Source organism: Schistosoma haematobium, chromosome 1 (assembly GCF_000699445.3).
Source record: "Schistosoma haematobium chromosome 1, whole genome shotgun sequence".
Classification (NCBI taxonomy): domain Eukaryota; kingdom Metazoa; phylum Platyhelminthes; class Trematoda; order Strigeidida; family Schistosomatidae; genus Schistosoma; species Schistosoma haematobium.
The window spans coordinates 54,722,407-55,201,664 of NC_067196.1; the positions used below are offsets into that span (position 1 = coordinate 54,722,407).

Sequence of the window (479,258 nt, forward strand, 5' to 3'; positions counted from 1 at the left end):
ATAAAACACTGACAATATTGATAAGATAATCTAAATTCTGAAATCTGAATTTATAAATAAAAATATCTGACCATCTAATTAAGTACGAACTAAATATAAATTAATATGTGGATATTTTTTAAATGAATATCAAATTTCTATATGGTCATAAGTTGATGATTGGTTTACAGATTTTAGAGTAAAATGCCAACAGATATACTGTCTCTTATCACTTTCGCTTATTTACATCTCTCTCTCTCCCTCCATATATATATATATAGGCATGATTGTCCAATCATGAAATAAGATAATATCTAACCAGTAGCATGCATTTTTGTACTAAATAAATTGTACCAATAATAATAAAACATCTTACTCATGTAATATATTTATACAAACATTGTACATTAACATTTATATTTGATAAATTTATTATTATTATTATTATTATTATGTAAATTTAATAAAACGTTCAACACTGTTATTCCATATTCACTATTCATACATGTAAATTATCTAATGCATCATTAATACACTACATTAGCCTTAATAATAATAATAATAATAATAATAATAATAATAGTGGATTTGTATTTCTAATGATACATTGAATATTTCTTTTTATTATTTATAACAAATCAAATCACAAAAGAATTCAGTGAGTTTATTTTATGATTATAACTATTTTAATATATGTGAATTAATAATTGAATTCATGATTCAATTAAAGCTAGATCATCATGGAAAACTCAGATGACCGTTTCGTCCTAGTATGGGATTCCTCAGTAGTGCATATCCACGATCCCGCTGCGCAAGATTCGAACCCAGGACCTATAAGTCGTGCGCGAACGCTTATACCTTAGACCATTGAGCCGGTATCCAATGGTGTTAATGTCTAACTTCAACCAATCCATGAAACTGCTCCACCGTTCATTATTGTCTTAAGTGCTACCAGGTTTTTCGTAGTGGTTTAGCTTCAATTGACTAATGAATTCAATTATTAAATTACTACAATCTCCACATAACCACTCTGAAGGTGAGACTATAATTTATGAACGACCTTTGACACCAAAGTGACCTTGAAAGTATCTACCTACTTAATAGAGCTAAATAAAGTTTACACAGCAGTTTGATGAATAAAGACAATGATTTACAGTTGATGACAAAGGTTAAGATTTAGATTTATGGTTTTCATCCCGAACTCTATTTGAACGAATGAATGAGTGAATTTCGCGCCAAAGTCCAAGACCTTTTATTCCAAATCTGATTGGTTGATCCATAAATTATAATCTCGCCTCTCTGATTATATATAACTTAATTGTTGAATGTTTAATAAACCTAGTTTTTTATAATTTTAATCATTGAGTAACTTCCTACAAATGCTATTTATGTATATTTTATTTGCATTATTTATCAATGTACTTGCTTAACAACACGATAACCTATTTTCTAGTCAGTAACACCACATATTTGCTAATATATGTAATAAAAGAGTAAATGAATTTTTCATCTTACCAACAAGTTGTTTATTTTGTTTGCTTTTTCTCCAGCTGGAGAGAATAAAACTCCATCGAAATCATCCATCTGACCTACAAATCTTCTCCACTATTTAAGAAATAATTCATTTTCTGTCATTGTAATTAACAATTTATGCTACCAAATGAAATATTGATCTTCCTCCTTTTACATTAATCTATTTTGTTTTATTTTTTAAACAACAGCTCTATTTATTATATTCTCATTAGATTAAATATGGACTCTTCTAGACTGGCAATGTATTGCATATTGATTACTCGAGATTATTCAAAAGCCTAAACACCAGTTATAGAAATAGTTTATTGTTAAAGATTGGTATAATCCGCAAGCGTACAGGAAGCAAGCACATAGTGAAACCAAGAGTATGTGTGTGTGGGTGTTAAAAATCCATATATATATATATAGTTTTGAGTGTTAATCAAGTATGGATAAATTATTGTCTGTGTATTACAACCAATGGGAGAATAGATTACAAATTGACATGTGCTCAATCAGACTTACACAGAAAATTACATGGTGGATCAAGTGTCTAAATTACAATGAGCAGATAAATAATACAGTAGTTGGATGGACTTATTACAAAACCATAGAAATTATTATTGAAAACAGTATATGGCATATACCTTTATTTTTTGCAAATTTTCTTTAACTGGTTAGAAATACGTATTTTGTTTGTACAAAGATGAACAATCAGGTGAAACTTCTTAGTGAACAATAAATTGATTAATAAACTAAATTTGATGTAAAATAAACATTCTTATCTGTAAAACGTCTATTTGTATAAGACTAAAGGAGAAAGTGGCATGCTTAACTTATGAATACCATACATAACATTTAATGTAATGAACATTTTCTATGAAATGAAACTATCTATCACATGCTGAATACGATATAAATTAGAAAAACAAAATAAGTGGTCTAGACACATTTTCCCATTCATATCTTAATAGAACTATCTAAAATCATTTCTTAATATTAATTGGTTATTTCTTATGTAATAGAAAATGATACTTTAGAAATAGACTATTTTTTCTAATAGACTTAGTCATGGTCACATCTTGAACAAATTCTTATTGTTTTGTTTATTTTGATTGTTTCATAACATGAATGTATTGTTCATTCAATAGCTTCTCATTGTTTATTGAATTTGGCATGTTGTCTAAAATAACTATAATTTGCATATTCTCTATATTACACAAATAGTTTTTGATCTGATTCCAATGAAATATTTAAAAAAAATTATAATTATAAAGGTAATAATGAATAAAAACGATTCAATTTATGGCATAACATGTATTACTGATAGAATTGTCAATATGATAGAATTAGGTCAAATAATGATAAATGTTATTTGTTATTGTTGGTGTTGGTGTTTACATTGTATTCATCAATAAAGACTAAGTATTCATTTAATGTTTGTGTGGATTACATACATAATATTGTCGGTGTTAATGTTTCTAATTAATTATCTTCATTCATATAATTGTCCATGTGAATTCCAAAAAAATAATCTTATGAATTACAAATTTTAGATGGTATAGTATGATCAGTGAGAATACAATTCAATTTCCTATCAATAGAACATTATAAATAAATTAATATAGTTGTAATATCTGAATGAGTAGAAAAATAAGATTTTCTGATGTTTAGTGACTTAATGTAAGCCACTTCTTCAAAGAATAAGTAACTAAATCAAAATTAATCTCTTGTACTATTTAAACTTGGATTAATTTTTTATTTGGCTATTTATTCTCTAAAGAAGTGGCTTACACTGAGTCACGAAACGTCAGAAAATTTTTTTTACTGATTGGGATATTACAAATATATTATTATTATTATTATTATTATTTATAACAATCTACCCAATACTTAACTCATTCGAAATTATCAAGTTAAACCTTGGTAATGATACAACGGAACATTATATTAATATTGTCTATAATAATTTTATTGATCGAGGAAAGAATTAATGATAGTTAGTTAAGGAGAAAACAAGAAAAGACATTCTTATCAACTATGCTCTTTTTATTCATCGCATTTCTTATCATAATCTATTGTAAACATATTACATTTTAGTAGAATAAGTAACAGAGTGGGTGCTGAACCGGATGAAAGACTCGGTAGACGCCCAACTTCGAGATCAACAATCTGGATTTCGTAAGGATCGGTCGTACGCAAACCAAATTGTGACACTACGGATCATCGTAGAACAATCAGTTGAGTGAAACTCGTCACTATACATCAACTTCATTGATTATGAAAAGGCATTTGACAATGTAGATAGGAGAACGTTATGGAAAATTCTTCGACACTACGGAGTTCCCGAGAAGATTGTCAATATTATCCGGAACTCATACGACGGACTACAGTGCAAAGTAGTGCATGGAGGACAGCTGACAGATGCATTCCAAGTAAGGACCAGAGTCAGACAAGGCTGTCTACTCTCTCCCTTCCTCTTTCTTCTGGTGGTCGACTGGATTATGAGGACCTCGACATCTGAAGGAAAATACGGAGTACAATGGACAGCTCAGAATCAATTAGACGATTTGGACTTCACAGATGACCTAGCCCTCCTATCGCATACACACGAACAAATGCAGATAAAGATAGCCAATGTAGCAGCAGTCTCTACATCAGTAGGCCTCAAAATACACAAGGGGAAAACCAAGGTCCTCAAATGCAAAGCGGAGAACAACAATCCAATCACTCTTGATGGCGAAACTCTGGAAGATCTAGAATCCTTCACATACCTGGGAAGCATCATCGATGAACAAGGAGGTTCAGATGCAGACGTAAAGGTGAGGATCGGTAAAACAAGGGCCGCATTCCTACAATTGAAGAACATTTGGAATTCAAAACAACTTTCAGCCAATATCAAAGTCACAATCTTCAATACGAACGTCGAGGCAGTTCTACTGTACGGAGCTGAAACTTGGAGAACTACAACAACCACCATCAAGAAGGTACAAGTATTTATAAATGGTTGTCTACACAAGATACTCAACATCCATTGACCGGATACCATCAGCAACAGCGTACTATGGGAGAGAACAAACCAACTTCCAGCTGAAGAGGAGATTAGGAACAGACGATGGAAATGGATAGGACATACATTACGCAAATCATCAAACTACATCACGAGGCAAGCCCTAACTTGGGCTCGCGAAGGGAAGTGGAAAAAAGTATGGCCAAAGAACACATTACGTTGGGAAATAGAATCAGACATGAAAAGGATGAATAATGACTGGAAGAAGCTCGAAAGGATTGCCCAGGACAGGGTTGAATGGAGAATGCTGGTTAGCGGCCTATGCTCCTTCGCGAGGAGTAACAGGCGTAAGTAAGTATGTAAGTAAGAATAAGTATGCATTTTGAATTCCCTAAAGTTACTATCTATACATTAAGGATTACTAAACTCTACCCTTAACTTATACTATTTTTTTTATTACATTTCCTGACATCTTGTGATGTTATACATAAATTCTAATGTTGCATAATGTTTTTTAGTTATAATACAAGTTTTAATGCAAGTTTTCACTTGGGAAATCACTAAAAGTACATAGACTTTTAACGTGCCTTTAAGGTAAAACAAATGAAAAAAAAGGTTTAATTGAACAAAATTTTTTAGTTCATTAATACTGGAGTTAATTTTTAAAGCTTAAACTTTATTTTTAATGTAATGAACATTCAGAATATATGAGTAATACATTTACTATTATACGTGTATAATTGCCATAAACACCTTATATTATTAGATATATATTTGAGGTAAATATAGAAAACAGATTGTACGTGTTAATTTGAGTAAATGTTTTCATTCAAATAGTCCACTTAATTAATCATGATAATCAATTCATCAACAGCTTACAGCCAATTAGATGAAAACATTTAAATAACTGGTTGAAAATTTTTAATAAAGCTAAAGTCAATTTTGTTACAAACCTGTCAAGGATAAAACCTGTGATTGTCTTCGTCTCATTGGGATTTGCACTTTATTCTAGACACTGATTACGGATATTCGGCTTAATACTAAGCTCAAATAATTTAGATTTATTGTTTATTTAGTACACTGAAAACAAAAACAGAAAACCATAATTTAAACTATGTTGACGTGAAACTCTCTTGAGCGATTGCTAACAGCCATAACCTGTAGTTAGTTAGTTGTAGTCCATGTGTTAGTTGGTGATTTTATAAAACCTCACAATATCTAATCTTTACTTTGACAAATCACAACGATACACTATTTAAATATTGATTCCCGATTTTCCTAAATGCTTTATTTAATTCGATACTAAAAATATACGAACTGACTATTTCATTAGAGAATTTACCTTTAAAACTTTTGATATTATATCATTGTGTTATGAATAATTATAATAATGTTCAAAAATACTGTGATCATAATAGAATGTTATTCGTCTACTGAGTATTGAAACGCTTCAAGTAAAGTGATATATGCAAATCACAGTAGATCATTTATTTGAAATGTACTTTTTAAAGATCTTGAAAATTTGAGAAAATTCTATTTACAATTTTCTTTTTTCTTTTATGACAGTCGTTGATTGATTGTGTATCAAAATATTATAATTAACAATACCGCCATTTTTTTCATTCTTGACGAAAGAATGACGTAAGGACATAAACAACAAAGAATCAATCAATATTTCATTATTTATAATTAAACTGATAGAACAATTAGTTCAAATCAAGTTAATGCATTAATAGAAGATAATTAGGGAAATAATATCCTTTGAATATCATTAAATTATTCAAAAAGAGATGAACAAAACAAAGATATTTTTAATAAAGTTGAATAATGATTAACAGTATAATTTAGAATGTATGTTTCATTTGATTTGGGACTTGTCAACTAGATATATTTGAATCTCATTGTTAATCATTTATACTGGGATTTGAACCTTGAATGAGTAAACACTTGTTGATGTAATAATCATTTTCATAAATATAAAGCGATTTCAGTAAGAGATGTTTCAGAGGGTAACTGTATGAGGGAAGGATTTAATAAACTGAAATATTTATACATCATAACACTTGATAATATGATTTACTTGATTTACAAACTATAAAAGTCACATGTTTAGATTAGATTAGAAAAGAAAACAACAATAAATATTTGAAAATCATTATCGGGATAAAGTAATTACGTTAAAATACTAAATACACTAAGTATAATCATACTTTTTCTGTTAGACTTTATCTTTTGATGAAATTTGTATCTCGTCTATGAACTAAATATAGTTCATTGTTTCGCGACAATTTGATAATTGATAAACTTCATATTTGAATTTATTCATTAAGATTGTTCATATAGAAATAAGTATTTAGTGAGTGTTACTTTAACAGAGCCATGGAATAACATCAATTTTTCACATTATTAATCAATGTGTTGTTTTATTCAAATATTTTCGATTGAGATCATGAACCGATTGATGTTAGAACACCATTGAAAACCTGAAAGTACTGGACTGCCGTGTGGTCTTATTGTGGGACTCATCAGCAATGCGAATCCATGATCCCGCCCGCGGGATTCGAACCCAGAGCCTTTAGTCTTGCGCGCGTACGTTTAACCTCTAAACCGTTGAGTTGGCATACAACGGTGTTGTTCTATAACCATGTGCTCACCATTGACTAGCTTCATGTGGGAATCCTCGGAGTTCCAGTGAGAAGCTGTGGCCAGTGGTGCTAATCCGTGTTGGGTAGTGACAGTTATCTACCACAGTACAATAAAAGATGGTCGCGCAATTTCGTGGATTGATTAAGGTTATACATCAACACCGTTGTATGCCGACTCAGTGGTTAAGAGGTTAAGCGTACGCGCGCGAGACTGAAGGCTCTGGGTTTGAATCCCGAGATCGGGATAATGGAGGCGCACTGTTGCGGAGTTTCATAGTAGGACGAAATGGATGTCCAGTGCTTGCAGGTTTTCAATGGTGATCTAACATCAGTCGGTTCATGATCTCAATTAAATACTCCACAACCCCTATACTGATTATTTAAATATTGTTGATACAATTACAATTCAATTTACAATCTTCATAAAAGGAGCATCGTCTTAATAAGATTCAATAAGGTTTCATCTAGTTTGTTTTTTTTTAGTAGAAGATTAAAAAAGTTTATGTGAAATAAAGTATTCAGCAAATTGTCACTTTCCAATGACAATCTAGAATTGTTTTCTTTCTGTGAAACTATTCTTAATCAAACATTGGAATTAACTTATTTTATAACTGTATATCGTGCCTAGATTTAATAGTATACTTTGCATTATGTTGAATCGATTATAAAAAAATATAAGTTTGGTGAAAGCTATCAAATTAAATGTTGGTAAATACGTAAGATCAATGACATTATGAAATCACATATGTTTAATGATGATAAGAGATTAAACGATTTTTTTATTATCAATTGAGATTGTTGGAAGTTTGAGATGAACTATGGTGGAAAAATCACATAACCCGTTTTTGAGTACAAAAGTTTTTATGTATTTCAGAATCCAACTACTTAAATCCATTAATATATCGTAACTAGTACGGTTAACCAAGACAAAAGTTGATGATTTATTCACTAAATAGTGATACGGTGAACAATATGTCATATCACGAACTAGCTGATGTTAAAAACTAGGATCATCAAATTTTCATCTGTGTTTAATATCATCATATTCTTTTGTAGAATTTCAAGCAGATGGACAGTCTCAAAAAGTATGAACCGAAACTAAAATAAATGCCTAATAAACTCTAGATTACAATGTTCCTTCAGTTCATGTCAAATGATGATGAAAACCATTACTAACACATAAATTTTAGTCGCTTGTAGTAATCTTTGCAGATGACTTAAACAATACGAATATGAATAATCTAAATATATCGCTCTTTTTTGATGTTTCTTTGAATTTTAGCGGAACACATACTATAAAGCATATACCTCCTAGATTTGCATGTTGTATTATTATTATTGTTGTTATTATAAGCTTTATTCAATATTATATTTTTGGTACAATATAGAATTCTCAGCACAAAGTATTTCAACAAGTTCCCGTTTCTTAATTCTTGGTCGATTCTGACAATAAATATTGAGTGATCGCCAGTTAGATGTTAGCAGTCCAGTAAATGAACATTTGAATAATGTATATTCTTTTCGTTGCATATTGCCAGCGACCACATTATCTCTTGTTGGGCTTTTTGTAACTTTGACAACGAAAAGTTGTACACTTTTCAGAAATGCACCAGGATAGGTTATGCGACTAATAGACATAATGATATATTAAAACAAACAAAAATAAATAACTTGTTGAAATATCTAGATGGCAGGAACAGGTAGCCCAGATGCTTAAGCAGGTCGCCTATTTTTCTTTATAAAACTATTACATTACGTAATATAATATTTTATGAGTTACTAATGAAACTGATTAGTGAATAATTAATCATAATTGAATATTATAGAATAGATTATCAACTTCTCTTCAATTCATTCATCAAACACTGGATAATTAGGAGTAAAGATCCATAATTTATTATTTCATTGATTTTGGTTAGGAAAAATAGAATAATCAAAATATTCACTGAAGAATATATCCTAATATTATTATTGGAATAAATATGTCATATTGTTAATCTAACATTTACTAATGTAAAAGAAATACAATAGATGAATCAATACTGTTTTCAGGATATATATCTCAACAACTGATTACATAATGTCATATGTTTTAACCAATATGAAGTCAAAATATATACATGCATGAAAACAAGTGAACATGCCTTAGTATTGTATGTATTGGAATTTTATATTAGATAGTTGCATTTTGCAATTTTCGGATATAATATGTAAAAATAATAAATTATGTTACTATGACAACATATTACCATTCTCTCATTGACATTAGTGATTATTGAAGCAAGCTATAGTGAAAATTTGAATTTAAACAAGCACAAACGTCAAGGTAAATGTCAAATGCCTTTCATTGACATGATTAACTTGACAACAGTATTAGAAAAATAAAACAATGACATAGTCGATCTAAGATATAATATTAGAATAAATAAAGGTCTCTCATAGCTCATCATGCTAAAGAACTCACAAGTTACACCGGATATAAGTAGATAAGAATTATGGATGAGACTACAATTTATGGACGAACCAATCAGAAGCGCTTGAGGGATTTCAAGGTCACGACACCAATTTCATTACTTGACGCTCACGTATGATCGGTTTACAACGGATTTTAGAGAAGACGTGATAATTGAGCGGTTACAACAAATAGGATTACTAAGAAGTTCCTTTATTTGTCACTGCGGTAGTCAAAGGACTGCTGTACTATGTGCAGACTACCTTGATGAGATTGTCTTTTGATGTCATTTATGTTGAAGGAAGAAGTCTGCTAGAACAGGGACTTTCTTCGCTCGATGCCGATTGAGACTCATGTAAATCATGATAGTTGTTGCGAATCGGATAATAAAAGCACCAGTAATACTAACTGAATCATTTGCAAACGTCACTGAAGCTTCGGATGTTCAGTGGTATGAGTATTGTAGAGGTATATATGCAATAAAAAGGACAAGTTTACAGGAATCGTTCGGAGTTGGGCGTATCGTTGAAATAGACGAAACAGTAGTCAGAAAGCGGAAATTTAACAGAGGACGTATTATTAAAGAAGTCTGGCTAAGTAGCACTCCCATAAATATACCTCTCAGGTCTTTGGAATTTACGACAGGTCAACACAAAAGGAACACATCCGAAGGGTTAGAAACTGACAGGCAACGACAATAATACGAGTTATACGGCAATATATGCGGCCAGGCACTACAATACATACAAATGATTGGACAGCGTACAGATGCTTGCGTAGACTTGGTTATGTGCATCACATCATTGTCCACAAGAACCATTCTGTGGACCCTACAATCGGAGTGCACACTAACAATATTGAAGCTATGTGTTCGAGACTGAAGGATTATTTACGACCTTATCACGGCTCAAGAGGCCGACTATTATGGAGCAATATGGATGAGTTCTTCTACCGTATGCGTTGCGATTTAAAAACCGTCGAACCTCTTTCAAACCTTGGCAAGCTTTTGAACCATGTATAAGAAGTGCATCCACTTTAATTCTTTAGTTTTGTATAATATATTTTTACTTTATATTGACTGTTGATATTTCTCATGGTTACATAAGATTCGTTCAAAGATTGTCCATAAATTATAGTCTCACCATAAAATCTGTTATTTTAATAAACCATCGTTTCTATTGAACGATAAACTTTTTAAGAGCTGGTACAAAAAACGTATACTTACTAAATATTCAATAGATTCTTGAAGATGAATCAAAGTGCATTACATGCAAATGGGTTTGGTTAGAAATAACTACTATGTGGTGTATCCGGATGTTAAAATAATCTATAGGATATGAATAATTTGCATCATGCAGTTAGTTTTTTATAATAGTCTTATGCTTTTACGGGAACTCATTACAAATTGAACTACAGAATACGTATATTTTATCTCATAGCCGTAAGTGAAGATTGTGTTGAAAAAAACATCTAACCAATGATGACTAAAAGCAATCACATTAGTTTTGTTCTGCGTTTATTTACACAAGATGATACATTCAGAAACAAGTTAATATGAAATGTTACTGATTTAGTTAAAAATCAGAATATCATTTCAAACCAATTGATGTATGGAATTTATAACATTAGGAGTTTACATTATGTGATCATAAAATTATTAATACAAATTCTGAAGTATGTTTCTGAAACACACTGATAGATTACTTCGTGTTGGAATATAAGACAAGGTTTTGTTCACACTTATTACCACTCATTTTACTTAGTAACAAGCAATGCACTCAGCTATTGAGTTGGTGAAGTATTTTTATTTTTTCCTTCGTCTCTATAGAAGAGTAACAGTAAGTATACTGTTGAATTACATAAAATTTCTTGGATCAACCATATTCATCACCTACTTTGCTCAAAAGTCTTAGAGATCAATGAGATAGAGAATTGGGTCAATAGAGTAAAGTTTAAAGTTTTAAAATAATTAGTTGAAAAGGCAAAAATCAAGCAACAATTTATTCTGACTAGAAGATATCAGTGCTAATTGTATTTGTTATATTACAACTGGGTTTCAAAATCTAATTATATCTGATAAATAAGATAAATAAGATTTCTTACTATTAGGAAGTTGTATATTGTAAACACTTTCCTCTAGTATTGAAATAAACATGTTAAAATGAAAAAATTCTACACCACCAAATCGCAGTATAGAGGTCTAGAGTTTAAGTATGCACTCATGAAACTAAAGGTACTAGGTTTAATTTTTGAATATAAGGTGATTAATCCATGCTCCTGAGTCTCATACTAAAACGAAACGGTGATTCACTGATTCCAGGTTTTCAATGGTTGTTTAACTCAGATCAGTACGTGATTTCAATAAAACACCACAATTTTCACAATCCTATATTGATAAATTCATACAACGTGTTATTTTATTAGATTACCTTAATGTTTAACAGCTTGAATTATATAACTGTTTTGCTAAAGTTTTCTTTATTACATTACATTATATTATTATATTGATAGTTAAATATAGGAGAATGTTTATTCACTATATTCATACTCAAATGAACAGAGTTTTTCAGTCGTTAGTACTCTTATGTCCATGAAATATTTCTAAAATTAATTGATTAACAATATCTTACCATAGATACTATTTTATTATATAAATAAGTATAATTAATAACTTGACTATTCACTTAAAGTATTCTGTTACATAAAGGTTGTACTATGTCATTTTAATGAAAATATTTAATTATATTGTATCCAGAACTAATTAGTAATATATGGTTGGCATATGTCTATATGAAATGTTTTTCTGAGGAAAAGGATAATTAATATAAATATGTAATAACAATCCAATAAACAATATCCTGTTTATATAGACAGGCGTCCTCAAACAGCAAACAATGTTTTTTTGTTTATTTCACAAATAAATGAATATACTTAGGTGGAGTAGTAGTAGTAGTAGTAGTAGTAGTAGTAGTAGTAAGAGTTAATCTGATGTATTACGTATGATTGTTAGTTACCAAAATAAGATTTTTTTAGTTTAATGTATAAAAGAGTACTAATGCTTTTAAAACAATCGTTTATGTTATCAGACTTTGGTTAAATGTCAAAGAATCTCTGAAAATCATAACCAAAGACTTTTCAGCAATATCAATAAGCGGTATAATGATGTCACATAACTATTTTCATGATGATAGATAATCATTTTCATATATCAATGCCGATTTGTTCTACTTTCAGAGTATTGTGTAAAACGATCGTTTTGATAGTCTTAAATATTTTTTTAAAATTCCAGTTATTATATTTCTTAGGGTAGATTCTTCATGCCAATCATGTTACCATTCAGCTTTTGATAGTTCAATATGCGAGAATGTTTGGCTATATTGAGTATTGGGATTTAAATAACATTCGTAAAACTGCTGTTTTACTGTGTAATTAAAGATATTTAGTCGATTGATACTATGCACAAGAAGATCATGTAACCAGGACGTTCTTGAAATAACTACCCTTCAACTTATTTATAATTAAAATGTAAATCAAGATCAGGGCTTGATGAATAATTGTTTTGCATATTCTACACTTTTAGTAAGATACTACACTCAAAGATAATTTAATTTCGTTGGATCGATATACCGCATAAGTCATCTAAAATCTCAACTAAAAATCAAGCATCATCAAAATATTTGTCTTAATGACATAGGTTTTGGCATGTTCAACAGACAAAACAAATCAACACATAAATGTAATTGAATAGGTACAACTTTTCTGGGAATGGCTTTTTGAAGCGTTAGTAAAAATCAATAAAAGTCAATTGAATAAATAGTCAAATGAATATTAGGTGATAATTCTAAATAAAAGAGAGAAAAGAAATCAATATAGTATGAAAAGAATAGGGAATTATCGTTAGTATAGTGGGCCATCTAATGGATTAGAGATTAATAGGCCGAGTATATTTTTGACCAGGTTATTCCGAAAGTTTTTAGCATATATATCACATTTCAAATCAACTCAGTCTTTGCATTATGTTATCAAATTCACAAAATGGACTAATCCATTTAAATTATAAGAAGGGTTATGAATACGAGGAATTGTATCGCAATCATTGTATTTCAATAAACATTATGTAAATAGTTTATTTTAAAGTAATTTTTAAAGGCATTAACAGTTTTGGAATTTATTAGTATGATATTGTTTTTCATGTACACTTCTTACTGTTCTAAGATAATACATAAAGATGGTTTAGGAACTGTTATTTTTATAGTTCAGATTACAAACCGATTACAGCTAGATCACCATTGAAAACCTGAAAGCACTGTACGGCCATATCGTACTAGTGTGGTGCGTGTTACTGATGTCGACAGATATAAGTAGTATGTATCATCGATCTAAAGTAGAATGCCTGGCGGCAGAAGGTTGAGAAAATTTAGAAGTGAATGAGAACAGAAAGTGACTAGTATGGAAACAAAGGAAGAACAAAGTCTGAGACAATTGATGGATATTTTTACAATTGATGTATTTACTATATGGTTCTCAGAGTTTACTATGATATTGTGTAATGTTGTATTGAAGTACATTTGGTTTTCTCCGACTATGTTCTCATTCACTGCACCAGTATGTTATTTCTCAGAAACACGCAACCACTCCTATGCTTCCGGAAATGGGATTCAGAATCTTTTGTCTCTCAAGCAAACGCTCAAGCACTAGACCATTGAACTAATATTCCATGATATACACGTCTGACTTCAGTCGATCCACAACTTTCATCCATTAGCTGTGGTGAATAACCGTTTTGCATGCGATGTATTTGAGTCCCATTCATTTATTAATAATAACAAATAAAAATGTACATTATTTTGATAATGACCAATTCTAGTGTAGTTTGTAGTTATTTTCGGTTCAAATCTGTTCCCATACATTTAAAAAATGCGACTTCCATTATTTTATCTAAATACCGGTTCATAAGCTGTTAGCCTCATATTATTCATAAACTATATACCCATAATAGTTCACAAACTGATTGTAAGATTTCTTTGTAAACATATCTTTTAAATAACTAATAAACAAAACATAGAAGACAATTAGTGTCTGACCAGATTAAGTTAAAACCAACAATATCAGAGTTTAAAAAAAAGACTGTTAGCTTCATTCATTATCCCAGGTACTATTTATTTCACTCATGTAAATCTTTATTATTATTATCATTAATATCATTATTATTATAGTTGCATAATTTACTCCAATTCATTCAAACACATTTTCGCCTTATAAACTAGATAAAAGATGTTTAAAAAACAAACTAAACAGCACAGAAACTGGTATTATGTATGAGATTTATGAACAATGAATTATTGAATATGTGATATTATGAATTAGACACAAACTGTCAAAATCTTGTGAATAAAGTGTCATTTCTTTGATTATTATTTTTTTCCCTAACAACAAAACAAAACAAAAATGTATTTATGATAATAATGACATACAGAAAAATTTACTAATTTTATAATCCATGCAAAAAAAACAAACAAGCAAACAAATAAAAGTTTTATTCTCTTCACTTTAAGAATAAAACATTTCAGTAGTATAGTAATAGTAGTATGTCAGAAATGAATACAATTTCACTCAAATAGTAATAATAAATAAATAAATAAATCAGCGTATTATCTTATTGTTTAATAAAATTAATTGTTTTTTTCTTTAAACAAAAAAAATTTTTTTGTATTATTGACAGTGATACAATGAAGGAGAAAAAAATCCACTTGGAAACTATAATGTGATGGTAACAAAAAGTGTGAATATTATAAAAAAAGGAGAAAAAACCTAAAAAGAAAAACTAACTAACTTGTCATAGAAGTTTTATTTTAGTTAAAATTTATGATAAAGAAAAAAAATCATGAAAGAGATTAGTTTATTTTATTTAGTTTTTGTTATTCAATGAATTTATTTTCACTTTAGTTGAAACGATGTTCATATACAGATTCCATTGTTCGTTATAGTATGGTAAATGCTACTGATATTGATAGATATAAGTAGTATATATTATTCACTGAAAATGAAATATCTGAAGGTAGAAGATTAAGAAGATGAAAGATTAAAAAAATGAGAACAAAAAATTTTTGATGTAGAAACAAAAGAACAATGAAGTAAATTAAGTATTTACTGCATAGTTCTCAGATTTTACTAAGATATTCTGTAATTTTGTATTCAAATATATTCGAGTGTCCCCGATTGTTGTGTTCAAGTTCACTACAACAGAGTTATTATTTGTTATAACTGAGTATTCAATTAATATAGATTGATTCTTTATATAACATAGTTTTATCATACTGGTTTTGTTGAACCATGTGTTAAACAAAAACGGTAGTTTTTATTTGATACTATTTCCAGTGAAGATGTAGATGAATTTTAGTAGATTGTTTTTAATAAGGATGATCATTTTGTTTATATAGCGTAATCATATCTCTAGTTTAATAATTGTTATGATTACAGTCTCCAGCTTTGCACAATTGTTTGTGTAATTAATCTTCTTGTCAGTGATGACCTAGTAATGTCATCTATTCAGACGTTTGCTAGTTGAAGGAATATTTTGTTCTGAATAGAATGCAGATAATTATTAGTAAACTGATCTGTATATCTATAAATATGATTGGGAACAGAAGGTGAAATATAATAAATTATTAATTGATGTTATCTAATTGAACACAAGCTTACTAGTTTAATTTCGATACTTTGTTCCTAGGTTTTCAGTAAAAAAAGTGATCTATGTATATGAACTCATGCATCTTAAGGTGAATGTTATGATAAAATAATAATAAATTTATAAAACATTAGTTATATGAAAGTTAAACTTAATATTTCATGTCAAACATAATCAACCATTGCTTAGACTTGTCAAGACTTTTATTATTATAAGTATCTTTTCATATTTTTTCAGTTTGATGCTGTTTGTATGGATTTTGTCTTAGCGATATTTTACTCTCTATTGTATTAAAATATTTAGCATTTACATAAATGATTATTACATGATTTTAAGGAATTTTACATTTCATATATGTTAGTCAGAGTTCAAGGTGTTTGCTTAATAATTCTCTCTACTTAAAAGCAGGTATGAGTATTTTTCCATAAGAATATTTATCTTACATTTGTAAAATATTCATTTTAAATAGCCTAGTAAACGAGGAGATAAGATGTTATAGTTGAAAATCTTAAAATTAAACGAATGAACTAGTTTTATAATTTATGATCACTAAGTAGTAGCTAATATCATATATGCCAATTTTTTTCAAGTGCCAATCGGATTCTGTCGATCGATGTGTAAAATAACCACTGGTCTATGTGGCTAGCAGGGCATGCACTATGTTGAGATGTAAGGTAGTTGTAAGGGGTAGTCAACAGGAAACCCTGAACCTTAGTTTTGTGCTATTCGACATTCGTAAGCTAAATGTACCTATAATCTTGAAGGAACTGATGTTCTCCGGCGTATACGATTCCATATTACCTGGATTCACGGTCAAACACGTTACCACAGAGCTATTCGAGTGACAACTAATCTTCTGTTAAGCTGGAATATATTTATAATCGATTAATCATTGAGTAGTGATGAATGTCAAATGTGTGATAGAGTTAAAGGTAACACAAAATGATTGAACTTCAGTTTATATATCACGACTTCACATTGATTCAAAATGTATCTACTTTATATTATTTTTGATGATTTGTTAGTTTGCTAGTAGAAATATTTCATCCATGAACATCAATGATCATTGAGTTTAGCTTAAATGCAGTCCGTTATGATCCAAAGCTTATTATTTACTTTCTAAAATTAAATAAAAGGTTAAAACTTTCACTAATAACAATAGTACAAGTAACAATGTATTTTATGAGTAGAATTTTGAACAATTATGCAATAAATTAACAATATAATCTAAAGTCATTTAATTACAATCTAATTTGTTCGACTGTTAATTTTAGATTTTGAAAAAATAATACAAAACTAAATATATTCGATGGAGTTTTGTCCTATGAGCTAGATGGTTTGGTCGTTGAACTTTCATCGTTCTTCTGAACGACACCGTCAGCACAAACTTCAGATAGAAGTGAAGTGTTCGAATTTCTTCACATGCGTTTCACAGCTTGGCCTGTATACCTCAACGTTGATTGGTTCTTATTGACCTTAACTTTGTGATTTTTAACTCCTTTGTTTTGGTTATGTCTCGCATTGGTTTGATTTTTTTTCCTATGAAAGCTCCACGACCAAACCATCCAGCTCAGAGAACAAAACTCCATCAAAATCACCCACCTGAGCTACAAATCTCCATCATCTCTAAATACATTCGTCTAACTATTTGTTTAGTCAAATCATTTATCTATACAATTACACTTTAAACATTGTTTATTCAGTTTAGTATAATAGTAAATTAATAATATAAATGGGTACATAACAAATGAGAATGAATATATTTCAATATTTTGTAATAACCGATGGTTGAATTCAGTATTATTCACGTTTAAAATGAATGATTTTTCTTTCTAAAATTGTGCGAATTCCAATGTTATTTATTTAAAGGTCATATTAAGGTCTATGAACTTTTAAAAATCATAATTAAAGTGTTAGACAAGTAATATACTCTAAAAATATTTAGTTCTATGTTCAACATATTAACAAACCCAACTACTGTATATAATCAGATGGGGGTTTTGGGAATATTATAGTAATTTAGTAATTGATTTTATGAGTTAATTGAAGCTAGACGACTATGGAAAACTTGAAAGTACTGGACGGCCGTTTCATCATAGTATGTAGCTCGTCATAAGTGCGCATCCACGACCTCGCCCTGCATGATTCGAACTCAGAAGCTATCAGTTTCGCGCACGAACGCTTAACCTCTTAATCGTTGAACCGGCATTTAACATTGTTAATGTCTTTTTTCAACTAATCCACGAATTTGTGCCATCGTCCACCATTGTCTTCAATGAGCTACTATCTTATAACCAACTCGGTTGAATTCCGCTGTTCACAATTGAATATAAACTTTAGAATTTTGGCAAACCGAGAGGGATTTTTTTTAATTGTCATGAATCAAAGTAAAAATCAGTTTTTTTCTAAATATTGACATTAATCCAAATTCCTAGTAATATAATATTTCACTGAAGTTATTCCATTTAAACTTTATAAGAATACAGAATTGAATAAGAGTATTGCCAAGAAGAAAAAAAAACGAAATTAGTTATTTCCTAGGTAAAATGCATTAAAAATGATAATATATAATTTATTTATAAAATTTACCACCACCATCTTTCTTTTATATATTACCACCATTAAAATAACTACTTCTATGAATTAGATGTTCATCATGTTGTGCTAATGCAGTATGACAACTTGGACTGATGCATATATGTGCCTTGTCCTACACTGTAACTAACTGACTGATTGAATTATACAATCCCATACATTTGAATGTTGTAAACTAAACTTTTATTTACAAAATTGCCTCATTAATCTATTTCAGTTAAAGGTAATACCATAAAAGATTTATAAGATCATCTTAACAATTGTATATTATATTGAATATTATACTTATATCTTTATATAATTTCTATCTTTACTTAATAATCATCATTTAGAAATGAAATTATAAATTTCATTTCATTTAAATACATTAAAATAGGAAGAAAAAAAGAAAAGAGAGTATACATTACATTATTAGATTCATTTTATTATTGAGTGGTATAGTTTTGTTTTAAAAAAGAAACTTTCTTATCAAAGTGTATAATGGAATGTAATATAATTTAGTTATTTCTCATTTGTATGATTCATTAAAAAAAAGGGTTAAATGAAAGTAAACTAAATGAATTTAGAAATTTGTTAACATAATTAACGAGTCTATTAATTGAAATGTTTAACTTGTAATGATGATTTTTTTTTGAAGATTTGTAGTGAAGGAGAATATAGGTGAGGACAAGCGATTGTAATTAGTACAAAATTACAGAGTTACATGGTAAAACAGAAAGATCATACTTTAATATTTAATTTGCAAAATGTCCATTAATTATCTCATAATTCGTTGTTACTGTATTTCTATACCAATTACTTTCTGTTCCTGTCCTTCCTTTCTTGAGTTTTTCAATCTTCTTCTGTCGGACATTATATTATATATAACGCGTTATATACTACTTATGTCAATTTAAGTAGCACATCACAGTTTAAGTGACAGATAATTCATATCATTTTTTAAAATTAGACTTCAAAGACACTATGACATAAGTTGATAAGTAATGGGTTGAAGTTAGATATTAACATTGTTGGATGACGGCTCAGTGGTTTAGAAGTTAAGTGTTCGTGCGCAAGACCGATAGGTCTTCGGTTCAAATCTTGCGAGATAGGATCGTGAGTGCGCACTGTCGAGGAGCTACATACTAGGATGAAACGGTCGTCCAGTGCTTCCAGGTATCTCATGATGCTCTAGCTTCAATTGACTCATGAATTCAACTATTAAATTACAATAAATAACTGTATCTTTATGTCTTGGACATACATACATACATAATTACATACATAACATTATGAAACAATTAAGAATACTGCTTAATGGACAAATAGGTTGTAAATTCCATAGAAAAGAATGCATTAAAGACGAATTTTGTTTTTATTGTCTGTATTTTTTACTTTTCTTAGAAATCATTTACTATCATCAAATGTAATTGCAAATGGCTAGACTTTTCACATAAAAAGGCAGTTTACAGAGGAAGTTTATTAATGATGGTTTGATCACAATTAATACATACTGATATTGTTTAGGTACAGCCGTGAAGAGAAAAATCGAGGTTAACATTGTATTTATAAAAAACAAAACAAAGTTTGATAAATTTAAAGTGAAAAATAATCTTTGAATTCATGAGTTAATTGAAGCTAAACCATCATGGATCACCTTAAAGTATAAGACTTCTCAGCTGTATGCATCCACGATTCTATGTCGTGAGATTTAAACCCACAACCTATTAAATTACCATAATATCCATAAAACCCTTCCCCGAAAAATAATTTATTCCATTTTCATTCATATGTATTTAAATTATTTGTCATTTCAAAGTAATATCTACCCTATTTTAAGTTAAAAAATGAATGACTTAAGCTGACAACAATTTTGTTTTCTATTTTGAAGTAAAAATTTATTGTACTTGTAATTTATTTTGACATTAAAACCTGTTAAGGATAACATGATTGATCTATTCACAATAACTACAATTTCATGAAATTATTTTTGTTTACATTTAACGCATGTATATGAAAGTATCTTCGTTACGTAATATACTATGTGTATATCGTATAAAAAAAATACAATGTTTATTAATTAAAATGTATTATGACAAATAAAAAATAGAATAACGATATAATTCAAAACATTTATAGTTCTGATAATCTTCGTCTTCTCATTGTATTATCCAAAGTAATAGTCTTCGTAACGTATAAACATCTTAAATAGGTAAAGAAAAAGATTGACTACCTAGTTTTATTGATTAACTTTGAAATATAGATATCACATCATCTACTTTTCCTCTTGTGAAAAGCGATATCATTTCGAAAGTTAAGCCCAAATGTCTTCAAATTTATCACTTCACATGCAAAAAAAATACTTTGGTGTATGTTACTTATATTTGCAAACATAAGTAGCATATAAAACTAGTCGAAAGTGGAATGTCTGCAAGTAGAAATTTCGAAAAATTAAGATGAAGAGAAAAGAGAAGGAGAAGCAATCCAGATAACAACAAGAATGAAAGTGCAATGAAGCTTGTAAGGGGTAATTCAAAGATGTGTAAATCATTTATTTGATGTATGATTTCACATTTTACTAAACTACTGTGTTTTTGTGCATTAAACAACAAATTAGTCTTCGTTACATAAATTCACGTTCACTACAACACTAAGGATTATGGTGAATGTTATATCCATGATATGACTATCTACTAGTAAACAGAAGATAAGTTGTCATAAATCTAGATTAACGCCTTCATACGACAGGCTAATTGGTTTAACTTTGAGGCTAGAAAAGCGTGAGTTCAAAGTGAAAGTAACTGCCTTGTGTAGAGAAACGACAACTATTCTATCCCTGATTCGTTAACAAGCAAGTGGGAGAAGAGTCAATTGGAACACTACTCGATTTATTCCTGATTCCGAATTTCCATCTCCAACTCAGTCCCGATTCAGATTAATGCAAAAAGATACATGAATAAATAAATGACTAACATGGTCATAGTGCAAAACCAGTTAAGAAAAGACACTTATATCCATACTAGGCATTATGGTAGGAAAATAGAGTACCAAAGATTACGTTAAAATGGCAAAAGCTTTGGAACAGAAAAGAGTATGTCAGTGAACCATATATCAGACGAAAGCTTATGATTTTTTAGAATAAATTAGGTACAAAGATAATTCTTAGTATTTTATAAACTTTGTATTAAATGAAATAACTTTCCTAAAAATAGTTTTCGTTGTTTGTTTTAACTTCTTTGTTACTTGATTCACATCAGCCAAATTGACTTTAACCATTCAAACTGAATTTTTTTCATCTTAAATACGCATCAAACTTTAATTTGTATACAAAGGACTAGATTTCAATCTATTAGATCGTTTGTAACTTTACTTTCTAAATACATATTTTAGTCAACTTCATCTTTAAGTAATATTCTATTACAGATATCAGTATTAAAAGTTGTGATTTATAAAGAAAAAAAGTTATCTTAAAATTTCCCTTTAATTAAATTTTAAAAAAAGAATAATAAATTCTCTCTTTTAATGTGATCTACTTTCCTAGTAATCAAGGGGGTAATTTCTTTAGCTATCAGATAAAGATCTATTCTTAATGATATATTTGTCTAATGGTACATATGGTATCGATGCATAAATTAAATCTTCTGATATGGTTTTTTTTCTTATGGTAACAAATAAATTAGTTGGCTCATTTATAATTAAATATCATTCATATTCACTGTAGTGACGTAAATTAATTGCTTCTGTTATTTTTTTTCTTTAATATGCTATTCTATTAAGAGAATTGAGATGGTTATCATTTGACAATCTTTCCTTTTTATACATTTATTTAATCTATACTATTCAGATACAAAAACTTAATAAAGTTAGTAACTAACTAATAAATACAATTAATGAACAATATTTTCAATGTTAGAAATGGTTGTCATAATGTTTAAGGATACATTGATCATAGTCAATATAACTGGGCAATGTTTAGGAAATAATCCTATTGATGGTTTCTGGTTACAGTTGAGTAAACTATATTCAGTCATATTATAATCATTTTAAAGAAAGTGCATATCTTTCAATTTTAAAAACACTAGAACATTATAATTCTTACATTATTTATTATCTTTTTTATTAATCTTTGTCAATATAATACAAAGTACGTATGTGGTGTGTGCTACTTATATTGACATAAGTAGTATATGATGTTAGTCGTGAACAGAAAGTCTGGCAGCAGAGAGACAAGAAGATCAAACAGTAATGAATGGAAACAGGATGCAATTTGTATGAAAATACAAGAACAATGAAATCTGAGTCATTTTGAGACAATTGGTGGACATTTTGTAAATTAAGCATTTACTTTATGACTGTTAGATTTTATTAACAAGTCCTGTAATTTTGTGTCAGATACATTTGATTGTCCTCACTGGTGTTCCTGTTCACTACACGTACACAGTTTTTGCATAACAACTACTATTTTTTCTAAGCTATCGTGAAGCTATAGAAGATTTACAAAGTAAATAAATTTATTTTGTCGCTAATTTTGTTATTCTCCCTTTGATCACGTTTATAAACAAGTTTTATATGAAATTACTCGAACAAAAATGTTAGATTCAATTAAACTATCATTTAATTTTTTTTTTTTGTATTTTAGTAAATTTATGCAAGATGGAAATAGTTTATAATTTTACTAATAGAAAACATGAAAAAATAATTTAGAATTTCTAGAATGTTTTAAATGTATATTGATACAAAAGTGATTGATAATATTGATTGTTTTAATGAAATTCCTGTAGTTTTTTTGGTGGAGTTTTATTCTCTGAGCTGAATGGTTTGGTCGTAGAGCACAAATTCGAAATTTGTGCTGATGATGTTGTTCAGAAGAACGATGAAAGCTCTATGACCAAACCATTCAGCTTAGAGAATAAAACTTCATCAGAATCATCCACCTGAGCTATAAATCTTCTCGACCATCTCAAAATCCATGTAGTTCTGATTGAACATTTTAGGAGATCAAACTTATTTTAGTGATTTTAGTAAAGGTCAATATGTGGTGTGGGTTACTCATATCTATAAAGTAGTAAATAACAGTGGTCAAGTATCGAATGTATTTCAGCAGAGGATCGATAAGTAAAAGAGGAAGCGGAATGCAATTATTATGAAAATGCATGAACAAAGAAATCTGAGACTATGAACTGATATTTGTAAAGAAACAGTCAAATTTGAGACGATGGATTGATATTTTGCAAATTAACTGTTTAATATATAGTTCTCAAATTTCATTGTGTCAAATACATTCGATTGTCCCTATTCGTGTTCTTGTTCCCTACAAATAGAACATTGGTATATCACAAAAATATATTTATTATTAACTTTCTACCCAATACTTAATTTATCTTAAATGATCAAGTCCAACCCTGGTTGGATTGATATTTACAAAGTCAATAGAATAAATATTTTTAGAAAATTTATCATGTCAACCTACAACTTTTATATTTTTTAAATCTAGAATTTGTACATAATATTACTTTTTTTCTCGTTACTATGGTAACTGTTTACGTTTAACATTCACATATAATTCGAAAACAAATCTGTTGTGTACATCACCAAAATATCAAATTAACTGAAATTCGAAATGTATAATATTATTATGAAATGTAAAGAGAAAATGTTTTTCTTTGAGCAATATAAATGAGAAAAGATATAAGCGTTTAATACAGTCTTCTTATAGATACATGTACTTTGTAGCTCAAATTCATTTTTATTTATAGAATGTAGTTTCTATCTTTCATTAAAATTCTAAGAACTAAGAACTTTTGTATAGTTTCATGATAAGCGAATTTATTCATTGAATTTTCATTGTAAGGACTTGTGAAGATTATTGAATGATAGTTCGACACACTATAATTCTGAAAATTATCATGTTCTCAATAGGGACTGATTTTAAGAGTTGATTTCAAGAATAAGAAACCATGACCAGTAGTTTTCAATTGCACCGTGTGTGAAAGAATTACTTATGGAAGATAGCTGTTTAATATCAGGAACTGATTGAAGATAGATATGTTAATCATCAGCTTTTACTTTAGTGAACTAAAAATTGAGCATTCGCTCAGAGGCCTGAGTACCCTTGTTTTGATCACCTGTAGTGGATTCTTTTGTAAAGTGTCATGTCAAGACAAAAGAGACAACCAGTATTTCTTAGCTTTTGGTGATTATCAGTGTTAAGATACTGTTTAAAATAGATTCTTTTTAGCTGCTTTTCAGTTTTTTTTCAGAGGATACACTATTTGGAAAGTAGATTTTATGGAACGTGTAGAAATTATGAAACTAATACATAATCAGCTTAAGGCTATGAGTAAGCTTAGACTCATAATTTTAATTTTAACAGTTAAACTATTTTCTGTGCTTCTAAAGCGAGTATTGACTCATTAAAAATCGAATTCATAACATGGATCTTGATTCATCCTATAGTCAATAAAATACCCCATTTTGATATAAATTTCATTAGTTGTGTTCATTCCCAATAAAATGTAAAATGAACTCAGTGATACTAAGTAATGTTATTAACAAGGAACGTTAGATAATACCTCGTTTTAAGAGAAATATGAATTATATATATATATATATATTGTACATCATAACTTGTTCTCTACATAACTACCACAAATAAGGATGCTAGATAAAGGCTTCATTTATGATTGAATTCCTCAGTATCTGATTTGTTTTTCGACATATTTATAAAGTGACAGTACATATAAAACAAGATTCATTTAATTTTAATATAATCAATTCACTAACAGAAAATATAATAAAATTTTGATTTAAATCATGGTAACCCAATTATTGGTTCCTAAATAAACCCTGAACTTTTTTGAAATGAAATAGAAATTGTATTAAAAACAAAAAAGTTCACTAGAAGGTAATATAGAAAATAAACGATGGATTATAAACTACAAAAGTAACTTGATTTTATTATTATTATTATTATTCTTAGTGGCTTTATTCAATATTATATTTTTGGTATAATATAGAATTCTCAGCACAATGTATCTCAACAAGTTTGCTTTTCTGATGTCTTGATCGATCCTAACGATAATTACTGAGTGATCGCCAGTTAGAAGTTAATAGTTCAAGCATCGAGATCTGAATAATATTCTTTCTTTTCAATGCATATTTCCAACAATCATGAAGTCATTGATTGTACTTTTTTGTACTGTGAAACATCGTAAATATTTTATAAGCCCACCTGAATAAGTTATGCGATTGAAATACATAATGATGTGTTAAAACAAACAAATGAAACAGATAACTTGTTGAAATATCTAGATGGCAGGACTAGGTGGACTAAATATTCAAACAAGCCGCCAACTGATTCCGAATCTTGGTTCTAATAGTATTATCAACAGAAAAAACATTTTCGATCATAGCAATAATATCATGCCATTTCCTCTTTTTATATAGACATATAATTAATCATCAGAAAGGGGTTTTGTGGATATTGTAGTGATTTAATGGTTCAGTTCGTGAGTCAATGAAAGCTAAAACTCCATGAGCAGCCTATAAGAACTAGATGACCGTTTCACCCTAGTATGGAACTTCTCAGCAGTACGAATCCACGATCTTGCCCCGCAGGATTCAAACCAAAAACCTATCAGTCTCGCACGCGAACACTTAACCTCTAGACCACTAATGTTAATTTCTAACTTCAAGTAATCCACAAAATTGAGCGATACATCCACCATTGTCGTCATTGAGTTATCCGATTAAACTCCACTAGTCACTGCTTCTCACAAAAACTCTTGAAGCCAGTCACGAGTGAACATATGATGATTATTATCAGAAAGAGGTTTTGTAGATATTATTAATTCATTGGTTTTATGATACTATCTTATATATATATATATATATATATATATATATATATCATCTCTCAAAATGAACTGTTAACATAGATTTGTCTGGTATATATTTTATAAATAGTCATTTATGTAAATCACTTTCACGTGGAATATAAATTAGTATAAAGTATAATATACAAATGTCATTTATATTATAAATCTTTGTCTACTAAAATCTAAATAAAATCTAAATGTATACACTATAGTGTTTTGTTTCTTTTTTTCGTTTTGAAAAAGTAAAATAAGTAGTATATAAAAGTTAATTTAAAATTATAAATAAACTAATTCTATCAATCATCAATAAGAATTAGTTAGCATAATGTATAGTTTAGGAATAGTTTTAAATCATCATAAGACAATTAATATACAGAAAAGTTCTTTTTTCCATTTCTTTTTTCTTTTTTTTCTTCTAAAAAGAAAAATGAAAATGTAAAATTTATCCTATGACTATTTTACAAAATGTAAACTAATAAATTATTGACAAGATTATCAATGTAGTTTCTTATTGATTTATTGTCTTCAAAAAAATGAACCCAATATGTATATATCAGTATAACCAATTGAATTTGATATCCTTGACAACTAACTATATTTTGATAATTATTGATTACAAAATATGATCAAGTGATTTAAGTGTAATTTAAATGTTGTGGTAAAAATAAATTGATATGATGGAAAGAAAAAGTCAATTTTCGATTGATTAATTTATTCATTATGAGCTTAGTTCAAGATCACTTCCGTTTCGATTCAGTGTAGTGATAACTCAATGTAGTATTTCTTTTCTTTTCTCGTATAATATTTTATTCTGTATAATAAGCGATATTCTTGTATTCCATTGATATGAACTATGCTCAATATGTGATTTCTTATAACTCCAAGTATTTTTCATATATGTGACTACACTCTAATGATTAATCAAAATGTGTGTACAATCAATATATAAATGAGTGTATTTTCTAATAGAGTCGTCGTCGTGTTTCGGGGTTAATAAATCATGACTTATACCAGTCTTTATGTTCTTACTTTCGCATCGTGGGAATTGCAGTGGTCCCTCGTTCCGAGTATAAGTGATAAGCGTTTCCGACATAACAATCAGCGACGACCAGATACAAAAAGTAGCATTAAAAGAGCCAAGACAATAAGCATTCAAACGACAAGTTATAACATAAATTATGTTCTATATTATTTATTCAAATTATTTATGATATTACTTATGGTTACCGATAGTAATCTAATCAAAAGATAATATACACGTACAAGTTTAGTACGAATATATCCTATAGTACTGGTCATTTCAGACTAACATTATATCTTATTAGCTTGTACTAATATGAGGAAGAACAAAATGGGAACTATAAGAAAGATGAGTAAAAATGGTTTCGATTAGGAAAAAAAGAGGATGCACATTAATAAGAACGATCATTAAAAAGCGTATAGAAAAAAATAGTGAGCATTGGAATGTGAAGTAATCTTCTAAATGATTTGAAATATGTTCAGTTTACTCTCTTTCGTAGAAGACTATTCAAAAATAAACAATGTAATATAGAGGTGACATAGAAGGTTCAGTCAACGCATTAGTCCCGTTCATATATATGTATATATTGATGTTTTAAAAATGGAACATAGTCTAAATGAATTAGAAATTGAACAGTCTGTTTCAGGAGTTCAGTAAAAGCATAAATAAAAAAAGCATACGAAGGTAGCATTATGTATGAAAATTGTTGTACTAGATCACAAAAACAGATCGACATTAGACAGTTTGCATGGAATATTATATAATTTGAATATTCACATTTAAATATATATTATACTATGTTACGAAAATTTTATAATGTATGTAATGTTTACATCTTTATCAAAATGATTTTGCTTTCTTTTGATCCTCTATTCTGATTTATTATATTCAATCAGTTAATATTATTGCCAGGATTATTTTTTCGTAGTAATAAGTCCCATTTATGAACAATTTATGAACAATTTTGATGGTCGCCATTACTAACCTGAACCTTTTTAACTGCAAGCTTTTTCACTCAACCTTTTGCTGACGCATTTTTAAATGGATGCCGATTATGGTTATTGGTGGTATTAAGAACGTGTGTTTTGTTCAATTTTTGGGACCCATCAAATAGATGTACCTGGATCTTAAAATTGGTGTTCATAATTTACAACTTGTGAAATTCATTACTATCGAGCCGATCGAAACAAAATTCACATATGTCAACCAGGGTTGATCGGAATCGATTCAGGGATATGAACAGTAGGATAACTCAAAATTTTACTTAAAATCATCGGTGTTTGTAAAATGTTTAGAGTTTATATTTACAATGTGAGATTTGTTTTTGTGTATGTGTGTGTGCGCGTATTTCATTTTATAAACAACAAATAGATTGAGAAATTGTATTGTTTAGGACTGTAATGTTTTATTAATGTACATGTCTTGTACTTAATCCTTAAGTATGATACATTTTCTATTGTTTTATAACAGTAAATATGTTGCATAATGTTATTAACGAATGGATTATGTATGTTATTGTATTAATGGTCAATTAAGTAGTAGAGGAGTTATCATAGATTTAGATTTTATGAATAATTAATCTGTGGATTTAAGGACGTTAAACATAGGATTCGTGCATTCATTAATTAACTGAAGGTAATTTGAGTATTATTATTAAGAAATAATTTATGTCACGAATTGATTTATGGTGGATGACCAAGGAAAATTGATGGATAATCGAAAATTGTTTTGTTTCGTCCTAGAAGTGTTCACCTCTACACTACTAGCGACTCAACAAAAGGCACTTCGACCTCCTAGTTATGTATTACCCTTGAACTACTTGGTTAGCGTTCAATAGTCCATATTCTCAACTTTCATTTTTTAAGGCAACTGTTACACATCTAACATTGTAGGACCCCATCAATAATGATCTTTCACCAAAACCTCTAAAATTAATTTCTAGATTAATTAATAAATTGTACGCAGGTTTTGGAGGACGTTAAAGATGATAATGTAGACCGCCGAATATAGAAATTGTTTCTTAAAATTTACACGCTCATTGTGATACCTGAATGTTCTGGACTCAACCCTGGGATATTAATGAATAGAATAAAACAATCTGGTAATAAATTCGTTTTCAGTAATGTTTTAGATAAATCCATTTTTTTCGGTGAATCTGAACAATCAATAGTGAATAGAAGAAAAAAATTCGTTTCGTTCACTTAGAAACAATTATGCTTTAGGTAACTGAACAATATTTTCAACTTAACTATACTCATTATTTTCATGATAATTTTATTGAAAAACTGATTCACAGCTATATTAAATATTAAAGAATAGTGTGGAGATGAATTTTGCACACCCTGTTACATGTGCAAAACTTAGATTCTACGCGTATTAATTGTCTGTAAATAAGAAGAACGATCATTAATACTGATAAATAAATGTGCCATTTATTTAAAAGTGTTTCACAATGAACAAAAATTACTGAAGAATATATATATTATGTAATGGAGTAATGAAATGATATTTTGTATATTTTACTTTTTCAATAATTCTTCATCTGATTTCAGTCCATGAAGGAAACTACATTAAGTGAAAAATATAAGTTATTATAGATGAATTCTAACAACTTTAACTAATCAGAATTCTATGCATTCAAATACTCTCACTTGCCAAAATGATAACTGAATTAGATTATCACTATGCTCTGCTTTCATGAAACATATTACTAAATTCAAATGAATACATGAAGTTTATGTAGACTATTTTGGTAATAAATCGTAAATGGACGAGTATTGATGCTGCATATGATTGAAAATAATTTATTACAATGAATTGATTTGTTACTAAACTTTTTCATGTAGAAAATAAGAACTAAATTTACAGTAAACTTTTCTTTACAGTTATAAGTGATTTTGTAACCTGTGGCATCTTATCAAATATATACAAAACTGATCTATTAAAAATATCCTTAAGAGGTAGTGTAATTTGATTATCGTTTCACGTTTAGAAAATGAATCGCTTCATATAAGAAGATTATAGTTCAGAATATACAATAAAAAAGTGCATTGAGATAAGATGTTAAATATTAATCGCTCAAAATTTCCAGTCGCATTAAAACAGATACGTATGTGGTATATACTACTTGTGTTGACAGATATAGTTAGTATGTGACACTTATCAGAAGTTGAACGCCTATCATAAGAAGGTTGAGAAGATTGCACTGAGAAAAGAGAAAAGAATTGTGAATTAGGTGAAGAATAATTGATAGAAGATTCGCAGATGAAGTATTTAATGTATGGTTTTCACAGTGTATGAAAGAACTCTGTAATTTTCCATTAAATAACAAATTGGTTGTTCCTGTTTGAGTTCTCGTTCATTACATACATATATCTATGTGTTCAATATTAGTCAAAATCTAAAAAAACATTGAATTAACTAATACAAGTGATCTTATGAATAAGCGAAATATAGCTTCAAACTCATGGAAACCTAGGTATAAAACACTAAATATTCAGTAATCAGCAAACTTTAAACAAGTCATACTTCATCAGGTCACTTTTTCAAAGATAAATCCAGATTTCAAAATGTAAAGTTTCAGCTAATTTAAGGAAGTTTTTCGTATTAAAATCTGCGTAATCTAACACATTTAAAAAGACATTCTATTTTTGTACTCTAATAAAGAAAACTTTATGTGTCAAGTTTTACTTTACTCATATTCTGACTATCATGTATTTGTTATGTTTAAAGGATCAACGCTAGTTTAAATACAGCTCCATATTTACCCAGAAATTTAAATGTTTAAAATGTGTAACTGAAAAATTGCTGAGATGCAACTTGCGAAATATCACTGTCCTTCGAAATTTGATTAATCAGATTGAATGTAATGCTATTTTCTGTTGATGAAACATAAATTCATAAACACTACCTGTAATTAAACATTGTCTATTATTCATTACTTGGAATGGTTGTAGTTCAACACAAACACAATTGGATGCCGACTCACTGCTCTAGAAGTTAAGCGTTCGCGTGCGAGACCGAAGTTCATGAATCTGAATCCCGCACGTGGGATCGTGGATACACACTGCTGAGGAGTCCCACACTAGAACGAAACGGCCATCCAGTGGTTCAAGATGTTCAGTTGTGGTCTAACATTGGTTGATTCATGATCTCCATAAAAAAAACTTATTATACGTGTTAGTCAGATTGCCTTTATCCTGGCTAAATAGAAGTTATGAATATCTTTAAATGAGCTTTTGATCTTCACTTCATTTACCTGAATCCATTTTTATGGTTTTGTGAATAAATAACGTTAATATGGCTGATCCTAGGCGATATATATATATATTAGATTCGTGACCACGTATACATTGAAGGATTCCGGATAAGTGCTATATGTATTAAAATAAGAACGACCTTAAAATATGACTTATTTCCTGCTATGTACCTAAGTCATTAACATAAATATATAACAATCCACTTTTAGTAGGTGATAGTGATCTGGGTAAGATAATTTACCAATATTCCCTGGTTTTAAATAATTATCTAACTAAGACCAGTCTGGGATGTAGGTTACTCCAAAAACCTGAGCACTATGGATAGAAATTAATTGAAATTGAACTTGGTACCATTATCGGAATAATATACCATTTCAAAAGCAACACATCAGTATAATATTTGAAGTATTTAAACATCTTAATTACAAAATAAACCAAATGAAACGAATAATTGATTACACCTAAAAATACACTTACCTATATCAAGTCACGAAACCACTTATTCATGAAGTAAGAAATCCTAATCCCAGTGCCAACTGCGTATTTACTCACAATCTTTATTTAACTATATTCAGTTTATCAAATAAAACATTTGAGTTATCTTGAATTTTTCATTTTTCTATTGAGTGATCAGCTGTATAAATATTTCAACTTGACAAATTTATTGATTATTCATGAATAGATTGTATAAGATAATTTAATTTAATTCGGAAGAATTGAGTATAATATGATCTCTTTTACATATCTCATAGAAAGAAACTATTTCATGATGTAATCTAATTCACTAGATAAAGATTTATATTCATAAAATTTAGCTCATTGAAATCAATACTTCCAAAGTTTCATTTTGTACTTGAATTTCAGTTATGATAAAACACAACCCAATTATATGAACGAAGAATATTCTTTTCAATAATTTCTCATTAGGTTCTACAATTATAAATCCAGATTAATAATCCATAAAATTGGCCAGATTTAAGGCAAATACATCATTTGGAAATTGTAATATGTGAACCAGGAATTGTTTGTTATATAAATAAAATCGGTAATGTTGTGGTAGACTAATATGAAGTGTTAAAATTGATTATTAACTAGTTGACTAGTTGAGTCAAAGGAGTGGCTAAACATATTTTCTTTGGACACAAAGCTCTGAATTTTTTTATCGGAATAGCAATTGCTTGACTCGTCTGTAGGATTCTCAGTCTGACGAAATTAGGTAGACTGCTGTTAACGCGATATATTATTGCGAAAGCAATCTTTCTCTGGCCAACTTCAAGGTCAACTAGTTAATAATCAATTTTAACACTTCATATTAGTCTACCACAACATTAACGATTTGATTTGATTTTATATGACAAACAACAATCTTGATTCATATATTACAATTTCCAAATGATATACTCTGCCTTACATCTGGTCAATTTTATGGATTATTAATTTGGATTTATAATTGATGAACCTAATGAGAAATTATTGAAAATAATATTCTTCGTTCATATAATTGTCTTTTAATATAATGGGAATTTTTCAGAAATTAAAAAAGAAACTATTTAAAAATCAAATTTTCCTAAGATGAAGAAGTTTGAAAACAAACTTCTACTCTCCAGTTATCCAACTAGACTGTCAGAAGCTACCTAATTTTAATTTTATTGATACTTTCAAAGAATGATTTATATCTAGCGTCTTCAATGGAGTCATCCTTTAACATTTGTAAAATTATTTATTTAAATCTTAATCAAAATTGAAGTAAATTAAAACCCAAATATTTTTTTTAGTTTCATAATGATTAAATATACTGTCTTCAGATTTAATGCTGAATATTAGATTCTTCAGTTGCTAAAAGTTACTTTTCTTGATAAAAGAAAAAAGATTCTGTAACAATCTAATGAAAAGTTACTAAGCTATTTACTCCTTTTCTGTAACAAAACATTTTCCTACTTGTAGTAGTTCTAAATCAAAACAGGTGACAGAATGTTTCATTTTATTAACTGTGGAAAAATGTGATTGTTCTTTACCAAGAAACTTCAACAAACCGTTCGTAAATCACATCTATCTAGTGTTTTACTCTGAGGAATCCAAGTCATTCTAAGTTAATCAAATATTTCATTTTATAGTATGAAGAAAACAATATGTTTAGGTGTCTTTTTTATTATATTAAAGATTCCCATTGTGAAAATTAGAACAACACATATAAGCGAACAATTGTTTTCAATTAGATCGTCATCAGGTTTTACTCTAATATACATGAATATTTATACGAAAATGTTAAATCAATCAAGGCAATATGGGTCAATAATCACAATGAAATAGAATAAGTCTCTACACATAATAGGTAAAAGTACAAGTTTATCGTAAGAAGACAGGTGAACTGATAATAGTAAGAATAATAAAATACAATAACAAAACTCTTACCAATAGTTAAACGTTGGCAATAGAAGATCAAACAAACGTGGGTAAATAGACTAGGAATAGTAATCACAAAACATTAAAATCATTACGTAATGAGAAGTGTGTAAATAATTAGATAGTGAAGAATACAAAGAGGCGGAAAATTACAAACAAATAATGGATGTGGAGATAAGGTTAATGATAACCAAAATAAAATAAAATAAATAATGATAATAGTAAAATTAAAAAAACAAACATCGTTAGTTAGGTTATAACTGGCCATGGAAGGGATAGGGGGGTTACGTATTTCTTCTGTACACATAAATTGGGGTTATATGTACGAATTCCAATGGCTTCAGCTACATGTAGGAGGCGGGAACGAACTCCGTTGGGAAATGATGAAGGTATACGATAGATCCCTCGAAATGATTTCGATTTATCTACAGCATGACCGCTATCAATAAGACATGACAAGATAGAACTGCGAATAGGTTTTATCTGGCCCTTTATGTACCAAGTTGGTAGATGTAAGGCCTGATGACGATCTAATTGAAAACGATTGTTCGCTTATATGTCTTTTTTATTACCGAAGTCTATGATAATCATATATTTGAAATCTCAATGAACACAGTTAACTTCTGTTTATATATCTACCTTTATAATTATTATTAATATCAAACTTTGTATAGATAATTAGCTAACAATATTGGTGTTAATTAGATGGTGGTTGAAGGTAGTCGACAGGAAACCCTGGACCCAGGTTTCGTGCTACTTGGCACACGTCAGCAAGGTGTACCTGTAATCTTGAGGGAACTGGTGCTCCTTGATCTAATCTCACAATAATGCACGCAGTTTCGAGTCACCTAGACTGGTGGCCACATTGCAATATGGTCGATAGCATTCAAATTGCACCAATAAGGACTTGACACATGAAATTGATCACCACCCAGTGATCAATCAATTGTGGGTTGGTGTTAGTCTTTACACCTTTTTAAAGAATAGTTAGTTGTTTATTAATCTATTCAATGATATAAATGCGAGATGTAATTTCGCACTTAACACAATTCCCAACACGGTATTCTTTCCTTTTTCGGATCTTGAGTTGTGGTATTATTTTAAAATGTAATAATTCGTCAATTTAATGCTTCCTTTTTAAACCTCACTCTCTATGTTAAATATTTATCGCATTATTAGCATGTATAGTAATTTAGCATCTTTTTTATGGTTGTTTGTTAATTCCCTTCTTGCTATACTGATGTAATTGGGTAAGGTGTGCTGATACGTATTTGTTTTGTGGTGTGTGTTACTGCTGTCGACAGATATAAGTAGTATGTATCATCAATCGAAAGTGAGATGTCTGGTGGAACAATGTTAAAAAGAGAAGAGAAAAGAACGAGAACAGAAGATATTTAGCGTGGAAACTAAAGAACAGTCAAGTCTGATACTCGTGAAGGAGCATACGCCGCTCACCAGCATTCGCCATCCAACACTGTCCCAAGCAATCCTTTCTAGCTCCTTCCAATTGTTATTCATCCTTTTCATATCTGCTTCTATTTCCCAAAGTAATGTGTTCTTTGGCCTTCCTCTTTTACGCTTACCTTCAGGATTCCAAGTTTGGGCTTGCATCGTGATGTAGTTTGATGATTTGCGTAATGTATGTCCTATCCATTTCCATCATCTTTTCCTAATTTCCTCTTCAGCTGGAAGCTAGTTTGTTCTCTCCCACAGAAGTCTGTTTATGATGGTATCCGGCCAATGGATATATATATATATAATCAACGTGAACGTTATAATTTACCTACATACTATCAGAATTTTTTTCCTTTTGTTATTGCCTACAAGCTTTATGTCCAGTTTTATAAATAACATTAACAATAAATTACAATTATCATTTATATCCGGGACAAAAACTCAAGTTTGTTTAGATACCACAAGTGTAATCATAAAATTTATCTCTCTTATAGTTTCTCCCTTAACCTGACCAGTAAAATTTAGAATAATATTACACTTCAATATGATTTTAATCAAAGGAACGGAAATCATAAAATATAATGAATTCATATTATTCTATTTCAATTGTTATTTTGTCTTTATTCAAATTCATAAAGGGAACTAACTGTATATAATATATTTAACAATTTATTCCTTAACGACTTAAGATTTATACTTGAATGAAGAATATTCTATACATAAATTAATAATCCGAAAGGTGGCTAGGTGAAGGGCAAAACTACTGGAGAGTTGCATTTTCTGATTACATTTATTGTATCTAAACAATTTTGAGTTTTTCTCCCAGATATAAATGATAATGTAGTGTGGGTTACTTATATTCACATAAGTAGGATATAACGGTGGTCAGGCACAGAATGTATTTCAGCAGTCGGTCGACAAGGAAAGAACGGGAACGGAACGCAGTTGGTATGAAAATGCATAAACAATGAAATCTAAGACAATGGATTGATGTTTGCAACAGGAACGGTCAAGTTTGATATGATGGAATGATATTTTGCTAATTAACGATTTACTATATGGTTCTCAGATTTTATTGAGATGCTCCATAATTCTGTGCTCAAATACATTCGATTGTTTCTATTCGTGTTTTTTTTCACTACAATAATTGTAATTTATTGTTAGTGTTATTACTAGAAACATTGACATAAATCTTGTAGGTATGAACAAAAGCCAAAAAAGTATTCTGATATTATTTAAGTAAATGATAACTTACATGTTGATTATTTCTGTTAAAAGGTAAATTATGACATCATCACATAAATTGTAACTATTTAATTGTAAAACAACTGACTTTCACTTATCATAATGACATTAATTATGTGTACACATAAGCTTTATACTTAAAAAAGAAATCAACTAAAATGTAAAAAACAAGAAAAGAAATTCAACTGAATTAGGTTTATGTGAAATTTTGTTTTTATATAACTAGTGATGGTTTAATGATGAAATTTATTTTATAGTGATATTTTATTTAGCAAAATATTTGAGAGACAACATGTATTACATATAATAATAATATCTTGATATGAATTACTTATATTCTCAATAAATAACGCCACCAAATGCCCTGGTATGGCTGAGAGTGGGGAGAGTTCGCTCTCCCCCTCGAAATGCTTTCACATGGCCACGCGTATAAAGCCTCTGCCAGGGAAGTCCTGCTTACTGTCTTCTCGTGGCGGGGGTGTTGTTTGCGAAATTGAGAGGACGAAAACCGAATGTCTGGCACTTTAACTGGGTAGGTGGATATGGAGGATCCATCTAGGGGAGCTAGAAAACCCTAATTCCAAACTAATGGTGCACATGTGCTCCAGTATCCTGATGGAACAAATGGTATATGAACCAATCATTGGTCACCGGCTACCATGGGACTGCATCTTCTTACGTTGCTCCACTGCCTTGTAGATCAGATCTTTAGGTCAAAGGCTCCAGGTATGGCCCCCTAAGAAAACCACGTGCTTCGGTTTCGGCACCCGGGCAGTATCACAGCCCTCACACATATCAAATGAGATTTGTGCGGCGCATATGTATCTGGTGCCCTCTTGTGTTTAAATAAATAAATAATAAATACAATAAATAACATATTGGCTTGTATCTAACATCTAAAACATTTTTGCTTAATAAACTATATTCTAATATGAGAATATGGGAATCATAGCAATTAACTCTTTTCAATTCATGAGTTAAAGTTTTCTCAAATTAAAAAAACTCTTATTCTGAAGTGTTTCTAGGTCATACAAACCAATTTTAACAAATAAGTTAAATAATTGTTCTTAACATCGCATTTCATCGGTGGATGATTTTGTTAGAAGGAAGAAGGGTTTTACTAATGGCAACGTTGGAAATGGAAATTCATTTAATAAACCAATTACAGAATTACCGGTTTAAAATTAAAACCAGACTTTTAAACAGCCAAATTATTACAAAAATAGAATATAGAATATATAGAATATATAACAAAGAATTCCAGTAACTAAAGTGAAGGAATCTTTAAATGTTCTACACTCTAATCTGTATGGTTAAGCCATTTAAACTACATTGTCATTTCATACAATATCATCGGTTCACTTTTCAAGAAGAAAAGAGTTTGAATCAATGAACTTAATGAAATTGAAATGATTTTTTTAAAGAAAAAACTGATTAAATCCTTACTAAATACAATAGGCTGTTGATAAACTGTAGAGAGATTTTCATGTCGCACTTCGTTTTGATATATGCACCAACAATGTTGTCAAGAAAAGCAATGAAAGCTTCATGACTAAACCATCTAGCTTAGACAAAAACAACCTGAAAAATAATGAGTACCTCTTGCACAACTTGTCAGACTACCTCAGTTGCATTTAAATAATTTTTTTTAGTTTAATACAACTTACTATGTTCTTATAATTTATACTATGGTTTTTGCATCTTCATGGCTTTCTGTGACGTTGATGTGGTTCTGTTTGATCAAGCAACTTTTGTTAAAGTCTAAGCATCGCAATGTTTTTGAAACAAAATAATTCGACATTTCACTTAATAATTTACTTAAGATTACTTAAATGATAAAAACGAACTTATCCTGGATAATATTCTATTTTGACATACAGTATTTACTACATACGTTACCCTTGATGTGCTACATATGTTACCAACATGAAATCTATAAAAACTTTAGAGATTTTGAGGTGTTACTGTAGTGAAGGAGAACAGGTGAAGACAACCGAATTATATATAGCACAAAATTACAGAGTTACTTGGTAAAATAGAAAAAAACAAATAGTAAATCGTTAATGTGCAAAATATCATTCCATCATATCAAACCAGACTGTTACCGTTGCAAACATCAATCCATTGTCTCACATTTCATTGTTCATGCGGTTTCTTACAAATTCTATTGTGTTTTCGCTCTTCCTTTCTTGATCTTCCCCCATCTTCTGCTGCCAGACATTACGTTCTTTAACTCGCGTTATATACTACTTATATCATTATAAGTAGCACACACCACACTACATGTACTATCTAATATTATACGTGATAAACTAAGAAAAATAATTAGATGTAACAGAACTTAAGCAGGTTATTAATTAGATGTTTTCTTTTAATTTTCAGATATCAAGTGTAACAATGTTATGCGAAGAAGTGACCATGTTTTCATACTGGAGAAAAACTTACAATCAGATTGATTAATTACAAAGAGCAGATATACAGATATCTCAGGAAATTTAATGTTTTCAGAAACAGAGAAATTAGCTATCCAACATATTACAGATATTGACTGGCCTAATGGTCCACCAGATTTCTATGTGAAAGGATCATCTTACGCTGTTACCCAGAGTCAGCTACGAGAATTGGAAATAGCTTCAGGTTTGGATATTGTAAACTCTACAAATATTTTTTCACAATTACCACTTTATCAACTTCATGGAGAACCATTTCATTACTGGGCAATGATACTTTTAATATTTCCACTAGTCACCGTGTTTGGTAATGTGCTGGTTGTGCTAAGTGTGTTTCGAGATCAAAGTTTACATACAGCTACGAATTATTTTATTGTCAGTTTAGCTATTGCAGATATTAGTTTAGCAATAGTTGTTATGCCAGTTGCCAGTTGGGTTGAGGTAAGTCGGTGTAGAAGTAGATAATTTGCATCCCAATCAATGTTAATAATTTGGAAGAAAAACTTGAATAGTACATTTATAACTCCATGGTTTAACTCACTCACCAGGCAACTGTTGATTTATGCGGCTTTGCGTCACATTCTTGTGTGACAGATAGAGATACTACGCAGCTATCCAACGCAAGAAGTCATGAATAGGTTAAAAACAACAGCTTCTAATTGAAAATCAGGCTCAGTGTAAGCCAGTTATTCAGATAATTCTCTGAAAGTGGCTTACATTGGGTCACGAAACGTCCAAAAATTTAAAAACCTAGTTTTTCTACTCATTGGGATATTGCCAATGTATTACATTTATTAATAATAATCTACCCAATGCTTACTTTATCTGAAATTTTCAAATCAAACCATTGTAACGATACCTACAAAATCATACTGTTTTAACCATTAGTTAAGGGCAAAAGTTTAGTAGTTACCGTATATTGAATCGAAATGTGTGCGGCATAAATTTGTTAACTATAGATAATTCCTATATGAATGACGTTATCAGAGTTGGCGAGATTATAATTTATGGACCAACCAATCAGATTTACGACAACAGGTTGTGGATTTTAGCGCAAAATTAATTCATTCACTTGGCTGAGTAGAGTTTTGGTATTATAGCTGATGTTAGTTCGTGATGAAAATCCTATATCTAATTCCTGGCCGTAACTGTTGACTGAAAATATCAATCCTAATTCCTCAAACTTATTTATAACCCTCATTTAGCCGTAGTATGTAGGTGGATATTCTCAAGTTATGTTTAGAGTTGCTCAAAGGTCGTCCATAAACTATAGTCTCATCACAGAGTTTATTTGTGCAAAAAATACATAAAACGAAGTAAAATAAACTGATTGGTAAAGTACTGATGAAAAAGGCTTAGAACACATTGTTTGCCAGTGATATCACATTGTAAGCCAAATCATTTGATTATAAATAATTATATCTAACTCTCATAATCACTTGTCTTCATTCTTCCAAAAAGAAACAATTTGATTTTGTCAATGTCTAGTAATTTATTTTTATATGAATTAATACTTTCTTTCTATTCTGTTTTGTCTAGGCTAATGATGGAAAATGGCGCCTTGGAACCGTGCTATGCGATATATTTATTATGTTTGACGTACTTTTGTGTACAGCATCTATTCTAAATTTAGCAGCTATTAGTATGGACAGGTAAAATATATCATTTATGATACTTGAAACTTAGACAACAAATTAATTTTAAAATGTTTGTGTTAAACTGTTCTACTAGAAGGCATTGTTTTGACATCTCATAAAGCGTAAACATTAAGCTTATTTATATGAGATAATCTTTAAATGTCAAAATATAGGCTGAATATCGCGCGCGAGACTGATAGGTTCTGGGTTCGAATCTCGCGTGGGGCGAGATCGTGGATGCGCACTGCTGAGGAGTCCCATACTAGGTCGAAACGGCCGTCCAGTGCTTCCATGTTTTCCATGGTGGTCTAGACTCAATTGACTCATGATTTCAACTGTTGAAAGTAATATTTATATTTATATAAGAAGAATATCAAGTCAATCATGGTAATTTATGACTCAGTATTAACAGTAAAATACGTCATATAACTAACTATAATAGGTAAAAGAAAATACAAAATGATAGCAAGATGATAGGTATGGTAGTCAGTAGAAGAGTAATAAACATAGTATTAAAAGTATTTTGATACATAGAAAGTAGGTCAAAACATATGAAAATAAATTATCAAAATATAATCAACATGCTAAGTAATCATTGTGAATATGCAAATAGTAAAGTATTGATAGGAAATAGGTGAAGAAATACTAGGTCAGAAAAACGTAACAGGATAGCCCAATAAATTTTCGTTGATCAGTGAAAATACAGAAACAAAGCAAACATCTCCTGAATATAAAAACTAGTATTGTTGTCTCATAACCTTGTAGTTCGAACTACATATAAGAGAGATCGAACCCCAATGAGTAAAAGTTGGGGTCATCGGTAATTTCTTTTCATTGTTCTGGTTATATTTACTGAATGGTTGCCACAGATAAGCTGGGATCAAACATATTATCTGACTAACATTGTATAATTCATTTTTAAACCACGAAAGGATACAACCGCCAACTTTGTCCAAGTTGTCTGGTAGTAGTCATTATATAGCTAAATTCGTAAATACATATCGAATAGGCAAAGCTATGTAACTTATTCTGCACATCAGAGTAAATTCTGATGAAGAACTAGATGTAGACAATATTGCTCAATTTAAACATTTGGCATTTTCGAAAGTGTAAAAATGAAAGTACTATTAGATGTAAATCATGAATATGTTGTTTGAATAATGCCATCAAATTTAAAGAGCTTGTAATATATCAATTTGACATGACAAACAGGCAGTCCTTTTGGCCAGAAGTTTGAAATTTAGAAGAATGTTTCTATGTGAACATTTTGGCGCGATTGCGTTACATTTACTACTACATGAGCTATAAATTATCTTAATATTAATTACATAAACCACTGTAGATGGAATTCATCACTTCACTGTTAGAATTTCGTCCACCTGTTCAATCAATCTATACACTGGCCCTATTTACCTTCCTCACTTTTATTACCCTTATAGCTTAAACATCTTAGTATCGAAATGCAACACCACTGGTGAAAATTTATATATATATATATAATTAATACAGTTTTTGTAATCAATTTCCTGTAGATATGTGGCCGTGACTAGACCGATTACATATGCTCAACATAGTAAAAATGTTCGCGTTGGAATTACCATAACAGCCACGTGGATATTATCATTTGTAATTGCATTACCAATAGCATGTGGATTAAATAATGCTCCATATCGAAATTTAGAAATGTGTGTTATGTATATTCCGGAATATATAATTGCTTCCTCTATTGGATCATTTTATGTACCATGCACAATTATGATTGTATTATATTACCAAGTATTTAAAGCAATTCAATTAAGAACTAAACGATCCAAATTGATAAGCATACGTAATCAAGTACAAAACTATGCAAAACGTTGTGAAACAATGAACCAGACATCTGTTATATCGATCAAAGATAAAGAGGTGAATATATGTGATAGTTTAGAAAATGTAACATATTTAACTGCAATTAATCCACAGGTATGTGACTGTCAATCAAGTGGTATTGAAACATATATCGATTCAAATGTGTCTTATTGTACAGAGAACAATAATGCATATAAAGCAAATGATATAAATGATCAATATCTGACAGATATTAACGGTACATCTAATTTATCTAGTAACTGTTCCCCTATTACTTATTCGGAAACTATAACAAATTCAGTGGAACCTAATGAAACCAATAAGCTTCAACCGACACCTATATCAACCAATGCTGAATGTTTTCAGAATTCTTTTGAACCTCAAATTCCACCACCAACTTTAACACAAGCATATACAAAAGCTACAAATAACAACGTTATTACTACCACTACTACTAATAATAATGATAATAATACTAACAATAATCATGATATACCAAGCTCACAGTCAGAATTCAAAAATATGGATGATTTTCGTAAACATTTAAAAAATCGCATTAAACAAGCAAAACGTAGTAGTTTATCCATGCTCACAACTAATGTATTTGCAGGTTTATCTAGTAAACAAGTGTATGCATTGAATACAAACATTGATGTAAAAAAATCGACTACAAATAGATTTAAATCATCATTATCATCTAAACGACAAATTAAACGTATAAAATCACTTATTCCCTATGATACATCTAAATCACTTAATGAACAAACTAGTGAACAGTTATTGAAAAAATCAATTTTTAAAAATCCTAAAAGCCTCATGTCTAGTGAAGTTAAAAATGAACAATTAAATCCGGAAGTAAACTCATCTAGTAGTATAATCAATATGACTTATTTTTTAGCAAATAGATCTGGAAGTAATATAACTTTAAAGGAAAGTTTAGCTGCTAAACGGGAAAAGAAAGCTACTAAAACATTAGCTATTGTTTTAGGTAAGTAGTTTATATTATTTCATTCTTTCTAGATGTATTTTGTATTTCCTTTATAATAGTACATTTGGACATGATTTTGTCGATATTACGGATCCTCTTTAAAAAATAATAACAATTTTGACATGAAATAAAAGTTCTTTCATTGAATCGGAGTTAAAATACTTATTTATGACAATGATAGAGGTTTGTTTGTATGATCATTAAAAATTCTTCTAAAATGAGTAACGTAAACACAGATTTTTATTTTAGATTTCCATAGTCACAATCTAAATATATTTGAAGAATAAGAGGATTTTCATGTGAAAATTGAAATTTTATAAACATGAGAATACATAGTCTAGAGTTTGAGGGATTTCAAGGTCACAGCACCAACTTCAGTACTTAATAGGTATCATTACCAAGGTTTGATTTGATAATTTCGAATAAATTGAGCATTGGGTAGATTTTTATAAATAAATATTATATTTGTAATATCCCAATGAGTAGAAAGATGAGATTTTCTGACGTTTCGTGACTTAGTGTAAGCCACTTCTTCAGAGAATAAATAACCAAATTAAAATTAATCCAAGTTTAAATAATACAACGGAACAATAAGAATAATATGTGATCAACCGAAAGATCTCGCTAGCCTTAAATCTTTTTAGAAGAGCTAACAAGATCATCACATCAGAAGAGGACAAACAAAAAGAACAAAAGAATGTAATTAGTATCTTACAATCCAATAAATCTCATATGAAGATCATCAGAAGTATATTAAAACAAGACGGTTCAATGAGTGATAATAATAATTCGAATGAAATGCCATGGTTTGGTACTGCAGTTTTACCATACCGTCATGGCACAACAGAAGAACTCCAAAGAATTCTAAGCCAACACAGAATTAAAGTATATTACAAAACAACGAACACACTTCGAAATACTTTAGTTCACTTAAAAGAAAAAAATCCCTTTCATGTCTACACAGAACTGCGTCTACAAATTAGGTTGTTTCGATTGTGATGCCTTCTATATTGGAGAGTCATCTCGCGAAATCTAGACTAGAGCCAAAGGACATATTAGGTACAAAAAGAAACCTCCTAACAACCCTGTAGCACTGGATAGACTTCAAATTTAATCGACAATAGCAGTTCACGCCATTTTCAACGACCACCAAATTGATTTCAAAAATATCAAAATATTGCAAAAAGGCTTTTCCAATTACAAAGAAAGGAGAGTAGCTGAAGCTTTCCATATAATGCTTAATCCTACTTGTCTCAATGCAAAAGAAGGCCTTACCATACATCCTTCTTGGACTATCTATCCTAGCCACCTAGTCTGATTTTATTTACAATTCAGGTTGACATTAAGTAACCGGCCTATATGATTCCCTACCACCCCTTTTAAAAAAATTGTGGGGTGTGAATGAAAAATTTAGGTATCATTGATTGGTGGACTTGTTTTGCAAGTGTGTGCTCAAGTGATAATGAACAAACATTTTGTTACCTTTAATAATTTTGTGATTGGTCGTAAACTGTTCATCTTTGTAATCTGATTAGTTGAAATCGAAATCACATCTGGAGCTGTGATTGGATACCAGAATTTTCATTTTTTACATTTGAAATTTAATGATAATGAATAATTTTTTTTGTGTAATCTTAGTCTTGAAAAAAATTTAGACTTTTGAAGAAAAAGACACCAACTTAATTGCATTACCATGCAATCCTACTGTTAGTGAATGTGTATTGGGATCAATTTTTGTTTTCCGATCAAGTATACCTTGAATTGAAGTCTTTAGTTATCGGAACAGGAATAATCATATGTATCTCAGTAAAAGAAAGTTTTTGGGAAAAAGCATCTGTAAACCGGTTTGAATATTTGATAATAGTGATTACTGAATGAGGTCGGTAGTCAAATATTTAATACCAAATTAATAAACAAATTATCACCAAAGTGTGTGCATAGGCTTTTTGTAACACACGGTGTGTTAATGGGAAAAAGAAATCAACATATCAATAAATCATCATGATAAATTACTGGTTGCAATATGTATAATTCAGGTGAACCAACCGTAGACGATCATTTAATGAACTGACTTTGACAGTATATGAAAGTAGTAATAAATTTTCCGAAAAAGACACTTAATATTTACTAAAGGATTATTTTGTAAATGTTCATTCATAATGAGAATTAGACAACGTTAGATTTAAATGTGGTTAAATTGTAAAAGTCCATTGAAACGGCTTATTGTGTTCACTTGTAAATTATTTGTAGTTCTGTATTTTAAAATTAATTTTTGGTCGTAATAAAAACTAGTTTGTTTAATCAGTCATGTGTGAATATTGTTAACCGCCGTAATATGAAACCTGAATTATCTAGACATTATGAATGTAACCATTTTTGACAAGCATTTGAAATATCAGTTTCATGAAGTGTAAATGAACAATCCTACGTCGTCTGACTGACTCAACAAATATTTATCGACTTTAAACGTATAAATATGAATAAGGTCAACTGTATCAATGAACATTTACAATGCTATTAGTATTATTTATTTTCCTTATTATTATTATTATTATTATTATTATTATTATTATGTCAATTGACAAGATTCAATTCTTGTACTATGTATTTCATTGACACAAAATTTTTTGCATTTTCAATTTTCCTATAATGCTTAGTCACTTATTGTGACTGAATACTTTACTGCAAATCATCCCGACCTTTAGTGAATGACCTTTTTAATTTGTAAATATATATATCGTTACAGATGTAAACGTTAACCATTGTTAACACATTACATTGTCAAATTCATAAATGTCATGCCTTATTTTTGGACTTTATAAAATAATAAAATTATGGACTAATAACTGTATAGTGTGATGATGAAGTTAAGGAAAACGATTGTTTCCTAAATTATTTTTGATTTTTGAATATTTTAAGGGAATATTTAACTGGTACAACGAGATTGTACCAGTCATAAATAGTTGATGAGGTGTGCAAATGAATACGGTGATATAATCAGTAGTTATGAATAACTATGGAGGCTTAGTTTACGATCAGACGTACTTCTTACGTACGCATAGTTCTGGTTTCAGGAAATTTTAATATAAAACAAGAATATGAAGTTCTTGTTTTGTGTATCTATGAAACGGATAATATTCTTATTTCTTTTTACACTTACTGTATGACCTTTTATCACCATCATCATTTCAATGATGATGGTTTCAACTTGTTTTCAAATGTCATTATTTTATTCCTAAATAAGTTAATTTTCTCAATTTCGTTTACTTCTCTATGAGCTTTAATCACATTCATCTTTGTAATTATCTTATTACATTCACTAATAAATGTCATCATAAGTTTATTGACCTAACGACAAAATTACGATTTTCACTCATTTAAAATATTCCTATTAAAATGTACTCAAAATGTACTTTTATTAGATAGTTTACAAATGTGTTACTAAAACATGAACGCTAATCACATTATTTTCAATATAAAATTACTAGATTAGTCTTCATTAGATGACAAAATCTTGTCTAAGTTTTCTTAACCTTTATATCTAATAAACGTTAGAAACAAGTTTACGAATACATGAACGATAATCGCTTTTCCACTATTAATCTCTAAGGGATATCTAAATTCATGAGACATTAATAAGTGCTTAATCACTTGACCTTTGCGGCGGAAAAGTAGTAGATAAAAAATAATGGAAATCAAATTGTGGGTGGCCCTGAAAAGGGCCTTTACTCGTTCTCGCGGTCGAACGTCATCACTATTAGTTTGTAATGGCGCCACAGATAGGACAGTGCACTGCTCGTACGTTCGGCGATGGGTCGTAGGCACAGAAGGTATGAAACATTGCTTCACATCTACAGAAAACCCAACCAACCGCATCACCGGTTTCACACGGAGGCTGCGCAAGATTACAGATGTCGCAGAGTCGATTCTCGTCATGCTCTTCTTCATTTTCGAAATACGATAGACAGTTCTCATCGTCCAATTCGTATTCGCAAAGCCCACCCAAGGATGTTATGTGAGCTTTCAATTTCCCGTAATCACCTATAGTGTACATTATAAATTGGCAAATTCCGTACCAGGAAGGTTCGCGTGTGAGAACACTTTGTACCGCATATTGCAGACATCTTGAGCGGTCAGACATTTCCCATAAGATTGGTAAGCAAAATTCCTGATGTGGAATGCAGCGGTACCGGAAATCAGCAGCGGTCTCACAGTTTCAAACTCCCCATCCGTTAACCTGCGCATCCATGAATTACCCTGGTACCTCAGGGAATTGCACTCGTGATTGTGATGTACATTCCCACGTACAACAGTCCAATAGCCGTCTATAATCTTACAAAACATAAATGCTGGACATTGGGTGTTCATAGAAGCCCTTCGTTCAAAAAATTATAAAACAATTTACCAAATTACCTCCTCCGTCTAATACGTTGTGACGAACCGCTAGATCTTATACGCCCATTTCGCCAACACACAAATTTAATGTAGGATTTTTGATCTCTGCCAATATGCGAATCTCTCACTACATAATGACTGTAAGTCGATCTTTCAAAATTTGTGATAGTGGTCTTTAACGCTTCAACCGATGGAAACGCAACCAGAAACAAGGTAGTCAAAAAGACTTCCTCCATTTCCGTTACGTGAGAAACACCAGCGCTCGTACTCGGCACGTTACTCTGCTCCATAATGACGATTGAGATTGTGCTTCGTCGACAAGTACTGATAATTTATAACAATTTTCAAGACATAACTAACCAATTAAATCTAATTTTTGGAACTAGCCATTTCATTGGACGAAACACGGGATGAAAAATATTGTAATTTGGGGTTGGAAAATTTTTTTTAAAAAAAAATGGCCGGTTGGACAATATCATATGAAGATCATCAGAAGTATATTAAAACAAGACGGTTCAATGAGTGATAATAATAATTCGAATGAAATGCCATGGTTTGGTACTGCAGTTTTACCATACCGTCATGGCACAACAGAAGAACTCCAAAGAATTCTAAGCCAACACAGAATTAAAGTATATTACAAAACAACGAACACACTTCGAAATACTTTAGTTCACTTAAAAGAAAAAAATCCCTTTCATGTCTACACAGAACTGCGTCTACAAATTAGGTTGTTTCGATTGTGATGCCTTCTATATTGGAGAGTCATCTCGCGAAATCTAGACTAGAGCCAAAGGACATATTAGGTACAAAAAGAAACCTCCTAACAACCCTGTAGCACTGGATAGACTTCAAATTTAATCGACAATAGCAGTTCACGCCATTTTCAACGACCACCAAATTGATTTCAAAAATATCAAAATATTGCAAAAAGGCTTTTCCAATTACAAAGAAAGGAGAGTAGCTGAAGCTTTCCATATAATGCTTAATCCTACTTGTCTCAATGCAAAAGAAGGCCTTACCATACATCCTTCTTGGACTATCTATCCTAGCCACCTAGTCTGATTTTATTTACAATTCACACTATCCTTTCTCACAATAAAGGTCACACAATTTTTCATCCTTAAACAGTACATACATACATAAACAAAAATTTACATACATGTCACTTATGAATCACCTTGACCGAAATGACATGACATTAACTTGTTCAGACTTGTTTTTTGATGGATCACATATTATTCTTATTGTTCCGTTGTACTATTTAAACTTGGATTAATTTTAATTTGGTTATTTATTCTTTGAAGAAGTGGCTTACACTAAGTCACGAAACGTCAGAAAATCTGATTTTTCTACTTATTGGAATATTACAGACATTTATTTATCCAGTACTTAATGCTAACATACGATCGGTTCACAGAGGATTTTATGCAAAACGTGATAATTGAGCTAAATAGAGATTTTGCATTATAGCTTATGTCAGTTCGTGATGAAAACCCTATATATAATTCCTAAGGCAAATTATGATAATTATTGCGAACTGGATAATAAAAGCACCAGTAACACTGACTGCAGCCAGGTGCTACAATATATAAGGATGATTGAAGAGCGTACAGACTCCTACATAGGCTTGGTTATGTGCATCGCGTCGTTATACACAAGTGCCATTTTATGTACTCAACAACCGGAGTGCACACGAACAATATCGAAGCTATGTTGCCGAGGCTGAAGGAGTCTTTACAACCTTATCATGGATCCAGAGTCCGGCTATTCTGTAGCCATATGGATGATATCCTCTACTGCATGCATTACGATTTTAGAACCTCTGAACCTCTTTCTAGACTTGACAATTTTTTGAAGTGTATCCACTTTATTTCTTTAGTTTTGTATAATATATTTTTACTCTGTATTGACTGTTTGCTGATTGGCTAATATTTCTCAAGGTTACTTAAGATTCGTTCAAAGGTCGTCCATAAATTATAGTCTCTCCAAACATGTATATGACTAATATGTATGATTAAATTCATTACTAAAAACAAAACATGTCAATTTTATAATTTCACAATGTTCACAAATATTATCAAAATATTAATTACATTTTTTATACCTCATGTTTTACATAAAATAATTATAGTCTTCACATTATTATTTACGGATCTGTTGTTGAGATGATAGGGATTTGTAGCTCAGGTGAATCATTTTGATAGAGTTTTATTCTCTGAGCTGATTGGTTTGGTCACTAGACTGATAGGTCCTAAGTCCTAAGTGGAGTGGTGGATGCGCACTGGTGAGGAGTCCTGTACTAGGACGAAACGACCGTCCAGTGCTTCCAGGTTCTCCATGGTCGTCTAGCTGCAATTGACTCATGAATTCAACTGGTAAATTACTATTTAATCATATAACTCATCAACATGTTTGTTTTTTGTTGTCAGTTCACTTATAAAACAGTTCAAAGTATTCATTTCTTTTCTTGTCATTTCACCTCATTTGAATTTGAAATTAATCGTAGGCTTTTACTTCAATTGTTTATCGTAATGTTCAAACAAATATTATATTTACAATAAGAATATGGATTAGGAAAATATCTGAATTAAAAACGAATTGGATAAGTTTAATCAGCAGTGTAATGAATTATATGTCAAAACATTTCATCTGTAATATGAAAGGGAGCCCCTCTAGGGCTAATGCCGGTTCCAAGCTCGGATAGGGGAGGAGGGTTGGGCATATGGTTAGCGACCCCATCCCGTAAAAAACTAATTTGCTAAAAAACGCTAACCAGAAACATGAAAGGGATAGTATTTTCTACAATAAATTCTTGTCAGTTTGTTCAACTATATGTTGAATCTAGTAATCGAAAGTCCCAGTGAATTTTAAGGTATAGTTAGTTTAAATAGTGGAGTTTATTAACTTACAATTGTTAGTAAATGTTAAAATGGTTGGGATGAATTCTAGGCATGAATACGATTCAATCACAGAAATTAATACAAGTAACGTAAGATAGGATTGTTAAATCGAATATCCGACTACCAATCACTTAATATATACTAAAAAACCATTCGTTTCATGTAAATGTAAGTCGACATTGTTATATTTCATAACGCAGTCACTTTAAACGTTTGAAGAATTCTTAGCCATAGTGCTTATGGCAGATTACATGTAATGCGGTAGACTGTGAAAAATGATTGATCTATCGATATTTGCTTAAAATATATTTTTGTGATACATTTATATCTCCATGTCTTATTGTGTCACATGCGTTGGTTTGTAAATGTTTATTTGCGGAATTTGGATAAAAATGTTGTGTTATGGTTGATTAGGGTAAACTATTTGTAGTATGAATTGTCCAAGTAATTAAAATTTCTGCTCAAAATCCCTTAATAAATGACAGTTACAGATCCCAAGCTACAAGCACTTTTTAGCAAATATCGCAGTTCTCTTTTTTATTAGACTATATGAAACAAAGTTATGACTTCTAGGGTGAATTATCAAACAGTGGCTTATTTCTTGAATAAACATGTTACCTGTATCGACCTCGATCAGTTAAAAACATTATTCGAGGTACTAATGAATACTATTTACAAATATTTTGGGTAAAGTAAACCATCCTATTAGTTTAGTTGAAATAAACTTTCCTTAGATTAGCTGAATAGAAAAAGAACATTTTCACTATGAAAAATCAATTCACTATGCCTACCAAACTACAAGAAGAGTAAATTTTTAACAACCATTAGATAGATTTTGTGACTTTAGCTATGAAAATTAGATTCACAAGAAAACTATAGCCAGATCCAACAATAAATAAAGTTTTAAGTAAAGACACAGAAGTTCATTATGAAATTTAGAAATAGAATGATTGTTCATTTATGTTGTATCATATAAACCAGAATTAACTGATATAGTAAAAATCATCCAAATGTAATTCTATTCTATTCTATTCTAGTGTAAGCTTAATACCTAAATAATTTGACCACATCATTGAATCAATACATTTGTGAATCACATGGTAAATTTTGTGACAGTTATATATTAAGAATTTAAAGAAGAAAAATATTTTTCCTCCTACTTTTTAAAACATGTTACAAAAAATTTTAGATAATTAATAGAACAAGATTTACAACATTGATATAACCAAATAATTCGTAAACAAAAGTCATTAAGTTATGATTTTAGACGGTGGAACAATTTCGTGGATTGTTTAAAGTTAGACATTAACACCATTGGATGGCAGTTCATTGGTCTAGTGGTCAAGCATTCGCACGTGAGACTGATAGATCATGGGTTCGAATCTCGTGAGGCGGGGTCATGGGCGCTTACTGCTGAAGGGTCCCATATTAGGACGAAATGGTCATCCAGTACTTCCAGGTTTTCCATGGTGGTCTAGCTTCAACTATTAAATTATTTTCAATTTTTTTAAAAATTTTAATTTTTATAAATTTACAATGACACCAAAATAAATAGAAATATTCCCCAATTAAAGTATGCTTCCTCTGGGATTTACATTTTCATTTCAGTCTAATTGTTTTACATCTTTTTCTTTTATTTCATAGTTTGCACTAGGTTAAACCTACACTTCAGTAGTTTTATTCTCTAAGTAGTGGTTTTGTAATTTATCAGTTAGTATTATAAATTCCTTTTATAGAATTCATTATTTGGATACTTTTTTCAAACTCTAGAATTTTCTTCATAAGCACACGTTATTAGAAGGAACTGTAATAATTGTAACATATGCTCTTGATTTATAAATAGTCGAATTGTTTCTTTGATAAGTTTTATGATATAAAGCCATAGTATATAATTTATTGAGTTGTCTTAATAAAAGTTTCAATTAAATAAAATACAGTGTAGCTGATAAGAAGCCGCGAAATAAAAAAAGAACCGTAGTTTATCATTTTATCGATCGCCTTAATTTTTATCAAAAAAACTAGTTGATTTACAGAACTATAATAGCTTTTTCCAGATGTTCTACTTACAAAGGGAATAGATAGATCACTAAGAAGAAACTTAAACAAGAAAACTACTTGAAATGAGGAATATGCGAATTCCTTTAGTTTTGTTTCTTTACAGTACAAAAGGAACCTGAGTAAGACACTTCGTCATAGAATCAAGACCATGTGATCCGTAGATGCGGTTGAAGTGGAAATAAAGGCACTGCATACTAAATAAACATTTAGCCATGAAAAGAGAGCATAAAGAAAGCTTAATTATGGGCAAAAGTTCTCTGTATATACACTTATAATTTAGAGGCGATGCATCCAGTGTAACGTTGATACTAAAGTTGAATAGAGCAATCCAACGAACCTTTAATGTTGGTAAACTACAACTAGAGTTCTTCATACGTCTGATGGTCACTCCGAGATTGAAAGGTAAATAACCTTGACTAGCCACCCCTTTCTGTATCTATCACTTCAACTACTCATATGTGGCAAGTTGTATTCGTAGATGTTCCAGGGATTTCTTATTTTCGTGTTCGTGAACACCTCTTAGTGTGGTTAAGCATCTTGTTTTAAGCTCATTTGGTACAAATAGGTCATACATACAACATGAAGCAATCATTCAAAATAATATATTGTGTTAACATCAATCCAACTATATCCATCAGACTGAGAATTCTTCGGATGGCTGAAGCAATAGCTATTCGCATCAAAAAGCCAGAGCTTCGGGTCCAGAAAAAAGTGTTTAACCAATCCTTTTACCTTGGCCGGCTTCTAGCCTAGTGAGTTAGAAACCATTTTGATATAATGATGTAATTCGATTAATGTTCGTACAACCTTCCTCTTTGTACTTTCATAGCTTAAAATTATCTTGATCACATGTCTTATCATTACCGCTATCGCTAATATTATTATCATAATTGTTATCATCATTAATATAACACCTGCCAACGTTTTTAAGAAATTTATTCAGCACCCAGCCCTATTTACTAATTTGTACCGAACTCATATTATTCTACACATTACATAATTTCTAATTTGTAGTTACATTATTATCTCTCTCACCCCATGTTAACCATATTTATTCAGATCCTTCATCTCACAATTTCATTTAACGCACAAACTGATTCAAGTCAACACTTTATATTAGTTATCCTAACATTAACGGTTTTACTTGGTATTTCTGCTTGTATCTTCCCATTGAGGTTTAAGACTGAAATTGATCAGTCTGTTATTGGCATATGTGCATACTGTGCGTATGCCTCGATATTGCCTTAATTCACAAGCTTTTATAAGCAAAGATGGATAGTGGCTAGCAGTGTAATCCAGGACGCGCGTTTCGTCCTATTTGGGACTCGTCAGCTGAATGTACCTGCATCTTAGAGTTGATGATCACTCTGGGACTCGAACCCGGTACCAGTCGCTTCAAACGCTATCGCATTTTACTTTATTTTTAAGTTACAATTAATCTCTAATTCACATGCTATAATTTTAAACGATATAATTTACCTTAATCTTGGCCATTTATTGGGTTATTAATTTGAAAGTATAATTGTAGAACTTTAAGAGAATTTATTTCAAAGGAAACATGACAAAATAAATGAGAATTATTGATCGTTTCTTTACTCAGACTGATGAATAATAAGTAACTAAGGTAATTATTCTATATCCTACATCAAACAATTAGACTCAAGTAGATATATTTTTTTATTCTAATTAGGGCACTTTAATAATAAGTGTTTAAAGTGTTTACGAAAACAAACTTGGATTAATTTTGATTCGGTTACTTGTTCTCTGAAGAAGTGGCTTATCCTGAGTCATAAAACGTCAGATAATATCGACTAATATACACCTTGAGTCAAGAAATTGAAAACTTCATGAAAACAGAATGACTTGGACATATAGAATAACCAACAACTTAGAAATGTTATTTCGTTGTCTTATTCTACAGCCATACACGCAAAGTCCACTCTCGTCTTTTCCATCCGTAATTATCTTATTTCTTATATTTGCGTTAATAGATATTTGGAAAGAACGGAAAAAGTTCATCAATATTTCTCAAGGAAGTTGATCTTAAGAGATTCGAGAGTCCATAACACTTTGGTGGTAAACATATCATTTAACAGATCCAATTATAACAAAGGTAGTTATAAGTGAACAGAACAATAAATATGTATGTTTTGCTGATGTGGGACTCTCAAAGACCTGAATTTTGATATATGTATGTAAAAATGAGCTTATTATTTGTACAAGACTAGTTTAGTGATCACGATCCTCCTTTACATTCAAGATTTCTTTATCCACAGTCTTTGAGAACTTTGTCATTTTCAAGTGATCAGTATCGTTATCTTTTTATACATATCTTATTATGAAAATGATGAACTGTTTAGATTTTATTATTACCTCATAAAACATCTGACTATCTATCACGATATCGATTTGTTTGCCCTATTGATAACAAAGAGCACATGTTGCTCGAAATTGATTGCAACATGAATCCTATCATTCTTATTGATGCTTTAACATAAATCTAGTCTGCATAGTTATCAGATTAAATGCATGGGACAGAAACATTGAAATCTAAAAACAGGAAAGACCAGTTAAGCAACGTAATTTCTTTACTGAGAATTTATCCTCAATCTTAAATGGTTTTTCCATAAAAACTCAATGGTGTTTTTTAAGAAAAATAAATAGTGTAATTAGCATAGTAACAAAAATATGGGAATGTTGTTCCTGTTAAGAGATACTGAAAATTCGTTTATTAGGCTGTTAAGTATATATTCAGAATATCATAGATCTTAGACAAAAATTAGTAACTTTGATAAGGGATTGTGTAGCAGCATAAACTGAAATGATATCTTATTAATGAAGACATGAAAACCAGATAGGTCAATCAGAAGTGAAACATCACATTTTCTATTCAACGTTTACACATAACTGACTTATATTCCTCTCGCTGCCCTCCTAATGGACAATTCCATATTATTTCTTGATGAATATTCAAGGTCTTAACAACTATATTTATGGTACTTTTTACTAGGATATTATTTTCCTCTATAACGTTGTTACTAAACTAAGTAGTTTATTGTCATTAACAAATATATTATTGATTATCATTGAAGGTAAATAAGTTTATTGGTGATTGCACGTACTTGATTATGATTTCGTAAAATTAAATCAAATAAACTTAGTGTAAATATGTGAAAATTTAGAGGGCTTGACATGAAATAAGTAGTAATAAGTACATTAAACTTTTCATTTATATATTAATCATCATTAATATGAATACAATGGACATCTCGGAATCAACAAGGCGATTGGGACTTCGCATATGACCTGGCTGTTCTATCTCATCCACAGCAACAAATGCTGATGAAAAACAGCCAGTGTAGCAACAGCCTTTGCAGCAGTAGGCCTCAGCATGCACAAAGGAAGAAGCAAGATCCCCAAATACAACACAGAGAGCACTAACCCAATCACACTCGATGGAGAAACACTGGAACAGGCGGAATTTTTCACATGACTACTCAGACAGCATCATCGATGAACAAGGAGGATCCGGGGCAGATATAAAGATGAGGACTGTAAAAGCAAGAGCGCATTCATACAGTTGAAAAACGTATAAAACTCAGAACGACTGTCAACCAATATCAAAGTCACAGTCTTTAATAACAACGTCAAAACAGTTCTACTGTATGAAGATGAAAATTGGGGAACTGCCACGAACATAATCAAAAACGTACAACTATTTATAACCAATTGTCTACACAAGATACTCAATGTCTATTGACCGGATACCATTAGTAACAATCTACTGTGGGAGAGAAGAAATTAACTCCCAACTGACGAGAAAATTAGGGAAAGATGATGGAAGTTGATAAAACATACACTGAGGAAATCATCAAACTGTATTACTTGGAATCCGAAGAGAAACAGAGAGGAGGGGTACTAAAGAACACACTGCGTCGAGAATTGGACGCAGACGTGAGAAGGACGTATAGCAACCAATAGAACTGTAGGGGATTGTGATGGTAATCCTATGGTCCTCCCTGAGGGGTAACAGGCATAAGTAATGTGACCGCATGATTGATGGTCATAGTGTAGTGAACAGAACAGGGGTGGAGACAATCACGTGCATTTAACACATAATTACAGAGCATCTCAACAAAATCTGAGAACCATATATCAAATCGTTAATTTGCAAAATGTCCACCAATTGTTTCAAGATGCCTCAGACTTCATTGTCCTTGCATTTTCATACAAGTTGCATTCTATTTCCGCTCTTGCCTTCTTGATCTTCCTCATCTTCTGCTGCCAGACATTACATTCCCTACTCGAGGCATATACTACTTATATCAATATAAGTAGCACGTTCCACAATATTATGTCAAAAATCTTTCTGCTTATTTCAATTTCAATTCTGATTATTTGTTAAACTGAGTGTCGGAAGCATTGCTTACTTACGTACGCCTGTTAACCCCTCTACGTGGAGTATCATAGGTCGCCCACCACGATTCGCCAACAAGCTCTGTCCTCGGCTCTCTTTTCCACTCATTTCTAATTCCTGTTCATTCATATCATACCTTACCACAATTACTGACACCATGTGTTCTCTGATCTGCCACTTCTCCTTTGACATTTACGAATACAAGTTAGGGATTGACTCGAGTATGTCCTATTAAACTCCAATGTCTTTTCCCAATTTACTCGTCATCCCACAGCTGATATGTCCTCTTCCATAGTAGATTGTTGTCGATAGTATCCGACCAATGGACTTTGAGTATCTCGAACAAACAACAGTTTATATTTACCTGTGCAATTTCGATTATGGTTGTAGTAGTTCGCCAAGTGTCAGCTCAGTACAATAGAACTGTATTGACGTTTGTATTAAAGATTCTGACTTGTGGCTTGCGGTTGCTTTGAGTCCCATACGTTCTCCAACTGTAGAAATGTTCTCCTTGCTTTGCCAATCCGTGCTTCCAGATCTGCATCAAACTTTCCTTGTTTACTAATGATGCTGCCCAAGTACGTAAACGTCTCCAACTGTTCCAGTGTTTTGCCATTATATGTGACAAGGTTGGTGCCCTCTGTATCGTATTTCAAGATCTTGCTATTTATCTTGTGTGTGTTGAAGCCTACTGCTGTCCGAAGCATCTAAATCTACTTTATTTCGAAAATGTTTTTGGGCTACAATGAAATAAAGTCAGTAGTATATAATTTTCCGAACAAAAATTTACAAATAGTAATACTGTTAAATAATTAACATTTGTTTGATACTTGGTAAATTTTTAATGATGAAATGTTCAAACACAGGGTTCATTAATTGTACGGTCAAAAAACACTGTTTAATGCTGCTATCCATGTAAGTACAAAGTTTTCACAAATCTTTTTCTATACTAGGAAAGTTTATAGTTCCCACTGAATTGCACAAGCGAGTCATAAGAAATAAAAAGTAATTTTATAAGTCATAGATTACCAAACACTTTAGTGACAAGAATATCACTAGAAAATGGCATTGTTGCCAACATTTATTGGTTCTTAATGCTCCACAGCATAAATGAGGAGTTGTTATCATTTTATATTTCAAACTCTAATGACAACTGACAGTTTGACCGCACACAAGAAAGCAAATTGTAAACAAACATTTTACTTTGAGTAAAACGAATTATCTCAAGCAACTTATGCCAAAATAACATCAGTAATATTAATCGTAAACAGACACAAAATAGATGAAAATCAAACATCAACAAGTGCTACACTGTCATTCTTTGTAGTCATGTAGCAACTAAGTTTATAGATGATCGAGTCGATTTCAGTGTCATTTTTGAGTTATAATCCTTTCATAATGAATATATATATGTATATATGATATTATTTTAACTAAATAATTAATCCTATTCGTTTGTTTTATTTTCTAACTTGTTAGGTGTATTTTTATTTTGTTGGATGCCGTTCTTTACAAATAACATTATACAAGCATTCTGTTTCAAATATCAATTATTACAACAATCTCAATTATGTCATATGCCTGATTGTATAACAAGCATCTGTGTATGGCTTGGTTATGTGAATTCAGTTCTCAATCCAATGATTTATACAATATTTAATGTTGAATTTAGAAAAGCCTTCAAAAAATTACTTTACTGTAAATCTTGATTTCAACATGCTGGTAATGTGTATTTGGTAATGAGATAATGAATCAATAATGATGTATGTAAATAAAAACAACCCAACATGATTGTATTTTTATTATAAACATAATTATGCATATAACAAAGTTGATTTTCTTTTTTTACTCTTCAGTGATTTCTATTATAAACAGAGTAGAAATAATAAAATGTAGAAAAAATTATAAATTAAAACTTGTTTTCTATTCGTTTATTTTTATGATGAAGAAGACTTGTAGCTCAGGTGTGTACTTTGTAGGCTGAATGATAAAATTACGAAACTTACATTACTTTCCTAAGCAACATTATCAGGGGCTACTTCAAACGATTATTGATAGTAGGTGGTGGTTGGAGGTAGTCAACAGGAAACCCTGGACCCGGGTTTCGTGCTACTTGACACTCGTCAGCAAGGTGTACCTGTAATCTTGAGGGAACTGGTGCTCCCTGGCGGATTCGATCTCGTGTCACCCGGCTTCACAGTCAGAGACAGTACCACTGAGCTATCCGAGCCGCGACTGACCTCCTGTAGGACTGAGATGTAATCACAATTGATTGATCACTGGGTGGTGATCAATGTCATGCTAGTCTAGTCACGAAACCCGGGTCCAGGGTTTCCTGTTGACTACCTCCAACCACCATCTAAATCTCAATATATAGCGCCCGCAGTGTCGGGTCACCTAGACTGGTGGCCACATTGCAACATGACCGATAGCATTCGATCTGCACTAATAAGGACTAGACAAGCATGACATTGATCACCACCCAGTGATCAATCAATTGTGATTATTGATAGTACTTATGAAATCTTGGCTTACACTACCGTATGTATATCAGCAGATGTATAAAATATCAAATCTATTTTACCATAGTACAATAGGAGGATTTTGATATAGACTAACATAGTTGCATAGTAAATGTATTCTAATTGTATTGTAATATTGTTTGCTGTGTTCGTTAGAAACAAATTAAGTCTTAATGTATATAGTTCAATTGTTTAAATGGACTTTATTATTTTCACTTACGAAAGCGATGTCACAGATATTATTTGATGGGTAAACCATTTTCATCCAACAAACCGAATTCATTTAGCTTGTCGTTATATATAAACTCAAATAATAAGTACAAAAATATTTATAATTTAGCTTGTCATGTTTCATCATAAAAACTTAAGTCAGCTAACACGTTTCTGACTTATAAGAAGCAACAAATTATAATAACACACTTATGTCTGTTAAAAATAAGTTATGCATTCCCAATGTAACGTTTAAACTGAAAGATGAACTTCCTCATATTTATATGAGATATACTGAAAAACAATTAATATAAATTGCCGTTGTCTCTTTGTGATTTAGTAGAGTTGACTAGACATATGCAGTGTCAGACTACCTTAATCTATCAGAAAGAGAAGAATTATGTTTAGCCAACTCATTACTTTTTTCCTATTGAAGAATTATTGCACATGTAAATATTCATTAATAGTACACTTCTGTATGATTTTTTGAATTTATTGGTCACTCGTTTCGCGGATATTTATGTTAAAATCATCAATAAACCCAACATTGTCCATCTTTCATATTTTGGATCCACTGAAATTCATCAGTATATGAGTCATTGGTCAAGTGAGATCATGTAGTGAGGACTGTGCTGAACAAATATGGAGTGTGGTAAAGACTGTTTAAAAATAATAATTTTCTTAATACTTTACGTTTCAAATATTCGATGCATATATATATATATATATATATATATATATATATATATATATATATATAACTTGATAGCTTACCATGTATAAACAATGAGGTTTAATAACGTGTGACCATGTGGAAAATCCAAGAATTGGAACATTTAAATTTCTGTGAAAACAATCTTTCCAAGTAGAACATGGCACTGACTAACTAATAAGTGTCGGTCCATCTAAACATTTGATTTATGCATTATAGATCAACATATCCACTAATAATTATTAGTGACTAGGTACATGATCTGTTTGGTCTGTCTAAGAGTGTTACATGATATAGTCAATAAAGTGAATAAAAAGAATGTCTATATAGCATTTATGTTTGATAAGCAATTTAGTCCGAACTAAGTCGTATCGCGATTCATCAGATGCATCTCTATTTTGTTTTGGTTGAATAAATAATAATTACCCGAAAGCTACTATTGAGAAATTACAAATATCGCGTTTAAGTGAGGGCTATATGTTGACATTTATTAGCGCTTTAGTTAAACCATTCTGACTTTACTTAATCTGAAAAAAAAATGCGTTTTGGACACTAACAGTTGAATTTATGAGTCAATCTAGGCTAGACCATCATTGAAAACCGTCCAGTGCTTCCAGGTTTTCAATGATAGTCTAGCTTAGATTGACTCATGAACTCAACTGTTGAAATTACTACAATCTCCACAAATCCCCGTTCCAATAATATCCATTATTTTTTAACAACGGTTTACTGAAAACAATGTATATGGATATTATTAAATATCTGTAGTTACAAAGTTAAAATTCACGGGGAATGTCCACGCACATAAATATTCACCGAAATCGCGAACTGACAATAGGTATACAATAATCAAAAGCCTGAAAGCACTGGAATGGGTTCTCGGATGAAAAGCTATGGATGCGCACTACCGAGGAGGCTCATTCCAAGACGAAACGTCTTTGGAGTGCTTTCCGGCCTTCATTTGTCTAACTTTGATAGGTTCATGGTTTCAACAAGATTGTTCAAAGTCCCCAAACACACAATGATAATATGAATATTGTTGTCAGAAATACTTTAAAATCTAATCAAAGTCATACGTTTGTGCACTGAATTTGATTTTAGTAAAACGGACTAAAAATGATCCTTTGAAAGAGAATGCTTAGAAACACTATATTTGAAGGATTTTTTCTAACAATATAACATTATTCTCATCGGTTAGCTTTCTGGAAACTGCTGAATTGAATGTCATTGAAACATTATAAAAACATATATAGCTTATCATAGTGATGTGAGGCGTTGTGTTTTTAAGATAACATATTCAGTTGTAACAGTAAACAAGGATTCGGAATAAATAGGTGAACTGTTGTTCATAATATTCGGATACAGTTCGTGGGTCTGATGTGTTTACATTTATATGTGAAATGTTCTTATTATGTATTTTCCAAACTTTCAATTTGGTACAATTTCTAACAAATCCTTAAGATTACCTGAAAAAAAATACATACACATATATATGATGCATGCTACTGATGTCAGCAGATGTAAGTAGTATTTACCATCAGTAGAAAGTGACATGTCTGGTGGCAGAAGGTTAAAAAGAACAATGAAGTCTGAGACGATTGACTGATATTTGAAACAGGAACAATCAAGTTTGAGACAATTGATTGAGTATTTACAAATTAAGTATCTACTGTATGGTTCTCAGATTTTACTAAGAATTTCTGTAGTATATATAAGTTATTTTTCAAAGTGTAGACGATTGGTTGATTTAGAATTGTGTTTTAATTAAGATTCAAGAAATTTATTAAATATAATAAGTCAAGAGAATGACAACCGTTCTAAAGCATCTTACAACGTAAGTTGAACAGCGAATTTTATTAGCTTTAATGTTCATAAAATCATAGACAAATACAAAAAACGTTAAAAAACAAACTAATTATTCATTATAATCAAAGATGTATATTCACTAGCAGTAGAATCCAGGACGCACGTTTCATCTTATTTAAGATTAGTCAGCTGGAGTTAATGTTCACTCTTGGACTCGAACCTAGTATAGTTTGCTTCAAACGCCATCGTGTTATCGACTTAGCTACTAAGTCCTGAAAGCCACTTGCTTGTTCACTGGGATAAATTTGAAATTCACATGATATTGTTTACTTGAATCTTCTCATTGATGTTTAAGAATTAAGGCATTATTGCGGCAATACACCCAAAATGCCAATAAGAGACAGATCATTTGTAGTCCTAAACATCAATGGGATGGTTCAGTTAAACAATATCAAGTAACGTTAATTATTTATCACTAACGAAAAATGGAAATTTTTTATTATAAATATTTAACAAGAAAAAATGTCTTTTTCTGTTAGGTCCCGAATAAACATAATGAATGATAACTTTGGAATCCTTTTATGGACCAATACTAAACGTATATTTCTATTGTATAATTGCCAATTAACTAAACTATGCATATTTATATTCCTCTTATTATAAGCTTTATTCTGACTCATTAACTATTATTATACGTTTTAGCATTCTTGAGTTATACCCAGTACATTAATTACTACCTCCCTCATTCACAGTCACATCTGGCTAATTCTTGTACAAATGTTGTTTCATATTTTATTGGTATGTTGTGGTCTGTTTGATTGGTATATAAACTCAGTATGTTTGAAATATAATGATTCATATTGCAGAGGCTGAGATTTGTGTTCTGGACTTAAATGGCTGGGCTAGACAGGAAGCGAGATCAATCAGGACTCTAGGCTGCTCGCACGTGTTTACGCGTCTTTGATCCGATCGATCAGTCACTGCTTTCTAATCGGCGGTCACAAGTTATAACATTTTCACTTACTTAAACTTTGATCAATAAAATTGATCTTATTAATAATGTCAATTATTCGTTCTCATTTTGTTTTTATTCAATTAGTTTCAATTTTCATTCAATTTTATTATTTCATTTTTAATGATTGGAAAAAATAATTTAGGTTTCTATTCAAAAATGGTTGTTTGTTAAAATGTAAATAGTTTCTAGAATCAAATTAATTTAACATTTTCATTGACCTCTAAAAAATTAGGAAATATTAACAAATATTAAATGAAGTTAGACATTAACACCATTGGATACCGGCTCAGTGGTCTAATGGTTTAATGGCACGTGAGACTGATAAGTCCAGGGTTCGAATCGCGCGGGGGCAGGATCGTGAATGTGCATTGCTGAGGAGTCCCATACTAGGACGAAATGGCTATTCAGTAATTCCAGGTTTTCCATGATGTTCTGGCTTCAAATGACTCCTGATTCCAACTATTGATATATATGATTTACAATAATGAAATAATACTTGTCGAGTGAATACGTTACGTAATAATTATATAGTGACATGTCGATTATTCGGTTTACTCAGTTTTAATTCATAATTATTACGTGACATATCCACTCGACAAGTATTATTTCATTATTGAAATCATATATATATATATATATATATATATATATATATATATCACTGTAAAGCCATGATGAAAAACTAGATGAAAATTAGTTTAATTTCTTGTAGTAACTATTAGAATAAGTTTAATTACCTTTAAATTGACTTGATTTTACTTAAACAAGTTTTATTGATTCATATCTTACTATTCTTTAAATGTTATATCTGAATTTATATAACATGAAAGTTAAGTACCGTTTGTACCTTACTTTAAACTGTAAAAAACTATTTGATAAAAGGGTTCTATACTTATTTATTTTCAATTTAGTAATGGGTTTGTGAAATTTCTAATTACGTTTAGTTTACAGATGAAACAATATATTGACATTGTGACTTTGATCTTGAAATATTAATTTTATTCAACTGCCAGTCGTCGTGGTACAAATTGTCTTGTTTTCCTTTTCTTTCTGTTTAAGCATTTTTTTAAAAGAAAATTTCTTTTTTCAGCGAAGATGGAGAGTGGTTAGCAGTGGAATCCAGGACGCGCGTTTCGTCCTAGTTTGGGCTCGTCAGCTGGATGTACATGCACATATGCCAACATAAGACCGATCAATTGCAGTCCTAAATAACAATGGAAAGATACAAGTAAAACAACATCAAGTGAATTTAAGTCTCTCCTTTTCTGAAACTTAAATATTTTAAGAAGTGAATGTGTGGCATTATATTGCTCATAATATATTGTAAAGTCATTTGCATTAATTTCTTTATCTAACGTTTAAAATTTTATGTTTTTACTGATTTTTGAATAAGTAGAAGTATATTTACAACAAATACCATGTTAAAACTTAAATGTAAAATTAGTCAGTACATAATATGTTTATATATATGAACTTTATATGCTAATTTTCAATTTTTCTTTAAGAGTAATATAGCTAACCTCAATGTACATAGACTATGAGCACTGAATTTAATTCTACTCAATCGACAGTATGTAGCACAAAAACAATTAGTTTATGCATAACTCTGTGAAATCCAAACGAACTGATCATATACATCAATGGAATATCTACAAAATACAGCATAATAATCAAATCTTGTATAGTATGAAAAAGTATTTAAGCAAAATTTCAGTTCTAACTTTGCTTAAATCACTTAAACCTCTACCATAAAGTTTATTATTATTTAGTCAAGATGAAATGAAATTGAGTCGTGCCAATAGCAACAATATTATAGTAGCAGTAATAACAGTTGGTCTGCACCACGTTTATTGATGCAATCATATACTTTGTATCTGTTACTTGATGTTTTGGAACTTGCTTTTCACTATGAGGCTTCATAACTCTTCTACGTGAAGACCTTCTTACTTCCCCGGCGAAGAGTTTAAATGGTTTGAATTATTTTTTTCTGGTTAACGTTTTTTAGCAAATTAGTTTTCTACGGGATAGGATCGCTAACCCCATGTCCAACCCTCCTTCTTTATCCAGGGTTGGGATCGGTAGTAGCCCCACGGGGTCTCCATGCGGTATCATTGATGAACGCAGTGAATCTGATGCAGATGTGAAGGCGTGGATCGGCAAACCAAGAGCAGCATATCTACAACTAAAGAACATCTGGAACTCAAAACAATCGGCAACCAACATCAAGGTCAGAATTTTCAATACAAATGACGAGACAGTTCTACTGTATGGGGCTGAAACCTGGAGAACTACGAAAGCTATCATCCAGAAGATACAAGTGTTTATAAACGCCTGTCTACGTAAAAGGCTTCGGGCCCGTTTGCCAGACATTATCAGCAACAACCTACTATGAGAGAGAACAAACCAGATTCCAGGGGAGGAAGAAATCAAGAAGGAGCGCTGGAATTTGATAGGATACACATTGAGGAAAGCACCCAACTGCATTACAAGGCAAGCCCTCACATGGAATCCTCAAGGCCAAAGGAGAAGAGGAAAACCAAAGAACGCACTACACCGAAAAATGGTGACAGACATGATAAGAGTGAACAACAACTGGATAGAACTATAAAGGAAGGCCCACGAAAGAATGGGTTAGAGAATGCTTGTCGACGGCCTATGATTCAGTGGGAGTAACAGGCGTAAGTAAGTAAGCAACTTGATGTTTCGTGTCATGTTCAGTACATATATATATCAAACCATTTGCATAAAATTACCCTTTACATGTTTCTAGTATCTAATTAAAATTCATTATCGGTTAATAACTTGTAATTAATTTATTTTAAAAAGTAAAATAGAGGATAAAGAAACCTTTCATTAATTGTTGTCTTATATATTTACTCCTTTTTGCAACGTAATTACAATGAGATATAATTTGGGCCCACGTTTTACATATTTTTCTATATGAAATACTCAATAGTAATTGGACTTTTAACTAAAAAAAACCATGTGATTTCTAATTTATTGTAACTGGGACAAAAAATTTTTTAATCTATTGGGAAATGAATTATAGTTATTTCTATGGACTATCTGATTTAGTAGTAAATTATTCTCTTTTTCTGTATATCATTACCTTGATAAGAAATATTGGCAGACATTTTATGATCAATTGATGACTGTTTTTTTTAATTTTTATGAACCAATCTAATTTATTTATTTATTTGTTTTAATATTTTTGTTGTTGGTGGTGATCTTAATGATACTTGCCAAACTAAAATTGGATCTAAATTATTCTTGTTAATAAAACATATATCATTTGATTAATTTTAATGATATATGGTCTTAGAATCCATTTCTAGCCATCATTTATCTTTGATTATAATGCTTGTGATTTAAGGCAATATCTAGGCAGTCAGTATATATACCAATTAGAGACTGATTAAGTTTTTGATTGAGATCATGAGCCGACTGATGTTAGACCACCATTGAAAACCTGGAAGCACTGGACGGCCGTTTTGTCCTATTGTGGGACTCCTCAGCAGTGCGCGTCCACGATCCCCCTCGCGGGATTCGGACCCAGGGCCTTCGGTTTCGCGCGCGAACGCTTAACCTACTGGACCACTGAGCCGGCATCCTATGGTGATAGTGTCTAATATCAACCAATCCACGAACTTGCGCGACCATCTTCCATTGTACTGGGGTAGATACCTGTCTCTACGATGGAAAGATACAAGTGAACAACACCAAGTAAATTTAAATTTCACCCAATTGCATAAGCTAGTGGTTATCAAGACTCAGTAGCTAAGTGGATAACACGATGGTGTTTGAAGCGAATGGTACTAGGTTTGAGTCTCAGAGTGATCATCAACTCTGAGCTGCAAGTACATCCAGCTGACTAATCCTAAATAGGATGAAACTCGGATCCTGGATTACACTACTAGTCATCACCTATTTTGCTTATAAAGCTTGTGACTTCCGGCAATATCGAGGCAATCCTGACAGTATGCACATATACTAATAAGAGACTGATCAATTGCAGTTCTAAACAACAATGAGAAGAAGCAAACAAACAATACCAATTTCATATATATATATATATATATATATATATAATGTATAGTCAGAATGCCTTGTTAAATACTGATATTTAGTTTAGAAAGTGATTTTGTCGAATAATCAACTAGTTTTGTCAGTTAATGATATAATATTGAGATAACATAAATCAAAATGAATTTATCAAATGATTTATGCATTCTTGAATGATCTTGAACTTTTTTTATATTAAAATTTAGTCTAATGAGAATGTTGGAATATTTGCTCTTTCAACGATATATTTCTTAATATAAGTTATTAATTTCAATTGAATATGAAAAAAAAAGTTTGTATACACCTTATCATAGTTGATTACTTAAATAGTTAAGCTTTTCATTTTACAGTCTGATGAACAATTGTTGAACTGAACACTGAGGGGTTTTTGTTTTCTGTATTAGTGATGTGTCAGCTCTATAATTATTACTGTCATATTCGGATATAGATATGAACATGTATCTTTTTTCTTTTATTTTCGTTTTTAACAATGAGAAGGATATTTCGATATCCTGTATGCCATCATTACTGGGGTTTTTTTGGGTTTAAAAAAGAATATTAACAGGGAAATAAAATAAAAGATAATTATAAAATGAATTCAAGTCTAAACGAAGATGATATCATGAATATGATCAGAAGAATTATTGCTATTTTCATAAAGATTCAATTGATAATGAATAATTCACATCAAAACCTTCGATGAATTATATAAGTAAAGGAAATAATCTATTTAGATAACAGTGAAGGAAGTAGTATAACTATTATAATGTATAATCTTTAGTATAAGGTAATGATGTTGATTAGAAAAATAATAAGATGAATTATATTCATTTCTATGTGATCCTCAATGATTTACCAAGAAAACTACAATAATACTACAATTTGAAATATAATTTTGTATAGTTTGTAAAAGTCAATGGACCTGCTGTCAATTTGACGTTATACTTAGACTTTACAGTTAGTTTTTTATAACATGATTGTATTTATTACAGATGTTGTTTTTGTGCTTTATAGTCAGGTTTATTTATTCATTTACTTATTTTTTCCCCAAAAACTCGATATGATCACTGCGAATTCCTCGAGTATTTCATTCCATTAATATATTTCTTTGAACATATTCTAGTGAGAAGCAGTGACCAGTGGAGTTCAACCGAGCCTGTAGTGAGATAGTAAATCACTGAAGAAAGTGGTGGGTGTATCGCTCAATTTCATCGATTGGTTGAAGTTAGATATTAACACCGTTGAATACCAGCTCAGTTGTCTAGAGGTTAAGCACTCCATATTTTACTGTATCAATTATTATTGTTAACTGGTGATTATTACAGAATTATATAGCATCAGAGAGAGATTTCGTGGATATTATAGTAACTTAATAGTTGAATTCATGGGTCAACTGAAGCTAAACCACCATGGAAAACCTGGAAGCACTGGACAACCGTTTCATCCTAGTATGAGACTCCCCAGCAGTGCGTATCCACGATCCAGCCACGAGAGATTCGAACCCAGGATCTATCAGTGTTAAGAACTAACTTCAACTGTTGGATTCCGGTTCAGTAGTCTGTAGGTTAAGTGTTTGCACGCGAGACCGATAGGTCCTGAGTTTGAACCTCGCGAAGCGGGATCGTGGATTTGCACTGCTGAGGAGTCTCATACTAGGATGAAACGGTTGTCCAGTGCTTCCAGGTTTTCCATGGTGGTCTAGCTTAAATTGACTTGTGAATTCAACTATCAACTTACTATAATATCCACAGAAACTCCTTTCTGAGAATATTTCCATTTATCTATTAAAATTTTGTTCGCAGTAGATCTACTTAACTAAATTTATAGCCCTAACTATTTATGCTTTCTTAGATGTAAACAATTTCAAGAGATCTTGGACATGCACTAAGTTGTTTATTGTGTATATAGTTACTGTTGACTAGTTAGTGATTCATTTGATTGTTTTGGTTTAACTTACATAAATTAGATTTTGTGAACAATATTCTACTCTTTAGTACTACCATATTTTGTAATGTTTTACATGAACAAGTTACGACGAGACTATAATTTATGGACGAACCAAACAGATTTACGATAACAGGTCTTGGATTTCGGCGCGAAATTCTTTATCTACTTGTTTAAATAGCGCTTTGGGATTTTAACTAATGTCGGTTCGTGATGAACACGTTAAATATAATTTCTAATCATAAACATCAAATGTAAATTACAATCCTTATCCTTCACCATAGTTTAAAACCCTTTTTTAGCCCTAATCAACAGGTGGACATTCTTAAGGCCGCTTTAGTATCGCTCAAAGGTCGTTCATAAATTATATTGTCATCCAAGTTACTTCTTTCAACCAGTAATAAGAATTTTACATTCTATTTTATTATTTTCAAATCTCATATTGGGATTAGAATCAATTCTTGGGTGTTAAAATAAATAAAACAAATATCGGATATTGTTACCTATTTTTCAATCACATATTAACAAAAAATCAAAAAAATTCAATCAATTGTTTTAATTATATGTAAGTAACGAATTAAAAATATGCTCATATTTGCACCATTTTAAACAGAACAATAAATTATTGGTTTCTGATATCAGTAGTTGATGTGTGGGCGAGAATGATGATGATTGGTTGTCTGCTTAGTCAGCTATGTAGATAGTCTGTCAGGTGTTAGATGAGTTGTATATTCCCCTGTCCTTATTATTACGACTCGCTTATTATTAATTGTTCATTGTCATTGGATTGTGTCGGGTGTTTTGTGTAGAAATATATTTACGTTGTGGTCAGGCTAATCACGTGTTCTTGATCTGAGTTGTGTTGACGTCTTGTAGAATAGACACTGGGAGGGAATCTAGTGTAGATATTCGTTTAAGGTAAATTAACGTCTCATACGTGTAAACGTGGAAACTCATCCGTTACAACATTAGACGAAGTAAAACCGAGCATTATAACAATTGACGATGGGGTGAAAAACAAAGAACCAAGGGTACGAAACCACAAGTTATAACAGTAGTATAACCAAACTACCATAAAAATAAATAAATAACATTTTTTTTAAATGATAAAACTTCTATCATTTATATACAATTATTTGTGTTTTGGACAACATTCTGTTGAAACACATGAAAAATTTCAAAATGAGGAAAACATTTTCGGAAAACTTTTGTATATATATATGTATATATCCACCATTCATTATATTCTAACCAATGTCTAATTTCTTGTTTATACAAAAGGAAGCTTAAATATCTGAAAGATAAGAAAATATCATGTACAGGATTATAAGATGCTATGAAACAGGAAATGTTGAATATATAACATGTTCGTTAGTTAAAATGTCTACAAGATGTGTTTTTTCTTTTAAAATATATTATGTAACAAGAAACTTTAGGTCTTTAGAGAGAGAGAAAAGAAAAAGAACAAATACTGGAGCTATTTAGTGTAACGTAAGGTCAATAAATCTTAACTTAAACAATGTGACGAAACGCTTTGAATCAGAAATAGAAACATTTGAACATGGAAGTGTGTTCATCTAGATCTAAACTTATATTTCTCATAAAGTAGTTAATTATAATAAATTGATACATTGTCATATAATCATTAACAGATATTGTGTTATTGAGCTATTGCAATTTGTTAAATCTTCATGCCAATGAAAGTAATGTAATGGGTATTTGATGAAATCGAATTGAAAAGTATTCAATTGATTAGAATCCTTATCAAGATGCACAAATGATAATATTTAAATAAGTCATATAATTATTTACATCAGACAGCGTTACTTGTTAGTGTTACTATAAACAAATGAATACTAAATTTATTTATTTAGTTGTAGTTTTTCAATGTAACCTGTTAATATAGTCTTATGTCTCGGAAGAAATTTTTAATGTTGGCACATTTATAATAAAGTTCAGTTATGTTCTAGTAATCTACTCATGTCTCAAGCCGAACGATCGAATTTTTAACACCACTGAGGTTGGATACGATGATTTATATGTCCATCGAGTAACCATATTCCATTTTCTTTGGCGAGTAACTATCTAACATGGTTGAACAATAATGCTCGAAATTAGAACTAGAACTCCGGGAATCAACACACAAAATAAGTTACTAATGAGCACATAAAGGAATACAGTAATCACTACAGAACCTTTTCCTCAAAATTATTGTATTCGAATACAGAAAGAACTGGTACAGTTAGTTAAATAGATTTGACTCATCTTATCGACTAAATGTGAAAACAAAACGTCCGTTTACCTAAATTTATTAGATTATTATTAACTTAAATTTGATAAACATTGTTAAGTCGAGATGGTGGAGAATATTTGTAACTCAAGTGAATTTGAACTTCGAACAGTTCACTTTTACATAAAGTTTATGTTGATGATGCTGTTCAGAAGAATGATGAAAGTTTCACGAAACATCTTACGAATTTTCTTCATCAGTAACCTGTTCTAGAATTTAGCGTAGGTAAAAACAATTAGAATCTATAAAGGAAGTAATGATAACAATACTACTAAAAGGAAATGAGTGCTGATAGCACCACACAGGTTAATACGTATATAAATATGATAAATAATTAAAGAATATAATGTCCCGTTTTTAGTAGTTTATCCCAAAAAGGTGTTGCTTAAAATTAAGTTATCATTTATCAAATCACAATATTGTCTCCTGTTATTATTTATCTGTAAAACCATCACATGAATAAAAAAACACAATAGGAAAGTTGTCAATGATGATGATCACAAATTTCCACATTGATTTAAACAAAGGATTACTTGTATTATATCTTTAGCACACAAGCATAAATGTATCGAATGACCAACCTTCTAATTTTCTGATTATTTAGATAATGAAGACATTAAGGTTGAATGTTTCACTAGATTTGTAACTCAAATGAAATGTGTTAACGTTTCACATGTTCACATATATATATAAAGTATGGAACAAATGAAATTCGACAAAGAAAATATAATAAATTGTAGTGCTTAAGAGCCATTAAAAGTTTTAATAGATTTTAAAAAGAAATATCAATTTCAGCATATACAAAGTACAATCAAAGCATTTTCGTAGAATACTTGAGAACAGAGTATTAGAGTAAACAAGCATTTCTGTCAACTACTTAATCAGTTGTAAATGCAAAATTATTATTATTAGTAGTAGTATTATGTTACACTGGATACAGAGTTAAAGTTGAATTTATCCATTTTATAAAAAAGACCTTTACATCGATTGTCTTCATTCCTACAAACTATTAACAAAACAAAATAATATTATTGTCAGGGTTAGGAAGGGATCATACGTAAAGGGTAAGAGAAATTATAGGCTTTAATTAAGGTGATGACTCCTAATCAATAAGTTTAGATCGAATGTAAAATCAGGTTAATGAAAAATAGGGAATGTTTTAGTGTTTTCAACATCATAAAAATAGTATTAATGACATAAGAATAATTGTTAATAAGAATATTATGTAAAATAAGAAAATTGACTGCATTGAATGATAAGACAAATGTCTTGAAAGAGAGTGTAAACCATACTGAATGGTAAGAGATATAATTAGAATAAAAGATGAAATGACCATAGTATGGGCCAAAGTAAACACAGAGGTTATATGTATATTTTTAATATACATAAATTAGTTTTATTGGAATTGATACCACTTGTTTCAGCTATATATACTAAGCGTCATTTTACACCTTTTGATAGGTTACTCTGGACATGATGCATAACTGAGAAGGGATCTTCAACTTTAATATTATGTCCAAAGTCAATTAAGTGGGAAAGAATAGCACTATTAATAGATTTACTAATGCCTTTTCCTAAGAATCCTGGTACACGTCCATGAAAGAGCAGGTACGTATTTCCTCATCCAAAATATTTCCGAGAAATATAGTTTGAATATAAAATGATTGTAGAAATATGCTATCGAGATTCTATAATGGAAAACCAGGAAGAATTAAAAGCATTTTTTCTCTTAATATAGCACTTCTAGGTTGTACGCACTCACAAACTCACCAGCAAAGATAAAAAATAGGACACTCATGTCTCAAGCCGAACGATCGAATTTTTAACACCACTGAGGTTGGATACGATGATTTATATGTCCATCGAGTAACCATATTCCATTTTCTTTGGCGAGTAACTATCTAACATGGTTGAACAATAATGCTCGAAATTAGAACTAGAACTCCGGGAATCAACACACAAAATAAGTTACTAATGAGCACATAAAGGAATACAGTAATCACTACAGAATCTTTTCCTCAAAATTATTGTAGTCGAATACAGAAAGAACTCGACTAAATGTGAAAATATATATCAAAATTTGTAGTTGACTACTTCATACGTTGTTATAATTTGGGTTAAGAACAGAGATCATGTGATCTTTACTAACACATGCTGTTAGCTTCAGATGTTTAAATTCAGTGTAAATAGTTTTCTATTTTTCTTCCTAAACTATCGCCTCAGATTCTCTTGTTAGAAATAAGGCTATGAAATATAATAGACTCAATTTATTCTGTGATTTACCAGTCTGTCTACGGATTTATATAAGCTGCTAAAAAATGTTACGTAGTCAAAGTATCTAAAATGGTTTAAATAGATAAACCATATAGTTTTGGTAACAATAAATGAAACATTATGACGCAAGATTCAGACCAGAAGTACGACAAAACAAAAGTCTACTATTCTCCAGTTTTAATGCGTTATTCAGAGTCAAACATTATAGATATTTTATCATACGTAGAAAACTAAACTAATGTTTTATGTAACCATGAGCTTCGAATAAAGACCAAGGATAGTCAACTTTAACTAATAATGTGCTCATTTGATATATATAACCACCGACTTACTTTAAGAGATGTGAAAACAATTCACTCTAGTTTATAAAACAATGAAATTTATCATCCAATAGCATTTTTAGTAAACATCATTAGTACCGAAATTTATAGGCCAAATGCGATAACTAGTCAAAAATAAACAAAACTGTCAGTATGGGGTTGCGGAAGTTGTTAAAATTATTTGAGTTGATGAACTGATCTGGGTTAGACGACCATTAAAAATCAGGAGGAACTGGACAGCCTTGACGTCTTTGTATGATATATCTCATTAGTATACATCTACGACCCTGCACTAGGATACGTGACCTGTAACCTTCGATCTCGCTTGAATGCTTAAGCCCTACGTCACTGACTTGGCATCCAACGGTGTAACATCTAACTCCGATCAACACACGGTAGTGCGTGACCAACTTTTATTGCTTTCAGTGGTCAACCGTCTCACATACGACACAGTTTAACTTCACTGGTCATAGCTTCTGACTAGAATTCCGGAAATTTCCTCTTGAAGCTAACAATAATTCAACAACATAGAATTACCTGAGCATTCATTTATGGAACTAAAACATAATAATCAGGGTTGGTAAAACTAATGGATGATCTTTTTTAATCGATAAATATATATAGACTTATGGTGAAAAGAAAGCATGGTCACAAAGTATTAACTTCTTTACAAATAGTACATGTTTCTGAACAAAAATACCTGCGCTAATATCTCACTGTTTGCATATTTAGATGGTAAAACATTTTAGGTTTCAACTTGATCAACGTTTTTGGAGAAAAGAGTTACTTACTTAATTAGTTAATTACTTACGTCTGTTACTCTTTGTGAACGAGCGTACACCGCTCACCAACATTCACCATCCGAACCTGTCCAAAGCAATCCTTTCCAGCTACTTTCACTCATTATTCATCCTTTTCATATCTGATTCTATTTCCCGACGTAATTTATTTTTGGCCTTCCACTTTTCCGCTTCCCTCCACCATTCTAACTTGGGGCTCTCATCGTGATGTAGTTTGATGATTTGCCTAATGTATATCCTATCCATCAACTCCATCATCTTTTCCTAATCTCCTCTTCAGCTGGAAGCTGTTGCTGATGGTATCAGGCCAGTTGATGTTGAATATCTTGAGTAGACAACCATTTGTAAATACTTGTACCTTCTTGATGGTGGTTGTAGTAGCTCTGGAAGTTTCAACTCCGTACAGTAGAACTGACTGCCTTGACGTTTGTATTGAGTATTGTGACTTTGATATTAGTTGATGGTTGTTTTGAGTTCCATATGTTTTTCAGTTGTAGGAATGCGGCCCTCGCTTTGCCGATCCTCGTCTTTACGTCTGCATCTGAACCTCCTTGTCCATCGATGATGCTTCCCAGATATGTGAAGGATTCTACATCTTCCAGAGTTTTACCATCGAGAGTGACTGGATTGCTGTTCTCCATGTTGTATTTGGAGATCTTGGCTGACTAGAAAAAATTAGCTATTAATAATAAATATACTTCATAGTTTACTTGTTTGTCTTTTAGATACCTCTGAATCTATGAGAATTTATTTCTGCAAGTTAAACCTTTTCGTTAAAAGTTGTTTATACAACTTCTCTTCCTTACATAATCACTAACATAAGTAAATTAAAGCGTAATTTGTATTCTCTTAACCTTTCAATGTAAAATGCTGATGGGCGGCCTATGCTCCTTTACCAGGGTTAACAGGCGTAAATAAGTAAGTGAGGAAGTGGTTTTCCTAAATCCCCTTAAATTTTTTATTCTCATGTGATTTTACCATCCATCTTTTTACTCTTATTTAACTAGTACTAATATTTAACTTGTCAGAATGTACTGTTATGTTGTTGTCACGTATTACATAATATGTAATCAGTTGAAAGATATATGAATATATAAGTTTTGTAATATTACTTCCAATTGTTTTCTTCTTTAATCTCTAAATGTTCTATCACAAATTTTTTTTGTTTATGAATCATCAGTAAATAGAAATATTTTAAGATCTATTTGACTTTACAATAAATCTATTTACTTTTATCTAAATATTATAGAAGTTACTATGTAAGGAACAAGTATGAGGATATGTATTTCCCCTCCCCCTTTCCCCCCTTCCACTAAATTTATGAATACTAATTTTATGAAATCATATGATCATTATATTTTAAACACCTTACTGATTTCTGTTTTCAATTTTTGTGCTTTATTCAAATTTATCTAAAATATATATGGGTTTACATATATTCCATGATGTTTATATATTGAAAGTGTATTATTTTATATAATATAGTTTTAAACCATTCTATTATAAACTATTTATAAATGATCTTTATTTTGAGGAGATAAGGATTGAAATTATTATTTGATAGATATGAGAAATTATAATTTAACTAATGATAAGAAATTCAGAAAAAAAAGAGAGATTATTTTCCCTATTCCATATCAGTATTACAAAATGTTCAGTGAAAAGTATTTATTATTTTACACCCAAAAACATCGCTAAAAAAATTAATTTTTAATTATTTTCTTTTCTCTTTTGAGAAAATTGTAAAAGTGAGTAGGGTGTTTGGTATATGGATCATATGATTTGAGGAATATATATATATATATATATATATATATATATATATATATCGAGTCATTTTTAGTAATAAACAGTAGCTTTTATATAGTTGAGTAACTTGATAAGAGGAATTATGACTTGAAACAGAACAAGACTAATATATGTATATAAAGAAGACTAAATGACCCTAAATAAATTTCACTATATCTAAGTCATTTATAAGAAGTATAAGATAAGCAGTCATAAAATAGACAAAATGCCATCAGTAGCAAAGAGTCATAAAACGATCATTGTGAAAAATTAGACATAAATAGAAAGGAAAGAAATAATGATTATTATTTATTTATTTATTTTAACACATAGATATTGGTACATGGAGGCATCAAATACATATGCACCATACAAATCTCACTTGATATGTGTGAGGGATGTGATACTGCCCAAACCGAAGCAGGTGGTTTTCTTAGGGAGCCACACCTGGAGCCTTCGACCTGAAGGTCTGATCCACAAGGCAGTGGAGCAACGTAAGGAGATGCAGTCCCATGGTAGCCGGTGACCAACTATTAGTTCATACGCCATTTGTTCCCTTAGGATCCTGGAGCCCATGTGCACCATTTGTTTGGAGTCGGGGTTTTCCAACTCCCTAGGTGGACTCTCCATGTCCACCAACCCGGTTAAAGCGCCGGACGTTTGCTTTTCGTCCTCTCAAATTCGTGACCAACACCCTCACCACGAGATGGCAGTGAGTAGGACTTCCCTGGCAGAGGCTATATATGCGTGGCCATGTAAGAGCATTTCGAGAGGGAGAGCGAACTCTCTCTCCACTCTCGGCCGTACCAGGGCATTTGGGGGCGTAATAATGATTAATAAAATAGCGCATGTAAATAAAAAGAAACACAAGAATATAAAATAAATGGACAATTATGCAAAGAATATTCAATAAGTAATATTTTTATTGATTTTATTTTATTGTTTTCTTTGCACAATTCATATCACAAGTAGTAATATTTATCAGTTACTTTATATAGACTGAATGAATCGCGATTAAGCGAAGGGATCTACCTTGAAACTATACTTAGGAAAAAAAAATATATTTTTTGAAACTAACTCTTGCAGACGATTCTAGAGTAACCTTGGTAAATAACCAAATGCTATTATTTTAAATTATTTCATGATTGTTCAGTTCTTGTTTTTTGTAAGCTCTTTTTTATCGGGTAATTATAAAGTGTCGATCTACTCAACGAATTGCATACATAAATTTATCTGGTGAAATATCATAACTGTATGTCGAAGATATTTTAAGAATATCATGGAAAACTTGGAAGTTCAAGATTAAAATCAATCTTTAATCAGTAGACATGTTGATATAAGACCAATGTATCAATGCAAACTGTAAAGGAGATACTTATCAAAAAAGGGTATCCTTCGATATTCATTGATAAGAACATGAAGCTGAGAACTCCGAAAATCCAAATAATTACAATGGAAAAGAAAACTTTATACATGAACATCGACTTCAATGATGACAGAGCCACAAACATTCTAAAGAATTTCCGATTCCTTAAAAAGAACATACTTTGCAGCAACATTGCGAATAGTATTCTTCAGCCGACCATTGTTCACCAAGTCTTAAAGATGAATTATATCATCTAACCAACTCAATGTGCATTTGCCAATTTACCTGCTCATGTGGAGCTAGATATATAGGTCGTCCGATGCGTACTTTATCCAAAAGAATCCAAGAACATTGTCCAACGTGGCTAAAAAGAGGAGGCAACGGCTCAATAAGAAGTTCAATGATCGAACACCTTGTGAACACAGGTCGCTTAATCAAGACAGACTCTGAGTTCAAAGTTATCTACAAGGTAAGTAGAAGTCTTCCAAAGACAATCGGACTTCATCTTCTTTGCTTTGTCGAAGCGTTAGTCATACATCTGGAAAAACCAGAATTGTGTGTGCATAAGAGACTGGTACAACCTATTCTTCTAACATGGTCCGAATGTCTTATAATTTTTTTCTCTTTTTCATGCTCTTCTTCCTTTACAGTCATCTGCTTCACCTTCCGTCTTCCCCTTAAATCATCTACCCCCAACTGGTTTACTTTGTTTCCACGATCATTCTGATTACATTTAGTCTCAATTTCAACACTTTATTTTATCATGCTGAGCCATCCTTTCCCAATGATAATTTCGCTATCTATCTTTTGATGAATACTTAAGCCATTAACAATCAAACGATTATTAGACTTTCCTTGTTTTAAAATTTTTTTTACTACATTTGTTTATTTTGCCTCACTGTCACAATGTCTAACTGAAGTTTATTATTAGTATTATTATCATCCTGTAAAAATAAGTATATATTTTTGTGATTGTACAGCTTTGAAAATAAATTCGCCGAAAAGAGAACTCTTCGCTGAACTAATCTTTCTTATTTAATGTCTTAATAGGTGTATTCCGTTTACCAAATTGTAAAGGTCAATAAACCACATTGTTTCATTTTAACAAAAGAAAACATTTCTCAAAAATGTAAAGAAAAACACACATGAAAGTCATACAAGAACGGACTGGTTTTACAACTACAGGTTGACATTTAAAAACAAAATTCTATAATACTTACAAGATATTGATGACATTATTTTAAAAAAACAATGAAATCTCTACAATCAATTCATCTGACTTATAGACCGCTACATTAAAATTCTATCCTATTTTATAAATTATTTTACATAATAATAAATTAATTTTCTATTACTAACATGTGTAGAATCCTTCACATATCTGGGAAGCATCATCGATGAACAAGGAGGTTCAGATGCAGACGTAAAGACGAGGATTGGCAAAGCAAGGGCCGCATTCCTATAATTGGAGAATATATGGAACTCAAAACAACCATCAACTTATATCAAAGTCACAATACTCAATACAAACGTCAAGGCAGTCAGTTCTACTGTACGTAGTTGAAACTTCGAGATTAGGAAAAGACGATGGAATTGGATAGGACATACATTACGCAAATCATCAAACTACATCACGAAGCAAGCCCTAACTTGGAATCGTGAAGTGAAGCGTAAAAGAGGAAGGCGAAAGAACATATTACGTCGGGAAATCGAAGCAGATATGAAAATGATGAATAATGAGTGAAAGGAGCTGGAAAGGATTGCTTTGGACAGGGTTGGATGGCGAATACTGGTGAGCGGCCTGTACGTAAGTAAGTTAGTAAACATGTATCAAATAGATTTAAACTAATTCAGAGTTTTCACTTATGTTTATTATGACATTTACTATTGAAGTAATTACTGAATTTATTTATATCTGATTTATTTCATAACAAATTCAATGATAACTATTTTTCATCTAACAACCTCTATTTAATTAATCATTAACTAAGTCATATTTACGCTTCAGAAAATTTCATTGTCATAATAAGATCAAAGTATTAACTTAAATATTACTAATCTAAAAGACTTTAATTATATGTCATGTTACATTAGTATCATTATTGTTTATTATTAATTATAATATTAAATGAAGTAATTAGTTATTATATAATTAACATAATTTAGTAAACAATTTTATTATATATCTGGTATTTCAATAAAGTAAATAAATATAGATTTAAATAAATTACATGATCAATTGTTAGAGTAAATTTTAATGTATAGTTGTTTATTTTCCCCCAAGACATTGTAAACAGGTGAGAGAACCAGTGTATTATATATATATACACCATGGTATTTGAAATTTCTATTACTGTAAGTCATTAAGAATTAATTAATTTCATACGTATAGTCCCCTTTATCATTTTGAAAGGAGAACGAATAAAGATTTTAACAGAATAGTATGCATTCATCTCATTTCATTTGGTTCTCGTCAGCTGTTTATAACCTGTGAAATTTAAAAATCATAATTACTAAATGGATTGAAATTATTTACATGAAAGAGTTCAATTGGAAGTTATATTGAAGACATATTAGTATAATATAACAAGGTTGTACCAGAAACAAGTGATAACAGATGAGTAGACACTGATAGGAATAAAATAAGTAAAGCTCAGTTAATAAAATAAGGATACTAATCTTGAAAAAAGTGGGAATCAAATAACAATATTGTTATAAATGCAAGATATTGTAAAAAAAAAAAGTGTTTTAAGATATGACAAAGTAATATTTGTCATCAAGGTAAGAAAAGATTAAAAACCATCTCCTTTTGAACACAAAATCAGCTTTTTGACGCCTGACAGTAATGGCTTAAGTAAACATCAGAAGAGTGTAGTTTGACTGTTTATTAATCATCTTGAAACACCTGATGTATTGTATCCAAGAGATGTTTGGTAATTGTACCGTTCAGAATCGTTCTTTCTCTTGTTTTAAGACTTTTTGAAACATGCTCAAAAAATCTGAAATATCCCTTCCTTTCTGTTTGGCAACATAGATTTCTTGCATTTAATACATCATTGTGTTTCAATTTCCACTTTCTTCAAGATTAGTATCCTTATTTTATTAACTGAGCTTTACTCATTTTATTCCTATCAGTGTCTACTCATCTGTTATCACTTGTTTCTGGCCATTTGAACTGTTGCTACAATCAATGTTGTAGAATGTTCTTTTACATAAGGTATATATTTACAACATTCAGTCTATTAAATTTATTTACACCTTTGCTATATTATACTAATGTGCCTTCAATATAACTTCCAATTGAACTCTTTCATGTAAATAATCTCAATCCATTTAGTAATTATGATTTTTAAATTTCACAGGTTGTTAGCAGCTGACGAGAATCAAACGAAGTGAGATGGGTGCATTCTATTCTGTTAAAATCTTTATTCTTGTTCTCTTCATTATTAATTAATTGTATAAATGCATGCAAAAATGTTAATTTCGTCATTATTCCGAAATTTATTTAAACAAAAGATATATATTAGATATGGTATCGTTATTAGTTTTTACGATATTATAACTGTTATCTACATCATCACCAAATAACTTACAATAACATACATAATTTATGTTATTGATGTAAACACATGGTCAGAACAAATGAATGTAAAAACATAAAACTAATAATTCATATGTGAAATGTGATAAAATTTTATCTGTTAATATTTGAATGGTTAAAAGTTCTACCGTTTAAGTACTATGAACATTTATAGTATGGTAATTTTAATTCAATAATTAGTACAGTCCTGATATTGATTCGGTAGAGGCAGTTGACTGAAAACTCTTCGTCTATGTTTTGTGTTAGTTGGTGTTTATTATCTAGAGGTATATGGAATCCTTAAGGAACAAATAGACCCTGTTTGATTCGAACCCGTGACTTCCAGTCTCATGGTCGTTGTAGTCACAAAAATAGGTGCTTTCCAAAGGATGGTTGCATTCATCAATATTCTCAGATGCTCAAAATTTGCTACTTAATGAGGCATATCAGTTATTCCTGACAGTTGGTCTAAAAGATTTTATGACTGCTAACATTAAACATTCTATTTGATTTAAAACTTATCATTATTATCATACTACGTAGTCATGGTACCAGAGATAAGTCTTACCGAATGTTGACACCAAGAAGCTTTAAAACTAACCGACAAGACTATTTAAGTATAATGGTCCAGCATGTATTCTCAGTCTGTTCAATGTAAGCAAATTTTTGTTTATCAGGTAATTCTTTCGCCTACATTTGATTGAGTAGTATCAGACATTTATGCCTTTTGTTATATACGTATCGTGTATAAACTGATCAAAGTATAAACGATAAAATTCAATTACAATTTAATGAAAAATTCCAATTCCCTTGCTAAACACTAGTTAACGTCTTTCTTTCTCAACATATCGTTCTTTATGACGTCAATAAGAAAGCTAATTAGTAATAACATATACTGAAAATAATTTCTAAGTGCATGCCACTTGCATAGTCAGGTCGACACGAAATTGATATAATATCCGAAATATTATCATTTCAAAAGACGTGATTCATGAGTTATTTTGATTGAACAGTTGTGTCGTGAATTAAGGATATTAGTTTTGCACATATACTTTTTCACTAGAAGACATAACATTAGAAGCCATAAAATATACATCTGTGTTTTATACCAACTAGTAGTCAATAGTTATTCCTAAACTTTGTACAGATGGTATTATTCTACCGTTTTTTCTGTGATTATTGAGGCTGAATCAACATGAGACTTCAAGGAGGTACGAAAGTGTGTTACCCTGACGTGAGCATACGTTAATTGTAATTGTTTGTAAAACTCTATCATTATCTGAAATGACCAACTTTTTTTCAAGTGTTTAGTTAACGTTTCTAACTTGGGATCAGTGGAACACATTGGACACAAGTTGGACAACAACGACTAACTTCAGGAGAGCTTCTGTTATACTCCGGCCATGAAGAAGAAAATGCACCACATACACAAAGAGTTGCATTGATGCTGTCCAAACAAGCACAAAATGCACTTATAGGATGGGAATCTCATGGACCAAGGATCATCAAAGCCTCGTTCAAAACAAAGAAAGAGGGCATTTCAATGAACATCATCCAATGCTATGCACCTGCCAACGACTACAATGAAGACGCTAAAGATCAATTCTACAATAGGCTGCAGTCAATCATCAAGAAGTGCCCAACAAAGGACTTGACCATTCTGATGGGAGATTTCAATGCCAAGGTTGGAATGGACAACAGTGGATATGAAGACATCATGGGACGACACGGACTGGGAGAAAGGAACGAAAATGGTGAGAGATTTGCAAACCTATGTGCCTTCAATAAACTGGTCATAGGCGGCACCATATTCCCATATAAACGCATTCATAAAACCACATGGACTTCACCAGATCACACTACACAAAACCAAATCGACCATATCTGCATCGACAAAACGCTCAGAAGGACGATGGAAGAAGTGAGAACCAAGAGAGGAGCTGATATAGCATCAGACCATCACTTGCTGGTCACCAAGATGAAATTGAAACTCAAGAAGCACTGGACAACGAGACGGACAATATCACAAAAGTTCAATACGGCTGTTCTTCAGGATACTAACAAACTCAACAAATTCAAGATAGTCCTCAGCAACAAGTTCCAGGCCTTTCATGATCTACTCAATGGAGAAGGAACTACTGTGGAGAGTAACTGGAAGGGGATCAAAGAGGCAATCACTTCAACATGTCATGAGGTCCTGGGTCACAAGAAGCACCATCACAAGGAATGGATCACTGTTGATACACTGGATAAGATTCAAGAAAGAAGGAACAAGAAGGCAGCAATCAATACCAGTCGAACAAGAGCAGAAAAAGCCAAGGCACAAGCTGAATACACAGAAGTAAACAGGCAAGTGAAGAGGAGCATCAGAACCGGCAAACGTAAATATGTGGAAGATCTAGCAAGGACGGCGGAAAAGGCTGCAAGAGAAGGAAACATGAGACAATTGTATGACACGACAAAGAAACTCTCTGGAAATCACCATAAACCGGAGCGACCAGTGAAAAGCAAGGAAGGCAGGGTAATCACCGACAGTGAAGAGCAACAAAACAGGTGGGTAGAACACTTCAAAGAACTCTTGAATCGAACAGCTCCACTGAATCCACCCAACATCGAAGCAGCACCCACGGACCTCCCAATCGTTGTTGGCCCACCAACAATTGAAGAAATCAGCATGGCCATCAGACAAATCAAGAGTGGCAAAGCAGTAGGACCAGACAACATTCCAGCAGAGGCACTGAAAGCAGACGTGGCGGCAACTGCAAGGATACTCCACATTCTCTTCAATAAGATTTGGGATGAGGAACAAGTACCAACAAACTGGAAAGAAAGGCTCCTGATCAAAATACCGAAGAAAGGCGATCTCAGCAACTGTGATAACTACAGGGGCATCACTCTTCTCTCAATACCGGGAAAAGTCTTCAACAGGGTATTGTTAAACAAAATGAAGGACTGCGTAGACGCCCAACTTCGTGACCAACAGGCAGGATTCCGTAAGGATAGATCGTGTACAGACCAAATCGCAACTCTACGGATCATTGTGGAACAATCAATTGAATGGAATTCATCACTCTACATCAACTTCATTGACTACGAAAAAGCATTTGACAGCGTGGACAGAACAACACTATGGAAACTTCTTCGACACTACGGCGTGCCTCAGAAGATAGTCAATATCATACAGAATTTCTATGATGGATTAATCTGCAAAATTGTGTATGGAGGACAATTGACAGTTTCGTTCGAGGTAAAGACCGGTGTCAGACAACGTTGCTTACTCTCATCCTTTCTCTTTCTCATGGTGATCGACTTGATCATGAAGACATCAACATCTGAAGGGAAACACGGGATACAATGGAGAGATAGGATGCAGTTGGGCGATCTAGACTTCGCAGATGATCTGGCCCTCCTGTCGCAATCTCAACAACAAATGAAGGAGAAGACGACCAGTGTAGCAGTAGCCTCAGCAGCAGTAGGTCTCAATATACACAAAGGGAAAAGCAAGATTCTCCGATACAACACAGAATGCACCAATCCAATCACAATTGACGGAAAATATTTGGAAGATGTAAAAGCCTTTACATATTTGGGCAGCGTCATTGATTAACAGGGTGGGTCTGATGCAGATGTGATAGCGCGGATCGGCAAAGCAAGAGCAGCATATTTACAACTGAGGAACATCTGGAACTCAAAGCAACTCTCTGTCAACCAACACCAAGGTCAGGATTTTCAATACAAATGACGAGACAGTTCTACTGTATGGGGCAGAAACCTGGAAAACTACGAAAGCCATCATGCAGAAAATACAGGTGTTTACTAACAGTTGTCTACGTAAAATACTTCAGATCCATTGGCCGGACACTATTAGCAACAACGTACTGTGGGAGAGAACAAACCAAATCTCAGTGAAGGAAGAAATCAGGAAGAAGCGCTGGAAGTGGATAGGATAAACATTGAGGAAAGCACCAAACTGCGTCACAAGACAAGCCCTCACATGGAATCCTCAAGGCTGGAGGGGAAGAGGAATACCAAAGAACACATTACGCCGGGAAATGGAAATAGACATGAGAAAAATGAACAAGAATTGGATGGAACTAGAAAAGAAGGCAGAGTGGATTGGAGAATGCTGGTCGGCGGTTTATGCTCCATTGGGAGTAACAGGCGTAAGTAAGTAAGTAAGTTAACGTTTCTATCAGTGACACTACTGACATTCGTAAACTTAAATGTAATAATTATCTGTTCGATCTTTTTCAATTGGTTGTCTTATAAATAAGAATCCAATCGGCATACAATAATACAGGAAAACTTTGATGAAATCATTAACAGAAACTATTCAGAAGATTAGCTGATCTCAAGTTCAAATATATAGATTATTTCAACAGAGCTTGGATTGATATTTTATAGACTAATATATTATATTTGAACAACATATACTTACGTCTGTGATAAAAATAAATAATGTCTCAATCTGAGACTTTACTCAGAAAATTTTTTTTTCTAAAACAAAATTAATTACCAGATTAATTCAAATTTTATTACCTAATATAGTTGTCTAGACCTAATAAACCCTTATCTACCGATAGTTTCACGTGGTTTGTTTTTCTGTTGGTCTTATAATTAAAGCGGGTTAAGTTTGTTTGTTTGTTTGTTTTGAAAGAAAAATTATAAATAAAAATATACAATAAAATAATAACTTAACTACTTTGCAAGTTATTTAACTTGAAACAGAATCTTATTTAGTAGATTTTTCAGTTTCAGAACATAATGAAACAAGTAATTGGTTTGGTAAATTCAATGGCTTAGCAACTACCTATATAAGAACTATAAGAAAAACTTGAGTTAAATATAAAATGAATATTAGTCAAGAAATAATCTCCGAAACACGTGAAGTTATGAAAGTGTCTATATACATAGGAATTCGAATAATCGATCGAAACCAGCTTAGTTTTAATCTACTATCAACTAAAAACTACATATAATCATAAAATTTGTTTTTTAAGATGATTATGATGAATGTTTTTAGGGATTAGGCTAATGACTGAAATGTACGAACTTCATAATGTTTCATGATGACTCTATGACATGATAAATAAATATAACAAAAATCATTGCTCTTCTCTATGATGTATGTTAAGAAAGATCCTTTGAGAAATATTCATAATAGAATGAGTTGCCAAACATGTTTTAGATATGTTTTAAACTTTAACACATGGTTGATTTCTAAGGCTGTTTGCAAGATTTTTTTGCTAATTTTGTTTGTTGTGAGCTATACTAATGAATTTTGACAGTCAACTAATGAGAATAGCATTTGAATCTAAAAAAAGATCTTCATATTCCTAAATTACAGAGAAAAAATACAAAAGAACAGCAGCTGTTCTAGACAGAATAAAGTCTGTCGAACATATAAGGGAGTATTGATTCTATCTGATATAATTTAATGTGTAAATAAGTAAGTTCAAAACAAAAGAACACAAGTAAAGACAGGATGCCAATTTAGAATGACTTAGGTATATAGAAGACAAGGTTGATTTTTTGTTATTTTCTTTACCAAATCTGTTCATCGTAGTATATTACAGTTAAAAAAATATTTATTTAGTATACTGAGTAGAAAATAACAAAAGTACTTTAACAGAAATAATTCATTCCTGTGAATTCACTCAAATAGATGTACAATAAACAAAATAAAATTCTGTTTGTTTGTTTTAAGCAACGATAATCTATAATAATTTAACTAAAATAACAATATTTAAATTCACTTGGTATTATTTACTTGAATCTTCCCATTGATGTTTAGCACTGCAATTGATCATTTTGTTATTGGCATATGTGCATACTGTGCGTGTTTCTTCGATATTGCCTTGATTTACAATCATTATAAGCAACGATGGATAGGGGCTACCAGTGGAATTCAGGACTCACGTTTCACCCTATTTGGAACAAGTTGGCTGGATGTTCTCTCTGGGACTCGAATCCGTAACTGTTCGCTTGAAACACCATCGTGTTGCCCATCTACCTAGTGATTCTTGATAGCCGCTTGCTTATGCAATAGTGTGAAGTTTAAATTCACTTGATATTGTTTACTTTAATATTCCCATTGCACGAGCAAGTTGTTATCAGGGCTCACTGGCTAAGTGGATAACGTGATGGCATCTGAAGTGAAAGATACTAGGTTCAAGTCCCAGAATGAGCATCAACTTTGGGATGCGGATACATCCAGCTGACGAGTCTCAAATAAGAGGAAACGCGCGTCCTGTATTCCACTGCTAACCACTATCCATCTTTACTTGATAATAATATTTTCCTGAACATACAAAAGTCTTATTTTTTTAATAAATAGACTGAAAATGTTTTCATTAAAAGCATAAACATCCATCAGACAATAATTATAAGATGTAATTTGTTCAAAATAAAATTTTAAAAAAAGAGTTTGAAACTGAAATCAGTTAGAAACATCAATGTTAACACCATTTTGTCCAATGAACTAAAATTTCTTAGTCAACTTATGTAATCTCATTTGAAAATAGATTCACTTTAAACTATAAAATCTATTTTTCAAGTATATAATTATTTTAATTACATAAAAATGAGTTCGTTATTTGCTAGGTTTCATGTGATTAGTACGAATATGAGATAAACGTCTGTTTAACATATATATATATATATATATATATATATATATATATATATATAAATTTTTGAATTCATTAGTCCATTGAAGCTAAAGGACCATGGAAAACGTGGAAGCACTGAATGGCCGTTTCATGCTAGTATGGGACTCCTCAACAGTGCACATCGGTTCCGCCCTTATATATATATATATATATATATATATATAATGTAAAAATGATCAATCATATTACACAATACACCATCAACACATATATGATATTAAAAAAATAAAAAACGTTGATGCGATCTGAGTTAAACACTGCACTTGTATCGTATGCAAACTTGTTATTTATGTAACTCAACTTATCAACTAGTTATTCTGGTGATCATTTTTAATAGTATAACGTTTTTGAATGACAATAGAATACTTTATACAGAAAACAAACGAACCAATTAATAAAATAATACTCAAATCATTAAAATATCAAAAATTTTTAATAAAACATTGTTGTCAACTAAATAATCGGCAGAGAATTCTCATTTAAACATTAAAAATTTTTTTAAAAACACAAAGTTCAGCGACGGGATCTCTATTCAACGAATTTATTATGAAACTTTACAATCCACACATAAAAAAGAAAAAGAAAAGAAAAAAAGATTTAATTTATTATTTATTAATTCAAAAGATTTTTTTTGTTTATTGACGAATATTTTGATTTATTTCAAATATTTGTTTACTTCATTAATTATGATTGGTTTATTTAAATTAGTTTCCTTTAGTAAAATTCATTTTTTTCATTCGTAAAATCAGCATAATTATCTATACATTGTACTTGATCATTTTAATTTATAATAGTTACATATTTCCAGAAGGGGTTTTGTGGAGATTTTAGAAATTTCGGTAGTTGAAATCATGAGTCAATTGAAGTTAGACCACCATGGAAAACCTGGAAATATTGAACGGACATGGTCTAGTTTCAATTGACTCATGATTTCAAATATTGAAAGTTATATATTTATTGAGTTATTATTGATATTTTGATGAAGTTTTATTCTCAAAGCTGGATAGTTTAGTCGAGGGGCTTATAATGTTCTTCTGATCAGCATCATCAGCACAAACTTCAGGTAGAATGATAACAATATAATTTATAATTATTTACTTACTTACTTATGCCTGTTACTCCCAATGGAGCATAGGCCGCCGACTAGCATTCTCTAACCCACTCTGTCCTGGACAATGTATAATATAATATATATAATAATAATATCCATAGTGATAATACTATCTATCAAGTGTAATTGTAGCTCATAATTGAATTTATCATAAAATCTGGAAGCACCGTTACGTCCTATTTTGGAACTCCTCAGCAGTCCGTATACACGATCCCGCTCGCGAGATTCGAACCCAGGGCCTTCAGTCTTGCGCGCGACCGCTTAATCTACTGGACCACTGAGCCAGCATCCAATGGTGTTAATGTCTAACCTCAACCAATCCAAGAAGTTGCGCAACCATCTTCCATTGTACTGAGGTAGACACTTGTTGAGGAGTCAAACAATAGGACCAAACGGCCGTCCAGTGCTTCCAGGTTTTCAATGGTGGTCTAACATCAATCGGTTCATGATTTTAATCACAACTTAACAATCTCCACAACCCCTTTACTGATTATTATAAAATATTAAATTTTTATAATAAAATAATTTAATGTATTAAATAAATTAAAATGGATAAGATAAATTTGCATAATATGCTTGAAAGAATCCGATGAAAATCAAAATAATATTTTATTATTATTATGGTTAGTTTATTTGCTAGTATCCTGAAATTCATAAGATTAAATTATTTAATAATAAAATGTTAATATTTACTTAAGGTAAACAATAACTTTTTTTTTTTAAACAAAACTTTATCAAAATATAAGCAAAGATGGATAGTGGTTAGTAGTGTAATAAAAGATGAGCGTTTCATTCTATCTGAAACTCATCAGTTGGATGTGTCTGCATCTCAGAGTTGATGGGAATAGGAGAAACTCTATATTTTAATGGGATATTTTTTTAATAAGTTCATCTGAAATTTTTCCATTATAGATATATAGTTATAACAGACAATATATTTCAGTATCAATTTATATGTTATGATTACATACATGAATCTAAAGTGGATCTTACATCAAGATATCATTCTTGTTCATTTATTTTCTATATATATTGTATCAGATGTGAATTGATTGATAAATTGAAGTGATTTTATGTAAACATTGATCAACACATCGTCTCCAATACTTTGAAGTAATGGTTTTATTTCATTACTGAATTCAAACATGAACTTTCTGTCCAGGGTTTATCAAATTGTTTACTTACTTTTTTACTTACGCCTGTTACTCCCAGTAGAGCATAGACCGCCGAACAGCATTCTCCAACCCACTCTGTCCCACTCTACCTTCTTTTCTAGTTCCATTCAATTCTTGTTCATTTTTCTCATGTCTATCTCCATTTCCCGGCGTAATGTGTTCTTTGGTATTCCTCTTCCCCTCCAGCCTTGAGGATTCCATGTGAGGGCTTGTCTTGTGACGCAGTTTGGTGCTTTCCTCAATGTGTGTTTTTTCCACTTCCAGCGCTTCTTCCTGATTTCTTCCTTCACTGAGATTTGGTTTGTTCTCTCCAACAGTAGGTTGTTGCTAATAGTATTCGGCTAACGGATCCGAAGTATTTTGCGTAGACAACTGTTAATAAACACCTGTATTTTCTGAATGATGATAGTAGAAGTGAAGTGTTTGAATTCCTCCACACTTCACTTCTACCTGAATTTTGTACTGATGATGTCGCTCCGAAGAACAATGAAAGCTTCACGATCAAACCATCCAGCTCAGAGAACAAAACTCCATCAAAAACATCCACCTGAGCTACAAATCTTCACCAACACAGATATGTTACGAGTTTAGTCAACTTAGTACTTTGTTATACTGGGATATCTTTCAAAACGTAATCAGTAAATCCACCCTGTGTAATTATTTACATTCAAATTAGAGACTACAGAGTATACCTCAGTGACAATAGGTAATGTTAAGATAGTTAATGAAATAATTTAAGACAAGTGTCAAATATAATTAACAAAATGAAAGTGTCATTAATAAATGATATTTAACGGTATCTAGATAACTTGGAATTACTTTTTTATGATTCTTAAAACCTTTCCAAGTTAATCGAGATTCATTAGACAAGTGTGTTCTGGTTTTGTAAAATTGGTTGCAATTGTTTATTGAATAAAGCCTTGATAACTTAGACTCGTCATTAACATTATATACAGGAATCGGACTACTCAATTAATAATTTACCGTCTTTACATAACCTTCTGTTATCATCTTTACTCTATATCATTCTCCATAGATCGTTGGTAAATAAAAGCATCTCTACTTCCAAATGACTAAAAACTTCATCTTCTATTGTCTTTATTGAGTAACTGCATGGCACTCGACACAAATGAACTCTGATGTTCACAGGTTCTCACTAGAACTCCAGGAAATACCCCTTGAAACCGGACACTAGTGAGCACATGAAGGTTTTTAGTTTGTGTATGGGACAGCCGCGTCAGGTGAGAGGCGGTTACCCACCGGAGAAAATGGAAGATGATCGTTTAATATTGTGGATTGCTTGAAGTTAGACATTAACATCGTTGGGTGCCGGCCCAGTGGTCTAGAGTTCAAACGTTCGCATGAGACTAAAGATCCTGGGTTCAAGTCCCGCGTGAGGAATTATGTATACGCACTACTGAGGAGTCATATACTAGGACAAAACGGCCATTCAATGCTTCAAGCTTTTCAATGAGAGTCTAACATTGGTCCGTTCATAATTTAAATAAAATTCAACAATCTCCGTACCTTCATACTAGAGAAAATAATTAAGCCTAAAATTTAACCTCTCTTCTGTTTGGCATGGAATCATATTAATAGTTCATTTGTTTATGTCTGTATATTTAGCTACAATTAATAAATAATAAAAAGATTTTCCTAACCATTGACACTTGCATATACAATCGGTTTTCAGAAATATGTAAACAATTTGCTTTCATTTGTTTCACCGATTGAATTATTATTATTATTATTATTATTATTAAATACCACATACAGCCAGTGTTTCATATTTTCCACCAAAAAGAAAAAAAAAGAAGAATGAGTCGATCAATCATAGAGAACATAAATTAGATTGAGTGTTTATATTATAAGTTGACAACTATAAAGATTAATCGAATTTTAAAAAAACCTAGAGGGGGGGGGAAATAACTTAATCATCCAAAAATAATTGTATGACATAGTAATTATCTACGTAATAAATATGATGAATTATGTGTCAGAAAAATTTAACTTATCAAATACTAATGATTTGACAAAGGTATAATTTAGTTACCATTTTAATCTAAAATAAAAAAACATTTAGGTGTAGAAGGGAAGTGATAAAATTTTTTTTTCTTTTTACAAACTAAAGGCTCTCACTTTAGATAAATAGATAAATTTTGATGTATTTTTTTAATGTTTGTCTTGTTAAATATACTTTATATACTATTGAAACAAAGGTGTTTTTATTTTATCAATAAGGATGTTTATGAGAGAAAAACAAATGGTTATCCGATTGTTCCAGGTTTTCAATGGTGGTCTAGTTTAGAATGACTCATGATCTCAACTATTAAAATTACTATAATATCCATAAAAATCTCTTCTGATATTAATCAACATATGTTCACTAGTGACTAGCTTCATGAGGTATTTCATGAAGTTGTAGTGAGAAGTAGTGACCAGTGGAGTTCAACCGGTTCTATTATGAGATAGTAACTCACTGAAGATAATGGTGGATGTGTCACTCAATTTTGTGGATTGGTTGAAGTTATACATTAACATTAAGCGTACGCACGCGAGACCGACAGGTCCTGGGTGCGAATCTGTCGAGGTGGGATTGTGGTTGCGCACTGTTGAAGAGTCCCTTATTGGCATGAAACGGCCATCCAGTGCTTCCAATTTTTCCATGGTGGTCTAGCTTCAATTGACTCATTATCTCAACTATTAATATTACATTATTTTAATTTAAGTAATTAGTTTTGTTTCGTTTTAAATAAAGTTATGGTTTAAAAATTTATTGTAGAAGGTTTAGTTTAAGCGGAAAGTTTTGAATTCAAGTAATTATGGGTTGAAAACGAGATCTTTTGGATTTTTCTCTTGTTTTCAAATATCTTTCTATGTGACAAATTAAAAATTATTTTATATAAATATTCATCATTAGCGTAGAAAAGTGTTTCTTTTTATTACATATAAGTGGTGTAATATTATAACAATATTGCTCATATAAGTATGAAATAACTTTTTGTTCAGGAGGTTATTTCATGAATACAGTATTGATCCCTTTATTTGTGATCAAATATTCCAACCATACATAATATACACTTCATAAGAAAAACACTAAAAAATCTTGATGGTTTTACTTTTATAAAGAAAGTAATCGATCAGGAACTGTAGATAGTTGAATTTTTAAAAAAATGTACGAACCAGGATTTTGACTATCAGGTAGTATCATGTTAAAATTAATGACAACTTAATTAAGTCACTTCACAATATCATTTAATTGTATCATCAAACTTGAATAGACTTAGTTACATATTTTATGATACATTATTCTACATACTTTGTGATGTATAATATGAAAATATTGATTTCAGTATGTAATGGTGTAGGGCATCACTTGTCTTTGGTTGGTCGGGAAGGTTAATTGAGGTTTATTTCATGATAAAAACTTTTTTATGTATTTAAAAATAAATATGCATGTTTTAATTGAGATCAAGAATGGATCAAAGTTAGGCCACCATTGGAAACCTGGAAGCACTGGATGGCCGTTTTGTCCTAGAATCGGACACCTCAGCAGCGCTCGTTCACGACCTCGCACGCGGAACTGAACGCTTGAGCTCAAGACCAGTTGGCCGGCATCCAATGGTGTTAGTGTTTAACTTCAACCAATCCACGAAATTGCGCGACCGTTCTCCATCGTCTTCAGTAAGTGCCTCACAACAGAAACGGGTAAACTCCACTGGTCACAGCTTCTCACTAGAACTCCAGAAAATCTATTTTCAAGCTGGTCACCAATGAGCACATGATAATTATCAGTATAGGGTTGTGAAAACTGTTGAGTTTTGAGTGATATCATGAATAGATCAATGTTAAACAATCAGTGCTTCCAGGTTTTCAGTGGTGGTCTAACATTGATCCATTCATGATATCAATCAAAACTCAACAATCTCCACAATCCGATACTGAAATGTAAATTTGTCTAGAACGGATTATTTGAAGTGGTCATTCAGATGAGTGTCTGAATATGAAAAAAAGTGGGTTGAAGTGTAGCCATCTACATTATATTTTCACTATTGCTTAATTTTAGGTGGTAAAAATTCCTAGTAGATATAGATTCAGTCTTTCTCAAATCTATTGAAGCCAAATTCAAATTCAATAATCGTTCTCCAATTTTTGTGGAATGTTTTACCTTTCTTACACTTTTATGAATGTGTTATTTCAACTTATGTATTTCTATTTTGAAGACGAACATAGAAACACTTTCCCAACAACTCAGAATTAATCGACGTTTATTTTTGCCTATTTAAGATGAATTATTGAAGTGAATATTTCTTTTCTTCATCTTCTTTATGTACTCATAGAATGATTTAATTTGCCGGAACTTTTCTTTGTTACCGACTTATGATTTCATTTACAATGGTAGCCTTATTGAAACTTAATCAGTAAACTATTGATCGACATAAAAGATTAACCAAGCTTGATATTGGTCAGTACTTATTAATCTATCAATGTAACACTTGAAGTGTTTATGTAACTTTGAAAAAGAACCAGTATAATGACTTTTGATATTTATTTATTTACAAACGTTGAATAAATAATACAATTAGTTGCAAACGTTACTATTTTATACTGACAAACTAGAGAAATTGAGTATAAAACTGACATTGTTATAATTTATTGACCATGATGTGTTTATAAGTCAACTGTTTAAATCTATTTCATATGGGATAATCACTTTCATATGTATTCAACTAAATAAGGAAGTCAACAACGCACTATACGTATAACTTAGATTTAGTAAGAACCAAAATCATGTTAAAATTCATCACTAAGATCTATAAGTCACTAGTAGGTCGTTCTTCTGTAGATCTAAGTAGACAAAACGCTGAACCTATGATGCACATACTCGATATTTACTGAATTCAACTCATTATTAATAGTGGAAAGCCTATACAGTCTGAATAATTTTTATTTGTAAAATACTTTATTCTTGGATAGACTTACATTTTTGAACTAACGTTTTTAAATGTGATGTTCATTAGGTCCAACTTGAGGTCATAACTACCGGAAGTTGATTTAAAGTCTTTATTACGTATTCAATGAACCAAAAATATGTTTTTCTTAAAAATTTGTGAACAGCTTCATTAACGTAGTTAGTCAACTGATATTGTTGATTACGTAAGTAGATTTTGGTTTCATTCACTAATAATGCATGTTTGTATTCGAGTAACATTTTATTATTTGTATACAGCCTAATAAAAACATTTGTCCATTTCTGGTACAGAATATCTCCTTTATATATTTATTATTATTATTGTGATTAATTCTTATATGCAGTGATGTGGGACAATTATTTACAAACAAAAAACATACTATCTCCATGATAATGAAATTAGCTTATTAAACAGTTGTCCTTAGTTAATCAGTTAATAAAGCATCCAACGAATCATCTGATGCATACCAATTTAAATGTTTACATTCGAAATTTAATCATAACTAAAGCAAATAAAATTGTGTTTGTTTAAGCTTAACTTGTTTTATTTATTTATACATTTAACGATTTGATGTGATTAATACCTTCTTTCTTTTTTCTCTTGTCGACTGTGTTTAATTCTTTAATTAGAAGGCAGTTCCTGGGTGGTTGTTGCTGCGGTATTTTTTTTTCTTTTTTTTCTATTTCTGAAATGATTTTTGGACATTAACTTATAGTTTCAAATATACAAAATTTAATACCCTAAAGTTATTAGATCATCAGTCATTTGGCTTATCAACACAATTATAATCGGTAACTTTCAATAAAGTTTTCTCTTGACTTAAACTACAAATACAATATACTTAAGAAAATTTTGTTATACTTTATTATTTATTACTGAAATGTAAACACACAAACGGTATTTTTCTAAAAGACACTAAATATTATTGATGAGAAGAAATTGTCTCTTTCGTTTATAATATTCATCTACAAACTCTGTACATTGAGCACTGGATCAACTAAATTCTGATTACTTCAAAGGAAGAAACATTTTTCTAAAATATTTATGTAACAAGGATGATTACAACCAGTTGATTTAAATTAGACACTAGAGGTAATTCAATATGATCACCAATAAACGATGGAATAAATGATGAAATTCCCATTAATCCTATCCCAAAATCAAGTGAACTATGAAACTTGAAGATCAGTAACTTGATTCTTATTGATTTGGAAAATATGTACAAATAAGCATACGTAAGAATTTTTCATCCTACATAGGGCCATTAATCATGTTTTTCGATACAGGAATTAGTACGATAAAACGTTCTGAAAATCCATTAATTAATTTACTTTGGCTTTTACACACTATTTAAAACTTTTATTATTAATCCATTGTTTAAATAACTACATAAATACAGTCTAAATTGCGTACAGAGCTAGAAAATGGTTGCAGAATGTATGAATGTGTCGATGAAAACCTCTATGAAGCCTTGACAACCAGTATTGTAAGAGAAGCAATATCAGTCATTCATGATCCACTCAGTGGGCCAGGAACGTTCATTTCAGAGACATGCCCTGTAGCGGGTTCTAATCTCATTGTCCCCAAAACACAATGCACAAACACTGACTTGTCCAGCTCACAGAAGGATAATATCTTGTTAAATGCACATGAAATTGTTGCAGTACCCGTACACGAAGAAAGACAAAATGAATCAAGCAGCATAATGAAGACAATTGCATCAAATCGAGTTCATCATTCTACGACAAAAGTATCTGCTGAATGTACCTATCTGGGTTCTCTAGTTGTTTTACCAGATATGAGTTACCATAATGGCTTACATTTTCTTGTTCAAATTTCTTACAAAAATGAGAAAAATATGTCGGATGTATCAAACTATGATCAAGAAGCTAATGAAATTGTGATAGATGCTGATTACTCTAGTGATTCACTATCTACCAATGAGATTTTCAAGAAATTTGGTGAAAATGTTTCAGAAGAATCAAACTTTAATGACCTCATATCAAGTGTCGTTGATCCTCACCATCTAGTCAGTTCTAGTGAACTCTCTATTCAAAGCGGGAAATATGTTTTAAATCGAGTCACACTAACTGTAGCTTGGGAATATGAAGACCCAACATTATTTCGTGGGCAAGGACAAAGTCATAAAATTTAAAGATGGATCTCAACTTTGAGTCTTCAAAAAAAAGAAGGGGAGGTTATATGATGGAAAGAAAAGTCAATTTTCGGTTGATTTACTGATTATTAGTTTTGTTCAATATTACTTCCGTTTCGATTCAATGTAATGATTACTAAATATAGTATTTGTTTTCTTTTTTCGTATCATATTTTTTTATGTATAATATACCATATTCTTGTACTCAGTTGACATGAACTATTCTCAGTCTGTGATTTGTTATAACTTTAAGTATTTTTCAGATATGTGATTTCATCCTAATTATTAATCAAACTGTGTGTACAATTTGTATACAAATCAATGTATTTTCGACTAAGGTCGTCGTCGTGTTTTGAGGTGAGTAGATCTTCACTTATATCAGTCTCTGTGTTTTTACTTTCGCGTCGTGGGAATTGTGGAGGTCCCTCATTCCGAGTATAAGTGATAAGCGTCTCCGACACAACAATCAGCGACGACCAGATATAACAAAGTAGCATTCGAACAACAAGACATATCAGTATACTAAGCATGTATCAAAGTTATGAGTTTTTAGAATTAATAAACAGGAATTCGATAAATTTTATCGATCATAACAAGTGGCTAATATTAACATGTTTTGTTATGAGAAACAAGTATAATAGAATATTGCATACATCTTTTTCTTCTATTAATGTAAACGGAATACATTCATTAAGACATTAAATAAAAAAGATTGTTTCACTGAAGAGTTCTCTCTTCAGCGAATTCATTTTCAAAGCTGTACAGTCGCAGGATGACAAATAATTACAGTAATAATGATCAGCAACTTATAGCCACATTATTCACTTGAAGACAAATGGATTAAATAAACTCCTTAAAGTTAACTTAAATTCAGAGACTTTGCTTATATGGTTTAATAATGAAATGTTAACTAGATCAGAGTTGATTTTGTACACATATTTTTAAAGACTCATTTCTTAAAAATCACATCATGAAATTATACATTAGGAATAAAGCAAAGGAATAATTTGTTCATGACCTTTATCGTGGTTGACATAGACGGTTCTAGTAAACCTACCCGTTGGTAATTAAATCGGGCGCGAAACCAGTAGGTCCTGGATTCGAATCTCTCAGGGGGCGAGGTCGTGGATGCGCACTGCTGAGGAGTCCCACAATAGGACGAAACGGCCGTCCAGTGCTTCCAGGTTTTCCATGGTGGTCTAGCTTCAACTGACTCATGATCTTAACCATTGAAATTTAAATCATTTGTGTTGATCAAATTTGAATACAGAGATAATTAACGATGTGTAAATGTTTCTAACAGTATTTTTCATAAAGTGACTATTATTAACAGATTACGTTAACCTAATTAATTATCTCTATTCAAACTCCTACTGAACCTTCTGTATAGTAACTTAGTTTTAGTAAATAAATTTGGTTATGGCTTTTTAATTATAGGGAGGGGTAGAGGAGGAGGGAGGATAGAATTACTCCGGAAAGACTTCGATAGAGAATTCTGGTGGGTGGCCTATGCTCCTTCACCAGGAGCAACAAGCGTAAGTAAGTAATCAAATTATTATTAGCTAACAATCAAGTCTTGTGACTAAACTATTCTACATTTTTTATTTATTTACTATCCAATAAAACATTGTTTTTTTTTTACTTTATCATAGTCTCCCATGAATAAAATTTGATTAGTTGTCTTCAATTATGAAATATTATTTACGGCTCAATGAACATTTACTAAATTAACAAATATTAATTTTACAAAATTTCAATATTAACAATATAATATACAACTCTTATGTACTTTCCATGAAATATACAGTTACAACATTTTCATCATTGAAGTTGTTGTTTGTTTGTGCCATGTGACTATACTGTCCATTCATTTAAAAATTGACAGAGATGATGCAAATGACTTAATCCAAAAAAAGAATTATACAATTATGTATAGTTTGATCAAAATATAATGGCTACAAGTAACATTATGTCATAGATACATTTATTTATTAAATAAAAAAAGTAATATGATTAAAATGAGTATTTTAATCAAGAGTAATGATTTATTGCTCACTTGAAAGGATCAAAATCATCTTCCATTCATTAAAACTAGACAATACTTTATTTATATTCAATATGTTAAATATTTAATATTTCATAAGTTGACTGAGCTACTACGAAAACTATCATCCAGAAGATACAGGTGTTTATTAACAATCGTCTACGTAAAATACTTCAGATCCGTTTGCCGGATACTATTAGCAACAACCTACTGTGAGAGAGAACAAACCAGATCCCAGTACAGGAAGAAATCAGAAAGAAGCGCTGGAAGTGGATAAGACACACATTGAGGAAAGCACCAAACTGCGTCACAAGACAAGCCCTCACATAGAACCCTCAAGGCCAAAGGAGAAGTGGAAGACCAAAGAACACATTACACCGAGAAATGGAAATAGACATGAGAAAAATGAACAAGAATTGAATGGAACTGGAAAAGAAGGCAGAGTGGGTTGGAGAATGCTGTTCAGCGGTCTATGCTCTACTGGGAGTAACAGGCGTAAGTAAATTGACTGAGGCTCATAAAACAGTAATGATCATAAATCCACTTGGTATTGTTTATTTTAATCTTTCCATTGTTATTTAGGACTGCAATTGATTGGTATATGTGCATACTGTGAGTATAATTTTGATATTGCCTCAATTTGCAAGTATTATAAGCAAAGATGATTAGTGACGAGTTCCAAATAGGAAGAAATTCACGTCCTGGATTCCACCGCTAGCCACTATCCATCTTTTAGTAATGATCATAACCAATAGAAATTGATGATTTCTTAGCAAAGTCGGCAATTCTGAAAATGATATTGACGTCTGATGTAATATAAATGGCCTCTTTTCTCAGCCTTTATTTAGACTACATTTATGTCTGTTACATTTTGAATGTTGCTTAATATTAGCTAAAGCGAAAGAAAAACTATGTAGATATTAGGGAAAACTATAGTTTGGAGATATTTGATAGGATTGGTAAATTGCTATCACGTATTCTGTAAGCAAACTCTTAAAAGGTGATTCATTACTTATATAGTTAGTACTGATTGATCAAGTATTCTAATGAAGATGAAAATTAACTAAATCACCACTTTATCTATGTAAAACTGAAGAAATCTGGAACAAAATAAAAAAAATTTATCTTCATAAACTATACTTAGAACATTTAGTTCAAAAGTCTCCGTAGGCTAAATAAAATCAGAAAATAAAATTTCTTAGGAAAAATTAACTGAAAGAGGGTTTCTGACAGTAGTTTTCATAAACATAAAACTCAAAATTATAAGCACAGATGGATAGTGGCTAGCAGTGATACCCAGGACGTACGTCCCGTCCTATTTGGGACTCATCGGTTGGATGTACCTGCATCCCAGAGTTGATGTCCACTCCTGAACACGAACCCAGTATCATTAGCTTCAAATGCCATCGCGATATCCACTTAGCTACTGAGTCCTGATAGCCACTGCAAGCTATCATTCATCTTTTCTCATAATGCTTGTGAATTGAGGCAATATCGAGGCAATCTGCACAGCACTCACATATGTCAATAAGAGACTTATCAATGACAGTCTTAAACATCAATGGGAAGATTCAAGTAAACAATACCGCGTGAATATAAAACTCAAAAATTTCCTGGAGTTCTCGATCAGCGCCTCACAAATAACCTACATAACCACCAATTTCGGAATTATCAGAAATGTTAATAAAGTGGATAGAAAGACCTTAGACAACTTCAGGAGAATATTCATTGGGATAAATATGAAGACGGTATTCTTTAATCGACCTAAATTTATCAGCTCTCGTGTTTGACCTTTTAGATGTTTATTTGTTACTTCTGTTTTTTTTTATAGAACTGCGTGTATCCATTGTCTGATACATTCTTTCACCGTCTTTAATAGAAATATTTATTCATTCATTCAGTTTTCGAGAATAAGTTGGTTGACAAGTGTTTCTTATTTGAACATACTTTTGCAACAAAGATTTAAGATTGTTTACCGTTTGCAAACATGGATATTCGTCTACTTACATAGTTTCACATGGAAGATGAATGACGATGATTAATTAGCTGTGTATATACTACTTCATCATTTGTTATGAAACCAGATTATCAGGATATTCATTTAATCTATAGATAACAATTATCTACAAGATCAAATACATTGTAGTGTCTAGTACTATGTCAAGCAACACATGAGTTGTTCCAACTTCCGAACAGGCCAATTAATTTGTTTGTTTTTTTTGTTAAGTTTTGACCTTGTCAATTATTGACTTATAACCTTGAGTATTTTTATATGAGCGCACATATGTATTGCTTACCCAATTCATCACGTGTTTGTGGCTTATTTTTGTCTGATTATAAATATTTAGTTACGCTTTATCAAAATGAATTGGCTCACTTGTCTTCTCCGCTTCACATCGCTTTCCCATTTTTCATTCTGAATGTCTGTCTGGATAAACTAGTGCTTGATATAAATTCATCCTACGCAACCTGTATTTGGCCTTTTATTACCGCCGTCACACAAACGGGGTTAGCTTAGGTAATATACAGAGTTAAATGGAAGAATTATATTAATAGTTTTTTCATTCGTTCTTTCAAATTGGAGCTAGACCAACAGGCCACAGAAACTTCCTACGATTCGTATATTTCATCAGAATTACTTACCTAACTTACAAAACTATACAAGTTTCCTTTCCATAAATGATCATGTGATAACGTAACTATATTGATGTAATATAGTGTTAATTACGTAATGAAAATCAGATTATCATTATATTTCATGGGTGATTACATAGAATGTTTTGTGGTTGTTTAATCATTATGAAACTCGGACTTTAAACTGTGGATAGATTTGTTTTATTGAATATCATTTCTTGACTCAGTGAATTGACTGATTTCTAAAAGATTTTGGATGGTGTTATAAAGACATCACCGCTCTATTTACATAAAATTTGTATCTATAATCTCTCTAGGATGGTGAAGACCCCTAGGATTATGAACAGTCAAATATTCCTTATTTGATTCTCAAATCCATTTGGATAAACCACATAATTTTTTTGATACACAAATCAGAGTGTTTTTATGTTACATATCGTCTTATTTTAACTTTCTTAACTTTGAGAGTAATATCAGAGTGAAAACGATTCTTTCAATGCATTGATTCTATATTTCTTTCCTCTTATTTCATTGAATATAAAATTAGTCATTTATGTGTTAGCCCTTCGTATTATTCGGTAAGCTCAAATACCAACCCGATCACACTTGATGGAGAAACTCTGGAAGATGTGGAATCTCCCACCTACCTACATGAGTAGCATCATCAATGAACAAGGAGGATCGTATGCAGATGTAAAGGCGAGGATAGGCAAAGCAAGGGCCGCATTCCTACAATTGAAGAACAGATGGAACTCAAAACAATTTTCAACCAATATCAAAGTTACAATACTCAATACGAACGTCAAGACAGTCCTACTGTACGGAGCTGAAATGTGGATAACTACAACAACCACCATCAAGAAGGCACAAGTATTTATAAATGGTTGTCTACTCAAGATACTCAACATCTATTGGCCTTCTGTGGGTGAGAACAAACCAGATTCCAGATGAAGAGGAAATTAGAAGACGTTGGAAGTGGATAGGACATACATTATGGAAATCACCAAACTGCATCACGAGGCAAATTCTAACTTGTAATTCTGAAGAGAATCAGAAAACAAAAGGTCAACGAACACATTATGTCGGGAAGCAGAAGCAGATATGAAAAGGATGAATAACAACTGGAAAGAGTTGGAAAAATTGCCAAGGACAGGGTTGGATAGAGAGTGCTGGTGGGCGTCCTATGCTCCTCCACTAGGGGTAACAGACGTAAGTAAGTAAATTTTCATAAATTATCTTGATAGTATTTTACGGGTTGTAAAATTTTTTTAATGAAAAGAATGAATCTATGTCATTTATTATGAATTCATAGCTGTATAGAACTTAAGTAATAAAATTTCAGTTAAATAACTTCTTTTCTGATTGATTTACAAGGTTAACTGAAATGTTAAATGTCAAAATGATTTGTATGCGGTAACGGGAATTAATTAACCTGTTTTTTTTCTTTATTTTTCTTTTCTTAAATTGATGAATGTACAACATTTGTATAAATGTATTAAATAAATTTTCAATGGATTCTACTGATTCTCATTGAGAACTATTCTTCTTTCATTTGATTGTTTGTTTGTTTATTTAGGTAACCACCTTGTAATCCATAAAAATGTTACTGTTATAAATAATTTTATTCAAATGTCAAACTGTCATAATTAAACTATATAAAATATTTTAAACAAAAGCAACAACAACAAAAATAGTTTTTTTTTCTACCTGAAACCGAACCAGATCAAGGTGAAAAGAATCTGTCATTTTTCTTTGTAGCTTTGCACATTATTTCACGATTATTATTATTATTATTATTATTATTAGTAGTAGTAGTAGTAGTAGTAGTACTAATATAATTATGAAATCTTTATTAACTATTCCAATGGAATAGATGTTTCCTACTTTTTTGTACATTTTAGAAGCCATCTCCAGAAATTAGAATGAACTAAGTAATGATTTATATTATAGATAATTTAATTAGTAATATTATTTATATATGATGAGTAACTATTAGTTTCATTATACCATAGATTATGTACAAGATGTTTTACTATTAGATTGACTTGTTTTAAAATAATTATTCAACAATACGAAATTAGATTGATTTACGTATGATTTGAATAAATAAATTTTAAATGTTTATTATTAGTTACGAAGTCATTGTTTCTAAGGTATGTAAAATATATTTATTTACAGGAAATAGTGGGAAGGTATCTTGGAAATTACTTTTCTACAATAGATAATGATTTGTTCATATTAATTAATCTGTATAGTAAAAATATGTTTTGATGGAGTTTTATTATCTGAATTGGATGGTTTGGTTGTGGAGCTTTCTTCGTTCTTCTGAACGACATCATCAGCACAAACTTCAGATAGTTAAAATCTATAGATAACTATCAATGAGTATAATGTAGGTTGGTTGAAGTTTTCATTTAAATCAGAAAAAAAAATACTTAAATTTAACATGGAATGTAAAATTTGAACAGGAGATTATTTTGTAATCGGAACCCAGTTTACTCTGGGTTATAACCAACTGATAATCAGTAAAAATGGTATATGTTTGTGGATTTAACAATCGGTGATATAATATCTATATATCTTCTACATATTAAGACAGATTACAATGCTATCTCTTTGAGGTCAATGATTTCTTGCATTTACACATACATTCGTAGATACAGTCAAGTATATATTTACATTTAAAAGTTATATTACCAGGTCTACACTGAGGGATATTTATTAATCATGAGTCCATCCAACAGAAGTTATTCATAGGATAAAACAGTTGGATGTAATTTTTCAGTAGTGTAATAAAATGTCGAACATTATCAGAACTATGTGATATATTAGCTCAATACATTTCAAATAATCTGATTACACATATACCTGTTAAGAACATTTATATATATATATATATATATATATATATATATATATATATATATATATATATATATATATATATATATATATATATATATATATATATAAATGAAAGGTCAAGTAGACTAGATATGTGTGGATAAGAGGAGACAAGGATAATAAAGAAATAATGTGAAAACAATTTGAAACCTCATCTTTTTGAATAATAAGCTGATATTGTATTACGCTAATATATCATATAGTTCAAATAATCTTCGTCTTCTTATTACACTATCAAAATTTATCAAAGGGACTAATTGCTTTAAGTTTCTTAAAAGAATATTCCTTGAAACTGTAATTATTCAGATTACTAAATAATGCACAACAGGTTTTTTGTGTACAAGAATATAATTTCATTTCATAATGTTAAGCCTTCCTTGTTCATAGGTTTCAGTGTTAATGAAATTGCAATCTAAAACAAGGTTGACTAATAGATTTTCATGAGAATCAATGACTGTGAGTAGATTATCTTGAAAATTAATTCTCTTAAATGATCAACAACAAAAAAAAGATTTCCTTTGTATACAGTGTCTAAACTTAATTTAATATAAGATTAGGCTCAATTGTTTCCAGGAGAATTAAATTACCCGGCTTATAATTCTTTTAAAGATTAATCTACTGAAATTATTTCATGTATAATTATGTTTTAATAAGAACTTTTCTTTTTAAAACTCTATTTATACCCTGAAGCAAATTCTATACTACTTTTCTAATTAAGTAAATTTAGATTGGAAAAAATAATGTTTCACTGATTATGTAAAGCATACAACGAATTAACATAGTATATCTCTTTCACTTTAACTTCGATAATTTTCCACTAGACATTTTATGTTAAGATGGTGACATTTTTTATTTTCTGATAGTCATTTTATAGAAACCATTGTACACAATCTTCTATTTTTTTTTGTTTTTACAGTTAAATTAAATACAAATGCTAACAACTTCAATCTTTAAATTCACTTGATGCTGTTTTACTTGTATCTTCCCATTGTTATTTAGGATTGCAAATAATCAGTCTTTTGTTGAAATATGTGCATTCTGTACAGATTGCCTCAATACTACATTAAGTCATAAGCTTTACAAGCAAAGTTGGATAGTGGCTAACGCTGGAATATAGGACGCACATTTCGTTCTATATGGGACTCTTCGTATGAAGTCCCTCCCGGAGTGAACATCAACTTTGGGATTCAGGTACATCCAGCTAACAGGTCGCAAATAAGACGAAACACCCGTCCTGGATTTCATTACTAGCCACTATTCAACTTCAATCTTTATTTAAATTTGTTTAGAGTTGTTGGCTCATTTTGAAAATTAATTATTATGAACACGTTTAACTGTAAACTAGTTAAATGTGAACCATCATACTTGGTTTCATACTACATTTTATTGAAAGTGCAAGATTATAGAATAATTTGATCAAAATTTCATGTACGGCACTAAAATTCGACACTAAAGATTTAATTAATTAATTAAAAAGTAAAATCAGATTATCTTAATCATAGAGCATACCTACCTCCATTTGATAAATGATGATTAATATCACTAGGATTTTTTGTAAATATTATTGTAATTTCACTGACTGAGATCATGAGTCAATTCAAGCTAAACCACCATGGAAAACCTGGAAGTGCACTGAATGACCTAGAATAATGAGTTATCAGCAATGTGTTATACTTCATACAAATTCATCACAATTATACTTTACAGTTTCATTCATTAAACTTTCAAGGTAAAGAGGAAGTTTATCAATTTCCTTTTATCACAATTCAAGTCAAGAATATGAATATAAGATTTTCTTTCTTTAATTTCATCTTCATTCTATACTCAAATAATATGAACAAGAGTTTTACAAAAAGGATATTGTCATTCATTCAAATTTGTAAAAGAAATGTTCGACCTAAATTTTTATGAAATTTACTCATAAACAAATAGATTATTTTGTCATTTGACCATCTTTTAATTTTCTCTCTCTTTTTTTTCTCTTCGTTTTAAAATCCCTATTCATTTTCTTTTTTCAAAACATCTTTCTCTATACTTAAACTTCTTTTTGTTGAAAGTGTGTGTTCATTAGTTGACAGTGTTTTTTTTATTTTAAAAAAAGTTGGAAAAGAATCAGTTTACTACGTTAGTTATAAACACAAAAAATCTGACTAGTTAATGTGTTAAACTGAACTATTTTTTTCATAATTAATATCATTGACTTACTTTTGCTAGACAACCAAGGGAAATCAGGGAATATTGGTTAACTGATTTATCACAGTATAAAACTTTAACAATGATTATCCAGAAGTCTATTGGTTATCAAGCCTCGTGGCAATTGACCCAAGGGTCTAATATTTCATATATTTAAATCTTTTTAGTACTATTCACTGTCATTAGTGTTATTTGTCTCACTCTTTACATGGTTAAATTCCACTGTGGATTTGGGAATTAGAAAAGAATTTATCATGTTCATGTTAAAATTTTCATATTTTTACACATATATACAAATTCTATCTAGAAGTGATAGGAAACTTATAAATAGATTATAATTTAAGAAGAGAATTAAACTTTGATTCAAATTTTGTTTACCCTTTGAGAAGCAGATGAAAATATTTTTATTGCAGTTATATTATTAATATTACTGTACAATAAATAATACAGGTAGCATTCTCATCCGTAGACTATTTCGAAAAGTATTGTCATTCAATCTATTTCAGTGATGCGTAAAATTGAGAAATAATCGGAGCTGATCATTTAGTTCCATGAGTCATAGAGAATGTGAAGTTTTCCAACGCAGCTGGAAATAGATATTTTCTTTATCGGACGGTGGAAAAAATTTGTAGCTCAGGTCGATGATTATGATGAAATTTTATTCTCCGAACTGCATGGTTTGATAGTGGATATTTCATCATTCTTCTGAACGACATCATCAGCACAAACTTCAGGTTGAGTTGACATGTGAGAAGTCTCTATGTTCAAAACTTACAAAAAGTGAATTTAACATGAGTTCCAGGTTTCAGATTAGTTGAAGTTAGACATTAACACCGTTGGATGCCAGCTCAGTGGTCTAGTGCCTAAGCGCCTGGCGCAACACTGATAGATCCTGGGTTCGAATCTTGAGAGGCGGGATCATGGATGTGCACTACTGAGGGGTCCCACAATAGGACGAAAAGGCCATCCAGTGCTTTCAGGTTTTCCATGGTGATCTAGCTTCAATTGAATCACGATCTCAACTATTGAAATTATATCTATATAAACTCTATCACCAAATAGACAAAAAAATCAAATGAATAAGTAATATGGATTAGCAGAATGAACAATTAGTCCAGAATATACAATGTAAAACCATAACACTCAGTACTAAAATACAATGTTTATTCACTATACTGGATTACCGAAAATTGCCAATACCTATAGAACAATTCTACATATTGAGTAATGTATTCATGGTGGTCATCTAAACAAAGTGAAGGTAGAATACTGTTTTCAAATGTTCTGTGAAGAAAAATATTTAATGGGTTAATAAGATGTGAGCTAAAGTGGAACAGTACCTGGACAGGATAGTACTTACGTTTCCTTAGGTTTGTACTTATACGGTTTGAGAGAATCTTTGTAAAAACTCTTGGTTATCGACACGTACTATATTTTCTACTGATATGTTTGAAGAACTAGGTGACTTGCTTGATACACTTAGAGAAAACGAATACCTTGAGGAACTTGTAAACATGTATATGACCTCGAAGGTTGAAACAGACGAAATATGAACAGTGAATCAGAAATCGCTATTCATATGACTACAATTTGGAAGTGGCGCATCCAGAAAAACGCTTATTCAGATTACACTCAACGCTGGAAACCTGTGACTAACATTTTCCATTCACACAATGGTAACGTCGAGGTCAAAAAATGAAATACCTAGAATTATCTCGTCTAGTATTTCACAATTCGACTGCTCTTGTGGAGCAAGTTATGTTAGTCAAAGTTCTCGAAATTTAGGTATCCATGCTCGTCAACACGTCTCAGGGTGGGAAATCAAAAGTGTAGTCAAGACAGTAAGTAGCTCAATACTGACCCATCTAGCCCAAACTCGTTATAGTGCCAGTATATGTCCATCATATCAATAATTTGTAAAGTTAGTAATTTATGCTAGAGTCTATTCGAATTAAAGTCCTCCAAACAGCAGAAAAAATAGCCCTTTGTACCCAATTTAACTAATATACATACAACCTTTCTCAGTCAATTATTACTGTTTTTGTTATTTATATTCTCATATCTTTATATTATTACTATTGGTTCAATATCGCTATTAATCTTTCAAACACAATTTACTTATCACTTATTTAACTTTCTTATTTCTCATTTTGACATTTGGTGAATAAAAAAGGGAAAAATCGAGCGAATTGAAAAGAAATTTCTACGCTCGATTCGTTCTTTCTTTCTTTATTATTTCCTATTGAATTTATTTAACGTTATACATTAAAGCCTTCAATAAAACATCTAACCTGATTTGTAATCTCATTCTTATTTTTTTTATCATATCTTAACCATATTTATTCGGATCATTTAATCTCATTTAACATATAGGCTTATTGGAGATAACATTGCACTTTAGTCATTTCAACATTACCAACTATATTTTATTTTACAATTCAAAATTTACATATTGTAATTTTAAAGGATGTATATCGCCTTAAACCTATATATATATATATATATATACTTACGCCTGTTACTCCTCGTGAAGAAGCATAGACCGCTCACCAGCATTCTCCATCCAACACTGTCCCAAGCAGTCCTGCACAGCTCATTCCAGTTGTTATTCATCCTTTTCATATCTACTTCGAGTTCCCAAAGCAATGTGTTCTTTGGCCTTCCTCTTTTCCGCTTCCCTTCAGGATTCCAAGTTAGAGCTTGCCTCGTGATGCAGTTTGACGATTTGCGTAATGTATGTCCTATCCATTTCCATCGTCTTTTCCTAATTTCCTCTTCAGCTGGAAGTTGGTTTGTTCTCTCCCACAGAAGGCTATTGCTGATGGTATCCGGCCAATGGATGTTGAGTATCTTGCGTAGACAGCTATTTATAAATACTTGTACTTTCTTGATTGTGGTTGTTGTAGTTCTCCAAGTTTCAGCTCCATACAGTAAAACTACCTTGACATTGGTATTGAAGATTCTCACTTTGATATTGGTTGAAAGTTGTTCTGAGTTCCATATGTTCTTCAATTGTAGGAATGCGACCCTTGCTTTGCCAATCCTCGTCTTTACGTCTGCATCTGAACCTCCTTGTTCATCGATGATGCTTCCCAGATATGTGAAGGATTCTACATCTTCCAGAGTTTGTCCATCAAGTGTGATCGGAATGCTGTTCTCCGTGTTGTATTTTGAGGACTTTGGTTTCCCCCTTGTGTATGTTGAGACCTACTGATTCAGAAACTGCTGCTACACTGGCTGTCTTTATCTGTATTTGTTCGTGTGTATGCTATAGGATATATATATATATATATATATATATATATATATATATATATGAAAATTACCAGAAATTCAACGTTCCATTATAGAAAGCAATAACCTAAGTTTAACGATTATTCCAAGTTATACAAGTATGTATTTTAACTTTAATATATTCACAAAGTGACCTACAATAATTTTTTCTTAATAAATCATTAAAACCTCAGCATACTAATCATCTTTCTTTTTGTTTTATAAACAAATGTGGTAACAATGTTTCATATATTATTATTGTTCTGTTATTCTTGTAATTTATAATGTTATGAATAAAGTTCATTGCTATTCCAATTTTATTCATTGCCATTTGTATCATGTTACTAGATAGAAAATTTGATCATACATAAGCATATGTGCATGTTTTCATATACCTACATACATCCATAAATATAAAAGTATTCTGTCATCAAAATTTATATAATAATCATCATTTTTTTTAATCGGTTACGATATAAAAAAAATCTGAATATTTTCTTTTTTTCGTTTATACATTACTTTGATCCAGTGGGATTTAACCTTATTTATTTCCCGCTTTTTCACCAATATCCTACTTTTGTTTTGTTGTTTTTCTACATGTTATTTTATTACAAGATGGTTTGTTTGTAAAGATAGGAAAAAAAAGTCATTTTTTAATGTTTTTCAGTGAACAGAGCCAAGATATTATGATCAGTTTCTTTGTGAACACATTCTCTTTTATAAATATTTATAAAAACATCATTAAAAGAGACCATGATTGTTATCTTTGATAGACAAGAAATATCTACTGGGATCATTCAGTAGTGATAACAAGTTATACGATAGAAAAATCTGATAAACCATTATTAACTTCTTTTTTAAGAACATTGTTACTTTATATTCACTTGGTGTTGTTTTACTTGTATCTTCCTATTGTTATTTAGGACTGCAATTGCTCAGTCTCAAGTTAGCATATGAGAATCCGGTACGGATTGCCTCGACATAGCACTAAGTCGTAAACTTCACCCAACTGCACAAGCAGGTGGCTCTCAGGATTTAGTAGCTAAATAGATAACGCGGTGGAGTTTGAAGCGAACGGTACTGGGGTTCGAGTCCCGGGGCGAACACCGACTTTGCGGTTCAGGTGCATCCAGTTGACAAGTTCCAAATAGGACGAACCGCGCGTCCTGGATTCCACTGCTAACCAGTATCCATCTTTGCTTAAAAAGATCGCTACTTTATGTCTTAAAAAGATAAAAAGTCAAGACAATAAGATTATGAGCGGGTACATGGAAATATATTCATATATTTTATAACATAATCTCATTTCTTTTGAAACTATTTTCATTGTTATAATCAATCTAAAAAACTCCGCCTGGAGTCCCTCCGGGGGCTACTGCCGGTCCCAAGCCCGGATAAAGGAGGAGGGTTGGGCGTGCGGTTAGCGGCCCCATCCCGTAGAAAACTAAGTCGCTAAAAATACGCTGACCAGAAAAAATTATTCAAACCTTTTAAACTCTGCCCTGGGAGTCAGAAGGTCTTCATTTAGAACAACTATGACGCCTCATGATGAAAGCCGAATCCCTTCGGAAGTTACGAGGCCGATGCCCCTTCTGACAACCAGAGCAACCAATTATTTAGGTACATGGAATGTTCGTACAATGTGGGACACCGGAAGAGCCTTCCAATTTGCTGCAGAAATGAGAAGATACAACCTAGAGGTGCTTGGGGTCAGTGAAACACATTGGACACAAGTTGGACAACAACGACTAACTACAGGAGAGTTCCTGTTATACTCCGGCCATGAAGAAGAAAATGCACCACATACACAAGGAGTTGCATTGATGCTGTCCAAACAAGCACAAAATGCACTTATAGGATGGGAATCTCATGGACCAAGGATCATCAAAGCCTCGTTCAAAACAAAGAAAGAGGGCATTTCAATGAACATCATCCAATGCTATGCACCTGCCAACGACTACAATGAACACGCTAAAGATCAATTCTACAATAGGCTGCAGTCAATCATCAAGAAGTGCCCAACAAAGGACTTGACCATTCGGATAGGAGATTTCAATGCCAAGGTTGGAATGGACAACACTGGATATGAAGACATCATGGGACGACACGGACTGGGAGAAAGGAACGAAAATGGTGAGAGATTTGCAAACCTATGTGCCTTCAATAAACTGGTCATAGGCGGCACCATATTCCCACATAAACGCATTCATAAAACCACATGGACTTCACCAGATCACACTACACAAAACCAAATCGACCATATCTGCATCGACAAAACGCTCAGAAGGACGATGGAAGAAGTGAGAACCAAGAGAGGAGCTGATATAGCATCAGACCATCACTTGCTGGTCACCAAGATGAAATTGAAACTCAAGAAGCACTGGACAACGGGACGGACAATATCACAAAAGTTCAATACGGCTGTTCTTCAGGATACTAACAAACTCAACAAATTCAAGATAGTCCTCAGCAACAAGTTCCAGGCCTTTCATGATCTACTCAATGGAGAAGGAACTACTGTGGAGAGCAACTGGAAGGGGATCAAAGAGGCAATCACTTCAACATGTCATGAGGTCCTGGGTCACAAGAAGCACCATCACAAGGAATGGATCACTGTTGATACACTGGATAGGATTCAAGAAAAGAGGAACAAGAAGGCAGCAATCAATACCAGTCGAACAAGAGCAGAAAAAGCCAAGGCACAAGCTGAATACACAGAAGTAAACAGGCAAGTGAAGAGGAGCATCAGAACCGGCAAACGTAAATATGTGGAAGATCCAGCAAGGACGGCGGAAAAGGCTGCAAGAGAAGGGAACATGAGACAACTGTATGACACGACAAAGAAACTATCTGGAAATCACCATAAACCGGAGCGACCAGTGAAAAACAAGGAAGGCGAGGTAATCACCAACATTGAAGAACAACAAAACAGGTGGGTAGAACACTTCAAAGAACTCTTGAATCGACCAGCTCCACTGAATCCACCCGACATCGAAGCAGCACCCACGGACCTCCCAATCAATGTTGGTCCACCAACAATTGAAGAAATCAGCATGGCCATCAGACAAATCAAGAGTGGCAAAGCAGTAGGACCAGACAACATTCCAGCAGAGGCACTGAAAGCAGACGTGGCGGCAACTGCAAGGATACTCCACATTCTCTTCAATAAGATTTGGGATGAGGAACAAGTACCAACAAACTGGAAAGAAAGACTCCTGATCAAAATACCGAAGAAAGGCGATCTCAGCAAGTGTGAGAACTACAGGGGCATCACTCTTCTCTCAATACCGGGAAAAGTCTTCATCAGGGTATTGTTAAACAGGATGAAGGACTGCGTAGACGCCCAACTTCGTGACCAACAGGCAGGATTCCGTAAGGATAGATCGTGTACAGACCAAATCGCAACTCTACGGATCATTGTGGAACAATCAATTGAATGGAATTCATCACTCTACATCAACTTCATTGACTACGAAAAAGCATTTGACAGCGTGGACAGAACAACACTATGGAAACTTCTTCGACACTACGGCGTGCCTCAGAAGATAGTCAGTATCATACAGAACTCATATGATGGATTACACTGCAAAATCGTGCATGGAGGACAGTTGACAAAGTCGTTCGAAGTGAAGACCGGTGTTAGGTAAGATTGCTTACTCTCACCCTTCCTCTTTCTCTTGGTGATCGACTGGATCATGAAGACATCAACATCTGAACTGAAACACGGGATACAATGGACAGATAGGATGCAGCTAGACGATCTGGACTTCGCAGATGATCTGGCCCTCCTGTCGCAATCTCAACAACAGATGCAGGAGAAGACGACCAGTGTAGCAGCAGCCTCAGCAGCAGTAGGTCTCAACATACACAAAGGGAAAAGCAAGATTCTCCGATACAACACAGCATGTACCAATCCAGTCACAATTGACGGAGAAGATTTGGAAGATGTAAAAACCTTTACATATTTGGGCAGCATCATTGATGAACACGGTGGGTTTGATGCAGATGTGAAGGCGCGGATCGGCAAAGCAAGAGCAGCATATTTACAACTGAGGAACATCTGGAACTCAAAGCAACTCTCTGTCAACCAACACCAAGGTCAGGATTTTCAATACAAATGTCAAGACAGTTCTACTGTATGGGGCGGAAACCTGGAAAACTACGAAAGCCATCATGCAGAAAATACAGGTGTTTATTAACAGTTGTCTACGTAAAATACTTCGGATCCGTTGGCCGGACACTATTAGCAACAACGTACTGTGGGAGAGAACAAACCAGATCCCAGTGGAGGAAGAAATCAGAAAGAAGCACTGGAAGTGGATAGGACACACATTCAGGAAAGTACACAACTGCGTCACAAGACAAGCCCTCACATGGAATCCTCAAGGCTGGAGGGGAAGAGGAATACCAAAGAACACATCACGCCGGGAAGTGGAAATAGACATGAGAAAAATGAACAAGAATTGGATGGAACTAGAAAAGAAGGCAGAGTGGGACAGAGTGGATTGGAGAATGCTGTTCGGCAGCCTATGCTCCATTAGGAGTAACGGGCGTAAGTAAGTAAGCAATCAATCTAAAATAGTACTATGAGGTTAGAATGAATGAAATGATAATTGTTATGTAGATTTTAATTTACAAATGAAATGAATAAATACAATCAATGGAATATGTTAATGTTAATTCTTATAAGAGTTGGTATTCACTAGCCAAATATATTTTTAATCATTCAGTCATTTTTATGATTCATTTTTCCCAATATACACATTACCTCCTGCCAACTATTACTTATTAACAGACAATTCCCATTTAAACATTCAAAATTAAAAACATGATGTTCAGCGAACTTATTATCAAGCTGTAGCTCTTTTCATCCATAAGCTCAAACCAGAACTATGCATACAAAAGAAGTACGTCTTATCGTTATCGTTAATTTGGCCTTAATTATTATTATTATTATTACTGCATCCCCCCTTTACTTATGTCTCATATTCTCATTATTTTATTCATAAATACTCAGCATATCACCTAATTTATTTTTACACCTCTATGACCTTTAATGACCTTTAACTATTGTAACAAAAACATTTTAATCATCTTATTATATTCACTAAATCTATTGTTATTATTCGTATTACGTAATCTAGTGTTATAATCTGTCCATTACGTCATATTGGCCATTTGTGTTCACGTTTCCTCACGGAATTAGTACTCTAACAAAAAATTTCCATATATATAGGATTGAACAGCTCGATAATAAATTCGTTGAAAACAGATCCATTCGCTGAACTTTGTGTTTTTAATTTTTAATATTACTTATTACCAGAAGAGGTTTTGTGGAGATTTTAGTAATTTCAATAGTTGAAATCATGAGTCAATTGAAGCTAGAGCATCATGGAAAACCTGGAAGCACTGAACTGCCGAATGATCCTAGCATGGGACTCCGCAGCAGTGTGCATCCACGATCCCGAATTTGAAATAGGAAACGACAAGTTATTTTTAATTTAAAAAACCCAGTAACACCGCGCAGTAATCTAAAGAAAATTATACAAAAAAAATAAATTTAAATTTATGAACGATTCCAAGATTGGATTTTTTTTTAAATGGTTGGTTTGACTGACTGTTATTCTGTATTTTATTAACAGTCACCATGCGAGTACTACAAAATTAAGTAACCCAGTTTTATTTCTGAATATTGGCTGTATGATTTGTCTGTGTGCGTGAGTGTTTTTCCCTTAAAAACAAAAAAAACACTGTCAATAAAATGTTAGCCAAAAACTATTGGACTATTCACTTATCAAATAATTTAGTTAATTTGACAGATTTACTTTACCTTGGATATTACTAAGAATCAAAAGGAGTCAATAAAAGAATTATTTGTCTAATCTAATATGAAAAAAAGTATGTACATATACACACAGAGAAAAAGAACAAATAATACAGTGTTATTTTTCATAAAGAAATAAAATTATTTTTTTATTATTATCCAAATAAAAACTTGTTTAAACAGAATTACCTAAATAAACTGAAAAGAAACTATTATCTTTTGTCAACATAATTTCATGATATAAACAAAATAGAAACAATTTTTGTAAGCAATGATGGATAGTGGCTAGCAGTGGAATCCAGGACGCGCGTTTCGTCCTATTTGGGACTCGTCAGCTGGACGAACCTGCATCTCAGGACTCAGTAGCTGAGTGGATCACGCGATGGAGTTTGAAGCGAATGGTATTAGGTTCGAGTCCCAGAGTGAACATCAACTCTGAGATGTAGGTACATCCAGCTGACGAGTCACAAATAAAACGAAACCTGCGTCCTGGATTCCACTACTAACCACTATCTATCATTGCTTACAAAAAGCTTGTGAATTAAGGCAATATCGAGGCATATGCACAATATGCACATATGCCAATAACAGACTGATCAATTGCAGTCTTAAACCTCAATGGGAATATACAAGCCAAACAATAACAAGTGAAAATAGAAACAATGTTTGTGTACTGTAGTAACATTACATAAAATAGTGTGTATTTATTGATTCAAAGTGAATTTTTTGACTAGACTATCGATTTTTGTTGGATCTTTGTAAGAATAATATTATTACTTGAAAGGGGGGTTTTGTGGAGATTGTAGTAATTAAATAATTGAATTCATGAGTCCCGCGTACAGGATCATGTATGCACAATGCACGACATATTACAAACTGAGACGAAACGGTTGTCCAGTGATTCTAGGTTTTTCATAGTGGTCTAACTTAAATAGGCCCATAAAATTCAACTATGTTATCTCAGTGTTATATAATAATTCTTGAACAAAGATTTGAAACTGTGTTCACTACAGAAACTCTCCTGATAAATACTTACTTGAAAAATACTGTACAAACAACAGTAGGTAAAAAATATTGATTGAAAGGAAATGTTGTTTTTGTCATTCGAAGTATACGGAACTAAAAGCTCGAAATAATTTTATGTAAAAATAATATTCGAAAAGCATTAGTATATTAAATTATTGAAGAGAGCTAACTTAATAAATAATTTATAAAATAAATCATTTCAAGTGATTGATAGTATTCGGTAATTTGATTTAATACTTGTTATCATGTATAATTAGGAATTATTCAAAATCTTGAAGAAAACGGATGCCATCTTTGAGGACAGGAATTGTTGTTACCTTGTTTCATAGTTAAAAACATGTTGACACTGGTAATATGTCAAGCACACATAGGTAATTCTAGCATCTGGACAGATCAATCTATTCATTCCTCTTATTCGACCTTATCAATTATTCACTCATCAACTTTAATTGTTTTTATATAACCGTATGTATGTACATTTATTATCCTACTCATCACATATCTGGAACATATTTTTGTGACGACTATAAATATCGATTCACGTTTAATCGAATTGATTTGACTCACTTCACTTCTCCATTGCGTGTCATTTTATTTTGTTTCACTTTCCGATCAACGATTGTACGAAATACATCTATTCAAACCTCATTCTCATAATTGACTTATTTAATTCCGTTATTCGTAAATGCGATTGAAGTCGATAATTATATTGGAGGATTGACGATATGTATAATTCGATAATAATCAGAAATGATTCACCTGGAGTGAAATCTTAGGCCACTAAATGCATAATTATCAACTCATTACATTCAATTCACTTGGTATTATTTGGCTTGTATATTCCCATTGAGGTTTAAGACTGCAATTGATCAGTCTGTTATTGGCATATGTGCATATTGTGCATATGCCTCGATATTGCCTTAATTCACAAGCTTTTTGTAAGCAATGATAAATAGTGGTTAGTAGTGGAATCCAGGACGCAGGTTTCGTTTTATTTGTGACTCGTCAGCTGGATGTGCATTACATTCAAGTGTTGATCTTAATACATTTTCATGTATATTTTAATTGATTCCCTTTCTTAAAACTATCTATCATTTATCATTATATTTCTCCTACTAAATACTAACTTTATTTTAACTTATATTCATGCTCTTCAGTAAATCTGCTTACAGTACAGAAGAATAAATACATATGACTAATCGTGTACTTGAAACATTTCTTTCTTTTATTTTTTTTATTGTATTTTTTCTTCAACTGATTGTTTCAACTGACTCTTGTTACATCTGAATGCTTAGATTTTATTCATAAATACTGCTAATAAATTGTATGTTAAATTTATAGATGAAAAGTAACATACATAGAAATAGCATTCAAGTTGATATGATCGAGAAATGACAGTAACCCATGTATTCACATTATTCTTTTTCTTTTTCTTTTTATAAAAAAATAACAAAAAAAAGAATTAAGATTAAAGAAATTTTGGTAACACTGTTGATAACCGAATTCATCGGCCCTAGTAATCTTTTTCTTTCTTTTTTCTTAATGACAAACAATATTTTCAACTATATACGTTTCATTTTATTTCCTTAACTAATCAAAAAGGAGAAAAAAATGATAATAACTTATACCTTTTCAGCCTATCTCTGTTTATCTTTTCCCCGGTTGACAGTTGAGTTAGAAAATGACAAAAAAGATCATTTTCTTTAAATTTCATTATAATGAATTACATAAACCATATGATAGTAAGTATAAACAGTCTCTATAGTCTACTATACATCTTATACTATATGTATATGTAAATACAAATTCTTTTGTAATACTAAGAAATACAATTTTGATTTATATTCATGCTATGAATTCTAGGATAATATCTTTTGACTAATTACTATACTTACCTGATTTTATCCAAGTTTTTTACAAGTTTAATCATCATTATATTGGTTATGGTTGACTGTAAATATAATAGAATTTTAATAGTAAACTATGAAAATCACAGAAACTCTCACTGGTTGTAAAACAAAATAAAATGGAATAATATGAGTTTGCATAAACAATCTTAATCATATTAAACGCTTTTATTTAACTCATTTTTCTTTTTAAACACATCATATTTGTAAATGTTTCATTGTTTAGAATACAATAAAATTAAAATTAAGTCAATTGTCCGATTTCAAATTCAAGAGGCTGATAAGTTTTGAAATGACAAAATAGTTAGCTCAAAATTTTCTTAACTCTTCATATTCAAAATTGGGAATATATGATCAGTGTGAGGTTGTGGAGATTGTTGAGTTTCGATTAGGATCGTGAATCGATCAATGTTAGACCACCATTGAGAACCTAGAAGCACTAGACGGCGGATTCGACCTATTATGGGACTCCTGAGCAGTACACATACAATATCCCATACGTGGGATTGGAACCCAGGACCTTTGATCTCGAACGCGAACGCTTAACTCTACACCGACTCGTGTCAAGTAGAGACAGGTATCTGCCTGAAAAAATCAAAGATGATCGCGCGATTTTGAAGATTGGTTAAAGTTAGACATTAACACCTTTGGATGTCTGCTCAGTAGTCTAAAGATTAAGCGTCCGCACTCGAGGTCGAAAGTCCTGTGTTCAACTCCAGCGTGTGCGATCGTGTATGCACGCTGCTGAGGAGTCCCGTAGTAGATTGAAATGGCCATCCAGTGCTTCTAGGCTTTCAGTGATAGTCTAACATTTGTCGATTCATGATCTCAATCAAAAATCATAATTATATTGTTAATTTTGTGTCAGATATGATTCTTAAGTCTATATATATACATAAATTAAAAACTTTTTATCACGCTGAATTTAACAACTGATTAAAGATTTTAAATTTTTTGGAGCGTGTTAGGCAGAACTTACATGTAGATTAATGTCTAATGCATTCAGTTTATGTTTTCCATGATTTTTCGGCAATGAATTTTCGAATACAGCTGAAATGAATAAGATTCTCGGAAATCATGAGAAATTATCACTCAAAAGCATAACACAATTTTTGATAATTGGGTCCGTCACATACCTTAAAAATTATTTTTATAATTTTCAGCAAAGTTTTTACGACCTCAAGCAATGGTATAAACGTTAGTCACATTTGTAGGGCCAGTGAAATATCATCGTGCAATCGGGTCAATGAATGTTGAACAGTTTGACGATCCTCATTAAGTTCAAGGACAACCAGCGTTCAATAATCAATTGCACTACATGGACTGGCTCATCCGCTAGTGATCACACTCTTTTCTTTATACCTACTCTTACTAATATATTTACGTAATAACGTCGTTTGCGTTCTCTGATCATCAAAGTAGCCATATTACCTTAATACGACGAAAACAATATGAGATGTGACTTCAGTATCAGTTGATTGATCACACCATTGATGTTTAACTTGAGTAGGCCTACAATCATCTACGTTAGTGATCAATACATTTATTTTTTTTAAACCATTATTCATTTACGGCTATAAAACTACTGTATTTTTAGTTTCATCGTTTAAAACTATGTTCTTTCACTTAAATCCAGTTGTATTTGTTATATTTAACGTAGTGAAATACTGTAGACTGCGCTAATGTATTGATGCTTTCATGGTGAAAATTTTTATTTTCAGTAAAATATGTGATTAAATACTTATGAAACGTTAATAAACATTTTTTTGAACAGAATGGGTGATTAAATTCACTGTTCTATAAACTGTAAATTAGTAATTAGTATGTGTAAGGCCACATTTGAATAAAATGTAAGTAACGTACGGTAATTAATCTATTAACTTTTCTTTAGAGTAAAAGCAAACCACTGAGTGGAATTTGAGAAATTCTACATGAATATAAATTTTAGAAAATATATAACGATTTCTAAGGCCTTTATTTGTTTCACAGATAGTGTGGCTCGTATACATTGCCAATGTTTGGTGATGAGTTATCATTCAATCAGAAGAGATATTTGAGGTGATTTTATAAGTGCGATATTTTAAATTTTACGAAATGCATCAGCTAATCACCTTGAATGGATATCAGTATAACGACCTTAATCTATAATTCAAAACAAATGTTACTAGAAAGTGTTGTGTATTGACAAGAATAATGAAAAAATATTTTTACAGAATTCTATACATAAATTAGCCTCAAGAGAAGAATAGAATATTTAACTAATAATTAACGTTGTGTCTATTTCAGCTCAGTAGCTTGATGGATAACACTCTGATAGTTTTATGCAAAAGGTACAAGCTTCGATTCTCAACGTGAATAATAACGCTGTAGTGTAAATGCGTCAAGTTGATGAGTACCAAAATAGAATGAAACACTTTACTTATATTCCACTGCTAACCAAAATCAATCCACTCCAAGTGAATAACCAATTTTGTCTAACTATGCTCTTTAATTCACAAAACTTTTTTTAGTAGATATGTTGGTAGATCTCCGATGCAATCATCATTTTTCTAGTTTGACAATCATCAATAAATAGGATAATTTAATTAATCAATATTAGGACTGATACTCAGTTACTCCTTTTTTTATTTATGACTGATGTAATTTATTTTTTTTTAAACTGGCAACTAATAAACAAATTAATCATTCATAATTAAATTGAATAAAATGTAATTTAATTAAGATGGTGACTCTACATTTTAATTTATGTATGCACAGAAACTAATTTTGAACTATGTTGTTTTGTTCTTCTAATTGATTTTATGAAAATCAGAAACTTAGATGATATGAAGTGATATCACGAAATGAACATAACTGAATAAGGAGCTGTTAAAAAGATGTTGAATATTTAATCTAGCTAACGGGATGCTAGTAAAAATAATTCGAGTCAACTGAATTTTGCATTTAATAATACTCTGAATACATTTAATAATAATATTAACTCCACCTGTAGCTCTTCTAGAGTCACTGTTGGTCCAAAACTTGGATAAAGGAGGTTCGGTCATGGAATCAGTAGTCGTATCACGTAGAAAACAATCTTGCTGAAAATACGCTAACCGGAAACAAATCATCTAAGCCCTTCAGAATTTTTGCTAGGAGTTAGAGGGTCTTCATTTAGAAGAATTATGACGCCTCATGGTTGAAGCCGAAACTCTCCGGAAGTCACAGGGCCGATGCCTCTTCCAGCAACCAGAGAAACAATTAACATAGGTACACAGAATATTCGGGCAATATGGGAGACTGAAAGGATCAATCAAATAGCTACGGAAATGAGGAGATACAACTTGGTGATGCCTGGAATGAATGTAACTCGTTGAACGCAAGGCGGACAGAAAACATTGACTTCGAGAGAGATATTGTTGTACTCTCAGCATGAAGGAGAAAATACTTCGCATACACAAGGAGTTGCACTTATGCGGTCTAAGGAAGAACGAAAATTATTTAAAGGATGGAAATCATATGGAACCAGAATCATCAAAGCACCTTTCAAAATAAAGAAGGAAGGAATCACAATGAATGTTATTGAAAGTTATGCACCCACCAATGATAACAAAGAAAACGACAAACATTATTTTTATGAGAGACTGTAGTTGATTGCAGAGAAGTGTCCAAGAAAGGATTTGACAATCCTGATGAGAGACCTAAACGCCAAAGTCAGAATGCACAACACTGGATACGATGATATCATGGAACGACATGACCACGCTCCCTCTGTAGGGCATGGTACTTTGTCAGGCACACATAGGTAATTCTAGCATCTGGACAGATCAATCTATTCATTCCTCTTATTCGACCTTATCAATTATTCACTCATCAACTTTAATTGTTTTTATATAACCGTATGTATGTACATTTATTATCCTACTCATCACATATCTGGAACTTATTTTTGTGTCGACTATAAATATCGATTCACGTTTAATCGAATTGATTTGACTCACTTCACTTCTCCATTGCGTGTCATTTTATTTTGTTTCACTTTCCGATCAACGATTGTACGAAATACATCTATTCAAACCTCATTCTCATAATTGACTTATTTAATTCCGTTATTCTCAAATGCGATTGAAGTCGATAATTATATTGGAGGATTGACGATATGTATAATTCGATAATAATCAGAAATGATTCACCTGGAGTCAGATCTCAAGCCACTCAGCTCTATCAACCCACCCACATGTCAAGATGTGTCTCACCGAAGTACACTACAACAAATCAGAGCGACCAGACGTGAATCAATAAAGAATTCAGAAGGTCCGTGGAAGATGCGAGATACTGACAAAATGACTCTTAACCACAGTTTTAAGGTCATACAAAATCTATTTAAAGACGAAACCATCATGGAGAACAACTTAGAGGAATGAATAAACATTAACCTCAGCATGACAGGAGGTTCTGAGCCTCAACAAACACCAACATGAAGAGTGAATCTCTATTTTTACCTTATGCAAGATTCAAGAAAAAAAGAATAACAAAGTAGCAACTAACAATAACTGAACAACACTAGACAAAGTCAAGGCACATGTCGAATACACAGAAGGAAACAACTGAGTGAAGAGGAGCATGAGAGCTGATGAGCTGGAATCCGTACAAGACCTAAAAATGACGTCAAACAGACAACTATATAATAGGAAGACAAAACTAGTAACGAAATATAGTCACTCAGAGTGAACAGTCAGTAACAAACAACGCAAGTCAATCACTGAAATCAAAGGATAGAGGAACAGGTGAATAGACCACTTTGAAAGACTCTTCAGTACACCGGTCCAACTGAACCTAATAAAAGTCAAAGCAGTACACATGAACATTCCTGCAGCTGTCACTCCAACAACGATCGAATAAATCAACATTGACATCAGACAAATCGGGAATGTGAAAGCGACAACACGACCAGACATTATACCAGATGAGGCACTAAGGCCCAACACAGGAGTAACAACAAAGACACTCCACATTGTATTCGGAAAGATTTGGAAAGGAGAACATGTGCCAACAGTCTGGAAACACTGATACCTCATCAAGATACCAAAGAAGGGAGATGTGAGTAAATGTGAGAACTACGGAGCCATCACGTTACTATCAACGCCAGGAAACGTATTGAACACAGAGTTGTTGAACCGAATGAAAGATTTAATAGACGCTCAGCTTCGAGGTCAACAGTGTCGTGACTCCGCTCCAATTAGTAATCACCGTGATATCCGTTATTTAAAAAATCTCAACGATCTATGAACCAAGAAGTTAACAAGGAGCGGTGAGTACAACTTATTATTGGATAGCACAGATAACTAAGTTACAAGTACACCAAGCGAATTGGAACAGGGAGGCCAATATATGTATGTGCAAGCTAATACAGAGGAGTATTTATAGTCAAATCGAAACAATGCAAGGAAAAGGCTAAGCGAGGCGAAGCGAAGTTAGTTTTTTTCTCTCTCCCTCATTATCTTTCTCCTGTTTTATGAAAACCTCCATAATTCAGAGGAAGCACGGTATTAAACTGACTTTTTGCATGTATCTGGATAAGTTGGTTTTAACAGACGACCTATCCCACACACACCAACAAATGCAAGTGAAGACAGACAGTATAGTAACAGCCTATGATATAGAAGGCCTCAAAATACTGAGTGAAAATTCAAGACGCTGAAATACGACAGACTGAGCACCAACCTAATCACACTTCATAGAGAGAATCTGTAAGAGGTGAAAGGTTTCACGTTCCTAACCAGACAGCAACATCGATGAACAAGGAGGATCTGATGCAGGTGAGAAGGCAAGGATTGACAAAGCAAGTGAAGCATTGTTACAATAGAAGTTCTATATGTTACTCAAAACAACTACAAATCATCATCTATGTTAGAATCTTTAATACAAACGTCAAGACAATTCTATTGTACTGAACTGACACTTGGTGAACTATTATAACCATCATCAAAATTGCACAGATAATTATAGACAGATGTTTGTGCAAGATACTCAGTGTCCGTTGGTCAGATACTATCAACAACAATCTACTATGGAAGAAAACAAATCAGCTGTGGGATGACGAGTAAATTGGGAAAAAGACATTGGAGTTTAGTGGGACATACTCGAGTCAATCCTTAACTTGTATTCGTGGCAGATCAGAGAACACATGGTGTCGATAATTATGATGAGATATGGTAGGAGTGAATAGGAACCGGAAATGATCGGAAAGGAGAGACGAGGACAGTTTGTTGACGAAGCGTGGTGGTTGACCTATGCTCCTCCCCGATGGGTAACAAGTGTAAGTTAGCAAGTTTAGATAAGTCTATTAAGCTAACTTGCTTAACTATATTGGAGATATACTTAAGTTATTCTTTTTGCAACATTATTCACTATTAGTTCGAACGTAAAATTTTGTAACCGATTCGCTTTTCTAGATGCAATGATATCAATAATAATAACAAGAAATTTAGTGTTAATTAATTTGCATTAGTTGTCTGAATCTTTTCACTAGTGCTTCAGAATGCAATTGATCAGTCACTTTTCGGCATATATGGATCGTGTGCGAACTGCATCGATATTGCTGCGAAATCATAAGCATTATGAGGAGCGGTAGACAGTGACGTGAGGTAGGATTCAGGGCAAGTGTTTCTTCTTATCTGGTACTCGTCAGCTAGGTGGAGCTGTATCCTGTACTGGTTTGAGTCTCAAAGTAAACAACAACCATTAAATACAGGTACTTTCAACTGGTGGGTCTCAAGTAGGGCAAAATTCGCATTCTGGGTTCCATTTATAATCGCTACTCATCACTGCTTATAAAGTCAATGTTAGGTCATGCAAATTTTACTTATATCAATATATTCATATTAAATTGTTAACTGCAAAATTAGAAAAAAGAAATTATAATTTGTTATCAAGCTTCATTGGTAACAATGACATCAGTGTTGAAAACGTAAAAACGCTGAAAATTCCGATATTTTTTCCTCTTCCTAATTCAATAAATTTGTAAACGAGCAATGCATGTAATTCTACAATGAATTATTTATCTTCATATATATATATACCCTTTTCTGATAATGATAAATTACGGCTAAAGTTAACACTATGTAAATACTATACATTTTTAAAATTATAATAAGCTGAATAAGAAAGTTAATCGATACTGTCAGTTGAAATACTTGGTCAAACCGTCTACCGCTTGTGATTAATTAACTGATAAGTACAATTTATGTGAATAAATTCATGCATGTCATGTTAATTTTGTTTCATTCTTAACATAACAGTTGTCATTGACATAAAGTTTACGAATTTTAGATTCAGAATTATTAAAAAAAACAACATTTTTACTGCGCATTATCTTTAATCAATATACAGTTTGAAGTAAAGATGGTTGAAATGCTTTTAGTTTGGCTTAACGCTTTGATAAATAAAGAAATCAACTTATCAGTCTATTTTACCATTAAGTCAATTACAATATCCTTATTATGTAAATGGTCTGTTTATTAAATATAATAACTGAACCCTTAAGACAGTAAGTTCAGGCTGCAGCAACCTATCAGGAAAATCAAAATATACATTCAGTTCCATTACGAAAACAAAAGATTATATCAAGTAGTTGTTTTCATGTGAAGCGTTTCAGTAAGTCATAAAAATTGAAAGGATGGTGAAAGCATATAACTACTGTAGATCTCATGCTTTGCAGGAAAAATCAAACCTAAACCGACTTAAACGTGTTTGATACTTGATTTACTTCTCAGATGATTGTTAATTAATTGAATTCTAGATCATTTTCTTTGTACAAGATTTCAGTAAAATATGAGCTGGTTAACGAGTTGATCAACCTGATACGCGATAAATTCAAGCGATGTTACGTATGGTAGAAACTGAAATGGGACAAATGAATCATTGAAAAATACTTTGAAAAGAAAATGCGATCGATATTAAATTTAACTCTGTAAGACTTATATAAGGACCAGTACATATTGTATTTACTAGTATGGCCATCTATTTGGTGTGAATTAAGTAACAACATTTTGATCTGAACAGAAATTGATCTGATCTTAGATTGTTTATTTAATAGACTATACGTGCACCTTTGTGTTTTTTCTAATGTCATCACTTTAGCATTGACATCTAATTGGACTAATACTAGAATTATTAGTTTAGGGGTTGTGAAGATTGTTAAGTTTTTGATTGAGATCATGAACCGATTGATGTTAGACCGGATGCGCACTGCTGAGGAGTCCCACAATATGACGAAACGGCCGTCCAGTGCTTCCAGCTTTTTGATGATGGTCTAACATCAATCGGTTCATGATCTCAATCTAATACTAGAATGTCGATCGAAATGCTGTTTGTCCATTTTGAACATGTACAGAAAATGGACAGATATTTTTAAAAATACCCATTTGTCATCTGAGTAATTTAAAACCTTTAATGTTTTATTATCTACTTATGAAATAAAGTTCCATTTATTTATTTACCAACTAAAAGTACAATTCAGAATTCAGCCAGAATTTGTTTTCATACTGCTTGGTTCCCCTATTTTTCAAATAAAAATTCCAGATGTACATTGCTATTTTACAACTTAGTTGAAAGTATTTTCCAACCTAGCTATCATATCTGCGTAATATTTTGATACCTAAACCGTAAATTGTGAATTGGACAACACAAGTAAGAAGATAATAGATGAGGATATGTTTGATATCGAAAACATATGAGAGTGATAGTTGAATACACTAATTTTTACATTTATTATTTATTACGCTGGCTAAGTAATAGGATTTTGTATGCATTAAACTAAGCAGCACTTGACAACAATCAATCAATAATTTATTGAGCACATTTAGATGCATAATATTAGCAAATTAACCCTTTTATAATCAACAGATACTGATAATATGATATTCTCTTTCTTAAACACAATTAATCGACATACACAATTAAGAAAAGAAATTGATTTCATTGGTCACTGACATTTAAATCAGTTAAATATTGTCTTCACTATATCAATACCAAATTAATGTTTTCTTTGATGAAATAACTTCTAATCAAATCCATGTGCTCACTAGTGATGGCCTCCAAGAGGTTGTAGCGGTAAATAAATCCCCAAAATAAATAGCTCTGTACGTTTTCGACATTGGATGCTGACCACATTAGTGTTAATGGACTCACCTAAATGAAGGCGCTCGGTCATGCATCCACACCAGATCACGATTGGGAACGCCGTGCTCGACAACCCCTGCAATCGCTAGAAGATCAGATCAGATGATTCTCAATATATTGATAGCCTATCAAATATATCTTCGAACCTTCTCGCTTCTGTGTTTTGATTTCACTTGGTTGGTAAGCTTCATATTAGGTGTTACTGGTTAAAGCGTTGTCAAACTCTGAATATCTGTGGCATCTTCAAGGTATTTCCTTGAGTTCTATTGAGAAGCAGTGATCAACGGAGTTCAACCAAGTCTGTTGTGCGATTGTAAATCATGGAAGATAATGGTGGATGTGTTGCTCAATTTCATGGATTAGTTAAAGTTAGATATTAACACCATTGTTATTTAAACGTCCAGCGTTCATGCGCGAGACCGACAGGCCCTGGGGGGGGCACAACCGTGAGTACGCACTACTGAGGAGTCTCTTACTAGGACGAAACAGCTGTCCAGTGCTTTCAGGTTTTCCATGGTGGTTCAGCTTTAATTGACTGATGAATTCAATTATTAAAATTACTATAATATCCACAAAACTCCCGTGGATCATATTTTAGTTTAAATGAAAAAAGCTTAGTTATGATGTAAGTGCATCCTGATTCATATCAGCTTTCTATATTTTTTTAAGCCAAAATCTTTCAAACCAGATCTTTCTTTTGAAGTTCATTGATAACAATGTTTGTAAGATTTATCCAAATATTCAGACTAACGATGATTCCTTTAATATGTCTCTCCCTTTCTCTCACTAATTCATACGGATTTTGAAACTAAAAGATAATAACAAGAATATGGTTATAAGCAGTTAAATCAAAGAATATACATGAATATCATTACAATAGTAAGAATACAAATATAATTGGTGAATGGTTACTTTCATGTTTATCACATGGTTTTCAACATTATTTAACATAAATCAAAATGTTTTGTTCAAAAAAAGGAGAAAAAACGATATAAAGAAAACAAAAGAAAAGAAAAGTAGAAATTCTCATCTATTCTCATTAAAATGATATAAACTAGATGAAACAAATAAATCTACATCAATTCAGGGTGTATATGAAACAAACTATTGACACTATTCATTGTTATATTTGTTTGTTTAAATCTTCTCATTGATGTTTACAATTACAAATCATCACTGATCTTTATTTATTCACAAACTATTTTGTTTTCCTGTTTACATTTAGGATCAATGTCATTCATTAATCAATAATGATCAACTTTAGTTATATTTTTATTTATGTGACTTGTAAAATATGTTGGAAAATATAGAAATATTTAAACAAAACAAAAAAAATACAAAATACATTTTTTTCTAATTTATCCAAGGCAAAAATAAATTTTCCCCAGTATATGTGGAATATTCTGAATTAAAAATTTTTTTGTGTGTATTATAAGTTTGACTTAACTCAATAGACTAGAAATTAAATGTTCTCATATAAGACTGAAGGTCTTACGGGACGGGATCGTAGATGCACACTATTGAGAAGTCCTATACTAGAATGAAATGACCTTCCAGTACTTCCATATTTTCCATGATGCTTACTAACGCCTGTTACTCCTCGTGAAGGAACATAGGCCGCTCACCAGCATTCTCCTTTAAAACACTGTCCCAAGCAATCCTTTACAGCTCCTTCCAGTTGTTATTTATCCTTTCCATATCTGCTTTTATTTCCCGATGTAATGTGTTCTTTGACCTTCCTCTTTTCTGCCTTCCTGCAGGATTCTAAGTTAGGGCTTGTCTCGTGATGCAGTTTGTCGATTTGCGTAGTGTATGTCCTATCCGTTTCCATCGTCTTTTCCTAATTTCCTCTTCATCTGGAAGCTGGTTTGTTCTCTCCCACAAAAGGCTGCTGCTGATGGTATTCAGCCAATGGATGTTGAGTATCTTGCGTACACAGCTTTTTATAAATGTAGTCTAACATTAATCAACTCATGAATTCAACTATTAAACTTGATTTGATGATTTAATTTTCTTATTTCAATTTAAAGACAAAATCAGTATATTTTCACTTATAATGTACAGTTTAGTTTTTTTGCATGTAATGTCTAGTTTTCTATATAAAAAAGAAAGACATGATTGAATAACTAGATAGAAATAAATATTTAAGCATAAAAGGACACATATTTATTTGTATGATTTAATGTATACCCATTCTTCTATATTACTACAAAGAATAATCCCGTAAATAATATACGTCTGTCAATTCTTACGGAAATGGACTTTATTATTTATTAATATATCAGTTAAGCTTATTATTATTATTATTTCGTAGATATATATAATTCACAAGAAGGATAGAAATAAAATATAATTTTTCTCTTCTCTAAAAAAAAGGAAAAAAAGAAGAGAAATATAAATAAAATACAATCTGATAGTAACTCTTGTAAATGTCAGTAATAATAAGTCAAAATAAATAAATCTTATCTTAAACTGTCATTTTATAAAATTTACTTCCGTAATAAAACATCTTTTTTTATATACATAGAAATTAACTGTTTATTTTATATGAATCTATATCTATATAACAGTTCAAAGGAAAGTATATTAAAATATGTCGCCATGTTAATTGAATATGATTACAAACAACAACAAAAAATAAGCAAAAATGGAATGTGGCTAGCAGTGAAATCCAATACGTAGCTACTGAGTCCTAATTCCACTGCTAGCCACTGATTCATCTTTGTTTATAATGCTTGTAAATTAAGGCAACATCGAGGTAATACACACAGTATGCACAATATGCCAATAAGAGACTGATCAATTTCAGTCTTAAACATCAATGGGAAGATTCAAGTAAAACAATACCAAGTGAACTAAACAAAAAAAATACATTTTTTTTTCATAACTGAACTCGGGGGGTGGGGAAGTGCTTTTTGTTTGAATAATTTGATAATGTAATTCTTTTTAAATCAAAAACAAAAATGTGTTTTTTTTATAGTTTTTATACAAAGTTCATAGTTTTGATCGAGTTTTGTTCTCTCAGCTGGATGGTTTTGGTCGTGCTCAGAGAACACAAGTCCATCAAAATCATCCACCTGAGCTACAAATCTTCTCCACCATCTCAAAGTTCATAGTATTTTTGAATAAATATTGAATGTGAATGAAAATGATAAAAATAATTCATGTTTTGTTTTGTATATCTGATATGAAGATGATAGAAATAGAACATTCAACAGTGGGGATTAACGTCGTTGATATACTGTAATATAATATGAAACAGATTCGGTAAACAAACAATAAACCATACTTATTTCATTATAATATCAATAATTTACAGTATAATATTAGAAAGTGTTAAGGTAATTGGAGTTTCAGTTGTACACTTGATCATATAAACAATGTATAGCTTTTTTGATAGTACGAATGTTATATCAATGCATAAGCTGGGTAGTTGAACAACTTCTACTTTCAGAATATTCAGATAGAACGAAAGAGAGTTAATGACATTTTGCACAATTTAAAAAGATAAGTTTACTGTTATAGCGTAAAATTAATCAAGACATTACATACAAAAAAAAACAAAATAAATAAAATAAGTATCCAATATTTGATCACTTTAATTATTCGGACTAGTCAAATTATTCATCTGTGTAAGCTGTAGCTTTGATCTTGGTTAGTGTTTAAAGTGCAACAGATCAATAGGCTAATTAACCTAAATCAATCTAATCATATTTAACTAGTTTGAATTGAGATCATAAACCGATCAACGTTAAACCACCATTAATAACCTACAAGAACTGGACGGCTGTTTCGTCGTAGTATGAGACTCTGCAGTAGTGTACATCCACGAACCCGCACACGAAATTCGGACCCGAGACATTATGTCTCCCGCGCAAACGCTTGACGTTTAAACCGCTAAGTCGGTATTCAACAGTGTTAATGTCTAACTCCAACTAAACCATTAGTTTGCTTTGATAAGACGAAGAAATTTATACTCTAGTGATCTTAAATATACGACTATCATTCGCTGTTATTTATAAATTTGTTCGTTTTCTAAACTCATCATTGCAAATATCAGTTGACATATGATACATTCAAGTGAATATATTTAATAATCGGATAACAAAATATTTAACAAACACTATCAAAAACAATATACCCATATATACTGGTCGTATGTGTGGAATATAATCTACAGAATAAAAGCTATTTGTTAATCCTTGTTTTCCAATAGTTCCTCAATTTATTTCAATTAACTTCATATAGAACTGTGGTTTATGCTCAGAGATAATTAAAACCATTTGGAAACTAATAGCAAACATTATGTCATTGAAATATACAGTAAGAGCATTATGAAAAATATACCACTTTAAGTATTCTTTTTATGTAATTGTTGGGATATTCAGGAAAATATCCCAAAAACAATTATCCGGTTAAGTCTAATGCTACCCTTGAACGTTAAATGGTGTCATTTTCCTACTGGTCAATATTGTGCAATGTTATTTTCTATTATATGGTACGATATGGTCTGCTTGATTGGTATATAAACAGAGTATGTTTGAAATATAATGATTCATATCTCAGATATCAGTAGTATGAAAACACTACTAATTAACATAACTAGAAAATAAGCCAGACTGATTAATGCTACACCATTGTAAGAAGAAATCAATGCAAAGACTGACTGCTTGCTAAGACCAAGTGCAACCTGTAAATTACTTTACATCGAACCATTATCTAGAAGAACATTAGAAAGTCTAAACTTAAAACTTTAACGAATCACCTCTACTTACTATTGGAATTTAGTATTTAATCTAGTGTGACTAAAAAGCTTTTACATTTTAGCAACAATATACAATAATTAATATCTAGCTCAAAGTTTTTTTTACCATGAGCATAACTCGGTTTTTAATAATCTGTAATTTGAATTACGTCCCTAACCACAGTAATTTCAGTTTCCCTATTATAGAATTTAAAACTACAAGCATTAGAGCAGGAGTGAATATTTTCATAACCCACCTCTCAATAAATCAGTTTTTTTAAGATAAAACATAAAAACACTTTGATTCTAATGACTACTAACTGTATCCAATATCTGTAACACAATATGCACTAGATTACTGAAGTTATATATATATTAAGGATAATTTATTTGGTGCTCAAATCGAGTGACTTTCATTTCTCATATTTCCTTTACACGCTTCAGCTAACAATAACAACTTTAAAATAGAACAAATCCTATTATTCCGTGTATTATGATAGAAAACAAGGTTTGAATAAATGTTATAACCGATAGAGAACACGAAAAACAATAATTCACTTGTTCACATAAATAATGATCGTTTATTAATTGTATTAAAACACATCTAAAGTATCATAATAACAAAATAAGTAAACATGCATAAGATATACTCAAATTTTTTAGAAAATGTATATCGTCATTGTAAAAGAGAGAATATGAAAATATACTGCTATTAAGATTATATGTAGTGGCTGTGCTTCGTTGACCAATCACCCTTGTAACCGTTATCATATAATCCTCAACGGTGTTTGAGAATCAGAAGGCAAAGAGAAGCAACGACTACAGGTTTATTAGCAGATAACTCAGACCACAAAGCCGAGAGGCAAATGAATGAGTAGGCGATAAGCAATGTTCAAGGATACATATTTCACACAAGCACAACAATAATAAAGGTACAATAAGTTTTTATAGTACGGATGACTTTGTCCGCTAAATAAGTTAACAAAAGTGTTTAACTGGGTTAAATGAGAACAAACTTAATTGCACGTGAGTTGCTATATATATATATTAGGCAGAGTTATGATTGGTAACGCCGGGTATGCCAAGTTTCTGAATTAAACGTTCCACCGTAGACTTTGTTTCAGTTTTGTTTAAGAATGAATATCTGGGCTACCTGTTCCTGATATCTGGATATTTCAACAAGTTATCTGTTTTCTTGTTTGTTTTAACATATCACTATGCCTATTAGTCTCATAACCTATTCAGGTGCGTTTATAAGAAATATAATACATTACGCTGTACAAGTTACAAAAAAGCCTAATCAGAGGCATTGTGTTTGCTGGCGATATGTATTGAAAAGAATGTACATTATTCAAATGTCGATTCCTGAACTTCTAACATCTATCTGGTGACCACACAATATTTATAACAAAGATAGATCAAGAATTATGAAGAGGAAACTTGTTGAAGTACTTTGTGCTGAAAAATCTGTATTGTACCAGAAAAAATATAATAGTGAATAAAGCTAATAATAATAATAATAATAATTTCAAAATTGTGAACACAGTATCAATGAATCTCAATATCACCTCAATGTCGACTCACCTGTCAAGTAATGAAGGAAACATCTGACATAGTATTCTCGATTTAGTGAAAATTCCCATTTTGCCATTTGGTAAATAAAGAAGGAACGAATTGAGCGATGATGAAAAACTAATTGAAAAGAAATTTCTTCGCTCAATTCGTTCCTTCTTTATTCTCGATTTGTTGGTTAAAGACAAAAATGCTAAACTTTTATGGCTCATTGCTTATAATTTAGGATAAGCTAGTGGCTATCATGACTCAGTAGCTGAATGGATAACGTGATGGCGTTTGAAACGAACGATACTGGGTTCCAGTCCCGGAGTGAATATCAACTCTGGGATGCAGGTACATCCAGCTGACGAGTACCAAGTAGGATGAAACGCGTGTCCTGGATTCTGCTGCTAGCCACCATCCATCTTTGCTTATAATGCTTGTGACTTGAAGCAATATCGAGGCAGTCAGAACAGTATGCACATATGTCAATAAGAGAATGATCAACTATAGTCCTAAACATCAATGGTAAGATTCAGATAAATAATACGAAATAGTTTATTTAGTTTAATGTTTTAAAAAATGGTTTAGTTTGATGTTGCTTATTATCAAGAGCTAACTACCAGAAAACTACCAAAAATCAAAGTCACATTTTTCATGTATTTGTTTAGGATTCATTTTTAGTGTGAATACACTATCCCAAGATGGAATAAACAGGAGTTTCAATTGTCAAAATAAGAACCATGAGGTTTCTCGTCATATGATTTAAATGCTTAGAAACTCCGGTTGGCTTAATTAGAAGTTCTCATTGATGAAATAATTAAGTGTAAATCGTAGCCGTTTAGTGGCCCGATATCTAAATCCAGTTAGATAGTATGATTGATTGCCATTGGAATATACATATCGACAATCCTCGTATATGATTACCGACTTAGATCGCGTCGGTGAATAACGGAATTAAATAAGTCAAATACGAGAATGAATTTCGAATACGTATATTTTGTACAACGGTTGATCGGAACAAACAGAGAGACTTAGCGAAAGAAGGGAAGAAGAGAGAGCGAAGCTAAACAAAACGACGCGCAGTGGAGAAGGTATGTGAGCCAACTCGATTTAATGAAGCGTTAACCAATATTTATAGTCAGATAAAAATAAGTTACAGACATGTGATGAATCGAATAAGAAGTGTACACACACATACGCTCATATAAAAACAGTCAAGGTTGATAAGTGAATAGTTCACAAGGTCAAAACGTAACTCAAGAAGAAGGAGTAAACTTGTCTGTCCGAAATCTAACATAAGCTGTGTGTGCTTAATGTAGTAACTGACAATGTGGTGCGTGCTACTTATATTGATATAAGTAGTATATTATGCGAGTCAGGAATGTAATGTCTGGCAGCAGAAGATGGGGGGAGATCAAGAAAGCAAGAGCGGAAATGGAATCCAATTTGTTTGAAAATTCAAGGACAATGAAGTCTGAGGCATTTTGAAACAATTGGTGGACATTTTGCAAATTAACGATTTGATATATGGTTCTCAGATTTTGTTGAGATGCTCTGTTTAACACATTCGATTGTCTCCACTCGTGTTCTGTTCACTACAACACTACATCTTCAAACCCTGATCCTTATATTTCAGCGAGTGTTCTCAGAAGTGGGGAAGGTATTCTGAATTCAGTATGTGTAAAATAATTTTAATTTGTCAGCCTATAGTGGTGTGATACTTATGTCAACAGATATATACATGGTTTTCATATTTTACTGAGATATTCTATAATTTGTATTGAGCAATAATTTGGTCCACTCCACCCAAATGTTCGCTCACTACAAGCCTATTTGTAAGTCTCTTTAAGGGATTTTCAAAATTGAAGTAGCTTCTAAAAAGTCTTACTTTTTTACTTCTCAAAAAAACTACTTTCCAAAATTTTCATATAAACACTATATAGCTCTTCCTGGCTTCTATCTTTCTAAAACTTTTCTTGATAGCTGCATACACTTAAATTGTATTTCACTGAGAGCTCATTCATCTCATTATTTTTATTAAACATTATCATTATTTCAACTAAATAGTAAAGATATTGAAAATTTCATTCATGGGAAAGTCATTGGGAAATTCTAATTCCCAGTTTGTTTAAATATATCACAAAATGAAAACATTTTACAACTGACAAACATTTGACAAGGAATTATCTTTAACAACATTAGTCTTGGCATAAATGTTCATTTAGTTCGGTTTCTATAAGTCATATCACATACTGTATGTGAAACAAATGAGTAAACGGAATATCAATCATAATGTAATGATAAACACAGCAGACATGGCATCAAATAGTCGAATGGAAATAACGAATGATAATTTTGAAAGATCACATCCTAATATATATAAGAACAAAAATAATGAATATATGTAATTTTTATAATTGAATTCATAGGTCAGTTGAAGCTAGAACATCGTAGGAAACCTGAAAGCACTGGACGGTCGTTTCATCCTAGTATGAGACTCCTCATCTTGGTGCATCCACGATCCCGCCTCGTGTGATTCGAACCCAGAACCTATCAGTCTCACTCGAATACTTAACCTTTAGACCACTGAACCGGAATCCAACAGTTGAAGTTAGTTCTTAACACTGATAGTTCCTGGGTTCAAATCTCTCGTGGCGGGACCGTGGATACGCACTGCTGGGGAGTCTCATTCTAGGACGAAAGAGCCGTTCAATTCTTCCAGGTTTTTCATAATGGTCTAGCTTCAATTGATAGATGAATTCAAGTATTAAATTACTGCAATATCCACAAAACCCCTTTTTTATTATATGTAATTTTGTCACAATCGCCAATTAACAATAATAATTAATACACTAAAATATAGAATGCTTAATCTCTAGACCGTTGAGTTAGTATCCAATAGTGTTAATGTCTAACTTCAACCGTTGGACTATTGTAACATACTCCTTATATAACAAAATATCTATATTAAACGTGTGTTAGTTACTTTCCATAGTGTACTTTTTGTAAAATCATAAGATTCTTCCTTTATTATGATGAACAAAATAATAATTGACTATTGCACAAGTCTTATTTAAATCATTTACAATCTATCAAAAGAAAATTCTGTAATGCACATCTACAATAACGATTAATTTTTGAATGATTATGCAATGAGTGTGTTCTTTTTTTAGTTTTTTAAAAGATAAAAGGTATAATTAAAGTTGTGTACCTTTTCGTTTTACTAGATAAAAGTAAACTAACAAACTTGTATATAATTTTGTTTTGTTTTTTTGAAAAGTTTAAATCAAAAGTTTCTTTCATCCATCTGAAGAATAAAACTTTAAAAAAATAAATGTGTCGCTCAATTTCGTGGATTAGTTGAAATTAGGCATTGACACCGTTGGATGCCAGCTCAATGGTCTAGTGGTTAAGCGCTCGCGTACGCGAGACCGATATACCCTGGGTTCGAATATCGTGAGGCGGGGTTCGTGGATGCGCACAGCTGAGAAGTCCCATACTAGGACGATACGGCCGTCCAATGCTTCCAGGTTTTCCATGATGTTCTAGCTTCAATCGACTCATGATTTCAACTATTGAAATTACTAAAATCTTCACAAAACCCCTTCTGATACAAATCAATAAAAGTTAATTGAATGGTAAATTATATTTTGTAAATTGTTCAAATAGTTTTACTTTATGGACAGTTATACTTAGAAAAAATCGAAATTAATTGATAGAAAATTTAGTTGGTCAATTTTAATGGAATGTTATTTTTTACCTTCAAAGTTATAATATCCAAGTTAATAATGGATGATATTATGAATGATTTTATTATTGTGTAAGTGAATAGGATATACATTACAGAAAGGATGAATGAAACAAGCACCAACTTCTGAATTCTGAGGGGAAATAAAAAAAGAGAAAGGCCAAAAAAACATTACATCAGGATTTGAAAGCAGACATGAAAAAGATGAATAGCAACTAGAAACAATTGGAAAATATTGTCCAAGACAAAGTTGGATGAAAAATGCTGGTGAACGGCCTATGCTCCTCCTCGAGTGGGTAACATACATAAGTATATAAATAGGCTTATTATTGTAGATTGAACTGAATATTAACAAAACCTTGATCCAGTCATTCAATTTATAGTTTTATATTAAAAGAATGATAAACCACTGAAAAAATTTTTAAATGAGTTAATGATTGTTGTTTGTGTTATCTATCTAACTGATACGGTAAATCCTATATAAACATAAACTTTGTACCTTTTATTTGTATACATATTAAGATAATGCTATACAGAAACACAACTTATAACGGTTCCCAGTGTAATAAATGTTTATACTATCAACAACAAAAAAACCCAGCAGGCCTAAATAAACCACTTTAACAGTACAGCGAAATTCTCAAAAGATATCATAGATACCGATTCTAAGATCTATCTAGTTTAAAAACTGTATCCCATGGATCATTTGTTCAAATTCAGAAACGAATTTCAAAAAATAACAAAACTTCATTTACTGTATACTTGAATTTTAATACAATTACCATTAAATAAAGATAATGTTCTACCTATTCAAGTTTCAACTTTTGCCGAATCATGATCATATAATAAAGACGACAAAAGTAAAAAACAATTCTGTGTAATTCAATTAAAACAATTACATAATTAATATTATTATTATTAATTATATAAAATGAAAGACAATTCATTATTGATCGTTAATAGTTTACTATTAATAATCAACCCATTAAAGTTCAGTAAAACAAATTTGTCTATTAAGAATTTCTTCAGATTATGAATTAGATTAAATTTCAATGTTTCTTTTTTATACCATTAAAAATTATGCTCATAATTATTTAGTAACTGATTCCACTCATTTCAACCATGATTGTAACAAATTCAGACCAAATATGTTTATGGGATATATGTATACATATTGTACGTACTTTATTTCACACCATACATACATTCATTGACATTTATCAAATCCTAAAATCATGGTATAATATATTTCTTTTCAGAAAAAAAATCTATATTTCACGCAATATACAAGGGTTACCACAAGGGTTGTTTTTAATTATCTATATTTATATTATTTATACAAATAATAGTAAAAATCATTTGTGCTATAGAATGTAACAATTAAAAAAAAGGAACATTAATCTTTCTTTAATATTTGATTTCTCTAATAGATAACGTTATCATAGTTGTATATAAACAAAGAAAGCCTGATTAGAGAATTTATCCATACAGTAATCATAGAGCATAGGATTATTACTGATTTTTCGAGATTTTAATTTAATATGATATAATTTACTAAGTTATCTTTACTAATATATATTTTTCATGAGTCGATTCAAGCTAGATAATCATGGAAAACTTGGAAGAATTAGATGGTCGTTTCGTCCTATTATAGGACTTCTCAGTAGTGCTCATCCACTTGATATTTATTATTTGTCGTTAAGTACACATAACAATTACATAAAGAAAATGAGATTGAAAATATAAAATAAATAGAAATACGATGTCTCACTTTGTACATTTTTGTTAAACTATCATCGTATTTATCTATGAAGTAGATTATTAACACCAATCGGACATTTTTTTGATAAAAGTATATCGTAAGAAATAAAAAAATTAACAGAATTCAGCCTTACGAATTAAGATAATGTAACATTGTAAATTTAAATAAGCAAACAAATCAAGTTATTTTAATAGTTGAAATCATTAGTCGATTGAAGCTAGAACATCATGATAAACCTGGAAGTACTGGACGGCTGTTTTATCTTATTGTGGGACTTCTCAGTAGTGCGCATCCACGAACTCCACCTCGCGAGTTTCGAATAGGTTGTTCAGTGCTTCCAGGTTCTCCGTGGTGGTCTAGCTTCAACTGATTCATGATCTCAACTACTAAAATTACTATAATATCCACAAAAACCCATTTTGATATCATGTTATTGTTTATGGTGTAGATCGATGTCCTTAATTCTTTTCACTTGTTACTTTCATTGAAATTTTATTTCAAATTATACATTCGTTTTTTCTAAAGAGGAAGAATGTATTTGTAACGTCTCAGCGAATAAATTAGAAGTTAATAGCTGAGATTTTACGAATACATACTTCTTTGATTTCTCATATCAGTTCGGCGCCCAACTGCATCTCTGTGCTAAGGTGGTGTGGCAACTCGAACTGATGTACGTACGTACGAAGTTCTACGTTGTTACTGACTGACTGACTGACTCGGCGCCCAAATACTTTGAAACTATTCAATCAAATTTAGATGATTCGTTTTTTGTTGAGGTGTTTTCCTTTTAATTATTATAAGGAACGCATAGATTTTATATAATTCAGTTAATTAAAATCTTGTTAAACTTTCTTAAACAGATATAGTGAGGAATTACTATATATTCTTACATCAGTTTTACTATTTAGTTACAATGGACGCTTTTTAACAGTTTTATTATAAACATAAAGTTACATTTCTCACCATAAATATTAGTTGAATATTAAATAAGTGATGTTTGCCAGAAATACTCTGCTTGTAGCTCTTCTAGAGTTACTGCCGGTCCCAAGTCCGGGTAAACAAGGAGGGTTGAACATGAAGTCGGCAACCTCATCCCGTAGAAAAAAATATCGCTTAAAAAAAGCCGACCAGATTAAACAATTGGTGGGCAGCCTATGCTGCTCCACGAGGAGTAACAGGCGTAAATAGTAAGTAAGTAGTAGTGAAGTAAGCCATTATATTTGCCAGAAATACATCTAGAAAGAGAACAGATATTCGAAACACGTCAATATTCATAGATAATAAGTTAGCTTTTTAGGTTTTAGAGAAGGATACTTGATTTTCGTTGTAGTGGTATATGGCTGACAAAAACCTAGAATCAAAAGATTAAAAATTTTTACTTTTTTTACTACATTCTTTTTGAATGAAAATAAGATTTTAATTTTTCTTGAAAATGATAAGATCAGTATGGCGTTTTACAAATACATTCTCCCTCTTTATTGTCAATATGGGGCTGTTCGAAAAGAAACGCAACACCGTACCTCAAACACTTATTCATAGTTTCGTGAGAAATTTTATAACATAGACTATTTGGAAGGTAAATAACAAAGAATAAATACATGTTATTAGGCTAATTTTTCATATCATCATAAACAACTACTTATGTAATTTATAATCAAGAAAGAAATATCTGTTCTGTTAGTCAACAAGATATTATTTAGGCTCCTCTGATGAATTTATGCTTTTTCATGATTAGCATTTCTTTTAATTTTGGTCTAAATACAGATTTTTCTCGTTTCTAACCTCTTAGGGATACTACCCCTAACTCAGGGTCTGAAAAGTCAGAAAAATAAAAATTTCGCAAATGCGATAAAAAATGGTCTTGGTGGTCTAGTTATAGTATTCCGACACCAAACAAGGGGTTTTAAGAGTTATTTAAGCCCTAACACTTCAGGCTGGGTAATTTCGCTTACTACCCTACATATGTGTTGTATGCAGTATAAACTATATGGCTGTGTAAAGCTGAAGGTCTCATATGGGGCTGGAGGCTCGCCATTGGTATTGTGGGTGGTTCGGCATTGCTTTAGCAAGTTTTGCTGACTGTCTATTCACAAAATTGGCTTGCTGCTTAACCGATTTTATTCATACTGATAGTTGCCTTTCAGTGTTCTCGAGGGCCAATGTCATTGGGACATTATAAGGCATGTCACCATTGCTATTATTAATGAGTTTGACTGTCGTGTAAGCGGACTAGGTCAACTTTGGCCTGTTTGTGCTGTGCATAATTGATTCACACGATCATTGATCGGAATAACTATACATGTGATGTGAATGTGTATATGAATGGTGCGAATGGTCCACCAGGGTTCTTAGTACCTGTGTGGTTGCACCACAGGATTGAGCTCTACTATTCAGATTGTAGCGTTAAAGCCTATACGGTGTCTGGTTCTCCTGTGAAGTGGGATTGAGCAGTACCGCTTGGTTCATAAAATTTAAGCCTGGGCGGTGTCTGGCTCTCCTATTAAACGGGTTTGAGCTGTACTGTTTGGGTTGTCACGTGAAAGTCTGGATGGTGTCTGGGCCTCCTGAAAACCAATTTAAAATTACCCTGGGTATATTATACAACTGTGAACCTCTTGATTTATCTCGTCATACAATTCAGAAGCATAGTGAATTTAATATACATGTTTTCAAAGTAAGTATATAAGCTTTTCAATGGATCATCCAAGACATATCTCGAGTAACATTCTAGTTATTATTTGGCCACCGTCAATTTCATTAACTGTATAATGTAAAAACGCCTACCATTTAACTACATTGATATTTTTTAAATAATTCTGACAGTAATCCATTAACCTTTTGGTTTCAGTTTATTGATTAGATGAAGTTTTCAATGAAAACACAAAATCTTTCCGTCTAAGAATTTCAACGTGTTCTATCTTTTACTAACTTATCAAAATAAAGTACAAAATTACGAGATGTGATCCGTGTAGTCTCGCTTTTATAACCAAGTAATAAAAAGTCACTCAGGATATTGGATATATAAGTTGGTACTGTTGCTTTCTCTAAATTACATTAAACTCGAGAATATTTATTATCAATCACAAATAAACAGAGATTGTGTAGCAACAATTTTACGAAACCCGTATGTAAGTATTTTTACTTAAACAATCATAATAAACAAATGTCTTCTTCAATCCTATCAATCATTTGTACTTTGATAATGTACAAAAGCGTGTTGGGGAAAACCAGTTTATTGTTTCATGCAAATTCGCACAGTGCTTTTGTAAAATATGAAAAACATACATTAAAAAGATCATTTGGCTATTTTTCTTGAGTTGTATTTTACATATTTCATCATTCTTTTAATCCTGTTTTTATTCCAATTTCTCTCTGTTTTCCTTTCTCTTCTATTTATGTCAGTCTTCTGCTGGTAAGCATTCCACTTTCACTTCATGTCTGTCCGGATAAATAGTTCACACCACACTTATTCTATTATAACTAGTTTTTAGTCTTAATCAATGAACCTAAACTATATATATATATATATATATATATATATATATATATATATATATATGTATCTGTTTACTAATAAGCTTAATAAACATTTTGGACTACACGTAAATCTAATCCACTGCGAAGTCAAATTCACGTGCTACATGACTCACTAATTTATTCTCTTTTCCTCATCGTAGTTTGTAGGCTGAACTAGATGTTTGAAATATACAGATTCTTAATAAATTTCGTGTTAGACTTTGTATTGTTCAATAAATTTGACTACACAAGGGGATTCGCCTAAAAAATATGTGCAAATGAATCCGGGACATAAAACATAGAGACCAATAAATTATGCAGTCAGATTGGTGAGCAAAACATCATATGATTGCTTACTAATTCTCAGTGGAAAAATATCTCACATTAGAAAATTACCAGTCATAACTTGAATAATTTTATCATTTAGCTACTAAAATTATCCCCGGTAATCTTAATCAGAAAATTACATCCGAACGATCTAGGTTTCTGCTTGTTAGGAAGAACTTCACTTTTTATTCACACTTATCGAAGTGTAGGGAAGTCAGTAAACGAATTCAACGAGTAATCCAGTTTAAAGTGTTATCTTTTTCGCTGAGTTCACTAATGTCAGTTACCAATTTTATGTAAAATCATTAGGAATCGTGGAAACTTAACAAGTAGCCTAATTTGATCACCTGCTTTAAACTTGCGGTTTCCGTCTATTTAATAAATAAGTAAACAAGCGGAAAATATTATTGGTAGACTGGTGAGTTTACACTCAAAGTACTCATGATCTAAAATTAAAAATTTTATGAATAACATCCGAAAAAAATCAATTTTAAAATACTTCCTGAGATCCATACATAGTGCATATCTTGAAATCTGAGGGAGAGCACGGACTACAACAGACAGCTCGGGATCAATTAGAAGATTTGGACTTCGCATATGACCTACGCCTTCTATCCCATACACACGAACAAATGCAGATGAAGACAACTAGTTTAGTAGCAGCCTCTGCATCAGTAGGCCTCAACATACACAATTGAAAAACAAAGATCCCCAAGTACGACACAGAGAACACCAACCCAGTCACACTTCATAAAGAAACTCTGGAAGATATGGAATCTTTCACCTACCCTTCCTCAAGTAGCATCATCGATCAACAAAGAATGTCCGATGCAAACGCAAAGGCGAGGATTGGCAAAGCAAGAGCAGCATTCCTACAGTTGAAGAGTATATGGAACTCAAAACAACTGTATACAAGCCAACATCAAAATCAGAATCTTTAATACGAACGCCAAGACAGTTCTACTGTATGGAGAACTACCACAAACATAATCAAAAATGTACAAGTCTTTACAAACAATTGTTTACGCAAGATACTCAATGTTGATTGACCGGATACCATTAGCAACAATCTACTGTAGAAGAGAAGAAACCAACTTCCTGCTGAGGAGGATATTAGGAAAAGACGATGGAAGCGGATAGAACATACATTGAATAAATCATCAAATCGCATCACGAGGCAAGCATCAACTTGGAATTCTGAAGCGAAACAAAGAAGAGGGAGACTAAATAACCCATTGTGTCGGGAATTGGAAGCAGATATGAAAAGGATGAATAGCAAATGGAAAGAACTAGAAAAGACTTCCCAGTACAGGGTTGGGTGAAGAATTCTGATGGGTGGCCTATGCTCCTCCTCAAGGAGTAACAGGTGTAAGTAAGTAGGTAAGCACATTTTTACAAAGTATTTACCGTTTACAACTTTATACTTCTGTTATTTAAATAAAAAGTATATTAAAACAGCAATCGCATTGCTACTCAAGTATGATTATCTGAAAATATGCCCAAAGTTCATAAAAATTGAAGTGTGAAAATTAAATGATTTAACCGATTCAGTTTAAAAGTGGAATACTTTTTTACATTATTATAATCATAGGACATGGAATTGACCAAAAACTGTAAGTTATCTTTGAAATTGCTCATTTATATGTCTGATCTTTCAATAAAACAGAATTAATTATTGATAAGATTCAACGACTTTACCTGACTTAATTGGAGATAAACTTATTTAAATATACATTTGTTTCAGAGAAGTCCCCTTTGTAAACACCATGATAAGTATAGATTCGTAAACTTGTTTATAAACACATGAGATTCCTTAGAAGATTTAGACTTCGCATATGACCTGACCATTCTATCTTATACACACGAACAAATGCAGATAAAGACATCATGAGATTCCATTGGAAAGAAATTATTTTTTTAAAATTACGTTGTAGTGTTATGTTCCAATAATTTGCTTTAAAATTTTTTTACTGGTTGTCGTAATTATTGAGATAATCTTATAAATTGTACATCCTTGACGTCTCAAACTAAGCAATAGACACTAACACATCCAAGTGTTTTTTTAATGTTTTTCATTTATGAAGGTATAAGTAGTTTATAGTGTTATTTACAATTTATTACAATCTATTAAATCGCTGGCTCATGAACAGATCTAAATATAGCATAAGCATCACCTTAAAGTATGAGTATCGAGATAACACTAAGCACTACAACTCTTCAAGATATCACAAATATATCAGAATATGATATCAAGGGTGTGTTAAGCATTCATAAATTTCATTTTGCAGAGTAACATTCAATAGACGTGTACCGTCCTAGTAATAAACGATTAATTTAGCACTTGTACAACCCAAACAAATAAATCTTATAACTGAAGCAATCGTTGTGAATGAAAATGATTATTATAATACACAACACACGAATAACGAATATGAAGTTGTTAAGCTTTCTTTGAAATAAAACAATATCGAATCTGTTCATGTAAGAATGGATTAAATGTGGCTAACTGTGAAATACAATAGGGACAGTTCGTCCTATTTAGGACTCGCCAGCTGAAAAAAATCTAGGTCCCATAGTGGATGTTCACACCGGTACTTAAACCGAATATGTATTATCCATTTAGCTACTGAGTCCGGAAAGCCACTCACTGTGTATGAATGTGTACTTCGCTATGAGAATGTTAATAATGAGTTTAACAATACAATTCCACTTTGTTTAGGGGAAATATAATGGTCATTTAATATTGTCATTCGTAACTCTTATATTCGTAATAAAACTTTTCATTATCGGCGAGTTCTGAGTTGCTAGTTTTCAAATAACTTTTGATATATGGTATTCTACAATAACATTAAACATATTAACTGAACTGTCTAAACAAAACATCACATTCTTTTGTATATTTCCTTGTAGAAAAATAAAACTTAGGTGTTTATCACCAATTGACTAAGACTCATTTTATAGAACTTATTTCAAATTTATCGATCAGTTTATCCCAAATGCATCCTCTTTATCTGTCAACATCTAAAATATTGACAATTAGACAAGTGTGATATTGTCTAAAGCTTGATGATCAACCAGGATAAAAAATCACTGTTTTCTTTTAATTCCTAATATAGCTTTTGAATGAAATAAAATGTGGAAACTTCTCATTGTGTTTAATTTTCAAACCTCATTTTATAATTCATAGTTTGTTTTTAAATTCATAGTTTTTATTAGCGATTGATCATAGTTAGACAGCTACTGAACACCAGAAAGCCCTAAATATGCAGACCTGAGGTTATGGGTTCGATTCTTTATAACAGGATCGTAAATGGAGAATGCTCAAGATCGGAATACTAGGACGAAGCATCTGTCCAGTGCTTCCCAGTTTTAAGTTATGACCCAACTAAGATTAGTCCGTAATGTACACTATGTTGATTTTAATAACCTTTGTAATAACAACTGAATTTTTGATTTGAATATACAGTTTCAGAAAACTAACTTCACAATCGTGAAAGTAACGTCACCTATAGTGTAGGGATAGTTAATAAAACAATTGTTCTGGAAGCTAGGATATGTAATTATTAAGTCAGAAATTTCATAATCTTAAGTTATGCAGGGGTAAATGCTTCAATCAACGCTGTGCTAAAACGTTTGTAAAACTCATTCAAAATTACCTACATTTCAGTTTGTATTTCTGTTTCCATCTTTGTCCTGGTTATTTTTTAATCATCGATTCAACTGATTTGCTTTCAATAGCGCGTCGTATATTAATAAGCCTAAATCAAATTGATCTATATCCAGGCATGCGTTTTGTGATTATGTATGGGTCTTTCTAAGGTGAATGCTATTAAATATCATGATTTAATTAAAAAATAAAACAATATAATAGATCATATTTTTGATCATTTTAGCACAATTGAAGTGATAATGTTTATTCGTGTTTTAATTATTCATTTTAATGAAACAGAAATGAAAACCATTAGATTAAAAATAAAATTTAATCAAGAAAGCTACTATCTGATTGATCTAAGTAACACTGGTTGAAATCATGAGAAGATTGAAGCTAGAACATCATGGAAAACCTGGAAGCACTGGATGGCCGTTCCGTCCTAGTATGAGACTCCTCAGCAGTGTGCATCCACGATCCCAGAACCTATCAGTCTCGCCCCAGGCGCTTAACCAACTAGACCACTGAGCCGGTGCCCAACGGTGTTAATGTCTAACTTCAACCAATCCACGAAGTTGCGCCACCGTACACCATTGTCTTCAGTGAGTTGATATCTCACAACAGACCTGGTTGAACTCCACTGGTAACGGCCTCTCACTAGAACTGCTGAGGAGTCCCATACCAGAACGAAACGGCCGTCCAGTGTTTCCAGGTTTTCCATGGTGGTCTAGCTTCAATTGACTCATGATTTCAACCAGTGAAATTTCTAAAATCTCCACAAAACCCACTCTGAACTAAATAAATCTAAGATCAGTATAACTATTTATACATCACAGTACAAATGTCTATTTTAACTCCCTAATATTTGTAATTTAAATAAACTGATTTCAAAATATCAATTTCGATCTGTCTTGATCAGAAAAAAAAACTATTCCTACCACTTGTAGACTTAGTTCAAATTAAATTCAAGGAAGCGTGCAATATCTTTTGAATGACGTACAAATAAATCTCTTCAAGTTTATAACTCAATTCACTTTGTTTGTTGTGATGAGAGAATATTGATTTGGTTCATATTTCTAGACACCTAGTATACAGCTAATCATTTCTTTATAGCTAGTAAGAGTATATTATGAATTTCATTACACAACTAGAATCATAATATCATTAAATGAAGTGGGTTTTTAGTAATATGTATGTTTGGTAAAGAAGACAGCTTTCAGTATAGCATTTTAATGAGATTTAAACTCAATCTACACAAATTATAAATTAAAATTTAATGAAAAAGCTTCTATTCACTGTAAGATGTTTCGATTATCTCAATACCTACGTGCAATGCTTTATGCATAATATGCAGACTCATAGAAATTTAGGTCGATTGCTCGTTAAAGTAACTTTTAACAAATTAAATGAAAATTGGCAAGTATTTGTAATTTCTCGTTGCTAATATTCATGTCTGTAATCAAGCGGTTTCTGTTATCATATTTATATCCTGGATTCATGTCTAGGAATGGACGTCTCTGACGGAATATAGGTGTATAAAGTTGAATAATTCGAAATAGCACAAAACACGTATCCCGCTTTTTAATACTAACCTCATACTTAATGTGTGAAGAATAAATTATCAATTCATGAGTTGGATGTCAGATTAATAGCTAAGTTATAGAGAATCGTAATTCATTTTCAATAAGGAACCTTATGTTTATTTCGGTTAATAAATAGTAATTATACTAAGTAACATAAATGATGGAAATAATGAAACTTATAACAAAAGAGAAAGTCATCTCACTTAATTACCAGTCTGATAATAAACAAATATGCATCTTCAATGTTAGAAAAACTGGTGTTTACTTCATGATAGTCATTCATTCAGTAGTAATAATTAACATGTTTTGTCTTTCTGGTTAATGGAAGTCTAACAACCAAGTTGTAATTTGCCTAACTTAAAATAAAAGTTCATCATTTAATGGCCAAATTCACTTCAAGAATCTTCTGAGAAGCAGAGAATAAAAAATGGTATTACTACACTTCTAACAGTTGAATAATAGATTTATTACACATGGATACAATGGAGATATAAAACTGTTTACATGAAGATACAGACGTTTACTAATGACACACCACCTATTTAAACAAATAAACACTTTCGAAAGAAAATGGAGTAATAACCAAGTCTGTATTCTTAAGATTGACATTACCGATAGACCAAAACTATTTTTCTATAGTAATGTCAATATACATGCCTTTTAAGTCTTAAGCTTGTAAAGTAGTAGTACTAACTGTATGCTTAGTTATAACAAATGTCGTGTTTTCTACTCTGCGAAATATTGTAAATATTATAGTACACTCTATACAATAATAGCACAGCTTTAAAGTCATTAATAGTGACATTCGGAAAAGTGAATTATAATCTCACTCCATAATTAATAACGCAAAATTATGCAGGACATCCTGCTGAATTTCTTCGACTGACTAACATCAAACGTTTATGAGGTGATAAACGAAAACTGTGTAGAATTATTTGAGAAAAACAGAAAAATAATCCAGAACATTGTCTACATCCTAGTAAAGCGGAGGCCTTCGGCGTAATGATAATACGGTGCGAACGGTATCTGAGCACAAGTCTTGTTTCAATCCACCTAATAAATAACTTCTGACTGTGTGTTGCTTAATGAACTAATTTTAGTGCAGTTGTTAACTGTTTGAAATGATCGTTATAAATCCTGGAACTGACTTCCTTTACAACTGACACATTCACAGTTGATGATTATTGAGAAGTAACCAGAAGTACCCAGTCCTTTCTGATGGTAGAATTTCACCAAGATAGTTGTGATGTGGCCATAATTGATTTGATACCTCCATCACTAATTCCATGAATAGTTAGTGAAACTGAAACTGTCGAAATTTTATTACTCCTGTCACTCAAAACATTTAAAATTTATTTTTTGCTTAAGTAAAATTCCGTCCATAACTAATGTAACATCCTGTTGTCAGACATTTAACCCATATATATATATATATATATATATATATATATATATATATATATATATATATATATATATATACTTACGCCTGCTACTCCCAATGGAGCATAGGCCGCTGACCAGCATTCTCCAACCCACTCTGTCCCACTCTGCCTTCTTTTCTAGTTCCATCCAATTCTTGTTCATTTTTCTCATGTCCATCTCCATTTCTCGGCGTAATGTGTTCTTTGGTCTTCCTCTTTTCCTTTGACCTTCAGGATTCCATGTGAAGGCTTGTCTTGTGACGCAGTAAAGTGCTTTCCTCAATGTTTATCCTATCCACTTCCAGCGCTTCTTCCTGATTTCTTTCTCCACTGGGATCTGGTTTGTTCTCTCCCACAGTACGTTGTTGCTAATAGTGTCCGGCCAATGGATCTGAAGTATTTTGCGTAGACGATTGTTAATAAACACCTGTATTTTCTGGATGATGGCTTTCGTAGTTCTCCAGGTTTCTGCCCCATACAGTAGAACTGTCTTGACATTTGTATTGAAAATCCTGACCTAGGTGTTGGTTGACAGAGAGTTGCTTTGAGTTCCAGATGTTCCTCAGTTGTAAATATGCTGCTCTTGCTTTGTCGATCCGCGCCTTCACATCTGCATCAGATCCACCATGTTAATCAATGATGCTGCCCAAATACGTAAAGGTTTTTACATCTTCCAAATCTTCTCCGTCAATTGTGATTGGATTGGTGCATTCTGTGTTGTATCGGAGAATCCTGCTTTTCCCTTTGTGTATATTGAGACCTATTGCTGCTGAGGCTGCTGCCACACTGTTTGTCTTCTCCTGCATCTGTTGTTGCGTTTGGGATAGAAGGGCCAGATCGTCTGCGAAGTCTAGATCATCCAACTGCATCTTAGATGTCCATTGTATCCCGCGCTTTCCTTCAGACGTTGACGTCTTCATGATCCAGTCGATCACCAGGAGAAAGAGAAAGGGTGAGAGTAAGCAACCTTGCCTAACACCGGTCTTCACTTTGAACGACTTTGTCAACTGTCCTCCATGCACGATTTTGCAGTGTAATCCATCATATGAGTTCTGTATGATATTGACTATCTTCTGAGGCACGCCGTAGTGTCGAAGAAGTTTCCATAGTGTTGTGCCTTGGCTTTTTCTGCTCTTGTTCGGCTGGTATTGATCGCTGCCTTCTTGTTCCTCCTTTCTTGAATCTTATCCAGTGTACCAACAGTGATCCATTCCTTGTGGTGGTGCTTCTTGTGACCCAGGACCTCATGACATGTTGAAGTGATTGCCTCTTTGATCCCCTTCCAGTTGCTCTCCACAGTAGTTCCTTCTCCATTGAGTAGATCATGAAAGGCCTGGAACTTGTTGCTGAGGACTATCTTGAATTTGTTGAGTTTGTTAGTATCCTGAAGAACAGCCGTATTGAACTTTTGTGATATTGTCCGTCCCGTTGTCCAGTGCTTCTTGAGTTTCAATTTCATCTTGGTGACCAGTAAGTGATGATCTGATGCTATATCAGCTCCTCTCTTGGTTCTCACTTCTTCCATCGTCCTTCTGAGCGTTTTGTCGATGCAGATATGGTCGATTTGGTTTTGTGTAGTGTGATCTGGTGAAGTCCATGTGGTTTTATGAATGCGTTTATGTGGGAATATGGTGCCGCCTATGACCAGTTTATTGAAGGCACATAGGTTTGCAAATCTCTCACCATTTTCGTTTCTTTCTCCCAGTCCGTGTCGTCCCATGATGTCTTCATATCCAGTGTTGTCCGTTCCAACCTTGGCGTTGAAATCTCCCATCAGAATGGTCAGGTCCTTTGTTGGGCACTTCTTGATGATTGACTGCAGCCTATTGTAGAATTGATCTTTAGCGTCTTCATTGTAGTCGTTGGCAGGTGCATAGCATTGGATGATGTTCATTGAAATGCCCTCTTTCTTTGTTTTAAACGAGGCTTTGATGATCTTTGGTCCATGAGATTCCCATCCTATAAGTGCATTTTGTGCTTGTTTGGACAGCATCAATGCAACTCCTTGTGTATGTGGTGCATTTTCTTCTTCATGGCCGGAGTATAACAGGAACTCTCCTGTAGTTAGTCGTTGTTGTCCAACTTGTGTCCAATGTGTTTCACTGACCCCAAGTACCTCTAGGTTGTATCTTCTCATTTCTGCAGCAAATTGGAAGGCTCTTCCGGTGTCCCACATTGTACGAACATTCCATGTACCTAAATAAATGGTCGCTCTGGTTGTCAGAAGGGGCATCGGCCTCGTAACTTCCGAAGGGATTCGGCTTTCATCATGAGGCGTCATAATTCTTCTAAATGAAGATCTTCTGACTCCCAGGGCAGAGTTTAAAAGGTTTGAATAATTTTTTCTGGTTAGCGTATTTTTAGCGACTTAGTTTTCTACGGGATGGGGACGCTAACCCCATACCCAACCTTCCTCCTTTATCCGGGCTTGGGACCGGCAGTAGCCCCGGAGGGACTCAGGCGGAGTTATATATATATATATATATATATATATATATGCCCGATGAGTCGAGTTTCGATAATGTTTAGTAATATAAGTGTACATTATAATCATGCGTAACATGGTAATAATAATAATAATAATAGTTTAAGAGACCAAAAATAAGGCATCAATCTACTCGTCAATCAGTCAGTCAGTTATACGTTACGAAGAACCTAGTACATCGTTTCGCCTGGCAATCCGGTCCATCTGTTACATCGTTTTTCAGTTTATGTTGCCACTTTTATATTAGCAAAATGAAATAGATAAAGTAAATCTCCGAGTAGTGAGGGTAACGACAATATTAGCGATAATAGAAAGGATTAGGTATAGAAGAAAGAATAGGTTCATGGAATATAAACAAAAGTAATATGATATTTTTGAGACTGAGGATCTAAGGAGAGACAAAAGATGAGTAGATCTGAGCTATGTCACACACGTTGATTACAATAATCACATGGGATACAATGAAGTAGTCTAAGCCCATTAACATATCTAAATCAAACTGTCAGTGACTTCGTGAATTAATCTTATTATTTTTGGTTTATTCACCCCAAGGTTTCTTTCAACTCACTTCTACACCAGACGACATTACACGTTAAGATATGTGGTGCTTAAGTAAATGTAATCAATGTCTAAGCCACTTCAGTTAATGAAGATTTACTACTTCATCAATGGGTTCACAATATTTATCTAGCCCTCCATGGCTAACCTGAGTATTATTTACTAAAGTGTAAAAACGTACACGAACAATGCTTCAAAAGAATTCATAATCAACTACCTGGAACCCGCAAATATTCTCTATTCAAAATGGCCAAGTTTTACAATCCTAGGATAAACGGAAGTAAAATGATGTGCAATAAACTTGTTTTTTGACCGGTAGACGGATATCTCATCGAATTAATATGTATATTTATTTCAAAGTGGTTTTCTTTAATGTGAAATGGTGTTGACTTTCAAATAGTATTTGTCTTATTGAACTAGGTAGAGTAAAAAAAAATGTTCTATCAGATTTATTGCATCTACTGACGAACATAACTATTCTTTGTAAGCAGTACAATGAAGTATCTGCACTATTAAAAAACTTTATACTTCTACTTTGATTCAAAACATGTTAATGTTTAGCTTACATTGTACATGGTGCTTTCACTAACTATTCATAAAAAATGTTTGACCATATATGTACATAAACTCATTAACTATTGCAAACATATCATATTGCAGTGAACAAGAACACAAGTTGGGACAATCGAATATATTTGAGCACAAAATTACAGAATGTCTTAGTAAAATCTGAGAACCATACAATAAATACTTCATTTGTAAAATGTCAGTCAATTGTCCCGGACTTGATTATTCCTTCGTTTCCACACCAGTCATTCTCTATTCTCGTTCTCTTTTCTTCAATCCTCTTAACCTTCTGCCAACAGACACTTCACTTTCTATTGATGATAAATACTACTTATATCTGTCGACATCAGTAGCACACAACATAATATCAATGAAACTTAAAATTCTCTGTAACTCTAAAAACATCTTAATAATTATGAAAATAAATAGTACATTTACTAATAGAAAGTAAATAAGTAATTCATTGAAAGCATTTTTAAATAAATCATCATTCAATGTGTTACTGATGAGAAATACCTCATTGTTAAATTGGAATAAGAGAATGAACATTATTTGCTAATCGTTTGATCCCTTAAATTGATTTCTTTTTTTTTAATGTTTCGAATGTAAATTATAGTTTTCTTGAAGTACACTTAGCAAATATGGTGTACAATACAAGCAGCATTTTTTTGGTGAAAATAGTTTATTAACGTTTTCACTATAACTTTTAATTAGATACGATAATAGTAACTGGGTTTTCACCTATTTGAATAACAGTCCTATTTTAAAAAGAAATTTTAAACAGTTTATGTCACGGAATTTTCATCATATGAGCAGTGAGTGAAAGGTATGGAAGTGTTTAGTTCCAATTTATGACTCTTTAGTACTGTACCCTAATGATTCAGACAAAGATTAGAAACACGAAACCTAAAGTGAGTTTTTCATTCGATTCATTACCATTTTAGATGACTGAATTGATATTTAAAGGTTTATACGTCTTAACGTCCATTTTTAACGTTAATAATACTAAATTCGGTAGTAATAACAATAAAGTTTTTCACCAGTGGAGTTTAATCCGTGTCAGGCAGAGACAGGTTTCTAGCTCAAATAATGGAAGATGGTCGCGAAATTTCGTAGATTGGTTGAGATTAAACATTAACACCGTTGAATTTCAACTTAATGGTTTAGAAATTAAGCGTTTGCGCTCAAGACCAAAGGTCCTGTGTTCAAATCCAGCCTGCATGATCGTAGATGTGCACTGCCTAGGAATCCCATAGTAGAACGAAATGATTGTCCAGTGCTTCCAGGTTTTCAATGCTAGACTAACATTCATCGATTTATTATCTCAATTAATAACAAACAATTATCCACCTGTTGTAAGCATGAATAATGTAGGGATTCACTGGTTCGAAACTAATCTTATTAATTTTGTTTCGAAACTATTTTAACACAAATTTTCGATTACATCATAGTTATTTGATAATATAGCAAACAAACAAAAACATTTCCTTGAAATTTTATGACAATATTTAGATGAACATTTAAAAAATGAAAAACAAAGTAACAAATTACACATAAAACACCATAAAGATACATGAATCCTTCAAATAGAATAAGGATAGTATAATGAATGTATCACGGATTAATTAGTCTCATTATCATGATTATTATAGTTCGTAGCTTGTTGTGACGTAAATTACGTTGAAATTGGCAAACACCCTGAAGAACTAATAAATAATAGTTTTAGTTTTATCTTCCGGCATAATTTACGTTGTGTTTTTTGCTTTTGTTTGTCCCAAAATATGATTAAAATTATTTTCTTTAAATCTATAATCTACGATAACCAGTTGAATTAATTTGTAGGTTAAAGATATAGATTGTGAATTGTTGAAATTAATGGTTAACAAGTGAATAAAATTTCTTTCAGAACACAATAGTTACTAAGTCATATGTTATAGTTAAAATATACAAAGTATTATTATATTTAGACTGAACAATTAACTGATATCCTTATAGTTGCTGACTACATACTTAAAATGGTTCTTATTAGTTCAATAAATAATTTTAACATTGGTATTACGTAATAAATTTATTTTAAGTGTTATATAATTATCACTCCAAAAAAAAGAAAATATAGGAACCTTATTAATACTTAAATTCTCAATTGTATTCACACTCTATACACCTTAACCATTATTGATAATAATTATCTGCTCACTAGTGACTGACTTCAAGAGATTCTCCTAGAGTTCAAGTGAGAAGCCATTACCAGTGTAGTTCAACCAGGTCTGTTGTGAGGTATCAACTCACTGAAGAAAACGGTGTACGGTGGCGCAACTTCGTGAACTGGTTCAGGTTAGACATTAACACCGTTGGATACCGGCCGGCTTTGTGATCCAATAGGTGAGCGCTCGCGCGCTAGACTATGTTCGAAACTCGTGGGGGGCGGGATCGTGTATGCGCACTACTGAGGAGTCTCATACTAGGACGGAACAGCCATTCAGTGCTTCTAGGTTTTCCATGATGGTCTAGCTTCAATTGACTCATGGTTTCGACCAGTGATTTTTTTCAAATACCAAATTGTTTTAATACAATTTGAAATAACTCAACTTATTAGCTAGGATATTACTTAAGATAAAGTAAGGAAATAAATTGAATTGATTGTATTCTTTTATATTTATATGATTGTATAAAGAAGTAATGTTACAGAGAATATTTACAATTAATACACTATAAGCATCTTGAGTATGTTTTAGAAGATTAACCTCATTTGTAATGAGACAAGCCTTAAATCAATGAAATCGCACTGAAAACAAATCTGTTTGTTAGAATTATTTTTACATTTGAAAACATTAGTCTTTCTTTTTTATTATAAATTTTGCTAGTATAATGGAAAGATGGAGTTAATTTGAAAAGGTTCCTTATAGATCAATCTTATTACCTATTTCAATTATGTGTTGAAACAGATTATAAAATTTATCCTAAAATAAATTTTATTGCTTTGTATAGAAAATTAACAAAGGCAAATTCTTAAGTTCACAGAGATCTAAGTTAGTAGAATATTCAAACATCCTTAAGTGTATAAGAACAATTCATTTTAATCTTGAGTTTGCCCTCGTAATCTTTTATTCATTTTAAGGTTTAGGGTGGTATGATAACTTCCTATTTTACTCCTATCATAATATTTCCTAGGGTTCTTTATTTTCAATTATCACTTTATATTTATTAGTCTTCGTTTATTTATATTGACCTTTATTATTCTTATTATGACAAAAATGCCGTGACAATTATATATATGCATGATTAGATTGTTAGAAATATATAGAACAAATATATCAAATTATTCATATCAAATCATCTCATCATACCTTCATTTTATTATTTTGTAATGTTATCTATATTAAATGAAAAGTAACACCAGGTGTATATACATTTAGTAAAACAATTTTCGCTTATTTCTAACCGTGATACAGCTAAAAGGTTCATTATGAAATAGATAATAATTTTGCTAATTAATCAGTTAATTTCAATAGTTGAGATCATAAGTCAATTCAAGCTAGACCACCATGCAAAACCTGGAAGCACTGGACGGCCGTTTCGTCCTATTGTGAGACTCCTCAACAGTGAGCACTCATGGTCTCAACTATTGAAATCTCCACGAAACCCCTTCTGATACTAATTAATTGATTCTTAATTTGATAGTCTGCTGAAAGATCCCATATCTCGAACCCGTTTAAGTGATTAATATTTATGTTCATAAATTCATGAAATACTTAGTGCATAAAAGTGTCATTTAACTGTGTAAAATCTTATTATATTCTTAGCATCTGTATAGTATTACATACATTCTGTAGATGCATGTATTATTTCAGTAATCGAGTTTTTTTTGGCTTTTTTTCACTCTAATCACAATAAATGGAGTGATCAATTATAGATTCTAAACAAATATATATATTTCTCTTTTGTGATAAACGTTGACTCATTAAGTTTGAATACTGTTTATAAGAAGATCGTAATAAACAGGGAATAAATTACAATAATTTCACAATGAATTATCAATAGAAAAATATGAAATTCTATTTGTTAAGAACAATTTAAACATTCAAGAAATCAACGATTTTGATGGAGTTTTGTTCTCTGAGCTGGATGGTTTAGTAGTGTGCTGATGATGTCGTTCAAAAGAACGATGAAAGCTCCATGAACAAACCATCCAGCTCAGAGAACAAAACTTCATCAAAATCATCCACCTGAGCTACAAATCTTCTCCACCATCTCAAGAAATCAGCGAGTAATCTAAATCCAAACAGTTAACTTTTGATGAAATGAAATATGTGGCCTGAATTCTTTTATTTGCAACAACACAACTTTACTAGTGATATTGGTTTCAGAATATTTGTTATTATTATAAAGGTATAATAAGACTTTATTTATAAACAACATTGTACTAATATTTCTATATGAAGAAATTATATGCAAATAAAGTGGGTTTTTTTTATAAGCCTTATATTATAAATATTTCTAAAACAAAATGAAAATTGATGTATTTTAAGCATCATAATAATCCTGCGGTTCAGGGTCGTGGTTGCGCAATTCTGAGGAGTCCCACAATACGATGAAACGGCCATCCATTGTTTCCAGGTTTTTCCTTGATAGTCTAGCTTCAATTGACTCATGAACTCAACTATTAAATTACTATAATATTCACAAAAACACCTTTCTGATAATAATCAACAAAATACCGGTAGTCTTTTTGATCTAATGAAAATATAATATTTTCATGAACACTGGGTTTTTTTTATTTCAAGTGTAGGAAAGTGCTTATGCGCTGAAAGTTTCTATGCTAATTATACTCCAAATATATTAAAAACTCTCCCTCGATTAATGTTTTTTCTATCCACTATATGTACTGAAAAATCTTTTGATTATAATAATATGATGATATATACTAGTTGTATCGGGTACATTATGAGAAATACATAACTTCATGCCAACCGTGTCAATTAAAGACTAAATGGAATGATTTATTTGTATCTGACAAAACGTTAATGATACAACTAATTATAATTTATCTTCCTAATATAATTATTTATTAAATTTTTATCTAACCTATTTATAGAAAGATTTTATGAGGTCTATAAATTAGAAAAATATGAAAGGAATCATGTGAAAGTATTTGTTATAGTTACTGAATTTTCATAGATTGCATCACCGGATAATCTTAGTTAATCAACTATCAAACATTAGGAAACACTAGGCATCTGTTTCGTTCAGGTAGGAGACTTGTCGGGAGCACATTTCCTGAACTGCACCACAAGGGATCGAACCTGGAAATTTTCGCCTCTTAGAGAGTGTTTGATCTCTAGACCATTGAAAAGGTATCCAGTTGTGTATACTTGAATCAATTTGCGAAACACATATTAATTGCTTCCTTATTTCTAATGTTTGTTCATCAGAATCACTGTAGAAAAACCCGGTTCTATCTGACAGTCCATCGTTCTAGATTTACAATGCCGTTTTAGATGTATTTACAATCGGATTTTTAGTTACGTTCTATTTCTTAGTATTCATCTCATTCTGAAGAGTTCATTTTATATAAAATTGATACTTTGTATTAAACTTTTATAGGATACATCAAAAAATAGACGGTTATTTGAGAAAAAACTATGCCTAATAACAATGACTAATGTTTCATGTTTCCCTGAATTATTGGTTACATTCATATTATGATAAGTTCGTTGAGATGGTGGAAAAGATTTGTAACTCAAGTGAATTATTTTGGTGGAGGAGTAAAATAAAAATCAAAAGTTACGTGATGTAAAATTGTGCAAACGACTAGGATATCATTATACATTTGAATGAATATTAAGACGTAGGAAGTAACTGAAAGGCAAAAAAACGAGAACCTGCAAAATCAATTATTTTAAATAGCATTCTTAATCATCGGTAAATGCGAATCAAATAGTTTTTCGAGATTACTTATCACACTTGACCGATAAATAGTTATCCTATCTGATATCTTATTACCAGAATCATGGTAGGGTTTTAAAATGGATCTTGTAAATTAAACAGTAACTGGAGATATTCAACTATGATGGTTATGAGTTACATATCATTGAGAACATTTAATGATCGTCATTTTATATCAACAATTGACTGAAGTTAGATAAAGGACAGTTAACTTTCAAGACAATAGTCCTTTGTTTTATCCAACGATAAATTTCAGGTGAATTTCATCAAAAGTCTCTGATCATAAAACTTAGTATAGTTTATACCTTGTAATTTTTCAATAGTTTTACATCATATCAGTGGAAGAGGCACATCTGATAGGATGAAGATACATTTTTTAAATAAAAAATGTTATGTTTTCTGTACCATAAAGATGTGTTAAATTAAAAGTTGTAACATTAAATATTTAAAAACATTCACACGAACAAGGTATACATCATCAACCTTAACATTTAGAATAAGCTCTACTAGAATTTATGAACATCTCAAAAACACAACTACTAATACACAGAATATCTAATTAAATTTGTAATAATTCGAAAAATCCTGTCCTTGATAATATTGATATGTGCATCACTTGTGTGTTGCCCTGATATAACTGTATAGTCACAAGTCATAGAATAGATGAATTGTGACTAGCAATAGAATCTAAGAAGCAAATTTATGGATAGTTCATGCCTTTACAAACTGAAGTAAGCTCATCTCCTTTGCACAAACTAATTACTTTTGCGACTAAGCGAATCAGTGGATAATGCATTAGATATCTGAAGCAAAAAGTCCTATGTTCAATTTCTGATGTGAACATCAACACAGATCCAAATTTATCGAGCTGACGAATCCCAAATAGAATAATACGTGCTTTCTAGATTTCTCTTCTAGCCACAATCCATCTGTTTAACAAAAGCAGAATATTTAGAAGAGAAAGAGAGAGAGTTCACCAAACGTTTTCCATTATTATTATTATTATTATTATTATTATTATTATGAGGTTGAATAAAAACGAGCCGATCATTGTTAAATATGTGACATTATCAAATTACCTGACACTAGAAAAACGTATTATTCTTCAAAAAATATTGAAAATTAATCGATATATGTAAAAATTACATCTGAAATAATCTCAGCAACTTAAATTTAAATAATTCTAACGTTTCGTCCGGCTAACTTGTCTGGACTTCTTCAGGGTAATGATCAAAATCAAAACGATTAAAGAAATATATAGCTTTTTAATAATCAACCTTGAACTTGGACTTTTATTTATTTATTTCCTCATATAAAAACATATTAACACTGAATATCAATAATTAATAACTTAATCTTACACATACATACATACTTGCACACTCACACACCTACAATTTGTTATTCAGTTAATTATTTCCATGTAGTTGAATTTTTCACATGATTTGTAGTTAACTGACTCATTTTATCCTGCTCAACATCCAAATATGATCGGTTTAACACAGTATAGTTTTGATTGTTAAAAAGATATTTATCTCCGATCCTTTTGATTTTGATTATTACCCTGAAGAAGTCCAAACAAGTTAGCTGGACGAAACGTTGGAATTATTCGAATTTCAGTTGCTGAGATTATTTCAAATATAATTTTCACATATAATGACTTCTCTATACTTGGCGCCCAATTTCTGTCAAACTATTCATTCGAATCTTGACGAATATTCGTATATATAACAGTAAATGTTTACTTAAACACTTAATACATCAATTTTCTCATTTATCACTTTTTAATTATTAAACTTTACCTTTTATTAAGCTGAATATCAGAATATTCTATAATTTACAAACTAGTAATTTTTTTGACAATAAAATAAATAGATTCTGTATTATTTTATATTATTTTAAGTAAAAATTAGCATCACTATCAAATATATCGTGTTTCTCGTTTATCATGCTTTAACAAATTTACATAATACATTACCATTTGATAAATATATTAAACCAGAAGGGGTTTTGTGGATATTATAGTAATTTTATTAGTTCAGATCATGAGTTAATTGAAGCCAGATCACTATGGAGAACCGAGAAGCACTGCAAGGCCGTTTCATCCTAGTATGGGACTCCTCAGCAGTGCGTATACACGATTCCGCTGGCTGGATTTGAACCCATGACCTATCGGTCTCACGCGCGAACGCTTAATATCTAGATCACTGAGTCGGCATCCGATGGTGTGAATATCTAACTTCAACCAATCCACAAAATTGTGCCTCCGTTCACCACTGTATGCAATGAGTTACTATCTTACAACAGACCTGGTTGAACTTCACTGCTTGGTGGATGTGTCGCTCAATTTCTTGGATGAGTTGAAGTTACACATTAACACCGTTGAATGCCGGCTCAGTGGTCTAGAGATTAAGCGCTCGCGTGAGAGACTGATAAGTCCTGGGTTCGAATCTCGCGGGGTGGGATCGTGGATGCTCATCACTGAGGAGTCCCACAATAGGACGAAACGGCCGTCCATTGCTTTCAGGTTTTCCATGGTGGTCTATGTTCAAGTGGCTCATGATCTCAACTATTAAAATATATTAAACATAATATCTACACAACCCTAAATTAATAGAATACTTTTTTCCCAATAATCCTTACTGGAGATTGTGAAAATCATCTAAAACGTTATTCAGATTAATTAATACTAAAAATATTTTGGCTTCATTAACATATACACTAACGGTATCAAAGAACAAAGTTGACACGTTAATTACTATTATTATTATTATTATTATTATATAATAAGGTGATTCAAGTTAAAAGGCATGAAATGATAAAATTAAGTATTCTATTCGTAAGTTAACTCATCTATTATGAGTTAACACTGAAAATAAACACTTAAACACTTAAATGAGAAAACTTTATGTAAAGCTTTCTAGTATATTTGAGTGATTATTTTATATACCAATAGGTGATATTTTCTTTGACTTTTATACAAATCACTTTTGATTCACCTCCTATTTGTATACAGTAACATTTAGCAATCATTCATAATTGGAATGTTTCATAGATAAACATAGTTTATCAGTATTTGAAATATTTGAGGAAAAATCGATTTACTTTAAAATACATTTTCTAATTAATGTGATTTGTTATGCTTATTAAGATATTTGTTTTCTTCTAGTGAAATCGGTTAGATAACTATTCGACAAGACATTGGGATATTTCCAGGATATAAAATACTCTAAATTAAAAAGAATACTAACACCAAAAAAACACAATCAAACCTAAATCAGCTATTATCATGTGCTCACAAATGTTAAGATTTCAGATACATTCCCGTAGTTATAGTAGAATCTTATGACCGATCGCGTTCATTGGAGTTATAGAACCATGAAGTGAATTATTTAACTGAGAAATTACAGACCCCTGGATTATATTCCAGCAGACTGAAGATAACGTGCTTACCTGGACGTTATAAGGTTACAGGTTCAATCCAAGGAGGAGTCATGAATAAATACTTCTGAACAGTTCTATTATATGACAGAAGAGTTATCTATCGATTCCTGATTTTTTAAAGGAACTTCAGTTAGTGTAAAACTACTAATAGTACCATGAAGGTGAAGACAACTAACTTTTAGTTTTTCTCCAATATTAATATCATTATTAATGGCTTTATTCAATATTATATTTTTGGTACAATATATAATTCTCAGTACAGAGTATTTCACCAAATTTCCTTTAATTATTTCTTGGTCGATCCTGACAATAAATATTAAGTGATCTCCAGTTAGATGCTAGAAGTTCAAGAATCGACATCTAAATAATATTCATTCTTTTGAATATATATTCCCAGCCACCACCGTATCCCTGATTGCACGTTTTTTTGTAGCTTATACAGCAGAAAAAAAATCATAAACCCACCTGAATAAACAATGCGAATCATAAACCATAATGATATGTGAAAGCAAATAATTAAAAAAAAAACGAATGACAGGAACAGGTAGTCCAGATATTCAAACTGATCGTCGTCTTGTGATCATATTGTTATTTTGTAGCAAAATTGAAGAAATATACACAAAACGCCTGATTAATTGAAATATTTTAGTTACTATACTCTAATGACACTTTTTAAAAAAAAAGAAAAAAAAGGATTAATACTCATGCAAAAACAAAAATCTATTTAAACTTTCAATAAATTTCCTTATAAATAGTAACAAAACATCATTGAAACATTAAACACTTTAAAAAAACTCATCACATTATTTTTTGTATACAAAAAATGTAATACATTTCAATGTGTTGACAACAGCAACAAAAAAACTAACGATTATACAATCACTCAAAGCAATAAACATTAAACATATTTCTATATGTTTATGATGAATAAAAAAAATTCTTTTGTCTCTAAATCTTCATGACAAATATGTTTTCATGCATAAAACTTAACATTACATCATTGTATTCTTGTATGTTTATTATTAAACAGTTTTTCATAACTAATCAAATTTATGTTGAATGTTTGTATGTTATAACATGAATTAAGTTTCTTTGGGGGGGGGATTATCCGATTTCCTTTTCTTTTTTCTACATGAAAATACCTTATTCTATGATTATTATATAGTTCGTATGTAGTTTGTTGTACCACACACATTCATCTTATACTCATTTTTCATTCCATACATTCGTTAAAAAAAAAAGAAATCACATTTTTGTGAATTGTAACGCTATTACGTAACATCTTCATTCATAAAAAATGTTTCATTTTATTTTCTTTTTTAGTAACAGAAGACTTTCTCTTTCCTTTCAGGGAATTTATTGATTTTTTTTAAAATATATATTCATTCAATGACAAATAGGAACACAGTGAATATGACGATGTTTTTATTTCAGGTACTCATAATGGAATAAAGTAACAAAGTGGATAAATATCCTTCATGTACAATAAACCACATGATAATACTGGAGCTTTTGTTTATGAAATAACATTTAAATAACTTTAAAATAAAACATTCAGAAGATGATAACAATCATTTCAGTGTGTACAGTAAACTATATAATGATTAAATAACCAAAAAAAGTGAGCAAATAATATAACATGAAATTTAAAAACAGTTACGACCATGAAGAGACAAAGAAATAAATGTATCATTTTGAAGTTTATAAAAAGTGAACTTAAAGATCCCAGTTTCAACCCTTGATGAGATCGTGGATATCAAGTGCTGGAAAATTCCACACCCGAACCAAACAATAGTTCATTATTTCTTAATTCTTAGTAGTTATCTACTTTAAATTATTTCAGTATCTCTATAAAATTTTAACAATTGTTAACCTACTTGAAAATAATAAACATAAGAAAAAACAGAGTAGTATTAGGTAAATTTCGGTAAATTGTTCACCTTTTATTATCATTTATTACTGAAGTAAACAGTTGTTTGACATTTATTCTTATTAAATGTCTGAAAAGAATGAATAAACTTACTATATTGAGTATTATTGATGGATGAGAAAGTGAGGACAGTATAAAATGAAGATAATAAAAGTCAAAACCATTGATCATAAAAATGTCAGGTTGTTTATGTATAATTTTATGTCCTTCACTGATTCTAATTTTTATGACCTACAAAATGAATTGAAACTTAATCTTATAATCATATTTGATTAAATGAATTTTGACTTAACAATAGTGACGTTCAGCATATAAATAATTCACCTCGTGACTGTTTTCATGTCCAAACCCACTAGTTAATGGAATTTAAATATTAATTATATATATACAGTAAAATAAAATGGAGGCCATTCAGCAGTATTGAGACAATCGGTAAATCAATATGTGTAGAATAAGAAATTTCTTCCAGTTCTCTGTGACTACTAATTTGTTTGCATTTTCATTTTTGCTATATTAGTATTCTACTTATTGTGGCTGGACACTTTACTCCAAATCATTCTGACCTTTATTGAATGACTTTTCTAATTTGCAAATAATACAATTTTGAAGTATATATATGTCGTAGGAGATGCAAACGTTCACCATTTTTAACACATAACATTGTCAAATTCATTAATACATGCCTTATTTTTGGCCTTTGTAAAATATCATAATTATGGACTTATAACTGTAGAGCCTGATGATGAAGTTATTGAATACAATTGTTCGCTCAAATATTCTTCATTTTTGAATAATCTATGAGGATTTTTAAACTGCTAATCAATATTTATTTATGATGTATATATCAAAAGTATTTGGGTAATATTTGGTACTAATACAGTTCATTTTATCCTCATTTACATTTGTTCGTAATAATTTCAGTTAAAAGAAAAGAAAATCAAAACTTATTTATAGAACAATCATGTCGTTGAATTATTCATCAACATTATTTTTTTAGCATTATTCGTAATATTAGTTACTAGGCAGGGACAACTAGTAAACGACAGTATTATTTCATACAAAAATAATTATATAGAAAAATTAATCAGTAGAAACACATGCCTATTATCATTAAATCATAATGATTTACATTTTTGTATATTTCTAAAATATAAATATCAGTTATATATTACTTAGACAACTCCCAATGTTATATAAATAAGTTTTAACAAATGTAAACTGTTGAAAATGTTGATGTTTGTTACTTACCAACTGATTCTACTCTGATTATTGGTAGATTATAGATTTAATTTGACATTGTCAACATTATAGTTTGAGAAGAAAAAGAAAAATGAAAACTTTATTTCATGTCAAATTTCCTATATATTTTATGACATTGTCATTATTATTATTAAGTTTATAATAAAGTAAACATTATTATTTTCGTGTTATCAATAAGTGGATCTGATATATATATATATATATAATACCAAGTCCCTGATAAATTTGCTTTTTTACAATGTAGTAAAGTATGATTGAAAGCACGTCGTAAAAAACATATCAGACAAATGAGGAATCGCCAATTTTATCCTAAATTATAATTAATTGGAATTAAAATTAATCTAACAATTTGCACAGTCAGTTTTATGGGAAATGTTATAAGTGTTATAACTAGTCGTTTGAATGATGCTTGTTATATCTCATCATCATCATCGTCGTCGTCGTGTTTTGAGGTTAATAAATCTTCACTTATACCAGTCTTTGTGTTCTTACTTTCGCGTCGTGGGAATTTCAGAGGTCCCTCGTTCCAAGTATAAATGATAAGAGTTTCTAACACAGCAATCAGCCACGACCAGATATAACAAGCATTATTCAAACGACAAATTATAACACTTATAACATTTCAAATCTTATATTTGTAGAGCATACTGAGTACATATTTCTTTAAAAAGTATTGTATTTTTGCAAAATATTTTATCATATACTCTGTTCGATCTCGTTAATGACTTTTTCTCAATTGTTAAAATGATTTTATATTCTTGAAATAACTAATATTCATTAAGGTTCAAAGTTCTATTAAAAATACGACGAAATATAGAAACTAACAGTATGAAGAATCAATGATGAATGACAAAATTTATTTTTCATACCTTACCATCGAACTTTGCCAAAAGTAACTAATTTATTGAGATATTAATGAAAAGTCTAAACTTAAATATAAAATAATTTTGGTCGCGTAATTTCGTGGATTGGTTGATGTTAGACACTATCACCATTGGATGCCGGCTCAGTGGCCCAGTAGGCTAAGCGTTCGCGTGTGAGACCGAAGGCCCTGGGTTCGAATCCCGCGAGCGGGATCGTGGATGCGCACTGCTGAGGAGTCCCACAATAGGACGAAACGGCCGTCCAATGCTTCCAGGTTTCTAAAGGCGGTCTAACATCAATTGGTTCATGATCTCAAGCAAAAATTTTAATAATCTCCATAACCCATATACTAGTGAAATAATTTTGTCACCTGTCATACCTTATATTGATACTGAACAATTAAAAATAAATACTACAGTAGTATAAGCCATTGGTTCTATATTTGTTAACATTCAATATTGGATCTTTCAAGTTATCCTAGAATACTTGTTTTTTTGTTGTTGTAAACTTCAACTTACTTCGGTTAAAATTTTATTAATAATGATAAACAATTTGTTGATTTAGTATTTAAAACACTCATGTTTCAATCATTAACCAGCAGATTTCAATTCCATTCTAGTTACTTCAGCATAACCCCGTCGGTGGTATTATTAGTAATTCAATGAAAACTCTATAACTGTTATTCTAATCGCTTATGGTATAACAACTATGGTCATTCCATTTTAACTGTATAATCAATAAAGTATTTTAGCTGGTAAATTAAAAAAGACAACTAAATGCTACAATTTATTGTATTTCTTTTGTTGTATAATTATATTTCACAAACTGTAATAGTGATATTAAAAATTAAAACAGCTTTAAAATATACTGTGTGAACTATTTTGGAAATGAGTATGCTAAGATAGTAAACAAATATTAATTATCAGAATGAGGATTTGTGGAGATTGTAGTATTTTAACAGTTGAATTCATTGGTCTAAATAAGTTAGATCACCATGGAAAACCTGAAAGCACTGGACGGACGTTTCATCCTAGTATAGGACTCCTCAGTAGTGCTCATCTAGGATACCGCCTGCGGGATTAGAATCCCTCTCTGATTATAATCATCATATGCTCACTAGTGATTGTCTCCAAGAGGTATTTCCTGGAGTTCTAGTGAGAAGCTGTGAGAAGTAGATTTCAACCACGTCTGTTGTGAGATAGTAACTCACTGGGGACAGTGGTGAACGGATGCACAATTTTGTGGATTGGTTCAAGTTAGATATTAACACCATCGGATGCCGACTCAGTGGTCTAGAGCTTAAGAGTTCGCGCGCGAGCGGGATCGTGTAAGCGCACTGCTGAGGAGTCTCATACTATGATGAAACGGCCTTCCAGTGCTTCCAGGTTTTGCATGGTGGTCTAGTTCAAATCAACTGATGAATTCAACTGCTAAAATACTATTTGATTTTTCCCCTTAAAAGATTCCTACTGAATACATCTTGAATTGATGAACTTATAGATTTAGTACTCTAAAATGTACTTTATTTCTCTCTGTAACGAAGTTGCATAGATCACAGTAACTGTTGATAAAACAAAAAACTCTAGTGCTTCAATCAATAAATGAAGAAGAAATTTAAAAATACGAGATAAGAATTTACATTCAAGTACAGTCTTTTTTTCATAGAATTAGACAGTGTCAGAAAATAGAAACAAACACAACTATTAAATGAAACAAACCGCAACAAAACTGCGAAAATATTCACACAATGACTGAAGCATATATGTATATATATCTTTACTTTTTATCAATCAAGTATTCATACAGGCGGAGAAACGTTTTACCGTAAACACAAGATTAGTTCTTACATAAGCAATAGAACCAATCACTTTGTGACTATGAATAACGTAATACATTTAAAGAAGTTATTCCACAACATTTTGTACCTATTCATTCTAGAATTTGTTTGGGGTAGATTAAAAAACAAGTTGAAAAACCACTTTCCACTAATACATAAATTCACTGTATGAGGTACATTTGAACATTTGAACAGTTGTAAAAATAGACAATTTTTTTCATAATACAGAGTCGTCAAAGGTAAAAACGAGCAGAATATTCTGTTACTAGATTTAAAATATGAGAATTTAAAAATAGAAAGTTAGTTTCACCTATTTGTTTGAATACACATAAATGTTATCTATTTAAGTATAAAAATAAATTTATCTTTTAAAGTGACAATCTATTTTGCAATGGTTAATCTTATGTTGCTACTTTCAAATCTCATTTTAAAACATGATATATATTGTACTTATTTAATTTTTTGAAAGCAAAGTCAATTTACGTACTTAACTTACATTTCTATGCCTAATACTACTGAAATTAACACATTTTGTGACAGACTGTTGTAGTTTAAGTAATTGAAGGTTTTTGTACAGTTATATCTTTTCTTACTGGTGATATTCATCATGAACTGATATCAACTAACGTGTCATTGAGAAATATGTAGCAACAAACAGCTTCATTCTATTGACTAGCTTCAAGATGTACCCTGGTAGTTCTAATGATTTGTGGTCAGTATGGGTAAACTAATCAGTTTGTCGAGGTAGCTTAAACTGAAGATAGTGTTAACTAGACAACCATAAATTTTATGGGCCTTGACTATAACCATTGGATGGGCTGTGTGGGCGTACTAATAAACTGTCCCACGCTAAGACCTAACAGCTACTTGGTGTTTACTGGCTTTCAGTATTTGTCTAGTTCATGTCAATTCATGGTACAAACAGTTTTTAAGTAATTCCCTTCATAAACTAGACATTAAAAATAATATGAATTGGTTGTGGAATTTTTTCGGCGATGGATTACTCCTGGAAAATTACGAATATTATAATATCTATTCACTTAGTATTGTTTACTTGAATATTACCACTGATTTTTAGGACTACAACTGATCAGTCTCTTATTGGCATATGTGCATCTTGTGCGGATTGCCTCAATATTACCTTTATTTGGAAGAGCAAGTGGCTATCAGTAATCAATAGCTAAGTAGATAACGCGATGGCGTTTGAAGCGAACGGTACTGAGTTCGAGTCCCAGAGTGAACATCAACTCTGGGATATAGGTACATCCATCTGATGAATACCGAATCAGACGAAACGCCCATCCTAGATTCCACTGTTTAACCACTATTCATCTTTGCTTATTATAATATCCATTGTTTGAATAATAGATTTTGTACTACGAAAATTCACTATTGATTATTATGTAGAATAAATTAAGTTATAGAATTAGAAATCGACAGTAATTCTTGGCAGTTATATACTTGTGATAATGAAAAGTTCATAATTCTTGTTTTGAATTCAATGAATGAAATAATAACGTTTGTAAAAGTCACGAAATCACAAGTTTTAAACTTATAAGAGTAGAAAAAAGTTTCTTTGTTCTCTTCCAAAAGAGTGAACAATTTCAATTACATATTTTTCTTAAAATGTTATAACGAAATTAAAGAGATAATATTTATGAAAATATAATAAATTATTGTTGTCAAACTATAGAATAACTGAAGTTACTGAATTAATCGATTGTTCATATTAGACTTGTGAATCATACTTTAAAACTAAGAATCTGTCTATTTTATTATCAGGTGTTTTGTGGAGATTTTAGAAACTTCAGTAGTTAAAATCATAAGCCAATTGAAACTAGATCACCATGGAAAACCTGGAAGCACTGGAAGGCCGTTTCGTCCCAGTATGGGACTCTTCAGTAGTGCGCTTCCACGATCCCGCTCTCCGTGAGATTCGAACCAAGGACCTATTACTTATTTTTTATTCTTTTTGCATTGTTTGTTTGGATACTCCCTGTGAACGGTACTGGGTTCAAGTCCTGGAGTGAACATCAACTCTAGGATGCTGGTATATCAAACCGATGAATCCCAAATAGGATGAAATGCGCGTCTTGGATTCCACTGTTAGACATCGTCTATCTTTGCTTATTTATTTTAGAGTTAGCTGGAAAACAAGAACTTGTTAACCATACATGTCATGTGAATATACTGATTTACATGGTATTAAAAAGAGAATAAATTAATCATCAACAAAGAAAATAAAATAGATAGTGTGACTAATTGTATTTTCTTATAACCTAACTGTTATCAGTTAGTATGTTAAAGAAATTAGAGCAATGAGATAATGTTAATCTTAAGTAGAGAATTGACTGGAGAGATAAAACATGCAATGATATGAATCTATTTGATCAGTATCTCTGCAAAATTGAGTCAATGTGTCCTTGAGAATGTGAATATAGTCAAGTTTTATAGATAATTAATCATAGCTGATCAATCTGGTCTGACAGATAAAAATTGTAGAAAAATGTGCTCTAATAATCCATAAACCTAAGATAACTCATTATTCTAATTAATAATACAATACTTTGGGTTAACATATGAATTTGAATGACAACAACTATAATGACGTGAGAATATTAAGCTAATAAATACAAATTAGGACAAGAATAATAGGAAAGGGAACAATTGTATTATATAGTTAGAATCCTTTGTTTAAAATAAAATTTGAAAACTCCAATTTCCTTTATTTCTATTTCCTCTACATATTTTATAGGTATAGCACATAATATTTCTCCTCCTGATGACATTTGAAACCAACAAAGATTAATAAAATCTACCTTCCGAAATCTTGAAACGAGTTATTTAAAAACAATTGGCCAGACGGTAATTGTCTATATACATACATAGGAAGAAATAATGAATTCTATACTGGTGGGACTGAAAATGTGTCAAATTGGTTGTACAGATAAATAAAGTCAATAGATCAAATGATAGCAGGCGACAAATACTTTCCTGAAGTCTCAAACATAAACTGGGTTGTAAGATTGATCTTAATTTAAAATTTTTAGTGTTGTATAAGAGTAGTATTGAAGAAACATTGAATTTTTAAGGCTTTAGCCATACGAAATTTCCTCCTTCTTCATTCGCTCTAAAATAATTTGTACGAACGCTTTAGATACTCTGGTAAAGTTAATTTAATATCGATAGTCCTGTGGTTCATATTGTAACGCTTAATTGTCAATATCATAGTTATTATTCAGTCAGTCCAGTTTGAGATAAATTTTAATGGTTGAATATGTGAGATGATGTAACACATACCACCATGAAAAACCTGCAAACACTGGATAACCATTTCATACTAGTATGGGACGCCTCAACACTCTACATCCACTATAACACATGTGCAAATCGAACCCACAATCTACCGTCTCCAGCAACAACACTTAACATCTAGACCAATGAGTCAGCATCCAACGGTGTTAATGTCTAACTTCAATCAATCCATGATCCTGCACATCAATTCATCCATTATCTGAGGTAGATACCTGTCTCTATCCGACACGGATTGCACTCCACTGGCCATTAGAACTGCTTCTCATTAGAACTGTAGTAAATTCATCTTGAATTCAGACACTAATGAGCACATAGTGATGATGAATATTATTATTATTATTATTATTGTTATTATTATTATTATCAGAATGTGAGTTTGTGTATATTGTAGTGAATTTACTAGTTGAATTCACGAGTCGATGTAAGCTAGACTATCATTGGTAACATAGAAATTAGTAGCTTGATAGTTTAGTTTAACAAATAACCCAAAATAGTTCAAGTTATAATTTGCTTGTAACATATAAAAATTCCAAACTATTTTGAATGATTTATATTACTAAGGATCATATCTAAATCGTAACTTAATTATCAATACTGCAAACACTTTTTCATATTAATATTAATAAGTCAATATGATTTCAATTTTATTCCAACCATAACTCAAATGTTTCGGTCGATTATGATCTCAACAAATTGTTTTGTTGTTATGTGTGATACGAATTCACTTTGGTAAAAAATAATAAAATTTTTTTAAAAATTATTAGATTGTTTTAGTAACTACCTTAAAATTTAGGAAAACATTTGCAGTTTTTATAAAATCTACATCTTTTAGATTTGCATTTATGTTAGTCCGTTTGATGCCTGTTGAATGAGGATACCAGAGAAATTTCTTTTTTTTCAAAAAAAAGAAAAGAAATTACACAATTTCCAGTAATCTATTTCACAACTTGACAATCTCATTAGCCTGATAAATTAAATTTGAATAAGCTTTGAATGTGTTTGTTTTCTTTTAAATCATACCCTGAAGACATTTGATTTGATGTGTTTAAGAAGTTTGATGAAACATCATCTTTTTTCACTTTGATCATAGATAATGTTTATCAGAAATTAAACAAATAAATTTTATAAAACAAACATTTGGTATTAAATTGCGTGAGTTTAGTAACGGGTTTCAAGAAGTTTGAATTATTGCTCATAGTGATAAAATGTATTCAATCTGTTGTTCGTAAACTTGACAGTGAATTGCAAGCTATTAGATTAATAAATAAAACTTGATTGTAGTGAATTTCAACTTATGAGTTAATTTCACTGATTGAACTCATGAGTCACTTGAAGCTAGACCACCATGCGAAACCTGGAAGCACTGGACGGAAGTTTCGTCTTAGTATGGAACTCCGCAAACCCCTTCTGATAATAATCATCTGCTCACCAGTGACTGACTTCAAGAGATACTCCTGGAGTTCTAGTGAGAAGCCGTTACCAGTGGAGTTCAATCAGGTCTGCTGTGAGATATCAACTCACTGAAGACAATGGTATACGGTGGCGCAACTTCGTGAATTGGTTGAAGTTAGACATTAATACCACTGGATACCGACTCAGTGGTCTAGTTGGCTAAGCGCCTGGCACGAGACTGATAGGTCCTGAGTTCACATCTCGCTGGGTGCGGGATCATGGATGTGCAATTCTGAGGAGTTCCATATTAGGACAAAACGGCCGTTCAGTGCTTCCAGGTTTTCCATGGTAGTCTAGCTTCAATTGACTCATGATTTCAATCAGTGAAATTTCTAAAATTTCCACAAACTTTTTATTATGAGATAATATAACATCCATTTGACTAAAAGTATGTTTTACAACGTTTTTCTTATGATTCTTTCATGAAATATCTTATTGGCTATCCTACTGAAAAAGATCATACAATATGTTCTCCTTTTCTTTTAGTTATGTTTTATTTAGCTATGAAAAACTAAAAATATTGTTTATGTTCGACGAAAGGCTCATTAAATATTGAGAAATATTTGAAAACTTTTGTATCTTTAGTAATGTTTTTGTCTAAATAATCATGAATTTAGTTTAAGTGATTATGCAACGGGAATTCAAAGTTCATCAAAACTAAGTGATATATTAGTACAACATGATTTAAATGACATAATCACGTGTTTAATTTGTCAGATATTTGTATATGACAAATATATCTTATCATTAGAATGAGGGTTTGTACAGATTGTAGTAATTTTAATAGTTGAATTCATGGGTCAATGTAAGGTTTTCAGTGATGATCTAGCTTACATCGACTCATGAATTCAACTAGTAAATTCACTACAATATACACAAACTCACATTCTGATAATAATAATAATAATAATAATAATAATAATATTCATCATCACTATGTGCTCATTAGTGTCTGAATTCAAGATGAATTTACTACAGTTCTAATGAGAAGCAGTTCTAATGGCCAGTGGAGTGCAATCCGTGTCGGATAGAGACAGGTATCTACCTCAGATAATGGATGAATTGATGTGCAGGATCATGGATTGATTGAAGTTAGACATTAACACCGTTGGATGCTGACTCATTGGTCTAGATGTTAAGTGTTGTTGCTGGAGACGGTAGATTGTGGGTTCGATTTGCACATGTGTTATAGTGGATGTAGAGTGTTGAGGCGTCCCATACTAGTATGAAATGGTTATCCAGTGTTTGCAGGTTTTTCATGGTGGTATGTGTTACATCATCTCATATATTCAACCATTATTCTCCACAAACCCTCATTCTGATAATAAACTACTTATTATTATCAGAATGTGTTTTGTGGAGATTTTTTTTTAGAAATTTTCACAGATTGAACTCATGAGTCAGTTGAAGCTAGACCACCGTTGAAAACCTGGAAGCACTGGACGGCCGTTTCGTCCTAGTATGGGACTCCTCAGCAGTGCGCATCCACGACCCCGCACCACCCGGGGCTCGAACCCAGGACCTACTGGCTTCGCGCGCGAGCACTTAACCATTAGACCACTGAGCCCCGGGTGGTGCGGGGTCGTGGATGCGCACTGCTGAGGAGTCCCATACTAGGACGAAACGGCCGTCCAGTGCTTCCAGGTTTTCAACGGTGGTCTAGCTTCAACTGACTCATGAGTTCAATCTGTGAAAACTACTGATTGTTACTTTAATATGAGGAATGTTCAGAGTTTTTTTCTTGTTGACTATTTTAAACCGCATGACAACATAGCTTAATTGATTTCTGTAAATTCCAGGCAATTTATCATATCTATGAACAACAAGATAAGAAAATGTATATACTATTACAAAACAGAACTAAATTTTAGTTCAATGACTATCAGTATCGAATTGTACTTCAAGAATTTGTGAAAGAATAATGAGAGAAGTGAATAGTTATTAAAGTTAGTTGATATTTATTAAAACTCTTTTATCTAATGAAAATGAAGATAAAATACTATTTGACAATTAAATGGTATTCAACCATATGAATCGTAATAATGTTTTACAGAAATTACGAATTCATTAGGAACTAAATTATAAATTTTATTCATTTATATATTCATACATTAAATAAGTGAGCCAAGTTTAATTTCTTATGAAATAAGCATGGTTTGTATTCACTTGGTGTTGCTTTTCTTGTATCTTTTCATTGTGATTTAAGACTGTAGTTGATCTGTCTTTTGTTGGCATACATTCATCATGTGCGGATTACCTCGATATAGTCCTGGATTCCACTGCTAGCCACTATCCATGTTTGTCTAAAAAGCATGGTTTATTTCTTTTTTAAAATTAGTTTATACTTTGCCATAAATTATCTTGTATAAGCGATGGAATACCAAGTTTTCTGTCTCAGTAAATACAGTTTGAAAGATATTTTAGAAATATTTGAAAGTAATTTTACTACTTACATAGAAAAAAATATGAACAATCGGTGCATTGAATGCTTAAAGGGTTTCATTGTTTTTATTCTTCTTTAGAACTTCAATGGTATCATTCCTTTTAGAATCATTAACAATTTTTAAGATGATAACTCACTATAATATCAACATTTAATTTTTACCAGAGGAACAATTAATTAACTTCTTAAGTGATAAAATGTATCTTTATGTGTTATTAGGTTGTTCTTTCAAAATGGTCTTATATACGTCTATTGTGAAGTAGTTTTCATCATAAACAAACAACCATTAATAAACCTCAGAATATCAGATGTCATTAATTGAATGATTTTTTCTAATTTATTACTTCCTAGCAATAATGAGTAGTGGATAGTCAAATCTCAAAGTGAATCCTAACTTAACACAAACCCCAATAAACTATCCAGTCCGTATACATGAAACTTATGTAATGACTTTCATTTCAAGCATTTAGAAAAGTTGAACAGCTGATAAACAGTTTTTTTTAAAAATTAAATAAAACATGTTTTGAACAGATCCAAAACTAATATAACGAATAGCTGAACAGTTATTTATAAATAATAACTAAATTCTATTCACTATGTAGAAGATTCATGGCCGCGATGATTGCTTTTCGTAATGTTGTTTTCTTTGAATGGAACAGTTTATTTGTCAAACTTTCATTGTATTTTACAACGTTATCAGGCTTTACATCAGATATCGTTAACTTGACACGCAGTATTTACCATGTTAACAATTACTTAGCTTTTAATCATTCTTTCGTAATACTTAAACACATTTTGTTTACTCTTAAGTAACTCATCGAAACTTGATTGGTATTGGTTTTAATATCAGCTACAAGACATTTATCATAGTACAAAAGTAGAATGAAATATTGATTGAAAATAAAGAACTTTTTTTCTAGTAAATTATACAATTAAATATGTAATCGAAATCGACCATTATAGAATAATGGTAATTTAGTAAAATAGTGTTTAAAAAAAAGAAAGAAAAGAAAGAAACTTTCATCATTTAATCATTGATTCTTAATGATAACCGTTATTTTTTTTCTTTTTCTTTAAAACTCTTTGATTGTTTTATTAAAAATAAACCTGTACATTATTTAATACTGATTATTTATAAATGACAGTTAATAATATTTTTTTTTCTTATCTTAAAGTATCAAAATAAAGAAATCACCGTTGCCTAGGTAACGCGTCACTGTTAACTTAACGGAAATTACTATTGTTTGTCTTTTTATTATTATTATTTATTATTAATAGTAATGTAAACTTACTATAATTCAGAATAGAATCCTTCTATTTTAACTTTTTGTATACTGTTATATTGTTCTGTAATAAATAAATATTATTTTCAATGTTACATTATTGATGATTTTGCATACAAATAACATAGATTATTTGATGATAACAATATTTTCTTAATTATTGACATTATGCATTTTGTTTTGAAGTAAGTAAAGTTACTTCATTTAAAATATGTAATATGCATTAAAAGATATTCTTAATTTTTGTTTTTAGTTGAATATATTGATGTTAATTTGTATTCAAATAGCTGTGAATAGGTTAGATCAGAAGGGGTTTTGTGGAGACTTTAGAAATTTCATTGGTTGAAATCATGAGTCAATTGAAGCTAGATCATCATGGAAAACCTGGAAGCACTGGACGGCCGTTTCGTCCCAGCATGGGACTCCTCAGCAGTGCGCACCCATGATCCCGCATCCCGCGTTATTCGAATCCAGAACCTACCAGTCTCGTGCACGAGCGCTTAACCATTAGACCACTGAGTCGGTATCGAACGGTGTTATTGTCTAACTTCAACCAATCCATGAAATCGCACCACCGTCATCATTGTCTTCAGTGAGCTGATATCTCACAACAGACCTGGTTGAACTCCACTGGTCATGGCTTCCAAGTTTTCTATGGTGGTCTAGCATCAATTGACTCATGATTTCAACTACTGAAATAGATTATAATTAATTTTATTCCCTATACATGGTTACTATTACGATAAATACAAGTATTGTTATAATTTTTATTCCTAAAAAAATATCTCGTTTACCAGAATAAGTTTTATTAGTATCCGTTAAGTGTGTTCAGTTATTCTAAAGATAAAATATACTGAATAGTATTGCTTTAATAGGCTAATAATGTAATTTAGAATGAATTTCCCATACTAGGACATAAAAGGCCATTCATTGCTTACAGATTTTTAATGGGGGTCTAACATTGATTCGTTCATGATTTCAATAAAATTCAACAATCTCCGTAACGTTATACTAGAAAAAATGATTAAGCCTAAAGTTTAACCTCTCTCCTGTTTCTCATGGAATCATTTTAATAGTTCAATTATTTATGTCTGTATATTTGGCTTCATTTAATAAGCAGTAAAAACATCTTCCTAACCATTGACAGTTGCATATGCAATCGGTTTTCAGAGATGTGTGAACAATTTACTTTCATTTGTTTTACCGATTGAATTATCATATACATACGTAAATACTATATACTGTTGGTTTATAAAGAACATAGTATGTCCAGACCTACTACGATTTTGGTATATGAAGACTATCTTTGACACCTTAAAAGTGAGTTAAATAGCTTTTTGTTGAAACAGAATTAAATATATTATCAGAAAGATGTACTATATGAACACGGTCATTACTATTAGAAACAAAATGTTCATGCTTCACCAGAAACGTAAACAGCACATAAAAGATAACATTACAACCCACTGTATTTACCAGTTTTCACGTGTGTATGAACATACATATAGAGAAGTATAATAGTGATTTCCTAATGACGGTGTTCGAATATGTAACTTCAATTGACTCATGATCTCAACCATTGAAATGTACCGGAATGGTTATAGATACAAAGAAAGTTAAATAAACCAACCAGATAACAAATACCTAACTACCATAATTAGGCCCAAATTTTAAACAAGTCATATAATTAATTTCAACTCAGCTCCTATGTTTTTATATATAAGCTGTCTAGGACGAATACTTAGGTATGTTGAAACCTTCTCTTCCTCTGTTTTTTTGCACAGGTAATTTGTACGTACATAAAAAAACCGTGATAATATTGATTTAATATACAGAGTCATTTAATTCATATAGATTTCCCTTATTATCTTTATCTTACTTATCTTCCAATTTATTTAATTCAAGGTTTAGTTTTTTTATATAAAAATCCTTTTACAAGTAATTGCGTGATTAGATTATTCGAATTATATTGTTCTAATATTATATCACGTAACTCAGACAAACTGTGTCTTCTCATCACACTATCCAAACATATCATGAAGCATTTTGAGTGAAAGTCTAAGAAAATCAAGAAGTAATTTCGAGTAATAACCTGGTTTTACTCTCTCATGACTTGAAGGCAAGTTTAAATTACATTAAATTTACTAATAATCAAAAGAAATACCACAGATTCTTAGGAGATAAAGCAAATATCTAACCAGTGACAGTGCGTTAACTGGTTGCGTTATCGCATAGAATGCACATGTATGTACAGGAAATGCTATAATTCAAAATTACGGTTATAAATGTCCATAAATCATGGAATTATTGATTTACAACCAGTAACTAAATTTATTCTTCTATCACAAACTCAATAATCTTTTTAAGAATCGAAAAAAATTACCTAAATGAAACAAGAAACTGACAACTATTTATTGCATATATTCACTAAGAATATAACCGGAGTACAATTTTAGCATTCGTCACTGATTAATGAGCAAATTACTTAATTACGCCTGTTACTCCTGATGAAGCACAGATCACAGACCAGCATTCTCCAACCCACTCTGTCCCACTCTGCCTTCTTTTCTAGTTCCATCCAATTCTTGTTCATTTTTCTCATGTCTATTTCCACTTCCCGGCGTCATGTGTTCTTTGGTCTTCCTCTTCCCCTTCTGGCCTTGAGGATTCCATGTGAGGGCTTGTCTTGTGACGCAGTAAAGTGCTTTCCTCAATGTTTATCCTATCCACTTCCAGCGCTTCTTCCTGATTTCTTTCTCCACTGGGATCTGGTTTGTTCTCTCCCACAGTACGTTGTTGCTAATAGTGTCTGGCCAACGGATCCGAAGTATTTTGCGTAGACAACTGTTAATAAACACCTGTATTTTCTGGGTAATGGCTTTCGTAGTTCTCTAGGTTTCCGCCCCATACAGTAGAATTGTCTTGACATTTGTATTGAAAATCCTGACCTAGGTGTTGGTTGACAGAGAGTTGCTTTGAGTTCCAGATGTTCTTCAGTTGTAAATATGCTGCTCTTGCTTTGCCGATCCGCGCCTTCACATCTGCATCAGACCCACCATGTTCATCAATGATGCTGCCCAAATATGTAAAGGTTTTTACATCTTCCAAATCGTCTCCGTCAATTGTGATTGGATTGGCGCATGCTGTGTTGTATCGAAGAATCTTGCTTTTCCCTTTGTGTATATCGAGACCTACTGCTGCTGAGGCTACTGCTACACTGGTTGTCTTCTCCTGCATTTGTTGTTGCGTTTGTGATAGAAGGGCCAGATCATCTACGAAGTCTAGATCGTCCAACTGCATCTTAGATGTCCATTGTATCCCGCGCTTTCCTTCAGACGTTGACGTCTTCATGATCCAGTCGATCACCAGGAGAAAGAGAAAGGATGAGAGTAAGCAACCTTGTCTGACACCGGTCTTTACCTCGAACGAAACTGTCAATTGTCCTCCATACACAATTTTGCAGATTAATCCATCATAGAAATTCTGTATGATATTGACTATCTTCTGAGGCACGCCGTAGTGTCGAAGAAGTTTCCATAGTGTTGTTCTGTCCACGCTGTCAAATGCTTTTTCGTAGTCAATGAAGTTGATGTAGAGTGATGAATTCCATTCAATTGATTGTTCCACAATGATCCGTAGAGTTGCGATTTGGTCTGTACACGATCTATCCTTACGGAATCCTGCCTGTTGGTCACGAAGTTGGGCGTCTACGCAGTCCTTCATCCTGTTTAACAATACCCTGTTGAAGACTTTTCCCGGTATTGAGAGAAGAGTGATGCCCCTGTAGTTCTCACACTTGCTGAGATCGCCTTTCTTCGGTATTTTGATCAGGAGTCTTTCTTTCCAGTCTGTTGGTACTTGTTCCTCATCCCAAATAATGAGCAATTTAGGATTCTTTATATTCGTTAAAAAAAAGTTGATTGGACCACTTTATAACCTATACTTGACGACAGATCAGTTGATATCCTTAAAGTTTACTGCTGATGACTCCATTACTATTCATAATCCATAAATAAACCCACTTTAAAATCATTGAATGAAATTTCTATGAATATTTTAAAGCATAAATATCAATACCAAAGTTGGAATTGATAGTTTCAATTAAATTGAGCACCGAATAAAGAGTTAATAATAAATATATTCTTTTATTGTATTCGAATGAGTAGAAAAATTGTATTTCTGACGTTTCGTGACTTAAGCCACTTCTTCAATGTAAATAAAGAATCGACATTAAATTAACACAAAACGCTCGAAATACAATTTTTCTACTCATTGGAATATAACAAAAAAACAGACTGATCAACTGCAGTCTTAAACCTCAATGGGAGGATACAAGCCAAACAATACAAAGTGAATTTAAATTCACCCCATTGCACAAGCAATCGGCTATCAGGACTCAGTAGCTGAGTGGATAACGCGATGGAGTTTGAAGCGAGTGGTACTGGGTTCGAGTCCCAGAGTGAACATCAACTCTGAGACGTAGGTACATCCAGCTGACGAGTCCCGAATAAGGCGAAACGTGGGTCCTGGATTCCACTGCTAACCACTATCCATCATTCTTACAAAAATCTTGTGAATTAAGGTGATATCGAGGCATACGCACAGTATGCACATATGCCAATAACAGACTGATCAATTGCAGTCTTAAACCTCAATGGGAAGATACAAACCAAACAATACCAAGTGAAAAAATATATTTCTTATTTTAAAATATACTTTTGAATTAAATATGTGTTATTATTCATAACTGTAATTTGATCATAATTTCTGTAATTAATATTTTTACTATATCCATCAGTGAAACAACTTGCAGTACAAAATTACTAAATGGAGCATAACTTTTAATAATAGTAAAAATACTGATCAATGACTTATTACTTTATATTCGTTCTCAATAAAATAGAATAATTCGGTACCATTAAAAGCGAAAACAAAAGAGGTATTGATCATCTATTTTGTGTTACTTTATAATTAATCGGAACTGAATATTCACAATTCGAAACGTTTCCATATCTTGTGATCAGTGCGATACTCTTTTACTAATGAGTTATGACTCATCACAAATTAAATAAAACTTGAAATGTAAACCAATAGATTCTGACTGTGTTCTATAAAATTAAATGTTATATCTAGATGCTTATATTCTTGATATACCGCGTATAACTTGGGCACTAGAACGCTAGAATCCTCCCAAGTAGCAATGAGAAGACAGAAGACTAGTGAAAGGAATGTTATTCCAGACGGCGTCAAATTATAGTATAAAACTGTCAGGAATTTATAGTTTTTAGAACAAAACGAAATCATTATTATAGCTACCCGATCCACACACAAGGGGTTATTGGCATTGTCCCATCGAGAAGCTACATGCAGAGATTTTAGAATATTCTTCCAAAATATGATTGGATGGAATATCTTCGGCTCTTTCTGAGCTCCTTACAGCTTCCTCAAGTTCACCCATGGACCATACTCACATTAACATACCGAGTGTGCGACTTCATGGATTTGAGTGTCCATTTTTGATGAAGCTTAATACAAGTTATTTGATTTCAGTTATTCAGATGAATATTTTTCTTAGTTACTTTGTTACAAAAATGTCTTTCTTGATTTAAAAACGTTCTACACGACGAGAATTTATAAATTTCATCCATGACTAAATTGTTCATTTCGATCAATGATATTTCGAAAATTTCACTTGTTTTAATAACGTTTTCTTACTTAATTACAACTCGTGTTGGAAGATAGGACGCCCACAAACATTCACCATCTAACTCTGTCCTGGACAAATCGTTCCAGTTATTTTCAGTTGTTATTCCTTCTTCTCATCTCTACCTCCAATTCCAGAAAATTTCTGTTCCCTCATCCTCCTCATCTTCTTCGTTTCCACTCACGTTCCAAGTTATCAATTGCTTCGTCATGCAGTTCGACAGTTTTCTCAATACATGTTCCATACACATACACCATCTTTTCATGATTTCCTCTTCATCTGGACATTGGTTTGCTTCCCACAACATGTTGTTGTTGATGCAATGCAGTCAACGGATCACGAGCATCTTGTACAGACAACTGTTTACTACAAACACTTGCACGTTCATGATGATGGTTGTAGTGGTTCTGGAAGTTTCAGCTCAGTATGATAGAACTGTCTCGACATTCGTATTGAAAATTCTCATTTTCGTGTTGTCTGACAGTTGTTCTGAGTACCATATGTTCTTCAATTGTGGAAATGCTGCTCTCGCCTTGTCAATCCTTGCCTTCAAATTTGCATCAGATCATCCTGGTTTATGAATGATGATGACGAGACATGTGAAACTATCCACCACCTCCCCTTCCAGATCTTCGCCATCAAGTGTGTACAGTGTTTCAGTATGTTGATTCTTCCCTTGTGTTCGTTGAGACTTACTATTGGAGAGGCTGATGCCACTACACTGGATGTCTTCACATTCATTTGTATGTATGTATGTATGTATGTATGTATGTATGTATGGGATAGAAGGACTGGATGATCTGTGAAGTTCAAATGATCTAGTTGCATGCAAGCTGTCCATTGTACTCCATGCTTCCTCTGAATTGTGGATGTCTTCATAAGCCAGAACAACAGATAATAAATGGGAGAGTAAGGAGCCTCGTCTGACATCTCTCCTCGCCTGATATGCATCTATCATTTGTCCGCCATGCACTACTTTTCAGTGTAGTCCGTGGTATCAATTCCGTGTATTGTTGACAATCCTCTCAGCCACTCACTGTAATGTGTCGAACAACGTTTCATAATGTTTTCCTATCCTCATTGTCAAATACGTTCTCATAGTTAAGCAAACTGGTGTATACTGACGAACTCGATTCAACTGATTGTTCAAGGATGATCCATGGTGCCGTTATTTGGCCAGTTTACGACTAATCCTTACGGAATGCAGTTTGCTGATCTTGAATTAGATAATCTGCCGAAACTTTCATTCGGTTCAGCAAAACTGGTTTGAAAATCTCTCCTGGTACTAATAGTGGTGTTATACATTTTTAGTTCTCACATTTGTTCAAATCTCCTTTCTTTGGTAGATTGATGAGATATCCTTATTTCCAGTGTGTCGTTGGCTCTTGTTTCTCCTCCCAAATCTTACTGAATAGAACGTGAAGCATATTTTCATTTGCTTGTGTGTCTGTCTTCTTTACTTCGGTTAGTATATTGTCGATTCCTGCTGCTTTCCCACTCTTGATTTGTCTGATGACCATCCAGATTTCTTCGATCGTTGGTGGAACGATATCTGCAGGAAGGTTTGTGTGTGCTGCTTCGATGTCCGGTGGGTTCAATATAGCTGGACTATTCAAGAGTTCCTTAAAGTGTTATACCCATCTACTCCTCAGTCCTTGTATCTGATTGATCAGCTTGCCTTCGTTGTTCTTGACTCGTTGCTCTGGTTTACCATATTTCTCCACCAGTTTTTTTCGTTGTGTCATATAGTTGTTTCGTATCTCCTTCTGTTGCAGCTTTTTCCTCTCTCGTTACCAGGTCTTCCACGTATTTCTACTTGTCAACTCTAATTCTCTTCTTCACTTGCTTGTTTGCTTCTGTGTATTCAGCTTGTACCTTGACTTCCTTAATCACTACAATTATAAACCTATAAATATTGTATCGCTCGAAAACTACAACCAGTGTATTGAATTGATCAAAATGATCTATACAAAAATAAAGGAATTAAACAATGTTATATGTTAACATGTTAAACTATTATATCAGTTAAGAATTTCAGATAAATAATGAAACACTGTTTAAATCTTACTTGAAATAATTTCCAAAAGAATATATATCTACAGAAATGATAAGTAACTTTTATTTTTTTCCCTCCCCCCTCTCTCTCTCTCCCCCCCCTTATCCCCCTTTCTGGATACTATCATCAGCCAAGTTAAGAAGGGAGAAACTTTTTAAATAAATTTAAAAGAAGAAAATCAATTTTTTTTTAAATCACCTAATACTTCTCGTTAAATTTAATCACAGAATACTTGTTCATTTTAAAAGTAAAAAAGAAAGAGACCAATTTGAGTTCTCTCTATTGATTTATCTATTTTCTTTATCCTAAAGCAAAATTTCCCATTTATTTTAGACTTAATAAATTTTGTTTAAATATTTGATACTACATTAGTAAAATAAGATTGAAAAATTTTACACACTTTTGAAAGTAAATCAACAGAAAGAAAGATTATGATAGAAGGATCTATCTTATCACTTTATGTGTGTGTGTTAATCATGCTTTTAGATTGATTCGTTAAGTTTTCATAAACTATGCTTCAATAAGAATTTGTTGGATAATAGAAATTCTCTTTCTAACAAAGTCATTTATTCACATTTATTTTTATTATAACAAATATATATATTACATAATATTAAGAAAAAGTGGTCAAGAGTAATTTTATGTGATTAAAATAACCCATAGTGTCATTGAGTAAGAAAAAGAGAATTCAGCGAAGAAAATTTTCTTTTCGACGAAATCATTTACTTAGGTTGTACATTCGTATATATAGTTATATGGAAAATATATGTCTATAGAAGAATAGAAAAAATTGCATCACCAAAATGAATTCAAGAATAAATAACAAATGAGGTTATGTACTAACCAAGAGGTATGGAAGAAAATAATTTATGGGTCAGATAACAGCCCAATTGACAGATATGAAGATTATTATTATTATTATTATTACCTTATACAAGTTATCTTGACTATTATTCAGTCTATTATTATGACTTTTGTGTTTGTCGCTAATCTTCATATCTGTTATCTGACCTATTAAGTATTTTCTTTCTTACCCCTTGAGTAGTACGTAACCTCATTTGTTATTTATTCTGGAATCCATTTTTTGTGATGCAATCTTTTCTATCCTTCTATAGAGACATATATTTTCATATAACTATATATACGAATGTACAACCTAAGTAAATGATTTCGTCGAAAAGTAATTTTATGTATTAAAAATGTTAGTTCATTTATCAGTAACTACATGATAGATCATAAATTACAATGATTTCTCATTTAATTAATTATAAGGAAAAGATAACTCAGTGAAGGAAATTTTCTTTTCGACGAAATCATTTACTCAAGCTGTACATTCGTATATATATGAAAAATATGTCTATAGAAGGATAGAAAAGATTGAATCATAAATCGATTCGAGACTAAATATCAAATAAGGTTACGTACTAATCAAGGGGTGAGGAAGGTTTTTTCCTGTAAACACTTGGTTATTCTATAACTTGTATAAAAAGGAGACTATATATTATCAACTCACATTTATGGTACTGATAAATTATATTAATAAATGAGAAAAGGTTATTCAGTTCAAATGCACTGTACTAATAGTATGTGGATGAATTGTGGAGATTGCAAATTTTTCATTGTTTAAATAACGAATTGACTAGAGTCAAACAAATAAACCATTTCATTTCGAATCAGAAGTTTAAGGATTAAGCATTTCCAAACGAAATCAAAGGTCATGGGTTCGATCCTCTGTGCCGCAGTCATAGATGTACACTACTGAGAAGTTTCATACTAGAATAAAATTACTGCTTCCCGGTTTTTAACGGTAGTCTAGTTTGTGCTTTGAACTGTTCATTATATTACTTAAAAATTACACTTAATTTGCTTATTGCTGTACAACATAATAACCTGGAAGGTGCAGTCAATAATAAAAGTTATCTCGTTATCTCTTCATTTCACTGGACACAAAGAATAATTGTACTTGTTATACTTCCAAATTAAACTAGATGTATATTACAATCTGAAATTTCAATTAGTTTGAGCATCTTTTTCTCTTTTCTCAATCATTCGAAGATTAAAAATAGATAATTCAAATCATATTTCTTGTTATGTTCGATCCAATCCGTTATTTACATTTTTTATAAGGATTTTTTTGAAAAATTCAAAAATAATTATTTGCCATAGGCATTGTTAAAGTAAATACTAAAATATCTAAAACGGAGTTTTTTTTATTCCTTGTTTCATGAATCTTAAATCATTCAAGTCAATTAAATAGTTCGTATGATCCGAATAGCTCAGTGATAACAGCATAGACTGGGAACTAGGCGACTCTGGTTCGAAAATACAAAATAGCATTAGTTCTCTTAAGATTGCAGATACACATTTCTGACTCGTGACAATTAATAAGAAGCCTAGATTCTTGGTTCCTTAGCAAATTTTTCATTTAATAAAAAAAACGATCAAAAAGAGTGGCTGTAAAAGACGTGAACCTATACTGATTACCTTCAACCATTAGGCATCTAGAATGTGTACTTGAGATAAAGTCATTTAGACCAGTGGTCACATATCAACTTTATCGGTAGAATTCGACCAGAACCTAAGACTAGACAAACATGAAACTGGTCATTACTCAGTAACCAATCAATGTAGAACAGTATTCTCAGAAAAAAAACATGAATTCATCTAATAAATCCCACTTATTATATATTATGTCTAAACATTTCATCCTTATATGTTAATTTTAGTAACATCAAGATGGAAAAACAAACATCATTGTGTAAATAGTATACGTTGAGTGTACTGCACATACATCGGAGTTATAGACATCTTTATCTCAGAAAAATTACGATTCACGAATAAATACAACATAAAAATATATTTTTTGATCGATTATACCCCTATAACTGAATTTCAGCATATCTTGAATCAACAGAACATATGACGATTTATCAGAAGTGGTGATCAATACAAATTAAACAATATGTTGTATAAACAAAGTCTCATTATTTAATTAACTGAGTGCCAAAATGTTTCGTAAATTAAGATGCATTGATCGGTATCAGTATCAATGATCAAATGGTAATGATAAGAATAAATGTGGGATACTATGTAACATAAACATTTCATCTTTAAGAGTATTTTAACAGCACATGATTTGATCGAAAAAAATATAGCATTGAGAGAGGATTGAGCCTCTAATCCAGTTCAGAGTAATGACCTTAAAAACTGCTTAATTCTACGAGGTAGTCTCTAAGCGACTCAGAACATTACAGATATTAAGACGTGTATCTATACAGTTGGACAAAACATGTTCACCATGGTATGCACAACCTTGGTAAGATCCAAGATGGAAAACTGAATTCAGCATGCAAACAATTATTGAAAAGATGAGTTGGATATCCCGTAAAAGTACAAAATGCAGCTACACGTGAAAATGTAATTATCAGTCTTACCAAACACAGTTCTGCATACTTTAGACTAAGGGGCAATCGAATTTCGGTGTATAGTGCTCCAAAAAATGAATGTAAACCGTTTCTCTCTGTCCTTCTGGTTTACGAGGAGTGGATAATGAAGTCCTCCACAATATTCGGCGGCCTGCTTGATCATCTGGGCTACCTGTTCTTGACATCTAGATATTTCAACAAGTTATCTATTTTTGTTTGTTTTAATATATCATTATGTTTATTCATCGCACAACCTATTCTGCTGCGTTTCTGAAAAGTGTACAACCTTTCGTTGTCAAAGTTACAAAAAACTCAATTAGAGACAGTGTGGTTGCTGGCAATATACAACGGAAAGAATACACATTATTCAGATGTTCATTTAGTGAACTGCTAACATCTAACTGGCGATCACTCATTATTTATCGCCAGGACCGACGAAGAAGAACGAAACGGAAACTTGTTGAAATACTTTACGCTGAGAATTCTATATTGTACCAAAAATATAATATTGAATAAAGCTGATAATAATAATAATAATAATAATAATAATAATAATAATTCAGAGGAAGCATGGAGTACAATGGACAGCTTGCATGCAACTAGATCATTTGAACTTCACAGATCATCCAGCCCTTCTATCCCATACATACATACATACATACATGCATACATGCATACATATATCCTGTGTAGAGACACCAGCCTCTCCAATAGTAAGCTTCAACGAACACAAGGGAAGAACCAACATACTGAAACACTGTACACACTTGATGGCGAAGATCTGGAAGGGGAGGTGGTGGATAGTTTCACATGTCTCGTCATCATCATTCATAAACCAGGATGATCTGATGCAAATTTGAAGGCAAGGATTGACAAGGCGAGAGCAGCATTTCCACAATTGAAGAACATATGGTACTCAGAACAACTGTCAGACAACACGAAAATGAGAATTTTCAATACGAATGTCGAGACAGTTCTATCATACTGAGCTGAAACTTCCAGAACCACTACAACCATCATCATGAACGTGCAAGTGTTTGTAGTAAACAGTTGTCTGTACAAGATGCTCGTGATCCGTTGACTGCATTGCATCAACAACAACATGTTGTGGGAAGCAAACCAATGTCCAGATGAAGAGGAAATCATGAAAAGATGGTGTATGTGTATGGAACATGTATTGAGAAAACTGTCGAACTGCATGACGAAGCAATTGATAACTTGGAACGTGAGTGGAAACGAAGAAGATGAGGAGGATGAGGGAACAGAAATTTTCTGGAATTGGAGGTAGAGATGAGAAGAAGGAATAACAACTGAAAATAACTGGAACGATTTGTCCAGGGCAGAGTTAGATGGTGAATGCTGGTCGGCGACCTATTCTCCATCATGGGTTATAAATGTAAGTGAGTAAGTAACATTAGCAGTCAAGTGTAAATTCAAGGAATACAGTAGTTGACGAAGACAGAAATGGTATTGCTTCACTAGTCACTCTTTGCATTTTAAATATTTTTAGGTTATAAATCTTGTCTCCTCAAGTAAGCACAACAACAACTTCACCACACTCGAAACCCTCAATTTGTCCCAATTCTTTCCATCAATTAATTATCACAAAATTGTCAAGAGATTCAATAATGAAGAAGAAGCTCTACAAAGAAACATTTATATTTTTGACCTATTTCTCTCAATAAATTTGAAATAACGGAGAAGATTTGTTGCTTAAAATAATGGTTCACTATATGTGTAAATTATATTTGAACTAATCTCAGAGGTTGAAATTTAAATAATTCCAACGTTTCGTCCAACAAACTGGTCCGTACTTCACGGTAATAATCGAAATCAAGATCATCAAAGAAATACATAGTGTTGTAACAATCAAATCAAATCAAATCTGTATTATGTTAATCCAATCATATTTGAATGTTGATTTTAATAAATAGGATAACATGAGTCAGTTAAATGCGAATCATAAGGAAAGTTCACGATGTGAAAATAAATGACTGAAACGAATTGTCGGTGTGTGTAAGATTGAGTTATTAATGAATGATATTCGGTGTTAACACGTTTTTATGTGAAAGAAATATAAAAGTGCAAGTTGAAGGTTGAAAAATTGTTTCTGAGTCATTGAAGTGCGAGTAAAATGAAAATCATCAAATACATAATTGTATTGCTAAAAATAACTCACATTAATTCCAGTCAAGTTAATGATGCATGTTAAATAAACAGGTTGGATAAAGAATCTGTCCGATTGCTTGTTCATGCTGTTCTTGTTCGCCCATATATATTCAGCGCTTCTGTTGTCAATATTTCTTTAGTTATGCTAAAACATTTCTGAAGTATTTTGGTCCTTTCAAGATTGATCATGTGTCCTGTTTCTATCGCGTGTAAAGCTATCGCCCACCTATTCCCAAGTTTCTTTATATCAACTGAGGATTTGAGGACATTTCCCAAACATTATTTGCATTCTTTCAACCTCACATTCAGTTGTCTGGAAGGTTCTCTCCAAGTTTTCAGGATTTTCCCAATTGAATGTGTGTCTGCAGTTATCCATGCGCATTGATATCACCGAGGATTTTTCATGAGGTTCAACAGCTAATTGCTATTTTTGAGGATAATGATGAAGACTGTGTCTATTTTCTTCGATCTAGTGTTTCTTGAAGTGAGGACAGTTAATTTTTTATATGACTTTCGGTTTTTCTTCTTTTGTCATTTCATCTTTTGGTTGAAATAATATAGATTGAAGCAATTTTACTAACCATCCTAGATTGTTTCAATAATCTGGTTGAAATTTCCATAATGTTCATAACATATGCCAATATAATCCGTTTGTTTTCACTCCATTGGATAGAATTAAAACTACATAGTACATTTAGTAGATAACCAATTTCAAACTTTATAATATACAGCAAAATTCTGTAAAAAATTAGTGGTAACAAATCTTTCAAAATCATTCATTTAGCAGATATGCATAAACTAAACATCAAAACATGTGAATAGATAATAATAATAATATTAACAATAATCTTAAAGGACTATCTGTCTATTTTCTTCCACATCAGTTCTTTTTATTAATTAAATTGTGAGTGTGATATAAATAATTAATTTAGCGTAAATGAAGAACAAAAAAATGATCATACTTTTCGGATTAATTCCATGACTTAAAAATTATCAAAGTAAACAATAACCAAGTACTTATTTGCTACATTTGAAGAGCTTACGAGTTCACCTAATCTGAGAACGGAACGAAGACTCTATGACACAGTGATAGATAAGCTAACTATTCCGACGCATCCCAACCCCCCTAACTAGAGAGAGAAGTCCAAGTTCGGAAGAGGGAAATATATTCCACAAGCAACCAGAAGCACGAACAACAAGAAGCACAAATCAGGCATATATATACAGCATTAAAATGTTCTTGGGAAGCGTTACAAATAGCATACTAAAAGATACAACGAACCAATAGTGTTAAAGATCCTCCTAAGTGGGAAATAAAATATGAAGGTAGAAATAAGCGCTTATGGCACGAAAACAAGAAATTCAAATTTCCGAAGTAAAATTACAAAAGTAAGTGAGTTCTGGGGTATCTAGCATCCCCAAAATTATTTGAGGTATTATTAAAGTTATGAGTTGATTAATACACTTTCACAGATTTTCCAATAACGTAAATACATTTGCTTTATAATAATTCTTGGAATTTACTCTACCTAGTAAGTGAACAAATAAGAGAAATCATGAAAGGTAGAGAGTTTCTTGACAGTGTATAAGTAATATCCTAAAAGATAATAAAGGCCAAAAGATATTGACTTTTTTTTTGTTTTAAAATATCTGCCTTAAAAAATACACATTTTCATGACTTATCTTTTAGGGAAATACGAGAAAAAAACTAGTGATAGATAACTTGTGTATTCATTGTTAATGGACTAATTTGCGTGTATTTTAGTGATTATGTACAAAACATTATCCAGATCACCAACTGACGTAAATTAAGCAACCACTGAGAACCAAAGATCATTGGACAACTGTTTTGTCCTAGTACTATTATTATTATTAAAAATAAACACTATCGTCGTCTGTCCTTTCGCCTTATTGACCACGGCATGTATTTGAAGATTATAATGGTGTTATAACATCCCTTCAAGCCGTTCTACATTGTGCTGGAGTTGTCCCGGATTATTATTATTAAATACTATCGGATAAATTTTTTACCACGCCGTTGGTGCCACCACATAGAGGAACCACAGTTAATCAAGTGAACCCATTTGTGGTTGTTATCTCAGAAACAACTTACAAGTAACGTTCACTTCATAGCGATTGCTGTCATGTTGTTATTCAATATAACCTTTTGTTATGTGTTACTGTTACCGTTTCGCCCTAGTCACAGACAGACAATTTGGTTTGTAGTGGTAATTCCTTCTGGTATATCATTTTGTGGCGCATATATATTTGGTGCCCCCTTGTACCAATATTTAAGTGTTCAAATAAACAAATATATAATTTGGTATATCATTAGTAACTGTGCGTATGGTTATGACTTAATTAAGCCCAAGTCGCCATATCTCAAGCTAGTGGGGCAAAACTTACCAACCTTAATACCAAAGAAGCAGTAGTATCAGCGATAGTAAAAGGGTTAAAGCATAGAATCTAATTCATGTAATAAAAGGTGTAAAGTAATTTTGAAAACAGGTTGTCTGTCCCTACCAGTGATTTTACAAACTGACTACATATTTCGGTTTGAGTGCTCATAAGTTTTGTAAACCTTGTGTAATGCTCCAGATATATTTATCAAATGGTGATAACAGAGATCAAGTGACTTGTGTGGCGCATATTTATTCAGTGCCCTCTTGTACCAATATTTATGTGCTCAAATGAAAAAGACAACTTTCAAAGCTACCAATCTTTAGTTTACCGGGGTTTTAATTCAGAGCCTTGTGCTTCATGCAAAGATAACAGGCAGGTCACAAACCCAGTAACTTAACTTATGACTTTGATGCATATGTTTTGAGAGGTCTTGTACTGATTGGTTGCATCTCTTATGTCTATGCTAATGTCAACTCTCAGCTACTTATTTTATCTACTTATTTAAAAACACATAAACATAGGTACAAGAAGGCACCAAAAAGATATGCGCCACATAAATCATTCGATTTGTGTGAAGGCTAGGGTACTGCCGGTTGACCAAACCGAAGCAGCACTGAAGGATTTGCTGCTTAGACGTTTGAATGGCTGATGACGCTTCCGTTTCAGTTTATAAGTGATGGAAGTTTAGGTGACCTGTTAGTTTTTAGAATGTTGGTCTCGGTCCAGGCTTCAACCGCGCGTTGATTTAACGAGTTTTATTCGTTGATGATTTGATGGGAGGGTCTATGTCTGCCTATGACCGCAGCTGCTACATTGACGTTGTGGTTGGGCTTGCCTATCTTGATAACCCAACCAAGCTATACTGGCTGGAACACATGTTCCTATAGGTTCTACCATGCCAAGCAGGTCGATTGGAGAACGGTAAGACTAAAAGCAGCAACTCAAGATCTGAGGGCGAAGTCGTACTGCTGGCTGTAGAGGGGTGTGGCAGCAGTAAGCTGTTTCCTTCGGACAACCAGCATCTGCAGAGATGCTGCCTTCTCACAATGAAGGAAGGGGTTAGAAAAGCTTGACCCTAAAAATGTCACACCTCACTATGCATCACGGATTTCCGTCTCCGGCGGTAAGGCCCTTTGAAGAACGGAGCTAGCACATTAAAAACCTCCCACGAAATGGCCGTGCGCGACCGGCCTCAAGCAGTTGTCCCTTGGGCTCTGGGGTCACGCTCACAGGTTGTTAAGACCAACACTAATCCGATTTCCTTTTCCGGTTCCTCAAAAATACCCTTCCACGGTGTGGGCAGCCGGGAAGTGATATCAGCCCTCATACCCGTAATAGCACACGACAGCAAGTTGGTCACATTCAAATCCTTCCTACACCTCCTAATAACTCTCTTAACCTCACGACTAACCCTTCTCAAGTCTCTTTATCACCTCGCACCGTTAGAGCAAACGATTCGAGTACGCGGAACGTCATTCCTGGTCTCCTGAAACCACGCTCTAAACTACACGTACGAGCTTTTAAAGTCCGAACACTGTGCCAAATGGAACAACAGGCTTCCTTAGCTAGGACTTTAGAATCTCGCACCATCGATGTGTGCTGAGTCTCCGAAACGCGCATACAGGATCCGAGCAGTGTCATTCATTTGACCTCACCATGTCAAAATAAAGAACCAGCTCGATTCACGCTTCATGTATCTGGAAACCCTGATGCTGTTTCCCGTGGCCTCGCTGGCGTAGGTATAGCATTGAGTTCTAGGGCAGAACTAGCTCTCTTAGACTGGATCCCAGTAGACAGTCGTTTGTGCACTGTCTGACTAAACGGAACAGTAAGGACTCCGAAAGCTAGGGACACTCGTCGTTGCCTCTTCGTCGTCTCTGCCTATTCTCCCACTGACTGCATCTCAGATGATGTAAAAGATTAGTTTTACAGAAAGCTTCCCGACCTTCTCCAAAAATCTACGCGCTCCGATGTAGTAATGTTGGCTGGTGACTTCAATGCTCAAGTGGGTAAACTAAGCGAAAAGGAAAGACACCTGGGTGGATCTTATAGTGTCGTGGCTCAAGGGACAGATAACGGTGACCGTCCGTTGCAGCTATGCTCAGATAACCGCCTGTTCCTTGCAAATACTAACTGTAAGCATAAGGAAAAACATATTTTGACATGGCGACCCCACTAATTCGTCCCAACGTTGGACCCAAATATATCACATAGCTATCAGTCACCGATGCAGGGGCTCGATAGAAGACTGTCGCTCATTCTGGAGCACATGCTTAGATTCAGATTATGTTCTAGTGCGAGCGTGTATTTGTCTGCGTCTTACTGAACGTAAGAAAGACGCTGCAAGGAAACGTCTTAGGGCCCTACTTAATGAAAGTCAAGCTAAGAGTATATTTCAGGAACAACTAGAAAAAGTTAGGCACCCATGTAAGTGATGCCCACCCCGAGGCAGCGTGGAATGACATACGAAAAGACGTGGAAACAGCAGTGATATCTGCTAGTACGGTAGACCACAAGTTAGAGAGAAACACTGGATCTCAGCAGCATCTGCCCCGCTGATAGATGCTCGAAAACTCATCCCATCTGGCTCTGAACATAACGAAGAGCGGAGTCAGCTTAGGCGCAAGCTCACAAGAGGCCTACGCAATGATCGTGAACAGTGGTGGGTAGCGAAAGCAAGAGAGATGGAAAAGGCAATGGCAATAGGTAATAGCAGACAACTGTTCAGGCTTGTTAAGGAAACCGGCATTAGGAACACGACTGTCAGCGAAACAACCTCAGAGAAAATGGACATATTATACATTCTCAATCCAGGAAATTGAATCGATGAGCAGAACACTTTAGGCATCAGTTCAACTGGACTTCAGATACACTTCGGTTTCCCACGATCTCCAATCGACCTGAATGGCAAGTTAGTGTAGGCCCTCTGACTCTTGAGGAAGTTGAAAAAGCTATAGGAAATCTGGAGCGTGGTAGAGCAGCAGACCCTGACAGGTTTACTCCTGAGATTTTTAAGGATGGTGGTCCAGTATTAGAAGTGAGATTGACTGAGGTCTTAGATAGAATTCGGGAACTGGACGTAATCCCATCTGGCTAGTCTCAATCACTGATTGTGTCAGTCTATAAGAAAGGACAAAAGTCCTCTTGTGACAATCACAGAGGAATCAGTTTGACTAATATAGTGTCTAAAATATTAGCTTCCATAATACTTTGACGCCTAACCAAAGCTCGTGAAGAGCAGACTAGAGAAAACCAGGCTGGTTTTTGACCTGGACGTGGTTGTATAAACCAGATATTCACACTACATCAGGTCCTAGAACATAGACAAACATTCAGACACCCCACAATCGTAGTATTTCTCGACCTTAAGGCGGCATTTGACTCTGTTGATCTTGAGATTCTATGGCAGTGTTTGTCACTGAAAGGAGTACCAAAGAAGTACATTAACCTTGTAAAGACTCTCTACTCGAACACAACTGGTCGAGTGAGAGCTTATGGTGAACTGTCATCAGTATTGATTACACCAAGTGGTGTTTGTCAGGGTTGTCCACTCTCTCCATTCTTGTTTAACTTTGTCGTTGACGTGCTTTTAGAGATAACAATTTCCTACCTGGTTGGGGACCGCGAGACGATAGCAACCGACGGTTAGAGACCCTGAATGACATGGCTCCAAATCGTTTGCAATGGCGCAGGTGCATCCACTCTTTATGTTCTCCCAAATTCTAATCTTCTGAATTCTTCATGTCACTTTTTTCTCTTTCCAAATTTATTTCGCTGGATTATACTCCTCCAATAAAATCTTCAAACCCTAATCTTTCCGATTACTGCTTATACTCTTACTAACTCTACCACTACGGGATTTGAATAGACCACTGCATCTCTGTGCCAATGTGGTGTGGCAACTCGAACTGATGTACGTACGTACGGAGTTCTACGTTGTTACTGACTGACTTGTCCTAGTATAAGATACCTCAATAGTGAGTACCCACGATCGAACCCAGGACCTTCGGTCTCATGACAACTGCCTAACCTATAAACCATTGAGCCAGTATCATGGACCCTCGCTACTCAGTTCTATACTAAGGAGAAGCAGCCCTCTATTGCCTTTTGGTTCTCAATCGTTTTCTAACTTAGATTGGTTAGCGCGATCAATAACATGCAACAATTTGTGCAAACCACCTACAGTGATATTTATAAAACCGTTATTTTATAAGATTTTTCTACTATCCCAATAGTAATCTGCCGTCTGACTTATAATTAAATGAAAAATTACTACTCAAAACTTGTAAAAATGAAATGTTTTGTGAACATTAAAGTTTTAAAAAGTCAGTAATATCAACGTTTAGTTTTTTTATTTATGTCACATTCACCTTATCAAACCTCACCAGCTATTTTGCTTGTAGGAAATTGAATCTAAATAAAATGTGTTGTGCAACTTTGTTTGGTACTTTTATCCTTTGGTGACAAAAAGTTTCTTAAACAGGTCGGTAAAAAGTCTTCAACAAACAAATTTGTGAGTTTGCTTGCTATCAAATTCAAACATTACCAAAACTTCTGGAACGTTCATTGATGATTGTCTACCATTCTTAAATAAATGAGATTCCTGAAATAATGTAATAGTTATTCCAGAATTTATACAAACTTTTCCTAAGTATCTACAAAAGAGAGATATAGAATTCAAAAAAATACTGACCTCAAATGAAGAAAATTAATTCTGACTACTCTACCACCTTCAGCCACTATTTATGAGATATAGTTTTGGACTTCCAGCGAAGCTAGATAGTGATTATCAGTGGAATCCAGGACGCGTTGTTCTTCCCAAAGAAACCCTTACAAATAAAATTCATACCCCTAAGGCAATGTAGTGGATATCGGGACTCAGTAATTAAGTAAATAAAGTGTTAGAGTTTGAAGAGATAGACACTGCACTCCAGCCTCAGTGCGGACATTAGCTATTATGTCCGATTACATCCAGCTGATGAATTTCAAATCAGACGAAGCGGGAGTTCAGCATTTCACCACCAGCCACTATCCAACTTAATTAAAAACTTGTAACTGTAAGGCAATATTAAGGCAATCCACTCAGGAAGCTCATATACCAATAGAGGCTAATCAATTCAAATCCTTAACGCTAATGAAAGAAAACTAAAAACCCTTACAAATGTAGTGGCAGAACCTGACCAACAGTCCTCTGGAATTGCGCTCACATGATTTCTAGCAATAAATTCACAAGTCAGTGGCAAAAACCAATTCATAGCTCATTGAATCAAGGTAGCTGGGGTCACATACGAGTTTTTACCACACTTTAGGTCATGAAAAACCCTGTTGATTTTCATTATAAACCGAAACATGAAAGCTTAAACATTCCACGAAAACAAACATACAAACCTTGTATTGAATATTAAAGTAATGATGATAAAATAAATAATGAATATTCATGCGAATGTGTTCAATAGATATTTTGACGAGACTATAGTCTCTATGAACGACCTTCGAACAAGCCTCAAGTGACCTTGGAAAATTTCACCCATTCAGAAAACAGTCGGTATAGAGCAAGAATATATTATAAAAAAACAAAAAGTTGGAATGGATACACTTCTTTAACATGGTTTAAAAACTTTTCAAGGTTAGAAAGACGCTCTGCAGTTCTGAAATCGCAATGCATACGACACAGGAACTCATCCATGTGACTCCATAATAGTTGGTCTCTGAAACCATTATAAGGTTGCGAAAATTCTTTTAGTCTCGACCATAACGATACTATATTATTTGTGTGTACTCCGGTGGTGGAATCTACAAAATGCTGCCTGTTGACGACGACACGACGACATATATTTAAGCATTGATATGCTCTCCAGTCATATGTGTGTATTGTGGTTCTCGGTTGCACATACTCTCTTATAATTGGTATTATATTTGTAGCCTGTCAGTTCTTAACGCTCTGGAAGTATTCTATCGTATATACCAAAAACCAGTTAAGTATATTTATGGAAATGCTACTTACCCAATGTTCTTCAACACTTCGTCCTCTATTGAATTTGAGTTTCTTAACGACCGTTTCGTCTATTTCTACGACTCTCTTAACTCCTCCAAACGACTCATACAAGCTTGTCATTTTTATTGCACATATATCTCTATAATACTCATACCATTGAACTGTCGGAACTTCGGTAACATCTACGAAGGTTGCAGCTAGTGTTACTGGTACATTTATTATCCAGTTTGCAAAAATTATCATTATCGGTCTTAGTTTCAATCGTGGTCGGATGAAAACAGTCCCCGTTCTAGCAGACTTTTTCCTCCAACATATGTTACATCGAAATACAAGTTCATCACGATTGTCTACATAGGGTCCAGAAGTCATTTGACTACTGAAATCACAAATAAAGGAACTTCTTGGTACCCAATTTTTTGTAGCCGCTCAATTATAACGTCTTCTTTAAAATCCGCTGTAAATCAGTCGTATGTGAGCATTAGTTGCTGAAATAAGCGTGGTGACCTTGTGATTACTCAAACGCTTCTTATTGGCTTGTCCATAAATTATAGTCTCGCAAACATGTTAAACTCTTTTTCTCAACAGTATTTTTTTTATTAGTTATACTCCAATTTTCCTTTTACTTGGATAGTAAGCATAGTAACATGACGAAATTTGATGAGTTAATATATGCTAAACCTTGACAAAAGTAGATTTAAGTAGTAATGACCGATCAAGCTGCATGTACTCTATGGTCAAACAAATATTCTTATTTGTTTAAATTAGGTAAACACCAATTATTTAGCAAATCCTATTTCTAAATGGTAGAAGTTAAAAAAACCTGTCATTTATTTGAAAGTGTTAAGAAAGTATTAATTAATTATTTTGAATTTTATCAGAATGGGTTTTGTGGAGATTTTTAGAAATTTCACAAGTTGAAATCATGAGTCAATTGAAGCTAGACCACCATGAAAAACCTGGAAGCACTGGACGGCCGTTTCGTCCTATCATGGGACTCCTCAGCAGTGCGCATCCACGATCCTGCACCCCGCGGGATCTGTATATGATTAGTAAAATATTCGTATGTATGAATGTTTCAAACAAAAGATGAGATTTGGAAATTTTCTACTAGTATATGTGAAGGGTACTATGTTAAAAGTTAAAACTAGTGTGAGGCTCTTCAGCAGTCCGCATACACGACCTCATTTAGTGGCCCGGCATCTGACTACATGTAGATCGTATGAACGATTACTGTCGAAATGTATATATCGCCTATCCTCGTATATAATCATTGACTTAAATCGCGTTAGTCAATAACGGAATTAAATAAGTCAAATAACGAGAATGGACTTTTGAATAAATATATTTTGTAATATGAAGCGAATAGAGTAGAGCGAAGCGAAACGACGTTCAGTGGAGATGGAGGGTATGCCAACTCCATTTAACCAAGCCTTATTCAATATTTATAATCATATAAAAATAAGTTACAGACATGTGATGAATGTGATAAGAAGGGCACAAACATATGCGATCATATAAAAACAGCCAAGATTGATAAGCGAATAATAAACAAGGTCAAAATATGACTCAAGTAGAATGAATAGATTGGCCTGTCCGAAAGCTACAATAAGGTATATGGGCTTAACATGTCAACTGACACTACACTCATCACACCCAACTGAACCCAAGATCTTCGCTTTCTTGTGTTATGTCGGAGGTCGTGGGCTCGATTGAGGATGTCTACTACTACGGAGTCTCATATCACAATGAAATAGCTATCCAATACTTCGTGTTATTCAGTAGTGATCTAACCAACATCAATTCATGATTTAAACTGTCATATTTGATTCCAAAAATTTATAGTAATCCCGTTTATGAAATTTACACTGAAAGTGTAATCTTCCAAGATTACCTAGTCTCATATATCCTCATTCTCGTAGCTGTTTTTCAACTAATCCTATTGTACGGAAATTTGTTCGAAAAGTATATTATTGTTGTTTGCTATTGACTCTAGAAGTATAACCATATCACTGAAACTCCTTTAACTATTTCATTGCACGCTTTTACTAGTAAAATATTTACAGTTTTTACCGGTAAACCATTTATCTTAAGTTTCTGAAATACACTATACTTTGATCTTTTTTAATGATTAACATCATATTCATTTGCGTGAGGTTGGAATGTCTCATCGGAGTATAAATTAGATCACAGAATTTTGTGAAAATTCTCATTTTGGGTAATTAATAGTAAAGCAAAATGTCGTTTTATTAGTTTTTATTCATACCTGTACAACGCTAGAACTTTCTTCCTTATGGAAATTATCGCATAGCTGTGTTCACGGATTAGTAGGTTTTTTAATGCGTATGCCAGGATGTATGCTATTATCAATGTCTTTTTTCACAATGTATGGTGTTTGTATGGACTAATGATTCCTTTATATTTGATGTCTGCTTGATTTCAAATTTCAAATACAATACGATCGTTAGTGTTCATCCATTACTTCTTAGTTAAATTGCGTTATTGACGGGTTTCCTTGTTTGTACTATAATTCGAATACTCCTAATTATCACACAATGGTAGGCACGTTTCATACCACTTAGGACTTATCGACCAAATATTTCTGCATCCTAGTGTCGATTTTTACATTGAGACTAGGAATCAGTGCCTATCGCTTCAAACCCCGAACGGTTATGTACTTAACTATTGAGTCTAAATAGATGGTAACTTTATAGCACCTTTCCTAAAATTAAGTTTGTTAAGGTTAATTTCGTCGAGCCATTTAATTAATTTAGCATGCAGTGTTATTCGAACAGTAACAATCTGTTTATTTCTTTGTATTATTATTATTATTATTAATATTATGTCTGCATAAACATGCATGCTTGATCACATGTGACAACATACTCACATATCCCTCTCTTTTGCTTAAATGTTAGTTGCTTAGATATCGCTCGATGGATCATTTGCTTTCCCGTATATATATGTTCTTGAATCTCATTATTTGCTTCAACTCTGTATTCGCTTGCTCGCGCGTATCAGCCTTTCTGTTCAAATTCTCTTGGTGTGTTTGTGGCTTCGTTATCTGTGCTATCCATTAATAAACTACAGTTAGTTCATACACCTATGGGATTAAATTAGTAAACACAGTAGCAGTATAGTAATCAGCCAATCCGAAACTATACATGTGACTTTTCACTTTCTTGATGTTTCTGGCTAAACTTCAAGTGAATGCTGATTGGATGAAATGCATCTTAGTATTTCTTGAGCCTTTCTTGTCTTTTACGAGAAGTTTTCTGGGTCACCCCAACACTTTTCATGTCATTTCGTAACGTTTTACAAGTATATATATATATGGTAATGGTGTCGCTGAGTCTTCTTTTCGTCCGCAGATTCAGCTGACCTCGTAATCTCTTCAAATTTAGTATCCCTCCAACAAACTAACATGAAAATTACAATGGTTTACGCTATATTTAGTCACTTAGCTTAGTGAGTAAATGGAATTAAACCACGATACTACGGACTAGACAAATATGATATTAGATATTATTCAGTAATCAATCACTCAAAGGTTCAACCGATTTTTTTATTACTTAATTAAATCTACCACGGTACAGTAAATCATATTCAAATTGAAAAAATGTTTCTACGATCCTAAAAATGTAATTACTCGTTTCTCTAGATATTTAACTGTTTTTAATAAGTACGGTTGATTTTTTTGTTAAAAGTAGCTTTAAATACTTATCTTTCCCTTCTAACTATTCATCAGTTTTATTGTATGTGTTTTTGCAAACATTTATTTATTTTTAATTCATTATAAATTCCTATCACTTCCAACTGGTATTGTGGTGTGAGCTACTTATATCCAAATAAGTAATATATAATGATGATCAGACATAGAATGTATTTCAGTGGAAGATCGAGAGGAAAAGAACGGAAACGGAAAGCAATTGGTATGAAAATGCATGAACAATGAAATCTGAGACGATGGACTGATATTTGAAAAAGTAACAGTCAAGTTTGAGACAACTGATTGATATTTTACAAATGAACTATTTACTGTTCTCAGATTTTAGTGAGATGTTTTGTAATTTTGTGTCGAATATATCAGGTTGCCCCCAACCGTGCTCTTGTTCAGTACAGCATCAACGAATTAAAAGAATCGTTGAAAAAAACATTGGAGAACACTTACCAGCCATATCGTGATATTAATTATCACTATTATCAAACACTTGGTTTATGCTTCCATATTGCTCCTTTTTGTAAGCTTTCATTTCATTCATTGATCATTGTTATGTGTTTTACCATTCTTAATTATCGTTAATTAATCAAGAGCCTATTGTTTGGTTTTTGACACATTACCTAGTTATATATACATTGTGATTTCTTATATGTGGTATTCTGTAGTCATGTAATTGATTTACATAATTTTATGAGTTTGATTCAGAATGACCATACGATAATAGAAGGTAGGTCTGCCTTCTGTCTTCGAACTGGTCACTAGGGATATAAGGATCTGAGCAGACTAATATGAGTTACATTTCCAGGTCATAGTGTTGACTGGCAAGAGAGATCATCAGTTTGATAGGTGTGGGTGAACTAGTCATAAGGGAATCCTATGTTCAAGTAATTCGCTTTTTTATGGACACACAATAGTCGAATCCCTAACACTTCATATTTGCGGTAAACATGATACTCTTGTGGGTGACAAAAAAAAGTATTTTTAGTCGAAGATTAGGATTTTAAGTGTTTGCGTTGTTTGAAATATATGTTTTATTCATTAAGCTTATATTGTTTTTCTGGAAAATACCATCAGCATATACTTCAAAGCGAGCGATACTATAAAATCACCGAGTTAAAATCCTATAATCCACATTTCTAACTTGAGTCGATTTGTGATATACAGACAAAAGATCTTCCAATACTATTGAGGCTATATATTTCACTTAAAAGAAAAATGAAATTATCATTTAAAAATTCTCATTAGAATTTGTGAATAGAGTCCGGTGTTACCTACCATTGGTTAGATGATATTTTTCCTAAATACAAACCAACGTAAAGTAAATAAGTTTATAAACAATCAAAGTGATAGACTGTAATATTTTTAAAGCTGAAGTCTCAGACTATGAAGCAGAATGTCATAGATTCAGACTTCACTAGTCAGTTAAGACTTATGATCATACTGCAACAGTCTGTACTAAAGTATCGGATAAACATGACACTGATTATTAAGTAACCAATTCGTCACTTATCTTTCTATAGTGTATTATTAAATACTGAACATGCCACCACTAATTTATGAGCTGGAGCTTTATTTAACTCATTAGAAATCTCATATATACTTGTTTATAATCCATTTTTACTCCTTTGCTAATGAATCGAGGAAGTATTAATTTAAAATTTCATTGAAGACGACATGACTCGACAATTTTCTTTTGAATAAGAAAAGTTAATGAACTAGAACTTTTTTATACTTTCACTCTCTAGAAGAAAGTCCATTTATGACCAACTTCTTGCCTTCTAACATTATCTTCAGTTATTTTCATTGTTATAGTGGAAGCAGATAAAACAATTTGATTTATTGATCAACATGAACAAGATAAATAAGTATTTACTGAATGTAGATTATTGAGATATTGTTTACTTGGGAAACAGTATTTAAATTCCCGATACTGTTAATTATAATACGTACAATTTATCACTTGTATGTAATAAAGTATATTTAACCTACATTGAATAGAACAAATCACAGATGAAAACTGTTAAATCCTAACGAAGAATAAATGAATGGTAACTGCTAGGAATTATTTATGAACTGTTATTAAATATATATGTGCTTATTATATAACTATTAAGTAACTATATTTTATGTATATTCATATTCCTTTTATTATAAGCTTCCATTTGACTAATTAACTACGATTATACAACTTACTATTTTTGAGTTATTCCCAATATATTGGTTACAGTCTCTCACACTCACAGCCACTTTTGGTTTGATCTAGCATAATTGTTATTTTATATTTTATGGTATGATTTGCTTCTATATAAACTGTGTATGTCTGAAATACATGATTTATATAGTGAAAGCTGAGATTGTGTTCTGGACTTAAACGGACAGGGCTAGGTCGGAACAACCAATAAGGACCCCGAATTGACTAAACTGCTCGTACTAGTTTATGTATCATTGGCTTGGCATAGTGCCAATGTAGTATAAGTCGGTGTTCTATTGGTAATTTAGTCACGTAATAATTAACAGAGCATAAGAACACAACAGAAGTATTCATACTTTCATTGACAGGAAAGCACACAAGAATTGTGAGTTTTCATTCAAGATTTTTAAACTTTTAGGCAGAAGCAGCGTCAATAGAAAAGGAAACCTGTTTGTTTACATATTCGCTATTTAAGCTAAAGAACTACATCGAAGATTGCCAAACCTAATAATTATAAAGTAATTCTTTAGACAAGAATACTTTTTATTACTGTAAACAGGTGACTAAAAGAACATTTTTATTCTCAGTCATAAAGATTTACTAATAAGTGGTGCCCAAAATATGTGTAGCAAAGCTTCAATGTCCTCATGTTCTGATTGTCGAATAATCATAAATTAAGCCTCGGCACATGATCAATAATGTGTGCATTGTCCGTTACTTCCAGTCATTTGATCTTATTGATCTTGAATAATTAATAAACCTCTGGTCTCCTTGTAAATATTTTGAGATTTTAAGCCATACATAACTATCCTATAGATTATAGCATTGGTATGTAAACATTTATAAGTATACGAGAAAATCAACAATAGTAAAACACTCAGTCAACCAGACGCAACATCTAACTACGGACGTATGTGAATTGGTTCATGTTGACATACCGCATTAGAATAGTGAGATAGCACTGTCAACACAAATCCCACACTTTCAAGAACAAACTAACCAATCACTTATTTCTAAACTTTTTTTGATCACACCCAAAACTTTTTCATCAATAGGGGTCAGAAATCACAGTAACCGTTCAATAATTATCAACCTAGAGTAATAGATGTAGTAACAGAATCAATAGTAATCGTAATAAACGACAATTCTTGTCACTTGCAGCTATATTCAATAGCCAATTAAATCACATTGTACTGAATTGTTGGTTATTGTTGATTTATTTACCTTTAGTGCTCACTTTTACCGATGTGTTTTCTTATACGCCCGTTTTTATTGACGTAGACTCACTACATTACATTATACCGAACGAATATCACACTGACGTAAACTGAATTTTATCTTGAATAGATACTAAAAAAAATAAATGGTGTACTGAACAAATACCATCATAAAGCCAAACATGATCCCACATTTAATTATCTTAAAACAGGAACAAATATGGAAACAAGACCTACAAAACAGATAATGTCCTCATGTAATCTTGATCAGTATTTGTCGTCATCTTAATTGGTTCAAAATTTATGTTATACATATTCACGGTGACGACGCTTATCTCAGTTGTGAAATGTTAAAAATCATAGCCGCAACTCCAATTAGGTTGAACTATATGTCACGCCCGACAGCTCTTGCACGGGACGGGATGGTGGGGAGTGGATTTCATAAATTTTTACCCTTTTTATTTCTTTAAAAATAACTCACATGATTGGTTCGATCCAAACCAATTATATAGTCACTGTTTCACTAATACCTACCTTTTTTTATTGTAATTTGGTTGGTTGATTTCCCTGTCAAATGCCTCATTTTCAGTGGATGGTTCTAACTGTAGGTTTATAAAGTTGTCTCAATCAGCCCATCTATTTGGAAAAATCCTCGAAGTAACCAGCTCCAAATAATAATGAATTAAGACAAGTAGGGGTACTTAACTTCTATGTTAGTGGGTTAACTGTTCAGCAATGAAAATGCTGATTATCAACGATGAATAAGGCTCTAAACAAGTTAATGCTGAACGGATGTCCAAACATATTCAATAATTACTTCTGTATATAGCGTTAATTAAAGTCATTCGATGTGAAACGCCAACAAAATTGTAATTGTAAAATGTGTATACCAGTATATTACTATAATTAAGAATTTAGCGAATAAATTGGATGGCGATATAATAATCGTCTTGTTTATTATCAAAGTAATAGTATATATGATGAAATTAATCACATAAACCCACGCAGTGATAGTGAATAGCAAGATAACGTGTTGTAATGGCACTTAAAACGAATTGGAGATAGACATTGTTTACCTATCCAAAGAGTTCATTTAATGCGTCACATTCCATAGTCATACTCTACTGTGTTTGGACAAGCAATTACTTCAAATACAATTTTTACATCATGAAAACTTCAACTTGTTATAATTTTTCTAAATAATAACAAAAAGGTTTTAAGGATTTACGGACTTATTCATGAGTATTATTAAACTCTGAATGAAATACTGATAAGCATTACTGGACTTAAATAAAAAAGAATGGAACACACGATCCTGGGAAATAAATACTTCAATAAGAGTTCCTCATTATCACCAATAATGTAGACACCGAACTAAGTTTTTCCAGTTATTTGTAGTTATTTTCAGATGATCTCGCTAAAAATAAATTCGAGTGACTTAAGTGTCAACTGAGTCACCAGACGAACAGATGAGATAAAAGTAGGCGACATCTAAAATTGTTCAATTCCAAACTGTTGTACAGATGAAATTTATATAATGCCGAAATTGTATAGTTTCATATCTCGATTTTGAATACACTGTGCATGCGAGCAAACCGGACGGAATCGGAAAAAACACAAGTTTATCGTGATCATAGTTACTGTTTTACCTGAAAACAAATTAACCTGATCAAAAGTCAAAATAACCACTTTTTTAAATAGTTATAAGACATGTCTTTTACCTACATTATTCAAGCTAGGGACAAATAAATAATTCTCGTGAGATCGACGGTCCTGGGTCCGAGTTCTACGTGCGTGACCGTGGGAGCCCACTGCTGAAGAGCCCCAAACTAGGACGTAACGGCTACCCAGTGCTTCCAGGTTTTGAACGATGGTCTAATATTGATCGGTTCATGATTTCAATGAGATAATAAAAAGAATGTCGATGTCTCAGTGAAGTTGTTCTTTCGGACAATAGCATTCTTTTAGACTGTTCAATCATAATTCCGCCATGTGTACTGTATAATGAAATATAATATTCACCCGTAAGGTGTTATTAACTTCATCACAAATTTAATATACAACTCTCATTTCGTTAGTGTCGAATGAATCATGTGACCTTGCAATGTAACGTGATCATGTAATGCGTACATACAGTGAAAATATAAAAGCCATATCAAACAAAGAATGTATACCACTGTATTTGTCTGAGACGTAGAATAATTCATATTTACTGTCTGATTTGGGTCAACTGTTTAGCCCTAAATAGTCTCTCTAGGAAACTTCCTGATCACAAATAAAACGATACATTTTCCAAACGTCATTAATAGAGAAATTCATACCAATTATTAGATAGTTATAGATTTTTTCTATGCAATAGAAGGATAGCTATTTTTATCGAACGACCAGACTACTGTTAATACGTTGAGTGAAAAAAATCAGGCTGGATTATTAGATCAGTTTGTTGAGGAGACCTTACAAAGGACCATGTTGCCTTCTCATTGAATGCTTATTGATATCTACAATGAATATGGCTGTTAAGTGTGGTATCCACTTACAGCACTCATGGGTGCGAATCATAACTGTAACACTCCACACACAGGTCACTCTCAGCCATTCTTATAGAACAGACGAGATGACTGAATGTGCTATATCTTGAACATCTAACCTATTCACCAGCACCGCTTTCGATGTTTTGGGGTTGGAATAAAAATAACACCTAGCGTAGATATCAAAACTGTCATTATCGTATTCTTTACTAAGTTCAAGGATCTCATTACTCAATTGCATATCCACGTTCGCTTCAGCACCGTCTTCACTTTCATAACTGGACATGCTAGCGTCCAGATCTACATTTCGAAAGCATCATTCCTAGCGTTGATTTCCTGGTTTACAGAAACGGATGTTTCGCTAGGAGCGTTATACGAACAGTCAGCTGTATTAAATACGAAATGTAAATAAAATTCAATGGACCTGGACCAGCGGGTGCAATGACGGGACCAGACAAGATGTAATTTTTGACGATTTACTAACATTTATTTGTTTCATCACATCATTTCTAGTTGGCTGCCGTTGGACTACCATGTTTTGTATTTGTTGTAGTAATAAACCAGGATACCCAATGGACAAAAGCTATCGCCCTTCGCAAAAACTAATTCGGCTGATCAGTTCATTGGACTGAAAAACGTAGTTAGTATGATGTTGATGTAGTAACTGTATTTCGCATCTAAAAGAGTAGTTGCATTCCATAACATGTATATCTACAGTGCACCTCCCCATATGACCTATGACTAAACATATTTTATGATCATCTTATTATCTGGCGAACTTCCGTACGCATTTCAGTAACTGATATGCTTTTGAATTAATATGGCTTATTATTTCTAATAATTCTGGACTGATGTAGGGCACAACTTCTCTAGACACGCCTTTCCTTAATCCATGCGATCTAGCGTGCGACCAGTAGCACAACCCAACATGACATTTGCTAGTGAGGTTGTACATTTTCACTATGCTATGCGCTGACCCCACTAAGTTCGTCTTATTCTGTATTAATAGCATTCCTCGTGGTGTGAACACTCTGGTTCATTTTTCTTTTTTGTGAAGGCTATCCTGTATTTGAGAAACGTCGGACTGTCTTCTGGAATATCGCCTAAGTAAGAGCTGAATCGGCACAGATTTATGTATTGAAACAATTGTACACCTTCCGTCCAAGGTTTTTAGTATGCATTATACAAAAAAAGTTGGAATGTTTCAGATGAGATATTTTATGAGTAAGTTATTAGTTAAACGCAGTAAACGTACCCGCCGAAGAACATTATGTGTTCGACATAATATATGATGCACTTCCAGAAGGTTGGTAGATAGAATATTCTTTATGGCAGAGCTTCCGTCACTAATGAGAGGTCACAAAGATATCCCTGTCAAACACTGTACCAAAAGAAGACTAAATATGCTAATCACCTCGAAAGATTTTCTAGCCAGAAGCCCAAATGCTACTGGCATTATCTTCATGCAGGCATCTAATGTCACTGTTTCGTATAGAGAAGTTTGCTCCTTGTTGTACCTGTATTTACTATCAATACCTACAATATCGGAAAATCGACGAGCTAAATTTTTCTAACCTACTGTTGAGATGTGGCATTCCTGGCAACTGTCCACCTTACGAGCCACCTCTGAGCTCAATGACATGTATAGCTAACGTCTCAAAATCACCTACCTGGTAGAGATAATAAAAGTTACCATGACCTGTAAGTTTCGACCGTCCAAATACACGTCGTCACATGTTGAAAACATCTTAAGCGATCATTTCCTTCATGTAATTTGCACACACAAAATTGATGACAAAAGCCGCAGCTCCAGACATTGATGCAGGACGAGTCACATTTTTCTACTCGGCTATTAAACAGCAAACGCTAGGGTCTTTCTTACAAGTTATGAGCATAAACTCATGACTGTGACAAACTGACGATCTTGATATTGTAGAGAAGCCTTCCATCAGCCGAACAAATATATAGGATTCATGACAATACCTATGGATAGAGAAATTACTTCGAAACGAAACCCCGCGTCGCTTGAATTGTTGGTCGTTGAGTGCTACCTTTCCTTTTGCATACATACTTTACGTAAAAATCATCTGGATTTCGATAAGTCACTTATTATGAAATAAGGTTTCAGGAGTTCCGCTTCGAAAATCTTACACCAGCGAACATCTCTCTGAAAATCGAATCAGCCTCACCAGGAGAAACATACAAGGCCGACAACAACGCTGACTAGAACTGCTATTGCCGAACTAAATCCACTACTTTCACAGGTCCAGAAATGGGCATTTCATTGGCTGGCTAAAATGCCGCTTTTGATTGCTGGAAAAGAGTACAGTGAATGGTGAGAGGTTTAAAGATAAATTTCATATCCACATACATTTTAAACTTCAGTAATAAACAAGTACATAAGGGATTAACACGATACTTGGTCAGAGAAATAGTGATGAAAAGGCTAAAATCATTAGTCACGTATGCCACCAAACTTAAACTGTGGATTTTCCGTATCAACCTGACTAAACATGGATTGTAAATATCAACCTAAATTAGTTTCTCATTCTTTCAAAATGGAAAGTATGGGGTTTTCATATATGAGTTAAATTTTATTCGTAGTGTAAATTAGAATAGTGCCTATAGGCGAGCAATATTGGATCTAATTAGGATTTCGTCAGGCTTCATTCTACTGAGCAGTAATCTTGTGTATATACTTAACATATTAAAATAAGACACTTCTGTAACTGCTTCATTAACTTTTTCTTGACTAAAGTGTCAGCCACGAACACTATAATTATTTAGATTCCCTTCGTTAACAATACTCATTATGAAAAGTGTTTTAAAGATGAGTTCCTAGACACTCGACTTCCGTACAAAAGTTATCGACAACTGATAAGATTTAACCCTACTACTCAGGTTTTAATTTTATTAGTGAATAAATGACCTACAAAACTCCGGAATATAATCATACTTCTGCATCAAGTACTTTGTATACAAGAACGTTAATTTATCAAATAAAATGACTATTTTGTTAGTCTGTCGTCATTTCCTATTCCTTCAACAAGGGGTTTAGATCAATAAATGCGTTTTGTGAGAAATGATTACTGAATAACATCGCACTAACCCATAACATTTAATTACCAGAGTCCTATCCATCATTTTAACAACCCCATTAGAATGTATATTATCAAGACGTACCCAAAATTATTCCCTGTAGAGGAGAGATGGGCATAAAAACCGATATTCAGAATGTCAGTTTGGTTTGGGTGAAGTGACAATGTACTCACCTGATATTGTTTTCACAGTAAACTACTAATTATGTCACACAATCAGAAGACAGATTTCTGTCAGTCTTTCTCCGTTTGCCAACTCCAAGACCCATAAATGTCCCGGGACAAGAAGATCTCAAGTGCTATTAGATATAATAACGGTTGTCACTAATCGGTCCCACACACTGAAAAAGAATGTTTCTTTTTTAGGGGCACAGGAACCCAACTGGTTTACTAGTTGTCTTAGTGGCCTGAAAGCACGACTGAATAGCCTAAGTGACAACTACTTGAGACCAATAGAAAAAAGGCATTACTGAGAGGCAGGGATCTGTGAGGTAAGGTGAGATGTAGCATTCTCAAAGAACCTTTCCTAATCCTTTCTTTCTGTTGAGAAGATAGCATCGATCTAAATGCTGATTATCTAAGGAAAATACTTTGTACTGTCATCACAGTGTCGTACAACTGACATTACGACTTCGCCCTTGAACATCAATTTGCTTTTAGTTTTACCATCCCTTAATCAGTGACCTCTCTGATGTGGTAGGACCTAGTGTTGTAGTTATTGAGACAAAATGTTTTGACAACATTGAAAAACAAGACACGTGGCAAAAAGCGGTTTTAAGATACTATATATGTCATCATGTAGGTCAAAATTATCCCCGACGGTTAGACACTTAAAAGTAAATTGAAGCTAGGATTAATCGTTAACAACGGAAATACTATAAAACCCAAGATGTGAGAAGAAAGATTCTTGGAAGATAAGGTGAACCTGAATCTTACTACGAGATACGCTTCTCAGCTCTAAATATCATGAAAGATATAAGATTAGCGTTGATCTTACTGATAAAGGAGCATGACTATACAGCCAAAATGGTGGCCATAAAGAAGTGGGTTACTGGCTAGACCTTCAACAACTAGTCAAAGTCCAAGTCCCGAAATTGTGTTGTAAGCCCTCATACACAAAGTGCAGCACAAAGCTGAATACGCGAACCTGAGCTAGATGAGTGAATCACAGCTGTTCAGGATCGGTAACAAGCGGAGTATATTACCGAATGGAATTTATTAGCCGCTGGAATTAAAAATGGGAATATATAGATATATTTGTATTATGTAAATATGTACGGGTTTAAATTAAATAAATATGAAATATTAAGATCTTAAATGGTATAAATAATAAATAGAAAATAAAGGATACTGAAATTTATGGAGGATGTGTAGCTTGACAATTTAATGATCATCTGTTGATAGGGCCTGATTTTCCACACTTAATTCAAATGATTCATACTTCTGTAGTTCATTGTTAAATTCAGCTAGCCATGAATCATACGCTTTCTATTGCATGTAGGAAAAAATAACAAAGAAAACGAAAAATTAGGATCATGAAAATAAAGCTTTTTACTACAATTGAGTAATCAAAGTTAATTGGCTGTTTCCAATTTTCGGCGCATAGGGCAGTCAGACATACTCAACATAGAGCCCGGCATAAATGTAAGTTAACCCAAGTCATCATAATTGTATTAGTAAGGACAATGAGAAAGGCTAAACACTGAGATTATCCGGGAAGGAATGGAAAATTATACATATAATGTATTTGCGCGCTAAGCTATTGGTACACAAATTTAACTTCAAAACAGTAGACGAGACCATTACTATCCTTTTATTCCTTGTCCTGTTAACTAGAGTAAAAGTTTTGTGGATGGTTACCGTACTAGAATTAAAATACATTTAATTTAGTCGGTTATAAGACGATAATAATTTGTAAATTGAGCATTTGTCACCATACACAAATCATAGTAATAATCTACTGAAAGTTGACCCTAGATTCACCTTAAACTCACCCTAAATCGATATTGACTTTCCCATAAGCTGTGCTTGGGGATTAAACATCCCTAACACTATGGAAGAAAACTGGATAAAGGGCGAATGCATCTGAAATACTGTGACCAAGTATAAGCCTTTCCACACATTATCTCTCGTCACTATGGTTATATTTATTTATTTAAACACATAAATATTGGTAAAAAGGGGCACCGAATACATATGCGCCACAAGTCACGTGATTTGTGTGGGCCGTGATACTGCTCGGATGACAAAGCCGAAGTAGATGGTTTTCCTAGGGGCCACAGCCGAAGCCTTCGACCTAAAGGTATGATCCACAAGGCAGTAGAGCAACGTCAGGAGATGATGTCCCATAGTAGCCGGTGACCAATAATTGGTCCGTATGCCATTTGTTCCCTCAGGATCCAGGAGCCCATTTGCATCATTGGTTTAGAACCAAGGTTTTCCAACTCCCGTAGGTGGACCCTCCATATCCACCGACCCGGGTAAAGTGCCGGACATTCAGTTTTCGTCCTCTCAATTTCGTAAGCAACAACCCTCCACGAGAAGGCAGTGAGTAGGACTTACCTGACAGTGGCTGTATACGCGTGGCCATGTGAGAGTGTAGTGAAAGAGAACACAGGTGAGGACAACCAAATGTATTTGAACACAAAATTACAGAATGTTTGACTAAAATTTGAGAACCAATGGCTTTCCATTTCCGTTCTTTCCCTCTCGATCTTCCACTGAAATACATACTATGTCTGACCATCGTTATATATTACGTATGTGGATATAAGTAGCTCTCACCACAAGAGCATTTCGAGAGGGAGAGCTGACTCTCCTCACCCTCGGCCGTACCAGGGCATTTGGAGGCTTACCAGAGCGGACTCAAAGCAAGTGGTATGCACCTATCATGACTTTGTTCAGCACCGACTGACGCAATATCTTGGTTTGTTCGCTCCCAGTTTTCTTTCATTTTGAGTTAGATGAATATCTCGCCTACGTCGAAAATGACATAAGTTTAAAAAAGATTGACTGAGCTTCCTGAGTCCGTGTTAAGATTGCGTAACGTACCAATTTGTGACTTAATGACAATGAAGAAAGCCCTTACTACAGAGCTACCGCTCTACTGAATAGCTTAGATCTACGTGTTCGTGCAATCAATTTTATGACTAATCATACAGTAGTACAAAACAGAATAGCATAAAGAATCTACAAACCTGTCTTTCACTCTCAGACGCTTGTTTACGTCTTCGATTGCTGCTAGAAGTAGATTCTTTGCTCAAATCTGGAAGTGAAAAATTAAAAAACCAGCTAAAGTTAACTTCATATCATGTGGTTTATGCAATACCTAGAACACTCATTTGGAGTACCAAATAACCTAGGAATAATTAAGATGTTCGGAATAAGTACGTTGATTTACTTCATATAATGGCAAAAGAGCTTAAATGATAGACTACAAAACTTATTTGAAATGTTCAATACCGATTTTATCGATCCCACAATTTTCCAATGTATTAAAAATATCGAGAGGCATGATGGCGTTAAACAAACTCCACCTACTGTGATTCGACGATTGATCGGCAAACATAAATTAATAAGCACTTGGATTTATTACTGGCAGTTTCAAAACTATAACAACACACCTGAGTAAATCAATTGAATTTAAAAGTGACCAAATAAAAACTTGTGTAGAGACTGAACCGAAAATATTGCACAGCTTAGACTCTACAATTTGTAAGTATGAACCAAAGTGGTCTAATCATATACAGGTTCCAAGGCATTCAAAATAGTATAATAAAAACCAATAACTACAACCTAACCTTGAGAGGAGCTTTTGTTATTTGTCGTACCGGAGTGTGGATTAGAAGAGGAAGATGAGTTATTTGGTAAATGGCTTTCCAAAACTTGACTGGAATCATCGTGACTATTTTCGTTTCTTTTAATTGAGGTATAATTTATCGGAGTTGGAATAAGTGGATGACATCCCATAGTCTGTAACTCGGTGTTAGCATTCGACATTGCTGGAGTTGAGGCAATTTGCGGATTTAAAGAAGTCAGTGTTGTTTTGGAATATCTTGGGATAGATTCTTCTAGATTATGTATAGAAATACATTTCCTACATTCAGGAGTGTTTGAGACGCTACTAGTAGCCTGACAGGAATCACAAACCTTTTCATGAAAATTGAGAGGAACCGTTTTACTTTCAGCATAAGGAGAAGCCTCTTTTGTGACTGAACAAGAGGTTGTCAAACTCCCTGGACTAATTAGCTGGTTAGATTCAGGGAAAATTGGAGCAGACATAGGATTTACTGTCTTTGATACAAGTGGAACAGCTGTCACGATCGATTCAGGCGTGCTTGCATGTAGAGCGCCTTCGTATCTAGCGTCATTAGATTTTCCTGAAGGGATATATTGTTTTGTGAATGCTGTTGATGCAGGCCACTGCTTTGACTTTGATTGTTTGGGGTTGGCCACCTTTACCTTAACATTTGAGTGCGTTTTTCTAGTGTGCTTTCTGGTTACATCTTTTGAACTGTCAGGAATAACGTTCTCTTTGTTATCATCACTATCATTGTCTATAAAAAGATAGGGGTCTTCTGGAATAATCGGAGTTTGCTTTCCTTTATTAATCCGTCTACTTCTCGATACATCTTTACAGATCAATGGAGGAGTTTTAGGAATTGTTGGGCTAGGTTCACAGATGTTATGTTTGATCTTTCCAGAAACATTAACACTGGTAACATAAGGTTTCGATTTGACGTCGTTACCTTTCTGTACACATTTAAAAGTCTACAAAAAAGCAAAACTGTGAGCACTAGTTAACTCAGTTTGCACAGATATTACGCGTAATTAAGATAACAGACAGGAAAATATCTAATGTCTGAAACCGTGAAACCATTGGATGGTCAGTGACCTAATATGCCAAAACTCCACACTGAAGGTTTGTCATATTGTTATATACTACTATCTCACTGAAAAATGGTCGTGATTATGAGCAGTTTTTTCAGTCTTGTCTTTTTTGTCAAAGACAATGGGTATGACAAGCAAGTAGACCCATGCCTAGGAAGTTTTCAATCAGTAACATTATATCATTTAGTACCAATCAACCAATATTGAACTCGATATTTTGGAAACCAACAAGTGATCATACCATATCAAAATTCGGCCTGTGACGAAATTTACCAGTTATTCTACTCAGATATCAAAACCGAGTTCAGATTCAAACCTGTAATTTCACAGTTGAGTCCATTGCTTCAACTAAGAAAGCACTGACTGGGTATTGTTTCAAAAAACCTTAGGTATGAATACATATGATGCACTTGTAACATTCTTGGGTATTTTGCTCTAGATAGGATTAAACAACAAAAGTAACATCCGTTAACCTTTCTATGGCAACTGTTGTAGTTAATTACAATGTGCTTCCTAAAATAATCTACATTCAGAAGTGTGAAAGGTTACAATAAAAGCAAACGTTAATTATCCAATATTTAGGGAAAACCCTCAAATTTCCCTAAAGCTGGGAGATAAGATAGGCACATAGAAATAATCGCGTATTTATATGCACAATATACTATCCAATGCCCTACCTAATACCGGCTTATTGCGGCTATCAGATGGTACAACTATTTACCTTATTTATGATAAAAACTAGATTAATTACCTTACTCGCTCTGCGAATGGACGATCGCAATCTCATAATGTATCAGAAAATAAAATCTAGCAGTCAAGTCACTTGTCATATTAGCGTGATGGATTTAAACAAGCAAAGTAGTTGTGGTTAAAAATCTCTATGCTAAAAAGCTGTCCCGAAATGCTAATTTCGCATGGCGAATCAGTCTTACTTATTCAATAAAGAGTCAAGTTACACCTGGAAAAACCAGATTATACGATTTTTGAGACAAAATTTGTTGGAACGTTCCCATCACTGTTGATGCAACAAATGCGGTAGAGTTACACGTCACTGAAAATTGAATTATAAGTACAATCCATGAGTCTCAGAAAGAGTAACAGAATAAGAACTCACCTGTGAATTAGGTACTGGTGGGGATGTCTACTGTGAGTCAAAGAGAAAGACTAGGACAAACCAGAACCTAAGGCGAACTGTTTACGGACGAATTTTTACTTACGAAACCCCTCTTGACGAAGAACTAGCTTCAGGAGTAATTTTACTGTATTTGCTACTCAGTGTGGACCTCAACAAAGACAACATACTTGTAGTGTCTGATTGATCCTGGATTTTGAACAGAACTTAACATCTCAAACAGCATGTTATATTGGATCATCTTCATCTTCATAATAGCCCTATTCTCCTAGGAAATTCTTACCTTCAACACATACATGTCTTATTTTTGTATTCTTGTGTATACGTACGTTCATGAGCTTTGTGTGTACTCATGTTTGTCTGTCACTCATTATTTTGTCAAATGCCGGTCCCTTTTCCACATTAATCATTATCTATTTTGAGCTATGATGACTCTTACGACGAGTGGTATGGTGAGTTGAAATATTTGTCTTCTCATGCCTGTTGTTCCTCTTCGTTTCTCTGTCTCTCTCAGAACATTATAGATATTAAGAGGTGTATCTATACAATTGGACAAATACATGTGTAGTGACTCACATTTATCAAGAGAACACGACTGGTTTAATAAAAACAATTATTATTATAACCAACTGTACCAGTGTTTTTTTTAATGTGCTTTTGTTTGACTGTGCCAATGACAGCTATATTGTGCTTCCATTCTTATACATACACTTTAATTGTGACTTCGCGCGAATTCGGTTACTTTCTGTAACCAAGCTTGTATCCTGGCACGATCTCGGTATCCTTTTGATACCACGAGATCGCCAGTGAATATATCTCGATGTGGTCCATTAATTGCCTTCTGATATTTGGCCTCTCGGGGATTTTATGGATTTATTTGGTTATGTTCAACCTTCGCCTTCTGATATATTTGGCACGCGATCCTTTGTAGCGGTGTTCATAGTCAATCCCAACTCGACGCCACGCTACACATGTTCACTATGGTATGCACAATCCAAGACGGAAAACTGAATTCAGGATGCAAACAATTGTTTAAAAGGATGAGTTGGATATCCTGGAAAAGTGTAAAATGCAGCTACCCGTCAAAATGAAATGCTCAGGATTACCATATATAGTACCGCATAAGAAGTTAGACCTTCATATTATATCTTACTGTACACAAGGAAGTAATCGAGTTTCGGCGTATAGTCCTCTGAAAAGTGAACGCAGTCCTGATATTTCCTGCCTCTTGATCAAAACAACTCAGAAAACATATCAGACGAATTCAAACAAAACATCTGTGGTATACAGAACTTCTCGGCAGGTAGCTAAATCATAACTCCACCTGAAACTCTACTACAGCTACTGCATGCGTAGGTAAGGAGGGGGTACATCATGAGTTTATCAACTCCACCATGTAGGAAACAGTGTTTCCAAAAATACACTGGCAAAAACTTATTTCAATCACTTAACTCACCCCGGAATTCAGAGTGTCTTCATTCATGAGAGTTATGATGCCTCATGATGAAAGCCGAGATTTTCAGTTTTTCCCACGAGGCCTATGTTCTTCCCAACAACCAGGGCAGCATTTAACATAAGTGTATGTCCGCACATTGCATAAAACTTGAAAGACCATTCAAGTGGCTTCAAATATGCGAAGATGTTACCTAGTGGTGCCTGAAATTAGTGAAACGCATCGGATGAAATTTGCACAGAGAAAATTAACTTTTGGAGAGACGCTGCTGTGCTCTGGTTACGAAAAGGAGAATGCTTCACATACACGAGGGGTTGCACTGGTGCTGGCCAAAAAGAGTGGAAAGCACCTGTAGGATGGGAATCTCATGGACCCAGGATCATCAAGGTATTCTTCAAAACGAAGAACGACTGAAGTTTTATCCGGTTCTATGCGCGCCTCAATCATAGCAGTAGAGAAGATAAAGATACGTTTGTGAGAGGCTGCGGTCGGCCGTAGGGCGGCGTTCAGGAAAGAGCTCGATAATCCTGATGAAAGACCTAAATACCAAGGTCGAAATTGACAACGCCGGATATAAAGACATCGTGAGACCACACGAACTGGAAGAAGGGAACGAAAATAGCGGGAGATTTCCACTGAAAATGGTTATAAATGACACCATGTTCCCTCAAAAATACATACACAAGTCTGCATGGGTCCCACCTGACCATACTAGAACAGACGAAATCTATCACATGTGCACCAATAAAGAGTTCAGGAGGTTCATGAAGGGTGTGAGAACGGAGAGAGGAGTCGATCATTACCTGATTGTGCCCAAGATGAAACTGAAACTATAGAAGAATTGGAATACTGGAGAAACGGTACAACAAAAATTCAATATACCATTTCATTGAGATAATAGGGAGTTCAAGGAACTCAAGATAGCTCTCAGCAGTAGATTCGAAGTCATACGAGAACTACTTGGAGAAGAGTAAATCATTGTGGAGGACAAAAGGAAGGGGATCGAATAATTACCAACTTCAACACACCAGGAGGTGCCTCGTCACAAGAAACACCAACTTGAAGACTAGACCACAAATGTTGCTTTATGCAGGATCCAAGAATGGAAGAACAAGAACATAGCAACTGATCACAGTCGGTTAAAATTAGAGGAGTTCAAGGCATAGACTGAATACACAGAAACCAAGATGTGATTGATGAGGAACATTAAAACTGAAAAGCTGGAATGCGTGGATGACCTAGCGACAACGCTAGGACAAGGTACAAGAGGAGAAAATATCGGTCACCTGAATGGCACAAGGAAGAAACTAACAGGAAAATATAATTAACCAGAGATATCAGTCAAGGACAAAGAAGACAAGCCACTGACTGAGACTCAAACAGATCGGGACATGTAGATAGACTAATTTGAAGAGTCCTTGGACACCCAAATTCAATTTAAAACACCGATATTGAAGCAGTAAACATAGAGACCCATTATAAGATGTCAACCCATCAGCACGTCAATAAGACAAACCAATTATGGGAAAGCAGCAGCACGACCAGACAACATACAAGACGAGGCACTGATACCAGACAGAGAAGTAACCGCAAAGATGCTCCACGTTCTACTCAGTAAGATTTGTGAGGAAGAACAAGTGCCCCCAATATACTGGAAAGAAGGATAATAAAGAAAGGAGATCTGAGCAAATGTGAGAACTACAGAGATATCACACTACTATCACTACCAGAAGATCTTAAAAACGGTGTCTTGGAACCGAATGAAACTTTCAATAAATGATCTGATTCGGAATCAACAAACTAGACTCCGTAAGGATTAGTCTTAAACCGACTAAATCATGACACTACAGGTTATCGTTGAATAATCAATTGAACGGAACTCGTCACTACACACCAGATTCCTTGACCATGAGAAGGCTTTTGACAATGTGGATGGGAAAACATTATGAAACCTTCTTTGACACATTACAGTGAGTGGCTGAATGGATTGTCAACAATACACGGAATTGATACCACGGACTACACTGAAAAGTAGTGCATGGCGGACAAATGATAGATGCATATCAGGTGAGGAGAGATGTCAGACGAGGCTCCTTACTCTCCCATTTATTATCTGTTGTTCTGGCTTATGAAGACATCCACAATTCAGAGGAAGCATGGAGTACAATGGACAGCTTGCATGCAACTAGATCATTTGAACTTCACAGATCATCCAGTCCTTCTATCCCATACATACATACATACATACATACATACATACATACATACATACATACATACATACATACATACATACATACATACATACATACATACAAATGAAGGTGAAAACATCCAGTGTAGTGGCACCAGCCTCTCCAATAGTAAGCTTCAACGAACACAAGGGAAGAACCAACATACTGAAACACTGTACACACTTGATGGCGAAGATCTGGAAGGGGAGGTGGTGGATAGTTTCACATGTCTCGTCATCATCATTCATAAACCAGGATGATCTGATGCAAATTTGAAGGCAAGGATTGACAAGGCGAGAGCAGCATTTCCACAATTGAAGAACATATGGTACTCAGAACAACTGTCAGACAACACGAAAATGAGAATTTTCAATACGAATGTCGAGACAGTTCTATCATACTGAGCTGAAACTTCCAGAACCACTACAACCATCATCATGAACATGCAAGTGTTTGTAGTAAACAGTTGTCTATACAAGATGCTCGTGATCCGTTGACTGCATTGCATCAACAACAACATGTTGTGGGAAGCAAACCAATGTCCAGATGAAGAGGAAATCATGAAAAGATGGTGTATGTGTATGGAACATGCATTGAGGAAACTGTCGAACTGCATGACGAAGCAATTGATAACTTGGAACGTGAGTGGAAACGAAGAAGATGAGGAGGATGAGGGAACAGAAATTTTCTGGAATTGGAGGTAGAGATGAGAAGAAGGAATAACAACTGAAAATAACTGGAACGATTTGTCCAGGACAGAGTTAGATGGTGAATGTTTGTGGGCGTCCTATCTTCCAACACGAGTTGTAATTAAGTAAGAAAACGTTATTAAAACAAGTGAAATTTTCGAAATATCATTGATCGAAATGAACAATTTAGTCATGGATGAAATTTATAAATTCTCGTCGTGTAGAACGTTTTTAAATCAAGAAAGACATTTTTGTAACAAAGTAACTAAGAAAAATATTCATCTGAATAACTGAAATCAAATAACTTGTATTCAGCTTCATCAAAAATGGACACTCAAATCCATGAAGTCGCACACTCGGTATGTTAATGTGAGTATGGTCCATGGGTGAACTTGAGGAAGCTGTAAGAAGCTCAGAAAGAGCCGAAGATATTCCATCCAATCATATTTTGGAAGAATATTCTAAAATCTCTGCATGTAGCTTCTCGATGGGACAATGTTAATAACCCCCTGTGTGCGGATTGAATAGCTATAACGATGATTTCGTTTTGTTCTAAAAACGTACAGTTGAACTTAATAATAACTCCTCTGCACTCACCATACTACTCCAAAATAAACTTAAACGCTCTAAATCGAGAGGGAGTATATTCATTAAAGGCAAACAAGTATACGAAGATCCCAAACTTGTCACAGAATTATTTAGTGAACATTTTTGTTTCTCACTAACTAACGAAAAACCATTTAATGATCCAGAACCAATCCCAGTAACTCCCTGTGAAATTACTAATGTAGAATTCAGTGTACAAAATATCTCCAAAGCAATCAGTACATTGAAACACTCCTACACTGATGGACCAGATGGTATTCCATCTAGCATGCTAAAACGTGGAGCTGACATGTGTGTTTTGCTTCTCAAACTATTCGCGATATCACTCTCTTCAGCGTGTTACCCTAATGCCTGGAAAACTACACATATCATTCCTAAAATAAAAACAGGACTTGAAGCAAACGTTGAAGATTACCGGCCCATAAACATAACTTCAGTGGTATCCAGAGTGATGGAAAAAGTAGTTAAGGCGGCTGTAGTCCAACATCTACTAGCTAATAATCTCATCTCGACCTCCCAGCATGTATTTCTTAGGTCCAGATCGTGCGATACATGCCTAGTAGACTACCTGAATGATATAACTCTGAAACGAGACAGCGGACTCCTTGTATCAGTCCTATTCTTAGACTTTAGGAAAGCCTTTGATAAGGTCCCACACAAAAGGCTACTCGTCAAACTAAAGTCCTTCGGAATAAACAACCCACTATACTCATGGTTTGCTTCGTTCTTAACAGAACGTAAACAGATGGTAAAGTATAACGACTGTCTCTTGTCACCTAGACCAATCACCAGTGGAGTCATCCAGGAAAGCGTATTAGGTCCACTTTTGTTTCTTATGTAGATAAACGATATATGTAACACCATAGAATTTGGGAAACCATACTTATATGCTGATGATCTCAAAATAGTATACAGCTATAAGCCTGAGACACTAAGCGAAAGTGTATCCCAGATCCAAAAGGATCTCAATAACTTAACTATATGGAGTGAAAAATGGCAATTACCATTTAACCTCAACAAGTGCGGGATCATGCACTTTGGAAAGCATCCCTATAAACCGGAACTTCACTTAAATAAAAGTAGAGTCCAAAGACTCGAATCAGCACGCGATTTAGGAATTAATTACACAGGAAGCCTGAACTTTGAAGAACATGCCTCCTCTATTATTTCTAAATCTGGACGGCTAATTGGTTTTATAATGAAAAACTTTTTCACAACAGAGGCTAAGCTTACTATCTACAAAATATGTGTACGGCCCTCCCTTGATTACTGCTCTTTTGTCTTCTCTAATATGAATATCACAGACAAGATAAGAGTAGAAGATGTTCAAAGACGTTTCACACGCCAACTGCTAGGATGTAACTCGAATCTCGATTACACAGATAAATGTAAGAACCTCTCTTTAGAACCTTTTAGGCACCGTAGGCTAAAGAACAATTAAATATTTCTCTACAAAGCGATATATGGGCTCTCCTTTCTAACCTCCTGTCCGACTATGACCCACGACCCAGTCTATAGACTTAGAAACAACGTATATACACTACTTACCGTGAAACACCAAAAAGAAATGCGTTGTAAGTTTTTTACAGTAAGGTATAGTTTATGGTGGAACAGGCTGCCAATGCCTATCCGTAACTGTGATGCGTCTATCAGATTCAAAAAGCTAATAACCCTATTTCTAGACTCTAAAGAGCTTCAACATTTCCTTGAACTCCCGTCCACCAATGAGGCACTTTATTACGGACCGCCCAGTATCTAGAAAGAACAAGATTATAACAAGTTCGACTGTTACTAATATGAATATAACCAAATCACAGAATATATGGCTTATCCTTTCCTATTATTCATTGTTTATTAATCATGGCCTTATGCTCCTAACCCCCACTTTCAGTTCCCAAATCTCCCTACAGGTTAAATGTACATTATTCTTCCTAAAAGTCATGCTTTTTTTCTATTGCAAGTAGACAGATAACTCACTAAACTTATGGATGCTGATCTTTTTTTTCTTGTACAATTTTATACCCTCTCATATCTTTTGATTTGCTATTAGTCCTTACTTCTTTAAACCATTAGTTATTTTCATAGCAGTGTGATATACTAATATGGACATCTAACCCATAAAACAGACTTTCCAACTATCCGATTTGCTTGTAACATGGAACTAGTAGAGACAGTGTATTCCATCTATGGGCTTTGATTAGAGCAGTATTCGTACTTACCACAAACGTAAGAGAGCCTAACATCACAAAAGGAGAGAGGGTGGCGTTGCTGACCAGCAAACATGATGGTGGGGAGATAACTTCAATCCACTCATGTCTGTAGGGCAGAACATCTTGCTTAATTACGGCTCCTTATGGTTTAGTGTGATGTTACGAACTTAAGGTATTAATGCTGATTTATCATGCAAAATACCTCATTAAATCGTGTTACGAACGTTGAATTGGTCTCACTTCCTACTCAGTAATCCTATTACAAACAAACAAGACAATTCGATAATATACGAAGCCTACTCAAGACCCTATGATACCTAAAAATTAAAAAAATAATAATACAAAAAAAGATGAAAAGGGCTCAAACAGCTTCGATAAAAAAAGGAAGATAGTCAATTGTATATCACAATACTGTTTCTAGCACCATATTTTATTTTATAACCACACATAATCCCATACTCAGCTCCTTTCCGAATCGCCTACATTTGTCAGTTGTATGTCCACTCACACCTTGTTAACACTTATTTTCTTTAACCTATTAAATGCTCTTTCTTAACAAATACCTTAATAAAAGAAAATAAGACTGAGTAATCATACCTTAAGCATTCCTTCATGAATATTGGCCACTCTGCCTCTTGTGTTTTCTTTTACTTGCTCCCTCTTTCAGCCCCCTTGAGATATGGAACATGTGAATTCATCCTGCACCATCCTTAAAGCCTTGGATATTCCAAAGGGGCATAAGGTTGCGATTTCTAGAAGCTCATACATTCAATAGACCTATCCTTGACCAGCAGTTGCACATTCGCAACGCGGCTTCAGTTTCAGTTTCAGTTTGGGAAGGACAGGAGGCTTGATGGCCTATGTTAGTCCTGGCAATGGTGGTCTCCCAGTTGATCCAACTTCCTTTTGAAAGAGTCGACGGATGGAGCCTCAACCACGTGTTGAGGTAGTGAATTCCACTCGTTGATGATTCGATGGGAAAGTCGATAGTCAGCTGACAAGTAATTTGTTCTCGGCTTGTGAACCTTTTTGGAGTGTCCTCGTAAATTCTCTGTTTTGGAAGACAAGAAAAATGAGGGCATATTAGGTGTAAATTTATCACTAAGCAATTTGTAGACTGTAATCAAGTCCCCTCTAGTTCTGCGATATGACAACGGGAAAAGGTTCAGCTTGGCCAGTAGAACTTCATACGGAAGCTTCGCTATTCCGGGAATCAGCTTAGTCACCGTTCTCTGAACCTTTTCCAGAAGCTCACTGTCTTTTTTTAAGCAGGGGCTAGCCGCTTGTATGCAGTACTCAGGTTTAGGATGTACGAACTCAGTATACAAAGTCAAAATCGTTTTAGCGTTGACATGACTGAAAGCCCTACGTATTGTCCATAAGGTTATAAAACCTTTGGCGGCTATTGCACGGCAGTGTGCAGTAGTCTTTAAGTCTTGACTAACGATGACTCCTAAGTCATTATATGTCTGGACGACAGGTAGCTCAGTGTTATTCATCGTGTATGTATCTGTGCCTTGATGACCGATATGCATCACAACACACTTGGAAGTATTTATCGGCAACTGCCAGGTTTGAAACCATTCAGATAACTTCTTCAGGTCATTTTGAAGTTCTAAGCTATCACTCTTACATCGTATCGTTTTCCATATCTTGACATCGTCAGCATATAGCAAGACCGATGATGATAGGAGACGAGGAAGGTCATTTACATACAAGGGGAATAGCACTGGCCCCAAAACTGTACCCTGGGGCACTCCACTAAGTACAGTTTCCCAGCTAGATAACTTTGAGTTCACCCTTACTCTTTGTTGACGCTCAACTAAGAAGTCTTTTATCCACATCAATAAATTGCCTCCAATCCCGACATTTCTTAGCTTATATAACAGCCGGTTGTGCGGAACTTTGTCAAAAGCTTTACTGAAATCAATGAAGGCGACGTCTACAGGTAGCTTTTGGTCCTTAAGAGCGCACCAGCTTTCACGAGCCACTAATAAGTTAGTGAGACAAGAATAACCTGTTCTGAAGCCGTGCTGCTTCTCCGAGAGGATCCGGTTTTTACCAAGATACTTAAACAGCTCCTTCCGAATAATCTTTTCTAAGATTTTAACAACCACACTAGTTAGGCTAACGGGGCGGTAGTTCTCAGGTTTGTGTTTCGTACCTGTTTTGAAGACAGGACTTACTAAGGCGTTTTTCCAGTCTTTCGGTAAACGACCCTGCGTAACGGATAGGTTAAAGCATGTACTTAAAGGGCTTGCAACGAAGTTAGATAATTCCTTCAGTAGCCTAGGATGTAATTCATCGGGCCCCGTGGATTTACCTATGTTAAGCTTATTTGGTAGACTAAAGACATCGAGTTCTTTAATGGTCACGCTATCCAGTGTATGTGTGGGAGGATCTGTATGCACTGACTGGAAGGGTGATTCTATGGTATATACGTTGCTAAAGTAATTCGAGAACACTTGAGCCTTACCAAAGTTGTCCTCCACTAATGATGAAGCAGTACTGTCTCCTCATAGAGCAGGAATATTTCCTTTTCTCCTTGTCCTTTGGTTTATATAGGAATACAAGCGTTTAGGACATTCTATGGATTCCTTAACACGTTTTCCTTCGTGCAATTTTCTAGACTTACGGAGGGTCGAGGCACAAGTATTCCGAGCCTTTCGATACTGAGATTTTGACTCATCAGTCCCCAGTAACCTAAATCTATCCCACGTTTTCCTTTTCTTACGGAGAAGGATACGGACCTCCCAACTGAACCATGGTGTTGAGTTTTTCGGCCCCTTTGGTATAGTCCAAGGGATGTGGGGTCTGGTAACTTTTAAGTATGAATTTCGAAATGCGTCCCAGGCTGTTTCAATGGAGGACCCTGGGTCTATTGTCCAATCTATTAACGATGCTGAGTGCATGATGTCTGGTATGCTTGCTTTCCAGACGTTAGGTCTGAACTGGACTGATGCGTGCTCGTGACTGGCAGTTATATGGAAGTCGAAAGTTAAAACTGCGTGATCACTTTTACCTAGGGGTGGCTTTCATGAAGCGCGCCAACGGTCAAACTGAGTAAAACCATCTACATTCATATCTTTTAAATTATCAACCCACCTGAGTAATTTACGACAGTGGGTATTGTATTGATCTTGCCTCTAAACTGGCATGCCTAATGTAACAAACTGTTATTTGAGAATAAATTATTATTATTATTATTAAAACATGCATTGAGGAAATGATCAAACAGAATGACGAAGCAATTGATAACTTGGGAGCTGATTGGAAACGAAGAAGAGGAGGAGGATGAGGGAACAGAAATTTTCTGGAATTGGAGGTAGAGATGAGAAGAAGGAATAACAACTGAAAATAACTGGAACGATTTGTCCAGAACAGAGTTAGATGGTAAAATAATATTGATTGAAGTGATTTTACTAGCTATCCCAGATTGTTTCAATAATCTTGTTGAAATGTCCATAATGTTCTTTACATATGTTTCTATGCTAATCATTGGTATAGACCTGCTACAACATCATAATTTACTCATCCACACGCCGAAACTCAGGTTAGTGGACGGAAACGCTAATTTGTCAGTTTATGTAACTATTTCACCCAGTTTTAGATTATCCTCAGTCACAGTGAAATACATTATCCATATTACCAACAAATGCTTGATAAGTACTCTGAGATATACCAAACGCAACCGAAATTACCATGTGTAACCAGCCATGTTACACATCACGTCACGACTACAAGACCACCTGTATTCTCGAAATCGCACCGACTAGCTCCTGAAAAGCTGAGGTTGGCTAAAAACAAATCCGACCATGTGATAGACTTGGAAAATATTCGACCAACAAATAGCCCAAAGGCATCGCACTTGCATTTGATCCCACAAAAGGACAGCGACGATGGGCGATTGAATGCAAAAACATTCTCGATTGTTACTTGTTGCTCACATTCGCGACTTGACAGCTACCTTAAAAGGTACAGCTGTTTTTTCGAAAATCGACTTGGTCGAAGCACAATAAACAAATTTCTATGACCACTGACTACATGCCAAAAACCGCTATCATAACTCCTTTCGGTCCTTACGAATTGTTGTGAATGCCTTTCGGCCAAAGAAATGCTGCTCAGACTTTCAAAAGTTCTATAGATGATGTTTTTCGAGGTCTAAAACTCGTACATGAGTGTGTCGGTGATTGCTTGATAGCAAGTCCGGACAGAGAATCCCATCTTCAGAATCTGGACCTTGTCTTCAAACAACTACGAAATCATGGCACTACTGTAAACATTCAGAAATGCCAAATCGGAACTGACTCCTTAGATTTCCTCGGACACACTTTCGATGTTCAAGGTATTCGACCTTTATGAAGCAAAGTGGTGGCCATTCTGGATTATCGAGAACCGATTATAGTTGAGCAATTGCGCACGTTTAACGGCCTTGTAAGTTTCTATAGACGGTTTATACCAAACTGCGCGCCCACATGAAACCTCTAACCGACCAACTTCGTAGAAACGCGAAATCAATTTGGATGAGATCGCGAAAAAGGCATTCTCCACACTTAAGGGACTTATAGCCAAAGCAACATCGTTCGCACACCAGGACACCCAAGCGCTCATTAGTATAGCAGAAGATGCATCCGACATGACAATTGGAGGAGCCTTAAAACAATTGGTTAACCACAACCGGCAACCTTTAGAATTTTTCTCGAGAGGGTTGCCAGACATCGAATCGGGGCATAGCACTTTGGGGAGGAACTCCTAGCCATGTATTGTTCTTTATGGCACTTTCAATACTCTATGGAAGACCAGTAATTCACTCTTTTAACTAGTCACAGATCTCTTACTTTCTCTTGAAGCGCATCTTCAGACAAGTACCCCCCTCGAGAGTTTCAACAACTTGACGAAATTTCTCAGTTCGCTTCAGACATACAATCCATTTCTCGGGCAAACAATGTAGTTACAGACGCCTTGTCTCGCATAACTTCCTGGAACATTTTTCAAGGAATCGACCTTCTGAAACTCACTTAGCTTCAAAAACAAGACGCTGACGTTCGGCACGAGCTATATACGACAAATCTGATACTACTTTTTTAAACAGGTGCGAACATGTAAGAAAACCTTACTGTGTGACACATCTACTGGTAAGGGTCGCTCAATCGTGCCGAAGCATTATCGATACAACGTCTTCAATACGTTGAATAAACTTTCTCATCCAGGTGCTCGTGCAACCATTTAGCTCATGGCAGGAAGATTTTGCTGGCATGGTATGGATAAAGACGTGAGGGAGTGTACGCGCTCCTGTGTAGTCTGCCAGAAATCTAGAGTGAGTAGATATAACAAATGTCGCTTTAGCTTTTTCGCTCATACTGACGCTCATATCGACCATGTTCATCTGTATTTGTTGAGACCGCTACTAGAGTCGAATGGATAATCTAGTGTAGACTATCTCATTCGATAACCAGAATCAGTACTCAACGAGGAACTTGCTTCTGAAACAGTGGCCCGAGACAACGAGTGGCACAATTCGACTGCCCTTCAACTATTACTACAGACCGTGGACGCCAGTTCGAATCTGGACTTTTCTGTGCCAGGCTACACTATTAAGAATCACACGATTCCGAACAGCCGCTACCACCCACAAGCAAACCGGTTGATAGAATGCTTTCATCGACAGCTCAAAGCTGCACTCCCAGCCGCAAACGTTTCACAGTGGACGGACGCCCTTCCGCTTATTTTACTCGAAATTCGCAGGACAGTGAAAGCTGACATTGGATACAATGCAGTTCAACTCGTTTATGGAACGACACTTCAACTTCCATGAGATTCGTGGATATGCAGTGGCATTGGGCCCTAACCACACAATTCTCATAGCTGAACACGAGACAACTAGGTAAGTAGACATTCAACATTTAACGCGTAGAAAAACCCAGCGACGTGGCTTGGTCTTGCTGGAGCGGATTTAAAATGTTACACAAATAGGCTTACGAACGCCATGTGTTCAACTATTCGTTCAACCTCTCCCACAATATAGTATACACGTCTTTGTACGTCGCGACTCACTTCACAGACATCTCAAAATTGGCGTACAAAGGACCCTTCAAGTCTCTTTAGCGTGAACCTAAGTACTATATATTCGATAAGAACTAAACCGACGATAGCATCAGAATGGATCGTCTCAAAGATGCATATTTAAAGTGAAATCATAGTCTTGTTGATTTTCCTTTGATACAATCGAAAGACACAAGTATCAGAATCATGATAACTTACCCTTTCAAGACTGTGCAACACAAAGGACGATATTACAGATGTATATTAGTTAAAGTAGATACAAGCTAAAGTAAGACTACCACATGGGCCAGTCCATGGAGTACGATTAAGTGACGAGCGTTGGTTATCCTTGACCTTGACAGGGACCGATGACCGGGTCGATATTCAGTAGTTCAACTGCCGAATGATTTGACTAGGGCTCAGTGACATTTCACTGACTCTACACGGGAAATAAATCCTCAAAATCAATATCTCCGTAAGTCTTCGACATGTGATACTGACCACATTAGTTTTAAGGGGCCGACGTAGCTGAAGGCGCTTGGTCACGCATACGCATCAGATCACGAGTGGATACAACGTGCTAATCATCTTCTACAACTATTAACCAGCTCAGATTAGTCATTTCTCGACAATATCAATATTCCACAAAATATATTTTTGAGTCTCGTCGCTCTGACTTCTGATTTCCCTGAGATGGCAGGCTTCGACTATAAAAGAGGTTACTGGTCAAAGTGTTGTTAAACGCCGAATAATTGTCGCATTTCTAACTGTATAAAATGTTGCCAAAACTTTCACATGGAAATGTGCTACTGTAGGTTTTATTTAGCCAAAAAACCAGCAGAAAACTTCAATACTCTGTGGATCGGTTGAAGCATTAACACCGTTGGATGCCGACTCAGCAGTCTAATGGTTAAACGCTCGCAAGGTGGGATCGTGGGTGCGCACTGATGAGGAGTCTCACAACGGGACGAAACGGCCGTCCAGTTCTTCCAGGTTTTCTATAGTGGTCTAGCTTTACTTTACTCATGACTTCAACTATTGAGATTGCTAAAGTCTCCACGAAACCCCTTCTGCTTCTGTACCTAATGCACAAGTGGCATTATGAGTATGAAACATATATTCCAGTTTTATAACCGAATTGCATTAACGTGGCCAATAGGTGGTAGATTAACTAGGTATCTAAAGGTCTATCTTTTCAGAATCTCTTATTCCTTTATAATTCCTCGTGAATGTTATTCGAAACGAGATTGAACCTCCATAGTATTACAAACTGAAAGGATTGACATAGGTTGATAGACCTCCTATCTTTATTACTGAAGACTGAAGTCTACAACTTGAAGTTAAATGTCCAATCATTTAGGATCAAACTAATGACAAGGATTTGTGGTCGGTTTGAAGGATATCCGAACAACCTAAAGTTTCGGATATCAGTTTGTCCTAATCTCACGCTTATATTATTTCTGATTTTTATTGATTCCTTTTATCATCAAGTATGTCAGTGCTACAGGTGTTGCAAGTGGTGATGGAGGTAGGATTCCAAACTGCTCTCCTTCGGAATGGTGCTTCAAGTCAGCACTTTAGACCGCTTCGTTACTACACGCTTCGCGTTTCACATCTGTGTAACATGAGTAAACAGTGTCCACTGGGATATAGGAGAGATATACAGCGCAACAACAGACGATAGTCAGTGAATACTCGATAAAAGAGGACATGGTGTACCAGCACAAATGAAATTACGCAGTTACTGTGCAAAAAGAAGGGGATGTACAAAGTAGTCTCATACATCATTCCGAAAGCTCAATGTACGCTAGGTTTGCCTATTTTGCAACAAACCGTTTGCCCCTTTTCGACTAGGAATATAATAGGATAGATCCCTATTATCAATATCATGCATAATAATTATAACACTGTTTTATGTGAATAACCCTTCAGGGCTGCTTTTGGTCCCAAAGTAGGTCGATGAACTCCGAACGACAGTAATGTAACTTCTTGAATCTTGTTAGGACCAAAAGTGTTATAAAACAGTGAAATTTATTAGGTCTAGGTCTTAGAAGTTGGGTTTTTTAATCACGAAAGTAAGCAAATATTTCAGGTGTTATTGCAGTCTTAACCTTGTATTAATATCCCATAGTATTACAAATATCTTACTGGCCCTAATCATTTGAAAGACTATTTTCATCCATATATATGCTCATTTACGAAAATAAATAGGATATTACACTATGGATCTTTACGAAAAATCCAACTAACCATATGGCTACAAAGCATTCTTAAAATATAACTGTTGTCAGTTCATAATGAGAACACTGACTCAGAATTCTAATCCTTAGTTGTAGTCCTAGAATGATAGTTCATACATATTTCGTGTTTTTTTTATCAGCTGAATGGTCAAAAATCTTTTGATTGTTTTATGATGATTTCTTGTTTTACGTTTGCCTTGAACTTCAGCGTGTCGTTGAAGATCACTTATAGTTCAGCTCTGCCATCTACTCTAAATTCTCACTTTATTAGTATAAACTTTAGAATCCACATGTATTTCTTCGCTAACGTAATAGACAACATCAGTGCATAAATTCACTTGGTTCTAAACAAACATTTCCTTGTTAATGTATTAGTACCTACTGGAGATAAAATTCAGTAATTATGAACGGTAAGGGGACTAGACCCCCCTCAATTTGCTTAAATCCATATCGTCTTGACCCCTTATAATATCACAGTTGATGTAAGGTTGCTTTTGGAATATATATCAAGGTATTGTTATCTAACCCGTAAATGATACATTAAGGATTGCTCTTACTTGTTCGTGATAGTTCACTAAAGTTCTTACATCTTTGAGTAGTCGATGTACTACATTTTATATATCTACTGTATTTAAGTTACAATCATACTTTTGTTTAATACAATTTCAGATTCCATTGTAAGTCCGAAAAATTAGCTGGAATATTACTGTTCTCATGTCAGGTCCTACAGTCGTTCTGTTCTACATCGTTCTATCTTACATTTATCTGTCTATGCAAAGAGAACGAAAAGTCAAGTTGAATATATCTTTTCTTCCGTGCAATTATTGAAAACATTGGAGCAATGCTTAAGGGAAACGAGAGTTATTGTAATACTAGAAATGGTAGAGAATCACCTGTATAACAAGCTGCTAACCTATCAATATTCCGTTAAGGGATTAGCATACGTGCACTGCTCTATCTCATGCGGTGTTTCACTCCTACGGCTATCTGTTATTTAAACAAGTCTCAACTGCCATCATTGTAGAAAATAATTGTTTGAAAGGGTCTTATATAGACGACTCAGTCCTGCCGAATTTTTAACGGCTGATGGAAAGAATAACACGAGTTACAAAATAAACAATAAATAGTCAAGATACAACCAGTATGGGGAGTTTACGGACTAACCAAGCCTCAAATATCAATTATGCCTCTCCTAACCTTTTATTACTTATGTTGGTAAAAAACTATTGAGACTGCTATCAATTACGACTATTTTTTTTGTGAAATAGTATCCCGTACTTGAAAGTAAACACATTTACTTTTATTAGAACAGTAGCTTATTATTTTCAGTGTTTGTAAGTTTTCAACACACCGAATCGAATAATTCGAAAGTTTAACTGCCTATGACTGTTGGGATACAGTTCTTCCTGAATAAATTTAGTTCTGTTAAAAACCTAACAAAATCTGTATATACATTTCTCCGTTTATAGTAAAATTTTCGAATTTGTCTGACGTCGGGAAGTAAGTACGTTGTGTGATATAGACATCACCATCTGTTTTGAAACACTAACAGTAAACTAAGTAAATGCATTTTGCTGATTACCATGTGACCTTATTTTACTCGTGATAAGTTTCTATAGTGCTCTTCATTCTTACAAGGTTTACGAAACAGTGTTATTATGAGATCGTAGTAAAGGTTTTTTATTAATCCAATTGACTGTTGGTTTTTTGCATGCATATTTGGAACTATGTGTATTTCGACAAATTGTTTTTCGTTTACCCTCACATTACCATGTTAATGTAGGATAATCAGATGTACAAAAACAGACTAATAACATTTTCCAACAAACATTTCATAAGAACGCCACCTTATAGTTTTTTATTTGAAAATTATATTGTCACATCTATTTCGCTTTTTTCCATTGCAAGCAGGACAACCCAAACATTGATTCACGTCTCATTCTCCGACTGACCAGTACTTCTCAAGCATAAAGAAGTATCAGAGTAACTGTTAATTTCAACCATTTAATGAAAGTTCCGTGAGTACAAACATACATGTGGAGAACGTCAGGCGACGAAAGGTCGAAAAAGTCGGATTATGCAACACCTATTAAAGCTCCACACAAATACGAAAAGAGTCATGTTAAGAAACCTCATTTATCAGGGAACCGGTGTAGTGGTGCTCCACTTCAGACACCATCGTCGTCTCACTCCTTTCCTGATATAGATGATGTCTCACTTACAATACTATCTCGTAATAATAAACACTTAAAACAGATTGACAGGACAAAAGTCAGTAATACCGTTCCCAAAACATTGAAAGAAAGTAATAAATCCACACAAGTCATCCGTGCAAAGACCCCGACCAGGGAATTATCTCACATCAGCATTACAAATAAATGCATGACTTCTGGAAATGCTGGCAACAGGAAATCAAAGAAAGTATCTAATTGTAATTTGAAAGTCCCAAGGTCCTCTTTAAATAGTATGAAGTTCAACTCCCCATTTGTAAGAGGATTGGAAGAATTTATAATTACTGATGATGAATCGAAAGTCACAACCCCGTTACGACGTCAGAAAGCTCTTTCCGAAAAGCATATTGAAAGGATAGGTAAACCACATGAAGTGATTAGGACTAAGCGACATACTCCTCTTAAACGCTCTATTTTGAATGAGCGCGCTATCCGCAAGAGTCAGCGAAGTCATTCACTTCCAGCCCCTGTAGGAATTACTTTTGATTCCACTGAATCTTCTAGTGTGACGAAAATCACAGAGGTAACTGACGTATTCAATAGTTTCAGTTTTGTAGTTCCGTACTCCTGATAGCTTTAATAATTCTCTAAAAGAACCCACTTCTTCATCGGAAATCGAAAAGTATCTTGTGAGTGAGTTGATTTCACGATTGGTTACATTCCAAGACAGAGCATATGTAACCCACGCTAATAACCCCTTTCATCTCAAGAGAACAAAGCGACTTGTTTGTGGTTTTCATGAAGTAATCAAACACTTAAGGTTAAAACACATGCGAATTGTCTTTGTGGCCCGCGATCTTGAAGGAAATGCTACCAGTTTCTTATGGCAAGATAAAAGTGAGTATTAGTAATTATTCAGTAATGCTCTCTAGTCTCTAGTTGTATAAACGTTTCTTTAGTTGAAAACTCAATGGCTTTTAAGGTCAATGATGTCGAAGAAGGAAGGGTGAATACTTAGGCTCGTCGTGGCCACCTAATTAGATTCATGTTGAACATTTCATGTCTGTATTTTCGGAAAGTTACCGCGAGGTTGTCTGGGTTTTAGTACACAAATAAAAACTGTACTTTTAGTCCCCTCCAAACCTAAATTTCTCAAACGTAGACCAATAAATACCTATCTTATATGTTATTGTACCTGAATATGGTTTCGCGATTACAGATGCCAAAGATTAGCTTCTCTCTGGATATTTCTCTAATTGTCGTTAATCTTCTTATTAGATATTCTTCATACTTTCTAGGCTATGACAACTTATTTGGTGGTGAAACGTTTCGCATTGAGTTTGTTCTGGATGATTGCTAATCTCTTTGACACCTTTTTGACGTTAGTTTGGAATCATGTCACATCGTGAGGCCAACTCTGCTCTATGTTTGCGAAATCTTGATTACACGAGTAAAATTGTTTTGGTTTGACATGGTACCCAGGCTATGTATGTAGTAATTCATCAGTTGGCAATTTCCCTAGGAATGGGATGTACTTTACACTTAAATGCAAAGTACTTCTATAAGACCAAAAGGAGTTCGTGTTTACACTCACTACTGGTGGCGGACCATTAAAAGTAATCGAAAAATTTGTTTGGGTAATTGCGTTAGTGCTGATAATGTAAGTGATCAGATCAATTTACGTATGGTAAAAGCCAGAATGGCTTATGCTAATCTAGGTCATCTTTGCTGCTGTCATGATGTTAGTATAGCTATAAGAGGTCGGGTTTGCAAAGTCGATGAGGGTAGCTTTGCTCTATCATTGGAAAACCTGAGCTGTACAAGTTTAAGATGTTAAGCGACTCTCTGTGTTCGATCATTGTCTCTGAAGTGCTGTTGATGTTCAGTGACAATGCTGTTGTTTAATGTTGTCCAAGCGCAGTAGTGATAACTCAATTGGTGTTGCCATCCTGAAACGTCGGCCTTCGTAGAGCAGACATGTTTTACGAATGTTAACTCGACGGCTTGTACATCGGACCCTGGGACTGACTGGAAAAAGCGAAGAGGTGGCCTTTCTAGGATATAGTGCCGGGGTATGAAAGGAAGCTGTTTAAGACTGGCGCCCGTCGGTCCTTCACGACTCCTTGGTTAGGGCCCGAGAGACGATGGGTTTCATTGGCCTGAAACCTTATCGGACATTATTCCAAATAGAATCCACTGGTCAGCCTGAAAGTTTTCCCTTACATTATTCATAAATATGAAACGGGCTTAACCGAGAGGAGTATTATTCAGATGTATTGTTAACTGAACTGTTTCTTCCATTATATAATAATCTTGATTACCGATAGTTCTTCTCGGCTCTACTACTTCCGCTTTTCTTTTCTTTACAGCTATATGTTTGTGTTGTGTGGTACATTGTATTTTCGGTGCCAACTTATCCCAAATAATATGTATTAAGTAAAATAATGGCTTCCGATTCCAACGGGATAATAGGTAAACGTATGTTAGTAGAAATAGTGGTTAGTCAGTACAGATTCATATTTAACACTTGTGGTAATTAGCCCACACGAACAAACCGCTTCCCTCTCGAGCAAAAGGTTTTATCATGAGTTAAATGAAACCAATCAGTATCATTTAGTGACGTTAATGTGTGCTTACTATCCATGGCGTACAGCTTATTGACTAATAAATAGTTGCTCATAGGTGGCATTCTGAAAGCATTTTCAATATTCTGACTAATTCTCTTCAGTAATTCTATATTGGTGAGCCTTTTCGATCAAATAATCTGTCCTTTTATTATAATTTTCAGTTACATATGATGAAAAGGAAGCTGAAAATAAGATAGTTCTTAGTGCATTAGAAAAAGTACTCTGTCAGATCTGGGAACTTGCAAAAGAATGTGACCCGCCGGTACCAATAATCATTACCCATACAAGGAAAAAATTAGCACATTTATGTCATAAACCAAGACTTGTATCTGTTGTAGGAATTATAAACGCCGATGGAGCATATGAAGTTGAAAAAAAGCTGTTAGATATGAAATCTGGAGTTAATTTAAGATGTACAACAAGTCTGGGGACTGCTCAAATAAACACAGTGAATGAGCTCACTGTAGGAAACTCAAACGCTACAATTATCGTAAGTACTTTGGTGATACATTTGATTTTCTTTGCCCAGTTCGTGTATGGTAATAGGGTATTATCTCAACAATAATAAATAATTCCATAGTCCTAAAGAAAATTGCCCAGATATCAACATACTTCAATTTCCTCACGTATGTCCACCCAAAAGTATGCAACACCCAACCCCAAACCTTCCACAGGTTACCGCTATAGGTTGTATGGTAAATTTATCATATGAATATTCTAGTTGTTTCCCCAAAATTAACTGTAAAACCTAATTAGGGATTTTGACCGATTTAGGTACCTTACTTCCAGTAGGTTTTCCGCGGTTTTAAACGTCAATCCACTCACTGGGTTTTAACCCTCAGAATAGTATTACCAGTCCTTAGAAGAAACGATCCTAAATGTTTTACGCAAGCTTATTTGATGTTACTATATCTCGCTATATATATATATATATATATATATATATATATATATATATATATATATATATAACAATTGTGAAATTTGGTGAGACGTAAATAATTATTTCTTAACACCAAAGAGAAGGCATAATACCGAGAGTAAAGAAAGGATAAACTGTATCGTAACTATCCTATTTAAAATATTTGTTGTTATTGGTTCAAAGCTACACTGCTTAGTATATTTAAATACTAATTCCTGTTGTCATAATTCTATCACCTTGTCAACTGAGAATTCCCTTTAATTTGGGAACTAGTTAAGTCGATCGAACAGCTTGACTAATATCATATTCGAAACTAACTGATATAATCCTTACAATTCTTCAATATACAGGTTACTAAAGTCTTTACGATAATAGATATCTGCAAATACATGTTCTTCGGCCGATTCCACTGAAACAGTTCTACATAACACAACTTTTGAAATTTAGATCTGCGGACCAGAACTCAACACTGTATCAGCTATTCGGCTTCCAGTTTTACTGGGATTGTGATCTTAACTGACATAAAGATTATTAGTAATATGTGATAGTCACACATTTTACTGTAGTAGTTTGAACGGATAGTGTAAAAAAGGCTATACATCTCAGATGTGGCCCTTATTTGTTCACTGAATATTTTGGTGTTTAACGCAATTGAAGGTTAATCAGTTAGTAAGTTTCTCTTTACTTTGAAAAACCTGTTATTATCATTACTCCTCACATAAACAGTGTCGTCCGTAGCCAAGTCAATTAAACCTGCGTATTGTAAGTTTCAGTCTCCATATGATTATGGATTATTTTAGGAGAATTACCCACCAAGTATATATCTTACTATCTATATGCCAATACCTCCGTATAATTACATTTTTACTCTGTGATTTTATTTTCCCAGGAAAAGTTGCGGTGTTCCGTTGAATCTATCAACATTAAGTGATTAGCTTTTGTTTGAAGTCAAATGTCCGTATCTCCCATCACTACCGATGATTGATAAATCCCCTTCTTCCATATTGTACACAGTTTATTTTACTTGTGTATACCTCAGTTGATTTTGTTTCTTCCAAATAAACTGTAAACGACTCTTCCACGTTGATTCTTACTATCGTCTAATAATGCTCAACCCTATTGAACTCAATCATTAAAAGTTTGTAACCGTAATTACATGCAGCCTGACAATCCACATTCTGATAAACAAAATATGGTTCGATTTCCGCTATCCAAAATTTAAGATTCAAATGTCTAATTTAGCGATGTATAATATTGTCATATCAGAACGACCGAGATATAAGCCCTAGTTAATCACATAATGTTATACTTTCCATCGAAATACGCACTACGAATGAAACATGATTTTATTGAACGTCAAGTGCATCAATGGGATTAGACGTTACTTTGTTATGTGAAATATTTAAGGACCTACACTTTCCGTCTATTTTTCATTTCTTAATAATGTAGATTGTAGGTAAGAAGCTGAGTTTCAAATTTATAATACACAATGCCGAACATTGCTGAAACAACATTCAGGTACTGTATCTTCATTTTTATAACCTTATAGGCTGATGTACCATAGGTTTCTGGGAATAACTGTTGTTGGATCTTCACATGTTTATCGTGAGGTGACTATACTTACAATTATATTTCAGCTTAATTCTTCATGTCAAACGATACCAATGTCAAATGCAGTCATATTTTGCTATCAAAAGATGACTAGATGCTAAACTGCAGCTTAAACTAATTGTTACGACCATTCAATGAAGGTCTAATTTCCTCAATGATAGGATGGAGTTGATAGCATGTGTTGCGAGTATGATTTGTGGGGGCTGGTATTATGCCGAGCCCACATGTTATCCTAGACCAAAGTCTAGGATCAATCTACTCATTCTTAAGCCATATTTTTACCCTGCCAATTATTCGCTTATTAATCCTGACTGACTTTCTGTATGTGTGTCTGTAACTCATTTTTCGTCTGATTATAAATACTGAGTCACGCTTGGGTAAATCGAATCGACTCACTTGTCTTCTCCATTGCGCCATTTTGTTTTGCTTTCTGATCAACAATTGTGTGGAATACATGTATTCGCAATTCGTTCTCTTATTTGACTTATTTAATTCAGTTATCCACTAATGCGATTTAAGTGGATGACTATATACACGAGGATCGGTGGAATGTACATTTCGATAGCAAGCAGAAAACCATCTTGAAAAGAGCAAGAACAAAGATTCTAGCAGAATAACATGGATTCATTTTATTTCGTAGGTTCTCGTCATCTGCTTACAACCTGTGGTATTTAAAAGATAATAATTACATAATGGGTTTAAATTGCTTACATGAGAGGGTTTATATTGAAGAAATATTCGTAAAGTATGACATGGGTGTTTATTTCTAACCCTTTTGAACTGCTGTCACGATTACTGCTCTAGAATATTCTTTCACATTAGGTATATATTTACAATATTCAGCCTATTAATTTCATTTACACCCATGTCATACTTTACGAATATTTCTTCAATATAAACCCTCTCATGTAAGCAATTTAAACCCATTATGTAATTATTATCTTTTAAATACCACAGGTTGTAAGCAGATGACGAGAACCTACGAAATAAAATGAATCCATGTTATTCTGCTAGAATCTTTGTTCTTGCTCTTTTCAAAATGATAAAGGGAACTATGTGTATGAGAAAACCATCTACATGGAGTCAAATTTCGAGCCACTTAAGACTTACTGCTAATTTTATACTTAATTATTTTCTACCAATCGATGGGACCCGACTGATGTTCCCGTCAAGACATGTTTGTTTATACGTGGATTTCTTGAAACGGGGTAATCAGGACACTAAGTTTTAGCTTCACAATTAAACTATAAGCGTTTTCAAAATCAAACAGTCATTATTTCCTAAATTAGTGAACGGCGAATCCCAACGTTCTGATCAAAACGCGATCCTACAACAGTGATGTCTTAGAACCACTCAATACAAAGTATAAACATATAAAACCACATTAAAAATCTTTGTTTACACTGTTCTTAGAAAACTGGAAGTAAGGAAATGCAAAGTGGAAATCTGTACCACAAATTAGTGTGAATAATAAAAACAGAGTATAACAAGCAAAATATGTAACTTATATTTCATTAACCTAGTCCATACGCATTTTCAAGTCGGAAATCGTGACTGCGTCCTTTTCTCTGGAAAATTAAATAGCAAGAAAAGTATCATGATAAGTAGTAAACGACGAGACAATAAAATAATGATTTTTTTATTGTCTTCAAGAATCTGAGTGATTGGAAAATATCCAAAAGCTACTATACGTACAAACTGCAAGGAATGAGTTTTACGATCCTGAAAGGAAACATATTTCACGAGGATTTAAACTACAAAACTTAGAAGCATAGAGATCTATTTATTACTGTCTCATATGAATAAACACTACTACAGTTCAAGTTACCATGGCACATAAGTTCAAGAAAATATTAATTGAGAACCACAAAGACACTCAACGAATCCTTGATTAGCTATAAATTAATGATAGGCAGAATTACATATTTTGATGTGTGACTGTGATAATCTAATTTATTGGTGAATAACTAACTAATTAGTAGGATATTTGAAGTTTAACTCTTACAAGCATACTGATGAATACAATATACTTTCTACTTATTAGGCGTTGAAAATTTTATACATGGGACAGTTATCTGCTAAAAACCACCACTTCCCGAAATCTTGTTTCCCATCAAATACTTTTTTTGGTTTACATTTTTCGCACATTAAATTAGCTTACCTATTGGCCCCTACAGCATTAACGTTATATAGGTTCTTATGAAAGTGACGTCTTAACCAGTGGATTAAGGGTTAAACGTTTTATTACTTAAATCAATACTTTCAGCGTAGAATCTCAAAGATCCTAAGCTTGAACCTGTAATTTCACACAAAACTAACACTAACATTCTTGTGATCATTTGGCAATGGTACCCTATATGATGTAGTTATATATGTATATCGTGTTAGTTTACCTGGTGATTTATAATCTAGGTGAATAAAATCCATTTATTAGTCAGTATTAATATGGTTTGATGGGTTTCCTTAGTCCAAACAGACCGAATCCGATCGCAAACACGTGGTAAGTAGAAAAGTACGGAAATGGTTAGCCTTACTGCCAGTGACCAAGGTCACTGTCTACATATTTGTTTACATCACTCCAGTGTCATGCATATGTACACATGACTTGGGTAATACTCAATTCGTTTTTGCCTATAAACCTGCTTATGCATAGTTCCCTCACTCCGAAAAGTTGGTTGCAAAAATGATGGGGAAAGTGTATCGTTAACTGGATTAAACCATACAGTTATCCATGGTAACTACTGTTTTGTGGAAATTTGTACAATTTTCTGGCTGTGGTTTATTTTATCTTTCTAGATATTCACTAATAACTCCTGTTTTAGATTTTCATTCGGGAAAACATTTTTAACACCAATAAACTTTTGTACAAATCTGATTTGCAATCGACACCATTTTAGAAATTGTCTTAGCGCCCACGACATTGACGATCAATCTACAGCTTCTCAATATCTGATCAGCATTTAGTGACAACTAAATATTATTTTTAAATGTTTTAGATATCAAAATTTTGAGGACATGGCTAGTTACATAACAAGTACCTAGTTAAGATTTCAAACCCAGAGTATTAGAGACAACTATTGGGCTTCAAAACCGTTTTTGTCAGCAGTATGTTAAATATATGTTCAATGAGACCGTGTTTAAAACGAACACAAATGTTCTGTATACTGAAAATACTTGCATACAATTTATAACATCAGTTGCAAACACACTTGATATAAGAATACTGCGGTCGACTTCAGATAGATTATCAGGCTGGCTTCAGGCCTAGTCGTGGCTGCATCGACCACATATTCACTATTTGTCAGATCCTAGAACATACATGCTTATTGGTGTCCGACAATGGTGGTCTTTCTTCACAGCATTCGACTTGATAGACCGAGAGGTTTTGTGGCAGTGTTTGTCATTGAAAGGCGTACCTCAGAAGTACATAAACCTTGTAAAGGCTTTTTGCTCGAACACTACTAGTGGAGTCAGAGCTTATGGTGAACTGTCATCTGATTTCGCAACCTTGAGTGGTGTCCGACAAGACTGCTACTACAAATTTGTTTAATTTCATCATAGACCTACTGCTGGAAATAACGCTCTCGTCGTCTGAATTTTCAGGAATTGATCTCCTATTAGGAGATCCACTTATCGACTTAGAATACGCAGATGACATAGTCCTGTTTGGTGAAGACGCTGATTAGAAACAGTCTTTTGATAGCACTGGGCAACAATGCCTGGATGTTTGGGATGCGGTTCCCCCTCTCTTTAAATGCAAGTTGTTGCTTCAGGATTGGTCTGCGTCAACACCTGAACTAAGGATAGGCAGTGAGGTAGTCGAACGCGTTGACAACTTCACTTATCTTGAAAGTCTGATCAGCCCTATTGGATTGGTGTCTGACGAAATTTCTGTACGGATTCAAAAGGCTCGTTTGACCTTTCCCAACTTACGTCACCTATGGCGAAGGCGAATATATCTGTCTATTAAAGAACGAGTATACTGTGCAGCAGTCCGTTCTGTTCTACTTTACAGCTTCGAAATGTGCCCATTAAGAGTAAAGGGTACTAGTAAGTTACTAATGTTCGATCACATATGTCTTAAAAATATTATTCGTATTTGCTGAGATCACTGGGTAAGTAAAAGTGAGGTTAGACACAGGGGATTGTGGAATGATGGTAAACCAGTTGATGAGGTTGTGAATCCTCAAGGGTTGAGATGGTTGGGCCACGTATTACGCATGCCCGACCACCGAATACCACATCACGCAAAGCTGACTAGTGTTGGAAATGTATGGAAGTTAGGGGCAGCCATGACAAAACGTGGCATTATTCCATAAAGTCACTAACTTCTGATCTGAACCATGTTATTAGATGCAGATTACTGGGTTGGAGTTCACGCCATTATCGAAACCAGTGGTTGGAGACTCTGGGTGATATGGCTCAGAATCAATCACGGTGAGTAGGTGTGTACACTTCTCATCTTCATTTAAACCGTGAGGTTGAAATTTCTTTCTTTCTGTATTATATCCTTATATAGAATCTTTCTTTTATTTATTACTACCATCAAAGTAACTACTTCTATGAATTTGGTGTTCATCGTGTTGGGCTAATGAGGTATGGCCAATTGGACCGACGCATATATGTGCCTGGTCCTATGTTGTAGATGACTGGCCGACTGAGATCACCTAAGACATCAAAACATTTTTGGAAGCTTCTCTAACAAGAAATATTAAGTTAGTAAAAATATGATTTACTGACGGACTAATAACTGTTGTGTTCTTAGGCAAAATTTAAAACACAATAGCTGATAGCTTTTACCCTATTACAAACCAAATATAAATTGTCTATGTTTAGTTCTTAAAATGCTTAAAATTGGCAAACTTGTCTACCGTGTTACCGCAAAGTGAATAAGAGGCATGTAAGCGGAATCACAAAAAGATACTTGATCCAGATTTTACTTAAACCGTTAAGTGTTTGTTGAGCGTACTTGACGTGATTTAAGGCATAGTTAAAAATGTTTTGTATGGCTAAAAGGTATTTTCCACTCTAACCGTAATTCTAAACACTAACTCTTAACTCTAACCTTCTCAAACCGTACTCCAAACCCCAACTTTTACCCATCTATTTTAATCCAGATACTTATGCTCAGCCGTTTCGTTTGTCGTAGTAAAGTAAAAAATTCCTCATGTAAATGTTCACTAGTCATGTCGAAAATGTTTATCTGTTGAAATTTATTACTTTTTATCGTGAATCGCCACGTTACGAAATACTACTCTTTGACTGGTAAGCTGCTCAAGCTCACCAGGATAGTACTTCTTAGCAATAAGTTTCGTGTCATTTTAAAAAAAGTAATATGACTTACATTAAATAAACTCGGGCACCCCAACCAGATACAGCGTCGCGATTGAGGGCATTCAAGATGCACTGTGAAATGCACTCAAATAACTCTTTCGAATTCTGAAACAAACAACAAGAGAGGTCAGTGCTTGACTTTGATATACACGGTTGTTTCGCCTAAGTTGGAGTCTGCCAATACCGTTTTGATTACACACAATCCTAAGGAATTTTACAAGCAAACACTTATTAACAGTTGTGCAAAGCCAGTAGTACCGAGTTTTTCGAATCAGAAGCAAAGATGGATCCAGAAGTTTATTCCATATTAAGGTAGGTTGAGACTAATGGGTCAGAAACATTCAGTAGGACAGTAGTCATCGTAACCGGAGGGGGATTGTTTGACTAACTGGGATAGCGTTTTTTAATGAACCATTGTAGTACAGATGAATCCCTGGCTAATTAGACGAGTGAAGGGATAAGTTTGTTTGACTACAAAGTTCTATGCACCACAATATTTGACGAGATTGGTCCATTTTTTAGCATACCGAGTGAAATCAAGTGACAAACATTTTGCTAGGATGATATAAACAGAAAAAAGAACTGAGATAGGAGTTTAGAACCTAGGGTCATATGATTGACGGATTGGCACAAAAAGTGCAGGTTTCAAAAACGTGCCTAACAAAGTTAACTACAAAACTTGATAATTTAGAGGTATTAGACAAAGATTATAGAAGTGGTCCTAAAAGCTCCGTGTGAATAATTGGTGACTTATGAGGCCAAGTCACTTTATTTTCTTTCGCTCCACGTTAAAACAAGGAGTATATGAAAAGTAGCGTTGACACTAACAGTCATACACAATCCATCTTTCTAGATTTATTATATTCTACTTATTTAGTTAACCATTCAAAGCGTATGGGTAATTTAGACGCATCCATACGTGTGACTGGAGAGTAAATCGTGATGCACAGGAAGATGGCATTAATTCATAACTCGACACCAAAATACACTGACTCAAGTAGCTACAAAACGTAAGACTACAGAATGAGAATAAATGAATATAATAAAATAGGTAGAGGTACGGTTTAAGAAGATAAGTTTGCTCAAGTCTAGACACTACTTGCTGTTTTGAACCGAAACGTCATATCATGCATTGTGTAACAAAATGGGAGTCAAACACCTACAAAATAATCCGGTCAACTAGATGTGTTTAATGTGGATAAAACATTCACACTATAGTGAGCATGTTCAAAACTAGAAAATGAGATAACTTACCATATTATCCTCCCAAAGTGTTTCACACATCCCATACATTTGTTCTGTACACGTGCCGCTAACAACAAAATCGTTGGCCTCACATACACAGCCGATTAAGTCCATGCATGCAACGTATGGTTTGTTCGTAGTATGGTCAATACCAGCGACTACTGGCTCGACAAAGTATGGTCCAAACCTACACCTGTAACTTTATAAGTAACATTACCTGCGCTCGTAAAGCAAGTTAGATAACATGGTAGTTATAGTTTGAGGTTTGATTGTCCTATTCTCACGTAGCTCGTACATGTTTTTTCGGAAAACCAAACGCTGAAACCTGGTGGACAACATTAATAATTTTTTTAATGCTTACACTGTCTGATTATCAGTTGCCAATCCAGGAAACCCTACGTACAGCCGAGGTCCGAGAGGATAAACTTTGGTGAAGTCAGTGGAAATTGTCTGCAAATTAACTCCAAACCTAAGATCACAAGCAATAGCTGCGCAATCTTTGCCAGACATTGCAATGACAGCAGACCCATTGTGCGCTAAGATACTCTTTGAAAATATCACGAAACGAAAAGGTGATTACCATTATGAATATTAAAAAGCTTCGTTATTGAAAAGATTGGTGAGCCTGTTTATTTGAAATCGCAGTCCAACCCCACAGACAATACACTAAGCTCACAGGTAGAATCTGCCCACCTTTAGTCTGTCCTTCAAACTATCGTAGTAAAACGAATCACGAATATGTAATGTTCAGTCTTTGTTAAGCCCATTAAATATTTAGCTGTTAACGTTAGATTTGGGAATAATTTGGGTGCTGATGGAACGTGCAGTGCAGAATGAACAAGGAAGGTTAACAAGTCAAGGGACAGAGAAAAAAGTGAGTTGACAACCTTTAAGCGCTTAAAATGCATATACTACAAGAATTAGAAATGAAAAGGCATAAGGCCAATAAAATCTAGCAGTGTAGACTGGAATTTGACGGCATAATGTTTCGAGTACGTTGCATCCTCTGGATTTGAATATCTCGGCATCTGATTTTAAGAAACTAATTCCAACTGTTCTATAAAATCAACAAGGTACCTACTTTGCTTTGGCAACATGAAATAATAATAGAAGCTAGACATTTACAGTGAGGAGTGATTTCAACATAAACTAAGATTCCACATAACTCTCACTTAACGTAGGTAAACGTATCACCCAAGTAGGTGAGCGGAAGAAGGAGTAGCAGTTGTTTTGATCCTTCAGAAGCAAAAGATGTCATGGTCATTCATTTACGCACGCTGTGCAAAAGAGGAGTATTATCCTGATGATGACGGTCATGACGTTAAGCTAGGGGTTTTTGCGCACTTTTTACATGTTGTGGAAGACATTGTTTTTCGTTATTTATCAGGTATTAACAGCAATTTTTCCGTTCCATGTCAATTTTCGTAATGCTTGTGTTTGGTTCATGGCTTTTACTCCAGTTTATTAGTAGTTTGACGTATTTTTTCCTCACAACCTTGGTGAATATTTAGTCAGCCTAATATGGTTATACGTAACAATGCAAATCCAAGCAAGTGAAATTCACCATTTACCAAGTCAAAATTTGACCACAATCAGAGTTTTATGGAAAAATGAGCTCTAAGAACTTCCACATTTTATCCACCTCCCTTATTATGATGGTGGTGAATATGGATGTTGGTAGTTGTTTATTAAATGTAGGTTGAATCAATTAAGCGTTAAACTATTTGGGAATGTTATATAACTTGTTAATAAATAGCCATAGAGAGTTCCATCCATTATAAGCATCATCGGTTTTGGCTGAACTAATATATTATTATGTAACGTATCTGCGAAAGAAAAAATTATGAATAACAATTGACGTTGATAGCCTTTTCTGCCCGCTTTATGAACATATACAGGTATTGTGTGTTGGGGACGTTAGATCCCCAGAACTCATTTGGGAAAAGACCTAATTTTGTAAATTTATTTAGGACATTTGAATTTGTTTTCGTACCAAAGGCGCTCTTGTTACCTTGTTACAGGAGAACTGAAAAATTTGGCGGATCAAAATCTTTTTATCGTATATTATTAATTTATTGTGTTTTTGGGTGTATCTGTTTTACTTAACTTTGGAGCTTGCTTGTTTATATCATTATTTCGGACATTTTGGTTTCCCTTTGTCGTTGGTTTGGTATTTGGTAGTTTTGCTCCGGGAACCTACAAAATTGAAGGTTTGTTTTGTAATTGTTATAATTATTGTTGTTAGAACGACATTTGGGTAGACTATTTTTAAATCGCGAATAAACTTTGGTATCTGAATCGGAATTTGGTTCTATTGTTAATTTGGGTTCGTGAATTGAGAATAGATCGACATACCGTACTTCAGTAAAGGGAACGAGCAAAAACTTGGACGTGACAACCTTCATGTCGTATTTCACTATGGAAAATACTTTAAATGCTATTGGTGCGTCGCGTCTTTTAGTATGCTATTTGGCAACTCTCCCCAAAGACGGTTTTGAACTGTATATATACGTTTTGAATTGTGTTTGTTGTTATCGCTCGTTTCTGGCTGTTTGTAGAATATACTTCCGCATTCCAAACTTGGACTTCTCGCTTTAGTTAGCGGGGCTGGGACGCATCAATAGCTAGCTTACTGGTCTTTGGTCACCGAGCCTTGTTTCTCGTTCACAGATTAGGTGAACTCGTGATAGCTGCAACCCTAGCACTGTGTATAACATTTTTGTTAGTGCCACATAAATTAGTCACATATTCTCCATAACTAATGCGATGCGCGTTTGTTTTGATCATGTCTAAACCATGTTCTAATGCATGTTGACGAGCAATGTCTAAATGGCGCTTACTAGTTTCTTTGTTAACATCAAAATACTAGGTGAAATTCTGGAAGAGTTGCAACTGAAAACCGACCGACTCGAAAAACAACTCGGGAAACTTCCAAGCCGGCACGTGTTAACGGCAACCGTAGCCGGCGAACATAGCCGTCTGTTATACGTCACAGATGTGACTACGAGAGTTCGCTACCTCGTCGACACTGGCGCAGAAGTTAGCGTTCTCCCACAGAGTTCTAACGACCGGCTTTACGAATCGGCTTTAAACTTACAGGCGGCAAACGGAAGGTCTATCGCTACGTATGGCAAAAGGTACGTTTACCTTAACGTGGGTTTACGCAAACCCATTCACTGGATCTTCGTTGTTGCAGATGTTTCTATGCCAATCATTGGAATGGACCTTCTACAACACCATAATCTAATCATCAATACGCGCAAACGGAGGCTAGTAGACAGAAACACTAATCTATTCGCTTGCGTAACTTCTTTTTCTGGTTGCAGATTATCCCCAGTCACAATTAAGCATACGATAGACCCACTTTATCAACCACTACTCGATAAGTATCCTGGAATACACCAAATTCAACCGGCATTGCCATGTGTAACCAGCAACGTTACACATCACATCACGACTACAGGACCACCTGTATTCTCTAAAGCATGACGACTAGCCCCCAAAAAGCTAACGTTGGCGAAAAACGAGTTCGACCACATGATAGAATTAGGTATCATACGACTGTCACATAGCCCATATGCATCTCCGTTGCACGTGGTCCCTAAAAAGGACAGCAATGATTTAACAGCTACCTTGAAAGGTACAACTGTCTTTTCGAAAATCGACTTGGTTAAAGCGTATAACCAAATCCCTATGGCTACTGACGACATACCGAAAACAGCTATCATAACTCCCGTCGGACTCTATGAATTTTTGCGAATGCCTTTCGGTCTAAGAAATGCTGCTCAGACATTCCAAAGATTCATAGACGACGTTTTTCGAGGTCTCAACTTCGTACACGCGTATGTTGACGACTACCTAATCGCAAGTCCGGACAGAGAATCACATCTCAAGCATCTTGATCTTGTTTTCGAACGACTACAAAAACATGGCATTACTGTAAACGTTCAGAAATGCCAAATCGGAACCGACTCGTTAGACTTCCTAGGACACACTATAGATGCTCAAGGCATTCAACCCCTTAGGACCAAAGTGGCGGCCATTCTGGATTACCCAGAACCGACCACGATCAAGCAACTACGAACGTTTAACGGCCTTGTAAGTTTCTATAAACGATTCATACCTAAATGCGCGTTACTCATGAAACCACTTACCGACCAACTTCGTGGAAATGCAAAATCCATTAATTTGAACGACACAGCACGAAAAGCATTCTCCACAATTAAGGAACTTATCGCTAATGCAACAATGCCTGCTAATCAGGACACCGAAGCACCCATTAGTATCGCAGTAGACGCATCCGACTCCACAATCAGAGGAGTCTTACAACAATGGGTTAACAACTTCTGGCGACCTTTGGCATTTTTCTCTAGACGGTTGCTAGACACCGAATCGAGGTACAGCATATTCGGTAGGGAACTCCTAGCTATGTACTGTGCTGTACGGCATTTTCAACATTATATCGAAGGTCGTGAATTCACCCTTTTCACTGACCATAAACCTCTTACTTTCTCCTTAAACTCCTCTTTAGACAAGTACTCATCACGTGAGTCTCGACAACTGGACTACATTTCGCAGTTTACTTCGGATATTCAACACATTTCTGGAGCAAACAATGTAGTTGCAGACGCCCTATCTCACACAACTTCCTTGAACAGTTTCCAAGTAATCGAGCTTCTTAAACTCGCCGAGCTTCAAAAAGAAGAAACTGATCTTCAGCACGAGTTATCGACCACAACCCTCAAGCTATGCATCAAACGGATGGAAACAGTTAAGGAAACCTTACTTTATGACACATCTACAGGTGAGGATCGCCCAATTGAGCCGAAGCGTTATCGACGCAAAGTCTTCAATACGTTGCACAAACTTTCTCGTCCAGGTGTTCGTGCAACCATCAAACGTATAGCAGAACGGTTTTGCTGGCCTGGCATGAATAAAGACGTGAGGGAGTGGGCACGCCCCTGTGTAAGCTGCCAAAAATCTAAGGTTATTAGACACAACAAATTTCCCTCAGGCTCATTTAAAACTCCCGATGCTCGTTTCGACCATGTTCATTTGGATTTGGTAGGACCTTTACCAGATTCAAATGGATACTCTTACCTCTTAACCTGCGTAGACCGTTTCACCCGATGGCCAGAAGCAGTACATATCAAGGACATTACTGCTGAAACAGTGGCCCGCGCCTTCGTCGAACGATGGGTAGCAAACTTCGGCTGCCCTTCAACCATCACTACAGATCGCGGACGTCAGTTCGAATCTGAACTTTTCCGTCGTCTGACCGCACTTTTATGAATCACTCGCTTCCGAACGACTGCCTACCACCCACAAGCGAACGGGTTGGTAGAACGCTTCCACCGACAAATAAAAGCTTCACTATCAGCTGCAAACGTTTCACAGTGGACCAACGCTCTTCCACTCGTCTTACTAGGTATTCACAATGCAATGAAAGCTGACACTGGATACATTGCGGCTCAACTCGTTTATGGAACGGCACTTCGAGTTCCAGGAGAATTCGTGGATCCTTCATCCTCTTCAATGAATATGGATCTAACCTCCTACGCGAACAGGCTTACAAACTCAATGCGTTCAGTTAAACCTGCTTCCACTCGACCGCAATCAACTGATGTTTTCGTCCAACCTGACTTACGATATAGTACACACGTCTTTGTTCGTCGAGACTCACATCGACGACCTTTCGAATCAGCATACGAAGGACCTTTCAAAGTTCTTCAACGCGAACCGAAGTACTATATATTCGATAAGAACGGAACCAACGATAGCATCAGCATCAATCGCCTCAAAGCAGCGTATTTAGAAGGAAATCCTATCTACGTCGATTTTCCTTCGGTACAATCGAACGACGCGACTCCGACACTTGTTATACCTCATCCGACAACCAACATGCACGATGATACTTCGACAGTATCATAAAATAAACTTAAAACAACGCGTTCTGGAAGAAGAGTAAGATTTCCAGAACATTTAAATGACTACTGCACGTAAGACACTAGTTAACATTTTGTTTCATCTCCGTTTTTCATGGCATTATATGTAATATTAAAAAATTTTTAGATGCTTATATTTATATATATTTATCATTTAGCTAAAATGTATATTAAAAATATTTTTTGAAAAAATATTTTGTAAAAATCGTTTTTACGTTATTAACCTTTTTTCGCTCATTTTGTGTCTTAAAGCGCGAACGAGTTTATTTCGACATGCACTTACATTTTCTTTTTTTCTTTTCCAGGACGGCTGGAAAAGACGATGAGGTTTACGAGGAACCAAAATTTTGATTGTAAATTATTTTCTTACTATATTGTATTTCATGGTCCCTTATAGTAAGGAAAGACGACCAGATGCTGTTAAACCTAGCAAGCTATCAGAAGAGTGTTTACCAACGACATACTCGTTGGGTTTAAACTTCTGGCTGGCCACGTCTTAGGATCACCACTGCCCCATTAGGGGAGTGATCTGTGGCGGTAAATAAATCCCAAAAATAATTAGCTCTGTAACTCTTCGACATTGGATGCTGACCACATGTTTCAATGGACTCACCTAGCTGAAGGCGCTCGGTCATGCATCCACACCAGAGCACGTGTGGGAATGCCGTGCTCAACATCTACTGCAATCGCTAGCCAGATTAGATCAGACGATTCTCGATATATTGACAGTCAACAAATATATCTTCCGATCTCCTCGATTCTGTTTTTTGGTTTCTCTTGGTGGGTACGAGTTATATTACAAGGTATTACTGGTTAAAGCGTTGTCAAACATTGAATACCTGTGCCATCTTCAACACTTATCCTGTTGGCTGCATTTACTTATAGAATTTTATACTGATAACGAAGTTTAACAGTTTTTTAACGACTGATTCCTTGTTTTTCAAAACTGCATGAAGCTGGAAAGACGTCATATGTTTCTGATATGCAAATCTTGGCTTCCGTCAACTAATTGAAAGGCCCGAACTTTTCTAATAATCATGTCTATGACAGTGAACAAATTAGCGAATTTATATATATGGAGGATTATGTGGAGAAACAACTTACATTTTGACGAGTACTGTGTTTTATATTGACTACTTCCACGTCTGTGCGTTTTATGACTTATTTATATATAAATCTAACAACCATACAGTATTTTGCGTAGTAACTCGTGTTAGTAGTCTAGTTCGGTAATAGTACTACTTTGAGAATAGATCTAATCCTTATCTGTAAGATCATGCGTGGAAATCCAAATCGATAGAGTGCTACAAGTTTTCCTAACGAAACTGGTACTTATAAAGCAGGCGTATCGTTGTTTTCAATTTTCACAAGTAGTTACCAGTTAAAACTATCGGTATATCTAACCATGAAACTATGAAGACTAGATTAAAAATTGTGCAAAAGTCCAGTGATGCAACATTACTACAACATTTGATGCGGAAGAATCAGTTTACAAGTTGTATATATAGTTTAGTTAAAAATACTACTACGAAGAACTTCTTATAGTAAACAGTTCCTGTCACGTCTCCACACTGTTATATTTCGATCCATATTTTCTATCGTAAAGAATACTACACAAAGACAACCGTTATAGGAACCACATTATTGCCTACTTATTGATGATTCTTAAGTAAAAATTGACTTCCCTGAATCTACACATTCTGTTTGCTTCGTCTGGGTGGTGAAATCGTTGTTACTATGGAAGGTGTAAGTGTTATCTATCTTTCATTGACTGCAATGTCTACGAACATGATGAACTATACAGTTTATATTTTTTAATTGATCGAGCTTACCCGTAAGAGTTCATCTTCTTATGTAAGCCAGAAGCGTAGGACGGCCGGGACACCGGCTTGTCCCAATTTATCCACGATTCAGGTGACATCTGCACGCAACACGTTTTCCTCCCAGGCGAGCAGAACGGGACCAAAATTTACCCAGAACGGAAGAAATGTTCTCTGAAATGGGGAGACTGGGAAGTTATGAAGCAACAATCGATCCAACGTGTGCACTACGAGATGGAGAGAGCTAAATCAACGTCCATCGCAATGATCTTGTGTTTTTGTTGCAGCAAGAGACCACTTTAATATGAAAACACGTGATATCCATGCAGCCCAACGGACTCACAAAGAACCCTCAGCATTTGAAATACCGAATGACCACCTCTTGTGAAGCAGTTCAAGGTCACTGAAACGGAACCGCGGACAGCTTTAAAAGGGTCTGATGTTTTTAACGTGCCCTTGAAGTCACCAACTTCTGATCTGAACCATGTTATTAGATGCAGATTACTGGGTTGGAGTTCACGCCATTATCGAAACCAGTGGTTGGAGACTCTGGGTGATATGGCTCAGAATCAATCACGGTGAGTAGGTGTGTACACTTCTCATCTTCATTTAAACCGTGAGGTTGAAATTTCTTTCTTTCTGTATTATATCCTTATATAGAATCTTTCTTTTATTTATTACTACCATCAAAGTAACTACTTCTATGAATTTGGTGTTCATCGTGTTGGGCTAATGAGGTATGGCCAATTGGACCGACGCATATATGTGCCTGGTCCTATGTTGTAGCTGACTGACTGTTACAATATAAGTGGTATCTGAAATAACAAAATGATCTCGGTTATTATGAAATGAATGTTATTTGTAAGCTGCTCTCTGAGATAACATCGACAAATCAGTTCACTTGATTATCGAAGGTTCCTCTACAGCTGGTGGCACCAACGGCGTAGTGAGGATGATTCTATTAGCTAGTATTATTTGAAAACAATCCGGCACAAGACTCCAACTTAGTGTAGGATAACCTAAAAGAATGTAATAGCACTATCACGACTTTCAGTCAAAGGCTGTGGCCAATAAAGCAGAAGAGCGGACGGCTGAGATAGCGCTTTTTTCTCAACAATCGCGGTAGTGTGTATGTATAATAAGAAACAATTATATCTGTTTCTTTACGCATGATAAAGAGGGATAAAAGATATTGAATATAAATAAGGCTACAGCTGAAGTGTGACGAACAAAATAATGAGGTCTCTATTTTGTCGTTACAGAAATCATTGAATAAACTTGTCGCATGATCAGTCATATCGGAATTCAGAAATGAAGTGGCATGAAGATATATTTGATAGGCTATCGGTATGTCGAAGGGGGTTTGGTCTAAGGTGGCTAACAGTTGAAACGGATACGCAGCACGTCGTAACCACTCGTGATCTTGTAGCGCGGTGTCGAGTCGAGATTGATTATGAACACCGCTACCAAGGAAAGCGTGCCAGGATATCCATAAAATCCCCCGGAAGCCAAATATCAGAAGGCAGTTAATGGACCAAGTCAAGATATATTTGCTGGCGATCTCGTGGTATCGAGAGAATACCGTGATCGTGCCAGGATACAAGCTTGGTTTCTGAGCCTAACTGGATTTGCGCGAGGTCACAATCGAAATATTATGAACGTTTTTAGCACAGTTAAACAAAGAGCACATTAAAACAGTCACTGGTACAATTGGTTATAATAATTGTTTTCATTAAACCAATCGTGCTCTCGCGATAAAAGTAAGTCACAACAATCTATTGCGGATTCGTGACCGTGTGCCTTCAGCTAGGTTTGTCTAGTGAAATTAATGGAGTCAGCATCAGTGTTGAAAAATTGCATAATCAATAACTTTAATGATTTATTCGCTGTTACAAAATCATCTTCATAGTCTTCCAGAAAGGTTTGGAAACAATGAACTCATTAACTCAGAGTAAGATTCCGTTTCTACATTGAACAGTCAGCGCATTGAACACCGTACCTGGTTCCGGCCCTACTGACGAATTTTTTAATAGGAAACGTGACCTCTAGGGAAGTACTTAATTCAAGAAATGGCACAGGTCAACTGACTTACTATCCTTACTACTTGGTCTCATTTAGACTTCGCGGGCTTCGTGACTGTGCGTTACGACCCGCAGTAACATGACTGACACACCTGAGGAAGTAAGTTTGACGATGGCTCTTTGCCATTTGCGTAATCAGTACTGTTAAATATCACACAAAACGTAACTTCACAAGAAAGGAACAATTGTTTGCAAAGGTGTACATCAAAATAATCTAACTGCTTTAATCACACCCACTCTCCCTATTTTGGGCAAAATTCTGTCCGTTTTGGGTAAATCTAGGAGAAATCACAATAGGAAACTTTGGGGAAATGGCACAAAATCCCCAAAATGTTTGAATGAATTTCGGTTTTCCCTCATATTTCCACAGAATCTTATAACACTTTGGGGGTTTTTCCCCGAAATTTACCCAGAGTTCCCCAAAATGGTACCTGGCAGTGATGGAAAGTCATTTACATACTTAGTTTCATAAAGTAGAAGTTAGACATCTATATGAGTTCTAATTTTGGCGATGAAAATCTATTCAAGGCAAGCTAATTTCGTGTTTTTATAATAGAAATGAAAGACTGCATGATATCATGTATTTTTTTCAAGAATTCACTTCTGTCTAAGGGAAGCTCAACATTCCGCCCCGTAATTGTTCTGTTAGACACCGTCATTCCATTATGTAGTCTCCCTATTTTTCATTAGAATCGTTTCGCAGTCAAATAAGCTCCAAGATACTGACCCTTAGTGGCACTCAAGTCAATCATATTTGTCTGTGAGTCTTATTTCAAGCATTTGAGAAAACAAGTATCTTTTAACCGGGGTTTTTTGGGTGACGGTAAAAAGAAGATAGCGTACATCTGAAATATCTTAGCCCTCGGAATATCCATTCAATTCCATTCTGTTAGGCAGGGGGACTTGCAGTGCGTGTATTCATCCGAGGCATCTCAAGAAAAACGGGAACCTACAAATTCACAGGTCTCATAGTATTCCTTTCACTCGTTAAGTGTCCATTTACGTAAAAAACATGCTTTCGTAGTACTTCGTAGATAAGTTCTTACAATGAAAGCGTTTATAAAGAACTACCAGTGGATTGTTACCCATCACGTGGGTTAAAAATTCCATACTTGTTTTCACCTGGCTGTAGTGAATCTTATATTTAGTTATGGCTGAATGTACGACTTGAAGAATTTGTGTCGACTGATTGATGCCACTTGTCATTTCAGCGTATACCATAGGATAATGGTAAAGGTCACTTTAAACTTATTACTTGCAAACTCATTCGATACTTCATCATTCTCGAGTTTGCGCTCCAACGTCTAATATTTTATATCACTTTTCGTTGAAAATTCGTTAGCCAGACTGTTTGGCTAGTATCTGCGCGATTATCATGACCTGTAGTTGAAGATGTTGAATGATATGGTTCAAAATCGGTTGAAATGACGTGGGCCTGCATTTCCTTAAACAATTTATATCTTTGTGTTTTCTTTACAGTCTTCAAAAAGCAAAATGAAAAAACCAGCTAATACAACTGATGTGTCGGATAGTTCTAACTCACTTCCTAATACTGATAAATCTTTGTCATCTGGACAATCCCCAAACGGGATTAATGAGAAGCTTTTAAAGCAACTCACCAACGTCATGTTGGTCTCTGGATCTGGTAGTTCTAGTGGTGTGACAGAGAAGAAGTCTAAAAATGACTATCGATTCTGGAGAACACAGCCAGTTCCTGACCTCAGTAAGTTACATTTTCACTTCTTTACTGATAAGTATTTTAGTTTTTCAATGTTCTAAGATCACTTGATCTAGTTGTGTAACCTTACGCATATATGATGTAGATCGTTTAAATGAATAAAAACTACTATTAATAAACATTCAGAACATCACAATGCTGAATATGAAACTAATAACACTGACGTCTATGTAAAATAGTACGGCAAAACTTATATCCCAGTTTGTAGATGATTGGTCAGTCAGTCAGTAACAACGTAGAACTTCGTACATACGTACATCAGTTCGAGTTGCCACACCACATTAGCACAGAAATGCAGTGGTCTATTCAAATCCCGTAGTGCTAGATGTAGTAAAATTATAAGCTGTTATCAGAAAAAATTAGGGTTTGAAGATGTTATTCAAGGAGTATAATCCAGTGAAATAAATTTGGAGAAAGAAAAAAGGAAGGGACATGAAGAATTCAGAAGATTAGAATTTGGGAGAACACAAAGAGTGGATGCACCTGCGCCATTGCAAACGATTTGGAGCCATGTCATTCAGGGTCTCTAACCGTCGGTTGCTATCGTCTCGCGGTCCCCAACCAGGTAGGAAATTGTTATCTCTAAAAGCACGTCAACGACAAAGTTAAACAAGAATGGAGAGAGTGGACAACCCTGACAAACACCACTTGGTGTAATCAATACTGATGACAGTTCACCATAAGCTCTCACTCGACCAGTTGTGTTCGAGTAGAGAGTCTTTACAAGGTTAATGTACTTCTTTGGTACTCCTTTCAGTGACAAACACTGCCATAGAATCTCAAGATCAACAGAGTCAAATGCCGCCTTAAGGTCGAGAAATACTACGATTGTGGGGCGTCTGAATGTTTGTCTATGTTCTAGGACCTGATGTAGTGTGAATATCTGGTTTATACAACCACGTCCAGGTCAAAAACCAGCCTGGTTTTCTCTAGTCTGCTCTTCACGAGCTTTGGTTAGGCGTCAAAGTATTATGGAAGCTAATATTTTAGACACTATATTAGTCAAACTGATTCCTCTGTGATTGTCACAAGAGGACTTTTGTCCTTTCTTATAGACTGACACAATCAGTGATTGAGACTAGCCAGATGGGATTACGTCCAGTTCCCGAATTCTATCTAAGACCTCAGTCAATCTCACTTCTAATACTGGACCACCATCCTTAAAAATCTCAGGAGTAAACCTGTCAGGGTCTGCTGCTCTACCACGCTCCAGATTTCCTATAGCTTTTTCAACTTCCTCAAGAGTCAGAGGGCCTACACTAACTTGCCATTCAGGTCGATTGGAGATCGTGGGAAACCGAAGTGTATCTGAAGTCCAGTTGAACTGATCCCTAAAGTGTTCTGCTCATCGATTCAATCTCCTGGATTGAGAATGTATAATATGTCCATTTTCTCTGAGGTTGTTTCGCTGACAGTCGTGTTCCTAATGCCGGTTTCCTTAACAAGCCTGAACAGTTGTCTGCTATTACCTATTGCCATTGCCTTTTCCATCTCTCTTGCTTTCGCTACCCACCACTGTTCACGATCATTGCGTAGGCCTCTTGTGAGCTTGCGCCTAAGCTGACTCCGCTCTTCGTTATGTTCAGAGCCAGATGGGATGAGTTTTCGAGCATCTATCAGCGGGGTAGATGCTGCTGAGATCCAGTGTTTCTCTCTAACTTGTGGTCTACCGTACTAGCAGATATCACTGCTGTTTCCACGTCTTTTCGTATGTCATTCCACGCTGCCTCGGGGTGGGCATCACTTACATGGGTGCCTAACCTTTTCTAGTTGTTCCTGAAATATACTCTTAGCTTGACTTTCATTAAGTAGGGCCCTAAGACGTTTCCTTGCAGCGTCTTTCTTACGTTCAGTAAGACGCAGACAAATACACGCTCGCACTAGAACATAATCTGAATCTAAGCATGTGCTCCAGAATGAGCGACAGTCTTCTATCGAGCCCCTGCATCGGTGACTGATAGCTATGTGATATATTTGGGTCCAACGTTGGGACGAATTAGTGGGGTCGCCATGTCAAAATATGTTTTTCCTTATGCTTACAGTTAGTATTTGCAAGGAACAGGCGGTTATCTGAGCATAGCTGCAACGGACGGTCACCGTTATCTGTCCCTTGAGCCACGACACTATAAGATCCACCCAGGTGTCTTTCCTTTTCGCTTAGTTTACCCACTTGAGCATTGAAGTCACCAGCCAACATTACTACATCGGAGCGCGTAGATTTTTGGAGAAGGTTGGGAAGCTTTCTGTAAAACTAATCTTTTACATCATCTGAGATGCAGTCAGTGGGAGAATAGGCAGAGACGACGAAGAGGCAACGACGAGTGTCCCTAGCTTTCGGAGTCCTTACTGTTCCGTTTAGTCAGACAGTGCACAAACGACTGTCTACTGGGATCCAGTCTAAGAGAGCTAGTTCTGCCCTAGAACTCAATGCTATACCTACGCCAGCGAGGCCACGGGAAACAGCATCAGGGTTTCCAGATACATGAAGCGTGAATCGAGCTGGTTCTTTATTTTGACATGGTGAGGTCAAATGAATGACACTGCTCGGATCCTGTATGCGCGTTTCGGAGACGCAGCACACATCGATGGTGCGAGATTCTAAAGTCCTAGCTAAGGAAGCCTGTTGTTCCATTTGGCACAGTGTTCGGACTTTAAAAGCTCGTACGTGTAGTTTAGAGCGTGGTTTCAGGAGACCAGGAATGACGTTCCGCGTACTCGAATCGTTTGCTCTAACGGTGCGAGGTGATAAAGAGACTTGAGAAGGGTTAGTCGTGAGGTTAAGAGAGTTATTAGGAGGTGTAGGAAGGATTTGAATGTGACCAACTTGCTGTCGTGCGCTATTACGGGTATGAGGGCTGATATCACTTCCCGGCTGCCCACACCGTGGAAGGGTATTTTTGAGGAACCGGAAAAGGAAATCGGATTAGTGTTGGTCTTAACAACCTGTGAGCGTGACCCCAGAGCCCAAGGGACAACTGCTTGAGGCCGGTCGCGCACGGCCATTTCGTGGGAGGTTTTTAATGTGCTAGCTCCGTTCTTCAAAGGGCCTTACCGCCGGAGACGGAAATCCGCGATGCATAGTGAGGTGTGACATTTTTAGGGTCAAGCTTTTCTAACCCCTTCCTTCATTGTGAGAAGGCAGCATCTCTGCAGATGCTGGTTGTCCGAAGGAAACAGCTTACTGCTGCCACACCCCTCTACAGCCAGCAGTACGGCTTCACCCTCAGACCTTGAGTTGCTGCTTTTAGTCTTACCGTTCTCCAATCGACCTGCCTGACGTGGTAGAACCTACAGGAACATATGTCCAAGCCAGTATAGCTCGGTTGGGTTATCACGATAGGAAAGCTCGACCACCACGTCAAGGTAGCAGCTACGGTCGGGAAAGATCGAATTGTAGATAGTGCTCGAAATATCAGTAAAAGATTTGCCAGTGGAAAACACAACTATAGTTTGTTGTGTTAAGCTAATCTATGCTTTACCTTTCAGCTGAAGAGATTACTGACAACGGTCCAATTGAACCAGATTCAAAACATGAAGATATCCGCTCACAGCCTTATACATTACCCGAAGGATTTTATTGGTGTGAAGTTTCTCTGGATGATGAAACTGAGGTAAGTTTTCATTTTCGACAACTTTCTGAACAATTGTAATGTTATTATCTGCTGTTCTTCGAAGTATGAAATTTTAATTGGTTACGATTAACACTTCAGTTTACCTAAATACAATTCTTATTAATCACTTTATCGTCTTGGTACGAATATATGAATTCCTTAGTTCTCACCACGAACTGCATCAAAAGCTGCAATTTACATTTACTTACTTACTTACTTACACCTGTTACTCCTCGTGAAGGAGCATAGGTCGCTCACCAGCATTCTCCATCCAACCCTGTCCTGGGCAATCCTTTCCAGCTCCTTCCAGTTGTAATTCATCCTTTTCATATCTGCTTCTATTATCCGACGTAATGTGTTCTTTGGCCTTCCTCTTTTCCGCTTCCCTTCAGGATTCCAAGTTAGAGCTTGCCTCGTGATGCAGTTTGACGATTTGCGTAATGTATGTCCTATCCATTTCCATCGTCTTTTCCTAATTTCCTCTTCAGCTGGAAGTTGGTTTGTTCTCTCCCACAGAAGGCTATTGCTGATGGTATCCGGCCAATGGATGTTGAGTATCTTGCGTAGACAGCTATTTATAAATACTTGTACTTTCTTGATTGTGGTTGTTGTAGTTCTCCAAGTTTCAGCTCCGTACAGTAGAACTGCCTCGACGTTCGTATTGAAGATTGTGACTTTGATATTGGCTGAAAGTTGTTTTGAATTCCAAATGTTCTTCAATTGTAGGAATGCGGCCCTTGTTTTACCGATCCTCGCCTTTACGTCTGCATCTGAACCTCCTTGTTCATCGATGATGCTTCCCAGGTATGTGAAGGATTCTACATCTTCCAGAGTTTCGCCATCAAGGGTGATTGGATTGCTGTTCTCCGCTTTGAATTTGAGGACCTTGGTTTTCCCTTTGTGTATGCTGAGGCCTACTGATGCAGAGACTGCTGCTACATTGGCTGTCTTTATCTGAATCTGTTCACGTGTACGTGATAGGAGGGCTAGGTCATCTGCGAAGTCCAGATCGTCTAATTGGTTCTGAGCTGTCCATTGTATTCCGTGTTTTCCTTCAGATGTCGAGGTCTTCATAATCCAGTCGACCACCAGAAGAAAGAGGAAGGGAGAGAGTAAACAGCCTTGTCTGACTCCGGTCCTTACTTGGAATGCATCTGTCAGCTGTCCTCCATGCACTACTTTGCACTGTAGTCCGTCGTATGAGTTCCGGATAATATTGACAATCTTCTCAGGAACTCCGTAGTGTCGAAGAAGTTTCCATAATGTCCTCCTATCTACACTGTCGAATGCCTTTTCATAATCAATGAAGTTGATGTATAGTGACGAGTTCCACTCAACTGATTGTTCGACGATGATCCGTAGTGTTGCAATTTGGTCTGTGTACGACCGATCCTTTCGGAATCCAGCTTGTTGATCTCGAAGTTGGGCATCTACTGCATCCTTCATCCGGTTCAGCAACACCCTGTTGAAGACTTTCCCTGGTATTGACAGTAGTGTAATGCCTCTGTAGTTTTCACATTTGCTCAGATCTCCTTTCTTTGGAATCTTGATGAGGTGTCCTTCTTTCCAGTCCATTGGCACTTGTTCCTCCTCCCAAATCTTTTTGAATAGAGGGTAAAGCATGCTTGTGGTTACTTCGACGTCTGATTTCAGTGCTTCAGCTGGTATGTTGTCGGGTCCTGCTGCTTTCCCGTTCTTGATTTGTCTGACGGCCATTCTAATTTCTTCCGTCGTTGGTGGGTTGACATCTATAGGAAGATCTGTGTGTGCTGCTTCGATGTTCGGTGGATTCATTGGAGCCGGCCTATTCAGGAGTTCCTCGAAGTATTCTACCCATCTGTTTCGCTGTTGTTGAATTTCAGTGATTGGCTTGCCTTCTTTGTCTTTGACCGGCCTCTCTGGTTTACTGTATTTCCCTGATAGTTTCTTCGTTGTATCGTAGAGCTGTTTCATATTTCCTTCTCTAGCAGCTTTTTCTGCCGTCGTTGCTAATTCTTCCACGTATTTCTTCCTGTCGGCTCTAATGCTCCTCTTCACTTGCTTGTTTGCTTCTATGTATTCAGCTTGTGCTTGGACTTTCTCTGCTCGTGTTCGGCTGTTGTTAATTGCTATCTTCTTGTTCTTCCTTTCTTTGATCTTGTCCAGTGTTTCTATAGAGATCCATTCCTTATGATGGTGTTTCTTTAGGCCCAGAACCTCTTGACACGTTGAAGTCAATGTTTCTTTGATGCCTTTCCAGTTGTCCTCCATGGTAGTTTCTTCTTCCTTCAGTAGATCTTGAAAGGCTTGGAATCTGTTGTTGAGAGCTATCTTGAATTCATTGAGTTTGTCAGTATCTCGAAGGAAGGCTGTATTGAACCTTTGTATTGCTGTTTGTCCACTTGTCCAGTTCTTTTTTAGCTTCAGTTTCAAATTGGCTACAACTAGGTGGTGATCTGAAGCTACGTCAGCTCCTCTCCTGGTTCTCACATCTTCCATTGTCCTTCGGAATTTCTTGTTGATGCAAATATGGTCTATCTGGTTCTCTGTAGTGTGGTCCGGTGAGATCCATGTAGCCTTGTGTATACGTTTGTGTGGAAATATTGTGCCTCCTATGACTAATTTGTTGAATGCACACAAATTTGCAAATCTTTCTCCATTTTCGTTCCTCTCTCCCAGTCCATGTCGTCCCATAATATCTTCATATCCAGTGTTGTCTATTCCGACCTTGGCATTTAGATCTCCCATCAGAATGGTGAGGTCCTTTCTTAAGCATTTCTCTATGATTGACTGCAGCCGCTCGTAGAATTGATCTTTAATGTCGTCGTTGCTATCATTGGTGGGTGCATAACATTGGATAATATTCATTAAGATCCCCCCCTTCTTTGTTTTGAATGATGCTTTGATGATTCTGGATCCGTGGGATTCCCATCCTACAAGTGCATTTCGTGCTACTTTGGACAGCATTAGAGCAACTCCCTGTGTGTGTGGAGCATTTTCCTCTTCGTGACCGGAGTATAGCAGCATCTCTCCCGTAGCTAGCCTTTTCTGTCCAGCTTGGGTCCAGTGGGTTTCGCTGATTCCCAGTACTGCCAAGTTGTATCTCCTCATTTCCGTTGCTATTTGGCTGGTCTTCCCGGTTTCCCACATTGTTCTAACGTTCCATGTACCTATAAAAATTTTTGCTCTGGTTGTTAGAAGGGGCATCGGCCTCGTGGCTTCCGAAGGAATTCGGCTTTCACCATGAAGCGTCATAATTCTTCTAAATGAAGACCTTCTAACTCCCAGGGCAGAGTTAAAATGGTTTGAATTATTTTTTCTGGTAAGCGTTTTTTTAGCGAGTTAGTTTTCTACGGGATGGGGACGCTAACCCCATGCCCAACCCTCCTCCTTTACCCGGGCTTGGGACCGGCAGTAACTCTAGAAGAGCTACAGGCGGAGTTGCAATTTACATTTATGACTCTTGAAAGCAGAAATTGGTTGATAATAGTCTACAATATTCCCCAAGTATTCCTTCTGTTTAATTACACCACCTTGAGACTGAATAATCAGCTTATCATTAATTTCTATCCCTATATTTATATTGGTCCTGAAAATTAAAATTTTGACCAGCTTTTATATTTTTGATAGCTTTTAAATCTAATATGGTTGCAGGTGTAGTCTGTTTGTCTCTCGAGGTAAAAGACGATAGGATACGTTACGGTTCAGCAGTTATGTGCATCAAATAGCAAACTGCACAGTCTAAGTGATTTTCTTGGGACAGTTCTGGCGATTCATATATTTCCGGCTACTAGAGTTGCGGATTTTAAGTATACAAAAGGGTGGTAATGTAGTTTTGCCATTGTGTATCTTATTCATTGAGTACTCTAACAATATGGTGCGTTTGGCGAAGCCCATCATCAACATTACTCAGTGAATGCTTTGATGAGTGCTAACAATAGTTGTTGACGATGCCATGTTAGCTAGTAAAGATATTAAGTTTGAAATGCTTCGAATTTTCTACACTAGTATGTAGTTTTTAATCAGATGTTAGGTCTACAGATCAGTATCAGTCTACAAAAGCATCGCATCAAATGATATACTTTAAAAATGGTATATTCATTCTTAAGATTTGTAACCATGTCAAGATTTTCCCTTTTTCCTTTCACCTTTCTTTTTTGATAACAAATGTTGCGCACTAAACTGGTATACTTAGGATTTAGGTTCTCAGTTATTTACGCCCATTTATATCACGGACTTGAATACATGTGACTGGTTACTATAATATATAATTTACTACAAAGAAAAGTATGAATTGGTTTCGGTGTACGTTATGACATTTTTATTTACCTGGCTTTTCATTTTGCTAATACTTATAGCTACAAGAATTGTATGATCTTCTGTATGAAAATTATGTTGAAGACGATGATCATCTCTTCCGATTTGATTATTCCAAGCATTTCTTACAGTGGTAAGTGTAACCAAAGTCTATTTCGCCCATCATTCGGTCATTTCATATAACTTCTTTACCAATTATAGGTTTATGTACATGCAGACAGTTCTGATGAGGGTTAGTAATACTCCCTGAAAAGTATGCGAAGTGAAGTTTAGTGATTAAAGCATTCAACTTTCAATCAGTAGGTCCCAGGTTCAAACCCGACCACACTGGCGTTGCAGCCGGGTGTTACTACTAGCTCTCACACAATGTGTTTCAAACTGGGTGAACAAAATAAGTAGGTCATGGAATATGACAGCCATGAAATCATTTCAAATCAGAGAGTAATGGATAGTTGTCTCATCTTATTCTGGTGCTTCTTAACAAGATGCGCCGTTAATATATAATATTTATCTCCAGTTTCTTCTAAGTAACTAGTTATATTTTAGATTTCGTTAGATTTTCATTGTTTTTTCCAGTGACTGTACTTCTATGTTTCTTTTTAAAACACGTTCAAGTTGTATGTTCACGCGATGTTTAAGTTCTGACCAGTGCATTATAATATCTGTCCAGCGACTGTCCCAGTTGTAGTCACCTAGGTCCTGTAAGTAATTACAATTCATATTTCATATGAACTTTATTCTCATAGTACACTAATTTCTATTCTTTGGTATTAATGTCATTAAAAATGTCTTTATATACAATTTATCTTCGTTTAGGATCTTAAAGTCACCTGGTTGGCATAAAGATTGGCATGTTGGACTTCGTGTAACTAAAAGTAAAAAACTGGTTGGATTTATAGCAGCTATTCCATGCCACCTACAGATATATGATAAGTAAGAGGCTCATCCACCTTTTTTGACTTTTTCATATCTACACAAAACATGTACCTCAGTCAGTCGGTTAGATACAACCTAGGACCAGGCACATATATGCATCGGTCCAATTCGCCATTATTTTATTTATCTGAACACATAGATATTGGTACAAAAGGGCACCAAATATATATGCACCACACAAAACAATGAGAATGGAAAGAGAAAAAAAGAAGGGGCGTAAAAAAAGAACAATAACGAACAGATTAATGTAAGGTAGTGTAATAATAATAATGATAATAATATTAGTAATACTGGGGGAAATGATAAGGTACAATCAAAAGAAATCTTTCGGTTAAGGAAGAAACAACCATTTTCTATGAATAAAGTAAAAGAAGGTTACAGTAGGATCGCCACTGGCTTCTATTCTGAGCCATATCTGATAACGTCTTTAGCCACTGTGTAGCACCATCTCTAGGAACCCAGCCAGGGAGTCGTGAAGGACCAACAAAAACCAGCTCTTTGCAGTTTTCTTTAATACCACGACACCATGTCATACATTGACTACCTCTTCGCTTTTTCCAACCAGTTCCAGCGTCGGCAAGTAATGCACGACGTGGAATTCTCTGGGACGACATTCGTAAAACATGTTCAAGCCACCGAAGTTGGTGTTTCAAGATGGTGACACCAATTGCATTATCGTCTCTGTGCCCGAACACACGATGCCGAACCTCTGCATTACTAACATGGTGTTGCCACTGGATGTCAGCAATCTTTCGGAGACAGCGATGATCAAACACAGAGAGTCGTCTAACATCCTCAACTCAAAGAGGTCAGGTTTCAAAAGCATAGAGCAAAACTGCTCTCACCGACGCGTTGTAGATCCGACCTTTTACAGCCAGACTAACATCACGAAGGCGCCAAAGATGACCCAGATTGGCATAAACCGCTCTGGCTTTCACTATACGTGCATTGATCTCATCACTCACGCCACTTATACAACTACCTAGATACACGAACTTCTCAACTACTTCTATCTGCTCTCCATCCAGGGTGAGTACAGGATTAGAATCCTGCCAGTCTTGTAGAAGTACTTTGCATTTCGAAGGTGCAATGTACATACAATACCTACGGACACTGATTGCCAACTGATTAAGTGCGGATTGCATGCCTTGGGCATTATCGCACAGTAAGACAATATCGTCCGCATACTCAAGGTCGAGAAGTCTTTCTCCAAGCAACAGATCCACACCACCATTACTTACATTCATCAGAGCTGTTTCCAGAATGTTATCGATGGCAAAGTTGAAGAGGAATGGTGAGATTGGGCAACCCTGCCTAACCCCACTGCTCGAATGAAACAATGGAGAGAGGTGGTTGTATGCCCTCACTCTGCCTGAGGTGTTTGTATATAGGGCCTTTAGGATGTTAATAAACTTCTCAGGCACACCCTTCTTCAATAGACAATCCCAGAGAACAGTGCTGTCCAACGAATCGAAGGCAGCCCTGATGTCAAGAAACACTACGATTGTCGGCCTTTGTTAAGTATGGTGGTGTTCTAACATTTGGCGGAGGGTAGAGATATGGTCAATACATCCTCGATCGGAACGAAAACCAGCCTGCTCCTCGCGAGTCAATCTTTCTCGGGTTTTGAACAACCTACGAAGTATGACGGAAGCCAATAGCTTGGACGTAATCGGAAGTAGACTTATCCCCCGATAGTTGTTACAGGAACGACGTGAACCCTTTTTAAAGATAGGGACAACTATCGACTCATTCCATGACGTTGGTACACTCTCTAGTTCCAAGACCTTGGTAAACAACGTCATCAATTCCTTAGTCAACAAGTCACCACCATCTTTAAAAAGGGCCGGAGGTAAGTCATCTGGGCCAGGTGATTTGTAACGCTTCAAGAGTTGGAGTTTCTTGAGGACTTCCTCCTCATTTGGTGGATCAGTCGTCAACGGCCATAGAGGGCAGGACAGTCCGACCGATGTTGCCGGAGTAGCAGGCCAGTTGAACTGTCCTTCAAAGAATTCTGCCCATCGTCCAAGACGTCGGTTGATGTTAGTGATTGGCATCCTGTCACCCTCACAGATTGTTTCGCTCATACCAGACTTCTTGCTGCCAGTGGCTCGGATGAGTTGGAAGAGCTTCCGGTAGTTACCAGATGCAGCTGCTGCTTCCAGCTCATTAGCACGCTCCGACCACCAGGCTTCTCGGTCCTTACGCAAGCTTTGCCCGATTTCCTTGCGTAACGTCCTTCGTTTGTTGTCAAACTCACGGTCACCCGGAGTAGACCGACGGGCTTCAATGAGTTGTAAGGAACCTGAAGAAACCCAGTGCTTATAAGTGGGATGTTTCTTGAAGCTGCAAGCGGCTTTACTCGCCATTTTCATGGCGTAATGAGGTTGCAGCCAATGCTCATCTATACTTTTTCGGTGGAATGGTAGCTAGCCTAGAAGCTAGCTCGGTTCGATACTTACTAGCAATAGAAGTTGCAACCAACTTGCTGACATCAATCCTTTGGTGGCGGTCACTTCGTTGGCCACTGAAAAGTAAGGTAAGATTGGCGCAGACCAGGGCATGATCAGAGTCCAGATTGGTACTCCAAAAGGAACAGCAGTCTTGTACACAACCACGCCAGCGGTAGCTGATCGCGATGTGATCAATCTGAGTCCAGGCCTGGGATGCAGAGAGGGGACGCTAGGTGGCACATCGGCGATGACTGTTCCGGAAGTTAGTGCTAGCCAGAAACAGGTTGTGGTCTGTGCACAGTTGCAGTAGACAGTCCCTGTTATCTGTCCTGCGACCAACAAGTTCCCATCGACCACCTAAATGATTCGCATCTGTGCCTAGACGCCCGGCCTGAGCATTCAAGTCTCCGGCTAGTACTACAATATCTGTCGAACGCACTTTCTGGAGAAGAACAGTTAACTGGTGGTAGAATTCATCCTTGATTGCATCTGGGCTGCAATCTGTCGAGGCATAGGCGGAGATGACGAAAAGACATCGTTTCTCACGCCGATTTCTTCTCACTTTGATGGAACTTTCTAACCTAACAGCACATAACCGACTGTTAATGGGGATCCAATCGATTAGTGCTGCCCCAGTTCTAGCGCTTAGTGCGACACCAACGTCAGCAAGACCAGACGAAGATGCCACAGGGTCCCTGGATAAACTCAGGTGATGAAACAAGCTTTTTGAAGCGACAGATGGAGAGCGAATTCGTAGTACTTCACTAGAGTTTTGAATACAGGTCTCGGATAGACAACAAACATCGATATTAAGACTTTCCAAAGACATAGCCTCCCCTATCTGTTGTCCAACCTGCATAAGTGTGCGAACGTTGAAGGCAGCCAGTTTGAATGGTGCACGCGGTTTCAGAAAAACTGCTTCAGTACTCGTACTTGGTGGTAACGTACAATTTCCAACCAGGCAGTGACTCGAGAACGTTTAGATAGAGCCGAATTTCCACCACAGGCGAGCTGCTGTATAAGTCGAAAAACAAGTATACACAGAATGGGAATAAAAGAGGGTGAATAAATGACGTAGTAAATAATAATAATAATAATAATAATAATAATAATAATAATAATAATAATAATAATAATCTGAATCGTTTGATTGTTAATCGAAGCAAGACAAGTATTTTCCATAACTATCGACATTTCATCATATTTGTGTGTGTGTGTGTGTGGGCTGTGATACTGCCCGGGTGCCCAGACCAAAACAGGTGGTTTTCTTAGGGGTTGTTTTTCGAAGCGAGAAAAGTAATTTCCATGGACATAAAGAGTTCATCATTTGTGTGTGGGCTGTGATACTGCATGGGTGCCCAGACCGAAGCAGGTGGTTATCTTAGGGGGCCACTCCCCGAGCCTTTGACCTAAAGGTCTAACCCACAAGGCAGTGGAGCATCGTAAAGAGATGCAATCCCATGGTAGCCGGTGACCAACGATTGGTTCATACGCCATTTGTTCCCGCAGGATACTGGAGCCCATGTGCACCATTGGTTTGGAATCCGGTTAAAGCGCCGGACATTCGCTTTTCGTCCTCTCATTTTCGTAAACAACACCCCCGCCACGAGAAGGCAGTGAGTAGGACTTCCCTGGCAGAGGCTGTATACGCGTGGCCGTGTGAGAGTATATTTCCCACCTCACTCCCGGCCATAACAGGGCATTTGGGGACAAAATCTGTGCTCCGAGAGAGGCCATACCTCATTAGAACAACAAGATGAACACCGAATTCATAGAAGTAGTTAATTTAATAGTGGTATTATATAAAAGAAAGAATTGGTTGGTAGAAAGAAAGATATAAAGCAATTTTAATCTCATAGTTTAAGGGAAGACAGAGAGTGTATACACCTACGCCATTGTGATCGGATCTGAGCCATGTACCTAATATCTCTTATCCTAACATAGGTGAATTGGAATAGTTGGACATTAGTTTATGTTCGTGTGATTGGTTCTGGTTAATGGTTCAGGATGTCTATCATTTATAGATGACTGCGATTTTGTATCTTCTCCCTAGGTTTGTTACTTGACCTTGCTGTCAGTTGGCATTATATAGACTATTGCTGAAAGTCAAAGAACTGTATAAAATATTGAGTTATATAAAGCTTGTTTATTCCACACAAATTGATTCTAAGATGATCCTACAGCAAGGATGTTCTGTCTAAATGTTGAAATCGTCCAATGCTTATTGTTCTTAAGTTATGGTGTCTTGTGTTTTTAGATTTTTTCTTTTACGTCCGCAAATTTTATTGAATGAGCCAACCGCAGCTCCACATATAAGCGACTAAGGCATCTGGGAAAACATACCTATGTTTTTATATTTGTTTTATATTTAATTTCTACCTCAGAGCAAAACAGCTGGTTGAAGTCAACTATCTTTGTGTCCATAAAAAACTACGTTCTAAACGTATGGCCCCTGTACTGATTCGAGAAGTAACTCGTCGTGTTCATCTACGTGGGAGATTTCAGGCTTTGTTTACGAGTGGAACTTTACTTCCAAAACCAGTCAGCAAATGTCGGTATGTTTCACAGTTTTATTGCCTTCAAAATTTAATTTATCCAAAGGTATTTTCATACAAGTAAACTTTAGGTTGATTGGTCGATAAGGACAGTAGCATGCCAAATATCTATTTTGTTCTCAATGAATGTTGTTGCATTTAATCGTAATCAGTATGTAGTTTTGATACTTAAGATCTATTCACACATTTTGCAGAATTTAAACTATCCGGAGGTGTAGTTTACAGACCAATAAGGAAATTAATTGAAAACAATTTATTCTCTAGTAAATTTTTGCCCCAATTTCATGGTTATGTATTTAATAAATCTTTAGATTTATAGAAGTTTTGATGTATAATTAGCATTATGCTTTACACCAGATAGTGGGTTTCCCCATTAAAGTTGAGATATATCTAGACTGCTAACGGTTATTTTGCTTCTGTGTTAAGATCACCTACAATGGTTGACTAAAAACACTTGTTTGCACTACTAAAACAGGTCTATAATTTTTTAAAACTGTTATTAAAACTTTTGTTGTTGTCACTATTTTCCATTGATTGATTGTAAGTTATCGAAGCTATATTGCTTACCTGATATGGCTCTTTATTTTTTTTGCCGGTTTAACGAGTTAAGATTTTTGCTGATAGTTATATTCAGTAGATAGTTTTTCTCTACTTTTCCTAGATATTGGCATCGTCCTCTCAATCCACGTAAACTTCTTGAATGTGGATTTTCACATCTTACTCACAACATGACTCTTCAACGAACAATTAAACTATACAGATTACCTGAAGCTCCTCTTGTCAAAGGTTTTCGTCAAATGACAAAAAAAGATGTTCCCAAAGCATGGCCTTTATTATCTGAGGTGAATTTTTTTATTAATTACATCTGTATTCTGAAAATGACCAGGTTTCTATAAAAGCAACACTTAATAAAATAAGAGTTTATTACTTCAAAAGACATAGTTCATCAATTATTCCGAATAAACATCTATCATAAAGCTGCTAGTAGTTTGAAGAATAAAATATAAACAAAACGCATCAGCAAAAGTGATGTCGTTTTTGAATATACGACTGTTTTCTGAATACATATAATAGTCATACCTTGCAAGTATAGAGTTGTATTTAGGAGGTAGTATATGAAGTATTGTAGAAAAATGGGATAACTACGAAGTCTTGTGCATTTTGTTGTAGTAGCTACATCGTTAACACCGAAAGTACATGTTATAACACGTCTGTAAATGCACATGAGTAAACTCAGCGCCACAGTCTTCAGCCAGAATTTTTTCTATACCTCCAATAAATCTTAACCTAGCCTCCAAACTACTGAAACGTCGAAGGTTCACTTCATGCTCCAAATGACGATAATACAAGACAGTGAGTTGTGATTTATACCCTTTTTAAGTTTTCCTTGAAAATCAGCCCCATCCAAGTCACGAGTTTAGGGCGTCGGATCTAAAAAGTACCCATACGGTTTCAAAATTTAAAATGGTGATTATTAGAAACCTCCTTCCCTTATTGGTGTATTTTCCAACGGTAAAGTAGTATAGCCTAATATTTCACAAAAACTTCGTGTTCGTTATTAACTAGGAGTAATTGTTATTGTTTAGCTCTGTAGTGTGTGCAGTGCTTGTAAATCCCGTCCTAATAATTTACTAATTTAACCTGTAGATTATGAATTTATTGTTTCCCTACATACAGATGTCTTAGCAACTGATACAGAAAGGTGTACGCAATAATGAGGTTCTAAAAAAAGATGATAGGAAAAGTTCGTACTGTTCAAATGTAGCCATTTTTTAAAGAAATTCCCATAATTCAGTGTTATTATAACTTCGATTTCTGTTTTTTTCTCAAAAATGTTCTTCATTTTGTTGATTGGTTCACTGCTTTAGTACTTGGAAAAGTTTAATATTCATCCAATTTTTACAAAAGAAGAATTTCAGCATTTCTTTGTTCCTCGAGATGATGTTGTGTATTCTTTCATAGTTGAGGTGAATATCTATTATTATTTCATATTTGTTTAATGTTATATATTTTTTCTACTTTGCTTTTTACTTTCAACTATGTGATCATTTATAATTTGGTTCCATTTATGAATTAGAATAAAGCAAGAACAAATTGTAGCAGAATAACATGAATTGATTTTTATTTCATGGGTTCTCATCCATTACACGTTCAGTTATATTGCGTAATATTAGTTAATAAGCATTAGTGATAGAAGAATTAAAATGACAGTCGTTATCAATCCAATCTTTTATTTTACTTTATTTCAACACATAAATATTGGTACAAGGAGGCACCAAATATATATGCGCCACACAAATCTCATTCGATATGTGTGAGGGCTGTGATACTGCATGGGTGCCCAGACCAAAACAGGAGGTTTTCTTAGGGGGCCACACCCTGAGCCGTCGACCTAAAAGTCTAACCCACAAGGCAGTGGAGCATCGTGAGGAGATGCATTCTCATGATAGCCGGTGACCAACGATTGGTTCATACGCCATTTGTTCCCGCAGGATACTGGAGCCCATGTGCACCATTGGTTTGGAATCCGGTTAAAGCGCCGGACATTCGCTTTTCGTCCTCTCATTTTCGTAAACAACATCCCCGCTACGAGAAGGCAGTGAGTAGGACTTCCCTGGCAGAGGCTGTATACGCGTGGCCGTGTGAGAGTATATTTCCCACCTCACTCTCGGCCATAACAGGGCATTTGGGGGCTATCAATCCAATACTATGTGATAATGCTTTTTAATTTCATCATATACAAATTAGCAAATAATTCGTTATGACATACCTTTTTGCAAGATGTGAATCTTTTGTTTATCTATAAAAAACTGCACTTATAAATACAACATCCGAATGTATCCTTCATTGGTACCTATAAACGTTAATTTTATTGGTGAGAGAATTTAACTCCATTCTGCAATTTCGAAAAGCCGAAACACATTTATCCGACACTGATTATGTTCATTGGTTTAATTTTCTATTTCACTTAATTTTAGAATGGAGATGGGCAAATCACAGACTTCTGTTCGTTCTATGTCCTTCCCAGTTCAGTCATGAAAAGCAAACAACACAATAGCCTTCGCGCGGCCTACTCATTTTACAATGTTTCTACGGTAACACCATGGCCTGCATTAATTCAAGATATGTTGATTTCAGCCAAACAAGTAAGTCTTCATATATATTCTTGTTAGATATGTAAATGTATGTCTGGTATACATTTATATTAATTAAAATTGAGGATAATCTATGTTGTTAAAGAAATATTTCCCCTCTTTAATGCTTCAGGAAGCTGTACAGAAAATATAAAGATAAACTCAGGTGTCTGGATCAACATGTTTTAATGTTAAAATGATGGTGAATTTTTATTCAGATAATTTTTTAGTTCCACTACCGATTCCCTACCGATAGTTATCACTGGCTACATCCCTTAATTATCTTTCTGTACATTGTTGAGGATGATGTTCTCAATAATCTGACTCCAAATAATAATATCCCGTAACTGAGTATTTTAGGTAGGCTTAATCTCCTAGTAGAATTGCGAATTTACTCGAGATTATTAAAAAGCCTGAACACCAGTTATAGAGATAGTTTATTGATAATGAATAATAATAATCCACAAGCGTACGGTGAGCAAGCACACGATGAAACAGAGAGAGTGAGTCTGTTAAAAAATCCATATATATTTGAGAGTTAATCGGGTGTGAATAGATTATCGATTATCTGAACATTGAGACCAATAGGAAGATAGCTTAAGCGTTAATGTACAGACATACTTTCGATCATACACACCGAAATTAACATAGTGAATTGAGTCTGAGTTACAATGACTAGATAAATGATACAGTAGTGAAATGGGCTTGCCACATAAGCTCCCATCCAGAACATCGATGTTTTTATGTACCAAAGAAAAATTGGATTAACATCTATGTTCGACAAAGAGATAAAGAACGGAACTGTTTTAAAAATGAAAGTACAACTCAATGTGATGAGTAAGCGTAAAATTGTAATAACAGCTTGTGTGTTGAAACGTTTCATATCGTATATACAAGTGTATATTTAACATTAATGAATTGTATAAAGTTAAAATGTAAGCATAATGATGATCCGTGGGGCCAATAAATAAAAAAAATAGTAATCAAAATAAAGTAGGATTTTTATGTGTTATAAGAGTAGTCTCAGGATTTGGTCTAGATAAATATAGTGGTTGCTACATACCTATCTGGCCAATGTACTCTTCTTCCTGATCTTGTTGTAGTTTGTGCTGCTGCTGAACTTTGGTTTGAAGTGTTGCTTGTTGCAGGTAGTTTGAATGGTGCTTGCTCTGCTGCAGGTTTAGACGGTTTTACAGTTGTCTGTTTTTCAGTGTTCTCTAAAAATGCTGGTTTTACTCTGTCGATGCTAACTGTATCATGTTTACCTGCTCTTTCCCTTGTAACCGTTTTAGTGTCCTTTCGGATGATTTTAAAAGGGCCGTCGTAAGGAGTCTGTAACGGCTGTCGTACTCTATCATTTCTGACGAATACATGTGAGCATTTGTCTAGTTCGTTGGGTACGAATGATTTCACCTTTTGGGCTCGTGGTTTAACGGACCTAATGGATTCCATCTGCTGTTCTAATTGTTGTACGTAGTTGGTTATATCTGCTGGAATATCTGTTGCACGGTCAAAAAATTCACCAGGCAAACGTAATGTTGTTCCATAAACCAACTCAGCAGCACAACAACCGAGGTCTTGTTTGATGGTTGAGCGAATGCCTAATAGTATCAAAGGAAGCTTGATATCCCATTTGTAATCTCCTCGTGCGGCCGTCAAAGAGGCTTTTAACTGTCTATGGAATCTTTCTATCATTCCATTAGCAAACGGATGATAAGCAGTGGTTCTAATTCTCTTTATACCGAAAGTATCTGTAGGTTGCTGAAATAGTTTGCTTTCGCATTGCGTTCCTCGGTCGGTCGTAATTGTTGTACGGACACCGAAGTTTGTAATCCAGTGTTTCACCAGCTTCTTCGCCACTGTTGATGCTGACGTGTCTTTTAACGGAACAGCTATGGGCCATCTCGTAAATCTATCTATACATGTTAGTATATGCGTGTAACCATTAGAAATTGGTAACGGTCCAACAATGTCGATATGAATATGGTCGAACCTGGCGCTAGCGGCGGGAAAAATTCCGCTAAGAGATATGTGCCTATGTACTTTAGACTTTTGCCATTGAACGCATTCCCGTGACCATTTTCGTACGTCTGTGTTCATTTTTGGCCATACCAATCTATCTGTGACAAGCTTTACAGTAGCTTATATACCTGGATGAGATATATTGTGTAATTTCTCAAAAATATTTCGTCTCATACCGAAAGGTACAAAAGGGCGAGTTTTACTTGTTGAGGTATCACAAGTTAAGGTGTCCTTGTTGTTTATGGGGATGTTTTGGAATAATAATTTCGTTTCCTTAGACTGCAAAAGCTTTTGTAGCTCCGTATCGAGCTTTTGATGCTTTGCCATTTCTTGATAGTCTATATCAGGGATCGAGAAGGCATTGATATTTAATCTCGATAGTGCATCTGCTGCCTCATTTACATTGCCTTTAATATGGCGTATATCAGCTGCAAATTGTGAAATGAATTCTAGTTGACGAATTTCGCGCGGACTATATTTATCATGATTGTGCATCAAGGACTTAGTTAGGGGTTTGTGATCAGTATATATCGTGAAAGAATTGCCTTCTAACATGTAGCGAAAGTGTTTGATTGCTAAGTAGATAGCCAACAGTTCTCTACCGAATGTGCTATATTTTGTTTGCGTTGCGTTTAGCTTTTTTGAGAAAATTGCAAGGGGTTGCCATTGTTCATTGACACGCTGCTGAAGTACAGCACCTACTGCTACGTTAGAAGCGTCGGTCATTATTGCTAAAGGTGCATCAACCTTTCGTCGTGCGAGTAATGCCTCTGTGCTTAAAGCGCTTTTCAACTGATCAAATGCTTGAATTGCTTGCGGTGTTATTGCTAATGATTTAGCTCGTCCCCTTAATAAATCAGTTAGTGGTTTTGCTAAGTCTGCACATTTAGGGATAAAACGTCTGTAAAAGTTGATCATCCCAAGGAAACGTCGTAGTTTCTTGAATGAATCAGGCAAAGGATAATTTTTGATAGCTTGTGTTTCCTCAGGAACTGGTTTAATGCCTTGATTATCAAGTACGTGACCTAAAAAGGTGAGGGATTGTTTTCCGAACTCACATTTGTCAGGATTGACCGCTAACCCATACTCGTTTAGCTTCTCAAAAAGCATTTTCAGATGAGTTAGATGTTCATTTTCATCTTTGCCTGCTATAAGTAGGTTGTGGCAAGCCCATTTCACTACTGTATCATTTATCTAGTCATTGTAACTCAGACTCAATTCACTATGTTAATTTCGGTGTGTATGATCGAAAGTATGTCTGTACATTAACGCTTAAGCTATCTTCCTATTGGTCTCAATGTTCAGATAATCGATAATCTATTCACACCCGATTAACTCTCAAATATATATGGATTTTTAACAGACTCACTCTCTCTGTTTCATCGTGTGCTTGCTCACCGTACGCTTGTGGATTATTATTATTCATTATCAATAAACTATCTCTATAACTGGTGTTCAGGCTTTTTAATAATCTCGAGTAAATTCGCAATTCTACTAGGAGATTAAGCCTACCTAAAATACTCAGTTACGGGATATTATTATTTGGAGTCAGATTATTGAGAACATCATCCTCAACATTTTGGTGAACCGCTTTTAGAACACACATCATTCCTCTACGAATTCTGCTGAATACTCTCAAAGCGTATCTTAAAGAACTCCACATTGGAATTACTATTACAATTATTAACAATTCATTAACAGTCATAATAAATCCATCCATAACATTGTTCCTTTGGAATTATTGCTGTATATTCGCATATTTAAACCAAAAGTGACAGTTTTTCTTTTTGGTGAGTCTTACATATATTTCTTGTTGTTATTTTTGATTTCTCTTCATATTGTATATTACAATCCTCGGCTTATTATTACTATTGCTTCTTCGTATCATGGCACTTGATAATTCGCTAAGTCTTTCATCTAAATCTATTTCCGTGGGTGCCATCTCTGTACCTTTACCCATTTTTAATCCACGAAAGGCTGGACTCTGGTTTGCTCGTTTAGAAAGCTTTTTGTAGCAAACAAAATCACAAACCAGAGTACGAAATTTAGCTATGCAAATTCATTGCTGCCAGATGACGTCATTGAACAAGTGCCGGATGTCATTTTTAAGCCGGATCCTGACTCACCATTCGATTATCTAAAAGAGAGGTCACTCGTGTCACATCTCTCACCGACCAACAGACAATTGATCAACTTTTAGCCAACGTGGAGCTAGGTGACAATACACCGTCACAGTTAAAACGCCACATGACAAACTTATTAGGAAATCGTACAGTAGACAAACGTCTACTATATCAATTGTGGCTCAGACGTCTCCCTCAAAACATTCAACAGATACTAGCAATTGGAGACGAAGACGTTGATTTTGATAGACTAGCAGACATAGCCGACAGAATTTACGAACGGTCCAAGACTCACCTTGTATCTCAAATCCAATCAAGCTCAGCTGACGAGATCGCCGAGTTACGACGATCAGTTGATACCCTTACGAAACAGATAGCTCAGATCCAATTATTGAATGCCTCCCATAGCAAGCGTAGAGGAACATCTACGAGCCGTAGACGACGTAGTCCAAGCACTACTAGACACAACATTTGTTGGTACCATAGAACATATGGCAAACAAGCTAGAAAATGTACTCCGCCTTGTAACTTTGCAAGCACACAGAAAAAGGAACGTCAAGACCGTAGGTTAATGACGACTGCACTCACTGACCACAACTTTCAAGACAGTCGTCTATTATATGTTACAGACAAAAAACCGGCACACAGTTTTTAGTCGACACTGGGGCAGAGGTTAGTGTAGTACCACCTACTGCACTCGAGAAAAACACACCTGACCCCAAACTAAAACTACAAGCTGCAAACAGGTCTGACATCAAGACGTACGGCAAAAGGCGGTTGCAATTAAATTTCGGTCCTAAATCTAATTTTTCCTGGAGTTTCATCATAGCGGACGTCCTCGTTCCTATAATCGGCATTGATTTTCTGCAATTCCACAAAATACTGGTAGACGTCAGAAATAGGAAACTTGTCCTTGCCGAACAAAGTAAAGAAATTAGAGGATTTATATCAAATGAGACTTCCATACATTTATTAGTTAAACCTCGTCACGAGAACGACAAATACGTCAATTTACTTAATCAGTTTCCAGATTTATTGCGACCGAATTTCAAACACGACAAACCGACGCATACCGTCGTACACCACATAAAGACAGAGGGTCCACCAGTGTTCGCACGTCCAAGACGCCTTGATCCTCTCGTCTGGCTATCGCAAAGAACGAATTCAACAAAATGATTGAGTTGGGCATCATACGCCCCTCCGATAGTCCGTGGGCATCACCGCTCCATATGGTACCTAAGAAAAACTCTTCCGAAGTTAGACCGTGCGGTGACCATAGAGCTCTCAACAGCCGGACCATACCAGATAGATATCCTCTCCCACATCTGCATGACTTCACTCATAGCCTATCTGACGTGTCGATTTTTCGAAAATTGATCTCGTCCGTGCTTACCATCACATTCCAATTCATCCAGATGATGTTCCTAAAACAGCCATTACTACCCCCTTTGGACTATATACGAATTCGTCCGTATGCCTTTCGGATTAAGGAATGCTGCACAAAGTTTCCAGCGTTTTATTGACCAAGTGGTACGGGGCTTACCGTTTGTGTATGCTTACATAGATGACCTCGTTGAGGATGATGTCCTCAATATCTGACTCCAAATAATAATATCCTGTAACTGAGTATTTTAGGTAGGCTTAATCTCCTAGTAGAATTGCGAATTTACTCGAGATTATTAAAAAGCCTGAACACCAGTTATAGAGATAGTTTATTGATAATGAATAATAATAATCCACAAGCGTACGGTGAGCAAGCACACGATGAAACAGAGAGAGTGAGTCTGTTAAAAAATCCATATATATTTGAGAGTTAATCGGGTGTGAATAGATTATCGATTATCTGAACATTGAGACCAATAGGAAGATAGCTTAAGCGTTAATGTACAGACATACTTTCGATCATACACACCGAAATTAACATAGTGAATTGAGTCTGAGTTACAATGACTAGATAAATGATACAGTAGTGAAATGGGCTTGCCACAACCTACTTATAGCAGGCAAAGATGAAAATGAACATCTAACTCATCTGAAAATGCTTTTGAGAAGCTAAACGAGTATGGGTTAGCGGTCAATCCTGACAAATGTGAGTTCGGAAAACAATCCCTCACCTTTTAGGTCACGTACTTGATAATCAAGGCATTAAACCAGTTCCTGAGGAAACACAAGCTATCAAAAATTATCCTTTGCCTGATTCATTCAAGAAACTACGACGTTTCCTTGGGATGATCAACTTTTACAGACGTTTTATCCCTAAATGTGCAGACTTAGCAAAACCACTAACTGATTTATTAAGGGGACGAGCTAAATCATTAGCAATAACACCGCAAGCAATTCAAGCATTTGATCAGTTGAAAAGCGCTTTAAGCACAGAGGCATTACTCGCACGACGAAAGGTTGATGCACCTTTAGCAATAATGACCGACGCTTCTAACGTAGCAGTAGGTGCTGTACTTCAGCAGCGTGTCAATGAACAATGGCAACCCCTTGCAATTTTCTCAAAAAAGCTAAACGCAACGCAAACAAAATATAGCACATTCGGTAGAGAACTGTTGGCTATCTACTTAGCAATCAAACACTTTCGCTACATGTTAGAAGGCAATTCTTTCACGATATATACTGATCACAAACCCCTAACTAAGTCCTTGATGCACAATCATGATAAATATAGTCCGCGCGAAATTCGTCAACTAGAATTCATTTCACAATTTGCAGCTGATATACGCCATATTAAAGGCAATGTAAATGAGGCAGCAGATGCACTATCGAGATTAAATATCAATGCCTTCTCGATCCCTGATATAGACTATCAAGAAATGGCAAAGCATCAAAAGCTCGATACGGAGCTACAAAAGCTTTTGCAGTCTAAGGAAACGAAATTATTATTCCAAAACATCCCCATAAACAACAAGGACACCTTAACTTGTGATACCTCAACAAGTAAAACTCGCCCTTTGTACCTTTCGGTATGAGACGAAATATTTTTGAGAAAAACAGACAACTGTAAAACCGTCTAAACCTGCAGCAGAGCAAGCACCATTCAAACTACCTGTAACAAGCAACACTTCAAACCAAAGTTCAGCAGCAGCACAAACTACAACAAGATCAGGAAGAAGAGTACATTGGCCAGATAGGTATGTAGCAACCACTATATTTATCTAGACCAAATCCTGAGACTACTCTTATAACACATAAAAATCCTACTTTATTTTGATTACTATTTTTTTTATTTATTGGCCCCACGGATCATCATTATGCTTACATTTTAACTTTATACAATTCATTAATGTTAAATATACACTTGTATATACGATATGAAACGTTTCAACACACAAGCTGTTATTACAATTTTACGCTTACTCATCACATTGAGTTGTACTTTCATTTTTAAAACAGTTCCGTTCTTTATCTCTTTGTCGAACATAGATGTTAATCCAATTTTTCTTTGGTACATAAAAACATCGATGTTCTGGATGGGAGCTTATGTGGCAAGCCCATTTCACTACTGTATCATTTATCTAGTCATTGTAACTCAGACTCAATTCACTATGTTAATTTCGGTGTGTATGATCGAAAGTATGTCTGTACATTAACGCTTAAGCTATCTTCCTATTGGTCTCAATGTTCAGATAATCGATAATCTATTCACACCCGATTAACTCTCAAATATATATGGATTTTTAACAGACTCACTCTCTCTGTTTCATCGTGTGCTTGCTCACCGTACGCTTGTGGATTATTATTATTCATTATCAATAAACTATCTCTATAACTGGTGTTCAGGCTTTTTAATAATCTCGAGTAAATTCGCAATTCTACTAGGAGATTAAGCCTACCTAAAATACTCAGTTACGGGATATTATTATTTGGAGTCAGATTATTGAGAACATCATCCTCAACATTTTGGTGAACCGCTTTTAGAACACACATCATTCCTCTACGAATTCTGCTGAATACTCTCAAAGCGTATCTTAAAGAACTCCACATTGGAATTACTATTACAATTATTAACAATTCATTAACAGTCATAATAAATCCATCCATAACATTGTTCCTTTGGAATTATTGCTGTATATTCGCATATTTAAACCAAAAGTGACAGTTTTTCTTTTGGTGAGTCTTACATATATTTCTTGTTGTTATTTTTGATTTCTCTTCATATTGTATATTACAATCCTCGGCTTATTATTACTATTGCTTCTTCGTATCATGGCACTTGATAATTCGCTAAGTCTTTCATCTAAATCTATTTCCGTGGGTGCCATCTCTGTACCTTTACCCATTTTTAATCCACGAAAGGCTGGACTCTGGTTTGCTCGTTTAGAAAGCTTTTTTGTAGCAAACAAAATCACAAACCAGAGTACGAAATTTAGCTATGCAAATTCATTGCTGCCAGATGACGTCATTGAACAAGTGCCGGATGTCATTTTTAAGCCGGATCCTGACTCACCATTCGATTATCTAAAAGAGAGGTCACTCGTGTCACATCTCTCACCGACCAACAGACAATTGATCAACTTTTAGCCAACGTGGAGCTAGGTGACAATACACCGTCACAGTTAAAACGCCACATGACAAACTTATTAGGAAATCGTACAGTAGACAAACGTCTACTATCTCAATTGTGGCTCAGACGTCTCCCTCAAAACATTCAACAGATACTAGCAATTGGAGACGAAGACGTTGATTTTGATAGACTAGCAGACATAGCCGACAGAATTTACGAACGGTCCAAGACTCACCTTGTATCTCAAATCCAATCAAGCTCAGCTGACGAGATCGCCGAGTTACGACGATCAGTTGATACCCTTACGAAACAGATAGCTCAGATCCAATTATTGAATGCCTCCCATAGCAAGCGTAGAGGAACATCTACGAGCCGTAGACGACGTAGTCCAAGCACTACTAGACACAACATTTGTTGGTACCATAGAACATATGGCAAACAAGCTAGAAAATGTACTCCGCCTTGTAACTTTGCAAGCACACAGAAAAAGGAACGTCAAGACCGTAGGTTAATGACGACTGCACTCACTGACCACAACTTTCAAGACAGTCGTCTATTATATGTTACAGACAAAAAAACCGGCACACAGTTTTTAGTCGACACTGGGGCAGAGGTTAGTGTAGTACCACCTACTGCACTCGAGAAAAACACACCTGACCCCAAACTAAAACTACAAGCTGCAAACAGGTCTGACATCAAGACGTACGGCAAAAGGCGGTTGCAATTAAATTTCGGTCCTAAATCTAATTTTTCCTGGAGTTTCATCATAGCGGACGTCCTCGTTCCTATAATCGGCATTGATTTTCTGCAATTCCACAAAATACTGGTAGACGTCAGAAATAGGAAACTTGTCCTTGCCGAACAAAGTAAAGAAATTAGAGGATTTATATCAAATGAGACTTCCATACATTTATTAGTTAAACCTCGTCACGAGAACGACAAATACGTCAATTTACTTAATCAGTTTCCAGATTTATTGCGACCGAATTTCAAACACGACAAACCGACGCATACCGTCGTACACCACATAAAGACAGAGGGTCCACCAGTGTTCGCACGTCCAAGACGCCTTGATCCCTCTCGTCTGGCTATCGCAAAGAACGAATTCAACAAAATGATTGAGTTGGGCATCATACGCCCCTCCGATAGTCCGTGGGCATCACCGCTCCATATGGTACCTAAGAAAAACTCTTCCGAAGTTAGACCGTGCGGTGACCATAGAGCTCTCAACAGCCGGACCATACCAGATAGATATCCTCTCCCACATCTGCATGACTTCACTCATAGCCTATCTGACGTGTCGATTTTTCGAAAATTGATCTCGTCCGTGCTTACCATCACATTCCAATTCATCCAGATGATGTTCCTAAAACAGCCATTACTACCCCTTTGGACTATATACGAATTCGTCCGTATGCCTTTCGGATTAAGGAATGCTGCACAAAGTTTCCAGCGTTTTATTGACCAAGTGGTACGGGGCTTACCGTTTGTGTATGCTTACATAGATGACCTCGTTGAGGATGATGTCCTCAATATCTGACTCCAAATAATAATATCCTGTAACTGAGTATTTTAGGTAGGCTTAATCTCCTAGTAGAATTGCGAATTTACTCGAGATTATTAAAAAGCCTGAACACCAGTTATAGAGATAGTTTATTGATAATGAATAATAATAATCCACAAGCGTACGGTGAGCAAGCACACGATGAAACAGAGAGAGTGAGTCTGTTAAAAATCCATATATATTTGAGAGTTAATCGGGTGTGAATAGATTATCGATTATCTGAACATTGAGACCAATAGGAAGATAGCTTAAGCGTTAATGTACAGACATACTTTCGATCATACACACCGAAATTAACATAGTGAATTGAGTCTGAGTTACAATGACTAGATAAATGATACAGTAGTGAAATGGGCTTGCCACAACCTACTTATAGCAGGCAAAGATGAAAATGAACATCTAACTCATCTGAAAATGCTTTTTGAGAAGCTAAACGAGTATGGGTTAGCGGTCAATCCTGACAAATGTGAGTTCGGAAAACAATCCCTCACCTTTTTAGGTCACGTACTTGATAATCAAGGCATTAAACCAGTTCCTGAGGAAACACAAGCTATCAAAAATTATCCTTTGCCTGATTCATTCAAGAAACTACGACGTTTCCTTGGGATGATCAACTTTTACAGACGTTTTATCCCTAAATGTGCAGACTTAGCAAAACCACTAACTGATTTATTAAGGGGACGAGCTAAATCATTAGCAATAACACCGCAAGCAATTCAAGCATTTGATCAGTTGAAAAGCGCTTTAAGCACAGAGGCATTACTCGCACGACGAAAGGTTGATGCACCTTTAGCAATAATGACCGACGCTTCTAACGTAGCAGTAGGTGCTGTACTTCAGCAGCGTGTCAATGAACAATGGCAACCCCTTGCAATTTTCTCAAAAAGCTAAACGCAACGCAAACAAAATATAGCACATTCGGTAGAGAACTGTTGGCTATCTACTTAGCAATCAAACACTTTCGCTACATGTTAGAAGGCAATTCTTTCACGATATATACTGATCACAAACCCCTAACTAAGTCCTTGATGCACAATCATGATAAATATAGTCCGCGCGAAATTCGTCAACTAGAATTCATTTCACAATTTGCAGCTGATATACGCCATATTAAAGGCAATGTAAATGAGGCAGCAGATGCACTATCGAGATTAAATATCAATGCCTTCTCGATCCCTGATATAGACTATCAAGAAATGGCAAAGCATCAAAAGCTCGATACGGAGCTACAAAAGCTTTTGCAGTCTAAGGAAACGAAATTATTATTCCAAAACATCCCCATAAACAACAAGGACACCTTAACTTGTGATACCTCAACAAGTAAAACTCGCCCTTTGTACCTTTCGGTATGAGACGAAATATTTTTGAGAAAAAACAGACAACTGTAAAACCGTCTAAACCTGCAGCAGAGCAAGCACCATTCAAACTACCTGTAACAAGCAACACTTCAAACCAAAGTTCAGCAGCAGCACAAACTACAACAAGATCAGGAAGAAGAGTACATTGGCCAGATAGGTATGTAGCAACCACTATATTTATCTAGACCAAATCCTGAGACTACTCTTATAACACATAAAAATCCTACTTTATTTTGATTACTATTTTTTTTATTTATTGGCCCCACGGATCATCATTATGCTTACATTTTAACTTTATACAATTCATTAATGTTAAATATACACTTGTATATACGATATGAAACGTTTCAACACACAAGCTGTTATTACAATTTTACGCTTACTCATCACATTGAGTTGTACTTTCATTTTTAAAACAGTTCCGTTCTTTATCTCTTTGTCGAACATAGATGTTAATCCAATTTTTCTTTGGTACATAAAAACATCGATGTTCTGGATGGGAGCTTATGTGGCAAGCCCATTTCACTACTGTATCATTTATCTAGTCATTGTAACTCAGACTCAATTCACTATGTTAATTTCGGTGTGTATGATCGAAAGTATGTCTGTACATTAACGCTTAAGCTATCTTCCTATTGGTCTCAATGTTCAGATAATCGATAATCTATTCACACCCGATTAACTCTCAAATATATATGGATTTTTAACAGACTCACTCTCTCTGTTTCATCGTGTGCTTGCTCACCGTACGCTTGTGGATTATTATTATTCATTATCAATAAACTATCTCTATAACTGGTGTTCAGGCTTTTTAATAATCTCGAGTAAATTCGCAATTCTACTAGGAGATTAAGCCTACCTAAAATACTCAGTTACAGGATATTATTATTTGGAGTCAGATATTGAGGACATCATCCTCAACGAGGTCATCTATGTAAGCATACACAAACGGTAAGCCCCGTACCACTTGGTCAATAAAACGCTGGAAACTTTGTGCAGCATTCCTTAATCCGAAAGGCATACGGACGAATTCGTATATAGTCCAAAGGGGGTAGTAATGGCTGTTTTAGGAACATCATCTGGATGAATTGGAATGTGATGGTAAGCACGGACGAGATCAATTTTCGAAAAATCGACACGTCAGATAGGCTATGAGTGAAGTCATGCAGATGTGGGAGAGGATATCTATCTGGTATGGTCCGGCTGTTGAGAGCTCTATGGTCACCGCACGGTCTAACTTCGGAAGAGTTTTTCTTAGGTACCATATGGAGCGGTGATGCCCACGGACTATCGGAGGGGCGTATGATGCCCAACTCAATCATTTTGTTGAATTCGTTCTTTGCGATAGCCAGACGAGAGGGATCAAGGCGTCTTGGACGTGCGAACACTGGTGGACCCTCTGTCTTTATGTGGTGTACGACGGTATGCGTCGGTTTGTCGTGTTTGAAACTCGGTCGCAATAAATCTGGAAACTGATTAAGTAAATTGACGTATTTGTCGTTCTCGTGACGAGGTTTAACTAATAAATGTATGGAAGTCTCATTTGATATAAATCCTCTAATTTCTTTACTTTGTTCGGCAAGGACAAGTTTCCTATTTCTGACGTCTACCAGTATTTTGTGGAATTGCAGAAAATCAATGCCGATTATAGGAACGAGGACGTCCGCTATGATGAAACTCCAGGAAAAATTAGATTTAGGACCGAAATTTAATTGCAACCGCCTTTTGCCGTACGTCTTGATGTCAGACCTGTTTGCAGCTTGTAGTTTTAGTTTGGGGTCAGGTGTGTTTTTCTCGAGTGCAGTAGGTGGTACTACACTAACCTCTGCCCCAGTGTCGACTAAAAACTGTGTGCCGGTTTTTTTGTCTGTAACATATAATAGACGACTGTCTTGAAAGTTGTGGTCAGTGAGTGCAGTCGTCATTAACCTACGGTCTTGACGTTCCTTTTTCTGTGTGCTTGCAAAGTTACAAGGCGGAGTACATTTTCTAGCTTGTTTGCCATATGTTCTATGGTACCAACAAATGTTGTGTCTAGTAGTGCTTGGACTACGTCGTCTACGGCTCGTAGATGTTCCTCTACGCTTGCTATGGGAGGCATTCAATAATTGGATCTGAGCTATCTGTTTCGTAAGGGTATCAACTGATCGTCGTAACTCGGCGATCTCGTCAGCTGAGCTTGATTGGATTTGAGATACAAGGTGAGTCTTGGACCGTTCGTAAATTCTGTCGGCTATGTCTGCTAGTCTATCAAAATCAACGTCTTCGTCTCCAATTGCTAGTATCTGTTGAATGTTTTGAGGGAGACGTCTGAGCCACAATTGATATAGTAGACGTTTGTCTACTGTACGATTTCCTAATAAGTTTGTCATGTGGCGTTTTAACTGTGACGGTGTATTGTCACCTAGCTCCACGTTGGCTAAAAGTTGATCAATTGTCTGTTGGTCGGTGAGAGATGTGACACGAGTGACCTCTCTTTTTAGATAATCGAATGGTGAGTCAGGATCCGGCTTAAAAATGACATCCGGCACTTGTTCAATGACGTCATCTGGCAGCAATGAATTTGCATAACTAAATTTCGTACTCTGGTTTGTGATTTTGTTTGCTACAAAAAAGCTTTCTAAACGAGCAAACCAGAGTCCAGCCTTTCGTGGATTAAAAATGGGTAAAGGTACAGAGATGGCACCCACGGAAATAGATTTAGATGAAAGACTTAGCGAATTATCAAGTGCCATGATACGAAGAAGCAATAGTAATAATAAGCCGAGGATTGTAATATACAATATGAAGAGAAATCAAAAATAACAACAAGAAATATATGTAAGACTCACCAAAAAGAAAAACTGTCACTTTTGGTTTAAATATGCGAATATACAGCAATAATTCCAAAGGAACAATGTTATGGATGGATTTATTATGACTGTTAATGAATTGTTAATAATTGTAATAGTAATTCCAATGTGGAGTTCTTTAAGATACGCTTTGAGAGTATTCAGCAGAATTCGTAGAGGAATGATGTGTGTTCTAAAAGCGGTTCACCAAAATGTTGAGGATGATGTTCTCAATAATCTGACTCCAAATAATAATATCCCGTAACTGAGTATTTTAGGTAGGCTTAATCTCCTAGTAGAATTGCGAATTTACTCGAGATTATTAAAAAGCCTGAACACCAGTTATAGAGATAGTTTATTGATAATGAATAATAATAATCCACAAGCGTACGGTGAGCAAGCACACGATGAAACAGAGAGAGTGAGTCTGTTAAAAAATCCATATATATTTGAGAGTTAATCGGGTGTGAATAGATTATCGATTATCTGAACATTGAGACCAATAGGAAGATAGCTTAAGCGTTAATGTACAGACATACTTTCGATCATACACACCGAAATTAACATAGTGAATTGAGTCTGAGTTACAATGACTAGATAAATGATACAGTAGTGAAATGGGCTTGCCACAACATTATAAATTTTATTGTAGTTTCCTCTAAATAAATTGGATTATGGCTGTGTTTGTGTCCACGATATAACTGTCCTGTTTTAGTTTACTAGTTATAATTAATGGAATTTAATCATTGGACTACAGCTTACGAATACCTTGTATGATTTACCGGATTAGCGTACCCTACGTTGATTAAAGTTATAAGATTGTTTTGGCTTCTTGAAATATTTATGAATATATATAAATAATTGGGTTTACAAAAAATAATTATTATGTTAGGTTAAGGAACTCATATTTAAGATGATAAACACTATAACACAGTCAACTCTCAAAACTGATAACCACAAAAGTGACCAGTTCAACATGACCGAACTTATAATAGGTGTGTCAACAGATAAAAAAACTGTTAGTTTTTGTTATAATTTTTCTTATTGAGACCCAGCTACTCCTATTGCTTAATGTTCTTGCACACTACTTCACTAGACAAATCACCTAATCAGAACACGGTTGAAGAGGAACGAGACTATGTTTCAAATAACAAGAGGTAGATAGAAGTAGGAATCACAATCAGAAAAACGTTAGTATATTTATAGATTTTGCATGAGAAGATTCTAGTTTTCTCCAAATATCCACTAGCGCTGATTGGATAAGAAATAGCTAGTCAGCACCCCTTAACATAATCCTACACGGAACGTGCTTTATATTCCGCCAACAGTTTTTGATAAGATAATGAAACGCAAGCTACTCATGAGTAACGCGCGGTGAGCCTATAATTTATGGACGACTTTTGAGCGACGCTAGACTGACCTTCAGAGCATCCACCTAACAACCAAGACCAAATGAGTGTTATAAACCTGTGTGAGGAATTAGAATTAGAATTTACGGTTGATGATTAAGGTTAGGAATTAGATTTCGGGTTTTCATCACGAACTAACATCAGCTATAATGCCAAAACTCTATTTATTCAAATAGATGAGTGAATTTCGCACCAAAATCGGAGACCTTTTATCTTCTACGCGATTGGTTCGTCCATAGATTATAGTCTCACTTAACACACATAAAGCAAAAAGAGATTGCAAAATACAATTTGAGAAGATGAATTGAGCTTTTGGGCTACCTGTTCCTGCCATCTAGATACTTCAACAAGTTATCTATTTTTGTTTGTTTTAATATATTATGTTTATTAATCGCATGATCTATTCTGCTGCGTTTCTGAAAAGTGTACAACCTTTCGTTGTCAAAGTTACAAAAAACTCAATAAGAGACAATGTGGTTGCTGGCAATATACAGCGAAAAGAATGCACATTATTCAGATGTTCATTTACTGAACTGCTAGCATCTAACTGGCGATCACTCAATATTTATCGCCAGGACCGACCAAGAAGAAAGAAACGGAAACTTGTTGAAACATTTTACGCTGAGAATTCTATATTGTACCAAAAATATAATATTGAATAAAGCTGATGATGATAATGATAATAAGAAATAGCAAAGATTTACATTTAAATGTAGTTATACACTAAACTTGAACAGGTTTTTATAAATGATAAAAGTGGTAGTTCTAGGATGTTTTATTTATTGTTAGACAGTTCATTTTTTTAAAATTATGTTAATAATTTAAAATAATCAAACTTATTACCTTTCATACATCCATCGGTTTCATTCTTGTTTTATTTAAACTTTCGAAGGGAAACAACTTTATGAAACTTTTAATCAGTAAATCTTACACACATCATTTTATCTTCTTCAATTTGAAAGGCTAAATAGTATCCATGAGCCCCATACAACTAAAGATTAGTCCACACTGAGTACACAAGCATGTATTTCGTGACTCAGTTCATAGTTTTCTTCATGTATTGACCTTTTGATCGTTTTGTTACGTTCTTTATCACGAAAATTATCAACCTTTCAAACTGCAAAAGTCTATAGCCTTTCCTTTATTATTGTTTCCAGTTTTAGCTGTTTCCAAATACTTTTTATGACGTCTCCAACTTTTTATTATTGTTTTCAATCGATTCATTGAAAATTTTCTAAGATTTACATTGGATTGTTTACTTTTAGTACATTTCATGTTTTTCACTTCATTTGTTCACTATGGTGTATCAATACTCTTATAATTTACAGTTAAAGTTTGACGTATTCAATGCTTTGGATCTAATGGAGAATGGAAAGTTCCTGGAAGAGTTAAAATTCGGCATTGGAGACGGTGATCTACATTATTATTTGTATAACTGGCGTTGTCCATTCACTAAGCCCTCTGAGGTTTGTTAATTTTCTAATATTCTCTGTTGTCTTTTCTATTTAATTGATTTGTATTCGAAGCGCTTTCTTTTGCTTCATGTAAACGTTTTGTGAGACCTCTGAATGTTCATCTTGAAAGTTACCTCGACAACTTTAATAAATTTATGGAGATATTAGATTGTATACCTCAAAATAGACCACCGTGATAAAATTTTATTCATTCCTTCTCTCTCCTTAATTCTTGAATTTCTTGTATCGTTAAAGTTCACGGGCGTTATATACATTAATAAATGTTTATTTTTGGTGTAATATTATGAAAAATGCTAATGTCAAAGTAATGATAATCCAAACTGGTAAATATTGCACGTCATTTAACAACGACATCACAACTCATTCTCTCTTCAAAAACAATGGTTTAAATCAAGATAAACTTTACATTCTATAGAAGTAACGGTTTTCATTCATTTGTAATCTTACCACAAAGGTTCAATTAATTTCATGTATAATACCACACTGAGTTCTGATTGAAGTGTTTTAAATTCTATGTTGATCATAATATTATAGATTTCTATATAAATAACTCTCGAGTTAGTAAATATTCTTCAGGCATTCAGCAGATTCATACTTAAAAATTTAGGTACTCATTTACTTGTGTGATATCATTGTATGTCGATGCACATTTCACGCGTATATAGTCTCGAAATGCTCTCACACGGTCACGCGTATACAGCCTCTGCCAGGGAAGTCCTACTCACTGCCTTCTCGTGGCGGGGATGTTTACGAAAATGAGAGGACGAAAAGCGAATGTCCGGCGCTTTAACCGGATCCCAGACCAATGGTGCACATGGGCTCCAGTATCCTGCGGGAACAAATGGCGTATGAACCAATCGTTGGTCACCGGCTATCATGGGAATGCATCTCCTCACGATGCTTCACTGCCTTGTGGGTTAGACCTTTAGGTCGAAGGCTCAGGGTGTGGCCCCCTAAGAAAACTACCTGTTTTGGTCTGGGCACCCATGCAGTATCACAGCCCTCACACATATCGAATGAGATTTGTGTGGCGCATATATATTTGGTGCCTCCTTGTACCAATATCTATGTGTTAAAATAAATAAATAACATTTCACACTTATCTCATGCGGGACGACACTCCATGGTTGTTTTGCTCCAATATCTCGCGTTGTTGTACAGATTGAAGTGATTATATGTGTTGAATACTTTAGTGATTGGAAGATTTGCTACAGCTTAAAACTAATACATACGTTTCGTAAAGTTCAAGTAAGGGAAAGTATAATTGTTTCAAAGTATTCATTTATGTATGATGTATGAATGAAGAATATTTTGTACATCAAACTCCTAACAAATTGTACAGTTTTCATTCTAATTCTGATATCCCAGCAAAATAGTCTTAAGATTAATACAACTTTTAACATTTCGTATCTGTTAATGTCTCAGTCAGTTAGTCAGTCAGTCAGCTACAACGTAGGACCAGGCACATATGTGCATCGGTCCAGGTTGCCATACCGCATCAGCACAACGAGATGAACACCGGATTCATAGCAGTGGTTAGGTCAAAGGTGGTAATATATAAGAGAAAGATTGCATATAGAGATATAGTACAAGAAGAAAGAATTGGTTCGTAGAAAGAAAGATATGAAGTGATTTTAATCTCTTAGTTTAAGGGAAAACAGGGAGTGTATACACCGACGCCATTGTAATCGATTCTGAGCCATGTCACCAAGAGTCTCCAACCATTGGTTACGATAGTCACGCGGACCCCAACCAAGTAGTCTGCATCTACCGACATGGCAAAGACTAGAAGTTAATGTCTTCATGCACTGATGTCACGTTTTGGTTTGGCCGCCCCTAACTTTCTTCCAACCATCTCCAATACCGGATAGCATTGCAGGTCGTGGTAATCGGTGTTCAGGCATTTGTAACACGTGGCCCAACCATCTCAGTCGAGGAAGATTCATAACCTCATCAACTGATTTACCATCATTCCCTAATACCCTGCGTCTAACCTCACTATTACTTACCCGGTGATCCCAGCAGATGCCAGCAATATTTCTAAGGCATCTGTGGTCAAATACTAATAGCTTACGAGTGTCTTCTACTCCTAATGGCCATGTTTCGCTGCCGTAAAGTAGAACAGAACGGACTGCCGCGCAGTATACCCGTCCTTTTATTGATAGACGGATATCTCGCCTTCGCCAAAGGTGACGCAAGTTGGCAAAAGCCAAGCGAGCTTTTCGAATCCGTGCTGAGATTTCGTCAGATACCAACCCATTAGGGCTGATCAGACTTCCAAGATAAGTGAAGTTGCCAACGCGTTCGACTACTTCACTCCCTATCCTTAGTTCAGGTGTTGACGCAGACCAGTCCTGAAGCAACAACTTGCATTTCGAGGGAGAGAAGCGCATTCCAAACATTCTGGCATTGTTGCTTAGTGCTACCAAAAGACTCTGCATTTTGTCAGCGTCTTCACCAAACAGGACTATGTCATCTGCGTATTCTAAGTCGATAAGTGGACCTCCTGGATGGAGATCAATACCCGAGACCTCAGTCGACGAGAAAGTTATTTCCATCAGTAGATCTATGATGAAGTTAAACAAAAATGAAGAAAGTGGACAGCCTTGACGGACGCCACTTGAGGTTGCAAAAGTAGATGACAGTTCGCCACAAGCTCTGACTCGACTGGTAGTGTTCGAGTAAAGAGCCTTCACAAGGTTTATGTACTTCTGAGGTACGCCTTTCAATGACAGACACTGCCACAGAATCTCGCGGTCTACCGAGTCAAATGCTGCTTTTAAGTCAAGAAAGACCACCATTGTCGGACGCCGATAAGTATGCCTGTGTTCTAGAACCTGACGAATGGTGAATATGTGGTCGATGCAGCCACGACCAGGTCTGAAGCCAGCTTGAGTCTCTCGTGTTTGCAGTTCACGAGTCTTAGTTAGGCGTCTGATAATTATCGAAGCTAGTATTTTAGATATTATATTAGTTAAACTAATCCCTCTGTGGTTGTCACAGGATGATTTTGACCCTTTCTTATATATTGGGACGATAAGTGATTGTGACCAGTTAGATGGGATAACGTCTAACTCCCAGATCTTAGCTAAAATATTAGTCAACCTAATCGCTAAAATTGGACCACCATCCTTAAAGACCTCTGGAGCCAGTCCATCTGGACCAGCTGCCCTTCCTCGTTTCAGATTAGCTATAGCGTTTTGAACTTCTGCTAGAGTTGGGGGACCTACTTCAATGTCCCATTCACACTGTCTGGGAATGGAGGGTAGTTGTAGAGTCGCTGAAGGCCAGCTGAACTGTTCTCTAAAATGTTCCGCCCATCGTTCTAAACGTCTGGACTGGGAGCAGATGAGAGTATCGTCTTTTTCCGATATAATCTCACTTACACTTGACTTATTAATTCCAGTTTCTTTTATTAGTCTGTAAAGCTGTCTTGTGTTCCCTATAGTCGCCGCCTTTTCCATCTCTTTTGCTTTCATTGCCCACCACTGCTCACGGTCGTTTCTTAGACTTTTCTTAACCTAGATCTGATTTGTTATTGCTTTTCATCATGTTCGGAACCTGATGGGACGAGTTTGCGAGAATCCATCAGTGTGACAGACCTTGAATAAATCCACTGGTTCTTTGTAACCCTGTGGTTTAAATCACTGATAGATGTCACTGCTGTTTCCACAGCTGTTTGTATGGCTTTCCAAGCAACAACTGGGTCAACCTCGTTTTCAGAACTACCTAATCGTGACCTCAGTTGTTCCTGGAACCTACTTTTGGTTTCCTCGCTACTCAGTTCAGTTCGAATGGGTCTTTTTACTGTGGCTTTTTTGCGTCCAGTGAGGCGCAATCAGATGCGTGCCCGTATTAGGGCGTGGTCGGAGTCCAAGCAGGTACTCCAGAATGAGCGACAATCTTCTACCGACCCTCTCCAACGGTGACTGATGGCAATATAGTCTATTTGAGTCCATCGTTAGTTTGGTGTAGGGGGTCGCCATGTTAGACAATGTCTCTCCTTATGCTTAAAATTTGTGTTTGCTAAAAATAAGCGATTGTCTGAGCACAGTTGCAGCAGACGGTCACCATTATCTGTTCGCTGTGCCGGAATGCTAAAATATCCACCTAAATGCCTTTCTGTTTGGTTTAAGCTACCTATCTGAGCATTAAAGTCACCTGCTACGAGTACTGTGTCTGAGCGTTTAGCTTTCTGAAGAAGTTCAGAAAGCTTTCTGTAAAATTCATCTTTCACTTCATCTGAGCTGCAGTCAGTGGAAACGTAGGCAGAAACGACGAAAAGGCAACGACGTGTATCCCTATCCTTCCGAGTTCTTACGGAGCCGTTTAACCGAACAGCACATAGACGACTGTTGACGGGGATCCACTCTAACAGTGCTTGTTCCGCCCTCATGCTTAATGCTATGCCTACACCTGCCAGTCCACGAGAACTGGTTATCGTGTCACCAGATACACGGAGGGTGTATCTCGTTGGCTCTCCGTCTTGCCGAGGTGAGGTCAAGTGAATGACCACACTGGAATCCTGTATGCGTGTTTCAGAGACACAGCATACATCAATGAAAAGAGACTCTAGCGTTTTAGCCAAGGAAGCCTGCTGACCGATTTGACATAGGGTGCGTACGTTGAAGGCTCCAATGTGTAGTTTGGAGCGAGGTTTCAGTAGACCTGGGACAGAGTTTTGAACACTAGAATCGTTGGCTATGGTGACACTTGAGGAGGAAGCCGAAAGAGGAAGTTTAGAGTTGAAAGTCGATGTAGGAGGAATAATAGGGATTGAAGAGGAAGGTTGATTATGAATACAGCAGTCTCGAGTGCTGTTAGAGGTATGAGGGCGGTTATCGCTTCCCGGTTGCCCACACCGAGGAAGGGTTCTTCTGGAGGTACCTGAAAAGGAAATTGGATTAGAGGTGGTCTCAGTGGCCTGAGAGCGTGACCGCAGTGCCCAAGGGACAACTGCTTGAGGTCGGTCGCGCACGGCCTTTTCGTGGGAGGTTTTTGACGTGTTAGCTCCGTTCTACAAAGAGCCTTACCGCCGGAGACGGAAATCCGTGAGGTAAGGTGAGGTGTGCATTTTTAGGGTCGACCTTTTCTAACCCCACCCCTCCTTGTGGGAAGGCAGCATCGCTGTCATGCTGGTTGTCTGAAGGAAACACCTTACTGCTGTCACACCTCTGTACAGTCAGCAGTACGACTTCGCCTTCGGACCTTGGGTTTGTTGCTTTTAGTCTTACCGCTCTTCAACCGACCTGTCTGACATGGTAGGACCTTGAGGAACGGTTGTTCCAGCCAGTATAGCTCGGTTGCTTCATCACGATAGGCAAGCCCGACCACCACGTCAAGGTAGCAACAACGGTCGGGACTGTGAATGTCTGTAAGTGTAGAAATGACTAGTATTTGATCCATACTGGAATCAGGTTTTAGGGTAGATAGAATCAAGAGAAGAATAAGTAGCGTAGGATAAGAAACAATTATCAATAACGATATCAAAAGTTCGGTCATCGATTATTGTTTCGAGTATAGTGATATAAATCACGATGATTTGTTAATACAAATTGTCTAAATGTTTAAAAGCTAAGTATCTTTAAATTAAATAAGTTCAAAGGTGTAATATATATTTACATGGAGCTTATTGCATCACTTTGTATTTAACATGATTATATAACTTGTTGAGTTTGACCTTCACTAGTGTTCGAAAAGAGGTCTTACTACTCAAAATGTTTAAAGGACTAAATAATTGAAAATAAAGTTTCAATTAGGTGTAATAGGTATTTCCACAATTGCTCCACTACTAAGAACTATATATATATATATATATATATATATATATATATATATTACTTCATTTATTTTGAAAACCTATTTAGTCGGATATTAAATGTAGTGCTAAGTTCGAGTCTAGAACTTGAATGTCTTCTCACATTTCAATTCAGTCTACCGGAATTATCAGAATATGTTTCTTTTATTGAATAAACCACGTATGTATACACAAGTATTAACGGAAAAATAAATATGATTAGATGTCTTTGGGTGAAATCATATTTTCAGGTCACTCATTCTCGATTCATTTAAGACCTTGTTGTTCAGCCTAATTTTTTTCTCATATCCCATTTACCTTAGTTTGATATATTTTTTTCAAAATAATGAAACAACTATTCATTTATTGTGTTTGTTTTATTTGTTAAATGTGCTGATTGTTTATTTCTTTTATTCTATTAAAATCATTTTACAGATTGGAATAGTATTACAATAAATGAAATACTGCCGAAATTTTGCATTGACATCTAACATTACTAAGTACATAAAATCTGCATATCTTTTCACGCTTTAGTGTATCATATACTTTCTGTTCAGTGAACTTTACAAACCATTCTGAACCTTTAAACTGAATAAATTTTCAAAAATCTTTAATTCGCTATAGTTATCTTTGTCTTAGTTTCATAATCGTTCTTACTGATCAATGAAATTGTTTTGAAATTCATATGAGCATTATGTCGAATAGCTTATCAATTGTCCTCGATTCCCCTTTCAATTTCTGTTTTTCTTCAGCTTTTAAAAATGACACAAATTGTACCTTACTCTACTGTTAGGGTTTGCCAGTATTTTTGTCTGTTCTTTGAAATATATTTCTACATATGTATACCGGTAAATCGATTAAATTCTTTATTTCTCAGTGTAAATTATGTAATTTTCATTTTAAAAAAAAACGTATAAACAAGTAGCGTAGTTAGTGGTTATGGGCCAATTGTAAGATTTCATTTTGTATGTTGTAAATCAACTGTAGTGGAATCAACTTATTAGACGGTTATGTTCGGTTGTTTTTAGCGAAAACGTTTAGAAAGAGGTGTAACCTGATTTCCATAGCTACCTAGTCAAGCCTTTTTAAGCTTGCACACCATGTCTATGTCGAGGTATTTTAATCTTGACTAGTGGAAACTTATGAATTTGTAAACGATCTGAGTTCAGTAATATATCTGAAAAAGGTAACAAGAATTGTATTTTGAAGCTTTTCAGTTATGATTTATAAAAGCTGGTAAACTTTTTAATGAATAATAATTTAGAATCCTGTCATTACACAATCGTTTAAGCATAAAACTGCATCTAAAATAGAGTTACAATCATCCATAAAACAATGAATATTGGTAAAAGGTATTTGAGACTTAACGATGAAAAAATTCTTTACTAATTTGTGATAAGAGTTTAATTCCCGCTTCGTCGGTTCACAAATATTGTGTTTTACGAAATTGTTTATACTAATCTTATAAATTAAGGTTTTGTAAACGCGATTTTGGAGTTAGTTTGTCCGGGGGAACTTCACAAAATTGTCTAAAGTCAAGTGCAATAGGAAACGCTGATTTTGCAAATTATCTTTAACACCAATCATCATCAATGTGGGAAATGACCATCACAAGAAATGATGATTCATAATATATAATATGACAATCTTATTTTCAAATGTTTGTCATACTCTCGATGGAAATCCTGACATTTTATGTTCTTATGGATAAATTGTTGTTATTTTTTAGTAATTTCCAATAAAAGGTGTATGGTGCTATCATCAGTAAAGAATAGACTTCTGTTATTTCGGTACATAATTGTATTGTTTTATCACTATCTATGTGAACTTTTTGTTGTTGTGTAAGACGAAAATCAATTGTAGTTAGATGATGTTTACGAAAACAATGATACTGAATCAAGTATCATCAAAGTGGTTGTACGACTAATAGGTTTCACGTGCAGTAACTAATTATTAGATGAACTTGAAAATATACAGAAATCCAGTCAAAAACATCGGGACGAGATAAGTCTAGTATGAATAATAATAATAATGATATAGATTTAAATGTCTCAATTCCTAGTTTAGATCCTATTTTTAAGAAGGAGCTGACAGTCGAAAAAGCAGACCAACAAACAGTTGACTGATATTTTATCAAATCTTAATCAAGTACAGATCCTACTTAGGCTCTTTAACCGGCGGTCTCAAACTTGACCTTTTTCACATATGTTCAATGATATTTATGGTAAATTAATGAGGTCAAGTTGAATCCATGATTATTTAGAGACTGAAACTAACTTCAATTAGCATCCAATTTATGTTTACAACTAAATTATATAAATGAATGTTGCTAAACATTTTCTTCAAGCTATTTCGAGGTATCATGTTCATGATTATAATCCATGAATTTTCATTCTATAATTAAACTAAATTACATTTTAAATTTACAGAAAACACTTCTGATTACTTGAATATTTTACTGAGGAAAAAATATTGACATAAGAAAAATAAATCTAAATAAAAATGAAAGAAGGAACACTTCACATTTGTTATTTATGTGTATTTCTTCCATGTTACGTGTTTGTCTGTTTGTTTGGTTTATTTGTTAGTGTAATAACATTTATTTAATTTACCAGATAGTAACCGAAACAAGTGATGTAATGTAATGTCAATGCATTTGTTTTTATAAATTAGTTTGATTTTTACTTCAAAAGTTTTCATTTTGCATGTAGAGGACATTTAGTTGAATTTGTTGTTTGTGCTGCATACGATTTTGTAGAATAGTTACGTGGTCGTCCATGTAGTTGTATGGCATCGATAATAGTTGACATATGTGATGTGGAATTGATTTCAACAAATCTTTTCAATCCACTATCATATCTTAAATGGACATAAAGAGATACAAATATTTTAAAAAAACGAGCAAAGTGAATTTTTTCTTTAACTTGTTAAGAAGAAACGTGAAAAAGAGATTATGATGATCGGGAAACAATTTTTACGGAAATCAACCAACATATTTTTTACGTATTTACTAAATAGTTGGTTCATAGCATTTTCATATTATCTTAATTGTAAGCTTTCATTCAATTCATTAACGATTGGAAAGCTTTCTGTCAATCGATTAATGATAGTAAATCATACAGCTATTAATCAGATTTGTATCACAAATGTTCTAAGGGTGTACCTACTGAGGATTGCTATTAACTATCCGTTGTGATCTTGTAATTTATCTATATAAGAACGTGAGTTGTGACTATAAATAATGTTCGTACTGGTAATCAGTTATTTAATCTGTTAGTGTTCTGATTGGAAGTTAGGGGACGTAGGAATCGGAGTAACCTATCAATCAATTGACGAATACAGTGAAATAATACTAGATTCATTATTAGTGGTATGGTATAAGCATGATATTAGTGGGAAACCATCGGGAACTTGTGTACGCTGAACGATTGTACATTAATTAACAATTTTTATAAAGCAATTTAATAATTTCCGGGAACCCAAATCTTAACAATGACTGACTTTGAAATGCATTTACAAAATTCTGATGAAACTTCGTTTGCTTCAGCCATATTGAAAACCACACAGATACCATCAATGGTAGTAAGTGATAGTTACATAATATAATGAATAGACCACAGTCAGAAATGTAAGCTATTAAGACTTAGCCCCTCAACTTCACAATATATTAGTTGGTACTGTGTTTGTCGTGTGGAGTTTAAGGGAACATCCCTACGAACTCCCAAATTAGGAGGGCTCCATCCATTATCTCATGATTCTTAGTGGTTTTCCATTCCATATTGAAAACCAAATGCAGTTATGTTTGTATATATTATGGATGACGGATGTTATGATATTTAACTAGATAGTAACAGTTATCTAACTTGAAAATCAAATTTATGTACAGCCAAATATTCAGCCTTGAATAACAGTGATTATGTAAAGGGGAGTGATGGTATAAAACTGTTCAAATCGAAATGTGTGTGAGTTTGTAGTCTGTTAATTGAAAGCTGAATGGATTAAACACTAGTCACATGAAATTTACTGGTATTTAAAAACGACCAAATAAATGGAATTATGCAATTACCATTTAAAAGTGATCAAATGCAAATATAAACCATAGGACAATTATAGAAATTTATTGTCTAATCAACTAACTTATAGTATTTATCAACCATATTGTTTTCAATTTTACTCGGTCCTGTTCCACTAATACGAATCGCTTTTTCAATAATCGGTAGATAATTATATAATCCACTGTACTGACATTGACTTTTTAAAAGAATTATAAAATGTTTACCATCTGAACATCCAAGAGCCTGAAATAGAAGAAACAATGAGATTTATTTGAAATTACTATCACGCAATTATTTTATCTAATGGAGTTATCATTTTGAATAATAAATGAAGAGTTCCACATTAGGACGAAACAGCCATCCAGTGCTTTCAGGTTTTCCATGGTGGTTTAGCTTCAATTGACTCATAATCTCAGCTATTAAATTACTATAATATCCACAAAAAACCCCTTCTGATAATAATCATCATATGCTCACTAGTGACTGGATTCAAGATGTATATCCTGGAGTTCTAGTAAGAAGCAGTGACCAGTGGAGTTCAACCGGGTCTGTTGTAAGAAAGTAACTCAGTGAAGACAGTGGCGAACGGTGGCTCAATTTCGTGGATTGGTTGAAGTTAGACATTCACACCGTTGGATGCCGGTTCAGTGGTCTAGAGGTTAAGCGTTCGCGCGCGCGAGACAGGTCCAGTATTCGAATCTCACGAGGCGGGATCATGGGTGCGTACTGCTGAGGAGTCTCACACTAGGACGAAACGGCCATCCAATGCTTCCAGTTCTTCTGTGGTTGTTAAGCTTCGGGTGACCCATGAATTCAACTATCGAATTACTATAATATTCACAAAAACCCCTTTCTGAGAATAGATGAACACTAATTTCTGTAAATAACAATTTTCTTTAAAATTTATTTTCTTTTAATGCAAATCATGATCTATTGTATTAATTTCAATTGTTTGTTATTCATTAGTTCAATGTAAATCTTTTTACTGACCAATTTATTTCATGTTTTACTGTTCAATCATTTAAAATAATATAACTGAATTTCCATAAATAATTGTTACTCATCATTCAATCTATCATCATTTTAAGACAATCGGTCAAATAGAGCTATGTAACCTAAGAAAAAAAACTTTTCACAATAACATTGTCTGATCCTAGTTTAAAGAGCATTGAGGAATGAATTATTATTATTTTTTCATTTACATTAAAGAATTTGCATTTTATAAGAATGATTTATTATATAGATGACTAACTTCAAATACAAGGAGATAGTACTACTGATGAAAAACAACTAGAAAATAAAGATCAAGTTGGACTAAATGATTGTATGATATTCAAAAATGAAGAATATTTGAGCGAACAATTGTATTCAATAACTTCATCATCAGGCTCTACAGTTATAAGTCCATAATTATGATATTTTATAAAGGCCAAAAATAAGGCATGTATTAATGAATTTGACAATGTTATGTGTTAAAATTGGTGAACGTTTGCATCTCCTACGACATATATATACTTCAAAAATGTATTATTTGCAAATTACAAAGGTCATCCTAGTCCTATAAACAACAGATGCTTTGACTCATTCATGAGTGAAATCTACAAAAGAAAATCTCTTATTTTTCTCATTATTTGACCTCAACCATTGCATTTTTATTTCGTATACTTTAGTTTTCGACTATCGCAATCCGATTCCGCTAATTTTATTTAGTAACATTATGAGTTTAACATTCGTAATTGTTTTAGTTTTTATTTCACATCCTGTTGATACCTTCATGTTCTATTAATGAGACAAATGATTTTTATTTCAAAAAGCTTATTCCATTTTGTATAATCCATTATCAATTTATTTGTGTTACAGCCAATTTACTTATTCACATAATGTAGAAGTTACACAATCTTATATTGTTGCAATTACGCTACATGAGTTATATAATGATCTTTAGTATTACGTCACTACTAATTTGTGAACACTTAATAAATATATCTACTGTTTAGTTATTGATGAACAACTGAATTTAATATTGATGATAAACTACTGGTAAACTAATCAGATTCACGAAACTTGTACAAAATCAAACTACTGTAATGTAATGTGTAAGGGACGTTTGTGACTATCTTGACTCTGTTGCTCAATTAGTAATACATTGACGTTTGGAGAGAAAGGTGATGGGTTCGAGTCTCAGTGTGAGCATAAACACTAAGATGCAGATATAACCAGCTGACAAGTCCCAAATAAGAAGTAACAAGAGACCTGGATTTCAGTACTAACCAAAATCCAACTTTACTAACACAACTATTTTAGTTAATTAACCTAAGCTTTGGCTTATTTATAGGAAAAAGGCGTCCTAAGTGACACTGAAAACGTTATTGTCTGTTTTGCCATTATCTGAACGTTCCGCAAAATATGTTTACTACTGTTAACATTAAACAGTAGGGTGAAGTCATGCGTACCCGTTAGTGTAATAACATTGAATATAAGTCAAATTGAATAATACAATTAATTTTAATATTTACGGTCAAGTTAAATAGGAAATGAACATGAATTGTTTTGAGACACTATTGGGATTATTACAAATTCTCTTCTGTTTTTATAAGTTTGGCGATTATTTTAATCCCACTAGGGAGTATTATTATTCAAGGTATCAGATGATAACTATTAATGTGTTGAGAATTAAAAAAATCGCATAAAATTGGTTATACTTTTATTGAATTTAAGTTTCTATTAATATACTTTGAATTTCGGTAATGTTTGTTTTGTCTTGGAGGCCGGTTAGAGCATTATTGCGTAGATCTCTAAATAACTAAGATAATATACTGAAAGAAATCCTTAACTTGATCTCTCATGTTCTTTAGATGTATGTATGTTAGCTCTTCAACTTAATAGTGAAAGACTATGAGATACTTACAACACTTCCAATATATCTGATTTCATATTAACATTATATTCGAATAAAATTCTAAACATTTTAAATAATATCCCTTGTGGTTTCACTTCGAACTTCATAGAAGCTATTATTCAGTTCGAAGAAAACATCTGAATTGTAACGATTATGTGTTAAAACAAAGGACAATATATTTATTTCCAAATTTGTAGATATTGAAAATGTTTTCATCTTATACAAGTAGCTAACAACTTGTTTTCCCTAAACTACAAATCTCCACCGTCTAAAAAACCTAATGTAAACAAATTGTCGTGACTATTTTTGATTTGAAAAAAGCAAATTATTCTCAGTTCTCACAACTTATTCTCTAACATCTCATAAACGCCCTAATGAAAAAATATATATGTATCCAACTGTGGCTGAATAGTAGCAAGTGTCGTGCTGTCTGGTTCAAAGCGGTGAAATAATTCTATCAGTCGAGTTGAGTTGTGACTACTGGACTAAGTGACCCGAAATACCACGGCATAAAATGCAAGGTTATTATATCTCAAGGATTTCTATCAAATGACTCTTAGCAACATGGTTTTGTGTTCGTGCCAATGCATTCTATGTTTGTTTGTCTCTTTTTACTGAGAAGAGGTAATGTTTTGTGTAGACATTGAAATATGAAGATAGCAATTAACTATAAGCAATCACTACTATATTTAATCAAAATAATTGTAGTATTAGTTATCAGTATGAGGTCATGGAGATTGTTAAATTTCGTTGAAATCACAGACTGATCAAAGTTAGACAACCACAGAAAAGTCGAGAGCAATAAACTGTCGTTTCATTTTGGTGTGACACTTCCCAACAGTTTAGATCCATGACTTCACACGCGGGGATCTGACCCAGGACCTCCAGTCTTGCACTCGAACCCCTAACCACTAGACCACTGAGTCAGCACCCACTAGTGTACAAGTCCATTCTCGATCAGTCCACAATATTGCATTACCAGCTCCAATTGTTTTCTGTAGGTGACCTATAATCTTCACAAAACTATACTGATAAATATTATATGCTCACTAGTGACCAGCTTCTAGAGGGAACTTCCGGAATTCCAGAGAGAGGCCATAACCATCAAAGCCAAATTATGTAGAGCATGAGGAATGTACCCACTACAGACAATCCAAGGTGATCACGCAATATTATGGGCTAATTGAGAGTGGACTTGTACACTAGTGGATGCTGACTCAGTGGTCTAGTGGTTAGGGGTTCGAGTGCAAGACTGGAGGTCCTGGGTCAGATCCCCGCGTGTGAAGTCATGGATCTAAACTGTTGGGAAGTGTCACACCAAAATGCTCTCGACTTTTCTGTGGTTGTCTAACTTTTATCAGTTTGTGATTTCAACAATATTATAGTGCTAATTCACAAAATATGAATGATATCAAAGAGGGTTGTGAGAACTTAATACATTTACAAAATATGCTCAACTTAGAATGAAATGTATAATTAAGATATAAACGATGGATAGCATAATAATCAAGACAAATTCACTTAAATAAGTCTTTTATTCTCAATTAAAAAACTTAAAAATGAGTATAATTTTACGGAATGATTAGAAGTGAAGAAAATCAATGTAACATAAAGAATAGACTTAAGAAGAGAAACATTTTACAAAATGGTAAGATGGAGCTTAGATAAAGAAGTTTTGTAATGAAAAACGTTTCTTAATATTCTTAGATAAATAACTTCTTAGAATATCGGTTATTGATTCATCTTCAGTCGAAGTCTCATTGTGTTTACAATTAGGGCGCCAAAATAATAAGACCTTTTTAAAAAATCATATATCACTTGGTAAATTAATTGTTTTCTTATTAACTAACTATAAGAAAGTCATTATGGTATATTATGGCGTTGGAGGAAATTTTAAAAAACAAACGATTTAGTTTTGATTAGTCTCACGTCTCATTTAGCTGAAATACTTTCGGTTAGAAAACAACAATAGTGTACTAGGTAATGCGATCAACAGTAATAACGTGTACCTCATCTACCCTATTGGACTCAGCTTTTATCTGAGGTATAGACATAGTAGCCGGCTGAATAAATGAAATCAGGCATAGAAAAGTTTTAACTTATGACTTAATTATTGAAAGGATTAGACAACTAACTTGGTGTATATCAACGAATATTCATTTCCCATTCGATCGTCGTATAGCGATAAAGTAGACAGTTTGATTAACTTAATCAATGAAAATATATGTTCTTACCATTATTATTATTATTATTATTATTATTATTATTATTATTATTATTATTATTGTACATAGGAATATTCCATACTGAATAATAATATTCTTTTATATACTATTTGATAGGATATATGGTTCCAGAAATTAGACAATATCGTTGATTGTTATAGTGAATTAAAAAACCTTTTACTCACCCGAAAAACATCATACAATACGTATATCTTGATTAAAAAATCAATGGCCACTATATAGCTGTAAGCCATCAGCATGCAAAATATTCTTACGATACTCTGTTAACATTATTTAATATGAAAAAATGATTACCTTCAACAGATCCTATTATTATTTACTTACTTCAAGTGCAGTTCTTTTCATTGTTTCGTTTACCGGTCCTGCTAAACAACAATAGTTTAATGCATTTGAAATAGCTCGACGATTTGATTTAGTTTGTAGTTGAACAAATAATTTCAAATCATTAGAAGATCCAGTTTCAATAATGTGACTTTGTGATTTAACATCTAATAAAGACAATTCATCTTGTGTATGTCTTCTTTGTCCTATAAGATATGTTAATATTCAGTTCATTAAAATTCATGTAGTTTTTAACTTAGTAAAATAAAAAGTTATTCACTGGGACTTGATTAACTCTACTTCAAAATGCGGATGTTACAAAAAATTTCATGTGCTTAAATTGTGATTTATTTTAGTGGTGATATGTATAGGTTTTGAATTGTGTTTGTGTGATCGCTTGTTTCTAGCTGTTTGCAGAATATACTTTCCCATTCCGAGCTTGGACTTCTCCCTCTAGTTAGCGGGGCTGGGACGCATCAATGGCTAGCTTGCTGGTCTTTGGTCACCGAGTCTTTGTTCTCGTTCGCAGATTAAGTGAACTCGTGATAACTTCAAATGGTTTGGCAAAAATAAACAAACTCTGAGAAACTAGCGAACATTAGAAAATTATTCTCTCCGCAATACCTTATAATATCAATCATAATATGCATACTCATGACTAACTTCAAGAGATATTTTTTAGGGGTTGTGGTGCATAATACTAACCAGTGGATTTCAGCCATGTTGGGTGTCAGATAAATATCATTAGTGGGAATGATCGGGGGTTACGCAACATCACGAATCAGCTGAAGAATCACAAAACATCGGGTATCAACTCAATGGTTTGAACGTTAGATCTCAGTGAATCCCTAAATATCCTGTTTTGAGTCCTGGAAGGATAGTGGATGTGTATCCCTAAACAGTCTTATACAGGATCGAAACAGATGTCTAGTGTTTCCTGGTTTCCAGTGGTTGCCTAATTAAAATGGATCCATGATATGAAACTTCAAATGATGCACACTAGTTTGAGACTGCTTAACAGTCATGAAGCATGATCGAATATGAGGTTCTATACAAGATTTTGCGGTTTCAAGGATAGAAAAATAGTTCTGAACCAATGGCCCAGTATTTCAAATCCAGTCGGCATGTTACATAATACAAACTATATATAATTTTTATTGACTCGATTTCCTCAAACTGTCATAACATCCCACTAGGAATTTGAAAATGTATTTTCAATTCAAGTTATAATTAGTTGTGCGCAAATTATTATATCAACTTCAGAAGAAGTGATATCAAGAAGATATTATAAAGTTACACATTGAAGTGACTTGCATATCCTATTTGAAATCACGTATTTTTATTTTTAGTCTTAAATGTCCTGCTAACTGAAAACGTTTAAGTGGAGTATCTCTTTATCACTTATACCTTCTAATCTGTGATCAATGATGGGTATACCGATCTGATTTAAATAACCGGATTTATTTTTATCAACATAATTTTTTAATGAAATGAACTTCAGATAGTGACTTCGGAAAAATGATTTTAAAAACTCAGTAATAAACTAGTATATCTCAAGTTTGAATCTTAATCGTCTTCTTTAGTTTGAGTAACCGGGTAGGGTTATTCAGTTTCGCACACAATTTTTGGCATAAACCCGGGTCTATGAATCTACTCCAGGTTATTGAGTACACATTTATGTATAGCACAAAACAATCTTGTGGAAATTAATATTCGCTTTCATTTATTTTGATGGTTCTTAACAATCTATGCAAAAATAGAATTTATATGACACGCATTATAGGCTTATTGACCGGTATTTCTGAGATGAAATTGTTCTTATAATAAACGATAAAAGTGGCACTCAAAATGACTTGACTCTAGATAGAAGATTTGTTGTTCACTCCAATAGCCGTTAATATTAAAGTATAGATGAGTGTGCTGAGAAGTTAAGAGCCAAACAGCTTGTGAAAAGCGTTTGCATAAACATTTTGGTGCTGACAAATTATAAACAAAGCTTCATGCCAGAATAACGTTAAAAATTTTATATACACCTATCAGGCAAACAGAAACATGAGTATAATGATCTACTGGTATTCTGATGTACTCAAGAGATATACTGGGAATTTGTGTAGCATTTTGATTTAATCATACAGCTGGACAAACACTTGACCATAGCTTTAAGAACGTGGTCATATCACAAATTATGTCCACTGAAAAATACCGACTAATCAACTATAAGCAGATTAATCTTAACAATCCTTTCAAGAAAAGATGTAATGGTATTCGAATATAATTCCCCAAGGGTTAATATTATAGTTAAAATAAGGCGCAATATTAATTTTGTGCAATTTTAATTTTGGTAGAGTTTTATTCTCTGAGCTGAGGGGTTTTGTCTTGGAACTTTCATTGTTCATCAGTACAAACTTCAAGTAGAAGTGAAGTGTTCGAATTTCTTTACATATGACTCACAGTTTGTCCTGTAGGACAATATTCATTTTGTACAATTTTAATTTTTTTGATTTCATAGTTGATGTTAGTCATAGTGAAATGAATTTATAGTAAATTGGTTTAATAAGCGTGATGTAGATTGTTAATAGAGAAACACTATGTTGTTTATATCATTTCACACTATTGCACCATTGCAGAAAAAAAACACTTACCACCATTAAAATTAGGCTTAACAATTCCTATTGTTCGTGAGACACTAGCAGTTCTTCTTTGATGAGTAGGAATTATTACTTTAGTTGTATTTACAACATTTTCATTGGTTTTAAATGAATTTTCTTTCATATTTGAAATTGTTTGTGATTTTTCTGAAGATGATCTAGAATTCTCCGAACTATTTATTTCTTTTTTATATGCTTTCATGGATCGTTTCTCTAAATAAGTCTGTTCAAAAAGATTAGAAAACAAATTTCAAACTATTGTATACATTTATGATACGTTAGTCTTTAAGTAAGATTTCTTAAAAAAATATCTAAGAAATAGTGAACAATGTTTTCGGTTAAAAGCTTGATCTATTTCCCTTTGTATCCTAGATGTTTGCATCACATTTGTTTTGAATTATATGACTGTTAACTTTATAAGTAATACATAGTTCATGAAGTTATTTATATTCTAGAACCATAAATATCAACGAATACCGAAACAAATATTGCCAAATATTTTATATTGATTATATGAAGCTTTGAAATGATTTGAATTAAAATTACTAAGTCCTATTCAAATCTTTTTTTTGCTGTTAAATTATGGCATTAGACTGTCCATCCCTTCTAAGAATATACTACTATATGGCAGTATGTATAAAATATTTTTTTAATGAGATTTGATTTCATGAATACTGAGTTTTGCTTTGAGTGAAAACAGAAGCAAACTAAAATGTAGCTTCTCAGAATTGATCAATCTAGTGCTGGATAGAATATACATTTCCAAGTAAAAAACTTCTATTTATAATATAACTAATGTTTATAACCTTAATGATATTAATTAAATTATACTATACTATATCGTCATTACAGCACAGGTACATGAATCATTAAATAACCATCCAAATAATTCAGTGCTGTTGAACATTCTTTTGCAGACGATATTTATATGCAATAAGTGATTCAACCTTTTTATCTTTATTAGAATCTTTACCATACTTCTAGGTATACTATTATAGGCTATTGTCCAAATTGTTGAATTTTGTAGTATAAATCGCAGACTGATATTAGCTGGATAACCACTGAAAACCAGGAAGCATTGAACAGCTAGTTTGTTCTAGTATGGGTTTTCTCAACAGTGCGTATTCTCAATCCCATCGAGATTGAACTCAAGATCTCCATGTCACGATTCAAACCACTGAGCCTACATCCAATAGTTTACACGTCTACCTTCAATTCTGTGTGTACTACTTTTAATTCTCATACTAGGACGAAACTAGTTGTCCAGTACTTTCTGGTTTTCAATAGTTGTTCAACTAAGATTAGTCCACAGTACAAAATCTTATACCTCGATGTTTATTTTGAAAGGTACATTCAACTCCATTTATAATTTAATACTGAAATACTACACTTTATAGGTAGCTAATAAGAATCTGATAATATAAGATAATTACATGTTACCATTCAGTCCAAACCATCATATCTTTCTGCGTACTAATTCTTTCTTCCTGTACTATATCCTTATATGCAATCTTTCTTTTATATATTACCACCGCTGAATTAACTACTTTTATGAATCCGGTGTCCATCTTGTTGTGCTAATGTGGTATGGCAACTTGGATTGATGTATATAATGTGCCTGGTCCTACGTTGTAGCTGACTGACTGACTTATTTTTTCAAGTGAATAAACGGAAGCGTTCACAAAAAAAAACTAAAGATCACTGTATTTTTCTCTGTATTTAGTCTGTTTGTAGATTTTCAAGAAAAATTCTTCTACCTATATAAATATTCTAATCTCTTTTATGCAAGAAAAAATATTAAATTGTCACTGTTTCACTCTAAACTGCTAATATTATTTTTACAATAATGTAATCTTGTTATCAGTCAAACCTTTTAGTCAACAATTAATACAAAACAGAACCGTCAGTCTACAAAAAACAAGTAATCTACTTAATTATTAACTTTGTGGAGATGAGTGTTCTTTTTTTAAGATGACTTTACGAGATATAAGTTAATTATAGTTTTTTTCTATCTATAATAGTGCTTAATGTAACCTTAAGGTACGTTAAAATACAATATTCTGAAAAGATTTATGTAACTGTGAAGTTAAGTTCACTTGGTATTGTTAACTTGAATCTTCTTATTGATGCTAAGGACTGCAATTGATCAGTCTTTTATTAGCATATGTGTATACTGTGCGGAATGCCTCGATATTGTCTTAAGTCATAAGTATTGTAAGCAAAGATAGATGGTGGTTAGCAGTAGAATCCCAAATGTGCATTTCGTTCTAGCTAAGAGGATAACGCGATAACATTTGAAGCAAACGGTACTGGATTCGAGTCCCAGAGTGAACATTAACTCTGAGATGCAGGTACATCCAGATGATAAGTCCCAAATCAGACGAAACACGCGTCCTGGATTTCACTGTTAACGATTATCCATCTTTGCTCATAATGCTTGTGAAGAAGTTATCTAAAACTGGCTCATTTTTTAATCATAATATATGAAGCTGTAGTGGGAATTATATGTTATATGCTTTCATAACATTGATTTCAATGAAATATTAGAGACTTCATTTGTCAATGAAATACCGTATGATATACGTTGTTTCATAGGACATGTTAATTAAAGGAACTAATTCAATAACGTGATATATATATGTCAACTTATACATATTAGTTCTAGATTCAAATGTCTCTTTAAACTACAACTCAAGGTTGTTTCAATTGTATAAATAATAAGAGTTTACAATTAAAACTGATTGTTTTCTAGAGATATACAATATTTATTTTAAAGGTCATTTCAATTTACAATATATGAATAAGCTCAAAAGTAATTGATCATTTGACAAATTTTTTGTTTAATTCCCTTAGATTAAAACAAAGAACAATCATGAGATAGTAGAAATCAATGAAAAAAACAAATATGTCCATAATGTAAAATGTTGAAAAAATATGTCCACTAAATAAATACCTGTACTTAATTAGTGTTAAAATTGATTAAAGGAAATATATAGTTAGATCACTTTAAAATTATTAACTTGTACTTTCAAGGCTGCCCACTTGCTCCATTCTTGTTTAACTTTGTCGTTGACGTACTTTTAGAGATAACACTTTCCTCATCTAAATTTCCAGGAATTGGACTTTTACCAGGAGATTCACTTGTTGACTTGGAATATGCCGATGACACATTCCTATTTGGTGAAGACGCTGACAAAATGCAGAGTCTTCTGACCACTCTAAGCAACAATGCAAGCATGTTCGGCATGGGATTATACCCCTCCAAATGTAAGATGTTGCTTCAGGATTGGGTTACATAGACACCAAAACTAATAATAGGGAGTGAAGTAGTTGAGCGTGTCGATCGCTTCATTTATCTTGGATGTCTCATCAGTCCTCGTAATCTGGTGTGTGACGAAATCTCAGCACGGATACAGAAGGCTCGACTAGCTTTTACCAACTTGCGTCATTTGTGGCATAGGCGAGATATCCGTCTATCAACCAAAGGACGTGTTTACTGCGCAGCAGTTCGTTCCGTCCTAATTTATGGCAGTGAAACATGGCCGGTAAGAGTAGAGGATATCCGTAGGTTACTAGTATTCGATCATAGGAACCTTTGAAGCATCGCTCGTATATCCTGGGACCACCGAGTAAGTAACGCAGCTGTTGGGAAACGGGTACCAGGTAAGGACGGCAAATCAATTGATGACGTAGTGAAACTTGATCAGTTGAGATGGCTGGGACACGTGTTACGTATGCCCAACCACCGACTGCCTCGACGTGCGATGCTCAGTGGTATAGGAGTAGGTTGGAAGAAATCTAGGGGCGGCCAGACCAAAACATGGCACAAGTTCATGAAGTCACTGACAAGTGGACTGATTCATGTTGGTGGGTGTAGACTACCTGGTTGGGGACCGCAAGATGATAGCAACCGACGGTTAGAGACCCTGAATGACATGGCTCCAAATCGTTTGCAATGGCGCAGGTGCATCCACTCTTTGTGTTCTCCCAAATTCTAATCTTCTGAATTCTTCATGTCCCTTCCTTTTTTCTTTCTCCAAATTTATTTCACTGGATTATACTCCTTGAATAACATCTTCAAACCCTAATTTTTTCTGATAACAGCTTATAATTTTACTACATCTAGCACTACGGGATTTGAATAGACCACTGCATTTCTGTGCTAATGTGGTGTGGCAACTCGAACTGATGTACGTATGTACGAAGTTCTACGTTGCTACTGACTGACTGGCTGTAATTATGTAAAATCATATATTAAATAATATTGTGACTATATTAGAGAACAGTTGGGCGAGACAATAAACCATGGACGAACCAATCACGTAGATGATAAAAGGTCTCGGATTTCGGTGCGAAATTCACTCATCCATTTGAATAAATAGAGTTTTGGCATTATAGCTGATGTTAGTTCGTGATGAAAACCCGAAATCTAATTCCTAACCTTAATCATCAACCGTAAATTCTAATTCTAATTTCTCACACAGATTTATAACATTCATTTGGTATTGGTTATTAGGTGGACACTCTCAAGGTCAGTCTAGCGTCGCTCAAAAGTCGTCCATAAATTATAGTCTCATTAACAGTTGATCTTCAAATAAATAAAATAAGATTAAATAATAATAAATGAAACATCTATAGATAGTATTTGTCAAACATTTGTCATTAAAACTGAGGGAGTACTTAATATCTTCAGTATTCATATCACGAACGAGATCAATCCTGTGACAAATTTCACGAATAAATTAAACAAATCTTCGTCAAACTCTTTTAAATAAGAGAAATATCTAAAACTTTTAGAAATGATCTGGAAAAAAAGAACACCACTTTTTGTCTTACTGGTAAAATACTCTCTTTTCTTGGACGAACATGTCCTTGTATTTGTTTTTCAGATTGTTTAGATTTACACTTATCTACATATTGATCAGGAGTTGTATGAATGTTATCTTCTGATTGTTCTATAGTATCAGAACTTGATGTGATTCTCTACAAATTTTAATAAATTTTTAAATGAAAATAGTTGATATGAAAAGTTTAAATTTGAAAAGTAAATTAGTTTTGGGTTATTAAACAAACGTGTACTGAAAGTTCAATAATTAAAGATGTATGTACCTTGATAAAGATACAAAATTATGTTAATTTGTTTATTGTTAATACATTACACAGTAGATAATGGAAGATGAAGTACATCTTTGATGTAATCCACTGTGAGATACATTATTTTTTGTGAAAGCTGGTGGTATTATCTAGATGTAAACACTGACGTAAGTAGAGGGGAATTTGAAATCCTAAACTCTTATTTTAAAACCAAGTAATTTAACCATCAGCCTAACTGGAATCTACATTATACTGTAAAGTAGTATTGTGGTGTGGGTTACTAATATCCATACAAGTAGTTTATAATGGTGGTCAGGCGTAGAATGTATTTTAGTAGAAGGTCGATGAGGAAAGAAAGGGAACGGGACGCAATTGGTATGAAAACACATGAACAATGAGATCTGAAACAATGGATAGATGTTTGTAACAGGAACAACCAAGTTCGATATGATGGATTGATATTTCGCAAATTAACGATTTACTATATGGTTCTCAGATTTTATTGAGATGCTCTGTAATTTTGTGCTCAAATACATTTGATTGTCCCCGCTCGTATTCTGTTCACTACAGTATGTTTCACTAGATGAGGCTTTGTTCACAATATCTTGCTCATATCAAATTAATTAATTTTGAACCTGATACTTTTAAATTTTAATAATCTATTTGGTTTCATTTTATCGAGAGTACACTTATCTAAATGTATAAAATAATCATTGAATAGATTGTATTTACTTCACACTTTATATTCACACAAGCCATGAAGTCCCAATGATCAATATTTTTGTCTATCTTATTATATACTAGTCATCAAGTCTGCTAAGTGTTTGTGATGATGTGCATATTCATGATTTGTTATGGTTGATATTTTCATGCATGACTGTTTTTCCATAGTTTTTAATCCCTTCGTCGCACCCACTTTATGTACTATCCCCAACAGGTGGCGTGCTCTCGAACTGTGAAGACTATTTTCTTTTTAGAGATATAGGTTCTTGGAAGTATAGACGATTTGATAGTATTATAATGTATTCTGTTAGATTTCAAACAAGACGGTTCTAGCTTCCGACCGGTCGAAATTTTGCTATGTTAACGAGTTTTAAGATCAGAATAAAACGAATATATTATGTTCCATAATTTTCAATCTTTCTATAGTTAATATCATTCAATGATATGATTTTCGTTCTTGTGTCACTAATTTTTTTTATCATTATCATCTAAATACTTGGCTGTTTTCACAACAGAAGTTACAGATAAATTATCCTTAATCAATTTATATTCAATTCACGCAGCATAATAACTTTTTAACAGACGTTTTTGGTCTTGATGTTAACAAAATCTGTTATAATTTTCATTAACTGAATGAGAAACATTAACAAACGGCAGTAAAACAAATGTCGATATGTTGAGGAAGTTAAAGCTATCAATAGTAGTATCGTAAACTAAAAAAATTGAGAAAACTTTGGTTTTGGATAGTAGTGGAATTCAAGACAAATGTTTCATCCTATTGAAAACTTCAACTGTCAATAATTCCACAGGTTGAAATCATGAGTCGATTGAAGCTAGACCACCATGGAAAACCTGGAAGCACTGGACGGCTCAGTGGTCTAGTGGTTAAGTGCTCGCGCGCGAAGCCAGTAGGTCCTGGGTTCGAGCCCCGCGTGGTGCGGGATCGTGGATGCGCACTGCTGAGGAGTCCCACACTAGGACGAAACGGCCGTCCAGTGCTTCCAGGTTTTCCATGGTGGTCTAGCTTCAATTGACTCATGATTTCAACCTGTGAAATTTCTAAAACTCTCCACAAAACCTATTCTGTCAATAATTCGTTGGATTATTCACATAAACAATGATATATCAACAGTGCTAACATTGTTCGAAGAGAATATATATCATAAAATACAGTACAAAAAATATACTCATCGTGACGTTAACTACTTGAAAATGAGAGTGTATAACCAAAGCAAACAATTTAACTGGTCTGGAAAAAAACCATCAAACGTTTGATAGATAAAATAAAATCATGATCTAAAGTCAATCAAACTTACATTAGAACCTGATAATTGATAATTTTCCAGTTGTGCGGTTGAGATTACTACATTAATTGGTTCCAAACTCATACCATCTAAATGATTAACATCATTATCAAAAGCATTTGAATGCTTCAATTCACTAAAGTTATCTATTAACTTCTGATTTGTTACGGATTTATTTTTTGATTTAAATTTTGAATTATGTTTATGATGAAATGTACTTGATACATTTGATGAATCAGTTTCAAAAGGAATAAAAAATGATTCAGCTTGAGAATAATATACAGGTACTTGAATTACTGGAGAATTATTTGATGTAACATTATTTGGTTCAAAATTTTGATTAGATATAATTTCATATTGTGGAATTGGATAGGATCTAGATTCAAGCTGATTTTGAATTGTTACATTTGATATAGGTGAGCAATCCTAAGAATAAATAAATAAATAATGAATAGCAAAATTTCAAATATTCTATAGTAACTAATCACTTATCTTGTTTTCCATAAATATCAGTACGATGACTTATCAGTCACTTGATACAGCAATGAACTATATGCAAAGAATTTAAGGCAAATTAATCCTAAGTGAAGAAAAAATAATAACTTTGATCAAATAGCTTATTTTGTTTGTCCCTTTGATAAATTTCGATAATGTAATAAGAAGACGAAGATTATCAGAACTATGTGATATATTAGCTCAATACATTTCGAACAATCTGATCACACATATACTTGTTAAGAGCATTTATATATAAAAATAAAAGGTCAACTAGACTGGAAACGAGGTAAGAGAAGATAAGGATAATGATAAGAGTGCACATCCACCATGCTGCTCGAGAGATTCGAACACAGGGCCTATCAGTTTCGCATGCGAACGCTTAACCTTTAGACCACCGAGCCGGGATCCAGCGGTTCATTGGTCTAGGGATTAAGCGTTCGCGCGCGAGACTGATAGGTTTTGGGTTTGAATCTTGCGGGGCGGGATCATGAATGTGCACTGCTGAGGAGTCTCATATTACGACCAAACGGTCGTCCAGTACTCCCAGGTTTTCCATGGTTGTCAAGCTTCGATTGATTCATGAACTCAACTATTAAAATACTATAATATCGACAAAAAACCCCTTTCTAATAAAGTATATTTCACTCATTTTAATTAGAATATTAATGTCGTTTCCCCAACTGTCATAAAGGATGTTATTTGAAGTTTAAATTTAATCATTTTTACACATGGTTTCTGAGATTCAGTGTCATTCCAACAAGAAAAGCAGAGCAACCCAAGTTTCATACTACTATCAATTAATATATTTTTCATGAGTAGTAAGTGTCTATGTAGAAGATAAATATTTAATGAAACTTTATTCATAAATATCTTTAGCAAAACAGTGGGAAAGATTCATTATTTTATCTTGTTTTTTTTAAAATAGCGGTAGTGATTAATTTTAAGGTGGGTTAATAAGTAGTAAACAGTTTTGACTCAAATAGTTTTTGTATTTCTTACGGGAATATATGTGTTAAAACAACAGTTATTAGTCTACATGACTGTAGTGAACAAGAACACCGGTGGGGATAACCGAATATATTTGAATACAAAATTACAGAATGCCTTAGTAAAATCTTATAACCATACAATAAATACTTCATTTGAAAAACGTCAATCAATTGTCTCAAACTTGATTGTTCCTTCGCTTCCACATCAATAATTCGTTGCCCTCGTTCGCTTTTCTTCGATCTTCTTAACCTTCTGACACCAGGCATTTCATTTACGATTGATGATACATACTACTTCTATCTTTTGACATCAGTAGCACACACCACATGACAAATTCAATTATCTTTATTTTTGAATACTGAATATTTGAAAATAAGGATCTCTTAACGCCAATCAGTTCCGTTATTTTCTTTTGGTTGAAAGTGAGTTAAAAACAAAATTCACTGCTATAGTTTTATGTCTGACTAGGTTAACTAATCACGTCAACTTATAACATTTTCTTGATTCGGAAAAACAGTTCAAGCCTCAATTCCTTAAAGTTTCAGTTTTATAGTTTGGAAAATTTCCATTCCCGTTACAAATTAATCTTTCCACACAACTAAGGTGCATGAAATAGACTACTAATTCCATACACTTTATCACCCTATGCCTTACGGTATTGCTTGTACTTATGTGCTTATATAGAAACTATCTAATCGCTTCCTAATTTCAAAAATTCTTTCACCCTTGGACCCCGAACAGAAAACATGGGAAGTGAAATAATTAAAAAGTGCTACTGTGACAGGTTGTTCACGTACAGAAAGTAATGCGATACACACACTTCAAAATATGAATGATTATCAGGTATCCAAAGTTTAGAACAAATAATAAGATTCTAAAACAAAGCGTGTTGAAATTATTGAAATCATGAACCACCCTAAGTTAGACAACCGTCCAAAACCAGTAAGCATCAGAGAGTTATTCCATCCGCTTTTCAGCAATAAACATCCATGACCACACTGGGGGTTAAATTAAGATCATCAACGATGGTAACAATTTCTTAATTTTCAAACCGGTTACTTGAAATCCAGTGAAATGGTTACTATATCTAATTTTAATTCCCAACGGATGATGGTTGCTCAACATCACGAATTGAGTAAGAAATGTAAACCATTTAACATGATCACAACTCAATGTTTTGAAGGTGAACGATTTGCCACAAGATCTGAAGGTCTCAAATTTAATCCCTGATGGAATTGTTAGTGCATACTTCTGGAGAGTCCCATACCGTGACAAAATAGCTGTACGGTGATTTCTGGATGTGAAAGATTGTCTAACTCAGGTCGGTTTTTAATCCTGATAACGCTTAACAATCTCCATAAACATCTCATTCTCACAAATAAATTAAACATTTTACTTAAAGATAATTTGACCACTTTTTAGTTATAGTTATTTTATCAGTCAAATAATGTCAACATTTTTTTAGAGATGAATGAAAGGAAAATGTTTACTAAAACATTTGCTTATAAACAAGTTTAACTAATCTAACAGCAGTTAAAATTGTAAACTAAGTAATAATTTATTCTATTCATTGTTACTGTTATATCCGAACGAAGATTAAATCACGAGTAACTTCTGAGATATATTAATTGACTAATATTATCTATACATTCTTATGGTATAACTATTCGGTAACTAGATTATGCATATCTATATTCCCCTTGTTATAAGCTTTATTTTAACCTATAAATTATTATTGTACGATTTACGGTTCTTAAGCTATGTTCAGTTTGTTGACTACTGCCTCCCATGTTCATAGTCACATTTTGGCTTTATTGTGTTCAAATGTTATTTCTTATTTTATGGTGCGTTGAGGTCTGTTTGATTGATATATAAACCTAGTATGTCTGAAATAAATTATTCGATTCGATTCGCATATTGGAAGCTGCTATTTGGTGTTCTGGACTCAAGTGGACGGGTTAGGCGGACATAGGATCAATAAGGACACTAGACTGCCCATACCGGTCGAACATCATTGGTTTTGGCACAGTGCGAAGATTGTATAAGTCGTGTTTTGATTGGTGGATAAATCACGTGATAAAAAGCCGGATATCAAGCCATAACAGTTACATAATAATCATATTTAAGAAAAATCATTAGAAATCTTAACAATTTTTTGTAACATTCGAAATGACAGATCTATTGAATAGTGAAAATATTCAATCATGTACGAAAAGTAACTAACCTATTTACAAGTCATTTAATAATCATTTTATTCAATATCCCAAGAATATATAAGATTTCACACTCACCTATGTACATACGTATTAGATAAACAAGTGTCAATGTTATTGTTTTAATTCAAAACTAAAATCACTCAAATGTTTTCGGATATTTCCATTTATTTCATTGATTAGTTATGTGTACAAGTGAGAATGTATTAGTCCAGTTATCTGTAATTCCACAATTCCTTTACGTTTTTTCTCTTATTTAGTTTGACTTGTCTGAGCCATGTTGGTAGATGCAGACTACTCGGTTGGCGTCCGCGTGACTATCGTAACCAATGGTTGGAGATTCTTGGTGACATGGCTCAGAATCGATCACAATGGCATTGGTGTATACACTCTCTGTCTTCACTTAAACTATGAGATTAAAATCGCTTCATATCTTTCTTTCTACTAACTATTTCTCTCTTCTTGTACTATATCCTTATATGCAATCTTCCTTTTATATACTACCACCATTGAATTAACTACTTCTATGAATCCGGTGTCCATCTTGTTGTGTTAATGAAGTATGGCAACTTGGACCGATGAATATACGTGATTGGCTCTGCGTTGTAGCTGACTGACTGACTGACTTGTATAATTCTTAACTTCCTTTAAGCTCTTTGAATTGATTAATTCTTAATTATTACATAATGGCCATAACGATCTATTTGTTTAAAATTTCAAGAATAGTAAGTAAACAACAATTTATTGCTTCAATAGTTGAGATCATAAGTCAATTGAAGCTAAACCACCATGGAAAACCTGAAAGCACTGAACGGCCGTTTTGTTCTATTGACTACATTTCTAATCAGTTTTATTACACTTTTCATCTTAAATTCATGGTTGTTTATCCATATCTAAGAAGATGAACAAAAGTATCACAAATAAACCTTCTTCATGTCATACAAAAGGATTTAACTTAATTTTTCCGATCTATAGAATAGATATGACAACTATAGATGAGTGAAGCGTTTAAATGATATACAAACTATTGAATGAACCTCTTTAGAATATTAAAAGTAAAATAAGGTTTCTTCAAAAGGCTGCTTACGGTTTTGTTTATTTACACCACTCAAAACAACGTAAATTTACAGCCTATTACTCACTAACAGAATGCATTATGTATAGATATATACGTACTTGAATAATAGTGACTTTACTACTATTTATTTGAAATGAGATTGTAGTGCTATCTGATAAAACGTTTCTAGAACAAAATGAAAATTCAAAGTATAATTGTAGTCCATTTTGAATTATCACTAGTGAAAGAAGTTAAAATAGATTCTTCAGAGCTTTAGTCAGATTTTGTAACCCATATAGTAAGGTGATTTCGGAGTGTGGGAGTTTTTTCATTGACACAGAAAGATAGTGCACTGGAATCACGGATAAGCTAGACTTATATACATTGGAAACCACATGGTTCATACTCAGTTCTTAAGCATATTATGGCCTCCATGAGACGTAAAGTTTCAAAATCATATCTTATGTGATAGCAGCTGCGCACTGTCAAGGAATCCTAAGCTAGAATAAATAGATTGTGCAATATTTTGTCCCCCTAAAATGATTTTATAGTTGGTGTTAATGAGTAATGATAACGATTCTCAGGTTGTGATTTGAGTTACATAACTTAAAGATGCCAAAAATCTTTAATTGATATAGATATCTCATTAATCGCCGAAATAAAACCCAATAAATTGTGAGTAAAGTCTCGTGAAAATATTTAATCTCTTGTCGAACCAATGATAAAGAACAACAAAGAAGCATACTTAGTCGAATGCATTGTAAATCTCCTATTTATTATTAGGTTATTGAATGGCAAGATATAAATGAATCTATGAATTTAAGTTAGGAATCTTCACCTACAGTTAGTATGTCAGTTTATAAAGTAATTAATTAAACATTTAATGAGTTTTCACTCACTTCCGTTTGCAAATTGACTGATTCAGTTGATACTACTGCTTCTGTGATTATATGTACATTAGGATTATTTGACTCTGGTACTAATACATTTTGTTCATTCAAGTTATATACTAAGAGCTGATCAGGATTATTTGGATGCGAAAATGACAGAGGACTTGTACTATGTAATCGGGGTATAACTGAAACTGATGGCGATCCCACAAATGTCGGCTGATTTGTTGCATAAAACGGACAGGGATTTAAAGTATTTGTTATGAATGGAGGACGAATCCAAGTTGGTTGTACTGGAGCGTAAGGTAGGCAGTGTATATCTGTATATACCTTCTGGTTTGCAGTTTCGTAAGGATAAACACAGTGAACTTGTTGTTGAACAGGATGAGAGCCATAAAAGTATGGTTGATTGACAGTTTCTGGAATATTTCTTTGTCTTCGCTTACTTCTTTCACGATTATACAATTTTCTTCTTTCATTTTGTGTTAAAGTTCTTCTTGATTCTGCATTATCAACAAAAGTCGGACAATGACCGTGGCGTTTTTGGCTTGAATGATTCGAATATATTCCTTCACCAAGAACTTCAGCACTTTGCTCTGAACTGCTGGAACAATCATATGATGAATATTCCATATTATTCCTATTATAATACATAGTATTTAGATCAGAATCTGAATAACCATCAATGTTGTAAGGTGTAAAATTGTTCTTTCTTCTGGAAGGTTTATGATGCCATTTAAAAACCGACTGTTTTTATCATGATGGTCGATTGGGTGTTTTCTGGAATGGGAAATTCGATAACCTGATCTTCTGGAAGGATTAAAATCTTCGTCTTTTTGCGATTTGTGCTGAGATGATGAGTAAGTAGGCATCATTCTGTTATGTGACATTGATCTACTATGTCTAAAAGATTTAGAATCGATTTTTTGTGAATTGTAAGGCGCCTGTGCTTCTTCTGTAACAGGATTTTCTTTCAAATATTGGGATTTTGTTGTAGTCGTTACATGAGCAGTATCAACATTTGTAATTTTACAGTTCAATATATTACCCTGAGTTGTGTTTGGAAACTGATAGTCAACTACTGGATAATACGACATTACTTCCGAACTACGATGATCAGTACATTCCGTCTCAGCTACCTGTAAAAGTGAAAGTATGGAATAAAGAAAATGAATAAAGTCCATTCATTAGTATCTTTGAATGATTAGATAAGTTGTTTAACTATGAAGTTTAAAAGTATTTAAATTATCAACATTACTGACAACTGAGTTTTGTATTTCAATCAAACTATAGTACTGTATATCTGTAATCCACAAATTATTTGAATAATTTATGAAAATAGTACTCTGTTATATATAGCTTAATTTATAATAAGTTTATCATAGTTTAATAAAAAAGAAACAAATATGTGTTATGGTCTATTAGGAGAAACCTTAACAATTACTATTTGACATGTAGGGTTTCGACTAATGTTATCGTATCTTTATTTTCAGCAAGTATTTGTTTTATTTATCAAAAAAAATAATATAATTGTCACAAAAAGCCACTTGTTTATTGAATTATGTAATTAAGACATTAATTGACACTTTATACCTTTTAACCAGATGCCTGATATTTTACAGTTGTATAAACTCCTATATAAAAACAATCAGTGTATTCCGGTTATTTTAAAAGTACATTCAACTCAGTTAGTAACTATTAGTTATAATGACTAAATTGAAATTTAACCATTCATAAATATTTTTATAAATTCACATTACTCAACTGTTCAAATCAAAGTAAGCAAATCTGTGTTCAAACATAGATTCTAGTAATTCAAATGCTAAGTTGCCGCTTTCTATTAACACTTTAATATATAAACACTGGGTTATCATATTATCTTGTGAATTCTAAACATTAAGAGCTACATCTGTTATATCCCGACGAGAATTATGAATGGTAACTTTTGAGAATTATTAATGGACCAATATGATACATATATTTTTATTGTATAATTATTAAGTAGCTAAACTATGAACATTCATGTTCCCCTCATTAAAAGCTTTATTTTAACCTAAAGGCTATTATTATACAATTTACCATTCTTGGGTTGTGCCCTGTCTATTAATTACTATCTCCTACATTCACAGCCACTTTTGGCTAGATCTTGTACAAATGTTATTTTCTATTTTATAGTACGATGTGGTCTGTTTAGTTTGTATATAAACCCAGCATGTTTAAAATACATGATTAATATCGCAGAGGCTGAAATTGGTGTTCTGGACTTAACAGGCAGGGTTAAGCAGGAAGTAGAACCAATGAAGACTCTGGACATCTCGCATGAGTTTTATACGTCATTGGTCCAGTCGATAATCGCTGTTCTCTAATTGACGGTATATATATATTGATAGGACACAAGGTTACAAGTTACTAAATAGTTAACTGATAACTATAGTAAATTATTTACATACATGATTTTCCGTAGATGGGATATTCATATATACTTCACTTGATTCATTAAGCACATTAGGCTTAAATAATGCTTCTAAAGGATTCCATCTACAAAAGAAAAATTGTTAATTAATAATTACTGCAAATTTTATATTTTGATTTTAAATTTCATTAGAATTTTTCTTCCCTAAAAAAACAACAACCTGGAAGTAAGATAATGAAAACAATATTGATTTTTAGAGTTATAATAAAGGGAATTCAGAAATCATTTAGTTGCAAGTATCATTACCAAGGTATGACTTGATAATTTCAAATAAATCGAGCCTTAAATAGATTGTTATAAATAAAACATGTTTGTAGATATCTCAGTGAGTAGGAAAATGTGATTTTCTAATGTTTCGTGACTCAGTGCAAGTCACTTCTTCCGAAAATCAATAACTAAATCAAAATTAATCAACTCATTGGAATATTACACATATATTAATTCATTTGACCATAGTTTGAAATACTAGTAGAATATATATGTACAGTGCACACTTAACAATCAATTATGTATTTTGTACGCTGCAGCAATTATATATATATATATATATATATATATATATATGGCGGACTCGATCCCGTGTCATCCAGCTTCACAGTCAGAGACGTTACCACTGAGCTATCCGGGCCAGTTATCCAGGGAGCACCAGTCCCCTCAAAATAACAGGTACATCTTGCTGACGAGTACCAAGTAACACGAAACCCGGGTCCAGGGTTTCCTGTCAACTACCTCCAAACACCATCTAATCTTAATATATAGTGCAGGCAGTGTCGAGTCACCTATACTGGTGGCCACATTGCAACATGGTCGATAGCATTCGATCTGCACTAAATAAGGACTTGACACACATGACATTGATTACCACCCAGTGATCAATCAATAGTAATATACTAATATTTTTCTCAGCCAAACACTATTAAAAGGAACCATTGGTACAGTTATGTTCAATTGATTTATGTTTATAATTTACATTTGTATGTGTTTATGTTTATTTTAGTATGAAGAAATTCTTGAGAATTGTATATTGTTAAACAAAGTTATACTGTTAAGATGATATGATATGAGTAAGTAGAGAACGATTTCATTGAAATACATTATTATATAATAGACTTTAGGATTCAATAAGGAAATTATTAAAAGTAACGAATTCTAACAAGATCTAAGTTTGTAAAGTTTCAGGAAACTCACAATTTAACTTTCATGTATTCATATATGTCAAATTTATTCATATTTTAAAAGTCAAATTGACTGTTTAATAAAACAAATAATGGGTTATTGTATAGCTGGACAAGTAAGACTATAATTTATGGACCACCGTTGAACAACTCTAAAATGACCATGAAAATGTTTATCTACTTATTATGGTTATATGAGGGCTATAAAATACTGTTTCTTGTTCTGGTGTTTCATTGTAATACCGATTCTTGAAATATATTCCATGTGTGAATATTTCACTACAAGAACTAACTCAAAAAAATCGATGTTCCTAAATGTTAATAATATGCAACCTAAAATCTTAAATTATATAGATTTTCAGAAAACAACTACTTACATAATATACAATTCATTAGAACAGTAAGCGTAATATAACTATCATTTCTTCATTTTGTTTGTCAAAACCTAAGTTAAACACCAGTAAAATGTAATAGTTAACTAATAACTATCAGTCATTATTATTGCAGCTTAAGGAGTTGCATTGAATTTCTATCTATATCATGTTTTTAACTTACTTTGTCGGTGCACTTTGTGATTCATCTTGATTTGCTACATTATCTTGTTTATTCTCTTCATTTCGTGGTGTATCAGTTAAATCAACAGGAAAATATATACCACCAGTTTTTGAATCTATTAATTGTTTAGTTGAAAGCTCTTTAAGTTTACTGTTCAATTTTTCAACATCTGACAGATTCTTGTTTAAACGTATAGTTTTTGATCGAATGAAATAACTTGTCTGTAGATTTGGTTTTTTTGATTGTTTCACTTGTCTTTGATGTTCATTGAAAGTTTCATCAAGTCGATAAGTTCCTCTACCAGAAGCTGAATTACTATCATCATTTACTTCATCTAATGGTATCATATTGATTTGATTATCATCAGTATCACTTGTTTTACATTTCAACCCAGTGAATCCCTCTTTGTTGAAATATTTATATAGATTTTAAGTAACAAATAACGAATGAAATAATGTTATTGTATGTATGAAAGTATTTTATTCAAGTATGTCATAGTGTGTTAAAAAGTAACTTCCTATCAATTACTTATTTATGTGGCAACATTTAAACCATTGCTGAAGTACGCCAAATTGTATTACTTATGTGTATGAAAGTAAATGTTTACCTTATATAGAGAAACAAAATTTTTTACTGATCATTACATACGTTTTATTTTGATTAGAACATACCTAATCGAGTGCTCACTATGTTGACAAATATTTCACGAACACATACTGGTATCTTAAACGTTTTGAGTAAAAAATATTCACTTTATTGCTTGTTTTATTTTGTATCTAGTGTCATACATTCTTTAAATATCTATTTTTATATTTTGGAGTTTATTGAACATTTAACCAAGAAAACTGATCATTTTGTTTTTTATAATCTATTGTTAACAAAATGAAATCTCATATACACATATAACCTCGCGAGCGAGGCGGGGTAAAGGATGCGCACTGCGAAAGAGTCCCACAGCCCAGTGCTTCCAGGTTTTCCATGGTGTCTAGCTTTAATTAACTCATGATCTCAACTATTGAAATTATTACAATCTCCACAAAACCCCTTCTGATACTAATGTAAATAGTTGCATCTTAACAAAATAGCTATAAAAAGATATTTTATACTTTGTCATAGCTCTTCTCCGTATCCGAACGCTTTAAAAGTAACAGTGTGATAGAATGATAAAGTACTGAGTAGTAAAAAAAAATTGCTGATCCATTAGAATGAACACATTCTTGAATTAAGTTATTTTACTTAGATATAATCGACTTTATTGTGAGTAAGAAAGCTTTTTGAATAAAATTAATGACTTTTAGTTAAAAATGGTAATATGATTTAAAAACACTCGGTAAATGTGTTGGCATGAATGCAGTACTATCCTCCTCATTAAGAATATTCACTCTGAGAAACTTTTGATTTACTGAATATATTTAAATTACGAGTGAGACTAAGATAATTGTCTCATCCTATTTCAGGCTTATCAACCTGAAGTACCCTGACTTCATTGTTAATTTTTATTCAAATACTCGAATCCAGTATATATCGTTCCAAACACTGAAGCCCCATACACCAAGCTATCGATTTCAGATAGCGATCAACTTATTCAACGGATAAGAAGTTACTCTTTATTGCTTATAATTTTTTACTGCTAACAATAAGAATTGAAACTCATCAATCAATACTGGGATAGCATAAAAAGAAATGTCAAGGCGATAGACTTTGAATGCACATCTGTCAATAGAGACTGATCAATTACAATCCATAATATTAACAGCGGGAGAATACAAATCTCTACAAAAAACCTTGATATTATTTTTTCCTTTATTCTCAAAAAATAAATAAACAGTAAAGTTTTACCCATTTATTTAAAGAAATAACCAACGTTTGTGCAAATATTAATTCCACCCATTACTAAAGTGATTCACCAAGATATAAATTATCTGGTAAATTACGTTTAATATAAAACCAGTGCACGCCCCAACCATATATTTACGTAGAATTTCTGTTTAGTTTTTAGGAATACATTTGTATATAATTAGTAAGTTTTAAGGATGATTACTGATAAATGAAAACAGATACATTAATTTTAAAATTCATTTTGGTGTTTGATTTCGGCCAAAAATCCAAGGCTTCATTTGAAAATATGATTCGTTTAGTTTCTAGCTAACTTACAGATTTCTATCTTTTCAAATTTTCTTCATTTTCTTTGCTACAACCCTTAGATAATAGTGTGATTACCAACGTTCATCAGAAAAAAGTATCTATTTTAAAGGTTTCAATGTTACAACATGTATGAACTTAATTCTACTGTTAATTATCACGAAACTCATCGTGATGCATGACACTTCATATTTAGTTCGAATTATTCTAAACAAATTTTCATATTATCCTACTATACAGATTTATAACTCATTTGAAAGTCAAAATATTTCATAAATTTAGTGTTAAAAAACAACAATTATGAAAATAGAATCCAAAAACAAGTATTGAATAACATTTTCATTGTTCCAAGATGTTTTCAATGAAACAACTTGATCATCAGAATTCAACAAGCACAGAAGGCAATATATACGACAATGGTTCTTATTTAGGGATTAGTATGTTTGAAAATTTACTGTAAGACCATAAATGCCTAATACATATATTATCATTTCTTAGTAAGCTTCGAAAAATATCTTTATTTGTAGTTTATCACTGCGTATTATTTAGTTTGCAGTTTAGAATCATTTTACAAGTTCATGTAAGCCTTCACTAACGAGCTACTAATAATTATTCAAAACTTTTTCAGGTTAAGTTTTTTAAAAATGATAATAATTAATTAACCAGTACAACACTGTGATATTAAAAAAAGTCTAGATAAAGCTGTCTAATTAGTAATTCAAGTAAATACTATTTCGAACTACTCTGAAACATACTAAACATTTAAGACAAAAATGATGTCGATTGACTCTAAAGATAATCGAAGTCATGCTTATTAACAATTGAATCTAGATTTTGTGACATTATTTTTGACTGATAAGGATTTAATACTTGTATGTAGATATGTTTCACTCTTAAAATCTACCAGTGACATATTACCTTGAAACGGTTGGGTATTACTTTCATGCATATGCTTTGTGTAATTCATTGTAGACGGCATTATTGAATTTATTTCACGATTTGGTAAACGTGATGTAAACCAAACAAAAAGTTCACCTGCCATTGCTGCATGTTGTAAACGTCTATGTGTTGGTGATCTAGCTAAACCTTGTGAACAAAATCCTAATAAATTTAATGTATTCAATGTTGTTGAACCTGAATCATTTAAACGAATTATATTTCCATTACATGAATCTGGCATTAAAAATAAAACATTATACAAATCTATATTCTTTTGGCATATTAAAGCAATTGCACGAGCATTATGATGTGAAGCTGCTGGTTCTATTTCTCCAGTTGACGGGAAATTAAATAAAAAATCTGGGAAAATAAATAAAAATTAAGAGATAAAGTTTATTTATCTCATCGATTTGTAATAGATTACATAATTCAAAGATAACTTTAACTATAAATTGACTTAATATAAAAAGCTTCATTTGATAAAGTATTAAATAGACTATTCAGGATGGATATTTTATTTCTTTTGGTGGAGTTTTGTTCTCTGAGATGGATGGTTTGGTTGTGAAGCTTTCATCGTGCTTCTGAACGACATCATCAGCACAAACTTCAGATAGAAGTGAAGTGTTCGAATTTCTCCATGTGTTTCACAGCTTGTTTTGTGCACCTCGATGTTGATTGGTTCTTATTGACCTTAAATTTGTCATTGTTCACTTCTTTGTTTTGGTTGTGTCTCCCATTGGTTTGATTTTTCTTCCTATATTTGTGCACGATTTTTCTGATTGTTTGGTAAATTGGATTGATTTCAATATGCTTGTTGATTGCTGATTGACCTGAGTGCCAAGCTTCTAAAAATTCTCTGGTGTTTTTAGAGTTTCCTCTGTCTAAGATTTCCACATTTTTCCAGTCGAACGAGTGTCCTCAGTTGTCCACGTGTATTGATATAAGTGAGGAGATATCATGGCGTTTGACTGCTAATTGATGTTCCTGTAGGCGAAGGTGGTTATCATCATAATAGTTTCCAATTCGAATTATACTGTCAAGACTTCTAGTCTAGTATACAAATATATGAAGTTAATTATTTCCTATATCTACTAGAAGTATGTTATCATGATCTAAATTGACACTGTACCAAAAATAATTGATCGGAAACACCAACTTCATTTATTTATTATATTCAAACTAACATGACGGTATAATTTGGAATTATGAAAAACTTGCACCAAATGTTAATAATGATCTCAATAAATGTAAATAATTTTAAAGTTAAGTGACAATGAATTTAAATATCCAACTGAATTGTTTTTCTAACCTTCAGTTAATTAAGAATTATAACATTAGGTTATCTGATCAAGTTAATTTAAGAAAGCTTTCATACGACTTTTCGTCGATAAATCCGAATAGATCAAGAATAACAAAATATAACAGAATAACATGGATTCATTTTGTCTTTCTTATGACATCAGAAATGTTCAACCCAATGAAGATTAAGAAAACAATACTAAATGTGGAGGAATTATAAACGATATTCATATGTTACGTAAAGTTTCATATTGTTTAACATATAAATATTCAACCATTTAAACATCATTTTGTAATTCTTACATTTTCATTGCTGTTTTCTTAGTTTTCAACGAGGAGAACCTCTTTAATATCATAATATAAAGTAATTGAATTGTTTTTTTTTCTGGTTAGTGTTTTTTAGCGAGCTGGTTTTCTACGGGATGGGGTCGCTAACCCCATGCCCAATAATTCTTCGTTGTCCAGGCTTGGGACCGGCAGTAGCCATAGAGGTGCTCCAGGAGGAGTTTAATATAAATATGATTAATGTTATTATTTTCAGGTGGGATAACACTGATGAGGAATGACGAAACCAAACTAAATTATTATTTTTTTGATGCGTTTGTTCTTCTTGCTCCAGTAGTATTTTATATTTATCATTCATATATTTGTCAAAAGGTTTGTAACTAGACGATATTTGTTTATTCACAATCAAGCTGAATTTCTATGTTAGATATATTATGAAGGATCCAAATGTTAAAATTGATTCTTGATAAGTGATAAAATTTTTTCTTACAATAATACAAGACTGATATAGTTATTTAAAATCTCCTTTTAAAATAATCCATTAGAATTAAGTGTAAGTTCACAAATAACCTAATGATGCTTAATTAAACTACGAAAGCAAAGGAAGTATTTTGAACTAGTTAAGCTTAAAAGTATTAAAGAAGAAGATATATCCATAAATATCCCAGCGATCAGTAATGGAAATAACTTCACAAAGAAACTTTGGAAGGGTTCAGAATAATCCGAAACCGATACAATAAAAGTTTTTTTCTGAACGTAAAATACTCATAATTCTGTATTTCTTAAAAACAAGGCAACATTATCAAATGAGGGCAGCAGAATTATATCAATGAGATCAAATATACTGACTATAGCGCCATATGTGCCAGCGAGATGTTGAGATAGTTGAATATGAGGGTAAAGAAGCATAAAGCACATTTAAAACATATCCTTTAATCCTCAGATGGCCTTGGGAAACGTGAAAACAGATAGGCAATAGGATTACATTCAGTGGGAGCAAAACGTATAATCGCCTTCAAAGGGACAAAAGTCCTATATCAAGATTTCGGTTTTTTAGGGACAGACTTACAGCTTAATCGCTAATTACATGGGTGAACCTAAATGGTTTAGACGGACGAGATGGAATATACTTGAGTGCACTAAGGTAGCAATTGAATAAATATAAACTTAATCTAGTAATCATTTTTGATTTAAAGTTTTGCGAACAACAGTGACGTACTTTCATTTCTTTTAGTCAGTTATCATATTTAGGTGTGCCTATAACAATATCAACATTTATATATTCCCAGACTGACATAATGAGACGTTAAAACAAAATGAAAAAAAGCAGATAACTTGTTGAAATAATTAGATGGCAGAAACAGGTAGCCCAGATATTTAAGCAGGCCGCCATTAGACTATGGTTTTTCACATCTTATTTGCATAAACACATACATTAATTCTCTTACTACAATTCCATCACATTTTATACCCAGTGACTCGTATTCACACTTTAAAAAAGTTATATTTAAAAAATAAACATGATTGGACAATTATTTAGCAAGCAGATTTCTGTGAAACTTATTTCTCAACATTTTGATTTGGGATTATTCACTTGAAGAAAAATAAATCAGACTGTTAAGCGAAACGTTAGAGCTACTTTTGATTTCAGTCACTAAGCTTTCTACAAGCGAAAGTTTCGTTTTTAATGCCTTCCGAAAACTATACGCTCAACTATTGTAAAACTGCATGTTCAAATATGGATGAAAGTCTTTAGAAAAGTGTTTCTTTATATATCGTTCAGAGTCAATAAAATAATACCTTCAGCTGGTGCTAGTTCAGGACAATAGAAATGGAAGGTTAATGCAACAAGATTTGCCATTGCTAATCCTCTGAGGAATTTATCCGCTGACTCTTTCAAAGAGTCTGTATTTATTGTATACGTCGAATCACAAGAAGATTCAGATTGTTCTTTCTTTGAACTTTCTTTACCAGTTAAATGATTAGTCAGCCATTCTGTACAATCCTAAAAATGTAGACAGAATATTGTGGTTAAAAAAATTCTAATTTGAGAGAATAATTTGTTTGAACTGTAGTCAATAATAAGAACTGATTACTTCTATTTGCATTAACAACAACTTGACATATCTCATGCGATCGTTTTTACACAACAAATAAATTCATATTTTTATATTTATTGTAAGACATTCTGAAATCATGGTAATATAATTGAATTCACGATAATGTCTTGCGTCGTAGTGACTGAAAACTGCTGGTAAATTAAGTCATTCTGTTATGTGACGGAATTGCTATTTTGATAAATAGACGTGCATTGACACTGGAAACTAAAGGATAATATTGGTTATCAATTCCTTATTCCCGTAACTTCGATAGTTCATTTTCGGCCACATGGATTAGACAACCTTCTAAGTATTAGCGACAAACCATTTGAAATAAATTTTGTTGTTTATCTAAGCATGTGTTATTTGGCTATGAATTGCCAATAGTCATTTACATAAATCACTTCATTTTGGTACCCTTTTGATTATAACTGACCATGACCAGATTATATCGGCCTTAAGTGTATTCAGTGCTCGCTTCTAAAACTTCAGTCTTTAACGACAAATTCGTGAATTACTTAAGCAAACTAATCATCACAAGTTAATTTTGTCGAACAGTTTGCTCTACAATATATGGCATTAATTAAAATAAATTTAATATGCCGTTTTCATCACTGAGATTACAGAGGTCACCTTTAAACATATTCTGTAAAATACTATTACTATGATTGTCGTAGAGTGTTTTCAATAACCTGTAATAAAACAATTCACTAGGTTGTTTTATCGAATGATCGGAACTCTGTATGGATAACTAACAATATTATTAATATTTCCAAATATAATTTAAAGATAGTTTTTGTTGTGGATTGATATTATTTGTAGAACCATTCAAAAAAAGAGAGCTCCAGATAACTGTTTCATCTTTGTCTACGATTCTTCAGTAGTACTCGCCCACGATTTACCAAGGTATTCTCAAATGGAGTCACTTATCCTGTGTCAACTAATAAATTGGTTAATTGGCTGTTTGGTCCTACCAAGATTTTAGTATCATTTAGCTTACATTAGTGTATAATAAAAGTATTGTCATACTAAACTTGTTGTAGCCAAAGATTAAATTATGGGTAACTTTTGGGAACTATTTAAAGACTGTTATCATATATATGTTCTCATTGTATAACTGTTAAGTAACTAGATTATATATATTTATATTTTTTATCATAGGCTTTCGAATGACCTGTTGGTTATTATTATACGATTTACTATTCTTAAGTTATTCCCAATCTATTAGTTATAGCCTCTTACACTCACAGCCACCTTTGACTTGATCTTGTATAATAATAATAATGATAGTAATAGTAATTTTTTTATCTTATGGTGTGGTGCGGTCTGGTCTCCTTGTATATAAATTATGTATGTCTGAAATATATTATTCATACAGTAGAGGCTGAGATTGCTTTCTGGATTCAACGGGGAGGGCTAGATGAGAAGAGCCAATAAAAATCCAGAGTTGACTTTTCATTGTGTTAGCAGAAGAACAATGTCAAATAAGTTGGTATGCGGTTTGGCGATTTAGTCACGTGATAATTTCCAGGGCAAGAGTCATAACAGATCTAAGTCCCACAAACTAGACAGTAGACTGATGAAATTTACTTCGCTGACTATAAATTTCACTATCAGGACTTCTTTTTTATCTTTAGTTATTTTTATCCAAGGATTGATTAGCCCTCTTTTATTCTCTGAAGAAGTGGCTTACACTGAGTCACGAAACATCAGAAAATGTAATATTTCTATAAATTGGGATATTACAAATATATTATTTTTATTTATTGCTCTGCGATAGTTTATGTTGAAATATTACTAAGTAACTACTTTATAATATATTTGGCTTACTAAATGAAATTCGACAGTATTATTCACAACACTATGTAGTGTACAATAGTTCTATGCAGTGACAATATTTTAGTTATAAATGGTAATAGCAATCAGTTTTGAATAGTGTTTAATACCAAAAGAGTTACTGAATATGAATAATTTTCAAACAAAATTAACAAATCTCATTTAGTTTGGTCATGGCAAATCACATCAAATTCACTTTAGTATTATTAAAGCGTTAAACATACTGATATTCAAAAGTTTTATTATTTTTGTTACTAGCGAATGTAATTACTTGAATTACTTAAATATAATCCTTCCAATCACTCAATATTAATTTATGATGGAAACATGACTATGTAATTGCTAGGTTTGAAGCTATCACGAGTTCACTTAATCTGCGGACGAGAACAAGACTCGGTGACTAAAGACCAGTAAGATAGCTATTGATGCGTCCCAGCCCCGCTAACTGAAGGGAGAATTCCAAGCTTGGAATGGGAAGTATATTCTGCAAACAGCCAGAAACGAGCGATAACAATAAACGCAATTCAAAACGTATATATACAATGCAAAACCGTCCTTGGGGAGAGTTATCATATAGCATACTAAAAGGCGCGACGGACCAATAGCATATAAGATACTTCCCAGTGAGAAATACGACATGAAGATGACAAGAGCGACTTTGGCACAAAGACAAAGAAATTCAAATTTTCTAAATAAAATTGCAAAATTAGGTCCTTTCCCAAATGAGTTCTGGGGATCTAACGTCCCCAACAGTAATTATTACGTAACAAATCCACTCGACAAGTATTATTTCATTATTGTAAATCATACATATATAAATACTAGTGTAGAGCCATGATGAAAAACTAATTGAAAAGAAATTTCTTCGCTCGATTTTGTTTCTTCTTTATTTACCAAAAAATCTTATCACATAATAAAGTAAATTTATGTTTTTTTTTATAAAGTAACAAGTAAAGTTTAACTTAATCATAGTACTAAATAAAGTAACTTTGCAGACAATGAAAAATATCGCCAATCTCTATGGAATTGATTTTAAGGTCTTTTTGAGTTTCTTAAAAGAAACATTGATTTCTTGATGAAATTACTTTAGATAGTCTCGTTATAGTTTAGATTTCCACATAAGTGTACATCTACGATCGTCATCTGGCTAGCTGAAGTTCATAATGTAATCTACAAGTTGAACTATTTACATAATTCTCCTATTGTACAACAAGGTTTTTGAAGAATCTTCACATAATCGTCAAAACTATGAACTAGAAATCATTTGAGATAAAATTCTGCATTTTGAATTCCATCATTTAAAATTTATAAAATTCGATTGATGAAATTGTCAAGGAAAATCAAGTAAAAATAATTATAAGTAGTATGTAAGTTATTATTACTTACATTTATGCCTAAAATTGTAACTGTTCTAGCAGCTACCGTAACTAACCAAAATAATGCACCATCAGCACCTTGAAGTCCTTTTATTGAATGCTCTTTCAAATTATATCCAGTAATAATGCTAAAATATTTCATTCATTACAATAAATATAATTAAAATTATACATTTATAAGTGATTTAATGAAACGCTTCTAGATTTAGAATTATTCATAAAGTTTATTTAGTAACATTACGCTATATCTTCAACTCCAGACCAGTATACAGTTTTACATAACCCAAAGTAATTAAAGTAATTAATATCTGGTTTTGAACTCATAATACCTAAACAGTGAACAACTATACAAAGTTAAATAGTGGAAATCAGTTGTTTTTTTGAAAATTTTTCACCTTACTCCTTGATTCATACTGAGAAAATAATAACAGTTACTGACGAGTTTAGTCTAAACAACCAAGAGATAGCATCTTTGGTTATGAAGTCTACTGATGCAGATATCATTCAAAAATGGTTATTTCTGTGTGTATTTATCTTAAAGATACATATGTATCTTGTTTTCTGAATATCGGAGAATAAGTAGTTTTCATGAAATATTTTGTATCATCTGTATTCAAACTCTTTACTAAAAATATACTCCCATATAATGATTACTTAATTAGAATGATGTTCCCAACTCACGAGGCATGCCCTAACTTGGAATCCTGAAGGGAAACGAGTAATTAAAATGATATGCCACATTACCAATGGGTTCTAAACAATACTATGACTTTTATGATTACCATGAAATATTTTGCACTAAAGATTAAACATATGAAAAGCTTTTGACTGCATTATCCTTAATCACAGAAAGAAGATATATAATCTAGTGGTGTGGTGACTTAAACTGACTAATATGTTTCTCATAGGTTGAAATCATGAGTCAATTGAAGCTAGACCACCACGGAAAACCTGGAAGAACTGGACAGCCGTTTCGTCCTAGTATGGGACTCCTCAGAAGTACGCATACACGATCCCGCACCCCGCGAGATTCGAACTCAGGACCTACTGGTTTCGCTCGCGAGCACTTAACCACTAGACCACTGAGCCAGCATTCAACGGTGTTAATGTCTAACTTCAACCAATCCACGAAGTTGCGCCACCGTACACCATTGTCTTCAGTGAGTTGATATCTCACAACAGACCTGGTTGAACTCCACTGGTAACGGCTTCTCACTAGAACTCCAGAAGTATCTCCTGAAGTCAGTCACTAGTGAGCAGTTGATTAATATCAGAATGGGTTTTGTGGAGATTTTTTTAGAAACTTCATAGGTTGAAATAATGAGTCAATTGAAGCTAGACCACCATGAAAAACCTGGAATTACTAGATGGTCATTTCATTCTAGTATGGGACTCCTCAGAAGTGCGCATCCACGATCCAGTGCTTCCAGGTTTTCCATAGTGGTCTAGCTTCAGTTGACTCATGATTTCAACCTATGAAATTTTTTTTAAAAATCTCCAAAAAACCCATTCTGATATTAATATGTTTTTGTAGAGTAATATAATGCATTAAACAGTTTCCTAATTTATAATAAGTACATAGACATTTGCATTATAATGTATTTCAGTAAATATTCTCTTCATCAACAATGCAAGTATTTAGTACAATTTCCTTAGTAAATCATTGTCTCTTCATAAGGTACTATTTCACTAACTTTTACATTATGGTTTGTTTATACTGAAAAACGTTTTTAAAAAAGAATATTTGATGAGTTCCATTATTCTCTTACGAGATATTAAACTATCAATTCTTCATGACATATCGGTTAATATTAGTTCATTGCTTGCATTGAAATTACAAATAAGTAGTTAAGTTAGAATTAACTGAGTTTTTGAGTATGTAGAACTTTGCATCAATGTGTACTGGTCAAAATTTTCACAAGAATTTATGTTAAAATACAAAGGCTTCATAAATTCAAATATGTGTGGTAACATATTGAGGCTTCATATTTTGTAAGAGATATCATATAAATATTTGATTTTGTATGGAAAAATTAATTCGATCCCCCTCCCCCCCCCACCCAATTAGTCATAAATAATTATCACTGATCTACAGTACTTTATCTTACAAACGTTGATAACATTAAGTTTGGAAAATTATTACGCTATTGTAGTTGTTGGCGCTTTAAATTTAGTTGGATAATTTATTTCTGTAGCTTAGTTAAAAGATTTATTTTCAGTGAATACATTTTATTTTCTTCCTTTCGTGCTACTATTGAGAGTCATTAAAACGATAAAGAACAAGTATTATTTTATTTTGTCAATCCTTATGAATATATATATATATATATATATATATATATATATATATATATATATATATATATATAGCTAAGAAGGATTTAAAAAAGATAAGTAATACTACATCTTTTGAGAGTAGTATTGACAGCTTTTGTACAAAATACATGATTGAGGAATTGTACTTTTTCCATATTTAAGATTAAAAGGTAATGTCACTGATGTAATTGTCATTCACAAAATAAGAAATAAGACAATAATATTCAATTAATACTTAATTTATCGATTTACAGGTTAAAACCTTTAACAATTTTGTGAACACTTGCCAGATGAATAGATTTGGTTATTAGTCGTAAAACATTGTCGCAGTATCATATTCTACAAATATAAGGATTTATTCATGAAGTTTTCACCGTCTGTTTAGATGATTACACTACCAATACAAACTTCATCGCCTCAAAAGTGGTACAGGTTTGAGTGTAGGTTAACCTCATGTATTGATTCAATAACACTTTATTCACAACCGATATTTACATTAACAGTAAAACACAGCAATATACATATTTTAGAGGGACTTATTTACTCATAATTCATACCTCAGTTTTTACTTCTGTTTTACTATCACAAATTAAAGTAGAAGATCCTTAAAAATAGTGTGACACCTCAAGTTACTAATTATCTATATTTCATTTACGTATGTAGGATGTCCAATTCTGTTAATTTTAAAGTGTTAATAAATAAACATTTACTACTCATTGGTTGTTTTATGTTAATACGTTGACAAATATATTGAGATTAAAGTCAATGGACAGTAATTCTGTCAGAATAGATTCTTATTGTTCATTTGTGCAAAGGTTCTTTATTTATCGATAAACCATAGGGTTTTGTGAATTTCAGTTTTAGATTATTCAGTGATCTCGTCGGAAGTAAGTTTTCTGAGTTGTCTTGAAACTTCTCTTCACAAAAATCACTTATGCCTACAAAAATTCATTCTCCCTTTTTCTTATATGACTACACTAACCGAAATTTTTAAAGTGAATTACCAACTAAAACAACGTTAGCAGAAAATTAAAAAAAAATATGATCAAGATATGCTAAAAACTGTGAAGTCTTGAAACACAAAAACAAACATTCACTTGAAAAACTTGACTGTCGCTTCATCAAAAAAATGAGAAATAATTGTGTGTTATTCACTTATTGGACTGCATTATTATACGTTTTAAGAAGATAAATGACTAAATGTTTTATATAATTCAGAGATATTTCATCAATCTGCAGTATCCAGGGTTATAAAACCATTCAAATCACTTTAAAAGTACATGTTCATAATTGTAATAACTTTACATATGACACTTCAACACTTAAAGAAGTTCATTGAAAATACATACCTTAATGCATTAATTAATGTCTCTGGTGTAATTGTGTTCAACAAGTAAGTTCGTAAAATCATTTCAATTAAAGCAATATGTGATGCTAACCAAATTAGATTTAATTGATGAACAGACTGTGAACTATCCTCATTTTGTAATCCAGAATTTGGATATATCAAATCAGTGGGTTGGACGATGTAAGGACTTTGTAGGACTTCACTTTTGTAATAAATAGATTTGGCTAGTTTTTTGAGAAATAGAAATATTATTTTAAGTCAGATAAAAAATTTTGCTTACGATCTTTTGTCATTTGCATTAATTCATGTGAATATGATTCTAATACAGCTGGATCTAGTGTCAATTTTCGACCACCCGAAAAGTGTGTCAGTTCATCAAGTAAACTAGAAAAACCTGTTATACCAAATAAAAAAATAAAATGTAGATATAAATTCGTCATTTTTTTAATCCCTTTCTTGTAGTATATTTCAAACGATATATTGATTACTGTTCTTCAAGCGAATATTGGATAAGCTAAATAAAACTGGTTTCTACTCAGTCGTACCATTTCTTTCTGAAATTAATAGCAAGCAAACGTTTGGCAGAACCATTTAATTAAACAAGCAAATAAGTATTGTTTTCATTAAAGTTAGAACACACTGTTTATAAGGCTGTTGAAGTAAGGCCATGCCACCAAATTTGTAGAGGTTAATATTAAGAACGCATGAAATTCCACGTCTTTAAAGTGGCCATAAAGTTAAGACGCAATTGCAAGCTTTTTCGGAACGCAAATAGTGCAACTAAATCAATAGTGCAGCAGACCATGTGTTGTAACTTGTGGCCTGTGTGCCCTGTTAATGTATAATGTAACGATACAGTCAATTAGAGAGCAGTGAATTATCGACCGGACCAATGACGTATAAAACCCGTACAAGCAGTCTGGAGTCTTTATTGGTCCTGCTTTCCGCCTAGCCCAGCCACTTAAGTCCAGAACACCAATCCGAGCCTCTGTGATATGAATCATTTATTTCAAGCATACGGGGTTTATATACCAATCAAACAGACCACATCGTATCATAAAATAGGAAACAACATCTGTACAAGATTTGGCCAAATGTGGCTGTGAATGTGGGAGGTAGTGATTATTAGACAGGGAATAATTCAAGAATGGAAAATAGCATAATAACAGTTCATAGATTAAAATAAAGCTTATGATAAGAGACATAAATATGAATAGTTTAGTTAATTAACAATTATAAGATAAAAATACACGCATAGTATTGGTCCGCAAATGGATCCCTAAAATTGCCATTCATTATGCTTATCGGAACATAACATCGTGTAATGTTTATTATTCACAGCCATGTCAGTTTAATTGTTCACTTATTGACCCTTCATGTGACTAAATATTGAAATTTAATGAGTCCCCTGACACGAGTATATATCGATCATCGCAAAAAATTAACAAAAAATAAAAACGGTGAAATCAGTGGAAATGGAAATGTAATTATAAAGAATATAGTTTGTATGTAATGAGTAAGATTGTAGGATGAAAAGTAATAAATGGCATTTTGCCAGAAATTTAGAGGAAGATAGTCAATGAATGTAACTGAAATATCAATGTAAACCATTGACAAATGATGCATTAATTAAATATATCAATGAAAAGCAATATATTGTTTGATTATATCTAGTCATTTAAGTAAACAAATCGCCCCATTTATTATTTTTAGGACATTCAGGTGATTAAATTATTAACTATAAAGTTAGAAATTTAGTAGTCTCCTATTATAAGGTTTAACTCCGCCTGGAGTCCCTCCGGGGGCTACTGCCGGTCCCAAGCCCGGATAAAGGAGGAGGGTTGGGCATGGGGTTAGCGTCCCCATCCCGTAGAAAACTAAGTCGCTAAAAATACGCTAACCAGAAAAAATTATTCAAACCTTTTAAACTCTGCCCTGGGAGTCAGAAGATCTTCATTTAGAAGAATTATGACGCCTCATGATGAAAGCCGAATCCCTTCGGAAGTTACGAGGCCGATGCCCCTTCTGACAACCAGAGCGACCATTTATTTAGGTACATGGAATGTTCGTACAATGTGGGACACCGGAAGAGCCTTCCAGATTGCTGCAGAAATGAGAAGATACAACCTAGAGGTACTTGGGATCAGTGAAACACATTGGACACAAGTTGGACAACAACGACTAACTACAGGAGAGCTCCTGTTATACTCCGGCCATGAAGAAGAAAATGCACCACATACATAAGGAGTTGCATTGATGCTGTCCAAACAAGCACAAAATGCGCTTATAGGATGGGAATCTCATGGACCAAGGATCATCAAAGCCTCGTTTAAAACAAAGAAAGAGGGCATTTCAATGAACATCATCCAATGCTATGCGCCTACCAACGACTACAATGAAGACGCTAAAGATCAATTCTACAATAGGCTGCAGTCAATAATCGAGAAGTGCCCAACAAAGGACCTGACCATTCTGATGGGAGATTTCAACCCCAAGGTTGGAACGGACAACACTGGATATGAAGACATCATGGGACGACACGGACTGGGAGAAAGGAACGAAAATGGTGAGAGATTTGCAAATGTATGTGCCTTCAATAAGCTGGTCATAGGCGGCACCATATTCCCACATAAACGCATACACAAAACCACATGGACTTCACCGGATCACACCACGCAAAACCAAATCGACTATATTTGCATCAACAAAACGTTCAGGAGGACTATAGAGGACGTGAGAACCAAGAGAGGAGCTGATATAGCATCAGATCATCACTTACTGGTCGCCAAGATGAAATGGAAACTCAAGAAGCATTGGACAACGGGGCAGACAGTATCACAAAAGTTCAATACGGCCTTTCTCCAGGATACTAACAAACTCAACAAATTCAAGATAGACCTCAGCAACAAGTTCCAGGCCTTTCATGATCTACTCAATGGAGAAGGAACTACTGTGGAGAGCAACTGGAAGGGGATCAAAGAGGCAATCACTTCAACATGTCATGAGGTCCTGGGTCACAAGAAGCACCACCACAAGGAATGGATCACTGTTGGTACACTGGATAAGATTCAAGAAAGGAGGAACAAGAAGGCAGCGATCAATACCAGCCGAACAAGAGCAGAAAAAGCCAAGGCACAAGCTGAATACACGGAAATAAACAAACAAGTGAAGAGGAGCATCAGAACCGACAAACGTAAATATGTGGAAGATTTAGCAACGACGGCGGAAAAGGCTGCAAGCGAAGGAAACATGAGACAATTGTATGACACGACAAAGAAACTCTCTGGAAATCGCCGCAAACCAGAACGACCAGTGAAAAGCAAGGAAGGCGAGGTAATCACCAACATTGAAGAGCAACAAAACAGGTGGGTAGAACACTTCAAAGAACTCTTGAATCGACCAGCCCCACTGAACCCACCCAACATCGAAGCAGCACCCATGGACCTCCCAATCGATGTTGGCCCACCAACAATTGAAGAAATCAGCATGACCATCAGACAAATCAAGAGTGGCAAAGCAGCAGGACCGGACAACATCCCAGCAGAGGCACTAAAAGCAGACGTAGCGGCAACTGCAAGGATACTCCACATTCTCTTCAATAAGATTTGGGATGAGGAACAAGTACCAACAGACTGGAAAGAAGGACTTCTGATCAAAATACCGAAGAAAGGCGATCTCAGCAAGTGTGATAACTACAGGGGCATCACTCTTCTCTCAATACCGGGAAAAGTCTTCAACAGGGTATTGTTAAACAGGATGAAGGACTGCGTAGACGCCCAACTTCGTGACCAACAGGCAGGATTCCGTAAGGATAGATCGTGTACAGACCAAATCGCAACTCTACGGATCATTGTGGAACAATCAATTGAATGGAACTCATTACTCTACATCAACTTCATTGACTACGAAAAAGCATTTGATAGCGTGGACAGAACAACACTATGGAAACTTCTTCGACACTACGGCGTGCCTCAGAAGATAGTCAATATCATACAGAACTCATATGATGGATTACACTGCAAAATCGTGCATGGAGGACAGTTGACAAAGTCGTTCAAAGTGGAGACCGGTGTTAGGCAAGGTTGCTTACTCTCACCCTTCCTCTTTCTCTTGGTGATCGACTAGATCATGAAGACGTCAACGTCTGAAGGAAAGCGCGGGATACAATGGACATCTAAGATGCAGTTGGATGATCTAGACTTTGCAGACGATCTGGCCCTTCTATCCCAAACGCAACAACAGATGCAGGAGAAGACGAACAGTGTGGCAGCAGCCTCAGCAGCAATAGGTCTCAATATACACAAAGGGAAAAGCAGAATTCTCCGATACAACACAGAATGCACCAATCCAATCACAATTGACGAAGAAGATTTGGAAGATGTAAAAACCTTTACGTATTTGGGCAGCATCATTGATGAACAGGGTGGATCTGATGCAGATGTGAAGGCGCGGATCGGCAAAGTAAGAGCAGCATATTTACAACTGAGGAACATCTGGAACTCAAAGCAACTGTCAACCAACACCAAGGTCAGGATTTTCAATACAAATGTCAAGACAGTTCTACTGTATGGGGCAGAAACCTGGAGAACTACAAAAGCCATCATCCAGAAAATACAGGTATTTATTAACAATTGTCTACGCAAAATACTTCAGATCCATTGGCCGGACACTATTAGCAACAACGTACTGTGGGAGAGAACAAACCAGATCCCAGCGGAGAAAGAAATCAGGAAGAAGCGCTGGAAGTGGATAGGACACACATTGAGAAAAGCACCCAACTGCGTCACAAGACAAGCCCTCACATGGAATCCTGAAGGTCAAAGGAAAAGAGGAAGACCAAAGAACACATTACGCCGAGAAATGGAGATAGACATGATAAAAATGAACAAGAATTGGATGGAACTAGAAAAGAAGGCCCAGGACAGAGTGGGTTGGAGAATGCTGGTCAGCGGCCTATGTTCCATTGGGAGTAACAGGCGTAAGTAAGTAAGTAAGTAAGTAAGTAAGTAAATAAGTAAGTAAGTAAGTGAGTAAGTAATTATAAGGTTTGTCGTACGCCTTACCAAGTAAAATATATCAATATCTGATAATAGTTATTGTTATGTTCTTGGCACTTAGATACAGCCGTTACTTCAGTGACTTGACAACACTGTGCATATTACTTGATGTGAAGTAGTCGAATTCAATCAGTAACCAGATAGGCAAGATTCGTTCAAATCTAGAGAACAGCCAATGACTTTATTTATCAATTTATAACACATCTTGATCCCACAGGGAGTTGGATGTCATTGAAAGTTATAATACCGTTTTCAACATTCATTCACTTCTACTGTAATGATACCACTTGAGCTTTTTAAGTTCATCTGAAAAAAACCGCAGTAGTTTCATTATTTTCTTTTCTTTTGGTTATATTTTCAAAGCAGTAGGTGCTCGTTGAACCTCAAATAAAGCCGAAACCACGATTGAAGCAGGATGATAAGAATTCACTACATTTCTTGGTTCCCCATCTGCTTGTTATGATCATAGACCTGTTAAATTGTAATACTGAGGTACAGCATAGTGTGAAATAGTGGACACTGATAACGGAAAAGTCTATAATAACAAAGATTATGAATGATAACCATATATATATATATATATATATATATATATATATATATATGGATGAATAAGCGAGATGCCATTTGAAAATATAAGTCAAGAAACAAAGAGGGGTGATGCAGTAACTAAATGAAGTTCGGAAACATATGGTACCTATTGTGTGATAATTGTGGAAGTCATGAAGAGTTTACATGGGATCTTAATCACTTTAAAATAGATACAGAAATCGTGAAGTCATGAAGTAGTAATGGATTCGAGTTAGATATTGGAGAGTAACGTAACAACTAGACATAACTCAAAGAGGTTTACAAAACTTTAGATAATTTGGTAAATAAAAACAAATATGAACAAAGGGATGTTTTTGGTGAGCACGAAATAAAAACCAGTTTGGCGAAGATCACACAACAAAAGAAATAATAATAGCTGTAATAGTCGTAATAATTACAGGTGATATCAGTCAAAGTTATAAGTTTGTCGACATAAAGATAAGTTGATTACTATCTCTCTCCCTAAACACACAAATCAGGTTGGAGTTCGTTACTTGCTACTTCTTCGGCAGACCAAAGAGACGCTGAGATTCTTTTCCACTGATTATTTTGAAAAACTGATAAGATGGCTCACTCCTAGTAAGTTTTTTTGAATATTATTTTCAAATGGCTTTTCGCTTACTCATGCATATATATATATATATATATATATATATATATATATATATATATATATGGTTATTGTTCATAATCTTTTTTATTATTGACTTTTCCGTTATCAGTGTCCACTATGTTTACATTGTACCGTACCTCAATACTACAGTTTAACAGGTTCATGATCATAAGAGGCAGATGAGGAACCAAGAAATGTAGTGAATTCGTAACATCTTGCTTCATTTGTGGTTTCGGCTTAAATGAATTCATAAATGAAACTAGTCACATGAATAAACCTCATTGAGATGATGAATGATTTGGTACAATAGTTTATAATTTCAGTTCTTCATCATTCTAGTCCCTTGTTATTATCTTGTCTGAAAAAACTAATGTTTCGAAATTATAGGCACAGATGGATGGTGGCTAGTGATGAAATCCAGGACACAGGTTTCGTCCCACTTGAAACTAGTCAGCCGGATTTACACAGAGTTAATGTTCACTTCAGGGCTAGAACCCATTACAGTTTGGTCCAGACGTCATCGCATTATCCATTTAGCTGTTTGTGACTTAAGAAAACATTGAGGTGCAACGCACAGTATGCACACATGTCAATATGTGACTAAACAATTGCAATTCCCAACATCAATGGGAAGTTTCAAACAAACGATACAATATGAATTTTTCGACGTGTTAGACTAGACGAAAATTCGAATCGCCGGCACAAAGTTTAAACAAGCATTCAAAGTTATTTCAAGTTCATATAAAAAATGGGACGAAAATTAAAATTAATGACAACCTTTGAGAGATACCAGAGTGACTTCCTGCGAATTCAGTAACTTCCTATGGTTAAATGATTATGATAAATTTGTGTGAAGAATAAGGATAAGAAGTTAAGTTTTGGAGTTAGGGTAAGAAATCAGAGTTTGGGTTCTTATCCCAAACTAACATCAGCTATGGTGGCAAGACGCTTTCCAGCTATATGATTGATGAATTATGCCCAAAATTTCTATTTTTCGACTTTCAAAAGAATACCCTATCTCGATTCAGGTGTGAATGAAAATTAAAGTATGCCCTTTCTCATCTTTCAAGTATTTATTTAATTAAGTCTTCATAAAACTTGCCGCGAAAGAGTATGGAAAGTTCACTAGGTCAAAGACATACTCAACAATTTTACATACACGTTTTCTTCCGAACGTTTTTCAGCCAAGTGACTGTGAGTTTTTAGATTGTTATCATAAGTATACTCTAAATGCTTTTATTACAATAAAAGCATTTAGAGTATTTAGGTTAAATTACTCATAATTATCCGTAGCTTGTGATCAACGTCCTCCAAAACTTATAAATTCGTCTATTCTTCGTGATAAATCCAAGCAGGAACTTGAAATTGAAGCTTGCACAAGAACTATGAAAATTAAAATACTTTGGTTTGATTTCGTCAGGTACATAATACACTGAATAATAAATTTGAGAAAACTCTGTATGTTAAGACACGTTTTCAGCCCAAAAAAGCCTTAAACTCAACGACCTGTTTATTACTTTGGCCTTAGTGAAATCTGTTCTTTACGGATAAAATGCGGTTGTCAGAATGTTCAAAGACAGAAATTATGTGACAGGCAAAATTAATACTCTTCGTCATTTCAACAATATATAACCGATCACCGTTATTAAACCGAACTCACTTTAAGGTTCCACCAAAGTGCAGCAAAAGCTAACTGTCAATGTCTGTACATAATCTTAAAACGATGAAATGTTCGAAAATATATTATAAGGTGTAATAACTCAGCCCAGACAAAACAAACTTACATTGTGAAGGCACTTTTAGATTAATAATTCGATGAACACCCGCGTAAAGCTCAAAAGATGACAGTCCAGCAACAAAAGATTGGTTGATTTCCCATATTCCCTACCATAATATTTTATCATATGATGAAATAAATAATTGATTACTTCATCACATTCAATAATTGGATACAAAAACTTAGGATTAAATAACTGTCCCAACACCTTCAATGAAAGCCATTTAAATAAAAAGAACGTTTTTTCCTTCAATATACTGCTTGTAAACATTATGAAATACCTTGAGCATATCACAACGACGCTAACTTGAAAAAGCAACTTGAAATCAACTATCTTCTTGACTGATTGAAACAATTTAAGAAGATTGCTCACATGAGAATATATGATGGTCATGGAAAATTCAAATGCAACTGTTAGTTCGAATTTATTATCGCGTTTTGTAATGTTCCAGTTATTCACTATGTCGTATTAATATAGTCAAAGCTGGATACAGCATATCACATCTGGCTGCATAAGGAACGACAGGCCACTTTCTCTTTGACATTCTTAATAAGAAGTTTGAAGTCAAACGAAAGTTCCCAAAAACACTCAATCATATATTTGCAGTGATTGTCCTACATTATGAGCAATTTCTCTGACTAAATTAGTAGTTCAAATGGTTGTGGACGGATTAGAAGATGCTTTCGCTCAACGAGCTTCCGTGTCTGGTAGCTGTGATTTACCAATACCTTCAGGCAGGAACCTAGATATATTAACGATAAAACTGGAAAAATAAATTGGCAAATCATAGTAGGATACTATTCTTAGTCCATAGGAATATGTCACGTTTCCTGTTAAAGGACTCATGGGAAGTCGCTTGGACTAGCTCAATCGGCAATGAATTCCAGCATTTCACTACTCTTAAGGGGTAGAAGTTGTGTCTACAATCTGTTCTGCTGAGTTGTGTCTCCAGTTTCTGGGTATTACCCCTTAGGTTTATGCTGGAGCTGAGGTTATGCAAGTGATTAAAGGGATGTCCAGAAGCACTGTGGATGCTACAAGCCATTGGACGGTCACCTCTAAGACAGCTGTACTCTAACGGGCAAAGGTTTAGTGATTGGAGGCCCTCTTCATAAGGTTTAAATTTGAGTCCCCGAACTGATTTCGTGGCTCGCCGTTGGATTCATTCCAGAGTGTTCTTTTCCTCTTGGATCGAGGAAGGAAATACTATGTTTCCGTACCCTAGATGGGGATAAATGAAACTGTTAAAGATCGTGTTGACAGCTCTTCCGTCAAACTGGTCAAGAATGCGCTTCAATTTTATCAGTGCAAGGTTTGCTCGAAAGGCATTTTGTCACAGTTGGCGTAAGACTTCAAATCGTAGGGCACAAGGACTCCTAAATCTTTTTAAATTTGGGACATTTCTCTAGGGGAGTCTCGTGGGTTGTACCTGTAGTCTACAACATAACGCAGATAGACTACTTTACACATTTTGAAGTGTTAAAGGTAAGTCCGTTGTCATCTGCCCAACTTTGTAGACGAGACAAATCTTCCTGAAGTGTTAATATATTCTCTTGGTTGAGTATCACCCTTCAAAGTTTCTCATCACCAGCAAAAAGTAATAAGCCAAAAGACACCTGTCAAGGAAAAACATTTATATAAATCACGAAAAGAAGAGGTCCTAGTACTTAACCCTAGGGGACCACACTAGGACATTCCATAGTCTGAAAGAAAGAGAACTCAACTCTGATCTTAAAATGTTAATTTTTGAGGTATGAAGTGAGCCAATCAACTAAATGTGATGTGATACCTAATCAGTATTATATTATTATATGCAATACTGTTAACAGTATAATATTAAATTTATGCTTACACTAAATTGAGCAACATCTACAAGTCACATTCCTTCGTACTGAAGATGTCCTTTTAATCAGTCGTTTGAATTACCAAGTGATTATAGATCACACTTTCTTCTGAGGGCCATACAGAATACATCAGGCCCAGTGAGAAACTAAGGAACTCTAAACGTTTCTTATTGCATATATCCTTCTCATGGTATGATTATTCATCATTGATTATGATCACATATTTCTAGCTTTTTATCAATCTGTTTTCTTCACCTCATCTGGCTCTTATTGTACTGACAATGAAATGATACTAAACGATCACCAAAAATCATCCTTTAATCTGAGTACGTTGAGATTTAAACTGTAGTGATAGATAAACCTCCTTCGTGAATCGTTCTGTAAGTCTTCAATTTAGGTGCTGACCTTATGTATTCTAACTGGATACACATTTAGATGAAGGCGATCGGACGAAGATTTTCACCAAATTATCTTTAGGTACGCTATGCTACTCTTTCGAGAACTAGTCAACTTAAATAACATAAACCTGGACTAATCGACCATTTTCTAAATGTCTTTCCGTCTCCTCATTCCTGAATTCTTGTTAAACTGGCTTTGTGATCATTATATAGAAATTTTCTAAGGTAAATGTGTTGTCAAGCAGTTTATATCCGTGACATTTTTACACTGAATCTTGACTGATGGAGGGGAAATAGTATAGGTTTATCAAAACCAACGTTCGGATAGCTGTTGAGTATGGCTCAGACATGCAGACGTATTAACTCTGCAAATCCATCCTTTTCATAGTGAATTTATCATTCTATTTTGAACCTACAGTTATTATTCAAACATTCTAGCTAAACAACCTACTGCCTAACACGACATGGCGAGTCAGTAAACATGATGATCTCACTTGGAAGCAAGATCAAGTTACTTTGGCAGTCACCTCACTGCAAGTCTACAGTATTGTAGTATACTCACTGATCTGGTAACATAGACAGTTCGATAAAGGAAATCCTAAATTCAAACCCTACCATACAGACGCGATTAAACCAATGTTTGCTGCACCTAACACCCTTAAGCCTCCGACAGTTTCAGTAAATAATGAAAGACCAAAAGCACAGAGATGCCACTGATATTATAATTTGTTGCGGAACACAAACACGATGGACTAGAAATCACGATTAGCAAGACTAAGCAGATTTCATTGTCATAAACTTGAAATTACGACCGAAAACATGGTCCTAGTCGTATGTGCTTTACAAATCACAAACAGTATCTGCTTTTAACGAAGTGCTGTAGTTAGCCTCATGAGGTGTAAAAAACATTAAAACTTCATAAAGTCAGTAGTATCGACCAATAATAGAAACACGGAGAATTGAAAAGTTGCTTGTCTTTTTTTGTTTGTGCGTAAAAACCTTACTGTTAAAGTTAATTCACGTTAACCTGGTGTCTTGATATCTTCTTTGTTAAAATAGTGATCACAGAAATCAAAGTTTATCGACCTTATATACATTAAGAGGTATAGGAAAAGATAATGTAAACAAAGGTCGGTCAGTCGAAAAAATACACCAGCTACCCGAATTCAGTTCGTAGATTCTGAGTCAACAGTAAGTGAAAACAAGGAATTGTAACTGATAAATTAGTAGAATAAAGTCAGATTAGCTATTTTTGTTACAGTTAAATGTGATTAGAACCTCTAGATAAGAATACAACAAATCGAATAGAACGAATAGGAAAGAAAACACACCCAATCCATTTAAATAGTGAGTTTGTAATCCCAACTGACTGAAATTTGTTGATTAGAAAGTTATGAGGTACCTTATCAAAAGCTTTCTCACCGTCGAAATACAGTATAACAGCTCGTTTCTTTAGGTTACATATGCAAATAACCTCATTAAAGACCTCTATCAGGCATATACTGCAGGACATTGTTCTAATGAAGCTGCGTCGTGACGAGTCTATCGGATCTTCATGAATTAGATGATCAGATAGTTGGTCTTGTATCACTTTGTCCAACGTATGTGATGTAAATGGGGTGATATCTATAGGTTTGTAGCTTTTACTCAAATTTTTCGCTTCTGACTTGTGTTTGGGAACAACATACGTTACCTTCCAGCTTTCGGGATGTGTACCTACCTCAAAATAAAGTGTGAATATCTTGAGTAATAATATTTGTATGTCCGGTCAAGCCATTTTATAAAAAATCGATGGGATGTCATCGGAAGCAGAACTCGCAATCAATATACGGGTTTTGATGGCGACGTATATACTACTGGGATCAAAGTTAACAATACTTAGACAACTTTTGCTGACGAACGTAATGTTAATATCCGGGGCACGGAACGTATTTCCATTGCGGGTAAACCAATCACTCAGTAGTTCATATATGACAGTTTCGCCATAATACGTCACATAATACTTCAGTATAGAGCGAATGTTGTGATTTGCACTGTTGTTTATGTTTTTTCTGGGAAAAAACATGCTGTTTAGGCCTTAGATGCACACAAATGTTTTTTGCCCATGCTAATACTTATGGCAGTCAGAAAAAACCAATTCTCAGGCAAAAAACTAAAACTACGAAGAAGATTGTGCTGCGGTTAAAGTGCTCTTAATGCAAATGTAAGGAGCAACTGAGAATCAAGAGGTGCAAACACTGTGAACTTGGTGGAGATAAGAAGTTCGGTCAAATGGTCACCTTTTAAACGATTGCTCATAGATAATTAGTTGGTACACATAATTCTTTTGGTTTAAAGTCCGGTGTGAATCGGGACGAATTCGGTAAGTTCATTCAGCTGCAAAGAGACGACAGTCGTTTCCATGTAACGGACGTTGGATATTTCTGAATAATAATAATAATAATAAATTTCTGCATGTGCAGGTACACACCGTTTTTACAGGCATGATCTATAAATTACAACATTTGTTGGTTCGCAAAATGCTTCCCAACTTATTAAGTTTATAGTTGTTATGAAGTGAAATCGTAGAGCGCTTGTTGTAAACTATGATCTTGAGAGGGCGCGTACGTCAAGTTTGCTCCAAACGTCAGAAGTTTCATAGCTGTGCTCTCAGAGCAAGATTCTGAAGAAGAAAAAAAGAGAAACAGAAGAGCAGCAAAGCACTTGGATATGAACGCCAAAGGTTGCTTAACATTGTGTAGTAGAACGGACAGAGGTAGAATAAATTAGAATAAATTCATATTATGTCTTGTTAGAGTGAAGTGAAGTCAGAGGCTCCATATTAGAGAATGTACTAATGAAGAACAATGAGTTGTGATGTTTAACAAGTTGGAGTAAGCTCACATGAAGGAAGGGAAGTCAAGGTTAGTGCAAGGGAAGCGGTTTATTAGAAGGGTGTGTGTATAGAGGGTGAAGTGTTAAGAATACTAATGACTATATCTTTTGTTGTCTAAATTTTTTTTCCTCTTTTTGTTTGTCCGATGCCAGCCACATAATATTAGTGCAAAAGTTCGAGTTAGCATGTTATAGGTTGTCTTAGTAGAATAGCTAATCCAGCATAATATTGGAAACATGAGTCTGAGTGGTGAGCGTAGGAAGACAATCTATATCACAGATTGACTGTCTTATTCTCAATTATAAAGAGCCTGATACATACAAAATGTTCTGTCCCCACAAACACGGGTGGATTGAAGTCATCACCCTCACCATCATTGCTTGCTGGTCAGTAACTCCACCCTCCCTCCTTTTGTGATGTTAGGCTCATTTAGGCTTATTTTCGTATATACGTCATACCTCACACAATCCTCTGTTTCACAACCTGCTGGAAAGCACTATTTCTATAAGTACCATTTTACAAGCTTATCAGGCAGTTACAGGCTATGGACTGTGGGTAAAGCATCGATGCAGTGCCTCTCTTGACTGTAGTATAAAGTATAGTTTGCCAATCAGAGTATAAGCGTTAAGAAGGGTATATTGTAGGATAGTTGTTTATTTAAGCAGGCGGAAAAAGTATAGAAGTATATGAGTTGTGGATAAGGGAACGAGTGGAGAAATAATATTAATTGCTAGTCAACATAGTGTACAGAAGAGTAAAAAGTTAATACAGGATAAACAGAAAGGAACTCACAGTAACTTGGTGCTGATGTTATTTTCTGTTGTCTTAACCAGTTGATTGGTAACAGGTTCCATAGATGCAAGACCACTGGTAGTAGACAGCCGATTGTGCGGTCCTCTTGACTTTTTAGGGTGGTAGTGAGTGTCCCTTATCGACCGAGTTTAGTTTAACAGTAATGATAGGTCCAGTGAGTTACCTGTCTACTTCAAGTGAAGAAATAGGGTGGAAAAAGTAATTAATACAACTGCAAAGTAGGAAAAATAAGGCAAACTGAACTTGAAGTCCATTTTGGTCTAGACATTGAGAGAGCCTATGATGTCTGAGTGGGGCGCAGATGTGTTCGTACGTGCAAGATCAGTGCGAGTGAGGGCTTGATCAAGCAGTTTCACAAACGTATGTAGTTCATCTGCCATGCGAGTCTCGGAGGGAAGACTGTTCCATATTATTGCATACTTGGTGAGGAAGAAGTTTTCCCGAGTTTTTGATCTGTATTTCTCAACTTTGACCGTAGATACTTTGTTTCGAAGTCCGTATTCATGTGAATCTCGGGCAAGAATTATCTTACATGTTGAGTAAGTAAGGTTTTTGAGTAGTTTGAAGTAGAGAATCAAATTAGACCTAAGCCTTCTCTCCCAAAGGGGTGCTATTCCTAAGATTTGGCATCGAGAACTGTAGTCATTGACCGAGTCAGTCTTAAGTACTTTGCGGGTGAAGTCTCGTTGTATTCCTTCCACCTTTAGTATATCAGATAGGCGTAGGTTGGAAAATAAGAACGAGCAGTATTCAACGATAGGTCTTACACAAACTTTGTAAAGAAGGATTTTAGATTCATTTTGATAGAAATTACGGAGAATGAAGCCAAGCAATTTCCGCATTTTGGATGCTTTGGCTGAGATGTGTTCAGAGAAATTAAGACTGTGTGAGTAATGTACCCCTAGGTCAGTTACTGATGCCAGTCTGGGCAGTGTGTGATTGCTAAGTGTTAGTTTCATTTTAAGAGACGTGTCTCCTATACATAACCAGCCGCATTTCTCTATGTTGAGCTCTAACCTCCAGTGTTTGCACCAGTCATCTACCATGTTGAGTTCATGTTGGATTGTTTGCATAGTACTGCGTAAATCGCAAATGTCAGTTTTATAGATGACTTTTAAGTCATCGGCATAGAGGTAGGTCTTACCTGTGCTAAAACACTTGCATATATTGTTGATGTAGATTATAAAGAGCAATGGACCCAAGACACTACCCTGCACAACACCACTGGTTATTGGTCGAGGTGTAGATGTATTAGAGTTAATCTTGATCCATTGCAAAAGGGGATTTATAATTCTAACTGACTTAAGTCTGTTGATTAGAAGATTATGAGGTACTTTATCAAAGGCTTTCTTAATATCGAAGTATAGTATAATAACTAGTTTCTTCTAGTCACGTATACGAGTAACCTCGTTAAAGAAGTCTATCAAGCATGTACTGCACGACCTTGTTCTAATGAAGCCGTGTTGTGACGGGTCTATTAGACCTTCCTTGAGTAGGTGATCAGGTAGTTGATTTTGTATCACTCTTTCCATTATGTGTGATATGACTGGAGTGATATTTATAGGTCTGTAGTTTTCAACCACAATTCCTTTACGTTTTTTCTCTTATTTAGTTTGACTTGTCTGAGCCATGTTGGTAGATGCAGACTACTCGGTTGGCGTCCGCGTGACTATCGTAACCAATGGTTGGAGATTCTTGGTGACATGGCTCAGAATCGATCACAATGGCATTGGTGTATACACTCTCTGTCTTCACTTAAACTATGAGATTAAAATCGCTTCATATCTTTCTTTCTACTAACTATTTCTCTCTTCTTGTACTATATCCTTATATGCAATCTTCCTTTTATATACTACCACCATTGAATTAACTACTTCTATGAATCCGGTGTCCATCTTGTTGTGTTAATGAAGTATGGCAACTTGGACCGATGAATATACGTGATTGGCTCTGCGTTGTAGCTGACTGACTGACTGACTTGTATAATTCTTAACTTCCTTTAAGCTCTTTGAATTGATTAATTCTTAATTATTACATAATGGCCATAACGATCTATTTGTTTAAAATTTCAAGAATAGTAAGTAAACAACAATTTATTGCTTCAATAGTTGAGATCATAAGTCAATTGAAGCTAAACCACCATGGAAAACCTGAAAGCACTGAACGGCCGTTTTGTTCTATTGACTACATTTCTAATCAGTTTTATTACACTTTTCATCTTAAATTCATGGTTGTTTATCCATATCTAAGAAGATGAACAAAAGTATCACAAATAAACCTTCTTCATGTCATACAAAAGGATTTAACTTAATTTTTCCGATCTATAGAATAGATATGACAACTATAGATGAGTGAAGCGTTTAAATGATATACAAACTATTGAATGAACCTCTTTAGAATATTAAAAGTAAAATAAGGTTTCTTCAAAAGGCTGCTTACGGTTTTGTTTATTTACACCACTCAAAACAACGTAAATTTACAGCCTATTACTCACTAACAGAATGCATTATGTATAGATATATACGTACTTGAATAATAGTGACTTTACTACTATTTATTTGAAATGAGATTGTAGTGCTATCTGATAAAACGTTTCTAGAACAAAATGAAAATTCAAAGTATAATTGTAGTCCATTTTGAATTATCACTAGTGAAAGAAGTTAAAATAGATTCTTCAGAGCTTTAGTCAGATTTTGTAACCCATATAGTAAGGTGATTTCGGAGTGTGGGAGTTTTTTCATTGACACAGAAAGATAGTGCACTGGAATCACGGATAAGCTAGACTTATATACATTGGAAACCACATGGTTCATACTCAGTTCTTAAGCATATTATGGCCTCCATGAGACGTAAAGTTTCAAAATCATATCTTATGTGATAGCAGCTGCGCACTGTCAAGGAATCCTAAGCTAGAATAAATAGATTGTGCAATATTTTGTCCCCTAAAATGATTTTATAGTTGGTGTTAATGAGTAATGATAACGATTCTCAGGTTGTGATTTGAGTTACATAACTTAAAGATGCCAAAAATCTTTAATTGATATAGATATCTCATTAATCGCCGAAATAAAACCCAATAAATTGTGAGTAAAGTCTCGTGAAAATATTTAATCTCTTGTCGAACCAATGATAAAGAACAACAAAGAAGCATACTTAGTCGAATGCATTGTAAATCTCCTATTTATTATTAGGTTATTGAATGGCAAGATATAAATGAATCTATGAATTTAAGTTAGGAATCTTCACCTACAGTTAGTATGTCAGTTTATAAAGTAATTAATTAAACATTTAATGAGTTTTCACTCACTTCCGTTTGCAAATTGACTGATTCAGTTGATACTACTGCTTCTGTGATTATATGTACATTAGGATTATTTGACTCTGGTACTAATACATTTTGTTCATTCAAGTTATATACTAAGAGCTGATCAGGATTATTTGGATGCGAAAATGACAGAGGACTTGTACTATGTAATCGGGGTATAACTGAAACTGATGGTGATCCCACAAATGTCGGCTGATTTGTTGCATAAAACGGACAGGGATTTAAAGTATTTGTTATGAATGGAGGACGAATCCAAGTTGGTTGTACTGGAGCGTAAGGTAGGCAGTGTATATCTGTATATACCTTCTGGTTTGCAGTTTCGTAAGGATAAACACAGTGAACTTGTTGTTGAACAGGATGAGAGCCATAAAAGTATGGTTGATTGACAGTTTCTGGAATATTTCTTTGTCTTCGCTTACTTCTTTCACGATTATACAATTTTCTTCTTTCATTTTGTGTTAAAGTTCTTCTTGATTCTGCATTATCAACAAAAGTCGGACAATGACCGTGGCGTTTTTGGCTTGAATGATTCGAATATATTCCTTCACCAAGAACTTCAGCACTTTGCTCTGAACTGCTGGAACAATCAGATGATGAATATTCCATATTATTCCTATTATAATACATAGTATTTAGATCAGAATCTGAATAACCATCAATGTTGTAAGGTGTAAAATTGTTCTTTCTTCTGGAAGGTTTATGATGCCATTTAAAAACCGACTGTTTTTATCATGATGGTCGATTGGGTGTTTTCTGGAATGGGAAATTCGATAACCTGATCTTCTGGAAGGATTAAAATCTTCGTCTTTTTGCGATTTGTGCTGAGATGATGAGTAAGTAGGCATCATTCTGTTATGTGACATTGATCTACTATGTCTAAAAGATTTAGAATCGATTTTTTGTGAATTGTAAGGCGCCTGTGCTTCTTCTGTAACAGGATTTTCTTTCAAATATTGGGATTTTGTTGTAGTCGTTACATGAGCAGTATCAACATTTGTAATTTTACAGTTCAATATATTACCCTGAGTTGTGTTTGGAAACTGATAGTCAACTACTGGATAATACGACATTACTTCCGAACTACGATGATCAGTACATTCCGTCTCAGCTACCTGTAAAAGTGAAAGTATGGAATAAAGAAAATGAATAAAGTCCATTCATTAGTATCTTTGAATGATTAGATAAGTTGTTTAACTATGAAGTTTAAAAGTATTTAAATTATCAACATTACTGACAACTGAGTTTTGTATTTCAATCAAACTATAGTACTGTATATCTGTAATCCACAAATTATTTGAATAATTTATGAAAATAGTACTCTGTTATATATAGCTTAATTTATAATAAGTTTATCATAGTTTAATAAAAAAAGAAACAAATATGTGTTATGGTCTATTAGGAGAAACCTTAACAATTACTATTTGACATGTAGGGTTTCGACTAATGTTATCGTATCTTTATTTTCAGCAAGTATTTGTTTTATTTATCAAAAAAATAATATAATTGTCACAAAAAGCCACTTGTTTATTGAATTATGTAATTAAGACATTAATTGACACTTTATACCTTTTAGCCAGATGCCTGATATTTTACAGTTGTATAAACTCCTATATAAAAACAATCAGTGTATTCCGGTTATTTTAAAAGTACATTCAACTCAGTTAGTAACTATTAGTTATAATGACTAAATTGAAATTTAACCATTCATAAATATTTTTATAAATTCACATTACTCAACTGTTCAAATCAAAGTAAGCAAATCTGTGTTCAAACATAGATTCTAGTAATTCAAATGCTAAGTTGCCGCTTTCTATCAACACTTTAATATATAAACACTGGGTTATCATATTATCTTGTGAATTCTAAACATTAAGAGCTACATCTGTTATATCCCGACGAGAATTATGAATGGTAACTTTTGAGAATTATTAATGGACCAATATGATACATATATTTTTATTGTATAATTATTAAGTAGCTAAACTATGAACATTCATGTTCCCCTCATTAAAAGCTTTATTTTAACCTAAAGGCTATTATTATACAATTTACCATTCTTGGGTTGTGCCCTGTCTATTAATTACTATCTCCTACATTCACAGCCACTTTTGGCTAGATCTTGTACAAATGTTATTTTCTATTTTATAGTACGATGTGGTCTGTTTAGTTTGTATATAAACCCAGCATGTTTAAAATACATGATTAATATCGCAGAGGCTGAAATTGGTGTTCTGGACTTAACAGGCAGGGTTAAGCAGGAAGTAGAACCAATGAAGACTCTGGACATCTCGCATGAGTTTTATACGTCATTGGTCCAGTCGATAATCGCTGTTCTCTAATTGACGGTATATATATATTGATAGGACACAAGGTTACAAGTTACTAAATAGTTAACTGATAACTATAGTAAATTATTTACATACATGATTTTCCGTAGATGGGATATTCATATATACTTCACTTGATTCATTAAGCACATTAGGCTTAAATAATGCTTCTAAAGGATTCCATCTACAAAAGAAAAATTGTTAATTAATAATTACTGCAAATTTTATATTTTGATTTTAAATTTCATTAGAATTTTTCTTCCCTAAAAAACAACAACCTGGAAGTAAGATAATGAAAACAATATTGATTTTTAGAGTTATAATAAAGGGGAATTCAGAAATCATTTAGTTGCAAGTATCATTACCAAGGTATGACTTGATAATTTCAAATAAATCGAGCCTTAAATAGATTGTTATAAATAAAACATGTTTGTAGATATCTCAGTGAGTAGGAAAATGTGATTTTCTAATGTTTCGTGACTTAGTGCAAGTCACTTCTTCCGAAAATCAATAACTAAATCAAAATTAATCAACTCATTGGAATATTACACATATATTAATTCATTTGACCATAGTTTGAAATACTAGTAGAATATATATGTACAGTGCACACTTAACAATCAATTATGTATTTTGTACGCTGCAGCAATTATATATATATATATATATATATATGGCGGACTCGATCCCGTGTCATCCAGCTTCACAGTCAGAGACGTTACCACTGAGCTATCCGGGCCAGTTATCCAGGGAGCACCAGTCCCCTCAAAATAACAGGTACATCTTGCTGACGAGTACCAAGTAACACGAAACCCGGGTCCAGGGTTTCCTGTCAACTACCTCCAAACACCATCTAATCTTAATATGTAGTGCAGGCAGTGTCGAGTCACCTATACTGGTGGCCACATTGCAACATGGTCGATAGCATTCGATCTGCACTAATAGGGACTAGACAAGCATGAGATTGATCACCACCCAGTGATCAATCAATTGTGACAAATTCTACTCGTTAAGAATTGACAAATGTTGGAATTCGCTGCCGAAGAAACTAATGCGTTGTTTAACAAATATGTTGAGGAAAGCGAGAAGCTCATTTTGCTGGACTCTGGACTTCTATAAGCAATGAGGACAAGGATTCGGAACAACAACACATCAGCCACACAAATCTATGCCTTTTAGATAGATCAAACACAAACTGAAAGATGAAGTTGGGAAGTTTAATCTAAAACACCTAAAAAATCTTCCAAATAAAAGGTGCTATCAGCAACTGAATCTGGTGATCTGCAGGAAGGAACGACTGTCCGAAGTTGACCAACTTAAAGAGAAAACGTCTTGTAATTGAGGCTATCGTTTATAAAACTGTGAGTGACGCATTCAGTTGAACTCTTACAAGCATTAAAGAACTACACTTGCCTAGACTGCACAGTCAGAAGTATATGCGTTCTGATTATACGACCATAAAACTCGGTTGCCTAGGATTTTCGTATCATCTACTAGTGTTCGGATGAGAAAGCATAAGCTGGAACCAAATGTCTGATGTACCGATTTTCCACCACATTAGAAATCCCAACAGGCTCAACCATTCGAAATATTTTCCTGTTCAAAACGAAGTCTGTACTCACAAGCACGTTATTTGAAAGTCATCCTACTTTGTTAGACAGCATCGAGAGAATTTTCAACGAACTATAGGCTAGTTATTCTTGCTAGTATTAAGGCAAAAGTTTAGCAAGGAATAGTCTGAAGACCTACTATTGGTTTCTGTGCAACTTATGACTTAACAAATAGCTCATATAATTGAGTAGCCTGGTAATGGAGAATAAGTAATCTCGGGGCATGTGTTTAAGTTTATTAGAGACTTTCGGGTTGGTCGAATATTGAGAATAGACCTATTACTGAATTTTTCCATCCTTAACTGGCACTTAGTGCAGGTACTGCGGAGCTCCAAGCTAACGTCTTTTCCGCTTATGATTCAGGTCAATGAAGTTCAGAATGACATCAGATACCTACTTTTACATTACACCAATAACTTCAAAATATAGTGAGAAGTAGATGATGATAATGAGGAGGGCAATCCATTTGATCGTCGAAATAATAGTAGTACGATCATGGTAATGTCTTTCAGTGTGCCTGGGTGTGTCGAAATAGACAGTGGACGATTGAAAAATTTGCGAAACGTCAATAGTTTTTCTCTTCAGTTTTTTAGAACACTTAGGCGTCTAAATGGTATTTGCTAAGCTGGGTTCAAATATAATTACTCTGATGTATATAGCCTTATTGAGATCAAAACTAGTAAGCTTTAATTTAGACACTGATCTCGAGTTGTAAATCTCATAAAATGTAAAGAGTATGGCCACTGACCTAATTTGGTAATCACGTAATGTACCATGCACAATGAAACTTAAAAGTTTTCGTCCGGTTGTGATAAAACTTGTTTCCACAATGTAATCAACCCCTGTAACCTGCTTAGAAAAAAGTAGTGTACTCATCTTTAAATGACTGACCAATGGAAATGCCAGACACTCTTTAAAGTCTACTAGAAAAGAGCCAACAGAAGTTATAAACTGATAATTCTAAGTGAACAAATGCGAAATTAGAGCTCGCTTAAAACGAAAACAATAATTCTTCGTGATCAAGAACCCTCCTTTATTATCAGCTTGCATATCCTAAGAAACAATGAGCATCCGACATACACTTGACAAATCTAAGGTTTGATAATATACACTAAGGCCTTCATACTATGACCTTCACAAACGGCAAAATATTGAATTCTCGAGTAACTTTGTGTATGGTTTTCTTCAATATTTTATTGGTACTTTTTGTGATCTCTTCAATGGTATCACACTATCTTCTGTAAAAATGCCTTGCCTTTCAAAATCCATTCCTATGATGTCTAGAGTGGCATGCGACTTTAGTTTCTTTCAAGTAATATCTAATTGTATATTGCTAGAAATATTGTTTCTTGTAACGGGCGAAAACCACAAATTCGGATAGATCCAATATTCTTGAACATGTTTCAATCGTTTGTGATTTTCTCACACTTTATTGTCACATGCTTAATATCCCAGCCGTCTACTATTTTGAGTTATGCAATCTTCAGATTGTGTCTATTTGTGGTTGATGTAACCTAAATTATCTGTAAGCTATATTATCATTTGGGTCATAAGAAATTTTATTTTGTGAATTAGAAGCAAGAGGCGAACATATTGAATACCTCACATCATTGCCCACATTGTCTTACAAATTTAGTTTGGTAAACGGAATTTTGCTATTTTATCAGCAGTCACAAAGATACTTCAATAAATACGGCAGACGTTAACATTTCTTGTTGTAACTCTCTAAAACTAGTGCATGTGCTTGTTAAACAATCTCTTGTTGAGTTTGTAGAACTATGGTCTACTATGATATTAGTACTGCGCTAATAATAGACCTAATCTTAAAATTGTATAATTGCCATGATATAAGTGCCTAATCTATAAGATCTTACGTAGAAGTCATACCATTGTCTACATAAACTCATCGTATCGTAACAATCACCAATACATGATGTAGAACAAACTCAGGCTAGAGATAGGACAATATATTTAATATGAATAAAAGATATAAGGTAACATTCAGCAGGGACCACGCCTGCATGGTCGAGCCATGCCATTCGACCAACTCCAATTAGTTCAATCCATTGTTCTCGCCTTCTCCATCGTTAGGTATTTCTCCGCGTTAAATACTGAATATCTATTTTCCGAATAGTCTCGTGTTCAGCTTTGAGGATTGTGTGGTTATTGTCCAATGCCACTACAAGTTCGATTTTTATCTTTCAGTTTGGTCGGTTAACCAGTCTCTTTATAAATGTAATAAACGTCTTTATTCGAAGTTTTTTAAATCATGGAAATTAAGATGAGACCTACATTTCCATAACGTGACTTATGGATTTTTAACTACTGAGAGGTTATTCGTCATTCATCAGTGCTACACGTAATTCCCACGAGGATTTGAAATAATTTATCATCGTTTCCAGTTATTCTTATATTTAATTAAATTTTACTGTTTACGAAATTAGGTGAGGTGATATGTTTCTTTGTGGTATTTTGTTGAAAGATCGTCAGTGATAAATTTTAGCTGTTTCACCACTTTATACAGTTCATTTAACGTTTTAACATATTTCAGAGACCATCAGTTTCATATTGTTTGACTTTTTCCTTAAGGCAATTTCCATCAGTAACTTTCTTTTTTTGCTAAACGCTTTGATGTATAGCTTTGGAAACTCGAGAACCTGATTAAATATGGAGGAAAAAGTCCGGTCACCACCTGTTGATAGGTAAAATTCTGCGGTTCCCTCTTACTTTAAGGTACAATTTGGCTTACGTTTTCCTGTTTTTGCACGGTATCGGATTTTTGATACCATGGAACGTCTTTATTAATGGCTATGAGGTATAGTATGTTTAATAACCAACAGTGTATACTAGTATTTTGATTACAAGTTAAATACAACAACGAGCTATAATGCGGACTATCGTATCAATCTTCTAAGCTATTTTGGTTTTGCTGCTCAGTTCCCTAGTTTGTGTTTTGCTGCATGGAATACATTTTATCAAAGTGGCTCTACGTAAGTGAAATTACTTGACTCATAATTTTGTTCGTTTCCGGTGAAATGTTATAAACTAAGATACAATATATGTTCATTAATCTTCCGCTTTACAAGCGCTTATTAAGAAGGAGAAAAGAACAAGCTTATTGATTTTCTGTATATACTAGTACATAATTTATTTGTGAGTTATTTATACTTTACCGAATGACAAATGCTACTCTTGCTTATCATTTCCAATATCTTATATCAATCGTATTTATATAAGGATTTCTCAAAAAACCCAAAGTACGAGTTTCTTTTTCTATCCTATTGTTTTACGTTTTTGCAAATAGTTTAGATGATCCATGTAAGGGTATAGGAACAGTCGAAAACAATGAATGTCTCTTATCTTCACCCATGTTTCCTTTTCATAAGCTTATAATCTTTCATGTATTTAAGATCGACTTAAAAATAAATTGAGGGTGAAATCGCTTACTTGACATATTTGCTTGTTCTAGATCATTACTAAGTTGTTCGTGGCCAACTGACTGGTCGGCTGACTGTTAATTGATTTATTCTCTTTTCTTTTCCTGCTGGTTTTGCATCGAGTTGTCTGCCTAACCCTCTGATATTTAAAAAGTGTGGTAACGAAAAGTCTTAGATCAAGGTGTGGTTTTGGGCAACTTTTGTATTCAGGTTACGTTTTAAGTTGAAAGCGGTTTACGTTTTGAGGCAAGATAGCTCAGGTCAACTAAATTTATGGCAGTACCTTTTTAATGTCAATCAAAATTAAAATGAATTTCCTTGTAACAAGCCTAAATCCACTGTAATGCATCAAAATGTTTTTGAACAGATTTTATGACTTCTAAGGTTTTTTAGTTAGCGACATGGAAGTTATTCAGTCATATTTTATTTCGACCTTAAAAATTTTTAACAGAGATTTCGAAAAATCCACGAGTTACTTAAATAACTAATGTGATGAGTTACTAATTATTTAAATGGTGATATATATTACTCATTTAGTCTCTTTATGTAGGACCTCAACTCCACGATTTCGATTTTTGGGATGTATGATCGTCGAGATTATTGTCCTTGTACTAACTATTATTTTGGCCTTGATTGATACTTCGAGCAGTAAGCGTTTTATTCAATAATCTTAACCTTTTTTATTTTGCGTTTTGGTATCATTTAACAATTACTGACCCCATTTGTTTACTCATCCAACAACTTGGACATGTCATATAGTCAAAAGTATCTGGGAAACGAATTTGTCATCCGACCACATGCTAAAGACTTTTTAATCGTACTTAATACATTGATGGAATACTTCAAAATGTACTCTTTATAAATTAGTGTAGGCAAATGAAAGTGGTTTTATCATGTTTGATTATAATGAGATAAGGTAGATTAACTTCAATCACATTTGGCTTTTAATTATCATAAGTTCATGTAGGCAACTTCTATCTAGAACTAATTATTCGACATTTTAGTGAAGGAAACTGCTTGAAAGAGTGTGTTTTCTTTTTACTGAGTTAGTTTAGAGATTCTGTTTAACTGTTGGTAAATATTAGGTTGTTCTTATATCAATGATACATGTCTGGTGGTAATCATTGTGTTTTATATTACACTAAAATTTTAAGCAGGTGAAGCATTAAAAGTTGTTTTCTTAACTTTTTCCGCTCCTAGTTTCACAGAAAACATGTTTTTGTTACCATCAAGATGCCATATAGCCTAAAGATACAGACTTAACCACAGTTCCTCACACTTGTTTCCCAGTAAGATCTTCCGGTTCAGGTTGAAATTAATTCGTAAACAGATGTGACTATTGACCGAATTAATTCTAACATGGCTTGGAAGATTAATTTTTATACCTATGAACAATAAATAGAATTTTCAAAAATGAGGTTCTCTTTTTTGGCAACAAATTTGAGTCATAAAATCGACATAGTTGGATGATCACTACAAACTTTAATTGTTTTACATAGTGTATGAATCTATCCACCGGTATTCCACGGTTACTAAAACATCCGTAAGCCTTTTCATCAAATTCGTTTTTACTGAATAGTCATAGTATTGGTTCATTATACATATGAAATTTCGAATAAAGCTGTTGTGACTAGTCAATATTTCAGGACTAATCGTTAGTCTATTCATATTTGTTCCAGATACATAAATAATAAGAGAATAATAAGACCTCGTCGTTTTGGTAGATTTAGTTACTGGAAACAAAGTTTAAGTAAAAGCCAATGGATTTGCACTTTTCAAGATCATTCTACAAGTTTTTATGATATGTCATCAGAACAAAAATGTATTATACACAACAAATACTTTGTACTTCAGAAATTTTCTTTGAAAAATAGTGATGATTCTGTTTAAATCAAACAAAATTGGTATCATACGCAATCCTATACAAATCAATGTTGCAGTAATAGTTTAACATTGCTTAACCTGTTAGAGTAGTTTATTGTATTAGAAAGAATACGCTTTACTTTTCGAAGTTATTTTTCTGTTTTATCCAAAACACACGGTGATAAAACTAATGTCTACAAGTTGCTCTGTTGTATAAGCTATCACTTAGTTTGATTGTTCATTCAAATGTAACTGTTGACATGACCTGAAACACAATCGAATAAACTTTGTTACAAATCAATTTACTTCATAGGAATGAAATACTTTATGTGATTAAAAGTAACAGTGTATTTAAAATAAAGAAGATATGTATCATCCTGTATATGGATTTATGTAGTATATGTATCGAAGCTATGTGTATGCAAAACTAGGTGGTCATTTAGTTGTAAACGACAAATCAGTGTAATCAGTCTGAATTTGAGCACTTCCAAATGAATGTGAAGTACAATATGTTACAAATAGTATAGTCAATATCAAGAAACACTTTTCATCATATCAAGTGGGTTTCATGAATAGTTAAAGCTAAAACGTTGATTATTTGATTGATGACAACTGTATGATCTATAAAAATAAATTCCTCTGTACATGACTCATCATGTATATCATTACAGAAAAGTATATTTCAAAGTAGTTCACATCGTTGACTGATACAATCATTTGGAGATGTCGAATATGTTAATTAACTTAGTATGCATAAATTATTTGATCGGATGAACTGATATGATGCTTACAAATGAATCATCTCGAATAAGTTGAGTAGACAACGAGTAATAATTACCAATATCCCTTGAACCCAAAACTTCAGATTTTCTTGATCCTCAGAATTATTGAAAAAGAACACCTTGCTTGTAACTTCAAAGAATCAGTTTACATAACAAAATCTCAATTCACTGTACATTTCTATCTGAATTCAAAGATACAATAGCAAAGTTTTGGGAAGATTTATACTTCGTCACAATTCCATTTTAAGATATGCATGGTAGTGAATCACTGAGTCGACGAAATCTACCAAGAAATAATGTTATTAAAAGAAATGAATAGCTATGTTTAGAATTTTTATTTTGAAACTAGTCTATGTCACAGACTGATATCAGCTGAGGAAGCACTGAAAACCAGCGAACACTAGGCAGTCATTCTTTCATAGTATTGAATGCCTCATCAGTACAACCCTATTTTCTTGTAACACATCGAACCCGGGGGCTTTGAGGTCTCATGGCAAGCGCGTAAAATTTGGACTACTGAGTTCTAATCCTATATTTCTCGTATAAATTTGATTGATTTGCGATATAACGAAACAGTCATTTCATTTTGTTGATGAAAAACGACTTTATTAACTATATTAAGGCAAAACAGCCGTTAAGTGCTTGTTTTTTTCAATATTCTCGAACTGGCAACAATCTTGTGACATAATTCAACGTCATTACTATTCCAATTTTACTTTTGATCGATTAAATGACTAATAAGGCTGAAATATATATCATACAGTTTGTATGTCGCTCCGTTTAACTATTATTAATTTCCAATTTATATTTCAATGAATTCGTTAAAGTAACTAACGAAATGTTGTTATATGAGCTCAAGATTCAATGACGTCAATTTTTTTGTTCAGTTATTTTATATTTTTGTTACGTCATCCAATAATGTAATACTTTCATATTTTTTATTTACTTGTTTATTTATTTTAGTTCCAGGAACATTTTTCCTTATAACGATTATATGTGTAGTGATCATTAATAGTAAGTTTGTTGTATGTTTTTATTTATTAATCAATTAATTATACTGTTTACAAAATTACAGAAACATCCGCTTTGAAATAGTTTATGTTGATATTTTTCAAATCACAGTCAGTTAGTCATCATCATCGTAAGATCTAGCCAGAATGTATGTCAGTTCATGTTTGTATAAATACAGGTAGACACGAAACGAATTTGATGTGATCCAAATAAAGCGATTCTATATTAAATACACCAAGAAGCTAAATAAGAGTAACATAGCTCATTGAGAATAAATTAGCTAGTGAGATGAAAAATATAGAGTAACAGTGAAACCAGGATTCATAGGATGATAGAGAATAGATATTATTTCGGCACTGCAGCTGATTATGAGTGTCATGTTATTCGGCATTGATAATAGGATGAAATAAAATATGAGAAGGATAATTATCCACTTAACGAGTGTAAGAAGGGTGAAGAGTTAATTCAAAAACGTAAAGGTGATGATAACTAATGATCAAAATTAAAATTAGGAAGATTAAAAGTATTCAAATGATGTATTGAAATCAAATGACCGATAATGAAAATTAAGTGCTAGGGCGATGGAAGAATAATTGCTTGTATGTGTCTGTACTGCACATAGAATTCAGATTTAAAATGATGGATTTCTAGCGCTTCCCTTTTTTCATGACGATTGTCAAGTTGTGAGAATAATTTGTTTTTCCCGAAATTATTGTATTCCATGTCAAAAACCTCTCGGCCGAATATCAACTGGTGTTGTTTTCAAAATTCAGTAATTATTGGGTGATGAAAGTCGAAGTCATACACTGGTTTATTGTAAACTATCACTGTTGTATAGCTAACGTAGTTATTCATTAGTTAAAGTTGAATCAAGTAATTTTAAAAACCTGCATGCAAATGCAAATCTCTATCTACCAGTGATTGTAAGCTACGCAGTTCACTGTCTCTAATTGCTAATTTTTTTAATTTTAAGAATATCGGCGTGATCGATAGCTCTTTTTATCTGCCATTTTTACACCGTTAGGATCGATGACATATTATTCTGTTCCTTTTAAGGTATTTCCAGCTTAGCTGTAATTCTTTGTAGCCGAATAACTTCAATACTGACAACAAAAAAATGAGTAGCAAAATTACTCAATCCGTGATTTGATCATCTTAGATAATTCTTATCAATAATTTATGGAGTACCCTGTCTTTTTTCTTCATTATTTTACGGACGTTAATCTGCCGATTTTCATTTGTCGTTTACAGAAACGCTCACCGTTTATGATTTACAGGTAGTTAGATAGTGGGGAAACAGCAGTGGTATCTGCTAGTACGGTAAACCACAAGGTTAGGGCGGAACACTGTATCTCATCAGCATCTACCGCGCTGGTAGATGCTCAAAAACTCATCCCATCTGACTCTGAACATAATGAAGAGCGAAGTCAGCTTAGGCGCAAGCTGACAAGAAGCCTACGCAATGATCGTGAACAGTGGTGGGTAGCGAAAGCAAGAGAGATGGAAAAGGCAGCGGCAATAGGTAATAGCAGACAACTGCTCAGACTTGTTAAGGAAACTGGTATTAGGAACACGACTGTCAGCGAAACAATCTCAGAGAAAATGGACATATTATACATTCTCAATCCAGGAGATTGGATCGATGGGCAGAAAACTTTAGCGATCAGTTCAGCTGGCCTTCTATAGGTTGAGATGGTTATAAAAAATATATCAAATATCCCCTTCTAAACATTTTAATCACAAATTGAAAAAAGAAAACAATATCTCTTTTCTATTAAATCCTAGTTATGGCATTATATACAGAATTTTCCTGTTTGAATATCAAATCAATACCAAGTAAATAGTGATGTTTCCTCACTTCATATTATCTTTAAAAATTATAGTTGGATACAAAAACAAAACAAAAAATGAAACAATCGGGTAGCTAACACAATCGGTTACTTTTGGATAAAAATAGGTATTAAGAAATTTTTGTAGTAACTTTAGGATTAAAATAGTTGAGCATTAACTTCAAATAATAGTGAGAAAATCCTAAACTGAATATTTAAAGGGTATTATCAGGCAAATAAAATTGATTATGAATAAAACAAAATTTAAAACCGAATAAAAATTGAAAAAGTAAAAAAGCAGATCAAGAAGCTATACGAAAATATTTAGACGTGATCTGGAATCATGGGGAAAATTTGAAAGAATTCTGTAAATAACTTTGATATGTGCCTTCCTATCGATTTGACAATTAGTATCAGCACAATACATCTGAATAATGTTTCTTATTGTTCTTCTTTGTACAATCACGAAGTGTTATATTCTGAAGTATGATGATGTACTTGCCTGATTGTTCACCACTATTTACTTTTTAATAATTATGTTATATTAAAACCTATATTTTAGTATTGAGCTATGGCAAGGATGTAAGTGAAAGGAAAAACACGCTCAATCTGTAATTATAATAATTTAATTAAGTAACTGAGTAATAAACTTAACATTAAGAACTTAGGACAATCCTATATTTGCACATTTTCGAATGAACAGAGAAAAAGCTAACTATATAAATAAAGTCCGTATGTATATGGATTGTATCACCACATGTAGTGATAAGGGCTTCATTTAAAATATATATGTATATACAACTCACTGATTATATTATAACAAACAAATTTTTCTCTTGTGTATTTAACAAATATGAACATTTATCTCAATTTTATTCATTTCACATGGATAGTGTTGTTAAAAGCTACAACACGCTGTTGTATATCATGTTGAGACCATAATTTATGAACGACCTTTGAGTGACGCTAGAGTGACCTTGAAAGTGTCCACCTAATAACTAGGACCAAATAGGGAATATAGATCAGTGTGGGGAATTAAAATTATGATGTACAGTTGATGATTAAGGTTAGGAATTAGATTTAGGGTTTTCATCATGAACTTACATCAGCTATAATGCCAAAACTCTATTTAGCCAAATGGATGAGTGAATTTCGCGCCAGAATCCGAGACCTGTTACCTTATACTTGATTGCTTCATTCATAAATTATAGTCTCACTGTATATCATTATTGCTGAGTAAAGGTGCTTTCCAATTTATTCGACTAGAACAAATCGTAACATAGTTTTTTTCACTGTACAAAATATTCTACTGTATGTAATATGTGAAATATTATCTTCCATCCCCAAATGCCCTGGTATGGCCTAGAGTGGGGTGGGCCTGCCCTCCCACTTAAAATGCTCTCACACGGCCACGCGTATACAGCCTCTGCCAGGGAAGTCCTACTCATTGCCTTCTCGTGGCGGGGGTGTTGTTTACGAAAATGAGAGGACGAAAAGCGAATGTCCGGCGCCTTAACCGGATCCCAGACCAATGGTGCACATGGGCTCCAGTATCCTGAGGGAACAAATGGCGTATGAACCAATCGTTGGTCACCGGCTACCATGAGAATGCATTTCCTCACGATGCTCCACTGCCTTGTGGATCAGACCTTCAGGTCAAAGTCTCGGGGTGTGGCCCCCTAAGAAAACCACCTGCTTCGGTCTGGGCACCCGGGCAGTATGACAGCCCACACACAAATATGGTGTGGCGCATATATATTTGGTGCCCTCTTGTAACAATATTTATGTGTTGAAATAGATAAATAATAAATTTGTTCTTTTGACTAGAATTACTTATTATCATTGTTATTACAAAGCAATTTACAGATTTTTGATGAAAAGAAGTTTTTAAAAGCTTTCACGTTGCTTCTTTTTCCCCCTCAAAAAAAGAATCTCTTATCCCCATTTCCTTTATTGATGTCTATTATAAAATCTATATTCAAGAGCGTTTTTTTTCTTAAAAAAAACCCAAGAATTACACATTTGTCATATTTCAATTTGAGGTTGGTATTTGCTAACATGTGTTACAATTTTCTTTTAATTAATAACATACAACTTATTTTACCTTTGCTAATTTCATCATTTCCCAGACATTATTATTACCATTATTATTATTATTATTATTATTATTATTATTATTATTATTATTATTATTATTACCATTATTATTATTATTATTATTATTATTATTATTATTATTATTATTATTATTATCATTAGACTTGTGGGTTTTTCTAAAGGTTAATAGTCTTGAAAAGAAGGCTGTTGTTCATGGGTAAAAAATGAATCATCTCTTTTAACATTTACATATGGTTAATAAATAACAAAAAAATACCCGAATAAATTGTAAGCCCCGCTTATTTATGATTATAATGTAGTATTCAGTGTGTCATTTTCATTTTTATTGAAAACAGTGTATTTAAAGTGATGTAACTAAACTTTAACAACGTCTTCGAGTGATAAGTATAGTGATATTGGAGGAGTTTATCCTATCATTAACCAATTGAGAAAAAATTGCTTTTGAGAAAGAAAGAAGAGGTAATACAAAATAAATTATATGGTAAATCATATATAATCTAAACAATGTAAAAGTTTTCAGGAGATTCTGTTGTCGTTAGATTGACATACATCCTGAGTGGAAATTCGTCCATTTGATTTCATACCTTCTTTTTTTTCGGAACACTATCACGATGTAATCAGTGAACGGAAACTCAGGTAAGGTATTCCAGCTAATCGTATTTTGCAAAATCACACAGTAGCTTTATAAAATATTAAAATCATACATTAAGCACATAATTTGCATATCTTCCTTAGATTGTTCTTTACATAATTTATCATTCTTCTGATCCTTTTGTTATTCTACTACTAATTCCTGTCACATACTACTTAAGTCTGTCCGCATAAGTAGCGCACACCACACCTGGATAAATTACGCGCGTTTTCTATGAACACTGGGTAGCAGATCGATGAGATGCTACGTATGAAGAACAGTGTTGTGGTTGTATCCTAATCTGGAAGGGTGCTTATATGCATTCTGGTTATCTGTGTAAGTGGTTGCTTCTGGAAGAAAATTCTTCTTTGAAAAATGTAATTTTACAAGAGCCTATAGAGCTTTCTAAAACGGGGTCAAAATTGTATCTGATCCCTACCTATTTGGACTGCTGAGAATTCCAAAATGAGGGAAGTTATCGAATTTCCTAAATACTTCAGTCTCTATCATTAGAATACGAGTTAACTCAGGCCGGCCCTGAAGCAATATTTTGCATTAAGAGAGAGAGAGAGAGAGAAAAACCCATCCCAAACATACTTGATTTGTTACTCGAGGCGATCAGAAGGCTCTGCATTTTGCCAGGTTCTTCATTAAACAGGGCTATGTCATCTGTTTTTTTAGGTTAACAAGTGAATCTCCTGGTGGACGATGAGATCCTTACATCCAAGAGAATGTCTACAACAAATTTAAATAAAAATGAGATTGGTGTTAGTTACAATGAATACCACCTTAGGTTAACAAATGTGAGAGCTCAGCAGTAGCGTCCAAGTTGTGAGCCTATACGAAGTTGATTTACTTCTGTGATACAATGGCAGATACTTCCACAGAGCCTCTTGATTAATAGAGTTAAATATCGCCTTACAAAGAGTGTATATTTGTGTACCCACCTATGTACAGATATGAAACCAATCTGATTTCTTTAATTTGCTCATCATGAGCCTCACTTAGGCGTCAAACTATGTCCAGTTCCAAGATCCTAGTTGACATCCTAATCAGTTTAACTGCTAAAACCAAACCACCATCCTTACAGATCTGCAAGTTTAATCCGTCAGAACCTGTTGCTCTCTCTCTCTCTCTCACTTTAAATTAATGGTCTTTGTCAAGTTCATTAAGAGTCAACAGGTTTATGTAAACATATCTTTCAGGTTGTTTGTTAAGAGTGGACAGGTTTTCTCTTGTCGATTACCCACACTGGAGGAACGCTTCCTCTTGAAGAACCTGAAAAGGAAACTAGTTTAGCAACAGCTTGAGGATGCAACTACTGAGCTCAAGAGACCGGCAATATACTGTCCTTATGTGAGTAGCTTTTAGTGTGATAGCTGTGTACTTTAAAGTTATCGCCACTTTAGACGTAAGTCTGTGTGGTTATGCACTCCAATTCAGCCAGCAACATGACTTTGCTTTTAGTTTTACCGTTCTATAACTGATCTACCTGTCATGATAGAACCTAAAGGAATAGATGTTTCAACCAGTGTTGCTCAGTCGACCCATCATGATGTATAAGCCCAACCATCATGTTAAGGTATCAGCTACGCTCGTTCTAAATCATATATATATATATTACTGAATGAAAATCAAAACATTCAAATGAATGTACAGCCATTCTCCGTTTCAAATTTTATGTGTCAGATTCTTTATTTTCGATTCATTTTAGTTTAGTTCATTGACAGTATTTTTAAAGCTGCATGACTTCAAATGAGGTAGACACAGATGTATTTAAATTTCATTTTAAAAATAAAAGAAGTTTATACTTTCACCTGTCGATCAATAATCTTGACTTTAAACCAAAACTGTTCTGAAATCGAAAACTTAAAATATATATATGAACTACGTGTTACAACAATGGAGACAGTAATGATTAGAAACTAGCTGTCACATAACTTTTATCTTCATCCTTGTTTAATTTCTGACAAGTAACGCATACTTACATTATTCTGGTCAAATATTTTATGCATAAATTTGATCTTGAATTTCCTAACATAAATTCGTATTACACAGTTATTTAAAATTTGTTTGATGAATAACTTATCATTTTGGTCAATTAAGTCATACTCACTACCTTCTTATGGCGTGGGTGTTGTTTACGAAATTGAGAGGATGAAAAGCGAATATCCAGCGCTTTAATCGGGTTGGTGGACACGGAGAGTCCACCTAGGGGGGCCGGAAAACCCTGATTCTAAACCAATGGTGTACATGGGCTCCAGGATCCTAAGGAACCTATTGTTGGGAATGCATCTCCTAACGTTGCTCCACTGCCTTGTGGATCGGACTTTTAGGTCAGGGGCTCGGGTTGTGGCCCCCTAAGAAAACCACCTGCTTCGGTTTGGGCACCCGGGCACTATCCCAGTCCTCACATAAATCATGTGTTTTATGTGGCGCATACCTGTTTGGTGCCTCCCTGTACCGATGTTTATGTGTTTAAATAGATAAATAAATAATAAACTGAGTCATATTGGTAGTTTCATAAACAAACAGAACGGCCATAACACTATCCACCACCAATATCTTAAATAGTAAAATCTAATTTACTATAAGTTAGTTCAATAGTTCTATGTTTATCACGTCACTTTCAACTAGTTTTTATTATTTTTAAAAATCACTAGAGTGAGGATAACACAGTAGCGAAAGAAATCTATCAGCATATATAGAAATATTACAATGTATGATTATGTACTAATCCGTTTGTTTTCACGCATACATATAACAGGTTATGCATATAAAAGTCAAATATCCATAAAATTACAGAGAATATAATAAATGAATATGTAATGCTCAATTACAACAGTTTTGTTTTGTTTTAATTCCTTTTATTTTCAATGTTTATCGCTGATGCATTTTTCATCATACTATCATATCAGGTTGTTTTATAGAGAAATTAATCTTACATGAATTTACTATGTTTAAACGTTCATAAAAACAACAGACATCATTTTTGTTTTATATACATTAACAATTTTCTCTTTGAACATAGATAAAATTAATTTCCCCAACTGCTTAACATTTACTCTTATATCAACTGTGGACGGTCTAGCTTAAAAGCAAAACTTGGTTAATGTATTAGAATAAGTATTTTAGTATGTTTGACATTTCAATAAATCTGTTGAGAAGGTGGAGAAGATTTGTAGCTCAGGTGGATGATTTTGGTGGAGTTTTGTTCTCTGGGCTGGATGGTTTGGTCGTGGAGCATATTGAAATCAATCCAATTTACCAACCAATCAGAAAAATCATGCACAAATATAGGAACAAAAATCGAACCAATGGGAGACATAACCAAAACAAAGAAGTGAACAATGACAAATTTAAGGTCAATAAGAACCAATCAACATCGAGGTGCACGGAACAAGCTGTGAAACACATATGGAGAGATTCAAACACTTCAATTCTATTTGAAGTTTGTGCTGATGATGTCGTTCAGAAGAACAATGAAAGCTCCACAACCAAACCATCCAGCTCAGAGAACAAAACTCCACCAAAAATAAATCTGTTATTTATGAGCCAATGATAACAGTGGAATAAATTATATCCATAAACATAATAAGTAAAAAGTACAAATTAATAGTGTAATGGCAAATGTACAAGTTGTAATATGAATAATGAATGTTTGAATCAATGTTTCATAATAGGAAATAGGTTAATGACTTGAAAAATATAGAAACTGAAATAACATTCAGAAAAACTATAAGATTACTTAATAAGAAGTGCCCAGATTATTGGATAATAAAGTATATATTTAAAGGATTTTATACGCCATTATTTATAAAGTACTATTCAGTGGAACCATATAGACACTAGGAAGATGTCATGAAAATTATGTGAATAAAACCAAATCATATTGAGTTATTATCATATTTGTTTTGTTTTCTATTTACAATACTTGTTATTGAGTAAACTTGGAAGTATTCCATGTTTGAGTTGGTAGCCGGTATAATAACCCTTCCATTTTATTTGTATACATGATACTGTGAACAATACTACTCATACCATCAATACTATCATTAGTGATTATTATTATTACTGTGTACTTCCTTTAGTGATGATAATAATTTCTATTAAATTAAAATAAAACATTCAAATTCTGCTTCAATGTACAATAAATAATATGAATATTTCATTCATTATTATTTTCTAATGAGAAATATATTTGATATCATCAGAAGGGTTTTTTGTGGAGATTTTAGTAACTTCAAAAATCTAAATCATGAGGAGTCCCATACTAGGACGAAACGGCCGTCCAATGCTTCCAGGTTTTCCATGGTGGTCTAGCTTCAATTGACTCATGGTTTCAACTATTGAAATATATTTGAATTTACTCGTCTTCACCATATCATATCACTTGAAGAAGAAAGAACATTTTACTGATTCTTATTTAATACTTTTCAATTCAATGTAGCCAATAGAATATACAAAACAAAATCTATGAGTTATAAATATAACAACTGTATCAGAATACAATGGTATAAACATTTCTCTAGTTGATATTAGTTCTTTGTTTTTAAAAACCCACTTTGAAATTATTTTGCCAAAATTTCCATAGAATTAATTCATTAAACAAATATTTTTATTCGTAAAATCTCAGCGAATGAATTTGAAGTAAATCCAATGTTTTACCTGGTAATCTAGTCCAAGCTTTTCCAAGAAAATAGAATCAAACATCAAAATTATCGAATATAAATAAGTAAAGGTTCTCTGGTTAACTATATACTAAATACGTCATCCAATCAACGCTAACAATGTTTAATTTAGGTATTTCCTTCAGTGTTTAAGAGATATGTGGTATGAAACGAAAAGTGTTAAGATAACAGATTGTATGTATACGTAAACGATGTTAGAAGAAATTTTATATATATATATATATATATATATATATATATATATATATATAACCAGAGAACCATGTACTTATTTATATTCGATAATTTTGATGTTTGATTATATTTCCTTGAAAAAGCTTGGACCGGGTTGCTATGCAAAACGTTGGATTTACTTCAAATTTATTTATTGAGATTTTACAAATACACTCTTCCTCCTTAATGTCTCACATCAACATGGTGACCAAATACTGTGAAAATATTCGATCAAATTTAGACGAATGAGGTAGTCAACAGGAAACCCTAGACATAAGTTTCGTGTTACATGGCACTCTTCAGCAAGGTGTACCTATAACATTGAGGGAACTGATAGTCCCTGACGGATTTGATCCTGTGTCACCTAGCTTCACAGTCAGAGACGATACTACTGAGCTAACCGGGCCGCGACTGACTTCCTGTAGGACTGAGATGTATTTACAATTGATTGATCAGTAAGTGGTGATCAATGTCATGTATGCCAAGTCGATAGGATTCAATCTGCACTAAGAAGGACCTGACATACATGGCATTGATCGTCACCCAGTGATCAATCATTTAAGAAAGTTCCTACATAAAATATTTTTCATGATTTATTTCACTATAGGTATCTTTTATATTGTATCCAATGTTTTCATATGAAATAATTTCATAAATTTATTCCTCAAAAATAATTACATTTTTATTAGTTGAGATCGTGAGTCAATTGAAGCTAGACCACCATACAAAACCTAGAACCACTGAACGGCCATTTCGTTCTATTTTAGGACTCCTCAACAGTGTTCATTCATAATCCCGCAGGATTCGAACCCAGGACCTATACTTTTTTTTATTATCTAGTAAATTATTATTGTATTTCATATTTCCAATTGGTTTATTTGTAAGTCATACATGAATTTACAATTGAATGATTCATTTTCAATTAGATAGGTCAATTCACATACATGGTGTATACATTGTCTAGAGTTGAATGTATGATTGTTTATTTTTATTTACTTAATAATTAAATATAAACAACAAATAAATTTGTCTTTAATTTGTTGAAATTGTTTCATTGATGTTTTAATATACTACGTTTACTGACATTGAATTTATGTAATTTCTCCTAAACTTAAAAAAACCTTTTGAATTTTGTGAAATTTAATAAGGTTTTTGGGGTTATGTGAAGAATGTGAAACAGTTTTAAATGAGACACATTAAATGTCAAAAAAACAACAAAATTTGTAAAACTGTTCGTTTATAGTTTAATAAAATATTCATATAACAAATACTTCATGAGTTTCTAAGTGTCTAAAGATGAACTAATTATTTAATCTAACCATTAGATGACTACAATATAATCGAGATTCCTTAAAACTTTCAGAAAAATCTTCACTTTTTTTCATGTAGTCTTTTGATTTTTTGAATGACTACATTAAAGTTGAATGTATGATACAATGAGATAATGGAGAAGATTTGTAGCTCAGGTAAATGATTTTGATGGGATATTTGTTCTTTGAACTCGATGGTTTGATTGTGGAGCTTTCATTGTTCTTCTGAACGACATCATCAGCACAAACTTTAGATAGAAGTGAAGTGTTCGGATTTCTCCACATATGATTCATAGCTTGTCTTGTAGACTTTGATGTCGATTGGTTCTTGTTGACTTTGAATCTGTCAATAAGAACTAAACCATCCAACTCAGAGAACTAACCTCTATCAAAAGCATGATACAATCTCAACATTAGCCCATCTCATTTCTGACATATTTTGAATATTTATGAGTGTTACTTGTTTAGAGGTATATAAAATTAAACAAACTGAATACATGACAAAATTATAAATTCATGAAAGTTCATTCTTAAATGATTGATTAGAAATATGGAAATGATCAAAATTTTTACTTGTTTATAATAGTGAAATTTTCTTTCTTCAGTATCTCAGATCTTTACATTGATTCATTTCTATCACCTTAAATAAGTAGTATTTCATAGAATAAATAGTAAATCTGAAATAATTTATCTCAACTTTAATATTTTTTATCAGAAGGGGTTTGTGGAAATTTTAGAAATTTCACAGATTGAAATCATGAGTCAATTGAAGCCAGACCACCATGGAAAATCTGGAAGCACTGGATGGCCGTTTCGTCCTAGTATGGGACTCTTCAGCGGTGCGCGTCCACGACCCCGCACCCCGTGAGATTCGAACACAGGACCTATCAGTTGCGCCAGGCGCTTAACCAACTAGACTACTGAGCCGGTATCCAATGGTGTTAATGTCTAACTTCAACCAATCCACGAAGTTGCGCCGCCGTACACCATTGTCTTCAATGAGTTGATATCTCACAACAGACCCGGTTGAACTTCACTGGTCACTTCTTCTCACTAGAACTCCAGGAAATACCTCTTGAAGCCAGTCACTAGTGGACATATGTTAATGAATACCAGAAGGGGTTTTATGAATATTATAGTAATTTTTAATAGTAGAAATCATGAGTCAATTGAAGCTAGACCCAGTATAATATAATCATCATTATAACCATTAAATTATCAAATGACTATGCTAGGTTGGATAATATTCATTTGCAGTAATACTATTTAGAAAATTTATTTCATCCCTAAATATTTTCTGTTTAATTCCATATTCTTTTCCTTGGTCATTGAAAAGTTGTCACCTTAAATTTTAATAACGAATTATGCTCTACGTATCATTCATGCCTAAATATTTATAAATCGACTAATGGAACTAATCAATTAATTCTTATTTCTCAGTGTATAGAAAGTTTCCCATTCAAAGGACATTGAGTCAACTCAGACTACCTCAAATATTTGGTATAGTTAATTTAGAAATCTGAACAATAAGTAGATACTTAGACACAAATTTCAAAATAAATAATGGTCAGTTGTGAATATTTGTTCTAACCCTAATGTACTTTTATGAATAACTTATGTATATAAAGTACTTAAAGGTAAGAAGAGAACAATGTAAAGGTTACAGGCATTCAACTGTAACTTCATTTTCAAAGAATTTCTGTTTTGTCTACGTGAAACTAATCGAATTGTTTTTAATGTAAGCTTAGAGTTCTAAGGCAATAAATATGAACTAATCAATGAGATAATGAACTTCTACCATGTTCACTTAAATTTTTCAATAATTATTCCATTGTTAGTTAATTGTTACTGTAATAATATTCACAATAAACAACAGATCATAACATGATTCGTAACGAATGAAACTACTTATTGTTGTGAATAAATTCTATTCACATTTTCCATTTGAGTATAGTCTTTCAGATGTTACGAATCAATAATTAAAGAACTTTACGTTGATTATTCCAAATCAATCGCAATGGCTAAGATACATTCCCAAATTTACTTTGAATCACTTAAAAAAAATACTTTTTTAATTAATTAATCATTTCCTCCTAATTTTTACGAACTATGTGATTTGTTTCTCTCTTGTGTGATATAGGATAAAGTACTGTTCAATAGTTAGATGTAGTCCAAAGGAAACCGTTTTAGGATTTGTGCTAAATGATCACTCGTCAACCAGAGGTACTTACAGCGTTGAATTACTTAAACCATTGATTACATTTAAGATTGATAGTATTCGATCAACACTAAAGGACAAGTCAAACATAACGTTGATTGCTACCCTGTAACTAATTAATTGTGCAATAAAATACTCTTAGATTATTTCAACTTCATTTACTATAATAACGTGTAGTTTTTGAATGGGCAACATCATATTACTAAATTGTTCACTTACTGAGACAGGTTACTTTTTGAACAATGTGACATAGTAATTTATTTTTTTAAAAACCAAATTAAATGCTAGAAAGCAATTTTTTCCTTTCCTTTGTCATACGAAAGAGATCAAAAGTTCACTGAATTATTTAATGAACAAAAATCTAATTCTTTATTGTATGTGATCAAATTACCATTTATCCTGGATCCACTGCTTAACCTTTTTGAGAATAAATAATATAATTTCGTAGAATACATTGTTCTATGAATCTGTTATTGAATTTTAAGATCTTTAATAACCGGAATGTGTGCAATACTTTGTACTATAACTTATCCAAATCACGAATTGAAATGATGTCCAACATTTGTGTTATTTAATACGATTTATCCTCTGTCCTACTTCTAATACTTGTAACTCGGATATAATGCAAATTTCACAACGGATAATAATATGACGATTTTATTGACCCTTCAAAACACGTAATCCGTAAACGAAATTACACCTAGATAATTTTTACACACATATGATAGTTATTCAATTTTATCATAGACAGGGGACATGAAGTCATTGTAAAATACACATGCTGAACGTAGTTCACACTGTATCAATACAAAGAATATTGACCTAATTAAAAGCCTGATTGAACTAAATTCATGGCAAAGTGTAGTAAATGGATGAACATATCAGATTCAAACGTGAAATTCATTCATTCATATGGCTCTAAAGCGTTCTTGAGTCATAAACTGATGTCGGTTATTATTCGTAAATAAAAGTTCATTATTCATGTTAGAAATTATCATAGTCACATACTTTTCCGGTTGGCTAAAAAATAGTTCAAGGTCTTCCCTATACTTCCTCTAAATTCAAACACAAAAATTATTAACTGGAGATAGATATCACATTTTTCATCCCATTTTATCAAAACGATTAGTCATTTATGGATTTCCATAGTCTAGTGAGAAACAAAGTTTGTCTGACTGCTGTGATGTGTTTACGCCATAAGACTGGGATACGTGTATCTATTTAGGGATTTACTCATAAAAACAAATTGAAGGTCAAGTAAAATACAAAGTAATAATTACAAACAAAAGATAGATTAAATATTCATGGAAAGAAGTTATCACACCACCATAGGCTTTAAAGCTTATTGAAGATTATCAGGGCAGATTCTCTATTGGGTCAGATTGTTTCTGTCTGCGTAAAGGTGGATTGAGTCTCCTAATGACTAAAGCTTTGCCTTTGGACATCTCCTTACAAAACTTTGAAAGCTGCTTTAAACTCAATACTATGTCTCATTGTTATCGAGGATCGTAGGTTACTACTTTATGAATTTATCGGAGCACATAACACTAACTGATTATGAAAACATTTAGGCAGATATCCTGTCAACCTTGATTACAATGTTCGATTATTTGTGTCCACATGGATATGTAAACTAGTAAATGTAGTGGAATGTAATATAATCCTTTATTTGATGTTGAAGCCTATGTGGAATTATGGGCTTAGTCTTATCATTTATAATCGATTTAGCAGCATAGTACATTTTCACGATGATTGTTTTTTGGTCTCTGAATCAAATTTCTGACGTCTGATTCTCTTTTATCTGGTTAGGTGATACAAACGCTTTTCTTGGAAACAGAATTAAGAGGAATAATTTATTTTTGTATCGGTTGTTTGAGTCTTCCCGCTGATGTTTAGGACTGTAACTGATCAGTCTCATTGGTATGTGTCGTATCCTGTGCGGGTTGCCTCGATATTGCCTTAAGTCAAAAGCATTATAAGCAGATATTCAAATAACCAATACAAAAATGAACTAAGCTTCACCCCATTGACCAAGCTACTGCCTATCTGGACTCAGTAGCTAAAAGGATAATGCAATGGCGTTTGAAGCAGACGGTACCGGGTTCGAGTCCCAGAGTGAACGTCAACTCAGATGCAGTTACATCCAGCTGACGAGCCCCAAAATAGGGTGAAATGCGCGTTCTGGATTCCACTGCTATCCACCATCCATCACTGCAGAATTAAGAAAAGTTTTCAAATGTTACCTGACTGATAGATTAATTTATAAAGTTCGACGGACATCCGTTTAATATCCTTGATTAGGTTATTCATATCATATTGTCTTCGTCGAATACTGTTGAGTGAGCAATTACGAAAATAAGAATTCAATCCATTCATCGTTATTTGTAAATAAATGAGGCCTACTTCATATTGATCGATAAATAGTGATTAATGCTATATTTTTACAGTGCTTAGTGGTGACCAGATTCTATCGATCATATATCGTTGTCGCCACTCATCTAAGTCGTTGATAGCGTTCTATCAGTACTAGAGATTCCACAAACATTACGTTATTGGCTAATCAGTTCATGTAAATATCTCAGTCATATTCCAGCTCAAACGCTTCCCGAATAGCTCGGTGTTTCACTGTGAAGCTTGGCGATGTGAGTTTCAATCATATAATAAGTATCATTTTCCTTCAAGAATGCACTTGCATCTTGCTGATAAGTACCAACTAGCCCGAAACCTAGTTCGATTATGTATTCTTGCTGACCACTTCCAACTACCGTACATTGGAACCTAATTACTCTATAATTTGTGGAGCTGTTCACTTCCAAACACAGAAAAAAAATTTCATGTTTTAAATACTAAGTAAAATGTAACATTAAAAAATTATCATCCATTTCACAAGTTTTCAGTTTGAAATTCATTAAAGTATATTTATTTAATCTCACATTCAATTTATATCTACTTCAATTATTTAGCCCATGATTTATTAGTTGATAAATAACACTGAATAAAGACTGTAAGAAATCACATATAGACTACAGTTGAATATTTCATTACCTGATGTCAGTTTATGATGAAAATCGTCATCAAAAGTAGAATCACCATCACATATTTCAATGATTATTTTTATTGTTTTCGTTTTAACTTAGGTTGTGTTGGCGTTCACCAAACTTTAACATTCGGCATAGCTGCATTGCTACCCATGAAGTATTCAAACGCAGTGATAGTAGGATCCGTAAGTTCTTGTTTATTTTTTGATTCTTTTCCGCTATATGTTGTTTGACCATTTGCATGAGGATATTCAAAGGAGTGGTTATTTACTAACTAGCATTTTTAAACCATTACTTAACAACTATAAAACACATTTTTTAAATAAATATAATAATTTATATTCTGAAAATAATAAGTACAGAATTCACGCCAGTTTACAGGCATGATCAATTTGATATAAATAGTAACATTAGATGTGCAGAACAAACATGTGATAGAAGAAAGTTTTAAGTATACTAGTTCAGTAATTGGCTAGGTAGTACATGTATTACAGCGATCCAATGCATCAGCCGGGAGTTTTTAATATTTCCTAAATGGACAGCCTGTTGATTTATGAACGGAGTAATTAAAGTCATTTCGTGTGCCAGAGCGAATTATCTACAACTAGAGAAATTAAAACGAAAACAGAGCATGGAACAACAAAGCAGTAATTACCAAAAATATATGAATCAGGTCTACCTAAATGCGTGCGTCATGTGACACAGTGATATACTGTTAATGCTATTCAAATTAGTTAAACTTGCTAAGGACGGTGTTAACATAAAGTGGCAGAAAGTAAGTGGTTTTACTTAGGGAATGCACTAATAAAGATGGCTAAACATTTAAAGTTCCTATAATATCATTGGTGGAATGAGATACACTTACAGGTGCTAGACCATTCAATGCATTTTCAGAGGAGCAGTATGCATCGATGCAGCGAACAAATAATGGGAGTGACTTTATCGTACGGGTAGATTGTGGTAGGTTATTCCAGAGTCTAGAAAATTTGCCGGTAAAGTAATTCATATGAAGAGATGATTTAGAATGAGTTTGTTTCACCAGTGCCAAGGAATTACGGATGTCATAATGAGAAGTTTCTGCATATTGGATCACGTGATTGGATGTAAAGGATAGTTTGTTGGAATCTGTATTGGTTTTCATCAAGCTGAAAATTCATGTATGAACGCATCACCACGTATGTGCGTTCGGCCAAGTTTCCTTACCACGTTATCACAACAATATGAAGATAAATGAAAAAGTATATATAATGGGATACTGAAATTCAAGATCTAGGGTGAGACAAAATAATGTGATAGCCTCTGCGCCAATTCGACCAACTCTGAGTCATGTCTTCTAAAACCTTCAGCCACTGGTTAAGGTTGTTGATGCATTCTAATGCAGAGACCAAAACGACAACTCAACTGTTTTCTAAGTATTCCCTGATTTTTACTGGTTCTCCAGGTGAAACTTGTTTGTACTAAAAATTAAATTTTTCATATGTAAATAACTTTTTCTGTGGTTATGTAAACTTTGTATTGGTTTCATATTATTCACTTTGTTGTAAAATAATTAGTTATAAAATCTTCCATTATGAAGATGGTGTAAAGGGAAACATGCTATTAAAACAAATTTATTCATATACTTTCGGAATATTTAACAGCGTGTGTCATTGACAAATGTAAACGAATGTATAATACTTAGTTGGTTAGAAGTTATCGATGTTTCATTGTATTTTATATTCTTCATTGACTAAAGAATGATATTCTTAAATTAGATAATGTCTAGCGTATCTACTTTCATTGAAATGTTTCAAATCAGATTAATCATTAATAAAAGTTTTACAAATGTAATTACATTTAAAGTTTAATTAAATAGGTAAATCATATAATACATGAGAGTAACTGAAGATTTAATAAAAACTATTGAACTGATTTGCCAAATGGATGATTAACTACTATTTGAATAATAGGTTAATATTAATAGTAACAACTGTGGCTAGATGTTATAGATAGTTCAAGATGTGATTATTTTTAATTGTGGTTTCAGATGCTTCCTGTCAGCGAGTTTTTAACATCCTTATTATTATAGATAAGGAAGATCTAGAAGTTATATTCAATTACTTATGCACAGTAACTTGAACTAGTCTGTGAAAGCGTGATGGTTCACACAATTGGGACATTAAAGATGAAACATTAATTTCCTTATTTTCTAAACGGGGAATATCTCAATCATTCCCTATGATTTGATGAGATATTCGTCTATCAATGAAAGGACGAGTATACTGCGCGGCAGTTCGTTCTGTTTTACTTTACGGCTGCGAAACGTGGCCATTAAGAGTAGAAGATCCTCGTAAGCCACTAGTATTTGACCACAGATGTCTTAGAAATATTGCTCGCATTTTCTGGGATCGCCGGGTAAGTAATGGTGAGGTTAGACATAGGATATTAGAGAATGATGGTAAATCAGTTGATGAGATTGTGAATCTCCATCGACTGAGATGGTTGGGACACGTGTCACATATGCCTGAACACCGTTTGCCACGACGCGCAACGCTAAGTTAGTGTTGGAGACGGTTGGAAGAAAGTTAGGGGCAACCAAACCATCATGTAGCATCAGTGCTTGAAGTCACTAACCTCAAGTCTGAGCCATGTTGGTAGATGCAGACTAATTGGTTGTGGTCCGCGCGACTATCGTAACTATTGGTTGGAGACTTGGTGACATGACTCAAAATCGATCACACTAGATTAAGTGTATACACTCTCTGTCTTCCCTTAAACTGCGAGATTAAAATTGCTTTATATCTTTTTTTCTAAGAACTAATCCTTTCTTCCTGCACTATATCCTTATACACTATTTTTCTTTTATACGTTACTACCATTGAAGTGACTACTTCTATGAATTTACTGTTCATCTTGTTGTGTTAATGAGGTATGGCAACTAGGACCGATGCATATATGTGCATGGTCCTATGTTGTAGCTGACTGATATGATTTGATTGCCCCATCCTTAATTTGCACACATTTATAACTCAGGTGGATGATTTATGTGGAATTTTATTCTCTAAGCTAGATGGTTTATGCTAATGATGTTCAGAAGAATAATGATAACTCCCACGACTAAACCATCCAGCTCAAAGAACAAAATCCCACCTACATATTGAACTATTTAAATCATTTTTATCAATCATAAGTTGTTATTTGATATGAATGTGGCAATTTGTTAATTTCTCTAGATTTGAATAAACGTTATATGTAACTACCACCTATTAGACTGTTCTACTTGATAAAAAAATGTTTACAATGTTAAAGTTGTTTACATCTCTTCTTAACATTGGAAGTGACTTTTAATTTAAAATCCTTGATCGTTTATCTTATATGAATATGTTTCTACATGGTTTCACCCTAAATTTTCTATTCTTTTTCTTCTCATGGTCTTGGAAATACAGAATGCATGTGGTGCAATAATTTCATTAGTGAATATTATTACGAAATCACTAACTTTAAGTAAGTCAGTTATTAATTTCATTAAAATAGTGAAACTTTAATGGACATTTAGATTGATAACTTCTTTATTTACTGAAGCTTTTTTGTCAAATTGATTTCTGGAAAAAAATATTCATTCTGGTCAGTGGAAATTTAACTTCTGAATACTAATGATGGGTTTGTGGGGCCCTTTTATTTGTCGTTGTTTAGATCGGACGATGTTGTCGAAAGGGCTCTCCACTTTAGTGATCCGAGATCTGACTCCAATTAGATCGTATGAATGTTTGTTATCGCTTATCCTCATATATAATCATCGACTTAAATCACGTTAGTCAATAACGGAATTAAATATGTCGAATAACGAAAATGGACTTGTGAATACATATATTTCGTATATAAAGCGAACGGAATAGAGAGAAGAGAGACGACGCAGAGTAGAGATGGCTGGTAAGTCAACTCCCCTTTAACCAAGCGTTAATCAATAATTATAGTTGCACAAAAGTAAGTTACAGACATGTGATGAGTAATGGGATAAGAAATGTACACACCTACGCGCTCATATAAAAACAGTCAATATTGATAAGCGAATAAATAACAAGGTCAGAATGTGACTCAAGTAGAATGAATAGAATGGGCTGTCCGAAAGCTAGAATAAGGTATATGGGCTTAATATAATAAACGACACTACAGGTTTAGTATGAATTGTAATTTAAACAAACATGAATGTCAAGTTTTTGTAGAATAGATGGAATATGCCTAACAATGAAATGGAAAATGCACATTTCATCCTATTCGGAACACGTTAGCTAGATACACTTGCATTCTAGTTTTGATGTTTAAATTGAGACTTGTGCTAAGTATCATTCTCATCAACCACCAACAAATTATTCACTTAACCAGTGAATCTGGATAGCCACTGGGTTGTGAGATGTGTTAGGTATTTATAAAGGTTGGAATTATCCTATTAATTATATTGATCACTGAATTTCTATCAGCCTTTATAAGCATATCTTCAAACTCTACGAATTAACTCGACACAATCAGTGTTACAAGCATAAATATAAGCTTTATGTTTTCAATCGATTCATAATAGGAACAATTTGTGGCTGTTTCAACAATATTCACAAAATCACTTTCCGTTCTACTGACTAGCTTCGATGTCGATTTTTTCTTCGAATTTGTAATGGGAGGTTGTGACTACTTAAATCATTCATCTCAAGATTGAAGTGGTAACTCACCGATAACTATGACTGAGATTAATCCCTTATCACCAATTGACAAGAGTTTTCAAATGTGACCCATAAAGTTAAAACTCTGTATCAGTTGTATTGTGGTCACTGACATGCTTGAAATTGGAGTTTGATTTTAACTGAGTTTATATAATAATATATACCTCGGAAGAGCCCCGAACCAGGATGAAATGTCTGTCCGGTGTTCCTTAGTTTCCATCAATTTTTCCCATATCAAATCAGTTTATGGAAAAAAATCAAATGAAAAATTTACTTTAAATTTGTTTGAAATTTCAAACAGCAGCTCAGTTACGACTTTATAGTGATCCATTAATTTTTAAAAATCCCCAATAACCATCATAATTACCATGTTTTATCTGTTATATTTGACATTTTATTCTTATTTATTAAAAACAATTGACTTAGTACATAATTCTATTCAACAGGTTCATTTTATAGCTCAACTGTATATATGTATATTTTAATAAATAATTTTAAAAAAAAAACTTGGATGTGTGTTGCCATGGCACAAACAGTTAAAATGAAAGTCATGAAATATGGTCACTATCGAAAATTTCAGACGAATGGAAAATAAAATATATATGCTTTAAAGATGAGACAGCTAATTAGAATTGAGAATGTGACTTTTAAGTCCTTTTACGCGAAATTCATATATCATCTTTTTTTTCTCTTAAAAAAAATCACAAATACCTTTGTAAGTGTTCTAAACATTTAAAGTAATGATGAAAAATTATTTTATGCAGTTATAGAGTAAAGGTGATCGTGTTAAACGTATCAAATAACTAATTCACTCATTCTAGGTTGTATATAACAGACACATTTATATCATCTATAATTCTTAAAAGTAAATCCTGAATTGAGAAACAGATCTAAATTTAGTGGCACTACATTGTATTAACTGAATGATTAAATAGAGCCTTTTATATTTTTAGGTGAAATTCATTCATCCATATGGCAATAGAGCTTTTTTTTCTTTGCATTGTAATTTATATCAATTGTTGATGAAACCCCTAACTCTAAACCTTTAATCCTAATCTTAAATACTTAACTCAAACTAGCAACAACGTGGAGACTTCTAAGTATCTTTTTAGGTCATTTTAGAGGTTCAAGAATATGGAACAAATACATGATTGACATATCCATTAGGACAAGTTTATATGTCTTTTTTTCGAGTTACCTGTAAAAGACAATATAGTGATCACTTTTATAAAAGCTGTTTACGCTTTACAATATTATTTACTTCCTTTTCATGAACTATCCATTTTTGATAGTTTTCTACTGATGAACCAGAAACTAACAAGAGATTTCGTGTTTTCAGCTGATCCTTTTACTCTACTTTCGACAAAAACCCTTCGTGTTAATAATAATGTATGCTAATTCTTGTCTCGTTTAAAATTCTAATTGTCCATTTCCTCTCTACGGTAGTCAATTACAGTCAATAAAAATTTGACGTTAGATTTAAATATATCAGCTTTTAGGTGACTTCAAACTTTATTCTTGTTTTATTTCATAAATAGTGAACTTTAAGCTATTTGCAGTCGATTATTCTTGATTTTTTCTCCAAATATTTAACTGAAATCAATTTTGTTTGTTGTGGTTTGAAAGAGTAGTTAAAAAGCTCTTGTGCTACATTGTGTATAATTTGACTCTCATCAGAAAAAGACGTGTCTATAATCTTGAGGGGACTGATAAGTTCAGTGGAATACGAACCAGGGTCACTCATATAGCAACATGATTAATAGAAATCTTTCAGCACTAAAGACTTAGAAAGATGACTCTAGTTACTCATAATTGACTTAATATATCATTAAAATCTACATGCAATTAAACAAACTAGTTGAATTCTACTAAATAAAAGAACTGGGTCTTATGATGTATAAATCTGTTAACTGTTTTCTGAGTACCGTAACTGTATCACTCAGCTCTACAGGAAAAAGAGGAAGCAATCTTATTATCAGACAAGATGATCCTTTATACAGTAATATGATGCTTCATGGACAGAATATCAAATAAGACAATAAATAAACGGGCTAAAAGCATATAATTAAATATTGAAAATGACAAGACATCTCTACAATTTTCACTATATTTTTAGATACTATGTTGTTGATGAGACAACTATTGATAATTGCAATTTTATCTTAAAAAAAATTAAGTATGGAATTTTTGATTTAATGAAACTCGGAAGTCAAGTACAGTTTTTATCAACAGATTAATTGTTTTGCTCTACAAACAGTTTACAGTACAACTGAACCTTAAGTATGCAACTCATTGAAGTTGAACACTATAGTTAACGAGTCATATCGACAATCTTTTAATCAAAATATGAATAAAATTTACAGTGTGATTAAACATAATGAAGCTAGTTACAGTCGTTTGGTAATTTTAGCTTGTATACCTGATAAACGAAATAAGCTATCTAAAACCCTTTATCATGAAATTGGATAGTGCTATATATATATATATATATATATATATATATATATATATATATATATATATATATATATATATATATATATATATATATATCGCCTACCGCGAATTGCGTTGCTAGCTAGTGTAGGAATAGATTGAAATGAAGCTACGGGTGGTCACATCAAAATGTGGCATTAGTTAACGAAGTCATTGAAAGTTGAGTTGAGCTGTGTTATCAAATGCATACCACCGAGCTGGAGTGCGTGTGATTATCGTAAACAATGATTGGAAATGTTGGGTGACATGACTCGGAATTGATCGCCATGACAAATGCATTCATTCTTTATCTTCCCTGGAACCTTGAGTTTTAAATTTATCCGACACTTTTTCTTTGGCGAATTCATTCTTCTCGAGTTGTATCTTTTATGGCTAATCCTTACTATCACCACTGGTACTGTTACTATGTCTACCACTCAGGCATTTGTCTTTAGAATTCTATCTCATTGTTGTCATATGGTGTGGTAACTTGAACTAATACACAATCTTGCTTGGGTGAACGCTATCTATGGCTAACTTGCTAACCGTCACTCTCGCTTAAACATTCCAGTTTTATCAAGAAATGGTCAAGTGAATTTATGCATGAGGTTACTAGCGTATACGATCGGTTTCGGAACTTCACAACAGTTGATACCTACAATTCAATATTTCTTTCCTCACGTTTTATAACATTATTTATGATTTATTTTCTTTCTGGTCTCCATTCTTTACTTGAAATATTTTATCTCTGGCATACAGCCAGTCGGAACCGATTTTCTGCCTAACCATAAATTTGTTTTCCTGATACATTTGTCTGAAATATGAATCAATAATACAACTGAGTCATCAAATTCGGAGATTTGTTTAGCATATAAATGGATATTTGCAAATATGATTTTATTTATTGCTTATTTTATACTTTTTACGTATACCCAATCTAGCTTGGAAGAAAGTGCGATAATGGTTAATGGAAATGTAATTATGTATATTTTGTGTGTCAATGCATTTTGTGGAGAGATTCATGTACACTAAGGACTACATTTGTGTAAAACCTAGTTAACATTGTCATACTTTTTGAAGGATATTTTTATAATACATACCGGTCTGTACACAAATTGTTAAAATATGTCAAAGCATGCTTTAAACAGTAAAATATAAGTGTCAGGTAAATTGGGATCTAATGTAATGGGATAACGTTCCACTTACCTTATTGAAATAGTATCAATATTGCTGTTGCTAGATGTTTGAAATAGGTTAATAGGAATCTTGGGATCCCGATTTCATTCTAATCGAAACCAGTCAGCAAGTGTTTATCCTCACTTAAGGGAGAACCAAGATTTATGTCCTACGGTAATTCAGTAACTATCCACATGGCTCTGTGGTATGTAACGCGCTGCAAATCACATCTCTGGAGGACATCGGTCTACAGGACCAAAGATGGGTCTTGTTGATAAGTAGCATAAAAATCGAAATATAAATTTAGAGTTTTCTACAGTCTGATACTAAAGTACGGTCTCCAATTATGTCATTTACTTGATCTTTCTAAAGCACATTTTAAAGCATCAGTAAAATCTCGAAAATATGAAATCGGTTACTACTGAATGATCAATTAGTTTCATCGTGTTAGTTTTACTGAAACATTGCGACGTTTATGTATGTATAGTAATCGAAAGGCAAATATACCCCATTTGGTTGAAAATGTTTAATTAACAATAAGGCATTCAGATAGATAGATTGTAGGTATTCATAGGTCCATGCAATTTTTCTTATCACCTACCTATCTTAGCTGCATGGAGAATCTCTGAAAACTATTTTATTATAGTTCAATTTAAAAAATGAACTTACTAAACTAATATGAATTATTCGATAGTTTATTTAGCAGAGAAACTTCATAGCTGTGTGATATATCAAAAGAACTATAATATGAATATACTATTGAAAAGTAATAATTCTCATTAGGGTTTTTACTTTTCTCATTATTTTAACTAAAGATCTATGGATTACAAGTTAAATCATTTATTATTTAGAAACTACTCATTGATTTCTTGAAACTACTAAAGTAGTGTGTTCATTTCAAATTTGTTTGTCATTGATCCCTGAACTTATATTCGTTTGGTAGTTGTTATATCCGAACGAAGAATAAGTGAATAATAACCTCTAGGATCTATTCATGGGCTGTTATTATATATGTTGTTGTTGTCTAACTATTAAGTAACTGTATTATATATATTCATATTCCTTTCATTATAAGCTTCCATTTGACCTATTGACTACCATTATATGATTTACCATTCTTAACTTACTCTCAATTTATTAGTTACCGTCTCTCAAATTCTTGCATAATTATTATTTTCTATTTTATGGTATGACTCAGTTTGATTTACGTGTATATAAACTACATATGCTTGAAATACATGATTCCTATGACAGAGGTTGATATTGGTGTTCTGGACTGAACCGGCTGGGTTAGGCGATAAGCTACCATCTCACAGATCCAGTAAGAACTCACACTGATTCTAGGCTGTTCGTACTGGTTTATGCGTTACTGGTTTGATCAATACGTCGGTGTTTTAATTGGCGATCGAATCACGTGATAGTTAACAGGCCATAAGGACATAAAAATAATAGTTTTTGTCATGAATTAACATCAATTAGAAACCAGAGTTCATTGATCAACTAGTTTTTTCTTTATCAAGAACTTTTCAAATGCATACACTTATATCATTAAATAAGATCTCATTCATAATATTGATATCTTGAAGATTAATTGATTTCATAAAACAAAAAACTTATAGTAGTGTATTCATTTGCTATAAAATTTTAGTTTCTCATTTTCTTAAAGAATATTTTTCCATTACAAAATTATTCAACTTTGTTTCTATGATAAAATCTTGTTTTTTTTCTCATTGTTGGTGTTTTCCGTCTTAGGTGCAGTTAAATCGCAAAGGTCAATAATTATTTCTGCTGTTATTTTCTTCTTATCTGCAGTATTAATTATTATAGCTTGCACATTCACATTTTTTTGGTTACAACGTTTAGTAAGTTTTGTTTCGTTCGAATTTTATTGTTTATTTCCATATTCACTCTTATATATGGTAATAAGACTATTGTAAAATAGATAGTGGCTACCAGTCAAATTAAGTGATCTCGTTTTCTTTTTATTTGGGACCAGTCAGATAGATAGGTATACATCCATGTTGATGTTCACATGTGGACTCAAACCCAGTACCTTTCTCCAGTGAGTCTTAAACAGGATGAGACATTCATTCTAGATTCTACTGTTGGCGAAAATCGATCTTTTTTTCATAAAACTTGTGACAAAACATCCATATTTACATAATGCTCATACCATATATATATATGCCATCCAAGACTGATCGAAATTCAGTTCTTAATGTCATCAACATTATAATTCGGGCTGTGGATCAAGCTAAATAGTTGTCTTTTTTCCAACATGTCATTTACTTGATGGGTTTATTTTTGTTATATAAAATCTTATGATTTCAACCGATAACTGGTAAATTGTATTGAATTATTAAATGGAAATAGACCTATTAGTTAAATAAAATGATTTAAATCTAAAACCAATTCACATATTTAATTCAAACACTCTACTGTGTATTTAAACATCTATCATTTAATAATGTTAGTTTAAACAAATAGAATTGAACTATCAGTTGTTATCTTTCTACAAACAAGAGATCGTTGTGTTTAATTCTGTGCAATTTCACAATGAGAATGATCAATGTTATACTTATGATATAAACTCTGTATATTTGGTATTATTTCACTGCATACTTATAAAATCAACAAACTGAAATAAAATTGTTTAGTACTTAACTATTCAAGTTTTAATAAATAATTTTTTCTGTTATATCCTCATGAGTAGAAAAATTATATTCCTGACGTTTCGTGGTTCAATGTAAGCCACTTCTTCAGAGTAAATAAATAATCGATATTAAATTAACACAAGTTTATTTCATTTATTTATTTACTCTGAAGAAGTGGCTTACATTAACTCACGAAACATTAGAAATACAATTTTCCTACTTATTGAGAAATTACAAGAAAATATATTTATTATTAACTCACTATTCAATGTTTAATTTATTTGGGACCATCAAATCCAACATTTATAATGAAACCTATATTCAAGGTTTATTTCTCTATACTACTGATATTACTTTCACTTTAAAACAAACATTATACGATATATCTAATATATTGGTTAAACCAACATATTTAATTTACAAATATAAGAAAATAGACCATTTCCTTCAGTTTATATGATACATATCACATTCAAATGAACGAAACTAACTTGTTACATAAAGTTTATTTTCAATGTATAACAATAGGAAAGCGAATATTTCTTACTCAATATATGTTGTGAGAATATTAAATGTGTATTGTAAAAGTAGTGTACATGGTCAACAACAAAATAAAACTAATTGGATTAGTTACAAATGATAAATGTAACATTACTTACTTGATTTTCATCGAATGGAAAAACTTGTAAAACACAAAAATTTTTATTCATAATGGGTGTTTGCGTATGTGTTGTCATTTATTGTTTTTTTTTGTTTCAAAATATTTATTTTAAATGAACCTACCTGTGAAATATTATAAGTTAAGCTATTCATTTTCACAATTCTACAATAGAATGTTACATATGTAACATGATCTATGTACTGATTGATATAGTTATGAATTGTTTTGATAATTAGTGACTTATTTTAAGGGTGTTTTTTTTACTAAAGTTTGTCTGTAAATTCATTAAAGTAGATGAATATATTGTAGTTCACTTTGAGTATCAACAATTGATAGGTGGTTAAATCAAATGGTTTGTACTCTAATAGGCTATTTCTATCGAATGCGTCAAACATGTATTCACCCTAGTTTAGGAATAATTATGAATGTTTAATAGTTGAGACGTAGTCACTAAGATACCTTACTCGATCTAAATTTCATGCTAGCTGATAATTATCACTTATCTTGAAGGAACTGATCCATTTTATAGGCCTGTAACCTGCATCAATCATTGTCACCCTGAGACTTTACCAATAAACCATTCAGGTTGTGGCTACTCTCCTGTGCGAAAGATATTTACAGTTTACGATTCCTTATCAACAGGAAATCATTGCCACATAGAGTTCACTGCTGACTACCTCGAGCAACCAAAAATGTCAACATAGTGCGCTCATCGTCAATTCACTTAGATTAATGACCACGTTGCAATCTGTTCAACAAAATTCGATCAGTATTTAAAGACCAGACAAACATGACATTGGCTATTACTTAGTGAAAGTTAGTTTTCCTGATAATCCAACAGTAATTTCATGTTTAACGATTTCGACTTAAATTCTACTCAGATCTGTACACAAGTCCTCTCTCTCCAAAAAAAAGATAGTGTGTCTTGTAAATGCTGTTCTATCTTGATTTGACTTTTCTCAACGTACGATGAAAACATAACTTCCAATGCATAATATAGCATCATCAATGTAAAGCACACGTAAGTTAAAAAAGACAAACATGGTAAAACTATAATTTATAGACGACTTTCGAACGACGCCAAAGTGACCTTGAAAAAATTCGCCAACCTACTAGGGTCTAAAGAGGGTTATAAATAAGCTTGAGAAATCAGAATCGAGATTTGGAGTTAGAATTTAGGGTTAGGAATTACAATTAAGGTTTTCGTTACGAACTGACGCCAACCATAATACCAAAATGCTATTTAGCTAATATGGATAAATAACTTTCATACCAAAATTCAAGATTTGCTACCTTTAATCTGATCGCTTCGTCCATTAATCATAGTCTCTCCACAAAGGTTTTACTTTTGTCTACTCATTATAAATGTAAGTAAAACTGTGTTATTTTACAAAATCAATAAACTGGTTATGGAAACTGCATATACTAAAAGGTGATCACCTTAAATTCGAAAGACTTCCTTGCTAACTTTAGTTTATGTATGTAACATTCATAATTATTTGTAAAAGCTTGTATAAATTGGTTACTTATAATCCGAAATATAATCAGCTTTTAACTACAAACAATATTGTAGCATTTAATCATCAAAAAAATGACCATTACTCTATCTAAATATTTACAATGGACAAAGTGTAATCTGTTACCAATAATTAATATCAGTATACTCGTCGAGTAGGATGATGTCGATTGTAACTCAATAGGCCTATCAGTTAACAATTTACTGGTATTTGAAGTTACAATCGCAATTAAAACAATCATACTTGTTGATAAAGTTGTATTCTAACTGACGAGTTTCAAATAGGTTAATATTATAGATCTTGGATTCTAGTATTAGATACTATAATGAAGAAGAACACAGGTGAGGACAACCGATTATTTTTATCACAAAATTACAGAATTACTTGGTAAAATAGAAAAAACCATACATTAATACTTCGTTTGCAAAATGTTCGTTAATTGTCTCAGACTTTATTGTTCCTGCATTTCCATATCAATTGTTTTCTGTTTCCGTTCTTCCCTTCTCAATCTTCTGCTGCCAGACGTTCTATTCCTGACTCGCGGTATATACTACTTATATCGATATAAGTAGCACACACCACAATACTATTTAAAATATTTTGTTCTTGATATTGATTAATCAAAATCCAAAACTATATTAATATCAAAATATTTACTGTTTTTTATCCCGACTGAATAAACGACAAAAATACTCCAAATTCTACTTTAAAGCATAAAATGTTTTTGCTGATTATTGAATATGAAAAAAAAGATGAATAACACTACTGATGACTGATATTTCCCTAATAATTATTACCTAGATGTTATTTTATAAAAGTTGGTTAATATGCTATGATTCATTAGAATTGTAAAATCTAATAATTAGAAAAAATCGTTGACTTATTACATCGAAACAATAGCCCCGAAATGTCCTCACATGGCCACGCGTATATAGCCACTGCCAGGAAAGTCCTTCTCATTGCCTTCTCGCGCTGGGGATATTGTTTACGAAATTGAGAGGACGAAAAACGAATTTCCGGCGCTTTACCCATGTTTATGGATATTTAGGATCCACCTACGGAAGTCGGAAAACCTTGATTCCAAACCAATGGTGTACATGGGCTCAAGGATCCTGGAGGAACAAATGGTGTATGAACCAATCGTTGGTCACCGGCTACCGTGGGACTGCATCTCCTAACGTTGCTCCACTGCCTTGTGGACTAGACTTGTAGGTCGAAGGCTCCGAGTGTGGCCTCCTAAGAAAACCACCTGCTTCGGTTTGGGCACCCGGACAGTATCACAGTCCACATACAGATCAAGTGACGTGTGTGGCGCATATGTATTCGGCGATCCTTTATACAAATATTTATGTGTTCAAATAAATAAATAAATCGAAACAATAAATTTATGATTTCATAATTTCCAAAAAAATTTATTTTGACTGAAATTTCAACATTTTTTTCATCATATCTAAGTTTTCAAAATAAAAATAACGTTATACAAAATAATAATGAATTCATGTTTAGACAAACTATCTACTCTTAATAATTATTATCATCGTTATTCATAATAACTTTATTAAATTGAACACTCATGGGTATCAAAAATTGAACAATGAACATTTAATGATCAATAGTTACTGATATTGAAAAAGAAATCATTTTTCAGTAAGTTTAAAATCCAGCAACATTTAAACAATAATATCAGAAAGGGGGTTTTATGGAGATTGTAGTAATTTTGAATAGTTGTTTTCATCAGTGGTGGATGCGTAACTCTGAAGAGTCGTACATTAGAATGAAACGACGGTCCAATGGTTCGAGGTTTATCATGGTGGTCTGGCTTTAATCGACTCATGAATTCAACTAATAAATAAAATAATACAAAAGGTTTGTATTCGTTTTAATATAAATAATGACTATTGTTGTATTCAGTAAAGAATATTGCAACTATTAATATAATTTTAAGCATGGAATTTAAACTGATCATTTCCCGATCACAGTTTTATTGACTTTTGCTTCGGAGATCTGTTATTGCACACGTTGAGATACCACACATGAACATGTATGATAATTTCTAGGTTATATAGAGAATATTTAATACTGTGAGATGGTTAAACTAATTATGTTTAATAGTAAATATGGTTGATTTATTTGATACTATATATATAGATTATACTGTGTAACACAAAGTTTTATTTTAAAATGTTAAAAAATGATAACATAATGAGTCGGAAAAGGAAACTGGCATATGTATGTAGTACAAATTATTCCGTGCTCATACTTTACTCATTGTTCGAAAACTCTAATGTTATATAAGTCTATCAAACTAACTGTATATGTCAGTAATAAATTGGAATTATGTTGAATTAAAATGAAGGAGAAACTGAATAATAATCCACATCCTTGATTTTTGATAGTTTCACAATACTCAATGATCGAAACTAACATGATAATTATATTAATAAAAAGCAATTTTATTGAAATGATTGAATAAAAGGTAGAAAGGTTTACAATAATTTAGAATGTGTACAACGAATTATGAACAAATCTACAATTTATTAGTCATTTCTGTGTTATTTTATACATATATGTCGTAATACCATGTTAATTGCATTAATGGGATCGTATGTTTAGCACAAGGAGGCACAAAATGCATATGCGCCACACCATATTTGTGTGTGGGCTGCGATACTGCCCGGGTGCCCAAACCGAAGCACGTGGTTTGCTTAGGAAGCCACACTCGGAGCCTTCGACCTACAAGTCTAATCCACAAGGCAGTGGAGCAACGTTAGGAGATGCAGTCCCAAGGTAGCCGGTGACCAACGATTGGTTCATACACCATTTGTTCCTCCAGGATCCTTGAGCACATGTGCACCATTGGTTTGGGATCCCGTGAAAGTGCCGGGAATTCGTTTTTTGTCCTCTCAATTTCGTAAACAATATCCCCAGCGCGAGAAGGCAATGAGAAGGACTTTCCTGGCAGTGGCTATATACGCGTGGTCATGTGAGAGCATTTGGGGGCCTAAAGTATGAACAATAACGGGGCGGATTCGCATGCATATAGCATACAATTCTCTTTGAACCTAGCACACAACAATAGCATCATGCACTGTCCCATCGCCCTTGGCAGATCAGGCAACCCGAAAGTTTATTACAAATTAAATCAATTATCTTTATTCATATATCTTCAATAGTATATTTCTAGTTTGAAGAATTGCAGTCTTGCATAAATTTGACTAAAAATTGTCAATACATGGTATTTAAAAACCAAAAACGTAATGAGAATAACACCAGGTCATAGAATATTGAATTAGAAAAAAAATTAGGATTAACATATACGTCTACTTGTTAGTAGGTTGATGTGTAATATATTAGTTAATCATATGTAACGCAAATTTGATGTAAATGATAACCATAGACTTAGAAAAGCTATCAATGATTTTATTTATTTATTCTATAGTAGTTAACTCTTTCCACTGAAAGTATACTAGAGACATTTAAAAAACTCTTTACAAGAATCAATAAAACATATTAGGTTAAAATGAATTCAACAAAATCTGTTCGGTATCAGTTGGATGTAACGTTTTCGAGAATAATTTCCATCACATTTCCAGTGTCTCTTTTATATACCACAGGGATTTGTTCATATTTATATGAATTCCATAGTGTAAGAATTTGTATCATTTTTAGCGCAGAATGCTTGCATGTCCTACATTCTTGAAGTATTCACTGGATGAAAATGTGCTCCTAATCTTAATAAAACGTTTCCACCATTAAAAAACACTCATTTTTAAATAATTAAACGTATTGTCTAAAATTATGAACGCTATAAACAAGGAACTAGTCTTCGGTGAGAGATATATTTTATGAAGACTCCTAGTGATATGCAAAGCCATATGGCTATAAACTGTTTCTACTGGACGCTTACTTGGTGGTTCTAACTTTTAAGTGTCTCACCTGAAGATCCTGTATTTGATCTTTAGTGCGATGGTGGACGAATAATTTTTAAGTTCCACATACTAGGATGAAACAGTTTTGTATTCCTACATGGTTTTCAATCGTGCCCGGCTGAGATCATTCTGTGACGACTGTAACCTGAATGTTGAAGAAATGTTTTAAACATTTACATGATCCTATCAAAATTGATAACAATCACTATTATGAATTAAAATTTGCAGTAAACAAAATGCACCAAAGTTTAAGTATTGAAATATGATTCATACTAAATGTATGAAGTTTAAGGATACTGTGGTGTGTGCTACTGACGACGACATATATAAGTAGTATGTATCGACAGTCGTAAGTGGGATCCCAAGCGGCAGAAGGTTGAGAAAATCGAAGGGAAAAGAACATGAACAGAGAGTGATTGGTATAGAGACGAAGGAACAACAAAGTCTGAGACAAGTGATAGATATTTTTGCAAATGAAATATTTACTGTATGGTGCTCAGATTTTATCAAGATATTCTGTAATGTTATATTAAAATATATTTGTTTGTCCTCTCCCGTGTTCTCGTTCAATACAATGCTATCCTGTTACTTAAAATTTAAATCAGTTGTGAACGAGTTCAATCTTTTACAAATAAATAACATTTGAAAAATATTAAGATGTGAAGAGAAGAAAAAATATTTAGTTGATTAAAAACAGAAATAAACTAGTTGGAGGTAGAAAGTTTAAGGAGAAGATGGAAGCGTAAACAGATGGTTATAAAGTAAAAAGAGTATGAGGAAAGAAAAAAAAAAGAAAACTCATTTATAGACACTCCCTACACGATACTTTTGAATTCATTGAACACATAAGAGAAGTGAAGGAAATACTTGTCAAAAACGGTTATCCTTTGATATTAATTGATAAGAACATAAAAACGAATCCACCGAAAACACAAATAACTTCAGTCGAAAAGAAAACATTATACATGAACATCGATTTTAAGTGACAGAACCACATACATCTTAAAGAAGATGATTTCTAATTCTTTAAAAAGAACGTTCATCGCAGCAACGTTGCAATTAGTATTTTCCAGCCGATCATTGTTCACCAATAATCTTAAGGATAAATTATCCCATTTGACCAAATCAATGTGCATTTACCAATTTACCTGCTCATATGGAGCCAGGTATATAGGTCGTTCGATGCGCACTTTATCCGAACAAAATCAAGAACATTATCAGGCGTGGCTAAGAAGAGGAGGAAACGGCTCAATAAGAAGTTCAGTAATCGAACACAGGTCACCCAGTCAAGACAGACTATGAGTTCAAAGTCGTCTACAACATATACAGAAGTCTTCCAAAGACAATTATATTGCATCTTCTTAGCATTACCAAAGCGATAGTCATAAATCTGGAAAAACCAGAATTGTGTGTCCAAAAGAGATTGTTTAACCTCTTCCTCTACCATGGTCTTAATGTCTTATATATTTTATTTTTTATTCTATTTTTCTTTCTTCATACTCTTCTTCCTTTATAACCATCTGTTCCCGCTCCCATCTTCTGCTTAAGCTTTCTACCCCCAACTGGTTTGTTTCTGTTACATTGAATCTTGATTGATTAAACTGTTTTTTCGTAAGAAGATGAATATTATTGTATATCTAGTTCACAAGATGTAAATAAACTAAAACGTGAATATCATTTGAACAGATGTCAATATTATCTTTCGCTATAATAAATATCATTGATAATTTGTTTAGCATAGCCATTCATATAGATTACTGTATACATCTTTCTTCACATTAGTTAAAATGGATTTATGTCTTGTAAATATTTATTTTATTTTTCTGTATAAAAACAATAGTGGTTTCTATATCATAAAGTTAATTGGGTAAAGGAACACAAAATATCAGAAGGGGTTTTATGGAGATTTTAGTAATTTCAATTGTTGAGATCATGAGTCGATTGAAATTAGATCATGGAAAACCTAGAAACATTGGACGCCATTTTGTCCTATTGTGGGACTCCTCAGCAGTGCGCGCCATAAAATAGAAAATAACATTTGTACACAATAAAGCCAAAAATTGGCTGTGAATGAGGGAGATAGTAATTAATAGACAGGACGTAACTCAAGAATGATAAATCGTATAGTAATAGTCTATGGGTTAACTTAAAGCTTATAATAATAAGAATATAAATATACATAATCTAATTATTGAATAGTTATACCATAAAAATGTATAGATAATATTAGTCAATTAATATGCTGCAGGAGTTACTCGTGATTCAATCTTCGCTCGAATATAACACTTTTTTTCAAATTTAAGAAATTTTGGTGTGAATTTTATCATATGCTGATTTCATTTGAAACAAATACTAATAATAAACTTAATTTTAAATGTACTGGTCATTTGTTAAGTTGTAATCATACGACATAACAGTAAATGTGTTCTGAAGATTTTGCACATTGGATCTACTCCAACACCTTTCATCTAATGTCAGTTTGTGACGAATGGTGACATGAGACCTAACAATCTCTACTAACCTTACATAATAAACAGAGATAGATAGTGGCTAGCAGTGGGATCAATGATTTAGGTTTTGTCCTATTTTGAACTCTTGTACCAGCATCCCAAAGTTGATATTCACGTCGTGACTCGAATACAGTATCATTCTCTGTAATTACCAGCTAATAGGATACCAACTTCTGTCATAATGGAAATATCGAGGCACAGGACGCCCATATTCCAACTAGGACTGATCAAATTTCAGTCAAAAATATCAACAACAGTAATGAACTGGATTGTTTTCTCTTTTTCCAAAAAAACGCAACATTTATTCTAGATATTTTGTAGCATGAGATACATACACTGTACAAAATTATTCTATTTAACGAAATGAACTGACATCTTAAAGCAAATTACTGTTGTTTTTGTAAACATTTGAGTTCGAACACTTCACTTCTATCTGAAGTTTGTGATGATGATGTCGTTCAGAAGAACGATGAAAGCTCCACGACCAAACCATCCAGCTCAGAGAACAAAACTCCATCAAAATCATCCACCTGAGCTACAAATCTTCTCCACCAGTTTAAACTATTAAAACTATCAACACTATTCAGATTTAATTTCATCGATGCAATTAAGCCATTACAAACATTATGGTGTACAAACTCTATACAAAACATTACAATTTGATGTTGTTTTCCCAAAAAAGATTTAGAGAATGTAATTGCTTGTAATACATTCATCTTATCTACTTAACTCAAATCCTCAACTCTCTTTCATTTCACTTTTGAAAATATTGATGTTAAATCGTTGTTAGGTTTAATATTTGAAAAATGTTTGAAAAATAATTTCACTCATAGTTACCATAGGGATACAAACCAGTTATTAAAATGTCAGAGATTAAATTAAAATTGTTTTTATGATAGAATATGTTGGTTTGTTTTGTCTTTTTTTCTTCTTGAGAATTTACGTGACTAAGGGCGACCAAACCAAAACGTGGCATCAGTCCTTGAAATCACTAACTTCTGGTTTCAAGCATGTTGGTAGTTGCAGACTACTTTGTTGGGGTCCGCGTGACTATCGTAACCAATGGTTGGAGACTCTGTATGACTTGTCTCAAAATCGGTCACAATGGCATCGGTGTATACACTCTTTGTCTTCGCTTAAACTATGAGATTAAAATCGCTTCATATCTTTCTTTCTACTAACTAATTCCTTCTTCCTGTACTATATCCTTATATCCAATCTTTCTTTTATATATTACCACCATTGAATTAACTACTTCTGTGGATTCGATGTTCATCTTGTTGAGCTAATAAGGTATGGCAACTTGGACCGATGCACATATGTGCATGGTCCCACGTTGTAGCTGACTGACTGACGTGACTATACAAAAATACTGTCAATGTTTTATATCAATGGATATGTAACAAACCACTTTCATTATTATCTATGTATGTATAAATACAATTGACTACAAACTTGGATTGTTATGATATCAATTAATAACTGTTTAATTTTACCGTTGAACGTTGGGGTTGGGAATAAGAGCTGACATCAACTATAATACCAAAATGGTGTTTAGTCAAATGAAGGAATGAATTTTGCTCCAAAATCCAAGACCACCTATCTTAAATTTGATCGATTCGTTCATAAATTAGTCTAACCATCATCTCAACGTGAGGATTGAAATGTTCAATGAGCATATCAAGCTGTTACAAAAAATTATGTTAAACTACAGAGAGTAAAAAATGTCTCTGTTTCATCTCTGGCTTGAAACTTGTAAGCAGTACACACTTTCAACACGACAAGAGGTTGAAATCTTATTGTTAAGCATAATATAATGCAAACCCATTAGTTCCTTGCCTATCTACATCTTTTATTCGTGGAACAAAATAGCTATTTAGGGCTTCACACTTTACATTGATTTCCTAGCAGCCGAGATTTGGTTCACGACGAAAACACTCACAAATAACATTTGACTTAATAAATGTTTTCATTTCAATGATGGAATTATCTTAATTATATGTATTGTGGTTAAGAGGATTTTACCAGTTCACTTTTCCATCTGACAGATTTTTTCTCTACTTTTCATTGTTCTTTTTTTCTAACAGAAATTTGTTCGTTATTACTCTAAACTTCGTCAGTGTGACAATCATATAAATGAATCAGAAAGATCCCATAATACTATCCAAAACCATATTAATACTAATAATAATAACAGTGATAACAACAATGAAAGAAAAATTCCTGCTCTTTTGACACTACCAAAAGACTCAGAAGAAAGCCAACAAATATTAGATCGTTATAGTCCACAAATTAGCAAAAGTGAATTTGATGAAAATGATTGGGATGTGGAACAACCGGCTGAAAAATTATTAAATTCATCTTCCAATAAAGAACCATCAACAATGGCCACTACGAATACTCATATAACTGATCAGTTGGTAACTGGTAAAGTAAATGATGGCAATAAGGAACACTTAGTAAAAAAATACCGTTCTGTGCAGACTAGTGGTTGGTATATATTTCGAAATTGTTTTGGTTTATGTTGTTTTAAACCAGTAAGTTGTTCATCACCCTCCTGTTTAGTAATTCATTATTTTCTTATTATTAATAATACATTGAATACATTGTTTTGTAATTCTGAGTAAAGTGTTTAATTTTGAGAATATTTAAAACTAAGAAAATGAACCCACAACCTTTGGGTTGTCGAGAGAATCATGATTGAAATCCACTGGTCAGATCTTTTGCCACAAAGTCATGATTAGAATGCGAAAATATACTTAATGAAACGACCTTAACCAGTTAACCATTTGGTAAGTGTCTTGTTCTAGTATTCGGCAACAATGAACTATTCAATCCTCCTTTTTTCAATAGTTGTTTAGCTAATGCCAATCTCAAATATATATACTATCGTCAAATATTAATTTGTCAATACTTAGCAAAATGTTAGACAGTTACTTCCATGGTGTATTTCATCAGCCTAACTTATAACAGTAATTTTGTCATAGAAAACAATCGACAAAAAAACAGCCGTCCACTCTCAAAATGTTTTTGTTAGTGACAAAAACACTAAATGTTTCTAGACAAAATATAAATTTGATTACGCAAGTTAATCTACATTTAAATATGTGAAAACAAAAGACAACATAAAGCCGATGACTGTCCAAATAGTTTGGTTAGTTTTATTGATTATCATTTATGAAATCGAAGTTGAAATCAATTTAATTATGAAATGATTTCCTTTTTGGACCGATAGGAATGATATAATACTGAAGTTCACTCAACCGTAATGTATTCTAAAGCAAAATAATTTGGAAATTATGATTTCAAGAAATAACTTCGACAAGACTATAATTTATGGACGAACCAGTCAGATTTCAGATAACTAGTGTTGGATTTGTGCATTAAATTCACTCATACATATAGCGAAATAGCATTTTGGTATTATGGCCGATGCCAATTTGTGATAAAAACCTTAAATCTTATTCCTAACCCTAATTTCCAGCCGTAAATCCTTACACTAATTTATAACCCATACGTAGTTAGAATGTCCAAGGTCAATGTAGCATTGCTTAAAGGCCGTCTATAGATTGTAGTCTCACCATAACATCTACTATTTTGTAAGTTTTCAAAAGAACACACTATAAGCTATTCTACATATTATCTTATAACGGTCAGTTATAAACTACATAGGAGTTGACATGAATGTGTTTTGATGCAAGTTGCTACACTAGCTCAACACAGTCAATTGAAATTGTTAAGATTCACAGGTAGTTGAAGCAATAGTGGGTTGGAGAAAATGTTTCAAATGGAAGAAAGGGTTTTGTCGAATAAGTAGTTTAAAACTGATATGTCGAAGAAAGTAATATGTAGTTGATCAATGAACGAAGTTGGACGTTCAGTCATAACAAATATAGGAGACTATTTTAAATGTGAAACTGATTTCACTCAATGTGAACTGCTTCATGTCAATAAAGTGTCATTCTGGTGTAGTCTGGTTTTAGGTTATTAAACAAGTAATCGAATCAAATTTCTAAACTGATCTATAATCGTGATCTAGTCTCCAATATAATGACCTATTGATCTAATATCGATCATCTCTTGCGTCACAACACGAATACCATCGAAATTCAAAATATAGATGAAGATAAGGAACGCTTGTACACCACTATAAGACCTTAAATGAATAGACCGCACCTTCCGTTGTAAGCCAATCCAACACCCGATGAATTTGAAATGCTTGAGCCACAGGTAGTTCAAGTTCGAAAGAGTCGAACTTACTTTCTGAATTCTTTCAGAGGTTTCCTCAACCGCCTACACACCAGCAGTAATGGAGCGTCCAAGCTACTTCAAATGGTCAACGCCCCCATTTGTTTAGCTCAATATTCTGACTAAAAATCTACACAGATCATTTTAGGAGTAAAGATCTACATATAAAATCAAACGTATTGCAAGTACTCTTGGATTATTACCTAAATCATCAGAAATATTGAGATTTCTCGATGTGTTCACCGAACCGGGCATCAATGCTGATCGTTCCCTAGCTTAATAATGGTACATGAACATTGTCTACTCGAAATGTTATCATACTCAAGATGCCTTAGATTTTAAATTATTGATCGAAATACTACTCAACTCCACCATTGATTCCTATTTGAAACAAGACTTCAAAACAGTTTTCTGATGTTATTCTATATATTGATCATCATCAGATTAAAGACCTTATCCAAACATTGTAATGAATTTCGATAGATACTTCATAACATATTCTATTAAAAATCATTTACGTAACTTCGTACAGTTAAATGATTATTTTAATATAAGACGACACAACAAAATTCACTTAAACTTAATTATGTCGTTCTTTCTCGATTAAAATCATTTAACGGCATATTTCTTGTCAAGAAGCAGTAGGTTTTTCTTTCAGATCAGATCATTCTATATTTTTCCTTAAGACAATCAAACAAGGAATTAATTGTCTTCTGTCATTTGATCTATTTTTATGCATTGCTTTGACAATTTTCTGGTTGACATTTAATAGGAAACATACAAAGAAGCGTACATACCGATGTAAGATTCAAATAAATCATCTAAATAGTGTCCAAAATTTAACGCGTAGACAACATTAAATTGTATACATAGTTAAATAACCTAACAATATGTTAATAAGTGTGTATGTATGTATGTATGTATGTATGTTATCATTAGTCTTTTATTCAGACTGTCAGTCAAATGAAAATTGCCTTAGTCGTTCTTATTTACTTTTTAATTAAGTGAAATGTTAACTTCACAACATCGCTCAATATTTGAAGGTTACTGTTCATTCCATACTTATCAACGTTTTAAAAGTTCAATAACATTTTTTCGATATCAAATATTCTACATCATATACAAGGAACCTATTGCATAAGTCATTGTTAATTAAATTTTCACAGGTTGAAATCATGAGTCAATTGAAGCTAGATCACCATGGAAAACCATGGAAACCTGAGAAGCTGTTACCAGTGGAGTTCAACCAGGTCTGTTGTGAGATAAAAACTCACTGAAGACAATGGTATACGTTGGCGAAACTTCGTGGATTGGTTGAAGTTAGACATTAACACCGTTGAGTGCCGGCTCAGTGGTCTAGTGGTTAAGTGCTCGCGCGCGAAGCCAGTAAGTCCTGGGTTCGAATCCCGCGGGGTGCGGGATCGTGGGTGTGCGCTGCTGAGGAGTCCCATACTGGGACGAAACGGTCGTCCAGTGCTTCCAGGTTTTCCATGGTGGTCTAGCTTCAATTGACTCATGATTTCAACCTGTGAAATTTCTAAAAAAAAACTCCACAAAACCCATTCCGAATCAAATTTTCGTTTGATATTACATTAGTACATCGATATAGATGAATCCATAGTTTAAATCCTATGGGTATTATTACTTTATTCATTAGGCATTGACAAAATTTGTCGATCATTGAATGTGTGATCTGTAATTAAAGACAATTTCATTTACTGTTATGATTATTAAATTAGTTGTAGAGATTTGTTGAGGTATCTGGAACAAACATTTATGTTTTTCATTTTTATAATCTATCGACAGTGTTATGATCGAATGATAATAGTTGAAATAATTCCGACATTTCTCTCAATAAGATTGTCTACACTTCTTCAGTGGAAAAAATCCTGATATAATAAGAGAATAAAAGTATTTTCTATTTGCCATGATATATGACTATAAGACGATAATATAACCAGTGACCGTTATTGTATTGCTGTTAGACTGGACCACATTGTATCAAATACACTATTCAAGATGAATTACAAAGAATTAATGGATAAACTAGAAAATATTTTCATTCAGCACAATAACAAACAGTTTGTATTCAGTGAGTCTAGAGTAAATATCGGTCAGTGGAAAAACATCACAAATTCAATAGTTAGTAAGTTGTGTATGTCAGTGCAGGTTTAATGACCAATTACATTTATGTTATATCCCGATAAGAATAATGAATGGTAACTTTTAGGATCCATTTATGAACCAATGCTATGCATATATTTTTATCGTATAATTGTTATGTAACTAAACTGTTCATATTCATGTCCCTGTTATTATGAGTTTTATTTTGACCTATCAACTGTTATTATACGATTTAGCATTCTTGAATTATTCCCTATCTGTTGATCATTACCTCCCTCATTCACAGCCACTTTTGGTCAAATATTGTACAAATGTTGTTTCATATTTTATGGTACGTTGTGGTCTGTTTGATTGTTATATAAACCGAGCATGTTTGAAATAAATGTGATTGGTATTCTGGACTCAACTGTCTGGGCTAGGTGGAAAGCAGGACCAATCAGGACTCTAGGCTGCTCTCACGTGTTTTATGCGTCACTGGTTCGGTCGATAGTTCGCTGCTCTCTGATTGGCGATATCGCTGCGTTATCCAGTATACAGGGCAAACAGGTTCACAAGTTATAACAATTTACATTCACTAGCTATATACCACATACATTATGAGATTAGATGAATTCATTTCATTTTTTGTACTCTTAGTCTTCTACAGATTTAGATAAATAAATCAAATGTTTCACAATTGTGTATAACATACATAAAATCATTTATATATTGATTAATAGCAATAACATTTTCATTGTTAATTTATGGTTACTAAGAGTAATTCTATTTATGATGATTACTGTTATTTTCTCTTTGTTTATCAAAGTCATAGTAATTTGTACTTGTTTATTGCAGTCGATTACGTCATATTCTCTCTCTGACACACACTCACTTATTTTGTTCGTCTATAAATTGAACTTGTATGAATATGGAATGTAATTATAATTATTCATTACAAAACTGAGTTTGTAAAACAATTTGTTTATTCATACAAACCAGTATGTGTATGTGGAAGACTTAAAGTACACGAAATGGAATGAATTCACTTCCTTCTACTGTACTTGTTGTTCTTATTTTATCAAGGAAAATAATTTCATAGAACTTATTTGGTTGGTTAAAGTTTTTTTACTCTTGATTTTGAAGGAATTCTTTGGTTTCAATTAAAGTAGTCATTTAATCTAACTTGAATAGTCTATTCAAGCTATGAATGCATTCACATCGAAATAATATAGTTTTACGAAAGTTTTGAAAATTAAGAGGAAGACTGTTTTGTGATATTTTATCTTTAGCAAACTAAATGATCAACAGGAAATTAGATTTTTCATCGTTACTTTTTCCTTAGAAAACTATGTCGGTGTTTCGTTCCTAGAGTATATCATCGTTAGAACGTAGGATAATGCATTGTAAAAAAAAGCTGGATTAATTATTACTGTCGCTTGTAATTATTAACACCGTTTAAATTAGAGTATGACCAAGTTCCGTTTCAATGATCTCCAAAGTTTGTATTAATTTTAATGAAGAAAGAAAAAGACCTAGTAAACTTGTCAATAATTTGTATTATGAGTTATGTCTCCAGACATTTCAATTACCGTGATGTATAGTCTCTAGGACTCTACTAAGTAAATGTTAGTTTTCTTCCTTATCCAGCTCCATTTCATTAATCACCATTGTGTTTGACCTATTTTTTATCTACATATAGTTTCAATAATATTTTTCATCATGAGGTTTCACTAAGAAATTGTGTATAAACTAAAGCAATCAGTATTTTAAGATACTCTCATTTTTCAACAAGTCTTCATTGAAGGATCTTAGCACAACTTACACATGTGAGTAGTTCTTCGGAAACAACAGTATCTGAATATTCATCGCCTTCGAACAGTTCGAGACTTTATAAAATAGATTTTACACGCTCTAGACTTCAGATTAAACTCAAAATTTCATATCAACCCAGCCTTCACAAAAAAGACTAGTCTCATCTCTCACCGTCACTAACAACTACGCAGTTTTCAAAATAGAGTTGTGGAGATTGTTGAATTTCATTGAAATCACGAATCTATCTAACTCAGACCACGATTAAAAGCCGGGAAATACCGTGCACTGCTTAAGAACCACATTCAAGGATGAAAAGGTCATCCAGCGCCTCCAGGTTTTCAACGGTCTAATTTAGATTGGTTCGTGAATTCACTGAATTTGCTTGTTAGTCTAGTAGTGATAAGTTGCGTTTTGGCACAATTGTATTCTCATCTTTTATAGTAATAGGAAAAAATTGTATATGTTTACTGTTTATTAGACAAGGATGAATGTTCATGATTATAAATCTCCATGTCAACATATTTTAGCACTATAATTTTTCTTAACTGTTATAACTAGCAAAATATCAAGCCCCTCCTTTTCTAATTTTTGATCATATGAAGCCTAGTGGTAAACAACGCTGTTTAGACTATTGGTCAAAATATAGTTTAACTATGAAAGAATGTTGGAGCCAGTGTGCAAACATTTGGTGTGTATTCTCTTGTACACTATCTATATTTCCGGCAGTTCAGTCACGTGTTAGACCAGTAAATCCAGAATATTTTATTCCACGTAAGTTGTCAGTTTTTACAACCCGTTCATAACACATGTAACTAATATTTTAGTTGTATTATGAAGGCTTAAATTTTAAACTACTTTTATGTATTAATAGTAGTACGATGTAATCAATCTTGTTGCATGTACATAGATATATTATAAGGGTTTCACTTGGACGTTTTTACGTACTTGTGTTTTTTCATAAGCTTACCCTATACAACAAGGGAAATTGTATCTTATATACTTTATCTATTAGAAATGTTGTCCAATCCACGTTTTCATATAACTGTAAGAACGAATAGAACTCCTTCCTGACTTCCTTCAATCAACCAAGATCTAATCCAATACTAACAACCAATGAGCACCATAAAGTTGTATTGTCCTAAATTGTCTACGAATCCTAAGTACTGCTCATCAATCGTTTTATGCACGAAATTATTTAAGAATTATAATAGATGATGACGGTTTAACATTACAAAAAAATAATTAAAAAAAAGATCAAAACATACTTTACTAGGGAATTAGTGCCAAGGAAGTATAAGAGGTTAAATGTATCATTTATGCACACAGAGTTCGTATTTGAGTTAATGGATCACCAATGCTTCAGCAATGCATACGCTTCTTTCTGAATTCTCTTTATTTTTATTCAATGATACAATCGGTTATATAGATTAAACTTTATTTACCATCTTCTCGTTAATAATTGTGTTTTTGAATATAGACAAACAAATTACGGAGAGACTCTAATTTATGGATGAGTCAATCAGAGGCGTTTGAAGGATTTCAATGTTACGGCGCCAACTTCAGTGCTTAATGCTAACGTACGATGGGTTCACAAGGAATTTTGTACAAAACATGATAATTGAGCGGCTATAACAAATAAAACGGCGAGACTATAATTTGTGGACGAATCAATCACGTATAAGATAACAGATCTCGGATTTAGGCACGAAAGCCTTCCATCCATTCGTCTAAATAGATTTCTGGCATCATAGCTGATGACAGTTCGTGATGAAAACCCCATATATAATTCCCAACTGAGGTAAATTATGACAATTATCGCGATCTGGATAATAAAAGTACGAGTAACACTGGCTGCAGCCAGGCACTACAAGATATAAGAATGTTTGGAGAGCCTACAGACTCCTACATAGGCTTGGTTATGTGCATCGTGTCGTTATCCACAAGTAGCGTTTTGTGCACTCAACAACCGGAGTGCACATAAACAATATTGAAGTCATGTGGTCGAGGCTGAAAGAGTTTGAGACTATATCATGACTCCAGAGGCTGACTATTCTGTAGTCGTATAGATGATTTCCTCTACTACATGCATTACGATTTTAGAACCTCTGAACCTTTTTCGAAGCTTGACAAGTTTTTGAACCAGGTATAAGAAGTGTATCCACTTTATTTCCTTGGTTTTGTATAACCCATTTTTACTCTGTACTGACTGTTCGCTGATTGGCTAATATTCTCAAGGTCACTTAAAATTCGTTCGAAAGTAATCCATGAATTAGAGTCTCGCCCAAATTACTTATAAGAAAGACAGATAGTAATAATAATAATTATTATTTCTAGTTTATTCATATTTGTTAGACATTTAACTTTTCATATTATTTAATTGAAGTGATTTCTTTCATTTTACAATATTGTTTTAGCTCTCTGGTTTGTTGATGTGACTTGTTTCTTATTTTTCAATGTATTTGCAATGTTGGGATGTATTCTATGTAACTGGATACAATTTGTAAGTTAATTCACTTTACCATATTATTTTCAGCACCTTTTATTTATGTTACTTATATATGTAGTAAATATGAGATTAAGCAATATGATATTCATCATTCTGTTTAAATTATTTCCTTAAATATTTTAGAAAATGTGATTTTTCAACATTTCCTAACCTTTTGAAATTTTTTTTTCTTTAATGAATTGGTTCAAGGTACTCTGATTTTAACGTTGTCATCTTTAAAAACAAGTTCTTATTTGTATTTAAAACAAATAATAGTATGAATTTATCATTCGCTTTATTCTACATGAGTTAATAGTGCTATCAGAAGAATTGATCGAAGTTGCTTCTACTGAATTAACTATCAACAAAACTTATTTAATTTGCAGAACCAATTTATTCGTATGAACTGTCATTTCATATATTGTAGATGATAAAGTATCACATCACAAAATACTATTTCTCACTATTCTTATAAGAAACCCAATGTTGATATGTTTATACTATAAATTAAAGTCTACACTTCATTTTAGAAAGTCCATACGACACTATAAAGAAATCCTGTGTCCCACAGCAGCCTAATTTATAAACGTCTTTTTTTAAAGAATCACAATTTGTTGAAGGAACATTTACAAATAATTAATTTCTTAAAATTTTGACACAAAATTTGGGGAATTTTTCAGATCAATGATAATTAATAACCAAGAGAATCAATAGCTTATCAGACAAAAATTATATTCATTTCAAGAAAAAACATAGGGTAGTAATTAGAGATAAATGAGAGAACTTGCGTTAAACCTATTCAGTTTTAAATACAATTAGTGTCCACGACACAAAAGATCATAAAGTCGGATGATGCAATGAGACTACGAATTTTATCAGATTAAGGCAATGAATTTCGAACAGTCCAATTATATGTATAATTTACATATGATTCCCATTTAAACATGAAAAACACAACATTCAACGAAGGGATCTCTTTTCAACGAATTCGCTATCAAGCTGTACAATCATATATATTTGAAAATTTTTGTTAATGTATTAGTTCCGTGAGGACATATGAACAAGGAATTAACATGATGATGTAACAGAACGATTATAATACTAGATCACGTGATATGAATAATAGTAATAATAGATTGTGTGTGCTCAAATAGAAAGCCTTGTAAAATTAATAAAGTTGGTCACGGACTTTAACGTGAAGGAAGTAAGATGATTAAGTTGTTTTTGTTACAATAATAAAAGGTGATAAAGAGGTTAGAAGGAAATGACGTGATATCAGAAACAATTATGAATAAAATCATGAGGATATGAGACATAAGTAAAAAGATGGGGGATATTTTCAAACATGAGTTGAAATAATAACAACAGTAATAATAATAATTTAAGGCCAAGGTAACGATAAAACTTACTTCTTTTCCACAAACACTTCTGGCTTCAACTCATGAATGGCAAGGGCTTCTGCTGTTTTAAGGAGTTGGATACTGTTGTGGATGCGGAGGAATAGACCAATAATTATCATGTTAAGTCCAATGGTGTCCTTGGACTTTAAATGGACATTTTCTATTGGTCGATATCTGTTCACTTGTTGAGTATTGTACAAAATGTTGTTTTCTATTTTATGGTACGATGTGGTATGCTTGATTGGTATATAAACAAAGTATGTTTGAAATATAATGATTCATATCTCAGAGGTTGTGACTTGTGTTCTGGACTCAACTAACTGGGCTAGACAGGGAAGTGGGACCAATCGAGACTCTAGGCCGTCCGTCCGTGTTTACGTGTCACTGTCACCGAATCGATCAATAAACGCTGCTTATCAAAACCTGCAGTCACACCCGTCATAACAATTGGCGACGGGGATGGGATGAAAAATCTTGAAACCTGTAATTGGACGAGATTCAGGCTAATTGTTTCGACCAATCAGAGTCCAGATTCATCATCAGCGTCCTTGAGCAACATTTTTCATTATTCCTACAGTTAATTGTCATTGCAGGCGCTGAAAAAAAAATGACTACGTTTTCCGGTCAATTACAGCTTCTACTTGAGCAACAACAGCAGTGTTTCAAAAATAGCCAGTTAAATTTCTTAGAAAATTTACGCACACTGTTGGTAAATCTTCCATGTTTCGGAGATGCAACAGAAGTTGGTAAGTTCATTTCTCATCTGCAGACTGAGCTGGAAGACAACTGCAGAACATATGAAGCTGCCTATAAAAGCCTCTGTGAATCCCGGACGACCAGTGATGTAAACGAGACAGTTATTCATGATCCGCCCAGTTGTCCAGAAATGTCAAATTCAGAAACATTCCCTGTCGTGGGTTCAAATCCCACTGTTCCTGAAACCTGTACAGACAGTGATGTACCCAGCTCACAGGAAGAAGATCTCTTATTAAATGCTCATAAATTAATTACAGTACCCTCTCACAAGAAAACAGGAAACAAATCGTGCAGTATACTGAGTCTAGCTGCTCCAAACGGTCCTCATCAGTCAACAACAGGAGATTTTGATGAATCTTATTATCTAGATCCTCTTGTACCAGAAAATGTGTTAGATGCACCAAATGATGGTCAGACGTTTAATACAATTTTGATAGATGTTAATTATCCCAGTGATCGACTATCCACAAATGAGATTTTCAAGGAATTCTATGGTAATGTTCCAGAAGAATCAAAGGTTGATGACCTCATATCAAGCGACGTTGGTCCACACTACTTAATCACTTTTGGTGACTTCTCTGTTCCATGTGACAATTATGTGTTAAATAAAGTCAAATTAATTTTAACTTGGGGATATGAAGACCCAACATTATTTCGTGGGGGAGGACGAACCCAGAAAATTTCAAAATCCGGATATCAACTCCGGATCTTCAAAAAAAGAGGAGGCGTTGTGGATACGGAGGAATAGACCAATAATTATCATGTTAAGTCCAATGGTGTCCTTGGACTTTAAATGGACATTTTCTATTGGTCGATATCTGTTCACTTGTTGAGTATTGTACAAAATGTTGTTTTCTATTTTATGGTACGATGTGGTATGCTTGATTGGTATATAAACAAAGTATGTTTGAAATATAATGATTCATATCTCTGAGGCTGTGGCTTGTCTTCTGGACTCAACTAACTGGGCTAGACAGGGAAGTGGGACCAATCGAGACTCTAGGCCGTCCGTCCGTGTTTACGTGTCACTGTCACCGAATCGATCAATAAACGCTGCTTATCAAAACCTGCAGTCGCACCCGTCATAACAGATACGAATAAATCTAGGTAGATTTGAACGAATTGTATAAACAGCCTTAAAATTAACCTGTTGATCGGTAGAGTAATTGGTTCGACTCCATGTTCAAGAATAGAATTAACTGCTTTCCTCTCACTCTTATAGGACCACACTGCGCCATGTTCTCGTATCCGAGTTGAAAGCAGGTGCTGGATGCGGCCTAACTACCTTGCTCCACTAGAGCGGGTGATGCACATGGACTTACTGTACTGAAGTTATTATTAATGCAGTGTTCTACGGTAAAGATATTGGGATCATATAACAGTGAATATCATATGGATTGACTTGTAAACTAAATCACAATTACGATAGCTACTTTATTCGAAAATAAAAAAGAGAGATCTTGAGTGCTATAAAATACTTTTGCAAATAGTATTAATGATCTGATTGTTCAAACCTTATGCACTGCGAAAATTTCAAGAACTCGTTGTTATTCCATAAATCCCTTCCGAAATGTAAAAAACGGAAATTTCTTTAGTCCACGTTCATCCAATTTTTGTCTGTTTCCTTTAGATTCTGAGTTTAAGAACTATTTCATAACCTTTATTTCTGTGAATTGAATCACATTCCCTATTTCTCGTTTTTAAGTATGAGTGATAATGTTAATACTACTACTACGTTAATATTCACTTTGTTCATACTATCTCTCTGTGGTGATACGGTTGCACATACGATACACATCTGTACCAAGCCCTAACTTCCTTATTACTGACTTGACAGTGTGTTTATTTATTTGAAATTGGTGTTATTATTGTCGTCATTATAACGTTATGCCTCTTCATCATCACAGAAGTTCAAGTCAAATCATTAAAATGATCAATTACGCTACAAAATGTAATTTCATCAATGTGAACTTTCGAAAAAAGCCATGAATTGAATAAATTTTAGTTTCTTTTTTCAATATTTCCTTTATCTTAAACAGCCAGGACCGCGTTATCTATGGATTCCTGTATTGTTACGTACTATTATCTTCATTCCATTCTTTTTATCCTGTAATTTCGGGATTGAAAATCCTCATCTATCTGTTCTGATTACAAATGATCATATATATGTATTAGGTTGTATTTTATTTGCATTCAGTAATGGACATCTTGCATCACTCGGTTTAATGTATGCACCAAGGTAAGCTAATATTATGTTGACTCTTTTTCAGTGCTAATAATCTTCATTAAATTATTCGATTACGGTTACAGTACTCTGGTGGGATGGGTGATTGTGAGATTCAGCTGTCTCATAAGGTCATGTGATTAAGACCTCGCCATGGAAGTGTTATTCATTACCTTCAAGTGGCAAGGGTGTATTTTTTGTAAGTAAGAGATCAAAAGAGTGACTCTACAGAAATCACCTTTCGTTTTGGCGACCAGGTAGTATCCCGACCCCCACGTAAATATGTCAATAATTATGAATTAAGACCTCTGTCCTATACACCTAGCTACCTACTAAAACATTACTCAAAGGACCCTATTACAAATGAAGTTATTTTACTCTACTTTAAATTTCTATTTTGTTTTGTTCCCGTTTGTGTGCTTTCATTCCCTAACTCAGCAACTCGTGTCTATTGAGAGTTATGCGCTGTCTAAACGATCTCAAATCGCTGACACGTCGATCTTGTGAATGCTGCTATCGAATAAGAACATGTATATAGATTTTCTAAAGCCATATATATAGTGTAAACTCGCCCCTTTCAGTGTCCAATAGATGTTATAGCGATAGCCGGGAGTTTAAAATCTCAGGTCGGGATTCTTGCCAATAGGGACTTAGTCAAACGACGTTATCGGCTCCAACACCTTTGTAAATATCATTAACAGTTTCTGGGCTGCACCAACTTCCCTCGTATTCACGACCGAGTTACTTAGCGTCTTGCCTCTGTAACTCAAGACAAGGCTCACACTGCGATCAGCTATCGTTAGCATGTATACGAACAAGACTTTAACTCCTTTTAGAGTACATATTTAGGTACTGCTTCAACTCATCTAAGTGACTGGAATTAAGAAGTCTATTGCCAGTGAAACAATCCATGAATTGACGGCATATCAATTATCAATATCCAAACGCGTCTTGGATGATGAGCTAATTTTTCGAGGAACAGTTTAGCTAGTCTGTTGCTCCAGCAACGTTGATTGAACTGTCCCATCCCTCCTAGATGATGTCTTCTGATCCATCTAACGAGGAGATCTTCAATGAACAATAAATTATGAAGCACCACAAGTCAACAAGCCCAGATGACCTAGTCCCTTCTTTTTCTAAGAATGGCCGCGAGCTTCTATCCAGTGTTGTTTAGAAAGGTCATTATTCATGTCTAAAAATGGTTTACATAATTTATGAACTACCATCGGAGGATTCCTACTTTGAATACGTCCAATCTATTGACTTGCTTCATATTACACAAATTGTCCGAAACTCATGAAAGACTGAAACACATTGGTGTTAATTAATATGCCAGAAGATATACTGGGAATTATAGAAAAAATACATAAACACATCGAACGAACGTTCTAGTACTTTGCGAGGCAACACAACAGTTCAGTTGGAGCTTTATAAATGAATCTTACACCTGAATCCTAACCCTCACAGAACTGTAGTGATTATTTCTAGGCTTTTATTACCACTGAAGCCTTAGTTTGTACAATACTGAATCGATTTTATACCATACTCAAATAATAAAAAAAACCAACTTGTTTTACTTTTCAGATGTTGTTCACCTGATCGAGCTCCATTAGCTGGAATGTTTGCCGCATTCTTTTTAATTCTTGGAGTATTCACTGGAGTTTACGCTTCTCGAGGTCTAAATAGTCTTATATATTAATAAATTACTATTAAAGTCTAAATAGGTCTAATTATTAAAAAAAAAACTGTTGTATATGATCGTTGATGCACTCTATAATAAATATCTTTTATGTCAATAGTTATATCTTTTCTTTATTATATTACATTGAATTCTTTAGAAAAATGAAACAATTATCCATAATTAATACTGATAATTATTTTTAATTGGTTACTATAACGCAACATCCCTATTGTCATTTTACATAATATTTAAATTTACCACCACCACCAACAACAACAACAAAATTCTTAACAGCGCCCTTTTTCTTACCTGTGACAATTAAAAAAACTTTTTTATTACATTTTAAATAATGAAAAAAAAAACAGCACTGGGGCCATTATTATTGCATTTTCATTTTATTTGTTGCATATTGAGTATGTTTTATAACTTTTGATTGATAAAATTATAAATTTTAATTGTAGTTTAACATTAAATTTTAATGAATAAAATTTATTGGTGAACTAATTTGAGCATATTCTTTCTTGATATTTAAGTTATTCTAAATGATACAGCATCGTTATAATACGGAACAGAACTGTACATAAGTAGTTAATTTAATATAAATCACATACTGTATAGAAGTCAACAAACCACATTTATGGTAAATAAAATATATAAATTCTAACATTAAATTGCAAAGATCAAAACTGCTAGATCACAAATGATAATTTCAACTAAATAGTTTAGCCATGGCTAAATGATATGGTAACTATTACCATAAATTCATCGACAATGGCTTTCAATACAGTGTAACGTGAGTATTGATGGGTGCATACTATTACTAATCCTATAAGTTCACCATAAAGTGCCTTTTCGGATATATATAAGTAATAACTAGTCACAAACGTCTTGTATATTCATACCCCTCAGAGTAGTAACATATTTTGTCACTTGATCTAAATAATAAACTATAAAGCCTAATCTATGAAATAGTCATAATCTATCATGCCAAAGTATAGATGGAAATTCTGTGCTCTAAAAACCACATTATTTGTCCATTCTGATCGAATATAAATTATGGGAAATTATATTAACTAGAATGTTGACTCGAAGATAAAACACTACACAAATACGAATATTGTATTGCGATTTCTACTTGAATTATTAAAGAAATTGGTCGTCTAAGAACTTAAATTCAGGTGATCTACTTTTTATCTTAATGTATTGTTACGAACATGGTTTTGCAAATGTTGAAATTAGTGTGACAAATATTCATTATTCTTGTAACAAGTGAGGTGACGTAACATTGTTGAAGAATGGAAATTACAACACATGGAAGTACGCCTCTTACTGTACCCAAAAACCTCTTGTATACTTAGGTAAACGAAATCGGACGGATACAATACAACATATAAATCGTACTTTTCTCACATAATTCTGTCTAAAATCAAAAACCTTCCATATTTCCGAGACAGTTAATCGTCTTATTATTTTTATATCATATTTAATTATGTGTACCAAAGCGTTAGTTTATTGTTCATTAACAGAAAAATTAATGGAATAACTTGCAAAGCATATATTATTCAAAATACACACAACCGAAATGAAACAACAAAGAAAATAATGAAGAAAGAAGAGAAAATTATCATGATCATCAATACTATTGAAATTGAGATGTAATACTTTGTTATGCAAACAAAATGAACTATTAAAAATGGAACGAAACAGTAATATATGCACTATTGTAATATATAATGTAAATCTTGGTTGTTATGCTTTTTTTTAATACTGCAAGTTTTATACGTAATAAAAGCTACTGGCATTTAAAAGTAATATCGCTCAATAATGATACTAACATTGATAATGACAGTATTTTTAATGAATTATGACTTGGTTACAAAAACAAAGACAAGAAATAGGATAGTTTACAAAAAAAAGTAACGAACAAGAGAAACGACAATATACACTCATTTAATAATCTGTTAAATGAATATAAGATTTTTTTAAAAATTTGCAGCATCACATTTCACTGAATAGTAGCACATATACAGGATGCTCATTGACGTTTTGCATAGCTTTAATTTCATCGTTTCCGTATAGCACTACTCAAATCAGAATGTATTCAATTTATTTTTAAAAAACGATTGGAAAAACAAATTCTACAAAATACTTTGAATAAAATAATTCACAATTTAAAACAATGATCTTTTATTTCCAGTATATGCACAATAAATCATAACAGTTAAGGCTGAGAAAAAAAATTACACAATTAACATGAATCTATTACATTTTTCTACACTATGAACACATAGTTACAGAAAATAAAGGGAATCATTAAGGCAAATCCATAGTTATTATTTTTTTATTCAATCATACAAAATATGAGGGAAAATAGCAACAAAGATTTTCTTCTCAAGTTTATTTTCATGAAGCATACAATATGATATATATATATCGTGTAATATATTGACTTTTAGTTGCGACCATGAAATGCACATACATACACACACTGAAACAATAATAGCCAAAAAAACTTTCTAATGAATAAATAACCTTAGTTGTAATACAGTGGTAACAACAAATGCGTATAATTTTAGGCTTGCATTGATTCGATCAACAAACCACAAAAAGTTCATGTATACTACTAATATAATAAATAAAAAGAAAAGTAGAATTAGCACTACAATGAAAATAAACGAATTCACAGTTTTATTTATCATTTTGTAGGACAAAGAAATCAAAATTGGTATTTGTTTATATGATTACATTGATACTGATAAATTATATTGATTTAGTAACAAATTAATTAAATCATTTAACAAGAAAGTGAATAGTACATATTTTCTTAATGATTCTTACTTTTTTTTGTATGAGAATAAATAAATAAACACAAACACAATAGTTTATATGAATTTCTATTTGAATGAAAGTGAAATTGACAATTTACTGTGATTGAGACTAACATAATATGAACAATAAGTGAGGTGACTATTATTTCTAAATTAATTACAAGAAAAATTGGGAAAAAGAACTAGACAAAGGAATAGTTATTGGATAAATAGTTATGTTACTTTTCTTGTTCATGGCTCTAGGTTTGTTTTTTTTTCTTTCATTAGTTTTTTCGTCAATGTTTTCATCTAATCGTTCTACCAATTGGATGGATTTAATTTTAATTTGTATAATTTTAATTTAAAGCCCAATGACTCAGATAGTAAAGTGGATACACAAGAAAGTAAAACTAATTTAAATATATTATACACTAATGGATTCAATGTCCAACCACAAACACGAAATGGACCATCAACTTCTTTTAGTAGACCTTCAACTAAACGTAGAACTTGAAATGTTAGCATTAAATCTTCTTTTTTATGTGGTTTACTCTCCATACTTAAATATAAATTAATCTAAAACATAATAACAAAAAATAAATAGTAATATTTGTCAGTGAAAATGAAAAAGAATATCATTAATAAGTAAAATGTAAGACTAGATGAGATGACAACTTTATCAAGTATCTTAGTTTGATGATTTACTGGTTCATTCAATTAGATTTCAGTAAAATCGTGCACTTAACATGGGTTACACTCAAGTTTGAGTAGCAAATTAACAATAGCTCGAATGGTTTTACAATACGTGTCTTTGATCACTGAATTGTATTTTATTACATTTCTAAATTAGTAAAATTCAATAACAATATAATAACAAAAACAACTATCATTGAGTTTTTACCATACGATGTCAACAAACAAATCATATTGTTTCAAAAATATGCGAAGTTATCTACTCTTTTTTAAGTGTTCAATAAGATTGCTATCTCTAGCAATTTTTTTCCGTTTACTCAATATGTCAGTGTTGTATATAAAAGTGCAATTTTCACTGGAGACATCTTAATCATCTAAAGCTATCTACATGTGGTGCATGCTACTTATGTCAACAGATATTAGGTAGTATGTAAAACTAATCGGTAGTGGAAAACCTGGCAGCAGAAGGTTAAGAAAATCAATTTGAAGACAATAGAAAGGAATTGTAAATTGGAAGAATCATACAGAATGTTAAGGACAAATGATAAAAATTCGCAAATAAAGTATTTAATGTATGGTTTTCATATTTTACCAAGAAATTCTGTAATTTTCTATTAAACAATACATTGGTTGCCCCACCTGACTTATCGTTCATTACATACATACGTTTTTTATGAACAATCACTTGTACATTTGAACTCGTCGGATGGAAAAAGTAAATAAAGTCGAAGTTAGAGTTTTCAATGAAATCCTGAGTGAAAATTACACTGTTACATGTAGAACTCATTAACTAAATGAATGGGAAAATATCTAAAAATGCTTCATAATTTTAATGCTTCATATTTTAAACATTGAGAAAGGGACACATAACATAGATGAAAAGTAGGAGATGTGAATGTATGATGATTTTAACCAGTATTTCCTGCTGAACTAAATTCTCATTTCAAAAATTCGGGATTTAACAAAATTGTACACCGATATTATTGGAGGTGACAAGAATATTTTACGCATATTTAGCATTCAGGTCCTAAGTGATATGACACTAGTGGATAAACTCACTGTTATTTTAATCAATAAAAGAATAAACAAAATTATGTTGCATCCATAAGATATTTGCAGACCTTACTTGTTATGGCTCAAAATCGACCATATTATCATGCACATATATTACTTACCAGTCTATTTGTGATTACTTCTTTCATTCACGTTGATACCTTTACAATTATAGTGGTTTGATTGAAATTAAAACCGTTATCTAGTGGTCAGGTGTTGGTGTGCGAGACCGAAAATGGCGGGTCCGAGTCCCGTGTGTAGCATCATGGATGCGCTCTAATGAGAAGTACCATATCAGGACGAAATGGAATTCTAGTGCCTACAGGTTTTCGATCGTGATTTAATACTGATCGGTTTGTGATTTTAATGGAATTCAAGAAATTTCCCCAGCCCCATACTGAAAATATTGTTGTTCATCATTTCTATTTATCTGTTTGTTTAGTCTTTCATATAAAAAAAGTGAAATTTGCTAAACTTTGTCTTCTTATAACCTAACAGAAATATGACAAGCAAGTTTACTGAACTACACTGTAAAGCAAACAGTAGTACACCAGTATTCTTGATATTGAAAAACTGGTATTTTTCAACTCCATGCAAACGATAATTACAACGTAAGACAAGAGAGATTACTCACAACTGTCTGTTGCATAGTAGAGGTAACAAAAGTCACAAAAAAATCTCTTTGTCTATGTTAATTTCGACAATCAAATAATAGTTGTTATTGAAAGCAAATAGAATTCACAACCAATAGAAAATTCTATAATTGATTCTTTTACAACCTTTAATTTGACTTCTATCATACCATATGTTTTTTAAAGTCCCTTTACAATAACGAATGGAACAGATTTCGAAACGATATAAATTACTTCATCATTCCGTTTATTTTCTTAGATTACAACATACCATGATCCCAAATTTCTAAATGTATCTATTTTACGTGATATTTCTGAATATCAAATATTTCACGAATACACAAAAATGTCCACTAGCAACTGAATAATTCAGGAAACAATTACCAAAAACGGTAAGATATAATATATTTGTTTTTTTTATCTAACAGACTACACACTCTCGTATACCTGCAGAACATAACTTAGAAAGATTACAATGTGGATGTTTCTAAAATGTCATGAATTGTACAACGTTTTGTGAAAATACTCTACGTTACTTTGTTCGTCTGGAGAGTTAAAAAAATTATTGTTATAAAAGTTTAAAGAAAATTACACACAAAAAAATAATTGGAATAGAATAACTAAATGTAGAAAAAAAACTATGCATAAAAATTGAATGATGAACTTACTTGTTCAGTGATAAGTACTGAGAAGTTACGGTATTTCTTTGTAATTTTTGTACCAAGTAAAATGTATCGATAGAGAAATACAATAATCCCAAAAGAAAGACCCAGAATATCCCAATTAGTTAAATGAGTGAAAACACTCATACGGCTTTTTGAAAGAAGCTATAAAGAAGAAAACAGAATATAAATAGATAAATAAGAGTAATTTATAATTGGATATCAGAATTCCGAAAACAAACAACTATTAGACTTCCTGATGAAACATTGTTAAGTTGCACAATGATCCGAAAAATCTCCCTCCTCCTTACTACTGTATTTCGAGTAAAAATACTGGTATTCGATTATAATGGTTTTTATTTCTAAAAATACTCAAAATAGACATCTAAACTATAATCATTTGATCAGAAATTTGGTTGCTCAGATCTAAGTGTTTGAAACAGTGATTGACCTTAATGATCGGTAATAAGCAGTTTTCAATTATAATAGATTCTTTATTGGTTAACCGTAATAAATTTCTAATTTGTGTTGATTTTTCCTGTAAATATTTGGTTACATTGATTAAAATAAACAATTTCATGTGGTCAATTTTCGTGAAAAACTTGAGTGATGCAAGAACAAATATTGTAGAATGAAGTGAATTCATTTCATTTCGTGCACTCCACATGCGTACTGGTTTGTATGAACAAACAAAATGGTTTACAAAGGTAAACTTTTATATCATGAATAATGTCACTTAATTTATTAGTGAAGAATAATTATAATTACATTCCATAATCATTCAAGTTCAATTTGAACTGATGTACGTACGTACGAAGTTCTACGTTGTTGCCAACTGACTGACAAGTTCAATTTAAAAACGAACAGAACACACGAGAACATTAATATGGGTGGGTTAAGTTGCATAATAAATGATAGGAAAAAATAATAAAAGTTTACTAACTTGAGCGCATAAACTAAGACCAAGGGTGAAAACGATATAAAATGCAATCGTCATAATATGCTCAACTGAGCGTTGTGGACCACGTTTTTTCAGATACGACCGAAGCATTAACCAGCATTTTATATGACCAACTTTATTTAAACGAAATTGCGGTACACGATATTTTAAAGCACGACGGCCGGATGTTAAAGAAAAGAAATATTTGGCGTAAAGCAAACGCTAAATAATGATAAGAGAAGAATAAAAATCGGTTCATTACAGTATTTATTTAGTTTGTGTACAAGTAAAATTAACATTAAAAAAGTAATAGATGATTTACCTCTTGAAATGTACGCTCAGCAATACATAGAAGAAAGAATACAGTGCCATAAACATTGAAGCGTAATATACATCCAATCAAAATAACCAAACGCCCTCTAGACACAAAAATGAAGTAATAAGATCAAGGTCAGTTGACAATTATTATGGATACCTTAATATTGAAAAAAATGGTATTTCAGTGATGAAAGAATATCAAATATGTAAAACAACCTTATCAATCTACAACCTCTAAACTTAAATTACAATGAAATTAGAAAGAATTATTAGACAACGTGTAAATCTCATTTAAACATAGACGATCAAATAATTTTAGCGAAAAGTATAGATAAAATATCAGATGATAGACAATAAGCAGTTACTACAATCTGTTAGTATATATATATATATATATATATATATATATATATATATATATATATATATATAAACATTAGTATCAGAAGGGGTTTTGTGGAGATTGTAGTAATTTCAACAGTTGAGATCATGAGTCAATTGAAGCTAGACCACCATGGAAAACCTGGAAGCACTGGACGGGCATTTCGTCCTACTGTGGGACTCCTCAGCCGTGCGCATTAGCCTAAAACTACTTTCCATGTGTTCCACACAAAATGATTAATAGATAACACTAAAAGAAATAATACATTTGTAGCTCCATAAATCTCTGATTTCCCTAACTTCCTTGGTCTGATTAATGAGCAGTGAAAAAAAGACGAATACTCTGCACACTACAATAAAAGTGTGTAGCAAACTTATAAAACATTTTTTAGTTAAAATTCAACTTGGATCAATAGACGAGATGACAATACCGGAGTTTTTGCAGTAATACAAAACTGAATAGGTATGTATTGTACAGCAAGCAAGAACGTAAAGTAAAAGAAGAGTAATAAATTTTTTCGTTTCTAGAAAAATAAATGAATCCTTTGAGTCAAAAGATTGGATCTAAGCTATTTAATCGATGGTGTTCAATCACTAGTTTCTACCGTTGTGCGACAAGTTCTAGGTAATTTATACCTCACTGCATTAAACAATAGTTGATGAGTACACGGACAAGTGCCAGATATTGATCTGCAGTTTTTGCCCAACTTAAACTTAAAGTACATTAAGTTATGCCTTACAGCCGAAAAACAACAAAGTAAAGAGAGCTACATAGTTTATCCTTTCTTACAAACACTTAGGGAAACACCATGTGCCCCCAGATAGCGTCGATAGGCGAACGTCAATAAGGCTCTCCGTATACGTTTCAAATTTTCACAGGCAACCAGTCCATCATGAATGATATGAAGTATCAAAGTGTTTTATGTACCCATTCATCTGACTTTCTGTTCTGACAATGGGTAAGAATTGAGGCCAGAAGTAAATCATTCCATCAGATTATTACAATAAAATAACAATGAAAATAGCTTACTGTACATCTGGTTTTGAAAACCAATCCATTAAAAATTGACCAGTCACAATATTCCAAAATACGATACAATAAGGTTGCGAACAACAAGAAGTTTGTAAATTCGTATCAATCAATGTATTATGAATTTTTACAGCAACGGTCGAAAATAAATGACCAAATAAACTTAATATAGCATGTAAATATAACCCAATAACAGTGTCTCCAAAAACAGCATTGTTAGTATTGAATGTTCGATTCATTGAATTATTGCCAAAAAATAACAGTGTACCTTTTGTTGTTATAAATAATGATTGATATTGATTACTATTATCATTGCTGTTATTATGATTATTATTATCCAGTATATTTGATGAATTAGTTGAATGAAATATAACAGATATGAGTGGTAGTGCAAATGTTGCAACACAAGCGAATATAATGTAATCTGATGAAATACTTTGTCTTTCAACAGCCTGGAATTTATACAACAAAGTAAAATAATGGTATTAATAATAATCATTACAATAACACTAATTAAATAAAATTGAAATTTAACTCAAGATTCTTAAAATTTTCAAGCAAAGAATCTAAAATGCCAAATTAGCGCTATCGCCTATCCACAATGACATGCACTGAAGATGCGTTTGGTTGCTTAGTTTTTAATCAAGCCCTATTGAGATTACACTTTCAATGCAATCTCTGAATCGTTAATAACATTAATCTTCCTAACTATTAACTTCAGACGACTGGTTTCAAAAATAATCAGGTCCACTCATAAAGTTTAAACATTTTTCAAAGCATTGTTTTATAGTATATCGAGAGCGTCTTACAAAAACGAGTATATCTAAGGTGGTGTTTGGAGATGATCGACAGGAAACGCTGTCGATGACCACCACCTCACATTTAAACGTAATGCAAATAATGTCAAGACACCTAGACTAATTACCACACTGCAATTTGATCGATAAAACCTGATCTGCACAAAGGACTTGACAAACATACTTAAGCAGCGGCCTGCTTGAATATCTAGGCTACTTGTTTCTACCATCTAGCTATTTCAGCAAAATACTTTTTTGTTTGTTTTAACAATGTTGTGTCTATTAACCACTCAACCTATTCAGACGCATTTATGAAACGTTTACGTCCTATCGCTTTACAAGGTACAAAAAAGTACAATCACATACACCGTGATGGCTGGAAAAATCCCTTGAATAAATAAACATTAATCAGATGTCCATTCCTGAACTTTTAGATCCTAACTGCCAATCACAGATTGGCAGGGTGGACTATCTTTAATTCCTACTAAGTCAAAACATGTATCATAACTGTAGTGCAATCACAACTCAAGAATCCTGGCTAAATGATTTACAAGACGATCGCTTAGTATCATTACAAGATTTGAATATTTATTGTCAGGATCGACCAAGAAATAAGAAAATGTGTGGTGGCGGTGTAGCTACATTTGTAAACGTATAGCAACTCTCCTACAATCAGTTTCGATTATGGTTAACTTTTGTCAAGCCATTTTACTAACTTATTTAACAGACAGTGTTATTCGAACAGTAACAATTCGTCGATTACTTTGCATTATTATGATCACTATCACGTCTGTATAAACGTGTATGCTTGATCATATGTAACAGCCTAGGCATATCTCTCTCTAGCTAAAATGCTAATAACTTAAATATCGCCCAATGAGTCGTTCTTCTTACAATTTATATATGTGCTCTAATATCATTAATAGCCTTTGCGTTGCCTTGCTGTGCCCTTATGCAGTTTGACCATAAATTCGCCTCTGTATTTGCTCGCATACACACATTTGCCCCTCTGCTTCAAACTCGCTCGATGTACTTGCAGATTTGTTATCCGTGCTATCCGCTAATAAATTGTAGCAGCCGTTTTTTATTTCCTTCTGAATCCAAACGCCGTCGGGGATTTATATGTTAACGGTTATCAAGGTGATTGATTAACGAAGCTAAGCCACTACAACCGTGAACTAGTGTCAATCTACTTTCTCATGTTTTAAGTTTTTGAATGACCAACATCTACGCACTCCGGACTGCACAATCCATTTTCGCTGATGAATTCACTGAATTTGCTGTTACTGCCTTTAATGGTTCACTTTCAATTGTATGTGGTGATTTTAATTCATATGACTCGTTAAAGTAAGACAGACATATAATATTTGGAATATTCATAAAACAAATCTAATTGAACTTAGTGTTGTGAGCTCATTTCAATTATCATCTGTTAAGTACCACTACTACTTTAGAAAATCCCAGGTGTATGTCTCAGTCTATACTAATGTTAATATATATTTGAAAGTGATTGGATTAAACAAACAACACCCAACTGTCCATAATTCCAATGAACTTTCTGAAAAGGTTTAGAAAAACTAAAAGGAAAAGCCGGAAAAGAACCCTGTTGTGTCCCGATAAGAATAATGAATGGTAATTTTTGGGATCCAATTATGGAACAATATTATGAGTATATTTTGTCGTATAATTGTTATGTAACTAAACTGTCCATATTCATACCCCTCTTATTATGAGCTTTATGTTGACCTATGAACTACTATTGGACGATTTACCATTCATGAATTATTCCCTATCTGTTAATCGCTACCTCCCTCGTTCACAGCAACTTCTGGCTAATTATTGTACAAATGTTATTTTCTATTTTATTGGCACGTTGTGGTCGGGTTGATTGGTATATAAACAGAGTATGCTTGAAATACAATGATTCATAACTCAGAGGCTGAGACTTGTGTTCCGGACTCAACTGGCTGGGCTAGACGGCGAAGCAGGGCCAATCGGGACTCTAGGTTTTACGTGTCATTGATCTGATCGATAATACACTGCTCTCTAATCTTTCAGTCAAGGACACAACAATTGGCACGGGGTAAAAATCGATCCAAGTTCAAGTCACAACAAACCCTCACATAGAAAAAAAAGAAATCAAAGAGAGCCGTCTCATCATTTAACAGAAAGTGACAATCAACGATTTATCACTTAGTTTACGGAGGATTAATTTTGATTCAGCTTCCTTAGACCGCATGTTTTAACTTCAAATCAACTACTTTAATTCAAGTAGCCGGTTAATATAACCATGAGACTATAATTTATGGATGACCTTTCAGCAACGCTAAAGTGACCCTGAGAATATCCATTTACTTATTAGAGCTTAATGAAGGTTATAAAGCAGTATGAAGAATCAGGATTAAGATTTACAATTGATGGTTATGGTTAGGAATTAAATTTATAATTTTTATCACGAATTGACATCAGCTGAAATGACAAAACGCCATTTAGACAAATGAGTGAATTAATTTCGCGTCGAGATCCGAGACCTGTTATCCTAGATCTGACTGGTTCGTCTGTAAATTAGTATCGCCAATATAACTGGATTGTAAAACCTCAAAAACCAAGTATAGAAGTATGGACATCTTTTAATACATTGTGATACGATGATAAAAAGAATTATTATATGGAAAATGTCAATAAAAATATTTGTTAATATTCATCAAAATATACTCACATATATCACATTCTTCCCAATATCTAACATGGATAAATTGAATTTCGACAGTTTCTGTCCGGCCCACATATAACAACGAACTAATGAAAATGAAAGTATGAAGAATTAATAAGTTTCAACATTCCTTATCAACAAAATGTGAGAAAATCAACGTGACAAAAAGTAAAGAAGTTAACCTAAGAAGTCTGATAATGAAAGATAAAATATGGTACACCTTGATGAATATACATTACATTAACTATTGGTTTTAACAATTTCATTAATATTAGAAGAAAGCTATAGATGTCTAAATATGATGATGATTAACTATATGTATTCATCAAGGCAGAAATCAGTCTTGAGATTACTTATAAAGTTTCAATCCCATAGATAAGACTGATATAAGAGATGTCTGGACTTCTTCATAGTGATAATCAAGTTTGCTGGACGAAACGTTGGAATTATTTAAATTTCAATCGCTGAAATCATTTCAAAGATATTTTTCACGTATATTGACTTTTCTATAATGGACACCCAATTTTTGTCGAACTATTCTTTCTAATATTGACGAGTATTCGCATAAATGATATAAGAGAACTTTCGATTACAATTATGTCACAAAACTTAGAATAAGTGTAACAAGAGATTTCTTTATGTAGTACACATACAACAATCTGTCATATACAAACAGCATAGAAAGTTTGGTCGTTAAAAACAACTAAAGTGAGTCGCAGGTGCGGAAATTCTTTATCTACGTAACGGGGTAAATTCAAACTGTGGGAACATGAAACTCTGTGTGACTCAGTCAGTCAGTCAGTAACAACGTAGAACTTCGTACGTACGTACATCAGTTCGAGTTGCCACACCAAATTAGCACAGAGATGCAGTGGTCGATTCAAATCCCGTAGTGGTAGAGGCAATAAGAGTATAAGCAGTAATCGGGAAGATTAGTGTTTGGAGATGTTACTTAGAGTATAATACACTGAAATAAATTTGGGAAGAGAAAAAAAAGAGACAAGGAGGAATAAGGAGATCAAAATTCGGGAGAACACAAAGAGTGGATGCACCTGCTCTATTGCAAACGATTTTGAGCCATGTCATTCAGGGTCTCTAACCATCGGTTGCTATCATCTCGCGGTCCCCAACCAGGTAGTCTACACCTACCGACATGACTCAGACCACTTGTCAGTGACTTCATGGACTTGTGCCATGTTTTGGTCTGGTCGCCCCTAGCTTTCTTCCAACCTACTCCTATACGACTGAACATCGCACGTAGGGGCAGTCGGTCGTTGGGCATACGTAACACGTGTCCCAGCCATCTCAACTGATGAAGTTTCACTACGTCATCAATTGGTTTGCCATCCTTACCTAGTACCCGTTTCCTAACAACTGCATTACTTACTCGATGGTCCCAGCAGTGTGACTAATAAGTTGCTTAAATTAAAAAAAAATCCTGTTACTGCAATAAGTCACCAAGTCTCCACCCAAATGTATCCAAATGGAAACAAATTATTCATAAAGATACCAATAAGCCATTTGGTACACCAGAAAAAAACCTCACAGAAACTACGTTTCGAAAGTACTTTTGAAAGATTGTTTCATACAATCTTACCAAAATAATGGTATGACAACGGAATACCATGAGTATATAGACGTCCAACCATCAAACTACAAGTATATTTCGCTTATTAATTAGATGTGCTAGAATATCAAATAAATGAATATAAGTATACTAAGTTGCAAATAGTTAAGAAAAAAACATACCAGTATCAACTTTTGAAGGTAATGAATTCTCATGACCATTTGAATCTCTTTTCTATAAATATGAACGTAAAGTAACGAGTAGTTTCAAACAAATAACAAAAATTATAGGGCAAGAATATTTATATATACTGCCACTAAATTGAAAATAGTTGAATAATTATCAAAATCAAAATGAAACTACAGTTACAAGAAATTATTACGAATACAATTTGATTGTGATAAAATAGTAAATCACTATAACGTCAATTTAATATTAGGCAATAAAGTATAGAATGTACTAATTTATTGCAGATAATTGAAACGTGCTAATTTCCAACCTGAATATGGTTAACTGATTGAGTTTTTGTTGCTACATCGTGGTCTGTTTTCTTGGAAAAACGATTGTTGTGAATATTTCTCATTGACAAACTCTTTCATTTCTCAACAACAAGTGAATTATATTCCGTATAAATCATTCAGATACGAGGTTCTAAAATGTGAAAAGGTATGTCTAGTGGTTTAAATATGGATGAGATACCCCCTTCAAAGTATTAAGATACTGTAGTTAAAACATAAATACTGGATAGCAGAAAACAAACTTATGAGATCATGATTTTTTGTGACTATACTTCATCAACTTAGACCTATAATTTAAAAATAATGGATGAGAATTTTTAGTCTACTTTAATTACTTTAATCAATGTTCACGAGATTTCATAGTCCTTTAGATAATTGTCAGTTTACAAGATGTTGAATTACAATGTACCTGACAGCTAAATTATTTTCGTATCTCTGACAAACCAGAATTCATAAATTGTGATCTAAATAACGAATTCAAGACAAAAATATACTTCGAAAACATAGAAAGTAACATGTTTAAAGCACAAATGCTTATATATATCATAGGTAATCTTGAATAAACTTTGGTATAAAATATGCCATAAATCCCATTAACTTAAGTTTTAACTAATCTAACAACTCATTGGATTATATTATAATAGAAATATTGCACAAAATATAACACCTACTAAATGAGAATTAATTTGAATATTACTAAGATTTTTCTTGGTCATTTGGTTATCTAGCAGTTTTTCCTTTACTTCAAAGTCTGTTGAATGTAGAATTTCTTCATAAACATTCGATAAAGATTCATTTTTCCCATTGGCATTTACAGATTGTAGTGATTCATACAATTCATGAGATTCAGTAGGCTTTTGATTATTCACGACACTTTTGAGATCGTCGAAACTATTCATTTGTCCCGAATCAGTGGTTGGTGATAGAAAAACATTAAGATGTGAAGAACATTCTGGACAATAATGCTCACTAATGCAAGAATGATAATCAGATCGGCCTGATACTTGTTTTTTATTAACTGTGTGAAATTTCTCAGCTGCGTCTGGATTCACATCTAGCACGGAATTTGAGTGTTGCCAGTTTCGTAGTTCATTTTCACGAGGTTGAGATGGGGACTCTACTTCATCTGGACAAGATGAAGAATCAGCATCACTCCCCAAATCGCTATTAATCCGATCAAAGTATTCAGTTTCCGAAGCTGTTTGACCCTTGAATTTATTAAAGAGAAAATATACAGAATAATCATCCTTGTTAAAAGGTTGAAGAAACATGAAAAAAAACACTTGGTTTGTAAAAATTACGAGTGAATTGTAAGCTAAACGGGAACATAGAATTATAGTAAACAAAAGCAATTAAGTCTGAGAAATCGGTGAACTTTAGTGGATTCGGAATTGCGCCATTCTGTATAATACTCTGGTGAGTTAGTCCTTGGCTGTACAGGTTGCTTCTTACGAACACAGATTTCTCACAATCAACGGAGGTGAAACTTAGTCGTGATCTGAAACATAAAACACTAGGATTTTTTCTTTGACACAACAGTCTTAATTGGACTTATCTGAAAATAGATTAGGATTATTCTGTCAGTAGATCGAGTATGTAATTAACATTTTAAGTAGTCACCATTATTTCCAAAAATAAAGAGTCCAAAATATTACATTATTTTCATACGTGTTTCCTCAACTAGTCAACATTTGTTAACTGAACTATGTAGTTAATAAATGAGAGATTAGATAAAAATCTTGCATAATTTATAAATCTTTATTAAATTAGCACACATCAATAGGTAAACCTGCAACTTAATAGTTAAAGGTTTGAAAACTTTCTAACTAAAAACAAACATCAATGGTTTTGTGAATAGAATATAATTAACTATTATCACTACAAAGACTACCTTTCATCTATCTAATAAATAAACACTTCAAAAATATTTTGTCATGCATATATGGACATGGTAAGTGATTTATCAGCTATTAAAAGGTGTAAGACGACAACATACAGTAGGGTCATAATCATCTGATACTAAGTCTTCCTGTACAACATATAGTCACCTGAGTCAAATATTAAAACACTTGTTGTTATTCAGAATGGATTATATGAAATGTGACAATAATATTAATCCACATCAGTGTTTGTATCATCTACTTTAGTAATAACAAAGGTAACACAGTGTTCGAGAAATCATCTTTTAAAGCCATAAACTAGAGTCATAATAGGGACACACAACTGCTAAAACAATGTATTTCGACGGACGGTATTTTTAGGTTTAGGAAGTCCAATACAATTTACAGCATGGTATATGTACACATTGGTTCAATTTGCAATAATCCATTGGCACAATGAGATGAAATTGTCAGGACAAATCCCAGAATAATAGAGGTAGTAACAGTATAAGTGGTAATAAAAAAGATTAAGTATCACCGATACTGTTTGACAAAATATAAATAAGTGAAATAATAGTAACAAATTTTGTTAGGAATTATGAAACTTAGGGTCTAAGGGAAGACAATGAGTGAATGAGGCTACCCCACTGTGAACTATTTTGAGCTATTTCATTCAAAGTCTCGAAGCATCGGTTGCGATGATCTCGCGGACCACAGCCAGATAGTTTATGCCTACCTACATGGACCAGTCTAGTAGTCAGTGTCTTCATGGACTGATGACACGTCCTAGTTTGCTCAGATTAAGTAAACTTTCTACCTCAATAAATTAAATTTGTTAAGAAATATTTTTAAATGTGAATTCGCTATTCATCACATTACGGACTGACAAAAAAAACCCTGAAGAACCCTACAAATCTGGCGAAAAATAAACATACATTCAGTACTAGGATTTTTACCAAATAATAGTGCACACCAACGTTTTTGCTGTATACTATTGAAAACTGTATTAGAATATCACTGGGTTGGGATCTAATGGTCCATATTTCCAACTGCAATCAAGGTCCATCATCCAGTGCAATCGGTAATATATCTCATTCTTTATATTTCTCTCTTAACATGGCTGGACTCCGCTGGTTGGGACAAGCCATCAGGAAGTTCAGAATTAAACTTCAAACTAGCCACTACTAAGGGTGTATAGATCTTGTATTCGACGTCAGTAAGTAATAGGAGATTAGTGTGGCTGAGTGGAACCGAACCAAGATAAACCAACCATTCAGTTCTGCTTCATATTCAGTAGCTCACTAGTTCTCATCATTCACTGACAAAAATAATTTTATTCACCACACTATATTCAGTGACAATAATTTATGTAGTATTTAAGCCTGTCAGTGTAGTGGCCTGTATAAGTGCTATTTTTGAAGAGATTATGAGTCCACCCAAATCTGTGAACGGAAAGAAGACTCAGTGACACAATGGCCAAATAAGTAAACTATTCCAATGCGTCCCAGTTGCGCTAACTAGGGAGAGAAGTCCGGGTTCAGAAGAGGGAAAATGTATTCCACTAGCAGCCAGAAGCACGAACAACAAGGAGAAAAACTCAAGCGTATATATATAGCATCGAAGTGTCCTTGGGAAACGTTACAAAGTAGCATATTAGAAAAGACAACGAACCATTGACGTTTAAGGTCTTGCCAAGTGGGAAATACGATATGAAGGTGAAAATGGGAGCTTTTGATGCGAAAACAAGAAATTCAAATTTCCAAAATAAAATTACAAAAATAAGACATTTACCAAGTGAGTTCTTGAGATCTAGCATCCCCAACAATAATACTGATGGTTTTATTCAGTATTCTGGTGTTAAGTGGAAACTGATTTCAATTCAATCAGCTTATAGTCGACAAGTATGAACGCAGTTGTACGGTAAGAACATATATACCGTCTTTTGAATGCAAATCAAAGTAACAATAATTAAAGAAATGATATCTTACAGATTTCGAAATCCCTATTAAATACTAGGCATGTAAAAATGTGTGACCTCATATTTACAACACTATATTAAGAGACATCATTTAAAAAGTAATACTGAAAGCCTTAGTGAATGTAAGAAATTAAAGAATAAATAGACCTTACTCGACCATTCATATTTGTATCTTGTGATTCATTTTTTGAAGAATAATGTGAATGCGAATACACATTACGGACAAAACCGTTGACAGGACCAATGTACTGTTTCATGTGTCGTTTAGAAGAATGAGTAACCGCATCTTGTGAACTGAAAAGTATACATGTAGAAAAGATATAAAGAGATCTTATGTTTGGAAAATGATATTTCAAGGGACGGAAGGAGGATAAACATAAAAAAACTCAAAGTACTGGAAGCTCACGAATAGGTTTAGGTATAAGCTTTGAGAAACACTTTACAAATATGCTAGATCTTATGCTGCCAGACACCTTTACTACAAGTTCAATAATCAGGATCATGTTTTGAGAACCATACATAGTAGTTTAACACACCAGTAATAAATTAAATTTATTAGGGTTACTAAAACCAGGAATTTATAAAACAAAGAAATCTATGCAGTCATTGGATTTTGAAAATGATTTGGTATGGACGAATAGGAATTCTAGCTCAAATATTGGGTTTATTTTTGACGCTACCTATAAATGTATTAGTAGTAAACGTTTAACACAAAATAAAAAAGCAAAGTAGTTGAGATACGAATGGGATTTAAAGGCCGTAATCTTTCCATGAATATACATTTGAATAAAGAAGAACATAAAACGCTCATCTATAAATGTTATGAAGAAATATGAGTAATCCATTGTATTAAATTATTACTTCTAATGTGAGGTAAGTAAACCATATGAGGAAAACGTATCGCATACATTGTCTATACGTTTTAGGAATCCAATCTCGATGCAAAAATATTCTTCACTGAAATATTTTTTGGCATAACCAGTCTTGAAAATCTCATAAAAGGATCCTTGTGCTTTAACACAATTGAACATATCTGCTTTGGATACAGATACAAGATAATAGATATCATACTGAATTGCAACAAGTAATAAATCAGGGAATTATAATCGAGAATAACTACTAGTGTACATAAAAACTGCTGTTCAGGAATCAGCGACTGATGATTTGAGCATCCTTACTTCAACTGATCCGGTGCAACAATGACAGTATGTTGAATTATCGTAGGAGTTGTTTGGAAATATTTTTTTCAGTTTGGTCATTAAATAGATCCAAAATACCTAGTGAAGTCTCTATATTAATATTTAGGAGAACTTCGCCAAAAAATAAATCAGCCACTTTCTCAACTAAGCACTTCTTATTTATCTTAACACGGAGTGTTGATGAAAGTGGTGTCTATATCAGTAATTTGTTAGTGCATATCGAGAATCAATTGAGCCATCAAATTTTGTGGCAAGTAATTAATGAATGTTTAGCTTAGCCTTGATAAGCTGGTTCTTATAACTCGAAGAATTCATCGTAACTCAACAAATGAAATTGGGAAAAATAAATGTATACCAGCAACTCTTGTTAATAATTAATATCGTGAAGCGCCATGATGAGTGCGTTAGTGTGAGACAAGTTGCCTGAACTTAAGGAAATTTTTAATTTTGTGAACGATTCGATCGATAAAACTAACAATAGATTAATGATAGATCGCGGACACAAAATATTACGATGAAGCCGAGTGAATAACTAATTATGAAACTGAATCTGTTGATTTACAACATTTACTGACATCCCACAAATGATTAATCACCAAAATGATCAAACGATTATTTACACAGCCATGTTAGTATTTTCTAAAAACGAGAGATAATACAGAAAAAATATAATTAAAAACTTTATGTATTACAACCTATTATTACCCAATGATGTCATAAGGTCACTAGACGTACAATGGATTCAGGAGTTCAAATATAGGCTGGGTTTTCGTTCCTTATAAAACGCTACAAAGTTGATGCAGATAGTATTTTACTTCATGCGCCTGTTAGAATCTTAGTTTTAAACAATGTGAAAAAATTACACTTAAAGTTGTCATATACTAAATACATTAATGACTTTATTATTCTTGAGACTTTTCAGATCACCAGCGTAATAAAACGGAAATAACACTGGAAAACTAGACGTGAATGGACGTCTATCTTCTAAACTGGACAGTTAAAAACAGATATTGAATACTATCAGGTTTTCGACGTAAACGATCAGTAATCGATAACACATGGAGAAGTAAGATTAATGAAAAACCAGTAGAGATAAACAAAGTGAAACGTTTGCAAACAAGCATTAGTGTAGGGCTAACAAAATTGATGAAATTACTAGTTTCAAAAAAAATTAATTAATTAAAATTGAAATCGCATATTTCAAATCTTAAAAGATCAGACATACTTTGTAACATCCGTTGTTGGTGTCGTTTGTGAACGATCATTAATATTTCCAGACAAAGAATTTGCCTCAGACCAATTGTAAAATATTTTCGGTGGAGTTGATTTTAAACAACTTTTGTTTGTGGGATTCAACGACGATATACGTTGATTAGATGGTTTAAAATTAATATCAGGATTTTTAGATGAATGGACATATTTACCTGAATATTTCGGATTTTCATTTGACCATTTACTATTTAATACAACAGAATCTGGCTCAAGCATATCTGTATCAGTGTGATTCGAATTTATAACAACACGTGGATGTTGTAGGTGAAAGGCACGTTGTAAAAACAAGCGTAAATATTTAGCACGTTGTCGATTAAACACGGTAATGGTGTCATCTTTATTAATACATTCATAAGACTTGTTCTTAAATTCCGAATGACCTAAGTTATGTTTTTAAGATAAAACAACAAATATAAAATATTTGTAACATTTCAGAAAAGATATACTGATATAAATTTTATAAAGTATTTTTATAAAATGTAAATAAAGATTTACTAGTGACAAAACAATTGAAAATGCCTCATGATTTGAAACAAAGTAAAACGTAACAAGAATTACTACTTAGATATCTGAAATAAACCCGACCCAAAAGTTCCAGCAGAGCAGACTAATGTGTTATTTAGCAATCTCTTAAGATTTATCAGTTTTCCACTGAAAATCTTAACTTATTAATTTAATAGTCATTACAATTGATTTTCATTGTACTAATAATAAGTTGGATTTATATACGTTGTATATTTTTACTGAACAATAAAGTTGAAACTTGTAATTTCATAAAACATGAAATAACAAACAATAAAAATCAAGAACGAAAAAACAAGTGACCCCCCAAAGCTTTATTGCATTCATGAAAGAATATATCCATACTACAGTTTCTTTATGCTTCAAACCAATGAATATAATGCGAACCTATTCGCCTACACAATATCTAGAGAATAATTGATTTTATGAGAATAGAGTGACTAGAAATGATAAGTATGTTAGGAAGAAAAAAAATCTTCGATGGAACTTAAATGTTTAAACCATATAATAAAAATGGAAAGTGAAAGGGGAAAAAATACGATGTATTTAAAGAAAAAACATTCCTCTTAAGAAACATTTTTTGTGTAGCATTTAAAGGAAACTCATGTGTTTAAAAAAAATAAGAGCAAATGGTTCGTTTTATAGCTAACAAAGTACTTTTTTTCGAAATCTTATACAGAATCACGTGAACAAATAAATCTCCAAGGTTATTTCAACAAACCACTAAAGGAATAAAAAAATCTATGACTATTATTCATGTAGAATATTTTCATGAAAATAAGGAAAATTTTCCTATACCACGTGAACTCAATGAATAAATTAAAATTCCTACTCTTTATTCAGTAAATAATGAAAAAAGAAAACATGATAAAATATTTCATAGATAAAAAGAAATATTTTAAAGGGAATTTTTCTCTTTAACTTTGTAACTGTTGATAAATGTTAACAAATAACTAAGTTTTAATACATTAATTTATTCATAGATGAGAACAATGAATGAATAAAAGTATGATCAAAAGTAATGACGTATAACTAAAATTTATGGTAACATAATTGCTACATAAAATTCTACATGAACGAATAGAATATAAATTAACGAAGAGAACAATGAATTTGATGAAAAATCTCTTTAAATTTCAATTTAACCTACAATAACAATATATGTTTGTAAATGAAACAAATAAAGAATTAAAAAATACCCAGTTTCATAAGATGATCCTACTTGAATAGTTAACAATTTATTAAATCTTTTTTTTTCTTGGTTTGTATTTGAAAACATGAATCCTGAAATTCGTATGTCATCAACACTAACTAAAGTAAATCCAATTGTAAACATGTAGATGAAAATATTGATAACGTGAAATTGTTATGACTTATGAACCTGTAAATTATCACGTGATTTAACCGCCAATTAAAACACGGCTTATATGACTTTGGCGCTGTGCCAAACCAATGCCGATTTAACCAGTAAGAGCATAAACATTTACATAAATTATGAACAATTCTATCTAGAAATAATCTGTCCACTTTGGTCTGAATTCAATTTAACAGTCACGTTATTAATTATTAATAAGCCATTATATATACTATGGACAGATCTGAACATCTTAAAACTATTCGTTTCAGAGTTCAAAGTTAAGGCTATCCAAATTTGCTTTTGGATGCTTCAACGTGCAAATAGATGGCAAATACCATTCCATAGTACACCAACACTACAGCTATTCTAGTAGTAGACGAACCAAACTGAATTACGTTAAACATAAGTATATTGAATTGGCTTACATTAAATCACGAAGCGTCAGAAATACTATTTTTCTACTGATTGGGATACAACAAAAATATATTTATCTATTAACTCTCTACCGAATCCTAAATTTATTTGAAACTATCAAGTCTAACCCTGGCACTGATACCTATGAATTGGGTTAAGTAACCGGTAAGTGTATAAAATGTGAATTTAAGACCTTATGAGCACAAATGATCAGTATTCAATATTATTCGTAAAAATTATGAAAAAAAACCCAGAGAAAATGAATACCGCGGGAGAATCAATAATCATAAAAATTAGGCTTACCATAATTATCTTGTAGTAAGTCACGTTTTTCGTTCAGTTCATTCAACTATTGTAAATATCATAATAAAATTGTTAAGTATGTTATCAAAAGTACATGCAAAAAAAGGAATGGAATGAAAAATAAAACTTCACATGTTTATGATTTATATTACATATTTGTAAATATACAGTGTACATTGAACGTCACACAATGAATCCTAAAAGTCACGAAAAACATTATTCATATGATACAATAATATAAACAAACTGATAATCATTCTTTAATGAAGCTAAATATCCCGACATATTATTTACGAATGCCAACTAAAATACAAACGTGTCTGCAGTTTATCAATCCTTTAAGGTTGATTTGAAAAATCTACCCTTTTTGTTATCTGACCGTTGAGTAATTAAACTAGTGATCTATTTGAATTATACCAGAATACTATAATACTTTCGTATTATTACACTTAGTTCATTACAAAAGAATATCCTATATAGTGCTGTATTTTCAGCAATCATTTCAAGACATAAACTGTCACCTTCAGATAAAGTGATACAAATCCTTTCTTATGATCATGATCCATTCCAAAATTTATTTGAGACAGACGAAATTATGAGCAATCTTTCTTTTGTTTTAAAAAATAAAACGCTAGTATTTGCAAACGAATAAATTAATCGACCCAATGGATTTTCACAATTGATATAGAATACGACAGAACTTGGCAAGTGAAACTGTTAGTTATCCGTAATATGAACATTGGTCAAAATCTGAATGAATAAATTGACAGAAAGTGGTTTATAAATATTATTCATCTTTGATAATCTTCTTTTGACTACTTCTCTGAGGAACTTCGGACCAGCTTGCTGAGCGGAACAATAGGATTATTTAAATTTCGACTGCTAAGATAATGCAGACATTTGATGGAGTTTTGTTCTCTGAGTTGGATGTTTTGGTCGTGGAGCTTTCATCGTTCTTCTGAACGACATCATCAGCACAAACGTCAGATAGAAAAAACATGAGTACAACAATATGATTCGAGGAAATATAGATTAGTGTAATCCAAAGAGAATACAAGATTGTTTAGAAACTTAGTTACCAAGAAAGGACTAAGAGCTAATGTATCTGAGCCATTGAAAGCGAGTCATGTCACCCGTCTCTAAACTTTAGCTACAAGAATCAGACAGGTAGTCTGAACCTACCAACACGATCCAGTTAAACAGTTTCATGAACAGAAACCACTTTTCAGTATACCACGTCTAGCTTTACCACAAAAAAGCATGTGTCGAAGTAGCTAATCTGGTGTGTGTAATATTTGTACTAACAGTATTATTCGAAGACTTACCATAGCACTATTTGCATCAAGAAATACCCATGCATTTCTCACTTTATCATAACTGATATGATCTATTCTTCGTTTTGATTATTAGTAGGTGGAAATCAAACTTCCCACATAAATTATTGCAATGGAAATGTCATTGAGTTCGCTTCTGAATTGTGACAGTTTGAATAACAGGGATGCTAACAATTCTGTCATGACCACACAGGAACATTACAAGACAGAGATTAAAGCATAAAATTGACATTTAGGATACCATAACAAGCTGACTTCTAGACATTCAGCTTGGCAAGAATCAAGAGCAACTAAGTTAGGCTTCTAAATAATTTTTAAAACCACGGATCGGAGTGTTAGAATGTGACTAAGTGAAACAAATTTTGACTAATAAACATTTGCCTAAAATTTTAACAGACAAAATCAATACATTTACTGATGGGAATAAGACACAATTAAAGGAAAAATTGATCAGTATAAGTTGCATACCTTTTGGGATTCTTTAGATAACTCAAGTGGTTGAACAGTAGGTTTCATGTCTTCAATCAGTTGAGATTTAAATATATCAGTGTAACTAGAATATATCTTCCTGTCCAAATGTTTGTCAACACTAGACCGACCACTTTTGATTACAATAAAATAAAGTTGATAAAAAAGAATATTAGTCAACTGCTGAATAATTCATCGTTGCAGACAATAAAAAAGAACTTAGTTTCACTAGTTCATCCGTTCAATACAAGAGATTTTGCAGAATTTGAGGATTAGCTCCCATTGATAAAAATAGACTGAAGTAAGATGACCTGAGATTTCACTAATTTAAGAAATGGCTCATCCACTGATTAAAATAAGATGGCAGATCAATAAAAACTAAAAACCATTAAATAAATGTTTTATCAAACTCTGACAAAATGTAACTTACATTTCGTATGATTAAACTCAGGAGTGAGTTACAGTGACTAGAATATTACTTCAGAAGTCGAGTTCATGTCAAATGATTTACATTTTCTAACTTTTACACATACATAAGAAAATAATCTTATGCGTACACAAGTAAATAGATTCCACTAAACTCCTCATTATTAAATGTGGGATTTTCAACTTTAACAAGGATTGTTATTGTACAATTGACAAACTCAAAAGCATTATTGAGCATACCCAAATTACTAAGTGAATAAAATTAGATGTTAATTATAACTGCAGTTCAATACACAAAATATTTATTGTTATTTTATGGTATTCCGTCAAATGCATAAAAATACTTAAGTATTTGGTGCAATACTTACTACTACTGAGGATATTTGTCTTGTGATTTATTATATTTTACAATCAAGTATACGAAGAACTAAGAGAAATACACAGATGACTCACGCTTATGCTATACAATAACAAATATTTAGATTATATTCATGAAAACAACATGATAGTATTATAATTAGCACCAGTATACAGCATATAACAATATGATGATTGTCACTTGTTTTTAAAACTGCATAATTCACATAATAAAATGATGTACTTGGAAAAGACAGTTATTATGCGTTACCTACTTACACATCATACTATTTTATCATGCAGTTAATTTTTTGCACCTTTATTACACAAAATATCTTCAACATATTTAGACGACTGAGAGATATGAAAAACCATGTTCTCACTGTCCAGACTCATTTGAATGAACAGTTGCCTCAAACAATAATTCTGTCGTAACCAACAAGGGTAGGATCTATAGTGAAAACTCAACTAAACATTTCCCCATTTATCCGTTTGACGATAATTCAACAGAAACGTAAGTACATATATATGGCTCAGCTCATTGGTAATTTGTAGATGTTGATGTTAACATGATATATAACACATTTCATTAGATGCCATTCAATTCTTATTCATTAGCATCAAGACATTTTTGTAGTCACTTTCGTTATCACAACAGAAGCTGAAATAAGTGGAACATTTTGTCAATCCAAATGTCGAAAGTAAATTTATTACACAAATTGATGATAACAGATATGAGCACAGATTACTTGACGTGGCGAATTGAAACAAAATCTGATTATGGTTAAGTATTTAGTCAACATAGTTCATGTTTAGGAGTACTAAATTAATATGCTTTTCAAAATGATTTCGTAGCATTAATAGGTCGATAAGGTTAAGTGACATTTTGATCATGATATTACAATGGTTTAACCTAAAAGATCTTAAGAAATTCAATTCAACTGATTCTTTTTTATGTGATTCGACGTTTAATCGGTCCGACTATCAAAGCTTACTTTAACCTACTTTTTAATCACGCTTGAGTAACTAGTGTTTACCACGTATAATTGATTAACGATAAATGATAAGGTGCATACACTCCAAATAACGAAGTATTTAAGCATAGACAGGTGGATATTGATATAAGCACATATATTTATTTTAAAGGTCACCCAAAATAAACAAAGCGTCACTTATATGAAGTTGACAATACAATCGATATTGTCAGTACCATTTTGGATCGGCTGTCAATTCTGCACCAACATCATGTACGGATTCCAATTCTGAAAATCACAATACAGAATTAGAAAGTGGTACAGTCAGTAAGAATATTCAATCAACCTGGATTAAATAACTGAATAATAATAATAATCAGGATATATATATATATATATATATATATATTCGTTATCGATGACCTAGGTGCATCCAATTTTTGTCTTTCCTTAGTACCTAAGTTTCGAAACCATCTTATATTCTTTTTCGATTCCACGAATGTATATTTCCTTCACGAATTATATTGTTGATACTAATCTTTCCTACTACAACTTATATTGTTAGTGCTTATTATACTTTTGCATTTCGCTATGTTAATGTGGTGTAGTAAATTGAAAAAAATGTACGGGCTTAGTAGAGAAATATACATGTAAAAATATGATGTAACGAAGTCTCAAATACAGTTCTGCTCAGCATAAAACACTCATTATCTACAACTCAGTTGGAACTACTTTAGCAAAGTATCCAACTGAGATTATTAAATAAAATGTTCTAAGACAACATAGAATTATTATTATCAGCAAAGAGCACATTACTCATCTTGATCAACATAAAATTAAACAATAAACAATAGAGGTACACATTTATGGCTTTTACTTTCAAAAATTTTGGGATTCCTAGCACACATGTTTACGATGGTGAGGATAATAATAATAATAATCTCTACAGTTAGGTAATCATGTGAATATAACATTCGAAATACTATATACTAAACATTAATAAAACGAATAAACAAATTATAATCGGTAACTTTGATATGTTGACTGACATTGATAATTTTAAATCAAATGTTCGTAGAAAGCAATTAAATATGCAACATGCTATCAATGTATGTTTGTGAAAGCCATTGATACCACTAAAACTTTACCTACATGTAGTAAACAGTAGATTTTAGCTCGTGACCCAGTGGTTAAGAGACGATCGTACAGAATACTGAGTAATAATTCGTAAATATCATAGCATACAAACAACACAAACCAATCTTAATTGTAAATACACAAATTCTACATTGTAGCTTTATTGCAATGAATATGAATATAACATTGCGTAACTCATTACTTCGATATTTCTGATAATGAAAGTGTAAAATCAAAAACAGTGAATAAGCTCTTTTCGGAATGGAACTATAAAACTAGAGATAACACTTAACAACCCCACTTTTCAGGTTGTATAATGTTTTTTAAAAGGTTATTAAGGAGAAATCATGAAAATCTACCAAAAATGCGACCATTTCCTTTTGGAAACTTTCTCACAGAACTGAAAGATTGAGCAGAATTAGTGGACGACTCTGCAGCTCCCGAAGAATGCGATGATAATGATATTTTACGATATGAAATATTTTCACTGCTCAAACGATTTCGTCGATTTGAACATAACTTTAAAACTTCTCTAACCTGACCCTTCGTATTATTGTAGTTGGATAGAAAGTCTCTCTTTTGTTGAAACGGTGACTTCAATGCGTCAAGTAATTCATTATCGGATAGATGACACTGTGACGAATCAAAGTTCATTGAACAATTTAATAACCCATCAGAGAATGATTTTTTCAACATTAGATTATTATTTAGAAACATATTAGTCGTAGTACTTTTACTATGCACTGGAAAGCTCATCGACAATGAACGTTTTAATGAACGGCGACTAGATCCAATGAAAGAATCAAAAGAACTACTTAAAGAAGAAATATGAGACAGATGAGGTGGAAGACATTCAAGTTCAGAGAATTGATCGATCTTCAGTGGGATAGGAGAATCACTGATAGATTGTGTTTTCGAAACACCTACATTATTTGAAGACTCAGTATTCTGAAATGAAAAAGAATTTAAAAGAATGAAAACAGTAATCAATTGTTTATTAACCTGAATGTTTTATGAAACAGTGTGAATAGGACTGCTGAAATTAATAAACAATGTTTTCATCTCATCAACTCGAGTGAAAAGTATAAACATAAATTAGATGACACACAACAATCTTTTAGCAGAATTTATAGATCTTAAAATAAAGATTCTAATCATCATAGAAACCTTTTGATGAATCATTCTAATTACCAGGTCTATAATCGATTGGTTTAGTCCTTAAGTACTGATCGAATTCCGTCGATTAAATTTCAGTGTAATCACTAGTTTAAACAACTAGATCGATAGAGTTTGATTAGCGATTAAGGGTTATGCAAACATGACAATGGGCATTACTTAGTGGACAATCAGTAGTAAGTATCTCATTGCTATAAGAAGACAGTTGCGGCTCGAATAACTCAGTAACATCTCAGACTGTGAAGCTGGGTGACGCACGTCCCTATCCCACATGAAGTATTAAATTCCTCAAGATTGCAGGTATGCCTTGCTAGCGAGTGGTAAATAACATGAAACCTAAACTCAACGTTTCCTGCCAACTACCTCCAACTACGTAACACTGAACAAGTATGGAAGAACCTTTTTTAGATCCATCCAAAATAAATGAAACTATACTTGGGATATTGTACTTGGGGTTACATAAGTTGTAACTAGGGTGCACGTAAACGTACATTCTTGGATTCGATGAAAGATATTTATAGTTATAGCCACCTAGGATAATCAACAACAATCTTTAAGATCTGTAATAAAACACATTAATTAACATGCTAAAAGTGAGCACGAGAACACGTAATGATATCAGCTTATTTAGCATCTTAGAATCATAAACCAATTCAAGAGATCACATTATTTGAGTGTTGAAGGACAGTGGAATGAAATGAACTTAAAAGGTCATCTTATTTGAAAAATGAAAGTTAAGAAGTCATCAGAACTTAACATTTATTGAACAAACTATGAGTTTATGAATGTATCGAACAGTGCACTATTGAAAAGAATTTAGTACAGCATATATACATATACACTTTAATTAAATAAAAATGCAAGAACTGAATGCCTTTATAAATTAAAACTAATTATTATATTTCTAGTAAACCTCCTACAGTGTTATAATACTCAGTTGAAACAGTTCTCTACTGAACATATTTCCTTTTGCTATGGATACGACATGAAAACCCGCTACCAATAGTTGGTTTTCAGTCTGCCTAACAGCCATCCAATCTAAAATGTATAGTTTTACTTGGCGAAGTTGTAGCGATTTTGAATTCATCTGGATACCTTACGTAATAATAACACTTTATAAAAATAGATACCTATGAACATAAGCATGTGCAGATATAGACGCTTTACCTAACATATATAAATAAGGAAAATATACGTTTCGGAGATGCGCTTGGTATTTAAGAGAAAATACTAGAATTACCAGAGTAAGGAAAATTACATCGGATTTTCGAATTTATGAAAAATAAATCTAAAGTCGTACATTTTTTGAGAGAATAGATAGAAAGACAGAACATCTTAAGAACATTTGAACAATAACTAGACAGACTCGATGCTTTCAGAAGTTACATTTTAGTTTAGAAAAACATTGATTCAGACTAATATCACAGATCATGGATTCTTAAATGTTTTTTTATGCAGGACGATGAGTTATCATTGTGCACTGTGGTAGATAAATTTTCACTTGATCACCATCTTAATATCTTTCAATTTTTAAATCTACGATACGTATAGCTGAAAACTCCGCCTATAGCTCCTCTAAGGCAACTGCCGGTCCCAAGCCCAGGTAAAGAAGGGTAGGGCATAGAGTCAGCATCCCAGTCCCGTAACAAACATTGCTAAAAAACGCTAACCAGAATAAATAATTTAAGCAATTTAAACTATGGATCCAGCATCATCAAAGCATCATTCAAAACAAAGGAGGAGGGAATCACAATGAATATTATCCAATGTTATGCACCCACCGATGATAGCAATGACGACGACAAAGATCAGTCCTACGAGAGGCTGCAATCGATCATAGAGAAATGCCCAGGAAAGAACCTAACCATCGTGATGGGAGATTTAAACGCAAAAGTTGGAGTGGACAACAACGGTTATGAAGATATCATGAGACGACATGAACTGACTGAGAGACAGGAACGGGAATGGCGAGGAAGTTGCAAATCTATGTGCATTCAACAAATTGGTTATAGGCGGCACAATACTTCCAAACAAACGCGTACACAAAGCTACATGGATCTCAACAGACCACACCACAGAAAACCAGATCCATCATATTTGTATCACTGAAACATTCACAAGGACAATGGAAGACGTGAGAACCAAGAGAGGAGTTGATATAACTTCAGATCACCATCTACCTGGTGGTTGCCCGGGTGAAAATGAAACCACAGAAGCAATGGACAACTGGGGAAACAGCAGTACAAAGGTTCAATACAGCCTTCACTCGACACAGTGACAAACTCGACGAATTCAAGATAGCTCTCAGCAACAGGTCCCCAACTTCCAGATCAACAAGCTGGATTCTGTGAGAATCGGTCTCAAAACCAAATCGTGACACCATCGATTATCGACGAACAATCAATTGAATGGAACTCGTCACTATGCATCAACTTCATTGACCATGAGAAGGCGTTTGATAGTGTGGACAGAAGAACCTTATGGAACCTTCTTCGACACTATGATGTACCTGAGAAAATCGTCCGCAACGACAGACTATGGTGCAAAGTGTTGCATGGAGAACAGCTGACTGACGCATTCCAAGTAAGTACCGTGTTATATCCTAGTGAAGATTAAATTACGAGAACTATTAATGGACTAATATCATATATATATGTAGATATATATAGTTATTGTATAACTATCCAGTAACTAAATTGTGTATATCTATATTCCTCTTCCTATAAGTTTCATTTTGACCTATAGATTATTATTGTACGATTTATTGTTCTTAAGTTATGTTCAGTTCATTGATTACAGTCTCCCACGTTCACAGCCACATTTTGGCTTGATCTTGTATAAATGTTATTTCCTATTTTATGGTGTGATGCGGTCTGTTTGGTTGGTATATAAACCCAGTATGTTCGAAATAAATTATTCATATTGCAGAGGCTGAGATTGGTATTCTGGACTTAACAGGCAGGGCTAGGCGGGAAGCAGGACCGATAAGGACGCTAGTCTGCTCAAACCAGTCGAACGTCATTGGCTTAGCACAATACTAAGGTTGAATAAGTCGTACTTCGATTGGCGAATAAATCACGTGACAAATAGCAAGCCTTAAAGTCACAACAGACCAAATTCAGACAAGGCTGCTAACTGTCGCCCTTTCTTTTTCTTCTGGTGGTTGACTGGATTATGAAGACCTCCACATCTGACAGGAAGCACGGAATAAAATGGACAGGTTGGGTGCAACTAGACGATTCGAACTTTGCAAATGATCTGGCCCTTCTATCCCATACACAACAAATGCAGGTCAAGACAAAGAGTGTATCAGGAGCCTTTGAAGCAGTGAACCGCATCATACACAAAGAAAAAGCAAGATCCTGAAATATAACACAGAGAACACCAACTCAATCACACGTGATGGAGAAACTCTGGGAGAGGCGGAGAGTGTCACGTATCTGGTCAGCATCATCGATAAACGTAGAGGATCTGATGCAGACATAAAGGCGAGGATCGACAAAGCAAGGACAGCATCCCTACAGTTGAAGAACATATGGAACTCAAAACAACTGTCAACCAATATCAAAGTCAGAATCTTCATTGCGAACATCGAAACAGTCCTACTGTACGGAGCTGAAACTTGATGAATTGCCACAACCATCATCAAAAAATTACAAGTGTTGATAAACAATTATCTACGCAGGATACTCAATGTCCGTTGGCCACATACCATCAGCAATATTCTACTGTGGGAAAGAACAAACCAACTATCTTCTGAAGAGGAAATTAGGAAAAGACGTTGCAAGTGGATAGGATACACATTGAGGAAATCATCAAACTGCATCACGAGTCAAGCGCTAACCTAGGGATCCTGAATGGAAACGAAAAAGAGGAAGGCCAAAGAACACATTGCGTCGGCAACTGGAATCAGACATGAAAAGAATCAATAACGACTGGAAAGGATTACTCAGGACAGTTCGATGAATAATGCTGGTGAGCGGCCCATGCTCCTTCACGAGGGGTAACAAGTGTAATTATAAATATTAGGTAAAGTATGTATAATTGAAACTTGGAATCTGTAAGCCCTTAGGTTTTATAACACACAACGAGTGGGCCATATGTTTTAAATTACTCCTCATTTATTTCGGGTTTAGGCAGCTGATTAGAATTACTGACCTTCAAACCAAACACATTGGATCAAAGATAAGGTTGGAACCCACGTGACTACTGTTGGAGATGGATGATATAGCTCAGAATTGATCCCAATAATCCACATGCATTTCCTTTTTATCTTCTATAACTTCCTGAGTTTAAAATTACTTCACGTTTTATTACAAAAATTCACTGTCTTTTTGTACAGCTAACGATACTACGACTAGATATAATTGTCTGGCATTTGTTTCGATAATCTCATCTCGCTGCACCAATGTGGAATGGGGGCGTGAACCAATACACATATGTGCCAGGTTCTCCGTGTCTTATGACTGACTGATTAATGTGAATTTAAATCTGGTAAGTTATATTATAGGCAGGCAGCATACTATTTAGTCTTCAGATTTAGGCATGAAATATGCTACTGATCAGTTAATCATTGTGCCATACATGAGAATCGAACTTTAACTATGTTGCCTCGCTGACGAAAGTTCTGACGTTAAATATCTATTAACTCACACAAAGAAATAAGTTTTACGAAGAATAAAACGCTTACGGCTGAAAAATCACCCAGAGTATTTGGTAATTTGGCAGACGTATGTAAATTTGAAGATTTGAATGGAGATTCAGATACTCGTTTTATCGTACGTAGAACTGTGGAATCTGGATTTATATCTGAATTAGAAGACCCAAAATGGTTATCTGAACCAACACCTCCTTTTAGTCGTAACTGTTGAATGAATTCAGGATTCAAGTCATCCACAATTTGATCACTGAAACCAATCTCCCCAACATCTTTTCTAGATGGGACAGTTATAAGTTCACCTTCGCTCTCTTCTACATCTGCATCGTGTCCACGACTTGAGTTACCAGGCTTTGGATTGTAACTATTGTGACGTCTGCGTCTTCGAACTACTCTCGACCTATGCTCTAATACCTGCGAATTATGAAGAAGTGTAGTTCGTCCACATTCTTCATCTAATGTACATGGAGTCTGTGGACCATCTGTTCCATGAGTAACATCCGAGACATTTAATTCATGTTGGGTATCATCACCTGGACCGTACATATCAGAACAGTCATCTTGATAATCAGTGTCGAGGTGAGTTTTTAAAAACTTATAGAACGAAGTTAATGCTTTTTTCGGTTTCATCTCACATGGTCTCCAGTGTATATTTCGTTGTGCTTTAGCGTAATTTCTGTCCATTAACTGAGAGGTTTTGCAACATTCGAAACAACCACTACCTGAATGTCCACATTGTTCTGAAGTATTGATTATATGTTCTTTGTTGGGATTTGTTACGTTTTTTGACTGATGATTCGCTGAGTAACTAAAGCCAGTTTATACAGATAAATAAATGTTAAATTCTTATGTTTGGTCACATTTAGCATCTTAATGATTATAAACTATCAAGAAGGTTGAGTAGATTCTGTAGAAGAAAACTAACATTAGCTATTGTACTAATTGACAATAAATGAAAGTTCAGCGATTGGTCTTATACAGAGAATAGGAACAATCTTAAGTTTCATTACCAATCACTGAGTATTATCACGGTTTGACTTGACAGTTTCAGACAGAATAAGCATCGGGCAGATCGTTAACAATAAAATAATCATACACTTATGATATCCCAATGAGTAGAAATTGAAATTCCTGACATTTCGTGATCTAGTTTCAGTCAGCTTCTCCAGACAGTAAATTAGTAGCCTAATTAAACTAACACAAATTGAGATAGTAGAGAAGAACAACGAAGAATATTTAATTCAATCGAAATCAAGACAGATCTGATTATGTTAATGTTATGTCATTTATGCTCAAGGTAATTCTATAAGAGATTACCATGTGCATTTGCGTGTATGCTAGTGGATTTACAAAATGTGAAGAAATAGAACTAAAGTTTAAGTGTGTATGCACTAATAATGTATGGGTTGAGTGGAATATGGTTGTTTGGATAAACAGTCCAAGTTGGATGAATTGTCCGTCCTTTCTTTCTTCACATTTTGTAAATCCACTAGCATACATGCAAATGCACATGGTAATCTCTTATAGAATTACCTTGAGCATAAATGACATAACATTAACATAATCAGATCTGTCTTGATTTCGATTGAATTAAATATTCTTCGTTGTTCTTCTCTACTATCTCAATTTGTGTTAGTTTAATTAGGCTACTAATTTACTGTCTGGAGAAGCTGACTGAAACTAGATCACGAAATGTCAGGAATTTCAATTTCTACTCATTGGGATATCATAAGTGTATGATTATTTTATTGTTAACGATCTGCCCGATGCTTATTCTGTCTGAAACTGTCAAGTCAAACCGTGATAATACTCAGTGATTGGTAATGAAACTTAAGATTGTTCCTATTCTCTGTATAAGACCAATCGCTGAACTTTCATTTATTGTCAATTAGTACAATAGCTAATGTTAGTTTTCTTCTACAGAATCTACTCAATCTTCTTGAAAGTATCTTTTTCAAAAAAATATAAATTTTTTGTACAAAAATTTAACGAATGTCGACATCAAAAACTACATAAAACTTATACAAAAATGCTAGGAAAAAAATTCCAAGCACGCACTTTGACAATAAACAGTGACTTAAATATAAAGTTGTATGAAAACTTAAGCATGTAACTGGAAAATCCTTTAGAACGATACTTTGAAGAAGATTGTACTGAATTTTCAACTTATGAAAGCGTGGCGTTTCTTACCGAAATAGGTTATGATTACACATTTCAAAATGTCTGAACATAGTGCAAAAGAGGTAGTAATTCGAAATAATTAAATTATAAATTAACATTTAATCTCCACCCTTATAAAAGAGATAATACGAATACCAAAAAAAGAACCCTACTTGGCTAGAATATCTTAATTGGGAAGCAATAGGTGTTCGAAATTGAATGTTAGTTGATATAGATCAATGCATTAATAATCAATACACATTACTATAGAACTCACATATTGGCTGAAAATTTGTGATGCTCTGAAATAGTTGACTGTACAGGAAACCAAGATGAATGGTCATACTCACTATGTCTATTTATAACAGTCTGTACACTACTAAATTTATTATTTACTAAATTGTCCGGATTGTATTGACAACAATTTGAATTCAAGCCATGGTCACCGATATCTTTGAAAGATTGATTGGTCATTGGGTTATCCATAAAAGACGAATATAAACCAGTTTTCCCATGTGGAGCAGTAATATGTGCATGAAGAATACCCAGACAAATAGCCAATAAGCAAGGAAGAAGTAAATCATCCTGAGAGCTCTGAAACAAAAATTCAGAATTATGATCATTGAACACCAAAAAAATTCGGAAAACACAGTTTAGGCCTTACTAACTCATTAAAAAAGTTATTTATTAATCATAAATAATGACAATAGATTTGAAATTTATAGTTAGGATTAAAAACCGGGGAACATAATGCTAGAATGATTTCTATTTGTAGTAAACAACAAGCTATTGATATTTTTGGTGGGCAATCATAAGCTATCTAAAGGTAACCGATATTTACTTCATGTATTCAAATCCAAATATTAATCTAGACAGATACGGATGAGGTCTGGGAACTCAAACACATACCACAGGTTGTACCTAGGCTGGGAATAGAGATAGAAGCAATCTATTTTCTTAATTTAAAAAGGTATAGAGTGAATGAAAAGATTAATTTTTAACCCGCTTTTTATCATAAGTTTTCGCTAGTACATAACTTTAGAATTAACTTAAAAACTACCAATCTATGAGTGATGAATTAATGAGCAGTATTTTAAATGTGACAATTCACGAAACCAAACGGAATATCTCCTAAATAAAGCTTTCAAATGTACTAATATTACAAAAGGCAATTTTTAAAAGAAATTACTGGATCCACTAAAAGATGTTTGCTTCAATCTTCGAGTAACTTGAATTTATAGCTGAAGCCGTTTTTTATTCACAGATATGCGTATTATGAAAGTTATACAACCAAGTGACCCGAAATTCGGAAAAACAATACAACTTCAAATTGTGTAATGAGAACATAAAATTTATCAAAACCATGTGATATTATGACTTCAATTACTAATTAGTCTATGTTATTTCCTCATTATACCTGTTGATTTATGAAAATATGGTATTGAAGCATTCGTTAATCTGCAGATAACAAAATAATTAACAAAGAAACAATACTTAAGGATAACGTACACTGGTATGTTTATATGTGTAGGTACCAGTTATACTTATAAGACTTCAGTAGAACGTTTGCATATAAATAATCCGGAACTTAGTGTGGCGATAAAACTAAAACTAACGCTCAGATTTCCCAGCTGTTTACAATGTGTAATGTCAAATGATAAAGGTTTTATGTAAATTAAAAATACCACTTGATGATAAACAAACAAAACTGAAGCATTAAAAGCATCACAGAAGTCGTAAAACACAAAAGTTGATATTATTACAATAAAGTCTTATGAAAAAAAAGATAATAAGCGAGCGTTTAATAAACCACGAAAATCCCACACGAATTAGCACTGTAAAACAGTCTATTCCACAGGTGATAAACATAAAAGATAAAGAGATGAAGTACTTCATACAATAATGTAATGTTTTGAAACGATACAATTTCTTAACGTTTAGAATGAAAAGTTCAACACAGAAATAAGATGCTATGATGAATCAATATAAAGAAATTGATCGACGGGGAATAAATGAACTATAATATATCCAAAGTTGAAAGAAAATAATGAGTCTATCTACTAGATTGATACCTATATTTAAACTGGGTGATTACAAAACTAAAATCGTTTAAATGGTTTAAAAACGCTCATACCAATAGAAGTTTTGCATTTAAAAGCTAAACCATATGAAACCCCAAATGTTGATAAGCTTCATTTTCTTAGTCCAAATAGTAAAGGTTACAAAATATTATTAAGAAAGAGACTTACGTTACTAGTCCGCGGGTCTGTCAGAAGGAAAAATACTACTTGTAAAAACTGTAGAAAAAAGTGAACCATGATATAAGCAGCAACACGAAAGGATGTATGACTGCGCCAGTAGTTCCAGTAAAAAGGAGCGAATGCTACGCGCAATAAGCCCCAACGCACAGCTGCCATCCAACCATGCCCGGTTTTAGCCTTGGCGAAAACAGAACCTTTATAAAAGATATTTAAATATCGATAAAAACTAATACAAGCGTTTATTTAGTAGGACCAAAATTTAGGTAACATGGTTATCACGATACCTGATACCATATAATGGTGATCAAGGCTGCTAATTTATCAGATTCTCAAAACTAAAAACGCTTGCAAATAACCTTGATCACTCACGGAGAAATGGAGCTAAATCATTTACACACTCACCTAAACGTTAGACCACAAATTCAAACCCGCTTAGTCGAATAGCCGTTAGTTCTTATACAGTGCATGTAGCGCATATTTTACAGCATAACCTATCACCTAGACTTTACTGCTTAACTGCATACATTCAATTCTAAACCACAAGTTCCCAACAGCTTACAACCCTGCAATTGGTGATGTATATGAATGAAGTTTGTTAAGAGATTAAACAGTGTAACTACAGTAATAATTTGCAAATTAATGTGACGTATTAACAAGTCACTGTTTGTACAGACTATAAAACTTGCAAGTGACCTCAATGTATGGTTAGCACGGATCAATAATTTATTTAGAAACTTGATAATCAGAAAAGCCATAGGTATTATTGCGTGGAATAATCTATGGCAAAAGATATATTGACATTTTTTTTCATTAATTGACCTTAGACACTATATGTGTCAGCCAAATACTTAGAGAAAATAAAAACGATATGAAATTTCAAATACCAAACTACTTTAATCCATTATTAATAATTGAGACGTAAACGTCGGTCGGGAAAACGTACAGATAGTGAGAGTAAAACAGAGAAAAATAGGAAAGGACGACAAAATGGAATGCGAGACACCAAACATCCCTATTAACGATGAAAAGAATGGATGGATCAGATCCATTGAATTAAATCCGATCTTCAATCGTCTCGTAAACTTCAGCTAAAACAACGTACGGCTTTCTAAACAGCCAAAGATTGTATCACCTAGAGAAATTTCAAGGTCTGATTATTCTGAGGCTTGTATTAAACAAATACCAACCTACCTAGTATAATAAATGAATTTGACAGTAATTCTAACGAATGTAGTTCAAGAAAATCTACAACACAATCAACTTTTCACTATAACATCAACAACAATGACCATTTATAGAGCTCATCACATTCAAACGATTGTTTCAAAGATAACGATAGATAAGATATTAAAACACTGACTTCTTTTACCTTGAAAAATCATATTCCTTATCCATGTTGTAAAGCAAGATGATACATCCTATACTCCTTCTTGAACTTGTATTAGAACAAATCCTCTGTAAGTCAATTAGTGTAGATTTGTAAAAGCAAAATGACCCTTTTATATCCACTCCAGGACTTCACTAGTCACAGACTGGTTTACTAATCTAGTGTGAATTCTCAAATAGGTGAATTGTTTAACGATTTCGATCACTTTAATCTCTGTCATTGAGTTACATATTGGTGACTGAAAGAATTTGGAAGCACCTTTGTTTCTCATTTTGACAGAAAATATTTGGAAGACTGTCTTTTATCAACAGTTTCAATTAACAAGACTGAGTTATATGCGCCCCCATCGTCTAATTATTTTTATTAATTTATGATACAACTCTTAGTACAGTAAAACACTAAGAAAATAATATAGTGCAAGCAAGAACACAACTAAAACCGATTACATTTAGCTAAAGAGTAAATCGTAATGCTCATGAGGAATATTACAGAAAACTACGGCAAGACAGTTATTTGATTTAACTGGCCCATGTTTGATAACAACTCAACCTGTACAAAATACGTTTACATTTATCGGTTCAACCAATATTCTAGTAGCCGCGGCTGTATAAGAGATGTAAATACCAACCAGCAAGAATGTCGAATGTTATAATATGATCCCAGTAAAGTGCACTATGTAGATAAACGGCACCACCATAGATGTTGCTTCCTCATAATCGAGAGATAGGTTACCAAAAGTCGGGCCTAATAAGAGCATAATTCGCCTTGCGAAACGGATTTCCAATCCTGGCAAATTAAATGGCCCTGTTCCTATGAGTTATAAGTTAGAAACATCTTAGTCACCAAAAGACAGTTCAAAGGAAATCCTCCCCAAAGGACGCTTGAATTATGCGATATTACACAATACTTAATGGAGACAATAGTTGGTCTGGTAAAAGTTTTCGAAATCATGATAAAAAATCGATATCCATGTACAAAATTAAAATATAAAAAAGGGAACAGCCTACACTTTAGACAACAATTGAAAAATCCACTTCTTACTTACGTAAAACAATACTGTGCATGTATTATACATAAGCTCACAACCGACCAAATGAAACCACATATATATTAGGATCAATCCAATCACTCCAGCACACCCACTCCCCTTGATCATTGAGACTATCGACTTAAACACAAAACCTCTAAGCTACAATGGTCTCTCGCACATCAGTTCGATGATTGAAAGATTCATAGAAATTATTTGAATCTATATGACTGTAGTAAATGACTAGAGAATCAAATACTTAGAAATGTCGTTGTTCTACCTCTCAAATCCTAAAAACATTGATAAACTACCGATTGAATGACGCTCAGATCGTATATCAGACCGACCCTAAATCCTCAGTTCATTAAAATGAGTAGTCATAGATCCTATCATTTGAGATACTGAAGTAATAATCAGCATATAAAAAATAGCTATTGGTTTGAAAAACGGTTGGAGAAAAGCTAAGATAGAAATTATCAGATAAACCATATGGATTTTAAAAAGTAGCTGTAAACAAAAAACAATGAACTGGAACACAGCGGTTGAAAAGGTCCGGATGTCAGCGATTGTACTCGACATGAAAATGAAGAATTTAAACTGATAGTCAGGTCTTCAACTCATTAGAAATTGAGGAGCTCACAAAAAAGCATATCTTCATATCGCTTCATTATTAAATGATACTTATTCAAGTTTATTTCTGTTTATAAGTATGTCATATTGTTACAAAAAGAAATCATTTTTCTGGCTAGTGATCTTGTATTTTGATATTAGTTCTTTAGATGATTTAAATAAGTAACTCAGTCTTGACAGAAACGGTTACTCAATATCTTATCATTTCGTTAAATCTATCTATCCGAAATCTGTGGATTATTATGAGACACTAAAAATTGTCCAACATTTCAATACCATTATTAAAGGCTTGGATACATCCACTATTCGAGAACCTACTCAACATGTCTGTGTCTATTGATTTTTTTCTTCTCCCTTTTGCTATCCATTTTATTATACTATTTAAGACTTATATCAAGTTCTAATGTGACTAAATGATATTTACATAATGGTTTGTAATCCGGATTATTTTCGTTTTAAGCAGGGATAAACAAGTTATATTAATATTTGGAGAAGTCTCGCAGGTTGAAATTCAAATAATTCCAACATTTCATTCAGCAGTCTTGTCAAAGAATATATAACGTTTGACAATTAAATCTACAGTAAAAGCTTATCTAGTCATAATAAGATGTCGATTTCAGTAAGTAGGGAAATATGTGTTAGTAATATGTGAATAATGTGAAAAATGAATGTGTGTATGTGTGCCTTTATGTTATGAATAGTTAATATTTGATGAATAAATGCAGTCTCTACCTACTACCAAAGATACGCTAATCATTTTGTGTAGCAAAATAAGAACAATGATGGCAACTGAAACGTTTTTAAAATATCGATGTGTGTGCAAAATGAGAATCACTACACATGTAATTATGATACCAAGATATTCGAAGTAGGAATAAAGGCAAATATGGTATAAACAGGGTTATATATTCTTTGATAGTTTGATTTTGATTATCACCCTGAAAAAGTATAGATAATATTGCTGGACGAAATGTTGGGATTATTTAAATTTCAATCGCTGAGATTTTTTAAATAAAATGGTAGCGCAATATCGTAGATTGACTGAAGGTCAACATTAACGCCGTTAGATGCCGGCTTAGTGGTCCAGAAGTTAAGCCTTCGTGGGCGATACCGAAGGTCCTGGGTTCGGATCCCGCGTAGGAGGGTCGTGGTTGCGCACCGATGAGAAGTACTACTATATAACGAAACGGTCGTCTAGTCCTTCCAGATTCTCAATGGTGGTTTAATACTGATCGAATCATGATTTCAGTGATATATAATTTTTACAAATAATGTCTTCTATATACTTGATGCCCGATCACTGTCAAACTATTCATTTAAATATTGATGAATATTCGTATGTTATATTAATAGTATGATTGCTAATAACAACGAAATTCTGAGTAAATCATTTGCTTTGATACTTGTTGCAGGCGTGTGAACTTTGGTGAATATAACCTTTTCTACAGAAACTCAGACATTAACTAGTTTTACGGTGTCCTAGTGCTTTCAAAAAGGGTTATCACGGTCAAATCAAAGTTATAACAAAACACCAACCGATATTTCGATACATCTAGCTGTAAAACCTTAATCAGACATAACAAGAATCTCAGGTTTAATCCTTAAACAATACCAGACGTTGATAATTTTGGAAGCAAAAGACATTTATGCAAGTACAAGAAGAGACCAGGAACTTCAAGCCTGTATATCACCGACTTGAATATTGAAACATTAATACTTGATATTCAATGAAACAATATAGTAAACAGTAAAAGACACAAGTATGCAATTAATCACCTACTTACCTCGTATTACGTCCACATCAATAAGACCTGAACGTGTTTTCCCATCACGAGTCGAATGGCGATCAATCCCCTAGAGCGAATACGGAAAAATGTTATTTTTCAACAATATTTTGATCAAGAAAACTAATAAGTCATGCACGCCCTGACGGACTGAAATGAAAGGAACCTAATGTAGCAAAACCAATAGTACTAAATATCAATGTAAAATATATTTGTATCATCACTCCAGTGGTAAGAGTAAGGATATTCACTCTTTTAAGGATTCGACGAATAGTGGATCAAACCTCTTTCATCTACCCTGATCTATGGATTTGGATACCGCCAATATTCCTTACATAAAAGTATTTTACGTCATGAACAGAACATTAGTAACAACACTCAACAGTCAAAAGGGTCTTAATTCACACAAGAGGACATGTTTCATCTATCTCCAAGACAGATATCACTTACATTCCTACGTCATATATACTATGTAGAATGATGAACTTACAGTTACAAGTATTAGGTCCAAAAAACTGTGATACCTCCACAGCAATCGAAGGACTCAACACGAAAACCCGATTTGGAAATCTAACTCATTAGACAAGCGAATTTATCCCAGACTCTAACAATGACTATAAATAACTCCCTAACCTTGCAAGCCGCTGTGTTCAATATTACAAATCCGAAAACTAAACATCTAGTTTCGAGAGAAAGTGAATTCCAATTATTTGATCTTCCGAGGAATAAAGATTTAGCGTTGAATTAAACATAGAAGTGTGTTGGTATTGTTCCACTGGACCTCCTAGACTATATCACAAAACGGTTAACTGAAATCTGACAGTCAGAAATTAACTTAACAGACACACTACTGTTGATTCATTTGGTTTCATCGATTCAATAGCTGACGTCAGTGTAACCGGGCAGAAAATTTACTCATTGAACGTTACTTCTCACTTAACAAATGCACCTCATTCAGATACAAGCTGTCTGTCATGAGACTATGATGAAAACAAAAACCTCGATATCAGTGTTCCGAAATAATATCTAAAGAAATTAATTCTGCAATTTACTTTTAATGCTCAGTTTAAATTGAGTTATGCGTTTTATAGACAAACCATTAAAATAGAAATCTGTTCACCACTCGACCCACTTCAAGCTGATTTTTTTACTGCTAATTTATACAACATTGTAATTAAAACCATGAACGACAGTTTTTATTCATACAAAAGAAATTTCAATGGTTTTTTTCACAATCCGAAACGAAAATAACGAACCCAAAGACATCCTTTGAAAGTTGAATAGTTGTCACCAATATTCACGTTTACAGTAAAACCAGAGTCAGACTCAGGGGTTTCATTTCTAAGATATTTTACTAAATCGAGGGTCGGATGGGTTGCTTTGAAGATCAATATACAGAATCCAACTTAGAACGACGAGTACACAAATTCCAATATTGGGCTCCTTGGAACAGAAGATAAACTTAATTCACTTTCTATTAGCTAGAGCCAAAAGAATTTAAACTGATGATAAAACTGACATTGAACTAGATCAAGTACGACAGATACCCATCAACAATCGCCATCCACATATACTGGTTAACAGAAATAGTAGGATGATACAGTAGCGTGAAAAACTATCTAGAGTTATAGATTTTTTCCATAGACATCCAATTTAAAAGAGATACAGAGGCAGAGATCCTGAAAAACTGACTTTCGAGATCTCTGAGGAAAAATATTTTATTCTAATGAGCATTGCATTCTCTCCTACAGTCGCGCATTGACTAGTGGATGTGTGAATTACAAGCTTCCACTTTGGGCCACAGCTTTGTATATTTATAAATCAACATCTTATGGACCAGGTTATATCGGGCGCACAAGACTAGCTCTCTTGGAACCTATCTCTGAGCATTACCCCGTTTAGTTACCAGGAGCACCGATTAAGTTGGTAAATAGTTTAATTTCACAACCATTAGCCACGTAGCCCCCAAATGCCCTGGTATGGCCTAGAGTGGGGTGGGCCCTCCCTCCCTCTCAAAATGCTCTCACACGGTCACGCGTATACAGCCTCTGCCAGGGAAGTCCTACTCACTGCCTTCTCGTGACCGGGAGGACGAAAAGCGAATGCCCGGCGCTTTAACCGGATCCCAAACCAATGGTGCACATGGGCTCCAGTATCCTGAGGGAACAAATGGAGTATGAACCAATCGTTGGTCACCGGTTACCATGGGAATGCATCTCCTCACGATGCTCCACTGCCTTGTGGGCCAGACCTTTAGGTCAAAGGCTCGGGGTGTGGTCCCCTAAGAAAACCACCTGTTTCGGTCTGGGCACCCGGGCAGTATCACAGCCCACACACACACAAATATGGTGTGGCGCATATATATTTGGTACCCTCTTGTACCAATATTTATGTGTTGAAATAAAAATAAAAAATAAATTAGCCACGTTGCTCCACCAGAATACTTCACATTCACCCGCAGTCAATACCTAAAACGCAACGTTGAGCCTGCTACATTTGTACACCAGCTCACGTTTCCATACCCTAAAAGCGAAGCAAGATGAAATTTTCAAGACGAATCCCAGAGTAATAGAGACAGTAACAGTACTAATGGTAATAGAATGAGTTAACCATCGAATATACTTGGTAAAATATAAATTAGCGAAATAACGAACATAAAGGTGAGTCATAAGAAATACAGATTAGAAACTTATGTGCTGAAGAGGCCTTAACAACTCAGATTCCAAGCTAGTCTCTGTGTACGAGAGAAACATGTCGTAACTCTCTCTCGCATGCTCAATAGTCCTTTTTTTAACTCCTTCACTTTTTCAAAATTACCAATCAGCTAGTACTACAATTTCGTAATTATTCTGTTTTTTATACCTAGTAAATAAATAATTATGTCTTATATAACATATTTTCAACTTGACATTCCTCATTAGCAGTTAGAACGTTACGTGACTTCGTTTCTATAAATCATACGTCCATATAATTTACGACACCAAACTACCGTATACCTACATTTTTTGATCTTCAAGTTGACAATCACTTTCCATCTGTAAATTATTTTCACTTTAATTTATCATGTAGCTTTTTCGAAACCTGACAAAACATTAAACCATATCTTCAATGATGTAATACTTTCATCCCACTACATACTTACATATACTATACAATTGTAGCAATCTAGCAAATAAAATCGTCAGAAAGTTTTTTCACCGAACTGCAGTAATTTCTTCAACGAAACAATGAATTTATTTCGTTGTCTAAAATTGGACAATTATGTCCTATTATAATTACTTTATTCGTATAGAGTTGACGCTGTTTACTTAATTTTAGGACGGTTATCAAATCGTAAAAATATAATTGACCGAATAAAGCTACTCATTATTTTTCAAATATACGCTAATCAGGTAGTTGGTCATAACAACATAAACACGACAGGTATGTGTGTTGATCCAAGTTACTAAATCCCACATTGGAATGGTGAGGGGATGCTAACAAAATGAAACTAATTAACTCACGCACCAGATACTTGGATATGAGCCATACTGTAAGTTTGAGGGCCAGTGACAATAACTGGCTATCAAAACGTATAAAAGTTTTTGGTCTGAACCTAGTAATGTCTAATAATGATTTAGGAGGTATAATTAGGAACGAAAAGATCTTGAAGTACTACAATCAGCGTCATCAGTTGACTTCCTCTGTTTCAGCTCAGGACCCTAACTCACAAACACATACCTCCCTATTTCTAAGTATCAGATAAGTAATAAAACATTGCGTACTCAGTACTTAGCCGTATTTTATGACTAATAGTAGATCTAATTATGTACAAGATACTAAGAAATGAATCTTGACCAATTATATTAGATCAACTCAAAGGCCATAATTAGCTGTCTCGAAACTCAAGGGCGAACAAAAAGAACGTGACAACCAGGTTTTTCGACTTTCAGAAACTGCCGCCGGAAGACGTGTCCTGTACCTTTTATCCCAGAGAAATAATAACAGATGTCGTCATATGACAGGACGAATACACGTGCTCAGATCTTGTAAGAACAGATTGTTTTCAGTGAACCAAAAGGCAAACTGAGGATAAACACATTTTGTCCAACGTGAACTATGAGGTGATAGCAACTATACATTGATGTAGTCAGAAATGTAATAATGTCGAAACAGGAAATTACCTGCAAGATCCGTTGCTCAACTCCGTGTTCCCATGGATGCTTATCATAATTGCTTAACTAAGTGAGTAAATACTGAAGAATCCAAAATATAATTACTTTCAGTTGAAAAAGTTTAGCATAAAGCTCAAACCTCCACATAATTCACGTCATTCGCGAATGTCCACACAAACAACCCGCCTTAGATTGCGACAAGCTATGGACCAACATCTACTCTTAAAATGATGCACAAAAACACATAAGTGTTAATGCAATGATATCACTAGAAATGAAGATTCATAAACAATCGTAAACCAGAAGGCATTTTTTAACAGTTTTTTAGGTGGGTATTGACAAAACATGTGGGTGATTCCTTTGTATAATTATGATGTTTAAAGTCTATTGAAATTAGTTATTAATCATCGGTCTACTCATTGGTCCGGTAGTTGGGTCGCTGAATATTGAAAATTTTACCCGTCCTGGTCAAGGTCCGGAACAATCAAAGAGTACTGAGCAGTTGCATGTCACGGACTGTTACGTGTAGCAGAGGTCACATTGTTTATTGTATCTACGCATGCCAATATATTTCTGTAATGACGTTGTTTATGTTGTACGGCTTTCAAAGTGGTCATAACACCCGGACATGATAAAAGGGTACTTCACGCTAGGTATTAACCGTGAGACATGACTTCAACACTAGCTGATTGGTCACGTCATTCCCGTCCAACTCGAGTAGACCACTAATAATTCGATACAGATCACCTAAATTGGTGATCTACAGTTTTCATTTCCCAACTTGATCAAAAAGTTGACTATTAAATCATACAGGATCAAAAGTATATACAGCAGTTCATTTGATAAAGATCATATGGTTCGCCTAAATCGATAGCTATCTGTACTTTGACTGATGAAATCCTCTCTTCAGTTTCCTCAACATCTATCAAAATTTCTAACCGCGTACTTAGTTGCCGAAATAAGAAATCTTTGATCATTGCCTTCAATTCCATCACAAGCTTTTAAATCATCAATCTATGGGTATGAACAGCTTATGAGAAACCATTTGCATATGACGCTGAAAAGCATTGTAAGGTCAAGGTACCTACCACATTTTCTTAAACCAACAGAATGCTAAACCCTCATCAAGCATTAAAACCAGTGGAAGATTTTAAGAGATTGGTTGTAATCCTTATCACAAAACATACAGAACAAACGTGAAGAGTGTCCATTTTATTTTTAGACACAGACATGTCACCATTCAACAGAAGAAAATCTGAAGCATAATATCATTATAAATTTAGGGAGCAAATAGCCGAAGTTTTTATTCTAACACAGGTCCACTGTCTGACTTTATAGCCATCGAGTGATAATAACAGAACATGTAAATCAATTAACCTACTACATTTCCACTGCCTTAAGACTTGTTAGTAAAAACCGAAGTAAAACAAGCCCGATACAAAAATGAATTTCGGATACATTCGTTTCATACATCCATTAACGCAAACAGACAATATGAGAACTGAAGTGAATCGGAGATAGCAAATGTCCCAGCTCAATTTAACAGAGTGTGACTCATTATCTATAGTCGAACACAAATAGAAGCCACAGAATGCGAAGTAGAGAGTGATCCATAAACAGGCACTCATACCTACGCTCATACAAAAACAATCGATGTGACAAATAGATAACTGATAAGATCGTAGCGGTAAATAAATTCCCAAAATAAATAGCTCCGAAAGCCTTCGACATTGGATGCTGACCATATTAGTTTTAATGGACTCACCCAGCTGAAGGCGCTCGGTCATGCATCCGCATCAGATCACAAGTGGGGACGCCGTACCCAACATCTGCTGCAATCGCTGGCCAGATTAGATCAGAAGATTGTCGATATATTGATAGCCTATCAAATATATCTTCGAACCTCCTTGCTTCTCTCTTTTGATTTTAATTAGTGGGTACGATTCATATTAGGTGTTACTGGTTAAAGCGTTGTCAAACCCCAAATACCTGCGGTATCTTCAAGATGAAATATGTGGACGACGACAAAAAAGAATAAACTAGGTGCCCCGTTCAAAATCTAGAGTAACTCGTGTAGCCGTGATACGGCACTAAGTGCTATACTAACAATTGGTTATTGATTAACTCGCAATGGCTTACGTTTGACTGCGGCCAAACTTTTATCACTTATAGCTTAGCGGAAAGTTGCACGTTTGACTTAAACCACTTACTGAGTTATGAACTAAATGACGGGACTAAAACTGATCAATCTGGAGTGTTAGATTCTTTTCCTTTGAACTCTCAAGTGTTCACGACTAACGTTTGTGGCGGCAATGTGATAACACATAATCATTAACACAAACCACCTTTGAAATTAATCATATATCATCGTGGAAGATTCATAATGGTTATTGAATGGCTGACGAAAGTAAGTGAAGATTAATATAGGCCAACTCGGAAACTAGATTACAACCTTGTGACTTGCTCGGTTATTTATAATTATATTAATTATATGTTTACAATGGACTTGTGTTTATGTCAACAATATATTTGTCTCTTATACTCAGCTCCAGTTTCATTTTGGAAAAGACAAGCGGTTGGGTGGCCTGTATTAGGCCTGGAACTGATGGTCTCTCAATTGATTCAACTTTCTTTTGAAAGAGTCAACGGATGGAGCCCTAACCACGTTCTGAGGTAATGAATTCCATTCGTTGACGGGATGATGGTAACGTTGATAGTCAGCGGACAAGTAACTTGTTCAGGGTTTGTGAACTCTTTGGAGTGTCCTCGTAAATTATTTGTTTAGAAAGATAAGGCAAGTTAATAGAGTTTCTCGGACTCCTTGGCTCAGTCCTAGTGATATTTGTTGCAGTAACTTTTATGTACAAGTCTCTTGATTCCTCATAAGCCGTCCCAATAGAAGATTCTGATTCTATTGTCAAACCTACTGAAGATGCTGAGTATACAATTCTCTGTGCATTTGCTTTCCAGACGTTTGGTCTGGCTTGGGCTGACACATTTTCGTTATTGACAACTATATGGAAATCAAAGACAAAAACCGCATGATCACTCTTACACAGGGTGACATATAATGAAGTTTTGTGACGCCATCCTCATAGTGAATCAACATGCTATCTAATAATGATCCAGAGTTCGGGTAGTATCTACTCGCTTCTTTCATGTGATACTCTAGAGAACAAGTGATAATCGCACTGAATAGTTTCTTTTCGAAAGACTTTTCATGCGACTCAGTCCTCAAATTTTCCAGTCTATCGACATTGGCGAAGAGGATGATTTTTCTAAGGAATAAAGCTACTCGTTTACGCCCCTGAATTCTCTCAGCTCTTACCAATGTAAAACCTTCAAAACCAAACTGCCTACTATATACAGACTGCATCAGACAAGTTTCTGTGTCAGCGATTATATCTGTACACCTACCTCTGATCGCCTGTCGGGCAAGCTCCAGGAATTGGCGTAACAGATCAAAAGATCGTTTAAACAGATTCCCAAAGCATGCGGGGTAGATTCGGCACCATTCTCCGTCGAAGTCTCACCAACCAACAATTTGTTATTCTTAAGGTCTTTCTGGCCAGCATCTAACATTAATTTCAGTTTTTTCAGCTTCCCGTCTTTCCATACGTTCCGGGAGCGGCAAGTCTTTACGGACAAAAACTCCGGACCCCTTTGGTTTGTGTCCATTCTACGGTATTAGGACTCTTTCATTAAGAGATTTAAATACTACTTTTAACAGACTGCTTTGATGCTATTTCAAGTTTATATGGCTGCCTAGTCTATAAACTTATAGCAAGGTGACTCCAGACATAACCTGAAGCATTAGCTGGTTTATAAGCTCTTTCATCATCATAATATCGAGCTCAAAACGAGGTCTGAGTTCTATGATTTTACTCTCTTTAACTGTATGAGAGACAGCTGTCACTATGATCAACCTTCGATTTTCGCTCTTTCTTTAACAACAGTAGGTCGTTTCCTATTCTTGATCTGTACCCATATATCAGCCTTCATTATAGTAGCGGCCACAGTCTCTTTACACACACTTTGGGATGTGGGATGATGACCAATGACTTGGGTGGTAAGGTTGTTGTTATTCCTACTAGAAACAGAATTGCTTACTGCCATTTGGACGGTGGATGACATAAGAAACGTGCTTTCTTCAGCCTTTATCTCTAGAGGATCTCCTAGAAGTCAGTTATTCTTCCTTTAGCCCATGTAGGTCAATCGATAACGAGTTTATTTGATGTTGATGTTACAGAAGGATCGAAAACATCTGGCCGATTGAAAACAGCGATATTGAATATTGATAATTTTACTGTTTTTTGCATGTATGTGTTCCTTAACCCTACGTCTTCTATCTGAATGTTTACTGAGGGCACTAGATATACAGTGAACTGTCTAGTCCAGTTCACCTCTCAGCACCACAACACGACGTATTTCGCTCGGAAGCTGGAACATACGGTGCAAATGTGAATTTGAAATAATGAAACGAAATAGCGATAATCCCAGTAAGCCTAGAACTTAGACAAGACACGATCAGGAAATCGAATTCGGAGCATGCAGCGTGAAATTGGATCGTATTATTATGATAGTTTTATACACAACATCAAATATTTAACTTTACAGTGAATGTGTGGGGCCAGTGAAATGATACCCGGCCCTAGCCAAATCATTCGACGGTCGGGTTACTGAGTATCAGGCGGTTCACTGATCGTCGTCAAGATAAAAGACGACGAATGCGCAATAAGCAACTGCACGCCATGGACTGGTCCATGCGGTGGTCGTCGCACTCTGTTTCTCCTACCTACTCCAGCTAATATTTGGGTGCGTGCTACTTATATTGATATAAGTAGTATATAACGCGAGTTAAAGAACGTAATGTCTGGCAGCAGAAGATGGGGGAAGATCAAGAAAGCAAGAGTGAGAACACAATGGAATTTGTAAGAAACCGCATGAACAATGAAATGTGAGACAATGGATTGATGTTTGCAACGGCAACAGTCCGGTTTGATATTATGGAATGATATTTTGCAAATTAACGATTTACGATATGGTTTTTCTATTTTACCAAGTAACTCTGTAATTTTGTGCTAAATACAATTCGGTTGTCCTCACCTGTGTTCTCCTTCACTACAATAAGTTTCTGTAATAACGTCGTTTGTGTTGCGCTGTCATCAAAATAGCCATAGTGCCTGAATACGATGAATAGATAATCCACTTTATGTACTAACTGTGAGGCGTGACTTCTATGTTAACTGGTTGGTCACTCCATTCCCGTCTAAGTTGAGTCGGTCTCTAATCATACTATACAGATCACCTACGTTAGTGATTTACAAATATATTGGTTGTTAACAGTAGAAAGTTAAGAACCGTGGAAATTATTTGTGTTTGGTATTTTACAACGTTTTTATTGACCTATACTGTACGTGTACTAAAAATGGTGTTCTTGTATGTATCGCAAATGTTCAGTGATGTGGAGTATTTCGAAGTCTTCGGTCCACTAGTAGAATATATAATTCCAGTCAAGTTAAATCCTTCAAGGAGGACATTGCATGTTAACGAGGATTTTAACTGGTTCACCGAGGGCCTCAACGTGTATTTTATTAAAACCCCTTGTAAGATCCAAACTGCGGTTTGGACTGCTGAATAGCCTTCCAGGTACGTTAGACACGCGCCTTTGCCCGTCAAAATCAAAACAAGTAATCGGGTAAATAGCGGTTCTATAATTCATCATAAATGTAAATGTAAATCGTTACCTAAACAAATATTACCACCCGGCTATTCAACCAACAATTGTTCAATCAATAAAATCTAAATTACAATAAATAAAGTAGTTGATGAAAGATGAGGGAAAATTACCAGTCACAACAAATGAACGTTATTCTATCCTGACTGGATAGAACACACAAAAGGAGGAGCAAATCAATATGGCTACCGCCAAGAACAAGTGTCAAGTAAAACAACACGGATGGAGTTCGGGAAGAAACACAAACTTAGTGAATGCGTAAGAGAAACAAAAACTACAATAAAAAATACAAGTATTAACAATTCAAATGTAATCAAAAGACAACAATGTACAACTAAGGGAATCAATAGGAACAAAGTGCAAGTATATACATGGAGGGATTTTCACAAACACACAAAACATTCAAAATGGATCTTACGCCCCTCATCACTAAGACTAAAAAACATATTTCGTGGGGTTGTCTGGTTTAGTTTGTCATTGTGATTCTATATAGCATCCATAGACATAAAGTCAGGTCAATAGCCCATGGTCTTCAACCCAGTACATTTCTCAATGCTTGTATATTTTTCAAGAGCCGAAATCAAGCAATAGCTTAAACTGAAATTTCTATACGTTTCAATAATTGACTTGATATTCAATGTTAGTCTTCAGTCTTAACCCTCTCCAGGTGGTGTGTACTTCTATTTGAACTCAGTGTACATCCTTCATCGACTGATATGCATTCAACATTATATTTTCCTTTCAAAAGACGTCTCATAAATCACTCTTATGATTCTGGATCGAAAAGACAAACAAAAATTCATCAACCTATGATTGATCAAAGGATATATCACAATACGAACCACTTATGAATGTTTGGAATACTTACGCAACTTTTCCCGAACCAAAAGGGATCTAAACAAACCGATATATTTTAGGAGACGTGTGCTTTGTTGCCTTGCAACCATACCCAACAACTGAAATATTATGACATCCTTATATGACGTTGATGAATAGCTTAATTTCTAGTTAGTCATTTGCGAAATCTCGGACATGTAGGATCCGGTACATAATTAATATTGTTTGATTCTTGAGCTCCTCATGTTTCTGAATATTGCCCGGGTGATTTTCGTTCACCATAATATACATCTTCAAGATTATTTAGTCGGAGAAATTGCGAGTGATACCCAGTCGTATCATGTGGTCTGAGCTAAATCTTGAAGTTTCGTATGTCAGTAGTTGAAATCATGGGTCAATTGAAGCTAGACCACCATAGAAAACCTGGAAGCACTGGATGGCCTTTTAGTCCTAGTATGGGACTCATCGGCAGTGTGCATCCACGATATCGCCCCCGTGAAATTCGAACTCAGGACCTATCAGTCTCGCGCGCGAACCCCTAATCATTAGACCGCTGAGCTGACATGCAACGGCGTAAATGTCTAACTTCAACCAATCCACGAGGTTGCGCCACCGTACGCCGTTTCATATGTGTTCTAAGCTAATAGATCTAATAGATCTTCCTAGTTTTAATTCTAGTGGGCCACTCTGAGTTTATTGTCCTGAAAGTATCAGGGTTCGTTTCTTAAAGGCAACTGAGTACTCACGTTTCTTCAAAACGCCATCCAGGAAGTCGAAACTGTTCAGTTTGCTTACTGGTTTGTGACAGAGAAAGATTGTCGTCCCAGCTGTTCATTATTCTTGAACATGATATCCAGTGCCACGCAATCTAAACTGAAATGTCTATGTCAAACCTTCAACCTATCAAAATGTTGTTTTTTATTAGTTAGCTTGTTCTCATAATCTTAGATTCATGTACTTCCTTCATTTGGTAGCAACTTTTCAGTGATCACTGAGAGACTATTGACATTCCATAGATAGTCGGACATAGATTGAAACCCTAAGAAATGGTATTTTGGTGTCTTGTTATGTCTGAGCGACAAGCTTGTGAGATTTTCGACACATACGAATTTTTCACTTGCCTCTTCGTTTCACATGACTGGGTCTATGAGAAGTTAGTTATGCTTGGTTTAGTTTTAGACCCCTTGACTTTTTTCTGTGCGTTTTGTCTGAGTTAAGTCTGGAAATACAGTGAAAATATAGTGTGATATTGCCTCTTTTGGCACAATTTTTCCATCCAACATTTGTAAGTGGTCTGTTTCACACCAACAATTCATACATGATTGAGACCAGGTGGCAGTTAAAATTGGTGAGCTTCTTGCAGCGAACAGGGTATAAATTGCCTTAATAAGTGTGCTACAGGAGAAATGGGGTATTTAACTG

The 479,258-nt window shown here is 33.6% G+C and overlaps 10 protein-coding genes across 17 annotated transcripts; 5 read left to right on the forward strand and 5 right to left on the reverse strand.

Annotated features, from left to right (window-relative positions):
• Positions 1-438: 438 nt before the first annotated feature.
• DOP2R (Dopamine D2-like receptor) lies at positions 439-59,851 on the forward strand. The gene is made up of 5 exons (XM_051209091.1): positions 439-637; positions 39,503-40,011; positions 41,110-41,222; positions 42,740-44,043; positions 59,296-59,851. Exons 2-5 carry the CDS (start codon positions 39,619-39,621, stop codon positions 59,523-59,525), a joined length of 2,040 nt encoding a protein of 679 aa, XP_051074519.1. The 5' UTR covers positions 439-637; positions 39,503-39,618; the 3' UTR covers positions 59,526-59,851.
• Positions 59,852-97,752: 37,901 nt separating this feature from the next.
• Positions 97,753-98,919, forward strand: MS3_00001627 (uncharacterized protein). The gene has a single exon (XM_051209092.1). It carries the CDS (start codon positions 97,871-97,873, stop codon positions 98,588-98,590), a length of 720 nt encoding a protein of 239 aa, XP_051074520.1. The 5' UTR covers positions 97,753-97,870; the 3' UTR covers positions 98,591-98,919.
• A 116,080-nt stretch (positions 98,920-214,999) lies between these two features.
• Positions 215,000-219,447, reverse strand: MS3_00001628 (uncharacterized protein; the record flags this gene model as incomplete). Of its 2 annotated transcripts, XM_012945062.2 has the most annotated exons (4): positions 219,397-219,447; positions 217,556-218,525; positions 216,953-217,020; positions 215,139-215,243 (listed from the first exon to the last, which is right to left on the reverse strand). In XM_012945062.2, exons 1-4 carry the CDS (start codon positions 219,430-219,432, stop codon positions 215,139-215,141), a joined length of 1,179 nt encoding a protein of 392 aa, XP_012800516.2. In that variant the 5' UTR covers positions 219,433-219,447. The 2 variants fall into 2 exon arrangements, with proteins under 2 accessions (XP_051074521.1, XP_012800516.2); XM_051209093.1 differs by having other exon boundaries at positions 215,000-215,243; positions 216,953-218,525.
• A 14,919-nt stretch (positions 219,448-234,366) lies between these two features.
• SECISBP2L (Selenocysteine insertion sequence-binding protein 2-like) lies at positions 234,367-242,158 on the forward strand. 2 transcript variants are annotated; one of them, XM_051209094.1, is made up of 4 exons: positions 234,367-238,005; positions 238,040-238,319; positions 240,211-240,539; positions 241,861-242,158. In XM_051209094.1, the coding sequence occupies exons 1-4, from the start codon at positions 237,286-237,288 to the stop codon at positions 241,900-241,902; spliced, it is 1,371 nt and encodes a 456-aa protein (XP_051074522.1). In that variant the 5' UTR covers positions 234,367-237,285; the 3' UTR covers positions 241,903-242,158. The 2 variants fall into 2 exon arrangements, with proteins under 2 accessions (XP_051074522.1, XP_051074523.1); XM_051209095.1 differs by having other exon boundaries at positions 234,367-234,813; positions 237,160-240,539.
• A 1,809-nt stretch (positions 242,159-243,967) lies between these two features.
• PSMB3 (Proteasome subunit beta type-3) lies at positions 243,968-250,161 on the reverse strand. The gene is made up of 6 exons (XM_051209096.1): positions 249,742-250,161; positions 249,523-249,707; positions 249,379-249,486; positions 249,171-249,348; positions 247,927-248,021; positions 243,968-244,150 (listed from the first exon to the last, which is right to left on the reverse strand). Exons 1-6 carry the CDS (start codon positions 249,742-249,744, stop codon positions 244,102-244,104), a joined length of 618 nt encoding a protein of 205 aa, XP_051074524.1. The 5' UTR covers positions 249,745-250,161; the 3' UTR covers positions 243,968-244,101.
• Positions 250,162-258,907: 8,746 nt separating this feature from the next.
• Positions 258,908-310,776, forward strand: NMT1_1 (glycylpeptide N-tetradecanoyltransferase). 3 transcript variants are annotated; one of them, XM_051209098.1, is made up of 11 exons: positions 258,908-259,107; positions 260,487-260,730; positions 264,232-264,356; positions 268,694-268,785; positions 269,469-269,585; positions 274,426-274,596; positions 275,258-275,438; positions 276,465-276,563; positions 277,575-277,742; positions 294,876-295,013; positions 301,255-301,702. In XM_051209098.1, the coding sequence occupies exons 1-11, from the start codon at positions 259,087-259,089 to the stop codon at positions 301,273-301,275; spliced, it is 1,377 nt and encodes a 458-aa protein (XP_051074525.1). In that variant the 5' UTR covers positions 258,908-259,086; the 3' UTR covers positions 301,276-301,702. The 3 variants fall into 3 exon arrangements, with proteins under 3 accessions (XP_051074525.1, XP_051074526.1, XP_051074527.1); XM_051209099.1 differs by lacking the exon at positions 301,255-301,702 and adding an exon at positions 310,116-310,776 and having other exon boundaries at positions 259,040-259,107; XM_051209100.1 differs by lacking the exon at positions 301,255-301,702 and adding an exon at positions 303,249-303,501 and having other exon boundaries at positions 259,059-259,107.
• CAMSAP2_2 (Calmodulin-regulated spectrin-associated protein 2) lies at positions 304,944-351,909 on the reverse strand (the record flags this gene model as incomplete). The annotated part of the gene is made up of 16 exons (XM_051218532.1): positions 304,944-305,117; positions 310,344-310,546; positions 312,983-313,211; positions 317,825-317,971; positions 320,122-320,535; positions 325,767-326,428; positions 326,506-326,896; positions 328,208-328,295; positions 329,961-330,363; positions 333,021-333,401; positions 336,426-336,630; positions 339,947-340,064; positions 343,602-343,824; positions 343,881-343,994; positions 351,646-351,745; positions 351,790-351,909. 16 exons carry the CDS (start codon positions 351,907-351,909, stop codon positions 304,944-304,946), a joined length of 3,972 nt encoding a protein of 1,323 aa, XP_051074528.1.
• Positions 351,910-365,956: 14,047 nt separating this feature from the next.
• On the forward strand, positions 365,957-424,796 carry MS3_00001634 (uncharacterized protein). 2 transcript variants are annotated; one of them, XM_051209101.1, is made up of 14 exons: positions 365,957-366,004; positions 367,471-367,533; positions 367,565-367,646; positions 367,682-367,821; positions 368,819-368,916; positions 371,877-371,927; positions 388,072-388,157; positions 391,398-391,455; positions 398,067-398,176; positions 409,673-410,122; positions 416,351-416,519; positions 418,163-418,248; positions 422,429-422,628; positions 424,198-424,796. In XM_051209101.1, the coding sequence occupies exons 2-14, from the start codon at positions 367,499-367,501 to the stop codon at positions 424,310-424,312; spliced, it is 1,680 nt and encodes a 559-aa protein (XP_051074529.1). In that variant the 5' UTR covers positions 365,957-366,004; positions 367,471-367,498; the 3' UTR covers positions 424,313-424,796. The 2 variants fall into 2 exon arrangements, with proteins under 2 accessions (XP_051074529.1, XP_051074530.1); XM_051209102.1 differs by having other exon boundaries at positions 365,974-366,004; positions 367,471-367,646.
• On the reverse strand, positions 380,558-400,900 carry MS3_00001635 (uncharacterized protein; the record flags this gene model as incomplete). The annotated part of the gene is made up of 8 exons (XM_035733958.1): positions 380,558-380,608; positions 382,966-383,059; positions 384,948-385,040; positions 385,943-385,989; positions 387,721-387,780; positions 388,094-388,246; positions 389,403-389,429; positions 400,895-400,900. 8 exons carry the CDS (start codon positions 400,898-400,900, stop codon positions 380,558-380,560), a joined length of 531 nt encoding a protein of 176 aa, XP_035590166.1.
• Positions 424,797-425,792: 996 nt separating the features above from the next.
• Positions 425,793-471,458, reverse strand: PHTF2_1 (putative homeodomain transcription factor 2; the record flags this gene model as incomplete). 3 transcript variants are annotated; one of them, XM_012942942.3, is made up of 20 exons in its annotated part: positions 471,368-471,458; positions 471,272-471,328; positions 467,109-467,178; positions 462,269-462,474; positions 460,297-460,613; positions 457,893-458,667; positions 452,386-452,974; positions 451,126-451,177; positions 449,133-449,265; positions 447,331-447,376; positions 444,688-445,114; positions 442,416-442,557; positions 439,077-439,613; positions 438,070-438,121; positions 436,327-436,406; positions 432,811-433,262; positions 431,404-431,500; positions 431,085-431,303; positions 430,148-430,306; positions 427,420-427,677 (listed from the first exon to the last, which is right to left on the reverse strand). In XM_012942942.3, exons 1-20 carry the CDS (start codon positions 471,407-471,409, stop codon positions 427,420-427,422), a joined length of 4,710 nt encoding a protein of 1,569 aa, XP_012798396.3. In that variant the 5' UTR covers positions 471,410-471,458. The 3 variants fall into 3 exon arrangements, with proteins under 3 accessions (XP_051074531.1, XP_051074532.1, XP_012798396.3); XM_051209103.1 differs by having other exon boundaries at positions 425,793-427,677; positions 451,126-452,974; positions 467,109-471,221; XM_051209104.1 differs by lacking the exons at positions 439,077-439,613; positions 442,416-442,557; positions 444,688-445,114; ... (8 more) ...; positions 471,272-471,328; positions 471,368-471,458 and adding an exon at positions 438,741-438,794 and having other exon boundaries at positions 425,832-427,677; positions 438,070-438,692.
• Positions 471,459-479,258: the final 7,800 nt, after the last annotated feature.

What these genes read in the sequence shown, in the direction of transcription:
- DOP2R (XM_051209091.1), top strand. Translation starts at nt 39,619, where the DNA reads ATGTTTTCAGAAACAGAGAAATTAGCTATCCAACATATTACAGATATT. An exon ending in GCAGCTATTAGTATGGACAG is followed by an intron (nt 41,223 to 42,739) that starts GTAAAATATATC and finishes AATTTCCTGTAG; the next exon opens with ATATGTGGCCGTGACTAGAC. An exon ending in AACATTAGCTATTGTTTTAG is followed by an intron (nt 44,044 to 59,295) that starts GTAAGTAGTTTA and finishes CTAACTTGTTAG; the next exon opens with GTGTATTTTTATTTTGTTGG.
- MS3_00001627 (XM_051209092.1), top strand. Translation starts at nt 97,871, where the DNA reads ATGTATGAATGTGTCGATGAAAACCTCTATGAAGCCTTGACAACCAGT.
- SECISBP2L (XM_051209094.1), top strand. Translation starts at nt 237,286, where the DNA reads ATGTGGAGAACGTCAGGCGACGAAAGGTCGAAAAAGTCGGATTATGCA. An exon ending in TTTCTTATGGCAAGATAAAA is followed by an intron (nt 238,320 to 240,210) that starts GTGAGTATTAGT and finishes TATAATTTTCAG; the next exon opens with TTACATATGATGAAAAGGAA. An exon ending in ACTCAAACGCTACAATTATC is followed by an intron (nt 240,540 to 241,860) that starts GTAAGTACTTTG and finishes TTATTTTCCCAG; the next exon opens with GAAAAGTTGCGGTGTTCCGT.
- PSMB3 (XM_051209096.1), bottom strand. An exon ending in AACTTGCTTTACGAGCGCAG is followed by an intron (nt 249,349 to 249,378) that starts GTAATGTTACTT and finishes TTACAGGTGTAG; the next exon opens with GTTTGGACCATACTTTGTCG. An exon ending in CACTTTGGGAGGATAATATG is followed by an intron (nt 248,022 to 249,170) that starts GTAAGTTATCTC and finishes TGTTTGTTTCAG; the next exon opens with AATTCGAAAGAGTTATTTGA.
- NMT1_1 (XM_051209099.1), top strand. Translation starts at nt 259,087, where the DNA reads ATGACTGACACACCTGAGGAA. An exon ending in ACAGCCAGTTCCTGACCTCA is followed by an intron (nt 260,731 to 264,231) that starts GTAAGTTACATT and finishes TTTACCTTTCAG; the next exon opens with CTGAAGAGATTACTGACAAC. An exon ending in TCCAAGCATTTCTTACAGTG is followed by an intron (nt 268,786 to 269,468) that starts GTAAGTGTAACC and finishes ATCTTCGTTTAG; the next exon opens with GATCTTAAAGTCACCTGGTT.
- MS3_00001634 (XM_051209101.1), top strand. Translation starts at nt 367,499, where the DNA reads ATGGAGGAAAAAGTCCGGTCACCACCTGTTGATAG. An exon ending in ATGTGTAGTGATCATTAATA is followed by an intron (nt 371,928 to 388,071) that starts GTAAGTTTGTTG and finishes GTTTTAACTTAG; the next exon opens with GTTGTGTTGGCGTTCACCAA. An exon ending in TTTTTTGGTTACAACGTTTA is followed by an intron (nt 398,177 to 409,672) that starts GTAAGTTTTGTT and finishes TTTTTCTAACAG; the next exon opens with AAATTTGTTCGTTATTACTC.